Raw genomic sequence first — 576,716 nt, forward strand, 5'->3', positions numbered from 1 at the left:
CCCAGACTCAATATAGTAAATAACAACACCAACTACCCAGGTTCTCAGGCCAAAGAAAACAGGATTCCTCCTTTATTCCACTCGGTACCTTTCTGCCTGTACCCTTTCCGTCAGGAAGCCCTCTTGTCTCTACCTGCAAAACGCATCCCTAATCTCTTGTTTTGTCCCCATTTTCATTTCCATTTCACCCTGGTGCAAGCCAACGTGGTCTTTCTTTGAGATGCCCTTCTTGCTCTCCCAGCTCTTGTTCTTGTCTGTCCCCTGTCCCCCATTCTCAAGGGGTAGCTAAACTTCTAAAAATGTAAATTGGACACACATTACTGGCTTTTTAAAATTACATTAGAAAGTGAGTGCACACTCTCACTGCCTTGTTCATCAAAACTTAACCCACTAGAGGTAATTATTTAGGGCACCCTCTTCCTGACACGTCCCATTTCTACATATGTGCATGTTTATAAACACACACATCATGCACATATACTTTTTTTAAAACTTTTTTAACGTTTTTTCATTTTTTGAGAGAGAGACAGAGCACAAGTGGGGGAGTGGAAGAGAGAGAGAGACACAGAATCCAAAGCAGTCTCCAATCTCTGAGCCATCAGCACAGAGCCCAACACTGAGCTCAAACCCACGAACTGTGAGATCATGACCTGAGCCAAAGTCATACACTTAACCGACTGAGCCACCCCGGCGCCCCCACACATATACTTTTTAAAACTACTACACCCTTCATACATGGACACACTGTGGACATTTTCCCACTGCCTTGACACAGCGAATGAATAAAATGGTTTCATGCATTACTTTTGCTTACATGAAGCACAGTATGTGCAAAGAGCAGTGGGAATTTCAACAGATACATGAACATTTGTGGAAACACAACCTGATTCTGCTGGTGGGATTATTTGTAGAAAACATGAACTGGTAGACAGGTGTTCACTGTATGTGTCATTCCCCACACTGTAGAAATTATCATATTCTCTAGAGATTTCGTAGCCCACAATTCACTACATAATTGAAATCTATGATTTTACCCCTTATTCCGGTACCTATAATGTTCCTCCTGATAAATATTGTGTGGGAGATACAGGCTTTTGCAGTCAGCATTTTCTCATGATAAATTTCCTAGTTATTTTGTATACATACAGCGCCAAAACACAGTCCTGAAAAGCTGCAATAGCACAGGTATATGATGTTATCCACACTAAGTCACTTTGCCCGAATATGGAACAAAATGGTGAGTAAAACATACGGACCTGCAGATTATTTAGCAAAGATTAAATTCTTGTGAATTGAATCCAAGCTACTTTGAGTCAAAAGCCTAGGGGAAAGCACCCTATATGGTATTTTGATTTAGATCCTAAATGTTTTCCTTTATCAGAGAATACAGATTGGAGAAAAAGATGGGGTCCTTTGTGTTTTCTCAAAACATAACCACTTGCATGAGGGGCCACAAATAGTTTTCTAGTCTATAGAAATCCCTACAAATGCAGATAGCATGCTTAAACTAGTGAGTAATAATAAATAAAAATAATAACAATATATTGTGAGCTTACTATGTGTCAGGCACTGGATTAGCGCTTTACATAAATTACATGATTTGATCTGAACAACCCAAGAACAAATTACAATTGTTAAACTCTTTGTTCACAGATTATAAAACACAGTGAGGATTAGAGGTCGAGCCTAACCAGGAATAGCCACATTCTCAACCACTTCCCTATAAAATACCACATAAAATACAAAGTTATGGTTCTAAGCCCTAAAGATAATGCTACCATTTATTTATGAAGGAACGTACCCCATTAGATGTTTATATTTGTTGAATGTCAGAGTGCAGTAGACAGGCTCATGAATTGCCTTCTTTATTCTACTCTGCAGACACAAAAATAGTAGCATTTATTTATAAGAATAACATCACAATAGTCAAAGCTTAGATTGAGTTAAAAATTTGAGACCATGCTGAAGACAACAAAAAGGTTCTTTTAGCTAAGCTTGGAACACGATGATAGACAAGTTGGGAATAATCTGACTGCTTGGAGAAGCTGTAATATTAACAGACAACCGAGTCGGTGGATATCTCCCACTGGGCCCAGATCTCCAGCCCAGAGATGCACAGCACATGAGAATCAACAACAAACTGGTTCATACATGCTGAGCTGCATTCTGAACAATGAACCAGACTAAAACAACAAGCACAATGTTCGTGCACCAAACAGGAAGAAGAGTTATGGTGACATCTTGATCGTAAGAAGGAAAACAAAGAAGCCATTCTCAGAAAAACTAAAAATAGAATTATTATCTGATCCAATAATTCCACTACTTGGTATTTACCCAAAGAAAACAAAAGCACTAATTTGAAAGATACATGTGCCCCTATGTTTATTGCAGCATTATTTACAATAGTGATGGTATAGAAGCAATCCAAGTGACCAATGTAGATGAACGGACAAAGAAGATATGGGACATTGGAATGGAATATTACTCGACCATAAAAAGGAATGAAATCTTGCCATTTGCAACAACATGGGTGGATCTAGAGGGCATATTATGCTAAGTAAAACTAGTCAGAGAAAGACAATTACCATGATTTCACTCATACGTGGAATTTAAGAAACAAAACAAATGAACTAACAAGAAAAAGAGACAAACAAAACCCAAGACTTTTAAATACAGAGAACAAACTGGTGCTTGCCAGAGGGGAGGTGGGTGATGAGCTCTGAGTAATGTATACAACTGTTGAATCATTATCTTGTGCACCTGAAACTAATACAACACTATATGTGAATTATACTTCAATAAGGATGATATATAAACAAATAATCAAGAAGGCATTCTAATACAATTTGAAGGTAATACAAACAATTCCTGGAAGACAACAGATTCTGGATTCAAAATATGAAAAAAAATCATCATTAAGAGGATTACACGTGTGAATATATACACTCCTTCATTAACACATTATCAACAACAACAAAAGAAGACAAAATTGAACTTGACCACAGTGTATGGACCAGAGCTAAGTATGAGCAAAGAGGACTAAAAATGCTGAAGTCTTGCAGGTAATATGTGTATTATGCTAAGATCAATATATAAAATACTGGCACCTGGGTGTCATATCTGTTTGTATTCATTCAACAATTGGCTTGAGTGTGTGTAAGACACAGAAATATATAAGACAGACACATTCCCTGACCTTATAAAGCTTGAAGTCTAGTTAGAGAGACAGATATTAAAGAAATAGGGTGCCTGGGTGGCCCAGTCGGTTGAGTGTCCAACACTTGGTTTCAGCTCAGGTCATGATCTCATGGTTTGTGGGTTCAAGCCCCACATCAGGCTCCGTGGTGACAGTACAAAGTCTGCTTCAGATTCTCTCTCTGCCCCTTGCCTTCTCTCTCTCTATCTCTCTAAAAATAAATAAATAAACAACAACAAAAAAGAAAGAAATCATGACATTTCAGTTACATATTTATAATCAAGAGTGTAAAGGAAAAATTACAGGATGCCAAAGACAAAGACATCACAAGAAAAGAAAACTACAGATCAATATTCCTCATGAGCAGAGACACAAAACTCTTAACAAAATATCAACGAACCAAATCCAGCAACATGTAAAAAGAACTGTACACCATGACCAAGTGGGTTTTATCTCCATAATATAAGGTTGGCTTAAAAATCCAAAAACCAATAGATGTAATACACCATAATAGTAAAATAAATGACAAAAAACAACATAATCACCTCAGTAGATATAGATAAAGCATTTGGCAAACCCAACATTTATTCGTGATAAACCAACAACACGAATAGAAAGGAACTTCCTTAATCTGTTAAAGAGAATCTATGAAGCACCCATATCTAACATCACTCCTATAGCAAAAGAGCTAATGTTTTCTTCCTGATATCAGGGGCCTGCTTTTACCACTTCTATTCCACACTGTATTAGAAATTCAGCCAGTGCGGGAAGGGAAGGGAAGGGAAGGGAAGGGAAGGGAAGGGGAGGGGAGGGGAGGGGAGGGAAGGGAAGGGAAGGGAAGGGAAGGAAGAAAGAAAGAAAGAAAGAAAGAAAGAAAGAAAGAAAGAAAGAAAGAAAGAAAAGAAATTAAAGGCATCTTATTAAAGAAGTAATACTGCCTTTATTCGCAAATGACATAATACTATAAGTGGAAAATCCCAAAATTCTGAGAATTAATAAACTATTTTAACAAGGTTGGAGAATGCAGGATTACAAGATCAATTTATAAAAATCAACTGAAATATATTATATAGAAATATATTTATAGAAACATTTATGTTTAGTAGCAAATCTATATTTATTTCATATATTTATAAATATAAAGAATTAGTATTTCTATTTATTAGCAAAGAAAACTCTGAAAACAAAATAAAATTCAATTCATAACAGTGACAAAAAGAATAAAATATTAGGAATAAAATAAAATATTTAGATTTAGCAAACAATATGCAAATCTTTTGCACTTGAAACTACAAAAGACTGCAGAGAAAAACCGAAGGAGATTTAAATAAAGAAAGAAAAATTTCATGCTCATAGACTGGAAGACTCAATATTAAAAAGATAACAGTTTTGAATAATTGAAATCAAATTGAAATCAATCCTTACCAAAACACCCAGAAACAATTTGGCAGTTATTTGTTTTTTTGTTTTTTGGTTTTTGGGGTTTTTTTTTTAGCAATTGTTAAGCTGATTCTAAGAGTTATGTGAAAAACAAAGGACCAAGAATGGTCAAAACAATTTGGGGGAAAAAAAAGAAAGGAACAAATTTGGAAATTTGGAAGTCATATATTAGCTGGAAAAAAAAAAAAGAACAAATTTGGAAGTCATATACTAGCTGGAAAAAAAAAAAAGAACAAATTTGGAAGTCATATACTAGCTGGAAAAAAAAAGAACAAATTTGGAAGTCATATACTAGCAAATATCAACACTTACTATAAATCCACAATAATCAAGATGGTGTTGATGCAAGGATAATCATACATCAGTGGAATAGACTTGAGAGTCCACAAATAGATCCTTATATTTGTGATCACTTGGTGCTCAACAAAGCTGCCAAGACACTTCCAAAGGGAAAGGATATTCTTGTCGACAACTGGTGCTGCAGCTATTGGATGTCCAAACACACAAGGATGGACTTGAGCCCTCATATCACTCTATGCATAAAAACTAACCCAAACCAGATTATAAACCTAAACTGAACAGACAAAATTAAAGAACTTCTGGGAAGAGGGATTGTAACAGAAAATCTTCAAGACCTTGGGATGGACAAAGAGTTCTTAGGACCCCAAAACATGATCCATAAAAGAAATAACAGATAAACCGGATTGCATCAAAATAAAAAAAAAATTGTACTCCAAAAGACAGAAAAAACAAGGTGAACACACTTTAGGAGAAAACATTTGTACATCATATATCTCATAAATGGCTTGTATCTACAATATATTCATTCATAACGCGTTAAGACAATTCATTAAAAAAAGCAAAATATTTCAGAGGTCATTTCACTAAAGAAGATATGCAAATGGCTAATTTGTACATGGAAAGATGCTCACAGTCATTGGTCATCAGGGAAATGTAAATTAAATCCATACTGGAATATCACTACACACTCACTATTAAAAAAGACAGTATCAGGTGTTGGTGAGGATATGGAGAAACTGGAATCCTCGTATGCGGCTGTTTATAATGTAAAATGGTATGGCCACTTTGGAAAACAATTCATCAGTTTCTTAAAAAGTGATGTAACTGACCCTATACTGTGCAATTTCACTTCTAGCAATATACGAAAACATGCATTTCTGTGGAGATATGTGCATAAATGTTCACAGCAGTGTTATTCACATTAGTACAAAATAGAAAACAAGGGATGTCTGGGTGGTTCAATCAGTTAAGCATCTGACTCTTGATTTCAGCTTACGTTGTGATCTCTGCGCTGGCAGCATGGAGCCCACTTGAGATTCTTTCCCTCCCTCTCTGCCCCTCCCCTGCTCGTGCATTCTTTCTCTCAAAATAAATAAATAAACTTTTAAAAAGAAAATAGAAAACAAGCCAAATATCTATCAACTGATGAATGGATAAACAAAATGTGGGCATCCATGCAAAGGAATACTATTCATCGATGAAAAAGGACAAATAGGCTCCAGCATGGGTGAATGTCAAAAACCTTATCTTCAGTAAATAAATCCAGATGTTAAATAATTTTAAATTTTTTTAAAGTTTATTTATTTTTTGAAAGAGACAGAGACAGCACAAGTAGGGGTGGGGCAGAGAGAGAGGGAGAGAGAGACTGAGACAGATACCTCCCAAGCAGCCTCCACACCATCAGTGCCCAAACCATGAGTCAGATGCTTTACCAACTGAGCCACCCAGGCACCCCTATGTGATTCTATTTATATGAAGTGTCCCCAGAAGTCAAATTTAGACAAAAAGCATTTTTGTGATGCCTAAAGGTCTAGGTAGGATCAGGGACTACCCGCAAGTAGATATGAGTGTTTTTTCTGATATGATGAGAATGTTCTTTCTTTATTTTTCTCTTTCTTTTTCTTTCTTTTCTTGCCTTCTTTTCTTCTTTCTTTCTTTCTTTCTTTCTTTCTTTCTTTCTTTCCTTCCTTCCTTCCTTCCTTCCTTTTAGAGAAGGGGGATAGGAAGAGGGAGAGAGGGAAAGAGAAGCTTAATCAGGCTTCATGCTCAGCTTGGAGTCCAACGTGGGGCTCAATCACATGACCTTGGGATCATGACCTGAGCAGAAATCAAGAGTTGGTTGCCCAACCAACTGAGCTACCCAGGTGTCCCTGAAAATGTTCTGAATGGTGTAGTGATGGTCATACAACTATAAATTTACTAAAAACTATTGGATTCTCTAGCTACTATGTATATACAGTACTATGGTATGCAAATTATACCTCAGTAAAGCTGCTTAAAAAAATAACAAGGCTAAGTGTGCGATGAAAGAATGGAGCAAGGTGACCAAATTGGACTGTGAAGGTCAGAGAAATTTTTTAAAGGAAAAGACATTTAAGTTTTGATCTGAAAGAGGACCAGGATTGTGCTGTGTAACATGACATTGGGGTGAAAGGAGAACAGAAAACAGGGGAAAAGCATGAACTGCATCCCAGGAAGAAAGAACCACATGTACAAAGATCTTGGGTATGAGGAGGAGGCCAGGCAGAACACAAAGGATGTTCGTGCAGACAGAGTATAACACAAGGGGAAGACAGCTATCAAGCTATCAGGGATCTTGGTGCAAATACTTAGGGTTATCTTTGTGGCTCAAAAGCTGCCACTGACAGAAATGTAAACAAATGACATTGGCTGTGTTCCAATAAACTTTATTTACAAAATAAGTAGCAGGCAAGATTTGGCCCTCCGGCTATCATTTGGCAATCCCTTGCTACCAATGGATAATGGATTAGAGAAAAAGGCAAATCTGGAATTAAGGCAACCAGGTTAGAAGGCAAGTGAAATAATAGAAGTGGGATCATGCAATGTTTGTCTTTCTGGCTTATTTCACTTATTATAATACCTTCCACTTTTGTCCATGATGTTGCATGTTCTTTCTTTCTCTCTCTCTTTCTTTCTTTCTTTCTTTCTTTCTTTCTTTCTTTCTTTCTTTCCTTCTTTCTTTTTTTTTTGGCTGAATAATATTCCATTGTATATTCACAGAAACATAGAGTAGAATGGGAGTTACCAGAGGCTGGGGGTGGAGGAAAAGGAGAGACTTCCTTTGCACAATGCTTTGAAACAGTCTTTGGGGAAAGATGCCCGCAGAGGACTGATAGAATGAAGAAAGGAATGCTCATGTGTCCCTCGTGTGCCTGAGGTGCCCTCGGCTCTCTTTGACCCCTTTAGGCTCTAATAAATTTACACAGGTAGCTGGGGCCCAATTATGGGGCTAGGGTCTCATTCTACTGGCAGTGGGAAGGTGTTAAAAAGCTTTCCTTCAAGGGGAAAAAGCAGATGAAAGCCATTTTAGAGGGTGGTAGCAATGGTCAAGACATCAAGATTTAAGGTACTAGACTTGGGTAGGCAGTTAGTCAATAAATACTGAGTGCCTGCATTATACCTAGCACTGTGGTAAGTGGTGGAACGCTAAAGAAGAAGATGCATATAAGAAGTATTTTGAAGGAAAAATCTGAAGCAACTTGCTGATTGCTTAAAGGGAATTTTAGAAGAGGATAATTTTAAATTAAATTGAAGTTGTGAATTTCAGTGACTAGGAGAATTAGTACGCATGAAGGAAACCAGAAAATGTTAAAAACTCAGCTAGTGTAAAGGCCAAGGTGAAAAGACCTACATTCGGATAGGCTCGTGGTGACTTTGGGCTCCTGGGAGGTTGGGTGGGAACCATCAGCACCAAAATGTAAGTTGATTCCATGGGAGTTGGTGGGTTTTCAAAGGGAGCATAAAGAGAAAAGAAAACAAAACTAGATTTCCTCTTTGCAACTAACTCATCTTGCTATGAACCATGGGGCAAGAGCAAGAAGAGGAAGCTGAAAAAGAGCATAATGAGGCAATTTACTGGGTAAAGTAGGATCAGGTAGCTATGGAAAGCTATGACATTTGTTTCTCTTGCAAATGTTTTCTTTTCTTTTCGACAGTCTCCCTTAGCTTGGGCCACTGTCATCTCCCATTGGATTACTGCATAGCCTTTTAACCGACCTCCATGTTCCCAGCCCATCCTGGCTCAATCCAGCCTCCAGAATGGCTTCCCTCTCACTCCCCTGGATAACACCTTTCCTTGACCCAAAGGTACTTCATGAGTGGATTCCTTGTCTGTTTTTCCTCACCTCTTCCCTACCTTCAACACCCAACGACTTGAACCTGCCCCTTGGAGGCTTTCAACTGTACTCAACTTCTTTTACCCAGTTTGTGTGTATCACAGGGGATGAGTTATTAATAATAAAGTTCTGAAGTTTGTGAGCCTTTGCCTTTTTCATTCATTAGAATGGGTTCAAAATTCTCCCTAACATGTCACTTGCTCCCATTTGCATTCCAGTACCGCCATGCTTTCTTGACTAAAATGCAAAGGAGTAGAAGAAGTTCATGAAACTTGCCATGCATGTGAAAGTTACCCATTATGGGATTAAGATAAGAAAAAGAACTATTCTAGATGATATCATGAAATCTCAGTGCTCCACCCACTGCAACTGTCACACTTAATTATAATTATTTATCTCTGGCTCCCACTAGCAGTTGGTCAAGACGATATGCCTATCACTTTTACCTCTGCACCTGGTACCTGAAAATGCCTACTAAAAAGAGATGGGATATATTTTCCTATTTATCAAGTGAAGTCAGAGATTTCGGGGCTTCTCATGAAGATTGCCAGCGATGCCTTCTGGAAGTGGGAAACACATTTCATAAACGTGTGAATGGCTTTGGCTGGGGATGGAGGAAGGAATGTGTGTGTAGGAAAGGAGACAACAGATGTAGGCTAGCATTTCAATAATTCTGGCAATAAAAAGAAGGAGAGATACAGGGCAGTGAATAGAAAACAGGTTCAAATGAACACTCTTCAGCTTCCTCACTTCCCATTCTCACCAGCCTGGCTCTTCTCTAACCATTTCACAAAAAGTTTTCTGGCTAACATCAGTAATAACTTCTATTGCCAAATTCATGGCTCATTTATATTTTTTTTAATGTTTATTTGTTTATTTTTGAGAGAGAGAGAGAGAGAGAGAGGGAGCAGGGGAGGGGCAGAGAGAGAGCAAGAGACACAATCCCAAACAGGCTCCGCACTGTGAGCACAGAGCCCGATGTAGGGCTCGAACTCACAAACCGGGAGATCATGACCTGAACCAAAATTGGATGCTTAATCAACTGAGTATTGCTCATTTAGACGTTTATCTTCCTTGATTGTTCAGCAGTGTTAAACTCAGTAGACCAGTGTTTTTCTTGGAAATACTCCCTTTTCTTCATCCTGTGAGGTAGGGTTTCTTCTTACCTTTTTGGCCACTCCTTCACCTGCAGTCATTCTACATGTTGTAGTTCAGGGATGTGAACGGAGTGGTCTTGTCCTCCTCACTACGTGCTTACCCGGGCAATCTCATTCATTCCAATGACTTTGACTACCAACTACACATCGATGACTCCTTTCTCTTTAAAAAAGTTTATAGTTCACTAGGCATAATCAAATGCATATCCAGACATCTTCACATTGCTATCTCACAAGCCCCTGAACCCATGTTCAAAATTAAATTTTCTTCCCAAATCCCGGTAAAATGACACCATCGTCTACCTACTTGCTCAAGACAGACAACTGAGAATCATAATTCTCTCCTCCCACTTCTTCACCTTGCCTCCACATTTTTAACCAGATCCTGTCAATACAACTTGCAAAATATACCATCATCCACCTGTTTCCGTCTCCTCTGTCACCAGGTGGTTTAATCCACCACCATCTCTCACCTGGGGTTATCGCAAGCAGCACCTAATGGGCTCACAGCTTCCATTGCCTTCTAATCCATCAGTTTGGCCCATGTTTCTATTCTCTCAAAACCCTTCAAAACCTTAGGTTAACAAAAACTCCCTGACATGGCCCAGAAGGGCCCTGCAAGATCTGACCTTTACATATTAATGCTGATTATTTCCAGTCACTCCTGTCCACACATGGTTATGATGTTCAGCCTATCTGTTGCTCTATTTCTGACATGGCTGGAAGGCCTTGTGGATGTGATTTCTTTAGCCTAGAAGAGTTTCCCTGATCCTGCCCATGTCTTTGCCAACTCCTGCTCAGTATGTGTGCCTCAGTAAATGTCCCTTTGTGTAAGGGTGGGGAAATTCCCACCACTTTCCAAGCAGAGTTAAGTAATTAAACCTGTTAAGCTCTCATTTGGTGTCCCATGTTTGCTTTCTTGACACTTAGCATAGTCTCTATATGCACATTTACTTGTTTGGCATCTTTCTTCCCTACTGGACTGAATGCCCTGTGAATGCAGGAACCATATTTCATCTTATAATCATGAGCACTTAGTCCAGGACTGGCATATACAGGCCTGTTAAATGAATGAACAAATAAATGAATACCAGTTGAGTATTTGAGAATAAAAGAGAAAAGGCCTCAGAGCTTAAAGACCTCAACGATGAAGCCAATAGCCAAATTCAATCACTAAGCGATACTAAATTCATGGATTGGGGAGTAATAACCATGGCTCGCATTTACTGAGAACTTCCCATCCTTCGAGAACAGGTTTAAAGCACTTCATGTGCAAAGTCACTTAACACACATAAAGCCTATGAGCTTACAAATGAGAAAACTGGGAAATAAAAATTTTAATCAACTTACCCAGAAGACACAGAGTTGAGAAGAGGAGAAACTGGGACTCAGATTGAGGCAGTCTGGCTCCAGAGCCTTCATGCTTAAGCACTGTTTAATTCAGAACTTCCCAGTTGGTGAGCCATGAATGAGTTGCAGATGTGCTACCAGAAATCAATTGGTTCGGCCTTGGGGAAGCCAGCCGGGTGGCCTCAGGCTGTGAGCAGCCTTGTCTAGGGCTCTTCAGCGGGTAGCAGAGCAGGTCCGAGGGCAGACCTTAGTCCCACAGCAGGAGTGGAGAGCCCTGACCGGCGCCCACTAGACATGCTGACACCCCAACCCTGGGTGTCCGCCTCAGCAGCAGCTGCAGAGGGCGCTACTGTGCATTGCGGACAAGGCGCTCCAGGAGCTGCAGGTGCATTGGGGGCATGGGGAGCAACCCCATATGCTGATGGTTGAGGAGCAGGGTGACAGAGGAGGTGGGGCAGGAAACGCTGTCTTAATAAGCAAATACATCTGTCCAGTTTGGCTGATGTGACCATCCCTTTTAGTCGGCTCAGCTGGCTGCTTGGCAGCCACCCTGACCCTGCTCGTGCCTTCTGCTGCTGTGAGTTCCATCAGTACCTTCAAACGCTCTCCTGATCATGGTTTGACTGCGTTGGAAATCCATTCTCATTTCCACCTTTGTCAATGAGAAGAAAGAAGGGCTTTTAGATAGTTTAATGTAATTTTAACTTTTGTCTGATTTTGGATGGTTGTAAAATAAAATGTTTTATTTTTTATTTTTATTCAGTTTATTTTAATTCCAGGATCGTTAACATCCGGTGTCATATTCGTTTTCAGGTGTGCAATGCGGGGATTTAGCAATTCTATACATTACTCAGTGTTCTTCATACAAGTGCACTCTTAATCCCCATCACCTATTTCACCCATCTCCCCACCCACCTCTTTGACCATCAGTTTGTTCTCTGTAGTTAAGAGTCTGTTTCTTTGTCTCTCTCTCTCTCTCTCTCTTTTTTTCCCTTTGCTCATTTGTTTCGTTTCTTAAATTCCACATATGAGTGAAATCATATAGCATTTGTCTTTCTCTAACTGACTTATTTATAAGCTTAGCATGATACTCTCTAGCTCCATCCATGTTATTGCAAATGGCAAGATTTCATTCTTTTTTAAGGCTGAATAATATTCCATACATATGTATGGAATCCATTCATCCATATATATGTATTTTTCCATTCATCTATTGATGGACACCTGGGCTGCTTCCATAACTTGGCTATTGTAAATAATTTTGCTATAAACAAAGGAGTGCATGTATCCCAATGAATTAGTGTTTTTGTATTCTTAGGATGAATACCCAGTAGTGCAGTTGCTAGATCATAAGATAGTTCTATTTTTAACTTTTTGAAGAACCTCCATACTGTTTTCCACAGTGGCTGCACCAGTTTGCATTCCCACCAACAGTGCAAGGGGCTCCTTTTTCTCCGCATCCTCGCCGACCCACGTTTTTTCTTGTGTTGTTGATTTTAGCCATTCTGACAGGTGTGAGGTCATATCTCAGTTTAGTTTTGATTTGCATTTCCCTGATGATGAGTGATGTTGAGCATCTTTTCATGTTGTTTATTGCCCATCTAGATGTCTTCTTTGGAGAAATGTCTGTTCATGTCTTCTGCCCATTTTTAAGTTGGGTTATTTGTTTTGGGGGTGTTCATTTATGTACGTTCTTTATATATTTTGGTTACTAACCCTTTATTAAATATGTCATTTGCAAATATGTTCCCCCTTTCTGTAGGTTATCTTTTAGTTTTGTGATTGTTTTCTTTGCCATGCAGAAGCTTTTTATGTTGATGTGTGATGTAGTCCCAATGGTTCACTTTTGTTTTTACTTCCCTTGCCTAGGGAGACATATCTAGAAAAATGTTGCTAACACCAATGTCAGAGAAGTTGCTGTCTGTGCTCTCTTTTAGGATTTTTATGGTTTCAGGTTTTACATTTAGATCTTTAATCCATTTTGAGTTTATTTTTGTGTATGGTGTAGGAAGGTGGTCCAGCTTCATTCTTTTGCACGTAGCTATTCAGTCTTCCCAACACCATTTGTTGAAGAAGAATACCCATTGCATATTCTTTCCTGCTTTGAGGAAGATTAATTGGCCATACAATTGTGGGTTTATTTTTTGGTTTTCTATTCTGTTCCATTGATCTATGTGTCTCTTTTTATGCCAGTACCATACTGTTTTGATTAGGACAACTTTGTAATATGACTTCAAGTCTGGAATTGTAACACCTGCGGTTCTGTTTTTCATTTTCAAGATTGTTTTTGGCTATTGGGAGTCCATACAAATTTTAGGATTATTTGTTCTAGTTCTGTGACAAATGCTGTTGGTATTTTGATACAGATTGCACTGAATCTGTAGATTGCTTTGGGTAGTAGGGACAGTTTAACACTGTTCATTCTTCCAATCCATGAGCATGGAATGTCTTTCCATTTCTTTTTGTCCTCTTCAAATTCTTTCATCAGTGTTTTATAATTTTCATAGCATGGGGCCTTCACCTCTTTGGCTAAGTTTATTCCTAGATATTTTACTGGTTTTGGTGCAGTTGTAAATAGTAGTGGACATCCATTCTCATTTCCACCTTTGTCGATGAAAAACAAGAAGAACTTTTAGATATTTTAATATAATTTTAACTTTTGTACATTTTGAAGGGTAGTAAAATAAAACATTTAAAATGTTTTATTACCTGTGTGGACTAAGTTTCTTGTTGATGGTGACTATCTCTTGTTGAAGAGATGAACGTTACAAAATCTTGAAGGGAGCTCCTGATAGACATCTGAAGCATAAAACCTGTTACAAAAAGGTTATGTTGATTGGAAGAAGCTCAAGTTCTTCACCAAAAATGTTGAAAAGATATTACTGAGATCTTTTTTTTTATATAAATGCTTATTCATTTTTGAGACAGTGTGAGTAGGGGAAGGGCAAACAGAGAGGGGGACAGAGGATCCATAGCGGGCTCTGCCCTGACCGCAGTGAGCCCGATGCGGGGCCGGAACTCATGGACCCTGAGATCATGATCTGAGCCAAAACCAAGATGCTCAACTGACTGAGCCACCCAGGCACCCCTACTTAGAACTTTTATATAAAGTTTATTAATAATTTCTTTAGCACTTTAAATTTTATTTTTGTCATAATTATGTAATATAAAGAAAATGTAACTAAGTTTTCATCAAGCATCACAGCAATGCCCCCCAAATTCTATCTAGCTGCTCTAATTGGTTCTCTCTGTGTGTACTATGACGAGAGAGAATAAGCTGAGAGCACCTCTCTGCACACAGTTCAGCTCTATGTGAAGAGTGTTCACTTTTCGAAACATTTTCTTCCATAGGTGTGTCCCCATTCAACCACACTGGCTAATTCCCATGCATACCAGATAATTCCATGCAGTTTCTTTTGAATACCCCATGCTCTCTCTTGCTGTTTTTCTATGTAGTGGTTAAGAGTAGAGGCTCTGGAACCAGAATGCCTGTTTGAATCCCAGCTTTGTCACTTACTACCTGTGGACACTGAGCCGGTTACCTAACCTCTTTGCTTTATCATGTGAAAAGGACATCACAATAATAACTACCTCATAATCGAGGTGATACACGTCAACATCCCAGAATGATGCCTGGCATGTAGTAAGCACCTAAGCAATGTCAGCTGTTGTTGATGTTTCGCTTTCCCTCGTTCTCCTCTCTGTGCCCCTTCTTATCCTCCCTTTGCCTCCTGGGATCACACCAACCTTATGACCTCAGCTCACACGTCATTTCCTCTGGCTAACCTTCTCTGTGCAGCTCACACTAGGCTAGCGGATTCTCTTAGGAGCTCAAGGAGTCCACAGTGCCATAGCACTGATGACAGCGTGTGGAAATTTTCATTTTCTCATCTGTTTCCCACTGCTCCCTCATCAGAGCAAGGTCCTTCAGAGCAGGGACTGTTGCTTAAGCTTATGAATTCCCAGCCCCTATCATGGTGCCTGGTACTCAATAACCCGCCAGCGGACGAATATGTGAATGGAAGAACACCATTCTGTCCCCTGTTTCCATAGCAATGACTCAGGAAGACAGGAAGAAATAGCTACCTTTTCTGACAAGTTGTTGGAAGTCTGATTACAGAGGCAAGTGTTCATAATATTTTCCCCCTTCCCCTCCCCTGTCCCAACTTCCCACTGGCCTTTATGTTGAAAGAAAAAAATGGCATCCCCTTTCTTCACACAAATCCATCCAGTTGCCCTTGTGTGACTGCATCCCTTCAGGGTTGTCCATGGATCCGAAGAAGGTTTGGGGGCACTTTGGTGTCAGCCATGCGCTAAGCTACATGGGAACTTCACAGTGCTTGGACAGCATGCACAGTTGTCATGAGTGAGATTTCTCTGGCTGCTTGGAAGTTAGTTATGTTGGGCCCAGAGCCAAGGCCTGAGAAAGGGCCACGTGAGCTGGACCACACCTTTCAGCACAGTGATGACTCCCGAGCGAAGGTTGCAGAAGGTTCTGGGTTCTGACAAATTGAAGCACATCTACCTTGATGAGTTTGTGAAAGCTTTCTCATTCTCGCCTCAACGAATCACCCACATCCACATATCAGGTTTTTTTCCTGCACTTGGACTCCTGAAGATCTCAGGGTTTTGTTTGTGGTTTGCTGTTGCTGTTGTTTTTATTTTTCTTTTGAGGTCTGAAAATAACAAAGGTCCATATGATAGAGAATGCTGATTTTCCGGCCATCACAACTAGGTCTTGTGTAAGCTCCACACACTTTAGTGCCATGGGTTAACTTGGAAAAGGAAGAAGGAATGGAATAAGAAAGAAAGAAATAAACTTAAAAAAATTTTTTTTGTTAATGTTTTAATTTTTGAGGGGGGGGAGGGGAGGGGCAGAAAAAGTAGGAGACACAGAATTCAAAGCAAGGTCCAGGCTCTGAGCTGTGAGCACAGAGCCTGACGCAGGGCTTGAACTCACAAACCGTGAGATCGTGACTGGAGCCGAGGTCAGACGCTTAACAGACTGAGCCACCCAGGTGCGCCGAAATAAACATTTTTAAAGTAAAAAAATGTATGTGTGTGGTACATGTGTGTGTGTTTGCCTGGGGGTTAGGAAGTAAAAGGGGTATGTGTGTGGGTACATATGTATGTACCTGCATGGGGATTAGGAAGTAAGAGAAGTGTGTGTGTGCATGCACGTGTGTGTTCCGACATGGGGGTCAGGAAGAGAAAAGGCGGCATAGGGAACTCACATGTACTGAGCCCTGCAGTGCTCAGACTCCACGCCGGGCCCTGTGCGTGTTAACTCAGTCCTCACAGCCTTCCTATGAAGTAGGTGGTATCACCCACAAGGTCAAACTAAGACACGGGAAAGTGAGGTAAAAACCTCAAGGTATGAAAAAAAATTGAAACTAGGTCTTTTTTCATTTGAACCCCTCATCCCCCCCCCCTTTCTCCCTCAGACATGTTAGCAAACTTTACAGGCCAGATTTGGCCCTCCTCCGGCTTCTGTATGGCTGGAGCTAAGAATGGTTTTCAAGAACAGTTTTTATATTTTTAAATTGTTGGGGAAAAAAATCTAAAGAAGAACATTTTGTGACACATGAAAGTTATGAACACTAGATGAAATCAAATGTCACCGTCCATAAATAGATCTCCTGGAACACAGTACAACTCATTCTTCTGCGTGTTGTCTCTGGCTACTTTTGTGCTACGACTGCAGGGTTGAGTCCCCTAAAATATTCTCCTAAATGCTAAGAAGGATAAGAGAATTGTAAAATCGACGTCAAATTCATATCTTATTATAACGAAAAGATTCACATTCGGTCACATTGATGATAAAGTAACTTTCCTGGCTCCTCCTGCACCATCAGTATTTACATGTTCCATTTGCAGGAATTGCCGGGGAAGGACTCAGCAGAGGGGAGGATGAGACTGGTTGTGGCTCTGCTTCTAACTGAATTTAAGCAAATCACTTAACCTTCTCTGATTTAAATTTCCCTATCTCCAAATTGTGGGCTGGACAAGATAATCACTGAGGTCCCTTATGGTAATAAAATTACAGGCCTCTGTGACTTAGGACATAATTTTAAAATGTTAAGTGATCACTGAGGTTTATAGCAGTTATGGCTTTGCGTTCATGGTAGATTGGCGGCCATATTTATGATTTATTTCACTTCAAATCCTTAGTCAGTATCTCAACTCCCAATTATGCCACTGTCCCTGTAGGAAAATATGAGCAATTTTATGATGATTTGCTTCTCAAGAAGATTTCCAGGGATTCATTGAGGGAAAAACTGTAGAAACTTTTATCGTTCTATAGTTTATTACCAATTTGAGGTTTGGGGGTCTTTAGAAGAGGACTAAAAACTACACTGGTATGAGTTTTAAATGGCTATTTATTTATTTATTTATTTATTTAAGTTAAAGAATGTACTTTCAGGAATCTACAATAAAAATATCAAATCCCTTTTCCAGAGTGTTTCACCCATTGGCATACAGATCCAAACACTACAAGTACTTCATTGTGTTTCTCAGTTGCACGTATTTCTTTTTTTAATGTTTGTTTGTTTGTTTATTCATTTATTTATTTAGGGCACAAGCAGGGAAGGGGGGGAGAGAGAGAGAATACCAAGCGGGCTCCCTGCTTAGCACTCAGTGGGGAGCCTGACACAGGACTGGATCTCATAACCATGAGATCATGACCTGAGTAAAAATCAAGAGTCCGACGCTTAACTGACTGAGCCACCCAGGTACCCCAGTGGCACATATTTCTACCAGAAGTTTGGCGTTGTTCTGATGGGTGCATCAGATAGGAAGACTCAGAAATAGAATTGTAATTCTTCCTAGGGCAAGCTCATGTTTTATTCCAAGTTGCCACTGGGCTGTCACAACTATGCAACAGTTTGTAAAGAGAAATTCCTCCTACAGGAAACCAGCCCAGAGCTGGAGCTCCAGACCAGAACATGCTATGCCCCTCTTGCCTGGGGAGGCAGCTAATCTGTAGGGAGGGATGGGCAGAAGGGTTCAGAAGTGTTCTGTAGCCCCTGCCCAATAGAATGTCAATGATTTCTCATTGTTTTCTAATACCTTAGGTGTGATGTCAACCCATCCTAAGATTCAATCCTGGATCATGTACAAAAAACTTAAAAGAAACGAGAGACAGAAACCTGGCAGTAGGCTGAAAAGAAATGGAATATTTTGCATTCTTTCTTTTCTGTAATATCATTTGCTTTGTTCCTTCTGAAACCTACAGATGTTTGCAGCTGGATGAGCCTTGTGGCCTCTCAATACATTGGACCATGACAGTAGAGGGTCACAGTTGGAAGTTCTTAATCAACAGGTAGCCTGGAAACTCACACCCAACTAGTAGTCCACATCGGTCCTGGGCAACCTTCCATGCAAGCTAGAACTGCCCCCAGCTCCATACAGCTGGGGACTAGAGGAGGGACATCACATCTTGGTCCAGCGATCACAGAAGACAGTTGACAATGTTCATCCTCTCCCTTCTACCCCTACCTCTACACACCGTGCCGATGCTTCCCTCAGAACAAAACAAGTAACATTAGCAATTACGTCTACCTCAAACCTTGGAAAGCCAGACATTAGGCCTGCGTCTGTATAAGTGGCTTAATGAAAGCAGTCCAAACTCATGGCGTAAATAATTTTAGGCTAAATCAATGAAAGTGTTGACATAGAAGCCACCGGTCCAAAAAAATCAACCTTCCAGCTTCTCAAATGAGTCATCATGTTAACATTTCACATATAATCCGTTTTTGTTTTGTTTATATAATTGTATGCTCCGAGAGACCAAATCCTAAGCACTATGACTGGTGAAGACTAGAGGGGTCCACAAAATGGCACATGCTATGTTTGAAAAATGGGAAGAGGGCAGGTATGTTTGAGGGACAGAAAGTGTCACCTGGAAAATGCTCCTGCTTGTTGTGGTTGGTTGACCAAAGTGGTACGCACACAGCCAAAAGTTCCATCTGAGCTGCCAGAAAGTTCCCCTTTCAGCACAAAATCTCCTTCCTTTCGGTATTTCGTCTCTGCTCTCTGACTTCCCAATGTAAACTGACCGCAATTCCACGCTCCTCTAAACCTGCTTTACAAAGACGCCAATAGAGACATCTATCTGGGTGGCTCAGTCGGTTAAAAGCGTTGACTTCAGCTCTGATCATGATCTCTCCGTTTGTGAGTTTGAGCCCCGTGTCAGGTTCTGTGCTAGTAGCCCGGAGCTTTGATCTCGCTTTGGATTCTGTGTCTCCCTCTGTCTCTCTCTCTCTCTTTCTGTCTCTGTCTCTGTCTCTCTCAAAAATAAATAAACATTAAAAGAAAAAGTTTAAAAAAAGGACACCAATAGTTCCCACTCCATCACTGAGAATCAAAGCCAACTTCTTATTATGATCTATATGGTCATACTGTCTAACCTCTTGAGGATCAAAGTGGGGCCTATAAATGATCAGTGTCATATCACCTGGGGCTTGTTAGAAATGCAGACCCCCAGCCCCCACCGCAGGCTCCTGCCGCAGCCCACACATGGCACCACGATCCCCAAGTAGGTGACATTCATGTTCAAGTTAGAGAGGCACCATGTGAGTTCCTGCCTTCCTCACCCTCTCCTCAGCACCTAGAACTGTGCCTGGCACATATCAGATGCTCAGTGTTTCCTAAGGAAGCCAAATTGTCAAATCCAAGAGCCACTTTTGAATTGTCACCTCGTCTAACTTTTCTTTGCCTTTGAACGGGGACCGCTTCATTCCGCAACAACCCTTCCTTTCTTGGCTTCCTTCCTATGGCCCCAGCTTCCTCTTCTCAGTCCTTCCTGGGTGGATTGTCATCATTAGTCCAACACTTCAGTGCTGTCCCCGCCGAGGGTTGTGTCATACTGTCTTCCTTGGATCTCTATGCTTTTCTTGGTGAACCCATCCTTTTCCATAGCTTTCCCTAATATGTATTTAGGATGATCAAGTCTTTATCTCCAGCTCAAACCTGTCCCCCCCCACCTGGACCCAACTCCATGTTTATATGCCCACTATCCTAAAAATATCTCTACCTCTTATTACCACACAGACTTCAAGCTTGAAATATCAAAATGTCACCTATTCTCCCAGCCCTGCCTCCGACCACACCCTTCACCTCTACCACATGCCCCTCAGTCCTGTACCCAGCCTGAGGTTGGTGCCACCAGCTTATCACCAATATGACAGAGTGGGAGTTACCATGCACTCTCCCTCACCTGCTACAAATCAAAGCAATCAACAAGTCCCAACTGGGATTTTTGAAAAGAATCAGAGTAGAAAGTCATTCCCTTTCCAGGGTCTGAAGCCATAAGTGGTTCATTTTCTTCCCATCTGAAGTACGTGTTCTCCCTGTGGTGGGAGAAACACAGTCCTCGGCAAGACACTCGAGCCATGACCCAGAGAAATCTAGAGATGAGAGATGAAGAGAGAGTCTCAACAGAGTTACTCTGAAGGTCATCTGCATTCTCCCTTCCTGAAGCTTGCTCTTATATTAGCCTTCTAGTGACTCATTCTTTTTGACTTAAACCATTGGGTTTCTGTGACCAGCAAATAAAGAGAGAGCCATGAACTTCAAGTATTTGAGAGGCCACAGCAGGAGCCACCACGTTCGAAGGTCTGTGATTATAGACTGGCTTGCTTGGAGTGCTGTCACATAACACATGGGTGCATATAAACCCATTCCCAGAAGATGTCAGGGACAAACTTTTGCCAGGTAGTCTCAGCAGAAGGGATAGTATTCTGTTGAAAAAAAAAAAAAAAAAAGACTGTAATCATCCATCATCCATTAAGACTTTAACTCCCAAAGGACTAAAACTTTGTTGACAGTTGAAGATAACAGCTGGTTTGGAGGGCTTCATGAAGATATTATTTAGGGAAGAAAACATAACATTGGCAATTCCCTTGGGCGCAACAGTCAGAGATAGGTCTAGGGCAGCTCTAGTTTTTACCATATGTACGGTCTGCTGTCTTCGAATCAATACAACTCCTTGATAAGGTGCAGTGATTCCTTTTTCCCTGTTAGGAGGCCACAGGCAGTGCTCAAAGATGGCCTCGTCCATCAGAAAAGAAAGTGTGCAATTGTTAATAAATGCATAAATAGGAACAGAAAACTCTCACACGTGAGTGATTCCCTCTAGACCATGCCTACATATAGAGATAAATTGGGAGACCATGAGAATGGAAGAGGCTGCAAAATAGTGATTGAACCCAGTGAAGATGCCAGGTAGGCTGATGTCCTGGGCTGACAGCACGGCTGCCTATTCCCCTGTTAAGTGGGTGCTGTAGTCCCTCTACCCCAGGTGGACACATGAGACCCAGGGGCCAGGTTTTATTAGACCGATGCCCCCATGCCTTTGAACCACAACTGTGGAATGACACAAGGTGGAAATCGATGAGGGAGGCACAGAGAGCAAGGGGAGGGGCTCAGCTCCAGAGGATGTGATCTTTGTTACCTCCCGGGCACCTCTCCCCTCTCTGTGACCTGTGTACCACATAAGCCCTCCAACCCCTATTTGAGCAGAATACTATCCAGCATCATTTCATTATGGTCTTTCCTTTGTGGAGTGCTCTGTCTCTCTCTCTCTCTCTCTCCCCATCATATATTTTATTCATTTAACAAAGGTACATGGAGATCGCACCCTGGAACTACTCTAAGTATCTTTAAGATAAGGGGGAAAGAAATAAAGGTGAATATCTATGTATTGTTTTATTTAATTACTTAAATCATTTTATTAAATAGGTCTCAGGATTCCATTTGCCCTATGAGGAGACTGCAGCTCAGAGCAATGGAGCAGCTTGCCAAAAACATATGCCAAGAAGGTTCAGGAACTAAAATTTCCCAGGGTTCTTGGAGCTCAGGCTTTGTCACCAACACTGAGCTGATTTTTAAGGATAAAGGGAGCTTCCATGCTGACTTTCTGAAAAAATGTTTATTTTATTTATTTATTTATTTATTTATTTATTTATTTAGAGTGTGCATGAGTGGGGGCGGGGGAAAGACAGAACGGGAGAGAAAATCCCAAGCAGGCTCCACACTGCGGACCACTCGATGTCATGACCACAAGATCACAACCTGAGCCGAAATCAAGAGTCCCCTGCTTAACCAACGGAGCCACCCAGGTACCCCTTCAATAGTGACTTGACAGCAAGTGGATGGACTTCTTCCTTTCCATTACTTCCATGACAGGGATCTGCTGGAAATAAGAATGGGAAAGGCCAGAGTACCATAAACCAGTAGACCCTTCTGTGGTTCCACCCTGTGCCCCTGGGATCCTGACAACAAGCTGGAGCTGAAGGTTATGATTCTGGGCTGTGAATCATTTCCCTTGGGAAACATAGATATCTAGGCATGGTATAATTGGCAATACAAAAAAAAAAAAAAGTTTCTAAAAACCCTAAAACCTTGTCCTTAATAGAAGCTCTATTGTGAAAGGTGCTTTGTCCAAGCTGAATGCCCTCTCTTTGGGTTCAAGAAATATGCAGGAATTTAATTACTGCCCGAGTCTCTTTTATTTGGGCAGGCTTGAATGGATTCTTCACGGCCTGGCTCCCTCTTTGGGAGACTTTAACCTTGATGGCTATCTACCCAGCACCTTTCCAATCAGCACTGTGATTATTTAACATTTTTTAAAAGAACGGTGTTTTATTCTGGCTTTCTGATGCAGCCTTCTGATAAGACCAGGATCTGGATAATCCAGGCTAACTAACCACTTTTTGCCTTAATTGCCTGGCCCATATAAAGATAATTTACTCAATTCTCCACTTCATTTTGCATGTGTAGATGAAATCTGACTACAATTGTTCAGGCACTGTTAATTCAAGTTCGCAAGCAAATAAGGCCGCACCACATTGGCGTTTTGGGCTCAACCTTGATTTTACTTATAGCCTTCAGACTAACGTGCTCCTTGGTGTGCCTCTCTTTGAAATATGCTCCACATTGGGGTGCCGAGGTGGCTCAGTGGGTTCAGTGTCCAACTTCAGCTCAGGTCGTGATCTTGTGGTTTGTGAGTTCGAGCCCCACTTTGGGCTCTGTGCTGACAACTCAGTGCCTGAAGTCTGCTTCAGATTCTTTGTCTCCCTCTCTCTCTGCCCCTCTCCTGCTCACACTATCTTTCTCTCTCTCAAAAATAAATAATAAACATTTTTAAAAAATAAAATATGCTGTATAGAGAGATACCACATGTAACTTTGTATACTTATGCTCTAAAACATACCTGAAATGGTAGGGCTTAAGAAGTGGGCAGATTGAATTTTTTTTTTTTAATTAAAAAATTTTTTTAATGTTTTATTTATTTTTGAGAGAAAGAGAGAGGGACAACGTGAGCAGGGGAGGGGCAGAGAGAAGGAAACACAGAATCCGAAGCAGGCTCCAAGCTCTGAGCTGTCAGCACAGAGCCCAATGCGGGACTTGAACCCACAAACCGTGAGATCGTGACCTGAGCCGAAGAAAGACGCTTAACCGACTGAGCCATCCAGGCACCCGAGAATGAATATTTTTTATTTGGTATTTTAACTGGTAAATAAGTGGAGCCTACTTCTCTGGATGGTATCTTGGGAACTGAAGCACCATGTAGAATCAGTCCTTCAAATATGATGTGAAACATTAAGGAAAGAAAAAGAAATGCATTGTGTCATTCTTAATTTACCTAGGAGTAAAATTATGAATTAGGCACATACTGACATTTTCATTATAACAACATGTCTTTAAAAACATTTTTTTAATGTTAATTCATTTTTGAGAGACAGAGAGAGAGAGAGGGAAAGAGAGAAAGAGAGAGAGAGAGAGAGAATGAGCAGGGGCAGAGGAAGAGGGAGACACAGAATCCAAAGCAGGCTCCAGGTGCCAAGCTATCAGCACAGAGCCCAACGTGGGACTGGAACTCAGGGACCGCGAGATCATGACCTGAGCCAAGGTCAGATGCTTCACCGACTGAGCCACCCAGGCTTTTAGACAAGGATCTTGAAACCCTTTTTGACATTACCTAAGGCTGTGGGATGAATTTCCCGTAACATGCGGAATAGAAGTCAAGCCAACTCCAGACTTCCGTCCTGGCAAGCTGCGCCTACCTCCGAGCCTGCAGCCAGGCATGCTATTTCTGCCTTCCTCTGCCTTCATCACTGCTCACCATTCTCGGATCTCAGCCACAGACACCTTCTCAGAGACCACTCCCCCCCGCTCCTGCCCATGGCTACCCCCTTTATGGTAGGTACTTACCCTGATACCTGTCGTAAATTGCCCTGTTCTTTTTCTTTATACTGCTCACCACAATGTGTGTGTGTGCTTGTGTTTGCCCTCCCTGCTAGGTGCTAAGCTCCGTGAGGGCAAGGAATGTGATTGTGGGCTCCCCACCATATGCCCAACAGCTTGTGCAGCCGGTCACGTGTCATATGCTCAGTGCACGTTTGCTGAGTGAATAAATAAATACTGAACGGACAATCAATCCCAGGTTTCCCGGGTGTATGCAGTCTACACTAGGAAGGAAACCTCATCTCTGTGCAGAGTGCTGCCTGCACACTGTCATCCAGCAAATCGCACTCGTTGATGGGTTTGTATAACGAAAAACCTAGAGTATCTGAGGGTCAGGAGCTTTGGATCTTTGCTCTTTCCGAATGATAAATGGTAAATGACTTCGAAAGGATCATGAGCAAGGAAGAGTAGCAAGTTATCTGGAATTGGCAGCTTGTTTCTCTGAAGAAATTTTTCTCCCAAGAGCTCTTTGTGAGTAATAGACTTTTGAAATAGTCCTGTGACTTTGTATGTTTCAGTAGAAAAAGTATTCAAACCAAGTCCCCCGTTTCTAGGTGAGGAAGACAGAGACATAAATCCCCACGTATCCTCATGTGTCTTCCTTAACCGAGTATGAAAAAGCCGTGGCTTCCTTAGCCTGGAACTCGGTTGGCAGAAAAAGTAGGAGGAAGAGGAAATTTGGTCTTCCTGGCATCTCCTAAACCAGACAGAAGGCCCACCCCTTTGGATACACCATCTGATTGCCTTCCCACAATAACTCTGGGAGATGGATATCATTATTTCCAATTTACAGATGGGCACACTGAGTGAATTGACTTGGCAAAGTTACAGAGATAGCAATGGTGGAGAACTGATGGGAGTCTGGGTCTGTTCTGTCTTGTAGGCTTCTGATTAATATTAAAGCCCCAAAGCAGTGAGACTGCAGTCATTATCCTGAAAAGCAGAACCAGATGCTATGCATTATGGATAGACAGCTGAGGAGATAGAGATAGAGAAGGCCTACATTTCACCTTGTCTGTCAAAGGTATGCAAATAATCACTGGCTCTCAGCTCTCAGCTATTGGATGACGCAGCACAGCGCTCCTCTGTCCTTCGTTCCCCCTGCTCCGTTCTATGAGGACACATATTCTCTTCAGTGTCCTCTAACATTCTCCCACGGCCACCATAAGCACTGCTCTACAGGTTCTTACGGAACACCACAGCGGCTGAGGTGGGCGAGGTCCCTCTTTCTACGAGTGTCATGGCTCCCAAACACATGACCACTGTCGCTCGTCTTTTAATAAAATATCCTAACTCTTCATCGGGTTCCCAGATATGCGGCCTCTGTTTTCCCAGTTTCTTAGGTAGCAGATACAAGGAAGTTTTGTTCACGGAAATTCCTCAATACACAGTGATGAGTTGCTGGGTACGTGTGTAGAAGGGGCGGGAGTGAGACCCAGAAGACAAGATGAGCTTGTACAAGATGTTCTAAACCACTTTCCAAGGAAGATGGATCCTTGTTTTGACTGCAGGGCCCTTGTTTTGCTGCACATTGGAGGCTCTCGAAACACCCAGGTCAGAGGGGCAGAAGTGAATCGTTCGGCCTGAGGAAAGAGAAATCAGTGGGGCTGGGCACTGAACAGGAGAAGAGCAGAGCAAATTAAAATAATGCAATGAGGCATGGCCAGAGACAGACGAAGGACAGACATTCTAGCGGGAAATATTGGAGCTAGTTGCTGCATTGTGTTGGCTCTCCTTTACATCCTCTCCTTTGCAGACTGTTTAATGAAAAGACTCACGATAAGACCCACAGTTTGTGTGAGTCGATTGTTTCTGGCAAAAACATACAACCTCAGATGTTTTCAGGAGGGAGACACATCATGTCAATGAGTGTAGCTGCAAGTATGGGAGTGATAGAGATCATAGGGGAGGACAGGGCCAAATTTATTCCCGCATTTCAAATAATGTGCATCAGCAGACAACACGTGTCCCACAGGTCACTGCCTGACCTTGAAGGAAACTCAAAGAAGGGATGAACATTACTGCCAGGTGGATGGGAGATGATCCAGAAGGTAGTAGAGCGGACCTGGGTGGAGAGAGACGGAGGAGGTGAACTAGCATGTCACATAAACGAGCTTCTAGGGAAGGAAGGTGAGATCTCCAGAAACAGATGCTGGTCACTAAACCGCTTTGTTTGAGACACAGAAAGAAACTTATTTTGTTTTTAAAAAAGAGGGATGGAGAAAATCCACCCAAGCTACCCAAATCATTGGTAGAGTCTATGAAACTCGCCCCATGCCCCCTGTGGGTGGGTTTCCCCTGGAGTGTGAACTTTCCCTGTGGGGTCCTGAACTTTGCAGAGATCCAAAGGGAGGGGTTTCGGTCTCCCCAACTTGTGGGACTGGCTGAGGTCCAAGCCAATTACAGCTACATCTCCAAGGTGAAGAGGGACACAGCTGACATCTGGGTTACATTTATAATCCCAGTGTTCCAGGAAGATGGAAGAATAAATTACGCGGGTGCTGAGTGAGAGACCCTGGGAAGGACACCTGTGTGAAGCGTACTCCCTCTCTGGCAAGCAGCCAGTCAGCGTGGGGGAGCTCACGCACGTCCACTCTGCTCCCCCTCAGAGAGTCTTTCCTTCCCAGGGGCACCCCTGTGACTTTGCGTGGCTGAGGATTGGCCTGCATCACCACCCCCCCCCCCCCACCACCAATGCTTTCCCTCCGTGCACCCTGGCTGGTGGGTGCAGTGCTCACAGAACCACGATGCCAGGAAATGAGAGAGGGCAGCGGGAGGCCTCTGTGGGCCTAGTGTTGCCCTCAGCAAGTCAATCAGCTCAGTCTAGGAATCGTTTGTCATGGCCCTGGGAGTGAATCCAGAAGAGAGCACTTTAGGAAATTAGGGGGTCAGAAGAGGGAGGGTGAGCTAGAAAGAGCAATGAGCCAGTGACACGGGGGTCTAGAACCTTGGTTCTTGCTCTGTCTCCCTTGTATACCTTGTATGCCTCCCACCTGGCTCCCCACTCTTTGTAATGACATCCAGGGGGCAATCTGCAAGTCAGGGTTTGCTGGCTGGGGAGAGAGGAGGTTGCCTTCTCTAGCTGCTCTCACTCAGGGAGCAGGGCGGTTGGGGGATCAAGAATGGACTTAAGAAACCCTCTTTTTGAGCTGGGGTCTGGTTCGCAAACGTAGGCAATACAGTATTTGAATTCCCATCATTTTTCAAGGTGTTGAGACTCTCTAGGGAAAGATGTCTTAGCTGATACCTACAAACTCCTGGGACTATCAGACAGAGATACTAATGGTCCCAGTCTCGGCGTTAAGCTGTTTTCTCTGCTGTATTTCAGAAAAGTTTGGACACGTTGGGTGGGATCCTTATGCTATCTGCAAGTAGTCTATTTGCATGCCAGACTGAGGAGCCTCCTGGGAAATCACTCACCATAAATGAAGAGTACACAGCAGAGAGACTTGGTCCAGTGGTAATGTCTCACTGGTGGATGCGTCGGTGGGTGCGAACCCGGGTGTGTATGAATATTTGTATTTGCATCATGAGAGCCTTCATTATTTTCAGTTTAGGGACATGAAGGAGGTGTTAATCCTTAAGGGGAAAAAAGATTCTAAGTACCTCTGCGCTATTTTCAAAGAGAAAAAGTGGTAAGATATTCATACATGAGGAACAACATTTTCAGAGCCTTGTGATCAAATAAAACTCCAAAGACCAAGAGAATCTGTCTCCCCACGCAGATGTGGGATGTACGGGACTTCAGAGCACTGAGGACGCCCGAGAGCATGTTAGATGGAAGGCATCACCTCCCTGTAGACAGCCCTGTGGTGGGCAACTGAGGCAAAGGGGGTTGTCCTGCATTTACAGGAGGAGACCAGCACAAAGAGGAAGAAAACGGCAGCCACCATGTTGGGCTTTATACAGGATGTGTGTTAATTGTTTACCTGACATGCAATTCTCTCTCTTGCCTGGCCAAGCGGCATATGTGTCCCCCCTTGAGGAAGGTGATTATTCTCTGGGAATGCAAATAGTAAGACTGATTAGGTAAAATGCAGCTGCCTCTGGTCACTTCCTTGGTTGTCTAAAGAAAGTCTAAATTAAATGTGAATAAAGCCTAGCTGAAAGATGGCAACAATTCAGCAGCCATCGTTTGAGCTCTGGATCCTACCTTGCCTGAAGCCTACCTACCCACATAGGGACTTCTCAGCCGATATCCTCCCTCTCCCTTCCTTTAAAATGAACGGAAGCCAATCTGACTTGGAATTTTGTCACTTGCCGCTAGGAGTTTTTCAGTACACATAAAATATCCTCTTGGAATTTCCCAACAATTACTCGGGGGCCACGGTGAGGGGACGGAAGAGCTGCAGGGGTAAGTAAGGGCAAGAATGGTAGTTACACGCAGCACACAGGACAGGGCAAAGAAAGGCAGAGGAGCATGTGAAGTTTGTTCTCAGGTTCATCCTTTGGCCTCTCAAATGCAGATCCTCATCCCACTCTGGCTACCTTTTTCAAGGTTGTTATGCGTTGCATTGAGTTCCTCCCACAAAAAGACTTGTTGCAGTTCTAACTCCCAGAATGGCAGAACGTGATCTGATTTGGGAGTGGTGTTGTTGCAGATGCACTTAGTTAAGATGAGGTCATACCAGACTAGGGTGGGCTCCTAATCCTGTATGACTGATGTCCTTAGGAAGAAGAGAGACACGGGGAGCATGCCATATGACTAAGGAGGCATGAGTTGGAGTGGAGCAGCTGTGTAAGCCAAGGAAGCCCAGGGATTGACAGACACCATCAGAAGCTAGGAAGAGGCGAGGAAAGAACTTCCTCTAGAGGTTTCAGAGGGAGCTGCTGAGACTTTGATTTTGGACTGCTAGGCTCCAGAACTGTAACACAATAGATTTTTGCTGTTTTAAGCCACCCAGGTATGGTAAGTCCCGGTAAGTCTCAGGTTATGGCATTCCTAGGAAACTAATACAAATATCTTCAAGTCTCCCACTTCAGCCAATTTTTGCCAAAGAAGAAAAAAAAAAAGTCTGTCTTATAGGCTTAATCGTTTTGAAGACTCACTATATTAAAATTTCCTAGGATATTTGCATTTGAAAAGAGAACTGATGAGAGATGGCAATAAATGAATCTACAATGGTGGAATTTTAGACATGGAGCAAGGCCATCTCAGAGCCCAGTACCTCTGTAAGTCCCTGTTTATCCTGACAAGTTCCAATGTTTCCAGCATGACTTTGGGATTTTTAGACGTGTCTTTGAAGCCATTGCAGGAAAGGGGGTGAGTGACAAAGAGAAAGGCGAGGGGGCTGGACTCTGAGACCCCATCACCCCACTTGTGACCAGAGTAACTCTCTTTTTACAGTTTAGGATTCCATACAAGATTTCATTTGGAAAAAGAGTTCTTGTATTAAAATAGATCTAAAGTCACAGCATTATGGCAGTATTTAACTCACACTAAGGCAAATCATGTTTTATTTTTTTTACTCCACCATTTTGCAATATGTGCTCACTTATATGTTTACCACTACAGTGGAGAGCAGTTTCTGCCAAGGATCTACGGTGAGGAAATGGGGAGACACCAGCATTCTTTCTCTTTTGTTTTTAGCTCTTCTGACGGGGTAAGAGGAAAGATTAGCTGCCTTTTCTTTGTTCTTGTCTTTTAAAAACCAAGAATGGAGATCTTCATGATCCAAAATGTGCTCCAAGACTGTTTTAAGTAAAAGTCAAAATATCTAGTTTATTCAAGTTGTTGATTTATTGGCTGTCTTTTTTCTTTTTATTTATTTTTTGCCAGTGGGTGAACAGAAGAGGCTATCGGGATGTATTATTTGCATTCATGTGATTGAGGCAGAAGCAGTGCTCGAATACAAAAAAATAAAATTTCACTGATGCTGGAGGGAGGATAATAATTCTTACACATTTGTGTCCCTTTATACTTTCACATGCATTATCTCATTGGAAACCCACACACATCCTGGGAGGTATGTGGCCTGGTTTTCCTATCATCATCCCACAGATGGACTCAGAGCCTTAGGGAGGCTCAGAGAATCCTTCCTGGCCTGGGCCTGAGGCCAGTTAGCGAGGGGAAGCTGGGACCACCACCTAGGTATCCTGAGACCCTGCTCGGTATGATGAGTCAGTGGTGGTTTATATAGTTATTTTTTTAAAGAGTGGTAAGGCAGAGAGAGAAATCTTAAAATCAATGGCTAAAAAAGGACCTTCAGCCTTAATCTCCAGCTTCTACCATAAAAGCTTAAGTCAGGGTCTGCTTTGTCGTGTTTTTGAGATAAGCAACAAGTCCCAGGAAACAAATAGTGAACACCACCATCGATTCCGTTAAAACATTCTCCAGTTAAGCATTTGAATCTCAAAACGCTCTTCAAATCGTAATAGCTAATCATTCATCCACCCACGTTCTTCCTTCAGTCAAGAAGCTCAGCGAGTCAACACAAGTGCACCCTCAGCTCCAGGCATGGCTGGCGGCTGGTGGGTGGGTAGACTCTCCGCTTACCCCCAGGAAGAGTGGATTTTGGAATGTCACAGGGTTTTCTTTCCTTGCTTTTTTTCGTGTGTTCCCCCCAACCCCCACCGGGAATTCCTTTTTTAAGTTACATGTCCACGTTGGGTACATTTAGAGGGAACAGATGAACGTAGACTGGCCGGTTGAGGAAGGAGGGGAAAGAATTCTCACTAGTATGAGCCGCTGCAAGGAAATCAGGGACAGAGACACTCCGCAGCCCAGGGGAAAGCACCACGTCGGAGTCGAGGCTCCAAAGCCGGGGTCTTTGTTTTTGTGTTCTTTATAAAGTGGCCCATGGGGACAGTAGGCTGTGTAATGGGAGTTCCCACTTCCCAGATTTGGCCCCAAGGGCAGATGAGTCCGGTGGAGAGGAAAACCCTGAACTTGCAAAAGCATCCTCCGGCGAGCTAGGGAGTCTCAGGGTTGGCTTGGGGAAATGCAAAAGGAGGAGGGGGGGGTAAGGCGGGGTGTGATCAGAGAGGCCTTAAAAGAAGAAAGGGGAGCCCAAACTGGGAGCGAGAGAAAGGAGAGCCGAGGCGGGGTGGGAGGCGACGGGAGCGGGCAGGACGCAGCCCCGTGCGCCGGGCGCTGGGGTGGGGGCGGCGGGGGCGTCCGGGCGGGGCCGCGGGCGCAGGCGGGGAGGGCGGCCGTGACATCACGCCCGGGCCCCCTTCCCCTCGCCCGGTGGGTGGGGCCTCGGCGCGCCGAGCGGGCGCGGGGTCAAGGAGGGGGAAGAGGAGGAGCAGGCTAGAATCTGTCTGAGTGAGGACCCGGGAGGGGCGGAGGAGGCGGAGGAGGCGGAGGAGGAGGAGGGCGGGGAGAGGCGCGCGCGTGGCTCGGGGCGCCCGGGCTCCCCCCCAGCCCCCGACCCCGGCCCGCGGCGCGCCGCCTCCTCGCAGCCGCCGCCCGCGTCGCAGCTGGGACCCGCTCCCGCCGCGGGGACCCGGCGGGCGGGGAAGCGCGGGCCCCGGCGCGGCCTGGAAGGAGCGAGAAAGCAAAAGTAAGGCGAGCTGCACTCCCAAGTTTTCCCAACTTCGCCCCCTGCGGCGGCCGGCGTCCCGCTGCTCGGCGCGTCCCCACTGCGCCGGCGAGTGGCAGAAAGAAAAGGGACGGGGCGGGGGCGGGGGCGGAGGAAGAGGGAGCGCGGGGGAGAGGGGAGAGTCCGGCAACTTCTGTTAAAACTTGGGGGAGGAGGAGCGCGGGGAGGAGGAGGAGGAGGAAGCCGAAGAGAGGAGGGAAGGAGGGAGCGCGAGGGAGGGAAGAGAGAGCGGAGGGACAACTTTTCCACCCCGTGAGTAGCGCCGGCGGCGCGGGGGTCGGGGTTGGGGGGCTCCTCCACCCCGCGGGCGGCCCGGCCGGGATGGAACCTTCTTCCAGAAAGTCGATTGGATGCCAGGAGGGGACTGCGGCGGGGGCTTGCTTTCTTTCCCTTTCCCCTCCCTCCCGCGGGTGAACCAAATCAGAACTGTCACTCAGGGCCTGTGAGTCAGAAGGGATCGGATTACACGATCCCTGAAACCGATGCCGGAGCTGCACGAGCGGGAGGGAGCGGGCAGGGGCAGCGCCACCGGCACCGGCGCGCTCGCACACTCGCCCTCGCGCACACTCGCCGCCCCGACTCGCCCTCGCCGCTCGCCAGCCCTCCCCGCGCGCCCCGCGGCCGCCCGCGCCGCACCATGCCCGCGGCGGGCGCACCCGGCGCCCGGCCCGGCCGCTTGCCGTAGCCCGCGCCGCCCGCGGCCGCGCGGAGCCCGGAGCCGCCCGCCCGCGCCCCGGACGCGGGTCTATGGGAAGTTCGGGGACTTGACAGCCGCCGCCGCCGCAGGTACGTCCCGCCCGAAGTTCTTTGTTTCGCGGGCCGGGGCACCCGGCAGCCGGCTCCTGCGGCCGCGCCCGCGCCTCCGGGTCGAGAGGGGGGTCCCCGACGGGGGGAGCGGGAGGAAATGAAAATGGCTGTCAAAAGGCGCCCAGATTTGGAGAGCGACCCGTGCGGCGTCGGAGCGAGGCTTTCGTTCGCTCCCTCCTTCCCGGAGCTCCTTTGCCAAGTGTCTCAGCCCGCGGCCAGCCGGAGACGGACCGGAGAGTTTCCCCATCCCGGAGGGGACGAAGTTGGTGGCGCCCGCGTCCCCGCTCCCCTCCCGGAGCCTCTCCCCGCCCCACGGCGTCCCCCTGGGGCGGCGGGCGCGGGCGGCGAGGTGGGTCCGCCGGGGGAGCGCCGCTGCGGGGGCCGTCCGCAGCCCGCGCCGCCCCCGGGAGGGCGGGGGGGGGGGGTGCGGTGTGCGTGGATGCGGAGGCGCGCGCCGCGGTCGTCGGAGAGGAAAAGTGAAAGTTGTACCATCTGTGTATGATTTGGGATTCTTTTATTTCTTTTCCTTTCCAGGGACAGCGCAAAAAAATAAAAAATAAAAAAAACAGAAAAGAAAGAAAACAAAAGAAATAAAAGCGCTAGAAGCTGCAGGGAGTGAGTGCGGGGGTACGGGCAATCGTGGCCCGTGCAGTGATCTTTTAAGAGGCCGCGTTTTCGCAGAGCGGAGTTGGGTATGAATCGCTCTGCAGGGGACAGTTACTTTCTTGAGTTGCAGAGGGAAAATGGGCGGGAGGAAGTGGAGAGGGAGTAAATATTTACCCCAAACTTGGAGAGTCTGTGAAGCGACTTTTTAAGCAGATTGCCAGATGCCAAAGCTCCACTGCACACCCCGGCCTTTTATCCTTCCCTGAACTTTGTGTTCCTGTCCTTGATTGCACCTCCTTCAGGAGATGCGGTCCCTAGAGGGGCTGGACCCAGGCTTCCCTGGCTGACCCCGCGCAGAAGGAGGATTAAGGAGGCATCTTCCTCGCGACTCCTGCTGCCTCCAACTTCTCATCTCCCTGGTGTGCAGTGCCGAATAGATTCTGGCCGTGGGTACAGTGCTCGTGGCCCTCTGCCAGTTTATATGTACATATATTTATGTAAAACATTTTCTCCCAGCTCTTTGCCAGCTGTTCCACATTTTCCAGCTGCCATTTCAGTTTGAAATGATGGACTGTCCGCGTCTCCAAGTAAAAGAGCCCTTTAGTCAGAGGTATGGAGGGCCGGCCGCTGTGCAAAGACCCGGGCAGTGCCATTAGGTGGACTGGTATTATTAGCTCTAAAAAACACCTTCTGCTAGCCTTGTTTTCTCCCCCTTCTTCTCCGCGATTAGTCTTTCCAGAGCACTTTGCTGGAAATTCCCAAGAACGAGGCATTTCCCTCCAAATGTGATTTTGTACAAAATTTGGATGAGGCCATGCTTTAGATCCCTGAAATGTGTGTCTGGTGGAAATAAATGAACTTTTAAAGAGAGTTCCAGCTTGAGTGTGTTGGGCATGGCTGGTGGGGGGCCTCTGCCATGGCCAACTGAAATGACCTCATTTCAGTCTGTTTCAGGCAGGAACTATTCATCGTTTCCACGTTACACTTTTTTTACCTTGTTTGATGTCTTAGCATATTACAGACTGAGATCTTCAAGAATTGGCCTAAAGTATTAATTTTGAGTATTTATGTAATTGTTCTGTAATTTGAATAGGTGCCTTATTGATTGATTCCTGTAATTATTTCATTTAGGTTTTAAATTAAAAATTAATAATAGTCTGACAGTTTCTTAATTACATGTGTCAAGAGTATTTTCAAGGAAGAAAATGCTGTGTTTTAAAGTAGGGAAATCACCTCAAAATCTCTTCATTTCTCTAAAGCAGAACAGCATTTCAGTTGAGGGGCTTGATGCAGACCGTGGCGATTGGTCTTAACAATGTAAACTGTGTGAAGTATCTAAAGAATTTGTTTATGTTAGGAAATATTGGGTCTTAATAACGTGATACACAAACACTTGGGCCAGTTAGACTATAGTCTGACCTAAAACAAACATGAAATAACATTTAAATTAGTTGTAATAGCATACTTACAGACAGAAGAGAGTTTATTTTATACTAAAAGCTATTTAATTAGAAACTCCCTGCCTAAGGGGAGATCCTTTCAGGGTATATAATTCTTAAAGTCAGCCTTCGGGAAGCTTTGGTTTAAGATGCCTGAATGAGTCCAATGTGAGAGGTGTCTAGTGAAATTTCGCACATGCAGAAGCACTTCACAAGGTATAGATTGTGTTATTATTCATAGGCTAAAAGTAGGTCCAACTTTGAGACCAACTAATTCCCAGTACCTTTGACGTGTGTGTATTCCTTCCTCGAGCCCTGATCCAAACACACTTTTATTGTATACCTAATTTGCAAAGGACTACAGACAGAAATGAGAAAATTCAGTACTGATGAAAAATGGCTCTGTTGAGTTCTTTCATTACTTATTTAATGAAAGAGTCATTAATTTATCAACTTGATGCCCAAGCCTAAAAGTTGGACCTTCCTTTGTTTCTTGGCCAGTTTTCTTAATTACCTGCACGCTGCAAGGGTTTCAGACTAACCCTGTGCTTCGCCTCTCCGAGGTCCTTCTCTGTGTGGAAGGTATCCTGCCTTACTGAGATTCTCCCCTCCCCCCCTTTTTGGAGGCTTGGGTTTGGGAGTGTATGAAAGGAAACAATTTAATGATCATTGTTCCATGCACTTACTTATATGGAGGCAGTAATGTACTAAGGAAAACCAGTCTTGGAGGAAAAGTGAATCACTGAGTCATGAAATCCTCAAGAAAACCTTAGCAATGGAATGTTAATGCTTTTAGACTATAGTAGATTATCTTAAAAGTCAGACTTTTCTTCTCTATGCAATTGTTGTAAATCCCCAGCTAAAGAGTTCTTTGAAGGAGGTTTTAGTTTTGCTGGCATTCATATTCCATAGTCGGTCTGACTTGTTTTGGAAGATTCAAAAAATTTTCTGCCAACTTATATCATGAGAAGCAATTAAAACGTTGAAGTGACTATAGAGGGAATGTGCCTGTGTGTGTGTGTGTGTGTGTGTGTGTGTGTGTGTGTGCGCGCGCGCGCACGCGCGTGTATAAATTTAATTTGTTTAGCAAAATATCCCAACTCTAATAATGACTTCAGGTTGTTCTTTCATTAAAGGCTGGTAGAAGATGCTGCCCTTGACTTCATGTCATTTTTTTTCTAGATGAAAATTGATTTGTTCGAGTTTCAAAGCAAATAAAGGGAGACAGAATAAACAACAGCAGGGCAGGGGTACCGCTGCAAACTTTTCCGAGTACTTTCAGTGTATTTTTCATCTTTACTTTTATGTGATGGGCCTGTGAAATAGAGCTGTAGACTGGCGAAGACTTTAAATGAAATTTCACACTTTGATGATTTTTTTTTAAACTTTGATATATTGACAGCAAAAGGAGCTGCAAAGCTTTTATATAACTTGAGCAGTAACGCCAAGCAGCAGTCAGACGTCTCTATGCATTTGTGTTTAACTGCAGAAGAAAAACATGTCCATGGGCAGTAGAGGTTCTTATCAACCCCCTAATCCCAGATCCCAGCAAACCTTGAGGGCATGCCTCAGATCTTGCTGAAATCACTGTAGACTCCCACAGTTTGCAGATTAAATATGCTATGTGTTCCTGGCTCCAACAACAGTTTTATGAGCTCACTAAGCTTCCTGTTTCAAGATCCTTTTCTTAAGTTTTTAGGAGCTGCTAAAGGCAATGCTGTCTGGAGTAAGTGGTGTTGTTAATTTAGAGACACTTTAGATATTTCATTCTCTCTCTAAAAATTGCCAAAATTAGGATTTGTAAATTGAAGGACCAGTGAGGCAGGGATGAGGGAAGGGAGCCCTCTGAAAGGCGTGGGATGTTAAATGCATTCCTAAGTGCAAACTTCACGTGGTGTCTCAATTGTTTTAAGGCACCCTGCCTTTGCCCGGCCCCTTAAAATTAGACTTTTTTCCACGTGTATGTCGAAATGTACTATATTTTAGCACCACACTTCTTAGCTACTCATGGCCACTTGTAGGTTTTTTTTTTTTTTTTAAATGTGAAAGTGTTTTTTGTTCAGTGTGTGTATATTTCAACCCGACAGAATGTCCCAGAAAAATCTATGGCTCTCTAAAGAGACTGAATGAACAAGCCATTACATAGTTAATAAGGTGGCATTGGAACATTCCAGCCCCCTCCTGAAAGGCAATATTGTGTTGAGCTCCACATCTGCATCTGTAGTATCTGCACTCGTGTCCTCATATACGGTGCTTTTGCATTTTGCAGAAGAGTCATAATTAGAAAAGAAAATACTTACATCATCGTCCAACAACATGTCATATAATTCCCAAGAGAACTCGGCCAATTTTGTGCTTAAAGGTTATTCAATGAATGAAATTGTGAAAGCCCATTTGTCAAAGTACTGCATGGTTTCTGTTAGTTTTCAAGCCCCAAATTCATTGTCCGCCCTGGCCCAGCCATTAGTCATCAGTGTATTAGTGCTGCCTTCAGGCCATGCTGCCCGGCACTTCTTCACACCATTATAGCTTTGAAAGTGTACTCTGTCGACTTGTAGAATTACTGCTCTGATTTCCGCTTGGCTGGGTTTGAGGTAAGTCCCCTCCCTACCTTCTAGCTGACTGTAATCCTTGCTTTCTTTTAAAGCTCCTTTCCAGAGATTTAGGGGAGAACTTTCTTAAGGGCCCTGTTGGCATCATACTGTGGTTTTGTTGTGGCATGCACCGTACATAGAAATTGTACCTGCAGTAAATTGGATTGATTGCTGGCCTGAAACAGCTTTGGGGCTTTTCTTTACTTTTTTTTTTTTTTTTTGATGGGAGGGGGGCAACACTGTGTGTGTGTGTGTGTGTGTGTGTGTGCGCGCGCGCGCGCGTGAAAGAGAAAAGAGTATGTTTGAAACATAAGCATTTGATTGTATATTTGAATAATTTTTATGCCACAAAATTAAGTAATGGGAGACAAATGTAATTTTCTTGAAATCTCTGCCTGTTGGAGTACCTCAGGAAGCAGTGTGGTATCTTATGTGCTTATTTTCATTTGCATGTTTTTAGCTTTAGCCACCCTGACTTTTTTTGAAAATTGCATAAAATACCTAACAATATTCCAGGGTGCTTTACACCATAAAGTATTGTTTTTTATAACAAGGAACCGAAAACTCACAATTTGGATGAAAGATAACTCACAAGTTGCTGTAATGAAGGCATGAGGCAGTGACACTGTATTATTGTTTTCATTTTGTGATATTTTTAAAAAGAAGAGTTCAGTCTCAAGAGAGTTACCTGTGTGTAGAGAAACCTCAGCCAGCCTCCCAAGAATGAAGCCTTAATGAACTCATATGAATGGAAAGCTGAATGGAGTGGCCAGCAGTGTGGACCAGGTCATGGCTCTTCAGAAAAGCACCTGCGGTGTGGACTGTGGGTGTTCAAATGAAATCCCATACCCAAGCATTTCACCGGGAGGGTGTGCAGTTTGGTATAGTTTGAATTGGCAGTTTTGTACATGACTGGGGGCGTGGGGGGCGGGTGTGAACGATAAGCTGAAGAATTCTGTCTGTGAACAAGCCAAGTTTACAGGCTGAGTGGAGCAGGGACCAGTTTTTACTAAGAGTTATTAAAAATCCTTAAATTTTTGAAAATTTGCTTTTTAAATCACAATTAAGATTCCAGAGTCACAAGTTAAAAAATTGTGAGGATAAAGTATGATGAACAACACCTCATAGAAAATACAGTAAGTACCTTTGGGATATCCCCAGCTGATTTTTACACCCAGCAGGTATTCTTGGTCTAGTATTTGTGATGGCTGAAAAGTAAATTACTATTTATAGGACATTCATTCTCTCCCCTTAAGCTTGAATGTAAAGACACACATGATTTTAGGAACCGAAAGTTATGTAAGTTCTATAAGAAGAATTTTTAAATTCAGGGTTTTTTTTTTTTTTTTTTTTTCCTTCTGAAAATGTGTGAAAACTTGTAATTCCTGTAGACCTCAGCGATGGGAGACAAGGAACACCTTTGATCAGACAGGATGTTTTTGTGATAATATGTGGGTTTAAGGGAAATAACAGTTTTCATGAGCTCAGCTGATCCGTAGACTGACAACTGACTTCTAGATCTCATTTTCTGTCTGAGGACTGTCTTCGGCAAACCCACAGAAAAATGGGGGTGCTGGCTTACTCCACATTATTACTCATTTGTGAGTGGCACCTGCTGATGCAGGGCGCTTCCTGCAAAGCCTAAGCGCAGTTGCAAAGCCTAACCGGAGTAAACTGGATGATGCTTTACCATTTTGCAAAACTCCGAAATGGTAACAAGTATTAAATAATGACCTTATACTCCCCTCAAATGTTTCTCATAAAGTGCTACTGGCAGCAGAGAAAGAGTAGCTGCTCATCTTTTGTCTTAAATACAGATGGCAGGCCGGTGCACAAACTGTCGTTTGCGATTTTAACCGTAATAGCAGTGATTACTTCATGTCAAAAAAGCTTTTCAATGGTTGAAGTTAAGTATGTGGATTTCTTCAAAGTTTAGATGTCATTAATTGACTAAAGCCAAATTCACTTAATCCATAGCCAGGCAGTCATTTCCCCTTCCAGTAATTCCATTCCTTTTAGAGTAATTCCATTTTGGGATGTCTGTCATGAATGCTGCTTAGTTGAGATCAGGATCCTCAAATGTAGTAAAGAAAGATCGAAAACAATAGGCAGCAGATTTGGGGAACCCTCTAGGCTACCAGAGGCCACTCGAGGCAACTTGGAACAGATCGTGGCTTTCTTATTTGCAACCAACCCTTTAGGTTTTTCTAATTAAGGAAAAGTAAAATCGTACGTAAAGGTAAAAATAATTGTACATTTAAAAATGCTGTAGTTAACCATTCATGAAGATTTCATTAAGAACTTAGGAAGTAGAGCTTCTTTTCTTGCAGAAAAGGAAAGCAGTGCAGGCAGGGAAGGGTGAGGAGAGAAAGCCTGAGATCTTGGGAACGGTTGGCGGGTCACTGGTTCTGCATATGAAATTGATTTTAAGTTCAGGAAGACAGTTGGAGCGCAAGGAAACATCACCCATATTACAAACCTGGGAGAGGTTTTCTTACTGCATGGTTATATGAAATCCACTGAAACCTTTTACATTTCCTAAATGTTGCTCCTTGAAACTCAGACCCAGAATCGATCTAAAGTTAAAATCAGCATTAGTTTGTGCTTCTTGATTTTTTCCCCCTCTTCCTGAAGGATTCATTTTCATTAGAAACTGAGTTTTAATGCTGTAGGAAGGTATAATTATTTAATAGGAAGTTTTCCTTAAACTATTTAATAGGAAAATTTCCTTAAAAGATGCTTCAGGAGTAGCATCTTGGAGTAGGAGTCAATGTGCTAGTTAGTGAAGTGTGAGAGAAATGTCACTCCTCAGTGATGCAGGGGGGACTCCTCAGATATCTTTACTCAGGCTGGTTCCTCCTGGCTTTTTAAAACATGAGCACATTAAGGAGATCATTCAGCTTATAAATATACAGGCAGGTGTAAGTAAATGTAATTTCTCTGGAGGAAAGCCTTATTCCACGTGAGCAATAGTTCCCTAGGCTGCACAGAATAATTTCTCACTTCAGGCCTAATCATGGTGCTGTTAAAAGCACTGCTGTCTACTGGAATGCCTTCTCTCTGATCCCTCATTGGCAGGAGCTGTTTTAACCTATCAGAAACGCATCAGGTTACCACAGCAAGCTTTTAACTTAGTTTTTTACATCTTTGAATGCATTAAGGAAAAAAAAAAAATGAAAGAGAATTATTGCCCAAGTTCAGGCAACTTAAAAATAAACCAACTGGATTAGGGGAATAAATTAAGTAGTCTGCTGTTCACAAAGGATGCATTATCAGTTTATAACTACTGTTTCATTTCACCTTAGATTAGAAAGTCCTTGTATACAGTTCAAACATCATTTTAAATGTTGGTTTTAGCACTGGTGCTTTCTTTAAGAAATTTTAACTGTTGAAGTTATGAAGAAATCCTGCTTGCATGTGGATCCCAGGTTTCACTGCAGAGAGGTGCAAGGGGAAAGGCTGATTTCTGCACGTTGCCAGAATTGTGATTTTTCATCCTCTCTATTTACTACGTAAAGCCTCATGGTTGAGGTTGAACTTTGGAACTCCACTGAGGGCCTCCCTCCCTGAGAGACAAGATGTGTCTGTGCCTTCACCATTCACAACATCTGAATCTACTTAGGACAGCTGGTGCAGAAACCTCATTTGGGGGCCAGGTTGATGGACGGCGAGTTAGAAGTTTGGGGAGTGAAGCTCACAGCCCCTGGTTTCCTGAAGACCCCAAGAGTTCCCCCGATGTTTTATCACGGCGAGACGTGTAGGGTGTTGCACTGCAGACAGTGCCTGCAAAGTTGCACCTCTCTGGTTTCAGCTGGTGAAACGGCCGTGTGAACCAAAGCAGGGCCGCCGCGGACGACGGTCCGCGGGAAGGGTTGCCCGGCCAGCTGCAGAGTGCTCCAATGCCCGGCAAGATTCCCGGGGAGCAGGGTGGCCGGCGCGATGGGAGTGATCTGGGGCGCTCCTTTCCCTGCCCAGGCCCGGCGGGCTCGGGGCGTTGGGCCCCGCCGCTTGCGACTTGCAGGAAGCCCGCCTCAGGAATGCGACTCGGAGCGGGGGCTGCCCGCGCCCCCGCCACCCCGGCGGCTGCTGGGAGCCAGACCTGGACGCGGGGGGCCGAGGGGCCGCGGGGCCGCGGGCGGGGCCTGCCGGCCGCCGGGGGAAAGGAGGGCGGGCGCGGCGCCGAGCCCTCCGCCGGACCGACCCTAGTCCGGAGCACCGCGCGCCTCCGAGAGCCGCAGGCCCGCCCGGGGAGGGGCGCGGGGGAGCGGGACGGGCGCGAGGACCGGGAGCCCGCCACCGTCGGCGGGACTGCACGAAGGGAGGCCGGCGAGGAAGCGGAGGCCGAGCGCGGGAGCTCTCCCGAAATCACCAGGGCCCGCGGCCTGGACGGTGGTTATAATACTGAATGGTGGGGACTCCTCTGCAGTGATGAAAGTTCCTGGGTGGTGGTCGTGGTGGTGGTGGTGGTTTTCCATTGCAGCTCTAAAGAGCGGGCCACTCGAGGCCATCTGTGTGAAAGTGCAGTTTCAAACGTAGGTCCCCACAAGAATGGTCAGAATTTGGTCCGTTGCAGTCTAGCCAACTTTGGCCGGGAGCCATGCGTTAACTCCACCGACAGCTGGTCAGTGGCTCCGGCAAGCTTTGGATGCTTGCTTCTGGAGGCGGTTGATGCAAGTTCGGACTTACAATTCAGAGAGGAAAGACCCACCTGCAGGCAGGTTTCTAGTAGGCAAGGGATTAGGTTGAGAATAGGGTTCTGGAATTAATCGTGCCCTGGGTTTAGGCCTCCGGGAAAATTACAAAAGGTTCAAGGACAGTTGAATGGGAAAAGCCAGGACTGTTTGCTCTCAGGAAGGAATTTTTATCCCTCCATTTACCTATGCAGCCTCAAGCTTGAGCAGGTCCACACTATCAAGAGTTTTCCTGGGTTGCATTCCCACCTCCCCCCCCCCCCCCCAATCAAACTGCTCCAACATCAGTTACAAATCGATTTTTTTCCCCATAAGCCTAAACAGTCAAGGGGCATGCCAGCAAATCTTGCATGCAGTGCTGCAGTGGTGGAAAGGGCCTGAACAACAGGGTGGAGTGTGGCAAGGAGGGAACACTGTCAGGGTGGGGAAGAGTCACCTTTCATTCACATCTAAAAACCAGTGGCATGTTTTCCTCAGAGAAGAATCTTCGAAGTGAGGCCGAACTGAAAAGTGTTCCTCGCAACTTATGTTTTAAATAACTTACACTTTATTATCTCAGAAATTCCAGGTTGTAAAAATAGTACTATGGGGCCACTGCTTCAGTTGCGTGACTTTTAAGATTCCACCAGGATTGACTGAGTGATTGATTGATTGGCTTATACTAGTCACTTCTGTACCTCATGCTTTTGGTACATCAAATCAGGACTGAGTTCCAAACGGCTTAACGTGTCTCTGAAAAAACTGCCACCACAGCCAGAAGCAGACCCTTCTCTGCTATGAGGTGTGAGAGCCTAGAATGTTAAAACTTTCTCCTTTGCAACTGACAGGGACAAAGTTGTGTTTTTATCAGTAAAATAAGCTGATATAATTTATAGGGATATACAGGAAGCAGATGTCTGCCTTGGCAAGTTGCCATTTTTATAGCCCTGTTCCAAGCATAAACCACACTTTTAAATAATTAGTTACTAACTAATGAGATCCAAAAATAAGTTGTCAAAATAGAAGAAAGGGGTAGATTCTTGAGTGACCAAAGGCCCATTTTTTAGAAATCCATTTCGAACAGGGGGAGGGGATAGGAATTAGTATTCTCTAAGACCATTAATTAGTGCATTTTCCGTCAGTGCCTGGGGCTTTACCTCTTCTCACGTGAGCCTCTCTCTCTGGTGATGAGTATTTGGAGGGTTTATTGCTTTGTTAAAACGAAGTCCTTTGCTTGGGGGAAAAACCAACAACTCCACAAAACCCAAGTTTGTCAAGGAACTTTGGCGACTTGTCACCTCACCAATGTTAATTAGCTCCCTCTACTTAGGGAGAGACTTCCTTCTTAGCCAGGAAGGAATCCCATCTCTTCATGTGTTTCCTTTTTCTTTCTTTCTTTCTTTCTTTCTTTCTTTCTTTCTTTCTTCCATTGGCTTGTTTCCATGTGCATTTTTAACTTAGCAAACCCCATCCAAATGCGACCAATAAAACTGTATGTGGGTTTTGAGGGAAACAATTATAGTAAATGCCTGTTCATCCCAAAATGGTTGCAAACGGACTGTTTTGATTAATTAAATATTCCTGTTAAAGTTTTTAGTTTTTATAGAATTTGTCAGTTTTCAAAGAAACACTGGGTATAAAAGACAACATACGTAGCGAAATCAGTGGTGATTGAGAATCAAGACATTGCAGAATTCTCCAGGCCACTGGGTCATCTCTGGATCACTTATTTACTCCGTAAACATTCTTATGGGTATGGAGGTACCAGGAAGATGACCGTGGTGCTTGTCTTCATAGAGCTTAGTTAGGATCTAGAGGAGAAGACGGCCATGAGGCCGTTCTGCAAAAGATTCTGGAAGATGAGTTCATTATTGATGGCGGGCTGTTGACGTTCAGTACTCTGGGGTGCCATTCACTCCTTATGTCATCGAATCAGCAAAAACTAAAATGGGTACCTGTTGCATGGGGTCCATACAGTGAACACAAAGGTGTGGGATGGTTGTCTGCAAGCTTCAGTGAGCCTGATGATCACCAGTCCTGGCTAAAATAAAGATTCCAGGTGCCACCTGCAAGAGCCCTCAGGGATTGGACCTGGGAATCCAAATGTTTTGCAAGCCCTGTAGCAAGGCTGGTCCAGGTGGCTCTTTTACTACCCTGGGAATCAGCGCTCGGGCTTGGATGAAGTGTTCTCATGGCATATTTTAAAGATAATATTTAAATCAATCTAGGGGGAGCAGTCCAAAACATTAGAATGGCTCTCAGATCGTTAGAGCAAAAAGAGACTGTTGAGAGTCTCTCCTGCAAGGGTTCTCTATCTGGATTCATGGGAGAGCTTGGAGGGCCTGTGATCCCTTGGAAATCAAACGTACCCTTTTTGGTGTGTGTTTCAGAGTGTTTTTCTGGTCTCAAGATCCATAACCTTTCACATACTCTTAAAGAGGACTATACCCACCTTCCCCCAAGGTTAAGCCCCAGGTCCCAAGGTGTGATTGTGTCATGTGACAGATGAGAAAACCCAACCACTGGAAAACTCCAGGGGGCACCATTCAGGTAGCTGCTCCTGAGGGTGTTGCCCAGCAGCAGGGCAGTCCGGAGGCTCCTTTACTGTTGTACTTTGCTACCGAGTGCTCTTTGAGGCATGTTACCGAATTTGCAGGGGATCTCACAGTTGATATGTAAATTTAACTCCAGGCTGCCTTTTTTCTTTCTTATTCTAGAACAGCTGTTCTTAAAAAACTTGTGTGTTTTGCAGTGAATGACAGTAGAAGTTAGCAGAAGAGCTGGTGCTCCAGTGGGAGGCAGCCTCGGGATTGGAAGCTTTTCTAGTTACTTGAATTCCAGATCTAGGGGACTCTCTGGTACAATAAAGAAAGAATTCACATTTCCCTCGCAAATCGGAGTTGAGGATGACTAAAAAGATTTCATCTGGTGTTTTCACTCTTTCAGTGGGCTAAGCAATTGCTTATTTTATTTTGCTGGTCGTTGTTTTGATGGAACACGGTGGTGTCAGCTGAAGGTGGAAAATCAGCAGACTTGACCAAAGAAGGGGCCACCATGAGTGTTCGCAATCTAGATGGCTTGAAGAAAACATGTGGGAGAGGGTACCTTTCATTTTCTCGTGTCTTCTTTGTAGGTGCAGCTCACGACTGCAAAAAAACAAAACAAAAAACAAACAAACAAAAAAAACCAAAACAAGAACAAGAACCTAAGAGAGTGAAAATTGATGAATGATGAGTTAGGACAATTACCACACGAATGAAGCCAGTGAAAGAGGACCCACTGTGCTTGCCTTTAGTGGGGTTTTAGTATTTCTTAAGCAGTCCCAGGCTTTGCTGTCCGCAATCTTTTGACTTTTCCTGTGGGATCCAGAGCATGTTCTGACGCCTTTGTTGATTTTAAAAATGTAGCACAAATGGATTGAAACGTTCTCATGTTTTAAGAAAGCTTAAAGAGTCTGGTTTACCTGATTGAATTAGGATTAATTCAATCCAAGGGCGTATTGCAATTCAGATCATTTTAGAGAGGGGAGCAAACATCACTGGCTTCCTGGCTCAGATTACCCTCTGCTTCCAAACTCTGAGAAGGGCTTGGATTTTGAGAAACGGTCATGCTCTTTAAAACATTTAACTGATACTTACAAACCTTTCCCTTTTTTGGAAGGCTGTCACAGTGCCCCTGCCTACAAATCTGACCACCCGAAGTGGCATTTGTAGATGTGGCTTACCCTTGGGTTTCACACTCTAAACACAGTTGAAAATCGGAATCTTGACATCACTTGATAACAGATGCCCCTGTAGGAATTTGGGGAAAGTCTCACATTATGGGTATTTCCCCTGCCATCTCCTTTGGCGTGTGTAGACAGAATTTGACTGGCTCGTTATTCCCACTTGGAGGTATTTTTGCAAGAAAACTTGTGGGCCACGGTCTTCCAGATTTTGGACCCTGCTAAAGCTCGGCAGGTGAAGCGGGCTTCTCAGTGAGATTTTTTTTCCCCGCCCCCCTCCCCCCACTCTTCCTGGAAGCTGATGGCACTGTTTCCTTTTAGGCGTTCCTGGTAGCAGAGAGCTGAAGTAATGAGAAAGCATCATGGAGGCCCAGTCCCGCAGTTCCACCACCCCTGAGAAGAAGAAAGTGGAGAATTCCATAGTGAAATGCTCCACGCGAACAGATGTCAGCGAGAAAGCCGTGGCCTCCAGCACCACTTCCAATGGTGAGCGGCCACGGGGATCACCGGCAGCCAAGCCTACAGTCATTTTTGTGTTCTCTGCATTCCTGGTGCATTGAGCATTTGCACCTGGACCGGGGTCTATTCCTTGAGAAGCTAAAGAAAGCAAATGGGGGTGGAGGCTGGGGGACGTGGGACGGGCAGGCTTTAGCAGTCTCTATTTTGGCACCGCAGCTACATGTTTTCTTCCAAATTTTCTAATTTGAGATGTAAATGTGATAGGTTATTTATTATAGGAAGTTCCTGTTGTGGCATTTTGGAAATCATCTTGATTAGCCTGGCAGGAGTTCAAAATACTTTGCATTTCACACGGCAAAGTCTCCACTAGTCGGAATAATTAGTTATTAGTTATTACAAAAGACTCAAAAGTTGCCTTGTCAAGATTTAGGGATCTTCCCCCCCCGCCCCCCCCCCCAACTCTGGAGTTCATTCGAAAGAATTTTAAAAGCTGTTAATGGTTGGACCTCGAGGTAACACTGCTATCCGAGATGCAGGTTTTGCTTATAAAAATGGACTTAATTGTGTTCGCAGATAACACAGAGCTGTTGTTTCCGTATGTTGTATTTTTTAATATTTTAAGCAGTGTTGAGAGGCATTTCAGTTCAAGCATGGAGCATTGCAAACAAATTCCAGAGCCCCCTCTGGAAAAAAGCAGGCTGAACAGGTTCATGGTGACCGCTTCCTTTGCCCCCCTTTTCTACTCTCGTAGGTCAGTTGGTACCTTTGCTTTTTGCAGATTTCATAGCCTCCCTGGTCCCCCTCTCTCATTGTTCTCCACTTTTCCATGTGCTCTTAGGAAGAATGAGCCAGACTTTTCTCCCGGTTTTTGGGCACTGCAAATCTGGACACACTGATTTCCGTGAGCCAACGTGCTACCTCCTTCCCTATGGGCTTTTATTTTATTTATTCCAAGAAAGAGTTTACTGGCTTGATTTAAATTTTTTTATATACAATTGGGGAGTCCGAATCTACTTTGGAAGGTAACTTGCAGTTCAGATCCTTTGACTCTGAAGGCAGACATCCAGGAAACAAAGCTGCACCTGCCTTTCCTGACTGGCACTGCCTGAGCTGACACTGAGGAGCCTGGTCCCTGGTCCCTGTGCCCATCCCTGTGCATGGCGAGTGCGTGCCGCTCCTGCGTTCTTCTTCCCGGATGTCACCAGTGTGCACTGCTGGCTTGTCTGGGCCACTGGAGGGGCTGGCACTAAATCTGCTGCGAATGAGTCCAGTTTTGAATTGATCCGTAGGGAGATATATTTATGTCTAAAATAATGAATTTACTGTATGTACATGTGGGAATTTATCCGTATTTCTCCCTTTATTTGTGGTATTTAACTTTTTAAAGTTTATTTATTTTGAGAAAGAGAGCCTGAGTGGGGGAGGGGCAGAGAGCGAGGTGGGGAGAGAATCCCAAGCAGGCTTCATGCTGTCAGCACGGAGCCTGGCTTAGGGCTCTATCTCAGGAGCCGTGAGGTCATGACCTGAGCTGAAATTGAGAGCCTGACACTCAACTGACTGAGCCACCCAGGAGCCCCAGGAACGGGGAGCTTATTTTAATTGAGCTGAATATTTGTGTTATTCTTCCAGTGAGGTTATAGAAGACGTACTTTCTCCTAAAAAACATCATTTTTTTTTTTCTGGAATTCGGAAAAATTAGACAAGTTTATTATTTCAAAAATAGAATTAGTCTATGCCGGGTATATTGTTTGGTAATTTCAACAGAATGGTAATTATGTAGGAATAAGCACTTTCTGGGTATTATGGTTCACAAAACATCCACTTTTGGTTATCTTTAGGCCTGTGTGTGCGTGAGTGCGCGTGAGGGTGCGTCGAAGCTTGTGGGTGTGCGTGAGCATGAGTGTAGAGGAGTGCGCCTGTGGGTGTGTAAGAACGGATGAGAGCGTGTGTGAACTGATAGATGAGCTGTGCTGTGTGGACCCTCTGTGAGCCACTGTCATTTGTGGATTACAGCGGGGTCCCACTAGTGGTCTGTCTGTCCTTGCAAAGGTGCCACTGCCTTTGCCTCTCCCACGCATGCTCGGGAGGGTTTTGGTGGTGCTGTGTCTGTCTTGGGCCACTCGGACCCTAAGTTCCTCTCATGTAACCATTTGGGGTGACTGGGAGCAGAGCTAAGTGGCAGCCAAGAAGCTACTCAAGAACATTAGAGAAGGAGCAGTCAGGATTCATGAAGTTGGTCCTGTCGTCTGCAGTAATCACGGATCCTGAGCCCAAATCCCCTGGCTTCCCGCCCTGATCGGCCTGTGCCCTTGAAGTACACATGGCTTCCTAAATGGGTGTAAAACCTGTCCTGTTGGGGGCAAATGCTCATTAGTTGGGTTTGCAAGGCACATGCCTGCCTGAAGGAGAGCTGTCCTGGTAATCCTGGAGCTCTGACTATTTTTCCAGTGTTCCTGTTTCTTTTAAGGGATTTATTAACTTTTTATTTTGGGAGAATATAAAGACCCAACCAAGTAAAAGAAAAATGGAAGTGGTGTTTTTATGCATGGATTGCAATTCTGGAAGATTCCAGGAAACCCTGCAAACAGATTTAAAGACAGGAACAGACCTTTTTCTTCGTGATTGCTTTATGTAAGCGGTGCTAATAATTGTAAGATCTTTCCCCTAGAGTTCTCTGCAGGTTTTACCTAACGAGCTTGGAGCCTCTTTACAGCCCTAGGATCGTGTGCCAGGGGCTGGAATGACCCAGCCTCTTCTCTGTTCTGCAAACTCTTACCTGGTCTCATGCTTTTCCTCCTCACGTCGCTGTGTTCGTATAGCTAGTCTGGGAGGCTTGGTCTGAGTTTGGTGTGGGTTGTAGAGCGTGTGGGGGTGCTGGCAGGTAGCTGTCATTGCCATGGTCATTTTTCCTTTCGCCTCTTCTGTTTCCTTTTTTCTCTTTTCTCTTTACAAACATCTCACAAAAAGAAAATGAAAATCATTTGGATCCCCTCGAGGTAGTAGTGATTGCTACCGTGTCGAGGGGCTTTCTTTACAAAGGTCTGACATTCAGGGATTTGTCAATGAGCAGTTAAAGGTGAGTTTAGCAACAAGAACCAAAATGCATGTATTCCATGCCTTTTTTTTTCTCCCATCCACAATTGCAAGGGTTAAAATAAAAATAAAACAAGCAAACAAGAAGTTTTGTTACTGGTGCTGTGTTAGGTTGACTTAATTAACTTTTCCAGCCATTATGTGCTACAATTTGTTCCTGATTGTGAGCTTCCCGGCCAAACCACGCACATTCCACTGCATGTCCTTACAGATCTGTTTTCTTAGTTTCCTCAGCTGAGTATCTACTCCTAGAATAACATTGAAACAGACTTTTGTTTAAACACACACATTCACACAGCTAAAATGTAGGGTTCGAAAATGAACAGCCTTCTAAACAGGCATTTGCCTCTTAACACTGAAATTTAAAACGGCACAAGTAAGAAACTGCGTTCTGAATCTTCTATGGGAAAAAGACAGGCCATATTTGATTTTTGTAACATGTAAGAACCGATATCGACACAGAAAGCATTCAGTGTTCTTACCCACCACAATGTGTGTTTCGTGTGCCATAGTTTGATTTTAAGCTTCGGTGTTCTTCGTTAAACATAAATGACAGAAGAAAAGACTTAGTTTTCCGGATTTCTGTTACGTGCAATTGTGACTTAGGATTATTTTTGGCATCTAATATATTTCACATATACAGTGAACACGCAGCTATTAGGTGCCACTGTTTACTTAAAAACCTCCAAGTGTGTTAATATGCTAGCACCACAAGCAAAGTGCCTTAATAATCTGTTGCTGGTAGGGATTCATTACTTTCAAAGCTACCTGTTGTGTTTTGTAAATGGTAAATGCTTTTTAATCCAGATAGTCCAATGTTTTAAACATTATCCTTACTCCAAAGCATTTCCTTCCATGACTTGCCAATACTGACTTTTCATTTTGAAATGTTTTATGTCATTTTTGGCCTATGATTTTTTTAAAGGAGCAATCTGATATTTCTTATTAACCTACTACTCTGCTTTAAAAAAAGAAGGGCACTAATAATGAACGTATGTAGGCCAAGGTCTCAGAGATCTTTTATTGACTCTGATGGTTATTGGGAACATACCTTAAAGTGATAGAAAGCAGAAATTATAATGTTAATGGTGATGCAATATGAAACCAAAGTTGATAGATTAACAATGGAGAGGAAGTTCCCTGTTCTTTTCGTTTCTTTCAAAAGGAAGAGCTTGTTTCCCCTCAGCTTAAAAAAAATCTTCCAGGTTTGTAAGGGGATAGAGTTGTGGTCTACAAGTATGTAAGGAGATACTTTTTTTTTTTTTTTTTTTTTTACTTTAACCTTTGGTCACTTCCTGGCCTTGGGATTTTCTTTCAAACTGTTCAGTAACACCTATCAGTGTTAATCGTGATATCAATTGGTCTCCTGGCTCAGCGTTTTGTTGGGAATTTGGAATTCATTGGCTGTTCTCTACCATGAGTTCTCGTCTCCTTGACTATTTTTTATGGTAAGAGACGACGTGCTTAATTCTGCTTAGAAATGGCGGGCAGTTTGTGCTATATAAACAGCAGGTTGTGAGTTTTAGGTTTTTTGCCCCTTTAGATGTTCAACCCTTTTTTTTCCCCCCCCTTGGCCACATTTTGTTTTCTGGCACATGACAGATGGATGGGAAGGGCTGTCGGAAATAATGGATTTCAAATTATAGGATGTTGGTTAGGAGAACCCACAAGTTTGGGAATGTGAAAGCTTGGATTGAATTCTGGCAACAGGACTAGACTAGATGTGTGGGTTTGGGCAAATGAACGCCTCAAAGTCTCAGTTTCCTCATCTGTTTAGCAAGAAAGTAATTAGACCTACTTCACAGGATCTTTAGGGGATTAAGTGAGGCAATGCCGTACCGTTCTATACGCACCGAACGGAGTAAGAGCTTAGCAAATGTCAGCCGTAGTTATTGGACAGAGTGTGTAGATGAGTAAACGCTATGAATCCAAAACAAAAGGATTGTGTTTTCTTGAGAATACACATAGGTTTTGAAATTAAGGGAAAAATGTTTGGTAAAAGTAATTTTGAATTTGCTGGACTCTGAAAAATAGTTCAAGATGTTTCACAAATCCTGACTGTAACCAAGTTTGCTTATCTTAAGGAAGGATGGATAACGAAACCAAAGTTTTTGTTTTGTAGCATTCTTCTGAATGCATTCTTCTGGGAGCCAGAAAATAGGGAAGAGAATTTTGAGAAAATTTGTTTTGTTTTGTTTTTTTTAACCTTGAAAACTAACATTATGTGGCTTAGAATAAGAAAGAGCATATGCGCATCCCTTTTCTTGATTCTTTTTCTGGGGTAAAGTGTTTCTCATTTATGAGGTGGTTTGGTTGTATTAGAGTTAGATTTTAAATGTTTCTTAAAAGGAGATTTCACCTTTTTGAATCAAGTGACTAATGATGGATAATCTGATTCTCATAAGAGCCCGGGCTCTCTTGAGCTCCAAACTCGTGCCCCTGAACCTGGCAACCTCTGATTCTTATTTTGGCCAAGTGTATCATCTTTCCTGCAGTCACCCAGGCTTGAAACCACACTGTCACCTCTGACCCCTCCGTCTCTCATGCTTCCCACATCCTACCAGTTTTGAAGTCCTAGTAGATTTTCCTCTGTAATTATTCACTCCTGGGTCCCTTCAGGCCACCCTACTGCACTGTGCTATTTAAAACCTACTACCTCATGCCTAGACAGTTAAAGCAACCTTCTATCCACTCACCATGCCTTTTTCCCTCTGCTGTTGTCATTTATGGAACTTGCTCTTGCCAAATTAATCTTTTTACGGTTCTGCTTACGCCACGCCCCTCCTCTAGAACCTTCAGTGATTCCCAGCTACATAGAGGATACAGTTCAAAATCCTTTGATTGACACTTAGGTATCTTCCAGAGTCTGACTGCAGTCTTTCTCGTCTGACATGCTGCTACCGTACTGTCGGCTCTGTAACCCATATTTTAGGTAAATTGAAGGGCTCTTTGCCTTCGTTTGCGTGTTATTCTTCCACAGAAGGAGTGTAAGTTCTTCTCAGATGTGACCGTGTCTTCAGTCTCTTTCTCTCTATGCAGTCTTGTGTCCTTTTGGGGAATTACCTACTAATGCTTGATTGTTTGGTATTTTATTTATTATTGTTACGTTCATTAATAGCCTGTATTTTAGAGAAGTTTTAGATTTACAGCAAAATTGAGCAGAAAATACAGAGAGTTCCTGTACACTCCCTTCCTCCCTAGATTCCCCTATAAACCAATACTGGTACACTATTATTAACTGAAGTGTGTAGTTTTCATTAGGGCCCACACCTTGTGTCATACTTTCTGTGGGTTTGGACACATGTATAATGATGCGTAGACACCGTTACAATATCATACAGAATAGTTTCCCTGCCCTAAAAATCCTGTGCTCCATTTATTCCCCCCTCCCCCCTCCGTAATTCTTAATTTTTACCATTTAGTTAAAACTTTTTGAAAGGGGCACCTGGTTTACCCCCCCTCCCTCCCCGACACCCCACCGCGCTTCAGTGTTTTGTGCTTGAGAGCCTCAGCAGGTACTCAAGCGGCCTGTAAGGTGCCTATGGAGCACAGGTATGAGTGCTGAGGTTTGAATCCCAGCTCTGCCACTTTGTTGCTGTGTGATTTTAGGCTAATTACTTAGCATCTCTGCAGCTGGCACAGTGAGTACCCAAAATGTCAGCTGTTGTTAGTAATAGTATAAGTTGGCAGGATTTCATTCACGGACACATTTCATCTTGCTCTTTCAGCACAGCATCGTTTGGAAATACTCTAGGGGTGGATAAGCTTTAATCTGATTGAGAGAATCAGAGGTTACTGGTTTACAGAAAACCCTGAAAATGTGGTCCTCAGGACCTAGCTTAACAGCAAGTGAGCAGATGACGGGAGCCGGGATCAGCAAGCTACCTCGAATCACTGGTCCTGAAACTGGTACAAGTTTGGATTTAACTAATCAAATGCTTTCAGGGTCTACTTCTCATTCATAAATATTTATTCAGATTATGGGATGAAATCAGTAATTCCTGTGCCAATGGGCTTCCCTGAGGACAAGGCTCCTTTTTCTCACGTATATAGTTATTGGATTTCTCCTCTAAAAGGACAGTTATTGGGCCCTCAGATAAATCAGGAGTGAGTATCAAGCCCATCTTGCCACAGCTTTCCAAAGTTGGGAGTGAAAAGCCACAGTGTGATGTGTTCTGCCGGCGGAAAGTTTCTGGGCTGCTTTGATTACTTGTGATCAAGCGATGTGGTTATTTCACATTGCCAGAAGGAAACTGGTCAGAATCAGAAACAGTAACCTCAGCAGTAACAGCTCGGGGCCAAACAAAATGGCGCTTGTGGGTGGGCGGTCTCCCAATGGGGAGGTAGCTTGGTGGCCTTCCCCCTCGCACCGCTTTGGCCCAGGTGGGTGAAGGGCTGGTGCTTCCAGGCAGCTCGCAAGGTGCGATGCCAGAGGATCGCCATCCCGAGCGCTGGATCCGCAAGGGTCCCAGCCGGAGAAGGAGGCAGGGTGACGGTAAAAGCAAAAATCTCCATGTTATCTTGTTTACATGGAAATCTTTCCAAATATATCTGCTGCAATTCATGTTTATTTTAAAAAACTTACATGCTGCATAATTCACTCTTTTTTGTTGTGCAGTTCTAGGAGTGTTGACAGATCTCTAAAGTCACGTAACCACCACCACAATCAAGACACAGAACGGTTCCAGCACCCCCCAAAATTTTGACACACACTTGTTTTTTTAAACTTGGCTCAGCAATACATACCATCAGAGTCAACAGTAATAACAGAAAGTTCTAGAGCAGCAGTAGCTGCTGGATGTTATATTTATTTTGTATTTTTTAAAAGTCCATGATTTTTTTTAGGCCCTGTTAACATTACTTACTGTTAGGTTTTCCTTTTTTTTTTTTGAATACATCATGTTGAATTGGTAGTAGAAGTAAAATGTTCTTGAAAATTGCCCAGAAGTATATGACCTAGTGTCTCTGCCAGTCTGTTTTCTTTTCTTTCTTACTTTTCTTCTTTTTTTTTTTTTTTTTTTTTTGAGCGTCCAGTCAATGTATTGTTTCCTTTTAGGCCAATTTAAAATGTCATTTTACTTAAAACTACAAGGCACTCATAGTAATGAGGGCTTTTTCTGCTGTTTTGCCTCCATGAATTAATTGCACGAGAACGTTGCAACATTTAATGCAGCTCCAACCTAGAGAAAAAAAAAATATCAAAGCCTTTGTTCAATCTGTTTTCTTTCTTCCTCCTTTTGCTTTTTTTTTTTTTTTTTGGTAACCTCACTCTCTTTCCCCTCTACTTTTATAGATCGGACTTCGTCTTGGGTAGAGGAAATTTTTATATAAAAGTTATCCCCACTCTCACTTAGACTGCTATTTTTTTTTTCCTTTTTCACTCTTCCCCCCCACCTCCCCCCCCTTTCTTTGACTCTTTCCTCTTCTTGAGCTGGCTCTCTCTCACTCTCTCTCTCTCTTTTTCCCTTTTGGTTGTAGAAAGTTGAGTTCCATCCCAATTATTAAATCTTAGGAGACCATTCCCACATGGTTCCGTAAATGGTAGCTTCATCCCGTGTCCCTTTCATCTTTCCCCCTGCTCTCTGGCTTGACAGTTGAAAAGGTCTGGCTGTGCCACACAATGGTTTGATTGGTTTCTCTGGGGGAGACTTTTCCCTGGCTCATCATTCGCCAGGCAGGTGGACCAGAAAGTCTCTTGATTCTTTTGTTGCCTCTCAAAGTCCGAGGTCTTTGACTGAATAAATCCGCCGTCATGGGATAATTTGCTAAAAGGAGCCTGGAAGATGTGAGAGAAAAGCCTCGCGACTTGGGTGCTGCATTAATGAAGTTTGCAATTGAAAAATCACCAGGAATGCAGTGGGTGGAGACGGGCTTCTTTTATTTCCCATAATAAACTTTTAGTTCTATCATTTCAAGCATGCCCGACCCTCGGCTTGCCTGCCGCCCGAGTGTGTTCACGTTTGCACCCCAGTTTAAGGGGACAGCCCTGTCCGGCTGCAAGCCATTTGGGCGCTGTGTCTAGTTAGTCATTAAATTATTACCAGTGGATGGAAAGAATTCCATATGACAGGACTAAGGTTGAGTTAACACAGGACGGAAAGTAATTTACAGATAGGCTGTCCCCAGCCATCTTTGTAGCCCCTGATAAGGTTTCATTTCAGAATGGATAGGCGACATTTCCACTCACAGGCCCATTCCGGGACACCTGTGATAACAGCTTCTGGATCCTAATTGAAATTGGTTTCAAAATGGATTTTCACTTTTCTCTGTCTGTGGAAAATATTGAATGGACTCAGAGCTGCCACAGAGAACCCCGGACCTTGGAAAATGGAGCGGGAAGCCAGGATCATCTTTCATAACAGTGTCGATGATATGACAGTTTTGTTATCTGTCTTATTAATGAAATCATTGATCAACTGATGAGGGAGATAATAAACTACGTTCCACCATGTTCACGAAGCTCAATTAGATTCATATTACAAATAAGAAGCGGGGTGTGTGTGTGTGTGTGTGGAAAACAAACAAGGGAGCTAAAGTAGTAAAGGTCACTTAAAACTTTCATTCCCAAAGGGACCATTTCAGATCAGGACATTCTGAGTGATTGCAGTCCAAGTAATTTTGAAATTATCGAGGCCAACATGGTATTCCAGGACCTTCCTTTTGGCCAATGAGGAGTTAGCCAGCATTTTTAGTAAAGATTCATGAAGTGAAATTCAGAAGTCGGTGGAGGGGAGGGGCGGGCGGGAGTGGGAGAGAGGGAAGTTCTGAATTAAGCGCTTAGGAATGGGCAGAATGGGAGAAACAAAATCCACAGAACCTCTTCCCTCCCCATGGTGAAGGGATTTGGGGCTTGTCCTGGGTACATACAGTGGATAAGGAAGACCAAACTGAAAGAAAAGTAGCTTATTGTCTGTTCCGCTCTTAAAGCACTTTGGGAATCCTAGTAAGATGGGAATTAGGTTTGGATTTAACGAGGTGGCTCTATTGTTTGGTGTGGGGCTGCCCTGGAATGTGCTCTCTGTTCCTCCCCAAGGAGGGGAAGAGATGCTGATGTCTGCTCATGTTTCACGGTGAACTGTATTCCTAGGTGTTTCTCCTTCCTCGGTGCCAGCGAGGATCAATCCAGTCCCATCTGAGCTTGAAAGAGGAGCCGTGATCAAAGGCTCTAATGATGTCACTGATCTCTGGTGATTGATTAGGAACAGGAGTTCTGGGGAATTCTGCCTTATAATTCCTTATATTTCCTTATCATTGCAAATTCGTTAGCGTCTACCATTAGGGCAGCCAGCTCCTGATCTGCAAAATTACAAAAACGAATGACAGAGAAAACGGTGGATTTTTCTTCTGGATCTATTTTTAAGTTTATTGGAACCATGGCTACATTTTATAAGCAGCCTTCCCCTTTAAGTGTACCGCAAAGATGTAGAATTCCTTATATAACTTGGGATACATATTTTGGAATTCCGCACATAAGTTGGGACAGTATTTGGGAGTAAAACCATTTACACTGTTCCCAAAGCAGTTTAATTATATATGGGTAATGGTGTATTAGGTAGGTCACCAGTAAGTATATTTAAATGCCTTATTACCTTGGAAATTTAAGATTTTAGGACTTAAAAAGTCCTTTTAGTTACTTTTATGGAACTAGTTAACGTTTTCGTCTTGCCAGTCAGAAACAAACATTAATGCGTTCCATGCCAAGGAGGTGAGAAACTGGGACAACTGGGGAAGATTCAAGGTGGAAAGAAATAATAATAATAATTAAAAATAAAAAAAAGCAACAAGAGAGAGCGAGAGAGCTCTTTCTGGAAGTGCTCTCAGTTGTACTGTAACTATTGGCTTAGGTCCACCTAGAGTAGGGACTGATTGCAAAAGCATAGGAAAAAATTCTGTTTTGGAAGGCACTGCAGTCCAAGAAAGAAAAGTTGAGTGGAAAATGGAGAATGTACAATATTATTACAGTTACTGTTACCTTGTACGGTTTGCTCTGGGGTGTCAAGGACTATTGCTTCATACTTGCTTATAGCTAATTCCTTTCACAGAAAACTTCATTTTGAGAACCGCCCTGAGTAGGACTGATAAATGTGTTTATAGTCTAAAGAGAAGAGATCATGCAAATGAGCCCTTGGGAGAAGATGGTGAGGCAATTATGAACACTAAGCTTTAAGGGATGTCAAAGACTCCCCTTTCACAGAATATTTTTGTTCTATTGGCAGTGATAAGAAAAATAATCTCAGGCCTTTGCCTGTAACCAAAAGAGAACTTCTAGAAAGAAAAGAACAATGGCATGGTTAAAATAATGGAACTTCCAGAAATGTAAACATTTTCTGGTAAAATATGAACCTAATACTCAGTCGAAGAGTTCTTCCAAGCATTTAAAAATTAGAGAACACACAGTGGCCCATTTCACATTAAGTTTAAATCAGATCTGTCTTGAAAAACTAATGTTTCTAGGCTTGTTTTCAAATCCTGGCAAGTTGCAGAGCAGTAGAAAAGTTCCTTTCCTATAAATGTTGACAGCAGTTCCGGTGAAGGCTAACAATGTTTTATAAATAGAGTTTACTTAGCAGAAACCATATGTATGCCTAGTGAAATAACCTCACATTTATTTATGTTTTGATTTATAGAAAACATGTGCCCCTTGACAAAGCCTTTGGGCTGTTTTCCGCAATTAAAAGGAATCATGTTGGAAAAAAATAGCTACCATCTTAATGGGAAACTTTTTCACATAAATTCAAAGCACCTTCTTTGATCAGTTTCATGAACATTGAGACTATTTTCATCCATCAGTTTAACCCCAAAAAAACTGGGTGGATGGAAGAAAAAAAAAAAAAAAGATGCTTAAAAACATAAACACACAGGCACCCAGCATATATACTGGCTGAATACTAGAGAATCCAAGGATATGAAGGGCTGGGTATGAGAACAGAGGCAGTTGCAACGTTCTAGCAGGAAAATTTCTCTTGTGGCTCTTCCTGCTGGTGACTAGTGTTGGTATAGCACCACACAGTACTCCTCTGGTTTGCTTTGGTTGTTTTCTTAGACTGTCCAGGGGGAACAGGGTCCTATATGTACCTGTTGCTAGGCCTTCATCTGACTATCTGAAAAGTATCTATCCCTTAATTCTCTTTCCAACAGCAATAGATGATAAGGATAGAGAGGGATAAGAAGGTGCTTTGTAAATTCCTTATCTATTCCCTTTTTCTTTTTGAAGAAAAAGATCATATAATTTAAATATAAACTATGTGCCTGTTGCTTATTCCTGGTTCAGAAAGTTCAGGGTTGGGAAGGAGTTGCAAAGAAGAGAATCTCATTCGTGTGTTAAGAAAGAAGTGGTTATATTAGCTGGGGCCAGGCTACAAAAATAGTGCTTAATTACCATGCTAGACTAGATCAATGATTTTTGTGCTGCTGAGGGGAGGGATTGGAGGCAGGGAGAAAGTCAGTGTTTAAATACAGAAATTTAGTAATACGTGGGTATACTAATGAAACAAGTATGGATCTTACATCTAAGTGCTGGTTTAATTTTGTACCTTGTTTTAATTTGAGAAGCTTTTCATTTTGAAGTACATCTGAGAGATTATATGTGCTTAAAAAAAGAGGTAAGTTTTAATGGAAAATCTTTCTCATGAAGGTAATGTCAGTTTTCCACGGCCTAGGAAAGCCTAGCCCCTGCCTCCATGCAGTTGGGAACAAGTTCTATCCAGCAATGTGGCACCATGCGAAATGGTTTTTCAGCATGGGGGCTTAACTGGCAGTCTAGGAACCCTTGAGGTTCGTGGATCTGCTTCAGAAAATGGACCAACACCTTGAAATTATTTTATGCAACACTTTATGGACAGGTGCCTGTGCCCTCTTTGTTCAGGTTCTTAAAGACATTCATGACATTGTGTTCGCCAGAAGCAACTTGTCTGCGGGAAGATTTCGGAGCTTTGACTTTCTTTAGGAAAATATTGATTGAAGGAGTAGGATGGCTCTTTGAAGGAATGATTATCTTAGGAGACAAGAACCCTGTAGTGATTAGGGACCACGAAACTGAATCTTTCTCATGTAAAATGTGAAGGGATAACCACAGTGGTGACACAGCTTACTTGATAGGGGGCTGCACATTAAAAATCCAGAAGATTCTGTGTGCACATCACTTTATCTCACTTTAAATGAGGAGCTTGGGCATGCGATTTTAAAGAGCTTTTCCCCTCAAAACCTCTTGTCTCCATGATATCCACCTTAGGTTCCCCAGGAATTTGGAAGAATGTATGGCGACAGGAAAGATGTCTGGTAAATAAGAGGACCTTGAAAGGAATGAGGTAACAATCTGTGTTTAGACAGGGAAATCCACAATTCTTTCAAATGGATTGTACAGGTCATATGTACATGTCTGTCTTGGGGTAAAAGCTGCTGCTGATTTTGTTTAGGCCACAACGTGCCATCACATTGGTAAGTCAAGACCATCCCAGGTATTTTGAAGGGCAGTCTATAGATAATAGTCTTAAAACTCTAGGGAGATTTCTGCCCAATTTTGACTGAATTGCTGATCATTACAGGTAATTACTACAAAAGCACTGGGTCCTCTGAAATCTGAGATGTGTGTGTCCTTGATCCAGACCTGGTTTCATTAATTCCTGGCCCGACTTCTAGTGTTCATCTTCTTGGTAGGACAGGGTCATAGTCTGTGTGGGGATGGCTGGAGGAGCGTTTTGCCTTTTGGGTGACTACCTCTTCCCAGACCTTGGCCTTCTTGTAAACCTCCTGAACTCTCCTCACGGAGCGCTCCGCATAGTTTTCTGTTTGGCATCTGGTTTGATGTAGTTCTGTTTTAGCATGGCTTCGCTGAGAGCTTTTGCAAATTTCTTTGATGCTCCTCGACGTGCTTTAAACTCTTTGGAGTGGAAAAAAGGACACAAAACCAAGAGCACAATAAACTTTGATTACCAGGCTCCTAAACACCGAACCTCTCAAATAACCCGCATTTGTCATTATTCTCTGAGAGGGGAATTTATAGGCTGAAGCTGGGGAGTGTTACTGGTGCCCTTCACATGCAGCCCAGGGAAGGGTACCGAGCCAAAGGTCAGAGGGCGCGTGCAGAAGGGAGACACTACTGCACCCCATAAGGAAGATGAGATGGCTCGTTATACAGAGACTGGTAAAATAACGCATTTTGGAAAAGCGTTTCAGTGGAAATGGACACTCAAGAGTACGAACAGTAAAGGGCACCTCTCGCTTAAGCAACGTCTGGGCAGCCTGAGCCCTTAGGACTATCTCTCTTATTTTCTGCTCTCCTCTCCAACCTTTTTATCTGTTCGTTTTTATAAAAGGAACATGTGCTCATTGGGAAATTCAGGAATGCACAAAGAAACACAGGGACGTGTCCTGGGTCTCCCCATCCAGGGTTGGCCTTTGTTAACCCTTGGGCTTATTTTCAGTCTTTCTCTGTCGCCGTCTCTGGCAGGGACTACATGTCCAGGCAGCCATACTTGGGGGACATTTTCCATGTCACGTGCTACCCTTCTGCAGCTTAACTGGTGATGTGGGGTAGTCAGCCAGTCCCCTGTCATTGCATGCTGACGTTTTTCTTCTCTTTTTCCCATTGTAAACGAGGATATGATGAAGATCCTAAAAACGTCTGTGTGGCTTGACTGCGTCTTCCCGAATTAGTTCCAAGGGTGGTAACAACTTAGAATTCCAGCAAGCTGTTTCTGGGACTGCGCCTTCTTAGGAGCACTTGGCAGCATGGTATCATAGGTGAAAACTTCCCCTCATTTTTAAAAGTTTTTTTTTTTTTAACATTTATTTATTTTTGAATGAGAGAGAGAGAGAATGAGTGGGGGAGGGGCAGAGAGAGAGGGAGACACAGAATCCGAAGCAGGCTCCACGTTCTGAGCCATCAGCACAGAGCCCAATGCAGGGCTTGAACTCACAAACTTTTTGATCATGACCTGAGCCGAACTCGGACACCTAACCAACGGAGCCCCCCAAGCGCCCCAGAAGTTTTTAATTGAAGTATAGCACACAGATAGGAAAGTGCACAGGGCACGTGGGAGCAGAATGATGAATTTTTCCCAAAGCTAACGCATCATCTAACCAGCATGCAAATCCAGAGGGTATCCTTTTCGGTGGTGTTGAAGTATTTTTTTTTTTTTTTTAATTTGTAGTTCTTTGGGGATAAAGAATTGTGAGTTGTCCTGTCACTGATTTGAAATGATACTTCTATCTGACACTGCCTTACTCTATTTTGTAGCACCCTTTTCTGAACTGTTTTTATTCTATTGACCTGCCTGTTCTTTTTTTTTTTTTAATGTTTATTTATTTTTGAGAGAGATAGACACAGAGCACGAGTAGGGGAGGGGTAGAGAGAGCGGGAGACACAGAATCCAAAGCAGGCTCCAGGCTCTGTGCTGGAGCCTGACACGAGGCTTGACTCACAAATCACGAGATCATGACCTGAGCCAAAGTCGGACGCTCAACCCACTGAGCCACCCAGGTGCCTCTAGACCTGCCTGTTCTTCAGTCAAGTACTACCTTCTTTCAGACATTACAACGTACAATATATTTACCTGATAGTGCCCATCATCTTTTATTATTCTTCCTTTTCAAATGCTTCTTGCCTTCTCTTCAGTTTTTTCTCCTAGATGAGCTTTAGGGACATCTTTTTGAATTGTGCTGTTAATGAATTCACAAATATGCGATAAAAGTATAAAGTCATGATCGATGAAATCAGTTCAGCAGTAGTGGTTACCTCTGGGGAGAGCAGAGAGGGAATACGGTGGGGAGGGTTCAGATATATATGTACCACCTTGTTTCTTTTTTTAAAAGAATATTTATATATTTATTTTTGAGAGAGAGAGCACGAGCAGGGAAGGGGCAGAGAGAGGGAGAGAGAGAATCCCAAGCAGGCTCTGTGCTGTCAGCGCAGAGCCCAATGTGGGCTTGATGTCACACACTGTGAGATCATGGCCTGAGCCAAAATCAAGAGTCCGATGCTTAACCAACTGAGCCACCCAGGCGCCCCTGTACCACCTTATTTCTTTAAAGAGGAAAGGTTTTAAGCAAATATGGCAAAATATTAAAGTTATTAGATCTGGGTGGTGGGTAATCTTTCTTGATGGTGCTTATGTTATTCTCTGAAATACGTTGCGATTAAAAGATACCCTTTTGAAATTTTGCTTGGAATTACATTCAGCTGGTTTGGCCAGGCCTTACTGGAACCCGATGGTCGTGGGCCACAGTCTTGGTTGGTCCTCGGCCGCGTCCTCGCAAGGTGACTCCATCAAAGCATGCACACATGCACACTCTTTTGGCATCCACGTTCTGCATTCATCTTCAAAAGTAGTTTTTAGAAATCTGCCCCTTCTCGGAAGATGCTTAGGAAATAGCAGTTGGTAAGACCTAACAGGTGTTTGCTTTACTCTCACCTTTTCTACTTTACCTTGTTCTGGAAGCAATTTAATTTTAGCTTTGTCTCATCTGTCTTGAATTGAAAGTTGCCGGTACATCGATAAGTGCTTGAGTTAATGCAAATATCCCTTGTATTCTCGCAGGAGAAATACCGTGCTCCGCTTCCCTGCATCAGGCTGCATTTTTATCCAGTCCCAGCAGCTGCCCTCTGTATTCCCTGATAGTGGTATCTGTTCCGTGGTGGCTTTTTCTGCTGAAATCAATCAATGCCAGGGTCAGGGATTAGGAGTGGGTTGAGGCTCTTTGTTATTTGTTTGTTTATTTGTTTGCTGGTGTTGTTGGGAGAACTTTGATAGAAGTGGAAAAGGCCTAAGGGATCTTGGCTTTCTTACTTTTGACCTTAAGTTACCCTGACCGTGGGGTAACCCCAGCTAAATAATGAGTAGGGGTGCTGGATTTAAGATGATGCTGGGCATGGCCACATCGAAGAGAAAAAAAGGTGGGTGAGGCATATGGTCTCGGGGCTGTGTGGGACGTGTTTCTGTGCCACATGTGTAGGAAGCAGAACTCCTAAAAAGAAGACCGTCACACATCTTGAAGAACGCCAAGTAGCAAAACGTACACCCCTTTGAAGATAGGAAGTGTTGCCATCAAAGGTGTAATTCCAGTGGTTTCTGAAGCCTCAGCTTTGTTCACTGGAAAGCATGCCCACAACCTGCTGCCTAGAGCTTTTGGAAATAATTGAGAGACACGACTCTTGCATCTTCTCCAAATTTCAGATCATTCAGTGTTCTGTTGGCCTTTTGTCTGGGGAGATATGCATTCACCAGAGCCATGCCAATAAGTACAGAAAATTTGCCAGCCCACAGAGAAATTCGAACTTCCCTTTTTTCCCGCAGGAGTGTCTCAGGGAAATCATGGATACAATAGAACTTTTCATGTCTAGACCCTGCCCAGGGGATTTCTGTCTAATAAGAACCTTTTCTTTTTTTTCTTACGCGTATTCGAATGGAACAAAGCTCAGGAAGAGGTTGGGGATAGGATGCAGGGAAAGAAAATATAGGAAACCCCGGACCATCCTATTTTCCCAACTCCTTGGTGCCCAAGTCCATGGAGTTGTAAATGTAAGGTTCTTTTTTTTCTGCTATGCTGCCCATGGCCAACAGATACTCCTAAGGCCTTGCTAAGTGCCAAACATTGTATCTGATGCTGAAGATTGATAAAATATGGGGCCAGCTCTCAAGATATTTACACATGAGTAAACGGCCACATTACAGTGTACTTACTAGGTATATGTAAGTGATGCCCACAGAGTATCAAGGCAAGTCTCATAGAAGAGTAATACTTGAATTAGATCTTATATAGGGTTAAGGTGGGGGCAGACAGGACTTGTGGGGGAGTGGCTGGAGAATAAGATAAAGAAAGTCATTCCAGGCAGAGGGAAGCAGCCTTGGAAGTGGGGACGGGACGTTCTTGGTGATTTGGGGAAATGGTACCCGGCAGCATAGGCCATGTAGCGGCTATGCATGGGTTGTGCTTATGGAAATGCCATTGGAAGGGGCACATTGAGGCCACATAGTGGAGGCCTGTGAATGCACAGCTGATGAGTCCGGGCTTTATGCTTAATGTGAGTGGGAAGAGGGGAGTGAGAGCGTGTCATCTGCTTAAGTCGCTGGAGGGGAGAGTGGAGGCGTGGAGGCCCCCAGGCGTCCGGCGGGCGGTGCACCTGCTGCGGAAGTGGAGGGCAGAGGGAGGTCATGTCAGAGGAAGGCAAGAGAAGCAGCAGAGAGAGAAGCGAGTGGGACCAGGGGAGGCCGGGATATGCGCAGGAAATCGGGAGAGGGGAGGAGGGGCCCGGTGGGAGGGAGCTTTCGATTTTAAGCCCTGTGACTTCCAGGGTGTATTGGAAAGGGCTCAGGAGGAAGACAGGAGGGCTCAGGAAAGGGCTCAGGAGGAAGACAGGAGGAAGAAAGGGCTCAGGAGGAAGACAGGCTGAGGATAAAGATTCAGGATGCATCTCAGAAGTATGTGGGTAGTAATGGCAATGGGAAGGAGTGAAAGGGAAGGGGACACAGCAGTGGGCGGGACTCGGGAGGGGCATCTGGCAGGTAAGAGGGGATTGGGCTAGAGGACCAGGACCACAGGGCGGGGCGAGGTCGGGGGGAGATAGGGGTGGCGTCCAGGCTGGTTTAGGTTAGGGGGACGCAGAGGTGAGATGGCAATAAAATGGACTGCAGAGGGAGGCCAGGCGGGTGGGGCAGGGGAGCCGTTCTGTGTGGGTCGCACGTTAAGGAGGTGGAGGACACGTGAGCTGGAGATGTAGGATGGGCGTCCGAGTCGGGTGGTGGGTGGAGGGCAGTGAGGGGCACAGAGAGCAGGGGTGGGGGCTGTGACAGGCTGGCCATGAGGCTTTGCAGGACCCATGGGGCAGTGCTGATGGGCCGGCCTGCGTGGCCGGACCTTGGGATGTGAAGCTTCACCTGTGAGTGAATCTGTTGGTACAAACTAGAGGGAAGGGAGGGAGATGCAGAGATCCCGTGTCTGCCTGTCTCCGTTTCCTCCGTGAACTTGTAAAGGGTGACACAAAGTAGCAGGAGTGGGTTTAGGAATGGCAGATTTTTGTGAGGAGTGGGGAGTGCTGAGTATTCACAGGTAGGACCCCCGGGAGCATCAGGGACCCGGCTCAGGGTGGATGTGACCAGGGTTGGACGGCATCTGTAACCCCATCGGCTGCAGCTGGGGTCTGGAGGAGGCCAGATGCAGGGCTCCTGTGTCTCCTCTCAGCCGCTCAGCGTGGTAACACACACACACACACACACACACACACACACACACACACGTGCAGGGAGGGTTCACACCCTGGGTCACTTATTTGCCCAAGAGGACAGTTCTGAAAGGCCCTCAAAGGGAGGAGAGCCGTGGCCTCGCCTTCATTCATAGGGATGTCCTGAATGAATCCACCATACTGCCTGGTTACTGACGTGCAATGGATAAAATCAGTACTGACTACTGCCCCGACATAAATTGCTTGCTTTTAGTAGAAACGCTGCCGTGCATGGTTTTAGAACCAGGAGGGCTACCTGGCGGAGCAGTGGAGTGCATTGCTTTGTTGTGTGCGTGATCCTATGAATTTCAGGTGAGCTCCGATTTGGGGGATAACACTGACCAAAGATGGGCCAATGACCTTATGCTTGGAATCTTATCGCAGTCTTGTTTACTGTAAGAGTTCAATGTTGTTTTTTTTTGTTTGTTTTTGTTTTTGCTTTTGTTTTTTTTTTTTAACGCTGGTTCCTATGTGTGTGTGTGTGTGTGTCTGCTTGTATCCACTTTGACCTTTTAAATTCTTTTATTTTTGGGGAGCCTGGGTGGCTCAGTTGGTTAAGTGTCCGACTTTGGTTCAGGTCATGATCTCATGGTTCGTGAGTTGGAGCGCCGTGTCGGGCTCTGTGCTGACAGCTTGGAGCCTGGAGCCTGCTTTGGATTCTGTGTCTCCCTCTCTCTCTGCCCCTCCCTGGCTTGCTCTCTCTCTCTCTCTTTCAAAAATAAATATTTAAAGATTTTTTTAAAAACTTAAAAAAATAGAATACATTCTTTATTATAAAAATAATTACTTTAAAATTATTTAAAAAATTTAAAAAATTTTTTCAATGTTTATTTATTTTTGAGAGAGAGACACAGAATGTGAGTGGGGGAGGAGCAGAGAGAGAGGGAGACACAGAATCTGAAATAGGCTCCAGGCTCTGAGCTGTCAGCACAGAGCCCGATGCGGGGCTCGAACTCATGAACTGTGAGATCATGACCTGAGCCGAAGCCAGACCCTCAACTGACTGAGCCACCCAGGCGCCCCCAAAATTTTTTAAATGTTTATTTTTTTTTTGAGAGAGAGAGACAGAACATGAGCAGGGGAGGGGCAGAGAGAGAGAGAGAGAGAGAGAGAGAGAGAGGGAATACCAAGCAGGCTCCACACTGCCAGCACACAGTGCAGTTTAGGGCTCTAACTCACAAGACTGTGAAATCACGACCTGAGCCAAAACAAGTCAGATGCTTAACTGACTGAGCCACCCAGGTGCCCCTTAAATCCTTTTAATATGGAAAGCATATTAAAATCCCTTTTTTGTTGCCTGTTCGTGTATTGCTTAGTGTTTCTTAAAAGGAATGGTTAGGATTTGAATTTATGTCTGTTCAGAAGACATTGGAGAAATACTGAGAGCTGAGCTTTGCACACACACACACACACACACGCACACACACACACACACACACACACACACACTCACACTCTCCTCTTCCTCCCCATCCCTAGCTGGTTTTCCTTAAAGGACTGCAGCTGGGCGGGAGCCCATGGCCATGATATGCTGACTAAGACCAGGGGGAGGGTAGTAGGGGTCCGGCTTCACGCTGACTGTCTTGGCAACTGGAGAAGGAACTGTGAGCTGCTGGGGGCCATCAGGTAGCCAGATGTGTGGATGTGATGAAGGAAGCAGCAGGGGAGGAGGGCAGAAGAGATGCCCAAGGATTGGACTAGGAAAACAAAACAGCGACGTTCCCCTGCCAGCCGGCCACCCCTCCTGGAGAAGGCAAATTCTTTTCCTAGGAGAATCCATCATTCCATGTGTGGGGAGGTCCTGCGCATAGGCTGCTCTGGGGGGAGGAAGCCAGAGCCGTCCAAACAGCAGGTTCTGCTTGCCCAAAGCCCCGTGGAAACCCCAAGAAGTGTCGAGAGACCCCAAGCACCCAGGCATCCTCAACGCTGTGTGACGGCCTGCCCTGTGCAGCCTGCAGGACCAACGAGGCAATTTCATGGTTTCTGGTTCTCTTCTTTCTTTGTTCTGTTAATGATGACGGAGTGACAGCTTTGAGGATTTTGCTGTGGGGACAGATACACATGTGGAGTCCTAGAAATTGCTTCCTGAAAAAGAGCTGGAGAGGTGCAGGAGGGCAAGCATTCAGGCATCTGTGTTTCCTTTGGCCAAATTAGTTCAGTGTTTTCTGGATTCAGAAAGCATGACCATCGTATGAAACCTTGCAAAGAGCCTCTTATGGCCAGCTCGGTTGTGTGGGAAAGGAGGGCAGAGTGAAGGAAAGAACCTGTGGGGTTGATGTGCTCCCACCCTGTGCCTTGTGATCCCAGCGGCCACGGCCCAGTATTCATGTTGGCTCTTTCAAAAGAAATTCACAGCACTTTTGCTGAGATGTCCCTTGTTCGCCACAAATCACAGCCTGCCAGAACCAGATGGAGTCATCTGTGCTAAACACCCATACCACAGGTGAGGAAACTGAGCCTTGGAGGTTGGTTTCCCAGGGTCCCCTAGCTGGTCAGAAGCGGGACTGTCCCCAGGCTCCTGCTCTCCTGGCTCTCGGCCTCCATCTACTCAGAGCCGGGTGGGGGTAGCGAGCCACACAAGTGGCGATACCACACTTCGGTGTCTTGAATCAAAACACCAGAAGCGGCAGCTGCCGCAGAATGTGAGCGGTGGTAATTTTCTGTTGGGTGATGTTTCGTTGCCAACCACGACGAAGTCCCCATGAAATACGTACACATACACAAGTTGTAGAAGTGCCACTGAGCATGTGTCGTCTCCGGTTCTGTGTCAGTACACAGCACGCGGGTGTTTCCTCTCTGAAATCTGTGTCCTTTCTTTGCCATTAGAAAACTGAAACACATGATTCCATCTCAACGCAGCAAACTGAAAAAGGGCTACTTTGAAATACACATGACAGTCTCTGGAAACACTTTAAAAGGCACGACAAGCACTCAGTAGAAGGGTTGTCTTGTGTCATTGCCCATGGCCAGTGGGTCTTGGGATGGGGACCTTCATCGCCTGTCTTACAGCTGTGGAGATGAGAGTTCTACCCCATGGACTCATGTGTCAACTGCCTACAAGTGCTGGCCGCTCACTCTTTATTCATTGATGTTGGAAAATTCTTTTAAGTTTATTTATTTATCTTGAGAGAGAATTTGAGCAGGAGAGGGGCAGAGAAAGAGGGAGAGTCTGGAGCAGGCTCCACACTGTCCGCACAGAGCCCATGCAGGGCTCAAACTCATGAAACCGTGAGATCATGACCTGAGCTGAAGTCACGAGTTGGACACTTAACCCACTGAGCCACCCAGGCGGCCCAGATACTGGGTAATTCTGAAATGCTCACCATCTTGTTGTTTCTCAGATCCTAGAGTGCTTTGTGCGTTTTCGTGTCTCTGTTTTCAGACAGGTTCATCTTGAACCAGTCTAGATATGAATGTCTTTCTTTTTTCCCCCTGGAAAGTCCTGACTGAAGGAGATTCTTCTGTCTCATGTTTTTCCCACAGTGCCCAGGAAGTCATGAGAGAGCGAGAATAAAACTCGGAGCCTGGGCCTCTCTCACAAACTGAATGGCCAGACTAGCCTGTCCACTGTGAGAAGCATCTTTTCAGACCCAAGAAAACCATTCCTGCCAGCCTTATTGTAAATTTACAGAACTCGCTGGTCTGTGAGCATCACTTTTTATGTGTATACCACTGCTCCTTATAGGAGACAAGTTATTTTAAAAACAAACACCTAGGGGCACCTGGGTGGCTCAGTCTGTTAAGCATCTGACTTTGGCTCAGGTCATGATCTTGCAGTTCGTGAGTTCAAGCCCCACGTCGGGCTCTGTGCTGACAGCTTGGAGCCTGGAGCCTGCTTTGGATTCTGTGTCTCCCTCTCTTTCTGCCCCTTGTCCGCTCACACTGTTTCTTTCTCTCTCTCTCTCTCTCAAAAATAAACATTAAAAAAACCCACACCTAATAATTTTTTAAAAAAATGTTTATATTTGAGAGAGACAAAGACAGAGCATGAGCAGGAAGGGGCAGAGAGAGAGAGAGGGAGACACAGAATCCGAAGCAGGCTCTAGGCTCTGAGCTGTCAGCACAGAGCCTGACGTGGGGCTTGAACTCACGAACTGCGAGATCATGACCTGACCTGAGCCAAAATCAGACACTTGATGGACTGAGCCACCCAGGTGCCCCCCCAACCCCAAACCTAATAATTTTGAATTGGCCAGCAATTTTCAGAAACAAAGTTCGCAGGTGAAAAAGTAAGGTCAGTGGAATTCTGACTTAAAAATCTTGGAGGAACGAAGCTTCTAGGGATGCAGTTGATGTAGAGAGAGGTAGAGGGGGTTTTCCAATCCATTCCATTCCCTCTGTTCCAAGTTGGTGGCCCTCCCTGAAGAAGTTGGAGGATGCTGAATAAACTTGGGCCTTGCCGGCAGAGGGTGGGGGGGATACATTTGCACAGAGAGGTACCGCGTGGACTGTGCCTACTCTGTGGCCATGCGTGGTGTCCACTCCCTGACTGGGAAACGCCTGCCCACCCCCAGATTGCCCTCCACACGTCCGCGCCCTTCCCCCAGGTAAGGTGCCGAGTCAGTGATCCACCTTCCCGTAAATTCAAGCCTGCCTGTCCCTTTCCCACCCTGTCCCAGTCAGAAGCACTTCAAACCACGGACGTGACAGGCGTGGTTGATTCTCTGGTCTTCTGGATCCACGTAGAGCCATGCTAATTCTTCTTCCACAGATACTTGCAAATATTTGAAGACGAATAAGCCCCCAGGGCCTCCTTCCCTACTTCTTCTACCTTTTTTCTTTTCTGGGTTGGCTTTGAGTATTCACTGTATGAAAGTGTAGAACACAGCTGAGTGGGACCACTTCGGTTCCTGCGTGAGATTCAGGCCGGATTTGGGCACAGCCGCCTTTCACAGCTGATCCACTCCTCTTGACGGAAAAGTGCTCCCCTAGCTCACCTTTCACTGCCAAGTCCTATTTCTGCCACTCTATGAAAATGACTTGAGTATTGATTCTTTGGGCCTCAATTATAGGCCTCGATATTTATCCTTATAAAATTTCTTCCTCTTCGCCTCAGACTGACATGACTCCTGCCCTCAAAGAGCTCACCACGTTGTTGATTTACGAGGCTCAAGTAAAAAGAGAGGACACACGCGTGTGCGTACCCACGCACACACCCTCAACACGGGTCTGTTATCACCTCTCTTCTGTTTTTGCGCAAGAACCATCACGCATCAGAACTTGCTTTAAAAGTTGTTGTGACCCTGGAAGCAAAACTGACAGAGACAGGAGAGGAAGGAGCTCAGAAGGCCTCGCCCAGCCTGGCTGGCGCTGAGGCCTGCGCAGAGAGATGCGGAACGGAGGGGAGCACTGTGTCCCAGGAAAATCAGAGTTCTCATTGTGTTTAAAAAAAAAAAAAATTTTTTTTAATGTTTGTTTTCTTTTTTCTTTTTTCAAAATTTTTTTTAACGTTTATTTATTTTTGACAGAAAGAGAGCATGAGCAGGGGAGGGGCAGAGAGAGAGGGAGACACAGAATTGAAAGCAGGCTCCAGGCTCTGAGCTGCCAGCACAGAGCCCGATGCGGGGCTCGAACTCACAGACCGCGAGATCATGACCTGAGCCGAAGTCAGATGCTCAACCGACTGAGCCACCCAGGTGCCCCTAATGTTTGTTTTTGAGAGAGAGGGACAGCACGAACAGGGAAGGGGTAGAGAGAGGGAGACACAGAATCCGAAGCAGGCTCCAGGCTCCGAGCTGTCAGCACAGAGCCCGAAGTGGGGCTCGAACCCATGAACCCTGAGATCATGACCTGAGCTGCAGTCTGACGCTCAAATGACTATGCCACCTAGGCGCTCCCTGATTGCGCTTTTAATGTGCTTCCTGCAGAGTTAGGAGAACTCGCTATCTTGTCTGTTGTTTACCTTGCGTACAAGCGCGTGTGTATCAACAATGGAAATTTTTCATCTGCTCCCAAGCAGGCCGGCAGCCTGAAAATCATTTTCAGAAATTTTAGAAATGTTCGTAACCCAACTTTGTGGTGAGTAGGGAAAACCACATCTAACATTTGGATCAAACTGTGCGTTTTCAAAGCACTGCTGTCTCTTGCACGCCTAACTGGCATATTTCTAACTCTGTTCTTCAGATTTGCAGTGCATTGTTTTGCTTTTGGTTATTGACCAACTGCTTTATAGATGCCATTTGTTATCTATCATCATAGTAAATTTAGGGGGAGAAATGCTTTGTCATTGTAGTTGGCAGGGAGATTGTCCCCAGCCTTTTCCATGGTAGAGAAAAGAAACTTTCTGAAAGAAGTTTGAGAATTTTAAGGTATGCATCTTCAGAATCATTGATTGTGTTTTTTAAACATTTTTTTAATGTTTATTTCTGAGAGAGAGAGAGAGAGAGAGAGAGAGAGAGAGAGTGGGGGAGGGGCAGAGAGCGAGGGAGACACAGAATCTGAAGCAGGCTCCAGGCTCCAAGCTGTCAGCACAGAGCCCGACCTGGGGCTCAAACTCAGGAACCACGAGATCATAACCTGAGCGGAAGTCGGATGCTCAACCGACTAAGCCACCCAGGCGCCCCTCATTAATTGTGCTTTATCTGAGTATTTTTAAACTAAGAGTCCAACATTTTCTCTGCAGGAAAGTTAATCCGTGGATGTGTCGCACGCGCATGTGTGCTCCTGTGAGTACATGTGTGGGGGAGGGCATGTCTGAAGGAGGCATCGAAGTTAGACCTTAAGAGGGATTTACTGATTCTTAAAGATTTAGATATTAAACCAATCTCTTGAGGGAACTTCTTTGGTCTTGATATCTTCCAGGGCCATTTGCCTAGAAGGCCTTCAGTCCAGGTCTTGCCAAACCACCCTGTGATGAGGTAGAAGCTGGTTGGAGAACAAACAGAACTTGCCCTGGCCTGTGAGGCCAGTCATACAATCCTCCCACGTCCCTGGAGTTCAGCACCCCTAGGGGGTGGCTCTGCAGCCCGGGTCTGACAGGTGGGGGAGCTGGAAAGACGCCCCTGCAACCTGCTTCCTTCCAGAGACCAGGCATCCGCTCTTGGCTTTCTGCAGTCCCCTCTCTGCCCTCGCCTGGCACCTCCTATCACATTTCCTTTTTTTTTTTTTTTGCCAGAAAATTTGTCTCTCTCTGAAGGTATTTTACTTTTCACGTGTTTGCATGTTACTGTCTCTGCACCAGGATCTAAGCACTAAGAGCCTCTCCTGTGGCCTTTACACTGTACTTGTGCTTGGAACAGGGGCTCGCACAGTGTGGGGGCTCAATAAATACATGTGGAATGGATGGGTGGGTCTAAAAATGACCTCAACCTGCACTTGGCGGGATTTAGGAGAATTTTCACTTCTTTTATAAGATGCTGTTCTATATACTCTCTTCAGCTTCCGGTGGGTTCTATGAACTTGCAGAGCAGATGATTGTGCCATGTATTTTGGGGCAGCTACACCTATATTTACCAAGATCGTTCTAGTCTGCTCCCACTTTCAGTCTGTCTTTACGGTCTTTGACTGGTTTCTTTGGAAACACAGCTGTGGGCTTAGTGAAGATGATGGGGAGCGAAAGCCTTCTGCACACATGGCGTGAGCCTTCAGGGGCTCTGCCAGGTTCTGGGACACCCCGTCAGGAAGCTGGTTCCGTCCAGAGTAGGAGGGCAGTGCTTGCTTCCACGGCTGGGATGGTGAAGCCTGAGATCTCCATCAGGCCTGGGAGTAGTGAGCTGCCCTCTTGCAAATGGTAAACACAAAGGTGGGCAAAAGTGGCCTCCTTCCTTCTTTGGAAAGTCAGTAGAGCTCCCTGCTCCAGGAGTGTGACATTTGTTTCCTGCTTTGAAGTTGTATAATGAAGACTAACTTGGGGAGTGTTTGAACATATGGCTTCAAGGCTGTCTAGTGGCCAAACGTCTCAGCTCTCTAGTGAGTGACTGTGTTTTTTATTTTATTTATTTATTTATTTATTTATTTATTTATTTATTTATTTATTTTTTAGAGGGAGAGAGAGGGAGGGAGGGAGAGGAGCAGAGAGAGAGAGGGAGACACAGAATCCGAAGCGGGCTCCAGGCTCCGAGCTGTCAGCACGGAGCCCGATGGGGGGCTCGAACCCACGAACCGTGAGATCGTGACCTGAGCCAAAGTCAGATGCTTAACCCACTGAGACACCCAGGGGCCCCGTGAGTGACTAGTTTTGGCTTCAGTTATTTCCATCAGAGGATTAAAATAAGAAAAGGTCTTCCAGTGTCAGATCCCCGCACTCTCTAGAAAGGAGCTCCTGTGTTGGCACTTTACCTTAGCTGAGGGATCTTCCTTATGGTGGCTGAGACGTACAGCCTTTTGCCTGGTGTTGGTGCATTAGACAACGCCTCAAAATGGGGTAATTGTTGCCTCATTAGTCATCTGGCTGTGTAGACGTTGCATTAGCTGCTGAGAGGTTGTGAAGACTTTGATCTTTCTAGAGACCCTGGGAGAGGTCAGCTCCACTTCAGGGCATCGTGAGCAACACATACGGTGGAGAACTGTACTGGGTAAAGGTGAGTTCTACAGCTGGACAGACTGGGATGTGAGTTCTGGTCCTGCCCTTTACAGCAGGGAGTCGGGGCACTTGGTACCAAATACCAAATAAGTTTCCTTGTTTGTGAGGCGGGGATAACTGGCTACACTGTCTGAGAGTTACCGCCAGGTGTGATAGCATAACGAGGAGGAAGTACCCACGTAGCTGTCAAGTCCACGTTCCTCTCCTTCCTTTTGGAAACGTGTTCCCTGGCTTCTTTCACGTTTTGTTCCATGAGTCAATATGGTGCCAGCCATTATTAAAATAGGGTTTTTTTTTTCTTTTTCTTCTTTTCTCCTCTTTCCTGTCCCCCCTTCCCACTGCCTTCTATTCCTTCTATTCCCCCTTGATTAGAAAGGTCCAAATTCTCTAGCATCTCAAACGAGACGTGAAACCACCTGGAATATCTCTCCCCAAGTTTACCAACAGAGTTTTAAGAGGAGAATTGGAGTCTTCCTGTCAGAAACGGTATTGTCTTCATCAGGTTCATGAGGTCAGAGCTAAGATGAAACGGAAATGGTAACATAGGGGTGACAGAGGTGGTGACCTCTTTAAAGTTTCCATGAATCAAACCTTTAATTCTTGTTAAAGTGAGTACTGGCCAATGTTTCTTGCAATATACTGTTTTGGTTGTTTTTTGCTGAGTAAACATAGATTTATTTATTTATTTATTTATTTATTCATTTATTATTTGAGAGAGAGAGCACGCTTGCGCAAGGGAGGGGGGTATAGGGAAAGAGAGAGAGAGAGAGAGAGAATCTTTTTTTTTTTTTTTGAACTCTTTTTAATGTTTATTTATTTTTGAGACAGAGAGAGACAGCGTGAGCACGGGAGGGGCAGAGAGAGAGGGAGACAGAATCCAAAGCAGGCTCCAGGCTCTGAGCTGTCAGCACAGAGCCTGATGCGGGGCTCGAACTCATGAACTGCAAGATCATGACCTGAGCTGAAGTCGGATGTTTAACCGATTGAGCCACCCAGGCGCCCCAGAGAGAATTCTTAAGCAGGCTCCACGCTGAAGCCTCAGGCGGGGCTTGATCCAATGACCCTGGGATCATGACCTGAGTCAAAATCAAGAGCTGGACACTTTCAACCAACTGAGCCACCCAGGCACCCCTAAATACAGATTTTTTGCAAGGTCTTTCTTGGGAGGTTCATCTTGCGTAATAAAATGTTAGTCAAGATTGCTTTGTGGGACGATGATCTGTGTATCCTCTCATATATCTGCCGTCTCCTCCATGTTTCCCAAAGCTCCAGTTTAACACTGTTAAGAATTGTTAGCTTACATCAGAAGAGCTGACCTGCAACTATGTTTCTTTGCTACTTCTTCCTAAGAGAGATTTATAGTGTACGGTCCCCCCATCCCCCATCTGAAAGTAGAGCGTTCCTGTGAAACCTTTCTAAGTTGAAATGGTATAAAATGAAGAAGAAGCAATGACTGTTCATTTACATGGAAAATTTGGGGCGCCTGGGTGGCTCAGTCAGTTGAGCGTCTGCCTTCAGCTCATGTCGTGATCTCATGGTTTGTGGGTTCGAGTCCTGCATTGGGCTCGCTGCTGTCAACGCCGAGCCCAGTTGGGATCCTCTGACCCCATCCCTCTCTCCCCCTCCACCTCTCCTGCACTCTCTCAAAAGAAAAGAAATTTAGATGGAAAATTTTTTTTTAGCATTCCCAGACCCAAAAACTACCTGTCAGGCTTTTCTGATACCTTAGGACACATCTTGCTAACAGATACAGAGAATAAATAGCGATAAAACAAACGTTCACAGACAGTGGTGTCTAGGTACTGAGCGCAGCTCCTGGGGAAGGGGCTGGAACAGCCTGGGATGTGCGCTGCCTCTGTAACAGCTCCCTGCAAAACACAGGCTGACTGCTAATTTTGCCATTTGGCCTTTTTTGGAAAAGCAAAAATCGTCCTCAGGTTTATGAAAACAGGTAGTAATGTTAGAGCAAAGTGGCAGGACGTGAACTCTTGAAAAGTGGGGGATACCTGTATCTACATTTAGATATAGGCCCCTTTAAAAAGTGTTTCGCTTTCTTTTTAGGACCATGAAGTTATCTTTAGTCATAGCTAAGTGAATAGGGCCAGAATTGTTTCCTGAAACATCTCGGGGACCTGCCTCACTTATAGATGTGCTACTTAATGTTAGTGAGGATGAGAGGCTGTTTGCTTTTCTAACTATTCATTTTTGCATTTCACTTTGTTTAGCTTACTTGAGACACTCCACCTGGACAAGCTGGCAGCACAATCACGTTTGAAAAATGATCAAAATGGAAGTAAATTTAATTACAGCCATTCTAGCTAGAGCCAAGATACACGGAACATGACATACTGTGTCTTTTCAGTTGGCCCATGTATGCTGCAGGGTGAAGACAGTCAACCAGATTTATTGAATGCCTGTTGCTTCATCCATTAATTTCTAACGTGAATAGTTTTTGAAAACATCGTATGTACCGGACGTTGCTTTTGCCACAGTTGCTGTGATGGAGCGTAAAGCAGGGGTGCTGACATTGTTGGGACTGGAGGTGGGCATCTGGGAAGACTTTCTGGAAGAAGAGATATTCACTCTAAAACCTATAAAATAAAAAAATAATAATAATAAATTGGAAGAAAGCCAAGTAAGAATAGTTGAGAAGGTGGGTACAGAGGGAATTAGGTTCCAGACAAGCAGCAGGTGAAAGGGATCCTTGTGTATTTAAGTAACTAAAATAACCCCAGCGGAGCTAAGGAATGGAGTGAGAGGGGGTGCGTGTTGTTGAGACTAGGTCTTGGTTGTGGAGGTCCAGGATGCCTTGTTTGGATTCTATCCAAAGGGCAGATAACGTGTTCAAGCATGGATGATAGGACTTATTTGGGTTATATCACTACAGCTGTAGTGTTTGTAATAGGGCAGAAGGGGGCTGCACAGAAGTCAGGAAGACCTTGTAGGCTACTGCATGAACTCTCATGCACTCGGGTGGTGGCCTAGACTCCTTGGTGGCAGTGGGAGGAGACAAGTGGAATGCACTAGAGACACGAGTTTGAGTTTGGCAGGGTGTATGGGGGTGAAGGAGGGACAGTGAAAGAGGCAGTCCAGGACTGTAGGGTGGGCTTCTTGGGTAGATGGTGGTGCCTCTCGCTGAGACAGGAGCGGGAGCGCTGTTGGAGACTCTAAGGGCCTCACCTTGACAGGTGGTTCACCGCCATCCAAGTGATTGGAACCTTAGAAAAGAGGCTTGGGTTGGAAGTGTTGATGGTTATTGGGAAGGCGTGAGGTCACGGAAGCAGAGCAGGAAGACACCACTGTAGGCCTGAGCCCCATGGGACAACAGTGCATACCCCCAGACAGAGGAAGAAATGTCGTCTTTCTGAAAGAGCGTGGTTAAATGAGAATGTGTGTAAACCATCAAGTTTGGGCCCATCCTTTCTAATTGTATTTATGTTTTCCTTCTTTCCTCAGTTTGTTCTCCTCATTTTGATACTGTACAGGCAAGAATGTGTCCATAATAAGGTTAATCAGCATTAGAACAAATGCAGTGTGAGAGGGAAGGTTCTTCTGAAAAAAAAAAAAAAAAAAAAAAAAAAAAAAAATTGCTCTGCAGCGTTGACACTGGCTGGAAAGAGGGCAAGGCACAGAGATTTATGGATTTTTAAAAGAAAATGTTTAAGGTTTATTTATTATTGAGGGACAGAGAGAGACAGAGCATGAGCATGGGAGAGGCAGAGAGAGGAGGAGACACAGAATCTGAAGCAGGCCCCAGGCTCCGAGCTGTCAGCACAGAGCCCGACGTGGGTCTCGAACTCACAGACCATGAGATCATGACCTGAGCCAAAGTCAAACGCTCAACCAGCTGAGCCACCCAGGCGCCCCCCATTTATGGATTTTTTAATGTTTATTTATTTATTTTGAGTGAGAGAGAGAGTGTGTGTGTGTGTGTGCGCACGCAGCGAATAGGGGGGAGCAGGGGGAGAAAGAGAGGGAGAGAGAGAATCCCAAGCAGACTCCACACTCAGTGCGGAGCCCAACGCGGGATCATGACCTGAGCCGAAATGAAGAGTCAGATGCTCAACCAACCGAGCCACTCAGGCACCCCCGTTATGCATTTTTAAAATGTAAAAAAATCAATATTATTGTCAAGGGCCAAAAAGCAAAAGTATCCATAGGAAAGATAACTATCAGCTTATTTGCTGCTTTTGTATTTCTGGGAGGGGCAGGAGAGAGGAAGTCCCATTTTCTTAAAACTATCTGAAACAAATATGGGAACATGTTCACATGGCTTAAATCTGGGTTGTAGGTAGCCTGGAAAATTCTACCATATCATTATTAGTACTTTTCTGTACATTAGGAATGTTTCATCATTAAAAGTTTAAAAAAAGAAACAAAAATCAGATGGGATGGTGTGTATGCTGACTGCCTGGGTTGTTCAGCTTTAGGAATCCTTGGAGACCAGACAGGTCATAACAACTAGTAATAAACCAATAATCAATGTGTTTAAAAATAAATAATGAGTTAAAAAGCGTGAGAGTGTCCAGCCAGCCATCCACGCACATCGCTGTGTTCGGAATCCTGGCCTTCGGTGGCTGTGGATGTTCAGATAATTCTCCATTAAAAGTTGCAAAAACAAAATCGAAAACCTCTATTGCTTGTCTGCACAGAAGAGGTCCACAAAGAAGCAGGTTCTTTCTACACGGAGGTCTTTACTTTCTGCTCACCTTTTGCTACAAGTCTAATTCCTGAGTAATTGGAGTTAGGAGTGTTTTGATTTTTTTTTTTTTTTCCCTTGGAGCTGCTGATCAAAGGTGTTTCCATCCAAATGCAGGCGGGATGGCGCTCACAGAGGAGGGGGCTCACGGGCAAGGGGGAAAAGGGGTGAGCAGCGCTTTGGGTCCAGGAGATAGAAGCTTCCTCCAGGGATTTTTAAAAACCCCTTTTGAATGGGCTCATTGTTTATAAGAACAGTTCCTTAATGGAAAAACAAAAAGGCAAGAGGGTCTGTAGCTTGCTTTTCTGCTTTTCTGGGCTGGCCTCATTGTTTATTTGATTTATCAAGTCTCTGAGTAGTTGCTCTGCTCTGTGACCTTCCTTTAGCTATTCCTTTAGAGTATCCATTTACTTTATTTAGAAACATAATATTTAAAAAAGCTGGAGCTGAGTCAGAAAATCATCACCTTTTTGATGTGGCCGTTTCCCCGTCTTTTGAAACCTTAAACTTGCTAAGAGCCCTGGAGCTGACTTGCAGTCTCTGAATCAACAAGGATTTCTGGGTCTGGCAAGGGCTCCCAGACGGTGGGCGGGCCTCCCGGGCCTGGGAAGCCGGGAGGGGGCAGCAGGTCTGCCCCAGGGTCCTCCAGTCTGGTTTGCACACAATTAGAGAACGCAGTGCCGGGTGGATCTGGTGCTAAGTGGTAGAGAAAGGGCTGCAAAGGGCCTCAGCTCAGGTGGTGTTTGGACTGTGGGGGAGCCCGGCGGAGGAGGCCCCCCAATGTGAGGCTGGAAGGCCGGGCTGGTGTGCTCATCTGAGGAGGCGGCAGCATCATTTAGTACAGCTGCTGGATGATTCCTCGGCCTCGCTTTTCCAGGTTAAACGTGCTGTACGTATGCTGTCTTTTAAAGAGGTGTTCTTTTTTCTAAGATAATTTTTTTTAAGTTTATTTATTTATTTTGAGAAAAAGAACGAGAGTGCGCAAGCGGGGCAAGGGCAGAGAGAGGTGGGGAGAGAGAATCCCAAGCAGACTCTGCACGGTCAGTGTGGAGCCAGACGCAGGGCTCTAACTCCCAAACTGTGGGATCACGACCTGGGCCAGAATCAAGAGTCAGATGCTTAACCAACTGAGCTGCCCAGGTGCCCCGCGAAGATATTTTTTTTTTTTTAAAGGTTTATTTACTTTTGAGAAAGACAGTCCACGAGCAGGGGAAGAACAAAGAGAGAGGGAGACACAGAATCTGAAGCAGGCTCCAGGCTCTGAGCTTGTCAGCGCAGAACCTGACGCGGGGCTCGAATCCGTGGACTGTGAGATCATGACCTGAGCTGAAGTCAGACACTTAGCTGATTGAACCACCCATGTGCCCCTAAAATAATTTTTAAATTATTTTTTATACATCTGTTCTTCCCTTTTTCCCTTGCCCTTTTTTTTTTTTTTTTTTTACTTTTTACTTTCAATGACAAAGATTCTAACTCTGAAGTTTGAAGACCAAAAACTAGGTATCAAACATGGTTTTGTCACCTTAACACAAGAACTGTTTTAAACTTTAGCCTATATTCTTTTGAGTCTTCATGCCCCTGTTGCTTTTAGGTTCTATGCGTTCTTTTGCATTTTGCGTATGTTTCTCGAAATAAGGGGCCACCAAAGGCGTACACAGAACTCTATTAAGAAGGTGCTTGTGCTTGTAGGAACAATGAACCGCATGGACCCAAGCCTAGAGAAGACTGTGACTGACATCTGAAAGGACAGTTTACTCCCAGCTATTAACATTTCTTGACTGGATAGTCCCTTTTGTTTCTCGTAGAGGAACTTTAGAATCACGTTATTAAACTCCGTCTCCCCCCCCCCCATCCCCTGCAAGGAAGTCAAGCATCAACAAAAGTAATACTATCTGTGTAGTAGATTGTGATAGGAATTACATTAAATCTATTTATTACTTTGGGACTAATTGGCATTTTTATGAAAAATGGCATGTCTCTATTCAGATAGGGTCTTGTTTGTGACTATCAGAAAGTTTTTGTATTTTTTAGTGTCCTCGTATGGGCTGTATGTATTCCTCAATGTGTTTATTTCTTGGGATTGTTGCTTGAGTTAGGAGTGTGCCCTTAGGTTTAATTGGGAGGTGGGGGTGGAACTCGAGGGGACGTGAGGACTTGGCTTTCAGATGGCCTGCTTCTCCCACCGGCTCTGTCATTTGCCAGCAGTGTGCCTTCTGGTGAGACAGGTAATCCTGCTGAGTCTTGGCTTTCTCACCTATAAATGTGGATAATAATGGTATCTACCTCTTAGGGTTGTTTTGAAAATTAAACGAGCTACTGTGTTAAGAACTTCACACCATTTCTGGCAGTTAATGCATGTTCAGAAATGATCTGTTTCTATTAACTGGTAATTGCTAGTAAATAGAAAAGCTGTTGATTTCTGGATATTTATTTTCTATTTTATGGCTATATTAAATGTCTTATTTGTTTTAATAATTTTTCTGGTACATCTTCTTGGCTTTCTAGGTTACACTGTAACACCGTGTGCCAATCAAAATATTTTTCTTCCCTTTTCAATTGCTGTATACTTGATTTCTGTTTTATATCTTGTTGAACTGCCTTCAGCCTCCTGGATAATAGTGATTAAGAGTGATGATAACTATCTTGGCTGTTATTTATTTATTTTTTATTGTTTTTTTAATCTTTATTTTATTTTATTTTTGGGGAGAGAGAGAGAGAGAGAGACAGAGTGAGAGCAGGGGAGGAACAGAGGGAGAGGGAGACACAGAATCTGAAGCAGTCTCCAGGCTCTGAGCCGTCAGCGCAGAGCCCGACGCGGGGCTCGAACCCACGAACCGTGAGATCATGACCTGAGCCAAAGTCAGGTGCCCAAACAACTGAGCCACCCAGGCACCCCTCTTGGCTGTTACTTTAATATTATTATTATTTTTTATCATGCTAAGGGAATATCTTTCTAGTTTGGGTTTGGTACTTTTGTAACATTGGGTGTTGGATTTTACCAAATACCTTTTTCATAATCTTTTGTTTTTGTGATATATGGTTTTTCTCCCTTGACCACGTGAAGATCTTTTTACATTTCTCGTAATGCTAATTTTAAAATTTCAGTGTATTTAAACTAAAAAAAAAAAAAAAGACCCATTATACCATAACAGTTCACCCACACCCCCTTTCCCCTGCCTCTGGCAACCCAGATCTCTTCTCAGGATCTTGATTCAATGGGCTTCATTTATATATGTGTTTCTTTATATTTAGATTCCACATGTAAGAGAGATCATATGGTACTTGACTTTGACATATTTAACATAGCATAATGCCCTCAATGTCCGTCCACAGTGTCACAAATGGCAAGATTTCATTCTTTTTTATGGCTGAATAATATTCCTTCCCTATTGAGAATGTGACTGCAGTGAACATGTGTGTGCAGGTCTCTTTTCGAGTTAGTGTTTTGTTTTCTCTAGATAAATACCCAGAAATGGAACTGCTGGATCAGATGGTAGTTCTAGTTTTAATATTTTGATGAACTCCCTATGGTTTTCTATAGTGGCTGCACCAACTTCCATTCCACCAACCAGTGCTGTATAAGAGTTCCGTTTTCTCTGTGTCCTGGCCAACGCTTGCTATTTCTTGTCTTTTCGATCCTAGCCATTCTAACAGGTGTGAGGTGACCCCTCAGTGTGGATTTGCTTTGCGTTTCCCTGATGATGAGTGATGTTGAACATCTTCCCACGTGTGTGTTGGCCATCTGTGTGTCTTCTTTGGGAAATGCAAATCAAAGCCACAATGAGATATCAGCTCACACCCGTTAGAATGGCTAGGCTCAAAAAGACAAGCAACAGCAAGCGGTGGTCAGGAGGTAGAGAAAAGGGAACCCTTGTATATAGCACTGTACCTCACATTCTTGGTTCCTTTGTCTTGGATTAATTGACCACATATGTGTGGCTTTAGTTCTGGGCCCTTTATTCTGTTCCATTGATCTCTGTGTTTGTTTTTTATGCCAATACCGGGCCGTTTTAATTACTATAGCTTTGTAACATGGTTCGAAATCAGGGAGTATGATGCCTCCAGCTTTGTTCTTCTTTCTCAAGATTCTTTGGCTATTTGGGATCTTAGATGGTTCCGTACAAATTTTAGGATTGTTTGTTGTCTTTCTGTGAAAAATGCCATTGGAATTTTGCATTGACTCTGTGTATTGCTTTGGGTAGTATCGACATTTTCACAGTATTAATTCTTCTAATCCATGAACATGGAATTCTTTACATTTGTGTCTTCAGTTTCTTTTATTAATGTCTTGTAGTTTTCAGTGTACCTCATAATATTCTTAATCATGTTTTCTGGTGTAGAATCTACTTGATTCTTGATGTGATTTCATTTGCTAATACTGTACTTAGGAGCCTAGTAGTTTTACTGTTTGTCTATAAGTAGTTTTAATTTTTAGTTTTTCTCCTTCGTTCACGTAGTGCTAGATTGTGACATTAGAATTGCATTAGTTTTTTAAATGAATTGAAATTTTTTTTCCCAACGTTTTCCTTTAGAAACTTTTTCGTAACACGAAATCATCTGTCCTTTGGAAGTTTGAATGAATTCACACCTAAGACTACCAGGAACTAGGTCTGAAGCCTTTATTGGAAATCCTCTTGAGTGGCTTTCCAGTTTCTTTGTTGTTATTGGATCCTTCATATTTTCCGGCTCTTAATTCAAGATTTTATGATCTGATTGCAATGAGTGCTTCATTAAAAGAAACCAAGAGCTCTTCCTTATCCAGAGTCCTATCTCCTCCCCAGCTGGTGCTTGTTATTTTCTGTCCTTTTAATCGTCGGTGCACTTGCTAGTGGTCCTTCCGTTTCATCGTGCCCTTGCCCCGCAAACAACCTGCTTTGAAATGTTCTGATAAGTTATAATGGTTTTCAATTTGCCAAGTCATAGTTCTTTTGACGTCGCTGTTATTTTCACTTATTCCTGCTTTCTTTTTTACAACTTCTAAAAACTTGGCATGTGAATTCGTATATTGGATTCTGTAACAGTAAAACTGCTTGCACCACCAGTTTGGTTACCATCTACGATGACTGTTTGTAATCGTGTGTGCAAACGTAAATATATTTTGCATTGTGCCTGTAGTTTTGCAAGCCATGAAATTGCACGTGTGTGTACACACTTAACTCTGGAGCATGAGCGTTCATTATAGGATGTACCTGAGTCTGTCAAGACGTAATACGATATGCTGGCTCTGGGAAAGACTGCAAGAGCGTGTTGATTTAGGCCATTGCTTCTCGGAAGCCGAGAAAGGAAATGGTTCATTCTGGTGCTGCTAATTGGCAGGGAGGAAGACAGACTCCTGTTATCCTTGCTAATTTACCCCAGGACTCTGTAAGATTTTGGTAAGGATATTTTCACTTCTGTGTCATCAGGTCTTAACTTGCTATTTTTTTTTTTTTAACTTATTTCCTTTTCTTTATTCTTCAAAGCCATTGGAGTACAAAGTGGTTGTTCATACTAATACTTTATGTGCTTGAAGATACATGTTACGTTATCCGAACTCCCATATTTTATTTTCTCCACTGATCGTTTTATTTTGTTTTGGGCTGATGGCAGCTTTTCCTGATAACCTTTTACAAATGGAGAACAGAAAAAAAAAAAAACAAAAAACCCAAAAACTTTACTTTTGGAAGAGCATGATTAGTGCTTAGTGCAAGAGCTTGGTGATGTTAACTGTTGACCAGATTGTTCACTTTTGTGGTTTCTTGTCTCTTTCTACCTTGTTCTTACACCTATTGACTTTCTGCACCGCTTCTCCTGTATAAGGATTCTTTTTTTCTTTTAATGTTTATTTATTTTGAGAGAGCAAGAGAGGAAGAGAATGCATGAATGTGCACGCAGGGGAGGGGCAGAGAGAGAGGAAGAGAGAGAATCTCAAGCAGGCTCCATGCTGTCAGCACAGAGCCTGATGTGGGGCTCAATCTCACCAACTGTGAGATCATGACCTGAGCCCAAACCAAGAGTCAGAAGCTTAACTGACTGAGCCACCCAGGTGCCCTGGATGAAGATTTCTATACATTGCATATTCTTTTCTTGGTTGATGATTGTACAGTTTGAGTTTGCTCCTCCAAATATTCCACTGGTTGGTTGGAACAAATTTACTTTATCAGTCTTGTATTGTCATTTACTTAGAGTTAGTTTTTTAGATTTTTATCAATAAATAATATAATAGCACTGTGGTGTTTTGCCTTGCAGCTAATTTATCGTTTCTCTCTCTGATTATTTGCATATATTTCTTAAACTGGAATGGCTGGATCAAAGAATACATATTCAGAAAGGCTAAACCAATTTACCCTTTCACCAGCAATGTGTACATTGATATTTTTAATCTTTTACGAGGCAGTAGATGAAACAATAGAGTCCTTCTCCCCTGCTGGTTTTCTCAGGCTGTCGTAACAAATTATGACCAACGAGGTGGCTTACAGAAATCTATCCTCAGAGTTGTGGAAGCCACAAGTCTGAAGTCGAGGTGTGGCCAGGGTCATAATCCTCTCCGGGGAAGAATCCTGGCCATCCTTGGTCCCTGACTTGTAGCTCTAGCACTCTAATCTCGGCCTCTGTTTCACGTGGTGTTCTGTGTTTGTCTCTGTGGCTACTGGCCTCCTTGTAAGACACCACTCGTTGGATTTAGGGCCTGCTCCGATCTGGCATAACCTCATCGAATGCAACTAATTACACCAGCAACAACCCTCTGCGCAAATCATGTCACATTCAGAGGTTCCGGGTGGACACGATTTTGGGGGGGACACGTTATTCAAACCAATACAGTTGCTTTGATTTTGATTTCTTTTTTTTTTTTTTTTTGATACTAAAAGTAATGTAAATCTCATTGGAAAAGTAAAACTCCTCAGCCACAGCCACAGGAATGACTGATTACGGAACTTATTTTACTCTGTGGTGGCGGCATCTCCAGGGATAAACCTTATTCTTGATTTCTTGATAACCTTGTTTCTTGATTTCTTCTTCCTTATTCATGTAGATATTAAATAGCCATATCCTACATCTCAAACTTTAGCCCTTCAAAAAATAAAATATATGCAGGTTTACTTGCATAGGAGGCGCTTCCCTTATAATTTTATTGCTAACGCTGTTTCTAATGATAATTGTTAACACTACTCAGTCGTTTTTATTCTAGAGAGCACAAAAACCTTTAAAAGCTCTTTTTAGGTATTCTTTTATTTAATCCCCAAATGTAGATCTCATAAAAATGAGATGTCCTAGGATTTGAAAGCTGATATGGTGTGGAACCGGAAGTTAGGTCTGTTTGCACTCACTGAAAATTCAGGTTTATTAAAAATTTTTTTAAATGTTTATTTATTTTTGAGAGACAGAGAGAGAGCACAAGTGGGGGAGGGGCAGAGAGAGAGGGAGACACAGAATCTGAAGCAGGCACCAGGCTTTGAACTGTCAGCACAGAGCCTGATGCAGGGCTTGAACTCATGAACCATGAGATCATGCCCTGAGCCGAAGTTGGGCGCTTTACCGACTGAACCACCCAGGCACCCCTGAAAATTCAAGTTTGTAAAGATGGTGTTGTCTAGGTTTAGAGGCCACCTCAGGTTATTTGTTGCAGATGTTGTGGGCCTTTTCATGGCGAGACATGATGAAGGACTCTGACTCCCGTCCCCTGGCACAGTCACACTGATCGGCCTCGAAGTCAGTGGCTGTCTGTCTACCGCAGTTTCGTCTGGGTGGCCGTGTGGTTTTCCAGCTTTCTGTCTACCGTGTCTTCCTGCTGCACATGACGTTGCCTTGGGAATGGAGAGGACCTTGAAAGTGCCTTTTTTTCCAGTGCAATCAGGAGCTTCACTGTCTTTTCTGTAAATCTTTCCTGTGTACCTGCCTGTGCACTGTGCTGGTCACGAGGGATGCTCACCAAGGTGAGGAGGGCAGATTTCAAGCAATGCAAACTTCCGCCGGGCAGAGGAGAATACCTCCAAATTCTTTCATGATGCCATGCAACCAGTATTCTGGTTGAGAGTTTTTAAAAATGCTGGGGGGGGGGGGGGGTGGGGTGGGGCGGGGGAGACAGGAGAGAATGATCGCTTATTTCATCAGAAGGGAGTTGTCAGGGAAAGCCGGCAAGAGGAGCTCAGATCCGATTGCTTTTTGTTTCAAATGCGAGCTTCTGCAGCGTAAAGCGGTGGTTTGTAAGAATACTGTTCGGCTCTGGAGTGCCCAGACACACTTGGAGCTAGAATTTCATACCTGTGGTTGCTGCCGATATGCTCGGGCTTGTGGGATCATTTGCTTAACACAGGGTGACAGGGAGGCTAAATCCTCAGCCCCTGCTCCTCTCTGGGCACCAGCCAGCTGTTACAGAAGTGGCCGCCATAGTGCAGAGAGGGAGCCAAGTTGACTGCGGGGACAGGTCAAGCCCCTGGGCTCCAGGAGGTCATGTTTGTCTAGATGGTCAGCCCCAGAAAGCAGGTCCTGGATGCTGACACCAGGCTGTTTTCTTTTTTTGTTTTTTAATCACAGTTTTGGTTTTGGTTTTGGTTTGTTTTTAATGTTTATTTATTTTGGAAGGAGAAAGAGAGAGATGGAGCGTGAGCAGAGGAGGGGCAGAGAGAGAGGCAGACACAGAATCTGAACCGGGCTCCAGGCTCTGAGCTGTCAGAACAGAGCCCGATGCGAGGTTCGAACCCACAAACTGTGAGATCGTGACCTGAGTCGAAGTCGGAAGCTTAACCGACTGAGCCACCCAGGCGCCCCTTAAGGGCGCCAGGCCTGTTAGTTCTTGGCACTAACAGCCTCCGTCGCCGGCTAGGGAGGACCACTGGCTGGTGGGGCCGACCACGCACGCACCCGTGTATCAGCACGTCTGTGATGCGATCGTCCAAGGGAAGCTCGGACTCACGGGTGGGTCTGGAATGCACGAGCAAGGCATGTGGATATCTGTACATTCTTAGTGCTGCCGGACAGCAGCTACAGCTCACCGATAGCATGAGACCTGCACAAAAAAGATCTCTGAGCATCCTGCCGTAATGATTAGAAAAAGGTGGCTTTTGGTGTAGGGCTCAAACTACCACTTTAAAGGTTTTTGGGCATCTGAAGGGATGCTGGAGAAAGGACACAAGAGAACATGAGTGTGTGATGGGGAATTGGAAGTGGTCTTTTACTTCGATTTACTTCCCATAAGCCTAGAAAAAAAAAGATAGTGGCCAGATTTCAACAAGAATACCACTTGTAGATCTGAACAGGTGTGGATTCTGAAGACCCCTGGGAAACGTGGTCTCCAGAGGCAGCACCACCTTGGCCAGCTGGGCCTTGAGCCCCAGGCACTGAAGTATATAAAAGTCCAGCCTGAACAGAGGACTCAGTAGCACAGGCAGAAAATGCCAGGCGTGCCGACCTCCCAAGCCCATGGACCTGCGTGCCTGGGTAGAGGGGGGCCCGTGTCCCCCTTAGCAGCGTCGTGTGTGATACAGGTTGTGTTTTGTGTGAGGTGGAGCTTGAAGTGCAGGATGTTTCTTCCAGAGTGCCTTGGAGATGGTGGCTGTGAATGGGGAGGAGCCGAAGTGGCTGCAGGGAGATGTCCAGATGCACTGAGGGCCCAACACCAGCTTTGGCTGGCCCCACAGGCAGTACTGCACCTGGAATGGACTGTAAGCGTTGTCCCGGGGTGGCCAGATCTCCATATTCCCATATAGGTGAGTCATCAGGTGATGGTTGCTCCAGAAAGGAGGGTGACCTTGAAGAAGGCGGTACTCTGTGGCTCAGGTGATCCCTGCATGGGCTGAGCTGAAGGCTGCTGGCCAACAGCAGCTGGGTCAACAGGTGGTTCAGTGAAGGGAGATCTGCGTTGGGCATTTTCTTGGCCACCACAATATATGTGTGTGTGTGTATATATGTTTATGGATGCATATGTATATTTATGTATGCATGTTTGTTCCTTTGTTCATTCATTCATTCATTCATTCATTCCCGGAAGCAATCCATCAGCCAGTGTGCACTGTCCACTTACGAAAACCAAGCAGTGTTGCAGGTCCTGGAGCTAAAGCATTGAACAAAACGGGCCCTGCACTGGGGACCCAGCCAGCCTTCCAGTCGGAAGACCGTCGGTACACAGGACATGAAGGTGGCAGGTGGAATGGATGCTCTGGGGGTCACGGAAGGACTGAGATGGGGAGGGGCTGAGGGCGAGGAAGCCAGGAGGCACGGCCGTGGGAGCAGGGAGGAAGAGCCTTTGGGCCGAGCGCATGGCCAGGCCCCATCGGGAACACAGGCACCGTGTGTTCCAGAACAGAAACAGAATTGTAAGAGAGGGGGAGGCGTGGAAGGAAAGGAGACCGAAGCAAGGAGTTTAGATTTTGTTCTAGGTAGGATGGGACTGACTCAAGGTGTGGAAGCAGAAAGGAGCTCTTCTAGAGAAGGCACTTTGCGGAGACGCTTGGCACGTGCTGTTCCTGTTAGGTTTGGTGGGACTCACTTCGACAACAGCCCTAACGAGTAGGTGCTGTTGGTCCCCCGGTTTGCAGGTGAGGAAACCGAACACAGGGTAGATGACTTTACCACAGGGCTGGAAAGTGGCAGAGCTGGGGACCCACACCTAGGACGTCGTGTTTCTGATCCTGCGCCCCTGACCTCCTGAGTTCTGGGAAGATCGCCTGATTAATATGCGGGGTGAGGGTAGGATTCCTGCCTGAGGCTGTTGAGGTGCAGGTGGTTTCGCTCTGGAGACGGACCGAAGCGGCTGCCAGGCTGCCTTCGTGATGGGCAGGTGCAGAGGAAGGGGGATGTGGGAGGTCAAACAGAGACGAGGGGGGAAACTGAGTCCTGGATTTTGACTTGAGCCACTATGCAAGATAAGTATAGATCTGACTGGTTGCATCCTATATGTTCTTGTCCATTTGGGGATTCTGTTGGGGGAAGTCCAGGCTGTTACAGGTCTGTTGGTGACCTGCAAGGAAAACAAAACTGATTTACCTGTAAGGGACATGGATTCCTGCCAGGAACCTCTTCCCCCACTGCTGTCCCCAGAAATGATTCACTTTCCAAATGCTTGCTTGTCCTAAACCATTGCTATGGGACTGGTTGGGGTAAGAAAAGGCCGTTTTGAGGTGCCTCAGGTCCCTTCTCCACTCACCCCCACAATGAACAGTCTGGCACATGTGAACCTTTTGCGTGTTGCCACCTGTCATGGTGCCGTTTGCCAGAACAGAGTGAAGGGCAGTTACAGAGGTAGGCACCACTTACATGGTACTGTTTAACCCTGGGAGGATGCTAAAACCAGTCTTTTTTTTCATTAAAATTTTTTTTTGTTTATTTTTAAGAGAGAGAGAGAGAGAGAGAGAGAGAGAGAGAGAGAGAGAATAAGTGGTGGGGTAAGGGGGGGGGGGCAGAGAGAGAGAGAGGGAGACAGAATCCGAAGCAGGCTCCAGGCTCTGAGCTGTTAGCACAGAGCCCAAGGTGGGGCTTGAACCATGGGATCATGACCTGAGCCCAAATTGACACATAACCGACTGAGCCACCCAGGCGCCCCTTTTTCCCTTTTTACACCTGCTCTGGCTTCTCTCCTGGTCTCTGGTTGCATGGACTCTGCTTTGCAAGGCCATCAGGGACCCCACGTTGCTGACTCCAGTGGTCAGCGTACAGCACTTATCGTACTTGGCTTCTTGGTGGCGCTGGATGTACCTCGGGGTACTTTCTTTATTTGACACCTCTGCCTGCTTTCTGCTTTCTGGCCACTGCCTATCCGTACCCTTTTCTGGCTTTTTTTTCTCTGGCCTTTCGATTTGGGGTGCCCCGGAGTTAAGTCCTGGGTCATCCTCCCTCTCTCAGTTTACTCCTTTAGCAACAGTAACCAGGCTTATGAATTCAAATACCATTGATTTCTTGACTTGCTCATAACTTCCAGATGTATTCTTTTACCCTAGACCTCTCTCCCCAGAACTCTAGAGGTGTATATTCAACTCTTAGACGTTTCTGTTGCAATAATCTGATAGACCTCTTAGACGTGAGGTTGAACACTGAGCTGATTTCCAGCACTCGCACCCTAACCTGCTCATGCCCACTGTTCTCGTCCCCCGTGGATGGCAAGGCCATCTTCCAGTTGTTCAGGCCCCAAAGGTTGGAACCGTATCCTTTCTCCCTCTCTTTCTCTTTGCACACCGACCCCAAGTCTAGCTTGTTAGGGAATTTGGTCGGCTCTGCTTTCATAAGCCACCTGCTCCCTGCTCACCACCTGCTGCTCCTTTCCGGATGGCAAGTAGCCCTGCGCCCTGCCTCCATCTTTGCTTCCCTGTGGTCTCTTGTCAACGCGAAGCCAGTGTGAGCCTTTACAAGAAGTCAGTGGGATTGTGTTGCTCTTGAGCTCAGAATTCACTAATGGTCACCAGCACTCGGAGCCAAAGGCCTCTGTCCCTCCCCTGCTACCCACACTCTCTCCCTCCCTGTCTCTGCTCCAGCCACACTGGCCTGCGGGCCATTTTGGAGCCTCTTGTCCGGCTGTTCCTTCTTCTTCTGAATCTGTTCTGCTAACTCCCTTACCTCTTTCGGGTGTGTTTTTCGGTGAGCTCCAGGGGGAACTTCCGCCTGCTGGCCTCCACATGGCCTCCATGGCCTGATTCCACTTATACCACTTATCCTTTTATTTCTCTATAGCTCTTGATACCCTCTGACAAATGCTGCCCGCTTGTTCTATAACTGAGCTCCCAGTGATGGGGATCCATGTTTATTTTGGTGGTATAGCCCACATTTTGGAGCTACGTCTGGTGGGGCCCTTCTGCTGTGCTACTGAAGAAATAGCTCTCATTGCCTCTGGAGAGGGGGTGATGAGTTCCTTGGAGATCAAAGGCAAGGTCATTTTGTTTTGTTCTGTCTTAGCTTAGGTGGCGAGAGCAGGCTATCTTTGCGAAGGCACGTATTCCAGTGTGGTCAGCACCGTGGCTTCTGCAGCGCTGGTAGCTGCCAAAGCGACTTTTGCGTGTGACTATGGGATTAAAGCACCTGCTTCTTGGGGGCCGGCAGTTTGGTCTCATTGGCATAACCAACCAATTACCTCCTGTAAGCGAGGGTCCCAGCAGAAGCTACATGTGTGAAACATCAAGTTAACTTTTAAAACTTTGTCAGCGCTTTGGGTGATACACATTTTTGTACTGACTTTTCTGGAACTTTCTGTTCCAGAGGAGAGAAGTTGCGTAGGTGGCTTCTGGTCCACAATGACATTTGCCTGCTGTCTTTGGCCAGCATCCTCTCAGCTGGGCCGCAGCTGGGCCCTCCTTGTCCATGGGCCCAGGGGCAGGGCATCTGCTCCGTGCACTTGGTCTGTCCATGGGCCCCAGGGCAGGGCGTTGGCCCCGTGCACTTGGTCTGTAAGTTGCACAGCACCTGAAATCTGTTTTAGCGCTGATTTGAGAATGCGTTTATCTGGTTCTGTGAACAGCCTTCGAGCTCCCTGAAGGCAGAGCTGTGTCGTATCTGTCTCGGTGCTCCAACATCCAGGCCAGTCCCTCACATGGCAGGGTGTTAGGAATGTTTATGGAATTGTGCGTGACAGTGCGCAAATAGAACCTCATCCGAAGTTACGCGTTAGGCAGATGTGAATGGTTCTGGAGCAGGGTGGTGGTGATGGTTGTACAATACGTATGTACTTAACACCACTGAACTGAATGCTTACGAGTGGTTAGGACAGTAAATTTTATGTTGTGTATTTCACCAAAGTAAAAAAAAAAAAAAACAAAACTGGGGGATAACATAAGGAATTAGGCACCTCACCAGGACATGATGCTCTAGCATGGTCTTGTTTGGGCAGAACAAGGCCAGGAGGCACAGAGAATTTCTACTGAGGGGCTCGGTAGTTGTTTGCGTTGGTTTTCTGTGATTAAATGCCCCTTATTGGGGTGGCTGCATGGCTCAGTTGGTAAAGCATCCGACTTCAGCTCAGGTATTGATCTCGTGGTTCATAAGTTCTAGCCCTGCATCGGGCTCTGTGCTGAAAGCTCGGAGCCTGGAGCCTGCTTCGGATTCTGTGTCTCCCTCTCTCTCTGCCCCTCCCCCACTTTGTGCTCTGTCTCTCTCTCTCTGTCAAAAATAAATCAAAACATTAAAACAATTTTTTAAAAAAACGCCCCTTACTTGTCCCTGCTGATTTGTCTATGATTTTATTTTTTTTTTTATTTTTTTTTTTTTTATAGTTCAAAATGCTTAATCATTTTTTATTTTTTTTTTTATTTTATTTTTTAATATATGAAATTTACTGTCAAATTGGTTTCCATACAACACCCAGTGCTCATCCCAAAAGGTGCCCTCCTCAATACCCATCACCCACCTTGCCCTCCCTCCCACCCTGCCCTCCCTCCCACCCCCCATCAACCCTCAGTTTGTTCTCAGTTTTTAACAGTCTCTAATGCTTTGGCTCTCTCCCACTCTAACCTCTTTTTTTTTTTTTTCCTTCCCCTCCCCCATGGGTTTCTGTTATGTTTCTCAGGATCCACATAAGAGTGAAACCATATGGTATCTGTCTTTCTCTGTATGGCTTATTTCACTTAGCATCACACTCTCCAGTTCCATCCATGTTGCTACAAAAGGCCATATTTCATTTTTTCTCATTGCCACGTAGTATTCCATTGTGTATATAAACCACAATTTCTTTATCCATTCATCAGTTGATGGACATTTAGGCTCTTTCCATAATTTGGCTATTGTTGAGAGTGCCGCTATAAACATTGGGGTACAGGTGCCCCTATGCATCAGTACTCCTGTATCCCTTGGATAAATTCCTAGCAGTGCTATTGCTGGGTCATAGGGTAGGTCTATTTTTAATTTTCTGAGGAACCTCCACACTGCTTTCCAGAGCGGCTGCACCAATTTGCATTCCCACCAACAGTGCAAGAGGGTTCCTGTTTCTCCACATCCTCTCCAGCATCTATAGTCTCCTGATTTCTTCATTTTGGCCACTCTGACTGGCGTGACATGATAGCTGAGTGTGGTTTTGATTTGTATTTCCCTGATAAGGAGCGACGTTGAACATCTTTTCATGTGCCTGTTGGCCATCCGGATGTCTTCTTTAGAGAAGTGTCTATTCATGTTTTCTGCCCATTTCTTCACTGGGTTATTTGTTTTTCGGGTGTGGAGTTTGATGAGCTCTTTATAGATTTTGGATACTAGCCCTTTGTCCGATGTGTCATTTGCAAATATCTTTTCCCATTCCGTTGGTTGCCTTTTAGTTTTGTTGGTTGTTTCCTTTGCTGTGCAGAAGCTTTTTATCTTCATAAGGTCCCAGTAATTCACTTTTGCTTTTAATTCCCTTGCCTTTGGGGATGTGCCGAGTAAGAGATTGCTACGGCTGAGGTCAGAGAGGTCTTTTCCTGCTTTCTCCTCTAAGGTTTTGATGGTTTCCTTGTCTATGATTTTAAACTCGATTTTGAACTTGATTCCCTTTGCAGTTTGGCTTTAGTCCCTGCATCCCCTTGTTAAACTGCTTGCTAATGATCATCCTTGCATCAAGTTTGACATTTTTAATTTCTGCATTTTATTTTATTCCAGAATAGTTAACATTCAGTTTCAGGTGGTACAAGTGCTCCCCTTAATCCCCATCACCTATTTCACCCACCCATCCCCCACCTTCCCTCTGGTGACCATCAGTTTGTTCTCTGTAGTTAAGAGTCTTGGCTTGTGTGTCTGTTTCTCTCTTTTTTTCCCCCTTGCTCACTTGTTTTGTGCCTTAAATTCCATACATGAATGAAATCAGACGGTATTTGCCTTTCTCTGACTGATTTCACTTAGCATTATTCTCTCTAGCTCCAACCATATTGTTGCAAATGGAAGATTTCATTCTTTTTTATGGTGGAGTAATATTCTGTTATATATATATGTATATATGTATGTAGGTATGTAACATATATGTAAAGGAATATTATATATGTATAACATCCATATATAACAGGATATAAATAATAGTATACATACATAATATAGCAGAATATATATATATATATATATATATATATATATATACACACACACACACACACACACACAATATTCTTTATCCATTCATCTGTCAGTGGATACTTGGGCTGCTTCTATAGTTTGGCTGTTGTAAATAATGCTGCTAGGGGTGCATGTATCCCTTTGAATTAGTGTTTATGTATTCTTCAGATTAATACCCAGTAGTGTGAATGCAGGGTCATAGGGTAGCTCTATTTTTAACTTTTTGAGGAGCCTCCACATTGTTTTCCACAGTGGCTGCACCAGTTTGCATTGTCACCAACAGTGCAAGAGGGTTCCTTTTTCTCCACATCCTCACCAACACTTGTTGTCTTTTGTGTTTTTGATTTTAGCCATTCTGACAGGTGTGAGGTGGTATCTCATTGTCGTTTTGATTTGCATTTCCCTGATGATCAGTGATGTTGAGAAGCTTTTCCTGTGTCTCTTGGCCATCTGGATGTCTTCTTTGGAGAAATGTCTGTTCGCTTCTTCTGCCCATTTTTTAATTGGATTATTTGTTTTTTTGGGTGTTGATGTGTATAAGTTCTTTATATATTTTGGATACTAACCCTTCATCAGATGTGTCATTTGCAAATACCTTCTCCCCTTCTGTAGGTTATCTTTTAATTTGTGGATCATTTCCTCTGCTGTGTTGAAGCTTTTTATGTTGATATAGTGCCAATAGTTTATTTTTGCTTTTATTTTCCTTGCCTCTGGAGACATATGTAGAAAAATGTTGCTATGGCCTATGTCAGAGAAGTTCTGTGCTCTTTTCTAGGACTTTTATGGTTTCAGGTTTCACATTTTGGTTTTTAATCTTTTTTGAGTTTATTTTTGTGTATTATGTAAGAAAGTGGTCCAGGTTCAGTCTTCTACATGTTGCTGTGCAGTTTTCCCAACACCATTTGTTGAAGAGACATTCTTTTTTCCCATTGGATATTCTTGCCTGCTTTGTTTATGTTTCTACATTTTAAAGCCGCAGAAAAATGGAACTGGAGATCATGGGTCACAGGCTTGGGTCCTGGCGTCAGAAGGACGCTGCCATTTACTGTATCTGTTCTTTGCCTTTTTGCACTTGGGCCTCCTCACCTGCAGGCCGGTGATGGCAGTGGACGTGGCCTCATTTTGCCCCCTTGTTAACCTTTTCACTTTCAGTGCCCCTGGCTTCCGGAGGACCCATCACGATGACACCTTCCTCTATGTTTGAAGTCCCAGGAGTGGCCTGTATGTTTTTGTTCTTTGAATGTGCCGACCGCCTGTGCCTACCGTCCCCCCGGTTCTCTCTTCTCCCAGTGCTGGAATCTCGAGCTGTTTCCCGTTACTCAGTCTGAGGGTCCCCTGGGGACTTTGCTGACCCCCCTCCACTTCCACTGACCCCCACTAGAGTACAAGCTCTGCCAGGGGCCTGTAAGCTCCCAGAGGGAGTACAGAGATGGTCCCATCGTTCCCTGGCACAATGCCCTGTGTCACACAACAAGGCTCAGTAAGTAGGCAAATTACAGGGGAATAAACACAAGTGCCCCGTTCTTGGCCCCTTGCAGTGTTCACTTATGACCTGGGTCCGCTCCCTTATTTTAGTCTGGTGTGTGCTTTCTGTCCAGTATGTTGGCCATCACCTAGAGATTCAGGGAAGGGTTTTACGGGTGCCCAGGGGAGGGCAGAGCCCCTGCGCTCCTCCTGGGCTCCTGGGCCCTGCCGGCTTTCCCAGCCCCTCCAGGCAGCGGAGCTCAGGAGTTGGACTGCAGACCTGGCGATCGATACGCTGCCTTCAACTCAGGTCCGGAGAAGAGCAGCACAGCTCGTTGAAGATTCGGGAAGCGGTGCCTTGGAGGAAATCCTCGCCAAATTAAGTTTTGGACCTTTTCTTTTACTCCGTAGCCTAGGGCTAAAAGAAGCAGGTTGTCTGAGACCCTTGAAGGGTGAGGAGGCAGGCCGTCCCAGCTGAGTTCAGACCGGGGCTGGGAGGCTGTTATTTGTACAGCTAACTTTGGGCATCTGTTTGCATGAATTCATGTCTTGTTCTGTTTCTTCTGACTGAGGAGGTTTTGGGGCCAAGCTGGGCCAAGCACCTGGAGAGGGAGGGAGGGAGAGAGAGAGAGAGAGAAACAGAGAAACAGAGTAGTGTATGGGCCTGAACAGGATTTGTCAGAACCTAGGGGCAAAGCAGCACACAAAACTGTGGAGGCGGCGTTCTCTGGACCTCTGCTTGGAACCCAGCTCCTTCTGGCATCTTGACGAATCTCTGAGGATATCCTTGGGTCAGCCCCAACATATGTGGGGTACGGGTAATGGGGTCTGAGTGCACATTAAATCCAGTAGAGATGGGGTTTCATGACAGGCTGGCTGGGACATCTGACACTTATTGGTCACCATACCTGATTTGGATGACCTTGCTGGCTCACCCGTGTGGCTGTCCTCCTCCATCATTCTGTGTGTGACGTGGAGCTCAGTGGACAAGTTCAGACACGCCACAAATGACAGCAGTGCTGAGGATTCCCTGGGCCCAGGCTTTGTTTCTGACTCTGCTGTGTGACCTCGGGGAAGTTTCTTACCCTCTCTGAGCTTTGGTTTTCTTCCTGCCAAAATAGGAATCGTTAAGATTGTGGTGAAGATTTAAGGAAATCAGTGCCGTGAAGGGTTGCGCACAGCATGGCACTCACTAGCTTCGGATGTCGCTGTGTTATTATTCATCTTAGCGGGCGAACTTACTCCCACAGGTTTTGCTTTTCCACAGAAGTTTGCGAAACTAAGCTTGTTCCCTGCCCGCAGAACGTTTGTAAGGGAAACTGCCGTCACCTCCGGTTTTCAAAAGGAGGCGACCGAGGCCTAGAGGGGTGAAGTTTGTTTCCTCGGCTCGCACAACTGGACTGAGGTGCAGAAGGCGAGCATTTGGGGCGGGGCGGGGGGGGGGGGGGGAGATTGATCCCGTGGACTTTATTCGCGCTCGCGTCACCGCCAAGTGGCAGCTAAAAACATCGATCCCTGTGGGTTACAGACCCCGGGGGAGGTGGATGAAATGCCACACTCGCGGTGCGTTTTTTGATCAGCTAGCCTCAAGGCCTCTCTTGGTTGGAACTGAAAGGACTCACAATGGGTGCGACTCCGAGGGAACCGGCTGAATTTCTATAAATCAGGCAGCAGAGACATCCCACACTCTGCCGCCAGAGCGTCTGCAGCGTGGGGTGAGAGGTTCTTCTGAGAACTAACATCTATAGCACGCTTCTCATGTGCGTCCGCTTAATCCTCGCTGCAAGCCCGCTGCTCGGCTCGCGCCCGCGCCGCCGACGAGGAACCGAAGCTGAGTGCAGAGAGGGGCGGGGCCTTGAACCCCGGCAGCCAGACTCCACGGCCGTGCTGTCACCCTCTGTGCGGCCCCAGGGAGGGGGCAGCGGACGAACACAGTTCATCAAAAGCGAACAGAAGCTGCAGATGAAAGAGGAGGTCTGTGAACATGTGAAGGCTTTTTTTGTGTGTGTGAACCGAGACGGGCTTCAGTTATGCTCTGTGTGTCGGTGAAGAGGCACCGTGAACTCCCAGGTCGGCCGGCAAAGGGCCGATGTCTGAGGCTTCGCTCCGTTCCGGCAGCTGGTTAGCAACACGGAGCTGTGGATGTTTCCAGGGGAGGAAATGAATACACAGGCGTCGGGGGTGAAGGAGGCCAAGTGCGTGGAGTCGGCCGAGAGGTGGATTCGGTGGAAAGACGGACACAGAGTGTCCTCTGTAGACGCGATGTGGAACCGGTTCCCAGGGAGCCAGTCAGGAAACCAGAATCGGAGGGTCAGTTCCCCGCTTTTCTCACAGATGAGAGTGGCCAAACAAAATCTGCAACTTTGAGGATGGGGGAGTTTACCTGGTTTAGGTGGAAGAAGGCAGAAAAGAAAAACTAGGTGCCCAGTGTTAACAGGTGATGGCCATCTTTAATTGATTCTCAGTGTGATAAAAGTGCCCCCTGAAAGTTGGGAGCAATTGGAACGGTTGTGTATTTTTATTATACTCTGACCATGAATGCCCTTGGCATATTTGCCAAGTTTTACCCTGTAGAACACGTGAAACCATCCTACGTTTAATTTTGTTTTTAGTCCGATACCATCAGGAATCTGCTTTGCGTTGTCCTTTTGGTCCTTTGGAAGAAATCTTAAGTTGGGATATTTTGTAGAGTTATCACAGTTGGCCAAAATATTTCTGTAATCCCTCAACACGTCTCAGAAACCAAAGCCACGTGGCAGTGGCCAGGTGCGTGTCCAATACGTAATGTCCACACGTATAAAGTTGTAAGAACCGAATGGATGAGCTCTGCTTTTGTTCTCAGTGACAGCTTTTACTTTTCTCCCTTGTCTGCCCTGGGTCCCTTCTACTTTGGAGAGAACACAGGCCCTTCTTGAGGCCACTGGCTGTTATTTCAGTTGATAGTGTTCCTGCAGAATTACCCGAGGTTCTTTCTGCTTTGGGGGGACCAGTGACTCAGAAAACCCTATGTGCTTAGGACAGGAGCCTGGTTTGGAATGTTCTAGTCATTCTTCTGGCAGGTCTATTCTGGTAGGCAAGTGAAGAAAGGGAAGGAGAACAGGAAAATACAGAAGAAACGTTGTTGGAGAATATTATTCTGTGTATTGACGTCTAGATCAGAATAAGAGGGGGCAGCTTTACACAAAAGCAAAAATGGACTGCAACCTTGTTACCCCAGGTCTGTGCAGGACGCTCATTCATTCATGTCACCAGACTTATTATAGAGACCACAAAGGTAATATTAACACAGTTTAAAAACTCCTTTTCCAGAAATTAGAGCCAGACTTGGGCCTTAGAAGTGAGTAACTTGGGCTGTGCAGGAACACACGAGGGAGGAGAGCTCTCAGAGTGTGTTAGACTGTTCTTGCCTGTGTGTCTGTCAAGGGCAGCCCAGCTCACCCAGCCTGGTGCTCATGAAGGCTCTATCTCCCCAGATGAGCCAGGCTTCAGGCATTTCAGGAGCCCCGACAGTGCAGCTACCTGTGGCACGATGCAAGAGGAAAACCTAACCGTTGTCACGACAGCTTGACTTGGCAGGAAGATAGCGAGGGACCATCAGTAAGTGGCTGACAGCGGTCCCCCCCTCCAAAGGGCAGGGTCTCACCAGAGGTGCTGCTGGGGTTGGGGAGGATCGCACTCGTTGGCCGGTTGTCTTGACTGGTTGTCTGTCTCGCTCTGACTGCCGTTCCCTACCAATGGGGTTCTGAATAGGGGGCTTCATCTCTCTGAGCCTCGGTTTCCGCCATTGTACAATGTGCGGTCCTCTTCACAGCTTACAGGGCAGCTGCAGAGTCCATGCAGAGCTCTTCAAGTGTCCTGTTAAATGCAAGCTGCTAACAGTAAGTGAGGACTTGTGTTACCTTTACTCCAGGGTAAATCTCACCTCTGTTGCTGAAGGCTCTTCTCCTATCCTGGGCAGTGCGATGGAGCCCAGGTGGGAGGGCAGACCAGGGGAGTTGGGATGTCTGAGCACTGTCCATCCCCGGGGCTGCACGCACCACCCAGGGAGGGAGCCTCAGGACGGGCTCTGACCCAGGACGGCGGTGCCGAGGATGGTTTTGAGGCCACTTCATCTTTTTAGCCCGTTAAGTGTTTCCGCTTCTTCATTTTACCATCTAATTGTGATGATTGATAGAAACACAGTAGTGCAAGCTCTCCAACTCCGGGGATCCTCCGCGGTGACCGTCCAAAGTGTTGTCTATCTTCTGTCCTACAGGCCCATGGTGGGGCAGTGAGGGCACCTAGGGGATCCACCCAAAATGAGCTGTTGGGACCTGAGCAGCATGTGTGAATCCTGCAGGGGTCCCCTGCCTCATTTTGGAGCTGTTCACATGATTTTATCCTTAGGGTCAGTGTGAGGGCACACTGTGCTTAACTTTTGTGGGTAAAAAAAGAGACATTCCTCCCTTGCCCCCAAAACATCATTAAAACATGGGGGAGAATTCCTAGTAGAAATAGATAAAACATGGTCTTAGGTCTTTCCTTTATTTTTCTAGTATCTAACCCCTGTGTGGATAATGAATGTCCGATGTTTTCTGCAGTGGGAAGGGGAATCCTCAAGAGAGTCCAGTGCCAAGCATCAGCATACCTTTGGAAAAAGTACCTTTGGAAATTATAAACTCTCATGTTGTGAGAAGCCCCACATCCCAGGGCCTTTGATGCCCAGCCTCTGTCCTTTCTGTCTCACTGCACTTTCTGTGTCCTGTAGCATTTGATTATGGTTTTCTAATAGCAAAGCAATACTGAATGTAGAAAATATTGAAAAACATAGCAAAATAAACTAAAGTTCACCCTAATTCCACTAATCACATATGGGTGAAAATTAACATTTTAGCACATTCCCTTCTAGCCTTTTTTCTACACATGTATATCTTCACATCGCTTCCCCATCATGGCATAGGAGTTGGAAACTCTCCTGTCTAATTCCTTCCGTATGTGCTTTGACTCATGATCTCCTTTTTCAGTTCTTCTTGTCGGAAAGGATTTTTAAAATCCTAAGATTTTCACGTACAGAAGCCAAAAACATACTGTTTTGTGAAACGCATGACACAGTTACTTATATGGTGGAAAAGGGCACAAAATCACATCCCATCCAGATTTCTGTAAAAAAAAATTTTTTTTTACGTTTATTTGAGACAGAAAGAGACAGAGTACAAGTAGGGGAGGAGCAGAGAGAAAAGGAGACACAGAATCTCAAGCAGGCTCCAGGCCCTGAGCTGTGCACACAGAGCCTGACGCAGGGCCCAAACTCGCAAACCGTGAGATCATGACCTGAGCTGAAGTCAGACATTTAACCGACTGAGCCACCCAGGCCTCCCCCCCCGCCCGCCTTTATTTATTTATTTATTTATTTATTTATTTATTATGTTGTTATTATTATTATTTTTACACATCCCATATTTCTGAGCAACCTTTGAGAATTTTGCAGTCTCAACCAACACTTTTGAATCTAACATTTGTTCCAAGCCAAGGTGAGAGGCTGGACAGAGTGATCTGACAATATAGTGCCTAGAGCTGCAGAGGGTCAGAAGAGCTGGAAAAAACAGTGTGAGTTTGCAGGGGAAGACATTGCCATTGCAGTTTTTCTAGAACTGTGTGATTGCACGCAGAATGATTAATAAATAGCCGTGTGCTGAGTCAGCTGGGTGTTAGCTGCAGGGAGGAGAGACACATGAATCCTCACAGGTTGTATTTTGTCTGGGGAATCAGGGTTAAACTGGGCATGAGCTCAAAGAGTGCGTAATACCTCCTTCCCACCCCCGAGGGGGATTTAGGAAAGGGGAAAAAAAATGCTCAAATACTTGATTGTGGCAATTGCGGTGAGGGTTCTGGCATCACTCTTATTTACCGCTAACTCATATTTCACAAAGACCAAGAGCTCTCTTAAAGAGCCATTGCGCTCTGTGTAGGAAATGGATAATATTTAAGCCTGAGATAGCTCTGCAAAGACCTATTTCTCTCTAAATTAAATATTCCTTGAAGGCTTTTTTTTTTTTTTTTAATTCTAGAAAAATGTGAGAAAATGCAGCAAGTGGAAGAGAATAAAAACCACTCCTCATCGACCGCGCAGAGATAACCACCCCTGTGACCATTCTGGTCTACGCTTCTTTCCTGGCCTCCCACCTCTCCTCTCTGCTTATTCCTCTCCTATTGTTGGGCCGTTTAGGAGTTCCCTGCTGTTACACATAGCATTTCAGCAAGCATCCTTGAAACCAAGACTTTGCATGGAAGCTAAATGACTCCTTTGGATATGTACCCAGCAAAGGGAGTATTGGGCCATCTGGGATAGACATTTAAGACTTGTCACACAGGTCACCAAACTGGTGGACAGGAACGTGAGAGTACTCAATGTACTGCTTTTACCCTGCTGGCAATGTGGTTTTCTCCTTTACTCACTCAGCCTTTACCCACTCTTCCTAATTTGGTAGCAAGGCCAAAAAACAAACAAACAAAAAACCAGTGTCCTGTTTCAGTGCTCACTTCCTTTATTATGTAATGAAGTTGAAAACTGCGTCTTATTTTCTCCTGGTGCATTTAAATTTCTTCTGCAATGAACTGCCTGTTCATCCCTCCCACCCCCACCCCTGCCTATTAGGGAGTTTTTTGTTTTTGTTTTTTTTTTCTGTTGTAGAGTAACACTTTTTTAGATGGTGTGAGTTTGAATGTATTTGTATTTTCTAAGTGTTTATTTACTTATTTTGAGAGAGAGAGAGAGTGAGAGAACAGGGGAAGGGCGGAGAGAGAGGGAGACGGAGAATCCCAAGCAGGCGCCGTGCTGTTAGCCCAGAGCCTGATGTGGGACTCGAAACAATGAACCATGAGATCACGACCTGAGCCAAAATCAAGAGTCAGATACTTAACTGACTAAGCCACCCTAGTGCCCCTGAGTGTATTTGTATTAAGCCACTTAAAATACACAGGTGGAAGTGTCATATTTAAGAAAGAGAATAGCACTTGGGAATGGGAGCACATGAGTGGAGTCTGAAGAAGAGGATGTTTAGAAACGGTTTGGAAGTTTTTCCCACTTTCCACTGAAGGAAGGATGCGTGTAGGGAGGTGCACATGTTGTAGATTTTCACAGACCAGATGTACTTGTGCAGCCGGCACCAAGCCCCAGAAACCGACCATCGTAAGCTCCTCTGAGCCCCCTCACCCCGACTTCTACCAGCGTAGGTGAGTTGTGGCTGTTTTTGTACTTGGTACATTTGTGTCTGGCTTCTTCCCTCTTGCTCTACATTATGTTTGTAAGATGCACCCCTCTTCTGGGTAGCTGTAGATGTCCGTCCACCTTGCTCTGTAGTATTCCTTTGTGCGCCAATGTGCCACGACGTGGCTCCTTTCCACTGCCGACAGGCATTTGGCAGTTTCAGATTCTTGGTTACAAATGGTGCTGTTGTAAATATTCTAGTAGATGTCTTGGTAGCCCTGGTGTTAGATGGCATTTTAACCAGCTTCATGTGTCCACATGCCTCTTCGGCCCCCCTGCACCTCTGTCTCTTGAACAGAAAGTAAAAGAGCAGCGTGAACTTGCGTGGACCGTGTTCTTGTCCTGTCTTTCCATGGAGTTCCTTTTAGTTAGGATGAGAGTAATGAAGTTCTCTTAACAAGGTACCAAGGACTGATCTAAATTGTAGCTAATGGCTGTGGGCTTCAGGCTGGGCTCTCATCTTTACGTGGAGAATTACGTTTTCTGTCCTGTTATTTTCTTCTTTATCAGTTCTTGATTCGCCCCAGTAAACTTGAAGGTTCGAATGGCCTTCAGAGGAAAGAGTTTATTAACACATTGGTCTTACAAGCAACTTGCCTGGGTTTACTGGTTTAATGAAAACCACATCTTTGGGGTAAGGAGTTGGACTTAGGCCATGTGCGTGCGTGAGCCGAGTTTGAGAGATGGACCAAATCTAGATCACATTGCTGTGTGATCTTTTGGTAGAATTAAATAAAAGGCATTAAAAAAATTTATAGCTGCCTTTTACCAGCTTTATGTCTGATTTTTTTTCTCTCTGTCTCTAGATTCTTTGGCTGACATGAGTTTTGAAGTTCTGCCACATTCACTTATCAGCCTGTGGCAAATGCAGTCCTCACCAGAGAGAAGATGAAAGACTGAGAGTTAAAAAAAAAAAAAGAACCCATGTGCTACATAAAAATGCCCTGCCCTTGCAAGGAACTGGCAGTTACCTTCCTCCCCTCTGCCGCCCCCTCTCTCTGTACGTGGAGGGAAAGGCTTGTTTCTTAAATTACTATTCTTTAATCCATCAATTGTGTGTATCTCTTTAAAACTTATCAATACCTTCTGTAAACACATCCAACCCGACAATTCAGTGTCTTGAGGAGAGCCAGGTATTTGTCGGTATATTTCCAGTTGTATGGGTATCTCTGTAAACTACGAATCACTCTACACTTCTCTCATATGTGTGGCTACATTTTCATCTCCCCAGTGACTCCCACGAAGCGAGTATTGGACACATGACAAATCTCCACCTTGAACAGGTGAAACACTGATGTTGGGAGGGAGTCCCTTGGTAGAACAGTATGTGTCCTTTGTCTGTTTGCTTATTTTCACTCTTCATTGCTTTGGTGTCCTTAATGTTTTATCTGCCATCAAAGGACACTAGCCTTAAATTGATGAACAACAATATGATGTTCTTCTAAAAAAAATTTTCTTAATGTTTATATTTGAGAGAGGGGGTGGGGTGGGGAGAGGCAGAGAGAGAGAGAGACAGAGAGAGAGAGAGAGAGACAGAGAGACAGAGAGACAGAATCTGAAGCAGGCTTCAGGTTCTGAGCTGGCAGTGCAGAGCCCGATGCGAGGTTCGAACCCACGAACTGTGAGATCATGACCTGAGCCGAAGTCGGATGCTTAACCAACTGAGCCACCCAGGCGCCCCCCCCCAACATGATGTTCTTAATAATCTGGCAACAGTAAAAGGAGCACAGATAAGCAGAACCAGCCCCTGGAGAAATGGTGCCATAGCTGATTTCCTTCCCTCTCTCCCTTCTTCGTCACCCCTCCCCTGTTTAAAGCTATGCTTCCGTTTCTGGCATCTTGTTTCTTGGGGCCCCATTGCCAGACCCCCCCCCGGACACCCCAGAATCCTTTCCTCCTTGGCCTTCATCCTGATCAGGTCGATGCTGCCACCCCCCCTTGGAAACAACACGGTAGCAGCAGCAGACCTGCCTGGTCAAGATCAGACAGCACCTGCTAGTCCTTCTGCATATCAGTTCCGGATTCACCCCCCCGGGGGATTCTCTAGTGCCTGTGGTGTGCTTGGTGTGTAAGAGAACCCGCATCAGCTAGATGCAGCCCCTGCCCTCAGGGAGCTCACATTCTAGGGGTTCTCCTGGCCGAGATAAACAAATATGCATCTAGTTATGGAGAGTGGGAGAGATGCCCTGGAGGCATTGGGCAGGAGGGGTGCAGCCTCAGAGGCTGGGGAGGGAGGAGGCTGAAGGTGGTTCCTTGTGCACAGAGCCTGTATTCAGGCCAGGCAGTTTGGGATTGATTGGTCTTGTCGACCCCTGGCTTCCTGGAAGGTTTGCAAGCAGAGGAGAAGATTTTTCGGCAGTGGGTCACAGGAACTTGTAACAGTGTTTTGGTCTTCCGTACTGCACGTTTTTCACTCTTGGAATTAAGATCAAATGTATGAGATTTTAGGATTCATGAGATACCTGTTTCCCAGCATAGCGTATTTTTTCTATGGTTTGAAGCTCCTTTGCCAGACCGGGTTCTACGTCTTTGATTGAGTTGTTGAGAATGTTGCGATGATCAGTGACTTTACAGAATTCACTTGTTCACTTTTAAGGAGATTTTTAAGTGTTCTTTTCCGTGGTCAGTATGGCAGAGCAGTAAACAGGTTCAGGACTTGGTATCACCAGCGGCTAGTTTTCAATGAAACCAAGGCCAGCCATGGAGTGAGTGGGGAAGGAGACCCCCAAATGCACCGGCCTTATACAGTTTTTAATGACACGATAAATTGTGCGACACATTTCTTTTCGTGACCTGATCAGTGTCATTAAGCTAATCTGTGGCTTCTCTTTTCTCATTTTTTTTCAGGGTTCATGTGGAAAAATGGGTCTGTCTTTGGGTTTTACGAATCCGTATTTCTGAGGGGGTTATATTAAAAAGTAATTAAATAAAAATCCTCCCAGCCCCCCATGAAAACCCTGATGCTCTGCAAATTATTTTAACTCCTAAAATTTTCAAATAGGAACACAGCAAGACAGTTCATGTTGGATAAGGAAGTAATTTACTAGAACTTTTGGTGGTTTCTGTGGTTTCTGTAGGGGGTTGCTCTAAAGCAAAAGGTATTCAACAGATTCACTATACCTGCCAGGGAGTGCAGTCTGTTGAATAGGTTTTAATTCTTCATCTTTCATTATTGCTTTCTCTTGCACTAATAAAACTCCTAGAATGTGGAGTTTAATTACTTAAAAAAAAAGAAACCTCTTTGTAGACTCTTTAAATGGATGGAAACACGGGAGCATACAACCATAGTAAAACCCCACCTTTTGGGGCCACCTGGGTGGCTCAGTTGGTTAAGCGTCTGACTTTGGCTCAGGTCATGGTCTCACAATTCATGAGTTCGAGCCCTGCGTCAGGCTCTGCACTGACGGTTTGGAGCCTGGAGCCTACTTTGAATTCTGTGTCTCCCTCTCTCTCTCTGCCCCTCCCCTGCTCGCTCTCTGTCTCTGTCTCTCTCTCTCAAAATAAACATTAACACTTTTCAGAACTTTGTAGTGCAGGGGTATGTACAGGATATTTTTAGCGATGATTTTTTTTATAGTTTTTTTATTTATTTTGAGAGAGAGAGAGAGAGAGAGTGGGTGAGGGGCAGAGAGAGACACAGAGAGAGGGATAATGTCGAGTAGGCTCTGAACCGTCAACGCAGAGCCTAGTGCAGGGCTGGAACCCACAAACCATGAGATCATGACCTGAGCCAAAATCAAGAGCCCAGTGCTTAACCAGACTGGCCACCCAGGCCAGCGATGATTTTTGTTAGACCGATTAAAATTGGGTAAATGAATTTACAGTGGCCTGGATATTCACATTTTGGAGGCATTCAAATTTAAATGATAGAGAAAGACAGGTACTTAAAAGTTACTTGAATGGAAGCATCGGTGCAGAGAGGAAGCCATTAAAACAGCCAAATGACACTTCTTGGAACACTGCAGACAACTTCAGGAGTCCAGTGCAAGCCATACAAAGTCCAGACACTGGTGGTCAGGAGATCTTAGGGTTTGTTCAGTGGTTCTGATGTGTATAGAAGAGAGATGGTGTATCAGACGGAGGCGGTGTTGGGTCCAACAGAGATTTAGCTGGAGAAAAGGCAAATCAGAGGGAGGCGACTCTAAGAAAGAGGCGAGCTGGTGGCTGGGATGAGCATCCCTGGTGTCAGCATCAGGGTATGTGGCAGTTAAAAAGTACTCTTTAACATGGCGCAAAGAAGGAATCGAATGAAAGGGAAGGCAGGTGGATAGAGGTCAGCGCCCGTCTCGGTTTTACTCCGAGTAATTTATGAGGCCTTTGGCAAGGAAGACGATTGCCTGAATACTTCAGAAAGAGGTCAGTATTGCCCAGAAACAGTGCTTGGATGGAATTCCGTAATTTGCAAAAACTGTTGCTGTTTGGCAGGAAAAGATGGGTTTGTGGTGCAGATTTGAAGACCAGGTGGAAGTCAAAAAAAAAAAAAGCGTTTCCTTCTTCCTCTGCTGGACCGCTCCTCCCCGGGAATCCAGCACCAGTAATGCATAGGAAGGAAGACAAATAAAATTGAGCTTCCTTTACTGTCGCTGCACTACTTGAGAGCCAAGGGGAGGCAACTTCTTTTGAGACTGAGCCGGGACCAAAGTTGCGGTGGTTGCTGATGTTCTGCTCAGCAAACAGAGAACGCAATGCTTTTATAGGGAGGGCTGTTACATTTGCTAGCTGGACCTTACTGGGACGTTTTTCCCCCTATAAATTATAGAATAGATGGAAGAGACCCAATAGAATTAATAGAATTGTCAGGCACAATAAAACTGCCTGGATGATATGTTTTGGTTGCTGTCTTCTCCAGCTCTTCCTGAAGACTTGAGTCGAAGTGTTCCAGGCAATGAGACGGCAATGGAAGACTTTGCATGCATGGCTTGGCAGTAAAGTTAAAGCTTTTCTGCCAAGAAGTACGAATTTCCCCTTGTGTCAGCAAGATGTGAATTAAAGAAGAAAGAAAAGTGCAAAAACAAACAAACAAAACCATGCAGACGCCCTCAAGGCCAAGGTGGACTATCTTGGAGCATCAGAGCCATTGCTAATACTATGGTTGAAGGCGTCCCTGAGGGGTTAGGTGGGGTTTGGCCAGCCTTCTTGACAATCTGAATTAGAGTAGATTCACCTAAGACTTTCCCAGACGTCCTCTAAGAAGGTCCCCGGGGTCTGGACACCCACCCTCACACCTGAAGAACTTTTTCTTTCCAGTAGCCGTCTCTCAACGCCAAGTTGACTGTCCACCTGTCCATTGTACCAACGCCGTGGCTGTTTTCTCCGGCAATGCCATGTCTAGGAAAACCACAGTCACAGGAGCCACGAGGGCAGCAGCCTTTTGTTTATACACCTCTCGGAAGGTCAGGTTAGGTGCTGGGGCACACGGGAACCTTGACAAGGATGCGTCTGTGTGACTAGAGTGCAGAACCGCCAGCCCGAGCCCGTGTGTGTTCTTTGTGTTCTTTGACTCAGCCAGACCTAAACCCCCTGGACCCAGTTTTTCATGCAAGTTGCAGAAACACTGTCTGGGAACCCTGACAGCATTTGCTGCTGCATCTGGTCAGGAGAGCCCCAAATTTGGTGGGACTAGGAAGTCTCAAACCTTGATTCTTGCGTGAGCCTTCTCTATCCCTGCTGGCAAAAGTGCGCGCACTCTGGGTGGTCCTGTTTTTAGAAACAGGTCATGAGGGAATATATCTGGCTCAATGGAGGGTACTTTTCCTGGTACTTTGAAAAAAAAAAAAAAAGGTGCATCAAATAGCTTGTTGTGTGGGAAATGAGCTCTATCCCCTTTAACTTCCAAGGAGAGTGTGTCACTTTTGACATAAATGTGTACTTGTGTGTTCTGTGATTGTTCTTGAAAAAAGCAAGCAGAGCGAAGACAACTGCAGACATACGCTAAGCTGGATAAGAAGGCCCACCCTTAATCACACGCTCCTCAGACTGTATATTTGAAATTCATTAGTTCTCTTGGCACTTAGCACATCGAGAGGGGAGACAGGAAATGTATTCTGTTTTCAGGTTTACGAGAAAAGCCTGAATCCTCCTTTCACTAACCATATACGTTGTCAGGGCTGGAATCATGGGGGACTGATTTCATCCCCAGCTTTACTGACTTGTGGTTTTGGGCGAAGGTCACGTGTCTAAACCTGATTCCTTCATCTGTAAAATGGGGGTGATCCACCTTAGAGTTCTCTTAAGGTTTGGAAGCATCAATTCAATACTAAGTTCTTTGAAAATGGCATTGCCTTATTTTGTATGTTTCCCAGGTATGCCCCATCATTTCACTGGTGGGTGTTCCTAGCATGTCCTGAGACAGACAGGTAAGTCAGAGGATAGCACATGCTTCCCATTAAGGGCCAGCTAGTAGCGATTTCAGGATTTGTATAGACCATTTGGTCTCTCGTCACTACTCAAGTTCTGCTCTTGTAGTGCAAAAGCAGCCACAGATGATATGAGAATCCACAGACTTGGCTGTGCATTTGTGGACGCTGTCATTTGAAATTCACACACTTTTCATGTGTTATAAAATACTCTTCTTCTTTTGATTTTTCCAGCCATTTAAAACTATAAAATCCACTCTTAGCCCACCGGTGTACAACAGCGGGCCATGAGTGTCAGCGGCCAACCGTCACCCTCAAGGAATTTGTGTACTCTTTTTTAGTAAATATCATCCTTGGAGAAACAAAAAGTGGTTTTCTTAGGAAGGTTCAAGTGTCTTGAGTCATCTTTGAAAACCAAGTAGAGAAGAGAGGAGTCTTGTCAGTGCCAGTTTCAAGTAGGCATGCTTTGTAAATGTTGATTATGAGCCTGACCCAAGGTACATCAAAGACGTAAGTGAAAGAGATGATCAGTTGTAATTACAAGTCATTAACTTGAATCTTGTTCTGAAACAGCAGAAATGCTACAGATGTGTAGCCTGGCTCTTGGTAAAGGTACGCACTGGTTTGCTCCCAGGCGGGCAGGGTGGCGGGGGGGTGGATTTTGGAGCACTTTTCTGCCTCATCTCACGCAGTAGGTTGGTGGAGCGGACTGGCGTATCATTTGATATAAGGGGAAGCCTTATATCAGCCTCCTAGCTTCTGGCCTGGGGCACTTGCAGCCCACCCCCCTGCTTTGTGTTGCTATCAAACAGATAATGAGGGGATTAGTGCTGGTGCCTGGCATTCATAAATGCCATAGTTTATATAGATCCTTTTTGATATACTCTTTAACCCTCAGAAGACCCTGGCAAGTACGAGGGGCAAGTTTTATTATTTGCCTGTTACCTAAGGCAACTGACAGTCTGATATATTTCAAGTTACCCTGGGTCACACACCGATGAAGGGCTGGAGGCAAGTGTGGGACGTTCGTTTTCTAACCCTTTTTATTACACCGTGCTGCCTTATTATACGACATGGCTGTTGATGTCATTAATCCCCAAACATTAAAAAATAAATTGAAAAAGAAATAACATCTTGCCCCGGTTCCAGCCCCTGGCAGTGATTTTTAAGTGGAGAGGTTCGTGTTATGAGAATTTTTGCTTTCAAAATGCTACACGCACCTCCTGTAAAAGGTTGAATTAAATGATTTTATTTTTGGTAAGTGGCCCATGTAAGTTTATTATTTATTTATTTTGCTTCTTTTTGCTTCAGCTCCTTTGGCTAAATGAAGCACTGCTGTATTTTTATTGCATACCCTGTCATTAAAAGAAATTGAAAAGATGCTTGTTAGTTTTAATATTGCATGGATGGAAATATATCTGGCACTTTTAGGAACAGTTACAATTCCTAATAGTGCATTTTAAGAAGTAGTCTGGTTTTGTTCTTGATTAAAAAAGAGAAAACTTTCTTAAATTTGCCATAATTCGATAATCATCTTTTGTTGGGGAGAAGGTCCCTGCTTAGTGTGTCGCTGATTTTATTGACTCATTCAGCGTTCCTCTGCAGCCTGTGGGAGGGGAGTATGCTCTGGGGGCGGCGTGAAGGGCCTTTCATTTGTTGGTAAATAATCCAAGCGAAGCTGCTTCCAAGCACCAATTTTCCCCCTTTCTCCATAAACCATATGCTTCTTTAACTATTGGACATCTGCCCCCTTCCATAAACTATGTACGGCTTTAACTGTTGGAGCTGTTGTTAATTTGAACACAAACCAAGTACTCAGACTTTTTCTTGCATCCAGGTCTGCAACACAATCCTACAGAAGACAGTATTAAGTATGCCTTGGCAGAATTGCTAACTATTCAGAACCCAGAAACACTATGGCAAGATAACGGGTCACTTGATTGCAGTCTGAAGTATCTTTTCCTGATAACTTTCACAGGGAGAGGTAGAATAGTTTTCACAATGACCGTAATCTTCCCACATACATATAGAAAAATGGGAAGCAAATCAGTGTTCTAAGGGCTTTGCAGTAGAGACTTTGAAGTAGAGATTTTGCAGGGGTTACTAGTCATTTACAATAGATGGGAGTCATGCCGATTTGGCCACTTACCTGAAGTATGACTCCAAGCGGGTTGCTTAAACTTGCTAAGCCTCAGGATGTTTACCTGAAGAACTAGGGTGATGAGACTGCATACTTGATGGACCTGTGAACATTCAAAGGGATTAACACAGACGGAGCGCTTGCACACACCCCGGCTTTTAGTAAGTGCTCAGTAAGTGTGAGCACTAGCCATGGTAGTAATGATTGTTTAAAATGCAGTTTCCCCTCTATACCTTTCAGGCGTGGTCTGGTGAAAGCTGAGTTACCAAGTTTGTCAGGGAGGGAGGTTAGGGCATTTGGTGTGGTTTGGGAGGCACTTGTGTATAGATATGGACTAATTTAAATAATCATATAATTTTAGGGGCGCCTGGCTGGCTCAGTCAGTAGAGTGTGTGACTCTTGATCTTAGGGTCGTGAGTTCAAGCCCCACGTTGGGTGTAGAGATTACTTCCATCAATCAATCAATCAATCTTTAAAAAAATAATCCTATAATTGTAAATAAACAAGTTTATTGAAATCTCCGTACAGCTCAGTGTCAGTGTTAAGAGTTATTTACTAGGTGTATGAAAAGCCTGCCAGGCACTTGGATTTTAAGAGGTGGAATAAATATTTCGAAACAAGACTTCAGGAGCTAAATCTGTGGGATAATTTTTCAATCTGGGTGAACTTAATTTGGACTTCTCTAGAGGTTTATTGTAAAGGTCATACTTACGATAGAAGTAAAAGTAAACAAACCAGCTGTTTCTGCATTTCAAAATGGCGGGAAATATAGAAACATAAAGAAAAAAGTTAATCCATAGAGGTATTTTCATGTTGTTTTGGTACATTTCCTTTAAGGGTTTTTTTTTTTTTTCAATTTAGGAATTTTGTGTAGAAATAATTATATATTTCTTTTCCTCCTACGATTCCTTCCTCCAGAAATTTGGAAGCATGGTAGCGGGTGAGTGAATGGGCTCTAGATTCTGTTTTGGCTCTGCCATTGTCTAGCTGTGTTTTCTTGGACATATGTGCCTTAGCTTTTGCACATACACAAATCGCAATCACGCTTACCTCTTAGGACTGGCATAGAGGGCCTCGGAGCAGTTCTTGCCAATCAGTACAGTTCTATTCTGTGTTCGTTAAAATCCTTGCATGCACTGTAGTCAATGACCATACGCCATCAAATAAGATAATGGGCATTTGGTTAATGAGTTTTCCTTATAAATAACACTATGATGAACAGCTTTGAATATAAATCATTGTCTTCTTTGCTAATTTTTTCCTTCAGTATATCCTGGAAGTGGAATCACCTGGCCAATTGTGGAAATATTTTAATAGTGTGAGAAAATGAATATTTCTCAGTGTTTCTCCTCATACTCAATAATATTGCTCTTACAGTTTTACTGGAATGTTCCCAGTTGTTTTCTGGATGTAAGTTTTGTGTCGAAAGGACGAATGTTCCTTTAGGGTAGTACTTTGCCTCCATTGTGGTCAAATCCAGTATGCTACCTATTTTTATACAGACCATGGGCTGAGAATGGTTTGTTACATTTTAAATGGGACATGTGAAAATGATATGAAATTCACATTTCATGATCCATGAATAAAGTTTTATCGGAACACAGCCATGCTCATGGGTTTAGGTCTTATCTATGGCAGCTTTCATCCTGTAGCAGCAGAGTTGGGTAGTTATGAAGTTTGTAGGTCTATACAAACTTGAATTTTGGACCAAAAGTCAAATTTATTTTTTATTTATCACTGAGTAGGGAGGTCCAGTAGCCAAATATTTAAGTGTGGGCTTTAGTGTTCTCACTCCGTGGGCTTTAGGTTCTGCCTGAGGAGCAGTTGTGTGATCTGGGTAAGTAACCAAGCTTCCCTGTGTCACAGTTTTCTCATCTGGCAAATAACGGTGCCTTTCTAATCAAGTTACAGTGATGACAAAGCGACACAGGCAAGCATCGTCCTTCCAACCTCATAGTAAGAAAATGTTAGCTGTTATTAATTGGTCAGTGGTTAGTAGATTTAAGTTGGCAGGCTTTTGAGAAAAGAGACTGGTAGGAAGAATGAGCGAAAACAAAATTACTTGTATTTTAGAAAGGTAGATGAATTTGGTCTTCAGTTTCCTTAATTGTTCTTACTGGGACTTCTTTAAAAAAATGCATTCCCTTAGTGTTGGGACGTTAGGTTCTCCTGAATGTGCCTAGAAATCTGAAACAGAGGCAAAAGAAAGGTCTGACTTGTGTCCTGGTTCTCAGTCTCACGGGATAGTTGGTGTCCACCGTGCCCAGTTGACCAGGGGAGCGGGTACCAAAGCATCCTGTGTTGGCTATGACCAAGAACATGTGCTCTGGAGAGATTAGGTTTTGTGGCCCTTCCTGCTTCACTCCTAAGATGGTATCTGAGCCATTACTTGAAAATGTTATACAAACTTGCCGACTTTTATGGCTGAGTGAAGCAGGCCGGATAGGCAGTCTCCTGCCTTACCTATGGTAAAATTGTAAAGAATCCAAACGCATTTAATTTGCGTTTCTCAAACACACATTTCATAGCTGAGGTCAAAGTGGGTGGTTGCTAGAGGGAGCTTCTGTTGTAGAAACCTGACCCAGCACCACCTGGCCTTGTCCAGAGGCTAAGTCAGCAAAAGTGAGCCTTGCTCCCCTCCCCTAATCTTGTCATAGGGATGGAGCCTCTGGTTCATTTCGGTACAGTAATGATATTCTCTTGATATTTAAATGTGCTCTCCGGGAGGGTCTGATTTCTGCAATGGAGTAAGCATGGTCTTTAAAATTTTATTAAAAATATAATACCGCCATATGCTCAGGCTTTCTCATTATGCAGTCTTCTGAAAACAAAAACCATGCATCATAAACACAGCAGATGAAGCCAGTTAAATTTGTGTTCATTCTTGCAATTTAAAAAATGGTAGAAAGGTTAGGGAATGGGACTTTGATCTTGAGGTGGAGGAGGGGTGCAAACCTGGAAGCCACCATTCCAAAGTGCTGCCAGAATATTCTTGCGTGCCTTTAAAGGAAGAGAAGGCTCTTTTGAGTCCTCCCACTGAATGGGCTGGGGTGGATCTCCAGAGTGATAGGACCTGTCCCATCAGAGGACACGGCGGGCAGCAGTGACCTGCACGTTCCGGCTTTGGGAACAGGCATTTCATTGTTTCTGGTAAACTGTTGGTTGTGAGTCTTCTGGAATCCGCACCGTTCACGTCTGTTTGTGCAAAGTGAGAAGGAGAGGCTCTTCATGCATCTAAAAGATGAAAACCAAGTTATGAAACACATCTCTAATGCCTAAATGTTCGTGAGACTGTTACTCACAGATAGGCATAAATGCGCTATTAAACGGAAAGAAAAAAAAATTTTTGGCCCTCCTGAGAATTTATTGTGCTTCCTTTGATGTCACTAATTAACTCACTCTGTGTAAGCAGCGCCCAGCAACTAATAGCAGGCTAATAGAAGCAGCTTCATGACATTTTAGAATCCTTCATTCGAAGAAGGGTCTTCGCAAGCTCATGGAAAATAAGGAAGATCTCCTCCTCCCTTTTACAGGAATGCCTGCAGGGGCCCTCAGGGTTCTGTTTCATCTGTTTTATTTTCTCTTCCCTGGCGTAGGCGGGACTTGGCTCGTGGCTTCTGTCTGGAACTTTCAAAGTTGGTTAGTACTGTTGGGTTTGGGTTTGGATTTAAACGCCCCACCAGGTTGGGTAGCGTTCCTCAGGTCACAGGAACACCTTGCTGTCCTGGTCTCCAATGCCCAGGAGCAAGGATGAACAGGGTTATAGACCTCGGATTTGTCGGGGGTCAGAGGCACGGAGGAGAGTGAACGGAAGCCCTGTGGGCCACCGGGCATGCCTGGTGAGGCCTCAGACAAGCTGATAGCGTTATCAGCTCGTGATTTTCCAGATGGGCAAGGAGCCCTCATTGTATCGTCTCTGGAGAAGGCAGGAGGCTGCTCGCTGGGCGTGCGGAGCTCTGGGCTTGGAGCGGTACTAACAGCCATTGCAGGTTTGGTGTTTTAGGTGATCTGAATTCCCATTTTGCCTTCCTTGCCTGCTTTCTTCTGTCCCCGGCTCCCCTTCTAAAGTCGCATGGAACTCTGAGCGGAGTAGTGGGGAGGGAGGTGAGAAATCAGCCTTGGGTTGAGCACTGACTTGCTTTTTTGGAGGAGATAGTTCCTGGTGACGGGCTGGTGGGAAGTTGGTTGATCTAGACTAAGTTCTGTTCTTCGGCAGAAGAACTCTAGAAATATTCACACATTAAGATGCCCGTCCTCTGAGGACAGCATTTTCTGCTTTCTCTCCTTTCACCTGGGACATCCTGCTTGATGAAAGCGGGAAGAGAGAGCTATGCCATAATCTTAGGGGGAGGGTTGCCACTGGAATTTCTCCAGAGCTCCAAATCCTGCTGCTGGCCTCGTCTTGCAGGCCCTGCAGTTGGTTTAAAGGGTGCAGACAAAGCGGAGTGCTCTCTCCTGATCCATCTGGGCCACTCCCTCTGTCATCAGTCATTGTCAATGGGAGATGTATGTGTAGCCGCTCAAGGGCCATGTCTGACCCCAAGGGCATTGGAAATGTTCTTAGAGAAGGCATTGTTCGCTCGCTGCCTTTGGAAGCCAAGCTCCAGACATTCTAGGGAGCAGCCCCTGGCTGAGACCTAGCTGCAGTCTAGAAGGAAAGAGGCAAGACTGTGCTTCTAAAACCTACGGGAACTTTATTCCTCCTTCGCAGTCCAATTCTGCGATGCTTCTGAATCTCCTCAGCCTCTTCCCTTTTTCGTTTCTGATCTCTCTTTGGTCAAAGTCTTGGAGGAGAATTCCGAAACAGGGAGGCGAGGACTTGGGTCCCTCGGGTCTTTATTCAGAGAACGTCGAAATGTAAATCACCAAAGAAGTAAAGCTGACAAGACGCAACAGACGCATCATAGGAAAACATGAAATAATGCTCTTTCCAAACACAGCGAGGCGATTTCCTGGGAGGAAAGCAGAAACCTGGGCTCTGCTTCTTGCTCAGAAGGGGAGGGTGGGGCCCCAGGCTGGTGGAAACACTTCACAGGCGGCTGTGGTGCACAAAAGCCATTGGCTGAGCCTCGGTGGGGTGCGAGGGCCGGGCAGAGGGCATGTGTGCGTCTCACGCCTGTGCTGCTGGGATGCCTCATGGTACCCAGGCCCCGAGGTCAGATGACTCACCATTGATTTGTCATTCGGGCCCCCTGGGTGCTTCCCAAGGGTGTGTTACATTCACAAAAACTTACTGGGGGAGTAGAGGAGTTTTGAAAATGTCTATGCACAAAACTGGAATTACTTTCTGTCTTCTTTTGGCGACGGCTGTGGTGGCCGAGGCTGGGAGTGCCTAAAGACTCCAGGTGTCACTCCCCAAACCTGTTCACAAATAGACCCCCTGTCCCATTAACAGGGCTGAGTGGCTTCGTTCAGCAGGGCATGGTTGGGACTCTTCTTGTGTCCCTTGCTTGCCGGTTTCTGATCTGGACAGTGGACCCAGCCCCTCGTCCTGCTGCAGTAGGACTGTTCTGGGGACCCCGTGAGATGGCAGAGATTATAGCACTGTGTGGGGGTAAAGGATTATTTCTTGGCTTAAGGAAGGGGGGCGATGGTTGCTTGTGAGGGGTCCGACATCGACATCGTCATTTGCATCCTGACCTGGCCTCAGACCTCTGTTTTAATCCATTTGAAGATGACTTTATTATTAATCATTCAGTATGGAAATGGTGAGGTTTCACACACTCAGACCTTCTGAAACATGGAAATACTATTCTCCTGTTAGAAGCCCATTCGGCTAGAAATCTGAGCATCCAGTCTTTTTTTTTTTTTTTTTTCTCTCCCCTTAACATTTTGTTGCCTCCTCCCCTCACCCCTTCCCCCCACCCCCCTGCCCCCATCCGCCTTTCCTTTTGGCTCACCGAAACCTGAGTGCCACTTTTCTGGGAAAGCCTGATATTCTGACTTCAGTTTTGTAATTTAATGATGGAGAGTTTCCTTAGTAAACCAAATTTAGAGTCCTAGAATGCTTATCTTATATCCAGACCTTGAACATAAAAGGCATTTTATACCCGCAATTGTTCATTTAATGAGCAATTGCAGAGTGCAGGCCGGTTAAGGGATTGAGCTATATGCACTATTATTGCAAGAAGTATTCCGAAATACCAGAAATAGGACGTAAGCTCTGATCAGGGAGACTGTGAGCACAATTACCTTCTTTTCAAATCCTTCTGTGACACTGCGGGAGGAAAAAGGACTTTGAAACTTGAAAGGAAAGAGCTTGCTTTCAACCTCAAAAGCTAGGAGGAAAGGGCTCTGAAATTTGCTCAGAATTCCCAATTCACCATTAGCCTGTTTCTTCCTTTAGCCTCAAGGCATTCTCCGCTTTTTGAAAAGATGTTAAGAAATTCAGTCACAATAGAGAGCCTAGTTTTGAACATGTTTCACTCGGTCCATTGAGGTCTGGGCTCCAGCCTTTGTGTGGGGTGAATTGAGCTGAGCAGCTAGCTGGTTGGAGACAGGTGAATGAGGAGTCGCTGTGCTGTGCAGTCGCAAATTCTGGCAAAGAAAGAAGCTCCTTTATTTTACAATATGCATTCCGGTACAACCCCGCCAGTGGCAATATGTGGAGTTGAGCCTGTTCTTAAGTCAATACAGAGTACTTGGTTTATAGCAACTCTTGTTAAGTTTGTCTTGTAATTGAAGCTGCTGTTGACCTTGCTTGGGGACCATTTGTAAAACCGTTTATTTAGCATAAACTGAAATAATAAACCCTCCTTCTCTCGGGCTGATTGTGATAGGGTGACATTAGTTTGATTTAATGATTAGCCGCCTGACCCTTCTGCTGGAGAGAGCGGCTTGAATAGAGAGAGTTCACTCGGAAGCACTCAGAAAGAATACTAATGAGCTTGTTAAATTTAGCATGGCTCCAACCACTTTTAATTCCTCTAATGGGAGCGGCACTGCCTGGGAGAGGGTGAGGGAGGCAGGGAGACACCGAGAATGTTCCTAGAGGGTCTGCACACTAGAGAAAGCCCACCAAGAGAAGTTTGCAGAAAGTAGCTAGCCAGAGCCTGGGGTCCGAGTTGTAAGTATTGCCCGTTGTCTTATACTCTGTGTCTTCTCTGTCTTGGGGGAAGAGAGGAGTAATGGTGTTAAAACGGGATTTAAGGGAACAGTTTAAAAATCGATGTTAATTTGAAAAAAAAAAAAGGCAACCACGTGCACCGTGAGCTCTCTTCATCAGCTAATTTTGCCAGGGTTGCAGGAGATGTTTCTGGTTGGTGATGCAGCGCAGGGTTTTATTTTTATACCGGAAGAATCGTCTGAAACTTTTATCCAAGGTCCAGGCCAAAAAGCCGTTGCTTCCTGGGTTGCGAGGAGAAATCGTGCAGGTGTTTGCGAGTAAGTGCACAGGAGCGCGTGTTCGAGTCCAGCTTCTCACCACACGGTTTCGTTAAGGCTTCATTGTCAGTGATCTGAGCGGTGTTTGCAAGGAGGCAACTTTTGAGTTTCCAGCGATCATGGCACTAAGACTCGATGATGTCGGTTGCCTTTGGGTGAGTTTGGAAAAATCTGGGACAGTTTGTAAAATGCGATGCTTGGGCAGCTCTCCATCGGGGGGCAGGAGTTTGTTAACTTGCACTCGAGCGTGGATGTACAGAAGGAAGGAGGTCCAAAGAGGGATTCTGATGACAGTATTTAAAATAGTTTTTTTCTGACACTTTTTAGTGAATTGCATGTTTCCGTGTGACCCCCGAGTTAGCAGCTGTTTGACATAGAGAAGCAGGAACAGCCCCCTGCCTGTGTTTGGCCGTTAAAGTCCATTGGCAGATGCTCCTGGAGCAGTGGGCTGTTGGCTTACATTTTTGCAGCCGACTTCTGCTTGTTGCCATGGTGAACAGTATGTTTCTGTCAATAATTTGGCCTGGCGTAGCCTGTCTGCACTGACTCTCAAACTTTATTGAACAACTCGGCACAACTGAACAAGATTAGACAGTTTCTTCTTTTGGCTTACTGAAGTGGTTGCTAAATTTATAAGAGCAGGCAGGAATATGGCTTGGAAAGTTTCCTTTTCACTGCAGAGAGCGTGCTCTCTAGCCTCAGAGCTGTTTGTATTCTGGAGCGTGTGTACTGTCAGGGTTTGATCTGAGTGCACGTTAGAAGCGAGAAGCAGCTTAGTACACGAGGTAAACTTCAGGAAATAGTTGCCTACTGGAATTTCTTGGCGAGGAGGGAGGGGGTGGGTAAACAGTGTGTTGGCATCGCCTGTCGTAAAAGTGAGTGTGATGAAAGTTTGCACACTCAGAACATTCTTGCCTGCAGTTTACTAAAGCAATGAGTTAAGGTTTCCTGTATAACTATTTGAACTTTGTTTATTCCTTGTTATAACTTGCGTAGTCACACGTTAGTATCACTCTCATTAAGAAAATAATAAAAGTTTAGTACTTGTGAAAAAAATCACTTAGCTGAAAAGACACCCCATTTCCACTCCTCCCCGCCCCGCAATTGCTTCCTTCTCCCAGGAGACTGGGGGTGGGGCATGGGAGGGCTCTGCTCAGACCAGGCCCAATTATTCAACTGTTTGTGAAGTTGGAATTCAGCGGCTCATCATGAAGGCATGGCTTCTAAGAAACTCACTCTATTACAGGGATGCCGTTCTAAGAGAAGAGAAGAGAAGTTAATTTCTTCTAGGAAGATTAAGTCAAGGGAATCCTGTTTTCAACCTGGAACAGATTAGCGGAGGAGCTTGGTTATTCATTAACCAGAGAATGCTAATTATGCGTCAAGACGGCTCTTGGGGGAGGGCTTTCGGGTTTTCCAAATGAAGGTCCATCCTACAGAACTTGCACCTCAGTGCCACGAGTTCACTTCAGGTTGAAATTTGAAATAAAGATTTAATACAGGCGCAAATTAGTGGAAAATATGACGTTGACCATTTGCAGGTTATAGGAATTTTTATAAAACTGACTAAGAGGTTTAATGTTTTTGACACCCTCTTGCAAACCCTGATTCTATAGCCTGTGACTTCACTGCTAATGAAGTATGAGGTTGGAGTGGCACCTACAAGGATTAGTCAGAAGGGAAAATAAAAATGGAGGGTTTTGTGAGTTGGTTTTTTGGTTTTTTTTTTTTGTAGTTTGTTTTTAAATGAACAAAAGCATGGGCTTTGAATTGCTTTTGTAAAGATCGATGTGGGAAAGTGTGGGATTACACTGATTTTTTCCTTCTGTTTAGTAGTTACTTGATAGATTAAACTCATAATCTATTCCATAATCACAAGATTTGGGGGAGAAGATCTGCACAAAACAATGCTAAAGTAATGTTTCACAGTTTCCCTGCAGCAGTCAGCAAATTCACTGTAAAGACCAAAGCATACCTCATTGTCTGTTCTGTTCTGCAAGTCATTTGCTAGGCTGAAACAATAATTGCTTATTTCTTCAAATCCCAGACAGAGGCAGAAGGATTCAAGTTGCTTTGGGTAGTTCAAGCCATTAGTCAACACAGAACAGTAGTCGTGACTATAGTCTATATATTCATGCTTGACCGTGTTTATAGCTGTACTTGCTTCTGAATTTGTACAAACAGCCATGAATCTGCTAAAGCATACTTTTTCTGTTGTTTAGGGGCTCTCGGCCAGATAGAACTGCTTTATGCAATACTTTGAAGAGAAGTTTATATGTTGGGATAAACCGTGTTCAAAATCTGTCCATCTGAAATGCACAACAGCATTATTGCTCACATACATATATGTGTATTTAAGATCAAGAATGGAAAATCGTTTTCAAATTAGATGTGTAAGCCGTGCGCAAACGGCTTTGCTTCTGTCAGCACGGACCTTCCAGAACACAGTCTGCTGATGAACTGCAGAACTTGTTTGGGAGCTTGTAGTTTAGAATGTGTGTATGATTCTAACAGATGAATTGGCCCATTTGTTGTGGGTTCAGATCACTCATTTGGTTTAGTTTCAGGCGTGGGTTCTTTGATCTGCTCTTTTAGAAAAGGTCCTCCAGTCCCATTCCCAGAGAGCCATAATGGGGTCGATGGGAAGGTCCTATGGATCAAAGGGAATGGAAATACTGGAGGCGGGAATATTGAATGTGTGTGGAATTTCAGAAAGCTGTTTCTTAATGTCTGAAGCGGCGTCCGGACCCCCGCAGAACATGTGCCCGTATCCGCACAACTGACGCCTGCCTCACCCACAGAGCCGTCTTGCCCTGGGAATTACAGTCTTGCTCCATTTTCTTCTTGGTTCTCAGCAATGTTCTGTGGGTTGCAGCGAAGTAACTTGCAAAGGGCACTGTAGGTTTCCACGGTTGGCACCTTTATCCCTTTGTAACTAGTGGGTCTTTTGTCCCATTTCAAGCTCCAGTAAACCAGTGGGTTACAGACCTAAAAAGACAAAAAACGGGAAAACTTCTGGATCACTGTGGGCCCTTTGATCCCTAGATCACCCAGAGCCTCAGCGGGTGTCTGAGCAGCCCCGATACCTGAGCGGCCCAGCTTCCTCAGACAGTCAGGGGGAAGTTGGACATCACAGCCTCAGGCTGGCAGAGCTTCCAGCTCCACTTGGGACCTGCAGGGATATTGGCAAGTCCCTGATGAAAAGCCTCCCTGGCAGATTTCGGTTGTAAGCTGGCGATGATAATTTGCCGACCCCCTACATCTCAACTTAATAGGCTCATTTCCTGCCCCCCACCCCCCGTCCTTGGATTTGTATTTTGGACCTTCATTCATAAGCAGTTTTGCCTGGAGACTATCCCATCATGGTGTAGCTTTCAAAGTTGCCAAGAATGAGAAATAGGCTTCTTTGGGGGAGGAGGGAGAGAGAGGGAGACCTAATTGATTACTGTTTTTGAATCACTCCTTCCAGTGGCTCACGGAGCTTTCGTTTTCCTCCTTTCCTTAGAAGATGAAAGTCCTGGGCAGACCTATCACAGAGAGAGAAGAAACGCAGTCACCATGCAGCCACAGAGTGTCCAGGGGCTCGGCAAGATCAGCGAGGAGCCTTCGACATCTAGTGACGAGAGGGCCTCACTGATCAAGAAGGAGATCCATGGGTCCCTGCCGCACCTGGCTGAGCCCTCTGTGCCGTACCGCGGGACTGTGTTTGCCATGGACCCCAGGAATGGTTACATGGAGCCCCACTACCGTAAGTGGTTCCTGTCCTGCGGCCCCCATTCCGGGAGCTGCGGAAGGCCAGGCATGTGCGCGTGCACGCGTGCTTCATGAATTATTGTGCTGGTATTAATTGATATAAATGTTTAATTGACTTTGTTTTCCCCACTTTTCTCCCCCTCTCCTACATCCTGTCCATTCCTCCTTTTAGAGAGAGCCATTTTCTTACATCTCTAAGCAACATCAAGCCTTCAGGAAGGTGTCCATCTGTGGCTAATCCACATGGACCTTTGCTGGGAACGAGAACCAGATTTCTTCCACCCAAGTAGACACTGCAGGAGGAAAATTGGTTGATGGGGGTAGTTATTAAAGTGCGCTGCATTGGCAGGAGTCTTTAACAACAGCTATTCCCATTTTTAATGATTTTTTGCGTAATTGTTGAGGATGAACAGACCTCTTTTAACAGATCGTTGCTAAATTCCTTAATGCGGAAGATTTTTTGCTACCTGTTTTGCTTTCCTCTCCAGCCAGCATACCAGAAATGTGCGAAGCTCCTTTTCCAGCACTAATAAAGTTTAAGTAAATCACTAGCACTCAGAACACAAGTGTATGATGGTTTTCTCCAAAGAATGATGTATAAGGGGTGACTTTATTTGTGGCCTGTTTCTAGTTAAAAACAATATAATTTGGTTGTGGAGTAATGAAGTTCACATTGAGGTGCCAAAGCTTACAGCTCTTGATTACAGATTTATCACCTTGCCAGGATACAGACTTGCCATTTAACCTTCCCGGCTCCAATTCCAGATGATCCATTGAGCTCCAGTGAGGGGCACTGGTTTGTGTTTCCCTTTTTCCACATCATTCAGAAATTTTAGTGTTTTAAGGCAAAAGGTCATTAGCCAGATGACTGATTAGTGAGGACAGCTGATTAGTGCCTTTTTTTTTTTTTTTTTTTTCCCTTTTTGCTCAAGAAAGTGCCCAGGATAAAAGCTAATTTCATCCCTTCGTTAGCTGGCTTGCAGCAGAGGGGAATGTTCCCTCATCAGGGTGCAGATCAAAGAGCCCGGAGCAACCTTATGTCTCAGCAACTGCTCCCCCCCACCCCTTTCCCCACCGACCAGATTACATTGTTAGTAAAGACGGAAGGTACATTATTTTTGTAAGTGCAGAGCGAATTATTTTTTAAGTGGTCAGAAGCATAGAGGAAAGGGTCTTATGGATTCTTGTAAGCTTTTGGACAAGGCTACGACTTCTCCGATCAAAAAGTGCTTATTGGTCAAAAATAACAACTTCTCTGATCAAAAAGTGCTCATTGCTGCAGTTGTTTTTACCAGTCTAGAAGTGAGGAGGAGTGGGGCGTGCCTCTTTTTCTTCCTTCATTAAAGTTTATTTCATTGTCTTTCTACTTTCTTTTAGGAGAGTTTGAAACAGTGTTGGCAGGATTTTTCTCTGGGCACAGTCTTGTTTTCTACATTGTATTTTAACGGGTCTCTGTTGGATCTCTGTTCGTGCAGAAAATGGGAGGGAATCCGTATCCTAAATTTTTACTCCCTGAGTGTATTTACTTTTTAGAAAGACTCCAGCCTAGCTTATTAGCCACAAGTTCCCTGCATTGTTTTCATTCTTATGTGTGAACACAAACTTTTCCCGTCTCTTATTTATGTTTTGTTTTCTATTCCAGATGCCCACTAATTAGTGAGGTATTTAATTGGGCAGGACAGCTGACGAATACTTCTCTTCCGGTTGATGGAAGTAGGCAGATGACCGTTAACTTTCTCTCCGTGCCATTTAACTTGCAGCTTGTTCTTGGTTCGTTGGTTCTAACGGTTTGCCCATTGGATCCTCTCCCTCCATTGAGGGATAGGCTCTCTGCACACCTGGGATCTGTGGCACCGTGTTTGTGACCCGCCTCTTGGGCCACCAGTGGGATATTAACTAGCACAGGGCACTGGAGAGCTCTTAGTGGGGCTTGGGACTATTCTGTTTAGAGGACATAGACCAACAGCTTGATGTCTTCAGCTTTCCACACTGTTTTGTTCAAGTCACTGTTAAAATTGCATGGTGGCTGACAAACTATATACGTTGCCTCTAACCAACTGGCAAATGCCATTTTGACCCACCATCCCAATGTACTCTCTAAACTGGCCCTAAATAAATGATATCATGACATATATAACATGGTTGGGGGAATCCCAGGGATTACCCAGATCAGATTACCATTTAGGGGATTTCGGCTCAAGGTCCAGCTTTGCCATTTTGTGGCTGTGTAACTTGGCCAAGCGTGTTGACCCCTCGAAAAATCATTTGCTAACTATTTACTTGGCGTTATAATGTGACTGCTGCTCCATGGCGTTTTCCTGACAATTAAGGGACACCATGCAAATATAGTATTTGATAAAATCTCTGGCTCATGATGAGTGCTTCACATGATTATGGCACTTCCCCCCCGGGCGTCCACTTCATTAAAGTTTATGTCATTTTCTTGTTCCACTTCCCCCTGTTCCTTTCCATCATCATCATCATCACTGCCACCATCACCGCCACCATCAGCACCTGTATGTGATTAGTTCAACTCTCCAAACCAAGGTGTTTTTGTTAGTGCTGCAGTCGCGTGTGTTTCTCTGCCTCCCTGAGATCCACAGATCTTCCACAGATCAGAGATCAAGTGGGCCATAAACCTTGGGAAAAAGGTTGGTGTCGGCACTGTGCACGGTGGCCTTCTGAACATAACCTCTCTCCCTGAACCTTAGTGAATTCTCTCTAATCTTTTGCTCTTTTGTAAGTGAAGGAAGTACGGAAACATTTAGATGATTTTGAGAAGTTTTCACCTGTTAAATTCTTGGCAGAAAGTGTTTTATGTAGCAAATACAGACTTATCTGGAAAACATGACAGGTGCAGAATTATTCAAATGAAGTCTTCTATTTTTATTTATTTAAACCAAATTTTTTTAACGTTTTATTTATTTTTGAGATGGGGAGAGACAGAGCATGAACAGGGGAGGGTCAGAGAGAGGGAGACACAGAATCTGAAACAGGCTCCAGGCTCTGAGCTGTCAGCACAGAGCCCTATGCGGGGCTCGAACTCACGGACTGTGAGATCATGACCTGAGCCGAAGTCGGCCGCTTAACCGACTGAGCCACCCAGGCACCCCAAACGAAGTCTTTTAAAGATGTCCTCAACTAGGCCTCAAGGAGTTAGATAGGATGTAACTGTAGTTTGTCTCGAACCCTGTTGGGTCATTTAATCTTCTCGCAGTATAATGAGTATTTTTTTAGTACTTTATAATAAAATCCATCCCCCTGATCTGGATTTAATTATCCAGGTAAAGCTAATGAATGACCAATGTGATGCTGAAGTCACATCTTCAAGACTTTTTAGGGTGTGAGCAAAGCATCGTCTTTTTAAAATGAGACCTGGAAATTCAGTCCCATTTCTTTACCTGTCCGTACTGCAGCCCTGCAGTGGCTCAAGGTTCAGAAACCTCTTTTTAAAGGCCGTTCATTCCCTTTTCTTTTGAGTCATGTGCTGGCTTCACCAGGTTGTTGGGGAGAAAAGAATCCTCAATTCCGTGTCGCTGTGCATGGGAACACTCACAGGAATTCCTTCGTTTCTCTGTGGTTGGAAAATGTGGACTTTCCAAGATGGCTAATTTGTGCTTCTATATATACTAACTTTGTATTTCTAACGTGTGGGCAGGCTTCCCGTAAGACCGGAAAAGGGAAAATCGTTTCTTTACCCTCAGAAGGACATCTGTAAAATCTTTATTGCACAAGACTTTATTATCCTTGGGCATGGAATGTTGCATCTTCGCAAACTGCAGTTTGGCTGGATTCAGAGTATTTTAGGTTTTGTGGGTTTGACTTAAAAAAAAAAAAAAAAAAAAAAAAAGGAATACCAGAGAGAGCGGGCACTTCAAACGTTCGCAACATATGTTTGGAATAAAATCCTCACAGGGGGCCCCGGAGGGTATTCTCCCCTGAAGGGTAGTGGCGGAGGGCTTGTATATCAAGGCGAGAAAGTAGACGTTCAAGCTCAGGCGTGGGGTGACGCTGCCAGGCGGGTTGCTGCGAGATCACTAGCGCTTTTTCGTCCCGGAGAGTGTGGGAGGGGCCAGGCTTCAAAGCCCTGACCTGCTTGTACCGGAGTCAGGATTAGGACCCCTGTCCCCTTCCTACACTTTGATTTTGCCCCTGCTCCATCCGTAGCCAGGTTATTTCAAACTACCATCACCCAGGCTTGCACTTAACCACCACGCACTTCATTCTCTTAGGAACTTGTGAAGGCAGGTGACGTCATAGTTCAGGCATCCCTGTACCCCGGCAGATGCTTAACTTTTCCTCTCGTCCCTGGGACAGAAAACATGGGTTGCGTTGTCTTCTGTCTTCCTGCGAAGGCTCGTGTGTTCCGACTGTCCCTGCTGGAGTCTTGGTGGGGAGCTTCTCAGATTCACCAGGCATGCCTTGCAGGGCCCCTGCTGGTTCTGTTACAAGCAGGAGAAGGAGGTCCCCTTTTCTAAAATTTCAGGTCCCTTTTACAGTTTTGTGGTTGTGAAGATGCTTTTCTTCTGCCCCCAACTGCTCCCAAGCAGTAATAGTCCCTCACGGAAAATCTGATTCATTCCTGCATGCAAATGCTTTGATTGAAAACACACCACTGGTATTCCTCCTTATGTTTCCCAGCTCGGGTGACAGAACTATTAGTTGCTAATTAGCAAAACCTGAGGAATTTGCTTAAAGAAAAGAAACTGAATTTTTAATTGCTTGCATTTATTTATTTTCCGCAGAAAGCTGATGGGCCGAGCCCACTTGCATTCTTGTGTGCTAAAAAAAAAAAAAAAAAATGTAATGTTTTTCTACCTGTCTGTCTTTATATTAGGTGACTTTCTACCCCCCTTAGAAATACATCTTCTAAGTGAGTGGAAGAGAAGATGAGTATTTTACATATTTAATAGGCGCACCTGCTCACATTTCTCTTACTGTTGGAGTGTCATCTGGAGACTGTGAGAGACAAAAATGCCTACGGGGCACAAATGAACAGTTTGGGGTCAACCAGACAGCACAGGCAGTGACAGTTGCCCAAGCACATGGTTCCATTCGCATCTAGTTGATGAACCAATCAGGAATGTTTTAGTGTCTTGGTTTTTCTTCTCTTTCCTTTTCTTTTCTTTTCTCTTTTTTTTTTTTTTAGTTGGAAATTACACTGTTTAGTCAGAAGGACTGATGTCACGTGATACTTTGGGGGCTTTGCTAGGTACGTTGCTTCCTCCACTGATAGTCTTGAGCTGTAGGGGGATCTAGAGTGGGGAGGTGCAGACAATCTATGAAACTTTGCAGAACTCGTATTTGTGAGCTTAAGAATAGCTCCATGATTGGGGCACGCCTGGGTAGCTCAGTCAGTCAAGTGACCGACTTCAGCTCAGGTCATGATCTCGCAGTTCGTGGGTTTGAGCCCCACGTTGGGCTCTATGCTGACAGCTCAGAGCCTGGAGCCTGCTTGGGATTCCGTGTCTCCCTCTTTCTCTGTCCCACCCCTGATTGTGCTCTCTCTGTCTCAAAAATAAACAAGCATTAAAAAAAAAAAAAATTGAAAAAAGAATAGCTCTGTGATTATTCTTGGCTTTCTATTAGAAATTCAGTGTAACTTTCCAGGTTTTCTTTCAGTAGTCCAGAGGTAACGTTTAAGGATTGGAAACTGTGAGCCACTTCCATAGATTTTTAAAGAGCTGTTGCAGGGTAGCTCTGCCTTAAGTGGTGGAAGTCTAGGGATGATTTCTAGGGTTCCAGATTGATGCTTGCCAGTGAATCTTGACTACTCTTGTAGCTGATATGACTGTGATTCTACATATCAGTCTTGGGAGGTAGCCCGCAAAACTGGGAACCAGCAGTGAGAAAAGCATGTAGCGTTTAGAAAAATACATTTGGCTTTATTCGTTGAATTTTGGGGTGCATTTATTGGAGGGGACCAGGGAGAAGCTTGAAGGCCATTCAGAAGGACAGACACAAAAGGCTAAGGGAGACCCTGTTCTAGGGAAAATCAGTTGGTCTTCGATCGCACCCTGGCACAGACCCCTCTTCCATGGCGGCCACCAGAGGCCTCCAGGTCAGGCTCCCTGGCCACCGCCTCGGCCACCCCGCTCACACCCTTGTTCCTCTTGGTGTCACTCTGTGCTTTCCTCCTGTCTTCAAGTTCTACTTGTTCTTCAGGGCCTATCTAGAGACCACTTCCTTTGAAAGGCTTTTTTAAGTTCCATTTCACAGAGATATTTCCCTTCCCTGACACCAAGTAGACCTATAATTCTCACCTCAGCACCTCACGGCTGTGTTCTGTGTTGTCCGTGTATGTTGGTCTTTAGAATGATGGGGTGGGTCGTCCAGGGATGGTCCCTCGTTCTTACAGCCATCAGAATTCCTGGGGCAGGGCTGAGAGGACTCCTCGGTGCCTCCGCAGGACAGAGAAGGGTGAGCCTTTCTGTTACTCGGAGTCACAGCCCAGGTGAAGTTTGTCCCAAGCTTGCCACTCTGAAGTGGCCATTCGGCAACTTGAAGAGACTGATGCTTCGGCCTCTATTTTATTTTTAGTTCCTCTGTGTCACCTCTGATCCAAGCATAGTCACCCAGTCCTTTCTGAAAGTGGGCATTTATGCACACTCAGAGAATGTGTAAATTTCAAAACCAGCAAAAATATTTGTCTCCATGTACATACGGCAGATGTAAGCCTGCTAGGACTCTCACAGGAGTTGGATTGTGGTCCTTTGGAAGAAGTTGGCCGTTTGCTTACAGACTTGGATGAGGATCCTCTCTTCAGAACCGTGAGGTCAGCACGGGAGATCCGCCTGTCCCGAGTGTTTGATGCCCGTCCGAAATCGAACAGGTGTAGGAATTTTTCTCTGTCGGTAAGGCGATCGTGGTATTTGTGTCCCCTCTTCCAGATTTTACCGATTTGTTTTCCTTTCAATAATCTCTAGGCAGTTCATGATTTCAGTAACATCTTTCCAACTTGTTAGTGTCCAAATATGCGTGTAATCCATGTTAACAGGAGCCTCTGTCTACGAATCGGTTTGGGATTATAAACTCAGTCGTTTAAATATTCCATGTAATTATTTTCCTTCCCTAATTTGGCACCCACCCAATGCAGGCAGCACTTTTTTTTAGGTGCTTTATAGTTCTTTCCGTCCATCCCTCCCCCCAGCCTTTCTTCGAGTACAGCCTGAGAAACACAGGAACTCTTACCATTTCTCAGCCATCTGTGAACAGCTTTCTGTCCCATTTTCTAATGGAGGCAACATTACCCTTGGTCCCTCCTCCTTTTTCTTGTATAATTAAAGAATGTTACCTTTGATGTCTCTTGGAAGTTGTATCTCCTGTCCTGCTTCAGCTTTCTTGATCTTGTACCTATAAATTTGTGCGGTATCTTCATACTTCTTAGTGAAAGGGCTGGAGTTTTCTCTCTTTGTGCCTTTTACACTTTGATTTAATGTAGGGTAACTGATCTGGCAGTTTATTGCTCCGTCCTTCCTCTGTTCTGCTAGAGTTTGGATTCTTACAGTCCTCTTTGAAAAGCATCCAACTTCCTCAAATTGTTTAGCTTTTACATTTTGGTCTTTACGTCGGGTCTCTCCTAAAATTAATTGTTCTTCTCTTCCTAATGTCTTCCCTTCCTTTTTGGGGGTCCAGGGGAACATTTTTGATTCATTCAGCTGTTGGTATCTTTTGTTCATCTGTTAGTCATTTGTTATTTCAGCGTGTGCTTACTAGTGGCGTCCTAAGGGATGAACAAAGGACTAGTGGCGTTAGAAAGGATGAACAAAGTTGCTGCTCCCATGGACCTTCAGGCTGGTGGGACATGGAGATGAGTAGATAAGCTCATACAAAAAAACCAACACAAAGAATGTGTCAGAAAGGCAGATGCAGGGTCCTCTGGGAGCGGGTAACAACATACGTGACCCAGACTTGAGGAGGGCTTCCTGGAGGAAGGGACATCTGAACTAATCCCTGTGGCAAAAAGGTAGAGAAGATCCTTTGCAAAGGAAATCCTGACCCCTGTGAGGACCTAGGGGGAGGGTGGCTGGAGGGCGGAGCTCAGGGAAGGGAGTGGTAGCAGACGGGCTCCTGGGGGGAACACCTCTGCATGATCCCCGGGGTGATCTCACCCCAGGACATGTTGTGTTTCATGGCTCTTGGGTATTCCAGCAGATCTTTGGATAACTGTGTTTCCCATTGCTAACCCAGAGTTTCTTTGTCTCTGAGAGTTTAATTCAGCTCCTCGCTGGGATTTGCAGGCTCAGGATTCCTGTCTGACAACCACCCTCCCGACTTCTGGCTGCGGCCCTTTCTTTCATTGGCCATCAAGCACGTGCTGCCCCCCTGGGTGATGTGGCCTGTCTTCCTCTGAAGACAACAAAATACTTTTTCTCAGACTCTGAGCTCTTCTGTGTTGGGTAACCCAGATAGCCACAATAGCTTTCTTTCTATTTTTAAGTTTATTTATTTATTTTGAGAGAGAGCGAGTGAGCATGTGTGCAAGCAGGGGACGAACAGAGAAGGGGAGGGGGAGAGAGAATCCCAAGCAGGCTCCAGTCTGTCAGCGCAGAGCCCGATGTGGGGCTCGATCTCATGAACTGTGAGATCATGACCTGAGCTGAAATCGAGAGCCTGTCGCTCGACCGAGTCAGCCACCCAGGGAATGCCACCAACAACCCCCCCCCCCCCCCCCCCCCGCCCCATGGTATCTTTCTTGATCTCCTAAGTACAAATCCCAAACATTGACAATAAAATGCAGCTTAATTTCTAATGAATTAAGAGTATCTTGTATCAAGACTCATTGTAACTTCAAAATATATAATGTTCATGATTAAAAAAAAAAAAAACCCAAAACCTTGAGTTTTATTTTCTTGGAAAACTGAAATCTAACATCAGTCAAACTGGAGAAAGTGCAAGGGACCTATGGTGCGGTTGGGGGCAGGGTCCTGAACTAAAGTGAAATTCAGCTGGAAAATCCAGTAGCTAATGCTGTTGGGGGGAAATGGGAACAAAGATCTCCAGTGGTGGCAAAAGCCAGCAATCCAGCCTGGACGGAGACGATCTCAGGAGAAGGTGGTGGGACCCCTGAGGAGGAGATGCGTGTCCTCCGCGGGGGCTGTGGGGCTAATCAGCAGACATTGTGCAGGTCAGAGGAAGCCTGCTCCAGGAAGCTGGGTGTTTACTCGTTCCCTGGAGGGGGGCCCATATCTGCATCCTGATTGTGCTTATGACTCGTGAGGGGAATAAAAGGAGTTGCCTGTGTCCTAATTTAGAGACGATCAGACAAGTGTGCATGACGGAGGCTAGGAAGCAGCTTGCTTTTTTTTCAGCTTGGTTTCATGGGATAAGCCTGTTTTCAAAGTCAGCAAGAATTCACGTGTCCTCCCCCATCCCTGTTTCTCCCTGTAAGTAAGGTGTGTCATCAGATGTCACTGCTGCCCTGCTCCCCGCCCATCTGGAATATGATGGATCTTCCGCTTGGCTTCTGAGATCTCAGCCTGGCTCCACAAATCTGACCACATGGGTTGACCCTTTTGATCAAACATGCAATTTACTTTTATATTTAATGTATCTCTGGCTGCTGGATGCCTTTTCATGTACTATCTTTTATCGTTAATGATGCTTTGAATGTAGTTTGTGTATCACTTTGCTGTAAATTGACGATATAGAGAGAGAGTCGATGAGCAGCTGGAGGCACCTGAAAGCCCGGTGGACGGGCTTCAAGTCTTACTTGGGTACATGATGCTTGACGTTTATTCTCATTTCAAAAATCCTGTGCATTTTTTGAGAGTCTGCTATGAACCAGACACTGTCTAGGTCCTGAAGGGTTGAGCATTTGCCAAGATCAGTCAGGTTCTTGTTCTTGTGGAGCCCACACCGCAGCCAGAGGACTTGCACTAACCACCTGGGTAGAGACGTCATTGAGCCAGCACAGCTGGTGCTCTGAGCCCAATAATCGGGTGGTGTTGTGGGGAGAGGCTCAGGGCGTAGTAATGTGTCAGCTCAGAGGGGTCTTTGCAGTTGAGACCCAAATGACGAAAAGAAGCCAGCCATGGGAAGATCGAAGGGGAGAACATTCCACTTCAAGAGTGGAATTTGTGGGTTTGCTGTAGCCGTGTCCAGGAGGAAGAGAGAAGGCTGGTGTAATGACTTGGTGTGTGAGTGGGGCAGTTTAGGGGCAGGCAGGGGGACGGGGTTGGGGGAAATTGGGGGCCAATGGGAAGCCACGGGAGGGTGTGATGTAATTGGGTTTTTTCTTGGGGAGTATTGCTCTGGCTGGTGTGTGGGGACTTCATGAGAGAAGTGTAGAGTTAGGAAGTGACCCAGCAGGCTGTTACCGTGGCCTAGGTGGGAGGGAAATGGTCCTCCCGTCTTAGAAATTAGGGCGGGCAGATAGTGAACTCTCCCTCCTTGTGCCACAACTTACGTCAGGGCGTTGAATTCATTTAATTCCCACAAAGATGTCATGATTTTCCCTGTTGACAGAGGAGGGAACTGAGGCCCATTAGGGCTAAGGAAGTTGCCCATTTTTCCATGGTTCAGAAATGGCTGAGCCAAGATTTGAACCCACATCATGTGGTTCCAGAGCTCAAGTTCTTAAACCATGCTTTCAACATGGCAGTCCACAGCCGCGCGAGGGCCCGACCAGGCGGGCAGTGGGTCATGCCCAGCCTTACTGGGGGAGCTGGGGGACTCTACCAGAACCAGGTGGTGGTGCTGCCGGTGGTGACAGGTGAGGGTCTGGCATGCCCTTGGGAAGGTGTGCAGCCATTGATGAGCGTGTCTCAGGCGGGGAGAGTGCAGGTGCTTCCCTCTGGTTGCTGTGCTCCAGGCCCTGCTACGTGGGAGGGAGAAGAAATTGCTTCTGAGGGATACTCTCCTGAAGAGTTAGAAGTTACCTGTGACCTAAGTACGGACAGGCGTCCTGGTCCTTTCTCCGCCCTTCTGTTTTGGGGGAGAAGTGTGTTGGGAAACACTGCAGTCCCCACAGCAGGCCCCTATGTGGAGTATTTGCTGTGCTCAAGGTGCTAGGCTAAGGACTCAGTTTTTGCACAAACCCACTTGGCCCGTGAGTTAACTGAGATTCAGAGGGATCTTGCTCCCGGTGCTAGTTGGAGTCTGGACTCCACGGCTGAGGGTTTGAGAGTGAGGGAGGGAGGCTCCACGACACTGCTCTTAACTTTGCCTTCCCCACCGTGTCCTGTTAACCCCCATACCTGCAGTGGTTTTTGGGAAATAGGCTGTCTGCTTGGACCACAGATTGATTCATCATGTGAACTTGATTCTGAAAAGCAGCCTGTATAAATAACTGGAGCTTTCACATATCAGTAGAATAATGCAGTATCTGGCCCCACCCAGGCCCTGTCTGGGGACAGTGATCCCTTCCCTGTCCCTCTGTGTGACTACACGGGACCCTAGGGGAAGGAGTGGCAGAGAGAGAGCACCCTTTCATTTACATTTAGAATAACATTTATTTGCAGAGAGAGAGCGAGAGAGAGGGAACACAAGCCTGTTGCACAGAGGCATCATGGTGTCCTGCTGACATGGGCAGTTCCTGGTCTCTGGGCTTGGGGGTCTCAGATAAACTGTAAGGATCTTGGGAGAAGCAGTTAGCATGATTAAGGGGCTGGAGGAATGGTTTATGAGGAAAGATGAAAAGGCCTGACTATGAATCTCAGGGCCGGTGCAGGCTACAGAGACACGTGGCAACTCTCAAATCAGGGGACCCATGCCGAGGAGGGCGGAGACAGAACATCCCAGGGAGGCCATGGGATCCCCTGCTCTCAGGCACTGCTTATTTGACAGACTGATGTAAAACCCTGGGCCCTACCTGCGCAAAGCTGTTTTCAGGTACCGGGTCTGCCCTGAGATCTATCTGGATCTGGTAATCAGATGCAAGTTGTAGCAGGACAGTAAGAAAAGTTAGCGTTGAGACCTCAGAGTAGCTGATCTCCTGAGATACTTCTAACTGCGGCAGTGTAAAACATAAGGCCAGCTGTTACCCGGCTTTTAGACAAGGCAGAGGGACGGCTTCTTAAGTTATTGTTCGATTCCTCAATGTTCATTTAATGCCACACGCAGAAGAATTAAAAGGTATGACCCTCGCTCTTGATTTTTCTGTTTTGGGGAGAGACCGTGCGAGACACAACGCAAAGGATAAAGGAACCGATCAGCAAATATCACGTGGCAGGTGAAGGGCACGACCCGGGTCTGTCGGGGGTGATTTCTGATTCCGAGAGGGTTTTACAATAGAGCTCTAACTGCATGGCAAATTTAAATCCAGTATGAAATTTCTCCTAATTAACATTTCCCTTCTTCCTTCCAAATATCAAATTTATGGACTCTAAGAAATTCACATAACACATGCCGATGCTGCATTTTCTTTCCGCTTGATCCGTTCCAGCTGTGAGTAACTTTCATGTCTGCCTTTCATTAATTTATGAGGGGCTCGGAGCTGCAATCTGAAATGCTCCCCTGAATTTTAGACCTTTTGGGGGCGAATTTCACATCAGTGGATAGTGACGCTTGCTCGTATGTCAGCCAAGCATGTGCGTTTATATCTCTCCAGTGCCCTTCCTGGGGCCCTTTGGGGACGTGTGATTGCAGGCTCTGGCCTGTGGCCTAAGGGGCACACAGTTAGGTTTTGTCATTGCTGATGTCACTGTGCCTCCCACCTGGTGGGTCCGACCTCAGTGTCCTTAGTGTAACTGGTCTGTCACACGGCTCCTGTCCTTAAAGTCTAAACAACTCATAGGTAATAGATTTTCTGAGTTTTTATAGGCATGCCCTCTGACCCAGCGCAGGCAAAAGTTTCATTTGGCACTTTTGTGTATCATAGAGGCCACCCATGATTCTCTTTTCCTCTCTTTTTATGTCTTCTGCTGGTTCGCAGGGAACCGAGTTCAGGGCATGAAGCATTCGGGTGCAACTTTTGGTCATTCACACTCCATTTTTCTTAACCATGAATCCTTTTCAAGCTTGCTTGTTTGAACTTGATATTTCATGTTGGTGGCCACATGGTCTCACCGTCCAGGGGCACAGCCACCACACGGAGGGAGGAACTGAGATAGCCCAGCCATGACAGAGGCGACTGGTCAGCGCTTAGGACTGTCTGCCCCACAGAGGAGAAGTTTGGAGACCTGCCTTATCGTTCCTTCTTGTTAATCTGCCCTGATAGGATATTCCTAAAAAGTTCTTACTTTTTGGTAACCATGAAGCCTTGCTGCTTTGATGCCAGTCACCTGCTATTAGTCTTTGGATTTTCTGAAATCCTCTGTCATAATGAGCCACCAGGTGAGCATTACTTTAAGGCATGGATTTTTTATTTCTGCCGATTCAGGTCCCAAGTATTAAGATTTCAGTTAGAAGTTCTATTAAACAGAGCTTGATATCGGAGATGTGGTTGGCATCTCTTCTGAGAACAGTCGAGATCCTGCAGGGGGCTGACTTGGGGTGAATCCTGCCTCACGAATTCCCTCCGACGAAGCGTGTGGAGGGGACTCAGTGGGGTCGGGAACGAGACCCTGATTCAGTCTGGCCGAGAAGCTCTGTTTGGCTGCATGGTGTGATTGAGTTTTGGAGTTAATGAACTTGTACATGTCGGCGGTATTCACGATTGTGTGTTCTATGCCGGCTTGTCCTTACTTAGCTGATAGTATCTGAGACCAAGGTAAAGTATTTATTTCAAAACACACACTCCATCTGAATGCCAGACTAGTTTCGCAAAGGGCCAAGGTAGAAATGAAAACATCCTGAGGAGCTATGTGTTCTTTTCCCTGTAGTCTCATGGCGTAGGTAATGTGCTTTTGTGTTTGGTTTGTATTTTTAAGTAATTTCTTTTTTTTTTAATAATTTTTTAACACTTATTTTTGAGAGAGAAAGTGAGCATGAGTGGGGGAGGAGCAGAGAGAGGAAGACAGGATCCAAAGCAGGCTCTGTGCTCACAGCGCATGATGTGGGGCCTGAACTCATGAACCACTAGATCGTGACCAGAGCCGAAGTCAACAAGAGTTGGCTGCTTAACCGGCTGAGCCACCCGGGGGCCCCCATAATTTCACCGTTTAAAGTAAAAGTTCCTAGGAGCGCCTGGGTGGCTCAGTCGGTTGAGTGGCCAACTTCGGCTCAGGTCATGATCTCACGTCTCCTGAGTTCGAGCCTTGTGTCAGGCTCTGGGCTGACAGCTCAGAGCCTGGAGCCTGCTTCGAATTCTGTGTCTCCCTCTTCTCTCTGCCCCTCCCCTGCTTGCACTCTGTCTCTCTCTCTCAAAAATATAAATAAACATAAAAAATTTTTTTGAAGTAAATGTTTCTAACCACTTTTTTCTTTCTGAAATTAATATTGAAGATGGACTTTTTGTGTTCTGAAATTGTAGGAGAGGCTTTGGCACTAGGGATAGCGGGGAATGGTGATGACGCAGGGCATTAAAGCAGTTGATTGTTGATAAGGGGGTAAGTGAAGATACCTTGTGTTCTTTTAGAGCTCATTTTATTTGAAATAACTTTTAGGATCTTTTATAGCCTTGGCTAAGGGCTTTGCAAAACCTGTTAATGTTGGCTCATCTCTGTCAAATGATGTCACGTTGAGTCGCACCATCAGAGCTAGTATTGAGATAATGCCAAAGTGAGATGACATTTGGAAGCTGTGAGCTTCCACTCCACTTAGGAATTGTGAGGGTTTTGCTAGGATTCCACTCCTGTCCTTGATGATATTCCAAACTGGCAAGCTGAGTCAGGTCTGAGCTGCATTGTCTCCCTGAAACTGATTAGTAAAAACTGAACAGGCAAAATGGATTTGTGAAAGATTTTTCATATATGATGATTATTTGATTACTCCAGTGTTAGTTTATTTTCCCTAGAAAAGATCCAGGTGAAACCTTGAAGTTCTCTTTGTAAAGTAAGCTTTTACTGTGTTTTCATTGAAATTGTATTTACAAGGGGCACATGCTTATTTCAACAAAGGATAAAGTGCGTGAGAGCTTAGGACAGAGAGCTAAAGTCACCCCCATCCTTTCTCCTTCAACCCCAGTGGCAAGGACAGTTCTTGCTATTTCTGTTTTAGTTCTTTTGGTAGACAACCATCGCAGCCCCACGCTGTGCTTACACCTTTATTTCCTGACATACGGACTCTGGATGCTTTTACTCAGCACTATTTATCGACTCCCCAGTAGGAGAGGAAACCTCTAATCTTCCCACATTGTACCCTCATCTCTTTCAATATTGATAATATATTACTAATTATGTTTACTATTATTTCTCTAATGGTCGTTTTTTTAAGTTTTTTTAATTTCAGAGAGAGAGAGAGAGAGAGAGAACGTGTGCATGAGAGTGGGGGAGGGGCAGAGATAGAGGGAGAGAGAGAATCCCAAGCAGGCTCTGCTCTGTCAGTGCAGAGCCCAACGTGGGGGTTGATCTCACAAACCGTGAGGTTTCAAAAACTGTGAGATCCTGACCTTAGATGAAATCTGGAGTTGGATGCTTAGCTGACCGAGCCACCCAGGTGGGTGTTTTTGTAAAGACTATCTTAAACCTCTATTATTTCTTCTGCTTCTTCTTCTTCTTTTTCTTCTTCTTCTTCTTTTCTTCTTCTTCTTCTTCTTCTTCTTCTTCTTCTTCTTCTTCCTCTTCTTTTCTCCTTCTTCTTCTTCTTCTTCTTCTTCTTCTTCTTCTTCTTCTTCTTCCTCTTCTTTTCTCCTTCTTCTTCTTCTTCTTCTTCTTCTTCTTCTTCTTCATCTTTTGATCAAGTTTTCATAGTAGTTTTTGATTTTCTAGTTCAAAGGTGAGGATATTAGGTGACCTTCCCCATCCCATCTTTTGGAGCCTAGCTTTTCCAGTGTTAATATCTCCCTGGAATCTTCCAGCCAGCATCACATCTGCTGTGTTTCTGTCCATAGGTTGACTTTAAAGGCTGGAAATCAGTTAAGCATCTGTAGCCTCACTTCTTTGTAGGGCTGGTGTGACCCAGCAGAGATGGGTTAGCATTAAGAACAAGTCGTCTGTCTGTTCTTACCTTCTCTTCATGGCTTGCATAGTTGCTGTGTTGCATTTTTATAGCTGCTTTAGCTTTTCCTCTCTTATTTGTCTTTATAAACATCCTTCCTTTCCCCCTTGACCTCCTAACCTTATCATTTGCACCTAAGGGAGAGCCCCCATCTTTCCTGGGCGCTTCATTCTCCCAAGAAGTCTGAACTGGGTGTCTCGGGACCTCCCTTCATGGTCATCCACGCTGAAATGACTATTTCCGGGGTCTTATGCCTTTGTCATTCTTTGTTTTATTTTACCATAGTGTAGCAAGTAACTCCCCACCAATGAGGAGGTAACACTTTCTGAGTCTTTGCATTGGTGAAGTTACCTTTATCCTGCCCTTGCTTTTGTGTGATAGTGTCGCTAGAATTCTGACTTAAAAAATCCTCTCCCCTGAGATGTCGCAAGGCATTGCTGCCTTTTATATTAACATGCAAAGTTGTAGATGAGAAGTCTGATGCCCCTTTGATTTATATTCCTTTGTAGATGTTGATCTTTTTGCCCTTAGTGTCTGAAAACCCATCTCCAGATGCAGATATTTTAAATTTAACTTACTTTAATTTCCGTCCGTTCGCTTATCGGTTGGTAGACCACTCCAGTCTGAAGCTGCATTGTTTGTCTCTGGGGATGTTTTATGTTCATTCTGTCTTTAATCATTGTACTGCCCCGTGTTCCCTGTTCATCTTTTCCGGATTCTGCTTACTTGACTGTTATGCCTCCTGGGTTATTTTTCTGTGTCTCGTATCTTTTCCTTTCATATTCTCCCATCTGTTTGCTTCTGGTTCTGTGTTCTGGGAAATTTCCTTGAATTCATTTTCCAGTGCTTTTGGTGACCTTTTAATTTTAGTCATTACGTTTTCAATTTCTGAGAGCTCTTTACTTTTTTAAGCTTATTTATTTTGAGAGAGAGGGAGACAGCACAAGAGGGACAGAATCCCAAGCAGGCTCCGCACTGTCCGCACAGAGCCCACTGTGGGGCTTGAACTCAAAAACCGTGAAATGGTGACCCGAGCCGAACCTTAATAGTCAGACACTTAACCGACTGAGCCACCCAGGAGTTCCTCTGAGAGCTCTTTAAAAAAATACTCGATGGCTCCCTTTTTCGTAGCACGTTGCTCTGGCCTTTTGTATGTAATACTTCTTTATGATCCTCACAAGTTGCCCCTGGGGTTATGGTTTCCTGTTGCTTCTGTCCTCCCCTGGCCCCTCGTCCTCCTCTCATAAGCCTACCGATCCTAGGTGTCTATTCTCCCTGAGAGTGTGATGATGGAGGCTGGCCCGGGATTCCTCTGCTCAGGCTCAGGTGAGGAAGGAGGCTTCCTTTCCTCAGAGCGAACATCCTGCCCATGCATATCGATTGGTAGGATCTCCTTCCAGTGGATTTCCATTGGCAGGAATTGCAGCAGGGCCCTCCACATGCTAGGGTGCGGAGGGCTTGCTTCTGGGGAGCAGTGAGAACCAGTGTGCTTTGGGCACCTCCAGGGGTCCCAATCTGCGGGCTGACTGGAGGAAAGAGCTAGTGTGGCTCCCATGGCGAGTACGTTTCAGTGAGAGTGCTCCAGAACATACGCTCATTTCACTTTCCTGGGAGAGTCCGTTCAACTTTTTGAAGAGGCATAATGACGTCGCTTGGGAAGATTCGGGGTACCTGTGCCCCCTGGTAGCTTGGGGCGGGAGACAGGTCACATGACTGGCACAGGTGTTCCATGTAAAGGTCTATCCAGGCCAACACTTCCTGGTGAGCCAGCTGTTACCCTTGTCTTTGCCCTCTTAATATGCTAGGCTGCTGCTTCTCCACAGGCCGCAGCTGTAATTCTAGTCTCAGCCCAGTGGTGTCTTGCAGAAATTAGCCAGGCTGCCTGGGTTCAAATCCTGGTTCTGCCAATTTCCACAATGTGATCATGGTCGAATTACTTCGCCTTTGCTAAGGAAGCCTTTACCTTCTCACCTCTACAATGGAAGTTACAATAGCACCTACTTCATAGGCTTGTTTTGAGGATTGAGTGATTTAATATAAAGTTTATAGAAGCTCCCAGCACAAAGTAAGTGCCCTGTAAGCTTTATTCTTATTTATAAATATTTTTATTATTACTAAAGCGTCTGCTTCCACCCTTGTATTTCAGAGACCTCTTCAGAGGGAAAGGCAAGAGATGTATTGGCCCGCCTGCCATCTTAAATTGGAAATGATAAATTAATTTTCTTTTTTTTGTATTTTTGGCCTATCTAAAGTCAGTTAAACTTAGGACCCAGGCCTGGCCCTGTCACCCTCTGACAGGGTGACATTGAGCAAGCACTGAACTCTGGTTTTATCATCTTTAAAAGGGGACAGTAGTGGTGACCCAGAGTGGGAGCAGAGTAAAGGAGAGAACACGCTAAAACCCCCAGCAAATCGGCTTCCCTCCCAGGGGCAGTTGTCCCGCATGGGCACAGTGGCTTCTGCCTTGTTCATGTCCCGGACTTCAGCCCTGAGGAAGGTACTCACTCACCAATACGATGTGACTCAGGGACTGTCCTCCCATGTCCTTTCGATGCTCTTGGATCCTTCTTTATTACTTTCCTTACTTTTAGCTTTTAGAATGTATTTTATTCTCTGTGATTTTATTTGAGAAGCTTGAAAATAATGGAATTTAACCCTGAGAACTGGCAAAAGTTCTACTTAGATTAAAAAACTAGGTAAGGCAGTTGTGTTGTATTTTTATGGAATGAACATACTGTGATTCAATAGTATAATTTCCCAAAGGCAACTACCATCCCAGCCAACACGTATTTTAAAAGTCTTACTTTTTTTTTTCCTCACTTGAAGAGCTAGTTACTCATTTCCTCAGAAAAGTTTCCCCTAGTTTATTTTCTTTACCCAAGTAGACCACCCTCCAAAAAAAGGCAATCAATATGATGGTTCCATAGAAACTTGAATTAAATAGTTCAGCTCTGGCTAATGCATAACAATTGAAATGCGTGATATCCAAGCACCTGTCAGAGGCTCAACTCTTGCTGTTGGCTTAGGTCATGATCTCATGGTTTGTGGGATCGAGTCCTGCATTGGGCTGTGTGCTGACAGCATGGAGCCTGCTTGGGATTCTCTCTCTCTTTCTCTCTCTCTCTCTCTCTCTCTCTCCCTCCCTCCCTCCCTCTCTCTTTCTGCCTCTCCCCCACTCATGCTCTCTCTGTCTCTCTCAAAATAAACATTTTTTTAAAAATGCATATCATCAAATTATGTCCTCTTTATTAAAGTTTATTTTGTGAGAGAGACAGTGTGAGCAGGGGAGGGGCAGGGAGAGAGGGAGAGAGAGAATCCAAGGTAGGCTCTGCGCTGCCAACCACAGAGCCCGGTGCGGGGCTTGAACCCACAGAGCTGCGAGATCATGCACGGCCTGAGCCGAAACCAAGAGTCAGACACTTAACCAACTGAGCCACCTAGGCGCCCCTAATTACATCTTAAACTGAGCACCGATTTACCACAGACCTGCTGCATACGAAAGTTTTTCTCCTAACATCTTTGTATATGTTCCTATATATGTGTTTGTTTTTCTTAGTTAAAGTAGTTGGTTAATACGGCGTTTTTTGAATTTATTTTTTAACCTGGCCCACTTTAGTGCCACCACACTATTGAAAAATCATCAACTTGGAGAGATCAGTGATATTGTACAAAACTGAACCTTGTTTTTTAAATTGGAAAACTTAGTTTCTGCTTGCCCGCCTCACATGGAGTAAATGTCAACGTGTTCCTTTTTTGAATTGAGCATCCCTGAAGAACGTGTCCGGGAGAAACGTCTCTGTTCCAGCTTGGACAGAGGAGTGGAAGGCAGTTTGTCTGCTCAGAGCATGAGGGCCGCTGTCCACCTCTCACAGAGCCCCTGGGCCCCCGTTGAAAAGGCTCCTCCTTACTCGTTGGGCCGCCTGCAATCGAACCATGTCAGGAACGGGAAGATAGGCTGTCAATCAGGGGACGAGACCGTGCTGTGCGGTTGGAGGCTGGTGAAAACTTGAAAAGCTGAAAATCCAAGCTGGAAGAGCTGGAATAGGCCTGGGGTCGGTGCGGCCCAGCCGGGTGTGGGGAGCTTTCAGGAGAGGTGGCTGGAGCGAGACTGGCTCTGGGCAGCCCCTCGACACTGGTTTCCTGCGGGGTCCTCACTCCTTTGGGCTGGAGGTGGTCCTAGAAGCCAGAGCCAAGCATGCCGCGGCTTCCCAGCCCTGTTGGCTGACCCTCTTCTGAACAAATGGGTTATGGAGCCCAAGCCCCAAGAAGGCTACGGTGGCAATTTCCAAATAGCTGGTTCCGTTCCCACGACCTATGCACTTTTCCGAAGTTTGAAAATACTATATAGACAGACGCAAGACTACAGTATGCTATGAGGTGGGGAGCTTATGTGACTTTTTTTTCCCCAAATGTTTATCTATTTTTGAAAGAGAGAGCGAGAGAGTGCAAGTGGGAGAGGGGCAGAGAGAGAGGAGGACAGAAGATCTGAAGCAGGCTCTGCACTGACAGCACAAAGCCCGACGTGGGGCTCGAACTTGAGAGCCTCGAGATCATGACCTGAACTGAAGTTGGATGCTTAACCAACGGAACCACCCAGGCGCCTCGCTTCTGCGAAAGGAATGCTGTGTAGCTGATTTCGATTCTCTTTTTTCCCTTTGGCTACTGGGAAAGTCAGACTTGAATTGGTGACTCCGCGATCCTAACCCTGTCGGGATCTGTGGCCTGTATATTTCCTGCTCAACTTTCTCTATGTCTTGACCGCATCTCGACTGTTCTCTGACTGGATTATTATTCCGTTAGCATTTTCTACCTTTTCGCATGAATTCTTTAATGCCGCCTGGAATCTTTAGTGAAATGAAGCCAAATATTAATAAATACTACTCCTAATCAGTCCGTAAGGAGTGTTAGAATTTCACTAGATGTGAGAAAGAGTCACAGAAGTGAGTCTTATTGAAGCAATATGTGGAGAGAGACTTGTGTGACAGTGAAGTAGGTTGTTGAGAAACACGGTATTGAATGAATTTGGAGCTCGGCCGCGTTCCGTCCCCTTAAACGGCAGCCCTTTTCGCGGAACCCTACACACGGCCCTCCTCCCAGGGTGATTTGGAAATGTCAGATACTTCCAGCCTCTGAGAAAGGCCCCACAGGGAACTTGAGCAGGTTTTAAACTTTCCTCACCTGCAGTATTTGTGAGTGTCAGTTTTCCCTTTCCTATCAGTTTTTTGTAAATGTTTTTTAAAAAGCTTTTTTTAATGCTTATCTTCGAGAGAGGGAGCGAGACAGAGCATGAGTGAGGGGAGGAGCAGAGAGAGAGGGAGACACAGAATCCAAAGCGGGATCCAGGCTCCGAGCTGTCAGCACACAGCCCGACGTGGGTCTTGAACCCAAGAACCACAGAGAGAAAGACAGAGCATGCGTGGGGGGAGGGGCAGAGCGAGAGGGAAAGGGAGACACAGAATCCGAAGCGGGCTCCAGGCTCCGAGCTGTCAGCACAGAGCCCCATGTGGGGCTCAAACCCACGAACCGCGAGATCACGACGTGAGCCGAAGCCGGACGTTTAACCGACCGAGCCACCCAGGCGCCCCTCCTATCAGCTTTTTTTGTTTGCTTGTTTGCTCTTAATCCTTTGGAGTGGAATCGGGTCGAGGGACATTTTCCTGTCGCCATCCTATTTCAAGTCCCAAAGTGCAGTGACTTGGTGAGCGTGCTTTAATATTGTAGAATTTGTGTTCCTCCCGTTCAAACACAGGATTATTAATTAAGTTCCGCAGGACCCTTTGCGTGTTCTTAAGTTATCACAGGCGAGCAGCCTCCGCGTCTTGGCGTCCAGCGCCATCGAGCCCCTTTGTAAAGCTCCTCCGCGTCAGTGCGGTCTAGTTATACTCTCAAAAATAAGAGGCTTGTCTCCTGAGGACAGCTCCATATTACGGGCGGAGTATAATCCTTAACATTGTTTTTCTTTGCTTTCAAATGGCTGGGGACAGTGAGTCAGGAGTGAGAACTCCCTTTGTTTCATGTCGTGTGCATGGCAGGGGAAGAATGTAGCAGGGCAGAAAATGAAGAAAGACATAAAAGGATCTCAGCTCAAGGAGGTCAGATCCATCAGAGGCTTAGCGTTGCCTTCAAAGATGCCTGGGACAGGTGGCAGTTCAAGACAATCACAGCGGCCGCATCCGCCGGAGCCGAGATAAGGGATTCCTGCAGCAGCCTGCTATCTGGGGCCCGTTCGCTTTGATGTAACTCTGCTAGCAAGACTTTGGGGAGCAGGCGACTGCCTTCCTCCGCGATAGGCTGCTGTTGTTCAGTCTTTTAAGGTCTCATTACAGTGCTCCTTGAGGATTAATCTTCTTTAAGGTTTACATGGGATGGTTTTGTCCAGAGGCCCAGCCGGGGACTGTGGTGCCACCTGTATGTGGCTTGGCCGCAGACCCTCGCCCACCCCCTCAGCCTTGCCTCTCCAGGCCGCTAGTATTTCCGCATCCTTTGCTTTCCTTCCTGGCGAGGGCCGGGTTTTGGCCGTGCTTCCGAGGCAGAAAGAACCATTAGCTCCAAATAGCCAGCTTCTGTTACTAATCCACTCTGATCTTTGCGGTTTTAATGTATACTTTTTCCCACTCTATTTTCACATCTTGTCTGTCTGATTTTAGGAAGAAATTATGATGCCGCTTGGCTCCAGAATGTGTCAGTGAGTTCCTTTGACAAAACACAGTTTTTAAGACGGGTTCTGTAGGTGCACCAAGGAGGACATCTGTTTGCATAAGTTGCGTACGTTTGGAACACTTCATTTAAAAGAAATGAATTCTTTGAAAGAACAGGACAAACTCTCATTCTATGAGATGCTCTGTTTTAAATAATCCCACTGGTGAAGAAAAGTGCAGATTTTTGTTTGGGACCCGTTTAATGCACCAAACAGCAACTCACTAAAATGATCTTTTGAATTCCAGAGATAAATTTTGTCCCGAAAGTTGGACCTTTGGGTGGAGCAAAGCAATTCACACACCGTCAGGTGGCACTCGCAGGGGGCAAGGGGGACCTCTGGGGCATGTGTTTGACTGGTGACAAGTAGAGGAGTGACTTTTGGCCCCCGTGTTGCCACACTCAGCTTCCTGTCTATGGGGCTGGGCTGGTTCTGGGATTGGTGGTGGCCCTAAGTCAAGGCTTCAGGGTCACTTTGTTGGCTTTGACTACAAGGTAGTTTGCATCCAACTCACTGCCTCTCCCTGGCTCCCTGGTGTCAGTCTGGTTCTTCGGGGGAGGGCACTTGGCTTGAAGCAGGCGCCGTACCTGGCCACGTTCCCAGAGTAAGCGTTGTCCACATGTGAATTTTGTGCAGTTCAGAGTCTTTGAATTCGACGCAGTCTTTAAAATGACAGAAGAAAGCTAGGCTCCAGCAGTCGATTGAGTGAAGGAAAAAGATGTAGTCACATGGACCACCTGACATTGTAGAGAGAAGCACATGCTTGACTTTGCAACTTCTGCAGGGGATTGTGGCTGTGTGTTTACACTGATGGAAATTTACCCAGTTATCAAAAGGAAAATGGAGGCTGGCTTTCTCCCCCCTACGAGTGAATGTGTAATGGAAGACAGGATGGTGGCAAAAGGTGGTTTGGGGAGTCACACGGAGATTGATTGACTTTCGTGGACCTCCAGGGCCTTGCCTTCGAGGGTGGCTCTTGAAACTGCAGCCTCGAAAGTGACCATGTGGTCCTCGTGTGGCCGTGGAGAATCCTGGACCTCACCCCAGAGCTCCAGAGTTAGAACCGCGTCTGGGATTCTGTGCTTTTACTTGTTTATTTTTTAAATGTTAGCTTATTTTGAGAGAGAGAGAGCACACGAGCGAGCATGAGTGAGCCTGAGTGGGTGAGGGGCAGAGAGAGAATCTCAAGCAGGCTCCACACTGTGGAGCCCAACGTGGGGCTTGAACTCCAGAACCGTTCATGATGTGAGCCAAAATCAAGAGTCAGATGCTCAACCGACTGGGCCACCCAGGCGACCCTGGGATCCTGTGCTTCTAACCAGTCTTTATACAACAGTGTGAGAACTATTGCTTTAAGTTGAAGATCAGAATGTCAGTTCAATTCTTTAAATTCCTAATTGGTAATTATTCAGATCGTCTGTCTTAAAAAGGTCCTATAAATTTGGTCGGCTGATTGTTACACATGATATCCCCATTTGAATTACATTTCATCTTTTTGATAGATGCTTAAATATGAATTTGAGTCCTTATGAGGAAATCCACTTACTTTCCTTATGTGGTAAAGAAAGTTGGTTACCAAATTATTTGACACTGTGGAGAATTTTTATTTATTATTTCCTGAGTGCTGTGCCTAAAGTGAATTAGCAAGAGGCAGTAAGGATAATTTGTACAGTTTGTTTTGTGTGCCTGAATTTTTGTTTAGGGGATGGAAATGTAAACCCTTACAGGGCTTTTAATGCATGTATATTTAGATGTGTGTTATCAGCAAAAGCACAGACCTTACTAAATATGAAAATACTGTCATTTTCTGGAATAACCACCAAATTTATGAATTATTTTTCTGTTGTTAATGTTTTGGTGAAGACTTTGAATTTTTTTGAAGTAAAGTCTTATGGGGGCGTCTGGGTGGCTCAGCCAGTTAAGCATCTGATTCTTGATTTCGGCTCAAGTCATGATCTCATGGTTTGCGAGTTCAAGCCTTGCATCAGGCTCCATGCCGACAGTGTAGAGCCTGCTTGGGATTCTCTCTCTCTCTCTCTCTCTCTCTCTCTCTCTCTCTCTGTCTGTCTCTCAGAATAAACAAATAAACTTTAAAGTGAGGTTTTATTACTGAGATTATCAGATTCAGGATATAGAGATGTTGATTGGTCTTGATTATCTCCAGAAATGGGAAAATATAGCCATGACTGGTAAAACAAAACAAAACAAAACAAAACAAAACAAAACAAAACAAAAGTTGGCCTGGTCTGTCCAATAATCCATCAGAGTGGAAACTGTTAATTGAAGAGCTGATCAACACAAATTTCAGACATCCATATATAAAATAAACGCCATAATGGGCTTGCCATTAGACTTTCCTTGATATGAATGCTAATGTTTTGTTAACATCTGTAATAAACACTACGAAACAGTAGAGGCGTGAGATAAAATAAAACGTTTGGAGTAGTTCAGTATTTAATAGCCAAATTTATCCTTCTGTCCATTTTGTTTGTAAGGTCTAAAAGCCACTTGTTTGTTCTAGTAAAAATCGTTCCCCGTTCAATCATTTCTCACCCTGCTGCAGGTTCTAGGGAAACCCGATCATCAAAAAGTGTGACGTCTTTTCTGATTCGTCACTTGGTGCAGAGGGGATTAGAGAGCCTGGATTTGCTCAGCTCTTCCGAGGCTTGTCCTGAGGGACGGAGCAGGTCTTTGAAGCGCAGACATGGGCACAAGATGGGTCCCTGGTTATGGGACACCTCATCAGTGTGAAGCATCTACCTCTCCTAAGGGAGTTAAGTTAGGACCGCATGAAGGTTAGCGTTAACACTGCTGTTTGGTATATTTGAAAGTTGCTAAGACAGTGGATCCTAAAAGTTCTCATCACAAGGAAAAAAATTTTTTTTGGAACTATGTGAAGAGGCAGACATTAACTAAACCTATGCTGGTGATCACTTTGCCGCATTTGTATGTCAGCTTATTATGCTGTGCAGCTTAAACTTATCAGAGCTATAAGTCTGTTATATTTCAGTTAAACTGGAAAAAAAAAGAGCACTCTTGGCACAGAGCAGGTGTTTCTGGCTGCGGTGGTATCATTTTTGGCCAATTTCAGCGTATAGAGACCTTGTCATTCTTCTCAAGTAAAAATCATAGAAAATCTGATTTCACATGACCAGAGGTGATGGTTTTATAATTGGGGAAACTATGTAAAAGCCAGCATCTTCTTGATAAAACATTTTAAGTTAAGAAAAAAAAAAAAGACACTGTCTGATTTTCTTGCCTGGGTAAGTAATCACAGTTTGCATTTCGATATTCCTCCTTGGTTACTCATTGGTCTCCCTGTGATGACCTTAGTGAGGACTTCTCTGTGGTCGGGTATAAAGATGCGGGGGTGGGGGGGTGGCAGTCACGTGGCCGCTTGGAACTTTTTTTATTTTAAGATCTGGGACGTATTAATTGCAAATGTTAAATTGAAGAAAATCCAAGATGCCCTGCAGAGTTTTCAGCCTCTGGGGAGGGAAGAGGTGGTCTCCTGCTTCTGTTTTTGGGTTCTGGTTTTACCCTGGTGACTAGACTTTTAAAAGGGTTGCAGCTAGTATTCAGTGAGTGCCTGTTGCCAACGTACTAGGCCCTGTCCAGGGGCTCACACCCACCTTCTGTGGGTGTGTTGATGGAGGAGGTGGGGAACTGAGTACTGCGCACCCCTTCAGGGAGTAAGCCTGCAGACTGGAAGTCTCACTGCCATCCACATCCTTAGGGGGCTTCAGACAGAAGGAAAGGCAGGAGGGGCCTCGGGAAATCCCAGATGGAGGCAGTATCTTCCACCACATGTACAAGTGCGTGGCGACTGACATTTGTTGGCTAAACTCGCATACACTGGTGTTTCATTTCTGTGTGAGGGAAGAGGATGAGATGCAATCTGGTTGCCACTGTTTGCTGGGGTTTTTCTGTCCGTCCTGCCTTTATTGCTCTGAACTTCCTGCCCGTCTACCTGCCAGACCAGCAGTTCTCCAGGTGTGGTCCCAGGACCAACAGCTTCCAGGGAACTTGTTAGAAATGCAGATTGTGGGGCCCCGCCTCAGACCTGCTCAGTCAGAAGTTCTGGGTCTGAGGCCCAAAGATCTATTTTAACACGTTCTCCGGATGAGGCTGATGCGTCAGTGAAGACCATCGTGTTCGAGTATGTTCTGGGTCCATCATTAGTACAGGGACCCTGAAGCAGGTGACAAGCTGCCGTCAAAGTGGGGAGGGGGAGGGAATGTGCCCCGTCTGGTGTCTTCCGACTTTCCCTCGCTGCCACATTAAAGCCCAAAGTAACTGGTCGGAGGGAGAATCAGAGACCGGAGGCAGTGCGCAGAGTATCTTTTTTTGTTGCTTAAGTCCTTCCCTTCTTAATGTATGATCCTCTGAGCCTGTTGTTTTTATCTCTTTGGAACGTGTACGTCTGGAGCAGTCGGGTTTGCAGGCTACCGTGCCAGAGCAAGAACAGAAATTCCGTAGGCGAAAATCGTTACTGGTTGCTCCCCCACTGTTGGATTCATGGAAACTTATGAATTAAAAAGAAAGTGAAGATTTACAGATAAAATCAGAACAACGGTCGAGAGGCATTTTTGCGCTTCAGCGCCAAGTTAAGTATGGGGCCATAGCCACCGAGAGTACGTGTCCAATTTCAGTTTCTTTTTGACACTTTTTGAAATAACTGTTTTGGCCTCTTAATTTAAAGAAATGAGAAAAGCCAAACACTTTATTCCTCTCTGCAAGGCATCAAGGAGAGGGGGTAATAAACAGTACCTTGCTGATATATTTTAATAAATACTGGTTTACTGCATCCCACAACGGAAAGCAAATACATGCAATTACTTGCAAATTTCTTCAGTGTTTGTACTTATAAATCTCTGCCTAAACCTTCCCAGCTGGGAGTTCGGTTAGTCTTTCTGCTGTGGAACCAGGGCTTTGTTCTCATGTTCAGCCTCAGCACGGTCTGGAATAATTCAGAAACGTATTAGAGAGATTGCTGTTCCCAAAAGGCATAAGGAAATAACCTTCACTCCCGGCCTTAGGGAAATCAGCCCAATCAGGGTTCGGGCAGATTTCTCGATTAAACAAAGAACTAACTGTGCACAAATTGCACCTTGACAATTTGTAAGGAGTCCACCTTAGAAATGTCTTGCAGATGGAAAGCTGATATTTTTTAATCAGGGCAGTGGGGCTGCTAAAGTCAAAATGTCGCCAGCGTTTTCCACCGCTCCACAATTAGCATCCCCCCAAATTAAATTTAAAGTTGAGTTCATGAGCAGTCCTCAGCTTTGGACCCACTGCCCTCAGTTGAGGGACACAGATGGAAACAACTCCCTCTGTCAGTGTGGTGGTTCGGGTGTGTGTGTGTGTGTGTGTGTGTGTGTGTGTGAGTGTGTATGACCCAGTTCATCTGGAACACATCCCAGGAAGCTTTGGACTGTCCATTTTTATTTCAGCAGATTTCATATTGGGAACCAAAAAGGGGCTAGAAAGTTACTCCGCTTAAGGTTGTTGTGACTTTATATGCTCCTAGTCAAATTGTTTAGAAATCAAAATCAGGCCCCCGTGTCGCTGTGGAACATTATTTAGAGTTGGCCTTTTTGGAAAGATTTCCTAGATTTCTGCTGATGGTAAGAGATACTAGTGCCAAACCACACCCTTATGGAATTCGTAGAGAAGCGACCAGATTTTTAGGTGGGAAATGTGAGATATTGGAAGCCATGTTAGTTTTACATCCATCCTATTTCAGTGCTTTGTGCTTTAATGCAGCAAAGAGACCCACGGTTAGGTGGAAACTGATAGGCATTCTGAAACCACTGAGCCCTTGGGAAGAAGCTCCCAAACCCCTGTAGTGAATTCCAGAAGAGAGCGGCCATTATGCTGACCTCATACTGGCCATTCGAGATGGCCCACGTCCTTGGCCTTGTGGAACCACCACGGATGCTATGCTGGTCACTGTGGCTCACCTGGTTCAGAGTTCTGAGTTTTATTTTTGTGAAAAGAAACTACAAGTCAACGGTCCCACAGAAACTCTTAAGGTTCTTCATGTGAATCAGGAACTAGTCTGAGAAAAACACGAGTTTGGACTCTTCCTGACTTAAAAATGGTTTTCCTCAAATATTCTTCCTGGTTTTCTTTTGATTACATAGAAATGCAGGCATTGGACAGATTCATCCACAAGGCCTCTTTTCCTAACAAAAGTATGAAGGCAAGACTCTTCACAGAACTTGGAAGACCAGGGTTCAAAGCTGCTTCTTGACTTGGCAGGCTGGTGTGAGGGCCACACCCTCCCTCCCTCCCTCTCTCTGAGCCCATCCTTTGTTCCAGAGGGAGGTTGACACCCGCCCTGCCGACCACACGACATGGACACTTGACCTAAGAGGGCAGATTGAAGGCCTCCGCTATACCAGGAAAGGGATCACACGTTGGCTTTGGTGTTATTCTGCCTTTCAGAGTTTGGGGACTCTTTCAAAACGCTGGTTTTGCAGTTTCTACGTCCAAACAGTAGTCACTGAGCTTGTTTGGAACCATGTCCCCCCCCCTTCCTTGAGGGGCTCTTAAACTGTCCTGACAGTCTGTCATCCTATGTTAACCGTATCGGGCAAGTGAGTTAAACTGGAGGTAACTTAGCTGCGGAACTCAGAAGGCAGCTGCGACTGGTGCCCGTAATAGCACTTAAACACCTGCCAAAGACTCGGGGGTATTCGATGGCTCATGCTTAGTCATGGCTTTGCGGCTTCCTGGCTCTGTGACCTTGGGCCGTTTGGTCTCCTCAAAACCTCAGGTTCAACACCTGGAAACGGGGGAGAAGATGTTGCCTTCCCAGACCTGTTGTGAGGAGGCAGACGGGCTCATCTGAACTCCCCCCCCCACCCCGCCCCACCAGCCCACGGCGCTCCACAACTCAACATTACAGGCAGTGGTAGCTATTTCAGAGCTCATTTGTTTAAAAAAAAAAAAAAACACTTAAAAACACACATTGATAGGTGAAAATCCCTGTGGATGTATCTCATGGTTATTAAGCTTTAGAGGGAATGAGAATATTTGCAAATCTGAGGCTGGTCTTTTGAGCTCTGTTATTTTATTAAAAAATATCCGTGTTAAAGATCAGCTCATCCTTCCCTGTGTTTTGTGTGTGGAAGGACCTTCTGACGCACTAGCCTATGTAGCTGCACTCGCAGCCTGAGATAGCAGGCGTTGATGTTCCAGGGAGCATTTAACAAACCACGTGCCTCGGAGCCCACTGCGGCCCACCGAATCCACCGTGGTGTGGGGGACAGGAAAGCCCCAACTTGGTTTTCTTTTCAGATGGCATATGAGTGGGGCGCCTGGGTGGCTGAGTCGGTTAAGCGTCCGACTTCAGCTCAGGCCATGATCTCGCAGTTTGTGGGTTCGAGCCCCACCTCGGGCTCTGTGCTGACAGCTCAGAGCCTGGAGCCTGCTTCGGATTTTCCGTCTCCCTCTCTCTCTGCCCCTTCCCCCCCCCCCACCTTAGAAATACAAAATAAGCATTATAAAAAAAAAAATTTTTAATGGCATATGAGTCTACACCAGATCCACAGCCATTACTTTAATCTAAACTCTACTGTAGGGGCACCTGGGTGGCTCAGTCAGTTAAGCATCCGACTTTTGGTTTCGGCTCAGGTCATGATCTCAGGGTTTGTGAAATCATGCCCCGCACCGGGCTCTGTGCTGACAGCGTGGAGCCTGCTTTGGGATTCTCTCTCTCTCCCTTTCTCTCTGCCCCTCCCCTACTTGCTCTCCCTCTCAAATAAATTTTTAAAAAATTAAAAAAAAAGTAAAAATAAACTCTACTGTCAGTTAACACGCGTGGCCTCTGAGATAGTACCCTTTTCCAGAAATTCTCTCATGTAAGCGGGCAGCTCCAGCCTGAACCATCGTTTGTTCTGTTCGTCAGCAAAAGCAGGCTTCAAACAAGTCAGAACTATTTTCCGCCCTGAGCCCTGGTCTTTCATTGAAAGCTTGAGTTTCAGACGTTGCCTCTCCTGCACCCATTTGACGGAGCCCAGTGGTGCCCCGTAGATGAGACAGCTTCCCCATTCCGAGTGCTCAGTTTTTCCGTTTTCTTAAAACTGAGTTGCAGCCATTAGTGTTTAAAAGTGCCTTGTTCTCACAATGTTTCTGACGGGCGTTTTTGTGTGCGTTACCGCACGATGGAAAAACTGCCTGTCAGATTGCCGACGGCATCCCAAGTGAAGGACTCGAGTCATGGAAGGGGGCACCCAGGTGGTGAAGGTGAAGGCATTGCTTGAAGAGGCATCCCTCGAATGGGAAGGCACTTCCATTGGTTACTGGCCTCTCCTTCCTTGGGTTTCTTCTCTTCTTCTCTCTCCTGTCTCGCGTCCTTCTGACCACCATATTGAATGAAAGTTGAGCAATCCACATGCCTTAACATAGTGGGTTTTAAATGCCAGCACCCCCAAAATCAGTATTGGATTAGAGACCTGGGAATCCCAACAAAATAGAGAACTCTGGTTGGAGGGTTGAGCATTCACCCCTGATTGAAAGTGCGCTCTCCACGTTGGAGCCTCCTGAGTTCCACCCTCGAGACGAAAAACACTTTCAGTTCATAGGTGACATCTGTCTGTGGGTGACCTTTATGGCAGTCAGGGGGCCCCTGGATACCTTTATAGACTGGGGAGAATTGCTGGAAGGTTCTGTGACGGAGGGACCTTCAAATGAGGCACTCGTATTGCAATACCGTGGACTGAACTCCCACTAAGTTATGGGATGGTGGAAGGGATGTGGCTTTGGCTGTCTGTGCTTGTGGAATCTGTTGGCATTCTGTGTCACTCTTCCCCATGTCATCAGGTCCCCCCCGCCCCCCAACTCAGCATGACTAGTTAGAAACCTCATGTGGTCTGGAGAGTCCAGTGGCCCGTGTTGGCCTCCCCATCCCCTCAAAAGGACATCTGTCCGGTGTTTTATACATTGTTCCTGTCACAATAAAAGCACATGGGTAAGTTTCGTGAATGACTTCAAAAGGTTTCCTGCATATTTAAAGAGGGGTTAGAAAAATTTCAATTTAATTCATTTTTTTGTAGGGCTCCAACTCAGGCCTGCTCCTCAGTTATTTATTCATCCAGTTTCAAAGGCTCAGAAGTTCTTGGTGTCAGTGAAGTTTCCAGGCTGTTCATCTTGCCCCTCCCTCTGTTTCCTCCACGCATTTTAACCAGCACCCATGTTTGATCACACCACAGGAATCCTCAGAAGCTCCTGTGTTGCTGTTTAACAAAATTTTAGAGGTTTACGGGGCACCTGGGTGGCTCAGTCAGTTAAGCATCCAACTTCAGCTCAGGTCACGATCTGAACGTTTGTGCGTTCGAGCCCCACATCAGGCTGTCTGCGGTCAGAGAGCTGGTTGCAGATACTCTGTCCCTTTCTCCCTGCCCCTTCCCTGCTCATGCGCTCTCTCTCTCTCTCAAAAATAAATAAACATTAAAAAAAAAAGGACACAAAATTTTAGAGGTTTTAATTGAGCACCTCTGTAGGGAACCTGCACCTGAAGTTTGGTCACATAGAAGCTGTGTTCCGCCTCACTTGAATTTTGCTTTCGTGTGATGTGTTTGGGACCCGATACTTGTTGTCTGGGCAGGTTTTGCAGAAGTGTATGTGACTCTAAAGCTTCCACCTTGTGGCCTTAGAAAGATTTCAAAACAGCTCTTCAGCACTGGGAAAGCATGTGCAGAGGTCACCACTGTGCTGGGGCCATGCTGTCCACTGAAGGCTGCCAATTGATGGCACTTCCTTCCTCGGGATTTTCGAGGGAAAACCCAAGGTAGCCTACCACAGTCTCCAGTTCAGTCCTGTCTTTACCATAGTTGTGGGTAGGTGTGACAGATGTTAGTACTTGCTACCCACCCAAAATTATACAATGTGCTATGAAAAAATGTCTGTGCCAACTCCTTCCCACTGTCAGCTGTGACAAGAAATAGCAGGACATAAAACTTTTTTTTTTTAAGTTTTCTTTATTTATTTTGAGAGAAAGAGAGTGAGAGAGAGAGAAAGCAGGGGTGGGGCAAAGAGAGAGAGAGAGAGAGGGAGCGAGAGAGTCCCAAACAGGCTCTGCCCAGTCAGTGCAGAGCCCAGTGCAGGACTCGAACTCGTGAACCGGGAGATCATGACCTGAGCCGAAGAGTCGGGCGCTTACCCTACTGAGCCATCCAGACGCCCCAGGACATAAAACTTCTTATATATACTTTTGACCACCACAAAATGACCTCTCTTGGAGAGGGAATTTTGTTTTTTCACCCACGCAACTTCGTAGCCTACTGGCCCTGCTGTCTGGCCCCCCCAACTTGCCAGGTTGGCCCCCTGGGACACTTCCTGTGGGGAGCCGGCTATAGGCCGTCCGTGTCACATATGCTCCGTGGCACCCTGGAGGCCTGATGGAGTTCATGCAATGTCCTAGTCATCTGGGCTGTCAGGTGCGTGGAGGAGAAGAGAGGTGATATGTATAGCATTTCCTTTGGAGAAATGAAAATGTAGGGTACGGTTTGAGTTTTGCAAAACTGTGGGAAAAGGATTTGGGACCCATTTGAGAAAAGGGCCTTGCATTTTTCTCCTACCCATTTTTTGTTCCTTTTCTCCTTTATTTCTTCATTTTTGAAAATCCTGTGTTGTTTTCTTAAATTATGTCCCTCCCAGCATTCGTCCACCTGCATGTCTACACGGACAGATTTCTGACAGAATTAATACTGTCCGGGCAGGGGCCTCTGGCTGAAACATGGCGGTAGGGTCCTTGGGCCCTTCACGTCACGGTACAGCTGTGTCCACCTAGAGAAGGCAGAGGGACGCCTCCTTCTTCCTCAGGCCTCTTGGCCCTGATGAGCAACTCAGTCCTCCACACATCCTTGCTCTGACGGAAGCACGTCTGGTACTTTCACATCGTGCTGTGCACCCTCCATTCCTCAGGCTCCATGTTTTCCTGGTTATCTCCTCTCGCCCATCTAGGCACGACCTCATTTCCTTCATCTGTCCAACTGGGATGCCGGTAGTATCTTCTTCGTAGGGTTAACATCTTTCTAGCCCTTCGACTTTTCCGGCATTCAACCTAATGTCAGGCACCATCATTCTTCATTACCGTTTGTTGGAAGAATGTTAGATGGTTGGAATTATTAGGTTGTGTAACCACATAAAGCTAACTGGGTCACCAAGGAATGGAAGCCACACTGTCCCTCAACAATTGAGGTCCCTTGGTTGGCTCTCTTGCCTGTGACAGTGGGAGCACTGTGCACAGGGAAGCGTCATCCATTTGGAGAATAAAGGCTTGTTTTCTGAACAGCTTTATGGGATCTGTGACTTCCCAGACCCCGGCAAAATAAATATCTGTCGTGCAGAAGGGGGTAAGGTTTCCACAGTCAGTGTTTGTGGGTGTCGTCAGCTGGAACACGTCTCCTTTACGGGCTCTGCTCTCATCCTTGGTGGCTGCGTATTCCATTGTTCCCCTCAGGCTCGTATGTCTTTGATCTCCAGGACATTATACTGGAGCTGGGTGTGAGGATGGCCACTCTGTGGGCCCCGCCATTACTTTCTCCATATTGGTGCACTGCGTATGGGGCCATCTTGAGCGAGTGCGTCCAGCTCACCCAGTTTGCCCAGAATGCTTGCAGTCACACTGTGGACGGTGCTCAAACTCGAAACCCTTGCTACCTGCTTTCTGTGTGCTTTCCTGGACCACAGAGCGTGAACCGACAGCAGAACCAAATGGCCCAGTAGAAATGGTACGTAACCGCATGGATACTCACAGGCGCTCTGGTACTACTTTTCTTGCACCTGACACTGACTGTTCCAGACCTCTTCTACCTTCCCAAGGCCTCCCTCCCTCCCATTTCTCCCTTGGAAAACGATCACGTGTCATGAAGTTATCACTTCCATTCTGCCCCCCGACACATGGACTATTCACGCTTGTACTGTTACAGTGGCCTTCAGGCTTTCTCACCTCAGTCTGTCCCCCCGTCACAGCCTCATTAATCTTCTCTAAATGCCCCAGGAGTGTGTTACCCTCCTCCTTGATGGCTGTGGCTCCCATTGACAGCATCACCCAGACCCCTTGATCTGACTTTTGACTGCCTGCCCCTGGGCACCCGTGAGAATGCTCTGCCTTAATCGGGCCGTTCGGCTTGCCCTAGATCTGCAGTCATCCACATTGGGACACCCTCTGATCTCGGACCCTCATGTGGACACCCTGCCCTTGTTTGGGCCTCAGTCCAGTGTTATCTGCCTCGGTGCCTTTCCTGCAAAGCGTGTTTTAGAGAATGGCAGATAGGCCACTCAAGTTGTTACCAATCCGTTATTTATTTCTGCCAAGTGTGTGGTAAGTCTTCAGTAATCTTTAAAAAAAATTTTTTTTTTAACATTTATTTATTTTTGAGACAGAGAGAGACAGAGCATGAACAGGGGAGGGGCAGAGAGAGAGGGAGACACAGAATCTGAAACAGGCTCCAGGCTCTGAGCTGTGAGCACAGAGCCCGATGCGAGGCTCGAACTCACAGACCGTGAGTTCATGACCTGAGCCGAAGTTGGACGCTTAACCGACCAAGCCACCCAGGTGCCCCTCTTCAGTAATCTTTATTACTCCCTTTCATTGTTCTGGACTCTGCTTCCCATGCCACGCCAGGCTTGCTTTGCCACCAGCCAGAACTGGATCTGATTTGTCAGGAAGATGCCCCAGGAGTCCTGCTGTCCTCTAATAAATACCCCGCGAGGGGAGCCTGCGTGGCTTAGTCAGGTTAAGCATCTGACATTGGCTCAGGTCATGACCTCATAGTTCATGAGTTCAAGCCCCGTGTCAGGCTCTGTGCTGACAGCTCAGAGCCTGGAGCCTGCCTTGGATTCTGTGTCTCCTTCTCTGTCTGCCCCTTCCCTACTCGCATTCTGTCTCTCTCTCTTAAATATAAGTAAACACTAAAAAAAAAAAAAAAAAAAAAAATTCAGCAGATAAACAGACATCTCTCTGTAGGAACACATCCGCTAAAAGAAACAAAACCTATCTGTGCTATTAGTTATTTCATTGCAAGCCCCCTTCCTTCTCTCCATCACTTAAAGTTGGTAAATGACTTACTTTAAATAAAAATATTTTTTCATTATAGTTTTAACATCTTAAGGTAATTGGCAACACTCGTAGTTATAAAACTGATGATCCGTTTCAGATGTTTTGTAGATACCATAAGGGTAAGCATTTTTGACATGACTTTGTTCTAAATTACCTGGTTTACTTTGGCTTTCTCTTCACACTTTGGGCTTTGCCTTCCCTGGACTTAGCAGTTTTTAATTATGTAATTGTTTTTTTGATGAAATAACATGTTTCCCATTATCCTGCACGAGGACAAAGGCCACGTCTGTGCTGCTGAAGCCAGGTCGTAAGTGCCCAGCCCAGTGCCTGGCACACAGTAGGGATTACCTATTTGTTGAAGTGTGAATGAATGAATGAATGAATGGTGGGGCAACTTTTTAAAAAATTTATTTATTTAAAAAAAATTTTTTTTAACATTTATTTATTTCTGAGAGACAGAAAGAGACAGAGCATGAGTGGGAAGGGGCAGAGAGGGAGAGGGAGACAGAATCTGAAGCAGGCTCCAGGCTCCAAGCTGTCAGCACAGAGCCTGATGCAGGGCTCAAACCCACGAACCGCGGGATCATGACCTGAGCCGAAGTTGGACACTTAACCGACTGAGCCACCCAGGCGGCCCGATTGGTGGGGCACCTTCATTCCGGTATCCCAGGCAGGGTTTACAAAGAAGTTGGTTGTAAGAGGAATTTTTTTTTTTTTTTTTTTTTTTTTTTTTTTTTTGCTGTCAAATTATATTATAAAACAAAATGTATTTTCTCAGATGGAGAAACTTCCGGTAAACTTTGGAAACATTTGAAGAAAGAAGTAAGGCGGAGATCAGGTCCTCTTTTTGTTGCATACGTTTTTTTGCGAGATTCTTGTTTGGCGCTTTGTATTTCCTTGGCAGTCTCTGCAGCCGCCTTTAGACATCAGACATGATCTTGCTGTTCCAATAAAGGTTGTGCATAGGGAAGATGTGCATATGCCTCACATTTAATCCCAGTCTTAGCAAAGGAATACTTGGTTTCTTGTAATAAACTATTTCACATAGGAATAGCCAGCATCCTATAGTAGGTATTCCTAATTCACTGTTTTCATGGTCAGTGTTCTTGCATCTGACGGTGAAGTTAAATCTTTCGTTTTCGGGTGGAAAAGCTGTTCACAATGACTGCTGGCTCTGCAGCTCCTTGCCTCCGGTAGCCCATCTAGTTCCAGGACACGGGACGTGCACCTTCATCAGGGGGCATCTCTTCATCTTACTTGCTGATTCTTCATTGTTCTGAAGCTTCTTGTCCAGGAGTGTTAGCTTCGGTGCCAGGAAACAGGTTTCTTGGGATGAACCTGCTGTGTTCTGTTGGTTCTTGCGTTGTCAGCTCAGAAAGCTCAATGGGGGAACGCCAGCGCCCCCTTGGTTTGTCTGTCGTCCCCTTAGTTTTTAATTTTTGGGCTTCCAGTGCAACACATCGTGCTGTTACTCCTTACGGTCTCCAGCCCCTCTCGTGACTTTCTGGAGTGTATCAGCCAGAACGTGAGCTCTGTCTTATCACAACCCAGCGGGCTCATGGGCTTCTTAAATTTCCGAGGTTCCCAACTTCCAGAAATTCTTTTTCGTAGAACACGGGATTGCCTGTCCCTGGAAACAAGGTTGTTCCTCACCTGGCTCTCAGCTGCTCTGCAGTTCCTGGGACAAACCACAGATATGCCTCTGCACACTGTCAGTTGCTATAGTGTGGGCACAGGGCTGGGGTTCAAGCAAGGCACTTTTATGTAGCTTGCAAAGAAAAGATTTGGGGAGTCATGGTTAGGTGTCTTCAATACCTAAAGAGTCACCACTAGTAAAAAACAGTTGTGCTTAATATAGGTGGTTTCTTTTTGTTTTTTTTTGTTTTTTAATAAATGTTTATTCATTTTGGGGCGCCTGGGTGGCTTGGTCGGTTAAGCGTCCGACTTCGGCTCAGGTCATGATCTCACGGTCCGTGAGTTCGAGCCCCGCGTCGGGCTCTGTGCTGACAGCTCAGAGCCTGGAGCCTGTTTCAGATTCTGTGTCTCCCTCTCTCTCTGCCCCTCCCCTGTTCATGCTCTGTCTCTCTCTGTCTCAAAAATAAATAAACGTTAAAAAAAAATTAAAAAAAATGTTTATTCATTTTTGAAAGAGAGAGCATAAGTGGGGGAGAGGCAGAGAGAGAGGGGGACAGAGGATCTGAAGCAGGTTCTGCGCTGACAGCAGTGAGCCCAATGCAGGGCTCAAACTCACAAACTGTGAGATCATGAACTGAACTGAAATCGGACACTCAACTGGCTGAGCCACCCAGGCCCCCCAATGTAGGTGATTTCTGGATCATACATAGAGTTGTGTGAATGGCTTCTTTAGGCACAGAGGTCTCAGACACTGGGGTGGGTGGTGGGCACAGTGTGAGGGATTCTTGTAAGGCTGGATTGCAGTAGGTAGATAATTAGATAACTCTTAAAGTGACTTCCAGCTCTGCAATCCCATGGTTTTATTTATACAAGGACAGTTACTTTGGGGCAGTTTCTCTTCTTTCTTTTCCTTCTTTCTTTTTATTTTTCTTTTCTTCATTTCACGGAGCAGGGACTGTAGATTTCTTTTTGCAGTTGAAGTCGAAGAAGTCTTATTCTGGACCATATCCTAGCCTCTTGCTTTGAAATGGTTATACTTCTCGGTGAGTTATGTTTGGACACTACGGAGGGAGGCAGCGCCTCTGAGTACAGTTGTACAGGTTGTTCACTGCACAAAGGAATCAACAAAGAAAGCTGAGCTTTTTGTACCTGTGTGTCTACCCAGAGGAAAGGTCCCTCTTTGTAATTTGCAAGAAGATCCACCCTTCTCATCAAGCTGAGTGCCAGAAGAGCTGGGTCTCCCCTCAGGAGGCATAGTTTTCTAATCTTTGTGCAGATAAGGTCCACGCAGCTAGTCATGACTCTGGAGGGAGATATAACACATGTTTCATTCTTGGCTCATCAGGATTAGCAAAGTTAAGCCTAGACACACCTTTAATTTTATTGGTGGGCTGAACTAAGCACAGTGCTAAACATGGCCACCGATAGTGAGAAGTTACCTTAAGTATCCAGATATTTTTGCCAACTCACCAAGCATTCAAGTTCTTCCAAGAAGAACCGGCTGCATGTTTCACTTTCCTTCTGGTTGTTGGGCGTTGTGGTAACACCGCCCTGTGCATTACCCTGAGTCCAGGAGTTCCCTTGACTCTTCCACTGACCACCAACCCTGCTGAGCAACGGCTTTGGTCAAAAAGCAGTCGATGATTTCTGGATGCCAGGCACATAAAACCTCGGGTTCTCAGACTTGGCCCAACCCAACTTGTCAGTGTGCCTGTGATGGGGAGGAACAGCAAAGAATCCAACGTCCCCCAGGCAAGCTTGGTTATTTCATAAAGTAACAACAGCAACAAACAAAATGGAAACCAACCCCCCCTCGGGTCGCTAATCCTGGACAGCGGTTCTTTGAACAAACGTCCAGAGATGTCAGCTGTCCCCAGGGACGGATTCCTTCAGCCTGCCTCCCCCCTCAGTGGTGACTGCTCCTCCCTCCTCTGGAATGCTCAGGAAATGAGCACTCCACACCCACCCATTCACAAAAACCCTGGAAGAGAGCCACCTGGCCTCCACTGTTCTCCTCTGCCAGCTCCCTGTCCCCGTCCCCCAGCCCCTGTGCCTTTCTCAGGCTGCAACAAGTGAGGAGCTCGGGCTTGGCTTCGCCTGCTGCTTTAGCCCTGTGACTGTTGTACCGTGACCTCTTTCTCATGCCAAACACACTCCGTCTCCTGAACTTCATACACGCTGTGCTCATGTGCACGTTCACACATGACTCGCCGCCCTTGCTTTTCAGCCATCCCGATGCTTTTGCATTTCCGTTCCGTCTTCAAGACTCTTCACTGTTTCTTAATTACCACACGTCGGGAGTCCCCCGATTTTGAGCACCGAAGTTTAAAAAACACAATACTGTGGGAGAGACCAGCGCGGGGATGCCAAGGACTTACTTGTCCAAATAAGGACACGAGGGCTGGGGTGGCTTGGGATGCCGGAACACACATAAAACAATAACAAAAACATCATCTGCTGTTGCCATCAGTTCCAAACAAAAAGGCTACTTTCACACCATGAGGTCAGAAAAACACATTATCGAGCAGAAGACATTCTTTTGAAAAGAACGTCGGCTGCGTGAATGCTTGCCACCTTCTAGCCTGTCTTCGCATTCACGTTCTCTCCACCCAGCATGCTTTTAGATTTCCAGCCAGTATTCCGAGGCCGCTGCCGCAAAGGAATCTAAGAGAATGAGCCTCCAGCAGCAGAGTAAGTGCAAAGCGCACCTTTCTGGAGGCAGGAAGCCACCTTGGCCAGGGCCCATCCTTGCTCATGTGGCCATAAAACCCGAAGTGATAGGAGGTCCTTCATCCCCAGTCCCCCTCCCCCAGCGCTCTAACCCTGACACCTGCTGGTCACTGGGGATCCTATTGGCTTTGCTGCTGTGGCTACAGGGCTAGCAGCTCAAGGGACCCTGGGAGACCGTCGACAGCATGCAGCATGGCACCGTTTGCCAGAGCAGGTTAAAGGGTTGGGTGGGGAAGTCCCCACGCTTTAGAGGCATCCCTCCCAGCACTGAGGGTCAGCCTGGCGCTCAGCCTCTGGGCTTTTCTCTCCCAGAGAGGGTGTGCATGTCAAGTATTTACAGTTAGCAGTGTGGAGCCTGCGGGCCAGACCAAGGAGGTGCTTGCTGGGCAGTGAGGTGCACCTGCTCCGTGGCAGAACACATCAGAACCGCCACGGGGTGGGGGCCAGAGACACACAGGCTCCCACCCAGCCCCGCTGGGCTGTTCAACAGTTTGGCCCTTGTGGCGGAAAACCAAACACAGAAAGGATAAGAGAAACCTTTCGGGACTGGAAGAAGGGCTCCAAGTTTAGGGATGTCCTGAGAAATTTGATTTCCTGGTGGGAGGGTCTGGGCCGCTCAGACTGAAGCATCTTGGGTGTCACCTCACACCTTGCGCATTAAAATCGCTCTCCTGGGAGTGAGGCCGGCCGGGAGGCGCTCACATACCCCGTGAGGCAGAGAGCTTCCTGCCGGCTTGAGGAAAATTCATTTCCATTCGGCAGATGTGAATTAAGAGCCGGCTCCATCATCGGGCAGGCCCAGACCTCCCTGGAAGGATTCTAGCCCCGCAGATTCCACTGTTTGCTTGCTGAAGAGGAACTAGGGAATGCTGCGTTTTATTTCAGACACACGTTTGCCTGAAAAGATTTTCTATCATCTCCCATTTACTGTAGTACATAGGATCTCCTCCTTAATCTTTTTCTTTTCCTTCTCCTTCCCCACCGCCCTGCCTTTCCCCCCCACCCAACACCTTTCTTTTGTGTTTCCCACTTCTCTTTCTCTTTGCCAATAATTCTTTTTTCCCATAGAGTTTCGCCTTCCTGTAATTTTTATACAAATTTGAAGCTGAATTTATGCTTCTCAGAACCAAGATGCTTTCTGCAAAATAGAGGGGGGGCTAACGTTCTAATCCAGTTCTGTATGTAGATATAAAATACTAAGCAGAAAAAGGAAATAAGCGTTTAGAGCCTGGTTATTGGTGTGCTGACAGGAAAATTCAGGCTGCCCACCTGAATTCAGGGTACCTACCTGACAGACACACTGCCAGACCCGGAGTTAAGGACACATAGTTTCATGCCTGGCTCTGAAAGACCTGGGGCAAGTTATGTATCCTGTCCAGACCTCTGTTTTCTTACCTGTAAAATGAAGGCAGAATTTCGTGGTCTGTTTCTTTAAGTAAATCCACATCATAGTTGGTAATGTTCCTGGCTGTCTTAGTCCCTTAAGCTGCTGCAACAAGTGACTGTGGGCTGCGTGACTTCTAAACAACGGGTTTTTATTTTTCAAAGTTCTGAAGTGTGGGAAGTCCAAGATCAGAGCGCTGGTAGGTTGGGCGTCTGGGAAGGTTGGCTTCCTGTTTCCTAGATGGTCATCTTCTCTCTGAGTCCTCACACGGTAGAAAGAAAGGCTAGCTAGCTCTCTGGGCGTTAATCCCATTCATGACGGCTCCACCTTCTTGACTTCATGACCTCCCAAAGGCTCTACCTTGGGGCCTCCACTTGGAGTGAGTGTTTCAGCACATGGATTTTGGGTCCATAGTGCTGGCGTTATCTTGTAACTTTATATGGTTCCTTGATCCATCCATCTTTAAGCATTCGGAAGCCAGGAATCTGAACCTCAGAAATGTGTGTTTATTAAATGATGGCTTCATAATGTCGTACCCACTACACGTGTTAATCTCGGGATGGTTTGCTAACTCCATAAATATTTGGAAAGGCCTTTGTGCTAGATTCCATTGGGTTTTTGGATTCAAAAGTTAGTAAGACATCCTTTTCCTGCTGTCTTTTTTCCCATTGTAATAAGAGGAAGTGGGAACTTCTAGAACTGGTGCTTAAGAGTGGGAAGTCAGGGCAGGCTTTGTAAAGCAGCAGGCATCTTGGCTGGGTATTGTAGGATGTTGGGTCCTGAATGTCTCAGGGTAAGTTGTATGTGCTACGTAATTGCCTTTCCTAATGGCCTTTGATCTGGATGTAATATTGACAGACAAAGAAGTTAAGTTCAAGATTTTGGCGAGTGTGATAGAATGTTTTTAATTCTTTTAATGTTTATTTAGTTTTGACAGAGGGACAGACAGAGCGTAAGCAGGGAGGGGCAGAGGAGCGGGAGACACAGAATCTGAAGCAGGCTCCAGTCTCTGAGCTGTCAGCACAGAGCCCGATCCTGGGCTGAAATTCATGAAACCATAAGATCATGACCCAAGCCAAAGTCGGGTACTCAGCTGACTGAGCCACCCAGATGCCCCAAAAGAATCTTAACTAGTAGCCTGTCAGGCAGCATTTTACTGCGTGATGCTTTTGTCTTCCTCCAGTGGAAGTAATAAGCATTCTTGTGCGCATGGCATATGGGGTCCTCACGGGAGTTACAGTGAACAAGAAGGAATACAATAAATGCTAACAGTTTATTTGACCGCTCACCTAGCACACCATCCTAGAGCAAACCCATGGTCATCACGATTATTATCTCTTCTTTTATCAGTTTTGCTGTCTTTTATGGTTAATAGTAACGCCTTTTCAAAAATGGTATGCTTTTATTTCTACTTTTTGCTCTTTTCTGGACCTTTTCATGTGTCATTTTCTCTCCGAAGAGGCAGATTTAGGGGTCCAGCCTGGCTCTTGTGTAACCTTGGGTAAGTTCTCTGACCTCTTTGTGACTCAGTGTCTGCAGCTGCAAAATGAAGGTTCAAATATCCACTTCACTGCAATGATAAAAGGATCCAACGAGATAGTATGGGTAGAGCACTTAGCACAGTGCTTGGCCAGAGCGTAACGGCTGAGAAAAGAGTCACAGAGAGGTTTGCCAATTATCTTGGGTCACACGGAGCGACTGTCGGAACTTGGATCAAAGCCACAATGTTTGGCCCCTAGCCCTGCTTCCTTTTTAATAGGATACATTTGATCTTTGAATTATTTCACTGAATCTACTGGAGATTAGATAAGAAATTCAGCTATTTATGGCACCATGTGGTTGTACGGATATGTCCACAGAGTTTTGATTGTCCTGCTTCAAGAAGTGGGGCTAATCCCTCCTCCTCAAGTAGGGGGATGGACTTAATGACTGTTCTAGCAAATGGAGCAGGCGGGAGTGAGGGGAGGTCATTTCTGACATTAGGTTACTCAAGGATGATGGCTTTCTTCCAGGGTGGCTCTCGTGCACTTTCTTGGCTCGTTCTCTCTGGGGCACACAGCCGCCCTGCCTGTCCTGAGGTCACTTAGGCTGCCTGTGGAAAGACCTGGACAGACGCAGGAACCTGGCCTGCTGGCAGCTCCACAAGTGAGCGAGGAAGCACCTCATCCCCAGTCAGGCCCCGGGGTGACCGTGGCCCAGGTGGACGGCTTGACCACGGCCTCATGAGCGCGCCTGAGCCTGAGCCTCCCAGCTCAGCCACCCCCACGTTCCTTTCCCACCGAAGTCGTGAGACAGTAGGTGTTTGCTGGTTTAGGCTGGTTGAGCGTGAAGAGATCTGGTTTTTGCTGCAGCGTATAATTAATGCAGGGTCTAATCTGCAGGATGGAGCTTTTGAAGCCTTTCGGGTTTGGAATTTGGTGTGTGCTGCGCTATGTCTCAGTTAAGCATCACGGCACCGGTGTGGTCGGTCGTGGAGAAGGCACTCCGTGTACCTGTAACTAGGGAGTTTTTAGGACTAGGCTTTGGGAAGGCCCTGCTTGACTTGGGCAAGCCAGAGCAGGACTGGCCTATACTTGCAGTTCACAGGCCCATGTCCCAACCTTCCCTAACTCACCTCCTCAGCAGAAACATTTAGAATCGTAGACAACCTAATCATAGGCATTGGATGAGAATTTGGGGTTACCTGACCCAGAGCCTGCCTTCAGCCAGATAAAGAGTAGTCTCCTGACTTTCCTGAGGAGTCCCTAAAGTGATTCGCCCAAGCCGCTCTGGCCCCTCAGCGGTTGGGCTGGGTGGTTTTCTTCTCACCTCAGCCAGGGTTGTTTGATTACTGGCACCAAAAACTGATCCCAATTCTTGCACCAACAGGAGTTTCTGGGATGACGTCAGAAGCCAAAAACGGTCCAAAAATCTAGTGAAGCAGGTGGCGTTAGTGGCCAGGAATGGTCAGCTGGGCCCTGAGGAGGGATAATCTCTTATGGGCGATGAACTGTGGCCACTTCTCCTTCCCCCCTCCCTTCACCCAAGTCTCAGGTTCCCAGAAGAGACCTCGGCTGTCAGGGCCCGGAGCCCTCGCTGTCCTGAGGGTGAGGCTCCTAGAAAGCCCACCTACCATAGAGGAGCCCTTCCCCAAAGGAAATCAGAGTTCTTTGGGAAGAAGAAATGGATGCTCCACAGCCAAAACTATGACAGAAGCCTACTGTATGTGCTTTGCTCTCCTCAGATTTTCTGAGAATTTTTATCTTGTTTCTCATCAATATTCATCATTGCTTCTGCCCAGGAAGAGAACAGAATGAGGACTTCTCTTCAAAACCACAGCATTTCCAAAGACTGCCATGACAAAGTACCACACACAGGGTGGCTTAAAACACAGATGTTTACTCTCTTACAGTTCTGGAGGCTCGGAGCCCCAAATCAGGGTCCCCAGTCCCTCGGAAACCTCGCCTTCCTTGTCTCGTCTTCAGCTTCCAGTACCCCAGCTGTTTCTTGGCAATGGCCGCATTACTCCCGTGTCTCCTCCTGCCTTCCCGTGGCCCTCGACCTGTCTGCGCCCTCATCTTTGAAGGACACTAGTCCTGCTGGTTTAGGGCCCTCCCTAGTGACCTGATTACTTTTATAAATAGTTGCATTTCAGTATAAGATCCCATTCACATATTCCACGGGTGAGAGATTTGACATATCTCTTCAGGGGACACAATTAAACCCATGACAACAGGTGACTTATAACCTTCTAATAATTCTGCAGCATAGAGGCTGGACACACGCTGCTGGATAGTTACAGCCACCAAGGGTCTTCTCAGGTGCTCTGGCTGTACTGGACAGCTCCGGAAAGCCTGGCTTTTAGCTTCCTAAGAAAACACTTGCGGCGCGGTGTCCAGTGGGTTTTGATTGACTTGGCGTGTTAACTACCCACTTGCTTTGAGAAAGCTGCCTGCGTTTAGGCTCAGTGGAATAGTGTGTGAGAATGACACAGACTTTAACCCGTAATTGAATGAGGAGTTCTTCATTACAAAGACATGTTGATGCCGGTTACAAAGAAAAAAGTGGATTAGCACGAAGGTGGGGAATCGTGCCCATGCAGAGAAGGTATCCTGGCATGAGCATGCTTTCCACAGAAGCTCCTAGAATATCGGGCTCTGTTTTGAAAGTGGTTTTTCTGTTTTAACTTTTCAAATACTGTATGTTTATTTGTAGAAAAATTTGACGTTATGGAGGGAAAGAAACCTACTAAAAATCATTGTTACAATTAACCTAAAAAACTATTCATTGTGCCCTGTTTTATGTACTGAGTCATTTATTGGTTGGTGGATTACTGGTTGCCATTGAATTCAGAGGAAGTAATCATTCAAGGTTAGTGTTGTGATGAGAGTGAAATCTTGGTTTGCATTTGTACCTCCTACCCCTAATTTTTGGCATTCACCGTACGAAACACGAAGTTACTGTTGACACAGCAACTGGTTTTTCTGAAAATGGCATGTCCCGGGGATTCCCAGTGTGGGCCATTTGGAAGCTGGTGAATGCTGGTCTTCTGGGGCAAAGCTTTCTCAGCCTCTGCCACCGGTGCTCTGGACATCACCATCCTCTCCAGGTGGGGTGGTGGCTTTGGTCCCAGGAGGGAGTGCATTATTTTCATAAGTGTCCCACCATTAGAGTTCAGGAGTATGCACCTTGTGTTCACCCAAGCTTAAGTGTCCCAGCCTCAAAACGTGTAACAAGACTGAGTAGGAATTGGCTATGACAATTGTGGTTCATCCATTTCTGGAGCCAGGCAGGATGGAGAGAGTCCTGCACCATCCTCGTCTTGGTCTCGGTGCTAATTTTGCTTTCTCTTGGGGTAGCTGAGCAGTTGGGCCCATGACGGCATTAGGGACATGTTAATTTTTGAGTCAAAAGCACCGTTACAGACGAGGCATTACGATAGTTCCAAATGGCAGGATGGAAACGGACACAGCACTTTCAGGTCATAGAACACTTTTATATACATTATCTCATTTTGCTTAGGATCCCTGAAATGGCCTGTGGGTGGGTGCGGCAGGTTTTATCCCCGAGAAAATGGATGTTCAGAGACATGGCTGATCCCGGGGGACGTCCTCAGGGCTCTTTGCCACACGTGGCATTGGTATGCCACGAAGCAGAAATGGTTCACCTTCCTGATTCTGTAGGTGAGGAAATTGGGGCTCAGAAGTCTCAAGAGGGAGGGCTCCAGAGGTCTGCACTGGTAAGTTGCTGCAGTGGAGCTAAAACTTAGAGCCATTAGGATGGACGTCTCTGCAGTACATTGCGCAGGGGCACAGAGATGAGGGGACATGCACTTTTCTGTCCAAGCATTTGGATTGGTTAAATGAGTGCTGAAGAAGGCAGATGCAGGCATATTTGTGTGCATTCCAGCCCAGCGTTCGGAAGGGCATCCAGCAGTTTCGTCACTTCTCTGTGGGTGGCACCAGGAGGCAGTGGGAAACAGAGGTGCCTTAGAGCCCGACCTTCTGGGTTCAGAGCCTCACTCTTGCGCTTTCTCGTCCACATGGGCACCGAGACCGTGGGCCTGTGCTTAGCCTCTCTGAGCACGAATCTCCTGATCTGGGAAGAGAAAATAATACCACGTGTTTCCTGTGATTGTTGTGGGAATTGAACAAGGTCAATCAAATTCTCAGAAATGGGCTGGGCACGCAGTAAGTGCTCGACAGATGAACTTGCTTCCCTTGAGTGTCTGGCGTAGAGCGTATCAGACATCTCTGTTCCATCGGGTTCTGCAGGGTATCCTGGGAGAACATGGCAGGAGCAGCACTGGGACCCTTTCTTTACTCAGAGGTTGTCATGGAAAAGGGAGTTAGGCTTACAAAGACGAGTTCTGTGCCATCACATAATTATTCACTTCAGGGTGCAGAAAATGGCATGATGATTTTTAAAAAGTTCTATTTTCTTCGAATTTCAAATCTCCCTGGAGGCAGAAGGCCTGGGAGAGACATTTTGTTAGAATTCAGATTAATAAATGGAGCTTGCCAGATAATCTTGCCAAATAATGTCTGAGAGGGGAGATCCTGGCTGACCATGTCCTCGGCCACTGAAGCCTGGGGTGTTATCCCCAAGCTCCTGGCCGAGGAGAGGAAGGAGGGCTGCTGATGCCCCGGGAGGGGCTGGTCTGTCCCTCCAGCAGTGACCGGCCCCTTTACTGGGAGTCTGGGGCCTGTGGGACTGGGAACATCTGGGGTCTGATGCCTGCTGATGCCTCACATCTCCCCCCCCCCCCCCCCCCCACGCCTCTCCATCTTCCGGGGCGAGTGACTGTCTCTAGTAGGGTGGCTGTGACAGATGCTGTGGGAATTCGGAGTTTGGGATAATGAGCTGTCATATGTCATTTCACTTAAACACAATAATACAAATATTTTGATCAAACATTTTCTCCAGCTGTTGAGCGAAAGCAATAAAAGCAGCAGGGAGTGCCAGTGAATTCTCTGTTTCCGAAACGCTTTACCCTCTAAAAGCTGTTGCCTATTAACTCTTTCTGCCTCTGTGTCTTCCCGCTCCTTTCCCAGCTCCTCTGATCTCCCACAGCGTGTCCGGGACCGTAAATAAAAAGACCGAACTCAGGGCCGTGAAAGGGATGAAATTGTCCACAGCTTTTATTAAACGTCCCTTCTGCCGGGCTCAGAGAAGCCCCCGCTGCTGCCCCTTGGTAAAACCCGCTGGGCCTCTGGCCCCTGCAGCCAGCACCCAGCACCCCCACCTGCCTCTGCCCCACTGCTGGGTGCAGTCCCCTGTCTCTGGGCTCACGTCCGGCTTTTAGACAGCTGTCTCTGGGGGGCACCTGGTGCTTGGCTAGAATCTGGTTTGACGGTGGATTTCTACTGTAGATTTCTGTTTCATTCTGTTTGCTCTCCCTGGCTCTGATCTGGCTCCTCAAATCCCCGCCTCCTTTCTCTGCAGGCTGAGAGCATCTCAGGGGGGAAAGGAGGTACAGTTGTGGGCCAGGGGTCCAGAGGGACCCAGGAGCACAGGCTCCTGGCTGATTTCAGCAATTCCTTTTGCCAGTGGGAAAGAAGCAAGGAGCGTCACTATTCTGAAGGCATCCTTCAAGCCAAAACTCCTGAAAGCAAGGGCCTAGTCCCTACCTTAAAAACAAACAAACTATGATCTCAATTTTATTTTATTTTTAAGTTTATTTTACTTATTTTGAGAGAGTGAGCGTGGGAGGGGAAGAGAAAGAATTCCAAACCCCTGATACGGGGCTCGAACTCACCAACCGTGAGATCATGACCTGAGCTGAAAGATCGCTTAACTGACTGAGCCACCCAGGCACCCCATATGGCCTCAATTTTAAAAGAGGCGCCTCTGACTCAGCCATGCTGCCGGGTCTGACATTTCTCAAGTGAGCCAGGGATGGGAACAGATCAGGTCCTTGACCCAACAGCTCAAAGTCAGCCCCTTCCCTCCCTTTCTGGGGAATGAATGGGGCTAACCTGCTTCCTGTTCTGGCCTGGTGACAGGTGCCATCCCCTCCACTTAGCACTCAGTCAGGTGCCTCCCATCTGTAAACAAAGTGAAAACACCCACAGGCAGCTCTTCCCTGGATGTCCTTTAGCCACTGTCTGGTCTCTTACCCTCTCTTCTCTCTCAGGGGCCACGTTTCTGAGGGTGTGGGAGGGCGTCTCTATCTCTTCTGTTCTCTCAACCTCCTTCACTCCTGCGGTGTGGTGCACAACCCCCCTGCGTCCCAGGCAGCCTGGCCTCTGTGCATTTTGCTTGAATCTGCTTCCTCCCTTGGGCTCTTCCAAACCACTCACTGCTGGTTTTCCTGGGTCTCTGATATTTCCTCCTCACACAGCCCTGCTTTGTCCTCCTCTGTTCGTCTCTAACGATTGGCCTTCCCCCAGGTGTCCTCCTGTCCTTCTGTACCCTCTCCTGGCCAGTTTCACTCCCTCTGATGGTTATCGGCTGCCCTGTGGGTGCACCTCCGGTCTCCAGGCTGGACTTGGCTCCGGAATTCCAGACGTGGACCCACCTCAATCCAGTCATCTAGCTGGAGCCTGGATGCCTTGGTTTCCTCAAACCCCACCCGTCCCAGATGGAACCGTTCTCCACCTGCCTCTCTTTGGGGCCCCTGCCTGCCTTTCCTCTTGGCCGCCCCTCACCCCCAGTGCCATGGAAGAGAGACCTTAGGAATCTGCCATCCGTCCACCCTTGTCCCTCATGCCTGTGCCCTGTCATCCTTCTTATCTATCCATCCTCTGCCCACTCATCCCCACCCCCAATGAGCCTGTCAATCTCTTACTCCTCACCGAATTCATCCTGCTGCAACCCAGTCTCCCTTACCACCTAGCCAGTACTTCCCAAGTGCCCGTCGGTCAGTTCCGTCTCTCCAGGGACACAGGCACGGTCTCATTTTCTTCCACGCGGCTCTGGGGCAGTGGTTCTCAAAGTGGGTCCCCTGACCAGCAGCACCACCTGGGAACTTGTTAGACCTGCAAGCCCGCCCTGCCCCCCGCCCCCCTACTGAATCTGCAGCTCTGAGGGTGGGCCCAGTAACTGGCATTTTAACAAAACAGCCACGTGTTTGGAGCCACACTGAAGTTGGAAGACCCTGCTGTGAAACAACCCCCAAGATCCTTATAGGTCCCCAAGCTCAGCCTGCTGCTCTGTGTCCCCTGTTCTGCAGGTCCCCTCCCCAGGCTCCCACTCACCTTTTTTTTTTTTTTTTTTTTTTTTACTTTTTATTTATTTTTGAGAGAGAGAGAGAGAGAGAAAGAAAGAACACAAGGTGGGGGGGGGGCAGAGAGAGGGAGAGAGAAACCCAAGCAGGTTCCACATTGCCAGTGCAGAGCCCGATGTGGGACTCGAACTCAAGAAGCTACGATATCCTGACTGAACCGAAACCAAGAGTTGATGCTTAACTGACTGAGCTACCCAGGGGCCCCGACCCACTCACCTCTGTAACAAGGCTTTTCTTGAAGGAGAAAAGGCTTCTCTGACCCTTTTCCTTCCTCTCCACCCTGCTACCCACTGCTCACCTAAGTGCCATCTTTTCTCCAGGACTTTGAGCTGGGATCCTTGTGACACATGGGTCCCTGTGCTCCTCTTGGGCGGAAGGCCTGTCAGGCTCTTCCTGTCCACAGGGCCCACACAGCCCCTGGGAAACAGCGGTGCCAGGAATCGATTTTTACTGGTTCGCCTTCTACCAGCCGGTTCTGGAGTCCTGAGGCGGTGTGTGACTGAAGCAGTCCAGAACAATTCCTGGTTCTCATTATCCTATCTAAAATTTGGGGATTCAGAGTAATTGAAGAAGTGAGAAAAAAATTGTGCCTCTGCGACGAAGCAGTTATGTGAAGGGTGTATACGTGAAATGGGAACATCGTGAAAAACTATTGTGACTTGCTCCTAAAACTTCCTTTCAAACCCAGATGCCTCTTGGGCTGTCTGTTCTCGTTTTCCACTTTACTTCTTCATTCCTTTCCGTTTTCCTCAATAGGATGAGATGGAAGTAAAGTTTTGGAGGTGTTTTCCTATAGAAAAGAAGGGCATTATGTTTGGCTCTTGGTCCCGAGTTTATCCGAGAATGTGGCCCTTCCATGATTTTTTCTTTCTTTCTTTTTCTTTTTCTTTCTCTTTTTCTTTTTTCTTTTTTTTTCTTTTTCTTTTTCTTTCTTTTTGTTTTTCTTTCTCTTTCTCTTTTTCTTTTTCTTTCTCTTTCTCTTTTTCTTTTTCTTTCTCTTTCTCTTTTTCTTTTTCTTTCTCTTTCTCTTTTTCTTTTTCTTTTTTTTTTTTAACTCCATTGAGGACCTCTGGCTTTGGATAGGAAAACACACAGGCTTTATTTAGGGGGCACAGAGATTTGTCATAAAGCTCTAATCCATGAGCAATCCCTTACTCTTAAGATTCTGTGTTATTGTGTTTCTTTTTTCTCTTGTAGATTTATTACATTAGCGCTTAATTACTCTTCATGACAGTATTAAATTTCATGAGTGATTTATAGTTTTAATAGAGACTTGTATGATTTATTGCAGTTGGCATTTGAGGTTTACCAACTTCTTAAAAGCCATGAGTACCAGAATTGCTTAATCTGACCCTGTCCAGCACAACCACAACATGGGCGAAACCCCAGATTCAAGTGTAATAAGATGATGCCTGCACCGTCCAGACCGTTTTCGTTTGATGTTACAGTTTCCTGTTATGATATGTGTATATGTGGGGGGCGGTCGTGGGGTGGGGCCGGGGGTATATGTGTGTTCTTGAAGAAGAAAGAGAGTGGAGTCCTTCTGTTTTTTTAATATGCGCCCCAAATGACTTCCTGTGCTCTTGCTCTGGGTGGGTGGGAGGGTGTGATGTGAGGCCCTGAGGTACACTGGCGTGGGGGAAGCTGGTGACAGGCGTGGGGCTCTGTCTCCATCTGCAAAGGGGTTCTGAGGCCAGGCTGAGGCATCTGGCTGGAGCAGTGGGGGCTTGCCTGCTGTCCCACAGGTGGCTTCAGGTTTCAAGGGCCACTGACCCTCTCCGCTGTGGGGTCCCTCACAGCTGCCAGAGAGGCACTGGCTCTAATCTGCTCATGATCCTTCCCGCAGGCCTTACCGTGTGCCCCAGGTGTGTGCTGGGAGGGCCCAGAGCTGGGATCTTCGAACACACTCCTGTCCTGGTCCCTGTCCCGAACTTTCTGTCTGTCGGTGCACCCACTTGTTGCCCGGGAACACGTGTCTTTCCCAGGCACAGCACTGCAGCTGTTGGTAAAATGAATATTGTTTCAATGGGATGTTACTTCATTGTTTTAAACCATGGGTAGCTGCTCACTTTGGTGTTTTCCCAGATGATTTTATTGACTTGAACTTCTAGAAAAAAGGTGTGCCCTCCCGGCTCTGCCTTCTCCCGAGCAGCCCTGTGGATAATCCTCTAGGGCCCTCAGCCTCGGGGCAGATAATCTCTTTGGGGTTATCTGTTAATTACCAGTGAATGTGTGAAGTATTTGTGAAAGGGCTTTTGAAGTGAGTTCCACGCGCTGCTGCCCGGGCTTGAGCGCCAGGCCCCCCGTTTCCTGGGCGGAGGGTTTCCCGGCCCAGCTCGGTCCCCCTCAAGTGCTGGTATTCTCTCGCTAAATTGTTTGCCTTTCTAATGAAGTGAACTGTTTGTTTGACTCTGCCGTGGAAGGTATTTAACCGGGACTAAAGTAAACGTTGGAGACATTCAAATAAGCCATGCATATCTGCTTTGTGAAGGGAAGGAAAACAGTCTGGCCTCGCTCCCCTCCGGGAAGAGTCGTTAAGGAACTGTTGAAATGATAAACGGAGCCCAGCGAGCGGATATTGCGGGGCCGGGCTGGGGCTTTGTGCTTGCCCTGGCGGGCCTGGGAATTCCTCTGCCGAGGCCACAGGGGAGGAGAAAGCCGTTCAAGTCTTGCAGTTAGTAATTGTGATTTATTTATGTGGAGAGGGACTTCTGCTTCATTCAGTCTTGATTAAAACCAGCCAATTAGCCCTCAGGATGGCTGGCGGATGGTGGGGCGACTCTGTTAGCAGTAGGGGAGGCTGGCTAGCCAGAGAGGGTCTCAGTGGGGACCGCCTGCATCCTCCAGGGCCAGACATGTTGTGGACCTGCAGCCTGCTGAGCTGGGTCCCTGAGGTCTGGGAGAAGTATCTGAGGCGCTGGGGCGACTGGACCAGAGGTTGTGTGGCTGAAATAAGGGCCCCCCAGGAGGAAGGCCCGCACCATTCCCGCCTCAGGCCGGGGTGGAAGTGGGCTCCTAGGGATAACTGCGTGGATGGATGAGGAGGCCTTTGAGCTGCTGAAGCGGCAGGATACCTGTGAGGGGAATTATTGCTGTTCTCAAGGTGAGCTAGGTGATTTGTGGGGCCTACTGCCAAAAGAAAAATGGCGGGCCCCTGCTCAAAAATTGTTAAGAATTTCAAAATGGCAGTAGCGGAACATTAAAGCAAGCGTGGGCCCCCTGAGTGGGGGCCTGGCTCACGCTTGTAGCTCAAGGAAGGGCTCTCTGTACCTGAGGCCAAGCTTTTGCCAGTTCCTACCTGAATGCCCTTAACGTCCTGTCTTCTCTCACCCCTGTTCTCTCATTTGTGAAATTCACAGAGCAATCACCTACTTCACCGAGTAGTTGTGTAATACAATTTTGCAACTGTGTGAAAAGTGGGGCACGTGGGTGGCTCAGTGGGTTAGGCGTCTCACTCTTGTTTTCGGTGTAGGTCATGATCTCAGGGTTTGTGAGTTCAAGCCCTGCATCGGGCACTGCGCCGACAGTGGGGAACCTGCTTGGGATTCTCTGTCTCTCTCTCTCTCTCTCTCTCTCTCCCCCTCTGTCTCTGCCCCCCTGCTCCTTCTTTTCCCCTTTCCCCCCCACCACCCCTCAAAATAAATAAACTTAAAAAAGACTTTAAAACTATGTGAAAAGTGTTTAGGGTAATCCTTAGCACACAGTAAGTCCTCAGTGAATGATAGCTATTTGAATGTTCTGTGGTTGTTTTTTTGTTTTTTTTTTTTTCTTTTCTTTTTTCTCCCCTAATGGTTGAGCTGACAACCTTGTGTGGCTAATCTGGAATTCAGGGGACAGAGTTGGGTCTTTGCTACAGAGCTCACTGAGAAAGGCATGGAGAACCCTTCATGTGGCTTGTGACCAGTGAAGGCTTGAGTGTAGGGGGAAACTTGGGCTGAACAATCAGATGAGGTCTGAAGTTGAAAGTATCTGTGTAAAGGTGTTGACTCTCCATGTTTATTTGGATGTTGGTATTGAAGAAGAAGCACTTAGGATCAACACTAATGCCTTAAATGTGAGTACTTTAGGAGTTATGAACTACCTTCCCCTGTGTCACTTGGCCCTTGGATAACATTGTGGAGTAAATAGGGCTGGGTCTTACTGGCTTTTTTATGTGGGTAAAAAAAAATATGATTATAGTCATTATTGTCATTTGTTTCTATGTAAATCTATAAAATAATATGGTTTAAAGTGGGAAGCATTTTTAGCTGTGTGGACAGAGGGAAAGCAGCCATTTATTGTGGGGATGGTGTACCTTGTAGGTACTGCCCTATAAAGGCCGCCACATGCATTCATTATTCAGTGTGCTAAATGTTTGGCCTTCTGATTTTGGACAAGGGGAAACTAAGTGGGAAGCATGGCTTTTCTAAAATCTCCTACGGGATGGGTGATAAATTTTGTGCAACTACACATTAGCTCCAAGATGACCAGTAGGTTACCATCAACTTGGTCTATTTCGTGGAATCCGTTTTTAAACCCATGCTTTGGGGGCGCCTGGGTGGCTCAGTCAGTTAAGCATTTGACTTCAGCCCAGGTCATGATCTCACGGTTCATGGAAAAAAAAAAAAAAAAAAAAATTTTTTTTTTTTTTAAATAAACCCATGATTTGTTTTAAATACATCGAGTTCGCAAATTATCATTCTTGGGGTCTTTATTAATACTTACAAACAGCAAAGGGTGAGAAGCAGCCTTGCTGTCTGGAAATGTGTCTAGACTCCTCTCTGGCAAGTGGAAACTCACTGAGAAAAGTGTAGGATACAGTCATCTTTGGAAGGGTGTGTCCACCATTACCAGGGGTGATGCATGTCTATGTATTGAGGCCATAGTCCCTGGGGTTTTGGGGTACACAGGTATACCAGGTGTTGATATTGACTCCAGAAGTAGATCATGTTCTCTGCCCTCAGAGGGGAAGAAGAAATGGACATCATTGAATTTAGACACCTACTAAGTGTAGTTTGTAAAGGCTGGGTCCCATGCAATTGGTCTAGAAGCCAGGGTTACTTTGGAGAGAGGGAAGAGAGGACCCAGGGGGAGATCACATTGAGAGCCTGGGCCTTTTTAGACAAGGTGACAGCTGCCGCGTCCTGATGGAGGGCCCAGGGAAGAACCGGCCAGTTAGATCACCTCCTGAGGCAGTGCATCTCTCCAGGATCGATGCAGAGGTTCGAGGTAGGATGCAAGCTGGTGGGCCATAGGCAGCCTTGGCAGCAGTTGGAGAAGTGACCAGGCGAGCTTGGGCCTCAGGGAGAGAGATGCAGGCAGCAATCTCAAAGGCCCTGCTCAGTGAAAGTAGTCTTAAGACCATTGGCCTCTCTGGAAAGAGGTGTCCCTGGGGTGCCTGAGTGGCTCCGTGGGTTAAGCATCCGACTCTTGGTTTCGGCCCAGATCATGATCTCACAGTTTCATGAGTTCGAGCCCTGTGTCGGGCTCTGTGCTGACAGTGCGGAGCCTGCTTGGGATTTTCTCTCTCTCCCTCCCTGTCTGCCCCTCCCTGTCTTGTGCCATCTCTGTCTCTCTCAAAATAAACTTAAAAAAAATTTTAAATCAAGGGTCCCAGACAGTGCCCATCTGAATAGACTAGAAGGTTTGTTGACACCCCCATTTATCTACCATTACCTCAGTCGTAAAGCAGAATGATGGCAATTCGAATTCCTGGTGGACGTTTTTGGGCAGTTTCACTTGTCTGGACAGTAGGAAACATGGAGGAGACGAGGGAAGCGAGTGGCTTCTGTTCTCTATAGGCATGATGAGGAGTTGTACCAGAAGTTTGGGGTGCGAGGTGCCTCTTGCCTGCAGTACAGTTTAGACATCCAAGGACATCACTGTGAGAGCAGGTACTTCTAGAGACAACAAATCGGAGATAATCTGAAATTTATTTAGCAGCCCCAAAGGAAGTAGGCTAATAATCAATAAATAGGAAGTCAGATGAAATGGTGGCCAAGGAAGGGCAGCCGACAAGAGAGGAAGTCCCACTGTGAATTTTGGCGAGTGGACCTCGGAGTTGTTCTGAATCCACATGCGGGCAGCTCTGGGGGTTTTTATCTGCACACCCAGAATGGACAGCAACGGTATACACGATGGACCTTTGAGGGCATTCCCTTCTGTTATGCCCTCAGCGTGGGGGCCGTGCACGGTCAGTGGACGAGGCAGGTGAGAGGTAAGGTGAGTGACCCTGCTCGTCAGGGGCTGACAGGGCACACTGCCAGATGGCCACTGTTCCAGGAGGGGTGGAGAGAGAGTTCAGGCATGAGGTTATGATGACCTTAAATAGATTTTGATTTTTTTTCCTTTGAATTTCATCCTTCCTGGGTCCCTACTATCTGTGTGATGAGTTGATAAGCTCAGCTTTATTCATGGACCAGGGAAAGTCTCAGGCATTGAGCGTTTCCACACTTTGGTCACTTCCATCATTAATGATGGGGATGCCATGGCGGTCAATGCCATGTTAATAGAGCACTGTTCTTAAGCAGAAAGATGTTTCCCTCAAGTGATGCCATTTGATATATGGTAACGTGGCCAATGTCTTTGTACGCATGTGCAAAATATGTGCCTAATAGCTCTTCTAGGATTGTGGAGGAAGTAGTAATATAAGAAAAATGAAGAACGTTTCAGTTCTTGCATTCCTAGGAGCCAAAAAATGTGAAGGAGATTTTTTTTTTTTTTTTTTTTTTTACCCTATTGGCGGTGGATTCTCCCCCTTCTCTCTCATTTCCTTGCTCATCCCTGCAAGGGGATCACTTTGTGTGCTTTATTATTTTACAATCATGGCGAAAGAAGCACTTAAAATAAACTCTTTGCCTAAAAGCTTTGTGTGCTCCTGCTTCACGAGGCTTCATAGACAGTGAGGATTCAGAGTTTAAGGAAAGTAGAGCCTTTCAGTGTTCCCGGTGTGCAATAAATGTGCTGGAATTTCAATGGATTCCAAAGGCGTAACAATAATAGCATTAAGAGCTGGCCAGCGCCTTTGATGTTATTGACAAAAAGAGGGAGAGTGTGGGCAAAGGGGCCCCTGTCATTTTCTGTCCTGAGCTTTTAAACTTTTGACCTCCAACCTTTTGTGTCAAAGAGCTTTTTCCATATGGGTGTTAGCCCTCTCAAGTATCCTGAATTCACTGAAGCATCAACATTTTCTTGGCGGGAAAAGGACATTCGGCATCTTGGAAAAGGCCCAACGTGGGGAGGGCATTGATTTCTGAGCATCCGCCATTGTCCGCGCAGCCTGCAGCGGGGTGGGTTTGGATGGGGGCTTTGAGTGCCCACATGAAGTGACTGGCTGTGCGGCAGGCAGCCCTGCAGGGCCAAGATGACGTTGCCCAGGGCATGCAGGCATCCCTCAGGAGGTGGCCCTGTGCATGTTCTGAACGTGGGCAGCACCTGGAATCCTGCACAGGGAGGATTGCAAAGAGATGGCAGGTGCGTCTCTGGGTTCCCCTGCTTTTGTGGGAAGGCCTGCGCGGTGATGGAGCAATCTGCAGCCCCCACGTGGGAGACTGGCCTGGTCCACCGCTGCCATTGCGTGGCCTCAGTTTCCTTCCTTGTCTTCCCTGCCTCCTTTACCTTTCTTATAATAAATATTTATGGGGTTCCGACACCCCACCTGGCCCCATGACCAGATAGCCTGGGATGGAAAGCGGACAATCCTGATCTGACAGTGTGCCTGCCAGGACAGGGACTCATTTCCTTGTCTCCTGGCATGGTAGTGGGACAGAGTAAGCGCTTGTCTTTTTTGGGAGCGGTTATCTCCCACAGCCATGCCTACAGCTCAGTCTTGAGTGGTCCCGTACTTGTGCAAGGGAGACCGCTTGCGTAGGGGCACAAGGGCCGTCTGAGAGCTTAGAGTCTGGTGGGAGAGGCAATGACCGAGCACGAGCAGGTGCAGACAGAACTGCACAGGTGGTTCCACCCCACCTGCATGCCGGAGAAGGGAAGAAGGAGCAAATATTCCGTATGAGGGTCCCTAGGGAAGCTTCACTAAGCAGGTGGCATTTGCATGAGTCTTGAAGACAGAGTAGGAGTTGAGCAAGAGGGCGTTTGTTCTCGAGTGAGGGGACAGCGTCAGAAACAATGGATGGCTGCGCACGGGAGCACTAGCATGGGGGAGTCTCTGGATGCAGCCAGGTTACTGGGGGCCTTGACTGCCCCTGGGAGGTTGTATTGGATCAGGAAGGTTCTCCTGGGTCACTGCAGACTTTGGGGGGAGGGAGGGACATGGCCACTGTAGGTTTTAAGGATATAAGTCTGGAGACGTTAGTTTAGATAAGAAATGATAAAAAGCTTGAACTCTTGACAGTGTCAGTAGAGTCTCAGAGCGCTGGCTTTGGAGCGAAAAAGACACTGGCTATGTCATGCTCTCCTGCGTTTGCCTGGACAAGACCCGTAACCATCTCCCTTGTCTGGAAGAATGGGCATATTCTTCATACCTGCTCTCCAGGGTCTTAGGAAGGCAGAAACGAGGTCGTGAGTCCGACTTAGTACAGCACCTGACACGTATTCAGGTATTCAGTGAATTGTACTTACACTTGCGATTGGTTTCATTATTAGTAATCACCGTTCGTGGGGGAAAACTTTGGAAGACCTTTGGGGATTGGTTGATGGGAACTAGAAATGGGGTGGATAGTGGACTTTAAAGTCGGGGGGAGGGGAGAATCAATAATCTACTCTTCAACAGTTTCTTGTCTGATACTGAGCTGAATATGTGCTGCATTTATTTCTTATTGGCTACAAAGACGCCATCCAGCCCACCCTTGAGGTCACTCCTGGTTTTCCATTGCCATCAAAATATTTCTCAAGTGGACTCGGATGGGTGGCCCTCTTGGATTAGTGGCATCGTCCTGTGCTGTGGGACACGGAAGACACAGGTAAACTCCCTGATGCTCCGAACGTCGGCCCCCCTTCTCCTCCCAGGAGGGACTGGGTTTGTGTGCCAGAGAGCTCCTCGAGTTTCCTACTCTAGAAGCAGGATTGACACTCCAGTTGGGGCTTCATAGTGCCTGGAATTCTGCCACCTCCAGTGTGCTCTGCCAGGGAAATTGAAAGAGCACCAACAGGGTGCCTGGGTGGTTCAGTTGGTTAAGCATCTGACTCTTGATTTCAGCTCAGATCATGATAATCGCGGGTTCGTGAGTTCGAGCTCCGTACCGTCCTCTACACTGACAGTGTGGAGCCTGCTTGGGATTCTCTCTCTCCCTCTCTCTCTCTCTTTGTCTGACCCTCCCCCCTCCTGAGAATAAATAAATAAACCTAAAAAAAAAAAAAGAGCATGAACTTGGATCACAAGGCCTTAGTTTTATGCAGCGTTGGGTAGGTCTTCTAATTTTCTGGGCAGATAATGGAAGTTTTCCTTCTTAATTCTCGGGATTATCATGATAATAGGGAATAAAGCGAAACAAGACTGAGGGGAATAATAATAAAGCTTTGGAAATGATTCTTAGGGTTGCCAAGAGCATCCCATGAGGAAATGTGTATAAGTTTTATAAAATATAAAGCAATGTATTCCTTTGCTATCACATTTCACTACCTGCTTCTGCTAATTTTGCAACAGTCAAAAAGTGGAGTTTTTGAGTAGATTGATTTTGGATAGGATACAACTTCTAGACCTTACCTTTGTTGATTAATTGTTGGCTTGCTAACTAAACCAGGCAACTTTTTGAGTCCATTGTGTCTCCAAGGCCTCTGTAGTTAGATCTGAGATACCAAACATTTTTCCTGCAAACATTTCATCCTCTGCTTTCATTTTATCGGCATTAAATCCTACTGTACATTTTTGGAGCTATGAATTTGGCTTTTGAACTGTGCTGCACAAATAAATGGTCATTGATAGAAGACTTTGTTATTAGTAATCAATTACCACCTTTTAATTTCCAGGCTTACTGATCGTCACTGGAAATACACTGTTAGCGTATTTCAAAGTAAATGGATTTGTCACTTTTAATGTCACTTTTAATGATTCCTTGTATGTTGTCACATGATTTCCCTCAGAGAATTCCATTTAGGCATGATGGCTGTGAACCATCTCTCATTTCTCTGTGCTGCTGTTTCTTCTGTTTATTTTTTCTCTCCTATCCTGGCAGGAAAGCGAGAAACAACAATGTCATGGATGCACATATATGGGATCATAGATAGGCAAGACACATTCCAGAGGGTGGATGGAAGGATTCCATTGGTTGGCCAGTAGGTAGATGTGGTCTGTTTCCGCCATTGGGAATCTAGTGGATAAGATTTGTGGCTGAGAAATGTGTAAAGGCTTGCTGATGAAGGAAGTCAGAAGGAACTAAAAAGGAGAGAAATCAGCCATTTTATTTGTTCATTACCCAGGACACGTTTGAGGTGGTAAAGGCAGAGGGCTATTTGTCATTTTCTCGTGGAAATACATGATTACGTTTGTTTGGAAGCATGGTGTGGATGGATTATGGTATGACCGGAGTGTAGTGCTGGGTAGCATCGAGGTCTAAAATATTAAGTAATATGCCTATGTGCTTGCATGGAAGAAATGACAGAAAGATTGCTATTTGAGTAGTGGGGAATACCCATAGAAACTGATACAAGAGGGTTCAGGAATGTTGGATAGTTGCCAAAAATAAAATTGATTGGGTTTTAGAAATAGTCTAGTTTTTGTTGTTTATTAGCTTTCTATGAAATTTTGTGCATATGTTACTTAGTTTATAAGGAAACAAGTTTGCAAGTGTAAATGATTATTGCTGCTACTTGCTAGATTTATAGTCAATTTCATCCATCATCGTGCTTATCTTAGAATTTATTTAGCATAGGTTTTGCTAAAATCACTGGATAAGTATCCCTTTTCAAAATAATTATTAGCATGGAAACTCCTACTATAAAGATGTTTTTAAGTGACACAAAGTGACATATAAGTACTTCACATATATAGTGTTGTCACTCCAAAACTACATGGATAGGAGAGAAAAATTGGCGGGCGGTTTTTCCGAAAAGTAAGAATCTCAGAAAATTACTTTGTTGTGGTATTCTAGGACAGGGTCCGTCAAACAATTTTTTGTAAAAGGCCACATAGGTAACATGTGTTCTCTGTCATAACTAGTCAACTCTGCCATTGTAGTGTGAAAGCAGAAATAAGCAATTTGTAAGCAAAAGAGCATACGTGTATTCTAATAAAAACTTTATTTGCAAAAGCTGGCCCACACACAGTAGTTAGCAGATCCCTCCCATAGCATATTCTTTCCAAGTTAAGGCTCTTGCCATGGTATAAAGTGACAAAATAATCTTTTTAAAATTTTTTTAAGTGCAAGACATCTCTGTGGATTTCTAGATTGTATTAGAACCAACTTCTTAGAACTTGCACCACGCTCCGGAAGGCCTTATAAACAAGATGATACACACTAATGACACTGGAGATGTTTCTGGTTCCATTTCACATTCATGTAAGACCAGAAAGAAGATTCCTCTTGCTCCATGGGGTGAGTCCACTGGGCGAGTTTTCAGCAGGTTCACAGCTGATCCCTGTGGGATGCCACTCTTAAGATTCCACTCATTGCAGACTAGGAGAACCATAGACTGCCTTGTTGTTCTGCACATTCCTGGTCAGGTGTCCCTGGGGTGTCCCCAGGGGCTAGATCATCTCCTTTCTGGTGCCATGTTGTTCATAAGCATGTTCCTGCCCATGGGCGGGAATACAGGGATTTTTGTGTGAAGGAGCCTGGGTGTTAAAGTCCGTTCACTGGGTGATGCCTCCTTCAGGCCACTGAGCCCAGGCAAAGGTCTTGCAGGCGTCTATGTGATGGTTGGAGATGCCCAAAGCAGAAGAGGGGGAGACAAGGCCCTGGTAACTCTTCACCATCTGACTGGAGGAGGAAGGGTCTCTCTCTCTCTCTCTCTCTCTCTCTCTCTCTCTCTCTCTCTCTTTCTCTCTCTCTCTGTCCTCCTTGAGACCTCTCATTTGGTAGTCACTGGGTGATTATTTTGGTTCTGGTATAGTGGATGTTGGCCACGTGGGGTTTTAATGATATTTTTGCTGATGATAGGCAAATGAGTGAATCTGGGGGGACTGGACATTCCTACGGGCAGGGTTTACCCTAATGACAGGAAAAATAATCTCTAGTTCCGTTCTCGAATAACTTCCGAAGTCAATGTGCAAATGCTTTCAGTATTTAAATAAGCCAGGAGAACTTGGGCACTTTGCTCTTGTGGGCCCTGTGCTATTTCCTGGGTACTTTCGGCCACTCAAGTGCCATCTGGTGAATCATCTCCTTTAGGGCACGAAGTGAGCCTACTTTGATCTCTCTTTTTTAATCTACGATTTTTATATGGAAATTTCAAGCCTTAAAAGGCAGTTTTCCAGAATGGCATCTAAGAGATCTTCCAGCCTGAGGATACTAAAACTATTTTCTGGGGAGAAAGATGCAACTGAAGATAAATCTCCAAGTGTCTTTCTCTGGCTACAGGTTTTATGATCAACCCAGGCTGTTGTGCAGAGACCTAAAAATCAATGCCTCTCATTCCTAATGAGATCCTTAATGCGCAGTATGATGACAGGCAGCACGAAACCGAATACCGACGACGATACCCAGCACAAATATTTTTACTATGCATTTCCATTTAAACGCGTGTCAAGCCAATTACATATTTATGGGGTTTAAAGACTATTGCACTGGAGCCTCGGATAACACACACTCTTCAAGTCTCGGTTTAGTAGAAGAGGAATTTTAGTCTAATAGTCAAGCCTCTTGCAAGCATGCAATAAATCATCTTTGCAACCATAAGCATGTACAGTTGACTGCTTACCGCGGCTCCGCAGACTCACCCCCACCTGGTAGAATTTTAATTCCCTCAGTAAAATTGATTCCACCAGTTCTGCACATTACTCTCCCTGTCTTCCATTTAGCCCGTTAGTTTGCTGACAGTAGAGTACACAGCACTTAGCAGCGGGTTTGTGGAACCATCAGTCAGGAAATTGTATGATAAATAGGAGGCAGCCAGGTTTAGTGGCACTTCCTTCTGCTCCAGCAGTTTTCCCCTGACTTTGGAAAAGTCATCATGTGGTGTTTTGTCAAGGGCCAGAACAGGAGATGGCCACGGTGCGGTGACTTATTGCACATACACTTGAGTTATGATGTGCACAGCTGCGCTGCTCATGTGTAAATAATAACCCGTGAGGGGGATAATTATGGTGGCTGCTGGCGACACGGGCCTGTGCTTGTCGCGTGGGTTTTCTTGGACAGCTTCTTGGGCCCGTGATGGAATACGCTGCCGATCGTCCGCGCAGAGGCGACGAGCCAAGAGGCAAGGAGAGCACCCAGCGTTGGAGGATTCGGGAACTTTTTTATTTTTGAGAAATGTGTTAGGGTCGATGTCACGTGATGCCACAGCACACGTGGTGTGTTACACAGGGTGTTACAGCACAGGATCGAACCCTTTTTTTCCTTCGTCGGTACCGTGCAGCTGTGCTCAAGCATGTGTCGAGCTGGAAGAGGGATGTTCCATCGCAGTTTCCCAGAAAGTAGCTTCCGAGGTGTGGTCTCCACAGATAAGCGACCCACAAAGTGTAATTGTTTGCACAGATGTTCGTTAGTCCAGGAGAAGTTATTTTAGACTAAATCAAAAGGGAAACAAATAGAAACTGTAAAATACTTAAACTGAGGCCAGATGTCTTTGCTCAAGTCCGATGAGATCCATTAATTTTTGTTCTTTATTTACCCTAATTCCAGAACGCACAGTTCGCAGATTTCCTTAGGACATAAACAATCACATACTTTCAGTCAGAATTAAATTTTTAAGCTCACCAAACACCAAACTCAACAGTGAGAAATGACTATAAAATGCCCCAATAATTGTGTCTTCTGTTTTCCTCTCAAAATAGTTTTGCGGCGCTGGGCCGTTTGCTCTTCGGTTCTGAAAGAAGGAGGGAGGGAGAGAATAAGAGTGAATTACAATCTTGTTAGACACACTAACTTCTTGAAAGTGAAAAAGTGGCAGTGCCTTTCAGATGTCCACAATAGCCCTTCCAGGTTTTCTTGGGGAGGAGATTTTTATGCTGCTTGGGTACACCCTTGATTTTATAGGATTAACAGGTTGGTCTTCGCCTGTGTGCACATAATCACTGCACTTCATTATCAATACTCAAACGATAAGGAGTGTTACACTTCCTGGATGTCTGAGGCAGATACCGAATGTGGAATAAATCCACACGTTTCGAGCCCCGCGTATATGAAAAATGTGGATTTGCGCCCTGTCGTAATTCATCGCTGAACCCACATAGAGAAAATCAGATACGGTCGACACCCACTTATCTGGTGGAGAGAATTTAATCACGCAGTCCACGGCCAAGAGCCAACAAGGAGAGAAGTGAAAAGATCCTCCAGCTCTGATGTGTTTGTCACAACGTCCCTCACCACGGCCATGGAAAATGTGTAGGAGAAAGTCTTAGGAGGAGGGTCAGACTCTGTGAATGCTTGACTTAAACACAGTGCTAGGGGGTTTGTTTCTCTGATTGCTAAGAGCTGATGACGGTGTGCCGAGTTTGAAGTCTGCTGGAGGCCAGCACGTTTGCAGGAGCAGCGACCCCTAAGAGGAGAAGAGAAAGAAGAGCCGCCCCCATGTCTGGTGGCCAACTGCTTTATCTGACTGGAATCTGACTCATTTAGGCCTGTTTCAGAATTTAAAACCAGGAAATATTTTACTGAATGTGCGTCAGACCTTCAAGCTAGTGAGAAAGATTGCTGCAGTCGATTGTATGTTGTTTGCAGAAGGATGGATTAATTTTCATGGAAAATGGTTATGTGAGGTCGGACATTTTGGCTCTGCAGGATGACTGACTTACGTGGCACACTGAATGTGACAACAGTGTGGGGTAAACTTTCCCACTTAGCATTCCAGCTACCAAGATTTGCATTACAAAAGAGCAACTCCCACATCCTTTAGATTTAAGTCCTAAGTGGTGCACTTAAAATATAATTGATTTTTCAGGGTGCCTGGGTGGCTCAGTGGATTGAGTGTCCGACTCTTAATTTCGGCTCAGGTCATGAGGTGGTGGGTTCAAGTCCTGAGTTGGGCTCCATGCCAAGCATGGAGCCTGCTTATCATTTTCTTTCTCTCCCTCTGCCCCTCCCCCCCACCCCCAGCTTGCTCGTGCTCTCTTTCTCAATTTAAAAATTGTATATATTATTGATTTTTCATGTGGAATTTATACAGTGTCTTACACTTTGTGGTATCGCAGTGGCAGTGCCCTGACCATACCAGGATGATGCCTCCTCTCCCTATTTGCCACTCCTCCCACCTTCATCTTACAAGGAGCACAGGATGCAGTCAGTAATTGACCTTTCTGTTACAATATTCCTCTTCCAATCCCACAAGTTTTCTAAGAAATGTTCCAAATCTGGTGGAGCCTTAGCTTTGGGCACCTCCTTGGTTCGGTCAACACTGCGTCAATGGTTTTTCACTCTTACTATATTTTTTCCTCATAACCATACTTGTAGATTCTCAAAGGAAGGCAGCCAGGGCAAAGTTCAACACAAGGGAAGTAAGATTTCATAATTTTTTTTGTTTTAATTTTTTTTAACGTTTATTTATTTTTGAGACAGAGACAGAGCATGAACAGGGGAGGAGCAGAGAGAGAGGGAGACACAGAATCTGAAACAGGCTCCAGGCTCTGAGCTGTCAGCACAGAGCCCGACGCGGGGCTCAAACTCACGGACCATGAGATCATGACCTGAGCCGAAGTCGGACGCTTAACCGACCAAGCCACCCAGGCGCCCCTTCATAATTTTTTTTTAAACCTCATTATAGGGCGCCTGGGTGGCTCAGTCCGTTAAGCATCTTGGCTCAGTTCATGATCTCACGGGTTTGTAGGTTCGGGCTCTGTGCTAACACCTCAGAGCCTGGAACCTGCTTTGGATTTTGTGTCTCCCTTTCTCTCCACCCTTCCCCTGCTCACTCTCTGTCTCTCTCAAAAATAAATAAACATAAAAATTAAAAGAGTTTATTATGTTTACATTCTAAGAGATGCTTGTTGAAGAAAATCTAGAAAAAAGAGAAATGCATAGGGAGGAAAATGAAAAAAACACCTAAAGTCACCCCATGCGCACCTAATACTCGGATATGGGGACTTAATGCCAATCCACAGTGTGGGTGCTGGTCTGTGTTTGGCACAGCCCCCCATTCCCCACTTAGAGGTTCTGTGTCACTTCTTCCAGCCACCACTCAGAACCTGTTCACAGCGCCTCCCTTGGGATCCTCTGGCCACCTGCTACCTCAGGTTTAGGCAAAACCTTCAGATGTTTAGAAAATGCTTGAAGCCCTCCCGAGGCACCTCTGGTGTGCACATCAATTCCCAGGGAAGATTTGGGGCAGTAGCAGCAGGATGGCTCTGTGCAGGCTGCCAGGACAGACACGTGTGGGAGATAATATTTGAAGAGAGGCTTTGGCGTATTTGCCGTAACGCAAGGCTCATCACCGTGGAGACGCATCTTCGCTCCGTCACTGCTTCTTGAAACTCAGGGAAAACTCGAGTATCAGCCGTGCTTCTAAGAATAAAATGCGGCAAAATTCTCTTCAGCTTTTGCAGTGAATCACTATTTAGGAAAAAAAAAAAAAAAAAAAAGCCCTTGATGAGATTTGTAGGAGACCGTGTGCTTACGTTACTATAGTGAAGTAGAGGAGCGGCTGGAAGTAAGTGCACACACAGGAGCCCAGGAAACTCTAAACACCAGCCTAAGCAGGAGGGAGGCTGGTCGGGGTCCAAGGTGAATGTCAGGGCTGTGGGGGAAGCATTCCTCTGTTTGCTCCCAGCCTCTCTTTGTCAGTCTGAGAGGGGTCAGCTCACCTCTTCCGGCCAGGCCCTGTAGCATTTCTCTGGCTAGCCTATAGATTGGCTGCCCTTGCCCTTGTGTGGGACTGTGGAGGTCTGGCCCAGGACGGGAAGGAGGAGAGCATGCATTTAAACTTTAAAATAGTGTGTGTATCATACACTTATATGTAAGTGTAGACATAGCGTGTATGTAGACCCATGCATTCAAGCAGGGACTTTAGAAAATACTGCTTCCTTTAAAAAGCATCAGGGATATGGGAGAAGTGAAGCTAGTATGTGTATTACATCGTTGTCCAAATTTCACTTGACGGTACAATTTAAAAGAAAGTAAGAGTCTTGTCGTCCGTTCCTTTTGGTTTTGTGGCTCCCTCCAGCCCTTGTGCTTCTCTGGGCTTTCTCCCAGGGTGGAACACACATTACTCCCTGTTCTTACTTTCCTGTCTGGGTTTACTGCATTCCTAGCCTCCACCTTCTCAGGTGCCGTGCGCTCGGTCATACTTCCGTAGTACCCGTAGCCTCATAATGCACTTTAAAGAGTTCTTCCACAAATTCTTAAAGTGGACTCCACCCAAGTTGTCAAGACAGTATAACGGTGTTGTGTCGTGGGCTGGGATTCTGTTTCAGGGTGTTCCTCTTACCCATGTTGGATTTTCGTTCTTTTTCAGACCCTTCTCATCTCTTTCCTGCATTCCACCCTCCTGTGCCGATTGATGCGAGACATCATGAGGGGCGTTACCATTATGACCCGTCTCCGATTCCTCCATTGCATGTGTAAGTAATAAAACTTTACCCTTTAATGAAGCAGCACGGGATACTAGCTTTTTCTGTCTCACGACTTTTTGTCAACAGCGCAGCTGCTGGGCTTTGAAGGTGTAATAGAAGTGTAAGATTTACTTTTGAAATACGGCAAGCCTATCTGTTCCTGGACGCACTGAAGCAAATCCCCGTTGCTTCCTGAAGAATGCCTATCACACTAGGTGGCTGGCAAGTATTCACTATATATTTTGCTGACGTGTGTTCTGTGGGCTGTAAATACTAAATTAAAAAAGTAGGGCCCTAATGGGAAGTTACTACTCAGAATATGGATCTAGGAGAGATTGGGTTTGAAGTTTTTCCCGCTAAAACCTGGAAGTCCTGTCCCAGGGCTCGCCAATGAATTGTAATGAAAATGCTGTGGTAAATTTTCATAGCGCCCCATGGTGCGTCCACCAACAGTGACTTGACGGATGGGAATGTCTCTCAAACAAAATGGCACGTGCGATCGCTCACGCGATTTACACAAAGATAAGAGGAAAGCATGACTTTGATAACATACATTAGAGAAGAAAGCAGAACATTTTGTGGAAATAAATATTACCTTACTCAGGTTAGGGGTAAAAAGAGTATTCGGCTTGCAAACTGCAATGCTATTTTTTTGGTAGTCATGTCCAGAAACATTGTCAGATACCGTAATTACTGGAGCTGCGGTCTGGGAGGGGCTCTCCCTTACTAATGGCCTTGATATATACATCTAGTTAGATCTGGTAATCACCCTTCATTCTGAGACAGTAAAGTTAGAAAAGCACAAATAATACTTTGAAGAATAATGCTGGTTATTTCGATGGTAGATTGCATCTCCGTGGCTATTAGTTAAACTGTGTAATTATGTATATGCCAAAGAAAAATGAAGTTGTTTTAAAACAAGTCCTCCTCTGTGAACAGAATTAATTGATATTAACAGCCGTAACTACATGCCCAAGTACACATATAATATTTTACCAACAGTTTTTTGGATCCATCCCCCATTATTGAATTGTAATTTCAGAGCAGATTTGCCTGGAGGTAAGTAATAAATCTGTGGTGCAGACTTCCATAAGCATTAACGGAGAAGTGGGTATTTATAGAGAGAGAATACGGAGACTCGTGACTTACTCTTTGACTTTTCACTGGAACACGAGTGAGTATTTACAGGGTTCTGAAGCCTGCTAAAAATATACTGAAATAAAACCATGAGGCCAATTAAAAGCTCCTATAGAAAGGGAAGGAAATTCCAAATTCAGGCTGAAACCCGTCATGTAACTCACCCCGTTGTAGGGAGGTTTTGTGGGGCAGATGGGACCACAAAGGTCTCCGACGAGGCCCTGCCCCGTGGTGCGGAGCCAGCGAGGGCCAGATCAGCCTTGGTGATGCAGATGTCAGATTCCTCCCAGACTCCAGTCTCTGTGATGTGGTGACTTAAATCAGATTTTTGTGGGATTTCAGAATTGTTCACTCTTTCAAAAACCCTGTTATGGAGCAATCCCCCCCCCAACCCCCACCAGAATGAGTTTATATGACTGAATGAACTAATTCCTATGGGTTCATTATAGTTCGCCTTGTTATTAAATTCAAATATGAGTTTACCGATAAAAATCCCAAGCCTTGGTTCTTTGGCAGAATGCAATAGCAAGCCCTCATGTTGCCCACACCTTGTGTTCTAGACCCTGATTGCTGTACCTTCAGTTTTAGCTCACCTGTGATTAAAAACACCACAAGATGAGGCAGGTCAAGTTTGGAAAGTCCTGGGGTTGGGGGTTGCATCTCAGGTATGACTGCTGAGCTGGGATTTTTATAGATTTCAGGACTTCCTGGTGTTCCAGCCAAGCCTTAGGATGCTTTCACAGCAATGGACTAAATTGTTTGCTAGCTGCCTAAACAGATAGTTATCAAAATTCATAATATAGGGCCAGTAGATAATCCTGAGGCCCACAGAGGAGCCCCAGAGAGCTCTGAGAGGAGTGCCATTGCTGTGTGCAGAGCATAGTGAGAAGGTGGGTCTGTGCCCTCCTGGGACTGCTAGTCCTTAGCAGGGATCTGGGTGGGGACAATGAGCTTATGCAGTTGGCTCCAGAAGGCTAGGGGACATCTCAGATCCCATGTGCCTTTGTAACAGAATCTTCCTTATGCATTATGCATTGCCCTCAGTGGCCTTCCCTCGCCGGGTGGCAGACTCCTGCTTAAAACTCCTCATCCTCAAGTTCTAATTCAGGTATCACCCCTACTGGCTATCCCCCGAGGCTGTTCCTCATTTTGCCCGGTACCTTGCGAAAAAGGTACTCAGTAACACTCAGGTGGCCCATCCGGGAGTCGTGATGAGCTCTAATCCCCCACTTTCTTTAGTCACACTCACCTGTGCTGGGAACTCTGGTAACCTACCCTCGAGTGGATTGGTTTCATCCCCTGGAAATGAGGTTTTCTGCCTTACCCGACTCTCCTAGATTGCAGGAAGAGTTCAATGAAGTCATGTTCATGTGAACGCTTTTAAGAGCATAGAGCTCTAAACAAATGTTGGGGGTTAGCATTCCAGGAAGTGGGGGCCTCAGAAACACTCGCTTCGCTCAGTCATGAACCCCTTCTTGCCTTTGCACCTTCTGAGGTGCTATAATTATAGTAGACGCCTGTGATCATTTTAAGAGCGGAGAGTAATCTAGGCAAGTATGGCTTGGTTGCTAGAATCTTAAAACACCTCTGGGGGTGCCAGGGTGGCTCAGTCAGTTGGGGATCCAACTTCAGCTCGGGTCACGATCTCATGGTTCGTGAGTTTGAGCCCCACATCAGGCTCTCTGCTGCCAGCATGGAGCTGCTTCGGTCCTCTGTCTCCCTCTCTCTGCCCCTCTCCCACTTGTGCACGTGCTCTCTCTGTCTCAAAAAGAAATAAACATTAAAAAATTTTAAAAAGAAAAAAAAAAAGCACATCTATGCTTAGGGGTAAAGCAGTATCCTGGAAAAGTAAAATGCTTTCATCTAGAAAGTGAGTTCCAACATGCTTGCTATATAATTTTCTCATAGAAAATGAGGCCAAGTGAGCTTACAAAGTTTTTAGAATAAACGTGTTTAATTATAAGAAGACAGAATTTGAGGATATTCTCATTATTTTGTACACATAATTGTCCTTCTGGTGCCAGCTTTAAAAATTAAATTATAAGTCTCTCGAAAACAGGATTTGTGTTGATGATGGAAATACTGACAGATCTCTGTTTAGAAGGATGGCAGGCACTGTGATAATTATGCTATCATATCCTATCATTAAAGATTCTATTGAAAGAGGTTTATAAATTGCTTCTCTTTTTAGATAAACCACCCTATATTAAGGCATCAACGATATGGTGCAGAATTAAATTAAAATCTCATAAAATGAAATATGTTCTGTATTAGCTGTTTGACACTTAATTTGCCTCTGAATGAGTAGAGGAAATCACAAATTAACCTGCCTTTGTTTTTCCAACCATGGCTTATTAGGTGTTAGAACAACTACAATTACAGCCTAATAATAACCACCAAGCCTTATAAATATGTACTGAAATGCGTCCCTTAGAACCCAGCTTGTTAAATGCTATGCCTTTAGCTTACCCTACTTAACTCTCAGGGCATTGTCCACAGTGTACTGTTAGGCAGTGTAGACCAGAGTCTAGAAACTCACATTGTTTCGAGTGTCCTGGAAATAATCGTAGAATTTTCTAGTATTTCCTTTCTTAACTCAGAATCATGATTTTAAATTCATGGACTTACAAGTGGGACATGGAATGTAGACATCATCTTTCTTTGAGTTGTCGCAGAAAGGTTGTCATATAAAATATATGATTCCTGCTTTGTGTTTACTTAACTGAAGTAGTTTGGAAATTAAGAAACATTGGAGGTGGGGGATTTCCCCTTTTCTTCTGAAAGTTATTCTCCACTGACTTTACCAGGACTTGTGCCCAGTAGATAAATCTAGAAAAGTGTAATGTTCTGGAAAAATACCAGTGAATGCATCTTATTATATTACTGAGATTTTTTGGAGCATTAATGACAGAACCTGAATGTATATCCAGAATCAAGCAGATTTTTCCTTCCTGGTCTTCTGTGTATTCCATGCCTTGCGTGGTTATCAGGGCTGCAGCCTTGCATAACTCCAGGAGGCCTATTGTAATCTGTGGGGGTGGGTGATGCTCTCTTGGCCAAACATTATTGTATTTTCAGATTTCACTTGGAAATTTAGACAATCGCAATATTAACGCTCCTCTCCCCCAGAATACAGTGGTATGTTTAAGTGACTTACCTTGCTTCAATGAAGAAAGTACTCTTTCTCTTGCATTTTGAGTGCATGTTTTTTGTTTTGTTTTGTTTTTTTTTAATTAGAGTTAGAATTCATTTAAGCACGCTCCCTTTTAAAAACTAGAGGCGCCTGAATGGTTCAGTAGGTTGAGCATCCAAGTCTTGATTTTGGTTCAGGTCATGATCCCAGGATCGGGCTCCAGGCTGAGCATGGAGCCTACTTAAGATTTTCTCTCTCTCTCCCTCTGCCTCTCCCTCCCTTCATCCGCCCCTCCCCCCTACTTGCAGGTGCAGGTGCTCTCTCTCTTTCTCTAAAAAAATAAAGATAAAAATAAACTAGACATAGTGTATTAATAGAAACCCAAATTATAAAGTTTTAAATTCCACGTTTATTCTGGATTTTTACTTGGGAGAAATGTCTGTTTTTTACATAAATTTTTTTTTGACCCAGAGTTGTCTCATTTATGGACCAATATGAATTGAATTTCAGACAGTCCATTTGCTTCATAGTGAACTCTGCAATTCATTTTCCTAAGCGGGGTCCTTAGTGACTAACCCATTACAATAATCGAAGCCCCACAGAGCTTGCCAGTTGAGCCTAGAGCTGCCCTTGTCTGGAGCTGTGGGTGTGTGCCACACTGTGCCCAAGCCTGCAGCCACATAGGCTACCCCATATCACCATCCATGTCACTCATTCATTTCAGCAAGCCAGTTTCATCTTCCCTCTTCTTTGGAGAAATGAGCGCTCATGTTCCGTTTTATTCGGCGTCTCTTTATTCTCTCGCTTGAGTCAATGTGGCTCTTCCCGGGGCTGCCCGACTCACTGGAATTATTCCACCTAAGCAAGAAGAGGTGTCCCTCCTACTGAAAGTGGTCCGCAGCCTGGCGCCTGGGGAGAGGACTCCGTGCACAGCCGATCATTAATATTAGCTGTGACATCGAGTGCCCTGGAAATAAGTAAGGCTTTTCCCCATGATTGTGACTGCCTTTTAGGGAGGAGAGCAGGAAGATGAGTAGCAAGGTTGGAGCATGAATAAATACATTTCTTTCCAGGGAGAGAAAGGTCAAAGAAAAGATGCATCATTATGGTAAAAGCTTAGACAGAGGAGGAGTAAGGAGGTGGCTGGTGCTGCTACTCAGTTCCCGTCCCTCTTTTCTTCCCGCCCTCCCTGAAATCAGCACCTGGCTTGTCTTCCTAGGTCCTGTCCCTATCACGAGCGCATGTAAGTTGTTCAAAGCAGCCTTCAGTCTGGCCACTTACTTAAAATTTTGTGATGGGCCCATACACATGATAGTGGTTTTTTTCTTTCTGTTCCCTCCAGTAAAGTACAGAGATTGAGCAGAACCTTGTATTTGTATTTGGGGGCATAACCAGTTTGGACTGTTTGAATAGTACAATTTAAAATTAACAAAGTAGGGGTGCCTGGGTGGCCCAGTCAGTTGAGTGTCTGAATCTTGGTTTCGGCTCAGGTCATGATCTCACAGTTCATGGGATGGAGCCTTGTGTTGGGCTTCAGCTGACAGCCTTGGAGCCTGCTTGGGATTTTTTCCTCTTGCTCTCTCTCTGCCCTTCCCCCACTCAAGTACACTCTCTCTCAAAATAAATAAACTTAAAAAAAAAAGAATTAAAATGAACAAAGTAGGGGTGCCTGGGTGGCTCAGTAAGTTAAGCGTCTGACTCTTGATTTGGCTCAGGTCATGATCTCATGGTCAGTCATGAGATTGAGCCCCCTGTCAGGCTCTGCACTGAGCACAGACCTGCTTGAGATTCCCTTCCCCACCTCTCCCTCTTTCCCCCTCTGACCCTCCCCTGCTTGTGGACACTCTCTCTCTCTAAAAAAATAATAAGTAAGATAAACAAAGGAAAGTCCTTTTTTTCCATTCAGTGCTCTACCGTAAACATTATTAGGACTGGTAAAGTACAATGACAGATTCCATCAAATAGCTATAGCAAATATTGTGTAACACCCACTCGCTCTGCCAAAAAAAAAAAAAAAAAAAAGAAGAAGAAATGAACTTGATTATAATTACATCTCTGGAGTACAAAGACTATCTGTGTGTTTCTTTGCATTTTCTGGGCCAGATCCACACCTTATGCATAAATATTCTTTTCAGGAATGATGATGGGCTATTTGTCTTAGGCCACTGGAGGATCACTGCCAACGTCTTTCTCCTGTTTTTGTTTGTTTACTATTGTTAGAGTGTATCACCTTTATGCCAACAAGGCTAGCACACTTAGAACTCAAAATCAAAAGCTTAATTAATATTAAGATTATATTAGGAGCACCTATAATGATGTGATGCTCCTTAGTGCAATGCATTCCCTGGTACTAAATCATTTACTGGTGGTAAAAGTCCATAGTCACCTAATGTGACTGGGTACTATTTAATATACATTTATTGCTGCTTCCCCGGCCCTTCATATGGAAATAAAGTTAATGAAATTAACAATCTTAAATGGAAAACCTATAAAGGATAGCACACTTCCAAAAAGAGGGGGGGGGGGGAAGAAATGAATAGATAATACAACGTGAGAAAATATATAATGGCCATAGCTGTTATATGACATTTTTGCCTAATTAACTATGGGCGAGGTGCAATTTTAGACACTTGACATAATTATCTCCTATAATTCTTAGAGCAATGCTATGTTGGGGTGGATACTACCAACCTTATTGTAAAGATACAGAGGCCTTGACCCAGAGAGATTACAAGGCTTGGGAGTAAGTAGTGCATCAGATGTTATGACCCCCTTTATACTTGACTATTTTCCTCTGCTTGTGAAAATCAACACTGCAGATTTTGCTGGTCTAGTCTATGCTTCCTCGATGAGCACAAAATAGTTGTAACAGTACCCGATAGGAAGTTTTCAGTGTCACTGGCTGTCAGTGTCTTATGCAGATTTCTAAGGTAGGAAATACGGCAGCGTGAAGAGCCTTAAAAAGCCTTTTGACCCAATAAGCCTATCAATGGCTGGAAAAATCAGATACACATCAATGTTTGCGGCTGTAGAATTTGGGACACCAAACAACTGGCAAGTTTACATATCCAGCCATAGGGGGTGGGCTGGTAAATTGTGATTCGTCAGTTGGTAGCCTATTGGGCAAAGCCTAACAGTTTTACACTTGAGAAGACCGTATTAAAACATGGGTAAATAATGGTCAGCGATTATAACGGTGTGCTGTATAGAACGTAAGCCATGTTGGACTAGGTCACCACATGTGTCTTCCTGGGACCATCTTCCCTCAGATACCCATGGCTTGCTCCCTCATGTCGTACATTTGTCTGCAGTGATGTCTCCTTATCTGAGAGGTCGTCTTTGAAGACCATCAACTGAGCAGTTTGTCAAACTGCCCTGTAAGCCCAGTACAGGCCCATGGCCTGGTTTTGTGAATAAAGTTTTTTGGGAACACAGCGACTGCCACTTGTTTACTGTTGTCTGTGGTGGCTTTAGCAATCAAGGGCCTAGTTGAGTACCTGAGACAGAATATGGCCTGCAAAGCCTAAAAGATACTTTGCCAACCCCAATCAAAAATAACACCCCCTTTTCAGCCCTACCCTTTGTCCCCTTTTTCTGCTTTATCTTTCTTTTTTTAAAGTTTCTTTATTTTGAGAGAGGGAGGGAGAGAGAGAGAGAGAGAGAGAGAGAGGGAAAATGAACAAGTGAGGGAGGGATGGGGTGGTGGTGGTGGGGGAGAGAGAATCCCAAGCAGACTCTAGCAGAGCCTCGATGCTGGGCTCGATCCCATGAACTGTAAGATCATGACCTGAGCTGAAATCAGGAGTCGGATGCTCAAGTAACTGAGCCACCCAGGTGCCCTATATTTTTCTTTCTTTTTAATCAGTGAACACGTGCACAGTATTTTCTTCTTTTAGACTTTCATACTGCTAATCCCAACCCTTTTTCATTGCCTGTCATGTCACTTTAAAAAAGCAAATAGCTCTTATTGTTTGGTTATCATTTCTCATGATTAACGGAAAAAATGGAAAGCCTGCCTAATTTTTAAGAACGACTTTAGACCACCTTCATGCAAAGTTCCTTGTGTAAGTATGAGAAGGTGGGCGAGTTTCAATCCTGAAACTTTAGACATTTGAGTGAGCCCGGCGGCCTAAGTTTAGACCAACCAGTACACGTTTCTTATTCTGCATCAAGAAATGAACACGAAACAAATAAACGTATACTCCAAGGGCATAGCACTTCTTTCTGTTTTGCAGTATTTCTAATGACTGAAATATTGAATTCGGTCATCGGTTGCAGAGAAAGCAGGCCCTAATTATAGCGCACATTCACAGAGTCTGAGCGGCAGCTTCTTGGATAAAATTCCTGTGTTCTTTGTGCTGCGCTCAGCGGTCAGGTCTGGGAGCAGATATTGACTGGAGGTATTCACGGTCACTGAACCGGAAGCCGCCGGCTCTATAGAGCCTGCTGTCAAACCTGTTGCAGGGGGCCTGGGGGCTACTGGACTGTAACAGACTTTTTTCTTTGAGTACAATGCTTCCACTCATGTTAAGCCTGGCTTCAAAGAAAACAGAAATTTACTGCCATGGTTGTATTTATTTTTCAAAATATGCGTTTGAGAAAATGGAACTTGAACGGGGTTTGTCCCAAAGGGAAGAAAGACACTTTCAGGTGAGTTCCCTGTGATGAATACCACCCGGACCAAAGCTGCCCTGCCCGCTGTGGCCCTCTCTCCTTCTCTTAGGTAACAGAACCCGATTTTTCCACCTAAACAAAGACATGCCATTTCCTATAGCGGCACAGCAGGCTGAGTTCATTTCAGACCTTTCCCCAGGAGAACAAAGGCCTATGACACAGGACTGCCTGTCACTCATTTCTTTTTTGTTACTCTCGCATCCCTATCCCTGCCCCCAACCATATTCATATGTCAGAAAATAAAATGGTCGCAGATTTGTTTCCAGAAACCTGCCCTTGCTAACTTTCTGAATCTCAAGTAACACATGAGCAAGATCTTTGCATCTTTGGTGATACCACGGACCTGGGCATACGGAAAGGAAGCATCGGGGAAAAGGTCAGTTTTGAAACACATTCTCTGAGTCCTAAAGTTAGGGGGGTGTTTTGGCAGAACATTCATTAGATAACTGTATTGAAAAGAACATTGAAAAAAAAAATCTTGACCATTTGTAGTTTTGGTGTAATCTTTGTTAAAGACATATCAGAATAGTAATGGGTATCATTACATTGCAGTTGGGTAAAAATCCACACCTTGGTCCCATGGTTTATTGGTCCCATGTTTGCTTCCTGAGCTAACCCAGCTCACATGGTTTTCGAAATTCTGGTATGGAAATACATCAAGTGCAATGCTAGATCTCTACCCTTTGCTGCTGCCTCTCCCCTCCTTTCTGTCTCTGTCTCCCTCCACACACACACACACACACACACACACACACACACAGGAAGAAAAGAATGTACAGGAATAGCTAAGAAGTGGCAGAAACTGCCTTTAGGACATGAGAGTGCATTCCCAGTAAAGAAAAAAAAAAATAAAGGCCTGTAATCTAACACCACAGATATTCTAAAATCCAGTCACTTAATATTCTGGTTTATGCAGCATTTCACATGTTTATAAGTTATAGATATTTAAAACTTAATTATACAGCCTCAGAGAGATTACAGATTCATTAAAAAGTTCTCCATTGGGACTGCTCTAAGGGAATTGGAAGTTTAGCCTCAATCTGAAAATCTAAACTAATACCAAAATGCATTATTGTATAGAATCACAGTTAAAGGGGGTTTTATAGATTCACCTCTGAGAGCCCTGTGGCACTGGGCAGTAGTTATACCTGTGAATAGTTCCTAAGGAGCCCCATCCTCCCCAGGCCCCGTCACCCCCTGGTAGTCAGAGCTCTGCCTGAAGGAGTTACCTTAAGTCCTTGCAGGTTAAGTGATCCCCAGGGCCTTGCACGGCTAATGTGCGTCTCCCGCTGCCTGGGAATGAGTTAGGGTCTAGCCAGGGAACCACCAATACTCTTCTTCTCGGGACATTCAAATAGTACCCAAATATCGCTAAGTTCATCAGAAATGAACAGCATCTCTATTACATGGGGCCAGGGTGGGTGGAGGGGTGGGAGGGAGCAGGAGAGAGAGGCACTAGCAGTTAAATGATCTGCCTCATTTGCAAAACAAATCACCAAACCATGTTGCTTGAATATGATTTACATTTTAAGACAGAGTCCAAAGAAAGCATTCCGGGCTTACTAAAATGCCTCTTGCCTCTATTCAAAGTACTCTCTGGCTCCCCCTTAGAACAAAATTCCCATATTCCTAGCCTACACGTTTGCCACATAAGTGGTGCACACCAGTAAAAGTTTTCAGAAACAAATTCAAAATTGTCAATCAGTTACAAAGACTATCAGAGCTCTGAGAGGGAGTCTGATTTTAAAAGGTTTCTTACATCATATTTGCCTGGGATATTACAGATTAATGTTAGAACTACGGTTGACCTTTGAACAATGTGGGGATTAGGGGCACCAACCCCCCAGTGCAGTTGAAAAGCTGGGTATAACTGTTGACTCCCTGAAAACCCTAATTGCTAACCGGCCTGCTGTCGACCAGAAGCCTTAACAGTAACGGCGACAGTTCTTTAATACATATTTTTTATGTTGTATGTGTTATATACTGTATTCTTACAATAAAGTAAGCTAGTGAAAAGAAAATGTTAAGAAAATCACAAAAGGGAAAACACATTGACTGTAATATGCTGTTTTATTGAAAAAAATCTGTAGGTAAGTGAATCTGCACATTTCAAACCTGTATTTTGTTCAAGGTCAGCTGTATATTGGAATATATTATTTATGTACCTAATATGTTTATTGGATTTTTAAAATTTAAAGTAAGTATTCTTTGTATCTTCATTATTTGACTACATATATTATGTATTCTATGCATCCACACAGAGCTCACTTCTGTCCATTTTCTGTGTGGTAATTTCAGTTTGTCCTTGGGATTAGTACACATGATCTTCCTTCTTAATGGAAGTAGTCAAGAGGGGACAAGAAGGTCAGTCTAAAGTATTTTAATCTTGTTTTAATGACCAAAATCGGGTCACCTCAGTCTTTGGATTTCAGGACACAGCGATACATGTAGTTATGTGTATTCAGAGACGGATGATCTAAGTCAACGTTCCACTGGAAATCAGGAATTGTGGGTGTGGGGGCTGAAAAAAGGGGTCCAACTTCCTGTAAAAGACAGCGCTAAGCCCACGGAGGGCTTCTCTCCAAGTCGGATAGTTACCCTCCCTGTGAATGTCATATGCTATTTGCACGAATGTCATATGCTATTTGCGTGAGAGGATTTTCTACATGGAGTCCTTGAGCATTTCGTGGGTCTGGCCCCATTCTCTAGAATGTGGCTTGCAGGCTGTGTGGGTCTGACCTGGGCAGTTCGTGCACTTGCCAAGGACTTCCTGTGATCTGAAGAACAGTCAGAAGATACATTACGCCCTACGTAATCTGTGTTAACCTTCCCGCCTTGCCCCGTCTTTTGACCCAGGCAGACATAGGACTTTGCAGTTATTTTGGTTATTGTTGTATGCTGTTTCTCTGTTTGTTGGGAGGAGGGAGGTATGTGAACACTGAATTGCGAGGAATGAAAAGTGGAGTCTACCCCTTCCCCCCCAAGTGTATCAGAAAGAAACATCCTTCTTGGTCTGTTTGCTTTGCAAGGGCGTTCTTTGATGAGGCCTTTGTCGCAGGGCCCCACTGAAGGCTCAGTGTACTCAAGCTTTAGAAAAGGCTATTGGCCCTTCTTTGTTTTCTTTGTTGAACTGTTTATTTTGCTTTCTTCCCACGAGGTTCCCTGGCCTTGCTCTGACAACGCTTTTCTGCATGAATTACATTCCTCCGGGCCACAAGTCTCCAGATTCTTCCAGCCCATTTGATTCCAGCCTGTGTGATTAGTCCATCGCTTCGACCTGCCGTGGGTCCCTGCCAAGCAGGGTGCTTACTAAGTGCCTCTAACATGGAGACCTAAAGACACTTGGTAGCCTCATTAGTTAGAGGGTGGCACTCCATTCCAGTTTTGCAACACAGCTGCTGTTGAAGCATCATGAGCTTTAAAGTCGCTGAAGGGTGATCCTAGTCATTTGGTTTCCTTTCCATGTGAATAAGGCTGTTGGAGGAGGGTAGTTCAGGCAGTTCAGGGTATGACACCCATGCCCAGTTCAGTAGCATAAATCATCCTGGGCAGGGAGTGGAGGGAGGGGGTTGGGGGGAGCCCATTAGCTCCATTTAAGTTGAATCTGCATTTTGAAGGAATTTCATATTCGTTTTCATAAAATGCATTTCTGTGTGTTTAGAAATAATGAGCAACGGTCATAAAAATTATTCAGATACCTTAATCCTAGCCGTGATATTTTCTTGTGCATATATGTTATTTTCTGAAGTATGGTTAATGACTGAGACAGAGATGAGCAATTACCAGGCTTATGAATTAATGCTTTTTAAACCTCTGTTAATAAAGATTAAATATTTGGGTAATGAGGTCTACCTTCATTACAGGTATTGGTAAAACACTGTGCTACCACTGAAAAAAAAAAAAACAGATGTCTTAATAACAAAGTTCTGTCAGAGATCTGTTCACCTTCTGGGTGAACATGGGTTCTGGAAGAACCCATCCTTTTACGCCTGAGCGCCTAGACTCTAATAAGCAGGTGGGGTATGTGGTACCTTCCTGGGAACCTGCATTTCTTGATTCAGTGCCTGCAAGTAGTTTTGACTTGGAACTTCCCAAATGAAGACCCAGGAATTTGCTCAAAGTGATTGATCACATAATCTGTGATGAGTATAAATACCTATTTATACATAGAAGCTCTTCCTTCATGACCTGGGGGAGGCCCCAAACAGTACGGCCAGGGCATGGCCCTGATTCCTTGGGGTCCTCTCCTTTTTTTGCTGGGCCTGGTTTGAACTGGGCTCCTGGTGCCTGATCTTTGTGAGCCCTGGAATGGCCATAAACTGTGGGGCACAGACTTTCTGTGGAGGGGCCCTCGCCAGTCTTCTCTTTGGCAAATAAATGCATTCACTCTGCGGGATCACAGTTCTTCACCCAGGGAGGATTTGTCTGGAAGGTGGCAGTTAAACCTCTTTTGGCTAGACGGGCGCTTTCTTGTTGGAATGGGCTCTGAAAACAGATCCCCCAATGAGCTGAAACACAGCTGCCATGACACTTCCTGTACCACATTACAGTTTTGCTCAGTAATCATCTCTGAGCACACCCCAGTATAAAGTTGGTTATCTTAGCCCATGATAATACTCTTTTCTTGGGTTTCAAAGTGTGATTTCAGAAAATTCAACTATAACTCTGCTGGCATATGGCTTGTGATGATCATCTTCTTAAAACCAGTTTCTACGTTATTTTCCAAAATAAATGTGGCCCTCAGTTAAGTTCCATTCTCTGCTCTGTCACAAATTAACCGGATCCTTGAACACTGTCCCTGACCTCACTGAGCCTCCTTGGTTTTATCTATGAAATAGAGTAGTTGGAGTAAATGATCTGTAAGATCCTTAACATCCCACCGTTATGGGCAAGTTTTGATTTGTTCATTGTTCCCCTTTGTGTGGGGCACTTAGAATAGGAATAGAATATGAAAATATTGTGGCGCTCATGTCATTTTTGTCTCCTGCCCCTCTTTCCTTCTGTGAAGGTCTGCGGGGAGAGTCTTGCCCACACCCAGAGCATGTCTCCCTCATTCTTCCTCATGCTCTCCAAGTGATGCTTTGCACATCCCTCTGCTGCCAGCACAGAGAGCCATTTAAATATCAATATTCAAACAGGTTGCCTTTGGAGTAAAAAGGTAACTGGAAAGCCATACCATCTGTTCTATTAAGAGCCTTAATAATGTTGGGGCACCTGGGTGGCTCAGTTGGTTGAGCATCCAACTTTGGCTTAGGTCACAATCTCGCGGTCTGTGAGTTCGAGCCCCGCGTCGGGCTCTGTGCTGACAGCTCAGAGCCTGGAGCCTGCTTCCAATTCTGTGTCTCCCTCTCTCTGCCCCTCCCCTGCTCCTGCTCTGTCAGTCTGTCTCTGTCTCTCAAAAATAAAGAAAACATTAAAAAAAAAAATAAAGAGCCTTAATCATGTTAAAATATAGGTGTATGGAAGCATATATGCCCATATTTGTGTTTGGTTTGGGGTAGTTTTCCTTTGTGTTGAAAATCATAGACTGGGTTTGAATCCAGCTTAGGTATTTAGGTAGTTAGGTATTTGTCCTATGGAAGCCCAATTTCATTATCCAATCCCATTTTCCATCAAGAACTCAGTGAAGGAGCATATAGATAGCACTTAACACCTGCATCTGTCGGGTCACAGGTATTTGACAAATGGCAGAATTACCTAATACGTATCCATCATATTACCGTATTTGAGTCTAGTCTAAGTTGTGCGTCCTTTTTCCACCTGTCCCCGTCTCTGAAATTGGAACGTGACTTACAACCTATAGCGCTTCATGATCACTGTTGGTGACGTGGTAGCGGTGAGGAAGTTTCAGGTATCCATAACAAAATTATTTCTCCTTATATTTCCCTTTTTGTGCAAGTACTGGAGTGATCCATGATAAAATCTATGTGTGAATAAGTCTAAAAGACCTCTTTTGGTAAGTATAAAGCGAGAATTGAAAGTGATAAGTATTGTCATTCTGAGTGGTACCTAACATAATGCTGCATCTTTATTTAGCTCAATAGCATCTTGCCTTTGATGAGATACAGTATATAGCATATGTAACACATATATATTGTGTCTGTAGGTATGTAATCAGCAAAAAAAAAAAAAAAAAAAGTCTTTCATTGTCAAGTTTTTTTACCCCAAGAGCACAGCCAGTTTTTCCCAAGTGTTATAATAATGTGCCTAGTTGCAGGAATGTAAAGTTAAAGTATAGACAATGTTTGGGAAATGCTGTTGCTGCCTAAACCCTCCAGGATGAAGGGGAGGACGGCTTTAGCCTGGAACACTGTAGAGGAGGGAAGCATGTGTTGTGTGCAGGTTGTGTTGGCATATTTGTGCAGATGCATAGCACAGGCTCTCGGAGGGTAAGACTTCATGATTAATGGTGTTTATTCTTGACAGAAGCCTCCTTTATTTATCTGCAATACAGTTTAGCGATTTTATCAGGCACCTGAATGAAAAATATTCAGTCATACCAATATTGCAGTGTAAATTGAGTAGAGTCACTTTTTATTATATCTTTCTGCCTTATCATCTGCACAGTAATTTTCTAGCAGAGGTTTGATATGGAAAGGCTGGATTTAGCTGTACTTGACACAAAGCCTCTTCAATTTCCCCTAAAAGTTCAGGCTGCTCTTAGAAATGTGTGTGTGTCTGTGTGTCTGTGTGTGTGTGTGTCTGTGTGTGTATAATATATAAACCCTCCCTCTTATCCAGGCAATTTCAGGATTTGAAAGAATAAAGATAAAATGCACAAACCTGGATGGGAAAAGTGTTGTTAATATAAAAATATCTAATAGCTGTGAACTCACTGGTAAAAAGCTCCTTTAGTGTTTAAGCCGTGGCTCAGTACTGAGCCTTTGGCGTGGCTACGTGGTCCCACTTTTTTCTAATCAATCACCATCCAAATCCAATCAGCATAAAACCAGACCCTTTCATTTCTCCTGGGAATAATATCAAAGTTGAAGTCCAGAGTGGCCCAGGGGGGACATTAGTCGCTGTGCTGATGGAAAATGCCATTCAAGAGAGAAAGGAAAGGAAATGAGATCCCATTTGTAGGACACTCAAGAAAAGAGTCCCTAAATTTTCAACCAACTTTATTTAAGTAACAGACTTCATCACATGAGGTGTCGGAGCTCATCAATGGCAGACAGGGACAAAAGATTTGAACCATAGAAAAATTACGCGATTTTAGGACCAGAGAGACTTTAAGCCTGGTGGGTCGAATGGAAATCCTCTCTGCCAAAGACTCACATTTTACAAATGAGCCACGTAAAGCCCAAAGAGCCATTTGCAGTAAGCGTGTGGTCCTAGGCACACATTCTCTAAGAGTCATAGGATCAAGCCAGGAATTCCAGCACACCATTTAGACATTTCCATGTGCTTAAATCTGCCCCTGCTGTGGCATCAGAATCCTGGCTTTCGCTGTGAAGAAGGGGATAGTAGTTAGTACACCTGGTGGGTCCTTTTCCAGTGGCCAGGCTCCTTGTCTCTTTTCCACAGGGATGTTCCTCCCTGTGTCCAGGGCAAAGCTTTCTGAAGCCAGGATAGTCACGACCCTACGGAAATTCTCATCCCCTTACATGGAAGCTAATGCTTCCTTTCTGTTGAGTGATATAGACAAATTATTCCCTGGTACATTAGATATACTCTGGTCCCGTATTTAATTTATTTTTGAAAAGTCTGATACCTTCCCAAGGGTGAAAATTCTGGAACGTTGATAGGTATATTGGGGCATAAAGTCTTAGCACATAGTAGAGTCCTAGAGGTCTATAGCCAGTGAAGTCTAAATAGCCTGCCAAATCAAACGGGCCCACTCATTTTACCTTTACTAGGCCGGAGGCACCTAGCGAATCTTGGGGATTTTATTCTGGAGGAGAGCCATTTAGGTAATTAATAATAGTTCCTTGATGAACTTCCCTATTATCCCTTAAAGTAAGGATAACTTAAAGAAGGAGAGAAAGTGTGAGTCAGATATATTTTGCCAAGGATCATAAGAGACAACCCTGAAAACAACCTAGTCAGTAGTTAATAGTAATAATAATTATTATGAGGATTGTCATAGTGATGGAGTATAGAGAAAGTCGACACCGGCTGGTGGAAGACAGACCTGTGCTCGGCATGCCAGATTGCTGCTGAGAAAGGATACTCTGGCTGATTCTTGAAATAACCTCTCAAAATAGAAATTAACACAGAAGACTCATACTCATCTGGGCTCAGAATTCCAGATGCACCCTTGTCTTTGGCATGAATATTCCCCATACCACCTGCATAAGGGTTCAACGTGAAGCAAGGATTTACTGTTGGAACCTAACTTCCTGTTTCTAATTAATTATTTGCACCCAATATCTGAAGCCTCCTGCTAAGTGATCTCTCAGTGAAATAACAGATCCTGGTGTGGGGGCTCTCAAGATTTTTAAAATATCTCTTTACCTTAAATTGTTGAAATTTCCAGGTAAATTCCCACAGACTTGTGTGTTGAGTTGGTTAACTCCAGCAGTAAGTTTATTTATTTTGAGAGAGAGTGAGAGTGAGTGTGAGAGAGCATGAGTTGGGAAGGGGCAGAGAGAAGGAGAAAGAATCCCAAGTAGGCTCTGTACTATCAGCACAGAGCCCCACATGAGGCTCAATCCCATGAACCATGAGATCATGACCTGAGCTTAAATCAAGAGTTGGACACTTAACTGACTAGGCACCAGGTGCCTTTAAATCCAGCAGTTCTTTTTTTTTTTTTTTTTTTTTTTTTGAGACAGAGTGTGAGCAGGGGAGGGGCAGAGAGAGAGGAAGCAGGCTCCAGGCTTGGAGCTAACTGTCAGCACAGAGCCTGATGGGGGCTCGAACTCATGAACTGTGAGATCATGACCTGAGCTAAAGTTTGGACGCTTAACCGACTGAGCCACCCAGGAATCCAGCAGTTCTAATCGAATCTCTTGTATGTACTTTATGGTCCTTTTTCTTTGCACCTGGTGGGTATCACGGTTCAGATCCAAAAGTTCCCCCGCTGAAGGACGTCATGGTTGATAGAACTCTACATGATCAGAAAGCCTAACACCTGGACGAACATATGTCACATTGCCCAGGGTTTTTCTAGATACTCTTAGTTAGCTCACGGGGCTTAGGTCTGTGCCAAGTCACCCCACACTATTGTGTTCCTGTATCTTTCTGTTTTGCTGTGCATTTTCTTTTTGGAAAAGAACACTGCCCTGCCACTTTGAGTGCTGCTTTTGGATAGAATTGGTAATTCATTAAATTCCAAAAAATAAGGTCTGTTAGAATGAATGGAAAGTTGGCAGGAATGTCAGAGAAATCAGACTTCGAAGTTTTTGTCAAAACTCCCCTCCCCCCATTTTTTTCTTTTCTCATGGCAATGAATTTTTGAAATAAAACCAAGAATAACCATGCCCTTGAATTTACTTTGGGAGGAAAGAAATCCTGTTCGCTTTACTAAGGTCAAGTCAAGTCGCTCATTTATCTGCTGTGTGAGGTGAGGCCAGGTGGGGTGCTCCTAAGGCTGTCAAATAGATGACTCATCCTGGCTGCAGAACAGCTCCATCCCTGGGGGGTCCTGGGAAGTCACTGAACAGGGAGCCCATGAAAGCTGGGTGGCTTTGGCCTTAACCAACCCAGAGCTCTAGAAAATATCAGCGGCAAGGAGGGTGTTGGTTGTAGGGACCAGTGTTTGCTGAGAACTTACCATGGGACAGGTGCCAGGCTGAATGCCTTATGCCTTCTTTCTCGTTAATGCTTAAACAGTACAACACTACTTCATTTCCATCCAGGCCTAAAGAGCTTGCAGCAGAGCAGACTTCTAAAGATCTGGTCACTCAGAGGCCACCTGGGTGGCTCAGTTGGTTGAGCGCCGACTTTGGCTCAGGTCATGATCCCACAATTCGTGGATTCAGGCCCCGCGTTGGGCTCTGTGCGGACAGCCCAGAACCTGGAGCCTGCTTTGGCTTCTGGGCCTCCTCTCTCTGCTGCCCCTCTCTCGCTCATGCTCTGTCTCTCTCTGTCTCTCAAATAGACATTAAAGAAAAAAAAAAATTAAAGATCTGGTCACTCAGCACCAAATCTGTCTCAGGGCTTGTAACGTTGACCTGTGTGAGAACTACCCTCCACAGGGAGAAACGGAGGGGAGTGAGTCCGGAGGCCCCGTGGGCCTGGCGGGATTGGCCTCCCCCGTGGCCTGCCCAGGGGGAAAGAGAGAGCATTCACAGGCGAAGGTAACTATTCCAAAGGACAGCCTGTGGTCTTAGAGGAGGAAAGGAGAAAAGGACAGGGTTCATTTGCTGTGTTACCACAAACGGGATGGGAAGCTCTCTAGAAAACAGGGCCCCATTCAGTGTTCCAGAATCTTACCACTGAGAACAGCTCTATGCCCCTCCATGTGCCAGACATCAGGTTAGCAAAAGAATCATAGATGGACGTCTGGACTTCTGCACTAGGGAGTCAGAGTGGTTTCCTTGTCAAAGTGGTATCTCTGTGGACTTTGTGACAAGGCAACATATTAGTTCTTCTAATAATTAGTCCTTATATTTACATTTACAGTACATTATAAATACGTTAATTATTATTAATACATTATAGTTCTATTTTTTAATCTGTTCATAAATAACACATAAGTTATATATTAAGATATGTAATTATATATTCTATTAATAATTCTAAAAACTGCATACTGTTAACTTTTTTTAATGGTTCTGTTTTTCTCACAAACTATACAGTGATTGGGTAGTGACTGAAGGTAAGGAAGATGATTTCTCATATATTTATTACACATCGGAAAAAGAAGCATACCGTCATATGGAGTATTTGGGGTCCATTAGGATAACAAAAGAGGCTGCTAAAAAAATATATATGCCTTCATGGAACTGAAATATTCAAAACCAATGACAGGTTATTTAGAAACTGTTTGATCAGCTGCCACTTGGGTCAAGGATCCTGCTTTCCCCACTGGTTCTCTGTCTTCTGCCCTCGTTTGTGACGTGTTACAGACACGCATTGATCAGGCTTCTTCTATCCAAGAGTTGGGGCAGAAAGAAGACTTACGCCGTGGGAGGTGGTCATTTAGCTCTAGGGGTTTATTTGAACCAATAGTGTTTGTTAAGAACTCTTTTTGATAACAGCACATTGCACATTGTGGTTACCTGAATGGACTTTGTTATTTATTTTACTATTATTATTATTATTTGAGTATAGCCGACACACAATATTACATTAGTTTTGGGTGCGCATGGTCGTGTGTGGACAACTCTGTACACGTTGCTGTGCTCACCACAGGCGTGGCCACCCTCTGGCACCTACAGTGCCATTATAGTACCATTACCTACATTCCTCTGTATTGTACCTTCTGAATGGCCTTTCTTTTAAAAATTCTTTGACTGTTTTCCTGACCTTGAAATCTCAATCTGTTAACACAGAATTATATTTACAGTACAGAAGGGAGGTAAATTTTGTCAAGTTATTCTTTGCAGCCTTCTAAGGAAGGAATCAAGTCAAATTCAGCCACAAACAATTGCATTATCCGTGTGATAGCTATATAGCGTTGGTTCAGTTGACAGAGGAGGTGACTGACAAGGGTTTGGGATATTCACGTGGCCTTTCCCTTTGATTGGCTTATTAGCAGGACCTTTCCTCCCCCAGAATTAACATACAGAAGCCTGTCCTCCATGGTTTACTTCGAATTTACACTCATGTGCAACTACATTGTCTGTTTAACAGCAGTAAATGTTATTATTTATGGTATTTTTTATGCATCAATAATTCGTAAATTTCAAGAGCTATACATATATATCTATTTGACTGTCTGAATTTAATGGAAATGGTTGAAACCACTGTGGCACATATAGATGTGTGTCTCCTTTTTAAAAAAACATAAAACATAAAACATACACATATAGCTCAATGAATTGTAATGAGTTATCACAAAGTAAGAACCTCTGACCACTAGCCAAATCTAGAAATAGAACACCAGCACCCTGGAAGCCCACACACCCAAAGGTAAACATTAGCCTGACTATCCTAACGCTAGCGTTCAGATCTGTCTGTTATTGAACTTTATATAAATGGGCTCATACAGTATATTATACCCTTTTTGTAACCGGGCTTCTTCCATTCAACATTGTGAGGTTTTCCACATTGTGGTTGGTCATTTTTCATAGCCGTTCCCTGTTTCATTGTATGAATTATTTACCCATTGTACTGTTTGTTTTTTTTTTCCTAAAGATTTTATTTGTTTAAGTAATCTGTACAACCAGTGTGGGGCTCAAACTCAAAACCCCAAAAGCGAGAGTCTCACGCTCCACTGACCGAGCCAGCCAGGCGCCCCACCATTCTGGTGTTGATGGATATTTGGATGTTTCCGATTTTAACATGAATAACGCTGCTCTGAATGGTCTAGGACATTGTGGCACACGTGCACACATTACTGTTGTGGATGTATCAAGGAAAGGAATGGCTGGACCATAGGGTGTGCATTTATTCGAGTACATAATACCCAGCTGTTTTCCAAAGATGTCGTGCCAGCTTATATATGCACATTGTTTGAGAGTTCCTGTTGCCCCAGATTCTCATCAACACTTGCCACTGTCCCTCTTTTTAATTTTAGCCAACTCTGTGGATGTGTACTGATGACTCATGATGGCTTTACCCTGCACTGCACTTATTGATGTTGTTGATGTGCAGTCTGGTAAAAGATATTAAAGGAACCTTTTAATATTGAGGGGAAAAGTATAATTTAAAATATGAGTATTTAAAAAGTACATAATACCTGAAAAAAGTGCTGGTACTAAATATGTTAAAATACTGATTTTGGTTAGATCCGGATAGCTTGGACATAGGGAGTAACTTAAAAAAAATTTTTTTTAATGTTTAATTATATTTGAAAGGGAGAGAGAGAGGGAGTGAGTGCTAGTGGAGGAGTCAAGGAGGGGCAGAGAGACACGGAGACAGAGAATCTGAAGCAGGCTCCAGGCTCCGAACCCTTAGCACAGAGCCCAATGCGGGGCTCAAACCCATGAACCAAAAAGTCATGACCTGAGCCGAAGTTGGTTGTCTAACCGACTGAGCCACCCAGGCACCCCAGGGAGTAACTTTTTTAATGCTGATTTGAAATAATCTCAACTTTTTCATTTATGGATACAAACTGCTTTTATACTCAGACGTAAATAGGAAACACAAATAAGAAAATCATTTGGGAAAATCCTTTGAAATAATGTTTTACCATTAAAACAAGTATTTCTGTTTTATTTGTTAAAGAACTTAACCATAGCCCTTGAATTTTATATAAGATAATATTCAGCACCCTAGCACTAATGTGTACAACAAGCAATATACTCACCTTCATCTTCAAAGGCCACTTCTATTCAAATCATATCTTCATTTTGTAGTGCAGTTCACGTTCCATATATTTTGTAACCAACATGCATCCTGGAAGCTTCCTGTTGGTGCTTTCTGACTCAACAGATAACACTCGCTCAGCACTTGCTGGTTAGACATTCACCTGTATATGCTGTTCATCCTATGTGGCTATAAACTCTTTGAAAGCAGGGACCAAATGATCATGTATTTTGTTTCCTGAAATTCCTCCAAGTGGTGAAATCATAATGGATTCTTAGTAAGTGGCTTTTCCATAAAATGTATATAAATGAACATATCATTGAAAATATTCATCTATGTAGTTATGCATGTAGTTTTTAAAAACTGAAATCCAACACGGTAAGTTTGTAAAAGCCTGAAGTCAGTTACACACTCCTGGGAAATACTCTTTAGCTCTAAAGGTGATGGCATTGGGATCTGAAACGGATCCATGCTATCAGCTAGGGCTGTAGCAGCTGTTTTTTTAATGTTTATTTATTTATTTTTGAGAGAGAGAGAGGCAGAGAAGGGGGAGAGAGAACCCCAAGCAGGCTCCACATTGTCAGTGCAGAGCCTGACGCAAGGCTTGAACCCATGAACTGTGAGATCACGACCTGAGCTGAAACCAAGAGTCAGATGCTTAACCAGTTGAGCCACCCAGACACCCCAAGGCTGTGGCAGTTTAACAGAGCAGGTATTTACACAGGGGTGGACAAGTTTAAAGGCCCCCAAAGTGATAGGAAAGCCTCCAGGACTAGCAGAAGTTGGAAGCAGTTGCCAACCCTAATCTGAAGGTGCAGATTGGAGGGAAAAGTGATTCAGTGGGGGCTAGAGCCTCGGATGGGATTACACTTCTGGAGTTGTGGCCTGGGATTGGAACACCACCAGTGAAACTCCAGCCAGTGAGAGCAAGTGAGGGGAATAAATACCTTGACTCTTTCCTCTAGCACCAGCTCTTGCCAGTGCATCTCGTTAGTAGAATCCAGAGGGAAAGTCAGCCCATCAAGGGAGTCTGTACAGACCAGCCTTCCTGGGCATGCAGTGGCTCCAGGGGTAAGGCTGGCAAATAGAGAGTAATCGACACAGCCGTCTGTACACTTCAGGGTCACACGATGCTCCTGGGACAGAGGGAGGTTATCTGGAAGCTCACCCTGAATGGAGGAAAAGGTGAAGTCCAGGATTGTACAAATTTCTGACGGGCGTCTAGCGTATTAGCCATGGACGTTTGTGTTATTTGTTTCCTTCACTGAATGGAAAGCTAATTTTTATTATAAAGTTTGATTTATTAAAATCATGCTTATTGAATAATTAATTAGTTGGTTAAAAATACATTATAAGGGATAACTCCCCTTTGTTCTCTGGTAGGCCACTTCTTGAATATGAAGAGTATCTACTGGTTATACAAGGAACAGAATTAAACAAAAGATAAACTTGTTAGGTAAAAAACCCCAACACTTCATTCTTCTGGTAGTTGGAGCCTTCATGCAAAGGTGCAAGAAGTATGCGTACGTTTCCAGTGTCCCAAGCGATGTGAAAGCCATTGTAATAATCCAGCATATAAACCTGGTTTAATGCTCTCATAATGGGTAATGCAGGTGATTAAATACTGTGATTTTAATCTTGGCATTTCAGTAACCCAATAAGATAGATGAAAAGGCAGTAACAAATTAGATTATATAATGCTATTTCATTCTAACTAAGAAGTCCAGTTATCCTCTGCAATACGTGTTTTTGTTTTTAGTTTATCATAGTATTGCCGTTAAAAAATGCTCTAATAAGAATCCACTATTCTTTTCATCGTAGTCTATTTTCATGACCTTGTGAAGAACCTAATCCGAGGTCAAGTTGTCTCCACAAACACAACTTTATATTGCTTTATTGTCTTTTTGGGAGAACACCAAAATGATCCCCACCTTCTTTCTGATCTGAAACTGTACTTCGTCTACCTGTTGGGCAATGTGGAAACCACACGACAGCCCTTCACTGGGTTTTTGTGGCCTTGGAAGAACTGGAAGCGGAGTATGGGGTGTCATTCCTGGGCATGCCAGGCCTCGTTCACGTGAGCCAACTTGGAGGGGTAACGGGACATCAGCTGCGCCCTGACAACCCTCTGTGGTTTGGGCCTCTGCTTCCCAGACAGCATTTTGTATGATTTAGTTTGGAGGGTCCCAGGCATACTTCTATACTCTTTGGCGACAACATAAATAGCACAGAATCTCTGTTCTTGGAGCAGGTTCTAAGTGTCCGTGTTCTTCCTAGAATGTTTGTTTGTTGTTTGGGTTTTTCTCTCCGTGGTTTTTGCCGCCTTCGGTGAGCAAGCCACGTACAGCCCCAGAACAGGGAGAGAACAGAGAGCTATAAAGGCAGAGAAAGACAACGGTAATCTTCAATTCCATTTCTGTGTATCTACTAAAAATATAAACCAAGAAGGAGATGGCTGTAGTTTCTTTTCCTGGTGGTATTGTAATCCCCAGTGCAGACTTTTAGTAAGCTTGGCAGATATTTACCAGGTCAAGTTTATGATAATTTGTGAAAGAATATATGTCATTTATAGGGAAGATTTTTGTGGGTGCCTCCTCCACACCTCCCACCTTCTCCTCCTTTAAGAATCCATCCGTCTGGTTGTAATCTTGAATGGTGCTTCTATACAAGCATTGAACACATCTACCTGTTACATTTAAAGACCTCAACCTGCCCTCTCAGATTTGCTTTACAGTTTAAAACAAAATAACTGTCAGATGATCTTGCTGCCAAGAATTTGGAACAGCAGGGAAATTGGAAAGGAGTGTCCAAAAGTCTTGCTATTTGGACACTTGTTTGCTGAGTTCAGAGTCACACACACCAGTTTTGTTGGGTGGTTCTTAGGACCACCAAGAACATCAGCGACCACCACCATTTAATGAGTGCCCAGGGCTTTTTTAGCATTTATGGAGCCCCTCCCAGGAGGGAGCTGTTGTTCCATGTTGTGTAAAAGGGAACTTAACCTTCAGTGACAGAGTCAGTAACAGACTGCATTCAAGTCCAGTGTTTTCAAAGCTCTTGCATTTAATTACTGAGTTCAGGGGCACTTGGGTGGTTCAGTCGTTAAGCATCCGACTTCGACTCAGGTCATGATCTCATAGTCTGTGAGTTCGAAGCCCCTGTTGGGCTCTGTGCTGACAGCTCAGAGCTGGGAGCCTGCTTCAGATTCTCTTCACCCTCGTTCTCTGCCCCTCTCCCACTCATGCTCTGTCTCTCTCACTCTCAAAAATAAATAAACACAAAAAAAATTACTGAGTTCATGCTTTAACCACCTTGTGTGGTTTTACGATTTTACTTGGAAATCCAAGGAGGCGCTTCTAGGGCTCTGTCGGGTTGGGGAACGAAGCAGACAGGTATTGCTTTGAAAAGAGGGTTCCAATATTTCAGTGTTTGACAATCGCATAGTATGCTATATTTGCCATCCCTAATATGTATGCATGTTTGTTCATACGTATGTATATTAAAAGTAGAACAAATTAGTATAATATGTATGTGTGTATGTATGCACACATTGAACATTTATTAGATACCAGACTCAGTGCATAAGGTTTTCCTTAGATGAAGTTGCCAAGACCCCCCAGGGGGTAGGAATCCTTCCCATTTTACCCATAAGGACTAAGAGATGGTGGTCATTGCATACGAAGTCACACATGGGTTCCCCTCAGCCCCCGAGCCCTTCCACGGTACCACTGCTCTGGTGGTCTGACTCACCTGTGTCCAGAATTCCTGATGGCCCCCTCACTGGGTAACCCTTATTGAGCATTTTCCTATTTGTATCCTGGGGATGGCTGGCCTGTGAATTCTAGAAGGTTTGTTGCTCTAGGGCAATTAAATAACTTGACAGCTTTCTTATTTGCATTCCTGTCTGAAGGCATGTCCTACCACCTTTATCAGACCTCATATCTCCTCAGCATCATGTCTCTGGAAGGGACATGCGTGAATGTGGCATTTACCACAGTGGGTGAAGGTTCCTGACTTCGCCTCCACGAGGAACCGGCTCTCTTCTCTGCTATTGCTTCTTCCTGGTGTGCAGAGGGAGGGCGGGGCCCTGGCATCTTGTGGGGAGGCCATGACCAGTCCTCGTTCCTGGCTGCTCCTTGCAGTTCTCTTCAGTCTTCTTGTGGGTATGGGTCAAATGCAGGTGCGGGCGGGTGCAGATGTCAGATTTCCATGGACTTGCACGGGGAGGTGGGCCTCACCTGTCTCCTGGCTTCCTTGCTTCCTTGGGATTGGTGACCGTCCCGGCCCCGCCTCTGGAATTTTCACGTTGTTCTGGATGCTGATTATTTATTTATTTATTTATTTATTTATTTATTTCCTGTGTATGATTCTTCAAAATGAAATCTAGGCCTCTAGGAATATTCTCATGACCCTGGTCAATTCTGGAATTCCAGAAAAATTACAGGTTGCAATTTTTGTCTAAAAGGAAAAAGAAATGCCACCGCCCCCACCGAGTTTTAGTCCAAACTGTTGAGACCGAGTATGTTGGGGATCACAGGCTGTTACCTAGTGGATTTCTTGAAATGTCTGCGTTTCCACCTCTCTGCTGTGTTGGTCTTCCATCATAAATCTATAGATAGATTTGTATTTTGTAGGAATTACTTTTGAATCAAACTGGAAAGATTGATTTTCCTTTCCAGTAGAAAGGGAATTAATGAACTGGAGGCTCCCCATGCTCTAAAGTAGCAACATGTCTGGGGGGAACTTCGGATTTAACCAAGGACACAGAGCCAACTTGTTTTGTCATAAAAAGCTAAAATAGGAGAGCCTCCTAGGTTGTGCTGATTTCTATGTAAGTGTAAGTAATTTTACTAGTTTCTGAGTGGGTGCAGAAAGCCTCAAGTTGTTTTGAAAAGAAATTGCTGTTTTCAGGTGGTGAATTCTCCCTCTGCCCACGTGTAAATTTAGAAAACTCTGGATTTTTATTTTCACCAAAAGTAGCATCTGAATAACAAATAAAAAGCCTCCTTATTTTTTTTTTTTAAGTTCAAAGTGAAAAAGAGTAAGAGCAAATGAGAATATCCCCCCCCACCGACCATATTTCACCCTCTTTTATTTTCCGCTGAGAGAAAATGCATTATCTGATCTTCGGTTTCATTTATTTCGTGCCTCGCTGTGCACTTGGTGGAGCTGGCTTCTCCCAAGATTATGTTCTGACAGGGTGATGGGGCCCAGCACCCGGCCGACAGGGCGCCTTTGCTTCGGGAGGCGTCATGAAAAAATGTTTCTCCCCTCCCTTTCATCTTACGCCTAAAGCCACAGTGGTGCAAGAGGAATTTGCCCTTTCCAGTAGATCTGTCTGTATCGCGGCCTCTTGCTGTTAGGGCCATCCCCTCTGTGAATGAGGAAGCAGAGAGCACAGGCATTCAGCCTGTCGTAGCCAGTTCACTGGATTACCCACACAAAACATTTCCTATTGGAGACGAAACCAGGCGGTGAGGGGGGGTGGATGCCCAAACTGGCCATTCTAGAAACTTCTATCCCCCGGGGAAGGACTCCCCAGGAGTGACTCAGGCCATGGTGGCAGCAAGGTGTGTTTTAGAATCTATTTTCATCAGCTTATTATAACCAAGGCATGCGCTTGATCAAAACCCCATTCTTTTCCAACTTCGTAGCCCCAGGTACTCCTTCATTACTTCATTGCTAGACACGGCTGACCAGGGCACCACTGGAAACATGAGTGGCAGAGGAAAGGCTCTCTCAGTGCTGGCTCACACAGACAGGAGGAGTGGTCTCCCAAATAGTGAAGCCCAGATCTGTAAAACTGGTTTTTCTCACAGCTGCATGACCCCTGCAGTAAGCGTTCAAACACGGATATAGAGTGTCTCCTGTGCCATTTCTTGCAGACGTTTGCAATTAGCGTTCTTTATTTGTGGACAACTCTGCTGTGTGCATGACCGGATGAATTTGCAATTCCTTCTCTCGGTCTTTCTTTTTTAGTGCCACGCCATGATGGTGAGAGGTAAGTCCGCAGTGGTAAAACTAATGTTCTGGTCAAATGGAACATAGAATCACAGAACTGTGCTCAACTCAGGTGCCTGGTGTGTAGAATTTTTTGTCCTAAGGGAAGCCAGAGGCCAACTTTTATTTTTCTGTACTCAGAGTGCCACGAAATGTCTCAGGTTAATTTTCTTGGCCCAAACAATTGCGTGGTAGCATTCTGCCTGCATTTGTCACCGTGGTTTTAAGGTAATGGTACTGGAAACGTATATGGCTGATAAATTTTCCCCCAAGACATTTAAAAATCTTTCTTCTTTTCCTTCACAGACAGCCTGTGCCTATGGAGATATTTGTCTCACCCGCACCTCTTGTGTCTGGTTTTCTTTCTGTCCAGGCCTTCTGCCTTATCTAGTAGCCCCACGTATTCAGACCTGCCCTTCATCAGGATCTCCCCTCACCGGAACCCCGCTGCAGCTTCTGAGCCCCCCTTCAGCCCTCCGCACCCCTACATCAATCCCTACATGGACTACATCCGGTCTCTTCATAGCCCGTCCCTCTCCATGATCTCGGCCGCCCGGGGGCTCAGCCCCACAGACGGTAAGTCAGTCGCCGACCAGCCCTTTGCCCCTGTTCCACCCATCGTGCCTCACCTGGAGCGTGGTATAGAGCAGCTCTGATGTTTACTGAATGTTTCCCGTGTGCCAGGTGCTGTGCTAAGTGCTTTAAGAGCATGCTTTCGCTTCAGCCTTGGGACACCTCCATGAGGGTGGGGGTACCGTCTCCATTTTCAGGCGAGGAGAGCAATGGGCAGAGGGGCCATGTAACAGGCAACATGGCCCGGTGGCTACTAAGTGGCACATGGAGCTCACAGCCGGCACTCAGGGACTCCAAAGACCTTGCTCTCATCCACTGTTCTGTTCTGCCCCTCCATGTGCACACAGCACGCACGTGTAACCGGCCATTGTGCTTACCTTCCGATGGAGACTTTTCTGTTCTGCACGTGCAGAACACCTCCAATTGCACTGTGCACGCGGACCACCCGGGGAGGATGATAAAATGTGATTCTGTGCGGGGGGTGGGTCTGGGGGGCTGCCGAGGTTCTGCACACTGCAAAGCTCCCAGGTGGCACGTCAGCACTGTTGGTCTGTGGACCGTGCTCTGAGCAGCAAGGCTTAGAGAACATGACGGTCTAGATCTGTTGCACGTGCCCTCCATCCTTGGCCATGCCCAGTGAGAACTGGAAGAGGGATGTACGGGAAAAGAACCAGACTTTGACTTTAATTTTATTATACTTGATGCTCATTTTAAACTCTCAAGGGTCAAATTCCTGTTGGTTCTATTAGCTTCCCAATTAATTACTTCTCACAAGACTCTTTAATTGGAGCTGTGTATTCCATAACTGTCAAATTATGAAACGTTCCTTTGATTCAGGAAGAGCTTTTCCCATCACGTGCATACATATGCAAACTCACTTGTCCACCATTGCTGGAATCTGAATTAAGGTCCAGAACGGTGAGCCATATTAATTAGAAATAATGCGTTGTGAGTTTTCTACGGCAGCCCGCAGCAGCTGGTGCTTGTGTAGGAGCTCACAGGAACGCCACGCAGGCCATCTCACCGAGTAGTGGTGTGAACCTGCACCGCCCACGTCCTCCCTGCGGACCCTTCCCAGGGCCGGCTGTGCATGGTAGGAAGTGGGGGGGGGGGGGGGGGCGGGGAGAGGGCGGGGCACGGATCGCAGGAGGTTTCTCAGTGAGTATCTCTCCAGTCACAGTCCAGGAGCAGCTGTGGTCCAGCAATGACTGTCGGCTCGTTTCTTTCCTTTGGATTCAGTGCAGTGGGTAGAGTTGTAAGGTACCTAAGGAATAAGTTGTGCCATTTGGACAAGATTCACATTAAAAAAAAATAAATAATGTAAGAGAATCAGACCCAAGTTAAGTTTTCCTGTTTTGGATTTGATTTCACAGTGGGGAAAAAATGGAGAGCCATCTCCATGAGTACTTAGGAGTTCATGGGAATGACAGTGCAGGAGAAGAGAGGGAGAGATGGGTGAGGGCGACCAGCTCACAACAGACTTGGAATTATGCCTGCCTTGCAGAAATTTCATTGGGCCAGTGGAAAGTGGCACCTCTAGTTAAAGCGCCTTCTCATGTGTTTTCCATAATATTTGATGATGAGTATGAATAAAGCATTCTTTAACTTTTTTTTAATGTTTATTTTTGAGAGAGAGACACACACAGAGACAGAGTATGAGCAGGGGAGGGGCAGAGAGAGAGGGAGACCACAGAATCTGAAGCAGACTCCAGGCTCCGAGCCATCAGCACAGAGCCCTACGCGGGGCCTGAACCCACACACACACCTGAGACCTGAGCCGAAGTCGGTCTCTCAACCGACTGAACCACCCAGGTGCTCCTGAATAAAGCTTTCTTTGATTGGTCATTCTTCCTTCCTCTTCCTGCCTCTCAAGAGGCTAACTAATACTCGATCACATAAAGTCAAGTCACAGATATTTCTCACGTGTAGTCTGAGATGTTTGTATATATCTACATATATTTTTATCACGAAGAAAGTATGTGCACGCAGATGGAAAACATACACAGACCTATTGCTAGAATCCCCATGCTTCTACCTAGTAATTGTAAAACAAACTTTTCCTGATGGAATGCTATGTGCTAAGTAAACACTTCTCAAGGGCTGTTGCAATCATTGTTGCCAACAGCCCCTTGCAGCAGCAGTAAGAGGAGGAGTCGGGATTTGCATCCAGCTCTTGGAAAATCTGGAGACCACCCTCGGAACTGCTACAGTGTCTTGCCGCTTTTGCACATAAATTGGCAGTGGAAACACATGATTATCCCACTCTTACTGAGCTGACTCTTGCCAGTAAATTGCCCCAGATTGATAGGTATATTTCCTTTTTGATTTTGTAATGAAAAAAAGGAAAAAAAAAGAGCTCTAAAATTATGGAACACAAAATTGCAGCTTACCAGCCCATCATGTGTTATTAAAGCTGTGCTGTCTTTTCCACTTATAAGCCCTGGGCCCTCCAGGTAGTGAGAGCTGACTCGGTCACCCCTGCCAGAAGCTTCGGGAAGTATTTTGAGTGTGTCCAGAAAGATATCACAGTGGTCTGAGTTGTCTACCACTGTAAGAAATGTGAACCTACGGTGATTTCATATAAGAAACAATTTAACTTGGGGGCGGGGGGAACATGGGGAGGAGAATAGCTATACATTCTAATCATTTGGAATTCTTGGTTATTTCTTTAAACTAGGCTTACAAGGTTTTAGGATGTATTTTATTTTTTCTATTTTTCAGTTTTATTTTCATTTTTTTCTATCCTTTTTAAAAAAATTTTATTTAAATCCAAGTTCATTAACATATAGTGTAATAATGGTTTCAGGAGTAGAATTTAGTGATTCATCACTTACATAGAACACCCAGTGCTCCTCCCAACAAGCGCCCCCCCTTAATGCCCATCACCCATTTAGCCCATCCCCCCACCCAACACCCCACCAGCAGCCCTCAGTTTGTTCTCTGTATTTGAGTCTCTTATGGTTTGCCTCCCTCCCTGTTTCTGTCTTATTTTTCAAATAGAAGCTCTCTAGAGCAGACTTCAGTGAAAACACAGTTTGAGCTCCGGCCGTTTTATTAGAATAAGCCATAAAAGGGAGTACTGACGTGGATGGCTTAGCAGACGGACGTTGCCTCCAGAAGCATTTCTTGTTGACCTTCTTCCAGCTAGTCACCACGCTTTCCTTGTCTCCTCTCCTAGCCCCCCACGCCGGGGTCAGCCCAGCAGAATACTATCACCAGATGGCTCTGCTAGCTGGCCAGCGCAGCCCCTATGCAGACATCATTCCCTCCGCGGCCACTGCCGGCGCTGGGGCCATCCACATGGAATATCTTCACGCCATGGACAGTAAGTGATGGGGCTGTTTTCTGTAGTCCTGTTGGTGGCAGATGCTAACGCGTGAGTTACAGAGGAAGATGCAAAGACGAGGTGATTGTCTAACTTCTGAAACCAGAGAAGGGGAAAGAACATTTGGTGCACTCCTTTCCTTGGTTTGCTAAGAAGCTTCCACAGATCTGGCCATCCCGAGACTCCTTGCAGAGCTCAGGGATACCGATGAGCTGGAATATGCTGGCAATTGTAATTTGGCAGCTGTTCAAAAAGCTCTCCTGCCCTGATGGTCGTGATAACAAAATCAGGGAACGTGTTTGATTCCATGGATGTGCTTCACCCAGTTCACTCCTTGGTTTTCTGGATTTTATGCTTTGGGAGTTGATTTTGTTTTTAAATCTGTACTTGGGTTTGAAATTTTTCCATGGATTTATTTTGCCTCATGTTTTCTTTACATGAAAAATTATATTTCACGAAGACCTTTTGTGTAGGAAAAATAAAAAGCATTTCCAAACCAGAGCTATTTTTAGGACATAACAGTAGAAGATAAGGGCGTCATTTGATGCTTTTTTTTTTTTTTAATTTTTTTAATGTTTATTTTTGAGAGAGAGAAAGAGACAGAGCATGAGTGGGAAGGGGGCGGAGAGAGAGGGAGACAAAGAATCAAAAGCAGGCTCTAGGCTCTGTACTGTCAGCACAGAGCCCGATGTGGGGCTTGAGCTCACGAACCACGAGATCATGACCTGAGCTGAAGTCTGACACCTAACCACTGAGCCACTCAGGTGCCCCAATGCTTTTTATATCCTTTATTTTTGGATCCCTCAAGGCTTCTGATGATTCTTTTGGGTCACTTATCTAGACATGTAGACAAATGAGCCTATAAATACCATGGTTCAGAACATCCAAGAGTTCTTATTTATTCAGATTCCTTAAGTTCCATTTGCCAGGTGCCAGAAAGAGGACATGAAGCATCATCGGAGGTGTCAGTGAAAGCCACGACCCTTATGAATATGACAACTGTATGGCTTTGAGTTGGGCATTTGCTCTGGGTTTTGTGTGTTTTTCCCGGTAGCAGTGCTTTTTCATCTACAGTCTCTCTGGACTCTTATGTGACAAAAGTATACATTGGTCCGCTCACTAGCAGTGGTGAGTAATTCAGCCTTCGGGTTTGGAGTAAAGAGAGGGTGATTGGCTTACACAGAGTAAGATCTACGGCCTTAGTCTCCTGATGGCCATGAAATAACGCAGTGTGTCACATAGGATCCTAACTTGGCGATGGTTTCCATTGGGGAGTTCGTTACCACACACAACGTAGAAGAAACGTGTTACATCTTCTGCAGGGGTTTCGCTGTTTGGCTTTGTAGAGTCAAGAGCTTACATTTCAGATTCATCATAATCACATTTCAATTAGGGATTGTTGAAAAAAACAAGTTCAGCGTTATTATGCAAATTAGTTATTTAAAAATCTGCAAATAAAGAATTAAAATAGGGGAGAATCCTTGGAAGGTCAGCCCATATTACCTTCTATATTTGATGAGAATGTGTTTAGTCAGGCAATGGCGGTTTTTATCTAAATAAAGGATGAAGCTACCCTTTTACTTTGTAAAAACTAATTAAAGGAATTTTAATTTGCCTGAGTATATGGTAAATTGATTGTCATTAAGTAGGAATTTAGATGTCCTATCATTCATCACATAAAAAGAAACCTCCTTTTTCTTTGTCAGGATTTTTTATTAGAGCAGAGAAACAAAACAATTAACAGAAAGCCAGATCAGAAATATCTGTGTTGGAATGCTAAGAATGCTCGGCTTATATTTCAGAAGGAATCCATATAATCAGTGAAGAACTGGGCCACATCTCTTTCTCTTTCAGCTTTTTTTTTTTTTTTTTAAGTTTATTTATTTATTTTGAGAGAGAGAGATAGGGTGGGGCAGAGAGAGGGAGAGAGAATCCCAAGCAGGTTATTCGTGGAGCCCAATGCAGGGCTTGAACTCTTGAGTTCTGAGATCGTGACCTGAGCCAAAAATCAAGAGTTGGACACTTAACTAAGCCACCCAGGTGCCCCTCTTTCAGCTGTTTTTAAAATGTTCACCTTGTGTTTTAGCTGTTCCCCTTGACAGAGGATTCCAAATCACTGTTCCAAAATGCTGACTTTCTCTGTTTGCTTGATTATTAGGGGGTTAGGTAGAGTATATTCAAGGGTTAGAAAGTGCTTAAAATATTATCTTCCTGCTAAGAAAATGGAAATGGCATTTAGCTAAACACAACATAAGAAGAGTACCCAGCATTTCAGTCGTAGGAGACTTTTCCAGTGGAGAAACAAAACGATTGTAAATTAAATGCCTAAGTGGGATGTGTACCTGCAGAGGCAGAGCCTGGCCGGGATCTAGCCGGTCACTGTGATCCACTGTTAACCAGATCTTCAGGACTCTTCAGGTGGCAGAAACCACAAAAAATTGGTTTTAATGAGCACTTGACTTTTTAATGTGCCAGCAATGGGCATATCTGGGTTTCAGCCACTTATAAGGTAGAGTACTCCTACGCTGCATGTTTGAAGAAGCCAGTCTGTTTTATGGCTCTAATTCCTAATTTTTTGGGATTAATGACCTTAAAAGATAGGAGAGCAAGCAATCCCTATAAAGGACATTCTAGAGTTGAGGGCTCCTGAAAACTGTATTATTGGTATTGGTGGAAACTGACGTATATAAGAGCCCATCTTGGAGGGAAAAACAGACGGGCTGGACTAGCCAGGCCATGGACAATGTGAAAGTTTCCATGGCAGGGATGAAGGAAGGCCTCTGGGCTCTCTCTTTGGATGATATAAGGGGGTGTGAGGCCTTTGTCGCTTTATAGCATCAGATAGCCACCTCATCTAGTGATTTAAAAAATTAGAGGTGTTCCAGGGATGATCTCTGTCTAGAATGTCCTGTCACTCTTAACTCTGCCAGTGGCAACTGAGACCCATTGAGAAGGGTTATTGCTGAGGATTATATGGAGGTGGACAGTAAGTCTGGTGTGTCCTCGGAGTCATTTGGAAGTGGAAAGTGTTTCTTCATCGAAAACTGTGATGAAATTGGCCTCTCCTGGTGAGAAAATGTGAAACATTTATGTGTAAGGCAGATGCCATAGTAAAAGTAAGATGCTGATTTAAACACTAAAAGATGTGTACACAGTTGGGAAGGCTATATTTCTACTAGCATGGCCTAAATCAGGCTGGTAATGAAATTAATCTAAATGAAGAACCCAAATTTGAATCTCTGAAAGAAAAATTTGAATAGGTACCATACTCGTCTTTCACACTGGTTCTCCAGGTTTATACATGGATGATGCTGACTTAACCTCTTAAGCTCCGGTTTGCCATTTATTTTTTCTAACTATATATCTCTTTACTCTATAGTATTATCTATAGAATCTTTCATGTTCTTCTATTTCATTTCATTAAATATCTTGAAGCATGTTGGATTGTTACCTTGTGTCAATGTCCATGATGAAGAAAATATTCCCATTGAATTTTCCAGAGACCCAAGTGCCTTGACTTTTTTCTATAAAGAAGGCTTACCTTCTACTTCAGGGTTTCGGCTATTACTAAATTGCTGTGCCTACATATGCAGGTATACCCATACTCTGAAATAGAAACCCTCCATTGTTACTCAGAGCTAATCATGTTTGATGTGCCTCTTATGGAGTGGGATGATGTTCTCCTTCTTTCATTAAACTTTAGTTTGATGACTCTGTAATGTAAATGTGACCTTAGAAAAAGCAGGAGTGTGGGCCTCTGGGACACATTGATACTAGTTCCTGAAATTCAGACCTCTAGTATCTACCAAATTGAAGGCAAATAGGCATTCAGTTTTTAACTCTTTAGATAAAAAGCATTGTATTAAGTTGGCACTCGTTTAAGTAGGAGTTACTGACCTTCGGATTAGAGCTTCATCGGGGGAATCTTAATAAAAACTGAGATTCCTATTAATAAGTGCTTTATTCCCTATTAGTTCTGACTGGAGAAGCAAGGTCCAGAGAATTAAACTAGATTCATCAGCTCTCATTATAATGTTTGCATGGTTTCCCCTCCCCCCTAAAAAATCTGTGTTTTCTAGATTTGGAAAATTGCAAACAAACCGCATCCTGAGATTTGTAATGTTTATTGGGACTCATGCCTTTAGTGTAGGGGACTGAGGCAGGGTTCCTCGGTGTAGGCACTAGTGGGGAGAGATGATTTCTCATCGTGGGGGGCTGCCCTGTGTATCTCAGGCTGTTCAGCAGCATTCTTGGCCTCTACTCACTAGATACGAGTAGCACCCCATGAATTGTGATAACCAAAACGTCTCCAGATGTTGTCACATGTCCCCTGGGGGCATAGTTGCCCCCAATTGAGAGCCATTAATTTAGGATAATGTATTTATCAGTAGTTTTAGTAAAGCTCTAAGTATACATGGATCAGATAACTATAGAAATCATGGGGAAATGAGAGCCTAACTAAGCTGAATTTTTAATCTGAGGATGCTTTAATTCATTTTCTCCTTCGGCTCATTGCCTTAAAATGGTGTGTGTTGGGATGGGGGGGGGTGTTGTGTGACTGTGGGAACCACTGTCTTCGTCGCTTGTGGTGAATTAATGATGGGAATATCTAAGCAGCCGTCAGATTCATAAATCACTAGAAATGAGAGGGATAACACATAAAAGTCTTTCCCTTTTGTTTAGCAATTTATCATTTTGCCTGCACATTAATAAACAGAGCTCCCCTGAGGTAAGCCCTGGAAGATAAATATTTCTCCCTAATTTCCTCAATTGTAGCCAGTAGATCACAAGTGGGTGGAGAGGTCCTTGTCACCGCAAGTTGCCAGCTTCTTCCACCCAGGCGAGTAGCGATAAATAGGTACTGAGTACAACCGCAGGTAATCGGGCTCCGTTTTGTTTATATAACAGGCACCAGATTCCCCAGCCCCAGGCTGTCAGCCAGGCCGAGCCGAAAACGTACACTGTCCATATCACCGCTGTCCGATCACAGCTTTGACCTTCAGACTATGATAAGGACATCTCCCAACTCCTTGGTCACGATTCTCAATAATTCCCGCAGCAGCTCTTCAGCAAGTGGTTCCTATGGTCACTTGTCTGCAAGTGCAATCAGGTATGTATTTCCCCCGAATCCAGTATGTGTTTCTTTGATAAAGGGTCAGCGCTTGGCGGGCCCTGCATTTGCAGGACCCACTGCCTCTGAGGACGAACACAATCATGTGACACTGGGCCTGACCCGGGATGCCGGTCGGGTATCACTACAGTGGATTTTAGAGCCAGTTACTGGGCCAGTAATATTGTTTCACAGACGTTAGTTAGTAGCCTGTACGGAGATACGGACTTACTCACTTATGATGGAATCCACTGTCTAGAGGCAGTGCCTATGGCCAGTCTTTCATCCAAGCCCCTCTTACTAATTCGAGTTCTCTAGAGAGAAAACCAGCTTCATACCTGGTTGTGTGTAACACATGGAGGAACAGGAGCGGAAATCAAAAGGCCAGGCGTGGTTGTAATTCATGGCTGTTCACTACACAGAAAAGGTCTACAAAGGAAAGGTGTCAGCAGGGTTTTTAATCTAATGGAAAATAAATGTGATGACATTGGAAGACCTACCTGTCCGCGGCGATGGGGCAAACGAGGACTTCCCTGTATTCCTGTTAAGTATTTTTAGCTTAATTTGAAAGATCTCTTCTCGTCATCCTCCTTTGGGGTACACCGGGAACATTTCGACACTTCCTTTGGTGCTACATTGTGTCTGTACTTGTACATGAAGGGACAAACACAGGCTTCTGTAAACATGCTTGCTATAAAATACTTCTCACTGCTAATGATCAAACTTGGGCCGATGTCAATAAGTAGGGAATAAAAGTAAGCCGGGTGATGAATTGTAGGTGTCTTTACACTTGGTTTGAACTCTGTGCATTACCAAAGAGTTATTTCAGGCCTAGAATTAGATCACGTTCTGGTTAATTCACTATGCCACCGTGATTATCAGCTTTCGTGATCCTTTCCTCTCAGTTTTTCCCCCATAGTTGAAGAATTCAATGACTAGCAATCTTTTTGAACAGGAGTTTTGCAAACCATGGATGATTCCTTGCTTTGAAAAGTACATATCAAAAAGGCTGTTTCCACTTGCTTTGAGTAAGTGAGGATTTGTTTATAGATGTGTTTCTACAAATGGACAGTAGCTTTAGTTCTTAATTGACGGGTGTTTCGTGCTAGATATACATACTAGGGAAGCCCCAACAGTCTGGAAAAAAAAGGGTTAGCAGTTAGTAACATATCATATTAGCAAATGATGAATACCACTCTTTTTTCAACAATGTTCTCAATTACAGCTTTAATTCTTTGCTTGTTCAATATCAGTAATGCTCCTTGGCACACAAGTTAGTGTTTAAATATTGTAAATCCCCGTGTTGACATGATGTCATTTTCTTCTGCTTTTCTTTGTTCTTTTAATATGCTCATTGAAGTGTGGAAACATGGAGGAAAAAGCAAGTAACTCTGCTTGTATGATAGCAGTCAGTGCTTACAGAGAGGTCCTGGGATGTCTTCAGGATTAGCCACAACAGTCACAGATGTAGGTTTAGAGTTGGGCGCGTCTATAGTCAGAGTTCAGGTTTGCCCCCAGCTCTGCAACTTTCCTTGCCTGTCAGCTCTTTGAAGTTCAGTGTTCACATGTGTAAGCTACAGACAAGACACCGCTATGTAGGAAAAGACACATTTTACGGACGCTGGCATGCATCTGCAGTGCCAGGATGAAGACCTTTAGCCACTGGCAAAGTCTCAGGACAACTGATCCTGGATGGTCCGTCCAGGAGAGGAGCTATCACGGTCTGGCCGTGCGACCCCCATGACCCTCCCAGTCGGGCTCTGAGGAAGTGTGCCCATTTCAGAACCGTAGCCTGGCTGTTTCTGCACTCCTGGCAAATACTCACAGCGTCTTTGACTGCCAGTGGCTGTATGTCAATTTGCTGAAATTATGTAACTGTTATGTGGATTGACTAGAGGTCATATCATCAAAGTATGAGAAATATGGCATGCCAGGATATTCCCAAATGATACTCACCCAGAATCACTTATACGCATTTATTTTTCTTGCTTCTTTTTAATTTTTCCTCCTTCTGGCTCTCTGCCCAGCTAGTTTGACTTTTTCCAGCATCTAAGAGCCTCAGATTAGAATACGGTCCATTGACGGTCACAATGTTGTCTTTCTTTATTCTCACCCTTGCCCCCATCTTCTCTGTCTTCTTGATCTGCTCACCTCTGCCCAGGTAATCTAGTACCAAATTCTGACTTGGCTTGATCATTTTCCCCTGCCTCCAAAGAGCTGCCACACAGACCCTGTCATTCTCATTAGAGCTGGAAGAGGAAGTTCACATTTGGCCCAGCCACCATGCGCTCATGTTCTTCCTCACCTTTGGATCCTTTCCATTCTGTCTTCTCTCTGGCAGCCTGACCTCTCATTCTTCAGTAGACAGCCAGTGTGTGTTAGGGTCAGATGTAGCTTTTAATGCATGGAAGGCAATGCAGGTAACCCAGGACGTGATCGGCGTGCCATATAATACAGTAATTAGAATCATTATCATCAGCATTGTTTGTCTGTCCTGTAGCGGGAGTGATGTTAGTGCTTTGCTTGCCCTGTTCTCAGTTTGAACGTGTGCACTAAAAACTCACTTGGGAAATAATCAGTACATAGTAGGACCAGTGGATGGCAGGGAAAGAGAAGAAGCATGAGCACAGAAAGCTAGAAAGGGTAGCTAACTTTGTCCAGAGGGCAAGACACAGGAGCAAGTGTGGACTTAGGTTGCGTGTAATCTCTGCCGTGCTTGGTGTGAGGCACTCTCATTGTTTTCATGTCACGGTGATTTTGGAAAGCATACTCTTCCCCTTGTTTTACGCATCAACGTGGTGGGCCTTTGCAAGAGAAAGTTGGAGAAGGTCACATGCCAATTCTCCAATTCCCTGCTTTTTTTTTTTTTTTTAATGTTTACTTATTTTTGAGAGACAGAGAGAGACAGAGACAGAGTGTGAGCAGGAGAGGGGCAGAGGGAGAGGAAGACACAGAATCCAAAGCAGGCTCCAGGCTCTGAGCTGTCAGCACAGAGCCCGATGCGGGGCTTGAACTCATGAACCTTGAGATTGACCTAAGCTGAAGTCAGACACCTAACCCACTGAGCTACCCAGGTGCCCCATCCAATTCCCTGTTTTTTAACTGACCCCAAACGCATTTGGCTTTTTCACTCTTTTCGTTACCTAACCTGCTTCTGACACCAGGAGTGCACAGAATAATGTTGTTGGTTAAGTTGTAAAGAGGACGTTCAGTTTTCTAACAAACACCGTAGCGATCTTCTTCACCTAGCGGTCCAGTCCAGGTGCTATTCTCCAAGAGGCTGCTAACAGGCTTGCCACTATTTGAAACGTCATGTTTGCTGGCTCATCCAGAACTTTGCTGTCTGGATTCCCTCTGCTAGAATGCACGTGCCAGAGGGCTGTGTTTTCACGGCTGCACACTGCCCCCCACAATGTCTGTGCCTTGTCACCTTGACACCACTCAGTGGATATTTCTTGAGTGAATAAATGAAGGAGCTCTTTAGTGAGTACTTAGAATTCTCATCACCACCTTTATTAAAGGAACTGCCTACGTGGTAGATGAATAATTCTGACTTTCAGAATATTACACTCTTTATGAATAGTGTATGTCCATAGGTTGATAGCTATAGAGAGATAGAGGGATGGATACAAAATAAAGGGACAAAAAAAGCAAATGTCTCTCTTTGTGTATGGTTCTTACTTAATATTTCAGAGTGCTATAAAAATACCATAGAAAGCATGTATTGGGATGCCTGGGTGGCTCAGTTGGTTAAGCGTCCGACTCTTGACTTTGGCTCAGGTCATGATCTCACAGTTCATGGGATGGAGCCCCTCATTGAACTCTGCACTGACAGGGGAGAGCCTGCTTGGGATTCTCTGTTTCCCTCTGTCTCTGCCCCTCCCTGACTCATGCTTGCTCATTCTCTCTCTCTGTCTCTCTCTCAAAATAAATAAACATTTGGAAAAAGAAAAGCAGCAAGTATTTATTCACAAAAGCCCCTTGGTATGTTTAAACACGATACTTGATTTTAATGTCTCACTTTTCAAACATCTTGTCCCAATGTCCACCATAAGCCTTTTTCTTATATATATCATGACTAAAATGACCATTCAGAAAAACCCCACGCAACCCCAGAAAGGTTGTGAAATACTCGACTGTCTCTAGAAGTTTTACCTTGTCTATCTCCCTGAAGACTCCCATCTAGGCCTAGATGATTCCCATTTATCAAAGACAACCAGCAACCTCCGCTCTATGTGGTTAAGGCGGATGTTATAAATACCCACTTAAGGGCAGTACCGTAGCAGTACCCCTGCTTCTGCTGCTGCCTTCCCCTCGAGACTGAACTGCTGTCGGAAGAGAGGGCTTTCCAGTGACCTCCTCTCCCCGTTGTCTTCTGGTGAACATAAACAGAATGATGAGGAACCCACTCATTTCCAATCACCTGTTCCAGCGTTCCAGCTTTGACTTTAATGGCCAACACAAAGATGGGTGTGTGTCCTTCGTGGTTTGGGGTCTGGCGTGGCCAGGACCGACGTCTCCCCGGAAGCGGGAGTCAGGTGCCCATCACCGCAGCGCCACCAGTGGGAACAGGCTGTCCGCTGCCAGCACCACGGGCTCCGGCCGGGGACGGGACAGCCTGTGTGTCCCTGTCCAGCGGCAGCTGCCGGAGGAAGCGCGCATCTGGCCGGTCCGCTGTCGCTTCCTGAGGCCGGACAGGAGCAAGCTCGGCCTCCGCAGCGGCTCGGCTCCGAGCTTATGTGTGCTGGTCACAAGTTGGGAGGGGCGACATTGAGGGATAGGTGAACACTGTGCCAGTGACCCCAGGACCCTGAAACCCCAGGGTCCTGATTGCATCTTCTGAAAGTGGCGACAAACTCCTGCCCCCAGTGGCAGCGAAAGCAACGAATACTAACGGAGAAAGATCCTTCTTATTTACTGCCATAGGTGGCCATTGGCTTTATATAGCCCTTCAGTTAATCAGTTAGTCATTCACTCCGCAGAGATTTAGCTCCATATTCAGCTCTGTGCTGGTCACTGTGCTGGGCATGGGGGCTACCAAAATGGGTGAGAGGCATGTCCCCTGCCCTCACAGAACTCATGAAGAGGACAAGCCTCCGATCAGGTACGAAAGAACGAGTGGGGCAGATGAGACCCCGGGACGGGAAGAGCTTGGCTATTGAGGACCGTCAGCAGCCCAGGGCGCCAGATGGCAGTGAACAGGGAGGGTGTCCCAAAGCCTGAGGTTGGAGGCAGGCAGGGGCCAGGTTGGCACAGCCCCGGGCCACTGATCCAGGAGCAGCAGGAAGCCTTCAAAGCTCCCAAGGAGGCTGCACTGTGTCAGGGTCCAGGGAGCTGAGGCTCAGAGAGGCTAGTGGGCTAGATCAGAGGCGCTCAGCTACTTACGGGGCAGAGCCTAGTGTATCCCAACCCTGAACTTCTTTCTGTCCCCGAGGCCTTCCTTCACTTAGAAATCTCCAGTGGGAGGCACAGTTAAAAGGCCTGGGAGGAAGTGCTCTTTGTAACAGGGGAACAGTATTAATACCTGAGGATGTTTCTGAAAAACTGATGTTTTTTTCTACCCACGTCTGCATGGCCGAGCAGTTACATGGAGAGTGCGTCACTGCTATTCATGTTCGTGGAGGTCCTGTCTGTTGTTTGTTTAATGGAAAGTGGCTTTTTAGAGCCTTTTAAAACACTTCTGTCATATAAAGCCGAATGGATTTTTGCCCAAGGCAGTATTCACAGAGCACGTATGCGTCAGTGCAAATGTGGGGGTGATATTTACTTGCTTTGTGGGTGTGCGGGTCTTACTTGTGTGCTCCTTACTTCCGAGGATGCTGGGTTTTCCAGTAAACTTGTCCTGGGAGCTTTTACGGATGGAAGTGGAAGCTTTATTTTTCTGTTTTCAAATAAAAGCACGTGCAGGCATGTGTGTCCTGGGGCCTGTACATACACAAGTTCTAATAGGTGTCAGCCTGTTCTCAGCAAAACTGCAAAGAATTGTTCTTGCTTTGAATGGCAGCTGTGGTGCAGAAAATTCCACAGCTGTAACCAGAACGTGGACAACCCCGTTAGCGCAATAGCCACAGAGTGGCCACAAAGTCCGTTTTGATTAGAATGCCTCCTCCCCCACCCCCCGCCCCCCCACTTTTCTTTCTTCTCTCTTCTTGAAGCCAGTGTGTCCAACTGTGAGGTCCTTTTGTTACCGGGCATTGACTGTTGCCTAACTTGACCTCTGATACCAGTTTCATGAGCCAAAGAGCTTGGAGAAATCGGCTCCGGAAAGGCAAATGTCCCCATTGGATTCTTTACACAGAAATTACAGTATGAAGTTTCTTTTTGTTTGTTTGTTTTAAGTTTATTTATTTATTCTGAGAGTGAGTTGGGGAGGGGCAGGGAGAGAGAATCCCAAGCAGGCTCTCTGCACTGCCAACATGGAGCCTGATGCAGGGCTTGAACTCATTAGCCATGAGATCATGACCTGAGCTGAAACCCAAGAGTCTGACGCTTAACCGACTGAGCCACCCAGGCGCCTCAACGGCATGAAGTTTCTTGATCCCAGTGCCACGGCCTAAAGTAATCCATCATAAAAGTATCACGCGCATTTCCGTTAAGGGCGTTTCAGAAATTCACATCTGAGCAAAATGCAACCACCAGAACAATTGAAAAACACGTTTATAAAAGTTAGCACTGATTTTATACTGAAAACAAGACATTTCCCAAGAATCCAGAGGCACCACATGTGCTTTACCCTTCACGCTGGCTGGAGATGGTGAGGGTTCCAGAAATGAACCTGGGATCTGATTGGCCTCCCTGCTGAAGCAAATTTAAGTGAGATGTGTGGAGCGCTGCTCAGTGCCCCACGGTCTCCTCCTCCTTTCCCCGTCTAGGTTGTACGTTAACACACAGGGACCATAGCCAATTCAGTGCAAGTGGACGTCCCTTGGCAGCTCTCAGAAAATCGCCATCTTACGTCTGGATGGAAGTCATTAAATAATAAAACGGAAACTTTTACCTTTAAGTGTGCAGTGGCTGGGTGATCCAGCCTCTAGCTATCTTTCTTAAAATTTATTTATTTATTTGAGAGAGAGAGAGCACTTGTGTGCCCGCACGAGCGGCGGAGGGGCAGAGAGGGAGGGAGGGAGAGAATCCCAGGAAGGCTGTGCACTGCCAGCACAGAGCCCAACACGGGGCTCAAGCCCACAAACTGTGAGATCATGACTTGAGCCAAAACCAGTAGTTGGACGCTGAACTGAGCCACTCAGGCGCCCCTGGCCCCTTGCCATTGTTCTTATGATTCCTCGGTTTATTTTCCTGGTTTTTATTTAGTGACAGACAGAGCTCTTTCAATATTGTAATCCGCTCTGTTTACCCTCCCAACATATAGGACTGCAGCAGGCCAAATTAGGCGGCTGTGTTGTTCCAAGATTTCACTGCCAGGCACCCCACCCACCCTCTTACCCCTACCGTGCGTAGAATTCCTGCACTGTTTCTAAAACACACGGGCTTATCTTACAGCCATTTAAATTGGGTTTCATCCATCTGACTTGAATAGTAATGACTGTGAAATACATTTACGTATAGTAAGGTTGAATAAATGTTTAAGGAATGATTGTCTGCAATACCAACTCTAGCGTCCCCACTGACGTTATCATTCTAGGAGTTAAATATAAATTTGATTCACAGATTGATCACAAGGTTTCTGTACAAATGTTGACTCACATTACTTCCTTGGTGTGAAAAAAACAATGTTGTGAAAGTGAAAACTGATTATGAATTTCGAAGTTCTCTGTATTGATTGTAATAATATGTAACTTTTCCAATTTTAAAAATGATTTTATGCTTTGGGACTATAAATGAGATCTATAGAAGTACTTAGTTGAAACGTAACCGAGTTGAAGAATGACCTAGTGTGTGTGTTTTAGGACATTTCATTTAACATCTTTTCTTCCTACTTAACACTCCAAATTTTAGCCAGACTGGGGATACTTGCTGAGATTCCCAGACAGGAGACTTCCGGAGGAGTGAGGTGAGACTATGTATTTACTGCAAATTAAGAAATGAGGCCCAGTTTGCAAAATTTAACCACGCTTCGCAAAAGAAGATTGACAAAACTTTACCTCTATTTTTGGTAGAGAATAAATACATCAAAACTCTCTCAAAGATTCAGACTTTGGGACTTTTCGTTTTAAACCTTTGGAAAATAGAAGAGCTTTTTCCCACTCAGTTGACAGTTTGTTGATCATTGTTAGCTTAGCTCAGAGCTGAACATAATGGGGGAACTGACCGCGAGTAGTTTTTGTTTTTTGTATTGTTTTTTAAAAATGCTTATTTATTTGTTTTGAGAGAGAGAGAGAGAGAGAGAGCAAGCGAGTGCTCATGCACATGGGGGACAGGCAGAGAGAGAGAAGGGGAGAGAGAATCCCAAGCAGGCTCCCTGCTGTCAGCGCAGAGCCCGACTCGGGGCTAGATCTCATGATCTCACAAACTGAAATCATGACCTGAACTGAAATCAAGGGTCGGACGCCTAACCAACTGAGCCACCCATGCGCCCAGGTGACCGTGCATGCGTAATTTTATTTACATGTGCTCAGAGTTCTATCCCCGAGTCACCAAACATAGAGGAATGCCCCTTTAAGGTATTGTCTAAAACAAAAAATTTAATAACTGTGTATCTGTCCTAATGGATAGAAATTTTATTTGATGGAAGAGAATACCACGTATATTATAGTCAACGACCTAAAATCCCTCCTTTACTCTTTTTCTGCTCTTGAGAAAAGGGAAGGTCAAATTAGTATTGAAATTAATTTATTCTGACTTTATAACCGTTGTCCTAGGAGAGTGTTGCTCAAAGCGTTTTGCCAGGATCACTAGTTTCTAGAAGATCCTCTGCTGTATCTGGGCTGGGACGCTTGGAATACACATCCCGTAGTCACAGCACCACAGGATCCCGGGCCTGTGGAACCCATGTGCCTCAGACTTCTGTGACTTTAGCACTTCTTTTTCTTCTCCTCCATAAGACTTATTTTGGGATCGTTGTCTCGGCAGGCCTGTGACCTTGTTAGCACATTGCTTGGGAAGATGGGGGCCATCTGATGCTTCTCTCCTAGTCTCATTGACTAAATATAGATAATTAGAGGTCACATTGTTATGAATGTTTGTGTGTTTTAAGTTACCCCACCTTTCATGTAGTCATTGGGAAAAGAAGTGAAAGCTCTAAAAATAGTTTTCTTTAATTATATTTAATATAGCTAAATATTGAGTGATGAGGATCCGGAAGTCCGATTGTAAAATTAATCTTTCTTCAAGTGATCCACAGGAAAGAATAGGGTGCACAGAAATGTAAAAGACTTTGAAGTAATAAAGTTCAGGTAGACCAAGTTTTAAATAGACTGTGTCTTCCTTTAGAGGACACAGAAGATTTATAAAAATTCCCAACAATAGCAATACTTTATATCTCTAGGAAATTATGAAATGAATACATGAACTATTTAGCAAGTTATTTTTTTTTTTAGGGTTTCTAAAGGTAGGATTTATTTTTTGTTCTTTTTTTAATTCTGACCTCCGTGTTCAGCAAAGACTATCCTCAGCCACTGACGTCCTATAGAACAATCAGAACCTAGACACTAATTTCGTTTCTACTGTGTTTTACAGACACGTTGTCAAATTGTAGCTTTCAGAGGAAAACACGCTTTCCTTTGAATGGACTGCTCTGACTGTGATCGGCCCCCAAAGATTCCACGTCTTAATCCCAGGAACGCATGAGCACGTTACCTTATACGGTAGAAGGAATTTTGGAGCTGGGGTTAAGGATGTTGGGACGAGGAGATGAGTTTGGATTATTCAGGTGGCTCTGATGTAATGAAAAGCATCCTTCCAAGAGGAAGGCAGGGGTGTGTCAGAGTTCGAGTTGGAGAAGAGGGTCGGAGTGATATGGGGCCATGAGCAGAGGATGCGGGCAGCTTCTAAAGTGCCTGTGGACTCCAGAAGAACACACGCTGGTTTCGTGAGCCACCAAGATAGTGTGTGTGACTTAAGTGATACTAACTAAGCCACTGAGTTGGCGGTAATTTGCTGCAGCGGCAATTGGAAACTGAGGAAGAGATTTGGTGACTCGCTGACTCACCGTTGAGTGCCCGCTGTGTGCTGGGCAGTGTTCCAGGCACCAAAGGGCCAGCTCTTCGGGACCCTTCAGTCTAGAGAGAGGGAGGGTGTGACTTCGGAGTACGCCGGTGTGACTGGGGAACAGAGATGTCCAACAGGAGAGAGTGATTGGACCAGTCATGCCGAGGGGCTCATTGAGACAGACCATGAGTCTCAGAAGGCCTTGCTGTCTGAGCAGGTGACATGTAAAAGCTGAGACCCAGCCATACTGAGCTCAGGAAGGACACTGCAGTGCCGGTGTGGGGGCACTCTCCTGCTGATCCCTGACCCCCCCTCCCGTGGGAATTCCTCAGCGGTTCTCCCCGTGCATCCTTTCCGTTGTTGCCGACATCCCTATGCAGTGCCCAAACATCACCCCTCTTATGCTCCTTCCTCACCAACTCTGTCTCCCCCGCTACACTTCCTGGAGAGTGAGCAGAGCCTTGGCTCCAGATCCTGGCTGATGCTGTGACAGAGCCAAGAACCACGTCTGTCATGGAGTTCTCCAGAGGCTCTGCGATCTGGAGGAGCAGCCAGCTCCCCGCAGCGCCTCGAGGAGCCAGCGGCGGCCCCGGCTCTGCAGGCTGGGACAAGGCCACCGCGGGTGCCCGCCACCGCCTGCCCTTTGCGTGTGGAGGAGAGAGCGCTCCCGTGGCTGGCTCCTTAGGAATAAGCAGTGAGGTTGAACACGCTCATCCGTTGTGCCTGTTCTCGTGGTATCCCTAAGAGTTGACATGGATTTTGGAGGTTTATTCCTGTCACCTGCAAAAAAGCAGGCCCACAAGGGGATGGGATGTTGGTTCCCCAAATGTGTCAAAAGCTGTCCCCGCCCTTCCTTCTGTCCGCTGAGGTCAAACTGATTGTACCTTGAGGACAGGGCCCGCCCTGCAGCAGGAGGCTGGGCCTTGCTTTCCTGCTCTCCCACGTCTTCTTAAAAGGAAAAATAGACCCATCCTGCGCGGCTATGAACATCTGTACATTGCTCATATATACAACTGAGGGTGTTTCCTGTCCTATGAAATGGTTTCTCTAATGGCCTCGATTCCTAATCAGGTCCTGACTTTTTTGAGCCCCCAGATGTCGTGCCTCTGAGAATTAGAAGTGTAACTGACCGTCCGTGCTCCCTCCCACGCCTGCCTGATCGTGTGGGCTCAGGAAACTCTGGCAAGATGTCTGGAGGCTCCTGCAAAGTCTGTGTCTCACTGTAAATACGTGTGTAGTGGGCTCTTGGTTTTTGCTTTTTTAATGAGCAGAATAAGGTAGTTATACTCCGTAATACCCATTCACCAAAAGGAGAAGGGTGGGGGTGTTAAATCATTGTGTTTTTTGATGAATGGCTTGTACACTGAAAAATAAATTGGACAAACGGGCATAGAGCTCAGTGAACATGAAATCAGCTATTAGAAGAAAGCTTGTGGACAAATTCTGAGGCAGATATGCATCTTTTGATTAATGCCCTATCAATCATCCACACGGCTACCTTAGCTGAGTCTTGCCGTAATCATTCATGGTTGCTTTCGGAAACACGCAGAAACTGTAGCACCGCAGAAACGGAATATTATTACTGATTTCTCCCTAACTTACTGTGAACAATGACTGTTTTCACCATGTTTCTGCTTTCCTTTATTAAAGAGCTACAATACAGAATGAAAGGAGAGTTCCTCCAAGCCTGGCGAAATTCTCATAGGGTATTCTTAATGATATTCAGTCTTAAATGGGCAAGCTATTGTAATGCAAGGTTCTCTGTAGGAATAATAGTAATGTAATCCCATTGAAGCCGCCTTTCATGGATTGTAGTCAAATAGGCAAAATGTGGAGTCACATTAATGAACAGAGTATATCTTCGGAATTATTACTTAAAGTTGTTGAAATGGTTTGCATTTTGTTATTGTAATTATTATATTCTCAGTTAATGCGCTTAACAGCAATAGTAATTAACCCACCAGATTGGAAATTTGCATGAATTCTACCTCTGACATTACAAGAAACCCTGATTCTTTCTGGGTATTATGCAGCAGGATGGGGGAAATACATATATATGGTTTTTTTTCACCGATTATTTTTAAGAAAGAAATGTTCATGAATGCAATTAGAGTTCTTCATGCATTTTTTTAAAACCATTGGAAAATTCCTCAAGAACACTTCCTTCTTTTAAGAGGACTTGATTCCTAAACCGTGCTGGCACAAAGAATGGTTTGGCACTGTCTACTTGTTGAGAAATCTTTAGGTAATAGTGTGGCTTCCTCGGAATTTACTGTAGTAGCTTGTGCGACGCTGTGGCATAATGAAGCGGTGACAGGCATTAGCATGTATAATGGGCTTTCATAGACATTTAATGCCATTTAGCTGGGAGAGGGGGCTGTGCTCTCCCATTGGAATATTCCTCCACCGAAGCCCATTGATCACCGATTTCAGCCAGGAGAGGTTAATCCATCAGCTTCTGTAACCAGACGGCACTGATGGAAATTCTTTAGGTGGCATTCTGGATGAACCAAGCTTTCCATCTTTACAAACAAATGAGTGATATGACAAGCATGGTGTTCAAAACACATTTAACCAATTGATTTTCCTTCCTCTTGTAATAAGATCTGGAGACATATGAAAGCACGCAGCGTGAGCCGAGATTAAAGGAATTGCCCCATGCGCAGGAACATACAGCACTGAGAGCCAATAAAAGTACTATAAAGCATGTCGTCACCCATTCTCATTTTTATATGAAGTTTGTTATTGCAATAAATAGCCGTTATTGAGCAGACGCCTTTTGTTTCCGTTTTGCTGAAGCTTCTTTCAGGTGTGTGTGTGTGTGTGTGTGTGTGTGTGTGCACGCACGCGCGTGTCCTGTATGGGTGCACGCACGCGCATGTCCTGCCTCAGTCCCCGTGTTTCTCTTGGAAGCTTCCAAGGTGTTCATCAATAACTGTTTTTAGCTTCTAATTTAAACAGACAGACCTCATGTAATTTGGGATGTAACAGTAGGCATAAAGATGCGCCCATAGCGTGCTTGCGGTAACCTCAGCGTTCTGCGTAGATGATGGTCTTCTCTTTATTTCCCCCGCGCAGCCCTGCCCTGAGCTTCACCTACCCTTCTGCACCTGTGTCTCTCCATATGCATCAGCAAATCTTAAGCCGACAACAGAGTTTAGGCTCGGCCTTTGGACACAGCCCTCCACTCATCCACCCTGCCCCAACTTTTCCAACGCAGAGACCTATTCCTGGGATCCCTACGGTTCTGAACCCCGTCCAGGTCAGCTCTGGCCCTTCCGAGTCCTCACAGGTAAGAGAGACAGCTCGATGAGCTGATCCGTCTTATAATCCTAGAGGAGAGCCACGTCACCTCGTGAGCTCCGAGCATGGTCATGGCTTCCTTACTGTAACCTGTCTTCCGAACCCAGGGCCGCAGGCTTCAGGTTTGACGAATGCGCCCTGTATGTGTTCCTCACCAAACAGTAGCTTCTTCTACCAGAGTCATCTCATCTTTGGTGGAAAAGCGGGCTGCCTGATGAGGCTTCCCTCTGACCTGGTGCTGTCTCTAACCCTGCCCAGTAGACTACATTGCATGAAGGGTTTGCTCTCATTCGGTTACTGTCCCCTGGCGCCTAGAATCATGGGATACTTCACGGGCAGCATAGAACCATGCTGTGCCCTCTGTTCTGTGTCCTCTTATCGCCTCACTAATACTGCCCCGAGAAGAATCTGCATCCTTGAATTAGAGAACTTTGCAGATGGTTTCTTTTGGTTCCCTACCCAACTCACCACTTTGTTCTTCTCAACATGCTGTGGGAGCTCATTAAAGCCCAGGCCCCCCTGCTCTATTCTCTTAGCTTTTAAAAGCCACAGGGAGTTTTTAGTCCTGAGTGTAAACAAGGAGCTGCCTCGTGGATGTATTTTCTCGCTTCAAACACACTTTCTGAGCTCTGCGATCGTGGGATGGGAGCATTATCAGTGTTATTGTTCTAATGCCAAATAAGTCTGCTTGTCTAGAGTTGCATGTTTTAGCGATGGTCCCACTCATTGATGAAAACCTAATTTTTGTCTCTGTCCCTGCAAATGCGACCGGCAGAACAAGCCCACGAGTGAGTCCGCGGTGAGTAGCACCGGTGACCTGATGCACAACAAACGGTCCAAGATCAAACCCGACGAAGACCTGCCCAGCCCAGGGCCACGGGGTCAGCAGGTGAGGCACCGCAGCTCCCCCGGCCAGCTCGTTGCTCCCCTTGGGCTGGCGTCTCTCACAGCATTTCCTCATTCACTGTGGCCTTGGCCTTGACCTTGGCCATACCCATGCATTTGACAAAAGGCCAGTTGTGGAATGACTCCATTTGTTTTTCTCGCTCAGAAGCAAACACAAAGAAAATGCAAGAAGCTGTGTGGGCTATAACCTGAAGTGTGTGGTGTCAGTGGTTGGATTAATTTGTTACTGACCGCCGATAGCTTTGGTCCTTAGCCCTGGTCTGAGGCCTGAAATAATGAACTCCTGGCCCTAAGTCTGAGCTGGGCAGAGTTAGTGATATTCCCTACACCCATCATGTTCTTCTTTGTTCTTATTTAGCCTTCTCCACTTGCCAGGAGAGCTTGGAGAACAGGAGGGCATGGATCAAGGCACAGCTAACCTACCTGAAGGCCGATAAGATTCTGGTCCTTTCTCCAAAGTCCTGAAAGGACAAGTTTAGAAATTCCAATCTGGTCTCTGCTTTTAGGCATTTAGATCCTCTGAGCTTCAGTTGTAAAATATGTTTATTGTGCCTAGAGGCATAATAATACCATCTCCTAGGGTCCCTGTGCCCAACACAAGAAGGAGGTCAGTGAATTTTAATTCCTGGAAATAGGGGCTGGACAGGAGTCTGGACATCCACAGAATCTGGATTCTACATCCAAGGCTGCTTCAGCCCCAAGCTCAGACCACCTCCACCCAAATTTCCTTTTGCATGAGCATTTTGAGGATGGAATAAATGGGTGTAGTAGGTTCTGAGATCCACCTTTCCTCTGGAATTCTGCTGGCCAACAACCTTGGCGGTTACACCGAAGTGCCTGTTTATGGTTTTTGTCACCCTGTCCCAGATTAGATCCCGAGTCTATGCACCTAATACTCTCCCAGCATTCTGGAAATTGTATTTTCACTGCCGTGAAGCTGCCTTGAAGAGGAGAAAAGACCATGCCGCCAACCTTTAGATGCTGTGGTTCTTGGGCAGCGAGCCACATCTTTGGAGATCAGAAGTTGAACCAGGAAGACACGATCCCTATAAAACCCACAAAGTGCCGGTCACAGCCTCCAATGGCAGGGAAAACAGAATCAGAATTACTAGCAAACCACGTCCCTGATTCCAAAGTAGGAGAATAAACAAATTCATACACTGGAAAGAATCTGACCAAAAGAGACCAGTCTTTTGAGTAAAGACAACATGAACTAGTTTAATTGCTTCTCTTAGGGGATTACATTTTAATTTCTTTTTCCTCTTGTATTCAGGGGCAAGGTTTGGCCTCCACTTCTTATCATCATCATAGCTTAGACTGCTGTTTTTTTTTTTAAATGTTTATTTTTGAGAAAGAGAGCATGAGCAGGGAAGGGACAGAGACACACACACACACACACACACACACACACACACACACGCAGAATCCAAAGCAGGCTCCAAGCTCTGAGCTGTCCGCACAGAGCCCGACGCCGGGGCTCAAACCCATGAGCCATGAGATCATTACCTGAGCCAAAGTTGGACACTTAACCAACTGAGCCACCCAGGCGCCCCTGGACTGTTGTTTTTAATCCCAAATTAACAATCTCTGAAGATACATTCCACAAATCAGAAAACATGCACACAGATGACTCCATATGTTTGACTTCTTCGAGTCACAAAATCCAGCTAATAGACCCGGGCTGTATTTTATTTTCACTGAAAAATTGCGTCAGGAGGCAGACCAACCGAAATCACGTGGTTGGGGTTTTTTTTTTTTTTTGGTCTTTTTTTTTTTTTTTTTCCCTTTCTCTTGCCGTCTTTCCATTGTGTCTGAATCCTTTCCCTCTCTCCTCCCTGCCCCCCCAGGAACAGCCAGAAGGGACAACCCTAGTGAAGGAGGAAGGGGACAAAGACGAAAGCAAACAGGAGCCTGAAGTCATCTATGAAACAAACTGCCACTGGGAAGGTTGCACGCGGGAGTTCGACACCCAGGAGCAGCTGGTGCACGTAAGTGGGGGGCCGCGGGGACTGGGCTTTACAGCTCTGCGACCTTGTCGGTGGGGTCAGCGTCCCTGACCCTGCGCCGAGTCAAGTTTCTTAGCTAGCAGCGTTGCAAACTGGAGAGGGCTTTATGACTTTTCTGAGAATAAAGAAAACTCTGAGCCATGGTGCTTGACCTGTTCAGTCAGCTAAAGCTTAGTGTAAAATTCAATAAAGTCTTCAATAGAGAGTGTAATGACTCTGATCCTGTAAGCCAGAAAACACTATTTTGAGTTAGCGTCTTTGATGGTTATTGAGTAATAGTAAGCTGGACATGAATTATTATTAACCTTTTAACCAAGTTTGATTCTCCTCTCTAAGACCCGGCAACAGCAGAAAAAATTTTAGAGGTGGGGGATTCCTTTTTTCCGTTCTGCCTTCTTCTTCCAAACTCTCACCATCTGAGGAGCCTCCCACTATTTTATGAGGCAATTAGTACTCTGTGTGAGATAGGTAGATGCTTGGAGAAGCCATTAGCACCATTTCTTGACTTCCGGCCAAGCCTTGCAGGGCGGAGAGTCTCATGGAAAGAGTGATGTGTATTTTAAAATGTGTCCTGTGGCGTGTGCTTTTGAGACCAGCAACATGGTCACATTGAGATCCACGCTCTGTCTTATTCTTCCAGGTTCAGGAGTCTTTGCTGCCCGCCCCCCCCCCCGCCCCCCGCCCGAGTATTGTTTCCGATAATGCAGTGCCCTCCCCACTCCCACATACCTGAGTGGGCATATTTCCTTTACCAGTGCTTCATCTTATTTGGGACTTTTCTTCCACACCAGAGGAACCTCCCTAGCAGATGGGACCAGGAGCAACTGAGACGGAAGGGCCTTCCGATGATAGAGGATAAAAAGCTGTAGGCTTACACACACTCCTGTGCAGAAGCACAGGGGTCCCATCGAGGCATTAAGGATGGTCTTTTCATCAGCTTCATCAGAGTGTGGCCTTTTCATCAGCTTTTAATGTGACAGAAGATCTGACAGAACAGCTTTCGTGGGGACTCTTTGTCCACCCAGCACACGCGCACACATCACACACACTACCCCCAGTCTCTTTTCTTTTATAGTAACTTTTAATTGTAGATGATCCATACTTCTTGAGAGCCCTTGTCCATTTAAGCACTAAAATTATACATCTCCTGACACAGCCCACGTTTTTCACGGGCCTCGTGAGCTCCCCCAGTGTGTCTTCTGCAACTTGGCTCATCCTCTGTAATATATTCTGCATGCCGCCATCACATTATAGTCTTAGGTTTGCCAGGTTTTGAGATCCGTTATGTACAGGATGTTTTGGGAAGTTAACATGATGACATCAGCAGGGTTCCCCCCCCCAAACGTTTCTTTTGTAATCATGCCCCCTTGTAATTGTGCAGGAAGAATTAGAGATTTCTCAGCGCAGCAAGAACCTAGAAAATCAAATGTTTTTAATTAAGGTGTATTTCCAGATTTTTCCATGAACCTAATTCGACTCTCTCTCTTTAATTTGATGCAAGTGTTATTTCTAAGCCAAGCCTTACTTAATGGCCCTTTTTGCTTGCTGACTTTTAATGGGAACCACAGACATTGTAATACTAAAGGGGGAGAAAAAAAGTTTGGAATTTTTCTTTTCGGGTAGGCAAATTTTCCCGAAGAGGAAGGATGTCAGGAATACCCTTTGTGATACAACGAGTGGACAGGCATCCACAAGGGGGAAATTGTTTGCATGCAAACCGCCATCAGGAACGAGATTCTGTCTGGGCTGCTTGCTTTTGACAACGTCCCCATCTCTTGGTGCCTTCTCTGCAGATAGGTCATTGTAGTTTCCAAGGGGGGCTGTAATTATGGTTCAGCTGTTATCAAATGCGGGGATGGAATGGGAGCTTCCTCTGAGCCTACATTTAAAAGGAATTGTGCTCCTCATGAGGCACCAGGTTGGAGGTCGCATTTTGGGGGAATTTTGGTAATAACTCCACCTTTTCGCTGTCTGTTTCATGTGAAAGCTTTTACAAGACCGTGACTCTTGTAGGTGTTTGTACTTAATCTCAGGGGCGAAAGGTTTTGGGTAGTGATGATGTTTTCATAGAGAGATCTGAGTAGTTTGAAGGAATGTCTGCTTAAACTGTCGCCTTGAATGACCACTGTGTTGTCTGTTGTATCGTAAAAATTATAAACAAATCCATGTACAGTGGAAATTTTTTATTCCAAATCAGGTAGGAGTTACTCATGTCAGGATTAGGGGAAAATCCAATATATTACTTTTGATGTTATTTTAGTCTGAGATAAATTATGCAAATTAAGTGGATTAAAATTATGACTTGCGGTGACATACATAAAAATACCAGTTTATATCACGTATTTTCCACCTTTTTACTTGTTATCTGAAGTGTGGAAAGTCCAAATTCGTGCGTTTAAGTTGATTTCACTTTGCAGGATGCACGAGCACCTTCCCACTCACGGCTGTCTCGTTAGCACCAGCAATGGCCTGCTGTAGCATGGACACTTTATTTTTTTGTTGATTGAAGGAAAAGCTACTTCACGTCCACCTCATTATTTTGGTGGCAGGTGGGAAAAATGCCAGTTGTGAAACCCACTTTCTTAAAGACGGAGGGCAGTATTAACTGTTTCCATTCCCACAGCTTTCCTCGGAGAGAGGACATTTTGGGAATTAGTTGCATTTTCATGCTATGTACAACCAAGAGGCAAGGTGTTAAACCATTCTGATGCTCTGCCTTTTTTATAGCCATGACCCATTCTTTTTCCCCCTCTTACAGTTAATAGAAAGATTCATGATTCTTCATGGCTGTCTATCTAGTGTCTGACAGTCCCGACTGCCTGCTAAAGCAAGTCACTATCTATAATTGATATCCTTCCGTGGAATAGGGTGCTGGCTGCGATTGAAGGGCTTTGCTGAAAGCTCTTAAATCCTGACAAGTTCTCCCCTTGTTCTGGTCCAGTCGCTGAGCTGCACGGTTGGAATTCCAGAGTCATTTGAACTTGGTGCAAAAGGGAGACATGTGTTTCCCATTAGCAAATCACAAAGTTGAAGAGGAGAATTAGGGACCCAGCTGGCTTTGCCCGCCAGGTAGTCTCATTTCCAGGGTAATGCACTCCGTGTTCTCTTGAAAAGATGACCTCGTCCCATTACTGTCCCAGCAGATGGGCTAAATATTGCCTTTCCCTTCTCCTCTCCTTTATTTCAAGCGCCTGTCCTCCTCCATGGGTGTGTTTCTTCTAGGTTTGCTGTGGGGTCTTTATCACCAGGACGTTTAATTAATTTCTCTTCCCAGCCAGATAATTATAATTGGGCTTAGTTACTCTCAAACTAGTATTAAATTTGTCATAAATTTATTTCTGTGCCCAGAAGCTAAGAAGATAGATGTGTACTTTTGTGAACCACGTTTTTGTTATACTTTGTCCCTTCCTTGGTGTCAGTTAAAATAGAACGAACGAGAGTGTAGGAAGGAGGTACGGTACAAAAATTAATTCAAAGCGCCTTTGATTAAGATGGAATTTATTATTGATTTGTCAAGATGCAAGTGCTTTCTCTTCCCTCGACATCTGAAAGCACGTATTCTAATGACTCAAAATAAGTCAAAAAGTCCACATTTTCCCTTCAACTCCAAATTAATTAGACTCTCTTTTTGCTGTTGTGTATTGTATGTTACAAAAGACATGAATCTTTATTTTATTTTTTTTTTTACTTTTTTAAAGCTTATTTTTATTTATTTTGAGAGAACGGGGGTGGGGTGGGAAGAGAACAAGTGGGGGAGGGGCAGAGAGAGAGGGAGACAGAATCCTAAGCAGGCTCCACACTGTCAGTACAGAGCCCAGCGCGGGGCTCGAACTCATGGAACTATGAGATCATAACCTGGGCCGAAATCAAGAGTCAGACTTAACCAACTGAGCCACCCAGGTGTCCCTGAATCTTAATTTTAAATGTATCTCTGACAGTTGTAGAATATTGGTTCTTGAAGTGTTTCTGGTTTTGTTGTATTTTTTTTTTTTAAGTTTGTTTATTTTTGAGAGAGAAAGAGAGACTAAGGGGAGGGGCAGGGAGAGGGAGACAGAGAACCCGAAGCGGGTGCAGAGCCCAATGTGGGGCTCAAACCCATGAACCATGAGATCATGACCCGAGCCAAGGTGAAGTTGTAATTTTTGTTGGAATGTAAAAAATTCCAATTCTGTCTTTTCTCCTGGCTTCTCTCATGGGTGAGCGAGGCTTCCAAACCTTCCTGAGACCCACTTCCCTCTTGCGTTAATTCTGTCCTAGAAGGTAGAACCCATCTTCTGCTCTAGGAGGGTTGAGGCGTCTGAAACGCATACAGCGTGAGCACCCGTCAGTCAGTCCCAGGTTCTCCGAAACCCGCACACTTTGTTTCTGAATGACATTGGACGTCCCCTCAGTGTTTGCGGAGGATGCGCACCTCCTTTGGGTCGCCACCGCTCAGTGGCCGCGTGTGCTTGCAAACATCACTGCTGGGAGCCTGGGAGCCGAATAAAAGTAGTTTAATCACCGTCCCCAATGGCCACCTGTTTGCTCTAGCACTGTCCTTCCTTACATTCTGTTTCAGTGAAGTAACCCCCTTTCTGGCTGAGAAATAACACATACAGTGTTCTTTCCTAAGGTCTGTAAATAGGCACGTTATTTTTTAACAGTTTTTTTTTTCACATTCACAGAGTAGTTTGCTTTATTTATTTTTTTTTTAAATATGAAATTTGTTGTCAAATTGGTTTCCAGACCACACCCAGTGCTCATCCCAACAGGTGCCCTCCTCAATACCTATCACCCACCCTTCCCTCACTCTCACCCCCCATCAACCCTCAGATTGTTCTCAGTTTTCAAGAGTCTCTTATGGTTTGGCTCCCTCCCTCTCTAACTTTTTTTTTTTCCTTCCCCTCCCCCATGGTCTTCTGTTAAGTTTCTCAGGATCCACATAAGAGTGAAAACATATGGTGTCTGTCTTTCTCTGTATGACTTATTTCACTTAGCATCACACTCTCCAGTTCCATCCACGTTGCTACAAAAGGCCAGATTTCATTCTTTCTCATTGCCAAGTAGTATTCCATTGTGTATATAAACCACAATTTCTTTATCCATTCATCAGTTGATGGACATTTAAGGCTCTTTCCATAATTTGGCTATAGTTGAAAGTGCTGCTATAAACATTGGGGTATAGGTGCCCCTATGCATCAGCACTCCTGTATCCCTTGGGTAAATTCCTAGCAGTGCTATTGCTGGGTCATAGGGTAGATCTATTTTTAATTTTTTGAGGAACCTCCACACCGTTTTCCAGAGCGGCTGCACCAGTTTGCATTCCCACCGACAGTGCAAGAGGGTTCCCGTTTCTCCACATCCTCGCCAGCATCTGTAGTCTCCTGATTTGTTCATTTTAGCCACTCTGACTGGCGTGAGGTGATATCTGAGTGTGGTTTTGATTTGTATTTCCCTGATGAGGAGTTATGTTGAGCATCTTTTCATGTGCCTGTTGGCCATCTGGATGTCTTCTTTAGAGAAGTGTCTATTCACGTCTTCTGCCCATTTCTTCACTGGATTATTTGTTTTTCGGGTGTGGAGTTTGGTGAGCTCTTTATAGAGTTTGGATACTAGCCTTTGTTTATTCCCCACCCATCCCTAGCAGAATGAGCCCGCAGAGAGGGCCTCAGGCAATTCCACGAGGAGGGTGTTTTCTCCTGCCAGTGGGGCCCAAGGGCAGAGAACGTGAGTTGTGTCTATATTAATCCCAGCCTCAACTGGGTGGCATTTAAGTCCCTGTGCTCCATTTGTATCTTTTAAGCATGGTGTCAGAAATTCACCTTTTTGTAGAGTGATTAACCACCTACTTGGATTTTAAATGCTTTCCTATGCTGCAAATTTTGATCTCTAAAGTATGCTGTAGTTCCCTTTATCAGAAGAATACAGTTATAATCACCTTTGCTGCCATTTGAAAACAAATTCTGTACATAGGCAGCATGAAAATGAAGGGCTTTCTTTTTAATATCCTAGAGATTTAGATGTAAAGAAGGCACATCTAATCTGTGAAGAATTGGTGCATCCGTAGAAATGCGGGGAACTGAGGATGTGTTGAAGACATTATTTTCATATTAATACCATGATCCTAAATTTGCATTTTAAATATTTTCCATCTAATTTTGATCCCTTTGCTAAAGTTGCATTGTGTATCTTTACCTAAGAGAAAAGTGTAAGATGTGATCGCGGTCTCAGATACGAGGCAGAAATTAGTCTTGTGTGCACATAAAACGTAAAACGAATGAGTGGAGATTTTGATCTCATTTTCCCTACATGGAGTTGCTAGTTAATTTAGTTACTCTAATTATTTGGAAATATTGCGTGTAAAATGCAGACTAAGAACCACAAACTTCAAAGCTATCCTCTGACAATTGCGCCTCAAGGGTCACATTCTTTTTAAAGTTACTGACTGGGCTGCACCTGCAGAAATCATTCCCATAGAGACACTCAGGAGATTAGCCTGAGTGGGGGGCACGAAGGGCTGTGTGGTCCACCAGGGAAGGCCTCCCAGGGCCAGCGACATTCTGAGTGGCAGCCCCATCTCTGCCCTGACCCTGGGGATGACCTCCCTGGAACCACATGACCCTTCAGAACGTTATTTTCTCACTTATCACACCGTGAAACAGCCATGGAAATAAATGCAGTCCCCAGCATCCAAGGCCAAGCAGAGATCACATGCAGTAGGCCTAATGAGAAACAGACAGAGGTGGAAAAGAGTGCCTCCCCTCTCTTTGTTTTATGTATTTGTTTTTTCAGGGTTGAGTGGGGGAGGGGAGGGGAGGGGAGCCATGCTGTTGGGTCTGTGGCTTCTGGGAGTCCGCTCCAAGGCTTATTTTATATTCCTTGTTGCTGAACGTGCACTTGACTGAGGGCAGGAACCATTCTTCCCAGTGTAGTTCTGACAGATGGGACTTGGCCCAGCCATTTAACCTCCTTGGACCTCAGTTTAGTAAAAGCAAGTGAAAGATTTGCATTAGATAGTCCTTAGGATAGGGACGGCAAACAGGCTTCCTCTCAGGTGCCCACTTACTGCCTGGCAACCACCTGGGTGCCCTGGCGAGCACCCCCCTTGCAGTCGGGGAGGTGGGGGGGGAGGTGGGATGTACAGTCTGTTACGGATGGCTGCCCCCAGGTGGGGTTTTGGAGAACACAGTCCCTTGCCATCTTTTTCCCAGGATCTTTTCAACCCTGTAGATTAAGTGCCCTCCAGAATAATTGCATTTAATACTTCTCGGAGGTGGTATATGAATTACTTGAGTAATTGTGGAATTAAAATTTCTCTTTTACTGAGTAAGGGTTCTTACCTCTTGAACAAAGAATAAGAAATCAATATTTTGAAGGGGCACCTGGGTGGCTCCGTTGGGCATCTGACTCTTGATTTTGACTCAGGTCATCATCCCAGGGTCATGGGATCGAGCCCTGTGTCGGGCTCCATGCTGAGCGTGGAGCCTGCTTGGGATTCTCTCTCTGTCCCTCTCCCTCTCCCCCCGCACCCCCCCCCCACCACCCTGGTCCTCCCTCTCTGAGAAAAAAAAAATTAAAAAAAGAAACCAGTGTTTTAAGTAAGATGTCTTTCTTAAATTTGTTCTGCCATGGTGTACCCCAGAAATGTTGAAATACCTGCTGAAATACTTCATGGGAATTCTTAATCCAAGCAACTCTTCCTGCCATTTGGAGAGGATTTTCCTCTGAGCTGGTCCTGAATGATACTTTAGGTAAGATTCCCTGGAATATTCTGAGTAGACCCACTTCATACAAGAAGGATTGACGGTCACTTTGGGCTGGGCTGTGTACCTTGTTGAAATATACTTGCCTGTAGCAGATCTTGCCCAGTACAGTGTGTCCTGTTGTTTATCAGGAGAGAGAGAGGCTGACATTAGCAGATCGGGCATTTGCTCAACCGCTCACCAGAAGAATGTTGGGTGAAGCTGGCGTGCCGCCTCCCTGCCCCAGCCTCATGGTGGGCACACTGTCCACAGGACCTAGAACTCATCCTCCAGGACTGGCCATTCTCATTGCAAGGGGGAGACAAAGAATCATAAAAGCATAGTGATTGCATATGAGGCAGGATGTAATGAAGCCAGAATTGTGTAGTTGCGATTCTGGGGACTTACAGGAGGGAGAGAGGTACATAAGGGATATCAGAAAAGACCTCTGGGAAACAGGTGGAAATAGTTCAGGTCAAAGCAGAGCGTGGGGGTTGACTTGTGAGGCATGATAGTGACGACGGTGATGATGACTTTGTAAGAATACATGGCACCTGATCCGAAAGAATACTTGGGTTTGCCACTGTACTCCTGTGCGATGTACATTTCAAAGCTGACAGACCCAGGTTCAAAGCCTGCTCTCTACCCAAGACACGTCACATTTCCTCCTTGTGAAATAAGGATAATAATAGTATTTACCTCTTAAAACTGTTGAGGGAATTAGCTAAAAATTATACTCCATGAAATATTAGTGATTCTCTTTCTAAAAGTGATAAGCGTAGGGGCGCCTGGCTGACTCAGTCAATGGAGCGTGGGACTCTTGATCTCGGGTTGTAAGTTCGAGCCCCACATTGAGTGTAGAGATTATTTAAAAGTAAAATCTTAAAAAATAATCATAGAAGTGAAAAGTGTAAAGACATTTACCGGCTGCTAAGTTTCATGTATGTTGCCCATAAAAAATATGGTTCAGGTTGGTATTCAGGCTGTGTTGGGGTTGTTATGTCACCCTGAAATTAATAATTGCATAGAGATGCCGAAGGTCCCTGGTTCATCCACTCCTGAGAGAGGAGGACTGGAGAAAGGTCTCCAGGTCTGTTCCTTATACTGTACATCCCTCCTTATTCTTGCCTCTGCAGTGTTGAGATTCAGAGCCTCGTGCTATTGTATGTTCTGTTGTCCTGATGTCCTTCTCAAAGTTCTCTTTGGTGGTCACCCAAAACCAAGGCTTCTCACCCTCGGCACAATAACGCAGAGAATTCTTTGATGTGAGGGCCATCCTTGACCTTGTCATGGGACCGTTAGCAGCATTGCTGACCTCTGCCCACTAGATTCCAGGAGGGAACCTCCCCCATTGTAACAACCCAAAGTCTTTCCAGACATTGCCAAATATCCCTTGGGGGGGGGGGGTGCAAAACTGCCGCCTGTTCTGTCCCAAATCTTTCCTCTTGTGGTGTGGAAAACAAAACAAAACAAAAAAGGATATTTGTGATTTAAGATAAATTGTCTCCTTGAGTGTGCTCTAGAATGTTCAGATTATAAAGAAAAGATGAGTGGGACGCCTGGATGGCTCCGTCGGTTAAGCGGCCGACTTTGCCTCAGGTCATGATCTCGCGGGTCCGTGAGTTCAAGCCCCGCGTTGGGCTCTGTGCTGACAGCTCAGAGCCTGGAGCCTGTTTCAGATCTCTCTCTGACCCTCCCCTGTTCATGCTCTGTCTCTGTCTCAGAAATAAATAAACGTTAAAAAAAAAAAAAAAAAAAAAAGATGAGCTTGTTAGTCTCAAACAAAATGCTATTAAATATACATATATGTGGTGTGCCTGTGTGTGTGCGTGTGTGTGCTTACGTGTGTACATGCGTGGTATGTGTGTACACTTGTGGGTATGTATTTGGGTGTGTGTGTGCGTTTGTGTACATGTGTGTATATGTACAGATTTACAGATCTTAATTTTAAAGCAACATTTTTAAGGTCAGGCACTCAGTATTCAGCAAGGACTCTTACCAGCCAAGTCCTTTGTCTTGGTAAAGAAATTCCATCACTGTTTTTTTTGCAGACCAAGAGAAGTCACTCAGACTTCAGCTTCTGAGATCATGGCAAGTATGGTGATCAGGCTCCTGCTTTGACAGAAAACAGCTCCAGAAACAGAAAGCAATTTTCTAATGCGAGGACTTTTTTGAAAATTTAGGGACATTTAGTCTTTTCTGGGATCAGCTAAATACTGCCATAGATGAATTTTTTTTCATTTCTAGAACAATTAATGTTGGCAAGGTAGCTATAAGTGGCATATCCTTAAAGGATAGGCCAAGACCTTAAATGTAAGCCACCCCAAACCCACCCCATCCAATTACCAGTAAAACTAGCATTAATCAGTGAGTGGGAAGGAGGGCATTTATCTCTGATTCCTACATCTGCCAAGAACTGTTTCTGAATCTGAGTAAGTCATTCTATAATTTCAGCCCTCGGTTTCTCATTTGTAAAGTGGAGATGTTAATACCATCCCACTTTCCTCACAGGGCTTTTTATTTTTATTTTTTTAGTAGGGACAGAATGAGATCATATAACGCAAGCCTTTGAAAACTCTAAAGCATTATTCAAATATGAGGAAGAATAAGTACTAATCAACTTAATTAATTGAAGAATGGAGAGATTAAGGAGATTTTTCATCAAAATTTTAAAAAAGAATATGTAAAGGCTTTTTGTAAAAAAATAAAAAAGCTATGAATATGTCATTGATTCACTCTCACCTGTGTAGGCTGGTGATTTTACCTGTTAACGATGCATCATCACCACCTGGTGGCCACTACACAAATTGCAGGCATAGTGTTAGAAGGAAATAGCCTCCTGCATGTCAGACTTCCAGAGTTGGGGTCATGGTCAGGGCCAGTGAGAGGGAACAAGAGCGGGCACATATATCTTTCATGTCTGCCCCTTTGAGTAAGGGGAACATACAGGGAAGACTATTGGGAGGACTACAGAGGTACAGGCAGAGCAGCAGGAAAACAGGTAAGGTTAAGTCTCAAGAGAAAGGTCTTGTGGATTTGGACATGGTCTTGAAAAGACAGGTGGATTCAAATAGGGAAAGACCATTATGGGGAGGTGTTGGGGCTTCTGTGTGGAAGTGACCACAGGAAGAGGTTAATGGAAGTGGAAAGTACAGGAGAATTTTATCTGTGATAGTGGCTAATATGCTAATATGATAAAAGGCTGGGGTTTTTGACACTTTGTGGGGTTAGAGATACAATTACATCCTGTGCTTTTGGTTTTGAAGAGTGGTGAGTAGTGTGGTGATACAGAACCACAGTGCTCCTGGAGGCAGAGGGCAACCGGAAGTGAGATTAAAGCACAATGAGTTTCCTGGGACCTGCTTGCTGAACTGGGAGTGTGACTTCTGGTCCAGGTGGAGTAAGGAGAATTCAGAGGTTTCTGATGAGAAGAAGGAGTGAACCGGTATGAGCCACAGAAAGGTCAGGGCCGAACGCAGCAGAGCTCCAGAAGCTGTACCAGCAATGTATTAAATGGGGCAGGGCCAGAAGTGAGACTCTGCAGTGGAAGTTATTTTAAACTTTTTTTTTTTTTTTAATTTGGGAATTTGGAGATGTCAGACAGTGACCATTTTTGCAGCTCATGTGGATGTTGTAAATGACCTTCAGAGAGCAGTCAGAAGCTTCCGGGTTGCCAGCTGAGCACCCGGAAGGTAGTTTTGCCCATAGGACCCCTGTGTTTTGTGTGCATGGCCCCCGGTTCATTACCTGAGGGTAGCACGACCCTGCTGTCTCTCTTTGAAGCAAAATGGTTGGGTCTGTTGGAGAATGATCTCTGATGACTTACAGAACATGGCGGCTGTGTTACTCAAGTTTTTAGGGCCCACTTACTGATGGTTTTTTGTGATTATTAACATTTCTCTTTGTCACTGTTTTAATTTGGGGTGTGCCTTTTTTTCTAGTTAGGAATGAATAATCTGAAGTTCTGAAAATGTCTTCCTCGTCAAGAGAACAAAACACCTGTCACCTGTCAGCGTCACCAGAAGGCGCTGGGGAGGACGCTTCTTTATGTACCTGGTTCAGGAAGAGCAGGGCTTCCCAGTGGCTTTTCCAGGAAGCATGGGAAGTTCTCACACCTTCCTCTCCTGTCCCACCTGGGGAGAGAGGGCACATTTCCCAGGGCAAGATAAAGCAGTTCCGACTGCAAATACACACAACCCTCACTGTATTCTCCTTGTGTTTTGCGGAGATAAACTTCACTAGAGTCTCAGTACTGAGCTTTTGGCTTCTGGCAGCAGCTTTAATTGCTAAAATGCAGATTTTTTTTTTTTTTTCTTGATCAAGAGGGGATTATTCTTGTTATCAGTCTAGAGCATCTTATTTCAAGATGAAAAGCCTTTACGGAATTACAGATGCCAACGTTTGTACAAAGCTTTTTGGCGATTGACAACTCAAAGAGAAAGTATGATTTATTAGCCTATAATGGCCAACCCTGAGCGATGGTCGAGGTCCCACTGATTTGTGAAATTGCTTAATGTGAACTGCCTTTTTATGCCACTCAAGCCCCAGGTTACTCAAATAAATGTAGAGTCTACGTTATGTGATATGTTATGGGAGAGAGAAGAAGAAAAGGGGCAAGAGGAGAAAGGTGGCTTCTAAAATCCATCTTGGCGGTGCCTTTTACAGTAGTTTGGCTGATAAGCCAGCGGAGGAAAGATTAATAACGAGGCTTGTCGCTATCAGTACCTGCCTGTCGATTCTCTGTAACAGGGCTGTCTGTTCAGCATGGAAATTATTGATTAAATAAAAATTGCTATTAGATTGTGATGTGATCCATAATCACAAACAATGGTGGACATTCCTCTTTTAGATCCTCAGCCATGCATCACGTTGTTTCTTTTTTTTCCCCCACCGTAATTTATATCGCGCTGACATTCGAGCTCCTTAGGTTTATCCTTTCTGCTCAGAGGCAGGAAACCTCAGGCATGAGCCATACAGGCCGGCCGGAGAGAGGATGAAAGGAGGGTCCTGGTTAGGGGCGCAGCTGGTTCATTCACCTGGCTGCAGCCCAGTTTATGTGTGTTTTTCAACTTAAAAAAAAAAACCTGTGGTGAAATACACATAATATGAAATTGACCATTTGACCAGCTTATTTTCTCCAGCTTTACGTCAGTGTAATTGATGACTGAAACTGTGTATTTTTTAAGTGTACAAAGTGATGATTTGATATATGTATATGTTGCAAAATGATTAACACCAAGTTAATTAGCACATCCATCACCTCACAGTTATCTTTTCTTATGTATGTGGTGAGAACTCTTAAGATCTGTTCTCTTGGCAGATTTCAAGTATGCAATATGGTATTGTTAACCCTGGTCACCATGCTATACATAGATCCTCAGGACTTATTCATCTTATGAATGAAAGCTTACACTCTTTGAATAGCATCTCCTCATTTCTGCAGCCCCAGCCCCTGGCAGCCAGCCTTCTAGTCTCTCTTTCTGTGAGTTTGACTTTTCTTTTTCCTATTTTTGGATTTGACATATAAGTGATACCATTCAGTATTTGCCCCTTTTTTTTTTTTGTCTCACTTAATTCACTTGGTGTGGTACCTTCAAGGTCCATCCATGTTGTCACAAATGACAAGATTTCTTTCTTTTATTATGACTGAATAATATTCCATTATACACACACATATGCATTTATACACACAGACACACACACACACACAGACACACACACACACACACACACACACACACACACACACAATTGGCCCTTAAGCAACACGGTTTGAACTTTGCAGGTCTATTTATATTTGTGCTTTTTTCAATAAGGACCATAAATACATTTTTTCTTCCTTATGATCTTTATTTTTAGAGTTTGTTTATTTGAGAGAGAGAGAAAGGGTGTGTGTGAGTGGGGGAGGGGCAGAGACAGATGGAGAGAGAGAGAAGTCCAGGTAGGCTCTGCACTGTTAGTGCTCAAACTCACGAACCATGAGACCAGGACCTCAGCCGAAACCAAGAGCCAGATGCTTAACCAACTGAGCCATCCAGGCGCCCCTTCCTTATAATTTTCTTAACATTTTATTTCTCTAGTTTACTTTATTGTAGGAATCGGTATGTAATACATGTACTAATTTTGTGTTAATGGACTGTTTATATTACCAGTGAGGATTCTGGTCAATGGTAGACTAATAGTAGTTAAGTTTTGGGGAGTCAAAAGTTATACATGGACTTTCAAGTGTGCTGACCCCTGCTTTGTTGGTCAGATATATCTGCCACATTTTCTTTATCCACTCATCTGTGGACAGACATTTAGACTGTTGCCATGTCTTGACTATTGTGAATAATACTGTAATGAACATGGGAGTGCAGACATGTCTTTGAGATTTTATTCCCTTCGGGTATATACACAGAGGTGGGACTGCTGGGTCAGATGAGAGTTCTAGCTTCAATGGTTTGAGGAACCTCCATACTGTTTTCCACAGTGGCTGCACCAATTTACAGTCCCACCAGCAGTGCACAGGGTTCCCTTTTCTCCATATTCTTGCCAACATGTGTTATCTCTTTCTTTTTTATAAGACATCCTAACAGGTGTGAGATGGTATCACATTGTGGTTTTCACGTGCATTCCCCAATTATTAGTGACGCTGGGCACCCTTTCATGTACCGGTTGACCGTTTGTATGTCTCCTTTGGGAAAATGTCTATTTTTGATCCTTTGCCTGTTTTTAAATTGCACTATTTGTTTTTTTTCAGTTGAGTGATATAAGTTCCTTATATATTTTGGATAGTAACCCCTTACCACATGTGTGGTTTGCAAACATTCTCTCCCATTGTGTAGACTGCCTTTTCATTTTGTTAATTATTTCCTTTACTGTGCAGGAGTGTTTTAGTTTGATGTAGTCCCATTTGTTTACTTTTGCTTTGTTGCCTATGCTTTTGGTGTCAAATCCAAAAGAAATCATTGCCAAGACCAATGTCAAGGAAACTTCTCTGTATGTTTACTTTGAGGGGTTTTATGGTTTCAGGTCTTTTGTCCATTATGAGTTAATATTTTCTATTCCTGTGGAAAATGCCTCTGGAAATTTGATAGGGATTACATTGAATCTGTAGATCACTTTCAGTGCTATGGATGTTTTAGCAAAAACTAATGCTTCCAACCCAAGAACATGGACTCTCTCTCCATTTATTTGTATCTTCTTTAATTTATTTCATCAACATCTTAATGATTTTCAGTATCCATGTCTTTAACCTCCTTGGTTAAATGTATTCCTAGATATTTCATTATTTTTGATGCTGTTGTAAGTGGGATTGCTTTCTTGATTTCGCTTTCAGATAGCTGATTGTTAGTGTATAGAAATACAGTTGATTTGTGTATGCTGATTTTGTATCCTGTAACTTTACTGAATTTGTTTACTAACCTTATTTTGGTCTCATGTCTTTAGAGTTTTCTTGTTTTAATATTTATTTATTTGGAGAGAGAGAGAGAATGAGAATGAATCCTAAGCAAGCTCCACGCTCAGTGTGGAGCCTGACATGGGGCTTGATCCCACAACCACGAGATCATGACCTAAACCAACATCAAGAGGTGGACACTCAACCAACTGAGCCACCAAAGCGCCCCTTAGGGTTTTCTATACTTAAAATCATGTAATCCGCAAATAGAGACAATTTTACTTCTTTCCAGTCTGGGTGCCTTTCATTCCTTTTTCTTGCCTAATTGCTATAGCTCAGACTTCCAGTAGGGAGACGGGACATACTCATGTTGACCATTTTAAAGCATGCAATTAATTGCCACTTGGCACATTCAGAATCTTGTGCAGCCATCGCCACCATGGATTCCTGGACATTTTCATCACTGCAAAAGGAACCTACCCATTAAGCAGTCACTTTTCTTCCTTCCTCTTCCACAGCCCCTGAAAACCACTCATCTGCTTTCTGTGTCTGTGGACTGTTTGCCTGTTCAGAATATTTCATAGAAGTGGAATCATATAATATATGGCCTTTTGTGTCTGGCTCTTTGCACGTAGCACAGCATGTGCAGGATTCATCTGCAATGTAGCAGACAGATGTCAGTGCTTCATTCCTTTGCTTGGCTGAAGGATGTTCCGTTGTATGACTATGCCACATTCTGTGTATCCTTTTATCTGTTGGTGGGCCTTTTGGATTGTTTCTGTCTGCTAGCTGTTGTGTTGTTATGGACACTCATGGGTGAGTTTTTTTGTTTCAACACTTACTTGCACTGCTTTTGGCTCTGTTTCTAGGAGTGGGGTTGCTAGGTCATATGGTAATTGTGTGTTTAACATATTTGAGAAACTACCAGACTTTATAGCAGCTTTGAAGTTGTGTTGTACAGGCTCTGCCTTCCTAGGTGGTCTTACCTCTAACCTCATTAGCCTTTTTGAAATACTCACCATTTTTGCCTCCCTGGGCACCTCACCTCCATGCCCAGGCCTTGCCTAGCTTCCTTGGGCTGTGGATCAGACTTACTTTCTGGGTGCCACACTCTGGGGTGCCTTGTGGCACTGCCATGCATGGGCTCACAGGCATCCCTCAGCAAATAGCTCCGTACATCCACCATTACTTTCCCCCCCATACGGGGTAAGACTGTTTGGGACAAATGCATAGACTGAATATTCAAAGCATTAGGTGAGATGAGCTTAGACAAATAGACCGATAGGCTGACCAAATTTTATTTCTGAGTGCTGATTTAGATGAATGGGGATCTAGTTGATATTCAGCTTAGTGGAATGAACATAATCCTTGCGTGGGGGCTACTTTGTGAGCCCCTTGCTGGATGGTACTGTTGTGACCACTGCTAATTGTAGAATCTTCGAATGACCTAACCTGCTCTTCTTTTTTAACCAAGTGCAGTGAGGTCTGGAAAAGCTAACAAACTTATTCAAGACCACGAAATTTGCCCCATTATACACAAATCACCTTGTTTTAAATGGCTGTTTGGTGCATGTAATGAAGGAAGGCCTTCAGACTTCCTTAGCTATTAAATGTATGCATTTTTGCTTCCCCTGCTCCACCCCCCTCACCCCTTCCCCCAAGACCACATGGTCTCTGTCTCTCTCTTTATCCATTACAGTCTTGCAAGGGGAAGCTGTCTCAGGTTTATTATGCAAGTTGTATACCATTGAAAGTAAATATAACTCTGGGAGCCTGGGTGGCTCAGTCTGTTAAGCACCCAACTTTAGCTCAGGTCACAATCTCACGGTTGGTGGGTTGGAGCCCCACATCAGGCTCTGTGCTGACAGCTCGGAACCTAGAGCCTGCCTCAGATCCTATGTCTCCCTCTCGCTCTGCCCCTCCCCTGCTCATGCTCAGTCTTTCTCTCTCTTTCTCTCCCTCTCTCTCTCTCTCTCTCAAAAATAAATAAACATTAAGAAACAATTTTAAAGCTAGCACAGATATGAAAAATAGAGGTCCCAGCGGAATTCTTTGATAAAGTTAGGTTTTTAAAGCCTACAGACAGGAGCTGGAAAGGAAGTGCATACATGGAGACGACCTCCATCCTCTCCACTGGCCTCTGAAGCACTAGGTTCCCCTGGGACCAGGTGACACACGGCAATGAGAACAGAACAGCTCCCTTCTTACTTGGCTCTTATTTTTTGTGTGTTTGAGTGAACATGCACGGGGGACAAGGAACTGAGGGTGCATTCAGAAGCTGGCCGAGGCCTGTCCTCGAGGCTTCCCTTCCAGAACAGGGGGCAGCAAGACCATCACAAAGAAGAATTCCTCTCCTACTGGAACAGGAAGTAAGACCATGGCTTGCAAAGCAGACCAGAAGCTTGGGTGGCAGAATCTCTCGGGCGGATGGGCTTCTCTGGACCCAGAGGGCTGAGGTTCCTTATACTCGTAACCATGAACCACTATCAAACGGTTTTGAATAATCTTAAATAATGGATAAGGTGCTGGAAAGTTGAAGCTGGTGAGTGTTATTCTGCACTTTCCAAGGAGAGCAAGAAAATGAATTCTGAAAATCACAGGTGGAGACTTGTGAGCCAGTTCCAGAAGAAACTGTATTTTTATTGTTAAAAGTTTGTTGTATTACTACAAGATGAAATTGTAATCGCCGGGACTCTCGGGCTCACTGAGAAAAAGATTACTCTAGACCGGGCTTATGTTTTCTTTGACAGTATTGTGAGACTGGTTGATTAGGAAAATGCAGTAAGTATGTGTTGGGACTTCAGCAAGACATTTAATAAGCAACTTAGGCCAAGACAGAAATTGAGGATTGTGTTAAACAGCAGTTAGGAGATGTAGTCACTGGGTGGATGATAAGGGATGGCTGGACATCAGCCAAGTGAGCTGTTTCTAGAAGCAGGCTGCTGGGCTTGGCCCCCAGCCTCGTTTTACTTAACAATTTGGTGTTTGTTTGTTTCCGGGACGAAGTCACTGAGTGTAATTATCATCAAAGATGTTTACGAGGAGTTTTCAAATCCACTTAATGACTGAATCGGGGTCCTCAAAGATCTTGAAAAATCAAAATACTGAAATCGCTCCAAGGAGATTAAAAATTATGATAATAACAGAAGCCTTTAATTAACTATAAATTCGCTTTTACTAGGCACTGAGATTTGCCGCCAAAACTAGCTAATGGGATTCTCAACTACAGAAACAGAAGAAGTACACTCTATTAGCCTTGTGCTTCAACTCTCTCTGGAAAACACCACTCAGCCCAGTGTTCTGTGTTCTCAGGATACACAGATTTATGGTCGTTGGATCAAGCAGAATAAGATCCAGACATGCCTTGTAAGACTGGAGAGATATCTGGGTTTTCTGGTGGGCAGAGAGAGCTGGGGGCATGCTGACTGTCTTCACATATTTGAGGGTTTCTCGGCTATCTTGTGGAAGGTGGATCTGACTTGATCTCAGTATCAGATTGTAGGCCAAATGCCTGGAAATTCTAGGGAAACAGATTTAAGTTCAACGTGAGGAGAACTGATTTGACAATGAGGGCTGGCCACAGTGTTGCCCCAGGAAAGAGGGACTCCCTGAACTCCCTGAAATTGGACAGCGCTGGGAATGGGGTGTTACAGGTAATTCAGAGCTTCCAGTGGGTTCTGGACTAGGTGAACTTTACTTCCTGTCAAAGCTGAGAGAGATCCTCTTACATGACAGATGTTTCTTGAAACCATTTATGTGCTCTGTGAAGAGGACAGGTTGGCATTTGAGCTTGACTAAGAATAATTAATAAAATCATCTCCCTTTTCTATCAGTTCCTAACAGTGTTTCCTCTCCCAAGCTTTTCCTTACTTAAAAACATTTTTTTATTATAAAACATGTTACTAATTAGTAAAATGAATTTGACTGGCACACCATTTGAAAAGTGAACCCCTGAGTCCGTCCGATGACAAGCTTAGGATAAGAATTTGCGTGTTGTGAGGCCAGGGGTTTCCTTGTAGGCCAGTGCTGTCTCTAACCCAAAAACTTCTTGGAGTTCTGGGAGGGTTTCCTCATGTTATTTTGCTGTGGTTATTATATATGAAAATTTGCCTTAGAGTGTTCTTCAGAAATCAGTCTGGTTTGCTGAGATCACATATCTATAAATGAATCGCTTCTATTTTTTTCTGAGATACTTTCAGATAAAGGTGTTAGTGCTAACCTGATTGACAGGTAAATGATCAAATACTTTCGAATACTGGAAAATGACTTTTTTTCCTCAGAAACGACTTTGGGTCTCTCTTGGGTTCGGGCTGTGGCTATGTGGCATACATCTTTGGCAACTTGAAGCCCGATTTTTCCGTGTTTCATCCCTTTTTTACAGACGGCAGTCCTCTGGGCAGTCCCAGCATTGATTTTGCAACTGTTCCGCACACATTCACAATTACATAATATACTTTCAACCTTTTCCTCTCTCTCCTTCTCCCCATTGTGCTGTGGCAAATGGCTCTCATTGGCTGCTTCTTTTCTCCTTTCTTTCTTCTTTCCTTTTTTTTTTTTTTTTTTTTTAATTTCCTTCCTTAGTTTCCTTATCTTGGTAATTCATTTCACTCCATCACCTTGTGTCCTGAGCTAAGACGTCTGCGGCAATGTTGGTCAGTTCCTAGTAGGTACCCGGCCCTTCATCCCCGCCCCCCCCCATTTCTTTTCGTGAGTCACACATAAGAATGACCCTTCATTGTGAGCGGTTGTCAGGCCACCAGCCTCGGCTGAGCCCGGGACACCTGGTGGAGCCTCACCTGTCACGTGTGAAACCAGCACCACTTCTGTCCCCTGAGAAGTGACCTGACCGCATTACTGCTTCTACCCTGAGTGTGCTTTTGTAATCAGGAATTCCTCAGAAATGCCGAGGAACTGAGAAATGAGTAAACAGAGCCAAATAAAACTAAACTGTCCTTTACCTTAAATACTAAAAAAGTTTTTTTTTTTCCTTTTTCTCAAGTTTTTTATTTATTTACTTGAGAGTGACAAAGACAGCACAAGTGGGGAAGGGCAGAGAGAGAGGGAGAGAGAATCCCGAGCAGGCTCCCTGTTGCCAACACAGAACCCAGTACGGAGCTCGAACTCACAAAACCGTGAGATCATGACCTGAGCTGAAACCAGGAGTCAGATGCTTAACCGACTAAGCCACCCAGATGCCCCTAAAAAGCTATTTTTAAATGCACGTTTGTTTTCCTGGCCATCCCCTTTAGGGATCTGGTACGTGTTAGTAATGTCTCTCTTGAGTCTGGGGCTGTTGTCTGGCCCACTGAAGGGATAGATGTCTCCTTTGGAATAACACGTCTCCAGTTTGGGAATAAACCTGACCCTGGCTGCCCAAATCTGGAGTTTTAGTCACTGCTGGGTCATTTTAGGCCTGCCCCCTAATATCTGCAAAAGTACAGAGGCTCATATGTTGTTTGTCAAAATATTTAGAAGCTGTAAGTCAGGCCAACAAACTGTTGAGCATTTTCTACTTGGTCTTGTCTCCTATACCTTCACAACAGCTGACAAGGCCAGGTTTGATCGAGACTTAGCGGGCTTCTCAGAGTCCTGGGCTAGGTGTGGTGGCCCAGGATGGTTGTCTCTTGCCTGCCTCCTTGTCTTCCCACTCCCAGCCCTGGAGAGGCGTGGAAAGGCGGGTCTGCATGCCCAGGCCCCGTTCCCAGCTCCCCAAGCAGCCAGCCCTCGGCCCAAGGACACACGTACATCAGGTGATGGCATGGTTCATCTTCAGAAGGAGGAACCCAAGAAGAGCCCAGCCTGTCCAGGCCCTGGAAACAGGCGTGGATTCTGTTTGGCCAGGGAGCTCCAGAATGCCGGGATCCAGGGTGTGGTCCAGAAAGGAGGCTGGATGCCACACTTCTCTGACTCCTCACCCTGTGGGGGAGGTATGTGGCTGGAAGAGGCTACACCAAGACCCTCTGAAGCAGAGCATGGTCTGCAGACCAGCTGCCAGTTCACAGACGTCACTGGTCTGCAATGAGATAAGAAGGCTGTGCCGAGTGTAGATCAAAGCACCTCTTTCTTCGTCAAGAAAATCTTGCCTCAGAAGTAAGTTCTGTCAGCTGAATGAACAGTGTGTTTGGGGGTTTACCGTCAGACACGAGCACTTTATCTTCTTGTCAGTGACCAGTGTTTTGACTCCCCTGCCTGGAAACACTGGGCCCAGGCAGGGCCCTTCTCTGCTAGGTCTAACACCAGAACTGCTCAGTGATGTTGGCTTCCACTGGTCCCTCGGTTCTGGGGTTCTTACCATGTTCTATGATATATCCCATATGTTCATCTCCCTGTATGCCTTGCTTTCCCTGGTAAAACTCTGATAAGTGGAATTTTTGCCTCCCTTCTTGAGTCTTCTGGGGGGGACACTGGGTCATTTGCTCCCTGGTGATTAGACTAGCCGTCATCTCAGTGGCCCAAGGTCCCGAGAGCAGTAGTCCCTATTCATACTGAGCCACGCCCTGGACGGGGGACTTGGGCACCTGCACTTCTAACCAGCTCCCACGTAATTGCTGTGCATGCAAAAAGCTGAGGACTGCTTGCCCCGCTGACTTTCCAGAGCAGGGCACGCCATCGGGCTGGACAGCCTCACTCGGGGCTCCTGTCCCTTACTGTCTTAACATATTTGCTGTCTTTTGAGAGGAGACATATGGTCAAACAAGGTGGTTCCTAGTGGTAGGAACAATGCATCTAGTTTGGCTCTAAGAGCTGTTATATCCCTTCGGCTATAGAAGCTACACTGAACCTGGGGCTTCGAGAAGGTAGTTATCTGAGGACCTGAGGTCTCTATCCCCTCCTCCACAGCTGCCTAATCCCCCTCCCTTCCCTCCTTTTCTTCCTCAGCTCCTCTCACCAGCTGGAGTCTGCCAGCTGACTTTGGACGGGAAGCAGGGATTGTAGTAAGATAAATGTCCTTCGCCTTTATCCCTGCCCTCCCTCCCCATCCAGGCCAGTGGCTCATTAGGTTGAGGCAGAACCAAGGTGGACGTTGTCTGGATAATGGACAAAAGGAGGCCTATGGGGGTAAGTGGGCTTTTTCCAGGGCCAGGGGTCCCCTGCTTCCTGCCAGCAGGGCACAGGCTGGTGCTGTCCCCAGTGCGGGGCTCCGGGGGAATTTTGAAGCGCTTCTCCTGGGGTGACTTCTTGGTCATTAGGCACCATGGATCCCTGTGTGTATGTCACAGAAACAATCAGGGCAGTGGAGGCACCTGACGGTTCCCCCTCGAAGGGCTTGTTGGTGCAGTAAATAATCACAGAGGATGATGAGAACTCAGGTCTCCAGCATTTTATTTTGTTTTCAGAGCTCCTGAGCTTCGCTGGAACTCTTCGTTCCCTCACACTTCATGAGTTTTTTCAACCCTGTAATTTGGCTCTTGGGATTAAGTGCTTTGTCTGTACTCATAAAACTCTATAAAGCTGCTGGCCTCTGTAGATGCGTTTAAAGTCAAAGAGTCAGTTAGTTCCAACATGCTGGAAGTTTCTTTCCAAATTTTTTAATTGCAATGCAGTGTAAAATTTAAAAGGGTTTTGGGGGGTAATTAAATGTGTGCAATTAATGTAGTGTGTAATGGCTCTTCCTGTTAATTTTCACAGCCCAAATATTGTTTGTCTTCCATATCCTTTCCAGCCCCATGGGCCTCTTCACTATTACTCATACACTAAGGACATGCCCTTCACAGGACCTTTGCACTTGTGAGTCCCACTGCCTGGATCTATATCTTCTCATAGAATCCACAGACCTTCCTCCAGGCCCCTGCCAAAGTTCTCATATCTGAGAGTCCTCCCTGACCTGCCTGTAGACACATACACTCTTTCCATCCCTCCCCTTAGCCTGCCTTTTAAGTTTTTACAGATCTCACAGTTGAAAACATGACTTTCTTGTTTTTGTTTTAAACACTGTATTGTCTGCCTCCCACCACAAAGCTATGAGCAGCACCATGACCTTAGGAACCTTGTTTGTTCACTGCTGTCCTCCCAGGACCAAGACTGGCCCGGTGTATAGTAAGTGCCCTGTACGACGACTGGTTTTCTCCTTAACACGGTGGCTGCAAAAGTGCGTCTGTGTGTCTTGTGTGTGAATTCAGGGTGAAGAGTACTTTTTAAGCAGGTCGAGACTTTTCTACCCATTCATCCATCTCTCCATCCATCCTTAAAGTAGACTTCTAAGTACTAAAATGATACATAGAAGGGAACCCTTCCAGAGGAGCGTACAACTGACTCAGCCTTAACTGGAGGAAAGTAAGAAGGAATCCCAAAGCGACACAGAAGCATTGAAGTTCAGATAACTAAAAAAATAATAATAATAATCCATAATGCCTTTAAAATAAACAAAACCAAAGGCAACTTTTACTAAAATTGTTACAGATTTTTCTCTCTTCTTACAGTAGGTTTTGCAACAGAGAATATATTCAGTGCACTGGTGTGTGCATTTATATTTTGGATCTTATTTTCATCATATGGATATAGCACAATCACTTAGTCATCCGTGTTTGACATTTGGGAGTTTCCTGACTTTTTTTTTATTGTCAGAAATAACAAACATCTTGGGTGCCTGGGTGGCTCAGTCGATCAAACGTCTGACTTCAACTCGGGTCATGATCTCATGGTTTGTGAGTTTCAGCCCCACATTGGGCTCTCTGCTGTCAGCACAGAGCCTGCTTCGGATCGGATCCTCTGTCTCCCTCTCTCACTCTGCTCCTCCCCCCATGCTCGCTCTCTCTCTCTCTCTCTCTCTCTCTCTGTCTCAAAAATAAATAAACATTAAAAAGAAAAAGGAATAATAAACATCTTTGTGTAAAATTCTTTGTTTCTGTTTTGGATTTTTTTTTTTCAAATATAATCTTGATGATTATAGATGAATTTCAGGATGATTTTGACTAAATGTAAAAGAATATACCACTGGGATTTTGCCTAGAATTTTGTTAAAACCTTAAATTGAAAAGAATCCATATTTTCTCAAAATTCAATTTTCCCGTGTGATTACAGGGTGTTTGTTTTATACCTGAGCTTTCTTTTTCTTTTTTTTTTTTTTTAATTTTCATTTTTAAGTAATCGCTACATTGAGCATGGGGCTCGAACACAAAACCCTAAGATCAAGAGTTGCACTCTCTTCCAGCTGAGCCGGCCAGGCACACTTATGTCTGAGCTTTCTTAATATTTGCCTTCTTATGACCACCTTGCATTTCTTTCCTTGCCCATTCCTGAGCATGAAAGTTTTTCCCCACATTTTTTTCCCCAATTGTCTGTTGCTTTTCAAAGGGAAGGTGCTGGGGTTTTGTGTCTGTTCCTATTTATTTTGTGTATGGTTAACCTCCTGAATGCTCTTGATGGCCTAAACGGTTCTGTATTTTATTATCTAATACTCGCCTATCACCTGCCAGTAATAATAATTGTGTCTTTTTTCTAATAGATAGGTATTGTGTTTCTGTCTCATTGCATCGGATACATTTTTTGAAATCGAGTCAGATAATTCTGATGGTAGCTGTAAGCCTTCTTTTGTATCCGGTTTTAATGAAGCTGTGTTGAATCTGAATATCATCTGTGTAACTCATTTAAGATGGATAATATTGGGACATGTGAATGAAGTGCCCATCTTTCTTTTGGAAATTTCTAAGAATGTTACCTCAAAAGATTGTCATGTTAGTTACTTCATTAACTTTTTGCTACTTAGAGAGATTACCATGTGCTATGGTACATTTCTTTGTCACTCTAGAATGTGCCAGCTAAGTTATTATGATGTATTACTGGGTTTAGTTGTTTTATTTATAATTTCCATATTTTTATGACTGAGATTTGTAGCTTAGTTTCTTTTTGTGCCGCTTTGGTATCAGAGTCATGCCAGATTTTTTTTTGAACGTTCTAAATTATTTCCATCATTTCTCTCTCCAGAGTACCTTACATAGCATGAAAATCTGGTCCTGGAATATTTGAAATAATATTCCCATAAAAATTTTTGAGTCAGGAGTCTTTTGAGAATAAAATCCTTTAATAACTTTAAAAAGTTTTTCTTATGGTTTGGGTCATATCTGGATTTTCAACCTTCTGAGTTGATTTGAGTTACTTTTATTTTTACCAGAAAGTCACCCATTTCTTTGAGATTTTCAGTTTAGTGTCATCACGCTGTGGTTACTTAAACTCTTCTATAAATGCCCTCTGTGTGCTTAGTTGTCTCACTTTTATTTTACTTAATTTTTTATTTTACTTTACTTTTAACTTTTTCATTTTATTTTATATTTTACTTTACTTTACTTTACTTTTATTTTATTTTCTGCCATTTGTCTTTTCCCCCAGCTGCTTGGGCATGTCAGTGATTTCTCTTATTTTCCTTTTTTCCTCAAAAATGCATTTCTGGAATTAGTTCTTAATTCTGTGTTTGCATTTTAATTTGTGTCCTTTTGTCTGTTTTTTAAAAATGTTTTCTCTTTCATGCTTTTCTTGGATTGAGTTTTGCTTTCTTCTATGACTTCTAGAATGAAATGTTCATCTTATTTTTTTTCTTTTTCTTTTTTCTTTTTTTTTAATGTTTATTTACTTTTGGAGAGAGAGAAACAGAGAAGCAGTGGGGGAATGGCAGAGAAAGAGGGAGATAAAGAATCCAAAGCAGGCTCCAGGCTCTGAGCTGTCAGCACAGAGCCCGATGTGGGGCTCAAACCCACGAACAGTGAGATCATAACCTGAGGCAAAGTCGGCTGCTTAACCAACTGAGCCGCCCAGGCGCTCCAGTTTTTTTTTTTTCTTTTTAAATGACAAATGCACTTAGCGATGTCAGCATTCACTTTAATTCAGACTCCATCTCATAATTTTGACAGTCTTTTGATATTTCAGAACGTTCTCTAGTTTTTTATGATTTATTCAGTAGATAGGAAGTCACTTACTCATCAACAAATATTTTTGACCTGTGGCTGTCAGCCAGGCACCGTTGCGGGTTCTGGAGATGCCTCTGTGAACAAGACTCAGAAATCCTAGCCCTCGTGGAGCCTCTTCCTAAGTACATGAACGGGGAGGCTGTTTGCTTAGGTCCCCTGGGGTTCTGTCTGTGAGTGCATTTAAGCTTATGTTATTGCATAATTTTATATGTAAGAGGTGGGTGTGCAGACCCCGCCTTGAATGAAGTTATTTTCACGTGCTGTGCATTTGTTTCCTTCAGTGTTCTCTGGGCAAGTAAAAAGTAAAGAAAGAGTCTGAGGCAGTATTCATTCATTCACCTTTTCTAACAATGCTATTCAAAATCTGTTTGTCTCACTTACTCCTTCGTCTGCTTACTGCATCATGAACTGGCACCCTGGTGCATTAAGTCTCACTGGTTATGTTTCTAAGCTCTCTTCCTCGTAACTTTAACAGGTTTGATTGATGTATTTTGATGTTCTGTTATTTGGCAGAGAAAAGTGTTGCTTTTCTTTAAGGATTATACTTTTATCAAGAGAAAACAATTCTCTTTGCTCCACTTAAATCTTTTTGTCCTGAAGTCTGATCTGTTTAATATCAAGGTTACTATCACTAATATCACATCCATTTAGTTTTTAACAATTCTCTATAATGTTGTTTTCAGTTGACCCCCTCATAAGGTTTGTGGTTACGTCTATAATCATCTGAGAGATTTTACCTACAGTGGGTCGATTGGAGCTATTTATTTTGAATGGGAATTTTTGTGTGCTTTTTCCGTTCTTCTCTTTATTTGTGTGTGTGTGTGTGTGTGTGTGTGTGTGTGTGTGTGTGTGTTGCCATATTTTTCTTATTTTTACCATGGCCAATTAGAAAGTAAATATAATGTCCTAAATATCAGTATGTTCACCAATACACTTATTAAATATATGCATGATTTCTAGCTACCAAAAAATCGATACCAAAAATAAACCAACATGTACATTATTTTGCAGGACAAATAACATCATTTTAAAAAATTATCCCCCCCTTCTCTTCTGCCTTTATCAATTTAATTGGGACTTACAGACTCCGTTATCATTAAACAATTACTAATTTTACCGTGTAAGTCACCTGTGTATTGTTGCATATTTTCCCTGTGATATCCACATTTTCAACAATCTCCCTACTTTGCTCTTTGGTTAATTTGGTCTCAGTGCTTCATCCTCTCATGCAATGGCTTTTCCTGTCTCGGGGTTTTTTTTTTTCCTTTTTTGGATCACTTTGTCAACAGCAAAAACTTTTTTTAAAAAAATCTGCCTTTCTGCATTAGTAGCAATTTACATGAGTCAACTGTTGGGGGGAGAAAATTTTAGTTTCTCTTAACCCATATACTTCAACATTTTCCAAAATACGTTCTGCAGAAACTAGTTCTGTGGGATACTGACAGGTGCCTGGCAAGAAGCTAGAATGAACAAAATACATCATGTCTTGTCCCAAGACTCACCTGATCCTTTACTGTCAGTAGGTCTGTGGCCCTTCGGTAGGAGAATGTGTGGGCACAGCCATGAAGTCTGGGAATCTGTACATAGCCAAACTGCATTATCCTGGGCTTGCTTATTTGGAAGGATATTTCAGGTTTTTCTCTCTCTCGTTTTTTAAAAGAAGTTTATTTTCAAAAGTAATCTCCACACCCAATGTGGGGTCGGACTCAACAACCCCGAGATCAGGAGTCACACCCTCCTCTGATGGAGCGCCCCCTGTCTTCGTTTTCATTTCTTTATGATGCCAAATGTAGCTAGGTCTTTTTCAATAAGTTCAGGTGTGGCTTATGCTAAGAACATTTTGTTTGCTCCAATTTGATTTCTCTCTACTTTCGGTATTCTACTGATTTTCTTCTGGGACATATATGTGTTCATACTACACACCTTGATTTAATTTGGTTCAGTTTGGTTTCTCTGGTTTCCATTGGGCTCCCCACTGCCCCCACTGCCCATCTCGCTCTGCTGGCACGTTTTAACCAGCTCCCTGTTGCCCTCAGCCTTCCACGTACTTTTTTCTCCACTCGATTGCTTTTTTGTGTGAGGCAGCCTAGCTTCTTTTTCTTTTTTTTTAATGTTTATTCATTTTGAGAGAGCATGAGTGGGGGAGGGGCAGAGAGAGAGGGAGACACAGAATCCAAAGCAGGCTCCAGGCTCCGAGCTGTCAGCACAGAGCCCGACGCAGGGCTTGAACTCATGAACCTCGAGATCATGACCTGAGCCGAGGTCAGACGCTTAACTGACTGAGTCATGCAGGCGCCCCAGTAACAACTGCTCTTGATTTCTGCATCTTTCTGGAATTCCTTTATGAGTACATAAGCAAACACAAATATAAATTCTCATTCTCCTCCATGCTTTCTGTGTCTGTATAAACAGAGGCACGCACTTGGCTCAGCACAAGCAGATTCCATGCTTGGCAAGCAGTCACCCCAGCAGGGCGGAGGTGGAATGTTCCTTCCGCCCATCTAGGTGGGAGACCGCTGTTAGTTCTTCTGTCCCGGGTGCATCGTGTCGTGGTGTGGCCCTCACACATGGCTGGGCTCTCGGTTCCAGCGCTGTTCAGCAGTAGGGCTCAGCCCATGATGCACTGCGTGTTGCTGACCACCCCCTGCTTCTCTGTCTCTGTAGCGGGCCCTGGGATAGAAAAGACTGTTCATTTAGACACTTTTGTGGCATTTCAGTGTTGTCACCAGTTTGGCGTCCAAGCGTTGTCATCAGTGGCTCCTCTCACTGAATAACGTGTGGACAAATTTGGGTATTGTCAAACTCTTGCGCTGAGTGCACTAGTGTGACAGGACCTGGGACCACACCTCCCTCATATACAGATGGGAGTGGCCTGGGAGGGTCCTTCACCATGAGAGAGTGAGGACCACAAATGTAGAGTGCTTGGAGATACAGTGTGTGACGAACATGAAAGGAGTGGTTGATGAGGCGGGAAGAACCACGGGGTGACTTGAAAGCAGTTGTGGTTTTTATGGGAGAGGATATTTGCCCAATTTTGTGGTCAGTATGGTCCCGGTCCCCAGAGCCAATGGAATGCAGTAAAATCAATCAAAATCTTTTTCCACCTCTTCAGATAAGTCCACCTCCTGGTTCAGATGTGTCCAGAGGGCAACATGACTTGATTCAAGACTATGCTGCTTGAGTTAGTAACAGGTCAGTCATGGCCTGAGTTTTCAGCTCTGCTGTTGTTCTGGATACGACAGTGGAAACAGGTGTTCCCCATCTCCTCCATGTGTCGCCCATGTTCATCCAGATGGTTCCATTTTTTTCATAATAGTTTTTGCCATCGGAGGTTAGACTTTTATGAAGAGTAATTCCTCCCATGCAGTTGTGTCCCATGGAAAGTGAGGAAAATAGAACACTATCCTCTTTCAACAAGAAACCCAAATCATCTGAATAATGTGATTTACATACTAAGTCAACTTCCAACTTTTTCAAAAAACTCCATACTACGTGTAGCAAATTTTGGATACTCTTGAGCAAGATTTAAATCCATGTGCTCATCAAAAAATAAATACACAGGGGCGCCTGGGTGGTTCAGTCGGTTGGGTGTCCGACTTCAGCTCAGGTCATGATCTCACAGTCCATGAGTTCGAGCCCTGCGTCAAGCTCTGTGCTGACAGCTCAGAGCCTGGATCCTGCTTCAGATTCTGTGTCTCCCCATCTTTCTGTCCCTCCCCCACTCACACACTCTTCTCTCTCTCTCAAAAATAAACATTAAAAAAATTTAATTTTATTAAAAATAAAATAATAAAATAATAATTTATTAAAATAATAAATTAAATAAATAAGTAAATAAACCCATGTGCTCATCATACCCCATAGAGGCTGAAAAACCATAGGGGAGGAAATGCAGAGAAGTAAACAGACATTGAAATAGATTTGGTCGAGGGGCGCCTGGATGGCTCGGCAGGTTAAACGTCTTGCTCTTGATTTCGGCTCAGGTCATGACCTCTCGGTTAATGAGATCGACCCTGCCATCAGGCTCTGTGCTGACAGCATGGAGTCTGCTTGGGATTCATTCTCTCTCTCTCTCTCTCTCTCCCCCCCTCCCCCCTCAAAATAAATAAATAAACATTAAAAAAAAGAAAAGAAATAGATTTGGTTGAAAAAGAATACTTTTAGGCGAAAAGAAAGGAAGAAATTAATTGAAGATGTTAGTTCACATTCACCTCAAGCTTTATTTAACAAAAAAGTGATTTGATGTCTGGTGTCTAAAGCTTGAAAGATAATTTGGTGAGCAATGCAGAGGGGGACACAGCCATCGCCTGAGCATTAAGTTGGCTCTGTCACTGTAATTTGTATGGAGCCAATATTATGTTAACACCATTCCCAACCTCTGCCAATAAAATTAAGTGCCCTATTGAAATGCTGCAATTCATTATTTTACTTTCTTGTTAAAAGTAATGCATTTCGTACTTCATAGGCCGATGAGAGGTGTTAAGAGTTAGAACTGGAATATATTTTGGAGGCATTAAGGAAGGCAAAAATTCTCTAACTGATGGCTGTGGAATAGGCCCATTAATGCTTCATTACCAATTTGTTTGACATAACCCATGTCTTGCCATAGTGAGAAGCAGTAGGTTGCCACAAATCCCGGGCATCCTTTGAATGGTTTTTACAGGCTTTCTGGACACTTCAGATAAGAAGCAGTGAAAGAGCTATTTTTTTTTTTAATATGTGTAAAGAAAATACGGTGTTCTCTGTCACATGCTTGGAATTCGAGCCTGTGGTGTGAATAACCTTAGAAGAGCTGCCATATATTGATTACTTCAGCTGTCTCCGTTTAGTTATAAAATAAATGAAGTCAGCTCTTGGCTCCTCTGACTCCCTAATGGCCACTTCCTTCATTCACCTCCTCTTTCCAAGCATTACCCTAGGACGACCTGGTGAGGCCAGTTGAATTCCGGATCCTTGCCTCTCGCCAAAAAAATCAACAAACAAAAAGACAGTCTCTGTGCATCAGGCATGTAGAAGATGTTCTCAGTCCTAGAGTATAAGCTTCCATGCAAAGTACAGCAAGAAAATATCTGTATGAGAGCTGAATTGAGATAATCTTTTTTAGGGCCTCTAGGTGGGTAAATAGCCTACCACCGCCCCCCCCCCCCACAATGAAATATGAGGAAACTGACATGATTGCATCACATTATGGATTCATATTGTTCAGCTGAGCACCATTTCCTGAGCACCTGCTGTGTGGGGGTCATGGGGAAGGCTTGTGGGCACCAAGACGAAGGAGACGTAGCCCCTCCTCTGGAAGCAGGCTAGGAAGGCCAACAGCCATGCTCATTTAAGATAAATCCACGTAGAATGCAGAGCAGACTATCCTTAGAAGAATTTCAGTGTTCAGGAGAGTTAGGGCACATTTACCATCCAGTTGGGACACCAGCTCTTTCCTTCTTTCCCTCTTTTCTTTGTAAGTTTCTGTCTCATGGTATGTTTCTTCTCTGCTCATCTGATCATATGAATGCCCAGAGCAGCAGTGGCTCTGATAATCTGTGATCTGGAATGATCGTTGGCTCCGCCAGGAATAGTCCATAGCATCCACTTTAATAAAATGTGAACATTGACAACTCCTTAGTCCTAGGCAAGCCCAGTGTAAAAACGTCAGCTGCAAACTTGGCGAAGTCCAGCCACCGCATAGCAGCTTTTAAGGATGTTGTAAAATTCTTTCCATAAATAATGTTAAAGGGGAAAAAATAAAAGCTGAACTTGTCATAAAGTCAGGTTTTCTTACCAGCCTTCCAACCGGCAAGGCAAGGATGCAGTTCTTTTCTGAGAGAAGGCATCTTAGACTTAGATTATATAGTGTATAGAAACATCAGAGAGAAGAAAAACCCAAACCTCTGTTAGAAAAAAATCTTTTTTATATAGCCATAAAAGGGAAATGGTTCCCGCCCACACCACTCTCAGCTGAGATTAAGGGAGTGTCTCTCCCAGCAGCTTTCCAATATGAAGAAATAAAAATCCCAGTGCTTCTGCCCATGGTTTCATGGCCCCGTGGACCTTGCACAGGAAATCAAGGAAGGCTTGTAAAACACTGCATTCACAGAGCTCAACGTTTCGCTTTACCACACTTGCCACATAAGGACGCATCGGCTCAAATCGGAACAAGATGTGATCTTACTGAGAAAGAATCCTTATAATATCACGTTACCTCCCCCTGAAAATTCCCCCAAGCATGTATAAAATCCAGAGGACCTAAAGTGGAACACCGAAGAAAGCCTTTAAGGCTAAAAAGCAAGCTGCGTTTACTTTCCTTGTATCATATTATATAGACATATTACAATTATGTCCGCGATTAAAAGCACTGTCATGCTGCATTATGAACTGTTCTTATGTTTAGGATTAGATAACTCTTCCCCCACACCCCCACGGATTCCTTTTATGTCCTAAGGGCAAATCCTTTCTCTTGGGTCAGGAATGTAATAAGGTAGGTTTTCCTCTCTCTGGGATATTGTGTCTGTCTCACTGTGTTTAAATTGATGCAGAAAGCTCTTCAGAGCAAAATACAGTATTTTCTTTGTATATGAGCCAACAGTTGACTAACCCACAGGGAATTCTCTGTGTTGAGCATTTTAAAGGCACAGGTTGGGTATGTTTGAACTGCTGAAGCTCAGGGAAAACCACTGGGAAAATGGCCATGGCTCTGGGAAGAGCTGCCTTCTTTCTCACGTGGTCTGGGCGGGGCGGGGGGAGGCGGGGAGAAAAAGCACTGTTCTAACCAATAATTTTTTAATGACAAATTAAGTCAGGAAAAGTACCCCGCTTATTTTAATAATACTGGTGCAAGACAGGAATAAAGAGGAATTGCAGTTTGCGTAAATGGAGGTTACATAGAATTTAAAGGCATTTAGCTACCTAAAATGAGTTCCCTAAACAGTTTTCTTTCCATCAGACCTATGAATTGTTAACACATACCTCCTGGGAGTTGAACCACAGACCATGGTCTCCAGAACCAGCAAATTTGCCATTTGAAGTAAAAGGGAATTTCTCCGGTTCGGTATCTCCTTCCAGACCACGAGCTGCCAGAGGTCAAGGCCGTTGCCAACCAAGGATAACTTATTTAACCCCCATAATGTTTGTTATGGTTTTGGTAGTACCCCAGAGTCTAGGATCTTGGAATTCATACAAAGTATAAGCAGTATACAGTTTGTGTGTGTGTGTGTGTGTTCGTATACATGCCCAAAGGGATATATGTTTCCTTCCTTCATTCCTTCCTTCCCTCCTTCTTTCCTTTCTTCAGGGTGCAGGTCACCCTCTCTTGACAGTGCACTTTCTGTAGCATTTAATTTTTAAAAAAAAGTCCCCCCTCTGATGAGCCCTTTGGCTCTTTATTTCTGACAAATGAGTTGACTCTTTCTTGACCTTGAATCTGCCGCTTTTTTCCCTCAGCCTCATCTGTGTGTAGGTAAAAAGTTTAGCTCTGGATTCTGTTTTGATCTCTTCCACAAACTTGTGGGGCACTAGTAAGTAAGTTTCTGAACCTCTCCGAGCATCAGGAAAATCCCCCTGTAGGAGGTAAAGGGTCAGAGAGAATGAACCACGTGGAAAGACATTGGTCAAGCAGGCCCGGTATAGAAGTTGGTGTGAGCAAAGGTGTTCAGCACACAGCCTGCCTGCCCCGTCCCTAGAAACAGAGGAGAGGAGAGGGCAGAGCAAGAATGATCATAATGCTGGCCAGCACCTTCGCGTGGCCTTGTGCAATGGATTTTTATCCATTCGTGGGAAGGGCCTCGATTAGGAGGGCTTGGGACCAGCGCTCAACTTGACTCTTTCTTAAAACATGCTGCTGCTCCTCATTGTTGTAGCTGAGTTACCTGAAAATTGAAATGCACAGAAACCGCTTTGCAGGTAATGTAGATAAGATGGCAAATAGGACACTTTTACTTTAAATATCCAGGTGACAAGATTTGGACCAAACATTGAGTTTCAATTAGCTTCAGTCTCTGGGTTTTTTGTTTGCTTTTTTTTTTTTTTTTTTTTAGTACATTCACTATTTTTCCCCTACAGAGTGTTAAAATTCATAACGTTTTAACCAGTTTCTGCACTATTATAATTACACTATATTAATACTCTGTTAATATGCAGTGTGGAGGCAATTTGAAGGGTCAAATTAAACTTTTTAAAAGTTGCATGATTGCACAATGTATACTGGCCACGTTTTCCTAGGAAAATGTGCTCATAAAAAAAAATAACGTTTTATAGAATCAAACCCCCAAATTAAAAGCATATTTTTAGGAATAAATTAGCACTTCTTGAGAAATCAAATTTTTACTTTGGCGGAGAGGTAAAAGGCAAAACAAACACAACAAAATCCAGGAATGGCTCAAATTCAAAGAAAGTCACCTCCCCCGGGAGTGATTTCACCATGTGAAGAAGGATGGTGCTTTAGCACAAGGGGGGCTAACTTCCCAGTTCTCTTTTGTGAGGGCCACAGATCATTTCACACACACACACACACACACACACACACACACACACACACCTTTAAAGTTGCCAAGTTTAAACCTGTGTTTTCCTTATTTATTTCTCCAATTGAAACTCTGTCTGAGCAGCCTTACTTCCTCATTGCTGTCTTTTCCCATGCTTTAGTCATGGTAGGGGGCGAAATTTCCATTACATTAATGAGATTTTCACAAGCAGATTAAAGATGAAATATGCCCTTCAGTCTTCTGCGATTTAACAGCCCTGCATTAGGAAGAAATCTCTGTATAAACTATCGACAAACACAATAGCCAGGGGGCGAAATTCCAGGGAGACAGAGTAGAGCCTAATCACAAGGGTAACTTGACCTTTTTTTTCCTCTCTCCTTCATCTGAAGCATTTTGAATTATTTCAAGAGAAACTTAGCAAAACTTCAGATGATTTGACTTCCACAGGATTAGGACTTAAATGCCAGAGCCCCTACCCCAAAGTTGTATCAACATCGTGATGGCGGGCAAAAATAAATTTTAGAATTCCTTTTCATTAATATGTATAGGAACCGACTAAGATGACTCTGCATTATGTCATTACTAGCTCAGAACCTCAATCTACAGTCACGGCATAAAAGGGGGTTCTGTTTGGTGGACCCTGAAGGCGTATGGGAGGCTGAGGTTTATTGGATTGTTGAGAAAAGAAGAATCACAGGAAATTGCTTCTGTTTCCTGTGGCTTCTGGTTCTCAAAGCACAAATGGAAGGCGATGGGCTGGGGGTAACGCTGAGATCTGGGCCCACATCAGTTCTCAACCTGGTATTTCCAATAACACATTCCTCCAACAAATATTTATTGAGCATTTACTATATGCTGGGCACCGTTCCAGGCACTTGGAACACATCAGGGAACAGAATCAATAAAAATCTCTGCCTGTGTGGAATTTACATCCTCATGGGGAGGCAGACAATAAATCAGAAATAGTCTGTACGTAAAGTATAGTGTGTGCGAGGTGATGAGGGCCATGGGGAAAATCCAGCAGCCGAGGCCAAGGGAGTGGGGAGTTCAGGGGTGAGGAGGGTGTACTATAAATGGGGTGATCAGTCTCATTAAGGAGGTGACATTGGAAGGAGGACTTGAAGGAGGTCCAATAATCTTGGCTTAGTGACCCCGTCCCAGATGAGAGCCAGGTGTCTCCAGCTACATCGTTCAGTCTCAGGAGTGGACTTTTCCTTTGAGGCACTGGTTCTGCACTGCTTCCGTGCGCTGCAGGGGCCAGGTCTCATGTGTCCCCTGCCCGCACCCCGTCCATTCCGTCTTGCGGGCACTCAGGCCCTGGTGACCATGCTGCAAGATGCGGGGAGCAATCTTTGCTTCTCCAGCCCTGCAGGCCTCCTCGACGAAAGGCTGTTACGAAGAATGGAATTTTACAGACAGCTCAGGGGAATCACGGAGGGTCCAAACCAGCAAAGAGCTTGTAATAATGGACACTTGTGGTCTCTGTCAAAGTTCTTTAGTCCCTTCCAGCATGGGAGTTACACATGGTCCACTTGTCCTTCGGAAGCTCCAAGCTCCCCCATGATGCTCTCTTCCCTGATTCCCTAAAACATACTACAGCTGGGAAGCTGTTGCTGCTAGAAAGCCTAACTTTTGTTATCTTAGCTTATGCCCGGGGGTCCTCCGGATACACCCAGGGCACCCCCTTCCCCACCATTGCATGCAGTCTCCTTTGTCCCTCTTCCACTTCTGTTTCATTCTGTTTCTTAAACACTGGTTTCTCATCATCTCCAGTGACTTCCTTCATCCTCCGCAAAGTCTCCATAGGTCAGGGTCTTTCACGTTGGCCTTTGTGAAGTCCTTAAGATTCTGTGTGTGGGGGTCACCAAAGATAATATGGCGTGGGGAAGGGGGCTGCCCTCCTCCTTCGCTTAGGCCTTTTTCAGATTCTTAAATCTTGAGACTTGTCTTCTTTGCCGGATGTCCTTATGGAGATGTCCTGGAGGTACTTGCATTATGTCTTGCCCCAAACAGAAACATCATCTCTTTCAAATTCTCCCAGAATCTCTCAAGCTAGAAACTTCAGTATCACCTGTTCCTCCTCTCTCTAATTCACCATCCACAAACTATCCCAAATTGTCTCTCAATCTAGCTCTTTCTCGCCATCTTCTTGGTGGCTGTCTGGGGCATAGGTGCCTTAGAGCATCCGGCACCCCTCGTGGTTTTGCACCAGCCTAGGTGGTAGCAGAAGTCCTGTTGCAGTATACTCCCTGCTCCCTCCCTCACCCCTCCTGTATTATGTACATGGACATGCACCCATGCGCGCACACACTCACCCTTCCTGTGTACATGCACACACACGCACACACGCACACCCTTCCTGCACTATGTACATGCACCCACACACACACGTACACACACACCCCTCCTGTACTATATACATGCACATGCACACGCACATACATTCATCCCCCAGTACTATGTACGTGCACACACACGTGCACACACACACACACCCCTCCTATACTATATACATGTACATGCACACGTGCACACACATTTCCCTGTACTATATACATGCACACACACACACACCCCTCCTATATTGTATACATGTACATGCACACGTGCACACACATTTCCTTGTACTATGTACATGCACACACACACACCCCTCCTGTACTATATACATGTACGTGCACACGGACACATACACTCATCCCCCTGTACTATGTACATACACACATGTGTCCCCCTGTACTATGTACATGCACACGTGTGTGTTTACACATTCAGCCCACAGTCAGTGGCATTTGCCAACACATCATGATCTTCCTTGACCCTGGACCTCTGTAGCTCTCTCTCCTCTGGGATACACTTTTCTCTGTGCTGGGTTCCCTCTCTTTATTTTGGATTCAGCTCATTTACCTGCGTGTGAAGCCTGCCCTGACTTCATTCTGTCACCACTGTAGTTAAACCACTTGTTTCCCACTCACCCCACTTCAAATATTATCTCAGACACAGTGCACATGCCTTACTCTTCTTGTCTTGCCCCCAGTATACGAATGAATTCCTTTATCCTAGTGCCTGGACCAATGTTCTTTCTATAAACTCTATGCTTTCTACTGACATGATAAAGGAAATTACAACCTGCATATGGAATAGTTAGCATGTTCCTATATCATACAGGATATTTTATTCTTATATACTCACATGTGCCAGCAATAGGGACTAAGATGTTTCGAAGGGGTCCTGTACACCAGGGTGAATAAGAGTTCATTGAAGAGTGGCGGAAAAGTTCCACACGTTGAAAAGCTTGCTAACGTGGAAATGTCCCTTCCATCCTGTTTTGCTAAGACAAACTGGCAAAGCCAGGGGCCTTGAGCTTACTAGTTTTCTGTCATGTGGGGCCGTGAGGGAAGGAAGAGGGTGGTGCATTCCTTTGGGTGGCTTGCTTTTTATTTACAATGGTGTCCATGATGTGAAAGCTAATTTTTAAACAGCGCTCCTTTCTGCATTCCAACAGCCACTCTTGGACGAAATCCAGTGGACATGTCTTACTCAGTGTTGCCTCTTCAGGGTTTAGCACAGTAACTGTGATATCATAAATAAGCATTGAGTTAATAGTGAATGAATAAATCAGCTCAGCGGGGACTTGTGGGCAGATTTCCAAGTGGATAATTTTGCCTGCTTGCCTGCCTCCTTCCTTTCTTCCAATAGCTCTTGAGATTTGCCTGGGTTTCTGTCATTAGCAGCCCCCACCCCTACTTTGCACACATACACACACACTCACCTAAACACCCATTGACTCTGAAGGAAGACTCCCAGCACTTTTCAGGCAGGAACCTCCCCTAGCAGTGTAGTGGGCAGAAACCCTCAGGGACGAGGTTGGGTCTGGGCTGGCACCAGAATAACTCTCTGCCTCATGTCTTCAAAGGATCGCAGGAAAAAAGAGTCTGGACTTTTCTCCAAATGTTAAAAATAGACTTTCATTTGAAATTCAAACATATTTTATTGTATCTGTCATTATTTTGACAAATATTTTAGACCTCAAAATTAGGGTTTAAAAATTTATCAAAGGGGCATCTGGGTGGCTCAGTGAGCTAAGCATCCGACTCTTGATTTCAGCTCAGGTCATGATCTCACAGTTCGTGGGTTCAAGCCCCACACTGGGCTCTGTGCTGGAACTGTGGAGCCTGCTTGGGATTCTCTCTCCCTCTCTCTCTCTGCCCCTCTCTCTTTGCCCCTCCCCCATGCATGCTGGCTCTCTTGCTCTCTCTCTCAAAATAAGTAAGCCTTAAAAAATGAATAAATAAAATGAATAAGAGTTTGTAAGACAGTATTTTAGTTTCAAGGCCAATTGTTGTAATGTCCAGAATCAGTCTTCAGTAATGTGGATGGAGCATAGACGCTTTTATAAGGGCGGTGAAGAGAGACCACCCATTCAAATCCTGTCTCATCTTTACTCCTCTGTGTTTATTGTATTCTTGAATTTCAAATGTCCTCACAACCACACTATATATTCAGGCTCTTTCCAAAGGGCAGTGCCCGTATGCTCCATGTGGATTGCCAAGATCATAAAAATTAAGAACTAATTAAAGGCTAAAATTTTTTCTGCTTCTAGATAATGGAAACTCTTTCTGTCTTCCATCTCAAACAGGAACAGTTTACATCTACCTTTTTGCATTCAGGGAGACTTTAAAATTGAGTCTTCCTTCATCATGTGTATGGGTGTGTGTGTGTGTGTGTGTGTAAGCATTAAACTCCTTAAAATTAGAAGTGCAAGGAGTCCTGTTATAATTGCCATTATATTATTGTACCAATCCAACCTACCTTTTAAAGTTTATAACAAAAGAATTGCTTTGACCATAGGTTGAAGAACACAACTACTCTACAAAAACTAGCAGGAATTATTATTATACAGAGAAACTACCCATTAACCTTCTTTTCTCTTCATGGCCAAAATCCAGGTCCATAGAGTGGGAGGATTTTAATCCCGGGGACACAGTTAGACTTTTGAAATCTTTAATTTGGTAATATTTGCCATTACTGTGGATGGTAACACTTTCCAGATACACTGGGTTTGTAGGGATGATCCATTCCTATGAGTGACTAAGGATACATTTTGTGGCCATCTTTCCTGGGCCCTGTGGCCTTAGTCTAGAGCCAGTTGAAGAACCAGAAGGTGGGGCTTTCACACTGTGTCTTGGGAGCTAGTGCTGTGATCAGAAACGTTGGCACTCACTGTATTTGGTGGATTGGCTCATTGCAAAAAGATGAAAAATTTAAAAAATGTGTTTTGGAGATTGGTTTTCCAAACTGTTTCATCCCATGATGACACAACTAAGATTATCTTGCCTGTCTGCAGTTAGCAGTCTTATTTTAGACGGGTGTTACTAAATCCTAAATCTTTACTTGCTTAACTCTTTGTATTTGTCTTTTTGGCAACTGGGCCCCCAGTCCATCTCCTTAAGATGCGTTTGTATTTTTATTGTTATTTTGCCTCAAACAAAAGTTGGTATTTGGAAGAATAAGATAAAAAACAAAATGTGCCCAGTAATTTGTACAAAGGATGTAATTTGTAGAAAGAAAGTAATTTGAAAGATGCGATGAAACCACTTTACCTCTCTTTTTGAAATCTTGGTGGGACTTAAATGCTGGCCCTTCCAGAAAAGTTCTCAAAAGGTTTTTTGTTTGTTTAACAAAACACCTTATTAAACTATAAGAGAACCTTCTTAAAAGAGAAGAGTTACATTTATGTTTTGTGAAATTTTTTTTAATGTTTATTTTTTGACAGAGCGCTCAGTGGGGGAAAGGCGCAGGGGTGTGGTGGAGTGGGGGTGGCTAGGGGGTGGGAGGAAGATCCAAAGCAGGCTCTGAGCTGACAGCAGTGAGCCCAATGCAGGGCTCGAACTCACGGACCATGAGATCATGACCTGAGCCGAAGTCAGAGTCAACTGACTGAGCCACCCCTGTAAAATAATTTAGAGTTCAGAGAACAAAACTACAAGAGATGAAGAACTTTTACAATCCTTACAAGGAGTTAGAGGCCCTGAACCCATTTTCAAGAATGAAGATGTTTTCCTTTTAACTAAGTAATATGAATAACGTTAATCTATATTAACGCTTACATTTTACTTTTTAAAAATTCTTCTCAAAAATGAAAATTTCCTGTGGTGTTAGGTCATCTTACTATGAAGCCAGTATACTATCGTTGTGTATACATGATTCTGAACCAGTACCTGCCACACTTCTGGAGTGGGAGGAGATACAAGCCAGGTCACTTATATCGCAAATGAGACATTTACACCTGGTAATTTTATAATTCAAGGTAACAACAAAACCAAAAATATAAAAATTCTGAATTGACTACCCTTGAATTTGCCATGAGATTTTAGTACATGTTAAACTATATAATGCATTAGAAAATACCAGATTTTTCAAATCATGCCCTATTTTGCTTGAACTCACTTGAAATAATACAAGCGTAGGATGTTTTAGTGTTGCTTCAATCTCTGCACAGAGTTCCCTTTTCTCCGTCTTTCTACTCATCTCTACAACTTGAAAGATGAGGAAGGGTTATGCAGAGAAGTTGTCACTTATGTGACATTCTCAGGTTGTTAACTCTGAGTCCAGTATGAAATCCACCAGGAAATATTGTATCATTGAAGTATGTTCTACTTTAACTCTGTCTGTGGATCGTGTGTGTGTGTGTGTGTGTGTGTGTGTGTGTGTGTGTGTGTTAATTCTGTAATAGAAGTTATGATTAAGGTACAGCCTGGTGCTGCCAGAGAAACCATTTGCTAGGCCCAACCCCTACTCTGTCTGGGGATGGATGCAGGAGAAAGTCAGATCCATTTCTCAACCACTTTTCCTCTGTCCACCCACAATCCCCTGTCACCAAAGTCCATCACCAAGTACAGTAGACCCTTGAACGACACAGGGGTTGGGGCACTGACCCTCCATGCAGTGGAAAATCTGTGCATAGCTTTTGTCTCTCCCAAAACTAAACTACGAATAGCCTAATGTTGACTAGAAGCCTTACCAAGAACATAAATAGTTGATTAGCACATATTTTGCACATGTATTATTTACTGTATTCTTATGATAAGGTAAGCTAGAAAAAAAGAAAATGGTATTAAGAAAGTCATAAGGAAGAGAAAATAAATTTATAATAATGTACTGTAAAAAGTCTGCATATAAGTGGACCCATGCAGTTCAAACCCCTGCTGTTCAAAGTGTTCAAATGCACACTTTCATGGTTTTCTTTTTTTTTTCTTTTTTTTTTTTTTTTTTGGAGGGAGGAGAGGGTAATGTCTTTATTGACATACACTTACTATACCTTGTGTGAGGCAAACATGTTAACCACTACACTAGGGAAACCCTACCTCATATACCATGTGATTCACCCATTTAAAGTATACAACTCAGGGGTGCGTGGGTGGCTCAGTTGGTTAAGCATCTGACTTTGGCTCAGGTCATGATATCATGGCTCGTGGGTTCAAGCCCCACTTCGGGCTCTGTGATGACAGCTCGGAGCCTGGAGCCTGCTTCCGATTCTGTGCCTCCCTCTCTCTCTGCCCCTCCCCCACTCACGTTCTGTCTGTCTCTTTCTCTCAAAGATAAATAAACATTAAGAAAAATTTAAAGTATACAACTCAGTGTATTTTGATATAAACACAGAGTTGTGTAACCATCCCCTCAATCAATTTTACAATGTTTTCATTAGAAAGAAAGAAACCCCAAAAGAAACCCCATCTCCCAGTCTCTTTGCAGCCACAGGTAACCACTAGTCTACCTTCCTTCTTTCTTTCTTTCTTTCTTTGTTTTTCTTCTTGAAAAGATTTTATTTTTAAGTAATCCCTGCACCCAATGTGGGGCTTGAACTTACAACCCCAAGATCAAGAGTCGCATGTTTTACCCACTGAGCCAGCCAGGCGCCCCTAGTGTACCTTGTTTCTATAGAGACCTGCCTATTATGAGCATTCGTATAAATGGAATCATACAATCTGAGTCCTTTTGTGACTGCCTTCTTTCACTTAGCGTATTGTTTGGGTTCACCCACGTTGTAACAGGTGTCGGAACATCATTCCTTTCACTTTGAGGGGGAATGTGATGGAGCTCCAGTGCGTGGAGCATACCTCCAGCCAACGGGGTCAGGGTGGCACTGAGGGTGGTATCTTAAGTTAGTTTCCATTGTCTAATTGCAACATTGGGAGGCCCTTTGTCTGACATTTACCTTCTTTTAAAGAACTTTGTCTTCCTCACACATAAAAGAAAATAGTTTTGTTACAGATTTGTGCCTTGGAACAAACAAGATTTGAATACCTGTCAGAAGGACTCCATTCATTTATTCCTTCTTTTTTTGTTTTAATTTTTTTAATGTTTATTTTTTGAGAGACAGAGAGCATGAGCAGCGGCGGGGTGGGGGGGGGGGCAGAGAGAGAGGGAGTCACAGAATCTGAAGCAGCCTCTCCAGGCTCCGAGCTGTCAGCACAGAGCCCGACATGGGGCTCAAACTCACGAACCACAAGATCATGACCTGAGCCGAAGTCGGACGCTCAACCCACTAAGCCACCTGGGCGCCCCTTCATTTATTCCCTCTTAACCAGGAAGCGGACTTTTGCTTTTTATCTCTACCTAATTCTTAATATTCATAAACCAGAAAGAAGAAGAGAATGCTGTTTTTTACCCAACGTGTTGAGTCCTTTTGATATTTCTGTGTGTAATTTTTTAGTTATATCAGAAAACTAGAAGGTGGCTGGAATACTTGTATAAACCAGCATGGATTCAAACAATTGTGTTGTGAGGTCTTCGTGGAGATCCCTCCTACAGCAAGCATCACATACTGTTAGGAAGATTGATGGGTGCCAACAAAACCGTTTGAATTATTTTATTTATCTAAAATTAAAGTGCATATAGAGATAAAGGGCCTATTTCAGCTCTGATAGTCTGAGGCTGCTGCCTTTTTTCTGCTTCTGCCTAGCAATGCCGTTAGAAATCCTAACATAGGGTACTGCTAATGGAATCTGTGTCACGACAGTTGTACAACTTTCCAGCAATGGCCCATGTGTGACAGAATACACAAAACAAGAAGGCGTATGTCTCCTTTCAGATGAAAGGTTTGAAGGATTCTTGCAGTTTCTTGGAGACAAGCAATTTCAGTTTCTCAAATCAGCTTTAATAAAAATTAAGCTTTAATCCGTTATGAATTATTTTTTCCTCTCTCTTTTGCAGAAATATTTCTGGACTACTAAGAGATAGTACAGTTGACTCTTGAACAACATGGGTTTGAACCGTGTGGGTCCACTTATATGTGGATTTTTTTCAAGAAATATAGTGCAACACCATAAATGTATTTTCTCTTATGATTTTCTCAATAACATTGTCTTCTCTCCAGCTTACTTTATTGTAAAAAGACAGTATATAATACACATAACATACAAAATGTGTGTTAATTGACTGATTACACATAATATTAACATAATATCGGTAAGGCTTCTGGTCAAGTTTTTGAGGAGTCAAAACTTCCATGTGGATTTTTTACTGTGCACGGTGTCGGCACCCCTAAATCCTGTGTTGTTCAAGGATCAGCTGTTATAGATCGATAATACAAAGTCAAGATTCAAACTGAAAATGGAGCTTATTTAAAATTGTTTAGCTGCTTATAGCCCATCCTCTACCAGAATAGGGGGCCTCCTTAACCTACGTCCTCAGCAAATCCCTAAAAGTTAATAAATTATTGAATTCTGTTAAATGTATTCACCGGCTCAAGCCTAGGTTATGAGCTCACCTGGTGGCCATGCAAAAAGATTTAGAATTGAACATTTCTAGTTTCTGAGAAGGCAGGGTTTCGGTTCTATTTCCTTCAGTTTTAAAACAAACTCACGAAGGGGCACCTGGGTGGCTCAGTCGGTTAAGTGTCCGACCGGCTCAGGTCATGATCTCGCAGTTTGTGGGTTCGAGCCTCACGCTGGGCTCTGTGCTGACAGCTCTGGAGCCTGCTTCAAATTCTGTGTCTCCCTCTCTGTCTGCCCCTCCCCTGCTTGTGCTCTGTCTGTCTCTCTCTCTTTCTCTTTCTCTCTCTCTCTCTGTCTCTCAAAAATAAACAAACATTTAAAAAATAATGAAATAAAATAAAATAAGATCATGGCATCAAATAGTGGAGTGTTCGTGGGTTAAGATAACAGAGAAATGTAGCAAAGGGATGAATCAGAAAGAGTCCCCAGGCTTCAGTGAACCCAACCACCTGCAAGCCCATAATGCAAGTTCCATTGTCTTGAGCATTCGTATATGAGATACACTACTTTCTGAGTCTTTATTTTCTTTTCCGTCAAAGCAGGGGTGCTGTGTATGTGTGTCTCCATGTGTGTGTTTGTACATACCTACGTACATGGGTTTGTGTGGAGAGAGATCGGACTTGAGCGCCGTTCTACTGAAGACCGCGCGGTCCTCTTGTTACGCGTTCCCCGTGCTGTGAAAAACTTGGCGGCAGCACACTTTGTGGAAGCCTTTTACATCGGTGACAAGGTTCTGTGTTATCTGAGAAACAGTAGAAACTGACAGAAAGACTGGTGTGTAAGGTATATGCACAGGGGAGCCATGTGGACATGGTGGTGAGGGTTGGGTCCCAAGTTTTTACATTTCCTGCTGTCCCTGGTTTTCAGTGGGCGTAACAGTAACATTTTCATTACAACAGTGGGAGTTTACCTTCTTGATGTTAAGGAGCTGTCTGATTTAAAGACTTTAATTTTAAAAAACAGGTTTTTTCATGTTCAGTTTTCAGAGAGAGAGAGAGAGACAGACAGACAGAGTGCTAGTTGGGGGAGGGGCAGAAAGAGAGAGGGAGACACAGAATCCAAAGCGGGCTCCAGAGCTATCAGCACAGACCCCAACGCAGGGCTCAAACCCACGAACCGTGAGATCATGACCTGAGCCGAAGTCAGACGCTTAACCGACTGAGCCACCCAGGCGCCCCTGATTTAAGGACTTTGTCTGCTGACCAGTGTGCTACGCTGGCAGAGTTCAAACGGGGATGAGAGAAGCTTCCACACCCACCTCGCGCCCGGTTACTCAGATGGAAGCTGCTTACCCGTCTAGAAAGCTTGTGCTTTCTGAGTGGGAATCGGCCGGGAATCTGGCAGAAGGAGAGGGAGGCAAATAGAAAGCACCAGAGTGCTTCCAAGGTTCACGAACCGCTTGAATAGCAGCTTTATTTGGAGAGCCGCGAACATTCGGGGTCGATAGACCACACGCGTGCATTTCATCTGAAGGGTTAGCAATTAGACTGCAGAAGAACTGCCTGCTCTTTACTGGGAGTGAAATAACGAAGCCAGAAGAAAGGATTCTGATTAGCTTCGTGAAGTCCATTGTGGCTTCCATTTTGCTGATGGTGACAGAAAAGCTTCCCTTCCCCCATTTTCCTTCGGGGTCTTTCTTCCCACAGCACTGAAGCCTCCGAGGCTGATGCAAGTAGCTGGTTGCCTCCATGGCCAGGCGGACAACAGAGAGACTTCTCCCACCTTCCTCTGCACCCCGAGGCTCCACGGGGAGCAGACAAGACGGGAATGCATGCCTGGCCCTGGCTCACCTTGCTGCAAACACATCTCAGTGGGGAAACAGCAACTTGGCTGGTTTGCTCTGGGCACCTCAGATATATTATTTGTTTCATTAGCCATCAATTTCCGGAGGCAAAGGCTTACAACACCGCTTGGAAAATGGAATCATGGAGAGGCTGTGTGGTGGGACCCGGCTTTTTCGGGGCAGTTGCCTGGTCCTGGCATCCCCATCCTGTTTGTTCAGACAGGGAGAGTTTTGAGCGGCCCGGCTGAGAGAGCTGACATACAGCACCGTAATTTACATCATCTATCTCTTTCTGGAGCTTGGGCCTCTGGCAAATTGCATGTCTTTGTGTTGGATTAGTTTGGAATTTAATCATGCATTATTTTCCCTCCCAATTAAATTATTTATATATTTGATTAACGTTTTCACTGCGAGGAAGCCAAATGTTCAATGAAACCACAAATAAACACATGCCCATTGAATTTCAGGCCAGCTTCACGTGGGATCATTCTGTCTGTGGAATGTTAAGAATTCACTCTGTATATATAGCCTTCTTAGCTACCTGGGATTTTGGTGAGCAAAATCCACCCCATCCTAGGATCACGATGCAGGGGGAGTCTGTCTGGCTTAGGTCCCTCCCTTGTTTAGCCTAGCATCCTGGCTTTTTTCCTTCCCATGGCTTTTTATTTTCCCTGCACTGAAACCTCCCTCCAGCCTGACCAAGAAAGTCATGGCTCTGGGGCACCTGGGTGACTCAGTCGATTAAGCGTCTGACTCCTGATTCTGGCTCAGGTCATGATCTCACAGTTCATGAGTTCGAGCCCCGCATCGGGCTCTGTACTGACAGCACAGGCCCTGCTTGGGATTCTTGCTGTCCCTCTCCCTTCCCCTCCCCTGCTCATACTCTTGCTCTCAAAATAAAGAAAACTTTTAAAAGAATGTCATGGGCTCTGCTAGTCCAAGGAAGAGACTGAAATCACCTAATCAGGGGTGAGCAGACCAATGGCCCACAGGTAAGGTCTGGCCCACTGCATGATTTTGCACCACCCTTGAGCTAAGAATGGTTTTTACAGTTTTAAATGGTTGAAAAAAATATTTTTTAATGTTTTATTTGTTTTTGAGAGCAAGAGCATGGCAGGGGTGGGAGGTGGAACAGAGGATCTGAAGTGGGCTCTGTGCTGACAGCAGTGAGCCCGATATGGGGTTCGAACTCATGAACCATGAGATCACGACCTGAGCCGAAGTCAGGCGCTCAACCAACTGAGCCACCCAGGCGCCCCTTGAAAAAAATTTTAAGAATATTTCTTGACATGTGAACTGCTCAGTGTCAAGGATAAACAGCTGTACCTGTTCACTTACACGTTGTCTGTGGCCGTTCGCCTAAAACAGCGACAGAGTTTGAGTGCCTACAAACTTCTGACCACCAAAGCCTAAAATAGATTACTGTCTGGCTTTTTACAGATAATGTTTGCCGACACCTGATCTCTGGTTCATCACCAAGATTTAACAGACAAGAAAACCAAGGTTCAAGTGGGAGAACTGAGCTGTCCAAAGGTACACAGCTCATCAGAAATTGATCTGGGAGGCATCTTCCGATGCCCACCCCGCACTCTTCCCACTGTAGCATAGGGTCCGCCCTAAGATGAGCCCTCCTGTGGACACTCGCCACAGAGGCCAAAGCAGCTTGGGAAAGAAACGTAAATATTTAGGACCCATGGACATGTAAAATCTATGATTTCTTAGAATTTGAATTTTCACTTGAAATCTAGAGCCAGGAAATGTGTTCAGCTTAAAATGCATTTGAGCTGCCCAAGTAGGCAGAAGGATGCATCCGTATTTCTGTAGAGTAATTGATTACGTCCTGTGCTCAGCACTTGGACCTGGGCCCTGCCGGCTGAGGTGGTAGGATCTCATTTCAAGAAAAATAACTTGTGGTCTCACTCCAAGTTTTCACTCGAGCAGTTTCAGCAAAGTATAAAAGCATATGAGATGGAACTCAGGTCTCCTGTACAGGGACCGAGAAGGAAAATCCCCAAGATGCTAACCTTTGGGAAAGTGAGGTCGCTCCTACTTCCTGGTGCAGATTCTTCTGCGTCCCTCCCCATGTGGGGATGCAATGGCTGATCTCCATGGGATCCCCGGATTAGAGATCGTCCCAGAGGCCAAGATCAATGAGAGTTGTTGAGGTATAAATAGGAAAGGGGATCTTTTAGTCACTGTGCTCTCCAGCTCCTTGTCAGTTCTCTTCTCCAGCTTTGCAGCGGGTCCCTCCACACCTTTGTAGACCGCTGCTGTGACTTCCCAGCCTTCCGGTTTAAACCTCTCCTTCAGAGCCTTCCGTCGCTTGGCATGCACTTGAGGGGACTGCTGGGGTATTGGCTTCTCCTCAGTTGCCTCACCCAGAGGAACAGACCCCTTCCCTCTCCTCCTAGAGTCTCTGACTTCACTGGCCACCCTTGACGCCTCCCCTGTTGCTCATTCCAGCTCCCCGCCCCGAGTAAGGCCCGTTAACCTTGGTACTCTGTCCTTGGGGGCAGGCGTCCAAGTGCTGCTCTCTGGACGTGCGTTCTGTCCAAGGTTGTATCCTGCAGTCGTGCTGCTGGTGATCTGACCCAGCACTCTGCATCCCAAGTGGGCCCAAACTCGCCTACCTCAGCGGCATCCTCCCAGCCCATGGAAACTCTTACCTTCTTACCGCACCACGCAGTGGCGTGCTGGAAGCTTCCTGTGTCTGCTAGACCCATCCACCCATCCTCTCCTGCCACGCATGTTCCTCACACTGTTCTTCAAAGGCACCAGGTTCTGTCCCACAGGTCTCACTTTTCTGCCGTGCTGACCCTTTCTCCCCACCCCGTTCCCGATCTGCACACCTGGCTGGTCTCTGCCCCTCGCTTAGGTCCTGCCACGTCATTGAAGAAACTCACCCTGCTCTTTGGACGCAGATTTGAGACCCCCTGTTAATTATTTTTAGAAAACCCTCTTACTTCCTTTCATAACACTGATCACAACTATAATTATATGGTAATTTAAGCCATTATCTGCTTGGCTCCGGTAGACTGTCATTTCCTTAGGGCAGGAAGTATGTCTGTCTGATTCCCCGGCACAGGGCCTGGTGTGGAGTGGACCCCAGTACACACAGCCCCAGTAAACGCATGAGAGACCAGTAAAACGTTGCAGTCACAGATCGTACAGGAAGCGTTTGTTAATTGATGAGAAAAAGCGTTTCTAGAAAACTTGAGACTCAGCTTAAATGCAGCATCCACTCAGAAAACTCTGATTTTGCAGCTCATGCTCAGGTAGCCCCACACGTCTCCCCTTGGAGACCTGGGAGTCTTGGGTAACAAGCACTCAGTTCTCTCCAGGAAGTGTACATGCAAAATAGAGTGAACTCACCTTGAATTCGCTTACTCCACCCGGCAGGGTAGAGCTCACATCTGCATAGCATTCAAATCCTTTTGAATTCTTGAGAGTGTGTTATCTTCAAGTAACAGAACCCTTTACTTGCAGTCATGTTGTATGGATACCAGGTGAAATGAAGCTGAGTTAGATCAGCAGGAGCATCAAGTTCAAGCTCTTTTGTCCAGCGCAAGTTCAGTGTGCACATGAGTCCGAATCAATTCAGCAAATATTTACCAAGGACCTGCCAGGTGCCAGGGACACTGGTCAGTTGCTGAGAATAAGAAGCTAAAAGATGTGGATCCTGCCCTCCAGGAGGAGGCTCAGCCCTGGTTCTAATTCAGCTTTCCAGCTCAGCCTGCCCCTTTCCTCCTTCCTCCTTCCCCTCCTGTCTCCTTTTTCTTTTCGTGTCCCTCAATCCAAGTAGCTTATTTCCAATGACTTGGGAGAAAGTGAACCAAGAGCAGTGTTTAGGGAATGGATTTGTGTGATCAGCAGCTGTTTCCCCTGGAAAGGAGAGTTTGCAGAGCCCTTGTGTGTTCCGTGGGCTTAAAGGCTGGGCTCTGGCATACCTCGGGACAGTCCTGGCTGATAGGTGTGGGCCGCAAAGATGCGCTTGAAGCATAAATTTGAAGATTGCATGGTGTCCCCTGTCCAGCACCTCTGTTCTCCTCATACCCTCATATACATAACTTTTAAGAAATGCTAGTACTTAGGATAGTTGGCTTTTCAGAGGACACCCACGTCTGTGTGTCCTGGGTTGCTACACCCTTGGGGACCCAAGTGACTCTGTGTGGTTTCCTTGTGGCTTGCAGCACTTCTGAGAGGACCCTGGTTGTCTCCTGCTGTGCTCTGCTCAGTCACCCACTCTCCTCAGTTCTTCCACCTTTCTGACAGCTGCTCAGCTCTCCGACAGAGAGTTCACAGCAACTGCCTTTCTCTGCCCGCACCCATTTTTCAACTCCAGAAAGTGGGACCAACGTCATTTGTTCTAGCGGGCCGCCTCCTGGAGGAACGGAGAAAGGCCGACTGAGGGTGGCATCTTGCCCTCAGGCCCCCGGAGACCACTCATTCAGGAGCCGGAGCCTAAGCAAGAAAGTAATTAAGTGTTCTGTCACAGCACACAGTGCATGGAACCCAAAGGGAGCGTTCTCTCATTGAACAGATTCATTTGTGTGGGGTTTCCGTGGATGTTTCAGAAAGGGCTTGCAAGAGCCTTAAATGAAGGCAAATAGGATGTGGGGTAACCAGAGAATAAAAGCAACAGGTTCCACCCAGGACCCAGCTTTCCTCACTGACCCATAACTGGACACTTAAATCACATCATCATCTTATTTAAATGGACTTAAATGGGATCCTAGTTGAGAACTTTCTCTGCCTCTGGTGCTTCCTTAGGTTTCCTGGGTCTTGGGGTGTGAATCCAGGGAGCCTAACATTATTTGAAAACTTTGAATTGATAAGGAGTTCAGGGAAATTTATCTTCATATTAAAAACCAAGTTAATAGAATTACATAGAGCTGGAAAGAACCTTAGCACTTAGGGAAGCCATCCCTTTATTTTGTCCCTGAGGAAGGCTAAGATCCTGAGACTAAAGCATTTTGTTGCTCCCTGGTTCTCTTCAGTATCTAGTTCGTTTGTCTGTGATTATTACCCAACGAGAAAAAAACCCACAAATTGGAACTAAAGTGTAGTTTGAAAAGGTGCTTTGGTTTTTTGCTGGCCCTTTATGCAGAATCAGGTGTGCACACACACGTGTGCTCGTGTTCCCGTTCTCTGCAGTGTCAGCCACAGTGCTAACCCGGGACCCAGAGTGCGTGCGAGCTGGGGAGCAAGCACCCAGCTGCTCTGTCGACCGTGAGACCCCCACTTTGCAGAGGCCCAGCGAGGGTGTGCGGGCTCACCTCATTTCACAAACCCCCCACCTTCAGAGGCATTTCTGGGACACCCAGCTTCCTCCGAATAGGGAGACTCCTGCTACTTAGAAATGAAGCGTGCACAGTTACTAGGAGCAGATTTATTTAAGAAACATACGAACTGACACAAAATCACTTGTATATAAAATTGTCCTATGTTCCTTAGGGCCTCCGGTTGGGGCACTTTCTGCGCCCCCTTCTGTAGCCTTCAGAAAGGAGTCCTGCATTGCTCTCTCCCTTTCTTTTTTTTCCAACCCCCAGCATATAAATAATGACCATATTCATGGTGAGAAGAAGGAATTCGTGTGCCGATGGTTGGATTGCTCGAGAGAGCAGAAGCCCTTCAAAGCCCAGTACATGCTGGTGGTGCACATGAGGAGACACACGGGGGAGAAGCCTCACAAATGCACTGTGAGTGTGCGGCACAGGCTGCTGGCTTGGGGCCATCTGGCACTAGTGCGTGTCAGGTTGGGGTTCAGGGTCACCCGCGGGCCTCTACATGCTATGCTGATGAACCGAGCTGAGGGGGGTGCGGCTGGGTGGCTGGAGGCACGGGGGTCTGTGTTGAATGCCGGTAGTTCTGAGAAGGGGTTCTGAAATGGGGGGATCGCCAGAAGTGGAGAGCAACAGCCACGTTTTGGGGGACAGTAGAAGTCGTCTGCGCTGTCCAACAAGGTGGCCATGAGCCACATGTGCCTCTTGGGTGCTTTTGAGACTTGTCCAGAGCAACCAAGGAACTGATAATTTTTTAATTTAAAATTTTTTAAAATTTTTTAATGTTTATTTTTGAGAGAGAGAGAGGCGGGGGAGGGGCCGAGAGAGAGGGAGACCCAGAATCCAAAGGCAGGTTCCAGGCTCTGAGCCATCAGCACAGAGCCCAACGCAGGGCTCGAACTCACCGACCGTGAGATCATGACCTGAGCTGAAGTTGGACGTTTAACCAACTGAGCCACCCAGGTGCCCCTTAATTTAATTTAATTTAATTTAATTTAATTTAATTTAATTTAAAGAACGGTAAATATAAAGTCAGCCTCTGCTGGCAGGCAGCTAGCACATCACATAGCACAGTTTTGCGGAGTGGCAAGTGGGCAGCAGTGGCTGGGACGCCCTGGCGGGCACTGGGAATAAGCATATGACCACCACGCCGGCCCCAGCACAAATGCCCATCACGCTGGAGGACTCGGAGGGCAGAAGGAGGTACAAGCCTGGACTTGAAACACTTGAGTTCACTTTTAAAAGTATAACCCAGATGACTTGAGAGTTTTTCTTTGCCTTCCTAGTCTGTCCCCACGGCCTGGTATCCACCCGCAGGGTGGCTGGGACTCAGCCTCTTTCCCTGAGGTGCCTCCAAACACATGGGCACTGCTCAGCCTTGCACTTTACATCTTAAAGGCCCTTTACAAACATGATCAAATTCCGTGCCTTTGTATGGACACAAAGCCATATTAGTGAACTTTGTGCTGAATCTAAAATCAGTGGGAATTTGAGGAGATCAGTGAGCAGATAATGAAACCCATTGTGCACATTGAGTGGTCTATTAAAAAAAAAAAAAAAAAAGACCTCCAGGACTTTTACTAGCCCTGAAAATGCAGTCTCTTGAACTGCACTGAGCCCCATCTGAATCCCAATAAATGCAGAGTTTAGTGGACTTTTGTTCCTCGGTTTTGAAAAGCTGCTGACCCTCCAGACGTCAGTCTTTCATCAACTCTGAGGGACTGTTGGGCATAAGCCGGGATTGTGTGGAGTAATGCAGATTTACCTGTTGTCCCCAGTTTGAAGGTTGCACAAAGGCCTACTCGAGACTAGAAAACTTGAAAACGCACTTGAGATCCCACACTGGAGAGAAACCGTACGTCTGTGAGCACGAAGGTTGCAACAAGGCTTTCTCAAATGCCTCCGATCGCGCCAAGCACCAAAACAGGACGCATTCCAATGAGGTGAGGCTCCTCTATGAGACATTCTTTGGGCCCAGAGCTCATGGTGCAAACAAAGAGCCCTCGTGGGCAATGCACACAGAGGGGAGGCCCATCCCATCTGATTTCCTGTCTGCCATCCCCAGCAAGAGCGTGCACTGGCTGCGGCTGCAGGTGGGGGCCTGGAGCCTCAGAGGTAGGGGCTGAAAAGGGACCCGGTTTGCCGAGGAATGCAGATCAGGAGGGAACTTCAAACCCCTGACTAGTCTCACAGTTGTTCAGAACTGCCACCTACTGGTCAAACAGTCGGAACATTTAACTGTGGCATTGCTACCGCTTGCTCCTCCTGGAATAGCAGGATCCATGCAGAGGACGACCCTGTAAGCACCCAGGATAGATCAGAAGCAGTGTGCTGACAGCTGATAGCTTACTGCTAAGACAGCCACTTTTGTTTGCTTTCTCCAGGTGGTATCTTTAAATGCATTATATCCAAAAAGACTTTCACAGGGCAACCAGCCTTGGCTAAACAGGATTTCCAGACATTCTCAATTCCAGAGGATCTTGGGAGAGCTATTCTCAGCAAACCAGAATGGTTGCTGGTCAGTCATTTAAGACAGCATATTGAATAAAAGCGCCATGGTTAATGGGTGGTTCCTGCTGTGTTGCTGTTATTTGTAGGTACTCATCCCCTCAAAATGTCAGAAGGAGCATAAGAATGAAAATGATTCCAAACTATTTTGCTTATGTTTTTTTTTTTTAATTTTTATTCATTTTTGAGAGAGAGCACCAGCAGGGAAGGGGCAGAGAGAGAGAGGGAGACACAGAAACCGAAGCAGGCTCCGGGTTCTGAGCTGTCAGCACAAAGCCCGATGCAGGGCTTGAACCCACGAACTGTGAGATCATGACCTGAGCCCAACTCGGACCCTTAACCCGCTGAGCCGCCCGGGTGCCCCTGTTTTGCCTGTGTTTTAATGCATGTCTGCCTGTAGGCCTCCAGCTTCTATTTGAAGGTCTAGCTCAAGTTCTGACTTGTCTGTGATGCCTTCTCTTGAATGAATCCAGAGATGAACAAAAAAGCTCTTCACGTTTTGGGTAAAAATGCGATGGCTGGCCAGAATTTGTCAACAGGAGACATCGTTCTGCCCCGCTAAGCACGTCATCAGTGCGGTTGCAGTGTGTGAGAGAGGAGCATTTGACCTTTCAGCTCAGGGACCATTGGCTTTAAGGTCCTTGCCAAATGTCCCTTCAGCTTAAGGGACAGAGCAAAAACATCTCCGAAGAGATTAACGACACTTTTTTTTTTTTTTTTAAGTTTATCTCTTTATTTTGAGAGAGAGGGAGAAAGACTACGAGCAGAGGAACAGCAGAGAGAAAGGGACAGAGAGAATCCCATGCAGGCTCTGCAGTGTCAGCACAGAGTCCAATGCGAACCGCGAGATCATGACCTGAGCAGAAATCAAGAATCAGACGCTTAACCCACTGAGCCACCCAGGCGTCCCCCACACTTTCTTAAAAGCACACTCACACTGAAGCTCATATGTGCAGGTTCACATGTGTGAACTCTTTTTGAAAGGGTCATGGTGGACTAAGGAGATTGCATCCTTTGGAATCTCATTATTAGTCAACTGTTTGAGGATGCTTTGGGGGAGATCCCACATACCCATATTTTCACGTCAAAAATGCTTTTACAGGGGCACCTGGGTGGCTCAGTCGGTTGGGCGTCCGACTTCGGCTCAGGTCGTGATCTCCCGGTTCGTGGGTTCAAGCCCCGCATCGGGCTGTGTGCTGACAGCTCGGAGCCCGGAGCCTGCTTCGGATTCTGTGTCTCCCTCTCTCTCTCTGCCCCTCCCCCGCTCTTGCTCTGTCTCTCTCTGTGTCTCTCAAATATAAACAAAGGAAAATATTTTAAAACATAATAAAAAAGCTTTTACTACCCGCACTTCTTGTAGTGTCACCTACTGTACTTGTTTTGTGAGAACCTCCAGGGAGTCTAGGCGAATCCATAGAGACAGAAAGCAGATTAGTGGTTGCCAGAGGCTGAGGGGAAGGGAATAGGGTAAGGATTTCTTTTGGGGATGATGAAAACATCCTAGAATTTGATTGATAGTAGTGACAGTTGCACAAGATTGCGGATGTACAAAATGCCACTGCACCGTGCAATTTTGAAGTGTTCTTTTAATGGTATGTGAATTATATCTCAGTTTAAAATGTTTTAGGGAATGCGATTAACTTAGAATTAAATTAAAATACTTAACTGCATTCCATACATATATATATATATATATATATATATATATATATATACGCACAATTATGACTAGAAATTTAGAAGACATTCATTCCTATAGTATATAGGCCCAAGGCCCAGGGCCCACCCCTGTTCTTATGGAGAAATTGGGGCAGTGAGTGTGTTAAGATTAGTGGTATGCACATGTACAAACATACTTACTCAGCTTTGTGTCTTTCTTATGGACCTAAAATATGTGCACCGCAGTTTGCTATGCTTAAATGCATTACAGCTAAGCTTGTACACTTCTGTGAGGTAAAAAGTGAGATGCTGTATGAAAGTTTATCCATTAGGAGAGTAATAGATACCTCGGTCAGTCCTCTCTTTCACCAGGGTGGAACAGTTTATCTAAAATAAATTAACAGCCTTGAGCATGCAAGGCTTGGGCCTTACGAATGATGGACATTTTCACATCCACCAAAATTAAGTTTGTCCAGGAAGTCTAGATTTGTGTCATAAGACGGTCCTAGATAATCCTAGATATCTTCTTTCATTCATTTGCTTTCTTATTTGTACTTTCATTCATTCACTAAACAAATAGGGAGAGCTAGTTAGGTGACACAGCGCCTTGCTGTTCCAGGTTCGGCACAGAATACCGTGGGCTAGAAGCCAGTCTGGCCCTCCCCACCCACCCCCAGGCTGCCTCACCCATGTGGGGCTGTAGCAGTGACCTCTGCCAGGGACCCTTCCTCCAGACCACACAGCTTACGTCCTCCCAAAGCCACACTAAACAAGTTTCCTTGGGGTCTGACTCGGTTGTATCTCCTTCTCCAGAAAGTTCCAATGGCTCCCTCTTACCTTTAGGGAAAGTTTAGACTCCCTGGGCTTGTACCTGCTGTCACTGGGCCCAAGCCTGCCCTTCCAGGCTTGACCTCTTACCTTTGTGGCCGTGAATGGCGCTGACAGCCATGCCCCTGTGCACGAAGCGGTCCTGACTCTGGACCTTGGCTTTTCTTTCGCATCCCCTTCCCTCATTTTTATCCCTCAGAATCTTGTTCTTCTTTCAGGACCCAGCTGCAATGCTCCTCTTCCTAATAAAGTTCTGTTCATTGAGTAATTACTGTGTGCAACACATCAGGGTGAGCATTTCGTGTATGTTGTCCTGTTTAACCCTTACCATGACCCAGTGAGCTGGGCATTATACCCAGATGTAAAAACTTAATAACTGATGCCTCCTCCAGTCACCCCAACTGAAAAATGGTTCCCCTGTGTCCACATCATTCTGTAGCATTCAGAGTTTACCCTGGTGATAATTACATGCTGTCATATTTCTCCTGCGTATTTTATATCCCCTGACATCAAATCCTGCGGTATATAACTTTGTGTTCACAGAGTCTTGCATAGAGTAGGGACCATGAAATGTTTATTGAAAAATCTAGTCGGGTAAATTCTACAAAGTCAAGTACACAAAAGTATCCATGGCTTTCACAAAGTACCTTCGGTTGAGGGGGTCAAAAAGAAGACAGCCATGGCAGAAGTTGAGTTATCTCGGACCGTGAGACCGGCAACATTTATCTTCACCTACAGTTCTGTTTCATCTCAGCCATTGATCTCAACTGAATTTGGAGGCGAAGCCATGTAATTGGGTTAATGTGTTTTTTCGTTAACGCATTAAGTTTCCTGAACCCGTGTTCTGATGGTTTTTTTTTAAGGGGATATTGTGTATGCTCACACACAAGGGCACATGGATGGGTCCATATGTACTTGTAGGTGCTGTCGGTCCTAGAAGCGTAGAGTCTCCATCTCTAACTGTGTCCTTCTTTCCCAACTAACCCATAGTATACACATGCATATATTTATGGGAACAGGAGCTTCTCAGATGCATAGTGCTGGCCTGGCTGTGTGCCCTCCCCCGGCCCAACCCCTCCCTGACACCTGCACCACACATCCCAGTGTTCCCGCTGATGGAACAGCCTGTCACAGCAGTGAGGTGAGCAGGCACAGGGCCGATGTCAGAACACTATAAGGTAATGGCCCTGATCGCTGGAGCCATTCTTCTGTCCCTAATGCATAGAATTTGATGTGCTCGTCTCATTATATATATGCTGCAAATCACACAAGACTCTGAATAGAAGTAATTCATAGTTAATGGGAATCAATTCTACCCAAAAGAATCGCAAATTTGGAGGTGAAGTCTCTCGGGATAATTTTCGGAGTCTTCACTTACTACATTAGGACATTTCATCGTTTTATGTAGCACTCAGTCTGTTCTTGGGCTTTTAGTGAAAAAGCATCTTTTAGACACATACATTCTTTAAGACAGGACATCTTTTTTAATATAATGGGTACATTACATTAATCATGCTTTTTATGACTATCACTTACCTAATAGCTTACCTTCTGATATACATAGACATCTACTCATATAAGCACTCATGCATATATTATATTTCAAGCCGGGTAAACAAGATCTCAGTTCTGATGTTGGTCATGAGTCGGTGACAGTGATTCTGTGATTTGAGTGAATAATTTAGCTGTAAGCATCCGTATACTTTTTAATGACAGCATTTGTAGGTTTGTCGCTGGCCCACAAAGGAAATAATTCACAGGCCTCAGTGTTCAAGAGCAAAGCCTAGATCAGGAACCCTCATTTCCAGGACACCATCCAACAGCCCTTCTCAGTTTGTGAGTGAGCTTTCATAGACGGTCTAACAGGGCTTTAGAGCTTTGAAAATCCGAAAAGTTCTGGATATTCAGAGCCCTGATCATCCCAGACCGTGGTAATGCCACCCAAACGGGCATATTTTAGTGATCTCTAACATTGAAGAGGGGTTGGCAATGTTTTAAAATTATGCCTGTGTGTAGAGAGCACATTTCCACAAAGGCTGTAGGGATTTTTTTGGTCTGAAAACCAGGACATCCTTAAGGAATTTCTTCACACAGACCCTCCCCAAGGCATATAGCTTTCTTCTGATTAGGTGACAGGTGTCTTTAAGCCTTCTTCTTAGAAGAAGATGGTGGTCACTACCACCATCTTTTGTTACCATCATCTTCAAATACCTATTGAGTAGCTACCGTGACACAGAATACTTCTTCCTACTCTCAGGATAAATGTTTCCAAGAACATACAGGCAAGTTACACACTCCTCGCTCTCCTAGCACATTCTCTAAAAGAATAGCCTATTAAAGCTAGATTCACTGACTGGTATTCAGATGGCCTTTATTAAACACTTAGTAGGTAGAGGTATTTGAACACGTCACAGCTTTGCGGCAGTGCTTTTGAAGGAATTCAAGATACGGTGTGCACCCACGAGACTGTTGGGCTGGGGCGTTATCCCTTTGATAACCGTCTCTTATTTCGTTCCATGTGGCTTTCGGCAGAAACCGTATGTGTGCAAAATCCCAGGCTGCACTAAGCGCTACACAGACCCCAGTTCCCTCCGGAAGCATGTGAAGACAGTGCATGGCCCAGAGGCTCATGTCACCAAGAAGCAGCGTGGGGACATACATCCTCGGCCTCCCCCACCACGAGATTCCGGCAGCCACTCACAGTCCAGGTCACCTGGCCGGCAGACTCAGGGAGCCCTTGGTGAGCAGAAGGACCTCAGCAACACTACCTCAAAGCGGGAAGAATGCCTCCAAGTGAAAGCAGTCAAGGCAGAGAAACCCATGGTATGTCATTCACTTTCCTTCTGCTTGACCTCAAGCCACCCTAGGTCATTTTCAAAAGCCAGCTAGGGCATTAGGAGGGACCAGACTGCCCGGGTCCTCACTGCCCTGGGCTCTCTGATTGAAGAGGTCAGGAGCTCAGAGACCTGGGTTCCTTACTCAAGGTGAATCAGTGTAGAAGAGCTCAGAAAAGAGCATCAAGGTTTGCTAACGGTTAGCTAAATCAATCTGGAGCCAGACCACTTTGTTGTGGCAGGTAGAGAGGCATGACTGTCTACATTTTCAGCAGGGCCATAATGCAGAAAATCATCCATTCTGTCTTTCTGGAAACATGTTTTTTGTCTTAGGCTTTGCCCGGGTGACCCTGAGATAAATAAGCCGTGGTCCCCGGTCTTTAGGCACTTACAGTCCAGCAGGGTAGACAGACCAGCAATAGGCAAATATTTACAACTCCATGTGCTGGGTCTTTAACACAAGTCTGCATGAGAGCATTCAAGGGGGGAACAAACCACCCGTGCACTTGAGGATGTGACTGGCGAGGCTGAGGGGGTGGCCCTCAAGTTCAGCACTTAGAGAGGGGCAGGGGCAGGGCCGCAGAAACCGTGGGGCCCTGGGAGGATGTGCAGAAGTAAAAACGAGTGAGAATAAGAAAGATTAGATTTTACTGGTGATGGGGAATGACTTGGCACAACTGGTTTATTTTAGAAAAGCCAGCTTGAGTTCCAGGCTAGGGATTGGCTTGATAGACCAGAGACCATTTCTGCTGTGGTACCTGAACCAAGGAGGCAGAGAGCAAGGGAGGAATTTGAAAGATGTCACAGGGAAAACTCATTCTGGTTTGGTGACTGATGGATGGTTTATGCTACAGTCGCGGCTTCTCTCAAACTTCTGTTGGTTATTTTTCTTTATGTATGTGCCATACTGAAACATCTAAGACTTTTTAGAAGATGAGAAAAATGAAAAGAGAAGCTGTCCGAAGAGGTTCAGTACATTTGTATTTGGCAGTGTACCTAATGGAGTCAGCTCTGGGAACGTGTCAGGTTCTGGTCTGGCGCTCTCTGCATAAGGAGGAAATGTACCAGGTAGATTTCCTGGTACCAGGAAAGTTACCAGGTACTCCGTGCGCTTAGATTAACAGATGCCTGGAAATGGTCAGGCAGGCATATGTATACTCAGTTTAAGGAAGTATTTTCTTAAAATGAGGACAGTCCAGCAATCGGGTGGACATCCTGTGAATTCCAGAGTGATATCACCACACAGCAGTACGTATGGGTAAGAAAGAATGCACATTCAGTTCCAGGGTTGACAGAGTGGAGTTGAATGACTGATTGAATTTTAATGACTTACTGAGTTTGTCTTATAAGTTTTAGAAAGCGACATAAAGTCTAGCCAAAAATAATACAAATAAGCTCTCCAGATTTATCATTACTTCCCAGAGGGTAGCTGTATTTTGCTTTTAAAAAGCACCTGAGTCAGAAAAGAAAAAGAAAAGGCACCTTAGTCAAAAGTTGATGTGTGTGTTATGACTCATCACTATAGTTTAAAATTAATCAGTTCACGGGCAGTGTTTTCTATACTCCTTTCTTTTGGGACCACATATCAATTTCCTAAAATAAAGTCCACCTGTACTGTGCAGAACATTCAACAGTTTATCCTCAAGTGTTTAATGAAACAAGGAAAATGAATCTGTAGTCTCCTAGATTATGTCATCGAGAGACAATGATTTATGTTCTTTGGACATCCTATGGACCCAGAGCCTCTCGTACCTTTAATGTACATCCCTAGCCCAAGGAAACTTGTCATCTCCTCTCCAAACGCCCATTATTTAAAAAGAAAATTGGTAGAAATAGGAACTTATAGTTATTTGGCTCAGTGACATCTGAGATGCCCCAAGATGTGAACTATTTTATAAAGTAATTAAATCATAGAAACATGGGCTGGAAGGGATCATAGAGATCGAGACGAAGCTCCATATTTTATAGGTAAGGCTAAAAAAATCAAATTTCCTACTGGGGTTATTGTGTACATACACATGCGAATAGAAGTAGACACCTTCATAGACATTTACTAATGCATATGAGATTTAATTTCTAATGTTCTTTCTTTAAAAACTTGTCTTTGATCATCATGCTATGAATTAAATTCTTTCTTCTTTTTTTCTTATTAATTCCACATCTCTTCTTTGTAATGCTCCTAAATGTCTTGTTCTCACTTCCTAAGGACAGTGGGTAATAAGGTGAGGGAATTTTGGCTTCTCTGCCCTTTTTGTTTTGTGTTCATTTTAACATTTAACTTTTAAGCGTTCCATTTTTCTTTTGTTTTTTTTGTGCTTTGTGATATCTTTGGTAGTGACCATTACTCAGATCTGTTTCAAACATAGAAGCAATGTGTTTTGAACGTTCAGCATGTGGAAATGTGGAGTTAGATGGTGAAACTCATCGTTTTATTTGTCTAGGCTTTCATAATAAATCACACTGGGGCCGACCAAGCAGATGTTCACAAAGACTATTTAATTATCAGATTGACACATGTAAATTCATTCTTGGACCAGACAGGTACCTCCCTCTTTGAGGACGATCTGTATACATTTGTTGTTAGCAAGTTAATCTATATTTAAATGTCTGAGCTCCTCTGAGCAGCTCTCGTTACAAGCTCATTTGCATCTCCTCCTGTGCCCTATGGAAAGGAGTCTGCGGTGCGTGTGTACGTACACATCCACACAGATCCACACGCACGCACTCGGAGTGGACAGTCCAAGAGGAAAAGACCAAGAGAACTCTGGATGCTCCAAGTACCTTGGGAAGGAGCAGGTGGCCCGGCACTCCCAAGATTCTGCGGAAGCAAAACTCAAGCGAGGCTTCACGAACTCATGATCCCATTTGTGTGTCTCACTTTGCTCTGCTTGGTTGCCCAGGACAAACTTCGTGTATCACATGGCACTCACTTAGAAAGTGTTCATTTGCTTGGGTGTATGTGCTGTGGTTGCAGAGCGAGTGTTAACGGGTTCTACTGAGAAGCCCTCTGTCTAAAACCCCTTCCCGACGGTACCGTGCAGCCCACCTGGGGCAGTAGGTGTCTGTCACTGAGTGTGTGTGTGTGTGTGTGTGTGTGTGTGTGTGTGTGGTTCTCTCTCCCTGGAGGATTTGCTCTTCCGGCTGCTGTCAGGCTCCAGTTTGTAGAGTAATGGTGGAGGAAGGCACTGTGGAAGAATGGAACTAGCCCCCAGCTGGGAGTCTAGGCTGGTCACACCATTGACTTTGTGACTTTGTGACCCTGGTCAGTCACTGAACTTCTCTGAACGAATATCACTTTTCTTATCAACACAAAAGGGGTGATACTGTGTATCAACCAGGGCACTGGTGGGATTTTAGATAGAGCAGACTGCTCCTTGAGGGCCATTTTATATGGTGCTCCCCAGACCTGAGGACAGTCAGCTTTCTGCTCCCCAGCTCCAAGAGCTCCAGGGTGGGGGGGGGGGGTGTCCTCTCCCTGACTGAGAACCAGTGGACTAGATCAAGTTTCTGTCTAGTTGCAGAATTGTCTTCCACAGTCCACACGGTTGGGGGCGGGGAGACGTTGCCTGATTCTCCTAGAGAAATGCCAAGGCACTTTCGATCTTTCCCCAGACTCGGATGGCTGTAACTTGCAGCCTTTCAAGCCCCCCACCCCCACCACCCCTCCGGGTACAGCAGAAGCTAAGTGATGGAGGTTGTGCCTCCTACATCTGCCTTTACCCACAGCCTGGTTGGGGTTCTACACAGCAGTCAAGTACACACAGAAAGAGGCAGAGGTCACAGAGAGCTTGGGGAACCATCCCTGAATAGCTCAGAGAGGGTCTCGTGTGCTGCTGGTGCTCAGCTTCCACGTATGCTGTAGCCAAGCAGCATGAACCTCTGGGCCAAAGCCACCTGGGATAATAAGACCAGCTGATGCTGTCAGAGCCAATCAGTAAATGTTTCCCAGGTCTTTTTATATTTCGTGTGCTTTCCGGGCCTCACAATTCCCACAACGGTCCCGAAGATAAAGAAGACGTCCCCCTTTTAAAAGGGATAAGGAAACTGAGGTTCAGAGTGACCAAGTATTTTGCCCAGAGGATAAAGTCAGGTCGTACAAGCGGGATTGCACCTGAGGGAGTGTTTGCAGAGCTGGCCTCTGGGGCGGGATTCCACAAGCGGAGGTGGTGCCAGTCACACCCCGTGCAGCAAGCCCCGCTTCCATCGCCCCCACTGCACATCCGCCTGGCATTCCATCAGTCTCTGTGGTCGAGGGAAGCCGCCTGCCTTCACCAGCACGTAGTTCTTCTCATGCAACCCGCTGAGCTCCCTGCGGGGCTAGGTCTGCATGAGCTCTCATTCCTAGCTCCCTTTCCTTTTTCCTTCGCGGTGACGTTTCTCTGCTTTCCTCTCGACCCCAGCAGACATCTCAGCCAAGCCCTGGTGGTCAGTCTTCATGCAGCAGCCAACAGTCCCCCATCAGCAACTATTCCAACAGTGGGCTCGAGCTTCCTCTGACCGACGGCGGGGGTGTGGGAGACCTCGGGGCCATCGACGAAACCCCAATCATGGACTCGACCATTTCCACTGCCACCACGGCCCTCGCTTTGCAAGCCAGGAGGAATCCGGCAGGGACCAAATGGATGGAACACGTAAAACTAGAAAGGCTCAAACAAGTGAATGGAATACTGCCACGACTGAACCCCATTCTACCCCCCAAAGCCCCTGCAGTCTCTCCTCTCATAGGAAACGGTGAGTTCCGTGTCCTACCTCACGTCAGCTCAGGGCTGTCTGTTCTTTTCTGTACAAATCAGTGTGAGAGGAACCAGGCTTGATGTGTGTTGGTATGTCCCCTGGTCCTCAAATTATACTGTCACCATACGTACGTGTCAGGGTTGCCTTTCTGGGGAGTCCATATTTTAAAAACAGGTAATAAGGGGATGATCCCAAAACAGAAAGTAGCACACAGGATGATAATACTGTGTGCATGACTACCGTTCTGATGGTGAAATTGTAGCTGTTAGACCAGGGTGGGGAGATCCCTGCAACAAAGACATTTGGGGTTAGCATTGCCATCTGGTTTCCAGTCTACAGTTGGGAGTTCCACAACCACCTTTTTTCTTTTTAATGTTTATTTATTTTTAAGAGAGACAGAGACAGTATGAGTGGGAGCTGGGCAGAGAGACGGAGATACAGAAGCCAAAGTAGGTTCCAGCCTCTGAACTGTCAGCACGGAGCCGGATGTGGGGCTGGAACTCACAGACCATGAGATCATGACCTGAGCTGAAGTCAGGCGCTTAACCTACTGAGCCACCCAGGTGGCCCAGTTCAGCAGCCACCTTGATTTGACGTTTCAAGGGAAGCCAGGCAGCCTTTTGCACTGGCAGACCCATGTCAGGTTTCGCTCCTGAGATTGCACCGAATACCGGGGCGTATCCTAAAGGGGGAAACTCCCCACCCACCAGCTCAGGCAGACTCCCCCTTCTCAGGATGTCGGAGGAAGCCCTCTGGTCCATATGACACTCCTGGAATGGCCTTGGCCTTGCCTGTAACCCAGGCACTGTGTGCACATCCCAGGACTCTTCATCTTGCCCTAGACCTCCACGTGTGAAGCCGCTTAACTGATCCAGGGTGATTTTACTGTTTTGTCTAAGCCGGGGGTCGGCCAGCTTTCCCGCTGGCTTGTAATCCCGGGGCCTGTTCCACGTCACCCTGAAACGAATCCGTGTTTCCCACCCTTCCTCCGCAGGCACTCAGCCCAGTACCAGCTGCAGTTTGGGCGGGCCCATGACTCTACTCCCGAACAGAAGCGACCTTTCTGGTGTGGACATCACCATGCTGAACATGCTCAACCGGAGGGACAGCAGCACCAGCACCATCAGCTCCGCCTACCTGAGCAGCCGGCGCTCCTCGGGCATCTCCCCCTGCTTCTCCAGCCGCAGGTCCAGCGAGGCGTCCCAGGCCGAGGGCCGGCCCCAGAACGTGAGCGTGGCCGACTCGTACGACCCCATCTCCACGGACGCCTCGCGCAGGTCCAGCGAGGCCAGCCAGTGCGAGGGCCTGCCCAGCCTGCTCAGCCTCACGCCTGCGCAGCAGTACCGGCTGAAAGCCAAGTACGCGGCGGCCACTGGCGGGCCGCCCCCCACGCCGCTGCCCAACATGGAGAGGATGAGCCTGAAGACCCGGATGGCCCTGCTCGGCGATGGCAGGGAGCCCACGGGGGCCCTGCCCCCCGTCCACCCTCCGCGGAGGTGTAGCGACGGGGGCGCCCACGGGTCGGGCCGTCGCCCTCTACTGCCCCCGGACGTGTTGGGCAACAGCGTGAGGAGGGCCAGCGACCCGGTGAGGACGGTCTCCGAGAGCCTCTCCCTGCCCCGCGTGCAGCGGTTCAGCAGCCTCCACGGCTTCGACCCCCCGGGTTTGCCCCCATCCCTGGACAAGCGGAACTTAGTGCTTCAGAACTACACTCGGCCCGAGGGCGGCCCGCCCCGCCACTTCCTGCCGTCTCCCTGCCCTCCGAGCATCACTGAGAACATCACCCTGGAGTCCCTGACCGTGGACGCCGACGTGAACCTGAACGATGAGGATTTCTTGCCCGATGACGTGGTGCAGTATTTGAATTCCCAGAACCAAGCGGGATACGAGCAGCACTTCCAAAGCGCCGTCTCTGACGACGGCAAAGTGCCCCCCGGGCCCGGCTTGGGGAGCGGGCCCGGGGACTTTGAGCCTCCGGGGCTGCCCGACGGCCACGCCGGCCAGCAGTACCGCCGGCTGGAGCAGCCCTGCACCGAAGCCAGCAAATCCGACCTGCCCATTCAGTGGAACGAAGTCAGCTCCGGCAGCGCCGACCTGTGCTCCTCCAAGCTGAAATGCGGCCCGCGGCCCGCGGCGCCGCAGCCGCGAACCTTCGGCCTCTACGGCAACCCGGGCGCGCACCCACAGGATGCCTTGAGGAGCGGAGCTGGCCCAGCCGGGGCCTACCAGAGCCTCGCAGAGCCCGGCAGCTCCTACGGCGGCCCCGAGCACAGCGGAAACGCCTTCCACGCACAGCCCTACAAGGCCCAGCAGTACGGGAACTGCCTCAACAGGCAGCCGGGGGCGCCCGGCTTGCCGGATGGCGTCTGCGGGGCCGGGATTCCAGCGGCAAAGCTGAAAAGCACCTCAGCGCAGGGAAGCGGGAGCCAGCCAGAGTTTGGCCTGTCGCCGGGGGTGCCCGGCGAGTCCGCGGCCGCCGCGGTGAGTGGCATGGCCACCCAAGACCTGGTGGGACAGGGGTACCTGGCCCATCAGCTCCTCAGCGACAGCGTGCACCACCCAGGGGCCGGCCGCGGCGCTCAGCAGATGCTAGGGCAGGTTAGTGCTACCTCACACCTCAATGTCTATCAAGGGCCGGAGAGTGGCCTGCCGGGGCCTCCCTGCATTGGCAGCCAGCCGGCAGGCTTGGCGGCCGCCAGGGGCTACCAGCCGTGTGCCGGCTACGGGGGCGGCCGGCGCCAGGCTGCGCTGAGGGGCAGCCTCTCTCTGCAGCAGGGACAGCTCAGTGACACAAGTCAGACCTGCAAGGTGAACGGCATCAAGACGGAGATGCAAGGGCAGCCCCATCAGCTGTGTTCTAACGTGCAGGGTTACTCTGGTCAGTTCTATGACCAACCCGTTGGCTTCGGTCAGCACGACATGAAGACTGGTTCCTTCTCCATCTCGGAAGCCAATTGCCTACTACAGGGGGCCAGCGCCGAAAACTCTGAATTACTTTCCCCGGGTGCTAACCAGGTGACCAGCACGGTTGACGGCCTTGACGGCCATGACCTGGAAGGGGTGCAGATTGATTTTGACGCCATCATAGACGACGGGGACCACGCCAGCCTGATGTCAGGAGCCCTGAGCCCCAGCATCATTCAGAACCTTTCCCTTTCCTCCTCCCGCCTCACGACGCCCCGCGCGTCCCTCCCGCTGCCCGCGCTGTCCGTGAGCACCACCAACATGGCCATCGGGGACATGAGCTCCTTGCTGACCTCCCTCGCAGAAGAAAGCAAATTCCTTGCGGTTATGCAATAGGGCGTTAGGGGAGAAGGCTGCCAACCAACGTGAAACTTTAGGAGTTTAAAAGATTAAATGGACTCAGTTTTTTTGTTTTTTGTTTTTTGTTTTTTTGCTGTTTTTTTGTTTTGTTTTGTTTTGTTTTTAGTTCTGTATGTATTTTAGCAATCTCATCTCACCTAACTGGGATGTGTTTCAAGTATATTCCTTTTATGGAAAAGGACTCTGAACAACCCTAAAGTATTCTAGGGAGAAACTGTCTTCCATTTCAGTTTTGAATCAGTATTGTTACACTAGAACCATCCTCTTTTTTTTTTTTTTAAACTATAAGCCCATCCCCCTTTCTAGTAAACCAGTGTAAATGTGTGATGTGCATGTTCTCATTTCTTTTCAAAGAGAGGTCAGACGAAAGGATTTGATATGTTTCTCTGTTACTCAAAGGAAATAGGAGTTGGTGTGCTTTTTGACCGAGGGGTGACGCTTCCAGCTTTCCAAATTTCCCTTTACATGTGCTCTGTGTTTGTTTTTGGTTTTTTGGAGGGTTTTCGTTTTGTTTTGTTTTTGTTTTTGGTAATTCCCACACTGGGCACAAGAATCGGAATAAGGATAGTGAGTTTAAGAATCTCTGGTGGGGGCGCTGTAGCAGAGATAACCGATTTTTTTTTACCTGCTCCCCCTCCTCGCCCCCCCCCCCCCCAGTTCAGGTCAGGGCATGCTTTCGACACTTGCACACAGCGGGAATTTGGGGCTCTGGCAGATGAACTAGTTTGTTCACGGTTGGGATTTAGAATTCTGTCCGTGAGTGCACTCAGGGCAGGTACGTCTACACGCTCAACTCCTCGGTTATCTGTCTTGCTTTTTCTCCCTCCGTCCCCACGACCGTTCGATGCTGTTCCGCGCTCCAGGGAGAGAGGGGAAGGGCCACGAGTTTGCTACTTGCATCTGTCCCGACGAGAAGTTAGGTAGATTGTAGAGTGAAGCTACTGGGTAGAAATAGTTGGGGGAACATTTGTGGGTTTGCTGTATTTGTTAATGATAGTTCCATCTCTTTACCCGTCGTCATAGGTAACTGAGAATTGATTATATATAGTTCCAAGTATATAGGTATTGAAACAACCCAGCAGCCACCTATGTCATTGCCATATATTAATTCCACTGTAGTGAAGGAGTATTTCTATTCTAAGTGCCCTATTTTAAGGGACTGGTAAAACTTAGTTGTGAAAGAAAAAGCTCACATATGATGACCTTTGGAATAAATCCCTTTAACAATTGTTGGTGTTTAAGAGCACTGGGGAGGACGGTTAGTAGCTGTGTGGATGGATGCCTTTTCTTACACCCAGTCTATTAAACGATGCATCCATTTAAGAAGTTAAATGTTCTATGCAGTTAGTCCTGAATGTGGACTTAATCTGTACTTTCGTTTTGGATTAAAACATTTTAAAGACTAAAAGGAGTACAGCTACTTCCCATGTGCAGTCGATACACATAAAAGACATACTATGTGTGCACAGAGTACATGGATTATCCAGCATTTCACATTTACAAATATGTAAACTATTAATAATAAAATATTAACACCTCAGACTACCTGCTCCTTTTTTCCCATTGACCCTGGAGTTGGATTTATCCAGAGTGATTCATGAGTCAATTGGGTGGCTCTTCCCCTTTATTCCTGCCATTTGAATTAGTATTAGACAAAGTCAAGTCAAATAAAATAATAGGTCATAGGAAAACAAAATGTTAGATCCAGCCCATTTTTCTCATGTTTGTGTTCTCTCATTTGGACCAAGAATCTCAGCGTGGAGGTAAACGTGCCCTTTGGGACTTTGTGGCTAACAAAGTTGGGTTTGCTTTCAATTGGATGTTCCCTGAAATCAAGAGGGGTGTTGAGACTTTTCCCGCCCACAGCCAGCACCTGCTTTTAGGTCAAAGGATGCATCTGCTGTGGAACAGAGCCCCAAAGCAAAAGACGGCTACTGATCTGAGCTCAGTGGAGTGGAGTCTACCAAGTTCCAACAGAAAAGAGCCAGGCTTTTTCCTCACACAGGTCAGGATCCGGTCACAAAATCAGTGATCCATTCCCCGAGTCTCCTTTTTCCACAAACCCGAGCCTCTCCAGCTCTTGATCTTACATGCTCTCACGGTTTGGTCTGACCCCCGTCCTCCCTCTGTCTCAAAGCTTGGGTCCTGGGCGTTCTCCCGTCTCCTGAGTGAGGACAGCGGGTCCCTGGCACCACACGGCCCTCCCCAGTAAAATTCCCAGAGGCGACCTCCATTTCTCAGTTACCATCGTTTCCTACGTCACCCTCGTCCTTCGTGGAAGGATGGACGGCAGCTGGGTGAGGACCATTGTCATCTTGTGCCTCTGTTTTCCTTCACCTCTTCTTCTCCTACTTTTACCTTCTACCCTTAGATTTGCAGGAGATACCCTTGCTTCAGCTTCACATTTGGCTTCTTTCCATGGAAATCTCAGAAAGAGGGGGACGAGGGGAGAGGGAGGAAGAAGGCATACTTTTCCGGGAGTGCAGTCATGCTGGACAGTCAGTGGAAGGAGGGTCTGTCGGGGCCACGTACAAGTCTGTGGACTTGGCGTCAGCTGGGACAGGACCCACCCCAGCCTCCAACCTTCTCTCTGCTTTCCTGCCCCACGCGTTGAGGGAGACAGCAGCAACTGCCTAGTTTCACATCCTGCCTTTCAGTGCAGGCTTGTACATGGTCTTCCTGTTGAACATCTGTGTTCACCATAGTTTCACAGGTTAAACCATTCCGTGTTCTTTTCTGGAGAGCTGATGAGACTGCACCCTGCTGCTCATATATTGGCTCATCCTCTTGAGCCGCAGTTGTGATTCTTGCGATGTATGTGCCTTATTTTATGTTAATCTCGTCGATGCGAGGGACCAGTTGGTGTCGCCCGATGGATGGACCGGGGCTCCGGGCCGCGCGCTCCCCGGCCGGCCGCGAGCACACGATTGTAGCCGAGTCTGAGCTGTCTTGTAACCCGGTTTCCCGTGTTGTTTTGAACTGATGGAGGATGTTCTCTTCTGACAAGTTACCGTTGTGTATCCTGCAAACGTGTAAAATAAGATACAAGTTCATTTTTTTCGCCTTTTTTAGATTTTTAAAAAAATAAAATGTGTAATCCTTTTTTAAAAGAAAACACCTGTAAATACATTTAAGGATTGTAGGCGTAGTGTTCGGATGTGGCCGGCCCGGGGCCGTCTCGGATCAGCCTGCAGCCGTGCGGTGAGGCCCCCAAGCCCACCTCATGCCCAGGGCTGCGGTCCCGCCACACGTGGACTCTACTTTTGCTTTCAGAACCACCTACTCCTTTTGTAACAAAAAGAAAGAACCATGTTTCTTACAATGTCAATAAAAAGCGCTTTGTACTGAAATTGTTCCAGGGTCGTTCATTTGATCCGTAGCTGAAGGGAGAGCGGCTTCCCTGGGAAGGATCCAGAGCTTGTGTTTGGACCCAGACCCTACCCACCCCCACTCCCACCCCACCCCCACACACACAGACAAGCTGAGTGCGCATCTGTCCTGAGACTCCCATTCTTCCTCCCCAAATTGGGGTGCTGATGCACCTGCCGGTGGGGACGTCCGTGAGGGTGCCTACCTGGGAGGCACGCCGGTTACAACCATAATCGTTTTGCTTCATTTTATCCCTTCACCAGACTCTGGGGAAGGATGCGAATAAGGTTCGATGTCTAACAACTGAACTGGTTTCTCTTTTATAAGTGATCCTCTCTCTTCAAGCGATATAGGGGATAATGCACGTGGCCCCCGAGCACACGCTTGTAGGTACGTCAGCAAGTCCCCAGGGGACTTCCATCCTGTGGGAGACCCAGGTGTCCCGCCGCATCTCCCAGCAGGGATTCTGCAGTCATAGGGACTCTTTGAGCTTTCCTAATTCACAAGGGAGGACTTCTCTCATGAGCCCCGATGTCTTTGCTTCCATAACTAGAGCCCTCATGTAAGGCGTCCACATGAATACAAGAAAAAATAAAAAAAGAATTTGTTCTCCACTTTCAGTAAAAAATATTGGCTTACAAAGCCGTATGCTGTGGAGGTCAAGGTAAAGTACGACACACAAGGTTTATAGACAGGACGGGAGGAAAATGGGGTTCCCGAGGAATGGGGCACATGCCATAGATTCAGTTCATGTGAGCGGGCAGTCGGGTGCAGTTCAAGGCTTTGTTTAAAGAAAACACCTTCTGCTGGGGTGCCTGGGTGTCTCAGTGGAGCATCCAACTTCGGCTCAGGTCATGACCTCACGGTTCGTGAATTCGAGCCCCGCGTTGGGCTCTGTGCTGACAGCTCGGAGCCTGGAGCCTGTTTCACATTCTGTGTCTCCCTCTTTTTCTGCCCCTTCCCGCTCACACTCTGTCTCTCTCTCTCTCAAAAATAAATAAACATTAAAAAATTAAAAGAAAAACCCACCTCCCACATAGACTCAGAAGCAGAGTTTGAGGTGAAATGGTAGGGGTGCAATCTATTCGGCATTTCATAAAAGTTTAGGTAATTTGGGGAACTCAAAGATGTTCTGTATTACCCAAATGAGAATTTAATAAGAGAATGCTAGAATAGATGAAACAATTAATCCACTGCCAAAATATCTTATTCATCCTTTTCTCCTGTTTTGTTTTTTGTTTTTTGTGTTTTTTTTTTCCTTTTCTGGGCAGCTTTCCACCTTTGGTTTTACTTCATAATGGACTTACTATTCGAAGGATAATCTGGGCCCATCTTTCTGTTAATATTAGCTTAAAAAAAAATCTCACTTTACCAACGTAGACCTAGATCATGCCTCCTCTACCTAGTTATTCAACCTCTTTATACTTTTCAGAAATAGTAATTGAATCTAAACTGTTTTTTGGCTTTTTAAAATTTCCCAGCATCATGTGGCCACAGGCATGATTAGCCCAGCAGAGGCATGGGATCCTGGGTTCTATACATCGTCTCACCTGAACCGAAATCTTACGCTTCCCCTGCGGTTTCCACCCTTCCCTCTCGACACCCACTGGCAGGTTATGAGGGTCCCTGCCTTCAGATGACATACATTCTATCTGGGGATATGACGCTGGCAGTAGTTACACATCCCGCTAATTCACAGCATTGCCTGGATGCCTAAGACTCTATTCAGACTCCTCGACGGGGACCGGAGACAGGGAGGTGAACAAAGCACCGTGAGCCTGTAGGCATCTAGCCCAGTGGGAGGGACAGACAAGCACAGAGTACCCAGTGGAAGATGATCAGAGGGCATTTGGTGGGTCATTCATTGTCCATCTGAAGGGCATGTGACATGGCTTCTCAACCTCTGTATTGTTGCCTTTGTGCATCGGGTAGCCTTTGTGGGGGAACGGTCCCGCATGATGTAGGACGTTCAGTGGATTCCAGGCCACTGCCCACTAGACGCCAGGAGCATCCACTCCTGCTTGTGACAACCAAAAATGTCTCCAGACATTGCCCTATGCTCCGTGCGGAGAAAATGGTTCCAGGTTGAGAGGGAACGAAGGTACAAGGACAGACATGCTGCAGGCAGGTGTCCAGACTCGGGAGCGTCTGGTACACAGGTGACAGATGAAGCAAATGGTGAAGGGTGCCATGGCCAGGTGCAGGTGGGGTAGGTTGAAGAACGAGCCCCAAGAACGCTGACCCCATGGGTCAAGAGGAGGGGTAGGCACATGGGAAGGAGGGTGGCAGGGGAAGAGAGGAAGGTTGGATGGCAGGAGACAGCAGGGGTGGTCTAGAAACAGGAAGGCAAATATCAGGAGGCCAATGTTGCCAAAAACAACACGTAGGTCAAGGAAAACGTGGACTGGAAAATACTGGGGCTGGGAGCTAGGATGTTCTGGGTGACCACGGGAAGCGCTTTTCAGTGGAATGGTTGGGAACAGAAACCAGATGACAACAGCTGAGGGACAAAAAATGTGTTACAAAGGTGAATTTGGTGGCCTCTTTCGAGTAGGATGCCACATTTCATCACATCCAAGATGGCCACCTAGACGAAGACACATGTTGCTCTGTGTTCCCAGGAAGAAAGAGAAAGCACTGTGATTAAGTGACAGGATGCTTCCATCCTCTATACATGTTACAGCATTAGTGGTGTTACTGAGGTGGGAGAAATCAGAGTATGAAATATGCTACTTAGGGAAAGGAAAGACACGGTGGGTCAAGGAGAGGAGGAAAGTTGGATTTTTCTTGTGATTGTTCCCCTCCCTCCCTTCCCCTCCCCTGCCCTTCCCTCCCTCTCTCTCTCCCTCTGTCCCTTCCTTCCTTCCTTCCTGCCTTCCTTCTGTCCGTCTGTCCGTCCATCATACAAGAAGCTTAACGGTGTCCATCCTCCAGTAAAAAAAAGGCAGAAGAGAGAAAGGGGTTGACGTTACAGTAAACAGAACAAGCCTCGAAACCAACTGGCTCATGGGACAGATGCCTGCCCTCCTGGGAGATAAGAGAAGGTGACAAGGACGAGGGCAGGTTTCGACAGATGTGTGGAATGGAATTTGCTGGGGACAAGACTGGAGTGGGAAATTATTTTGATCTTCTCAGGGAAAATGACTTCTAAGACCACCTTCTGGCAGCGTATGACAGGCGGCATGTGGGAGAGTGGGGAGGGGAGGAGGTGTCTTTGGACTCACACGGGGCCCAGAGCTGCTCTGCTCCAGGGAAGCAGGAGAGGGGAGAGAGGGGCTGAGGGGGGCTCTGCACAATCCGCTCCCAGATTCCCCCCCCACACCCGCTCCCCTGGGAGGCTGACCCCATCCCCACCTTGCAAAGGCAGAGCACGCCTCAGGCAATGATGGTGCCTGGGACGCACAGGGAGGGCTTGCCATCCCTGGCTCTTCACCAGGTAAGCAAGGAACTTTCCACGGAATCCCCCAGTTAATAGTGCATAGGGGTGAACTTCTTTTCGTGCGACAGGACCGTTTTAAGAAAGTAAAGCTGATTCCCCACCCGCTGCAGTCCTGCAGGCCCAGCCCACACATCGGCTGAGCCTGCCCAGGCCTTCGCCAGGTGAGAGGGACAGGCAGCCCTGGCAGGCTGGAAGGAGCAGGGGCATCGCTGGGGCACAGGCCACCTTGCCTGAGGGCCCTTCCCCGGGCCAGAGGCCTGCTGCAGACGTGGTCCAGCCTGGCCAAGCTGCGGGAGGAAAGCGTGTGTGGCCTGGCTTTTCTCTTCCTGCACCGCTGATGTCTAGTTAGGATGCTTGCTCAAGCTCCATCCAGAGGATCCCCTAGTCACCCCAGGTAGAGGCAGCTAAAACCCTGTCCTATCTCCGCTTTTGAAAAGGGTCTAGCCTTGGAATGTGTGCCTCTGATGCCAGTGGTACAAAGGGTATGGCAGGGGTCACCTCCCTCCCACCACTGCAGCCCCGAGCCATTGAAATGAAACCTCGGCTAAGCGTTTGCTACTATGTATGACCCGGCGCGCTCCTGGTGTCCCGCTCGTGCACCGACCAAGCCACCGGAGACTGCGTGAGATGGAAGTGTGCCTTCTCTGAGGGCAGCTGAGGGGGATGTGGGGAAAGGACCAAGTGGTGCTCTCCTTTGCTGGGCCCGCCTGCCAGAACACCCCCAGCCCCACCCCCTGCCCTCCTGCACGGGCCTCTAAGGAGAGGGGAACCAGAAAGCTTGCCCTGCCCGGTGAGCAGCCAGCCCTGCACCGTTTGAATTCTGCGGGTCTCCAGATCTGTGTTGTTCCCCTGGGGCTGGGAAGCCTTCCGTGCTCAGAAGTTCAAGGGCCCCACGTGATCCCCGCTCAGAAGTTGGGCTGCGGATCCTCTGAGCTGGCAGACACAGGCCCCCGGCCCTCGGGGCTTGCAAGGGGCCAACAGCACTGCGGAGGTGTAATTCACTTCGTTCCCAGAGGAAAAGGAGGCAGCCAGCTGGCCGAGGATTACTGAACAGCCAGGCCAAGGAGTTCCGTTGCTGAGGTGGAAGCCAGCCAGGGCTCTGGGGGAGAAGGGAGGGAGCCGAGCTGCTCTCCTGACCACCAAGATGAGGGGTCTGCGGCCATGTCCCCGGTGAGCCAACGCAAGAAATACCTGCATTTTCATTGGAGGCTGATTCTAAACCTCCAAATGCTCACCCAAAACATACCTGGACGTATTGCCCAGAGATAATTTTTAATAAGCGGCAAACTTGGTAGGCAAGAAAAATCACATTGGCTGAAGGACAAATGGAAAATCCCAGCGTGTCTTCCTTGAGTCATGGCTCCGGGACTGTCCACGGTCCCCTGACTGAGAGACTGCTTCCCCCTGCTTCTGTCTCAGGCTCTCGGGCCGGCTGTCAGTTACAGATTCATTGCAGGGCCAGTGTCCACCCCGCTAGTCTTAAGAAACTGGCTGCTCCATGAACCCAGAGCCCTGGATGCCTCCCATTTGACCCTCATCCTTCCAAAGATGACGTCATGAAGCATCACGATGAGTATTTCCCCTGAAGTTCACGCAAAGAACAAAAGCCACAGTTCCCACTGAGGCTCCCTCCCCCTTCTCCTTGAGCTTAGATAAATGTGGCACTTGAGGTCACAGGTAACCGTGTGACCTCTATCACTCACCCTCCTCTGCAGAGGAGCACCAAACAACACGCTCTTTCAAGTCTCTCAGAGGCAGTTGGGAGAAGAACGGACCGACATTCCATTGACCTACAAGACAGAAGGTCAGGGAACAACCTTTCTGCGGGTTGCCTTGATCCACAGTGTTCTCTTTTGCTGTGCAGGTTTAGGGGATTTCGTATCACTTCCCACTGTTCTGACTAGGCACGGGGCAGCTCCCAACATGGCGGCCGTCCAGCTCGTTTGAAATGCATTCTGAAGCTATTGTACATCAAGTGGATTTAACATTCAGCCAAAAGGAAGGTTTTTTTGAAAATAAGCTGATTTTAATCCATCCTTGCCAGCCATGTGCACTAGAATTCCAGCTTCCTTCAGACATAGGGTTTCCCCCTTATCAAAGAAGGAGCGTGAGGTGGGGGGAAGGGAAGGCATGTTCTGACACCATCCCCAGCTGGTGTCCTGAGATGTAGTTCTGGCCCTTTCTACCTGGACAGCAGTGCTGGTGCAGATCCCACGAGTTAAGAGCTGTGACTTTCGCGGAACTGCTCCCACTTCAGAAGCCAGCCACAAGTTTGGGGTTCCCCAGGCCACCCCATACTCTGACTGAGTGCCTACAAATTGAGGTGTTTCCATGACCCCTCAGGTCCATACAATTTTCTAGAATGACTTACAAATGCTTATGTTTATAGTTTTATTATGAAAGACACAGTTCAGCACCCAGCCAAATGAATGCATACATAGGGACAAAGTCTGGGAGGGTCCTGACTCAGAGCTTCTCGGCCCCCATGTTGTGCGGTCAGGGTCTGTCACCTTCACCCTGACGTGTGCTCACCAATCAGGAGTCTCACTGAGTCTCAGTGCCCAGAGGTTTTATCAGGGTCTCATTATAAAGGCATAATTGATCAAATCACTGGCCATGTGATCGAACTCCATAGCTGGCACCCCTCTATCCAGAGATCAGGCTGGCTCAAGGTTGCAAACTTCTCTTTTCTTGTTGTTTTAATATTTATTTTTGAGAGAGAGTGAGAAAGAGCATGCGGGAAGGACAGAGAGAGAGAGGGGGACAGAGGATTCAAAGCAGGCTCTGTGCTAACAGCAGACAGCCCAATAGGGAGCTTGAATTTGCGACCCATGAGATCATGACCTGAGCCGAAGTCGGACGCTTAACTGACTGAGACACCCAGGCGCCCCTCAAGGTTGCAAACTTCTAATCACATGGTTAGTTCCGCTGGTGATCAGACCCCATCCAGAAGCTATCTAGAGACCCCCCGTTGGATCACCTCATGAACATAAACTCAGGCGTGCTCCCAGGGGCTCATGAATGACAAAGACACTGCTCTCACTGGGGAAATGCCAAGGGTTTTGAAATCTCCCCAAATTCTTTATTATGCAACAGGGGACTTCTCCCTAGAAACATCCAGAACTGAGAAAGGAGAATGCGTGAGAACATGACGTTCCTGGAGTGAGGTCCCTGCTCACTGGAGAGCAGCGGGTCTGGGCTGATTCAGGACAAAGTGCCAGTATCTTCCCTGGCAGCTGGATGTGCGGCTTACGTAGACACCTCTGAGCCTCAGTGTTCCCATCTGCAAAAGGGGTTCAATTACAGTGTCTACCCCCTGAGTTGTTGTGAGGAGGGCTTGAGATTGTGGATATAAAATGCCTAACACACGCAGCACCCAGCAAGTGCTCCAGGAAAAGTGTTTATTGTTACTGTTACTTCTTTTTTGAAAAAACATTAAAAAAATTTTTTTTGACATTTATTTATTTTTTGAGAGAGAGAGAGAGAGAAAGAGAGAGAGAGAGAGAGAGAGAGAGCATGAGCATGGGAGGGGCACAGAGAGAGGGAGACACAGAACCCCAAGCGGGTTCCAGGCTCTGAGCTGTCAGCACAGAGCCCGAGGCAGGGCTCGAATTCACAAACAGTGAGATCATGACCTGAGCCAAAGTCCGACACTTAAACCACTGAGCCACCCAGGTGCCCCGGTCATTTCTTACCAATTATTTTATCGCGAACTTTGTTCTTTGGATGCTTCAGGCATGTAGATCTCGAGATAAATGATCTTCTCTAGAACTCCAGAACATGACTCAGTTGTTGTTAGTCTGGTGGCTAGAAACATAGTTCTGTGCAAAGACAGCCACTCTCTTTTATTTTATTTTTTATTTATTTTATTTTTAATTTATTTTCATTTTTGTAAATATAATTTATTGTAAAGTTGGCTAACATACAGTGTATACTGTGTGCTCTTGGTTTTGGGAGTAGATTCCCGTGATTTATCACTTACATATAACACCCATTGCTCATCCCAAAAAGTGCCCTCCTCAGTGCCCATCACCCCTTTCCTCCCACCCCCACCTCCCATCAACCCTCTGTTTGTTCTCTGTATTTAAGAGTCTCTTATGGTTGGCCTCTCTCTGTTTGAAACTATTTTTCCCCTTCCCTTCCCCCAAGGTCTTCTGATAAGTTTCTCAAGTTCCACAAATGAGTGAAAACGTGTGGTACCTGTCTTTCTCTGACTGACTTATTTCACTCAGCATAATACCCTCCCGTTCCATCCACGTCGTTGCAAAGGGCATGATTTCATTCCTTCTCATGGCCAAGTAGTATTCCATTGTATATATAAACCACGTCTTCTTTATCCATTCATCAGTTGATGGACATTTGGGCTCTTTCCATACTTTGGCTATTCTTGAAAGTGCTGCTATAAACATTGGGGGTAAAAGTGCCCCTATGCATCAGCACTCCTGTATCCCTTGGGTAAATCCCTAGTAGTACAACTGCTGGGTCGAGGGTAGTTCTGTTTTTAATTTTTTGAGGAACCTCCACACTGGTTTCCAGAGCGGCTGCCCCAGTTTGCGTCCCCACCAATGGCAAAGACAGCCACTCTTAAGACGCTTACCCCCCAGTTTTTTGGTGATGAATTCTTTTCAGATAACTCTTATTTTCTTACCATAAAATGAATACACACTCCTTGTGGAAAATAGAAAAAAGAAAACAGGAGGGGAAAAAAAAGGTCACCTGCCCTTCAACCACCCGGAAATAACCGCTGTTAACATTTTGTGATCTAGTTCTCGGCCTTCCTTTCACAGGTAACATTGGACGGTGAGCATTTTTCCATCTCGGTCAAAGTTCTTTAGCAAACAAACATGTGGCTGTGGGGAGGGGATGGAAAGATCACTGATAGGGGATCGCGGGATGGGACCACTGCCCCCGTGGCCTGGTCTTCCTGCCTCAGAGCAGGAGAGCTTTCCTTCCTGAGCTTGTGTATCTGCAACATTGTAATGATTTTCACACATAGCCTGAGATACAGAAGAGGTGGGCAGAGCTGCTGAGCGCATCCTGGCGACCCGGGAATCAGGTGATAATGGACGTGAGTCATGAATGGAGAACGTGCAGTGAAGGGGGAGTCAAAGCAGCAGAGGCTCTGAGATTGATCAAACTCTCCAGCCTGTGCGGCCACTCAGGCCCCCAGATGCCAGGAGGCAGACGGGGACAGTTCAGATGATACAGGAGCATACACCATGGAGCATGAAGACAGGATGGGCAATCCGGGTCTTTACACGTAGCCCACATCCCAGAGCCGGCAAGGGCTGGAGAATGCTAACCAGGCTTCCTGTGTGCCTGCCGTCCAGCCTCGGCTTCCTGTGGCCAGCCACGTGTGCAAGTGCGAAGGTAGTGGCTGTGCAGGTGTTGGCTGCCCAAAGTATCAGCAAGGGCGGCTGGGTGTCAGGCCACCCAGATGGTGGATTGTCAGGTTCTTGCCTGTCCCAAGAGGAGCTCAGCCGCTAAGGCCGAGGGCACTTCTCTTTACGGCCAAGTTCTCGCCCGTGCTATCTACGTCTCTGTTCTTCCTGTGCAGCCAGGTCAGGGAAGGGGTTGGGGCGGTGGGGCCCTGGATGCTGCCGACAAGGCCACCAGGAGCTTCAATTCTTGGCCACGGCGTGCTGGGGCCTCCAACCTCAGCCAGGGTGATGGGGCAGCCAGGACTTGACAGGAGTCAGGTGACAGAGACCAACCCGAGGCAGCTGCACCGGTGGTAGGGGGGTCATTAGGAGCAAGTGTCCTCTTCAGGAAGACGGGAGCCGACGGCTCGAGTGTGGCTGTGAACGCTCTCTGTCCAACGTCCTTTCCTGCTGCTCTTCTCCATCTTTCCATGCCTCTTTCCCAGCAGACTGGCTCTGCCTGGTGCAGTAGGTGGTGGCCCACAGTGCCCGGGCTCTCAGTTCAGAGTGACTGTCACCCGAAAAGACTGTTTCGGCCACAGCTCCAACACTCCTGGAGAGGGTGTAGGCATGGCTCAGCCAGCTTAGATGTTGTGTTCCTCTTAGTCAGGCTATGGGATCGAAGCGTCAACTGAGGGCTGCTGGAGAATCACCTGAGGGCTGCCAGAGAGACTCCCTGTGCACTTGCTGGTGGGGTGGGTGTCCGGGGGCTGGCACCCTCCCCTCAGGCTGCAGGCAGGAGGCTGAAGGGAAATGGGGTCCTTCTGAAGCAGGGGGGTGCTCTCTTGAAATGAGAGGAAACACCTTGAGCCCCCCCTGCTTCCATCCGGTCCCCACGGGGCAGCAATCACATGGATCTTGCTTTATTTGGGAGTTATTGCCAAGATGGCCCCCCTCTGATCCTTTTTCGTGCATTTTCATCCTTCACTCTCCATCGCCTTCGTGTCTCCCGTCACACGGTTCTGAGTTACAGTGTTTATTCAGAAGCCTCACCAAACCATTGGGGTCCGGCTGCATTTCTTGGTGCTTTCCGAGTGACTGAAGCTGGGCTCACGGGGATCGAGTGATGTAGCGTAGTCACTACAGGCACAGACTCTGCTACAAACCCGACACTATATTTTAGGGCGAGTGATCACAACGACCCTGATATCCGTACCACCATTTTTTAAAATAAAGAAACAGAGAGAGGTAACATTGCCTGCCTGAGACCACTCAGCCAGCACGTGCCCCAAGCGGGGCTCAACTCTCATCTCCACACTTGCTGTTCAGGGAATCAAGATGTGGTCACCGAGCAACATGGCGGCAGCCACCCCCTCTGAGTTCAGGGCAGGGGGTGTGTTCATCCACACGGAGTTGGCACTGTATGGTCCTCCACCCGCCTATGTTGGCTGTTAGGCCTGGGGCAAGTCAACACGGCTGTGCCTCAGTATCTTCATCTGTAAAACAAGACGACACGAGACAGGTGACTGAGTCAGCGAGAAAGGGATGGGCTGATTCTTGTTCACATTTCAGGCCCCAGGGAAGGGGTCCAGGGATATGTGTGAAATGTTGGGCCCCGGCCGGGTCCCTTCCGAAGATGACGAGGTGACCGAGGAAGCCATAGGGGATGGCATGAGATGGGAACGCGGACCCCCGTGAGGGGCAGACAGGAAGGAGACAAGTGTGGCCGGAGGAAAAAATGGGCAGAGGGGGTTGATAGGAGCAAAGACTCAGGCTAAGTGTTAGCCAGCCCTGACATCCCACGAGGCAACTGGACTTGACCATGAGGACCAAACCAGAGGTGGGGGGAATGGTGAGTAGGCTGGAGAGTGTGTTTTGGAGAGCATTTTAGACTGAGAGTGAGGAGGCAAGAGCAAGTCAACGATGCCCAGCGAGCAGGGAACCTCAACTCTTTATGCAGGGAGAACAGGCCTGGCCTTAGGGAGTGTAGGGTCCAAAGGCAGGGTCCCGTTGCACCATGTTGGCAAGCAAGGTATTTCTGACCCTCTAGGTCCCCGTGTCAGATGGGGCAAGGTGTATTTCCAGAACCCTCAGCCCGCGGACACAGCTTCTCTCCCTCCCTAAACACTCCCCTCAGCACACACGTGTGGGCCCTCAAAGGGAACTGCCAGCCTGGATGACGTCCAATAGTGGCTTCTCAGAGGGCAGAACTGAACTGTCCCAGCCCTTCCTCCCATGCTGCACTGCCACCCTGTGGTGGAGGCGGGAATTACATGCAGTCGCTTCCCCGGTTCAGAGCTACGGGAGCGGGTGTCCGCCTCTGCCCTCTGGGCTGCTGGGGAAAGAACCGGGACGGGGACCCGACACACGGGAATGTTTCCCTTTTAAAAGTGTAACGTAAGGACTGGCTAGTAGGTAAAAATGGTACCTTTGGAAGTGGTCTGTCACTTCAAACGTGCTTGGGATTTAAAATTTTTGCATCTGTATGAACTCAGCGAAACATCTCTGTCACGAAGTTCAGTTTTAGCACTCGGTGGAGTCCTGTCGAGAGAGGCAGCAAAAGCCACCGCTTAGAACGGAGACCTGCTGTCCTGGGGAAAACTGCTTGGGGGCTGTGAAGCCTGGAGCCTGGTGAGAAACGGCGGCTGTGGCTTCCCTCCATCTGAACCCTTCCTCCGCGAGATGGGGTGAGAGCAGTTGTCCAGAGAGCCTCGAGTTACAAGGCGACGAGGATGAACTTTGAAACCACACCCATGTGTTTGAACTGTGGGCCCCGGACGGACGGCTCGGCACAGGTTATTTAACCTCCCTCGAGCCTCTGTTTCCTCACCTGTAAAATGGGGGTGGTCACTACCTGATAGAAGGGTTGTAAGGATCAAAGGAGGTGTGTTTGCTGTTTATTCCACTCATCCCAGGCCACTTGGCAAGGTCCTCTTTCCCCTTAGTCCCCTGTTTCAGCTAATTGGGTTGTGGTCCTTATATTCAAGTCCAGGTAATCTATTCCAACATGGGTAGAGGTGAAGTCTGTCCAGCCAGAGGATGCAATTCTGCCCTCCCAAAGGGGAAGGGCAGGCCCCGGTGATGACCATGTGTGCCCCATAGGAAGCCCGGGGACAGGGACGTTAGCAGATTTGAAAAGCAGACCGTGAGAGAGATTAAGGCAGGTGCCCAGGGCTCCCTAACTGGTGTGGCCAGAGCTCAGCCAGGTGCTCAGCCAGCTGGGGTGGGGGTCAGCGGGGGCAGAGCCCACACATCTGCCAGTTCACGGGCAGCCTTCCGGACCAGAGCAGGGCAGGCCAGAGGGTTACAGACTCACAGGGAGGAATGTCTCTTGGATGAGGCTCAGTGTGCAGGGGCAGCGGGATCCCCTGATGAGAGGGAGGCGGGATTTCCAGGTGGCCCAGCAGGAACCAGGAAAAGTTGGTGAAAGTGAGCACAAGGTCATGGGCAGTACGGGGTGAGAGGGAGGCTGCCAGACACAGGGCGGTGGAGCGCGGAGCCAGCGTGGGGGCTGGGGGAGGTGAGGGGGGCATGGGGTGCAAATGTCCAGGGGGTGAGGGAATTTGGAGCTCCAGTGAGGGGCATCTCAGCCCAGAGTTCATCTCCAATGGCCTGCTGCGTTACTTCAAACAGAAATCATGTCCTTGTGTGTGAAAGGAAGGAGAGCGACAAAAGAAACGCAGGAGTGTCCCAGACAGGACTCATGCCTTGGGGAACAGAGGCCAGGCATCCCTTGTCCATTGGTGGCTAATGATGCTTTGATTTGATACCCTTCTAGCAGTAATCCGGCAGCGAAGGCCACCTTCTCCTGCCACGGTGAATGGCTTAGACTGCGGCTGTTGTAGGCCTTTGTGTCACAAAGTTCAGTTTTATCACTCAGTGAAGTCCCGTCGAGAGAGGCGGCAAAGGCCACCGCTTAGAACGGAGACCTGCCCTCTTGGCGGAAACAGCTTGGAGGCTGTGAAGCCTGGAGCCGGGTGAGAAACGGCGGTCACACACTGCCCCCTGGTGGCCGCGGCGGTTATTGCACGGTGGCTGTCGGTCACCGGCCGCCTTCGTCTGGGTTTCTTACCCGTCTCCTTCCCAAGTGTCAATGGCAAGGGCCCGTTTCGGTGTTTACCAACCTAGCTGCACAGTTGTGAGTCAGAACACCCCACCGGAGGGAGGAAAAATCACAGAAAAAGTGTGGAAGTGGGGTCTGCACATCACCTTCCAGGACGGCCCCCCCGAGAGTCGGTATGTGTCATGTTCCAAAGGTGTGCGCCTTACAGACAGGCAGGGAGTCAGATCTGGAGCTGTGACCTAGAGAGTGGGCAAGACACTTAATCTGGCTACCCCTTCTTTATTCGGTCAGCTGGGCTCTGCCTTCGGGTGTGCCCACTGTGCTGGGAAGCCCCAGTTGGCAAAGAGATGGGTTCTGGTCTCCAGGAGCTTGTTATAAGCCGTGGGGCACTCAGACCGCAGGAGAGCATTCTCAGTAATACGCCGTGAGCTTCCGGGAAGGTCCCCCCGCCCTCCCCCCGGGGAACACCGTATCTGAGGTCTGGGGACAGGGTGGACTGTCCAGACTAGCTCACCGTCTAACAGAAAGAGATGATGAACCACAAATGCAGTTTTAACTTTTCTAGTAGCCTCGTGAAAAAAAAGTTTTTTAGAAGTGAAATTCATTTTATAATAGTCTTATGAAACCTCATCTATCCAAAATATTGTCAATCCGGCACGTAATCAACGTCCCCCGTGGTGAACGAGAGCTTTCACATGTTTGGTTCACACCAGGCGTGCATGGCCTGGTGTCTACACCGTATTTGCACACCTCGGTTTGGACCAGCCACATTTCAAATGCTTGATTGCCTTGGGGCTCATGCCTTCAGTGCAACCCTAGAATGCATTGCTGGGCCCTGAAGCCCATTTGGGGACAGGACACGGACCTGGTTCATGGCCCTGTGAGCCCCAGGCTGCTGCTGCCTGTTGGACTCCAGGAGACACGGAATCAGAGATCGTCCACATCGGAGTCTCCCGGGCTACTGTGTGAGCGTAAAAACAGATTCCTGAGGCCCGGCCCGTCCGAATCTCTGGCAGTCAGGAATTTGCAATTTCAGTACGCTCCTCAAGTAATTTGGGGGTCCAGCCTCCCCTCCCCTTTCCAGCACAGGAAGTGAGTTTGCCCCAACATGGAAATTGATGCTGTGGCGCTATGGCTTGGCCCCTTTCCCGAGGAAACGTTATAAGAAAGTCAGTGGAAGGAACCGTATCCACCGTAATAGCCCTCAGCTGCAAGATGTACTCCCCATCTCCTTCCTCTCCCGTCTGTTCTAGTTGCCCCTCATCCTTCGTCAGCACCTCTACAGGTGGCTTACTGGTGTGTGACCTCTGTCCCTGAGGGATCCCTGGTATAGGACACGCTCAGTTCATGGCTGCTACACATGCCGATTTCTTGTCGTATTTGGGCTAGAGAGTGCCACTCGCTGGACCACTTGAGGGCCAAATCTCTTTCTTCCCTGCATCGTGCCACAGCAGCTACACCTCCTCCCAAACGTCAGGGTCAATGACACCTGCTGGTCTGGTGATCCCTTCCTCGATTGCTGGACCGCTGACACAGGGACCCCCGAAGTTACGAAGCTTCAGACACAGCTTAAAGTTTAATGGGACCTTTGCAATATTCGTCATGATTCCCCCCGCCCCACCTTGGGAATCGGCAATTATATTGACCCTGGGATTTCAGGAATGGGAAGAACAGATTTCCCAAGTGGATCTTTGGAGATAATGGTAAACAAGATCATGCTTATTTCAACCTCTTGGTTCTTGGACTCTGTATTCTTCTTATCAGGGTCAGAACACCATATATGATTTGGTGCGTCTACTGAATCCGGAGGATGGTGTCCCATTCTCATGGGGCATCATCTCCAAGATGGCGCTGCAGCTGGTCATTCCGAGGGTCTGTCAGGCTGACAGCTTCTGGCAGTGTGATATGTCACAGGACTGGTGGGGTCCATGGGCCTGTGACTTCCTGACACAGCTGCTTTGTCATACCTCTTCAGTCTACAGCAGAGTTAAGTGGAATCCCACATAGGTGGATCAAATATTCTGGATAATGGTGCTAGCTGAGACCCCACAGGCAAAGAAAACCAAACCTGTACCCAGAATATCTATTTCTTCCTGTCCAAGGTGAATCTCTGTATCCCTTCAAGGGTGGAAATGGCCTAGTATGGTGTAATCAGCTTGCCACTAAGTAGGCATTTGGTTACCCTGAGAAATGGTGCCATATGCTTTCACCATCAGTATCCATTGCTGGTATATTGAAGGTAATGCAGGAACAGTAGCTTGTCAGCATTGGTGAGTGAGAACCTAGCTGTGGGACCCATGCATAACCTCCTTATCTGTTACTCTGAATGCACTGATCATGTGTTTATTGCAGCAGATCGGAGGTGGCCAGTAACAGAGGCTGACTGTTGTCAGCTTCTAGAATCAGTCTGTCTACTTACTTACAGGTGGGCATAGAAATGTGACACAGAATCCTCACACGTTGTGCCCGCTCTACAGGCTTATCCACATGCCTCTTTCACAGACCTTCTTATTCCGGATGTTGCAAGTTCTCCCTTTCCAGGGCCATGACCAACAGCCAAGACTTGCCCTACTGTCCACAAGTCCATATATATTCTTACTTCACGTTACTTTTCTTTTCGTGCAGTGTGAATGGCCCACACGCACCACCCAAGCTCTGCCCCTGAGGGAGGTTTAGCCTCATCACTGACTTCCAGGACCACATCCTAAGTTGGTTGTATCTTAGGACAGTCCATTTTTAGCTGGCACCCTGATGCTTAGCCCAGTCGTTTGTGAACCAAATTTGGCCTGTTTCCTCCTCTGTCAGTTAATCAAGACCCGAGCCAGAGATTCCAGTACAGAAGGGGTAGTCGACATGATGATCTGGGCTACATACGCACGCATTTTATTTGTGCCCTCCATCCCGGTTTGCACTGAGCTCCGACGTACCACATCTGACTTAAAATGATGGTCCAGTGGGTCTGACAGCATCCGGCTCACGACGGGCGGTTCTGGCTGTGTGGTTGGTGGCTTCGTGTCCTACGGTCCAGCCCTCTGTGAAATCTCAGCAGCAGGAGCTCCCAAGATGGCCTTGCCCCAGAACCCCAGGGGTGTGCGCTACACTTTTCCTCTCAGCGCTTGCCAAAAACTCTACACGATGCCGTTCCCACCACAGATCCGGCGAAAACCACGGGGTCTTTGATGGCATATGGCCCACAGGGACAGCTTGCCTGCGTTGTAGCCGGAGTCTTTTACGGGGTCCTCCTCTGCTCTTGGCTCCGCTCGGAAAACAAGGTGAGGCTCTGCAGAACTGTTTCTTGGGTGAGCCGAGGATGCCCTCCGTGCGCGGGTCTCCAGACTGTTCCTCACAGCCAGCAAAGACCGATTAGCTCACAAGCCCGCTGGCATCGAACCCAAATATTTATGTGTCCCATTGTAGTAAACACAACTCAGATAATTTTCACCATTTAGAGCCCGCCTGCCTTGCACAGCCCGCCAAACTACACCCAAAACCTAACAGCACAGTTAAGCCCCGGGGCCGTAAAAACCCTAAAGCCTGCTTTTCTTTGCAGCTGCTGCACTGCTGAGCGACATTAGCTAGACTCACCAATCTCTCCCCCTGCAGTTCCTTTGCCTTCCTCCCTTCTGTCCATGGAACGTGGTAGGTTTTCTGACCTTACAGAGGTTACCTACTCTAGTATGCTCACTTCTCTGGGCATTTTGAGCCCCTTCTCCACCGTTTGACCCAGAAAGGTCTGGCATCTCTGCAGAAAGTGTGTCCAAGCTTCCAAAGTGTGTATATATACAGTGTGTCCAAGGTACATCAGCAGCACAGCAGCACTATCTTAAAGCCTATCTTATCTTGCCCCCACATGAAATCTTCTATCACAGGACAGGGCTTTCATATGCAACAAGTTCTTGCTGTCCGCCTCCTGGCTCCTGCTAGTCGGCGATGATAAGATCCTACAGCTCCTTTAGGGTTGGTCCTGTTATCCGTCGCTGTGTAACAAAGTGTCCTGAATGTGGCAGAGTGAAACAACGTTATTATCACCTCTCCACAGTTCTGGGGGGGGCTGGGCTTAGATGAGCAGTTCTCACTCTGTCTCTCTGTGTGCTTAGAGACACTGGGCTCTAGTGTCTGGGCCCTGGGCTCCACCTGGGCTGGAGCCATCAGGTCCTACGCTATTCCATTTACAGGAAATGACCAGAATCGGAAAATAGAGACAGAGAGTGGACGAGTGGTTGCCTAGAGCTGGGAGGATGGGGGCGGGGGGAGCACTGGGGGTGACAGGTGTCTTTTTGAGGTGATGAAAATGTCCTAAAATTGTTATGATGGCTTCAAACTCTGAATGTACTAAAGCCACTGCATTATATACTTTATTATTTATTATTATTTTTTAACGTTTATTTATTACTGAGAGACAGAGAGAGACAGAGCATGAGCATGGAAGGGGCAGAGAGAAGGGGAGACACAGAATCTGAAGCAGGCTCCCACCTCTGAGCTGTCAGCACAGAGCCCGATGCAGGGCTTGAACTCACGAACCGGGAGATCATGACCTGAGCTGAAGTCGGACACTTAACTGACTGGGCCACCCAGGTGCCCCTGAATTATATACTATTTAAACAGGTGAATTGTATGGTATATGAATTTATATATCTCAATAAAGCTGTTACAAAAGCATTAAAAAGAAAATAGAGTCAATTCCAGGATGGGATATTTACATCAATCTTGGCTACAGGGAAGGAAGGCAGAGAGCAAGGACCAAACCGAAATTGATAAAGAAGTGTCAGGTGAAGTCACTCCAATTTGCCAAGAGGGAGATGTGCAGTATTTTCTTGGTTACACACTGACCCTGTTTTTGTCTGTGCTTAGTCAAAAGTATGCAGTAGGCGTGTTTGGTCTCACTTCGCCATGGTCTCCAAGTGGCTGTCTGGCAGTGGCATTGGCATTGTGTGAGACTGCCGACACCCACAGGGAGGATAATTCGGACCAGCTGCGGATGCCCGCGAGCCTTTACTGACACTGCGGTCGGCCCTGAGTGCCAGACGGTTCTCCGTCGTCAGAGATGATTTTATCCCTTCTCCTATGAATCCACGGGAGATTGTGTGGACGCCGCCGGTGGGCTTGGGAGCCCCTGAAAGTGTGTGCCACTGTTTCAGAGTGCGAGTGTGAATTTCACGGAGAGAAACATCCATGAAATTGATTAGGTTCTTTAAAGTGCTCTGTAATGGGGGCACCGTCAAGAAGCACTGGCCCAAATCCAGAAGGGAATAAATAGGACCAAGGAAACCCTGAAACTCCAGACATTTGAGGGGCACTTAGAGAACAAGGGTGCATTTGGGACTGTGGAGCCAGGGGGAAAGAACGGGGGAAACTGAGCAAGAGAGTCTAGTCCTTGAAGCCCCAGGAAAATGGCTTCAAGATGGAGCCCATGCCTACACTGCTGAGGGCCACAGAGACGTCAGAAAGGGCCCCAACTAGACTGTTTGAGTTCACTAAACAGTTACATCTTGGTGATGAGCCATCAGAGTGGGATACTATCCCGGAGAAATTTTTGTTAAGAAAAATAGGCATTCGTTTTCCCTGAATGGTTTAGTCATTGACCTGCATGAAATACCTTATGGTTTTGGGATGCTCTGGGTGTGTGAGTGAGAAGTCACGGTGTCTCACCCAGAGGCAGGGTCAGGATTCAGAGGTCACCGGCCCCTGTGAGTGACTGAGAAAGCCAGGCAGAGTCTGTGAGCCTCCCCACAGCCGACTATCCCACACCAGCACCCTGACTCACCCCATCCATCTTTCAGTGCAATTTGGAGGGTGGCAATAACTGGAAATTTTTAAAATTCCCGACTGAATGTTTTCTGAGGCATTCGCCAGGGAAACAGGAAGTTGCACACCTCTGAGGGCTGTGTCTCCAGCTTATGAATGTGTTCTCTTTTTTCGGCCAGGAAGAGTTTGCTCACAGCTCTGCTGGGTCTGAGAAAAGCCAGAGATGGGTTTTCCTGAAATACAGTAGTCTCCCCCATCCGTCTACACTGACAGCATGGTTCTCCGCTCTTACCTGAGTCCACTGCACGGCGCAAGAAGGAGGGGGGACGGTTAGTCACCCTTGTGACTATATTTGGAATATTTCCGGACCAATGCAGAGGCTCTGATTATGACTAATGACCAGGATTCCAAGTGGGAGTCTGTTATTTGCTATCCCATTTTGTTCCCTCGAAAAGCAGAATATTAGAAAGATTCTGTACCAACATCGTAACAGTTAATGTTTACGAGTGAATATTTACTAGCTACCACATAAGTACTTTGCACACCTAAGCTCATTTAATCTGCATAACTCCGTTGCATAAGTGCCATTATTTTTTTTTTTTCACGTTTCTTTATTTTTGAGGCGGGGGAGGGGCAGAGAGAGAGGGAGACAGAGACTCCGGAGCAGGCTCGGTGCTGTCATCAAAAAGCCCGACGTGAGATTCAAACCCACAAGCTGTGAGACCCTGACCTGAGCCAAAGTGGGACGCTCAACCGACTGAGCAACGAGGCACCCCAGTGCATGTTATTATGAGAAACTGAAGGGTGGGTAATTTACCTGAGGCTCCAAAAAGCTCGCGTAGCAGTGATGGGTGTGCTTGGTCAGCTCTAACTCAGAGAAAGTCTGATCCTATGTGTGTCACAGGGCTTCCATTTCTTCCCTAATACGTTTGCTGTATAGAAGTTGTAACCTGCCATTTGATGTTTGATTGAAATGCACTTAAGTTTAATTTTTCCGGCCACCGATTACCTCCTACTTAGAAGCTGACGCTTGACGATGCACGGTTGCAACTGTCAGAAATACGAGACAACTCTAATTCTAACTCTAATTCTGGAATGGCACATCCTTTGGAGGAAGAAATGTGAGGTCAGGGAGGGAGGTGGCCAGAGGGGAGGGAGCCCTGATCAGAAATTATTCACGGAGCCCAAGAAGCAAAGATCCTGCGTCCTTGACAGTCTTACCCGCACACTGATGGCCAAAGCCCACCTGAGCAGGCGGGCGCGGGTAGACTAGCAGACCACAGGAAGGGACTCTCAGGCTACAAGAGGGAATGGAGACAAGGGAAGAGCAGAAAGGGATGTTTGGGAAGTAAAATCTTTTCCAGATAATTAAGAAAGTTGAAACTATCCAGCATCTCCTATTGGCTTTCTTTGACTTCAACCTAGGCATTGTGGCGCCCCTGAGTTCACAGCTGAACCAAGAGTTCTGGACTGAAGTGAGCCAAGTGATGGAAAAGAAAAGAGCGTGAACCTGTCCGGGCCACAGTGGCGTCACGGTGGACCCCTGTCATCAACACGATTGGGCTGTGGGCACTTCACACACTCTAATTCATTCCTTTCCACCACAATCCAAAAGGCGGGGCCGCCAAGGCATGTGGAGGTGAGGAGGGTTGAGATTAGTGAGCTGGTTATAGAGGTAAAGAAGGGGCTTAATGAGGAGAAAAATCACCCCTATTGCAGTGGTGATCTCGCCACGTCCAGGAGCACGGCAGCCGCGAGAAGAAAGTGTGTGCCTGTCTAACCTTTGATCTGTGTAAACCCAGCTGCCTTTATTGTTATACAATCTTCTCGGTGTCATCAGTGGAGGAAGTGCTTCCATTTCTTCTAAACTCATCTTCTATCATGACCTGTTTGCGGTGTTTAGGTCATAACAGGTAAACACGGAGCTCATTGCTTGATCCAAGTAACCCTGATGCCGTAACCACAACACCACAGCAGCGAACGCCTATAGAGCACTCGTTACCTGCCAGGCACTACTGTGCACTTTGAGTGGATCGTTATCCGACTGCGTTCTACAGCAACCTTAAGAGGTGGGTAAAATTCATATCGTCATTTTAGAGTTGAAGAAACTGAGGTTCAGAGAGGTTAAGAAACTTGCCCAAGGTCACACGGCTTAGACTATGCGCTGGAGTCAGAATTTGACCCTAAGCAGTCTGGCCCCAGAGTGTGCGCTCTTAGCCAAAAGTATGATTTGAGGATATTCAGGGGTTGTCAAGCCCACCTGGCAGAAAGAAATACGTTCCTGGGCAGCTGCGCGGTACCGCGCCCTGTTTGGTGAAACCAGCGTGCAACGTACGTCAGAGTCCAGCAGTGGGAGTGCCAGTGAAGTTTGAGGTAGGCAACATGGATCGTAATCCTTTCATTTCTACAAAGCCCTGAGACCTTCTAGATGTCATTTTTAATTCTCTTGGTCTCAAATCGCTCAAACAGAGATAAGAACACCTCTCTTGTCTACATCATTAGATTTTGGGTCATACCAGATGAAACCAGTTTAGGAGAAAAGTGAATTGGAAGGGAGTGTGGAGATGGAAGTGTTGTCATGTCTCCACGGAAACCTCTTATCATCGCACAATGCGTGACCAGACTAGAGTAAGACTGGAGTATCACTGTCACTTACAAAGGGCAGCATATTAATTTCTTCTACATCACTGGGAAAGTGAAAACAGGAAACATCCCAGCCCCGCTATGGAAGCCTGGAGTGATGGGCCTGGGTCAGAGGATGCATTTACCCTGACCCATTATGAAAACTTAATTATGTTCTCTTTGGGAAAGACCGTAAAAGGCTAACGTGGCCAGGGGTAGTGACGACACTAAAGGGCACTGGTGAATGTCCATCATCTTCGGGTTTATTCCACTACATTCCTCACACTAACCCTCAGGAAGACTTCCAAAGAACACAGATAACAACTGGACTTGTGAGCCTTACTACAAAGGCAGGAGGGTCCCAGACGGAAACTTTCTTCTTCTGAAAACTAACGTGAGCCCCTCAGAACTCAAGGCCACAAGTTTAAACTTAATTCACATCAGTGTGACTAAATCTTCTACTAATGACTGTTCAAAGGCTGAAAAGGAAGACATTGGTCAAGTTGGGAAGCTCCCAGGAGACACATCAGTCTCAAATCACAGCCACAGCAGACACCATCTTACTGGCTTGATGACTCTTCGGTAGACACATGGAAGACATAAGTCATAGAAAGTAAATCTGAGTGAAAAATAGGAGAAAACATATGTTCAGAACAAGAAATATCCTGAGAAACATTCATTTAAAGATATGTCATTGAAAAGTTCCAAGTGTCGTCGCAAAAATACATATTCTATAGTTGGATAGAATGTTCCATATTAGATCAATTAGGGCTGCTGAGACCTTTGACTCAGTAATGTAATTGCTCAAAGAATCTCTCTTCTTACTAGTGATTTGTAGACTTGCACTATCAATTTCTAATATAACTATACTAAATTTTGTGTTGATCCATTAATATCTCTTTCTAATTTTGTTAATTTAGAATTTCAATATTGTGAGAATTTTTGCATAGACACATACAAATTTATCGGTACTATAACTGCGTGATGATTATTCTACTATTATTATATTGTGCCTCTATTATTCTTATTAAGACATTTTGCCTTACATTTGGTACCAATACTGCTATATCAGCTTTTTTTTGATTTATGTAGCATATATTGGTTGATCCTTTTAATTTGGGCCTTTCTGTTTATTTTAGCTTTAGGCATGTATCTTGTAAGTTGCATTTTGGATCCTGTTTTTTTTTTTTTACCTAACATGCTAATTTTTACCTTTTAATTACATATAATTTGTGTATATCTATTATGGCTATTGATATATTTGGATTAATTTCAACCATATACTTTTATTTGTTCTATGGAACATTTTCATTCTTTGTCCTTTTTTTCTCTCCTTTTTTTGTGTTATGTTAAACTAAAATGGTTTTCTTAATGTTTTTCTCATTCTCTGTTGGATTAGAATATACAAATTATACTTTTATTTTTTTAGTGGTTACTTTACATTTCTAACATATACTTTAATTGTACTTTTTTCCGACCAAATCCATATACTCTCCCCTCCTGGTTACCACTATAAAAAGCTATGCACACTTCATTCTCCTATCCCCAAATCTTGTTTTTATTGTCTAGAGTTTAATTTGCTCTTTACAATTGAGTACTTTTTCAGTTAGAAGATAATCACAATAGGTGAATATGAACAGCAAAATAAAACAATGAAAAAATCATAAGAATAAGTGCAAAAATTTTTAAATTAAAAATATTTAAGAAAATATTTCATTTTATATCCATACTTTTGCTTTTCTTCTTTTAAATGTTTTCTTCAATGTTTACTTGTGAGAGACAGAGAATGAGCGGGGGAGGGGCAGAGAGCGAGGGAGACACAGAAAATGAAGCAGGCTCCAGGCTCTGAGGTGTCAGCACAGAGCCCAACATGGGGCTCAAACCCACAAACTGTGAGATCATGACCTGAGCTGAAGTCAGATGCTTAACCAGCTGAGCCACCCAAGTGCCTCGCTTTTCTTCTTTTAATAGCACATTCCCTGGATGTTCTTTTGGGGAACTCTACAGATAGTAAACTTCCACAGTCTTTACAAGCTTGAAAATGGCATTTTTCTCTCATTCTTCAATATAGTTTAGCTGGGTATAAACTCCAAGCTTGATGGTTGTTTTCCCTTCACTCTTGGAAGACATCATTGAGAAGGCTGCTGATTTCCATTCCTTTCTAGGCTATTTCTTTTGTCAGCCTCAACAGCTTCAAGATTTTCTTTATATCTGATTTTATTTCTCTTATCCCTTCTTTTATGTTTTATTTTATTTTATGATGATATGCATATGAATTTATCTTTATTCTTGGAATGCATTTTCAGTCTAAGGGTTGGTATTTTTTTCCCCTCATTTCTGTAAATTTTTTTGCTAATGCTGCTGCTTTCCTACCATTTGTTCCATTCTTTTTCATGGAACTTCTTTCAGACATACACTGAGTATTTAAATTATCCTCAATGTCTCTAAACTGGGCTTTCTTTCTCTTTTGTTTTTTAAATCTTTGTGTCTTTCTATGATGTGTTCTGTTTTTAACACTGTTAGATGCAGAGGGCAATGCTCTTGTCTTCTTATTACCACGACATCAGTATTTGAAGACTGAGGTGCTTTTTACCTGAAAGTAAAGCAAATATCTCTATTGAACAATGGATGTTATAATCTAAAGATTGAAATGCTTATTTAAGCAACTGTTGCATTATGGGCTCAGTAAGCCTTCAGCATGCCACACGGGAGCCATTCCAATCTGACCCGTGGCCCCAATCTGATCTTCTGCAACTTGGACACACTTTCCCTTTCTTCATGTATGAACACCATGTTCCTTCATGGCTCTAAGTCTTTACATATGCTATTTCCTTCTCCTGGTGTGCACAGACATCTTTTGAGACCCTCATCACAGCCAACAATTCTGCGAGATCTTTTCCAATTTCACCAGAGTTAGCACTTCTTCCTTTGCCCCCACGAATTCCATGAAATCACAATATATTGTAATTTTCTGTTTATAAATCTATTTCCCCAGGGAGACTTTAAGAGCTATTTAATGGGCAAGAAATACTGTCTCTGTATATCCAGCTTCCAGATCATTGCCTGTCAAAAGTTGTCATGAAATGCTTTTTGGATGAGTTCTCAATGACAAAAAGAATTCGTGGTGCTTTAAAACTAATCTCCTTCTTCTTCTAAATTTTAATTCTGGACCACCCTCTACTGACAGTTGGAGCTGTTTTTGATTTGGTATTGTTCTTTTTTTTTTTTTTCCTCCCTCCCAGGAGGCTGCAATCACATCCTGCAAAGAGGATCCAGCAAAGCCAGTTCTGTCCTCTCATTATGTGGACTCTGTCACTCTTGCAAATGACTGGGTTCAGCAAGTTCCCAGCCATATTCAGCAATAGCACTTCTCCTGCTGTATTTTGAAGCCAATACGGGAAAGACAATCTGTCTGGTTTTGATTGGTTAACATTTAACTCGTCAAAAATGTGTTTTGTAACACATAGTCCATGTCCAAGAGGTCTTGCAAGATTTCCAGAGCCTTTCCCACACCCCTTTTCTTCTCACCCTCAAAAAAAGCAACAGTGTTTTGCCAAAAACAAATTATCCCAATTCTCAAAAAGGACTGCTCTTGCATAGGAATCTTCAACCCACAGTTTATTTGGGACCTAATCTTGGCCCACTCGTTTCCGTGGAGCCTGGGTTTATCTAATTTGCCTCCAGCTCAAGTAGCCAAGCTGAACACCAGCACTTCTCTTCACCCCTCAAAGCTTCTGGCCTTGAGTCCATGTAAACAGAAACAAAATTCCGGAACAATGAACTCCCTGTCGATTAACAACCAAAGTAATTTCGTGTAAAGCCTGAGGTGTTCAATCAGTAAAATGCCCTTACAAGTGTTTATAGAAAGGAGACGAAAATGAATCTAGAAGTATGTCAAAGGAAAACAAAAGAGTTGGAACTGTGTATAATCAGTAGAAATAAAAAAAAAAAGTGACACGGATATGTTAGTTACATTTTCACTATTCTAATCAGGAGACCGAATGCTTCTTTTTCTCCAGGAGGTCAAACTGAGGGAAATATAAAGTGTCTTTCCCACCATGGACTTTTGGTCTCATGGACACTGCCAGCGACAGTCTTTTCTGGAATATTCCGAGAACTTCCGGGAATCTGATCTCTGCCTCCTGAAAGTCATCGTACCTGCTATTGTCAGAGAACTGTATCTGGAGTGCAGACCTGGCTGTACCACTCTTTTACTAAAACCTTTTTATAGGTCCCCACTTAAAATATCTCACCTTGACCTTCATTGACCTGCTACATCTCACAGAGCATCCCGTATGCAACCAACCTACTCTCCTGCTAACCCAGGCCAAGGAACATAACTTATACACTAGAGTATTAGTACTCTAGCACTCCAGTCAAACTTAATGACTGAAGAAATAAAGGAAGGAATATATTTTTTTAATTTGGCACACACACAAAAAATAGCCTGCTATGTTGATAGCACCAGAAATGAAAACAATACTCATTGCAATTAAGCCCTCAATAGACAGTTTAAATGGCAGATTGTTGAGAGAATTAATGAGACAACAGAAATCACCTAGAAAGCCTCACAAAGGGATGAAGAAATAAGATGTTAAGAGATAAGCAGAAGAGAAGATTCAACATTTGTGTAGTAATAATTCACAAGAATTATTCAAAAAAAGCAGTAGAGAGTCAGAGGAAAGCCAATGGAAGGGATTGTGGCTGATACTTTCCCAGAATTGAAGGAATACCTAGATCCCGGGATTGGAAACACCAGAGCTTGAAGACTGTAAACCTAGACAAGTTATGGAAAAGAAAAAAAAGAAAAAGAAAAAGAAAGAAAAGAGAAGAGAAGAGAAGAGAAGACAAGAAAAACCAACACATACACACATTGGAATAAAACTGTAGAATTACGAAAGAAAAAATCCAAACAACAATCAGAAAGAGAAGACAGATTGTCTTGAAAGGAGCAAAAATTAGACTAGCATAAGCCACTAAAACAAGTGAATGAGAGTATCTTCAGAGTGTGGAGGGAAAATAGCTGTCGTTTTAGATTCCATATACACTGAAATTATGATTTAATCACCATTAAATAAAGACACTTGTGGACGGAGACCAAGAGAATTTACTGCCCACAGGTCTGTTATTGGAGCGGTGCTTCAGTAAGAAGTGAATTTAATTCAGAGGGAGGAGTGAGATGAAGAGATTAATAGGAACGTTTTTTTTTTTAAAGTTTTATTTATTTTTTGAGAGAGAGAGAGCACGCACACGTGCGCAGTGGGGGAGGGGCAGAGAGAGAGAGAGACAGACAGACAGACAGAATCCCAAGCAGGCTCTGCACCATCAGCACAGAGCCTGATGCAGGGCTCTAACTCACAAACCATGGCCTGAGCCAAGATCAAGAGTCGGATGCTTAACCGACGACTGTGCCACCCAGGTGCTCCCAGGAACAATATTTTAGAAGTAGCATCCACTTTGCATAACTCTCAGACCAGGGCTCCTGATAAAGCCAAAAGTCCCATTAGAAAGAGGCATGTATGGTTTTGGGGGACTTTATTCAAAGTTCTGCCCTCAATTCTCTACTGTCATTTTAACATTTCCTCTGTGGTGACCAGAAGTAAGAGAATAGTTATTTAGCCCTTAGCACACCAACTTACTGATTTGGGGCATGTAGATGCCTCCAATAAGATGTTGGGATTTAACTAAAACAGATATTTTGTGTCAAGGAAGAATTTGGAGGAACTCTGATTATATTCTGGAAATACTTTAGAAACCATTTATGGCAAAAATAAACGCCTTTTTTATTTTCATGTATGTGTTGTAAATTTATAATCCACTCGTACGTTTTGTAAGGATTGTTTTAGGGACCATTTTTGTCATTAACAGGATGTTGAATAGAGCATGACACAGAATAAGCAAGACTATTTCAAGCTTCCACTTGAAACATTATAAATTTGTGCAGGTTACTTAACTTCTATGAACTATAGTTTTTCTTATCTGTAACACAGAGATGATAATCATTTCCTCTTGAGTTATGATGAGTAAGGGGATTTAAGTGTGTGTACTTTTCCCAGCTATATGTCATGTCAGAAATCCCAACCCTTCCTCCCGTGGGAATTCTCCCCTGGACACAAGAGCGTAGGAGTGTTAGCTCCATCTTACCTTGACACTGTGTGAGCGCACAGCCGATCCTCTGTCACCCGCGCCCCCCCCCCCCCAACCCTGGGACCCTGCCGGGCCCATCCACCTTTTCCAGAAACCTGGAATTTCAGGTCATGGGAATTGTGTCCCAGGCCTCTTTCCTTGACTGTCTGTGGAATCGAGATCAGAAGATGTGGTTATTGAATGTACCGGAAGGAAGTCCTCAGCTGGGATGAGTGTTGTCAGACAATTTCTGGTCATGGGCATTATTTATCTTAATCTGCTGAGTTTCCCGCCATCCGGAATGTATCATAGAAGTGTGGCTTTCCTTCTCTTTCTGGTGTTTTCCTTGTAGTGTCTATGACTCATATAAGTAACATACACTTTCCTCTTATGGGAACTAATATTTAGTCACAACCTTCGGCTATACTTTACCTAAACCAATAATGCAAGGATTTTATCCTTCTTAATGGAAGCAGCTTATGCCACTAATTTAGTTTAGGAGGAAGGAGAAAGAAATTCTCTTGAGGCATCGTCTTGCAGTGTAATGCCCTGTGCCATGGGACAACAATTTGAAATCCATTATTTGAGCCTGGTGGGTGATGTGTGTGTGAATGGGACATGAGTGGTCCATATACCTCTTTCCTCTGCTTAATGGTGAGAAAAAAAATTTGCTTATATGATGTGAAGGACATAAAGGAAAAAGAGAGAAAGCATGCAGTGAAGGAATCTAGAACGTGCCTTGAATAGAGCTTGTGTTAGGCACTGTGGAAGGTTCTGTGCGGGTGTTATCCTGTTCTACTCCCATTTTACAGATGATGAATCACCACTCACAGAGATCAAATAATTTTCTTTCTTTCTTTTTTTTTAACGTTATTTATTTTTGAGACAGAGAGAGACAGAGCATGAATGGGGGAGGGGCAGAGAGAGAGGGAGACACAGAATCGGAAGCAGGCTCCAGGCTCCGAGCCATCAGCCCAGAGCCCGACGCGGGGCTCGAACTCATGGACCGTGAGATTGTGACCTGAGCTGAAGTCGGACGCTTAACCGACTGAGCCACCCAGGCGCCTCCAAGTAATTTTCTTAATGCTATAAATCCAGTGCTTCTTCTACTACACCATATTGGGAAATGATAGTTCATTCAGCTTTCAAATGCTGTAGAGGAGCTCTGTGTGACTCACAGTTTAGGGTATTCATAGTACATAATCCCTGCTCATTAGAGACTTATAGACTAGCAGGAGTCAAAGATTTTAATCGTTGATGGATAAAATAGATGGTGTTAACCAGTGCTTCCTAAAGGGGGGGTAACCTTACTTTCTTGGAGGGCACTTGGAAATATGGGTGATTTAGCAGGGGCCGAGTGGGCAGGGGCTAGTGTTGTTAAGTGTCTCCAATTGTGTGGGACAGTTGGGTGAAAGGAAATGTTTTCCCTCTTCAAGTACCAATATCTTGCCTGTTGAGGAAACGTTTGTAGAGACGAAGAGTGCTCTAGGAATTTGGAAAAACAAAAAAACAACTGTAGCTGGGTGGATGAAAAAGTCTTCCTCAAGGAAGAGCTTGGAACTGTGCTTTGAGAGAAAGGTTGGACTTCGAGGGGTGGGCATGTGACAAGGAGACTTTTCAAGGTGGGTGGTAAGTAACTGCATCTTTTCTTTTCACGATGAAACGCAGCAGTGACAATAGACCCCTATGTTATGTGAACTTGGGTCCTGTGATCTCCCATCATATTATGTGTCTCGAACACTCGCCCTTTCTTAGCCCCTAGCTCACATGGAGAATGGCTGTTCTCTGAGGACTAGGAGAAAAACCAAGGCATGAGGATAGGGAGACTCAAGGTGTGAAGAGCCTGGCTTTACCAGAGAGCACAAATTATGTTTGGAAAATTTCATACAGGTTCAGTGTCAGCCAAGCTGAGACGGCCAAGGGAAATCAAACCTTGGGATTACATATTAAAAGTTTTAAATTTTATTTGGGAGCAAGAACACTGTTGTTAAAGACTGCACAAAGAGATTTGAATGGGGAGAAAGGATGTGCAACTGGTTAAATAGCTGTTGTATGTGTGGGAAGTCATACAGGTCTAAACTAGAACAGAGATTGTGGTAGACAGAATAACAGCTCCCCAGAGTGTTCCTGTCCTCCTCCCCAGAACCAGTGAATATGCTACCTTATGAGGCAGAAGGGATTTTTTTTTTTATTCTGATTACATCATTGATTTTGAATTGATATTATTCTGGCTGGTTCGATGTGATCACAAAATTCTTAGAAAGGAAGGAGGGAGGCAGAAGGGTCAGAGTCAGAGATGTAATAATGGAAGCAATGGTGAGAGAGAGGTAGAGAGATTTGAAGATGCTTTGGATACTTTGTTGCTGGGTTTGAAGATGGAAGAAGGGTCCGTAAGCCAAAGAATCCAGGCAGCCTTTAGCTGCTGGAAAAGGCAAGGCAAGGCTACTCCCCTAGAGCCTTCAGAAGGCACATAGCTTCCCTGACACATTGATTTTAAGATTCCTGACCTCCAGAATGGTAAGGGCAAATTTGTGTTGTTTTGGGCCACACTTGGTTTGTGCAATTTGGTATAGCAGCCAATATAGATGTAATGAGAGTGCAACTTCCCTCCAGATGAATCTGGACATATTTTCAAAGAAGGACTGGTTTGGGTAGAAAGGGGATACACTTGTTTGAGAACATGTTGAATTTGAGATGATGAGTGGGCATCCAGAAAGAAACCAGTATTTAGAGGTTCTATTGGGGTTTTGGAGAAAAATTAATGTATCAGTGGACTGGCCCAGTGGTGAGAAATAAAGGTGGAAAAGTGAATGGTATCTCTAAAATAAATATAAATTTCTGGGGAGAGAGAGAGAGAAGGGGAGAATGGGAAGGGAAGGCAGGGAAAGGAAGGGGAACTAATAGAACTTATAAAAGGCTGAAGAGGTTGCTTTAGGAAAAAGAAGGAAAGAAACAAAGAGGCAGGTGGGAAAACAAGATGGTTGAACGCCAAAGGGCACAGAGGAAAAGGTTCATACCAGGCTGGTCACCCACACTGCAGAGAAGGCGAGGAGGGTGGGATCAGAGATAGTGGTCAGCAAATTCTCGATGGCCATCTCATCAGAGGTGTAGGAATGGGAACCACCACACTCAAGGTTAAAGACACAGTCACACAATAAGAACAACAGTGAGAGCAGTGGTAGATATCCACTGAGCGTTTACCTCAGCGCTCTCAGCTGCACTATCATTAGAAAAACTGAAGCCAGCCAACAGGAATGGGGACACCCCGTGTTCTTCTTCCACCCAAACACAAATCCATCTGCCCGTGGACCCATGTCCTGCCTCATGTTATGGCGCAGGATTGACCTTCCTCCAAGGAAGAGCCCACTGTTCCCTGGGGCTGTGTTCCCCTCATCATCTCTGTGACTGTGCCCGTCAAGTTGTTCCCTCTTGTCGCTGGTATTGTCAGGGGCCATTCCTCATATCAAACAGTCTTTATTATTTTCCATCATAGAAAAAAATCTCTGACCCTCAAATCCCTGAAGCTAAACCCCCCCCACTCTGAAATGCTTTGGTTCCATTCTTCCTCAGCATAAACATGATAAAACCACAGGCCTTATTTTTGTCCCCCCCCCCTTTTTTTTAATCAACCTCTCAGTTCAGGCTGCAAGCATTGTCAGCACCTCATAGAGATAGTATCATTTTCTAAATGGGTCATGAAGGGACAAAAGTTGAGAAGCACCCATCCAGGGGAACAACGTGATCCTTCATCTCTCACAGCAGCCACGGTCCTCCAAGAAAGAGATAAAATGCAGTGTTACCTGGGAATCCAGAGCCAACAGACATGTAGTGAGAGCAGTCCTCAGGGACACCCTGAGACCACCATTTCCACCCTTCCCCTGCAGACCCTGCAGACGTGGTCTCGTCTTTCCACACCTGCAGTCATGATGATTGACACTGCACTGATCAATGTGCTGATGGTCAAGCTGTACAAGGATCTATTGTATGAAGCAGAGTGGAGAGTGAAGGATGATTACGGAAATGTCTAGCAGCTTGGGTCTTGGGGAAAGAGTAGGAAGGAGAAGGCAAAGTCCAGTCTAGGCCTGAAGAAGGAAAAAGTGAATCAGAGCTTTAGAATTTGGAGCTGGAAGGCATCTGGGGTGTTATCTAGCCCAATATTTCAAAAAGCGTTTCTCAGAATTCTTGTCTCACAAGATGCTCAATGACAAAAAAGAAAAATTCTCTAATCAATTATGTTTGGGAAATGTAGACAACTACATTCCCCTGGGGGAAATTTAGAGCTCAAAACATTTGGGAAATTCTATGGTAAGACACCTGTTATCCAAGATTTTCCAAACAAAATTTAACCAATAAACACTCATCCAACCGAACTATGTTCTGGAGAGTTCATTCTGGGAATCAATGATCTAGTCTTATCTCTACATATCATAAAGAGTAAACTAGGGCTTGTGAAAACTAAGAGTTATGCAAGGGAAGATACAGACTAAAGACTTAATTCCTCATTTCTGGGTACATCTGCAGTGACCCTTGTCACTTTGTAAATTTACATATACACACATCTATAATTATTATGCATATAATAGAGCAAAAATTATATATCTAATTTTTGTTTACTCACTGAAACATTAAACCCATACACTCGAGAAAAATATTCCACACAAAGATTTTTGAAAATTAACTTTCAGTCAAGAAGCAACCACCATGGCCGCATGCATTCTGGATACTAGAGGGTGTACTTTACAAGACTTTTTTAAAATTTAACCTATAATTTTAGCATTTAGAGTTCTATATTTTCTTACCTGTGACATACATTAACAATAAATAAGCATACACGATGTTCCAGGTACCCGTGAAGGGTTTTGTATGCATTTTCCATTAATCCTACCAATGATTCTGTAGGTTGGTGGACATTATCACCCCAATTGAAGTAAGAAGTAAGAAGCTTGGCCAAAGTTACCGAGCTCACAGGTGAAGGAGCTGGGTTTCTGACCCAGGTCTGGCTGCCTCCAAAGCTTCTAGTCTTAACCACTGTGTTTTCCTAATACTCAGGAAGCTGTGTGGACTTAGGAGATTCCACAATGACATCTCAAACTGTTCCAAATCATCAACTCCCAGTAGGAAAAGCAAGTGACTCAAGGCCTGAAGAATTCATACTAAGGCACTGACATGTTGAGCAAGGCTCCAGCCTGCTATTTATTCTACTGCCTTCTATAAATCATGAAGCCTTAAGAAAGGGGTAGGACTTTGTGCAGTCAACTTTGAAAAAGACCACAGAGGCCAGAGTTGCATCATCAGGTTAGGTCTGTGACTGACTACTTTGTCATCACTTGACCAGTTGAGTCAGAGAGCCAGGCCATGAGAGAAAACATCAAGGACTTACATGCTCACATAAAGGCATGCTATTATTTGCTTCCCTTTTATTAGTGACCTCTTTTGGAATGCTGTGGGAAAACACTCGATTCCTGCAGTTCCATTGACTACTGAGACAAATAAAGATATTTGAACTAATCCTGCTGAGAAACCATAATTCAGAAAGACACGGACCCAGCCATAATTGTCCTTGCGAATTTCACTTTGTTCTCTTTCATATGGCTTTTGAGTGATGTTGCCTCAGAAAATTGGAGAGCCATCTTACTCTCCATGTGAAGTAGTTATTAGGTGTAAAAATAATCCGGGTAGTTTAAAGGTAGACATGTGTGTTTAACCTTTCAAGAAAATCAATATCAGAGTTGTCAAATCTTCCGTTTGCAGAGCGTTCCATCCCTCAAAGACCTTGGTCACATCCGTTCCCTCTTTCTGATCCTCACAAGAGCCTTTGAAAGCTGGTGGGGCCGCTAGTATGAGTCCCTTTCGTATTCATTCACTCATCAACTATGTTTGAGTGGCTATGTTGTGCCAGGCACTGGCAAGACACTAGTGAACAAGGTAGACAGGTTCTTGGCAAGACACTAGTGAACAAGGTAGACAGGTTCTTGGCGCTCATGAAGCGTGTCTAATACCACAGGGGGCAGGCACTGAAAGAATAAATAGATGAACAATAAGTTTTAAAAAAAAATGGAGGAACCCTAGGTGCTATTCAGAGAATTCAAATATGAGGCTGTGAGATACAGAGCTTGAGTAGCTACTTTAGATGGGGTGCTCAAGGAAGGCATCTTGGAGCAGAGATATTTTAGCCTGGGACATAGTGATAATCGGCTAACTCTGTAGAGATAGGGCCAAACAGTCTTCATCGATAAGAAAATTGAGACTCAAGGGAATTCAGTGACCAAAACATGGTCTAGTTAGTCCACGATGGGCTTGGACTTCAAGACTAATGCATTTCTGTCCACTATATACTTTAATCATGGTATGGCAAAATATATAAGTAATGCTCATCACGGCTTTTGGACACTAGGAGAACCAGGTTAAATAATATAAATTGTCACTTTGATAATTTAGTACTTACATATTAAGTATGAAATTACTTCTAAATGACTGAGAAAATAATAGTTTGAGGAGCGCCTGGGTGGCTCAGTCAGTTGAGCGTCTGACTTTGGCTCAGGTCATGATCTCACGGTTCACAAGTTCAAACCCCGCATCGGGCTCTGTGCTGACAGCTCAGAGCCTGGAGCCTGCTTCGGATTCTGTGTCTCCTTCTATCTCTGCCCCTCCCCTGCTCACGCTCTGTCCCTCTCTCTCAAAAATAAATAAATGTTAAAAAAAAAATTTAAAAAGAAAAGAAAAAAAGAGAAAAGAATAGTTTGGATTTTTAAAATATGTGCAGTTAAACTCAGCCCCTCCCTGTATGGATGATTGCTAATTTTCTAGTCAAAAGGACTCTATACCAAGATAATTCTAAGAATTTCCTTCATCTTTTTCTGTTTTCCTCCCTCTCAATTTTGAGTATCTCTTGGTTTGGGGCAGTAAAAGGCACACTGCTTAACAGGCTTGACTATCCTGCCTAATTCTTAGAACTTATCATTTCTTCTTCCCTCTCCACTAGCGGCATGATGGATAATTCAAAATACATTAACAGGATTACAAAGCAAGCCTTTTTGGTAGAATAATGCCATCATTACAGCTTGAAAAAATACCCTGGAGTTCATGACCAAAGATGATTAAGAAATGCTTTTTAAGAGACGGGTTGACAAGAATCCTTCCAGAATAGAGTAAACTATGAAAGGATATAGATATTATTTCGACTAAAGTTCTTAGAACCTCTTTCTGTTTCTTTGTAGGAAAAAGAGCCAATTGAATCAAGCATTTTTAACAAAATCATTTGGTACTGGGGCTTGAAAATTTCATTCCAGCTGGGAAAGACACAAAAATATCATGACTAAAACAAATCCCAATTAAATAATAGTCTTAGTTGGCCCCAAAATTAGGTTTTGGTTTTTTTTTTTTTTTTTGCTATTTATTTATTTATTTATTTGCTATTTATTCATGATACTATACAAGTCCCCATTTTATTTATTTATTTTTTTTTTAATTTTTTTTTTAACGTTTATTTATTTTTGAGACAGAGAGAGAGCATGAACAGGGGAGGGTCAGAGAGAGGGAGACACAGAATCTGAAACAGGCTCCAGGCTCCAAGCTGTCAGCACAGAGCCCGACGCGGGGCTCGAACTCACGGACGGCGAGATCATGACCTGAGCTGAAGTCGGCCACTCAACGGACTGAGCCACCCAGGCGCCCCTACAAGTCCCCATTTTAAAGTGAAGACTTCAGTAGTGTTTAGCGTGTTGACAAGGTTGTATAACCACCACCGCCATCTAATTCTAAAACATTGTTATCACCTCAAAAAGAAACCCCATACCCATTAGCAGCCACACCACATTCCCCCTCACCCATCCCCTGGCAACTAGTAATCTCCTTTCTTTCCCTATGAATATTCCTATTTTGGAAATCTCGTATGAATAGAACCATAGAACCTGTAGCTTTTGTGTCTGGTATCTTTCACTTAGCGTAATGTTCTCAAGACTCATCCTCCTTGTAGCATGGGTTGGTACTTCATCCCTTTTTATGGATGAAGAATATTCTATTAGATGGATCTACCATATTTATTCACCCACTCATTAATTGATGAGCATTTGGGTTGTGTCTCCATTTGGGGCTGGTAAGAATAACGTTGCTATGAGCATCAGTTTCTAAGCGTCTGTGTGCATGGACAGTTTCACTTCTTCCGGGTATGGGAGTGGAGCTCCACCCAGGAGTAGAACTGCTAGGTCATGTGCTGATGCCCCTGTTAGCATTTTGAAAAATTGCCAAACTGTCTTGCAAAGCAGTGGCACCATTTTACATTCCTACCAGGAGTGAATGAACATTCCAGCTTTCCACGTTCTCACCGATACATATTATTATTTTCTTACTTTCTTTAAAAAAAATGATACTGAGTGGTATCTCACTGCAGCTTGGGTTTGCAATTCTCTAGCACCTAAAGATGTTGAACATCTTTTCATGTGCTTATTGGCCATTTGTGTATCTTTTTTGGAGAAATGTCTAAGACTTTTACCCCTTTTTAAATTGGGTTGTTTTTGTTTTTGTTTGCAGTTTTAAGACTTCCTTTGTATATTCTGGATATTAGATCCTTATCAGACATACGTTTCGCAAATATTTTCCCTGATTCTGTGGATGTGTATTTCACTGTTATAGATCATTTACAATTATGGATATAGACATACAATTATGGATCTAGACTGTTGGTGCAGTATATGTGTATAATTTTTGCCTGCATGGCACTCCTTCTTTCCCCTTCTTTGTCTGACAACACTCTCCTTTCCTACCCTATGAGTTTTTAGCCAGTCTTCCTTCCCTCTTCAGTGTCCCATACCCTCATGTCCAGGATGGACATGTGACCCAACTAAAACCCATTACAGAATTTTTCACTCTGCTTGGAGGTTAAAGATCCTTTTCCTCTCTGTTGGCAAACCTGTGAGTATGTAACAAAAGTACTTTCTTCATGTCCCGCACATGGCACGGAGCCCTTTGGCAGTAGGAGAGAATGAAATCCACAAGCAGAGAAGCCATGCAGACAGGGACGGAGTTGGGGGCGTGTCAAGGTCCCTATTCCACTTGTCCCCAGTTATATCCCTGCCCTTCCTTCTTATGTGAGCAAATAAAGTCCTTTTTAGGCTTGATTGAGTTGGAGTTTGATTTCTGTCACTTGAAATGTAATACTTCCTGACTAATGCCGTTAGTATACGGCTTATCAAAGACTTTACCAGCAAGTCTTGCATAGGAGGGGTTTGTAATACTTAGTCTGTGGGAAGAAATGCAAGGAAAATATAACTGGGTCAAATTTGGGAAAATACAGACTAACACATATGGGTAAATAGGATAAAAATGTTTGAGTTTATGGGAAAGAGACTTGTAGGGAAAAGAGTCATTCCAAAGTAGTTGCAATGAATGGCAGATGACAATGAATCATAATGTATGAATCGGTGATATGAAATGACAAGTAAAACCACCTTTGAGGTAGCGAAGAGATGACAGTCAAAGGTGTTGTGAGTCACAGACATTCGTGTTCCACATGCTCTGTGGAGCCCTCCATGGAGACCAGTGGTCGGAATCGGCTGGCTTGTCCCCCACATGACTGTGGCCATGTTTTCTCTATCTCCCTTCTGTGTCATCTTTCTGTACCTTTCTCTGTTCTTCAATCCTTGCTTGGCAGTCTCTCCTTTGGTCCCTTTGCTTTAAAGACCGAAAAGACCATGTAGATATTAGGAGCTCCTATGAGAGAGATTTGGAATTTTAGCGACCAAAAAAAAAAAAAAAAAAAAAAGAGTATCATTTTCAAACCACACAGACAGCAAACAGCAAGTTGTGCTTTGGTACTGCTTTCTGTAGTATGACCTGAGGACCATTTCTGACCTACAGCCTTGTTGCCCCTAGTCCCTTAGTTTTCCTCTTTGAGGTTACAATTCAGGTGTGGGGATGACCTTGCTCAATCACTTTGGGCAATGAGGCAGGTGAATAGTGAAAAGAAAAAAAGAATGGAGAGGAGAAAAAATTAAAAACACCGACAGTTACACTGTGATATTTTAACTTGCCAATGACTTAAGAGATTCTAAGGCTGAATAAGCTATAATAAATCTTGTATAAGTGTTAAGTATTATTCTGGTGTTTTTTGCATAACCTGTGCTTCTGGGATAACCTCCATTTCAATCTGAGAAGAACTGTTCTCTCTTCAATCAAAAGTATTTAATATCAATGTCTTTTGAATTGGAGTACTTCCTGAGAAAAAGCCAAAGGGACCATATCCATGTGGTTTTCATGGTGTGCTAGTTATTTTACTGTTGTGTTTAGAAATTTACCCTAGAAGGGGCGCCTGGGTGGCTCAGTCGGTTGAACGTCTGACTTCGGCTCAGGTCATGATCTCACGGTGCGTGAGTTTGAGCCCCACATCAGGCTCTGTACTGACGGCTCAGAGCCTGGAGCCTGCTTCGGATTCTGTGTCTCCCTCTCTCTGCCCCTTCCCCGCTCACACTCTGTCTCTCTCTCAAAAATAAATAAACATTAAAAAAATTTAAAAAAAAAGAAATTTACCCCAGAAGAAAGTAGCATACAACGTCAAACATGCCATCCTGTGGCTTCTACAGATCATAGATTAGGGCATGGCTTAGGTGGCTGATTTTGGCCCAGGGTTTCTCAAGTTGTATGCTCAAGGTGTCTTCCAGGCTGCCAGTTATCTGAAGACTTGACTGTGGCTGGAGGGTCTGCCACCAAGCTCACTTAGGAGGCTATTGTTAGGAGGCTTCAGTTCCTGATGTGGGATTCTCCGTGGGTTAGCTAGAGCACCCTTCCAAAATGGCAGCTGGTTTCCCCCAGAGTGAGTGATTCAAGAACAAGAAAAGACCTGAAATAAATAGCTTTCACGGTCTATCATCAGAAGTCACTCTCCTTTAAAAAAAAAAATAAATAAAGGAAAAAAAAATAAAATGAAGTCATTCTCCTTCATTTCTACCTCACTGTCTTGTCAGCATGAGCCCATCTTTAAGGAGAGAGGAGAATTAAGCTCCCCAACTCTGGAAGAGAGGAGTGTCAGAAATTTGTGGAAATATTTTAAGACCACCACAGATAGTAAATATTAAAGGTAGATGGCAAACAATGTTAATTTAATAGAGTAAAAGAAAAAAAATGAGCAGGATTTGGTTAGCAGAACAGGCTATTTGATGGAAATGAAGAATTATACCTTTATTTACAGACTACAGGGATGGTATAGGTCACAGAGGCTATTTCCAGGGCTTCTTCCTGAAATCACCGTAAAGAATTATTTCATTGAAGAATTTTTTAAATATATGTACATGTTTAAAATAACCAGTCCTACACTCCAGGGGCAAACATTTTAGCCGTTGTGCTGATACCTTATGTGACTTAACCCCACATCTCCAAGTGATATGTCTTTACTATGATTTTCTGGCTTATCAATTTGAGACATTTTCTATTTATTACTTGCTATGATAGATGAGGGTCCATGTTAGCCTTACTTAATTCCTCTGTCCTTCCTGTGTATTGTGGAGATCTTCCCAATATAATCAGAACTGGTGGTTGATCATTCAGTTGAAAAAAAGCAGGTATTCATAAAAACTGCATGAAATTTTGGGGCGCCTGGGTGGCTTAGTCGGTTAAGCATCCGACTTCAGCTCAGGTCATGATCTCGAGGTCCGTGAGTTCGAGCCCCGCGTCGGGCTCTGGGCTGATGGCTCAGAGCCTGGAGCCTGCCTCCGATTCTGTGTCTCCCTCTCTCTCTGCCCCTCCCCCGTTCATGTTCTGTCTCTCTCTGTCTCAAAAATAAATAAACGTTAAAAAAAAAACTACATGAAATTTTACAAGTGTTTAATTTTAACTGAAAGCAAATGATCTTTTGATGGAGGGTCAAGGATGTGTCCCTCAGTGTTGTGCTTGCCGAAAAGCAAACCCAGGACACAACTTCTGTGATTGATTTCTAGCTTTGGTTTCTTTAAAGTGGTACAAAAATTAAAAGCATTTGCAAGGCAAACTGGGTGCAGAATATTGTAGAGTTTCATCCCTGCGCGCCCCCCATCATTAACAATTGCCTCTCAGATTCTTAAGAATATTTTTAGTGAATTGTCATTATCAAATTTTTCAAATTTCCTTTGTTAGCAACAAAGAGCTCTTTGTTAACACCCTTATTTCATTAGTTTTGGTAATATGAAGCAAAATCAAATAATGACCATAATAAATACAATTAGAATAAACAGGTTTGGAAACAAACCCAGGGACTTTGGGAAAGCATCGAAGTCCCCAGTGGGACCCAAGTGCACAGCACAGGACTGACTTTCTACTCTTGCTTCTTCCGTCCTGGTCGGCATGGACTATGCTGACCTCATACCAGGACTTGCTTGCAGGATTCTGCATAATTACTGATGTAAAACTCTTAACAGTCCTAGTATTACCTCTTAGTATTATCCCTATCAGCTGAAGAATCTGAAATTTGGAAATACCCAGAAGAGATGATGAGGTGTTCTTTCAGTACAGCACTGAGATTTGACATTCTCTTATTAACTGGGCTATTTTACAACCATGCAGGGAAAAGAGGTTAATTTATCGATTTTTTGTGTGTGCCTGATGGAAATGCAGATAATTTATTTCTGAAAGCAGAAATAACTCCAAAGTTTATGGTTTATGGCTACGTTGGGCATTACCAATTTTGTGTTTAATCCAGCAATCTTATTCTAGTATTCTAATCCTTAAACTGTGTGTGTATGTATCTGCAAATTCTCTTTGAACTGATTTGGTATCTTACTGCTTTCCTCCTTAATTAACGAGTTCAATAAAATTTTTGACACATGTTCATTTTATATTTGTACAAGAGTCATGATTTTGTCTTCTTGAAAATTACATGACATCCTCATTTTACAGATGAAGATAATAAGGCAAAGAATCATTAATGTTGTCCAAGGAAACACAATGCTAGAAAAGGATGTACTGAAGGCTTGCATTCAGTGTGTATGGGAATGAGTTAGTATAATTTGCAGATGGAATAGAGGGTGTCAATTAATCTGGCAAGTCAATTATAGTGAGGTCAGTTAAAGGAACATCTATTGTAGTTAAATTACTATTTTTACTTAAATTCATAAACGGCATTTATTATAGTATGACTATGAAGATATTACTTGCTCCAGATAGAATTGATTATATTTTCTGTAATGTACAACTTCTTTGCTTCTCTTGGAATTTCTAATTGTCTTTTCCCTTTCATTTTGCGTTGTCTTCTATTATTGTTGATTTATGAACAAATATTTCTAAGTACCTATTGAGTGCCCAACAGGAAATAGCAATCCCTCAGTAAACAAACGAAGCAAAAGCTCCTAAATTTATGGATCTTACACTCTGGCGGGCAGACAGACAATCGCAGACAACAATCACAGTGAAGTACAGTTTACTCAAAAGTAAAAATGATTCAGAGCTGGAGAATAAAGTGGGATAGGGTATGGGGAGAATGAGGAGGTAAGAAGGTATGGAGGTAAGAATAGAGGGAATGCAATTTTAAATAGGGAGAAGTCCAATGTTGAACACAGTCCTGAAAGAAATGAGAAAGAAAGTCATGTGGATGACTGCATGAGGAATAGTGTTCCAGGCAGAGGGGACAGCCAGCGTGAGGACCTTAAGGGCAAGCCTGGAAACTTCAGAGAACACCAAGGAGGCCAACATGGCTGAAGCAGATTCCGTAAAGGAGATCGTACAAGGAGATAGTGCGGAGAAGTAATTAGGGGCCTTTTGGGAGACTGAACTACTCACCCCATCCTGTACCCAGCCAGCCCTTTGTCATGTGACTTTACTGTCCTTCCAGCTGGAGGTCAAATGTACTGCTCTGCTCCCTAAGTCTGGGGATGGCTGTGTGACCTTGGCCAAGGGGATATAGATGGACCTGAGTGTACCATTCAAGTCTGGGCCTAAGAGACATCGCATGCTCTTGTTTGCCCTCTTCTGCTTCTGCCATCACTTTGGGAAGAGCTTCTCCCAAGTATCTGCCGACCCTTCAGACTTGTCGAGATTGAGCACATTTGTAGTAGACTGATGACCAACTCGCTGTGAGGAGCCACACCCAGCCAGGACTGCCTCTTAAAGGGGAGCCACCCTCAACCTAGCCTTGGTCGTTCAAGCCACAGTGTATCTGCAGACCCATGATCAAGACAGTACGCATTTATTACTATAAAGTGTATTACTATAAACCGTTTTGCTTATCACGCAGCTGTTTACCACCCAGCGTTATTGAATATATCTTGATGGTAGACCCAATACTTTGTTAACGGTTTGGGTCAGGGTATGAGAGACAAAGGGGAGTTATGGATGACACCAAGACTTGGCCTGAGAATCTAGGAGGATGGAGTCACCATTAACCATGATGGGAAAGACTGCCACGAAGTAGCCTTGGTGTCAGGGACATGATGTGATTTGCTTTGGACGTGTTCATATTTAGATCTGTTGAGAATTTGTGCTTCTGTGAATAGTAGAATCAGTAATTCAAACCTAGCTGGTCACTGAAGACATCTTTTACAGCTTGGCAAAATATTAATAAAATATGCTTTAAGGGGGTGCCTGGATGGTTGAGTTGGTTAAGCAACCAATTCATGATTTCAGCTTGGGTCATGATCTCACAGTTCATGAGTTCAAGCTCTGCGTCAGGCTCTGCACTGATTGAGCAGAGCCTGCTTGGGATTCTCTCTCTCCTCTCTCTCTTCTCTCTCTGCCCCTCCCTTGCTCATGCATGCTCTCTCTCTCTCTCTCAAAATAAATAAACATTTAAGAAACATGTACTTGAAGGCACGAATGGGCAAATAAGGTAATGAAGAAACTTTGTGTGATATCCCTGCACAGTAGGACCAAGAGTAAACTGAAGTTCCATAGTCTTTGTGTGAATTACAACCTCAGATCATCTCAACCTCTGAGACTCCAGTCAGGTGATCCTGATAGTAATGAATGTAAATTCCCTGTAGAGGAAGATCATATCATTCTAGACCAGACTTTTTTTTTTTTTTTTAATAATTTGTAAATTCAATTCCTGACATATGAAAAAAAATACCCATAATAAGGAAAAGTAAGACAACAGGCACAAAACTCAGCAGAGACAGCAGACAGCAGAAGAGGACAAAGGACCCCAGACAATGAGATTACTCAAACCCAAAGTTTTACAACTGTGTTTCTGATGAAATCCTGGCTGAACTTTTTAGCAGATAACTGGAAAGTATAAAAGTTACTAAACAGAAAATAAACAACTGGAAAAATACATTAACTGAAATTTAGAACTCAGTGGACATTAACTGAAATTTAGAACTCACTGGATGAATCTCAAAGCATTTTATTTTATTTTTTTTATTTTTTTTTAATTTTTTTTTTATTTTTTAATATATGAAATTTACTGTCAAATTGGTTTCCATACAACACCCAGTGCTCATCCCAAAAGGTGCCCTCCTCAATACCCATCACCCACCCTGCCCTCCCTCCCACCCCCCATCAACCCTCAGTTTGTTCTCAGTTTTTAACAGTCTCTAATGCTTTGGCTCTCTCCCACTCTAACCTCTTTTTTTTTTTTTTTTTTTTCCCTTCCCCTCCCCCATGGGTTTCTGTTATGTTTCTCAGGATCCACATAAGAGTGAAACCATATGGTATCTGTCTTTCTCTGTATGGCTTATTTCACTTAGCATCACACTCTCCGGTTCCATCCATGTTGCTACAAAAGGCCATATTTCATTTTTTCTCATTGCCACGTAGTATTCCATTGTGTATATAAACCACAATTTCTTTATCCATTCATCAGTTGATGGACATTTAGGCTCTTTCCATAATTTGGCTATTGTTGAGAGTGCCGCTATAAACATTGGGGTACAGGTGCCCCTATGCATCAGTACTCCTGTATCCCTTGGATAAATTCCTAGCAGTGCTATTGCTGGGTCATAGGGTAGGTCTATTTTTAATTTTCTGAGGAACCTCCACACTGCTTTCCAGAGCGGCTGCACCAATTTGCATTCCCACCAACAGTGCAAGAGGGTTCCTGTTTCTCCACATCCTCTCCAGCATCTATAGTCTCCTGATTTCTTCATTTTGGCCACTCTGACTGGCGTGAGGTGGTATCTGAGTGTGGTTTTGATTTGTATTTCCCTGATAAGGAGCGACGTTGAACATCTTTTCATGTGCCTGTTGGCCATCCGGATGTCTTCTTTAGAGAAGTGTCTATTCATGTTTTCTGCCCATTTCTTCACTGGGTTATTTGTTTTTCGGGTGTGGAGTTTGATGAGCTCTTTATAGATTTTGGATACTAGCCCTTTGTCCGATGTGTCATTTGCAAATATCTTTTCCCATTCCGTTGGTTGCCTTTTAGTTTTGTTGGTTGTTTCCTTTGCTGTGCAGAAGCTTTTTATCTTCATAAGGTCCCAGTAATTCACTTTTGCTTTTAATTCCCTTGCCTTTGGGGATGTGCCGAGTAAGAGATTGCTACGGCTGAGGTCAGAGAGGTCTTTTCCTGCTTTCTCCTCTAAGGTTTTGATGGTTTCCTGTCTCACATTCAGGTCCTTTATCCATTTTGAGTTTATTTTTGTGAATGGTGTGAGAAAGTGGTCTAGTTTCAACCTTCTGCATGTTGCTGTCCAGTTCTCCCAGCACCATTTGTTAGAGAGACTGTCTTTTTTCCATTGGATGTTCTTTCCTGCTTTGTCAAAGATGAGTTGGCCATACGTTTGTGGGTCTAGTTCTGGGGTTTCTATTCTATTCCATTGGTCTATGTGTCTGTTTTTATGCCAATACCATGCTGTCTTGATGATGACAGCTTTGTAGTAGAGGCTAAAGTCTGGGATTGTGATGCCTCCTGCTTTGGTCTTCTTCTTCAAAATTACTTTGGCTATTCGGGGCCTTTTGTGGTTCCATATGAATTTTAGGATTGCTTGTTCTAGTTTCGAGAAGAATGCTGGTGCAATTTTGATTGGGATTGCATTGAATGTGTAGATAGCTTTGGGTAGTATTGACATTTTGACAATATTTATTCTTCCAATCCATGAGCAGGGAATGTCTTTCCATTTCTTTATATCTTCTTCAATTACCTGCATAAGCTTTCTATAGTTTTCAGCATACAGATCTTTTACATCTTTGGTTAGATTTATTCCTAGGTATTTTATGCTTCTTGGTGCAATTGTGAATGGGATCAGTTTCTTCATTTGTCTTTCTGTTGCTTCATTGTTAGTGTATAAGAATGCAACTGATTTCTGCACATTGATTTTGTATCCTGCAACTTTGCTGAATTCATGTATCAGTTCTAGCAGACTTTTGGTGGAGTCTATCGGATTTTCCATGTATAATATCATGTCATCTGCAAAAAGCGAAAGCTTGACTTCATCTTTGCCAATTTTGATGCCTTTGATTTCCTTTTGTTGTCTGATTGCTGATGCTAGAACTTCCAGCACTATATTAAACAACAGCGGTGACAGTGGGCATCCCTGTCGTGTTCCTGATCTCAGGGAAAAAGCTCTCAGTTTTTCCCCGTTGAGGATGATGTTAGCTGTGGGCTTTTCATAAATGGCCTTTATGATCTTTAAGTATGTTCCTTCTATCCCGACTTTCTCAAGGGTTTTTATTAAGAAAGGGTGCTGGATTTTGTCAAAGGCCTTTTCTGCATCGATTGACAGGATCATATGGTTCTTCTCTTTTTTTTTGTTAATGTGATGTATCACGTTGATCGATTTGCGAATGTTGAACCAGCCCTGCATCCCAGGAATGAATCCCACTTGATCATGGTGAATAATTCTTTTTATATGCTGTTGAATTCGATTTGCTAGTATCTTATTAAGAATTTTTGCATCCATATTCATCAGGGATATTGGCCTGTAGTTCTCTTTTTTTACTGGGTCTCTGTCTGGTTTAGGAATCAAAGTAATACTGGCTTCATAGAATGAGTCTGGAAGTTTTCCTTCCCTTTCTATTTCTTGGAATAGCTTGAGAAGGATAGGTATTATCTCTGCTTTAAATGTCTGGTAGAACTCCCCTGGGAAGCCATCTGGTCCTGGACTCTTATTTGTTGGGAGATTTTTGATAACCGATTCAATTTCTTCGCTGGTTATGGGTCTGTTCAAGCTTTCTATTTCCTCCTGATTGAGTTTTGGAAGAGTGTGGGTGTTTAGAAATTTGTCCATTTCTTCCAGGTTGTCCAATTTGCTGGCATATAATTTTTCATAGTATTCCCTGATAATTGTTTGTATCTCTGAGGGATTGGTTGTAATCATTCCATTTTCATTCATGATTTTATCTATTTGGGTCATCTCCCTTTTCTTTTTGAGAAGCCTGGCTAGAGGTTTGTCAATTTTGTTTATTTTTTCAAAAAACCAACTCTTGGTTTCGTTGATCTGCTCTACAGTTTTTTTAGATTCTATATTGTTTATTTCTGCTCTGATCTTTATTATTTCTCTTCTTCTGCTGGGTTTAGGCTGCCTTTGCTGTTCTGCTTCTATTTCCTTTAGGTGTGCTGTTAGATTTTGTATTTGGGATTTTTCTTGTTTCTTGAGATAGGCCTGGATTGCAATGTATTTTCCTCTCAGGACTGCCTTCGCTGCATCCCAAAGCGTTTGGATTGTTGTATTTTCATTTTCGTTTGTTTCCATATATGTTTTAATTTCTTCTCTAATTGCCTGGTTGACCCACTCATTCGTTAGTAGGGTGTTCTTTAACCTCCATGCTTTTGGAGGTTTTCCAGACTTTTTCCTGTGGTTGATTTCAAGCTTCATAGCATTGTGGTCTGAAAGTATGCATGGTATAATTTCAATTCTTGTAAACTTATGAAGGGCTGTTTTGTGACCCAGTATATGATCTATTTTGGAGAATGTTCCATGTGCACTCGAGAAGAAAGTATATTCTGTTGCTTTGGGATGCAGAGTTCTAAATATATCTGTCAAGTCCATCTGATCCAATGTATCATTCAGGGCCCTTGTTTCTTTATTGACTGTGTGTCTAGATGATCTATCCATTTCTGTAAGTGGGGTGTTAAAGTCCCCTGCAATGACCACATTCTTATCAATAAGGTTGCTTATGTTTATGAGTAATTGTTTTATATATCTGGGGGCTCGGGTATTTGGCGCATAGACATTTATAATAGTTAGCTCTTCCTGGTGGATAGACCCTGTGATTATTATATAATGCCCTTCTTCATCTCTTGTTACAGCCTTTAATTTAAAGTCTAGTTTGTCTGATATAAGTATGGCTACTCCAGCTTTCTTTTGGCTTCCAGGAGCATGATAAATAGTTCTCCATCCCCTCACTCTCAATCTAAAGGTGTCCTCAGATCTAAAATGAGTCTCTTGTAGACAGCAAATAGATGGGTCTTTTTTTTTATCCATTCTGATACCCTATGTCTTTTAGTTGGCGCATTTAATCCATTTACATTCAGTGTTATTATAGAAAGATATGGGTTTAGAGTCATTGTGATGTCTGTATGTTTTATGCTTGTAGTGATGTCTCTGGTACTTTGTCTCACAGGATCCCCCTTAGGATCTCTTGTAGGGCTGGTTTCGTGGTGACAAATTCCTTCAGTTTTTGTTTGTTTGGGAAGACCTTTATCTCTCCTTCTATTCTAAATGACAGACTTGCTGGGTAAAGGATTCTCGGCTGCATATTTTTTCTGTTTAGCACACTGTAGATATCGTGCCAAGCCTTTCTGGCCTGCCAAGTTTCAAAGGAGAGATCAGTCACGAGTCTTATAGGTCTCCCTTTATATGTGAGGGCACGTTTATCCCTTGCTGCTTTCAGAATTTTCTCTTTATCCTTGTATTTTGCCAGTTTCACTATGATATGTCGTGCAGAAGATCGATTCAAGTTACGTCTGAAGGGAGTTCTCTGTGCCTCTTGGATTTCAATGCCTTTTTCCTTCCCCAGTTCAGGGAAGTTCTCAGCTATAATTTGTTCAAGTACCCCTTCAGCACCCTTCCCTCTCTCTTCCTCCTCTGGGATACCAATTATGCGTATATTATTTTTTTTTAGTGTATCACTTAGTTCTCTAATTTTCCCCTCATACTCCTGGATTTTTTTATCTCTCTTTCTTTCAGCTTCCTCTTTCTCCATAACTTTATCTTCTAGTTCACCTATTCTCTCCTCTGCCTCTTCAAGCCGAGCCATCGTGGATTCCATTTTGTTTTGCAATTCGTTTAAAGCGTTTTTCAACTCCTCGTGACTGTTCCTTAGTCCCTCGATCTTTGTGGTAAGAGATTCTCTGCTGTCCTGTATACTGTTTTCAAGCCCAGCGATTAATTTTATGACTATTATTCTAAATTCACTTTCTGTTATATTATTTAAATCCTTTTTGATCAGTTCATTAGCTGTTGTTATTTCCTGGAGATTCTTCTGAGGGGAATTCTTCCGTTTGGTCATTTTGGAGAGTCCCTGGCGTGGTGAGGACCTGCAGTGCACTTCCCCTGTGCTGTGGTGTATAACTGGAGTTAGTGGGCGGGGCCGCAGTCCGACCCGATGTCTGCCCCCAGCCCACTGCTGGGGCCACAGTCAGACTGGTGTGTGCCTTCTCTTCCCCTCTCCTAGGGGCGGGATTCACTGTGGGGTGGCGTGTCCCATCTGGGCTACTTGCACACTGCCAGGCTTGTGTTGCTGGGGATCTGGCGTATTAGCTGGGGTGGGTAGGCAAGGTGCACGGGGGCTGGAGGGGCAGGCTTAGCTCGCTTCTCCTTAGGTGATCCACTTCAGGAGGAGCCCTGTGGCAGCGGGAGGGAGTCAGATCTGCTGCCGGAGGTTTGGCTCCGCAGAAGCACAGAGTTGGGTGTTTGCGCGGAGCGAGCAAGTTCCCTGGCAGGAACTGGTTCCCTTTGGGATTTTGGCTGGGGGATGGGCGGGGGAGATGGCGCTGGCGCCTTTGTTCCCCGCCAAGCTGAGCTCTGCCGTCCGGGGGCTCAGCAGCTCTCCCTCCCTTTGTCCTCCAGCCTTCCCGCTTTCCGAGCAGAGCTGTTAACTTATGACCTCCCAGGCGCTAAGTCGCGCTTGCTGTCGGAACACAGTCCGTCCGGCCCCTCCGCTTTTGCCAGCCAGACTCGGGGGCTCTGCTTGGCCGGCGAGCCGCCCCTCCGCCCCGGCTCCCTCCCGCCAGTCCGTGGAGCGCGCACCGCCTCGCCGCCCTTCCTACCCTCTTCCGTGGGCCTCTGGTCTGCGCTTGACTCCGGAGACTCCCTTCTGCTAATCCTCTGGCGGTTTTCTGGGTTCTTTAGGCAGGTGTAGGTGGAATCTAAGTGATCGGCAGGACGCGCTGTGAGCCCCGCGTCCTCCTACGCCGCCATCTTCCGGAACCCTCAAAGCATTTTAGACACAAAAGAAGAGAACTTGTAAACTGGAAGATAAATAAGACAAAATATTCAGAAAGGAGTACTGAGGGAAAAAATCGGGGAAGGTTTAAGATAAAAATTTGTGGAGAATTGAGTAGGAAAATCTTACATAAGAGAGAGTGGAGTACAGAAAAAGAGGAGAAAACCATGGTGGAGAATATATATTTGGGTAACGGTGAGGAATATTCTTTTCTTTTTTAAAATTTTTAATGTTTATTTGTTTTTGAGAGAGAGAGAGAGAGACAAAGCGTGAGTGGGGGAGGGGTAGAGAGAGAGGCAGACACAGAATCCGAAGCAGGCTCCAGGCTCTGAGCTGTCAGCACAGAGCTCGACGTGGGGCTTGAACTTATGAACTGCGAGATCTTGACCTGAGCCGAAGTTGGACACTTAACTGACTGAGCCACCCAGGTGCCCCAAGGTGAGGAATATTCTTAAACTAATGAAAACTAGTAGCACAATCATATACATTGTGTAGCTCTTTGAGTCAGACCCCTTTCATTCAGCACATTTTTGAGATTCATCCATGCTACCCATGAATTGGCAGTTCATTCCTTTTTAATGCCATATATTATCCCATTGTTTGAATGTACCACAGTCTGTTAATACATTCACCAGTTGGCTGATTATAAAATGGCTGCAATCATGTACAAGTGTTTTCATATTGTCTTAAATTTCCTGTTAGACGATCTATTTATTTCTTTTTCCATCTCTCCCAGGTTTCATGTTCCAAAAACTTCTTTCCACATTTTCTCCAATTTTTCATTTAGGCTCACTTACATTCAGAGAAGTTCAAAGGCCTTTTAAAATGGTTTCTGTGAAAACAAAACAATATTTCTTGGGATCCTCCTTTAAACTTTAATCTCCTACTGTCAAAAGGATATTTCCCTATTCTTTCTGCAATAATTTCTGAAGGCCTGCTCTTCATTTAAAGACTATGATGTTGAACAGGATTTAATAAGACATGAAAAGGATACCATGAACTGCATTTTAGAATCTTAGGATTCAATTGAATAGACACCTCATACACCCAGTAAATAGTTAACTAATAATGCTCTGGAGTAGAGAGACAAAAAAAAGAAAAGCATAGGGCTCCCTGCAGCCCCTAGTTCAGAAGTTCTTAACACTGGCTGCACATTAAGATTACTTGGGGAGCTTTAAAATGATAGTGATGCAGGGGCACCCGGGTGGCTCAGTTGGTTAAGTGACTGACTCTTGATTTTGGCTCAGGTCATGATCTAATGGTTCATGAGTTTGAGCCCCACACTGGGCTCTGTATTGACAGCATGGAGCCTTCTTGGGATTCTCTCTCCCTGCCCCTCCGCAGCTCATGCTTGCTCACTTTCTCTCTCTCTCAAATAAGTAAATAAACTTAAAAAAAAAATAATCCAATGGAGTAAAGACAGTCTCTTCAGCAAGTGGTGCTGGGAAAACTGGACAGCGACATGCAGAAAAATGAACCTGGACCACTTTCTTACACCAGACACAAAAATAAACTCAAAATGGATGAAAGACCTCAGTGTAAGACAGGAAGCTATCAAAATCCTCGAGAAGAAAGCAGGCAAAAACCTCTTTGATCTTGGCCACAGCAACTTCTTACTCACCACATCTCCAGAGGCAAGGGAAACAAAAGCAAAAATGAACTATTAGGACCTCATTAAAATAAAAAGCTTCTGCACAGTGAAGGAAACAATCAGCAAAACTAAAAGGCAACCGACAGAATGAGAGAAGATATTTGCAAATGACATATCAGATAAAATGTTAGTATTCAAAATCTATAAAGAACTTATCAAACTCAACACCCCAAAAACAAATAATCCAGTGAAGAAATGGGCAAAAAGACATGAATAGACACTTCTCCAAGGAGGACATCCAGATGGCCAACTGACACATGAAAAAATGCTCCAACGTCACTCATCACCAGGGAAAGACAAATCAAAACCACAGTGAGATACCACCTTACCCCTGTCAGAATGGCTAACATGAACAACTCAGGCAACAACAGATGTTGGCCAGGATGGGAGAAAGAGGATCTCTTTGGCACTGCTGGTGGGAACGCAAACTGGCGAAGCCATTCTGGAAAACAGTATGGAGGTGCCTCAGAAAATTAAAAATAGAATTGCCCTACGACCCAGCAATTGCACTACTAGTTATTTATCCAAGGGATCAAGGTGTGCTGTTTTGAAGGGGAACATGCACCCCCATGTTTACAGCAGCGCTATTAACAAAAGCCAAAGTATGGAAAGAACCCAAATGTCCACTGATAGATGAATGGATAAAGAAGATGTGGTGTATATATACAATGGAGTATTACTTGGCAATCAGAAAGAATGAGATCTTGCCATTTACAACTACGTGGTTGGAACTCGAGGGTATTATGCGAAGCGAAATTAGTCAGAGATAGACAAAAATCTTATGACTTCACTCATAGGAGGACTTTAAGAGACAAAACAGATGAACATAAGGGAAGGGAAGCAAAAATAATATAAAAACAGGGAGGGGGACAAAACATAAGAGTTTCTTAAAAAGGGAGAATAAACAGAGGGTTACTGGAAGGGTTGTGGGGGGGGATGGGCTAAATGGGTAAGAGGAATTAAGGAATCTACTCCTGAAATCATTGTTGCATTATATGCTAACTAACTTGGATGTAAATTAAAATAAAATAAAATAACTAATAAAATAAAATAAAATAATAGTGATGTAGGCCACCCCCCAACCCCCCTCAGAGAGGCCTATGAAATTGATTTGGGATGAAGATTCCAGAATGGAAAACACCACTCTCCTTGTGCAAAGGTACTTCAGTGGCTCCCAGGACTCAGCATCACCAGCTTCTTTCTTTGGCAAAGTGCAGGTATTAAAATACCAACAAACACTCATCATCAACAGTCATCATTATCTTATTGAAAACACAAGTTACCACTAAAACATAGACAGTAAATTATTAAGGAATAAAGCAATGTCTTTTAAATGAAATAAGTCTAGCTTAAAAGCCTCCTTCAATTGCCACTATATTATTTTATCTCTCACTGCATTGCAAACAACTGCTGACTCTGTCACGAGTCATCACCAATCAGTAAGGAGACATTTGAGCACTTTTGGAACCGGATACACGAATGATTATTTTCTTGGATCACAAGTACCAGAGTTTTGAAGGCAAGGGTTTGCTCCTCCCTTTTCCATCCCTTGAGTTTTGGAAAACGAGGCCATCCTCTCTCACTTCCCTTCCGGTTCTAGCATCAACATCTCGGAAACACCTGGGAGTGATAATCGAGCACACATTGATTTCTCAGAGTGCGATGTCCTTTCATAAAGTTTCAAAGAATAATCATGTCATCCATGCCACTCCTCTTTGAGGAATAGCATTTATCCGTTCCTAATTGACCCATGCTAATGTGAATTTGGTAAAAATCTGTGTGAGTACCAATATCTGTGTGGTCAAGTTCAAACCAAAGCTGGACAGTGAGGAGAAACAGCTTTTGCTCTCCTGCTGTTTCTGAATGTTTCATCCTGTGGCCAATGTGGATGTAATGACTTAATCAGGAGGCAATCAGCGACCATGTGAGATGAAGGACAAAAAACAAAACAAAACAAAACAAAAATCCCTCTATGTGAATGTAAGTGGTATAGCCACTAAGGAAAATAGCATGGGTTCCTCAAAGGATTAAAAACTGAACTACCATATAACCCAGAAACTCCGCTTCTGGGAATATATCTGAAGGAAATAAAATCATTACCTCGAGATATCTAAACCCTCAGGTTCATTGCAGCATTATTCACAATAGCCCAGACATGGAAACGACCCTGTCAACAGATGAATGGATAAATAAAATGTGACATATATATGTGTGTGTGTATATATATATATATATATATATATATAATGATACAAATATGATATATACATATACATACAGAATAAAGTATTATTCACAAAAAAGAAAAAAAAATCCTACTATTTACAACAACATGGATGGACCTTGAGGGTATAATGCTAAGTGAAATAAGTCAGACAGAGAAAGACAAATACCATATGATCTCACCTATACGTGGAATCTAAAAACATCGAACTCATGGAAACAAAGAATGGTGGTTTCCAGGGACTGAGGGGTGGGGTGGGGGGATGGGAGATATTGGTCAAAGAGTCTAAACTTTCAATTATAAGGTGAATAGGTTCTGGAGATCTAACATACAGCCTGGTGACCATAGTTTGTTTGTTTGTTTGTTTGTTTTTAACATTATTTTAAAGTTTATTTATTTTGACAGAAACCACATGCACGAGTCGGGGAGGGGCAGAGAGAGAGAGAGAGCGAGCGAGAGAGATAGAATCCCAAGCAGGCTCCACACTGTCAGCACAGAGCCCGACGCATGGCCCAGTCCCACAAACTGTGAGATCATGAGCTGAGCCAAGCTCAAGAGTCGGACTCTTAACCAACTGAGCCACCCAAATGTCCCGGTGACCATAGTTACTAATACTGTATCATATATGTGAAACTTGCTAGGAGACGAGGTCTTAAAAGTCCTCTTCACAACAAAAATAAATTGTAACTATGTGAAGTGAAAAGTATTGACTGCACTTACTGTGGTGATCTCTTTGCCCTAAATGATATCAAATCATTATTTGTTCACCTCAAACCGGTGCAATGTTACTGTCATTTATAGCTCAAAAAAACCGGAGGGAAAGTCCCGGTAGCCTCTTTGTTCCATGGCAGATGGAGATGATGGGTCATGGACAGAGTATGCCATTAAGTGAAAAAAACAAAACAAAATAGTACTTGAAAGGCAAATTCCTCCTGGAGAATGTAAAAGAGAAACAAATGTGGACTGTTTGATCACCAGCTTCCTGTCAAAGCTGACATCTGCCATTTTGTACATTTCACAGTTTCCTCCCCAGTTCAGTTGCCAGCAAGGGTGTTTTGGTGACTTTGTTTCTAGTTGTTCAGAAGCCCTGGCTTAGCTCTCTTGTTCTGATCTTTGTTGAAACCAGAGGGAAAGATAATAATTTTTCTTGTATAATGGTAATCATCAAGAATGTCTGAAAAATATAGCCTCAGTGGATTTTTGTATTCAGACATGAAAATAACAAAGTAGTTTATTTTCTGCACATGGCAGGCACACTAAATCACCTCCTACTGTTCGTTAAATTTTCTGTGAACACCAAGAAAAAAAAAATATTTTTTTTCCGGTAAGGTTCTTGAAATACAGAGTTGTGATAAAAATTGGGGGCTAACTTGAGAAGGCAGAAAGGAACATTATCATTCTAACGGTGCCTTGAACACGAGGCTTCCTGGACGGATGCCTGTTTGACTCTGATGGGGACCGTGGACTTGGTTGCAAAGACCATTGAAGGTTTATTTGATAAACTATCCTTGGAGACTATAGTAAAGTGCTTTTCTTAGGGAGAAAATACTGTTTTAATCCTTGAGATATAACTATCGCAGGAGTGGCAGCTCAAAATGCGAAATATCAAGCCAAATTCTGGCAAGGCCCCCAGTCCCATCCCTGGTATGTTCCTGTAGAGCGTTGAGGGGATAAAGCATCCAGACAGTCATGTGATAAACACATGGGTCCCGAACCACCATTGAAAGAGCTCACAGCTTCTCACCTAAGACGATTAGGTTTTCTGTTTCTCCCACTGACCGCCTTTTGACTCTGCTTTGAATCCCTCTACATCTTTATATTTGACCACGTGAGTCAGTGTTTAGGTCACAGATCTGATCTCAGACATTTTGGCATTTTAAACTTAACTACAATTGCAGGATGACTATGAAAATGCCTTTCTGGGGATTCCTCCCCCTCGATCTCAGTAACACTTATCAGAAAAAGATTGTCCATATCAGAGGGGTATTCGCAGAGTCCAAGATAGGACTCGTGTTTAAAATAGGTTTGAGCAATTTTATAACAACAGTTGATGAATAAGTACAACAGAGCCATAACCATAACTATGCCCTTGACATGTTTATTATTAGAGTGTAAGGGGACAGAACTCTTTCTTTTCCTGCACATTTATCCCTTAGCAGAGTTAATTAAAAGGTTTGGATTCCATGTTGACTGTTGCAAATGAGTTATCATCAGCAGGGTTGCTGTGACAATCTCAGGGAGAAGCACTCCCACAACACCTACAATTAGTCCTGGATCTAGGGGGTATTGACTTTGAAATAATTTCCAGGTAGTCTGAAAGAGGGGGAAAAAGGGGTGGAACTTTAGGGGAGTGATCTACATTGATGTGAGTATGGTGGGTGAGGATTGGGACTGGCGTCATTGGTGAAAGCGTCTTTGGGGCTTGACCAACGGTGTCATATCTCCTACCATAGATTTGAATTTTTTTTTTTCAAATAGTGCCTGTAAGTATTCTTTCCTTCTTTTCCACACCCCCCCCCCCCCCGGTAATTTTCGGTAGCCAAAGCATTCTGTCCCTTAAGTCCACATCAGAGTGGTCATTAATTTTTTTTTAATGTTTATTTATTTTTGAGAGAGAGAAAGTCAGAGTGCAAGTAGGGGGGGCAGAGAGCGAGGGAGACACATAATCTGAAGCAGGCTCCAGGCTCTGAGTTAGTTATCAGCGCAGAGTCCGATGCGGGGCTCGGACTCACAAACTGCAAAATGATGAACCGAAATCGGATGTTTAACCAACTGAGCCACCCAGGCGCCCCCAGAGTGGTCATTAAATGCTTAAATATCAAGAATTATCAGGGAAGGGGACTCAAATCACAGGACTCCAGGAGCTACTATTGTGTATTCTGTTGTGGCTGTGAAGTCACCTAAGATTTATGGGAGATTTATGGAGTGTTTCTAGGATCTAGAAATCACAGGTTTGGATGTGATATGGATGTGATACCTATCTACTGCAAACAGCAAAGTGCTTCCTTTCAGAAGATTGCTTCTGCGTTCTCAGATGGGTTCTTTCCTTTCTGGGAAGCAAGGAACACATTTGATTCAATGAGAGGGCAGGTGGTTGATTGCTACAAGACACTGGAACCATTTCATTCCAGGAATGACAATATGTTGGGTTAATATCTCAGAAACATTACCCACATCACACATAGATCTGTGCATAGTTGAGAAGGAATAAGAGTCGCTCAAGTCTCTGCCCTTAAGTGCGAAATTTAAAATTACAGTCTTCAAGTAACGGAAGATTTCCTAGTGTAAGAAAAGACACTACTCAAGACATAAATAACTGTATAGTGCATAACAGGGGACGTGACAAGATGACGCAGGGCTTAAGACGAGGGGGAAAGAACTGACACAGCCTTCTCAATCAAAACTCATCTGACTTAGGGGCACCCGGGTGGCTCAGCCGGTGGAGCCTCTGACTCTTGATTTGACTCGGGCTCAGGTCATGATCTTGGGGTCCTGGCATTGTGTCCCGTGTTGATCTCCACACTGAGAGTGGCTCTCTCTCTCTTTCTATCCCTCTCCCTCTCTCTCTCTCTCTCTCTCTCTCAAAAATAAAAAACAAAAACAAAACCTCATGTAACTTAAATGGAGAGTCTCTGATATTCTATTGACTCTATAAGTTCCTTAACCTAAGTCTTTAAGAACAACAGTCATATATATATGTTTTATTTTCATATTTGAAAGAGAAAGAGAGGGAGAGAGAGAGAAGGGGCGACGGGCAGAGATAGAGGGAAACACAGAATCTGAAGCAGGCTCCAGGCTCTGAGCTGTCAGCAACATGGGACTCAAACTCATGAACCGTGAGATCATGACCTGAGCCAAAGTTGGACGCTTAACCAACTGCGCCACAAAGGCGCCCCTACAGCTGCATATTTTGGATTCACAAAAGATAACAGTTACTGTAAATGTTTCTTGTTCCAAACTACACGTTAAAAACCCTTGAAAAAAACATTTAAAAAAAAACATTAAAAAATTTTTTTAGAAGGGGCACCTGGGTGGCTCAGTCAGTTAAGTGTCCGACTTGGCTCAGGCCACGATCTCATGGTTTGTGAGTTTGAGCCCCACGTCAGACTCTGTGTGGACAGTTCAGAGCCTGGAGCCTGCTTCAGATTCTGTGTCTCCCTGTCTCTCTGCCCCTCCCCTGGTCATGCTCTGTCTCTCTCTCTTTCAAAAATAAATAAAAACATTTAAAAAAACCCCAAAAAACCTCGAAAGCACTGTTTCATTGTGTTAGTTCCCGGGACCATGCAGAGCTGACCAATATTAGAGTTGTAGTTCTTGGGCTGACAGTGAACAAAGGAAGATAGCAGTGTCTTCCTTGACCAAGGGATATCATCCTATATATTTCTGTCTGGGGAACTCAGAATATACCTGCTTCAGGAAGGGAGCACCTGAAGGTTGGACCTCTAATTAAAATTCTTTTAGAAAATTTAGAAAATATAGAAAAGGCAAAAGGAAATATTTAAAACATCCTGTGGCTTCATATCTCAGCAAGTACCCTTGCTGATATTATAGTGTAAATTCTTCCACTCTTCATCACTCTCTCCTCCCTCTTCTCTCCTTCCTCCTTTCTTTCCTGCTACTCATTCATTCATCAATCCCTTCTCTTTTATTTACACATATGGGATCATATCATAAACTTTTTTTTTCAGGCTATGAGTTTTTCATTATTTTTTCCAGCTTTATTGAGATAACTGGCATATAACTTCTAAGTTTAAGATGTACAATAATTACTTGAAATATATATGTTTATAAATACATATATGACAAAATGTCTACCACAATAAAGTTATTAACACATCCTTCACCTCACATTTATCAGTTTGTTGTTATGGTGAGAACATTAAAACTCTATTCTCATAGCAACTTCCAAGCATACAATACAATATTGTTAACTATGGTCACCATGGTCACCATAGATCTCTGGAACTTTTTCATCTTACAACTGAAAATTTGGACTCTTTGATGAACATCTCCCATTTCCCCGACCCCATCAGCCCCTGGCAACTGCCATTCTACTCTCTGTTTCTGTGAGTTCCATGTTTTCAGATTCCACATAAGAGTGAGCTCATACAGTGTTCATCTTTCTCAGTCTGACATATTTCACTCAGCATAATGGCCTCAAGTTCCATTCATGTTGTTGCAAATAGTAGGATTTCTTTCTTTTTTTTAATGACTGAATAAATATCCTGTTCTCTCTCTCTCTCTCTCTCTATATATATATATATATATACACACACATATATTTATATATACACATTTACATATATATTTATATAACGTTTATTATATACTATATATAACATTTTTATAAGGTACATATATAAAACATGTATAAAACATTTATATAGCATTTTCTTTATCTGCTTATCCCATGATGGATACTGAGGTTGTTTCCATGTCTGGGTTATTGTGAATAATGCACTGACATTCTTATAATATTGATGTTTCCAATCCATGAACATGGGATACTTCCCATTTGTTTGTCTCTTCAATTTCTTTTATCAATGTCTTATAGTTTTCAGAGTAGAGATTTTTCACCTTCATAGTGAAATTTATTCCTAAACATTTTATTGCTTTTGATGTGATTGTAAATGAGATCTATTTATTTTTCTGAAAATTTGTTGTTAACGTATTAAAATGCTACTAATTTTTGCTTATTAATTTCATATCCTGCAGCTTTACTGAATTCCCTGATTAGATCCAATGGGTTTCTTGTTGTTGTTGTTGTTGTTGTTGTTGTTGTTGTTGTTATTTGAGTCATTAGGATTTTTTATATATAAAATCATGTTATCTATAGATAAAGGCAATTTTACTTCTTCTATTCCAATTCTGGTATCTTTTATTTCTTTTTCTTGCCTGATCACACTAGCTAGGAGCTCTAGTACTATGTTGGAAAGAAGTGGTTAAGAGTGGGCACCCTTGTCTTGTTCCTGATCTTAGAGGGAAAGTTTTAATCTTTCACCACTGAGTATGATATTAGCTGTGGACTTGTGATATATGGCCTTTATTATGTTGAAATATGTTCCTTCTATGTCTAATTTGTTAAAATGTTTTATCATGAATAGATGTCAATTTTTGTCAAATGCTCTTTTTGGCATCTATTGAGAGGATCCTGTAATTCTTTTCTTTCATTCTATTAATGTGATGTATCTCACTGATTGTTTTGCTTATGTGGAAGCATCCTTGTATCCTAGGACTAAATTCCATATGATCATGGTGAATGACCCTTTTAGTGTGCTGCTGAATTTGGTCCTGCCAGTATTTTATGGAGAATTTTTGCCTCTATATTCATCAGGGATATTGGCCTGTAGTTTTCTTTTCTAGTAGTGTTCTTTTTTGGTTTTGGTATCAGAACATAAACAGTTCATAGGATCCCCTGCTGTGGGCTTTTGGAGGATAAATTCATGTCTTGCTGGGTTTTATTCTTTACATTGAATGAAACTTAGAGTACCTAGCAGTCTGGTATTGTGTCCACAAATGAGGACTTCTATTTCCATAGGTTCCAGGATTAGTGCCATTGGCCCCAGGGAAGAGTACCAATGTTAAGCTAAGGTTCTCTTTTGCCCCCAGCAAAGTGTCATCATCAAGGCAGCTGAGCTCCTAGAGGGAGGTCACTTGGCTGGTTTCAAGGACTTGTCAATGAACTGTAGGCAGTAAGGGAATTTAAGTTTTCATTTGCCTTAGTTTCCCACATTGCCATGGCAAGCACTTAAACCCCTTTCCTTTGTTCTTGGGTAGCCAGGAGTGTCCAAAAATATCACATATATTCCACCGGGGGGGGGGGGGGTTGGAATGTGGAGCCTGTATTTTGCCCTCAGCTTCTTCACGCTCCTTCATCAGACTGCATACACCCTCCGCCCCCATTTCAGAGGCCAACCACAAGTGCAGGCTGTCACCTGTTCTTCCAACCGGCTTACTGCACAGATCAGAGGTTCCCACAACTCCCTCCTTGGGTTTGATTAATTGGCTATAGCGGCCCACAGAACTCAGAGAAACATTCTACTAATTAGGTTACCGACTTATTTTAAAAGGATATAACTCTGGGGCGCCTGGGTGGCTCACTCGGTTGAGCGGCCGACTTTGGCTCAGGTCATGATCTCGCAGTTCGTGAGTTCGAGCCCCGCATCGGGCTCTGTGCTGGCAGCTCAGAGTCTGGAGCCTGCTTCTGATTCTGCGTCCCCCTCTCTCTCTGCCCCACCCCTGCTTGTGCTCTGTCTCTCTCTGTCTTTCAAAAATGAATAAACATAAAAAATTTAAAAGGATATAACTCAGGAACAGCCAGATGGAAGAGACCTGTAGAGCAAGGTATGTGTCCTCTCCATATGCACCACTCTCCCCAATCTCCACACGTTCACCAACCCAGAAGCTCTCCAAACCCTGTCTTTTTAAGGTTTTATAGAGGTTTTGTTACATAGACATAATTGATTAAATCATTGGCCTTCGGTGACTGAACTCAACCTCCTGCCCCAGCCCCTCCCTGGAGGTCAGGGGTCTGGACCGAAAGTTTCAACCCCCTAATCATGTGATTGTTTCCGCAGGTAACCAGTTCTAACCTCAGGTAATCTAGGGACTTTCCCAAAGCCACCTCATTAACGTAACAAAGCACATCTTTGGGGTTCTCCTCAGTTAGAAAATTCCAAGGGTTTTTAAAAGCTCTGTGCCTAGGAAGGGATGCAGACTACATATGTATTTCTCATTATAAATTACCCCCCCCCCCCCACCTGCCTCTCTATGTTCATTTCTTTCTCTCATAAGCCTGGTGTGGCAAGAGGCTCTGGGCTGCTCTAATAGGTAATTGCTCTGCTGTGGAAAAGTCTGGGTCGGATGGGACACACGGCCTCCATCTTGGAGGACTGGCTTAGCTATAGTGCAGAGGCAGTTCTAGCTTGGTGAGAGGGCTGAACAAAAGAGACAAAAGAGAACCTCCCACCCCCATGGAGCCCAGTCCCACAGAGGACCCTCTGGATTTTGTTTACCGTGAATCTTCCTTACAACACCTTAAGCTTATGATCAACACTGTATTTGAGCGCCTAGAACGGTGCTTGGTTCATGGTGGGAACGCAAGTAACACAGGAGTGAAAGAGAAGGGCGGTCACCTGTATGCAAATCTCTGTTGGGGACTTGTGGAAGGAAAGGGGAAGGGTCAAAAGGGAGGGTGTGGCTAGGGCAGAAAGAGCTGTGCAGAAGGTTCTGGATCCCATTACCACTCCATTTCAAAATGTCTAACAGACGGCACATTATTTTACGTGCTGTTGAGTAATAAAACATCATTTTAAAATTCTATACTTTAGATTTTCTTGCAGCTAGTCTTAATTCATGACATATCTGTATTTTCAGTCTGACAATTGTCAGCCAGTTTAACTGCTAATCGCTGCCGGGATAAGCCTTAGTAAGAGACAGAAAACAGGAAAGTAAATATTAGCTTTCTTATTCCATCTGTCAACACCCTTTGGTCACCGTGATAAAAACAGATCTACAGAAGCAGAGGAGGAAGGAGCCAATGGCCAAGGCCACAGACACACTAGCCATGAACAGAACCACGTGGATGTTATGAGCTGGAGCTGAAGGCAGGCTGTGTCTCCTTGATCTGAGAGAAACTGTAACAACATCTCACACTTCTCCTTGGCCTTGTATTAATTAACACACTTCATATATGTGTTAGTGCCATTGCTTTCCAGCCTGGATCCCCTTAACTGCCCAGGGTACCCACCTCCCTGCAGACAGTCTATTCTCTGGAGCTGACGGGAGCCCCTGGCCTGCAAGATCACCTCTCTCTCCCTCCTCATTATTGGAATATGTCGGATCCACAGGGATTCTCCTTCTTGTTCAATTTCTTCTTGCTTTAATCTCACTTTTCCATCCACCATTTTCCTGAATTATGATCATTAAACATGGAAAGGGGCAGCGATTATGGTTGTGTGTTAAAAATCCCGTGGGACACTGTTTCCAGGAGGGGCACCCAGACCCCACCCAGAACTCCTGGATCAGCATCTCTGTTGGTTCTCATGTAGTTAGACCCGGCCCAGTCTGGGCATGTTCAGCTGACGTCCACTGTCCTGGGCATCAGAGTGCTTACTTCTGCCCCCTCCAGCTGGGTGACTTGGGTGGAGGGTATTTAACCTCCCTATTGCCTTCATTTCCCAAGCATAAAACAGATGCCACCCACCTAACAATCTGGACGTAAGGATTAAATCAGGTAACCAGGAAAGCGTGATATCTGGAGAGAACGTGTGTCAGGAAAGATTCATCCACTTATGAGAAGAACCAGATTGCAACGGTTTAAATAAGATGCATCCCAATACACAGAAGGTAAACTAATTAGGGCCAGAAGGAAGATCTGTGATGTCATCAGTGACCTTGGCTCTTTCTGACTCTCCGGTCTGGCCTTCCCCAGGTTACCTCATGGTCCAAAATGGCTTCTGGAGCTCCAGCAATCGCACCCATGTTCCAAGCAGGAATATGGAGAAGAAAAAATAAGTCCCTCCTTGTTAAGGAAACTTCCCAGAGTTCCTGCTTCACTCTTTGCCACTTATGTTGCAGAGGACAGATCCATTCACGTAAAGACATCCAGTTGTAAGGAAGCCAAGAAATGTCTTTCAGTCTAAGAAGCAATGGGTGTTCTGTTATTAAGGAAGAAGGAGAGAATGGATAATGAGGGGGTTACACACAGTGCCCAGCACAGAAAAGTTTTGAAGTCAGCCCTGTTGGATTCAAATCCCAGCCTCACCAGCTACTAGCTTTGGACAAGTGACTCAGCCTCTCTGTGCCTCAGTTTTCTTATCTGTAAAGTGGCTACAGTGCTATTACCTACCTTAGCAGGTTATCACAGTGAACTGTGCTTCAGTATCAAGCAGAGCATCTGGCACACTGTGAGTACTCACTTAGTATAAGGGAACGATTATTATTCCCCACCTCCTCCTCAATTCTCCACCATATCCTTTGCTAATATCTGCGATTTCAAAGAAGAAAATGAGATTGGCCCAAGACTAGCTCTCCCCAGCTTGCTTCCTGTGTCACTATCCCCTCACCGTCCCTAAAGTCCTTCCATCTGAGTTACTTTGATGACTTGTGCCATGATGATGGGACATGAGTTCCAGAAGGCCCCTCCTCTTTCTCCCTTAAAGGACCTCGACTTTTCCAGCTAATCAATACCTAAGTCACAAACTGCTTGCCAACTAAGTGCACAGGAGAGGGACAGGTGTGGAGATGTGCGGTGTGGAGCACATGGGGGTTCCAAGAAGAGGGGACACTGAAACATGGGGGGTACCCGACTTTCTTTGTTGGCCGCAGTCTCTTGATTGTGGCAAACCCTGGACGTCACAATTAGGACAAGAAGGCGGCATGGTGGGTTAGCTGGTTCACGGGGATTTCTCTCCTGAAGGCCAGCTGCATGGGCTGATGTGCACCAAACAGGCAGAGGCCGAATTTGAACCAAGAGTGGGCCAAGCTGTGTAGTTCTGGCCCACAGCCCCACACTTGTCCTGGTCAGTGGTGTCTGGGCCATGGCGAGGAGCCCTCACATCTGCGGCAGGTGGACAAGAGAACACAGGGTAGGCTGGCTGGGTCCTGCCTGGGAAGATGTTCTCATTGTCTTTCTCTAACAGTAAACTGAACACAGCAGGAAAAGTTTTTCCTGAGGAGACCCTTGCCTTCGGAGCCCAGAGTTTCAGTTTAAGACGTTGCTCAGCGCATGGCTGGTCGTGAGACATTCGGTGTGGCTTAACACATCTTGCTCAGGTTTTCATCTGTGAAAAGAGAGTAACGATATATTTTGTCACTTGGCCTTGAATTAATTTCTTTTTCTTTTTTTCTTTCTTTCTTTCTTTCCTTTTTCTTTCTTTCCTCTCTTTTTCTTTCTTTCTTTCTTTCTTTCTTTCTTTCTTTCTTTCTTCTCTTTCTTTTTTCTTTTCTTTGTCTTTCTTTCTTTCCTCTTTTCTTTCTTTCTTTCTTTCTTCTCTTTCTTTTCTTTGTCTTTCTTTCTTTCCTCTCTTTTCTTTCTTTCTTTCTTTCTTTCTTCTCTTTCTTTTCTTTGTCTTTCTTTCTTTCCTCTCTTTTCTTTCTTTCTTTCTTTCTTCTTTCCTTTCTTTCTCTCTTTCTTTTTTTTTTTCAGAGAAAAAGGCTGAAAAGCAGTAGAGAAACCTTGGGAGAGAGGATTACTTGCTGTTTTCACAAACTAATACTCTGGGTTTTAGTGGTTTCACTGCTTATATCTACAGGTGACCCACATCACTTGTGTATTAATTCCCGCGTCTGTGACAAGGATCTCAAGCTCAGAAAAACAGAGGAAGCCTCTTGCCTCTTCCAGACTTTCAGTCCTGCCCTCAGTGCCTGGAAGAGGTGAACCAGCCACCAGATCCCCAATGTTAAAAATGGGGATAACTCAATAGGCACATATATTCCATTTTGAGTGGGAAGTGTATGGCAAACCATGTTTGTGTCTGTTTCTGGATGAGGATACCGTAGCACAGAGAAGATACTAAGGTGATCTTTACCTAAAAGAAGTTTAGAATATTGTTGGCACACATTCATTTAGAGCAGGAAGGAAAGGGAGGACTCCAGTGTGGGGTGTTTGACTCACATGAGTTTTCTTAAAATCTGTCGACCTGTCTGGACTGGTTGAAAAAATCCAATGAAGATGCCATAGGATTGTGTATATAAAGCACTTGATAAACTGTAGAGTCCCATGTGGGTATTGTAGTTTACCCTTGGCTGGAGAAGTTCTCACAAAGGAGGCCTGAACGGGAAACACAGGCAGACGGGTGAGGAAGGGCCTCACAGGTAGGAGGGAATGGGTGCTGCTTGGAGGCAGGAATGAGCATGGGTCTGGAGAGATGGGGGAAGGAGGGGCTCTTCTTACATCCCACTTGAGAAGTTGGGTTCCTACCTCCATTTTCCACCCGTGAGGATACTGGGGATCCAAAGGTGAACAGCTCGTGAGAAGATGTGGTTTGTGGCAGGCCAGGTCTACAGCTCTTTCCCCTCCGCCTGTGAGGACCTATCCTGAGGTTTCAAGCTCCCACTCGGAGCCCAAGGTCAGCCTGCCCCAGGCCTAAAATCTGCCTTCTGGAACTCGCGGGCAGAAGGGATGTAAAGAAGAACTTGGAGGAGATGATTCTTAGTGATCTACTCAAGGCCTTGGGGCCTGCAGGCCAAGGCCCAGGGGGGCTGATTTCGAGAAGTAGGAGGCCACAAAGCAGCAAGAGACAATGAAAACAAGTGAAGAAATAAGGCAAAGGGAAGATACGGAGAGAGGGATCCGGAAGAGGGCTTTTGGACAAAACGCACACTGTAATTTCCAGGACATTGGCCACGCATTTGGCTCTGTGCCCCAGGGAAGCAAAACCGGTCCCAGGACCCGTGGCATCCCTGGGTGACAAAGCAGAGGGGTAAGATTCCACTGTTAGGGTAGTAGTGGCCACGCTAGAGCTGGCCAAGGGAGGCTGTTTCTTCTGGAAGCGGGGAGTGCCGGACCCAGTCCTTATCTGCGCCCCAGCTTCCGGGAAGGCGGACGGGGGGCGCCGGCTGAGCTGCCGCCCTGCGGGCGTGTGGCCGGCTGCCCGGCGCGGCGGGGCCCCGGAGGCGGCGGAGTGTGCGGGCCCAGCCGCGGGGCGGGTGGTGGGGGATGGGGGGGAGAACAGCGCCCCCCGGGGGCGGGGGGGAGGGCCTTCCCGGCAGCGCCCGCCCGGGCCTCCCCGCTCCCGGCCCCGCGGGAGCTTTCCCGGCCCTGCTCCGGGCGGCGCGTCCTCGGGGCGGGGGTTAACGCGCGGGTTCGGGGGTGGGGGGAGTCCCCTCATTCCGGACGGCACGTGTCCCCGCGGCCGCGCCGCGGGGGGCGGGGGGCTCGCCCGGGATCCGAGCCGCGGAAGCGGGGCCCACCCGGGAGCTCCGCACCCGCAATCAGACAAAAATGCCCCTGCTCCCTGCCTTTCATTCCATCCTGTGAGCTGTCCGAATGCCACGGAAGGCGGAGGGGACGGAGGAGGAAAGGCTTCCCTGCCGCTCTCCCCTCGCGTATCAACACCCTCCTGCCCCCAAAACGCGCGCACGCGCGCACACAGACACCCCCCTGCTCCCGGTGGCTTAGGCGGAAATAGCGCCCCTCAGCAGCAGCCCGGGCAGAAGGTGCGCAGACAGCGCCCCCGAGAAGGTTCAAGGGCTCCGTCTGCGGGCCCCGGGGCAAGCCTAACTGCGCGTTTCCCAAAGGAGCTTCTCAGCTTCCCTGGGCGGCGGCCAGAAGCACTCAGACATCGCCCAGCCCGGGGCTTTCACAAACAAGCCCAGTCATCCTTCAGGACCACGTTCTGTCCTCGTCCAAGGGCCTCTGTCGGGAGTCCGGCGGAAGCCTGCAGATTCTGGGAGCAAGATGCGGACTGCAGGGGTGAAAGCCCCGTGTGCTCCGTGGTGGGCGGAGGCCGGCAGGGAGCAGAGAGCCAGAAGTGGCTGGGTCAGGCATTCTCGTTCTCTTGTCTTCCGTTGACAGATCTGCGCTGCAGGTGGTGGGTTTCTTGGTCCCGGTCTTCAGCAGGGCAGGATGCGTGCTGCTTCGGGCCTGCCTAGGACCACTCGGGAGTCAAGTCGAGGCAGGGAGATCCTGCGTGTGTGTTTCTGGGTAATAGATAGGTCCCCAGCTGAATGAACCTTCAGCAAAAACAAAAGCTGAAGATTTGGGAGAAGAGTTCATTTGCATTTAGCAGGGGGAGACTTAGGCCCAAGTATGCATAGCAGCCATGCTTATTCTCAGGCCAGCGGGGATTCAGTCTTACCCCAGTGCCATGTGTGTGGGGGGAAGCACTCTACAGCTGTCAGCAACACCTTGGGGCAGGAGGTAAGTAAGAGGATGAGGAGAGAGCAGTAAATGGATGGAGGACATCTGTCCCCTGGTGTCACATAGAAAACACAAACACGATAAACCCAAATTTCATTTGGTATCCTTACTTCCCAAATGGCTCCTCTTTCCCTATGACCCCTGGTCCCTATCCCCAGACCTGGTAATCCAATTACCAGGTCTGGTTAAGTTTACAGCTCTCAGTCTCCCCTGCGCCCACTCTCACCTCCAGCCGATTGATGTCTCCTCCCCCGGTCTTATGCCAAACCACACTTAAGTTATCTTTAACTATGACTCTACAGAAAGGGTTTCCATGTTTCCATTTGCTAGCAGGGTAAAGTCCAAAGCTCTAACAGGCCTTATCAGGTTGTAGAAAGAGAGCTGGTGCATCTCTGCCTCTCAGCCTATGGCACTCAACACCTCTGGCTTCTGGGCCACTCTTCTCACCTCTGAATCTGCACACACAGTGGTTCTGCTTGAATACACTTCCTCTTTCTTATTTGGCTGTTTCAAATTCATTCTCCGGGTCTCCACTTAAATATCTACTTATTCTAGGGGCACCTGGGTGGCTCAGTCGGTTAAGCGTCCGACTTCGGCTCAGGTCATGATCTCCCGTCCGTGAGTTCAAGCCCCGCGTCGGGCTCTGTGCTGACAGCTCACAGCTTGGAGCCTGTTTCAGATTCTGTGTCTCCCTCTCTCTCTGACCCTCCCCCGTTCATACTCTGTCTCTCTCTGTCTCAAAAATAAATAAACATTAAAAAAATTAAAAAAAAATCTACTTATTCTAAGAAGCCCTTCCTGATCTCCCAACTATCAATTTGTTGACTCTCTTTTCTGTTCCTTGTAATCGCATGTTTACTTGACAGTCACTCCCAAGCTCTGGGAAAGCAGGGACCCTGCTTATATAGTTCTGCGGGATTTCTGGAATCTGATACAGGACTAAACAGATAGTAGATGCTTTAGAAGCATGTCCTGAATGAGCGAGGAAGTGGATTCAACACAGTGTCTGTAAATCCTCTGACAGTCAGGTGCCACGAAAAGAGTGAGAGCCCTCTGCTTGAATCGTAGGTCCAATAGTGGCAGGATGTTTCTCCAGAGAAACAGAACCAATAGGAGATATATAGGCACAGGGGGACAGAGTGGGAAAGGGAGAGGGAGAGACTGAGATTTATTTTAAGGAAGTACTCGTACATTATCGTGGAGGCCGCCCCGTCTGATTTCTGCAGGGCCGATGGCAGACTGGAGACCTGAGGACGAGTAGACGAGCAGACGTTGCAGCTCGAGTCTGAAAACAATCTGCGGGCGGAATTCCTTCTTCCTCGGGGACTTCAGTCTTTTTTGTCTCAGGACCTTCACCTAGATACGTGAGGCCCACTCACATAATGGCAGATGATCTGCTTTCCTCAAAACCTGTTGATTTCAGTGCTAACCACATCTGGAAGACCCCTGCCCAGCAACATCTAGAACCATCTGGAGACCAGAGCCCAGCCGAGCTGATCTGGGTGAATGGGCTAGTGTCCTCGCCTCTGTCTACTTCACACTGATGGGCCCCATGCAGCGCCCACCTCTCAAGGTTATGGTGAGGGTTGGAGGGATCCTGGGTGATAAGTAGCTGTGACACTGCTGGGCTGATGGTAGACAAGGTGTCGTCGCCTTCTCACATCCCTCTCCTTCCAATCATGCTTTGCTCCACAGGCAGGGCCACGTGGAAGCTGACATGTGACATTTTGTGCTCCCTCCACACCAGTCTCTGTGAAGGGGAATCCTTCAGTCTTTTCCTCGTTTCCTAGAGGCAGACTGAGTGGGGCGCCTTCCTTTTATCTCCATACCTTGTGGAAAAGGGGCCTGAGGGGCTGAAAATTGCTGGGCTCAGAGTTGCCTATGGAGTCCCGAGAGGAAGAAAGGGCAAATGGAACTTAGCTTGGAACCTACTAGATTTTGTCACCTCTGTCACAGCTGTGTTTCCACGCAGGCTCTGGGGTCGCAGAAGGGCCAGAACACAAGATGTTAGTTCTACTGAGGGTCCCTGAGCAACCAGCTTCTCTTTGCCACACGCATCACCAGTGTGTGTGCACACAAGCCGTTGTGCATTTGGCTTTTGTTTTATGTCCTTGAAATAGAGATAATTTTGTGTGATAAAAAAGTGCTTAGATGCAAGACCCATAGACCTCCTTCTATTTTAAGCAAAATTAGCTTTCTTTCTTTTTGTCTTTTTGATAAAAAAGAAAGAAAAAATATCGCCCATCATGTGTGTGGCCTGAACACAACCCTCAGAACATCTTAAAGGTTATCCATCAAGGTTTGTAAAAAGAACTGTATTATTCTTAATTATTCTTATCTTATTATTATATAATACTTGGGGAATTTATTTTTTAACCTGTAATCTTATGCCAGAAGAGGCCACTTAGGCTTATTTTTATTTGCAGACTGAAAAGAAAAACAAAATATATGGGACCCTGTTTACTATTTAAAATTTTATTCTCTATTACTTTTCCTTTCAACTTGAAAAGGAGTTTTGTGCTCCAGATCAACGTTTGGCCCCAGGTCAGCGATGCTCCCGTCAGGCCAGTGGGGGAGAGAGTTCTGGGCCAGCAGGCAGTCATATATTTCTTCCTTAATCCTGTGTGCGTGGGCGAAGTATCAGGCAAAGGTATAAATAAAATGTTCTGAACTCTACATATGGTATTTTGGGTTTAAAAATCCTTCATAAACTCTTTCCATCCCTATCAGCAGTTTTATCCATTATGGGACATCCAGCGATTCCCCTTTGGGGATTATTCGAGAAGCAGCAAAGTCTTCTTGTGAAAAGAGCATGTTTGCTGTAGACTTTGTGCAAAGATCGAGTGCCTGTGGGAGTCATCCCCATATCGCCTAGCTAAACTTCTCGGTGGGGTTTCCCCGATTGCTGGCTTCCGCATTCTCAGGGGTATGGATTCTTCGGTAGCGTAGCCGTAATGATGGAAAAATGCTTTCTCGTTTCCCTCTAGCGTACCGAGATTGTGTCCAGGGGCTAGCGGATGGGTTTTCTCCTTCCTGTCTATATTCAGCTTGTGTTTTTACTAATCTGGTGATGGGGGGGGGGGGGGGGGAGGTCCAGAGAGGAAAATCAGGCTAAAGATACAACTTCAAACATTTAAAACTGTGTCCCGCTCAGTTTACCCCTGCAAACGGAAGTTAGGTGTGAGACTTAGATTTGGCCAGGTTGGGGGGCAAAGTATAGCTTGAATCGAAAAGAGCCAATAGATGGGTGTGTCCGGATGGCAGGGAATCTAGACACATCTCACTGGGTGGCCTCATTCAGAGGAACAAAGAGAAGGATCCCAGCCTTGCTAAGTAACCTGGGAAACAGACATTGTGGCTGGTGACACACCCCCCTCTGCTGGGCTGTGAACTCTGCCTGGCATATCACGATTGGGGGTTGAGGCATTTTGGGGACAAGGCAAGAGGGGCAAGCATGACACCAGATGGTGCCACACTCTTTTCTCTGGCATCTTCCGTGTTGAATCATCACCGAGTCACTCTGATTCTACCTGTGCATTGCCATTCACATCTGTTCTTTTACTCCCACCGCACTCTCTCTGCCTTGGCTCCTTGACTGTTACTCCAGAGATTCCCTATCCTCAGAGAAAGATTTCGCCTTGTAGCTCCTAAAACACGAATAAGCTTCAGCTTCAGCGCCTCTCCCTTGCCAAGAGCTGGAGGAGCCCGAACAATGTGTTCACGTGGTCGTGTATATCTACATCTGCATTAAAATGTATGAAACGTATGATCTATTTATTGGTTAAAACTGTTTTCTCTTTCGGGGCGCCTGGGTGGCTCAGTCGGTTGATCCAGCTCAGGTCATGATCTCAGGGTTCATGAGTCCGAGCCCCGCATGGTGTTCGCTGTCAGCACCAGTGCCCGGTTCAGATCCTCTGTCCCCTTCTCTCTCCGCCCCTCCCCCACTGGCGCTATCTCAAAAATAAACAAACTTTAAAAAAACTGTTTTCTCTTTCCATTCCAACTTCTCCAACCTCTACTGTTGGCGTGTTAGCTTAGTCATGGGCATTTGGAGGCTCTGGGGAAGTTGAGTTGGAGGTACATTTGGTTCAGGTTTCATAGAGGGTTCTTCTGTGGGTGGCATTTGTTTCCAAATGCAGCTAAGTTATTGCATCCTGGTGCAGGAGTGACTTTCAGGAATATTCCTTTGGCCCCTGCACTGACGCACCCAGCTCTGTGACACAAAGCAGGCCAGCACTCATGTTGTGATAGGAGTGTCTTTTGCGGAGCGGCTGGGTGGCTCAGCCAGCTTGGTTTGGGCTCATGTCATGATCTCATGGTTCGTGAGTTGGAGCCCCACATCGGGCTCCACGCTAACAAGGAGGAGTCTGCTTGGGATTCTGTCTTCCTCTCTCTCTGACCCTCCCCCACTCACTCTCAATCTCTCTCTCAAAATAAATTTAAAATAAAAGAAACTTTAAAAAGGAGTGTCTGTGGTGTCTGAAACCAGCTATTTCTGAGGAGTCAAGGAGAAGCAAAGTTTAAAATGTACAAAGCAGGAGCTGGTCTGTAAAGGATTCTTCTCAACGTCAGATACAGAAAATTGTAAACAGAAGACTTTGTTTTCCACAACAACTAATCACAAGAAAAGTTTTCTCCTTTGGGGAGTATATAGGTCATGCTGTGTATTTTATTGTAAGTACCATACTTTTCCTCTCTCTCTCTTTCTCTCTCTCTCTCTCTAAACATTCTGCAAGAGATTTATTGGAATTTCCATGTTTCCACTTGTGTTTGTGGTGTTTATTATCATTCTAAAATTTATATTTCGTGGTTTGCCTGGGTGGCTCAGTTGCTTAAACTTCTGAGTCTTGATTTTGGTTCAGGTCACGATCTCACAGTTCATGAGATCAAGCCCCACTTGGGATTCTCTCTCTCCCTCTCTTCCTGCCCCTCCCACTCTCTTTCTCTCTCTCAAAATAAATAAACAAATTTTAAAATAAAAAAAATAAAATTTATACTTTGTTTTGGATTATTTTGTCATTCAAAATAAGCTTTTGCTTTCATACTCAATTATTTGAATTCTTTCGTTTAATGAGAGCTCTCCAAATTGAGTAATCTTTAGCCCTGCAAGATCTAGATGGGCTGGTGGCTGTCTTCCAGACCGAAGTCAAGGTGGCATTCTTCTCTTTTTCAAAAGGGTTTAACTTTATTCGTGCTGAAATCAAGAGTCAGACACTTAGCTGACTGAGCCACCCAAGTGCCTGGAACATGCTGCCTCATCCGTGTCTTTGACCACCTGGTTTCCTCTAATCACCACTACTTTCAGTGTTTCTTTGTTGGATAAACTTCTATCGGTCCTTCAAAATGTGGCCCGGTGGGAAATCATGAAGGTGAGTTGGAGACCTGCCAGGTCCAGAGCCCGGGTAGGATGGCCTGAAGGGCTCTCTCAGTGTCCACACTGGCTTTGTGAGCTGGCTTCGGGAAGCTTGGGGACCAAGGCCCAGCGGCCAGCAAGAAGTAAGCCACATGTCCCTGCAGCTGGCTCCCGCCCGGCCTGGCCCGGAGCTGGTGCTGACCCCGGGACATTAAAGGAGCCCACGCAGCCTCCTGCTACCTAAAGGGCTTCAGCAGGAAGGACGGTGGCTTTCCTCCTGTTCCTGGTCTTCTGGTTTTCCCACAGCATTCTCTCTGGTCTGAATATGGGGCATGTCCAGCTCCCCTCCTGCCACCCTCCCCTTCTGCCCACACTTCCTGGCACTCTGGCTGTGCTCCTTCCTTCAAGGCCAGAGCTGTGGAAATACTCTGGAGAGGGTCACTTGTTTCCCTTTTATTCTTCATCTATCGAGTGCTTCCTCACTACTCTACCCATTCTTTTTAAAAAAAAAAAATTTTTTTAACATTTATTTATTTTTGAAACAGAGAGACAGAGCATGAACGGGGGAGGGTCAGGGAGAGAGGGAGACACAGAATCTGAAACAGGCTCCAGGCTCTGAGCTGTCAGCACAGAGCCTGCTGCCGGGCTCGAACTCACAGACCCCGAGATCATGACCTGAGCCGAAGTCGGATGTTCAACCAACTGAGCCACCCAGGCACCCCATACTACACTATCCATTCTTAATTCATCTGCTAAGAAAATGCTATCTATAAATAGCTGTCATCTTATATTTGTGGCTAAATGATGCAACCACATGTGGCAAAACAGAGTAAGAAGTCAGTCATAGATGTTTTTTGATTTCATGCAATGCTGTTATTAGCAGCAACATTGATGATAATAAAGCAAAGCCAGTTATTGTTTACCACATTGACTGAAAATCTCTTTAAGCAGGCACTTCTTCATTATTTAGTGTGTACTTTAATTAGTCACAACGTGGGGCACCTGGGTGGCTCAGTCGGGTGAGCGTCCGACTTGGCTCAGGTCATGATCTCATGGTTCCTGGGTTTGATCCCTGCATCGGACTCTGTGCTGACACCTCAGAGCCTGGAGCCTGCTTCCGATTCTGTGTCTTCCTCTCTCTCTCTGCCCCTCCTGGGCTCACACTCTGTCAATCTCTCTCTTGAAAAATAAATAAACGTTAAAAAACATTTTTTTAAATTAGTCACAGTGTTGTTATACTAAATTAAGCCAGAGTTTTATTAACATTAAAAAACGTTAAAACATTAAAACATTAAAAACATTAAAACATTAAAAAACATTAAAACATTAAACTACATTAAAAACATTAAAAAACATTAAAACATTAAAATACATTAAAAACATTAAAAGAGGGTTTCTCCTCTTTATTTCCTTTCCCATTGCCTATGTGAGTGTATTGCCCAGCCTTCCCTTTAGTTTAAGGATTTACATGAAAGGAAGATCATGCCAAGTTCAATCCACACCTCCCTCCCCTTTTAGAATACATACTATGTATCAAGAAGGGATATAAGGAGACTCTGAGAAACTTCCAGGCCAAAGAAAGCAAATGTTAAATCTATCATTCTTTAAGCATGCTCTTGGACAATTTTGCAAAACTCTCTTGTGATTAGCCTCTTTTTTTTTTTTCTTGTGAGTGGGGGGGTTGAAAACAGTTTCCTTTGCATCCTCAAATATATGCATTTTATTTCTTCTTCCGTATGTCCAAGTGGCCAGTATGAAGCCCCTCAAGCCTCTCTGCCCGGACAGGGGAAAATAATGTTGCAACAACCTCTCCTAAATCCCAAGGACTGTGAATCTGCATAGATAAATCTGCTCTGCAAATTTGCTGTCTCCAATGTGACTTCATTTGGATAAACTGGGGGAGGAGCTCTGAGGACGGAGCCTGGTCTGTACCTGTCTTCAAAGAAAGCCGAAGTTCACTGCTGCTCTGTGAACTCGACCACGGTGAGTGAATCAGGCAGGAGCGCCATTTCTCTGCTTCTCTTTCTCCAGGTTCGGAGCTTTACAAATGGGACCAGGCTGGAAGTGGGACCCCCTGACGTGTACTGGTGCTGAGTCAGGGCTGAGAAGTCCCGGGAACGCGCAGCCTGACCAGATGACTGGGGCTTTGGAGCCACTTGGGGCACTGACATGAGATAGATGACAATATCTCAAATACAGCTTTGCTCAGCTGGACTTAATACCAAATGTCAAATACCAGAGAATCATAATAACCCAGACGGTCATCAGGAGTGAGGCACTTTCAAGGACATTTACTGTTGTTCCAGCCAAATCACGGTCCAATTTTCAGCTCCACAGAATTCTGATCTTGCTGTCATCCCTTGTAAGTAATAAGGGTTACGGGAGGATCAAGGACACAGGCCGGGAGTTGAAGATAAATGACAATCCACCACGCCTTCTAGAGAATACAGAAACGAGACTATTTATTTTATGCAAAAAATAGTTATAATTCTTACACGTGCTCAGCAGATCTATTTTGCCCCAAAAGATAAGTAGCCTTTTTTTTTTCTTTCTGGCAGATAATTAATAGTTTCTTATCTATATTTCCCTTGTCCAAACTCTGCTGCTAGGCAGAGTAGAAGAAAAGCAAGAACATGTTCGATACACTAATTATAAGGTTATGACTTTATAAAGTGCAATCCAAATACAGTGGCCTCAAAGATTCTGAAATCTGTGCCAAAATGAATCACAGAAGGACAGAGTCACTGCAAAATGTTCAGCAAGTGACCATCTCATTTGTTTCTTATTTATCCACCATTCCTGTGGATAGAGTTGATGCTGCTTTTATTTGCTTCTCTTTGTCCACTCTTTCCACTTCCATCGAGTGCTTCTTTCTCTGTGAGATGAGGGAAGTGAGCACATGCCCGTGACATGGATTTTGGGAGGCTAAGGGACGTGTGGTACTTGAAAAAGCCGAACACATACAGGTGCTTGTGGGCATGTGGTTCGAATGGATCCCCATAAACGTGCTTTAGTTACCCAGTCATTGTCCTGTATGCTGAATGGCTGAGAGTCTGAGAAGAGATTACCCAAGCGAAGTAGACAGGTTGGCCTTGACCTGAGAATTTCTTGCTGTTGCACCTGTGAGGGGAAGGAGGGCCTGAACAAAGGCAAAGGACTGTTCTTCTGACTTCCAAATTCTGCGGTAACCTGACTTGCACTTTAAGCCACTTCCTCCTAGAGGTGGAACGGCCTCCTCTTTCTCCCTTCCTCTTGGGCTACTCCCCTTGGTGCTAATGTCTTCAATAAAATTCAGTGATTTTTTTCTTCCTGTAAATCTTGCTTCCGAAACATGCATGTGTGTGCGTGTGTATTTTAACTTGGAGAGAAGCTTGAAACAAGATAAAACATTTGTTCATATTTTACCCCTGACACTTATTTTATCTGAATTCATCTCTGTTCAAAAACGAATAAAATAAATAAAAATAAAAATTATTCTGTCCATTTTTCAAGACAAGTCTCTCTAACCATCCATCTTTTTAAAATTTTTTAATGTTTATTTATTTTCGGGAGAGAGAGACAGAATGTGAGCAGGGGAGCAGCAGAGAGAAAGGGAGAGAGAGAATCCTAAGCATGCTCCACGCTGTTAGCACAGAGCCGTACCCGGAGCTTGATCATGACCTGAGCTGAAATCAAGAGTTGGATGCTCAACCGACTGAGCCAAGCACGTGCCCCTCTCCAACCATACATCTTATAATCACTCACTGCATTTGCACACACATCTGCAGGCCCAGCCCACCTCTAGGTTCTAAGCTGGGGGCCCCTTTCAAAGAACAAGATTGTCCTCGCACCTGATAGGTGAAGGGCACTGTGGCTGGGGAGGTGGGGCTTCTACTCTCCCAACGCTTCTACAAAGTCAGCTGCCTCTGTCCCACTTTCTCCTCTGGGGCCTTTTCGAAAGCAATCCCCTGCTCTATCTCACACTCTCCACGCCTTTCCTCTCTATCTCTCCCCTTCTTGGCTTCCAGCTGTGTTCCAGAATTTCCCCACTATAGGTCCAGGCCCCACCTGCATCTGCCACTCAACACTGTATTTCCAAAGAGCATGCCGCAGCTGATACGACTACAATTTGGTTGGGGCGCATACGACATAGGATTTTTCCAAATGGCTGGCCAAAGGCCCAAATTGCATTTGGCCGATCACTTTTTTCTCTAAATTTTTAATCCCTTGTGTATCGTAAAAGAGATTTAGTTCCTCTGTTTCTGGTTCATTTGCAATTACAGTAACTCCTCAGAACCTGTGTTGTAAGACTTATTTGATGTTCGAGAAGTCTTATTAACTTTTACGTGGCGCTTTAAAAACATTCTTCCTCAAACCTGGAAGTAGCCTTTGGCCAACTATAAACTAACTTCAATATGAGGTTGTGTGGTTTCAGTTCAAGGCCTGGAGTAGATGAAAGGTGTTTTTTCACCGCCATGAAGCGACCGTTCAGAGTGGACTTGGTTATTGCATAACCCCGGGAAGAAATTTACTTAGGACTGGGTGTACCTGGGAAACAACGTTTCCCAGGGTGCGTGCATCTATAGGATGGGGTGAAATGGGGTGGGGAGGGAAACCTGGAGAAGGTGGCCTTAGAGTTTCAACTCGTTATGGTAACCCCCGGACATTATTAACCTTAACATGAATGTGAAGAATCCCAGATCCCATCATTTCGATTCCAGATAAGAAGGCTGATCTCAGGGAAGTTTTTAAACACACATACACATCAGTGAAATAGCCAACAGAATCGGATGGTGGCAGAAGTGAGGAATGTGTACAGAGGGAGGTCTCTGAGGATAGAGTGGAAATGATGTGTAGACAATCGAAGTGGGGGCTGGATTTTCCATCCCAGGCTATCGTAAGAGAAGCGAAGAGAATAGTTTTAACAGCTCTCACTCTGCTCAAGAGGGGAAACTGGACACGAGGTGGAGTGTTACCTGGGCGTTGAGATGTCTAGACTAACTGGAGAAGTGCAGACAAGCAATTAAGTTCAGGAGCCAGGGTTGGGGTAGCAAACGTTCTGAGTGCTCCGGGGAAACCTGTTTCTAATGGTGCTGTTGAAAAGAAAACCACAGGCCCAAAATGGAGTCACTTCTGCTAGGCTATATCACCAAACTTAATACCTAACTTAATTGCAGTTTCAACACTCGCCTCTACAAAATGTAGTCTTAACCAGTCAGTCAGGAATTTTCTGGTCGGCACCAGTGAAGTAATCTGTCCCATGGGCCCTCTCTATCCCTCAAAGGAAGATGAGGTAATTCACCTAATAAGACCCCCCTGCCCATCCCCACCCCCAAGGGAAAGTGACCTTGTCTGAAACAATCTGTTCTTTTTCTAATAACTTCTTGCCCCACCCTTCTTCTTGCCATTTTGTGAAGCTCCTTGGAGCTCCTTTCTATTTGCTCATTGGGGTGCTGCCCGATTCATGAATCGTTTAATAAAGCCATTAGATCTTCGAATTTACTTGGCTGCATTTTGTTCTTCCCCAGGCTGATGTGTTCAGCCATGGCGTCCCAAACAACCAGCACCTGATGCTGTGTCTTTGCAGGATCTGAGTGGAAACTGGGGCTTACCTGCATCTGCCCCGACCGGTCTGACACGCAGCCAGTATGTACCCATACCAGCTGTCCATTCTGAACGGGGGTTACCCATGCCGTGTCAGCCGTTAATTATTTTTTAACTTTCTCTTTTGATTTAAATTTCATAATCCCATCTTACATACAAGCTTATAAAAAACAAATTGGGGTTCCGGAGCACTGACAGGCAGAGGGCTCTTCTGATTAGTTCTAACACGAAACATGTGTCTTCTACCAGAACAATGTTACAGAGAGGACGTGGCGGGAGTCCTACCACGAGAAGTTATGAGAGAAGAAAACCAAATTAGAGAAGAGACATCCAGTTTTATCAGCGTTAGGAGACCAGCTACAGGCCACTCTTGGACTTACACCCACCCTGATTCCACAGTGTTGACGTTGGGATCTCCTGTGGGTTAACCGTGAGCCCTCCCTCTAGGAAATGAAGATGAAGGCAGCTGAGTGGGGACAATATAACGAGGAGAGGAGCTGTTTGGGTGAATGTGGAAGCAGCAGTCAGCCCAGCCCCTGTCCTTGTCACCTGTGTCTTTCTCTTCCTCACCACATGTGTAAATCCCATGCTCCCCTCCATGTCCAGCTCAAGCCCCATCTTTCAGTGAAGCTTCCCTTGGTCCCCTCACTCCATGTGGCACCCCGTTCATCTCTCTGCCCTGGACATTCGTGGTCCATGAAGTTTCGCTGAAGGTTCCTTGCGCCGTTATTCTCCTTTTCATAGGTGTTTGTCTGGTCTCCCCCACTTAACATGGTTATATTCTCCAGGACAAGGATCGTCTCTGTACCACTTTGGTGTCCTCACAACACCTAGCGTGGTCAGCAACTGACCACACAGAAGGCTGTGAGACTTCCTGAGCCTCCTGAAGCCTACAGTGGCCCCATGTGGGTAAATGTTTTAGCCGAATAAGAAATCAAGGACTCTTGGACTCTGGAGGAAGGAGGAGAAAGGGGTTGACAGATTTACAGCAGAAACGAGAACTTGAGAGGCATCCTTCATGGATTGGGTGGCTTTGTGCGGTAGTGGGCACAGGGAAGGGCACTTGTCTATGTGTCCACTGAATTACAAGGACTCCAAGTCTGTGGTAGAGAAAAAGTAAACTGATCTTTTGGCTTTAGGTGCATCTGATCAGGCAACATGAGGCAGTCTGGAACTGCCATCTTCCCTCCTGGGAGCATTCCCCCCCCACCCCACCCCATCTGCTACATTTCACCCACATGAGGGTACGTGGTAGATGTCAGACCATATTCCCCCTGCCCCCTCTCTCTCATGGAGAAAAAAGCACAAGCCCCCCCAGCGAGGGATGATATATCATTAGCATCACCATCATTTCAATCAACCCCTACTTAAAGTATACTTTTTTGTGAAATAAGGTTTGTCCGATCTGAAGTCTAGGATCATTTTAGGTCACCCCCTGAGCCCCAGCGTCTACATATGATGCCATCTCCTTTTAAGTTTATTATTTTCTATAACTTTTATTGTACCTGTAACTCCATACACTTTGTGCATCAGGGATTATCAATGCCCAGCGTACTGGGCCAAGAGGGAGCAGACAGTGAAACAGGGAGAAAAGCAGAGAAGTCAAGTAAGAAAGATTTGCAAGAAAGTGTGAGTAGCCAACTGTCCTGTATGCTGTCCTGTATGCTGCAGAGAGGTCAGATATAATTAGAAAACTTACTGTTGTGTTTGGAGATATGGACATAGTTACTCTGGACAAAGGCAGGATCAGAGATGAATTGGGGGTGGGAAATGAAATTGGAATTCTTTGAAGATGGATGTGGAGGTGAGGAAGGAGACAACCTCTAAGACCACTTAGCTGTGGAAGAGGGAAGGGAAATGGGTTAGACGCTTAGCCTGTTTCCTTGACCTGATCTCCCGCCATGTTGTAAGATTCACTCCCTCTCTTTTCCTCTTGGCCAGATTCTGGTCAATTGCTACAAAATTTTGTGCTTTCTTCATGCTGAGGACTTCTGTTCTCCAGCCAAATCAGACTCTGAGCTTTCCTTTGCACAGCTTCTTCTCAACAGGTCACCATATCTTCTCCTGGTATCACACTCAGGAGAGTGCACTGCTAAACTTAAAAGATCTCCATCCTTAAAAACAGGGAAATCCACCAAATGAAGCTTCAAACTCAGCTTTCCACCCCCCCCCCCCCTTTACAGTATTTCCACCTTCATGTTCTCCATAAAGAAAAAAATATATAGGAAAACTTATTCTTCTATCTAGCAGATGTTCAAGGCTGTGTAGGTGCACGAAGGAGAGAGAATAGAATAGAATAGAATGGAATGGAATGGAATGGAATGGAATAGAATAGAATGCACAGGCTGGAAAGAGAGATGAGATTCAGCCGAGGGACCTCTTTATGAAATTATTCTGGTCTCCAACTGCAGTTTCGGCAGCTGTGTAGAAGTATCTCTGTCCACAAATTCCAATCTAGGTCTGGAAGTTACTGAGGAAGATATAACAGATATTTGTACTTTTTTTTTCTTATACATTTTTTTTATAATAAGTTTTCCATTAATCTTAGTGTTTCCTGGATGCACAAACTTAAGTACAAGGAATCTTTGCCTTCCTCTTTCCCAAGAGTTACATGTTAATTTTCATTTCTTGTTCATTTGCATAGCCAGGACTTCAGAGCAACGTTAAGTAAAATAAGAAAGAATGGGCTTCCTTGTCTTGTTCCTGAATTCTCATGTTTCAGCATGAGATATGATGAATATGATATTGGCTACTGGTTTAGCATCCATACACTTTCTTATGTTATGGAAATCTCCACTTAGTACAGGTTTTGCTTTCTCTTCTCCTTTTCCTTTTCCTTCTTTTAGAGAGAGAGAGGGAGAGCACATGAGCAGGGAAGGGTCGAGGGAGAGCAAGACAGAATCCCAAGCAGGCTCCACACTCAGCATGGATCCTGACATGGGGCTCAATCCCAGGACCCCGGGACTATGACCCTAGCCAAAATCAAGAGTTGGATGCTTAACTGACTGAATCACCCAGGCTTCCCTAGGTTTTTCTAGTTAAGATTGAATGGGTGTTGAATGTTACAGAATGCTTTTTCAGAATCTGCTACAATACTAATACAATTTTCTTCTTGCATCTACTGTGATAAAATTTGGAATTTCTAACCCTAAATCATTCTTGTATTTTTATAGTGAATTCCACTTGTTCACACACTTATTTGTTGGTTGTTTTCTAATTAATTGGGTTTTGATTAAAATGTTGAAAATCATGTAAGACAATTATGTATTGTCTGTGTTTACAAAGGAAAGTTTATGTTTCCTTCTCTCTTCTACATTGTCAAATTTTGATATAAAACTACACTAAAGTGAAGTAGATTGCTTACTTAGTTAGTTTATTTATGTTTATTTATTTTTGAGAGAGAGAGAGTGTGAGTGGAGGAGGAGCAGAGAGAGAGGGAGACACAGAATCTGAAGCAGGCTCCAGGCCCTGAGCTGTCAGCACAGAGCCCGACGCGGGGCTCGAACTCACGGACAGCGAGACCACGATCTGAGCCAAAGTTGATGCTTAACCAACTGAGCCACCCAGGTGCCCTGCTTCGTATATTTTTCTAAGCAATAAATTATATGGCATAATAGTTAGGATAACACTAGCTCGTTGCTACAACAAACACCCCCAGGCTTGAGGCCTTAAATCTGCATGTTCATTTCTCAATGTTTGTTGATCTCCTTGGGACATTCAGTTCTATCACAGGGATTTGTTTATTCTGGTACCAGGACTAAATAGTCTTATTACTATAGCTTCATATTTAAGATCAAGTTCTCCAATATTTTATTTGCTATCCCTGTTCACTTGTCCTTCCATTTTGGTTTAAAAAAAATTTTTTTTAACGTTTATTTATTTTTGAGACAGAGAGAGACAGGGCATGAACGGGGGAGGGTCAGAGAGAGGGAGACACAGAATCTGAAACAGGCTCCAGGCTCTGAGCTGTCAGCACAGAGCCCGACGCGGGGCTCGAACTCAGGGACCCCGAGATCATGACCTGAGCCAAAGTCGGCAGCTTAACCGACTGAGCCACCCAGGCGCCCCTCCATTTTGGTTTTAGAATTCATTTGTCAAATTCCAAGAAAAAATATTCCATTTGTGTTTTATTTAAATGTATTTGATTTTATTAAATGATCTACAGTAAATGTAGATCACATTTGATATACTGTTCAAATTGAATGGATACAATTCGATTTAGAATTTTTACGTGTAATTGACAAATGGGATGGGCGTCTAGTCTTAGTCTCTGTCTCCCCCTTTTTACATCACTGTCAGATTTTACAATCGAATTGAGAACACTCTCACCCTCTTCTATGTGTTATAACCGTTCAAACTGCCTGGAAATGATAGGTTCCTTGAAATCATCTGACATTGTTTGCCAACTTTTAAAATGTATTCCAAAGTTTTTGGTTTATTTAGGTTTTTTCCTTATTTCTGACTCAATTACTTTAGTAATAATAGTCTTAGAAAATTATTTCTCCTGTTGAGATTTTCAAAATAACCTCAAATTCAGCAGGAGTATGTCAGGGGTGGGCAAATGGGGGAATCTACTGGGAAGAGGCACTTCCTGAGATCATGGAATGTTCTATATGTTGCTTGTGGTAATGCTTGTATGATGTCTAAATCTGTCAAAACTCATTGAAATTTGCTCCTAAAATCAGTGCATGTTACTGCCTACAAACTATACATCAATAAAGTTGCTTTCTTTAAAAAAAAACAAACCTGTTTTATATTTAACTATTTTCAATGTCAGTCATATGTGAAACACAGTTGTATTTTCCAGCCTTCATTTGTGGTCACAGTAAGAATGCGACCATGCTACTATCATTTTCTTTCATTTTTTTTCCCTTCCTTCTTTAAGGTTTCTGGGCTGCTTTTTTTTGTTTCTAGCTCTTATATACATTGTTTTCTTTTTTCATTGAAATGTAGTTGACACACAATGTGACATTAGTTTCAGGGGTAAAACATAATGATTCAACATCTCTCTACTGATGCTTGCTCACAAGTGTAGCTACTGTCTGTCACATTATAACACTGTTACAGTACCATTGACTGTATTCCCTATGCTGTGTCTTTTGTATCTGTGACTTAACTCATTCCATAATTGGAAGCCTGTACCTCCCACTCCCCTTTACCTATTGTTTTCTTTTATACTTTTTCATTAGATAATTAGAAGGTATGAACTCAGTTTTCAATTCCTCTGGTATATTCCTTCAAATTAAGAAAAAAAACAAAAAACAAAACACCTGACGGTATCTGCACTCCCATGTTCATTGTAACATCATTTCTAACAATCAAGACATGGAAGCAATCTAAGTGTCTGCTGGTAGATGAACGGATAAAGAAAATGTGTTGTATGTGTGCGATGGGATATTATTCAGCCATAGAAAAGGGAATCTTGTCATTTGTGACAACATGGATGACCTTGAGGGCTTTATGCTGAGTGAAAGAAATCAAAGATAAATACCATATAATCTCACTCATACGTAGAATCTTAGGGGGAGGAAAACGAAGCCCATAGATGTGGAGAACAGATTGGTGGTTGCCAGAGACAGAAAGTAGGGGGTGGGTGAAATGGGTGAAGGGAGTCAAAAGGTACAAAATTCCAGTTAAAAGAGAAATAAGTCATGGGGATGTAATGTGCAGGACTTCAACTATCATCATTAATACCACATTGCATATTTGAAAGTTGTAATCCCAAGAAAACATTCTGTAACTGTGTATAGTGACAGATGTTAACTAGACTTATTGTGGTAATACTCATTTCACTATATAAACAAATATAAAATCAAAGGAAAAGAAAACAAAAACCCCACCTGATTCCTCTGATCATCACTGTCAAGAATTTAGGCAGTGTCACTGATCTCCCTGAGGAAGAAAGGAACTAGTAATTTCTCTGATTTTTCCCATCTTGCCCAGACCAGGACAATAAATATTTGAATAAATGCATAATTAGAAACAGATGGATGTGAATAATGACCCTTCTCAAACACCAACTCTGTAATGTATAGATTCCTAATGTACGATCTTTGCATCATAGTGGGGTTCTCCTCCTTTCAATGGCAACTTCACTGATGCAATGCACACTCTGGCAGTGTAGTACTCTGTGTGTGCTCATGGAATGGTTAAAAATTATTCATGAGAAAAGAACCCTTTCCTGTATTGGTAAAACATCAGAGGTAAAATATATATGATTGCCTTGATCTTCGTTTGTTGCTTGTCATGTAAGTACCAACAGTGAATGGAAACTTTCATCAGATCTGACATTGACTGCATAGGGTGTCAGTTTCACCAAGTGTGCAAATAGGGGAAAATTTAAAAAAAAACAAAGTAACTGGTATATCTAAGGTCAAAGAAGAATCATGCTCAATCACTGGAGACGGAGATTTAGTACACTCGGTATACCATCGTCCCTTCCCTACAAATTATGATTTGCAATGTCATGTGTAATAGGGCAACCAACTATCCTGGTTTACAAGGGACTGAGGGATTCCCCAGGATGAGGGGCTTTCAGTGCTGAAATCAGAAAAGTCTTAGGCAAACCAGGAAAGCCCCACATGAATCGGAATGAGCTAGTCACCTTAAATATAAAAACATAACATACATACCTGAACATACATAACACATTTTATATCCTACACACTAAACAGCTTATCACTCAGCAATGAGAGGTAATGAGAGTCAGCATTAAGTTGGGAGTTTAAGGACCGGGTTATGAATTTACTATAGCATAGTCTCCACAGCAGGTAGAATTTACACCGTATGTGATTTTTTAAAGTGGTGTTAGGAGTGCTTGGATAAATGGTATTAATACTTACAGACGGTGAGGACAAGGGAGCTGTAGTGATTGCCCATCATCACTCAGGTTTATGAGACCGGGTTAGAGTCTACAGATTCTCGTCTACCGTCATTAGAAACACCAAACATTTACCAAGAGTGCCGAGTCACTGGACCCATGGGGTTAGTTTGTTTTGAAAACGGAACTGGTGTTTCTACCAAGAACCAGAAAAACATTGAAAACAACAAAAATCTGTGGTGTGTTTATAAAAAATGATGACTCTCACCCTGATCTAAACCAGACTGGTTTCCTCCTGGCTCCCTCCCTCTTCCCCTTAATTAAGCTAACTGGAAAGGAAAGGCTTTCATCAGACTAAAATGGCAATCTTCCTATCCTAATCTCTAGGACAAAACAGAGAATCTGGTCTGGAATTGAATTTGAAATATTAAAGAAAAATGACTACCAGCTTAACGCTGTCACTATCCCGTGTTTATTTTTCTTTCTTTTATGTCTGATGTCAAGGAGAAAGTAATGTCATCTGCTGGAGGTTAGAGCATGTTTGCATTTTGAGATAATGAGAATTAATGTTGGAGGGCCAAACCAACACTGAACCAGCCCTGTTCTTCCCATGTGTGTAAAACATTTTGTAATGACTTTCACTTAATCTGGGAGCCTGGCAGGCTGCCGCAAACCACCTAGCTCCAAGTGGCTGACTTTCTTTTTCAAAAGGAACCGTTTATAAGCTGGAAGTTAGAAATTAGGGCATCAGGAAAACGGAGCTCTGCAAACTGCTTTATCCATTTGGGTTTTACTTCCACCTGTCTCCTTCTCTTCCAACTTCTAGCACACGCAGCCATGATCTTTTACCTCACAGCTCTTGTAAAGGCAAGCCGTCCAGAGGAAGGGGCGGAGATACATTTTCCTGCAGGAGCTGTAAAGTCGGGGAACTCAGCGCTGAGCCATCATCTGTGGGATTCATTCAGTGAGGAGGCCCAGACACGATGGTCATGTGTCGTGGGGCAGACAGTAATTGACAGGACGTTTGACTTTTCAATAGGCTGTTTTGCCAACGGCCCACACACTCTGTGTGATTCGAGCATAGGAATCTCTTGCTTAAAACCTTTCCGTAGCCTCACAACACCCACAGCGTAACTTCCAACCCCCTAATTCCCTTGGCAGGAGGCCCAAGGCGTTTCTCGCCATTGGTCATCTGTAGCTCTCCGGCTTCACTTCCCTGCTGCCCATCCCACTTGCCACAGGTCACAAATATAAACGCCCTACGGTTCCCCGAATGTACGTGGACATCGTGTAGCTCCATGTACAGCCGCTTCCCACCATTAGGGAAACTCCTGTTTACCTTCATGCACAACCAAACACTTGGCACGCAGTAGGTGTGCAATATATTTGCTGCAGGGATAGATTCCAAAACTCAACTCCAACATCCTTTCTCCGACTTCCCAAGGTAGATGGACTCTATTCTCTGTGCCTCCACAATTCTTTGACTGTGCTTTTGACGTAGTGGTTCCCATCCGGCATGATTTCACCTCCCAGGACCACCTGACCACGTCTGGAGAGAGTTGGGGTTGGCACACCGGAGGTTCGCTCCTGGCACCCGCTGAGTGAAGGTCAGGGATGTTGCTGAACCTTCCACACTATGCAGGGTGGTCCCTCATAACAAAGAAATATCCAATCCGACCATCAGTAGTGCCAAGGTTGAGAAACACTGCTGAGCGGAACTCATGGTTTGGAATAATCATCTGGAGGACATCTGTTTACTCCATTCGACAGTAAGCTCCTTGATATCAGGGACTGCATCTTAATTACCTTTGCAATCCCCCTGTCTAGCACAATGTCTGGCACACAGGGGATGCTCAGAGAAGAAAGATACGACACACTGCCGAAGGGCTACGTAGTGATCATGCTCTAAGGGATCATGAAAAATAAAGCTATAACTTGCTCCAGCATATGAATTCAAACTGAAATCAAAGCTCAAAACAGTTGCCCAATTTCAAAGAAATGGCCTCTCTCCACGTTTTTTTTTCCCTCCAAAGGGATTTCTTTCCAATGGCTCATAACCTTACCGGCAGCGCCATGTTAGAAAGTACCTTCTGCCTTGGGAGAAGTAACTTCTACCTCACTGCACTTTTCCCGGCCCCGAAAAATTCACATTAAGGTTCATCTTCTATTTTCATGCCAATTCTCAGAGGCACAGTGTCTTTGTAATTGGTGTCAGCTACAGCATTTCAGAATGCCCCATAAATAGGGCCCATTTGGGAGCTTTTGGGAAGTGCTATTTTGATATCTCCTCCATGTGTATTCACTTGGCCTCTAGCCATTTGTCAGGGAAACAATTTGAAAAGGCAATTTGGAAGCCCACCCACATGATCTCAGTACCTCTTTCTTCTTGCTGATGGTATTAGACTAAAATTGGTCTCATTTTGACTTTACCCACCCCCTGACTAAATAACTAGATTATGTTTAGAATAAGAACTCGAAGCAACGTGGTCCAACTGTGAAGTCTGTGTTACTCAGAAGCCTTAGCGGGATCCTCCTCTCTACATTGCAAATCCCTCCACACTTCTGTAGTGTGGTTTGCTTGGAAACACTGCAAGTAAATTATGGTCATAGTTGGTGTTCGCCATAATGAAAATGTGAGGGGTACGATTTTTATTTAAGGTTTGTCTTCCCAGGAGAATCCCTCTGCTTTGCCAAATATTCGAATTGGGATTATCTTTGCCAACCAAATAAAAGCATGCACAGTTCTGTTTAGATCCTCACAGAACTAAGTTTACCTCACGTGGGCAAAATCCACCTTTCTTTGAGAGAATTCTACCCAATAGTCTTTTTGAAATGTGAATTTATTACATTGTAGACTATGCATTTAACTTAATAAAACAATTTATAAACCTCAGTGGATATGTTTCACAATAGCCCTTTGCTTTACTTAAAAAAATAACGAACGATTATTACACATTACGATGTGCAAACAATAGACGGAGTTTCAAAGAAGGAGACAACTTGAAATTCACATCACAGCCAAGAAGCTTCGACTGGGACCTGGATGCATATAGGCAAAAGTCTTCTTCATGGAACTGACAATGAACGGTTGACACATTATTTAAGTGGCAAGGAAATGAGGGATTCAGAAAATGAGACACAGATAAGTGTGGATTAAAGTTCTTCAAGAAGGTTCATCAAAAAAGTAAAATAGATATTTTTTTTTTCATATCTTCTCCCAGCCCCTCGTGTTGCTTGATTCCTCTGTTTCGATACCCTCAGAACTGTTTTAGGTTGGATTTGTTTGTTGGGCGTCCTCTCTGTTCTCTGACATCATCATCTTCCGGAGAAGAAGCTATGACTACTCATCGCTGGATCTCCAAAGCAGATCTTCAGTGTTTGCTACAGAGCAGTGGATGTCAGTGGAAGAGAAAGCGAGAACTGCCCTGGTGTTTACTTTCTTAGACACACTGGGCAAAAGTACTCAGTGTGATGGCATAGAAAAGAGAACAAGACACCAAAGAACGTGTTGTACTCCATAGCGTCGAAGAGGGAGCAGAGTGGAAGGCGGGCCCGTGCGTGTGACTCAACACCATCCGATTCTGTTTTGCACTGGACCAAAGTCCAATTGCATTTGCCCCCTTCTGGGACTAGAGAGGATGAGAATTTAACCTGTGTTCCCCCTTAAAATAGTTTATTCTGTTTTATTCTCACACTGGCATTCCTAAAATGGCTAAATTCAAAATAATTTAAAAGCCACATTAAGAATAAAATCACAATCCACAAGTCAATGCCTTCATCTGTTTCTTCATGGCCTAATTCACAACTTCTTTAGAGTCTAAAGTTTACTCCAGGGAAACTCTGCAAATATTCTGTGTTTAATTTCAGTTTGTAAGTTTGAGGTCATTATTCATGCTCATGAATCGCATTGAGTATTTACACATAAATTTTACTTGTCTAATTTACTAATTACCGGGAGGGAGAAATGTGGCGGCATCTTAATCGAGGAAAAACATCTCAAACGCTTTTGCACACGTTTTGCATTTGGCATAACCTGAAACACATTTCCCCACAAAACTTGTTCCCTTAACTCTTAAGCCCCTGAGTATTCCAATGGAAACACAATACTTTTTATCTGGATTCATTTACACTCTTATTTACTCATCAGCATGATGTTTTGTAAGATATTTAATATTCTCCAAGAGCCCTTTCTTCTTCTGCACATTTCAAAGTTTTTCCTGTAGGAAACACTGTGTTCCAAGCCATAAATTGAGTCTGAATCCAGAAAACAGAAGTTGGGGGAAGCCATAAATTCCAAATGAGTTCCAAGTGGTACTGATCTTAACCGCCCATTATTCATATAATGTGGTTACCAAAATGAGAACGGAGTACCCTGAGTGGAGAAGACTTTTGGAGTCTGCTGGCATTAACTTGGAATCCGTGCTCGTGCTTAGGGAAGAGTAACTTGTATCCTCACTCTCACTGTGTTGATTCTAAGACAGCTTTTCTTTCCCAAGTAACAGGTGTCACAACTGACGCATCCTCTCTGGGAGGACTCAGCCTTCCGGAGTGACTTTCTCCTACTGGAAGTGAAGTTGCCAGGACGGTGAGTAAGCTGCCTGTCACAAGTGGCAGAAGGACGTTCCCACCCATGACCCGTGATTGACAACACAGCAGACTTAACCATCCCTGCCGTTGTTGGAGGCTTGTAGTTAACTTTCCTGTCAAGTTTCTTCTTATCGGAAGTATTGGAAACCAATTCTGGTGAGCTATTTTAAAAATACTTTTATTGGCAGGATATCAAGGCCTTTCTTGGAATTCAAGGAAAAGTTGTAAATCTAGCTCCATAAAGACATATGGCCAAAAGAGGCTGGTAGGAGCCAGTGCTCTCTCCAGGGCTATGGATGGATCGGGCAAATCACGGAATACAGAATACGGCTGAGCAGGTGTCCAGATGGTGTCTAGGGGTGTTACCTATTACAAACTAGCAACTCCCCAAATGACCACTCTCCCGACTAACTGATCCATGGTTTGTCATCTTTATCCTTTTCTTCAATAGGGGGAGTGTGGCCTCCATATTTTCATTGGTTGTAAAATTTACTTTACTCTTAGATGATTTGTCTGTAGAATTTAGTATACTAATGTAACTTTCAGATTTCACATTAAATCCTGCTATTATTTTCTATACTTAATGGCTGTTTTCATGGCTTCTCCTGAGATGTTGGGGTCCTTAAGTGATGAAACAATTTCTAAAACTGACTCACCCTGCTCATGAGAAACAAGTGTCCGTACATGATATGGAGTCCAAAAATTCTCTTCCAGTCTGAATGCTTATCATGGGACTTTTTCTTTGTAACAACCGCATCCTAACCACTGAGAAACCTGTTTCAAAACAGACAAGACCGGTTCTCCCTTTTAAATATTTGGTTTTCAATCCAAAACCATATTTGAAGTAATTGTTCGGGCAATATACTTCCCCAAAGGCATGCACATGAAGCTAACACATAATTATTAGATAATTAGATAGTCAAAATTTATATCTTTATAAAAATTAATGGGATCCATTTAAAATTGCTGATAGAAAACTGATAGTCTGTTTTGAATTACTTAAATCCATGCATTGTAAATACGGTAAAATGACTGTTGGGATTTCCAGGTAGCGAATGATGCTGAAGGCTCAGACTCAAGGTTGGTAATAAGCGAACACAGAGGCTCTAAAATGCTACCTGACGGTCTTAAGACAAGACAAGGGAATCCACACATCTGCTCATCAGTGAACAATGGCTTCTCAGCCTCTCTAGGTAAAGCTCGCCCCTTGCAACCTTAGCCCTTGTAAAAATCTTACCCTACATCTAAAAAGCAGGTCTATTCAAGGACTGCAAATAAAAGATAGCCTTATTAAAGGCTTATTCCCCAGTCCTTCTGTTTATTGGCATGCTTGCCAACATGAATCCAAAGTACTCATTTTCAGGAGACATCATGTCCACGTTCCTAAGGTTGAAAAATCCCTGCAGAGAGGAAAGTCACTAATGTGTTCTTTCTCTTTTTCTGATTTTACTGGGTCAAGAGAAAAACCTGTAAACAGGGCTCACTTTCATCATCTGCCAAACACATGGACCCAAGGTTTTCTTACAAAGGGAGGTGATCTTATGGGCAGTCCAGGAGAATAACTTTACCCGCAAGGAGCAAAAAAATACCCTTCTCCTCAGATATACATGGGTTTAAAATTGTAAATATCTGGGAAGACGATAATCAAAAGAAAATGAGCGTCAAGAGTAAAAGTGTATGTTATTGATTGATAGATGACATTGAGATGATACAACTATTCTCATCTATTCTCAATACGGTGCCACACATTCCCACAAATTAGCATGGGTCTGAAAGAAATCAGACTGTGGTCAAATAAGAATTTGAATTTAAAATGCTATGTGTTTCCATGCATTTTTCATGGAAGCTTAAGAAAGATATTATGATTTGAAAGTGCTTACTACCATAAAGCAATAAGGTGAAAGAGTCCTTGATAGAGCAGTACGACACTGGTTTTACAAACAAGAGAGTTGAAAAAGAGAGAATTGAGTTTCCCAAAATGGCGTCATCGTTATACTGCAGATTGCAGAGCAGAATTGGAATTTTATGACTTTCAGTGGTCTTTTCTGCTTTATTGGGGATCAAAGTGTGAATTCCGATCTGAGGATTTATGAAAATAACTTACAATTCTACCATCAGAGGCCATCTGTGTACTCTTCATGTACTGAGATATCATGGAGGTAATGCAGAAAAGTAAGAGAATTTCTGCCCTACAGTATGTATGACCTAAACACAATTTGAATGTCTGGATCCATCACCCATAGCAAGTGTGACTTTAGATAATATTTTACAGAAAATGTTGTAAATGAATTTTTAAATAGGGTTTTATATTTACTTCCATTTGAGTGCCAAAAGTAATTAAATACTTGCATGACTAATCTTAGGAAAAGGAAACCATCTGTACAGTTTCTTCACCTGTATTATGCAGGAAATAACCCATACTTGTCATGACTGATACCACAATTCAATGAACATGAGCAAGACATTTAGATTTGTGCCAGGCACATAGTATCTACTCAGTTAATGCTGGTTTCCTTGAGAAATAATATTCTTTGAGGAATACGGAATTCTTCTAATCTCTATGACTGAATATCTCAATTTATTTTATTTTATTTTATTTATTATTATTATTTTTTACATAAAACAGGGCAAGGACTCATGGACACATAAAGAGCTCAGGGATAAATTCTAGGACAATATCTGAAAATGTGCATTCAATTATTATTACTTTAGCTTGGCCTCGTCAAAATGGCCACACGACTTCAGCTCTCCAGCCCTTTGTGCACCAGCCTTCATGGGGCTGGCTTTCAGTTTCCTTGGATAACAAAGTGTGCGACAGTCCCCTCTCTGTACTTCACTTCTTCCTGCAGAGACTTACTATATTGGGTTGAATGGCATCACGCCAAAATTCACATCCACCCACAACTTGTGAATGTGACTTTATTTGGAAACAGGGTCTTTACAGATGTGATCAAGTTAAAAGGAAGTTATTATGCATTAGGGTGGGCGCTGAATCCCATATGACTATTGTCCTCACAAGAAGAGAAACCAGAAACACAGATGGGAAGGGAAGATGGACACGTGAGGCTGGAGACAGAGGCCAAAGGTGAACATTGAAGTTAGGCTGCTGTAAGCCAAGGAATGAACTCCAAGGTCTGCAGGCAGCCACTGGAAGAGGCAAGGAAGGATCCTCCCCTGGTGTCCCCAGAGAGACCATGGCCCTGCTGACTTCTTAATCTCAGACTTCTAGTCTGCAGAACTGAGCAAGGATGTCCTTCTATTGTTTGGAGCCATCTAGTTTGTGGCCATTTGTTTCGGCAGCCCCAGGAAATAAACACCTGCTCACGCAAAGGCCGTGGGTGTTTGGCGATGATCACGTAAACCTTTGGCGATGATCAAGTAAACCGTCCTCTGCACTGTACCAGTTTGACCACAATTCCCCAGTAACCGTCACTGCGGCCTAACGGTGAAATTTGGAGTTCTGTAATCTGCACCATTCCTGTTATTTCCTTCAGAGAAGCTGTTGAAAAATGAAGTCACCTCTAGCATCCTTTCCAAGGAGTGCAGGCTTATTTTCTCCCATTGAACCTCACTGGGCTCTCTCTGAGATCACATAGGTTTCCAGTCCTAATGAGGCAAAGAAATGCAAAATCCAGAAAGCCTTGGAGAAATACCCATTAGTGAACAATCCCTGACAATTGGGAATTTCAGGCAAGAAAATATTCATGGCTAATTGACCTTGTGGGTATTAAAGCAGGTTTTAGGATTTGGAACTTCCCTATTTGAGCTTCCACTTGACCCCTTCTATCCTGGTTGCCCATAAGACAGGAGAGGAGAAGTGGGTTTCTGTTCACTGGAACATCTTGCTCCCACAGGACTTTTCAGTTAGTCTTGGATTAAGCACATATGTCCAGACTTGTTAAGGGTCTGGCTTCACTTGCATGTGGTTACAAGTGTATTCCATAACAGGAATACAAAGGCAGTTTATGAAAATAGAAATAAATTTCCTCCGAATGTACTGGAAGTAAAGAGCACATACACAAACATATTAACACCGACCCGTATATTTCATTTGACTCCTTCCATTCAAGTTTTCACCTGACTAGTAACCTATTGTAATGTTCATCAAACTAAGCCTTTGTATCTTTCCTCGTCCAACCTGTCCTTTCCACAGACAAGAGATATGCAGCTCTGATCTGGAATTGAAGATACAAAAAATGGAGAAAGCAAGACTTCTCCCTTTGAGAACTCATGTTTTTGTAAGGGAAACCCCCCCCCCTCCACACACACACATTAAGGATAAAAGGTAAATGTAAAAGGACCATGGTTATAAAAAAATTAATTTTTCTTGAGAGGGTCAGGAACAAACGAGGGAATATATGCGCTGGTCTTAGGAAGTGGGCAAGTGTGAGAAAGAGAAAGACAGGGAGAATGAGAGAGAGAGATGCTGAGAGAGAGGGAGGGAGACAGGGAGAGACAGAGAGACACAGGGGGACAGAGAAAGAGAGAGAGAATGAGAGAGAGGCAAACAGAAAGGAGAGAAAGCAGACACACACACACACACACACACACACACACACACAGAATGAGAGAGACAAAGACAGAGGGACAGAGAGGAGGTGGAGGAGGAAAGAGGGAGAGAGAGAAGACAAGACTAGGGCTCTGAAATCCATGACCTGTCCTAGAAGCACTGCATTCAGACCAGATTAATCTGCCTGCAGCATGGCTGGAGTCATCTCCGCACCACTGTCTGCCCTGACTCCCCAGCCATAGCTTCCACAGTGAGGTCCCAGCACCTCCGCTGGATTTTAAGACCTCCCGTGATTGTTCCTCAGTTTCATTCCCGTCACTGCCCTCTGCCATCCCATTCTCTGTTCCCTCTGCATAGTGCCTCCCCAGTCTTTGCTTCCGTGGCTCCAGGAAGCCACCCCTCCTCCCTCCACCCTTCTTCCCATGGCACATGTTTCAAAAACACCTCTTCAGGAGGTCTTCCTTCTTTCTCTCAGTTAGAGGTGTTCTTCAGGTGTCCAGATTCTCAAAGCACCTCAGCTCTTCCTCTCTTGTGACGCGTGTGAGAGATCAGTGTTATATTTTTCCACACATTTGCTGCCTTCACAGCTGTGCCCATCTCTGCGGCCCCTTCCTGGAGTCCCACTGGCATTGGACATGGCCCACCTCGTCAGGCCCAAGGAACATGAGAGGGAGTGACTTCTACTTCTGCGCAGAAGCTTTAAGGGACTCCACGTGGTGTGGCCACGGAGTCAGCATGTCCCAGAAGAGACTGCCCCTCTGCCTGATTCCAGGAATACCAACAGCATGGAGCAGAATTGCCGCTGACCGATGAATGGCTTTTGCACGCAAGAATTGTTGGGAGCCACTGAGGGTTTGCGGTTGTATTATCAACGTGTAGTCCATCAAAAGATGCTTTATGCAAGAGGTTTCATATTCCGCCTTAAACGCTCAATGTTTGTATGTGTTTTTTCTTCCTAATTAACTCTAAGTTCCTGTGAATCCGTGTGTGACCCATCTTGTAATTTATTACTCTTTGCACCGTGCCTGGAATCCAGTCATTGCCTGCTAAACGTTTATTGACTCATTTAAAAAACGAGTGTAAGAAACGGGTGTGCAATGCACTGGCATGAACACGCAGGGGTGGGGCGGGCAGGCTGTGATGATGAGAACGGAAGAACCAACTCATTTTCTAGGTGCAGTTAGACTTGACTCTTTAGCCCAAGTGCTCCCTGCCCTGCTGGGCTACATCAATTCGCCAATTGGAGATTTATTTTTAATCTAGAGATTCAGTTTATAGTCTTGGAGACAAAGAGCAGAGTTTATTTTGAAAGGATAGACTAGGAAAACTGAAGAATTAGATCAACAAAGTGACATTTCGGGGTGAAGATAGTTTAATGTCATAACTTAATATGATAAAGTAACAGGTGTAGTGAGGATTATGTTTAGTCTTCGGGTCTCTCAAAGGACACCTGGGAAGCTACAGGAGGTAAATTGTAGATGTGCTAGAAGGTTCACTCCGTCTCCGTGGAGTGACGGTGGGGACCAATGTTTCTTCCATCTTAATGTGCTTGCTAAAATGCAGACTCTCGTAGGGAGGTTACGGGGGAGGCACTGAGGACACGTTTCTTCTTCTTCTTTTAAGTTTATTTATTTATTTTGAGAGAAAGAGAGAGCGAGAGAGTGTGTGCAAGTAGGGAAGGAGCAGAGAGAGAGAGAGAGCGAAGAGAGAGAAAGAATCCCAAGCAGGCTCTGCACTGTTGGCATGGAGCCCCATGCAGGACCATGACCTGAGCCAACGCTGAACAAACTGAGCCACCCAGGTGCTCTTGAGAACACATTTCTAACAAGCTCTCAGACACTGCAGCTTGTCTTTGGATCACCCTCTGAGTAGCAAAAGTACTGAAGACTCTAGGGTTGAGTTGGCCATGGGACAGTATGATTGGTACCCTTGTAGCAAAGTTGGTTCTGGTGTCTGACGGGAGTGTGGGACACAGCTAACCTTTATAACATTGGGGGAAAGTCTGTGTTCCTGTAATTTCCTAAAATCCAGAAAAGAAGCACTTTGCTGATGATGCACAGTGGACATCATGGCCAAGAGATTAAAAACACCAGGACTGGACACAGAGTCTTACATTCAAATTTCCGCTCTTCGGTCTAATGGCTGGGTGATCTTGAGCGGTTTCTTAATCTCTCAGAGCCTCCATTTCTTAGTTTGTGAAAAGAAAGAATATCAGAAAGTAGGCTAGAGACTGGAAGGGAGTGAGCCCTCTTACAGCTTGGCGGCAGGATCAAGATGTTAAAAGAAGACCCTTCCGGGGTGCCTGGGTGGCTCAGTCGGTTAAGCGTTGGACTTCAGATCAGGTCATAATCTCATGGTTCATGAATTTGAGCCCCACATTGGGCATTGTGCTGACAGTTCAGAGCCTGGTGCCTGCTTCAGATTCTGTGTCTCCCTCTCTCTCTGACCCTCCCCCATGCTCTCTCTCTCTCTCAAAAATAAATAAACATTAAAAATTAAAAAAAAATAGGGCGCCTGGGTGGTGCAGTCGGTTAAACGTCCGACTTCAGCCAGGTCACGATCTCGCGGTCCGTGAGTTCGAGCCCCGCGTCAGGCTCTGGGCTGATGGCTCGGAGCCTGGAGCCTGTTTCCGATTCTGTGTCTCCCTCTCTCTCTGCCCCTCCCCCGTTCATGCTCTATCTCTCTCTGTCCCAAAAATAAAAAAAAAAAAAAACAAAAACGTTGAAAAAAAAATTAAAAAAAATAAAATAAAACAAGACCCTTCCTACCACAGTTCTGACCTGGGTATGAATTTAAGAAATGCCATCCACCAAAGTGAATATCAGGGAGATTGCTACTTGCAACGTTTACAGAAATTGTTTGTAAAGTAGTTACCTGGTTTTTGGACCCCCACAGTGACTTCAAATAAGACAAGAATTGAGAACAGAGAAAAATGGAACGTTTGGAAGGAGATATCTTAGTGAAGAAGTGTTGTGGTACCATGTTGCGGTACCCCCCCACCCTGAGTAGGGATGGGTTGATGCTCCATCATAAGCCCAGTGAGAGGCTTCCACAGACGAATTGAAGAGCATGCAATGTGTCCTTTGCATTTGGAAACACGGGGGACCTGAGTCTGATACCTAGAGCACTCAATCAGCCTATCACAACAAGATGCCGGTTGCTGCAACTTGTCTGTGTTCCCAGTACTTGTTGGGTTGAAGGATGCTTGTTCATTTCTCATGCAGCAGAGTGGGGAGATAGAGGAACACACACACACACACACACACACACACACACACACACAGAGGGAGAGCAAGGCCAGGGATGTGACTGTCTTGGGTGCTATCCATAAGTAAAGAAATCCAACAGCAAGAAGCTGAAGATTGATTCTCCACTTGGAATAGGATGTGACTTTCAGGATCAAAGTAACAGCACAAGTAAACCTCTTGGTGATTGAAACTCCTAAGAACAAAGAAAGTGTCAGTAGGGGAAGGGAAGGGAAGAGAAGGGAAGGGAAGGGAAGGGAAGGGAAGGGAAGGGAAGGGAAGGGATAAGCCTTATTCATCTTCCAGGCCCAAGCGTGCAGTCAGCCCTCATCAGTACCTATCAGCATGACCTTTCATTTCCTCTTTTTGCTTCATCCTCTGCCTGTTCTGATCTGATCAGAAAACATCTAGTAAGTACAGAACAATAAGGAAGGAAGGGTCAGAAGGAAAAAGGAAGAAGTACTTACTATCTTCCTTAAGACTGCGGCCCTCAGGATGAAGGAGGGGAGATCTGATGATATTAGAAAAGTTTGATGTTTTGATTAAGTCTTGGTCTGGACATACTGACTTCAGAATCAATGCTTTTTAAAGTTATTATGTAAGATATATTGCCTGTCTTACTTAAGGGTAGGCAGAAAATTCTTGGGACTACTGAAGTTTTCATAAAGGGACAGTGGAAGGCAATCTCCTGAAGTAATTACAATGACAGAATGGGAGGTAAATAATAAACATAATATTCAGTTGCATTTGATCACATGACAATTGTGTTTGTTCCAGTACCAGTTAAGTCTATGTTGGCACCAGAACCAAAGACTCACTCATGGCCAGGCAAGACTCGCCATGTGGAGAGAGGCATCTGTGGGGGGAGCTGGGAAACTACAAAGCCTACTGAAGAGGCATCTTGAGAGACTAGGGCATCTCTGGATCTTTGGAGGGTGGGCTCGGGAACCAAAAAGCAGATTGTTTGCAACCAAAGAAGGAGGCTAGGGGAGAGCCCGTGGAATGCTCACTGTCACTATAAGTGTTAGCTAAGCTTCCACTGTCTGTCTTCCAGCTCCCCTCTCCCAACTCCAGCATGGGGAGAGCTGATGAAGGAAGTCTTTTCGAAATGTTAAAAGTAAAAGCATTGTCTAAATTGCAAATGGGTGATGCAATTTCGGCAGTCCTTTAATGGCTGGTTCAGATCCACACAGGACATACCAACAAGGGGGTGGTTGAGATACAAAGACACTGTTTCCTGAGTCGCCTGGAAAATCCTATGAACCCTGTCCTCCCTCACTCTTGCTCACGAAAGGAACAATTCAGCCAGCCTTCTGTCCCAGCTTCCTCACTCCTCACTGCCTGCCCTCTTGAGAGAGCTGCTCCATCCTGACACGATCGTATTTCCTGGCTCTGCTCTCCCCAGACAGCCTTTCCTTGTGACTTACATTAGGGAGAAGGAAGGAGTAGGAGTTTTATGTGGTCAAAACCTGAAGGAGGCTCTGTTATATATTTGACCTGATACAAGAGGAAAGAGGAAATAAATCTGATGGAGCTGCTTCAAAGGCACTTCAAATTCTATCACATTCTTCTTGATCAAGGAAAGAGGTTGTAGGATCTTATGCATTAAAATGTGTGACAATTGCAAATCCATTGCACCTGTGTGTCACTAGCCCCAGGGTGTCCTGCCTTCTTTATAAAGCACACTGTGGTAGGAAGAACCCAAGAGTTGGGACTGGACACACGTATGCTTGAATTCAGTTCCGATAGTTGTTAGACTGTGTGCATTATGCACTTAGCCATTTATTACTCCGATATACTTTCCTAAAGGACCTACTGTGTGTGGAGTGCTAGGGAGAGGCTGGGTCCACGCTGCTCCAGGAAATGGTTGTCTGTCCTCAAGCAACTCTGAGCATAGTGGCCTGATCACATTTATATTTTAGAAATATTTATCTGAAGGAAGCATTTGACGGGAGAGAATGAAGCCAAGAAGAATGTGAGCATATTATGGTCACAGTTTGGGTGGGAGGAAACAAGTTTCTAAACTGAAGTGGGAATGAAGGGGAGAAGCATGAAGCCGGGTACCCAGAAAGCAGATCTGGAGACAAGGGTTTGAGTGCAAGTCACTTATTTGGGTGCATATAGATAAAGGATAGTAAGCTGGAGATGTTGCAGAAAGAAGGAATCCAGGATGTAGCAAAACAATGAGATTATTGGACTTGAGGCAGAATTCTACTGGGCAGCCAGAGTGGATTAACAGTGTTGTCCTATCCAAGCGGTGAGGTAGTGGGGCTATTTATCCACTCTCACCTGTCATCGGTTGGGTTTGGGGTAACTCCTAAGGGCCTTAGCTCTCTGATACTTTAGACCTGCCCAATACATAGACAAAGGAGGTTTCTGAGGAGAGAGAGGCCTTCAGGCAAGGAATTGTGAGTGCTTGAAGTCAGAAGCTATTGATGGGCTCAGGAATAATGACTGTTAAAGATAGAGGCAGGGTGCCAACAGCATCTGCAAAAGGAGGCAATAAGAGGCAGAATGAATAAAATATTGGACATCTGGGATAAAGGAGAGAGAATAGTCTAAAATAATTTCCAAATTTCTCATAAAAGTATCCAGAAGAAAGTTTGTTTTAATTAAGTCCTGATTGAGAGTAAGGTGGAGTGGAAGATTGGGAATTAAAAAAAAAAAAAAAAAAAAAAAAAGATGAATTTGGAAAGTTTCTTAAGCCCTATGAGTTTTAGGCTCTATTTTTGAAATATAACATTACCTGCTATGGTCACTATTTGCAGGTGAGATGATACTATGTATAGAAAACCCTAAAGGCTCCACTCAAAAGCCACTAGAACTGAAAAATGAAACCAGTAAGGTCATTGGATACATAATCAATGCACAGTAATCTATTGCATTTCTAAACCCTAATAATGAAGCAGCAGAAAGAGAAATTAAGAAAGCGGTTCCATTTACAATTGCACCAAAAATAATAAATACCTAGGAATAAGTTTAACCAAAAAGATGAAAAACCTATGCTCTGAAAACTATAAAACACTGATGAAAGAAATCGAAAGCAACATAAATAGATAGGAAGATATTCCATGTTCATGATTTGGAAGAGCAAATATTGTTAAAATGTCTATACTGCCCAAGGAAATCTATAGATTTAATGCATTCTCTATCAAAATACCAACAGCATTTTTCACAGAACTAGAAAAAATAATCTTATGTTTTGTATGGAACCACAAAAGACCCTGAATAGCCAAAGCAATCTTGAAACAGGGAAACAAAACTGGAGGTATCACAATTCTAGGCCTCAAGTTGTCCTACAAAGCTGTAGGTTTTTTTTTTTTTTTTTTTTTTTTTTTTAATGTGTATTTATCCTTGGGAGAGAGAAAGACAGAGTGCGAGTGGGAGAGGGGCAGAGAGAGAAGGAGACACAGCATCTGAAGCAGGCTCCACTCTCTGAGCTGTCAGCACAGAGCCTGATGTGGGGCTTGAACTCACAGACTGCGAGATCATGACCTGAGCCGAAGTTGGCCACTCAACCAACTGAGCCACCCAGGTGCCCCTACAAAGCTGTAGTAATTGAAGCAATATGGTACTGGCACAAAAAGAGGCACAGATCAACAGAACAGGATAGAAAACCCCCCCAAAAACCCATGATTATATAGTCAACTAACCTTTGACAAAAGAGGTAAGAATATACAGTGGGAAATACAGTCTCTTCAATAAATGGTATTGGGAAAACTGGACAGCTACATGCAAAAGAAAGAAGTTGGACGACTTCTTCACACATACAACAAAAATAAACTCAAAATGGATTAAGGACCTAAATGTGAGACCAGAAACCATAAAAATCCTAGAAATGAGCACAAGCAGTAATTTTTGTCACATCAGCCATAGCAACATTTTTATAGATAGATCTCCTGAGGTGAGGGAAATAAAAGCAAAAATAAACTATTGGGACCACATCAAAACAAACAAACAAACCAAAACTTTTGCACAACAAAGGAAGCAATCAACAAAACTAGCAACCCTACTTGGGAGAGGATATTTGCAAATGACATATCCAATCAAGGGTTAATATCCATAATGTATAAAGAACTGATGCAAGTCAACACCCAAAAGCAAATAATCCAATTAAAAACGGGCAGAAGACATGTGTAGACAGTTCTCCAAAGATGACATCTAGATGGCCAGCAGACACATGAAAAGATGCTCAACATCACTCATCATCGGGGAAATGCAAATCCAAACTACAATGAGATACCACCTCACACCTCTCAGAATGTAATATTACACTGTATGTTAACTAACGGGAGTTTAAATAAAAACTTAAAAAAACCTCAAAACAGAAGAAACAACAAGAGTCGGCGAGGATGTGGAGAAAAAAGAACACCTGTGCATTGTTGGCTTAGGTGGGTGGGAATGCAAACTAGTGCAGCCCTGTGGAAAACAGAATGGAGGTTCCTCAAAAAGTTAAGAATAGAACTACGTTATGATCCAGTAATCACACTACTTAGTATTTACCCAAAGAATACAAAAACGCTAATTGGAAAGGATACATGAGCCCCATGTTTATTGCAGCATTATTTATGATAACCAAATTATGGAAGCAGACATTGGTAGATGAATGGATAAAGAAGGTGTGGTGTATGTAATACAATGCAATGTTATTCAGCCACAAAAAAGAATGAGATCTTGCCATTTGTAACAACACGAATGGACCTAGAGAGTGTAATGCTAAGGGCAATAATTCAGTCAGAGAAAGACAAATACCATATGACTTGATGCATATGCGGAATTTAAGAAATAAATGAGCACAGGCAAAAAGAGACCAACCAAAAAACAGACTCTTAACTATAGAGAATAAACTGATACTTACCACAGGGGAGGTGGGTGGGGGGATGGGTGAAATAGGTGAAGGGAATTAAGAGTATACTTATCACGACGGGCACTAAGTAGCATGTGGAATTGTTGAATCACTACATTGTACACCTGAAACTAATATAACACTGTATGTTAACTATATTGGAATTCAAGTTAAAAACTTAAGTAAAAAATACCTGTTTTGGTGTTGGTGTAAGGAGAAATTGATCCAATATTTATAAACAGCCTAATTCAGTACCTAGCATGAAATGGATGTTCGATACTAAGTAATATTTAGTCTTTGCTTGCTGTGGGAGAAGACACAATTTTGCATGCTTAACGTGTATTATCTCATGCGTTATCAGATGAGGAACCGGAAGCACGGAGAGTTAAGTAGTTAAATTGTGTTTAAACGGTTATTGTGGCCATCCACTGCATTCTGCGAGAACAATAATAGAATTTTCTAAGATTATGCTAATTTTTCATCCTTCCATACATCTGGCCATCCATCTACCCATCTTTTACTCTTAAGCATTTGCGGAGTGCCAACTAGGCACCGAGCATTCCTTGGCACCTGATATTTTGCCACTGTTGAAGTTCTCCCTCATAGGACAATAGAGGACAAGCTTCATTCCTCTGTGTAATAACCTTTGGAATTTTTAAAGATAGCTGTCAAGTATCTAGTAGAGAAAACGTGGTTCAAAGAAAAAAAATGAGTGAAATTTGACTGCACGTACAGCTGTTTCTTACCGTGCTCAGTAATTTCATCTTTGAAAATCTCATTTGGTCTTCTCCATATGAGGTAGTATTAATCTCATTTCAAAGACTGATAATTCTTAGGTCAAGTTCTCCAGGAAAGAGATCCGAAAGCAGAGATCTAAGTGCAAGTTAATCACTTGGGAGTGCTCCGAGGAACAAAATCTGTAAAAGAATGAAGGGGCAAGATTGGCAGAGGGAGCATTTGAACCACAGTGTGGTTGTGACAGAGGCTTCAGTTAATCCCAGGCTTGATGGAGCTGAGATGGTTTATTAGAAATATTGTGCATCGAAGAGGGTCCAGCCTTTGGACCTCCAGTGTCTATTCATTGCATGTGGGCTACTTTCCGGTAAGGGGAATAATCCAGACAAGGCATTTCTCTGTGGCTGAGGGGAAATTGCACAGGAACGATGGCTGTGAGCCATCGGCAAACAAGACTATTGGCAACTGGCAGTGTCTTGGTGTCGAGGTGGGATCTTGGATCTTGGTGGTGTGTATCGATATCCTGTACACTCATGATCAGAGAAACTAAGAGAGTTGTCCGAAGAGAGAGTAAGTGTTCACTCTTCTTTGGCACTCAAATGTCTGTCTTCTTTCTACCAATGTGTGAGCAAAACTGGAATTTTGAGTTCAATAGGAGTAAAGCAGGATCATATAGCTGCAGAAAAAGAGTAAAAATGGACTTGGAGTGAATTACTAGAATTAGAATGGTCAAGGGGTGCCTGGGTGGCTCAGTAGGTTAAGTGTCCTACTTCGGCTCAGGTCATGATCTCACGGTTCATGGGTTCAAGCCCCGCGTCGGGCTCTGTGCTGACAGCAGGAGCCTGGAGCCTGCTTCTGATTCTGTGTCTCCCTCTCTCTCTGCCCCTCCCCTGCTCATGCTCTGTCTCTCTCTGTCTCTCAAAAAATAAATAAATATAAAAAAAAAAAGAGTGGTCAAAAATAATCTAAGGAACAAGAGCAAGAAAGAATATCATTTATGAGGATTTCTTAAGGAATCTATATTGTTTAGACCAATAAATGAGGACAATGTATAAGTCAATTCAGATACTCCAGTGGCCTCCCTGTGAAGAGGTGTTAGAATCATAGAATCATATACTTTCAGAGTTGGAAAGAAGTTCAGAGACCATCTAATTTGTATCCCGAGTCTTCTTTTCTTGGTCAGTGAGTGTTCAGCTTTATGAAAACTTTCGGTGACAGAAAACTCTTCAGCTCTTGAGGTATTTTCAATGACAGGGAATCCATCCTCCACTGAAATAATCGACTCCTTGTTAGAATAGCTCTAATACGCAGACAGGTTTCCCTTACATTGAGCCAAAGCTGTTTCATTACAAATATCACTCATTGGACTTGTTCTCTTCTATAAAATTAATACTCTTGGTACCCATGCTAAGTGAAAGTCCTTAAAATATTTGAAATTTGTTCTTCTACCCTGCTAAATTAATGACTCTCTCCAGGTCAGCTCCAAGCTTCTTCTCTGACTCTTCTCCAATGCCTTCAGTACTTACATGATTCTGATATTTTGAATGGATAACAGAGAATATGTGTGAAATTAGTCTCTAACAAAAGCCTATGCTAAACAGGAAGTCTCCCAGAGTAGTAGAGAATATAAGCCAAATGTAATACTTCAGAGTTAAGTCTGGCTATATCACCTTGCAAATCATTTAAATTAGATTAAGACAATCTAAGGGTTATTTGATGTCCCAATTCTATTATTTCCATGGCTCTCCCATAAATAAGATATAAAGAGTCTTCCCCCCCCCCTTTTTTAAAGTTGATATTTACATGCTAGCCTGATTTATTTATTTATTTATTTATTTATTTATTTTAAATTTTTTTTAGTTTTATATATATGCTAGCTAGGGACAATTCTCATGTAAAAGACATTCTCATAGCTAGGGACAATTCTCATGTAAAAGAAAATTTTAAGTCCATCTTCTTGTATGAAGGGATTTTTAAAATGGTTTCAATGCATGTGTACCAGGAGCCTCACCAATGGTTTTGTCTATAGGACAGTCAGCCATATTTATTTGTTTATGCGTCAACTCCTATGTGTTTCTTGCTTATTATATATTCAGACTCTTTCTAGTTGCTGTGGTTGAAAAGTAAGTGGGACACTACCTAGAGAGCTGTGCTATGGGTATAATAGAATTCATGTGAAAATGGAGAGGGAGTTGAAGAGACCCTCCCAGAAGGCATGACCTCTGAATTAGGCCATCAAAGTTGAATTGATTTCCTTATAAGAAAGATTAAGGGAAATGAGTAACCAGACAGAATCACAGAACTTCATAGAGGGAAAAATTAGAGAAACCTTTTAGCTAATCTGTATTGTTTAAATGAGGAAACTGAGGCTCAGAGAGATTAATGGATTTCTTCAAGGTCACCCAAATTGTGGTAAAATAGGATGAGAGGCCCAAAACACCCCAGTTATTTCTGTACATTAACAATGAAAAATTCGGAAAAAGAAGTTTAGAAAACAATTCTATTTATAATACCATCAAAAAGAATAAAATACAGGAATAGACCTAGCCTATGAGGTAAAAGCCTTGTGCTTTTATAATATGTGCAACTATAATATGTTGCTGAAAGAAATTAAAGATACAAGTAAATGGAAAAACATCTCATGTTCACAAATTGGAAAAATTAATACTGTTAAGATGTCAAGACAACTCAAAACAATCTATAGATTGATTCCGTGTAATTCCTACCCCAATCCCATTTTACAGAAAGAGAAAAATCCATCCTAACGTTCACAAGGAATCTCAAGGGACTCCAAATACCCAAAAACAATCTGGAAAAAGAACAAAGTTGAAAGTCTCACATTTCCTCACTTCAAAACTTACTACAAAACTACAGTAACCAAAACAGTATGGTACTGGCATAAAGACAGACATGGAGACCAACGGAAGAATAAAATATAAAGCTCCAAAATAAATCCTTGCATATGTGGTTAAATAATGTTTGACGAACGTATGAAGACCAGCCAATGGCAAAAGGGCAGACAGCCTTTTCAATAAGTGGTGCTGGGAAAACCGGGACAGCGACACGGAAGGAAAGGAAGCAGTCTCCTCACCTTACACTATTTACAAACATTTGGGGCGCCTGGGTGGCTCAGTCGGTTAAGCGTCTGACTTCGGCTCAGGTCATGATCTCGCCGTTGGTGAGTTCAAGCCCCGTGTCGGGCTCTGTGCTGACGGCTCAGAGCCTGGAGCCTGTTTCAGATTCTGTGTCTCCCTCTCTCTCTCTGACCCTCCCCTGTTCATGCTCTGTCTCTCTCTGTCTCAAAAATAAATACACGTTAAAAATTTTTTTTTTAAAAACACATTAATTTAAAGTGAACCAAAGACTTAAACATAGGAGCTAAAACTGTAAAATGCTTAGAAGAAAACAAAAGGGGGATATTCATGAAATCTGAATTGGCAATGATTTGTTGGCTATGAGGTGGAAAGCTACAGGCCATGAAAAAAAAACATAGATAAATAAATTGGATTTCATCAAAATTTAAAACTTCATGCACCAAAAGATTATGAATAAAGTGAAAAGGCAATCCACAGAATGGGAGAAAAAGAAAATATTCTCACACCATATATCTGAGAATCATCCAGATGATATCCGGAATAATCAATAAGTCTATAACTGAACGACATAACAGAATAACAACCTAATAGAAAAATGGGTAAAGGGGACTTCCAGCTTCTGGTCTAGCATGTAAGAGTCTGGAAGTCAGTACTTTGTATTAACAAGAAGTAGAAAGCTGTAGAAACCGAAAACCCAGCTCTTCTTGGATCCATCAGAGCAATGCAGTCACAAGACAGACTGCTGTCCCCCAGAACTGGACAGATAGGTGGATACAGAGAATCACATTAACGGGAACCGAAACCCACAAGCAGAAACGTCTGCTGGAAACAGTATCAGGATAGGAAAACCTAGACTGCAATGGGCCAATTGCTGGATGTTAAGTGTAGACAAGTCTGCGAGTTAAAACTCCAGGAGGAGGGTGCTTTTTTGAGTTTTACCTCCTGGAGCTCTACCAGGTTCTCACAGGGACTACCAGAGAAAACACGCCATTTTAAAACATGCCAGAGTGTTCTTTGCTTTGGAAAAAGGGCTGCTTTCAAAAGAATCTATTTTACCAGAGCCTGAACTATTGGGGTTTATCAGAGCCTAGCCAACGTGGGGGAAGAGAAATACCCAACTCCAGCTCACGCTAGCCTGCCGTGTGAGGAGGGGAGAGGAATACTGGATTTCAGCCCCACCAGTCTTCCTAATTGGGGAAGGGGATACCCAACCTCTGCCTCTTCCAGGCATCATGTCCCACCTAAGGCAGGGAAAAATGGAAAGGTACGTGTGAAGGTCACAGCCCAGGGGCACACGCTTGTTAAAAGACTGAGTGACTAGAGTTAGTCACTTCACTAAATCATAGGACTGTAAAATACTTTGCCTTCTTCTTCACTTTACCATCACATTACTAAAGACTTATTTACCTGAGTTCTTTTCACCCAGTACACCATGTCCTGCTTTAACGACGACGACATCAACAACAACAACAACACTACAAGTCATACCAAAGGGCACAACAGTTTGAAGGCACAGAGCAAGCATCAGAGCCCAACTCAGAAATGGCAGCGATGCTGGGCTCATCAGACTATAAATTTAAAGCAATTGTGATTAAGATGCTAGGAGCTCTGGTGGAAAAATTAGACAAGATGCAAGAAAAGATGTGTAATGTAAGCAGAGAGGTGGGATTCTTAAAAAAGAATAAAAAAGAAATGCCAAAGACCAAAAACACTGTGACAGAAATGAGGAATGCCATCGATGGGCTCATTATTAGGTTGGAAACACCTAAAGAAAGAATCTCTGAGCTTAAGGATGTATCATCGGAAACTTCCAAAATTGAAAAGCAAAGGGAAAACAGCCTGGAAAAAATGAAAGAGAATATTCAAGAACATAGGACACCTACAAAGAGCGGAACATGTGCATAATGTGAATACTAGGAGAAGAAGAAAGAGAGAAAGAAATGAAAGCAAAAATCGAACTGATAATGACAGAGAATTTACCACATTAATATTAGGCACTGCTATGGACTGAATTGTGTCCTTCTCCAAGTTCATATATTGAAGCACTAACCTAATGTGATAGAGCCTATGATGAAATAATAGAGGTTAAGAGAGGACATGAGGGTGGGGACACAGACTGATGGGACTGGTGTCCGTATAAGAGAAGAAGAAACACTAGAGATCCTAGTTTTCTTCCTTCCTTCCTTCCTTCCTTCCTTCCTTCCTTCCTTCCTTCCTTCCTTCTTCCTTTCTTCTAAGTGTTTATTTCTTGAAAGAGAGAGAGAGAGCAGGCAGGGGAGGGAGAGAGAGGGAGACAGAAGATCCGAAGTGGGCTCTGTGCTGACAGCAAAGACCCCCCGATACAGGGTTCGAATTCACAAATGGTGAGATCGTGACCTGAGCCAAAGTCAGACACCTAACTAACTGAACCACCCAGGCACCTCCCTATCTTTCTTTCTTCATGCATGCACAGAGAAGAGGCCGGATGAGTATGTAGAGAGCAAACAGCCGTCTACAAGGTGGGACTAAGGTGTCCCCAGAAAGTAACCCTGATGGCATGTTTATCTTGGAATTCTAGCACCAGAACTGTGAGGCAATACATCTCCGTGGTTTGAGCCACCCAGACTACGTGTTTTGTTGCAGTCGCCTAAGCAAACTCATACAAACACCAAACCACAGGTCTAGGAAACTCAGAGAAATTAGGCAGAATAAATGCCAAAAAATTACACCTGGACATGTCACATACAAACTGCAGAAAGTCAAAGATAAAGAAAAAGTCTTGAAAACAGCACAAGGTGGGTAGGTGGGGGACCTTACCAATAGAGAAACAAGGATAAGAATTACATTCAACTGTCTTTCAGAAACTGTGTAAGCAAGAAGAGAAGGGAGTGAAATATTTAAAGTGCTGAGAGAAAAAACCCTACCAACCTAGAATTCTATATTCTGAGAAATTAATCCTTCAATGGTGAAGAAAGAAGACTTCCTCAGACAGACAAATGTCGAGGGGATTTGTGGCCAGTAGACTTTCCTTGCAAGAAATGTTAAGAGAAGTTCTTTAGAAAGAAAGGAAATGGTACAAGTCAGGAACTTGAATCTACATAAAGGAAGAAAGAGCATTAGAAGAGAAACAATAAGTAATTCAACATTTTTCACACTCTTATTTGATGTAACAGGTGATAGTTCAAAATGATAAGAGCAATGATGTATTTGATTATACATATATATTTACATATGAGTATATGTGAGGGAAATGAATGACAATAATAATACAAGGAGAGGGAGAAAAGAATTAGGAATATTTTGTTATTATAAAGTACTTAGGCCACCCATGGATTAGTACAGTGCTATTTGAAATGGACTGGATCAGTTGTAAATATATATTAGAAACTCTATGGCAACACGGACGAAGGGAAGGAAAAATAAGATAAAAACAGAGAGGAAGGCAAACCATAAGAGACTCTTAAATACAGAGAACAAAGTGAGGTTTGATGGGGGGTAGGGGAGAAGGGAAAATGGATGATGGGCATTGAGGAGGGCCCCTGTAGGCATGAGCATTGGGTGTAATGTGTAAGTGATGAATTACTGGGTTCTACTCCTGAAGCCAAGACTACACTGTATGTTAACTAACTTGAATTAAAAATAAATAAATAAGTAAGTAATTAAATTTGTTTTAAAAAATATGTATATATATATATATATATATATATATATATATATATATACACATATACACACACACACACACACACACACACACACACAGCCATGGAAGAAAACCAAAAAAATAATAACGGAAATTATCTGTAGTTTGTCGATTACCCATGGGTTTCCCATTCATCTGCAGATTTGCAAGTTTTCAGCAATGACTGTATGGATTTTGGAATCAAGAAAGGGCATTCATTTTCAAAAAACACCAGGCAAAGCACCCTGCCGGCCCCAGGAGAACATGACTCTGCTTTCTGGAAAGGCCCTGCATCGGTCTGGCCTGCCTGAGCAGCCCTGCCTGGCTCTCCCTATGCTCCTGCTCCTACAGTCAGCTCGATGTGTGGGCAGAAGCAGAATAAAATGCTGATCTTGAGGAAATGCGGTGCGATACCATCGGGGAGAAGCGAAGAAGTCATTTTGAATGAAGACTGGAGGATCTGTCAACAAACTGGAGAGAATCCAGAGAAGAACCAAGGAATGACTGAAGACATGGGGCTGGGGCTGGAGCTGGCCTTTTGACTAGAGATGAAAAGAAAGTGTGTTTAACTTGGCCAGACTCTAAGTAGAGACTTAAAAACAGCATTGGAGCCCAATCAAACCGCCATTAACAACTGCCAGGCAGATCCCTGTCCTAAGTGACCCTGAAAGGTCAAGACAGCCTCTTAAAATTTCCAGTGCTTTTTAGTTCAACCTGAGGTTAGAGACCATATCTTCCGCTCAGCACAGACTGCTCTTGCATTGTGCCAAAAGTTTGTCTTTGACGTGCATTATGGGCGCAAGGACTGTGGTGAGAAGGCAGGTGTCCAAGGGGCGGCTCTGAAGGGCCCTCGTGACAGAAGGGGCTGACAAGGGCCGGGATGGGCCAGGCCCTCTCCCAGGTTTGTGGGGCATAATGCTCTAACTGAATGGCTGTCTATTCCTGGGGCTCACTTTCCCAGCTCCTTTGTATTTATACAGGGGAAACGAAGGGATGCTTAGTGTTGGATGGCAAAAGAGAAACAGTGATACACCGACAAAGTGAGGCCAAGAGAGTTCGTGAGAGAGACCCAGGGAGGCACCCGGTGAGAGAGAAACGAGATGAGATAGCAGCTTGAAGCCCAGAGAATGGAGCAGGAAGCCAAGAAGGAGGAAAGGATGGAGAGGGCCCAGTGATCTGTCCTAGGGTTGCCAAGTAGTTGGAGATCTTGACTCATCGGGACAGCTCAGAATGTTGAACGGAGATCAGAGATCTGTGACAACACAGCACTATTTACTTTAAATATGGAACTGTATTTTGGTAACAGGAAAAGAAGCCAGAGGAAATTTAGAATGGGGCAAGGGAACTCTGCATGTGCTCTGGAGAGACCGTCTCAGCTCCGTGGCCTGTGACTGGGCTGGGGCTGTACTCTCTTGCTCTGATTTTGGGAAATTCGAGCTCTGGCTGCTTTACTCCGAGGCACTTAAACCCTGCCAGGGAGCATATGCTCAGGACGGTTTGTAAATTTGGATGGAGACTCCTCAACCTTGCCTCATATTCGGAGATGATGTAAGACTCCAAGTCTAATGGGCTGATGATCTGGACTTCCCCATCGCTGTACAAGGGCACACATTCACTGTACATCCTTTGAGGACAGGTCGTTAAGTGAAACAAATAAATATTTGTATATATCATTCTGTGGTTGGATTAAAAAAAATCTCAAAAAAATAAAATAAAATACAAAAATCTCTTGAGGAAGGAGGTTACAAATTCCCAAACTTACTCTGATTGCTTTTTCACGTAAGTGGCAATATTTACATTCCGCTGGGAAATAGTGCCATCTCAAAACGAAAGAGATGGGCCTTACGATGTGTCACTGCATAGGAAGATACAGATTGCTTATGTTGACTCTGACCGTGATATCCTTATTCTTTCTATTGGAGATGCCCACATCTGAAGACCAGCTGAATGATTTGCTTGTCTTTGGGGGTCAGTTCTGGATTTGAGCACGATTCATTTGAAATGTGATGCATTTATGCCTACATTTGCAATTATTTTTTTTAAGTTTATTTGTTTATTTTGCAGGAGACAGAGACAGTGCAACTGGGGGAGGGGCAGAGGGAGAGGGAGCGAGAAAATCTCAAGTGTGCTCCCCACTGTCAGCACAGAGCCTGACACAGGGCTGGAACTCATGAGACCCATCATGACTTGAGCCGAAACCAAGAGTCGCATGCTTGACCGACTGAGCCACCGAGCACCCCCTTCCATTTGCAGTTAAATAAATATACCCATATCGGGGGTGTGCCCTTGGTTATAGGGGAGCAATTCCCCAAACATTTGGATACTGCTCCTGTAGACCATGGCATATGACCGGGGTTCTTTGAGCACGGTGCTCAGAAAGAGGAAAGTCACAGAGAAGCCAAGGTTAGACTACACTCAGCTGCACGTCCGAATCACCTCGGGAACATTTAAGAAATACAGAGTCTTGGGACTTACTCCAGGACTCTTAAGTAGGAATTTCATCATGAGACCTAAGAATCGGTACTTTTGAAACCTTTCTCCTGTCTGGACTAGCACTGTGAACAGCATGTCCTTTTTTCTGCCTCCACTTGGCTAAATACGTTCTCAGTACGGTTACCCATAAGAACTTGCTCAGTGAGAGCTAATCGTGTCTTTGTGTGGCAAAGGAAATGACGTCTTCCATACTGAGTTGGATGATTTCTCCTGACATTTGGGTCACCAGTTCTATCTAATAGCTCTGGCATTTACACAGCTGGCCATGCACAAGGCGCAATTTGGAAGGCTGCTTGAACAAAGATGCCACGTTGATCCTGTCGGTGTTTTTCACCAGGTCAGCTCCACAACGGTGAATTCCTATGCAAATCTGTCCCCCCCACCCTTTTTTTTTTTCAGGTGAACATTATTCTAAACATTTATAAAACAGGGCGCTTCGGCAACTCCCCTGAGGCCACCAGCTGGTCGGTGTTCAGGGAAGTTATTTGTTGCATGAAAACACATTTGCTAACTATTCTCTAGTAAACTGATGTTAAGGTATTCTTGGGTGTTCCATGGCAGGATGGGAATATAGAAGAAGGGGAAAAAAGGGATGGGGGAGAGGTGCTGGGGGTGGTGGAAATTCTAAATAATGCTCCTACTTTGGGCTAATGCTCAGACTACAGGCTGGAAGATGGTCATTGACTCATTGTCACCAACTCTGAGTAAGACTTTTGACCTTTCGGTGTCTTAGTGAATGAACCCACATGGAAAGAAGCAGGGGGCAAAAGTAACACGATCAAGCAGGCCAGGCGGTCTCCTAGGTAAATACATGATGATATTGGAATTGGAGAATGCTCGTGACCTTCTGCGGCTTCTTCCGTCTGGGGAGTTATAATTGCTGCAGCAGACAGCCCTGTCATTTTGCTTTGTGGAGGGGAGGAGAAAGCCTTTGATGTGTAACTCTGGGATCACTGTGGGAGCTAAGGAAAGAGGAGTCATTCTGCCACCGCCCACAGCTCCAGTTTTCTCCAGGACAAGTGGCAGAGAGGCTTCCGTGCGGTCAGTCTCTTTACAAAGTCGATTTCATCGTACCCATTTTAAGTGTGCAATTGGAAGAAGTTTGATGAATGTATACACCTGTGTCATGACCGTCACGCTCAAGATCTAGAATTCTCTCTTCACCCCCAAAATTTTCCCCGTGCCCTCCCCCAGCTGCTGGCTCCAGGCAGCCTCTGATGTGCTTTTCATCACTGTATGTTGCATTGGTCTTTTCTAGAGTTTTGTATAGAGGCAACCACGCAGCGTGTGTTCTTTTATGCCTGATTTCCTTGACTCAGTTCAGTGATTATGGGGTTCACCCGTGGGCTTGCAAACATTCGCATTCATCTCTTTTCGTTGCTGAATGGTATTCCATGGCAGGACGGTACAGCATTGTGTTTCTCCAGTCACGTGTGGATGGACATTTGAGTTATTTCCGGTTTGAGGCTGTTTGCGAACACAGCTATTCTAAACTGTGGTGTGCAGGTCTTTGCGAGGGCATGGGTTTTCACTTCTCTTGAGTGGAGAGCTGGGAAAGGAACAGTTGGGCCATGTGATAGCTGTTTGGTGAACTATAGAAGGGTCTGGCAGTTCTCTCCTAAGCAGCTGGGCTATTTCAGCTCCCCGCCGCCCCGCCCCCGCCCCAGGAGGGAATGAGCCTTCCAATTTCTCTGTTTTCTCCAGCACTTGTTATTGCCCGTCATTTCATTATAGCCAAGGTGAGCCAATGTGCACTGGGATCTCAGCAGAGTTTGGCTTCGTATTTCCCTGATGACTACGGACATTGCGCATCTATTCGCATGCTTGCTGCCTGTCCTTTTGAGAGACAGAAGCTTTTTATTAACAAGAGAGATCTGTCTACTATGTGACATCACCGCCCCTCCTGCGGCAGCCGGGAAGACCGAGTTCCGCTTGCTGGTGCTGAGACTGATCCCTTGTTACCGCCTGGAGTCAGTCTGTGATGCTGCCTCTCTGGCCTCCTTGATTTCACTTTCTCTTCCCAGATCACTTGTGGCCTTTTGGCAACCTCCTTTCGCCTTCAAGGCTTCCCTTCGTGTTTTGTCTTGGATTCAGCTGGTAAAAATATTTTTTGGGGGTAAAATCAGTACACTCAGATCTGCTCTGGTCGGCTCATTCCCCAGTGTCCCGATCTTTGAGGTGGCTCTCACAATGATGCTAATAATCAGTGGCGCCTGGGTGGCTCACCCGGTTAAGCATCCAACTTTGACTAAGTTCATGATCTCATCTGTGGTTCATGTGAGTTTGAGGCCCCGCGTTGGGCTCTGTGCTGACAGCTCGGAGTCTGGAGTCTGCTCTGGATTCTGTGTCTCCCTCTTCAGTTGCCTCTCCCCCGCTTGCACTCTGTCTCTCTCTCTCTCTCTCGAATAAATAAGCACTTAAAAATTAAAAAAAAAAAGATGATAATAATAATCAAAGTCTCTTGTGGTAGCTGCCAGAAGCACCACCCACATTCCCTCTTTTTGGATTGAAGCTTTCAGTTCCCCAACTACCAGGCATGTTGCTGGCTGCCGGATGGCCATCAAGTCCGCAGCCTGGAATTGCCCTTGGCTGGAAGGAGCTGCCTTATCCTTGAGGAAATATTTGAAGGGTCATATCGGCTTCAAGCTTCCTGTGGGATCAGCCAAGACTGATGCTGCAAACACACTGGAGCTCACCTTTTTTCTCTGCCCCATCTTGCTCCTACCTGCATGCAAATCTCTATCTCAGACACCTTCTTCTCTGCGTGTTTTTAAAAAGACATTTGTCATTGGGCTTGGGGTAGGATTTACCATCAGGGTAACCGATAAAGATCTCATCTCAAGATTCTGAACTGAATTACATCTGCAAAGACGCTTTTCCAGATAAGGTCATACTCATAGGTTTGGGGCAGGCGCATGTTTCGGTGAGGGGAACCTATTCAGCCAACTACACTGGGAAACTGACCTACGGCAGCTGCCGACAAGGGGCTAGCAGGCATATTTCAATGTGGGATTTGGAAGACGGACCCACCGCCAGCTGGCTAGTACTGGGGACCCCATCACTAGCGATGAGTGGGGTACTATCACCTCTGGCATGCAGCAGGGGGGTGATCAGTGCTGGCAGTGGCCTGGGATGGGAAAGAGATGCATTGGCAGGCAGGTGCCTCCACAGTTCAAGGACAGTGGTAGATGTGAGGACTGTGGAAACACACAGGTATTATATTGTGACCAGGTGGCACAAGCCTGAGAGTGATTAATCACCAATTTAAAGTGAAATGTGAGGGACGCCTGGGTGGCTCAGTTGGTTGGGTGGCCGACACTTGGTTTTGGCTCAGGTCATGATCTCACCATCCTGGGATTGAGCCCCGAGTCGGGCTCTACGCTGAGCAGAGAGCCTGCTTAAGATTCTTTCTCTCTCTCCCTCTGCCCCTCCCCCCTCATGCTCTCATGCACTCTCCTCTCTCACCATAAATAAATAAACTTAAAAAATAATAAAATAAAGTGAAATGTGAAAACGATAGGGCCTCACTGACAGCTTGAAAAGACTCATCTTCTGCAGATGGAGGGCAGGAACACTGAGGATAAGTCCTGGGACACTGCTCAAGGGTCCTTAAAGGGGTAGCCGAGCTCTGGAGAAGGCCGGCTTCTTAGCCTTGGCAAGTTTGCTATGCCCCTGGCACAGCCCTATTTGGGAAGGAGGAGAACTCTGGGATTGGGGTGTGGTCAAAATGTGGAATTACCCGAAACTCCCCTGACACTTTGGGCCTGCAGAAACAGCCACTTAACCCTGTAAGAGTCTAGTGTACCTCCCCTTGCTTGAAGGTACTGAGAGGTTTCTGCCTAAAGCCTCCTACTCTCTTCCTTTAGGACGTGCCCCATATCCCTTCCTGGCTGCAGACAACCACATAACAAGGGGGAGGAAATGAGCTTCCCTCAGAGGAAGCCAGGGACTGTATCTCCACAGAGCTGTGAGACCAGCCTACCTGGACCAGCAGGAAGGAAGAGGGTGTGTATACAGCGGGATGCTGAGGGTATTGGCTCCAAACGTGTGCAACACACATTTGGATAAGGTGAGAGTTTCTCAATGTGGACGCAGCTCCCATGATTCAGGAGCTTTGCGGCAGCAAGGATCCTAAGGACCAAAGCTAGCCCATTGTTATGATGACTTCTGAGGCTTGGAGAAAGCAACAGTCACACCAAGCGAAGCTGAAACCATCATTCTTTGGCCACGTGTGTGGGCAAAATGATCAAAATCTTCAGAGAAATGGACTCGTTAGAGGCAGGCCAGAAAACTCACTCTGTTCCCACTCCGTTCCTCGGGGTAACTCAAAGTTCATTGCCCAAAGCGGTAAGCAACATGCTGGGGAGAGCTGTGCACCACCAGGAAGTGCCAGGGGATGGTGGGATCTTGAAAAGATCCATCCCAGAAGGATGGTGGGATCTTGAAATGATACAGGATGGCTGATGGGGCTCAACTGTTAGGAGCAAAGCGGCTGCTTGAGTGTCCTCCTGCCATGGTGCTGGCTTCCCACGGAACACTCGAGAGAAGAAGAAGGTATGCCAAGGGGAAGCTGCCCTTTCAATGACCTGGCCTAAGACGTCACTTCCACAACCTCCCAAATTTTAGAAGGGAGTCACCATGACTGGCCCACATTCAAGGGGAAGGGAAATTGGGTCCACCTTTTGAAGGGATGGATGTCAAAACATTTGTAAACATCTTTTAAAACAAACTGAGGGGTGTTCCTAAGGGTAACTTGTTTTTCCTATCGTTGTAACTCAAAAATCTGTGGGGTTAGAAGTCGTAGTTCCCGAATGGGAACGTTTTCACCAGGCTGTGTTGGCCCTGCCTCAGTAGACCAGCGGGCAAAGGAAGGAGTCAGCAACCTGGCCCGGGGTAGATAGCCTGGCTATGACGTGAGAAGGGGCTGTTGTAACCAAGTGGGGAGGGGGGTAAGAATAAACACATGACTCACTGGGCCATTTCTTGATAGTCTCCTGCCCAGTTTTGCCAGTCAATGAACAAGGGTAGCAACTGTGGCCTTCGAGTCTGGGAAATACCACCCAGGTAGGTCACCTAGAGTGGGAAGGTGATGGCTGTGAGTCAAGGGAATCTAGAATGGCTATTGAGGAGGGAGATGATGAGCCCCAGTGTAGGTCCTGAGACACAGATATTGAAGGAGGGTTGTCTTCTGTCCCAAGGACAGAGGTGTCTAATTCTTTCCGGAAAAGCAGCCACCTAGGATTCTGCAGGAGGCTTACCCAGTTGGGGGAAACTCATCACATGAAGGAAGCACCCCTGGGTCGCACAGTAGTGAGCTGTGGGGGACGTAGGGGTGCACCCCAGACACATAGCCCCTCCTGGACTTAGGCCTTCATTTCTCCCGCTGCTGGAGGATCGCCTGCCTTGGCTGACAGCCAAGTCTCTCTAGGAACAGCCTTTGGCTGAAAGAACAGCCTCGCCCATAGCTATTACCTTCCTCCCTGGGGGACAACCCGCACAGAATGACTGGTCTGATGTGAAGGTACAAAGCTTGGCCCTTTGCTTCTGTTTGGGACATCTCTTTTTTTCTTTACTTTTTTCATGTTTATTTATTTATTTTTGAGAGACAGAGAGAGGGAGACAGAGAGTCCCAAGCAGGCTCTGTGCTGAAGCAGGGCTTGAACTCACAAACCACGAGTTTGTGACCTGAGCTGAGGTCAAGGGTCAGACGCTTCGCCGACTGAGCCCCCAGGGGAACCCCCAGTTTGGGACACCTCTGAAGGGCCGCTGCAGCTCCAGGGCTCATCAGGGAATCCTCTGTAGCAACTCCCCTTCTTCCTCTGCCCAGACCTTCTGTCCTCTTGCTCTCCCCAGCATCCCCCCAACATGTCCCCTGCCAGCTAATACTGATCTTAGTGTCTGTTTCCTGGAGAACCTCACCAATGACACCACGATCCATGTAGTGGTTACCATGTTGTGCTGTCGCTTTGCATAGATCATCTCTCTAAACATACTCAATTGGTCTGTGACATAGCTACTGTCAGTATCCACATTGTACAGGTAAGGAATTAGAAGCCATCTGTCCAAGTTCAAAGCTGTAAATGGTAGTCAGCTTTCGACTCTGGAGCTGTCTTGAAGTCTTGAAGTCTATCTTTGAAGTTTCCTTATTTCGTGGCTCTGAGACTATGATATTGTTTAGCATAAATATTTTGTCATATTTCGGGATGCATCTCCTCAATGACATTAGAGATGGGACCGATGTATGGATTCGCATTGCTTCAGTAACCAACGTTCCTACACTCAACGGTTACATAAAAAATACATTGGTTTCTTCTTCCCATTACATGTGGGCAGCTCTGAGCCATCTGTCATGGTTTCCCTCCACCTCAAGCCTCCGCACACCTTCTCATTCCAGGACTAAAGCTAAAGGTTCATCCCTTATTTGTGTATGTCCTTCTCATGGCAGAGGGAGAAGGGAAGAGAGCTCATGGAAACTTGTGATGGAAAACGTTGTATCCGCTCACATAAGCACACTAGTCTTCCAGAGAAAGTGACGGTGATGTGAGTTTTTCTTACAGGTAGAGGGGAGTGAGTGATTGTGAACAATAATACAATCTTTTATGGCAGATATCCATGTCAGGGCTATGGCACATCAATAACTCATTTTCACCATCTAATTTAAACTTAGAAATCACTCTGTAATGCATTGTGTCACGCATAATGAAGGAATATTCCAAGTGTACAGAAGAGGTTGAGAAGCCAAGAAGAGGCGCTGTGAGGGCGAGGGGGACACAGCGAAGACAAATGCTTGGGAGTTCTACCAGATCAGCCTTTGAGAGTTTGCAGGACCCCCATCCTCCAGGTTGGGGGACCCCCTCCAGCCAGCCAGTGCTTGGAGATGTCCATGAAGGTAGGATGCCTGGGTTTGCCATCACAGAAAAATGAGAAGAAGCATAGTCAAGATTTTCATTTTGCCAGAGAGGTTTTTGGTTTTATATTTTTGATGTGAAAAGAGTGATTTGGAAATACCTTTTCCCCCCTGTGCTTTGCTTTCTGTCAAATTCGGTACCACTGAGACCCAATGAATGCTACTTGGCAAGCGGCCAAACTAAACACATCCCGGCCAAGTGCCTAATAATGGAAACAAACATGTGGTGGGAAAGCGTCCTATGGATGTTTCGTGGAAATAAGCTCCTGATGAGCCTGCAAAAACAATTATTTCTTCCTTGTTCCTTAAATCTCAATAAATTAGATTAAATCTGCCAGCTTTCTTTTGTTGTGGAGTCATAACTTTTAATTCCAAATGGCTAGTTTTGACTAGTTAACATTTTAAGGAATTTAAAAAAGAATTTTTTTTTTGTATCTTTCACAGGGAAGCTCCTGTGTTGTAAGAAAGTTCCAAAAGATGGAATTTTTTTTCCCAAAAATACATAACTAGCTTCGTATTTGTTAATTGGGTTTATATCTGTTGTATGAACATTATACAAAATTGAACTATTAATTTAAATAGCACATTTAATTTACCGGCACCTTTAAAAAATAACCTGCCCGCTTTGCCACAACAACCACAGAGACCTGGAAGAAAGCTAGTGACATTTGCAAATTCTCTATTCATTGGACTAAAATTGATCCTGTCATCAGCCTACAGAAATTCCATATGTGCACCCATATCCCTTGTACTCGTGTATACACTGTCTCAGACAGCTCTTTCTTATTTGGGGGACTAAAATTAATAATTATTTGCATGAATATCATATGCATTTGGGCTTTGGGAGATCCAGGAGGATTGTCCATGCTGGCCAGTGCCTTTTTATCTCTGTAGACAGAAGTTATCTGTTTTATAATCCTGTATGATCTGGCTAGAAATACACTTATTTTGAAATGATTTAAGTCGAGAAATTACTTTTTCAGAAACCTGTCATGAGGCCAAACTGTTAGCCTTTTGGCTTAAAATAAAAATAAATAAAAATTAAAAATTAAATTAAAAAGTACATTGCCGAATACTTATCTTTTTTTTTAAAGACAATGGTCAGAAGAAATGAATTTCCAAATTTTGCAAGCTTGGTAACTGGCAAGGGGGAATTCTCTCCACTGTACAGACTTCTCTTCTCACTTCTTTGCTCTCACTGAGGTGCCAGCTGCATTCAAAGGAGGGTGAGGCCAGCTCCTTGGGGCTGCACAGAACTTTCATTCAGGCATGTCCTGCATTGTGTTCAGACAGCAGAGTCAGGGCAAGTGATTCATATTCATTAGGATCTCATTGCTCTGACAGCCTACCTGGGAAGCCATCAGACATTTGCTGGTGAAAATATTGCCTAGCTCAATATTTGTATGCAAAGTTCAAAGGAAAAGCAGTTCAAATCTGGGTGGGGGTGAGTATATTCAGAACAAGTTGATAATTCACGAGCCTCTAAGGAAGTCCTTTAAATTAAAAGTGACAAGGAAATATCACCTTGATCTTGTTTTCTAAGATTCCACAGAGTGACTCTTCTTAAATATTCCAAATTGCATGATGCTTGAATAATACTTGTACTCTTTGGGTTGATTCCCGAACTTGAGTTTTCTCCTTGTTTTTCCCCTAATGAGATAAATTGATTCATTTTTTTTCAGTCCCTATTCATCATTTATTCATTCAAGAGGTATTTGTTGATTTTCTACTTCTATCAGGCAATGGGGATTCGGTAATAAATCTTAAGACTTACCAACTGTATCACTAAAGCAATTTTTCGTTGCAACAAGTGCCAGTGAGGAAGTAAAGAGTGATATTTGAAAGGGTAAGAGTTGGAAGTACTTGGAGTAGGGGAGGCTTTTATAGGGTGACAAGGGATGATCATAAAGCATGGGAAGGAGCCAGCCATGCAGGGAGCCTGGGGGAAGGCATGCTGGTAGAGAGAACCAGGTGGGGAGGCTCTGAGATGGTCAAGAACTTGGCATGTTCTGGGAATAGAATGGATCTGGTTTGCCTTGGGTGTTGGTAGTGAGATGAGATTTGTAAGAAGCTTAGATTCTCCTCTAAGTGCAATAAGACATGCATGAGGGGGTTGGGTAGGGAGTGATGAGATCTAATTTTCGGTAAAGCAGAATCATGACATTAAGACATAACCTCATACCTGTCAGAATAGCTAAAATAAACAACACAAGAAGTAACAGGTGTTGGTGAGAATGTGGGGAAAGGGGACCCTCCTGAACTGTTGGTGGGAATGCAAACTGGTGCTCTGGAGGTTCCTCAAAAAGTTAAAATAGAACTATGCTACGACCCAGCAATTCCATTGCTAAGTATTTATCAAAGAATACAAAAATACTACTTCAAAGTGATATATGCTCCCGAGTCTTTATAGTAGCATTATCTACAATAACCAAATTATGGAAGCAGCCCAAATTCCATCAACTGATGAATGGATAAAGAAGATGTGGTGTATATATACAATGGAATATTACTCAGCCATCAAAAAGAATGAAATCTTGCCATTTGCAATGACATGGGTGGAGCTACAGAGAAAGCATTATGATTAATGAAATAAGTCACTGAGATAAATACAAATACCATATCATTTCACTCATGTGGAATTTAAGAAACGAAACAAATGATCATACGAAGAAAAAATCGTGAAACAGACTCTTGCATTTATTTCTATTTTTTAAAATATTTTTTAAATGTTTGTTTTAGTTTTGAGAGAGCATGAATGGGGGAGAGGCAGAGAGAAAGCAGGGGAAAGAGAATCCCAAGGAGGCTCTGCACTGACAGAAGAGAGCCCTCTGTAGGGTTTGAACTCATGAACCATGAGATCATGACCTGAGCCAAGGTTGGACACTTAACTGACTGAGCCACCCAGGTACCACCGGACTCTTAGCTCTACAGAACAACTGATGGTTACCATAGAGGAGGTGATGGGGATTAAGGAGGGCACTTGTGATGAGCATGAGGTGTTGTATGTAAGTGTTGAATCACTAAGTTGTACACCTGAAACTAATATTATACTACGTTAACTGGAGTTTAAACAAAAACTTAAAAAAAAATAAAGCTAGGAAAACACACACACACACACACACACACACACACACACACACAAAAACCCAAAATACAAAACAAAACAGACAACCATTACTGATTGCATCCATACCCCTGAAATCACTGGCCTTCCACTAGTTGCAATTTTCTTCTTTGTATCAGAAAACTCTTAGAGACCTGCAACATAGTGCTCCTGTTTCCAGTTCTCGGAGTCTGTTCTCCTCCAACACTCACAGAAACGTCCTTGATCACATTCTGGCTTCCTTACTCCTGGCTCAAGACGCTCTTTCCATTGACTTGATGGTATGCTTCCTGGAGAAGCCATTACTCTATCATTTTTTCATAATATCATCTCTGTAATTGGCTTTATCAGTGCTCCTTTGCTACCTTCCGTCAGTTCTTGCAATCAAAATGAAGCACATATACTCCTTCCATGTGTATGTAGGTGTGTGAAGATATGAGGGATGGGTAGGACTGGCTGGACGGGGACCCAGCTATGGTGGAGACATATAAAGGGTACTATGGTGCCAAGGATTGAAGCCACCTGTCCATAGCAGATACGTTGAAGGCACACACTTTCCAGACTGGAGGAGAGGTCCAATCCATGAACACCCATTTGAGTTCTTGCAACTCCAGGGCTGCTATTAAGGATACCCTCAATGTAACTACTAAGACTTCTGAATCAAAAACTGTATCTGAGGAACAGTTGATTTATTTGTGTTCCTGGAGTATACTGGGGGAGGGATTTTTAGGCGGTGCTAATAGGTGTGCTCAGAGATGTCACACAGGATGTAGGTGGTCAGTGATGCATGGGTTTCCACCTGGGAAGATGGAAGTCCAAGGAAAAAAACATGGTGGACGTTCTGTGAACTCATTGCATTTGGGGGGGGGGGGGGGTGTGGCGGTGGAGAGCAATCCTGTGGCTCACTATTCCTCTCAGCAGAGCGAATCTGTCTATCGTGCCCATCCACACATCATGAATTTAGTCCGGGTTTGACTAGACTGGGTCTGCCCTGCTTGGCAAACTTCTCCACTCTTCTAAGAGAAGATATAATTGTAGCAGGGAGAAACTCTGTGATTCTCTCTAGACTTGGAAAAACCCAATGAAAAGGGAGTATTTTGGTCAGAGTTGCCTTAGGAAAAATTGTTACAGGGAATTCATGGAAAAACATTGCTTTCCAATTTCAGAACTACTCAAAATATTGGGTAGCTAAATATAAAACACTGTTCACAGTCCTACAGATCGTGGGGCCAGGCTAAAAGTGATGCGTGCTCTCTCTCTCTCTCTTTTCTCTTCTCTTTGTTTTTAATTTCTCTTCTCCAGTCAGCCTTATAAGCTTAACCAAAGATAATTATCAAACAAGAATCTTAATTGCTCTCCTAGCACAAGTTCTTTCTTAATTTGAAAAACATGCTTGGTGTTAATGAAATTTCCCTCTGAAAAATAATAGCTGAAATGAAAAAAGGAATGTTTCATGACCTGAAAGAGCTCGCAAATGCATCTTTCAGGAAATGTTTTATAAAGTTTGTGAAAATCAAAGGAACACTTCAATCACCCGATGTTCTTGGCATGAATTAGAGAGTAAATAACTCCAAGGATTTTGTGTGTTGGGCTGGAGGACCTCGCTTTTTGTGCCCCTAAAGAAGAGCTAATCAACAGAAGGTAACTGAGATTGTAAAATAAAATTTCTCAACTGTGAGAGGTGTGAAGCTTGACTTCTAGGTAGAATTAGTAAAATGTAGTCTTTGGTGATGGAACTTTTCCTTAGTATTTTAACCTTTTCTCCCTAAAGCAATGAACAACAATAAAAATTTCAAGAAAAGGAAAAGTGGGGAGGGATGCCTGTAATTGTCCAATCTTTCTCTTCCTGTCTCTCTTGTGTTACCCAGATATGTAGTTGATTCTCCATATCAAGGCGATTATTATTCTATAAAGTCACTGAAAGCACTGAATTAGCAAATGGGGAGCCATTGCTCCCAGGAGAAATGAGAGGGACGTTCCTGCAGGCCTTTGGTCATCATGTTTTCATCAACAGATCAATACAGAAGCTGGTTTTAAGTGTCTTTCTGCTTAAAGACACCTTATTGGATACATGTTACTGGTTCATTAACCCTGAACTCAAAGCCAAAGCACTGTAATTCACAACTGAATGAAACTTCTTTAGTACATATTTGGAAAGAAAATTCCAGAATGCTGTCACCAAGGTTTTATGAAATATGCTGTCACTTGGCTGCTTGGATTCCAAGAAATCTATAGCTCTTTGTAGGCTGGTCAAGGCCTTAGGTTGATCTTGTCTCATACAGATGCTTTTATTTGGAAATTCTTTAGAGCTCAGAGGTTGATGAGGATCCTGCTTTCTGGAAATTATTTGGACTCAGTTAGGCCTAGAACTTAGATTATTTTCCTTTGAGAAAGATATACAAAAATAGGAATTTCCCCTTCATTCTTCGGCATGAAGAATTGAGAGGTATTGATGTAGGTTGCTAAACTTCCCAGTTTACACCCCCTGGAATGTTCCGATTTAGCCTATACGGGTACTTTAAGAGGCTAGAAATCTGAAGATGGAAAATTCAGGAAACACTCTTCTCTCTTTTTGACTAAGTTCACTTCTGCTTTCTTCCTCCCACCCCAATTATAATTTCCATGAACAGTTTTCCTCCTCTTCACTCAAAAGGGAACTGCATTTGGCCTTCTGGACAGTGACTCAAAATGAAAGAAAATAAAAACGTGTAGCCGACTTTATGTAATCAAGCATAAGGTCTTTTCAGGTGAATTTATCTTACCTGAAATGGATTTCTAAGATAAGCAAGCCTGGAAGACGTAGGATGGTCTGGCTGGTATAGTTTACTGGACGTCTGTGTTCTATTTTCCTCACCAGAACAGCGAGGCTGATGATAACTCTTCTCCCCAATTTATCGGGAAGATTCTACATTCAAGCATGCTATCTTTAAGAGGCTATCAGCCACCACAGGGCCACATGGCTTCTTTACCGAGAACACATTATTGATGCCCTGAGGTGCTGGAAGGACAGCTTGCACTGAATTGATTTGTAACAGGGTACCTCAGACCTCATGAGTTTTTGGCGGCAAATACTTTCTCATCAATCCCTGATTTAGTTTCCCCTGGTTTGCCCAAGGCAGACTCCTTGATCCCCTTTCAATGGTTTGCCTAGTTGTTACAGGAAGCCTGTTTTGTGAAGTAGCTGATAGTCGTCATACATTTTTTTTCAATCTGGGCCCTTTCACTGATCTCTACTGCTTCTGAAGTCACTTAATATTTGCATCGAAACACCCAGAACACCTGTTGTGCTCCATGTAGAGTGGCAGGGGTTCCTTCCTCTCCTTGGTCTCCTGGGCTTTGGAGGAGACTTACCACCTCTCATATATACCTTTCCCCCTGTTCTAGCTGTAAAGTTAACACAGGTAAGATAATTTCCCTCCTCTACTCTCAACAGCTGTCCAAGGAAGAAGGCTTCAGGGAATCTGTCTCCCATGTTCTGAGACCCTAGGTATCAGTGTCATTTGAAATGGCTCACCAGTACCTATGGAGCATTAGAAGCAGGGTTATCATACATGGGTATTCAATGCCTTACAAAAGTCACCCCACCAAAAAAGTTCAGGAATACATCTGTCGTGAATACAGTGTTTACACATAAGAGCATAATGAGGTTCTAGTCAGTCACATTAACAAACTTGAAACCTAGACACTAAGGAAAGAAAGACTTTGTGAAATAAAAGTAGAAAAATGAAAGTTTGATTTCTATACAGATGTTCCTGTGTCATTTGTGGTTCCTATAGGCTTACGTAAGTCAGAGGGTGCAGAGCAGAGACGTTTTGACGAAAGGAAGGAAATGTTGAGCTTGTCTCTCAGGTCGTGCCGAAGCCCCAGTGTGCTGGCCCTGGTCAGGGTGACGGTTCCATCCGGCCGCAGCAGACTGAGTGGCGGCAGTTATCCCATTTATTAGCCAACGTTCGCCTTGCTTCTCAGCCTACTGTGAGAACTGGACTAGATACGCAGAGAAACTAAGTCCAAAGGGTGTGAGTGCTCTCACCGTGGGCTCTCAACGTAATTTTGTAGGAGAGGATGTGTTCAAATGAAGACAAGCGAGAAGTAAAATCAAATGGGAATGTTCAATCTCATGGCTTTTCAGACCAGGGCTCCTCAAACTAACACACACAAATGCACGTCACCCAGGATCCTGGTAAAACGCTGGTGTTAGTGGATCTGGGGTGGCCCTGAGATTCAGGGAGCTGTCAGGTGATGTGGATGCTGCCGTCAGAGGACCACACCTGCAGTAACCTGGAACTATGAGATGTTTCCCTTCTCTTCCCCTTTTTTGCTTTCTTTATATGGCTACGGAGCCAACCATCGGGACCTTGAAGATTAAAGATGAGGACAAGAGAAATGTAGCTAACATTTGCTATTAGTTATTGGCCATTTGGATAAAGACAACGAGTCCTAGTCTGTTTGGGCTGCCATACCACAGAGGGGCGCCTGGGTGGCTCAGTCTATTAAGCATCTGACTTCGGCTCAGGTCATGATCTCACGGCCCATGGGTTCGGGCCCTGTATTGGGCTCTGTGCTGATGGCTCAGACCCTGAAGCCTGCTTCAGATTCTGTGTCTCTTCCCTCTCTCTCTGCCCCTCCCCAACTCACACTCTGTCTGTCTTTCTGTCTCTCTCTCTGTCTCCAAAATAAACATTAAAAATCTTTAAAAAATGATAATAAGATACCACAGAATAGGTAGCTTATAAAGCACAGAACTTTATCGTTCACAGCTCTGGAGGACGGAAAGGCCAAGATCAGGGCACCAGCATGGCTGTCTTCTCATCAAGGCCCCTTTCCTGTTCCTGGCTGGCATCTTATTGCAAAGGCCTCACATGGTGGGAGGGACTAGAGATCTCTCTGGGGCCTCTTGTATTAGGCACTAATCCCATCCCAGAGGGCCCCACCCTTATGACCCAAGCACCTTCCAAAGGCCCATCTCCTAATATGGTCACATTTGGAGTTAAGATTTCAACATATGAATTGGACAGGGAGACATAAAAATGTAGACCATAGGAAAGTAGAAAGAAGGTCCCAGAGCAGTGTTTCTCAAATGTTACAGCACACAGGGATCACCTGGGGATCCTGTTAAAATACAAGACAGTATTTCCTAACTCATTCCTAACTCATTCCTAACTCAGTAGGTAGGAATGGAGCCCCAAATGCTGCATTTCTATGAAGCCCCAGGTGACACTAAAATTGCCACCCACGCTGTGAGTAGTGAGGGTCCTAATGGACAACAGGGTTTACGACTCACCCATCCTTTTTCTTTTTGTCGGTCTTCATTGAATTTTCCTGGAGAAGATCGAGGGAAGGGCACAAGGCAGGAATCTAAATTTAGCCAACTGGGATACTTGGTAAGGGTCTACAGGAGAGAAAGGTGAAGAGAAGGAGGTGGAGGGTGAGTGTCAGTTTCAGGAGGTTGTAAGCTGGGCTCCCTTTGATTTAAGCTCTTTCCCACATGGGTTCCTTTGCTGGTTATTTCAGGAGGTTTGTGTCTGTCCTGTGGCCCTAAAGCCCAGAGGCGTCCAGACGGGTCGTCACTCTGCTGCCCATCACAGGCCACTTAGAAGGCTGAAGACAAGTCATTCCAACCCCGGGAATTCCCTTCATGACCAGGACTGCCTCTCCTTCTTCCCACTTTGAATGAATAGAAGTCAGCAGGACTTTCGTCACCTCTCACTTCTGTTCAGTTCAAGTTTCTGTCTGCACATGTGTGCACATATCATTTGGGGGCGAACGGCAAGGCTGGGTTGGATCAGCCACCACTCCAGAGAGACGCTTCATTTCCTAGACTGGCAGTGGCACCCTAGTGCAGTTTTCCATATGTACCTAAGCCTTGTTCCCATTAAATTCATCTCCAGTGCATTCTTACCCCGCACCGGGTCACCCCCGCCCTGCCATGGCGCAGTTCCTGGTTTCAGCCTGGGCTCTGACTGTTGGACACTGACCGTTGAAGACAAACGACATAGATAGAGCCCAGGGTCACGCTCATGAGTGCGCTGTGAGGGTTCGCCCGTTGTTTACTTTCTCATTACATACCCATATACTTCCAGACGATCTTTCATTTCTGTGCTGAACACAGACACACACACACACACACACACACACGCACACCGGTTTTCTCTGTTTATTTCTTCTGAAATCATATTGCACAAGCGTGAAAGCTGAAAAACATCCCACTTCCTTACCGGCCACTGGAAACTTTCCTGATGACAGTCCGAAGTAACCACAATAGGCAATGAGTTAACATTTCAGTTGGGAGAATTTCCCCACCCTCCTCTCCTGTCAATGAGGCAGAAAGTTCCCAGCTGATTTCTCCATCTGGCCCTACCATTCCTGGAAACCTGCTTCCAAAGAAGTCAACTGGAAGATGCGAGAGGGGTTTGCCTGGGCCTAGGAGGTGGAGGCAGGGGGTCAACGTGGTCCAGTGGCTCTCTCGTGGAACCACAACTGGGAGCCTGCAGCTTATTTTTGAACATTACTGCTAACTTACTATAGGGACGCAAGCCCCTGAGTTCCCAATGAATCAATGAATAAATAAATGAATGAAATATGCAAGGGTTACCGTTCCTCATTAGAAATATTTTGAGCATGCAAATTTCAAGGCTTGGCCTCACACACAAAAATCTCAGCTGACTTTGGACACAAACGTAAACCGCCCTTTCAATAGGAAGGGGTTTCTGTGAACACATTCGTAGGCACACATGACACAGAAAGTAGCCGCAGCGAGATCTAACTTCTTAACCGTTGAAGGGCAGACATCTCTCACTAGTCCCTACTCTCTCTGGGCCTTGATCCAAGAAGGTGGGCTGCGGGTTAGTTTTTCCAGACTGGGTGGGAAAAGGTCTTAGAATCATAATTTTTTTTGTGAGTCAGGTCACCACGCCACATATAATTGTGTGAGGCCGACAACCCCAGTAAGAGGCAGAATGTACCAGACTCTACAGCACCAACACTGAACCCTTACTGATGCGTCAATATAGGCTCATCTGTGGCAATAAACATACCCCCCGGTGGGAGATGTTGATAATGGAGGAGGCTGTGCATATGTGGGGGTGTAGAGCACACGGAAAGTATCTGTACCTTCCTACAATTTTGCTGTAAACCTAACACTGCTCTTAAAAAAAAACAGTTCTAAAAAAAGTACACAGAGATCTTTAAAAATCCATCGTCTAATTTGTGCACAAAACGAAGTCAATCCTCATGCCCATACTTGAATTTTGTTCAGAATTTTGGTGAAAGTTACTTGAGCAACTTTTCTGGGTAGGTACTTTGCTAGAAGAAATAATCCGTAGAGGGGCACGTGGGACGCTCAGTCGGTTAAGCATCAGACTTCGGCTCAGGTCATGATCTCGAGATTCGTTGAGTTCAAGCCCCACATTGGGCTCTGTGCTGACAGCTCAGAGCCCGGAATCTGTTTTGGATTCTGCCCCTCCCCTGCTTGTGCTCTGTCTCTCTCTTTCAAAAAATAAACATTAAAAAAAATTAAGAAAGGAAATAATCAGAAAAATTAACAAACTGTACACCTTTTTAGTAAAATAATATCTTCTTTTATGTTCAAAGTATTATTCTATGCCACAAAAATTAGGTAACATTACTTAAAAGTTCATAGATCTGGTATTAGGTAATTTCCCTGAAATAACAATAAAGCTTTCCTGGAAGACTTTAAAAAGTTGCCTTTATTTCCTTTACTCTTTTAAATGTAGGAGTTCAGTCACAAGGCTTTATTTCAAGGTCCAAAAGCTATGAGTTTCCTATTGTTACAGATGTTCAACCACCAGCTAGACCATTAATTCCAAAATGTCACCCTTGAGCTGGCTGCATCAAAATCACTTAGAACATTTTTAAAACTTTAGATTACAGGGCCTTTCCAAATATCCATTAAATTAAATCTCCAGGGGGAACCAAGAATCTGCGTGTATGGTTCCCAAGGGTTTGGGGGTAGGCATACAAGTTTAGGAATCACTGAATTCAGTGGCTCCTGTTTGTTTGTTTGTTAATTCAGACTAGAATAAGAGGACTGACCAAAATTACACCTAATGATTCTTAAGTTCTAAAATTCCGTGGCTTAAAAATAATTGTAAAATAATTCACAATTGGTAGTACAGTCAGTATGCAACTAACACTGACTTCTGGGAATAAACAATCCTAGAGCCGTAGGAATCTGTGTGTTCTCAAGCACAATCCCACCCTCCCAAGGAGAAATAACCACTATCCTCACTCATGTGCTAACCACTTTCTGGCTTTCCTTTAGTTTTACCACTTCCGTATGAATCCCTAAATAAGAGTTTAGTTTTGAATTGTATACAAATTGATTTATAGTATATGATCTCTTGTATATCTCTCTTCTTTTGTTCGAATTATGCTTAGAAGACCCATTGACATTATTGTGTAGCTGTAGTTCAGCCCTTTTCTCTGCTGTATAATATATTATTGTCTAAATTAACCGATTTTATTTTCCATGAACATTTAGATTTTTTTGCCCTAGTTTTGGATATTATTAGCAATACTGTAATTAGTGTTCTTTTAAAAAAAAAATTAGGTTGATTTATTTTGAGAGAGAGAGAAAGCACAACCTGGGAGGAGCAGAGAGAAGGAGAGACAGAATCCCAATCGGGCTCCACGTCATCAGTGCAGAACCCGATGTGGGGCTCGAACTCACAAACTGTGAGATCAAGAGTCGGATGCTTAACCAACTGCACCACCCAGGCATCCCTGTAATTAGCGTTCTTGTCCTTTATCTGGGTACACATACACAAACATTGCTTTTGAATTCATGCATATACACGTGCATGCACATGTGCACACGTGCCCACATATAGGCAGTCTTTGCATTACACAGAACCATGTTAACTAAAACTTGTACGTATCCTATGACTGGGCTTGGCAGGTTTGTGCTGTTACCCATGTTTCCTCAGTTGCCGTGAAACTAGGCAGAGGGAGGACGCAGTTTCAATATGCAAAAGTTTCAGTTAACACGATACTGTGCGAAGCCAGGGCAGCCTGTAATATACACATATATCTGGGAGTGGAATTGCTGGATGATAGGAATTTGTATCCTCAGCCTCATCGTAGTGCCAAACTGTTTTCCAAAGAAGTTGTATGAATTTACTTTTTGGTCAGTACTGTAGCAGAGCACCCATTTTTCCACATCCTTACACATACTTGGTGTTTCCCAGATTAGCAGTGAAGGTGAGCATCTTGTTCCGTGTTTTTGTTGGCTGTACGCATTTCTCTTAGATGGAATGTCAGCCTAGCTATTTCTCTATTTTTTTCTGTTAGGTTGTTTTTCTTTTTCGTACGTATTTATAGAAGTTCTTTATATAGTCTGTTATGTTTTTTGCAGACGTGTTATAAATATGTTTGTCAAGTTTATGATATTATTTGATGAACGAAGTCTTTCAATTTGAAACGGAGCAATGTTTAAACTTTAACAATATTTTCCTTTGTAGTTACGTTTTTGTGACTACTTAAAAAAAGACTAGCCCACCCTAGAGTCTAAGAGATGTTTCCTTAAATATTTTCCTAAAATGTTAAGGTTTTGCTTTTGGCATTCAGGCATTTAATTCATCTGGAATTGATTGTTCTTTATAGTTGAGGTAGGAACCTAATTTCCTTTTCTTTTCATCTGTGTGTAGATAATTTTTCCATATTTATTTGTGAATAGGCCCTCCTCCCCCTAATGATCTGCCATACCACACCCTGTCGTATATCAAAGGTCTGTTAACATCAATGCATCTGTTTCTAGGTTCTCTATTCTGTTCCACTGGTTAATTCGTTTCTTCCTGGACAAGTACTACATTGCCTAATTACTATCACTTTATAATGAGTCTTTCATAATCATTCACTTTAAAAACATTTTTGTTATCCTTAGTCCTTTGTTCTTTCAGTTACATTTTAACATCCATCTATCAAGTCACATGATATTTTAATCGAAGTTATAAGAAATATACAGATCAGTTTGGGTCAAATAAGTCTCTTTAGAACAATACTAAGTCTTTCTGAGCATGAACATAGTGTTTCTCATCCAGATTTTCTTTAACATCTTTGAGTAAGGGTTATTTTGTCGACAGGCTTACTCATATATTGCTGCATTTATTCTTAGAAACTTTATAGATTTTTCTACTGTAAATGTTACCTAAAATTACATTTTCAAAGTATTTATGCAGAACTGTTGGAAGGGAACCATTCCCTTTAAAATTAGGGAGGAGACAACACTGCTTCCTATCACTGCTGTAGTCAACATTGTATTGGAGATCTTAGCTATCACAATGATACAAGAAAAAATACGAAAGACATTAGGTTTGGAGAGAGGGTCATCATTCACAGGTAATGTCATCGTACACATAGAAAACATAAATGTATCTATGGAAAAAGTACTTAGAAATAATCGATGAATCATCACGTTGACCAGATATCAGACCAATATGGAAAAGTCAATTGTACTTTTTAGTTGTACTTAGATCCCATGTGATAAAAGTGTAATATTTAGCAGATGCAGGGAGAAATATGTCATGGTACAATAGCATTCTGTGAAAAAGCATTCTGTTCTGTGGGTGTGGTTTACCATTTAACCGAGCACCACAGAAGCCAGAATTCTTATGTTAATTGCCTGCTGGGATTCAAACAAGTTAGTATCTGTCTATACTAGTATACAGAAGGGATTCTTTCAAACAGGACTTTGTAAAGACAACCAAAAAATTGATTAAGAACGACTGAATCCACACTATAGAATGAGACTACATGCAAATTACCCATTTAAAATAAGAATAGTCATTATATTAATACAACACACTAGAAGGAACATAAAGTATTATTCTGACTACAAGTTCTAATTCCTGCTGGTGGGATTGGTGAACTATGTAGACATGGTAGGGGTAAGGGTCTCTGTCTAAATTCCCTTCATTTTGTCCTGTCCTCATCCCTAACCTGGGTCCTTTTTTGACCCTTTCTTGGGTGTGTGGGTGCAAAGCTGCACCGAAATGGTCACCCCTTTCCGTCAAGCTAGATAAGAAGGATAAGTTCGGTCATCGTTGTTTGCATTTTGCGGATTTTTAGCACGCATTGTTTGAGTTCAGAGCTTTGTCATGCTGAAGCCCAGCTCCATACACTTGTGGATTTTAAGAACTTGTCTCTTTCATTTCTGGAAAACAGCAGCTGCTCATTACAAGGGAAGCAGTAAGTCTAATCGTGGAGGACTTCATCCTTCTATTCTGACTCATTGTTTTCTCCTCTTCCCCCTTTTCAGTGGGATAAGATCTGCTTTCAGATTCCCAACAGTTCTGATTCCAATTGGAAAAGTCCCCCGAGTTATAGTGGCCATGGGAATTCATGACATCTCTTTATCCCATTCACAAACCTCTCAAGAATGACTGTTATCCCACATTTGACAGTTGAACCTTTCCTTGTCCACTACTAGGGAGCTGCAAAACCTCCATACGACTCTATTTTCCAAAGGTGTTGAATTCTGTTTAAATGGCTCTGATTAATGTGTACCTTATGTTTAAAGACACGACCAAAAAAAAAAAAAAAAAATGCAGTGGCAATGGAAAAGAAAAAGTGCCTGGGAAGAAAACTAGAACTGAGCAAAATCTATGTGAGAAAAGTGTTAAGTCACTGAGAGACACAAAAGAAAAATCAAAAACTTGGAAGGGCATATCCTACCTTCAGCAGGGAGATTCAATATCCTAATGAGGTCAGTTCTCCCTCAAACAGTTTATAAGTTTATTGTGAGCCGAACAGAAATACTACTGGGATATTTTTTAAAACCACATAAATTAATTTCCAAGTTCATGGGTAAAGTAACTATGAAAGAAAAGGCTAGAAAAATCTAAACAGAAAAACGAATTGGAGTATAGAGGTGTATTTATAATATAAACCTACAGTAATGAAACATCATGGCACGGGAGTATAAATAAGCAAACGGACCAGTATAAGTGTGTAAAGTGCATGAAGACCCCAGAAACTGATCCAAAGACATTTGGGGGTCAAGTATATGAGAAAACAGTCGTGACATAATATTGATGACATTGAACATTTAAATATTTATCAGGGAAAAATTGCATTCTTATCCTTCTCATCGCATTAAAATAAACACAAAATATCGATGCAAGATTAAGTGTAAAGAGGGAAACCACAAAAATACTGAAAGAGAATTTTCAGCTAATCTTGGTGAAAGGAAAGGCTTTTGGGCATGGCAAAAAAAAATAAGAAAAGAAAATATTGATAAATTGGTAAATGTAACTAGAAAACAATAAAATGTTTCTGTTACATTTTTTTGTGCTAAGAGGATAATTGTGAGTTTTAATGCTTAACTATTACTCTAGCTGAATAAGTATTTTTATACTTGTTAAAATCAAGATGTAGTTGGGGAAAAAAGATTTTATTATTCTCTCAACTAAGTGTTGGCTACTTGAACTGCAAGATTACCTTTGTGCTTGATATAATTGAATTTTATTTTATTCTTATTTTTGTCTCTTTTCCTTCCTCCCTCTTTCCCTTTCTCTCCCTTTCCCCTGGCTTCTTTCCTTCCTTCCTTCTTTCCTTCTGTCTTCCCTTCTTTTCTTCCTTCCTTCCTACCTTCCATCCTTCCTTCCTTTCACAAAGTACTTAGAAAGAATAGGTTTTTAAATGCTGGTGTAAACCCAAGTCTATGACCCAGGTCCTATCAGATTGTAACTGAAGGGAAAGAATCCTTGGATTTTATTCGAGTGATCCTTCAGTAAAGCTTGCAGCTTCTATAGTTGTTGAGATAAAGACAGAGACAGAGAGAGAAACAGAGAGACACACACAGAGAGAGAGATGCACACATAGAGAGAGACACAGACAAAGAGAGGGAGGGACAGAGAATTCCCAGGCACTTTCTTTTTGCTGTTCACTCATGCAATCATTCTGTCATGTCTTCAACAAATATTTATTGCATAGCTATTTTGAGTAGATGTTGCTGGGCATGGGGAAGATCCATGGAGTTCTGAGAAGTTCCTGCCCTCATGGAACTTCTAGACTCTCAGAAAAAGAGGAGAGGATTCCTCTTTGAGTGAAAGACAACACTTGAGATGACATAAGTTGACTGGGTCTAAGATCAGCTTGGTCATCCCAAAAGATGGCTGGGACCAAGTTATTATGTCATTAGATTTTTTTTTTAATGGCAGCTGAGGGGCACCTGGGTGACTCAGTCGATTAAGCATCCAACCCTTGATTTTGGCTCAGGTCATGATCTCACAGTTTGGTTTGTGAGATCGAGCCCAGCATTGGGCTCTGCACTGACAGTGAGGAGCCTGGTTGGGATTCTCTGTCTCACTCTTTCTCTGCCCCTCCCCTGCTCATTTGCATGTGTGCGCATATGGGCACGGAGTCTCTCTCTCTCTCTTTAAAAAAAAAAAATTGGCAGTTGGAAAGTAAACTGATTCATGGTATTGTTTAAATGCATTCTTATAAAAATTGTCCTAAGTTCTGGACTTGGTAATAATTTTATGAGTTGCTAAAGAAACCCTTATATTCACTGCTTATTGTGATGACAACAAGAATGTATTTGCTTAGTGAGAGTGGCAACTTTCATCTAGCCTATTAGCGAGTTAACTTCTCCACCTCCTTTTTGGGGAAGAAACCGATTAAGCCCATCCATTTTGGGATTCTTGGTTCTTTCAGCATCGCATAGGAGTTGGTTGTTATTTGATGTAAGTTATTAGGGTTAGTGAGGTGAGATGGTTCTAAACCAACGAAGCTAAACATATCTGAGGTTTGTTTTTCTTTTTACCTTCATGGGCTTTCAACTTTCTGATATCCAACCAGCTTTGCAAAGACCACTCAAAAGCGTTTCCTAGTTCCTTGAAATCTATTTGCTTTCTCAGCAGCTTCCCCCTTTTGAAACCCTAAAATATACTCATAAGTGGTCAAACGTGAGTCAAGTACTGTGTAACACTTTCAAAGCAGAATATTAGCCTGGTTATATGTCCTTCTGGTCTCCATACAAATACATCAACCATAGTTCATAAAACTCAACCTGTAATAACAATCACTAATATTTAATAAATTGCCAACTGGTTTGAGAACCTGTTAAAATATTTTGTACCACCCACAAAAGCAGTTGCAATAAACTGCTTGGTTATAAAAATCACGTAGCACATAATTACTGGCATTATCATGTTCATTTATTCTCTGATTCTCTCCTTTTGGAAGCAAAATTCTTGGTTTGAAAAACAAATTTCCAGTGGCATTTCCCATTCTGAGTTGTGATGTGAATTTTAAGTAAAAAATAAACTTGGGGCAGTGATAAAAATGAAACTGGACCTTTTTAAAAATAAGCAATTACAAACTATAATTTAAATGAATCACTGATGATTAATATAATCATAATTTTCATAAGGAATTTATTGCAATGTGTATAGAAAAGCCACTATGGAAACTCATAAAAGTACTGCAGTATGTCAAAGTTTTAGATTAAATTTTTGTAAGAGAAACGACTTGGAAACTATAAACATGTGTCTGGGTTTAGCATGGGGAAATTTGGATTTTAAAAGAAGAGCCGAGATCCTGACTTATTTATACTGGCCAGAACTTTAGTTACTGATGTCCGAAGAAATATTGAGTTCCTGTGCTTTGAATGCTGTTAGAAATGGATATTCCAGCACCTGTTGAGACTCTTGCCATTGTGCCTGTCCATAGAATGGGTGTTTTGATTTTAAAAGCCCTGAGGTGAATCTACTCTGGTCCACAAGCCAGGGTCAACAATTTTGTCAGCCAAGCTGAGTATTAGAAGCATGTAGGGAAAATGGAGAGCCTCTTAATTTTAATGCAGCTTTACCCAAAGTTAGTTGGTTATATATTTAATGGAAATTCTGCTGCATAACAGGAGACTCTGCCTTTTGATGGCCACTAATCTCAGGGACCCAACTGCCAGTGACAAGCAGCTGTCAAGATCCTGATCATACTCTCCTCCCAGAGAGCCCCCGTTCATGATTTCAACATCTGGGAATAGGTAAGTTGTTTTGTTGACACTTCCCTGTGCTGACTGTATTAAAATCTCAGGACCTTTCTGGATAGGATGAGGGTTAGGATTAGGTCAGTGACAATAGAATGCTCACGATGAGGTGAAAAATCTCCATGTAGGCAAGTTCTGAGATTGCCTTGCAACATCGATATAAAACGCAGGAATCAAAGACCAAATGGAGACTTCAGCAACGGGACCCGACACCTACCAGGTGCGGGGGAAGGTGTGAAAAACACCTAGCACCTCTTAAAAGGCCTTCAAATTAATTTCAGCTGTTAAACCCTCTGAGCCCACATTATGCAATTTCTCTTGCTGTGCGGCTGCCACCATTATATATCTTAATTATGTAGCAGAAGTCAAAGCACAAAGGATGGATGATTTACCAAAGACGTGGGAGAAAATCTGATTAGAACCTTCGACTTGGTAGCTTTCTCCTTTCCCGTAAGTTCTCTTGTGGCTTTCCCAGGGTCGCATGAACTGCTTGGGTAAGGAAATCGGTTGCAGTTCCGAACAAAAACACATACCACCATTCCACAGTGTAAACTACCCTGTTGCTGGAAGAAGCCTCCTGTGTCAGGTGAAGATCTGGTTGGCACAAAGGAAGCACAGTCTTGAAGTGCTTTCTGGTAATATCTACATAGCGGGCTTTGCAGTTCATGTACCCCATCCTCCCATCCCTTCCGTTCTTTAGATAGTCAGTCTAATCCAGTGTCAGTAATTTTTCCCTTGCCCAGTGACTGGCTCAGGAATTGTCAGGCCTAAACCAACCAGAGCTAGCAAAATGTAAGGAGAATTAGGATAGCTAATATATAGATAGATAGATATATAGATAGATACAGTTGAGAGAGTAAAGCAAGAAAGAGAGAGAACATATATTACATATCCAGCTACCAACACAAATACAGGTTCTAAGCTGGTGGGAATGGAGAAGGAATAACTAGAACACTCTTCACTTGCCTCCTTATCTCCTCAGCCCTGGCCATCCCCAGACAGGAACATGATGGCATGTCTTCTTAACTGTTACTGGTGAACCAGACTTAGGATCAAGGGGACCTTATTGGTATGGGTAGAGCGGAAGATGCCAATACTCAGATCTCCTTGATGGGAATCACAAGCTACTAAATCAATCCACCCTGAAGCCTTTCAATGGCTGGGCTTCCCCTGACGTGAGTTAATGCATTTTCCTCATTATATAAACCAGTTTGAATTGGGTTTCTGTACTTGTAATAGAAATTCTAATCAATATACCCTGACCTTTATTCATCTGCTTCCTGCCATATGGATTTTGGGCATCTATGTGCTAGCCAGTCACACTTTTGCTCAACCCCAATCTTCCTGCCCTTCTCTGAACCCCAGAAAGATGACCATTATGGACTGCAGCACCTGAGTTCTAGTCATTTCTGGCTTCTGGTTAGGTACAGCCGACGGGGGGGTGGGGGGGGCACCACTAAGATATGGAAAGACAGGAAGACTTGAGGGTATTTCTTCTACATTCTCAACAGCTTAGAAGCTGCCTTTTCTCCTTAGAAGCAACCATGCCCCTCCATGATTATAGCTTCCAGAGGAGACTCTCTTCCTTGACTCTAGTAACTCAGCCCCAGGGTGGTAACAGCTGCCCCAACGCCCCATGTTCATTTCCCTAAGTTTGTCATACCTGCAAGTGACTTTTCATTACAGTCTCCTTATTCAAACCACCCGCAGAGAATTCTGTTGTCTTCTAGGACTTTGAGTCATACAGCGTGCCATCTGCCTCACTCTCTGGCCTTCATTTGTTAGGAGCTATAATATTCTCCAGCCCTGAATTATAAACAAAGCTATCCAGGGAAGATATTAGGGTTTTTTGAGGAACTTAGAGGCTTTGTCCTTCCGGCTTATCAGTTGACTTTGGATGGGTGAGGGATTGGCCAGGTTTTTATGCAAATATTTTAGGCTTTGTGGACTTTGCAGTCTCTGTTGCAACTACAAATTCCACCATTTTTAAACAAATACGTGGGGGTATGGCCCAAAACACTTTATTTGTACAAACAGGCAATGGGCTGGATTCCTTGGTCAGTTTGCCAACCTTTGGGTTAGCTCATTTAGTTTATGACCCCGATGTAAGGGAACAAGGTTTTACTCTCTCAGGATAGTTACAAAGGAGAGAGCATTGTGAAGCATGCTTTTTGATTGCAAGGTGACTACTATATATGGTAAGTCCTTCTGGGGAATAGATTTTATATCAAATATATCCTGGAAGAGACTTTCCTTTTCCTACTTCACAGAGATTTATAGCACAGATGCAGCAATCACCAGGATGGGAGCACTCACATGTGGCTCACCTGTCCAAACTCCCTTCTGGAACCTGAGCTAGATGGTCCGGTCCAGGGGGAAGCACTGGCTTTTAGAAGCCATTTTCTGTCACTTGCTATTTGATGTCATGTAGGGACAGGTGTGGGGCACTTTCCCAGTTACTCCCAAGGCTACAAGAAAGTTTAGATTGGTGAGCTACTGAAATTTCATGTCTTCCAAGCACCTTCTTGGATTTCCAAGGTCAATACTACCTCTCCTGTGGTTCTTCCATGGGACTCTCCCAGTAGATGTCTTGGAGTTGATATTATGTTTTGGGTTGCAGTAAGTTGGCAGTGCACATCTCTGCCCTCAGCTACTAGGTGCTATGGGCCTTGAGGACAGAGATAGACACAATTCATCTTTCTGTGTGCCATGAGACCTAGTGTTTGGCCTTGCACATGGTGGGCACTCACTGCTTAATTAAAATTGAACTGAACTCAATTTCTCAATAATTATATTAAAACTTGAAGGCTTACCTTCCACATTGCCTGGGAGAAGAGCATAAATGGAGGCCCATATAGCAAATATGTGAAGGCGACACGTCAAACTATGTCTACATACTGCTTTGCCTTCCCACCCCTGGCTCTGCAGCCTGCTCATTTAAATTGCCTCTGTGATCTGGGGGCAACACTCTCCCCTAGCGCAGTTGCACAAGTTGCACAGACCTCCTGGAACAGAGGGAGGTAAAAGCTGTTCCTGAGGAAACCTGTTGTGAGCGCTGACTTAGCTTTTCGGGGAGACAGGGTGGGCTATGTCCTTTCCCTTATATTGCACTTGTCTGACTCAGAACTTCGAGGTAGTTCTAAGGGCCATCTAGGATGACACCATTTAAGTATAGGGGAGTAAGAGAACAGACATCTGGGGAATTGGTCTGCTAGACATTTACTTTGGGTGATGGAGGGCAGCCAACTTAAACAAAAGTAGACACACTCTGCTCTCTTGGGGCAGTGGCTGTGATCATAGCCAACCTTCCCCAACCCTACACCCCCTCCCCCCCCACATACCCACACTCTCAAGCACTTTTATTCCTGCTTTTTCTGGTTTGGTGGTTCAGTTCAGCTCACACTGTCCTCTCCCATAATCCTTGTTTGTTCAAGTAGTTACTGAAATTTCCAAAATCTTTTGGCATAGACAAGGAGAAGTCAAAAATCTTCTGTTATAGAGTTTGTGATCCTTGGGGTGTACTGGATAGTGTACCAGGTACACTGGTAAGAGGGTAGAGACCCTCTTAACCGGGTCCAAGGGCAGCAGCAGAACCCAGAATGGGCATCTAGAGGATATATGCATTTCCCCATTGAGTCTTCCCACTGAATAATCATTCCGTTCTCCTACGGTTGGTGTACACCAGGGATCAGATTCACTTGCAGGCCTTGCTCAACCATAGGCTGCCGAAACTCACCTCCAGAGTTTCTTACTCAGCAGATAGGTCTTGGATGAAACCTGAAAATTCACACATCTAACAAGTTCCCAGGTGATGCTGCTTGTCTGAGGCCCACACTTTGAGAACCACTGGTGTATATAATTGTATAGTCAGTGGAGACTCCAAAATAGCCATGGTTCTCATGCTTCCACAGACATGTAATGGGTTACCCTAGCTGGCACCGACCCTAAGATATTGTTAGAAACTTGATCTTTAGTAGCTGGGAAAAGAAGGAAAACATTTAAAGCTGTAAGCAATTTCCAGTCTCTAAGGGTAGTGACATGAATTTACCTCAGAGGCAAATTGTTGCTTTTGGTCTGGGAAAACCACTTGAGTCTGCCATGTATTTACAAAAATGTAAATCAAATATTCACCCACTGTTCTAGAGGGAAATAGAAAGTCAGTATTAACCTGGACACAGATGTTTGAGACTGAGAAGTTAAGTGTTCTATTTGATAACATAAATTTGGGGGGAAGATTGAGCCAAACATCTGTCTGGGAGACATAGTTGTCTGGGTGGGGGGTGCACATTCCAGCATTTCCAGGCCTGTCTGATTCTAAGGGCACTTTGCTTCAGACCTGTGGCCTGTTCTTGCAGCTTTCTGTGTGCAGCCATTGTTTTCCAGAACTCCAGGGCTGAGACCCAAGGACTGAGGGAAGAGAGTATCCATAGAAAAGCAGCTCAACCAGGTACTTGGTATGTCTCATGGATTTGCTGATGTAATTTTTCTGATAGGAGTTTTCTCCAGAGGAAAGGAATATTTCCACTTCCATCTAGGACATTCAGTCTAGGAAAGTGAGGAGGGAGGAGATGGCATTCAGAAAGGGAGGGATCTCCTTTCAGGGCCTAAAGGAACGAGCTGGGCCTGGATCCTAAGGAGGGCTAGTCCCTGGATAGCCCACTGGTGACCGGGAGGTCAAAGCACAGGAGCTGGGAACTGCTTGAGGATCCCTGAAGACAGGACAGGACTGTGGGCTCTGGAACTCCCTACTTCCAAACCAGGGTTACACTTTCCTTCTCTAACACTCGAGTTTTTAGTGAAATATGATTCCAAGTTGGAGTTTCGTCTTTGTTGGGGCATGAGGGTTACTACCTTGGAGCTTAGAGGCCAAGGAGAGGTCAGCGCTCCTTTCCAAGGTCGCTTCTCAAGGAAAGTGGATTTCCCCATAGTGTGGGGGTGTCCCAAGGATTGCTTTGAGGATAGAGCTAAGAAACAGGAGGATCCCTGGCATGAGTAAATTAGTGCCATGGTGGAGTGGGGCAAATTTCTTTATTGGCAGGTTGAAGCTCAAGATGAACCATAATCTTGAAGCCATGATATGATAAAACTGGATGTTTGAGATACAAAGTGAAATACAATTGGTTGGCTTAGTTAATAGTGAGAAATAATTTAGGGACAAGCATTATATGAGAACACCCATCCTAAAGATCAGATACAAATAACATTCCCTTTCTTTATTAGGATACGGTAATTCAAGTTATCATGACAAGTGAATATATACAAATAGCTACATCAGCAAGAAATGGAACTCTTGATCTGTAGATCTTAGATAGGGAATGAAGTTTCATTGTACGAGTTTCAAAAACTCCCTCTGGTTAGACAACATGATTTCCATCAATTCTATTAATCTCTCATGGCACGTGTACAAAAACCCTAAACACAGAAGGAAATAAAACCATGTGAGAGCAACAGAAGGGGTTGAGTAGGTGCAGAAGGTCACTAAAGAGAATCAATTTTCCTGCAATTTACTTGAGAGCTCCAAAAATAACAAACAAATATCCATTGTGGAACCAGATTCCTCCCCCCTTCATCATGGCTCCCAGGGACTAGCAGACTGGACAAGGCCATCCAGAAGGTGGGATACCTTGACTGTAGCCAAAGTAAGCATGCTTATGCAGAAAACCAAAACAATTTGGGAAGAAGAAGCCAGCATGTAACACATGCTGATTCAGAGAAAAAGTGAATTTATATCTAGTACATCAAAGAGTTGGATCGAGGACAGCACAGTGCAGGCACAGGAGCCTTGGAGATGATGACCAATAACTCACACTTGGAACAAGTGGCTTATGCAGAAGGCAGTCATCTAATGCTTAACAAGAGGGAGTCCTTATTTTCTGTTGAAGGAGTTGTGTGTGTCCGTTGGCTCCTTGATCTAAAAAAACCTCAGAAAGAATAAGAGTGTCTTACAGCACTGCTTTGATAAAGGTGGAAGCTGTTATTTTCTTCACTATTTACTCTTCACTCTAGGAACTACAGTAACATTACCTGGGCAGGTTCATATGACTAAGTGTAGACTTCATGCACTGAACAGTTTAAAATCCTTGTTGAGTTGCTTCTTAACCTACACCTTGGTGTCTCTTTTCAAAAAAACATCCCCATTTCTGGAGACGGTGAAACATTTTTAAAAATTCGCTTTGTCTCAATAAAGTGAAAAATCGAGGCACTTTATGTTTTCCACTTAGAATAGGTTATGGACTAACTGACATTAGACAGTGTTTCTCGACTGTTTTTTCCCCTGCTTACATAATATCCTTGGAAAAATGTACTGGTGTGTAATTATCATCTAACCACTTTGTTAGCAGAGATTTCAGAGTCTTTTTAATGTCTTCCTCTCCATCTCCCAGGCCTTTGAATAACAGAGACCGTGAAGAACCCATGAGTGAGGAATTTTGCCCAGGGTGGAGTCACGCACTGATCCCGGGGCTCCAGGCTCCCAACCAGAGCTTACTGCCTTGGCCTGCAAGGCCTTCGGTGATGTTGAAGACGTGTCATTCTTTATGGGGAAACTCCTATTTCTACAACACCAAAAAGTTGTAATAGAAGAAATACAGGAACCCTCCAGAATTGAGGAATTGGAGACTGGAGGACATTCTACTTTGCTGGAGCTTCTCAACCTAGGTTTTTGTCCATACCCAACACATACTACAAATGTTTTCTCCTTAGTTTGTAAGACTCTTGTATTTCAATAGTTCCGATTAGCTGCTCCTTCGCTCACCACGATAGTTGTTCTGCAGGGTCCATTTTGGTGCCAAAGTATCTGGGGGTACTTTTAGAAACACGTTTTGAAGGGAGTTTCCTTACGAGACTGTCTTCCTGGCAAGTATGAGTGGAATTTAAGTTCTAATTCCAATCTACGCAGATAATCCATTAAGGCTATGTGGATGTCATCTTGGATACTTTATCATATATCTGGCAATCTTATCTTTTATATTCTGAGCTAAAATATTATCTATTTAACCTACTGTCTAAAAAGAAGGCAGTAGAAAAGGGTGCCCAGAAAGCCCAAAGCGTGAGGGTCAATGTAACACATTTCTACATGCAGCCAGAGTGTCTGCTTTTCAAGGCACCACACCCATGTCTGGAAGAACATAAAGAATGATCTTTGCTTTTAAGGAGTTTAACTTTGAATGAGGAGAAAGAAACTCACAAAAGGGTAATAAAAGCTATACTGGGTACAAAGTATTACCAAAGAATAGAGGAGGAAGAAATCTTTTTATGGGAGATAACAAAGGCTTTGTGGCTAAGACTGCCTTTGAACTACCAAGTGGTCTGGGATGTCACACAGGGAGGAGAAGGCCAGGGGTCCCACTTCGGGAGGACTAAAGGAAATATGAGCTAATTCAGGAAGCAGCCATTGGTCTGATGAAACTAAAGTAAGTTTTTCATGTTTGTAGCAAACTCCAAAAATGCTTATAAAGCATTAAGCAGAGATAATCAATCACATAGATATAAAGATCTGTGTGGTCTTTTACATCCCCCACTTGATAGCTAATATATGGACAAGCCTGTCACATGGCATATCCAAAGGACGGAGTGGCTGGTTACAGCTGAGAGCACGAGGGCCTAATGGGCCCCAGGGATGTTAGTTGGCGTCTGGGCAACGGGCAGACAGCGGAACACCCTTGATCTCCACACCATGCCTCTGGATCCATGCCTGGTTTTCAGGTCTAGACATTTGCCTTTGCCTCTTCGTCTTGGAAGAGTTTGCTATTTTATAACAAGACACCCATCACTTTGTCCAGATTATTCAGTCCCCAATTGGTATGGCCTCTTCCAGCATGGATCTACTAATTGACTGTAGAGGCCTAATATCATGATGAATGAGATACTGATGTTTATAATTAAGAGGATGTCCCTCCTCATATGTATACAAGACTTACCACTGGGTTCTGGACATTTCCGTTTCCATTTTAATGTTACAATAGGAAAGAAATGAAGCTTTGTCAACTTACAATGTGCAGCATCAGGCATATGCACATCAGAGTCTCATGTCACCTTCTCCAAATGGGGATGTGAGGCATGACCTCAGTCATTTGCTCTTACTGAGACTTGCTTTATAATCTTACTATATTACATTATATTGTCTTTTACTATCACTTTTAAACTAAACCAAGTATTTGCAAGTGTCTTTAACAATTTCTGCAAAGAAGTTGTGAATTGAGGCTATTTGTAAAAATGTAAACTCAACCTAAAGACGTAAAAAAGCGTATGACAATTACCTTTCCTCCAAGTCCTTCCATCACACAATGAACTTAGAAACGTAACAGTAGTTTCTAATGTGATAACAAACTGGCCGAAAAAATAAAGTTACTAAGAAGACTTTTTTTAAAATTTACTTATTTATTTTGAGTGAGAGAGAGTGCACAAGTTGGGGAGGGGCAGAGAGAGACAGAATCCCAGGCAGACTCTGCACTGTCAGCACAGGGCTTGAACCCATGAACCACGAGATCATGACCCAAGGCAAAGTCAGACGCTTAACAAACGGAGCCACCCAGGTGCCCCACCAATAAGACTTTTTAGATAGGAATTTGTAGGACTTGCTAAGGATAATCTGGCTCTAAGAACATATTGTTCTTGGAGACATTAGCCAATGATAGTAGTAAGTAAATGTAATGTATAAATATTCACATATTGAGATATATGATATATAATATAAAATGTTAGGGACACTGTGCAAGACCTTCCCCTGCCTGTGGAGGCACCAAAGAATATTCAGAGCATTATCATGAGCGCTGCTCATTGGGAGATGCCCTCCGTTTCTGCCCCATAACAAAAGATGACCCTTGTGCCTCTTTCCTGGGTCAACACTGCTCAGTGCTAGTACTTTGGAATTCGTTTTCTAGGCGTGATGCTGAGCATGTCCATCTGGTTTCACATTCCATCTTTAGCTATCTTTGTAGCACCCGGTTGGTTCTGCATTAATCCTGGGAGACTCTGGGGTTGCAAATTTCATTTCTGTAGATCTTTATATTATATTTCGATTTCGTTGTGCTCTAAGCGAGGGAGGTCTCTATCACCTCATATGCCACCTGCAAGAGGTACCTTAATTTATGCTGAACAAAATGCACTTCCAGTCAAGATACTGAACAAGCTGAAATGGAGAAATGGGTTCCTTTCCAGACGTGACCTTCCTATGTGCTGTAGAATTCCATTCCTATTACAAGAACCTGTGACGTGAACATGAAAACCAGCCCTGTATAAGTTTATTATGAGACGGCATAGGGTGACACCTATAAAGTAAATAAGGGACTACCTGTGCCTTCTCATTTCCTAGATGGAGGTGTTGGAGCAGTAGTAGTTACAATTAAACGTCTTCTCCAAGGTCGAGCCAGCCCTAACTCCCAAATTAGACTCTTTTAAAGTCCTTTTATCCCTCCAGAATCCATGAGAGAAGTAAAAATGCTTCGCCCTGTAGACACAAATATATATTTTATATGCTACAAATAGTTATGATTTTCTAATTCATTTTGAATCTCTTTTCCTTTTTAGACAGGGCCCGGGTACCTGTTCTAATTCTCTGCCAGCTCCTAGGACTTCACAAATCTTCTGATGACTTTAATATTACTTGAAATTGACTAGCTTTGTAATGTGCCCTCCCACCCTGAGTCTCAGTGGCAGTGACCATAAAATAATAGAGTATAAGATAGGAATTAGATCAAGTTCCCGGATTCGGAGTGTAAGTCATATTGTAAGATAACGCTATCGCATGAAATGGTACCAGCTGAAGCCGGCTAGAGATCTGTTCTGAGCCTCAGCTTTTCTCCTTTGATTTGGAGTGATGGATAAAAGAAAAGACACACAAGAGGGGTGTGAAACACACCATTTCAAAGCTGTGAACCTGAGGATTTCAATCCATGATGAAAAACAATGATTGTCATGAATCAAGTTCTTGGGAAAGCCATGCAAAATGGGTTTTGTTTCCTGCCTGGGTGTCAAGCACCTGATCTCAATGGGTCAGTATAGTTTACCAAAGTCCCTGATTTACAGGGAACAAATATATGCCCTTAGAGAATGTGGCTCACCGCCCCTCTGCAACTCATGTCACTCTACAAAGAGCTGTTGATTACCCTTCGGTGCCTTACCGGTCTGTTTTGGAACATTGCCTTTTGCTCTGCATTTGCCGTTCAAGGTACCTGGAGCTCCGCTTGGGGAGGTCTGCTAGTGGGGTCTCTCTCCACATCCTCCTAAGGATTTTCTTCTAAACTGTAGCTCTTCTCCAGGATGAAGCAAGTCCTAACTGAAGCCCAGAAACCCAGAAATCAATGTAGATCAGTCTGGGAAGCCTGAGCCTCTCGGTTTAGGAGTACGAGTAAGTCCCAGGCAGCTTTACCTGTTAGCGCTCCCTCATAGGCCAGTGGGGGCAGGGAAGTGTGCAATGGGAGGAGGTCTATGTACGTGGAAGAGTAGGAGGAAGAAAGCTGAACACAAGACACTAGACATTTTGGCAAGATTGTGGAATTGGCTTCTTTTCACCTCTAATGGAATTAGGATCGGCTGCCACATTCCTGCCATCAGTAAGATCAGTATGAAAGACGCTGCAATGGTATAGACTCAAAAGAATGATCAAATGCGTGTCATCTCAAATAGAGGTGCTGGCCAATCAAAGTGGGTGCCAAGGGGCAGTTCTTAAAGTTATGTGGCTAGTGGCCTCCACCTACCCTAAATTGCCATACAACATTCTTAAAAATTCATTTTTCTTTTTTTCATAAGAGAATAAGGGGAGGCGTGTTGCATGCGTGTGTGTGTGTGTGTATGTGCGCGCACGCGCACGCGTCCGTGTGCACGCATGTGTGCAAGTGCATCCTTGCTCTTCCCTGCGTGTGTTTGCCATAAAACTTGAAAGAAAGTACAAGCTTTCACTGAAATGAAAGCTTTTTATAGCAGAGTTATAAATCACTTCAAGGAGCGATTTTCAGTTAAGAGCTGACAGCTCCCTTGTGAAGTGACCATGCCAGGCCTGCCATTCAAAGAAGATTGGAGACCAGTCTTGTTTGTCATCTGAAATGGAAGTGCTATGTTCTTGAGGATGCCACGTGAGAAGGCAAGATGGAGTGTTCCTGTAATTTGCACTATCTTTGGATGAAACTAGAAGGAGGTGTTAGTATGATGTAATACATAATATTGAGCAGGAAGTGATTAAGCAGTTGTATACTGAGCTACTGTTTGGGGCAGAGCGGAAACAGAAATGCTGTTTATCGTTACACGAATGATGTCTGGCCACCATGTTCCTGTTCAATGAAGGATCCATTTGCGGTTATGACTCCAAGCAGTAAGTTACTGCACCAGTGTGGCGTCCTTTATAACCTTTTCTCATCCTGCAGTGAGAACTCCAAGCCCAGAGAGAGAAATTAGACACAGATCTCTTGTGCTGGAGGTAGAAATCCACAGCGCAGCAGAAGTAAAGCTAAAATTGACAAAGTATAATGGAGGTCAGCAAAGAAATGCATAGAAGTCCATTGAGGGACTCCTCTTTAACCAAAAGATGAAGTCATCTGGTCTCTGAAACAAAAAAGTGAACCTCCCAGCACACCAGGCCCAATAGAATAATGGAGGACACGCTGTGTCTACACCAAATAAGAACTCACCTTTCATCCTGCTTTTTAGCCCCAGTTCCTCAGTGTAAAGGAACTAGGGACTGACCTCAGAAACCACCGTATCACCATGAGAGTTCACTGGACATACCCATAGAATCTTGACTGCTATGGAAGTTAGAATCCTAAGAAAATAGTGAGTTAAAAACAAAACAACTTAAAATAATTTTTTAAATAAAAAAAATCCATTGACAAAAATACGTGGTCTTTTTCTTGCCATATCGACTCATCCATGGGCTACTGGATATTAGGAAGAACTTGAAGAATAAAGAAGTCACAAGCAATGAGAGCTAGAGGAAGAAACAGTTGTAGCAAAAAGGAATTGGGTGTTGTTCTCCATCCAGTATTAGAATTTCTTGCTGAGGAAGCCTCTTTAGGGATGGTGTAGACTAGCTAGCCTTTCGATGTGACGTCACCGTCACTTACTACTGTCGCTGGGTCTTCTCTGAGGTGAGGCATGTGGCCAACGTAGCTAAGAATCTTCTTCGCAATTGAAAAGGCCAATGTAGCTAAGAATCTTCTTCGTAATTGAAAAGGCCAATGTAGCTAAGAATCTTCTTCGTAATTGGAAAGGAAAATATATATATTCAAAGAGCAAAATCTCAGAAACGATCTCATTCCTATTTATGACATGTATTCATTTAGTCCCTACTTGATTCCTTTATGGATATGGATTTAAATATGTAATTGATATATGTGGAATTTGCACATAGCTTTTGTGTATAAATCTTGAGTAGATTGAGAAAGGGCTCTAATTCTCATTACCGAGTCTAGGGTCTATTCTGTAAGTTGTGTCTTGTATATACAAATACCTGAATCAGTAGACTTTCACTGGTGTCTCCCAGCCAAGAGACTCTGGCACAGAGCCAGCAAAACTGAAATAAGCAGCATCCTTTGCAACCCTCCTCTTAGTGAGGCTGGTTTCTGCCTGGGTCTGCAAGTGTGTTCAACGGCCCCACCAGATGGGACACCCAGTGTGTCAGCACCCCTTCCACCTGACACACCCTGCCTAGGAGACAGAGTCATGCAGCAGACGAGGACAAAACGAGGAAGACGGTGTCCTCTCTGAACCCAAAATGTAACAATCGGAAGACTTACACATCTGTGAAATTAAAAGCATGGGGTCCGTGGGTGGCTTAGTCGGTTGAATGTCCGACTCCAGCTCAGGTCATAATCTCACGGTCCGTGAGATCAAGCCCAGCGTTGGGCTCTGTGCTGATGGCTCAGAGGCTGGAGCCTTCTGTGTCTCCCCCACTTGTGCTCTCTCTCTCTCAAAAATAAATAAACATTAAAAAAATTAAAAAAAAAAAAAAGAAAAATCAAGGCTCTTGTGAAAATCTCTCTCCTGTCCTGAAAATGCCCAAGTGGTCCCCACAGTCCAGTGGACTTTTGTCTCCTTCTCACATTCCCCTTTCTCTGTGACAAGCAATCTGGAATCTCCAATCAATCAAGGAAGGCATTATTTAGACCCAGGCTTTGGGTTCTTTTCCCATGTCTTCTGTTAGCATTTAGCCACATAGAACCTGAAAAGCTGTTGATAGTGGAGAGTGAGAAAAGACCACCCTGTCCCCTTACTGTTATGTGTATGTTCGCACACCCCATGTTTCTGCTTTGGCAACTGGAGTCCTTTCTCTTTTCCTTAAGGCTGCGTTTATTGTCCATTGTCTCCACCGTGTTCTTTCCACAGGTGCTTTCTGCAGTGTTTCCGTACAAACACCTTGGAGCCCATCTTCCCCTAAGCAAAACTCCTCCCTAGAAACTGGCCAAAATGTGGGTTGCAACTACCTGGGGGCACCGCTCATATGTTCAACACATGGAAAGGCTGCAAAAAGCATTTCCTCGGTGCATTTCCTTTACGTTAATGCTCTTCAAAATCTAATAACATTTCATTTAGGGGAAAGAGTAAGTTGTTCTCTCTCAATGAGGCAGATCATTACTTTTCCATTTCCTAACATGGGTATGTTTGCTGTCCTTCATAACTCAGAGGCCGCACATACACCAATCAGCGAGCTGCGATGGGAGTTATTTTTCTAATAAACAGCACATGATATCGTGCTGATCCGGGCCCGGTACGTCATCCAGAACCCCAGTGACCAATAACGTGTATTTGGAAAATTCCTGGCTGGTTTGGAAATATGCTTTATAATATTTCTTTCCCTCTGTGAAGCTAAATTATTTATTTCAGTCAAACTTCTAGGCATTTCATGTTTAGATTCTTTATGAAGGAGAGCTTCATAAGAGTGTGGTTAAGAGCTTTAGGCTTTGGAGTCAGAAAGATCTGGAGTAGAGTCCAGGCTCTGCTGGGACCAGCTGAGCTGCTTTCTGCAAAGGTACCTCCTCAGAGCCTCGGTTTCCCCCTCTGAAAGCAAGGACGGTAGTCAGACCCTCTGACTCGAGTTTGCACTTGAGAATATCAGCTTGCATGGTGCGGATGACGTCAGCTCTATAGCTGGGCACCTACCTGGAAATCTTTGGAAGGTAACTTACTATGTTCAGTTGCCTTAAGCTTAGGGCATGGTGGAAGACTGCATCCACAGAGTATCCAAAAGTAATCACTTTGCAAATATCATTCTAACCTCCTGGGATAATATTCTGTCTCTGCTCTTGGACTTCTATAGCAACATGTGCCCCATGGCTGCCCCCTGACACCTCTGGCTGCTCAGTGACATATCTTTCTCTCTTAGCTGTTTTTTTTTTTTTTTTTTAAGTTTATTTGATTTTATTTGATTTTTTTTTTCATTTATTTTGAGAGAGAGATAGAAAGCAAGCAGGGGAGGGGCAGAGAGAGGGAGAAAGAGAATCCCAAGCAGGCTCCACACCATCAGTGCAGAGCCCAATGCGGGGCTCAAACTCATGGACTGTGAGATCATGAGCAGAAGTCAAGAGTCCGACGCTTAACTGACTGAGCCACCCAGGTGCCCCCTAGCTGTTAAATGTCATCCTTGACACTGTCTTCCCTTTTCCTGGAAGCCAAGCCATCAGAACAGCCATCCCCCTGTTCACTTTCCAGAGGACATTGATCTCTTAAAGATACAGTTTCAATTACATTATCCTCAGCCAAACCTCTGCTCCAAACCCTGCCTTCGCCTTGTTGTGAGACCAAGGTTGTTAGCACAACCCTCCAGGCCCTGTGGGGTCTGCCTCTGCCTATCTGTCTGGCTTTGACTCAGATCCCTCTCCCTCTGCCTTCAAGCAGGCTGGCTTCCCGCGCTCCCAGCAACCAGGGAGCCTCGGCCAAGCAATGGTTTCTTTTCTCTTCCTGCATCTACGTTCATATTTATAACTAGAGGAGAAGAATTCAAAACTTCCTTTTTCTTCCTCGGGGCATGGAGGGGTTTAGTGAGTTCGAATTTTCCGCAGACTTCTGGAGTGTCTCGCATGAAATGTCAAAAACAAGCCCAACATATTATTATGATTTGAATTAGGCCCAAACGTGTTGGTATTTCTAGTAGGACTGAAATTATTAAACCAGCAGCCATTCCCTTAGCATGTGTGAACTTCAATTTCGAGGCCAGAGTCTAGCTGGAAAAGTGCTGACATTCTGAAATGTGATACAGCAGAAAAAGGTAGTGGAATGTTTTATAACCTCAAAAAATATTGAGTTTAGGATTCAGTCCCATGTGTCATAGAAGCTTAGGCAGGTGGCAATGAAGTATCCAAAGGTGGAAAAATAGCTCATCAGGAGGCCAGGAGCTCCAAACCCCCCTTAGAAATGAGGATTCCAGGGTCTAGAGCAGAAGGCTGCATGATGTAATTTCTAGGTGACCCTCCTTGCCCCCCGCCAACAGAGCCCTCCTCCTCTGTCCCCTGCTGTCATTCTGACACCTCCATTTCCTTTTCACTCACTGCTGGTAAGAGGCCAGAGGTTAACACACAAGAGACCAAGTGGTCAGGAGGGCCTAGGCTGGAGATAAGCTGGGGACACCTGCCGGAGGGCACCCAGCCACCCACAAAGTGTCTCTACTTGATAGCCACCCAGGATGGCAATTCCCAGTTCTTCCGATGCTTACGGGTAATTTCTGGAATCTACAGTCACCACTGCAGTTGTCAGTAGGCAGGGTTGGTGGTGACGTGGCTGGAGGTTGTTGGTATGCATTACGTGGTGGGGCTGGGGGGTTGAGCGCTCATGAATTCCTTCTCTGCCTGCAGCTAAATTCCACCGGCAAGAGTGAAAAAGCTGTTGGAATTGTTACTGTTTTCAGTTTGGGTCAATTTATTTCAACCATTAAAGACATCAGGCTTCAAGGGGACCATTTCTACGAATACTGGTATCCATTGGCCATTTATTATGGTGGAAATTTTAGGACTACTTTTGAAGGATGTCTTCCAGATCTTTTGGATTAGGTTAGGCCCCTCTGCCGTACCCTTCATAGCACTTGCTGTTTCCCTGTTTGCAAAATGTATTCCATCTTTTTTTAATGTTTATTTTTGAGAGACAGAGCGTGAGTGGGGGAGGGGCAGAGAGAGAGAGGGAGTCACAGAATCCAAAGCAGGCTCCAAGCTCCAGGCTCCCAGCTGTCAGCACAGAGCCCGATGCGGGACTTTAACCCTTGAGATCATGACCTGAGCCCAAGTCGAAGCTTAACAGACTGAGCCACCCAGGCGCCCAAACGTATCCCATTTGTAATAGTTGGTTTAGCCTCCTTATTCCCTTGCCAAACCAGATGTGACTTGTGTGCACATGAGTCCCACCCATCTTATTTGTGGTTACTTCCCTATATGCTGAACCTATGGAAATATATATATAAACATATATGTAAATATAAATTTAATATATTTTAAACATTATCTATATTTAAAGAAGAAAAGTAACAATGAGTAAAATTAAGCCGAAACCAGAATATGCCCTACCAAGAGAGATTGTCCTACAATATTAGCAAGGGATCTAAAACAATGAAATTCATTGCTGTACTTTAACTAGGGCACCTTAGAACCTCCTTATACTGATGTAATAATAATAGTTAATAATAAAAACGCAGCTAGCATGCAGAAAACGCTCACAGAGTACTGGGCGATGTTCTAACACCACCTACATTCAGTCATATCCTCGTAATAGCCTCAGGAGGTAGGCGCAGTTATCCCCAGTTTACAGATGAGGAAACTGAGGCTCAAAGTAGCTGCAACTGGTTAAGAGCAGAGCTGGGCCCACGCCATGGTGGCAGAGAGCTGAAAGTCAAAGCTAAGATAAAGGAAGCAGTGAGTGAGGGTATTGTGAGGGTATTGTGAGGTCCAGGGCCCCAAGAGAGACCAAAAGCCAGTTGGATAGGATTCCAGCCCAGCCCTGAAGGAATTACCAGGAGTTAAGCAGCATGTAAAAAGCTAAATAAAAACACAAGGTAATAAGGTTTCTGTAGAGACAGGGATGACTAATGGTTAGATGGACTATGCTCAGCCTAAATGCCATGGTGAGGAGGAAGGAGGGAGGGGCAGGCGAGGCCTGGGAGGTTTCCATGGAGACGAACTCCCCCCCCCCCAAACTTGGCCCAGAAGCAAGGGTGCAATGTAAATGGCTGGAGGGGATACGGCAGTCACAGAGATAACATGAGCCAATATACCAAATGAGAAGTTTTTCAATATGGCTTCAAAATAACCAACGAAAGTGCCCCCCTGAAGCCCAGATTTTTCTCTATGTCTGAGAAGAACGTGGGCTATTTGGTCAAATCGGTAGCTCTTTTTGCCCCACGTTTGTTTCTCCAGGTATAAAAGGAAACTAGCAATTGCCGTGTTCCTCCTATTGGAGATGTCCGAAGGGTTGAAATGCTCCGTAAAACTTTGGGGGGGCTCTTTAAAGCAGGTATGCAGACCCAAACTGTAATCATCACTATCGCTCTTGTTGTTGGTTTTTACTATCGTTACTGTAAGGCTGTCCTTTGGGAAGGACTGTTAGTGCAGTCACAGCCTGTTCAAACAATTCACTGTCTGCCTTGTGACCCACGTGACCCCAAAAGGCGTGCAGAACCTTGGCTTCGGCAGATCCTTCCTCCAGCAATTTCTGCCACTCCAGAAGGTTTCCTGCAGCTGGAGCCTGCTTTCCATCTCCCGCTGACCAGGACTGGCCCTTCGGTAGCTTTTATTTTCTCCCCAGCATATACACCGGTTTAAAAAAATGAATTGATACTTAGAGGTGCATGGGTGGCTCAGTCGGTTGTGCATCCGACTCTTGGTTTCAGCTCAGGTCTTGATATCACAGTTTGTGAGCTGGAGCCCTCCAGTGGGCTGGGCTCTGTGCTGACAGCACAGAACCTTCTTGGGATTCTCGGTCTCCCTCACTCTCTGCCCCTCCCCCACTCACACTGTCTCTGTCTCTCTCTCTCAAAAAAAAAAAAACAAAACAAAACTGAATTGCTATTTAACTATCAGAAAATTTGAGAGGAGTGTCTAGAATTCTTGCTTTCCTTCCACAGAACTAACAACAATGGGCCCACATTTTAGTACCTGAAAGAATCAACAGGTCTGCTGAATGTATGCCTGGACCAGCTCCACGTGGCCTTCGTCACAATGGGCATCTGGATCTCTTGTCTACATCTGTCTCTTTTCCATCCAAAGCATGGACAGGTCTAGGGAGAGTTAGTTGCCTGCGGGCTCCGTGAGACGAGGAAGGCGTCAGGCTGGGTTAAACCAAATAGTAGTGGCTGTACTCATTGCCAGGCCTCGGGAGCTGAGCCAAAGAGAGAAAGAAGGGGTCTGAATTCAGAGCCCAGAGCCCAAGCCCGGAGCCAAGAAGCAGGTACGAGGCAACTTTGATTGGAGAAGGGGCGCAGACGGCAACAGTTCTCTGGCAGGTTCCACAAGCCCCATGTGTATGCCGGGACCTGCCCTTTAACGATACTGTGTATGTTGCTTAGATAGTTCATACTCACACATCAGAAACACTGGGAAGTTGCGTACAGATGTGACCTCGCAAACACGGGTCCCCACACCCATACCCATGCCCACAGCCAGCTAATGCATTGTCAGAAAGCTCCCGGGTGCTTCCAATAGATACTATGCGTCCAGGGGTTAAAAATGAGCTCTCTAGGTGACCTGATCTCCATTCAGTGATCTCAATCTGACCCCAGAAATTGATCATCCTCTAAACAACCCAGTTCCTTTTGCATTAAAACCCCTTATTTTGTGGCCCCTCCCTTCCTCTTTCAGTTCCGTAGGATGGTGTCTGGCTGGGTAAAGCTGGCTTACTGTGTGTCTCATGGCCGGTGATTTCTCTTTGGCTCCTCAGGATGACGTCATTTGTCTTCCTGGTCACTTGCCGCTCAAGTTGGTCCTGGGTGGAACACAATTTGGCCTCAACTCGGTCAGGGTCTGACAACCTCTGTGACCTTGCCCTGCCCTGCCTCATGTGAGTTCCACCAACACCTCAGGGTTAGCGCCACATCCCGTGTGGTCCTCTTCTGGGCCAGACAATCAGCACACGGGTGTCTGTGCTGTCCTGTCACATGGGGCTCTGCACCTGCTCTGGTCACAGGCACCCTCACAGCAGTCCCACTGGCTTTGAAGCACGTCTTGTGCTCAGTTTTCCCCACGACCTGCATAGCTTCCCCCTGGCTCCCAGCTCCTGCTTCTCCCGTGTTTTGCTCCATTTCTTCTCCCAGAAATCCTGTGGCTGTCGGAGGCAAATTTACCCATATTCCCTTCCATGGCTGCCTTGGACTCCCCCCTCCTTCCCTGACTCCAGCTTCACTAAGGTTTAGCCAATGGGAATCTCACACTAGATTAGGTAAGGAGACCTAACTCAGGAAGAATTCATCTTGTTGTCTGTATTACAAATTAATTTTCACTAATTTTTCTTTCTTTCAAATATTCTTGGCTGTTCTTATCTACCTATTCTTTCAGATGAAGGGTCTGGGAGATTTACAATCATAGGGAACAGTTTTTTATATTAGATCTGGGATACTTGGTGGGTGAAGAGGTCTATTAGAGTGTCCCAATTCTGTAACACATATTCCCCTGTGGCAATATCGGGGACACTTGTAAGAATTCCTCAAAGGTTGTAGCAACTATAATAGGATTTAATATTTAGATTAGAAGAAAGCAATGTGAGGAGTACCTGGGTGGCTCAGTTGGTTAACTTGGTTTCCAACTCTTGGTTTCAGCTCAGGTTATGATCTCCTAGTTTTGTGGGTTCGAGCCCCGCATATGGCTCTGTGCTGGCAGACCACTTGAGATTCTCTCTCTCTCTCTCTCTCTCTCCCTTTCTCTCTGCCCCTCCCCACTTGTGCTGTCTCTGTTTTTCTCAAAATAAACAAATAAACTTTAAAAAAAAAAAAAGAGGGGCGCCTGCTTGGCTCAGTCGGTTAAGTGGCCAACCTCGGCTCAGGTCATGACCTCGCAGTTTGTGAGTTCGAGCCCCGCGTCGGGCTCTGTGCTGACAGCTCAGAGCCTGGAGCCTGCTTCAGATTCTGTGTCTTCCTCTCTCTCTCTGCTTCTCTCCCACTCACACTCTGTCTCTCTCTCCTTCAAAAATAAATACACATTAATAAAAAATTAAAAAGACAAAGAAAAAGACACGATATTCATTGGAGCCGGTCACAGATGTTCCGACTCTCCTTCTCGGTGGAAGGAATCTCCTTTATCTGCTGGAAGTTAGTTGTGGCCATAGGATATACTTTGGCCAGTGAGATGTGAGGGCCAATTCTGGCCAGCCCATTAAGAACCAGTTCGAGCTTCACCATGGCCTTCGTGTCTTCTGCCAGTGTGCGGGGCAAGGCTCCAGGTGGTGGCTATTCCATCAGCTGAAGTCCCAGATTGAGAACATCAGGTTGCAGAACCCCACACAATTGTTCGTGGATCTCTGACATGAATGAGAACCGAATCTGTGCTGTTTTAAGCGTCCGTAATTTGGGGGTAGCTATAAGTTATCCCATCACAATCGAGCCATCCCTAGCAAAATGAGGAAGGAGCGTTCGTGCATGTGCAACCAGGACTCAGACCATGCCTCCACCCCAACTTAAACACGAGTTTCTGTTGCTCTGTCTCCTCTTTTCATCATTTCGTTTTTGTTGAATGATGAATTCATCCTTTTAGAAAACAGATTGTAAGCCTAAAACCACTCTTATCTATTGAAGAAACGGTCTCAAGCAAGGATGGGGGGAGCGGGGAATGAACAACTTCGAGAAACAAGAAAAGAGCACGAGATTGGTGGGCAGTGCACTCAGCCCGCTGTCTGCCATCACGCTTGCTGACAGATGTGGAGCTCGGGGGCTCTCTGCGCATGGGCACACTTTCCATTGAGCGGAGCCTCTTGACATCCTGCCCCACCCCCCTGCTTCTCATCCTGCCCCCTCCCTTCTCAGCTCCCTACCGGAGGGGTGCAGAGGAAACCTGAGGGGCGCTAATCGCTCCGTTTTGGGGGAATATGGCGTTTAGAGCTAGTTGGTCCAGAGCAACGAGCCTTCTGTCACTTCTCATTTGGTCCTCGCGTGGCTTTTTTAACCAAGACGCACATAAGCATTTTTAAGCTACCGCTCCCCCAGCACTCAGCCTGTGATTTCTCTAACCAAAGTACCAAAGCAAAGCTACTCATCTTTCTAGTTAAAAAGTCCCTAACTGAAATGTTATAGCATCCAAATGTCTTTAATTATCCCAGATTACTAACCCCTTCCTCCAGGGTCCCACCCATCTGCCTCTGTCCCTAGAAAGAGGATGGAGGCTCCCTTGGCCCCCTTTTCTTGTCTCTTTGTTACTGTATTTACTCCAAACTTACTTAAAAGAGGACTCAAGGAGGACAAGAAAGATGTGCTTATATTTCAAGGTGAGAAATAAAATACATGAGGTTAACCAAAATAGCCCAGAGCCAGAATGAAATAGTGATACCTTGAAATCTTTTCCTCCTGCTCAGTGTAGGCTAAAATCTGATTTTTCTTGAAAGATCTTTAAAGTGTCACGGTGTCCACAAGGTTAAACCAAATTAGTTCAGGAAACCAACAGTGATTTCTTAGAGTGGGACTCAACGGCTTCCTCCCCCAACCCTGCCAAGACTCCTCATACAAAGGAGACCCTATGAAGTAATCACAAAATCCTCTCTGAAAACACGTGACAGATTTCACAGAGTTGTCACTTATAATTTCCCCTGGATGACGACATCGCGTTGGATTGCACTTGGCAAAACAATCCGTGGCCAGGGGTGGGGGGGGGGGTGGGGGGGGTGGGGAGGGGAGGTGGGGTGGAACTGAGTAGTGGAATTAGGCTACCCTGTACTCTGCTCACTAATCAGACGGCGGATTCAAGGATGAGCGTCCAACTATGTCTAAGGAGAAGACCAGCTCGCTACGGATTGCTGATTATCTGGTCAAGCGTTGGAAAGGCGTAGGGCGGCGTGAATGAGACAGTATCTCCTTAACGGAACACAGAGCGCAGATAGGTACGTGGCTAGTTAAGCACAGAGCGATATATTCTTCAAGTGCAGCCAGCCAGTCTGCTTCATGCAAATAGAGCGGGATAACATCAAAGGACAATTCACAAGGAAGTCTACATGGTCAGAAAATAAGTAAAGGTGCTCTGAGCGCTGGTGGCCACAGAAATTAGCACCACATTGTCGGTAGGCATATTATTAACAGAGGTATATGCGGTATATGCGCTTTGATCCAGCAGTTCTAATTCCAGACCGCCTCCCGAGGAATTATTTCAGAATGTGTGCAAACATTCGGGTGTAATGATATGGGTCCTATCACTGTGTATGGTAATGAGAAAAGAATGAAAACACGTCTCAGTGTCCAATTCTAACATTGTGGTACCTGCACATCACAGAATATTATTCTGCTACTTAAAATGATGCCTCTGGTGAATATTTATGGGCACGGTCAGTGTATATTACACATGGATAAATTTTATATAAAGTGGCTAACTAAAGAGTATGAGGTGTGGTCTCTTTTTTTTTTTATGAAAAATAGCTCCAATGTGCTATATGCATGTGTAATAGCTATTTTCAGTAGGAAACAATCTTTTTTCTCTCCACATACTTCTTTCCACTTTAAACCCTTTGGGTTCCCATTTCCTTTCCCCTTAAAAATAGATGATTCCATGCGGCTCCAGTCACTTTGAGTTATTACAAGTAGCCTCCGGTTTAAATTTTCAATCCCGAGCCAGGGTCTGAGGTGGGCACCCATGTCCTAGGTGTCAGCAGGAGGGATGTGGAAGGGAAAAGAAAAGCCCGTTCTGCTCCTCTCGGGGAAATGACTTTGTCCTTCATGATCTGGCCGTGGGCAGTCCTCTTCTTGTCTCCGCGGCTTTGGCTAACACCAGCTGGCAGCATCACCCTCTGCCAGGTGGCCATCCAAATGCAGACTCTTCCAGAGCTTCCAAAGGAGCCTCAGGAAGCCAGCTTTACACTTCCCTGCCGTGGTGGATCATGTGTCTACTCTTTGACAGTTCCTGCCACACACAATCATCACGTGCCTTTTCCTCCCAGGATTCGCTTGCCGTCGTGGGCAGTGGGGCAAGGTGGACTGGACCCAGGTACCTCATGTGGCTTCCACTTGACCACACAGGAGACACGTGTCTCCAGGATGTGCCAAATGTGTCTCTGGGACATGCCAAATTACTCCACTGACTCCTCTTGCCACCTTGTCCTCTTTCTTATCATCATTTCCTTTGCTAACCAGGCGGTCATTTAAGCAGATCCATTCCCTAAGTAGACATCCAGCTGGAGAGGGTTTGCCGGCCACACCTTGTTGCAAGTACCCTCCCTCTGCTTTGGTGATTCCCCTGGCTCTGTCCGCACTTGGCTTTGAAGTGGGAAGAGTGTGGACATCTTCATTAGAGGAAAAGATGAAAAAAATTTTTTTGTCCTAAATCTAAATACTCTACAAGGCCAATGGCCTGAACGATTTTCCCTTGCTTTTCTTAGACTCTACAGGAAGGACTGGCTGGCCATGGAGGGACAGATTTTGTCACCACTTACTAAGCCCCCGGATAACACATCTAGCCCCACGGCTGGCTCTTTATCTCACGTGGGGACCTTAGCGTCCCTTGATTTCAGCTTTGGGGCTTTAGGTAAATTTCAGGAATGGTGGAAAAAGTCCCAATCAACATATTTTATAACTAAACACACACGCATACACACTCCCAGAAGGAGTTCGGAAAGGTCCTAAATCAATGTGAACAACATTTACATAGTAAAATTATGGTTTTTGCTTATACATTCTCATTTTTCTATCCAAAACCTACTTGTCATTTATAATAAACACTATTTATATGTAAAAAATCAAATGCTCATCCAATAGGTAAATAGATAAATAAGTTGTGGTATATCCATATGTTGCAATAGCACAAAGTAATAAAAATGGAACAAACTGCTTGTACCAGACACAGCATGGATGAATAAAAAATTATTAGGCTGACCAAACGAAATCTGGCACAAAAGAGAATATATGTAGGATTTTATTTATTTGAGATTCTAGAACATATAAAGCTATGTCAAGTGACAGAAATAAAATCAGTGACTACCTAGATTAAAAAGTGGGGGAGTGCCTGGGTGGGTCAGTCGGTTAAGTGGCTGAGTTCAGCTCAGTTCATGATCTCACGGTTTGTGAGTTCGAGCCTTGCATCGGGCTCTGTGCTGACAGCTCAGAGCCTGGAGCCTGCTTTGGATTCTGTGTGTCCCTCTCTCTCTGCCCCTCCCCCACTCACACTCTGTCTATCAAAAATAAATAAAGTTTTTTTTTTTTTTTTTAATGGGGATGACTAATGCTAGTGGGCATAAGAAAACTGTCTGCATTCATGGAAATGTCTTGTGTCTTTATTGTGGTCACGGTTAAATGGGGGTAGACATCTGTTTACACTCATTGAATTGTATGTTTAGAATGGGTACATTTTATTTCAAGTAAATTATATTCAAATAAAGTTGATGTTTAGACAAAGGTTTTTGTTTGTTTTAATCAGTGAGCTATGAGAGCTAAAATAATAAAACTCTTAAGAAAAAACACAGGAGTAAATCTTCATGAACTTGGATCTGGCAATATTTTCTTAGCTCTGACACCAAAAGTACAAGCAACAAAAGAAAAATAGGTAGATGGAATCTTACAAAAATTAAAAATTTTGTTCATCAAAATACACTACCCAGACAGTGGAAAGACAGCCCACAGAATCCCTAAGAAAATATCTGCAAATCATATATCTGACAAGGATCTATTATCCAGAATATATAAACAGCATTTATGACTCAACAATGGAAAGGCAACTCAACTAAAAAATGGTCAAAGTGCTGGGCTAGGCATTTAGACATGAGCAGGAGGGGGACAAAAGAGGAGAACAGATGGGAAAATGCCAGGGACCACCCAGTCTCCACCCTGAGACCTCCTGTCTCCCTAGACCAACCCCTTTTGCAGTTTAGCACAGTCTGAAAAGCTAAAGATACAGTCTGCAGGGACTTTTCCAACTTTGGAGCACTTGAGGAAAACCTTGTCAACGAGTAATCGCAAGACTATTATAAAATCATTGTACTTTGTGGTTTTTGGCTCCCTTCCCCATGGGTTTTGCTTAGGTGCTCATGGGAAGATGGCAGACATAAACACACACAAAAGGTTGGAGGGAGGAAACCAGGGAAGATCCAGGGGGTGGTGTGATAATGACAAGATGGGAAGAAGGAGACCAAAGAGACCCCCATAAAAAAACACAATACAGGACCCAGCGGGCTGCTACATAGCCTCAGGTCAGCCCACTCCTGCATCTCTGGAGAGTACCTTCACTTGGCTAAATAAAATCTTTGCTGCATTAACTCTATTGAATTCTTTCCTTTGGGAAAACAAGAATCGAGGAATTTTACCATCTACCACCAGGTAACAAAAGGACTTGAATAGACATCTCTCCAGAGAAGATATCCAAATGACCAATAAGCACATGAAGAGATGCTCAATATCATTAGTCGTTAGGGAAATGCAAATTGAAACCCCAATGAGATGCTACTTCCTACCCATTAAGATGGCTATAACTTAAAGAAAAGAAAGAAAAAAAGAAAGAAAACAACAAGTGTCAGCGAGGATGCCGAAAATTAGAATCCTTTCACATTGCCGGTCATAAAGTAAAATCGTGAAGCCACTGTAGAAACCAGTTTGGTAATTCCCAAAAAGACAATCATCGAATTGCTATATGGTTTAATAATTCTAGTCCTGGTATATACATAAAAGAATTGAGAGCAGGTATTCAGACAAAAACTTGTACACAAATGGCGATAGCCAAAAGGTAGGAGCAATCCAAATGTCCACGAACAGATGAATGGATAAATAAAATACGGCATATCTGTACAACGGAATATTATTCAGCCACAAAAAGGAATAAAGTACTGATACATGCTACAACAAGAATGAACCTTGAAGACATTATGCTCAGTGAAGGAAACTAGTCCCCAAAACCTCACATTATATGATTCCATTTATATGAACTATCCAGAATAGACAAATCCATACAGACAGAATACAGACTGGGGATTGCCAGGGGCCAGATTGGGGCAGTGGGGAAGAAGAATGGGGAGTGACTGCTTCATGGGTGTGAGGCTTCCGTTTGGGATGATGAAAATATTCTGGTAACATGACGATGGTTGCACAACTTTGTGAATGCCACTGAATTATGCACTCTAATATAATGAAAATGATGAATTTATGTGATGTGTATTTTACCACAATAAAAAAAGAACCAGTGAGCCAAATATTATGGTGAGACAATTACACATATTTTCCACTCCTCCCGTTATCAGATGAAGAAATTTCCTGAGTTGCAGTCCTGGTCTCTCAGTCTTGGTTCAGTCGTTTCCTCCTTCTCCCTTTGGGGTTGACCTGCTCTGAGGAGGATGTTCCTGAGAGTAGGCTCCCATGGTGGAGACTTGCTCTTGCTTGGTATGGCCCATGATTGGCTAAGCTGGTCTCATTCAGGGAAGGACCTCATTCAGGTCTTAGCAAGACCGCTTGCCCATATCTAACTCATGTCATCCAGACTAACTTATAAATAAGAAAGCTGCCATTTTGATCTCATATGCTTCTTCATCTATTTCTCTGGGTATAAAATTTTAAGTTTAAGTTGGGTGGGAAGATGGACACCTCCTTCTAAATTCTTTCCCCACAAAAATTCCCTGACAGATCCATAGTTCTAAGCCATTATGCATGGCCATGATTAACCTCTAAACTTCTGAAAGTACTTGCAAACACTCACTGCAACCATCAAAAAAAAAAAAAAAAAAAAAAAATCAAACCATGAGCAATGGGACTCACTGATGTGGCCTCCAAGCTCAACTTGTAAATCGTGTTTTATATAATCAAATCCGTTGGGTTACTCCATATGATTTATTAATTACAAGCTAGCTAAACTGAGAGAGACACTTAGAAAAAAACATTTCAGCCTCTTGATCACTGCCTGTGTTTCTTCATTTCTCTCTCCCCTTTCTCTTCTACTGCATGGTCACCCTTATTTGGAGAGTATGACTTATAGGAAGTAGTATAGGACTGCGAAAGCAAAACATTACTTAGAACTGAAAGGAAGTTTTCAACAAATCAGTAAGTATGGTATCACCATACTTTTAAATTTTAAAAACTTATTGGAATCCCCCAAAGTATTTCAAAGCAAAACCAAAACCAAAACAACCAAAACCAAACCCCACAACAACCCCAAACAGATCGGATGCTTTAAAAATTCTTCATTGCATGCCAATGGGGTACAGAACATTGAGAAAGAAGTCACGTAACACATGTAAGGAGCTGAGAGGTTGAAAAAATGGAAAGATAATAGGGTTTTAAAGAAGGAAAGTCTGACTGGCAAGAAAATAAATGTCTTTAAACATTTAAAAGGCTTTTACCGAAGAAATAATGTGCCATGGTCTTCGTCTCTTTGGTCATCACAATGAAATTTTCTTCTAGAAAAGGAACGGCTTCCTTACATTGTAAATTGCTCAGTATAAGAATGAGTTGTCTGGCGCCTGGGTGGCTCAGTCGGTTAAGCGTCTGACTTTTGATTTCGGCTTAGGTCTGCCCCTCCCTTGTGCGCGCGCGCTCTCTCTCTCTCTCCCTCTCTCAAAATAAATAAATAAACCTTAGAAAAACTGAGTTCTCTACAGAGGCTGGAGAGTTTGAACACAGATGGTTGTTGCTAGGAGGAACATCCTCACTCTGATGGCTCGGTGCAGACTTGTGGAAGACACACGTGAAGGGATGGCTTCTATGCCTTTCTGTCCTTGGTTCTGTTCAGAGCGTGACCAGCTGCTACAGGAGAGCAGAGCAAGTTGGAAGAAGGGGCAGGGGGAGAGAGGGGAGAAGGCAGCCTAAGTGCCCCCAGCAGTTTTTATTCTGTTTTCTTGAAATAACAACCCTGGTTGCTATGACTATGTTCCTAACTCCTGGGAATTTTTAGGAATCCTCTCAGTAATCCACATGATCTCCAGTTTTATATTCTATATTGAACTGTGCCCTCTTTCTTAGATAGAGCATCTTGAAGGGCCCAAGAGCTATGGCTCCAAGGAAGAAGGAATGTGACCCCATGTTACTGTCATAAATGCCGTGTGGGTGACAAGTGTCAGCAACAAATGGGCCGTATGCATTTCACCAATCAGGTTTGCAGGTTTCCCATTAAGTATTACAAGCTGAATCCTTACACCTGACTAAAATAAAAGTGGAAAAACTTAGGTTCATATGGTTGGGAAAGACATACTTTGTTCCTGTACAAATTAGTGTGTGTTTTTTTAAGGAACCGTAATGTCTACTAACATTAGTAATGATTATCACTTTCTCTTCTAGGTATCTATCCTGGAGAAGAATCTAAATGTTTACAGAACAGCGTTCACTAAAGCATTATCTGTCACTAGGACTAACTGATAAAAACCATAACACAATGGAATGGTTAACTTATCTATGGTATATTCACACCATGAAATATTACACAGTAATTACAAAGAAGGAGGTATGTCTATATATTTAGACATAGAAGGTATCGTGGATATCTTGCTAAGTGAAAAATAAAGTTTCGTAGAAATGCATAAAGCATGATTCCATTTGTGTGAATAAAGACACGTAAAACCAAACTATACATAGAAATACAGATATAAGAATGTTCCAGTCACTGTGCTAATGGCTTTATATAAGCCATCTCATTTAACATTCACAATCGCTCCAGAAGATGTGTGCTATTATTATCCACATTACAGATGAGGAAACTGAGGCACGGAAGTTAAGTAGCATGTCCAAGAGTCACTAAGTAAGTATTTGAATACACACAGAGAAAGTCCAAGAAGGGTATACATAAAAGTGGTAACAAGATTATTTCCTGGAAGGGGAATGAGATTGGATAGGATTCAATGATGGCTTTATTTTGTAACAAAAATAATTCCTATCTTAGTCAGTTCTGGCTGCTATAACAAAATACCATAAACTGGGTGGCTTAAACAGCAAACATTTATTTCTCACAGTTCTGGAGCCTGGAAAGTGCAAGATAAAGGTGCCACAGATTCAGTGTCTGGTGAGACTTCTCTTCCTGGCTTGTAGACAGCAGCCACCTTCTTGCTGTGCGCTCACATGCCTTTCCTCCATTTGTGAGTGTGGAGAGACGGTTCTAGTCTCTTCCTCTTCTTATAAGGGCACTAATCCCACCATGGGAGCTCTACCTTCCGGACCTCAGCTAAACCTAGTCAGGCTCCCAGAGCCCCCGCCTCCAAATATCATCACAATGGGGACTGGGACTTCAACATACAAATTTTGGAAGGACACAAACATTCATCCATAGCAATAGATAGACAGACAGACAGATAGATATGGGTAGCTTTAAGAAAAAGTAGTAGAGAGTACAAAACAAAGTGACTCTTCCTTCTTTATGTCTTAAGGGAATGAGCAATTTTTCAATGACCTGAAATCTGCCCTTTGACGCATGTTTGTAGAATGCTATCCTGACTCTCTGCTAGAATCTCTTGGTCTTATATTTGGAACTCTTGATCTCTCAGGAAACACCAGCCTCAGTGAAGGTGAGAAGTTAAGGATTAGCTAAGTATCACAGGGTAATGCAAACCTCATTGGTGCTTCCCGAGGCTCAGACCCTAAGAAGGAGGGAGTTCCAAGATCAGGGAATAATCTCATTGATCTGGTGTTTCCAGGCCCCACCTTGTAGAGTCCCTGAGACTCTATGCAAGTCTCTGTTATTGCCCTGGAAAGGTCCTAAGGGATTCTCAGAGATTGTCCCCATGGCTGTTTGTGGTTCCTCATGGGGACAAAGCCATGTTACTTTCCATTCCATGATTGCACTCAACACTCCCCTAGTTGATACCATTGTTTCCAAGCCACCAAGTCTTCTCAATGAAAGAATTCTCACTTCCACCTGTGTTGACATTTGAAATTTGTTTGCTATGTGCACGCAGTCTCTTCAAAAGGGAATTGTAGCACTTTCTATTATAATAGCCTTAGCGCAGAGTTAATTGTGTCCGGTTCTCTCCAGGACAGCCAGAGAACATTTTAATGAAACTGATTCAAGTCTCTCCTTTCTGCTCATGTCTAATGGGATCCGAAGACAATATCCAGGAACCTTAAGATTCTCCTACCTTGAGATGTGTTCTCTGTCGACTTGGGCACCCTACTCTAAAGAGCATGGAGGAGAGGTTGTATGGAAAAGTACTGAGAGAGGAATGTTCCAGAAAGGGTGCAAAACAGAATCCACACTGAGAAAAAGCAAAAGGAATCCCAAACAGTAAAAATAAAAATAATAAACATCTAGACACTTCATAGTGAAACTGAAAGACATCAAAGATGGATGATGATGATCTACCTGGTCGTCTCTTTTTATTCAGCAATCTACATTTTAGAGTCCAAGAACCTGACTTTAATTTCTTTTCACTCATTCTCCAAGAAGGCCTATTAGGGCCGTGCGCAGACACCACTCCCAATACAGTGCTCTGGGCTCCTCGGTTCCTGAGTTGGGCATGCAGGTGAGAATTCCTGCCCTTCTTTGTCTGCAGGCACTTAGAAAACACTTTCCTAATGATCAAGTTGGAAAACCGAGAAAGAGTTTGGAATGCGTGTGCTCCTTCGGTTAAAAAAATTGGAACGTCTATTATACCTTTAGTCTTGACTAGGATAAAATATGGAAAGACATCGTTATATAAATATTCACTTAAGACAAAAGCAGCATTTTCCCCTTTTCCCCTGTTGCATGCTCACACTTTTGGTATATTTTGATGTGAATGTGCACACCTATAGAACACTTCAAAGTTAAAGTTCTGGTGGGGAATTCTTTCCTCCAACTGTGACTAAGTGCGGTGGGGTAGGCTGTGGGTAGTTTCTGACCATAACACAGACATCTACATGCATTCTAGTTTGTTTATTCTTTCCTAGGGTAAATAGCTCTAAAAGAAGATAGATAGTGCCTTTCTTAAAACTCTATATGACACCTATTAGGTGGGCAATAAAACAACAAGTGTTGGTAAAGATGTGGAGAAATTGGAACTCTTATACATTCTTGGTTTCTTTAATTTTTGTTCTTTCTTGAGAAAGAGACATCCTGGATACACAATTCTGGTTAGATCTCCCCGCTCAACCCTCAGCACTTTTGGAGATATTATTCCGCTGGCTTTGGCTTTCATGATTGCTGATGAGAAGGTTGCTGCCAGTTTAATTGTTGTTCCTTTGATTGATAAACTACTTTTCCTTTTTGGCTGCCGCTGCTGTTATTATTATGATTATGATGATGATGATCATCCATCTTTCATGTCTTTCAGTTTCACTATGAAGTGTCTAGATGTTTATTATTTTTATTTTTACAATTATTTGGGATTTCTTTTGCTTTTTCTCCATACGGATTGTTTTTCACCCTTTCTGGAACATTCATTTCTCAGTACCTTTACCATACAACCTCTCTTCCATTCTCTTTATTTTTTGCTTCTGGGCTCAAATATAGTATCCGTTTGACTTTCTCATTGTGTCTTCCAAACCCCTTCATGTTTTCCATCTTGTTGTCTCTGTGGGCTGCATTTTGAATAGCTTCTTCGATCTACTTTCCAGCCTAACAATTCTCTTCACATTCTTCAACTCTTTTCTGCAATTTGGGGCACCTGGATGGCTCAGTCGATTAAGCATCCGACTTTGGCTCAGGTCATGATCTCACGGTTGGTGAGTTTGAGCCCTGCATCAGACTCTATGCTGACAGCTTGGAGTGTGAACCCTGCTTTGGATTCTGTGTCTCCCTCTCTCTCTGCCCTTCCCCCGCTCATGCTCTTTCTCTCTCAAAAATAAATAAATATTTTAAAAAATTAAAAAAATCCTTTCTGTGATTAATGTATTCCCTCTTGATTATGATTCTGTTATTTAAATTCTATGAGCATTTACATTTCTTGGGGTTGTGTGCAGTTTCAGTCAATTTTCATGCCTGAATTTTTCTTTTCTCTTGTGTATTTGGTCGACCTAAATATATGGACAATGTGGAGGCCTAAACTGAGAATTCTTTTTCTTCCAGAGGGGATTTGTGCTTAATTCAGCTGAGGACACTACTGCTCCTGACAACTCCACCTCCTGCAGGACCCAGGCTCCATCACAGTGCTTCAGAGCCAAGGCCAATTTCCAGCACAGGGTGTTTTGTTTTCCCCTTAGAGGTATTTTTTACAATCTGTCAGCCCTGCAATGCCAATTTTTAAAAAGTAAAGAATTTGTAGCAACAGAGCCACTTATGGATCCTGTCCTCTGTATTGCCGGTGACAGAAACCCCTGCTTTATTTCAGTTTAATTTATTTCAGTTTACTTTACATTAGGCCAAATTTATTTAGTAAAGGAAAGGGCTAGGCACTCAATACTAGGAAAGATGAGATCCTTTAACTTATCTCCATAAACCCAAATCATTTTAAAAACATGAATCAAAAAAGATTTGTATTCAGAGACTGTCATTAAACTAATTTCTCTATGAACACTTCTTTGATATAGTCACAGAACTGAGAACTGAAATCATTCCTAAAGCAGGAGCTAAATGCATGCTTTAGGATATATCTCCATTGTGTTAATATCTCATCTTATTTACATGTGTTAAAGGATACATTTGAAGAGGGGGTAAATCCCTACTCCAACTAAGATATAAAATAAGCCCCATGAAGGATTTTATTTCATTCATTAATTAGTAAGGAGGCCAGTAAGATGTTGCAAACTCTCTCAGCACTAACTAGAGAACCTGAAAAATCTATGAGCCTATTTTCTGTTGTTTTGTCTTCTGTCACTATGACTCAGTATCATTCTTGAACACAGATGGTCCTGCCCAGTCTGATGCAATTCCTTGCCACACATGAGATGCGACTGTTGGTTTTGTAGTAATTGCTCCATGTGCATAAGAGTGAGGAAGGGCATAAGAGTGAGGAAGGGAGGAGAGGACCTGGCTGTTGGAATTGCTGTTCCTCAAACACAGTGCTGATGCAGGCCAGCATCTGCATGGCCTACGAAGTTTCTTCCAGGGAAAATCACTCCACTCCCTGCAAATCGGACCCTAAAAGAAAATATTTGTCAAAGAAGAATGGGGGTTCTCACTTCCTAGTAGAGAGGGGTGTGAAGACTGTTCCCAGGCAGATCTGGAAGTAGGTCAGTGTTCTGGAGAAGTGGCTATGTGAATCCAAAGTGTGGCAGTTGGATGCCCAAGACAGTTCCCTCTTAAATACATCTTTGATAACTAGAAGGTCTATTGGCTGCATCATTTTATCCACAATTCCATCTGGAGATTCGTAACTCATCAACATCATTCTTCATTGTCCACACTTCTCAATTGAATTTGGCTTTCCCCATGAGAATAAAGCACTGAGATAAATTTGACGTGCACATCTCAGTTAAGTACTTTCATTGAGAACAAGGATTTCAATATGTGTTCTTCCACAACAGTCAATAGCAGGGAATTCCTGGTTCCATTTAAAAGCTTCATTAATGTTCCTCTCATTGTTTTAAAACTATTTTTAAGGGAGTAAATCTTAGAATGATAATTTCCCATTCACATGATTATTTATATTCCCCTTATTTATATTTTTTCTAATGTCATTACTGAACTTGTTTTCCTTTTCTGATGTCTTTTATCCCATCCTACTTCCTTATTGCTCTCATTCTCATTGCCAGTGTTTCATTTTCTCACCAATGTCCTCCCATGAAAGGAGAGCTTTATAGTTGACTCCAAATAACTTCTCTGTCCATAGTCTCCTGGAGACCTTCTTTGTGGTCTCTACAGTTGACCTTTATTTCAGCAGTTCTGTAAACTCTCAAAAGAATTCTTGGGAGTATCTCTTTGTAAGGTCATTATCTCTAAATTCATGTCTATCTCCTCTACTGTGTAAGGGGTGAGTTTTACGGGCATATTTATAAGCTCCTAATAATTTTTGCAATAAGAAACCACAGCTTCTCATTATCCTTGGAGCCGCATATTTCCTCCTATAAAAACAAAGATAAATTATGGGATGTTAGATGAATGCTTTGCTTTTCTGATTTTGCTATAATTATCATTTGATTGTTTATTGAAAAATGTTTATTGAGTGCTGACTGTTTACCAGGCACTGCTGTAGATACTTGGAAAAAAAATGGGGATGAGACTCACCCTCTGTCTGTTGGGAGCTGCTGGTCTAGTGGGTGCTATAAATACATAAACAAATGTAATATAGTGAGAATTACTAATAGAGTTAAAAGGAAGCCCTCTGACAGCAAATTTGCCTTCTGTTGGGAGACTGGGGATGGGGGGGGGCAGCTACAAGAGAGAGGAAGGAGTCTTACATTTATCCCACAGGATATATGAGCTGGGTTTTGAGAGAAGGACAAGAGGTTCTCTGGGCAGAGCATAGAGGTGGGAGAACAATACAGGGAAGAAAAAAAAAAAACAGCAAGTGGAAAGGTAAGGAGACATGGAAAACCATGACATTCTGAGAAAAAGTCGGAGTTGGCTGTAGGAGAGACTGTGCTTTGGAGTACAAAGAGGGATGAGGGTGAAAACATCTATGAGGCCCAGAGAGCAAAGCCCCTTATACATGATGCTACTGTATTTCCATTTATTCTGCAGGTGATGATAAGGTACTGAAGACTTTAAAGTCTCAGTTGGCTTGAGGTCTGGAAGCAGTTTGAAGATCTATTGAAGGCAAGAGCTTCCTGGCATAGAGAAAAAGCATGTAAGTAATTTAGTCGAGAGATTAGAGGCCTGTGGGGGGTAGAGATGGGAGTGCAAACCCATTTGACTGGGCACTGACAGACTGTGCATAACTGAAGAAGACGAAGTGCGCTGTGTGAAGGCTGATGAGGCAGGCTGAGGGAGGGGCAGAGAAGAGTGAAGCATCACTGAGAAAATTTTGACCCGGGGCATCTGTGTAAACTTCAGTGCCATTAACCAAGATGTGAACTCAGGAGAAGGGAAAGGATGGGTTGAGGCATCGTAGGGACTTTGTTTAGTTTTGAACATAACGGAATATGAGTTTCTAGGTGGTTATCAGTGTAGAGATTGAGACTCAAGGGACAAGACAGTGCAAGAAAGGAAATGGGAAGAGAGAATTGCTTTTATTCTAGAAGCTAGGAGCTGTGCTAAATGCTCCAGACAACTACAGGGCACCCAACAGAAGGGGATCTCAGCAATTTAGTAAAAATATTGCCATCAGACTTCTGGAAGTTCCCTTTACTGGGGATTCTTCTCGATTTGCAAAATTCACTCTGGTTACATAGAAGTGATGTAGGAATTACTCCATGATTCTTGGAGAAAAAAAATAGTAAAGTGATTATAAATATGAATGAATATAAGATGCCATAACCTGAGATGTGAAGTGACCTTGTTTTATCATGTAAATTGGGTATCTTCAGTGCTGAACTGTGGCCCTGAAAGGTTAGAGGCAGGTTTTCCATTAATACAAATTTACAATGAACCACCTGTATTTTCCACAGGGTATTTTTTGCAATTGACAAATCCACACTTAGGCAAATGCGCTAATTGACAGTTACAGGTCATGGAGCACACAGTTTGTGGGTGAATGGGGGTACAGGGGCTCCTGAAAGAACCTGGAAAAACAAGTGAGAGTCAATCCTGTCTTTCAATAGAATCTGGTAGGAACACACACAAATGTAAAATCCAGAGGGACCTGGTGAGTTCGGTGAAAGAGACAGAGATTCGGGCAGTGTCTATGGGAGCCTTCTGGGAAATAGCCAATGCAGTAATGGTTGGAGGAAGGCAGGGGTAAGGTGGAGATCAGGGAAGAGCATAAAGGAGGGGATGTCTGCCCTGAGTCTTTGATGGTGAGCAGGAGTTGTCCGGATAAAAGGGCACGCAGAAGACACTGCAGGGAGAGAAAATGGCAGTGGTGGGGGAAAGGTATTGGGACAAGACCGTATAGGGAGAGTCAAGAGCTTCTCACTTCAGTGTCTTGGAGTTTACAGTGTTAGAAGGAGGGGGCAGGAAAGAGCTGAGCAAGAGAAGTAGGGCATCCGGAGTGGTGGGCAGATTAAGGACCTTGGGATATCTCTGACAATGGTGACAGAAAGCCATCGTGCGAATGTAACCATCGCAGCAGAGGACCGACTGGAGAGCCATCTGAAGAAGGCAGACTTAGCTCTCACCCTGGGTCAGATGAGAAATGCTGAAGGCCGAAATCAGGTCAGGGGTGGGAGGGCTGGGGAAGGAGGCGGAGTCAAAATACATATCCACGCGATAGTTCTGACAGTCCGCCGAGACCTGGGTGCTATTGACCAAGGTGGCGAATTAAATATAAGGGAATAGAAGAGGTAGAGAAATAGGATGAATATGGCTTTAGACATGGTAATTTGAGGTCTCCGTAGGCATCAAGAGGCTAGAGGCGGAGATTGAGGGGATGATGATAGGGGAGATGGTGGTGGCAAGCCTTTGCTGGGTGTCGCCTCCATGCCAGGCACCGTACTGTTTCCCATTTGTTAGGTTATTTCTTGTTCTACTCTATTCTTCAGAGCCCCTCTTACTGTTGCATATCCAATGTCCACTTGCTCATTTGTCCAGTGTCTGTCTCACACTACAGTAGAAGTGCCACAGGGATTTTTGTATGTTTTGCATATCGTTATATATCCAGTGCATAGCACATTCGCTACTCAAAACATTTTGGTAAAATGAATGAGAGACTCTTCGTGATAACTGTAAAGCTTGGGGGTGATTTTTTTTTTCTATTTTATGTGTGTGAAAACAGGGCTTAGGGATTATGTATATTGTCCAGGTCATATGTCCAGGATTCAAACCCAAGTCTCCATAATTCCAGAATTTAGGCACTTAACCACAATCCATACTGCTATTAGCATAAATGACTACTGAAACCACAGGAAGCTACCCATCCTATTCCCCAGGAAGAATGCGTAGAGCGAAAAAAAGAAGAAAGAAAGAGAAGGGCAAGGAGGAAATCCTAGTTGACCCCAACCATCGTAGAAAGAAAAAGAATCTCCAGGGAAGACTGAGGGTAATACCAGAGCAAGAGAAGGAAAACAGGAAAGGAACAGTGTTCTAGAAACTGAAGGAGAGCTTCTCAAATAAGGCAGTGGTCACCACTGCCAAACTCACCTAATGGTTAGGCAGGGAGCATTCTGGAAAGTGCCTATAAATTGGATATCTCCGTGGCTGGACTTGAGAAGTGAGAGACAATTTTTCTTTATAGTGGTGAACACCACGAGAAACATCTTGTCAGTGGGATGATGGTGGCAGAAGGGCAGGTGGTGGAGAGCCCGGGGACAGACAGTAGTTGTCATTAGTTAGTTGCCTGTGAGGGGAAAGAGGAAAATGGGACAATGACTAGTAAGAAAGAGGGGAGGAAAGACTTCTTTGGCAAGGTAGGAGAGAATCCAGCTCTTTGGCTTGAACTTGACACAATAAAAATGTGGGGGGGGGATTGGGGGTACAGTGTATAAGTGGGGGTGTGTGGGTGGAGGGCGGTATGCATGTGTGGGGTGTATGTGGCGCATGTGTATGTGGAGGGGCGTGGATGTGTGTGGGGTGTGTGAGCGCGTGCCGAATGAATGAGTCGATAAAATCCAATAATGCCCACTAAACTGCTCTGTAAATTGTAGAATGTACGACAAATGTAAAGAGTTATTAATTTCTGCGCAGGTATGGTCTTGGGAAGATTGTGCCTTCAAAAAGTTCACCGTGTGCTGAACTCGCAAAGGCACCTGCTAAGGCCTTCCCATAACCCCCACCTTTCACAGGGACTGGCGTCCTGCCCTATGGCCTCGCTCCTAAGGAGTTTATAGGGAGAAAGTTGCCTGTCCTCCAAAGCCGGCGTGGGGGGAGGGGGGTCATGGCACATCACTCATCTGCAAGTTTTTGTGCAAGTTGCGTGTGCCAGGAGGAGACCCGAGAGGAACCAACAGAGCAAGCCTTCTCCCCTTGGTGAGACTCGCTCCTCCTGGAGCACCAGCTGGCTTTCCCTCTCAGGCAAAAGAGAGAAAGCAGAGACTGTCTTCCACTCCATGCCAGGGATAGGCCTGCCTGTGGACAGGACTGGCCACATGATGTGTGGGGCCCCTTGCAAAAGGAAGTGGGGCAAGGTCCCTGTTCGGCCCTGATTATGAAGCCATCACTGAGAGCAGAGCACTGACCAAGGGCGGGTCCTTCCAAGTTCAGGGCCACGTATTAGAGCCCAGGGCTGAGCTCACTAAGAGCCCTGCTGCTGACCAGGCTACCTGAGGTTTAAGTGGAAGTTTCGATTCTCATGTGACATCTTTGCAAACCTATTTTTAGTTGTCTTCTATTAAATACCAGATGATCTCCTGAGACAGGCGACATGGCTTCTCCTCGGTACAGATCCTCTCTCTCCTTTGATGGTTCCTCTTCCCACCTTTCTTGCAACACTATCTGGCAGTATTGTGAATTTATTGATTTTTCAATCCTGGGACCCAAGGCAGGAAACGTCCCCGGCTTACATATTTGGTGAGTCCCTGAAAATGTGAGCCTACGGCTATTATTTATATGTGATATTATATCCTCCCGTGGGTGCTCATTAAATTTGCAAGGGCTTTCCCACAGGTGGCGGTGGAACATCCCAAATACTTTGAAAGAATATGGGTCAACAACTGCTTATCCACAGTTCTGCAATTCTGGGGGTTGAGGTGAAGGGGGCAACTCTGAAAACTTGTTATTTTTGGTAAATTGTCTGAACTGATGTGAGAATATTTAATAGTGATTATCCCACTTATAATGTGCATATTTATGTGTTTCATTATAGAAAGTTTAATGGGTTTGAATGCTTCCTTGAGCCCCCGATGGGGATGCTATACAATATATAGTATGAGCTCACATTACCTTTCTGATATACAATAAATTCTGAAGTCTGGCCTGCATGGGTTGTGGTTCAAGAACTGTGATCTGATATTAATATCCACTTTGGGAAGCAATCTGCACTAGTGAAAGTATAATCTATTATCATCTGATTCATACACAGACTCTCTGGGAATGTAATTAAATGGGTATAGAAGCCATCCCTTTCTTTAATATTCAAATAAAGGCCAAAAAAACATGGTTATATACTTCCCAGATATTTTCATTTCTTTGAGAGTATTTGCTGACTGTGGAATTTTAATATTTAAGTCTTAAATCTTTAGCAACGAATTTCTCATGAATTTATAAGCATTTTAGGCACTTAGGAATCTTACATATAAGTAAAGAGTAAGTCTTATATCGAGAGGTTTTAAAAAATATGACATTACTATAATCAGTAAATATTTCTAACCTCATTGGAAACAAACAAAGAAAATACAACCCTCAAACATATTTAATCCACAGGGACCTATGATGATGTCTAATTTTTAAAATTTTTTAAAATGTGTTTTTTAATTTCATTTTTGAGAGAGAGTGAGCATGAGTAGGGGAGGGGCAGAGAGAGAAGGAGAAGAGAGAGTGCATGCATAGGAGGGGAAGAGAGAGGGAGAGAGAATCCAAAGCAGGCTTCATGCTGTCAGCAGAGAGCCTGATGCAGGGCTCGAACCGAAGAACCGTGAGATCATGACTTGAGCCAGAATCAAGAGCCAGACGCTTAACCATCTGAGCCACCCAGGCACTCCACAATGTCCTGTTTTTTTTATGGAAAGCTATGTGTAATGTGCCTGATGGGCATTTACAGTTTTGCAGTTAGTGAATGAATACTAACTGTAGTTATAAATAGGGCAAAAATATAAACACTAAGTGAGGCTGAGTTGAACTGTCACTCCTATTTCCCAGATAAACAAACTGAGGCACAAGAATAAAGGAAAGGTGAAGTTTACTGTTGGTCTAGAGAGTAACTCTTTAATTCCTGTGCGTCCCCTCTCCTTCCTCCTCTTCTGCAGGTCAATGCCATCAGTTAATTCTTTTTTCACTTAACATTCCTCTTGTCTTCGGCCGTGCTGAGAATTTTTCCATTTTCAGGTACAACATACACAATGTCTTTGGATTCAGTGATTCTGTTCTTGGAGACAGAACTGAAGGCTGAAAACTCTATGGGGCGTAGGATGGGTTTGACCGGCCAGTCTATGAAACCCGTACCGTGGCAGAGTCACCGAGGCTTCATAGCATGAACTGGGAGCAAAATCTAGCGGCCAGAATTTCGGAACACCACTAAAAGTGAGTAAGATTTGAACACATTGTTGCAACTGTGTTCGAGTAAATGTCAGTTTCTAGGCAGTGGTTGTTCACAAAGCACCAGGGGGGGCGGGGGGGGGGGGGGACTGGCACCGGGCAGGTTGGAGGATGATGCAAATTTCCACCGAGCTTCACGGAGGACTCCGCAGTATAATTCGGGGTTCCTTAGAATTTTGGTGAGGTGAGTTAGAGTTGAAGACTGTCCTCCAGGAGCCATATGCAGGAGATGTTTATAGTATACCTATTACAGAAATGAAGTCAGCGGTTGAGCCAGAATTAAAACTTGGGGCATCTGAGGATCCCGTATCTGCTCTCACCCATTAGCCAGAAAGGGGATGAATTGAGTCACCGGTGTGAACTCTGGGGGAGGGGGCCCTAAAATAATTTCTCCTGACTGTGCCACATCTTATCTTGCCACATTGTGGGTGACAGAGCCTGTCCTCATTATCTTATGCCCAACCACGAGCCCTTGTGTAGGAGAAGTGAGAAAAGTGGAGTCTGTGCTGTGATTTTGATTGTCATGTGGGAAGGCGATGTAAGCGGCTCCCTCCTCATGGACCGGGGATCTGAGTGAGCCGGCCTTTCGGGATGGATCCTGGGCACAGCGCTCTTTTCTCGGCCTGACAGCTGAGAGTGTACCTCCTACTTCCTTGGCCACAGGCACACATTTTTAATAAGACATCAGTTGAGCAGCAGAATATTGGATATGACTTTTAATTACATTCTGCTTCCCGTAAGCTCTATCTCCTCACTGCTAAAGAAAATATCACTGCCTTGCGGGGGGGGGGGGGGGGGGTCCCAGAGCTTTCTGTGATGGGTGATTTTCAAATTTTCCCTAAAAATCCTGACGAAGACCTGACCCACGGCACCAGCTGGCGGTGCAAAATCGGGTCTCCTTTCTCCCCAGATCCGTATCATTGTTGACTCCAAGCGTGTGTCACTCCTCCAGAGGCTGTCTGGAGGGACCTAACACGTGTTTTCTGACTGCAAGGGGATCAATGAACAACCCTTCGTAGAGGAGGAAATGGGGTCGTTGGGTAATTTCCTCTGAGGGAAACCGTTTCTGGGCTTAACGCTTCCCGGTGTCGCTACCAAGGGGAAGCCAGGCATCCCTATCACTTTACATCCAAGCACAGACGGCTTCCCCAGGACACTGGTCCAGGAGGGGGGGTCCCAGAACCTGTTCCGTTAGAAGAGCTCTCTTCAGCAGCACGGGCCCCAATGGGGGGGCTTACATCCAGTTTCCCCGGAAGCCCCTTTTCTCGTCTATTGGCCTCATTCTGGGCAACTGCAGCCCATCAGACATCCTCTAACTTAGAACGCCAAGTCTTCCATTCTTTTCCTTCTGGATGGCTATTTGGCCCTTAATAGGAATCTACTGATGCAAACAGATGGAAAGGAGAGGGGCCATGCTGAGCTTTATCCACCTATGAAGGCTATACCTCACCACTTGCAAACAACAAAACCACTATGTGCTTGTCTTTTATGACAGATTTTTAAATTTTATTTATTTTTAATGTGTATTCATTTTTTGAGAAAGAGAGAAACAGAACACGAACGGGGGAGGGGCAGAGAAAGAGGGAGACACAGAATCCGAAGCAGGCTCTAGGCTCTGAGCTGTCAGCACAGAGCCTGGCACGGGGGTCGAACCCACGAACCACGAGGTCACAACCTGAGCTGAAGTCGGACACTCAACCGACTGAGCCACCTGGGTGCATCCCTTCCCCCTCCTTTTTTTTTTTTAAAGGGTTGACAGCTTCTTTTTTTTTTTTTAAGTTGATTTATTTATTTTGAGAGAAAGTGCACAAACGGGGGAGGGGCAGAGAGAAGGAGAGACAGAATCCCAAACAGGCTCTGCACCATCAGCACGGAGACCAATGTGGGGCTCGAACTTACAAACTGTGAGATCATGACCTGAGCCGAGATCCAGTGTCAGATGTTTAATCGACTGAGCCACCCCAGGCCCCCACCTATGACATATTTTAAAGGGCTACCTAACTCCTTTCTCTCTGTTAAAAAATCAAACAAACAAGAGGGTCTATTGTGCTGCTAAAACTAGAAATCGCTAGTGCTGTTTCATGCCAGCTTTCTAGAAAAACTAACTGAATAAAACACATTAAGCAGATTCACCCCACCAAACAGTACCGCTGTGGCTTGTGTAGTCACCTCTATAGAAGCGCTGTTGCTGAGGAAGAAGGTAGAGGATTTCTGATAAGAAGGGATGTTCTGGGTGAGAATAACCACCAGCATAGGTCTTCTGACTACGCTAGGGACCAAAAAGAAGCCCGTGGAATCTAACAGAGCTGGGAAGTCTGAGTGTTGGATGAGGAAAACTCCATCTTAGTCCTACAGAGCCCAAAGGATGCCCAAGGCTGGACAATGAGGAGATGGACGTGCAGGTGGCTTGCCAGGACCCAAGTCAACTGGAGCTGAGAACATTCCACACACCCTTTCTGTTGACAAACGTAACACGGACAGTTCGCACCCCTTTCCAGTTGACCAGTTCAGGCAGTGTGGAATCACATCTAACATAAGGCTGGATTCTAAGATAAGCACATAAGTTAGCACTATATGTGTGTGTGTGTGTGTGTGTGTGTGTGTGTGTGTGTGTGTGTATGTGTATAATGAAATTATCTCACAGTTCTTATCTTATACAATCTTTCATATATATATGTAATATATATATAATATGATATATATAATATGAAATATATATATAATATGAAATTGTCATGAAAAGTCCCACAATGTCCCCATAGGTCCATAATGTATTGATTTGTGAGACCCCAGAAAAACATGAGAGGCACATCTATCTCCCCTGTTCTTGGGTAGATGCTCTTGGAAGAGTGCTAGGTGCAATCAGTCACAATATTGTAACATTCTCTCTTGGCTTCAGCTGCACATGACTCACATCACATGAATTCACTGCGCACATGATGTGACTACAGTCTAAGTGGGCAGGGCGGACATCTACATGTGAGGTCTTGAAAAAGTAGTATTACACAGGGGAAAGAAATACTGGCCAGGAAGCGCAAAGAAAAAGCATCCCTCTAAAAGTATACTTTGGTGTGGAAGCAGGAGGGTTTTTTTCTGGTGTTCTCGAAAAACTGCTAGTCTAAGATGAAGCCACTGGAGCTAAAGAAGAGGTTGACCTGATTCTTGAAACACTTTCTCAAGTGTCTCTAAATCTGGCTTCCAGGGAGGGCGCCACACCAGTTCTCCTACTGGTGTGGTCACTCCTTCTCAGTCTTTTTTGCTTCTTCTTCCTCCTCCTCCTCCTCCTCACTCCAAAATGCTGGGACCCCACAGGACTTAATCTTTGGATTTCTTCTCTCTGAAATATACTCTCACTTGGTGACCTCTTCCATTCCCATGCTTTGTATACCATATATACCCTGATGGCTCTGCATTTGTATCTTATGGCCAGGAGCTTTTCTGGGAACTCCAGATCTGCATGTCCAATTGCCCACGTAACATTTCCATCTGATGTAATGGGTGTCTCCAGCAAACGTACATGCACAGTCTGGGGCCACATCATCTCTGGACACCACCATGCTCCAGACCATGGGCATATCTTGCCTAAACCATTGCCATCTTCCCCTAACTGATCTTCCTTTTTCTATTCTTGCCACCCACAGACCGTTCTTCTCAACATGGTCGGAGATGGTTTTTAAAGATATAAATCAGATCACGTATCTCCTTTGTCCAAAGGTTTCCAGTAGTTTCCCGCTGTGGTGAGAATAAAACCTCAAGTCCCTTTATGGCTTTCAGAACCCCTCCTTCCCCCCCGCCACCATCTGGCCACCACTCAACTCCTCAAATGCAACTCATGTTTTTTGGGACCTCTTTGACTAATTTCGAGTCACCTTGGCCTTTCATAGTTCCTAGAACATTCTTCACCTCACTAGAACATTTTTCTCTACTTTATTTATTTATTATTTATTTGCTAGTCCCTTCAGCCTCGAGCTGCCTACTGCAGTTTTAGCACAGCTGGCTTGAAAAGCTCTATAGAGTGTAACTAAAAAAGGTAATCAGGCCCATCTTCATGCTTCAGATTCTTAGCATCATGGATCAAACATGTGTTGGCAAAAAGAGACCAGTTCTTTAAGTCAACCTCAAGGTTGAATCTTCCATCTAGATGCATTTATTTTTATTTTTATTTTCATTTTTTTAATGTTTACTTATTTTTGAGAGAGAGACAGAGCGCAAGAAGGGGAGGGGCAGATAGAGAGGGAGACACAGAATACAAAGCAGGCTCCAGGCTCTGAGCTGTCAGCACAGAGCCCAACGTGGGGCTCGAACCCACAAACTGTGAGATCATGACCTGAGCTAAAGTTGAACACTCAACCAACTGAGCCACCCAGGTGCCCCTAGATGCATTTTAATAATGAAAGTATTATAGAATCCATCTAAGATGTTGTTAAGGGATATGGATAGAAAATTCACCGTAACATGGTTGGAGGTGAAGTTTGGCATGTGTGTTGGGGGAGGGGGGGGGGTGGTTAAGAAAAATAGAATAAAAATCATTGGAATAAAAAACAATTTATATTTATAGTGCTTTAAGTTGACACTTCTCAACAAGCCAGTTCCTGTGGTTTAGGGAACACCACTGATGCACACACATATCAGAGCCAACCATGTTGCAAAACTTCCGTGTTGGCTCTCTCTACATATCCCAAATGGCTATTTTAAGTTTTCTAAGTCATGTATCTGGGCATGTTACAAGAATACCATATCCCAATTAAGTAGTATTATGTGTAAGGCAATAAAATATCTGTCAAAATGCAAGCAGTCAGAAAATGGAACTCTTACATGCCTTTATGAAAGCAAAACAAGATAAAATACACTTAAAGATGTACTTCGACTGATGAAGTTGGAAATTTAAAATTACAGCAATAATTCAAGAATGGGAAAGTTATACATAAAAGAACTCCAGGTAAACATTCAGACCAATGAAGCTTAACAGTGATGTGAAATATTGTAAATGTGGATTAGAAACATAAATGCCAAGGCAAAGCAGTTTTCAAACATACAGTGGCATATTATGAAATTCATCATGTAATAAGAAAATGGATGTGTCACCCAAGGTCAATTACCAGCAGTTAAGGAGTAGAACAGAGTAGATAAAGTAAAATGCATTGAATTCCTTATTATTAATATTGTCAGACTCAGAACGGCTGGCAATTAGAGTGTGTGGCTTTAAATATGTAGCTTACTACTCTAAAGGATGACTTCAGTGGAATTTTAAAAAAAGTACAAATTGGAAATAGCTATAGTGTAGAAAATAAAGATCTTAATGTGATATAATTGTCAAGAGCCTTTGCGATCTGAAAAAAAAAATCCTTTCATTTTGAAAAAAAAAAAAAAGAAAATGGCTTACCATTTTAGGAAAAATATGTAGGAAAATGTAAGGGTGTTGTCTGTTAAAGGGGATTAATTTTTTTTTAATCTTACACACAAAAACCGTATATAATATCCATAAGGATAAATTAGTATGTATTTGTTCACTTTTTACTTCAACATAAAGGTATGTCCTTTTTTTATATATTCAGAAGACATTCAGAAAACATGAAATATATATTGGGATTCAAAATTTCGATAATTTTCAAACAATAGATATGGCACAAAGTATCAAATGGAAATTACAGGAAGTCATAACCAAAGAAGTGCATTTTATTGCATTAAAAAATCTTTATTTATTTTTGGAGAGAGAGGGAGCAGGGGAGGGACAAAGAAGAGGAGAGAATCCCAAGCAGGATCTGCACTGTCAGCACAGAGCCCAACATTGGGCTCGAACCCACGAACTATGAGATCATGACCTGAGCCGAAACCAAGAGTCAGACACTGAACCACCCAGGGACCCTTAATTTTATAGCATCTTTAAACCCCAATCTCATTTGTGTGTATGTGTATGCGTTTGTGCTTTTGGTTAACATTTGGTACACAAAGCTTAAAATATCTACATGTCAGTGTTTTTCCATCTTCCTTAGACTCTTACATTTTAGTTGGATATTTAGCCAACCAGACTAGACTATTTTTCCCACCTCCCCCTGTAGCAAGGTTGAGACCCGGACTGCATTAGGCGGTGGGCACACCTTCCAGTAAGTATCCTTCAGGGGAAAAGTGTGTGTTTTTGTGTCGTTTCCTTCCTCCTTCTGGCTGGGCAGGGCCCTGGAATGCAAGCAGGGGTCTTGAGCCCTGGTACATCAGCTACTTTGAATGGCTGAGCAGTGAGGTGGATGATCCTGAGAACCTGATCCTACAGAGGACTTTGATTACCTATGAGAGAGTATTTCCTGATTGGTGATTAGAAAAATGAAACTGAGTGGCTTTTACGGAGTGAGGGGGTGACGGAAACAGAAGCATAGAATACAGACTACTCCTTCAAGATGCCTCACAGTGAAGCCAAGGAGACATGGGCAGCAGTCTGTGAGAGAGAGGCAAGGTTGGGAGTAGGTCATGCCTTGTCTGGGTGGGAATACAACAATGGAGAATCTGGAATATTTATAGTCTGAGTCCAAGAGAGAGGTACCTGGGAAGAGGGAGAAAACCTAAACAACTATTGGAAGAAAAAAAGAGTGACTGGGAGGGAATAGAATCTAAAGCCAAGAGAGAAGAGGCTGGTCTCCTGTGGCCAAAGGGAAGAACGGGCACAGATAAAGACAAATTGGGAAGTGCAGGAATGGAGACTGTGTAGCTCCAGCTGTTTTCTGAAAATTAAGAAACAAAACAAATCTTAAGAAGGAGAGTAGACAGGGTATGAAAAATCCTCAAGGGATTAGAAAAACAAGCAAACTGCAGATATGAATTGAGCATTTCCTGGGCTCCTGGGTGGCTCGGTCGGTTAAACGTCTGACTCTCGATTTCCGCTCCAGTCATGATCTCATGGTTCGTGAGTTCAAGCCCCGAATTGGGTTCCATGCTGACAGTGCAGCACCTGCTTGGGATTCTCTGTCCCTCTCTCTCTGCCCCTCCCCTAATTGTGCTCTCTCTCTCTCTCTCTCTCAAAGATAAATAAACTTTAAAAAAAGAAAAACAGAATTGAGCCTTTCCAAGGTCCTACCTGAGACTGGCCAAAAGGACGTATCATTAGCCAATGAGCAAAGCAGTGTGATATTCTTCAGCAGTGCTTCGCAACTTAGAAATTAGTCGGTTAGAATGAATCATTAGGCTGTTATAGAATAGACTACTTCAAGGCTTATGCAGCAGACGATCAAAGGGTTGGTGGAAATGAGTGTGTCGATGACAGTGTGGTTGAAATAATAAGCCATGAGGTCCAGACAAGTTAGGAAATGAATTGGAATAAGGAGGGTGGAGAGACTGGTTAAATGGAGACAAGGAAGTGAGTTCAGGTGCAGTCCTGCTGACAGGGAGGAGAGGTGGTGGAAGGAGGGAGCTGGGAAGTTCACGGGGCGGGGCGGTGGGGGGAAGGCAGGAGGTCAGAGGGGCACCAGAGCCCAAGGGTGAAGGCAGAGAAGAGCAAAGTTCACATCACGCATGGTTTTGGAAGGAACAGGTTTAAAGAAGGAAATTGGTCGGGGGGGCCAACTGGTTTCAGAGGCCGTGGCTGTAAACGGAACACCAGTAGCAGGGAGACATGCAGTATCTGGAAATAAGAGCTGGCCAACCAGCTAGGAAGAGGCTTCACGTTGGTATCTTTCAGGATTTTTCTGTAAACGTAAAATCTGGAAGATATGCACCGTTAGCTCCATTTAATGGGTAAGTTTTAGAAAAAGTTTGGAGCACTGTCAGCTAATTGTGAATGACAGATGTTGAGCGCTTACAATTATTCTTCTTTTCCCGACACTAACGAGGACATCTTAGTAGTTAGGACCGAACCGCACAAGCCCTCCGTGCTATTGATTTTTTACTTTTTTCTTGTTCCAGTAGAGGGCACTCAAAGCTCAAATAAATGCATGCAATCGTTTTATGGCAATTGTTTTTATGTAATTAAAGCTCATATTTAAATGAAAACGAGAAATACTGATTTAGTGAGACTTAATTACTAGTCATGCGTGTAAATTTCACTAACACGAAATGAGATCTTGTAAGTGATCACATGAGAACATGTCTCCCCAGACACTGTCAGCACACACTGAAAGTAGGAGGAAAAAATCTCTTGCCTGTGAGACAAGATGGGACTTTCTAAAGGCATGCCCACAACGGACCCCTGACCCCCAAGTTTCATTTTCATTCCCATCTGACTTCTTCGAGAGGGCTCTTAAATAATGTGGAAATAATCCTGCAGGCTACTGGACAAATAGCCTTCAGTGAAAGTTATCTGAGAACGCGCTAATAGAACAAAGGTGACTAAGACAAGAGAAAACCCTTTGTTGGCAGATCTGGGCCACAAATGAGTGAGGTGGCTCAGAGGGAGGCGGTAGCCACTGTGTCCAGCCCATGAGGGGTTCTTAGGGAAGCTTCCAGAAGACCTTGCATTTCAGAGAGAGCTGTGAAAATCCAAGTACTTACTATTAGGACTTGAGGGAAGACAATCTCCCCAGCACAAGATTAGCCTTGCGTGGCTTTGACTGCCAATTTGGCAGAATTACCGTGGACGATGGGAACAGTGGTAACGTGGCTGTCAGTATATTTCGTCAAAGATTCTCCTGGAGGAGTTAGACCTCGGGGTCAAGTGATTCTGCAGGGATGGTCTTTGCCACAAAGGGGGCTGCCATGATCCAAGCACAGCAGCTTTTCCAAACACAGAGGACATTTTGGTTTGGCTTTACGTCTTCTGTCGGAATTAAGGGTTACTTGCAGGCAGTGAATGGGAATCACTTCCAGCCTCCTGTAATAATGATGATCTTTCAATAAGAATTAGCTTCTTAGGTAGTATGCAGGCTGCTAAAGGGAAGAGAGGACTCTCCCACAAAAAAAAAAAAGTCTTCTTGGCAGAGATCGTGGAGCTGGCATTACAAAGAGTATGTTATGGCTTTATGACTTATTTATAACAGATTTTTTCTGTAAAGCACTGTTACAAGACTCTGAAACTTTACAATTTAAACAACTCCCCTTACCTGCCCCCACCCTCACCAGACGCAGCCTTCCTAGTACTCATAAACTCGGTCCTGTCTCTTCTGGATACCTTAGTGCTGGGATTCTTCAGTCCTACACATGCATTAACTCTCTTACGCTCAGGATGCAAATGCCAGTGGGGCAAAGGTCCGAGAACCTATGCAAAATGGAATTTTTTTAAAAGCACTTTCTCTTCTTCTTAATAACATGACAGTACAAGATAAAGGATTTATCCTTTAAGACCCTGAGGGTGTGCAAACATCAATAATGAAAATCAAACAACTTTAAGCTTGTGGAGTTAAATATAGAATATATATTTATGGCTTTGTTGTAATTGTTGGGCACGTCTCGCCTTGCCATATATTGTTGACAGACCAGGCGGCAGCTGTCTCATTGTTTATTGTTTTTCTCAGCTTTCTGACATTGGCTTGATTTATAGTTGTAGGCGATAAATTACAAGGTTGAATCTAGTTGCTAACCCTCTGGCTAAAGATTTCCCATTACCTGGTTAGGCAAGCTAAATATTTTATTTAAAATAACCTCAAAATCATACTAAACGAAAATCCTTCCAATGAAAGTGAATGCCGATGGTCTTGAAATTAACGAGCCCCACCCCATGTGACCGCTTGGTCGAGCGAAAAACGTATAGCAGTCCCGTCAGCAAGTCTGGCTTCTATAATTTAAGCAAGCCACATCTTCTCTGTGAGTCTGCAGAGTTACTCCTTCTCCAACCCAGCCAAACAATCTTGATGCCTCTAGGGATGATGTTTGTAGCACTTAGGATGCATTCTGCTGTAAGAAACAAAAGGCCTAGCTAAAAATGACTTAATAAGTAAAGGCATGTATGATCTGGTTTTTTTTTCCTTTTTTAAAAAATTTATTTTAATTCAAGTTAGTTAACATAGAGTGCAGTACTGGTTTCAGGAGTAGAACCCAGTGATTCATCGCTCACATATAACACTTAGTGCTCCTCCCAGTAAGTGCCCTCCGTAATGCCCATCACCCATTTAGCCCATCCCCCCCACCCCCACCCCTCCAGTCACCCTCAGTGTGTTCTCTGTATTTAAGAGTCTCTTATGGTTAAGGCACGTATGATCTTACCTAATAGGAAGTCTGGGCACAGGGTAATTTCCAGGGACCTTCACTTGGTAGCTCAGTGATGTCAGCTGGCCTGCAATAAACTTGTCTTTAAAGTCACAAGATGACTGCCATCAGTATCACATCCTCACACAGTGACATTCACAGATAGGAAAATGGGTATTTTTCTCATTTCCATTTTCTTAAGGTCAAGGAACACTTTTCCAGAAGTTCCAGACTTCACGCACTGACCAGAATTGTACAATATGTCCATCCCTTGGTGAATCACCAGTCCAGGAAACAGAACAACCATAGTTAGCCTGGATCAATCATCATCCGTGCCCTGCAGCAGGACAGCGCCAGCATGCCCAGGAATACAAGGGGAGCATGAACAAGTCAGTGTTCAGAGAGGTGAAGGTGATGGCCAGGGAGGTTTGCGTAGATGATGTGCACCGTCTGTTGCTCCCTCTCAGGCTCTGCGTACATGGAAACATGCACACAAGACTCACTCACTTGTAGGTTTCAGAGTGGCACAGTAAGTACCCCAAACCCAAACGACAAATCTTTCTATCCAAGTAACACAATTCCATTCAGTAGAGACTGCCTTCTTTACTCTGCAGCCTGAAAATGACCCTGTTTGGAACGTATTCCCAGTTTGCTCCAAGCACTTGAGAGCACAGATTAGATTCTATAAGCAATATCTCCTAAACCTACCGAATTTAATTGAATCCTGATCCCTGTAACTAATCACTGAAAAGGCATGACACTCCATGATATGGATTATGGGGGGAAACCGTTCCATCATTACTGCTTAAGCTTTACTAAATGGTGATAGTGTGGGAGGAGAGAAGAATGCTATGTTGCTTCTAGACCTCATTGTGGTCAAATTGTAAACTTCAGATAATCAGTTTTTACTGTCCTCGTGGCTTCATAATTTCCTTCCAAAAAATCCAGAAGTCTCCCTCTACCAGGTTATTTCCCCCTCTTTCCATTTCAGGGAGCCTCTTCAATTCAAGATGGTTTTGCCTATGACCAACATGACGCTGTCTTCCCTTCTCTCGTGTGAATGGTAACACAGATAAGATAGTTCATGATTAGGAGACATGTCACGTGGCTCTCACTCTGTATCTTTTAATCTCAGGCTTGATTTTTTTCTGTCTGAAATCCTCTCGTTACTGGTGATGGAAAGAAAATGGAGCTTCTCTGTTGGCATGGGGCTGGAGTTCCTTCCCAGCTAAGTCAACCCGAACTGGAGCGCAATGTAGAGTTTGAGGAGATCATCATTCTAGAAGAGCAGCTGTGTTCACAAATTATAAGAGAGCTGAGGTTCCAAATACCAGAAGGTGAGTCAGGATGTTCTCAACAGGCAGAGAAGCAGGAGAGCGACAGGTGTCAGCTGGGAAATGGATCTGAACATTCAGAGTCAGGGCAGTGTGAGCAAGAGAAAGCACAGGAGGATCAAGGGAACAGAGAGAGAGAAGGGAAGCAAGCAATTGATGTATATGCCTGGCTCAACCAGGAGTCTGGATAAAAACAGTCTTCCAAATCATTTGCACCATAAAACTATTGCAGTTTTGAGACTGTTAATGAAGAAAATAGAATGCATTTCTAGGGATGCCTGGGTGGCCTCAGTTGGTTAACCATCTGACTCTTGGTTTTGGCTCAGGTCATGATCTCACGGTTTCATGGGTTCAAGCTCCATGTCAGGCTCTGTGCTGACAGTATGGAGCCTGCTTGGGATTCTCTCTCTCTCTCTCTCTCTCTCTCTCTCTCCCTCTCTCTCTTTCTCTCTCTGCTCTTCCCTTACTTGTGCTGTCTCTGTCTCACTCAAGATAAATAAATAAAGTTAAGAAATGCATTTCTATTTTTTTTTTTATTTTTATTTTTGGAACTCTTAGAGTAGTTGCTTTGGAATCCAAAGCTATTTATTGTAGTAATGTGAGGTTCTGTCAGCAACCTTTTTTCTGGTATTTTAACCTCCTCTTACTCGAGATTCTTTCTAGAGTTTGTTGTGTCTGCCTTCAAATTTTTGCTACAGATTAAGGTATACTCTTTTACTGGGCATCACAAAGGAGCAGCCTGGAGTCACTACACATATAGGTTTGAGTTCAGATGACAACTTAGTCTACACATTCACATCCTATAGAGCAGTTACACTCTATTTTCTTCTATGTGCTGATACTGAAAAGAGTCAGAACATTTGCAACAGAGATGTATAGAATATCATAAAATATATGATTATTATATTACATTTTAATTACATCATATTTTATAAATATATACTTATAAATATATAAAAATACAAAATATATATCAGTTAGAGAAGGTCTGTGGCTTTAGCTAATAGAAAACTTGACTAATATAAACTTGGGGCATCTGGGTGGCTCAGTTGGTTGAGCGTCCAATTCTTGACTTCTGCTCAGGTCATTATCTCATGGTCACGGGATCGAGCCCCGCATTGGGCTTTGTGCTGAGTGTGGAGCCTGCCTGGAGAGAGCCTGCCTCTGTCTCTCTCTCTCTCTCTCTCTCTCTCTCTCTCTCTTTCCCTCTGCCCCTCTCCCTGGCTCATGCATATGCGTTTTCTCTCTCTCTCTCTCAAAATAAAATCTTTAAAAAACAAAACAAACAAAACAAAACAAAAATATAAGCTAGTCTTATTCAGTTTAATACTACTGGAGACAGTCCAAGAACTGCCTTTTTCTCTTTTTGCTCTGCCATTCTCACCATCATGGCTTATTGCCTCGATGTCAAAAAATGGCTGCTCCAGCTTAACCATCCCATCTGTATTCAAGGCCAGAGGTAAAGGAAATTACTGGTACAACCTATCCCTTTATCAGGAAAGGATCAGCTTCTTTGGCCAGAATTGAGTCACATGGATATTGCTAGCTGCAAAGAGAGCTAGAAAAGTGTGTATTTAATTCTTTTAGCTTTGGGGCGCCTGGGTGGCTCAGTCAGTTAAGCATCCGACTTCAGCTCAGGTCATGATCTCGTGGTTTGTGGCTTCGAGCCCTGCGTCAGGCTCTGTGCTGATGGCTGAGAGCCCGGAGCCTGCTTCAGATTCTGTGTCTCCCTTGCTCTCTGCCCCTCCCCCACTCATGCTTTGTCTCTCTCTGTCTCTGAGCTTTCACGAGCTCTCTCTGCTTTGATGAGCACGCTCTCTCTCTAAATGGATAAATAAACTTAAAAAAAATAAAACCTAATTTATTTGCTTCTTTGCCTTCTTATTATTCTTTACTTATGCCTACATTTCCTTAATAGAATTTCAGACATCTTCTAAAGGCATGTAAATTATTATGAAGTAACCAAAGTTAAAATTGGAGCAAAGGAATAAGGAAGATTAGCTGAACCTATTACGGTAATCATTTCACAATGTATGTAAGTTAAACCATCATGCTGTATGCCTTAAACATACACAGTGATTATTTTTGTCAATTATTTCTCAATAAAACTGGGGGAAAATTTTTAAAAAAGAATAAGGATGGGAGCCAATTGGAATCAGGAATTTGACTAAAAATGCACCCCTTGTTGAGGTAAATATATAGTATGGGTAGGACCAAAATTTGCCTTTGTCTCTTCTTATCTCTTGCTTTATGTTCCCTCTAAGAGGGACCCTTCCAGGTCTCCTTCAGTTGTGATTGGAATGAGCTCTCGTGGGTCCGGGAGCAAAATCAGCTGGAAAAGCAGGTATCCATGGATGGGTGACCTTCTCTTTCCTGAGTTACTGCAGCCACTTCTTGGGACCAAGGTCTTCATGGCTGCTCAGCCATTTGAAGTGTTTTTTCGGTGCTCCTCCTGTTGAGGAGAGTTTATTATTATTATTCAGTTGATAAACACTTTTGATTACTTTCTCTCTTGGGTTAAAGGAGAAAGGAGAGAGACATATTAACTGAGGACTTACAAGGTATCAAGGACTGGCTCTGTGTCTCCCCGTGGCTCCCACAATCTTCTTGCTGGCTTGGAGGAAGTCACGTATTGTAGGCAGAGAGGCTGAGGTTCAATGAGGTTGAGTTATGTTTAAACCCAGTCAATGGCAGAGGTAGGTTTAGAGCTTGGATCTGACTCTGAAGCCCACGCCTATCCATTATGCTGCTTTAAAGGAACTGCATTTATCCATAAAACCAAGGTCCACCATCAGAGTTGGACATCTGAGGCTCAACCATTCTCCCCTATTCTCTCTGCTCCTCAACCAGCTTCTCTGAAGGCTGTTCTAGAAAGATTCCCGGGCTTAGAATTAGAAGGCTTGTTTACCACTTCCTGCTCTTTTACCTAATAGCTGTGTGGGTTGGGTAATTCACTGAAGCCTCCCGAAGCCAGGTTTACTCATTCACAAAGAGAGGATGATGACAGTGCCCCCAGCACTTCATGACTGGGGTGGCAGGAGGGAAGGGAATGGTGTAAAACTCAAACTAGATCCTCTTTGTGGTACACACCTTGAAAGAAACATAATCTTTAATCCCATTCCATGCATTGTTTTATTGATTTACTTATTACAGGACTCTCAAGATGTTGTTATAGAGAAAATACTACTTCTCTGTTGCTTTTCAGGCCCCAGTTCATTTGTTTAGGAGAATCTGACCTTCCTGTCTAGGAAAACTCTGACTCCACAAACACTCAGTAGCCTATTCATGGCACTCACCCAGTTGTAATCAAACAATCATCTGTTTAATGTCTGCCTTCTTCCTGCATGAAAGGGGTGGTTGCCTGCTTTATTTTGGACCTCTGTTCCCAGCACCCACTACTCTGGTTGGTTAGAGGATAGAGAACAACATCAACAATGTTGCCATGTTGAGAAACTACTCAGACAACTCCTGAAATCTAAGGGAGTGCATTTCTCCTAGCCTGTGTTACCTGCCACAGGGTACTTACTTTGGAAAGGGAGAGCTTTTTGGGTTATGTCAGAGGTAAACAGTTTTTGACTCACACATCTCATATGACTGAGCCTACACATAGCCATTAGAGCAAGAATCAAGGCTGGAGAAGTAAGCTCAGGAACCGCTGGATAAAGTAGATCATTACTGATTGGCATTTTAGTGTCTCCCTAAAACACAAATTGCCTATCCACTGCATTTACTCACAGACAAGGACATGCACACTTGCGCCCCTCGAGGAGCGTTTCCCATTGTGCTGGGAACCTCTGAAGAGCATTCTTTGGGAAGAAGGTCAACTTTGGAAAGCCAGCTAATTCTCTTGCAGACCCTGCAGGGATGGAAGCCACTATGCAACCACAGAGCCGGGCAGTCTCTGGATCCAGTCCTCTGTTTCCCCAGTCCTCTGACTCAGCACTGTTTCCAAAATTTAGAGAAAAAAGGATCTAATAAGTGGAAAAAAATATTTCCCAGTAATGAATAGACGCAAAGCAAAACCAGCTTATACCCAGAATCCAGGAACATATTTTTGGATCTGGCTACCTGGAAATAAGACATTTGAAGTAGGGACCTCTTGGCCTGACTGCCCAACCAGCAGCACAGTTGAGGGAGTGTAGGGCACAGGACAGGCACCAGGCTGATGCTCAAAAAGAAAATGGAAACATTCAAAGGAAGCAGTAGGAACATTTTTTTTTTTTTTTTTTTTTTACTGTGCAGCCAATCAAGCAATGGAAACATTTGGGACTCCCTAAATAGAAACATTCAGGAGAAAAGTGAGATGGAACACACATTCTCATTGTCATTATGAAGCAGTGTTTATTGAGTGTGGACAGGGCACGAGGTAGCTTTCCAAACGCAGAGGCACCCCCAGTTCCTGTGGAAAAGTGTGCGGAAGACTGCATGTTGGCAGCTCCCGGCTGTGGCAGAACCCGTGACTCATGACGACCCTGCTGGCTGGCCGAATCTGTGGCTCTGTGGCAAGCTTACAAACTCTTGAGGTGCTTCCTGCTCAGAAAACTGTGCCTTGGGCTGGTTATGAAACAGGAACATTAATTACTATTGTGATCGTTAATGGGGAGTTCTAATAATTAATGCATTTAAGGTTCTATGTGGTATTTGACTTGTTACCATGTTTTAAAACATTACGAATCAGATGAATCTTGTCTCTTGGGTATTTGATGAATTGTGATTGGTAATAGCAGCTAACTCATGATGTCGCTCTGAACAGAAACAGGCTGGTTAACAGAAAATGGCGTGAACACGGGGATACAGGATGGAAAGTTACATAGGAGATAGAGAGAAAGGTAAAGTCTAGAGAGGCCTTTGTTCTTGTCCAGATCTTATCGCATATTAAAATAATCTTACTCAGGGCTCCTGAGTGGCTCAGTCGGTTGGGTGCCCGACTTCGGCTCAGGTCACGGTCTCATGGCTGGTGAGTTCGAGTCCCACGTCAGGCTCTACTCTGACAGCTTGGAGCCTGGAGCCTGGAGCCTGCTTTGGATTCTGTCTCCCTCTCTCTCTCCTCCCCCTCTTGTGCTCTATCTCTCTGTCTCTATCTCTGTCTCCATCTCTCTCTCTCAAAAAGAAATAAACATTAATAAAATAAAATAAAATAAAATAATCTTACTGTAATACTAAAGGGGGAAAATTGGTTGATCAAAATGCAGCATAAAACCTGGCATAAAGATCTGCCTTTCTTTAGAATCATTTACTGATGGAAAATAGGAACACAGTTGACTTGACTCATTGTTTCACGGAGAAACCATAATCTCGATCCACCTTTTGGTGACCTTCAATACCAATAACCAAACCAAGAATCTGGGGGATAGTTTCATTAACTCTCATATCACTGGGGTCTGAGAGGACAAACTATGCACTGACCCATGAAATAAAGCAGCACTTATCAGCAGGCAGAAGAAAGGACATTATTTTATTCCTCCCCAAGTTCTGGCTCCTGGCTAGTTAACTGAGCATCCATTTTCACTGCATAAGTAGAGCTTTCCAATGAGGCTAACATATGGTCCTTTTCCCACCTTTCCCCTCTTTTTCTATCTTTTTTAACCTTTTTTTCACCAATTGTGGAACTGTCACTTCCAGAAAACAAGGGCAGACGCTGACACTGGAATTATCATCTCCTTGCTAAATCTCTGGAAATATCATTCCCTTGGTAAAGCACTCCTGAAGAGTTAGAAATGGAAGTACCTCTATAAAAGTGCCTTGGGAATTATAGTTTTTCATATATACCATTGGTTCAGGGTATCACAAAATCAGTCATCTTCAGAACACTTGTCAGATCCTAGGAGTTACTAATGTTCTTCCTTCCAGAGTATTTTAGCACATCACATAAGTCAGAGAACAGAACCAAAGAATCCACATATCCTGTCTAATTGCAAACATCATATAGGAATGGTTCTCTTTGCAACTGAAGATGAAGAGGGGGAAAAAAAGACCAACATAAGAACTAAGTTGAAAACAGAAAGTACCCATAATATTTGACATTCAGCAGAAAATTATTTGTTCTCCAATTATTTACCAATACAATTATTTAGAAATTTGGTATCCTAAAGCAGTCTAAGTAAAAGTTACTGAAAAAGATGTAATAACAAATAATAGAATAATTTTGGCTTTAGAAAGAAATAAAGAATGAAGAAAGGGCTAAGTGAGACGAAAAAGGATTGTAAAGAAACCACATTTGCCAGAGCAGAGTGAAAATCTTTACTAGAGGTTATAAAGAACAAATTCCATACTGAATGAAATTCAACATTGCTGAGAGTGGCACACTTCGGTGACTCTTCCAGAAAGAAGAAACATACCAAGAGATGAACATAGAGAGGAAAGATATGGGATTCCTGAAATGCAAAGCCAAGCTAGGAATGATAGATGTGTCTGGAGAGGATATCAAACTAATTGCAAGAAAACTTTCTTGAACTGAAAGAAACATCTGAATGTACAGATTGAAAATGGCTAAATCGGTTTCAGAGAATGTTAATAAAAAGAATCACATATGATTCCATCATGATGAGTTTTTGAATTATGAAGATTAATAAGAATTATGAAGAGCTTATAAACATCCTTGAAGAAAATAAGAGGGTAGTAGCAAGGTAACTTTGAAAGCAACAAAAAAATCAAGCTGACTTAAGACTTTTCCAGAAGCAAACACCTGATGGCCACAGAGAGGAAACAATAGAGCGTTAAGATTAAGACATTATTGCCAGAGAATTGGATTCAGTCAAGTTTTCATTCATATGTGACAACCCAGAAAGGTATTCTGTGATATACAGAAGTTAATAAAACGTGTTATCACACATATTTTTGAAGAATGGCTTATAGACAGATACCACAGTACAGTTATGAGGTACAGTACAATTATGAATGAAGGCTGGTGGTGGGTATTTGCAAAACTTATTGTTTCCAGGGTGATTGATAAAACTCTACAAGATATTGACTTATATGCCAAGAAAACCCTGGGAAACTACAGGTGATGAAATGTTTGGTCTCTATATTTAGAGAAACTAGGATTTAGCTAGATTAAGTGGTATGTCTCAGAAGCTCAGTAATACAAATGGAATCAGGACTCACATCCTCTGAATCTTGATGCAGAGGGCACTGGTTGTCATTTAGTGTTACTTCTTTCTATTTTGATTTAACTTTAGGAAGTTTCTATAATAAAACAAAAGGGAAAAGAAAGTCGGCTTGAAGGGTTGATCATGTTTAAAATAAATTCCTCTTTTCTTTTCCAGGATTAGGTTAGTGCCTATGTTTCATCAGAATTTTCTCTAGATTCCAATCATAATCTTGTCAACACAACAAGAAAGGCCTTCAACAATGATGGGCTCTGACCTTTAAGATCCTTGGTAAGTATCAGGCCCTGCTCTAGGCCCCAGGGCCAATTCTCCTAGGTATAGAGGACTAAACCAAACAAAATCATGTGCTCATGCCTCCTCCCATCAAGAGTTAGGTTTGGGGACAGACGGACCTACCCAGACTACAGCAAATGATGCCTTTTCTCATATGGTAATTAACATACCAGCTTTGGGAATTAACACATCTCACCTTCACTACAAGGGGACAATGTAGGATCGCCAGGGGTGAGGAAAACCAAAGATGCAAAAGAGGAACAGAAAAACTACTGGTGGAGAAAACAAACTATTAAGGGCACAGAACAGAAAGTGTCTTTCCTAAGGCCACCTTTCAAAAGTGTCAAAAGTTCTAAGTGTCCTCAGATCTATTTTAGAAGAAATTAACCCAAAGACATAAAAGAAACCGAAACAATGCAAAAGCTTTTACAAACTAAAAACATAGGGTAAAACAGAAGCGAGGGAAGGGCTAGAAGGTAAAGTTGAAAGTGGTTCTCAAAATTCAGGGCAAAGATAGGGACAAACATGAAAGAGAAAAGAAAGAAGGAAACAATGGGAGTGTTAACCCCAAAGTTCCAACAGTAGGGGGCTGTGGTGGCACAGTTTGCTTCTGTTGTGTTGGTAGAAGTTGTTATTGTTTATGTATTAGTAAAAATAATAGCTAACATTTGTTGAGGGTTTTCATTGTACTGGCATCTCGGCTAACCCGGGACGTCTTGTTTTATTATCCTACCAGCTTTTGAATAGAACCATGGGGTTATAGCACAGAAATATTTAGAAGGTAAATGATTACGATGTGGTTATTGAATGTATTTAGTCGCGGGGAAGAGAACGCTGGTTAAGGGGTAACTCTTGGCTGGTTGAATAGCAACAACTGAGATCAGCGATGCAAAAGCAGGAGCTGGTTTGGAAAATTAGAATATGCGTTCAGTTTCAACTTGTTGAGCTGAAGTTGCCTGAAGACCGTCAGAAGGAAGAAGATCAGTAGAAGTTTGGCTTAATGAGCCTGACACTCAGAGAAAAGGCTAGGTCAGAGAGAGCTATAGGAATCACCCACTTATCAGTTGAAGCCAGAGTGGATAAATCACCCAAAGAGTCTGGGTGTAGACAGAGAAGAGCTGGAGACCAAGGACAAAGCAGCCTGAGGGACAGACTAGGGAGGAGTGCTCAGTGAGTGGGCAGCCTGGGCCCAGGGTGGCAAATGGCCGTGGGACAAGAGAGGCCTGGGCAGGAAGTGGCCAAGGGTGGACACAAGTGTACTGGACTTTTCGACGCAGAGGATTATTGGCAGGTGGTATTTGTCAGAACAATTTTAATGTCATTCTGAGCACAAGCCAGATAACAACTGAAGAACGAATGAGAAATGAATTAATCAAGTTCTTTGTCGCTTCACATGTGGATTGAATGAATAGGCCTATATCAGTAGATATTACACGATTGACAGGTACTGTCTGCGAGTATTTAGCAAATTGCCTGGGATATAACATATGCTCAACAAATTCAGTAGAGACAGATAGAGATATTGATGGTTAAAAAAAAATTTTATTATTTTTCTTTATTTTTGAGAGGCAGAGAGAGACAGCGTGTGTGGGGCAGGGGGGCAGAGAGAGAGGGAGACACAGAATCAGAAGCAGGCTCCAGGCTCTGAGCTGTCAGCACAGAGCCCGATGCGGGGCCCAAACTCATGAACCATGAGATCATGACCTGAGCCGAAGTCGGATGCTCAACGGACTGAGCCACCCAGGTGCCCCAGATATTGATGTTTTAAACCAGTGTATTATAGTGATTGGGTGTATAAATTTTGGATCTGGATGGACTTGAATTTGTAGTTTAGCTCTGCCACTGTGTAGCTGTGTAAACTTGGACAAGCCACTTTGTTTCTTTAAAAAAAAATTGTTTTAACATTTATTACTTATTTTGGAGAAAGAGAGAAACAGAGCGTGAGCAGGGGAGGGCTAGAAAGAAAGGGAGACACAGAATCCGAAGCAGACTCCAGGCTCTGAGCTATCAGCACAGAGCCTGATGCGGGGCTCAAACCCCTGAGCCACAAGGTCATGACCTGAGCTAAAATTGGATGCTCGACTGACTGAGCCACCCAGGTGCCCCTAAGTCACTTTGTTTCTACATCTTCTCTTTCTTGTACAATGATTTATGGGTATCATCCATTGTTTTTTGTTTTTTTTTTTTTTCTATTGTGAATGGTAGATTAGTTTGTGGATATTTGTTTTGTCATCAGGATGAGCTCTCATGTTCATATGTGAATTGATACAATCAGGGTTCATCTGGTCATGCAATGTTGAATACAGTTTAGTTTAATATTGGTTTGAATTTGTTCTAGCAGGCTCTTTTCCCCATGGCAGGAAGCCAGGTCTTTTGTATACCTTTGCCTTGGGTATTTCTGCAGGCAGACCCCTGCTAAATTTGGAAGACGCAATGGGGGGGGTTTCAGAATAGGATGTGAAGACAGGACATGGCCCAGGGCAGAGAAGAGAGGTGGATGAAGGTGGGCACCCACCGCGAGGAGCAGTGGACCCTTGCAGGAGGCTGGGCGGTGTCCCGAGAGACTGGCAAGGTCTCAGTCCTTGCAGGACCTTGTGGCCGACACAATGGTGTCCTAGCACTGGGCAGTTGGGGACCTATGAATAGAGGGGCTTTCCTTTGGCTAAGATGCAGGAAATGGAATGAGGGGGAAGCAAAGAGTGGTAACAGAGATATGACTCACCATTGATTTGTGGTAATTTGAGAGCTAAAGGAACAGCCTGTGTCTTTTTTTTTCTTTATTATTTTTTTTAATGTTTATTTATTTTTGAGACAGAGAGAGACAGAGTGCAAGTGGGGGAGGGGCAGAGAGAGAGGGAGACACAGAATCTGAAACAAGCTCCAGGCTCTGAGCTGTCAGCACAGAGCCTGACGCGGGGCTTGAACCCACGAACCGTGAGATCATGACCTGAGCCGAAGTTGGATGCTCAACCAACTGAGCCACCCAGGCGCCCCAATCAGCCTGTGTCTTGCACATGAATCTGTGCACTGAAAAATCCCACCTGCAGCACACTCATACTATCTACCAAGAAATAAATGTAACTTGTTCCTGCTTTCCGGAGATTTGCCCACTATTTTTATTTCTTGCCTTATGACACTGGCCAGAACTTGCAAAATGATTAAGAGGCCACAACTTAAGAATGAAGAACAATTTAGCCACGAGCTGCCAAGACCAGGACATCTGAGGGGGGGCACAAGCGAGACAGATGATGATCCTTTTATTCATTCCAGCCTACAGACAGGAAAACTAGGTGAAGTCTCCCCCCACCCCCCACCCGCCCACCTCTTCCCTCCATCTCCCAGGTGCAGGGACAATTGGGAGACTCCAAATAGAGTGAGGTTCATTCACTGGCATATAGCGAATTGAAGGCTCATGATAGAAATTCAGTGCAATTATAAGAAACCAAAGGAAGTTACCTATCTTGACCACCAAGATACATAGCTTAAGGGGTGCATGGGTGGCTCAGTCGGTTGAACGTCCGACTTCGGCTCAGGTCATGATCTCACAGCTTGTGAGTTCGAGCCCCGCGTCGGGCTCTGGGCTGATAGCTCAGAGCCGGGAGCATGCTTCGGATTCTGTGTCTCCCTCTCTCTCTGCCCCTAACCCACTCGCATTCCATCTCTGTCTTTCTCAAAAATAAATAAACGATCAGAAATGATTTTAAAAAAAAGGTACATAAAGATTCACTCTCACTCTTACTTCAATGCTTCCAGAAATTTCTACTTTGTGTGATATCCTCATGAAAGCAGGTATGGCAAAACATGTTGAAAGCTACGATACTAACCAGGGACTCCTCAATTAAAATTACTTTCATCTTTAGTTCTCTTCAATAGCTGCCAATACAGGTCATCATTACACATAAAAGTTTTCTTATGTCATGATAAATGAGTATACAGATACCATATATGTTGTATTTCAAGTATGAAAATTTAAGGTCAATTAAGTTTTGTCAGTCTTTCTCACCATCCCAAACAAGACCTTCAGAGAGCTGTCCTTCACAGTTATCCCATCCAATGGGCTCTGTGCTCGCTCCCACCCCTCCTCCTCTGGATGTGCTCGCTCGCACCCCTCCTCTTTTGGATGTGCTCGCTCCCACCCCTCCTCCTCCCATGGTGCCCACTCACTTTGCTCCACTGTGAATAAGCTACCACTCTGCTTTCACCCTAAATGCTTACCACCCCCCCCCACCTCATCTCTGACATTGGGTCCTCCACGGATGTTCTTGCTCCAATCAAGCATGCCTCCTTTCCTGCAGCTCCTAGATCCTTGAGAGCGTGGGGTTGGACAGGAGCCACTCAAGATTCTTATTGCTATCCACTGCTGCTCTAAGTAAGAAGGCAGTTGAGTGTAGAAGTAACGTGCACAGACCTCAGTGGGGTTAAAATCCTTGCTCCACCAGAGCACATCCATGGACAGGTTATTTGGTCTTTCAAAGCCTCTGTGGTTTCATTTGTCGATGGCAATAATAAGAAAACCTACTTCAGACGGTTGCTCAAAGGACTGAAGGAGAGGACACATATATCAAGCTCTCTGAACCATCCCAGCAGAGGTGAGTGCTTGATAAATATAACCAACAATGGCATCATCTGCATCACGTTCCCACCTTCGCGTAAAATCAGCTTTGATGCTTTGGGCCTCTGTTGCACATGTTCTGGGCTTTACCCCACCTGTGCCTTTTTATTGCATCCGACCCTCTCTCACAGACCTTCAAATTCCTTAACGCCAACGACGTTCACACTCACTCCGCGTAAGAAATCCAGCCCCATGGCCACACCTTGCACTTTCTCACCGTTTACAACTGTTTGCCTTTTGAAATCTTAAACTCCACCTTTCCATTCTCTGAGAAACACTTCCGGTCAACTCCCTCCGACTCACTCCAGACATACCCTTTCACATCATCAATGCCTCTGATGCCTGGATGATTATATTTTCCCCCGATTACGAGTTGCTTTCGGGCCGCACTTCTTTCTTCACCAAGTTCAGACCCCTGAGTCCACCTACCATTTCTTTAATCATTTTTCCTTTTAGTCCCTTTCTTTGTTGTCCTTCTGTGGCTTCTGTTCTGTCAGAACCTGACTGTAGACCCACCTACTCGCACTGTCCAATATGGTAGCCAGTCAGGTACATGTGGACTGTGTCACACAGTCTTTAGATTTTGCCCATAAATAAATGGGCAAAGACACCAACAGCTACTCAGAAGAAAGCTGTTCAAATGGACGATGATCTATATTTTATCTTAACTGATAAGTAAAAAATAGAAGTTAACACAAACCATATATCATCTTTGGCTTGGGAGAAATATTGTGATAACATCAGGCTAGAACACAGTAAAAGAATCATGCCCTTACACTATTAGTTGTGATAGAAACAGGTAAAAACTTTCAGGAGGACAATTTGGTAATATACATATAAAGATCTGAAATATGCCCATGATCTTAGATCCAATAATCCAATTCATAGGAATTTATCTTTAAAAAATAAGCAGAGATGCATTAGAGTAAAATAGTACTATAAATGTGAAATTTTGAAAACAAATTCAATCTACAATAATAGTAGACTAGTTCAAAAATAAAGGCACATCTATGTGATATATTACTTCCCAGTCATTAATATTTTCTCTTTTTTAAATGAGAGAACAGGTTTATTTGTTTTTGAGAGAGAGAGAGAGACAGGCAGAGCACGGAGAGACAGAATTCCAAGCAGGTCCAGGCCCTGAGCTGTCAGCACTGAGCCTGATGGGGGGCTGGAACTCATGAGCTGTGAGATCCTGACCTGAGCCAAAGTCAGATGCTTAATCCACTGAGCCCCCTGGGCGACCCCGGGTCATTAATATTTTCAAGGACCACTTAGGCCATTGAAAAGAATCACCATGAAATCTCATCACAAATGAAAATTATACAAAATTGTGTTTACGGTATGACTGCAATTTAGTTTTACATATGTATGTAAAGCATGGTGTATATATATATATGGTATATATATATGTGTATATATATATGTATACATATATATGTATATATATATATATATATATATACACACACACATATACATACACACATGTATATGCATGGTAGGTAGATGGTATATATGTGTATGTAAATGATACATATATATCAAAATTTTAATAGTTATTTCTGGGAGAGATGATTAAGTGTGATTTACACTTTTGTATTTATCCATATTTTCTGTATTTCATACAAAGAATGTGCGTTACTTTTCAAATCAAGACGGATGCTTTTTAAAAAGTAGTAAGTTTGTATCGGGAGTGGAGGGATCAGAGAGAAGGCGCCCCTTACTGCGCCCTTCATAGACTTTCCTTCTGCACAGATGCACCAGAAGAGGGCGCCTCCGCCTCTTCCCGCAGGCAGGATCTCTCAATTACCTATCAGAGATGGGCGGGGGGATGCTCCCCAAGTCAGTAGAAACTAACCTGAAATGCCTCACTTCCCTGGTGGCCACATTCCTCTTCCGGGCCTCCCGGAAATTTGTGTAGCAGAGGGATATGTAGTTTTGAATGGCCTGTGAGAGCTTCCTCTGGTCACCCTCTTAAACACGCAGCCCGAATGACTTCCGCTCGGTCACCCCTGTATCCTGGTTTCACCTACGCAGCTGCTAGGAGCTCCTCAGCAGAAGGCCGAGGCGATGCATGCAATGGCTTTGCCTTACTGGCCACAAACAGGTTGGTGGAGGTCGCCCAGTTCACACCTACCACCTAACAGGCTGACCCAGTCACCAAGGGTCCCTGAACCCTACCTTGCTCCTTAAAAAGCACATGCTATTCTTCGTGGTATCAGTTAGGGGGCAGCAGATATCCTGGCATCCTCTGCTCTCTCAAGGAAGCTTCCAATTTGGAGATCCTGAAGTTGCTATGAATCGGGCTACTATTTCACTTACCGGCTAACGTGGCCTGGCAGTTCCTTCCTGCACTAGCAGATCACGTCGGGAGCCTAACCCTTTCACCCGGTGGAGTGCTTCTAACTCACTACTTTGAGCAAAGGTGAATCTGAGTAATAAATTAGCCTGGATGATTACTGGACTCTGCCTCAGCAGAGCCAGTTTCTTTACTAAGTATTACAAAGCCCCAGACTTCTCTTTTGGGCTATCATTCTGTCTCTCCCATACGCCCAAGACAGCTCTATTTTGACTCCTTAAAATACCCTCAGGAGGAGGCTGCAGGTAAAGGATGAGTGGAAGACATCGACACAATTGCTTCTGCAAGGTCCCGGGTTTAAGAGAAGGAGGTATAGCCCCACCCACAGTAAAAACATGCTTTCTCTGATGCATATGCATTATGGAGACGCTTCTGTTGCTTTCTCTTTACTTATATATGCATATCTACACCCACATATACACACACATGTAAACATGTTAACAATGATTATTTGGGGAGGGATGCTGATAGGGGTTTTACATTTCTTACATTTCATACAAAGAATGTGTGCTTGAGAGCCGGGGCGGGGGGCGGGGGGGGGGGGATGGGATGGGGGGAATGACCAGACTGATAACTTTGTTCAAAATGGCTTGATGCTGAGCTCTTCAGCATCCCTGAACCAAAGTCTTCTTTTGGTTTTAGTCACGTGCCTTTGTTCCTCATCAGAAGCGCCTCCTCTGGCAAATGCAGGAGGTGGAGACAGAAGCATGGCGAGGGGGGGACTGACCAGTGATGTCCCAGCCAGCGACAGAGCCACCATGTGCAGTTGCGTGGGTCTGGCCAGGACCAGTCTGCCCTGATGGCTTCTCATAGTTCGGTTGCCCGTGTTTCTGTGCTCCACAGAGCAGGACACCGACAGTTCAGTCCAGTCAGCAGAACTTTCTAGAGAAGAGAAGTCACACCTACTATGTACCAAGCACGCTCTCTGTCATCTCATGATTCCTCACAGCAATCCCCAGAAGGGGGTGCCATTGTTACCAGCGCTCATTTGTCAGGGACCGAGCTACTACTGGGCCATTTGCCCAGTGTCCCCTAGCTTGAAAGTGGTGGAAGCCGAATCTGAACCCAGGCAGTCTAGCTGCAGGACCCACTCACTGAACCGTTACCTTTCCGCACATCTTCAGATGGAGTTTCTTCTATTTCAGATCCCTAGAGGTACAGAGCCCTGCCTTTGGTTACCAGGAGGCCATGGGTAGCTACACCCACCCAGATCATTCGGTCCTCTTCATGGCGGGTGGCCCCGTCCGGTCAGATGCCACCAGAGCCAGCATCACCCGAGAGTCATTTGGGATGCTGTGGTTCTAGAGACTGCCTCCATCTTGAGCCAAGGAAGGAGCTGTTCCGGGGAGGACATTGGAACCTTGGTGAGAGTTGGCCTTTCTGTGCCTCCATCTGAAAGCTAAGCTCTTCTATGGGAGTTTGGATTGAAGGTTAGGGATGATGGCTCAGAGGGGGAAAGTGTGAAATGGTAATCGCTTTCATATGTCACTTGAGAAATGTTATAATAAAGCTGAGTAAATTGGAGCATGAGTTAGCCCGGTCTTTTGCCTAATGATGTCACCCACTTTCTGCTTCCTCCAGCCTATGATTAATAAAAGGGGGATTATTACAGTAACTCATTCCTAGTGGGCAGCAGTGACGTCAGCAACAGCTGAGCAAACTGACTACATTTAGTCGTGCGTGTGTATGTGGGCATTTTTTTTTTTTTTTTCCCTGTGACTAACATGAAGCTAAGAGCATCTAATGAAACAAAAGCTCCTTGAAATTTGGGGAACTTACTGGGTGAACTCTTTGCTACAGGGAGCACCATTTTAATTTTTCTCAGTTCATAGTTGAACGATGTTGCAGTTGACCAAATGACATGATTGGCTTTCTGCCTCTGCTCGTTAAGTGATCCGAAATTGACCCCTGGTCTATGAGAGAGAGGGTTTTTGAAGCTGTTTTCCTTCTAATATAACGGCTCTTAACTTCATTCAACATTCTATCTCATCTTTAAAATTTTTTTTAATATTTATTTTTAAGAGAGAGAGAGAGAGAGCGCAAGCACGAGTGGGGGAGGGGCAGGCCCTGAGCTGTCAGCATGGAGCCCGACATGGGGCTCGAACTCATGAAAACCATGAGACCGTGACGAAAGCCACAAGATCATGACCTGAGCCAAAGTCAGACGCTCAACCGACTGAGCCACCCAGGCGCCCCTCTATCTCATCTTTAAAAAGGAACTCAGTGACTATTAAGAAAAGAGACTGTGGCCATCGGTTATCTTTTGAAAGTTTAAGGTGAGTTGTAGAATCCAGAGGTTCCAAACTCTCAGTACATTGTGCTTAATGATAGTTTGCTTTTCCAAGCTGATAAAGGCTTACAGAGGTCCTGCTTGCCAGTTCACCTTTGCAAACTTGACCTTCCTAAAATGAGAGTGAGGCACTTGGAAATATTTACTAACCGAGCTGAACCACTGCCAACGCTCCCGGTCAGTGTGCACAAAAGTACACAGTGACCGGAACAAGGGCACTCCCCGTCGTGCGGGCCTGGACGTGCCTCGGAGGTGCTCCGACAGAAGGGCAGGACCTTTGGACTCTTTCTATCAGCACACGAGGGACACAGCAATTCAATGATTAAAAAAAAAAACAAAAAAAAAAACCACCACACACAAAAAACTGCTCCCGGCCTTTTCTGTGTCTTCCCTTCCGAAGCCACAATTTGGGAGCAGGTCGTGGGGGCATCTTTGTAGAAAGGTGAAGTTGGATTAGAATCAAGATTTCTGCTCTTATTGGCCCCGTGGAATTTATTCGCTAAACGTGTATGTCCTCAAGTCAACAACATGGAAGTTACTGCCCGAGGGGATCCGGGTGAGAAGAACGGCGACAGCAATCTGGTCTATGTTCTCTTGTGAGTATTTTTCATGATCTTCTTGGGCAATAAAGATCTACCACTGTAGCAGATGTTTCCTGATTGGATTAGAACTGAGTTATGATAAACAACTTGGAAATATGTGTTGGTCAGGAAGGACTTTGACAGCATATTTATTCAGTTTGTATTAGTGTTAGTGCTTTTTTTTTTTTCCATATATGGTTTTTGGTAGAGGTTGCAACTGATGGCTTCTCTCTATATATTGAGTTTTTCATAAGTACTACATGGTTACTTCTTGGGAAGAAATCCAGGCACTTCTGAATCATTTGGAAGTGGATTGAGTGAGGCCTCTGGTTCCAAAATAACCATCTACCTGAGGAGACTGTGACTCACATGTTGGAGGTGATGAAATGGCATTGGGGTGCCTAACATATTCCGTTCAAGGGTGTCTCTTCATCTTAAAACAATCTCTGACTGATCTTCTCCTTTCTGGATGATCCCAGTGGCTCAGGGACTAAGTGATGATCCAGGCAAACTGGCCTCATCATGTGGAGGACGGCATTTCACTTCTAAGCTAGTTTGATCCAGGCAGATTCCCTCTGGAGGGTCTCACCGACATTTGTTGATTATTATTATTATCATTATTATTATTGTTGTTGTCATTATTTTCTGAGATGTGGGATCCTGCACAGGGTTCCCCCCAGTCCTTACAGGAAAGCGGCACCTGAAGGGGGAAGCCCTTCCTTGAATAGTCACACCCCTCCCTTTTTTTTTTTTTTTTTAATTTTTTTTAATGTTTATTTTTGAGACAGAGAGAGACAGAGCATGAATGGGAGAGGGGCAGAGAGAGAAGGAGACACAGAATCGGAAGCAGGCTCCAGGCTCTGAGCCATCAGCCCAGAGCCTGACGCGGGGCTCGAACTCACAAACCGTGAGATCGTGACCTGAGCTGAAGTCAGACGCTCAACTGACTGAGCCACCCAGGCGCCCCAACACACCCCTCCCTTTTAAGAAGGAAGTTTGGAGAATGTAACCTTGCTTGAAACATGCAGTAGGATTTAGGAGAGCATTCTGTTGTATCTCTTTGGATATTGACTGTGTGTCATTCCCCTAAGGTATTAAACAAATAAAATCAAGCTCCATTATATTTGTTTGCTCAGGGAGGAAGGCTTGCTAATCTCACTTTTGTGAATTTTCCTTCAGGGAATTCTCTAGTGCGTGGATTTATCTGATACTCAATTGCTAACGCAAGCAACTCATGCTTCATTCACTTACTCTTTTCCATGAGGCTCTTTGCCTCCTAACAACTTGGGTGTGGGCCAACTCATCTCATCTTGTTGCTGGTCACCCAAGTTCTGCTTTTGGTTCGAACACAAAGCCAACAGGAAGTGTATGGAGGCCATGCTGGAGTGTTAGCTAGGGTGACAACAATGTTGCCCGAGAGGCACTCTTTCTGTGTTGGTATCTCTGTGGGGCATGGGCTTCCATTAATCAGGAAGCACAAGACACATGAGGAGGCAGAATCACTTGAATTATTAATGTTTTGCATCGTTGCCAAGGCCCCTGGGAGCATGGACAGGAAGGGAATTAGGGGAAACTTTAACTCTAGATCAGGGTTCCTCAGTTGCAGAACCATTACCGTTTGGGGCCAGATAATTTCTCCGTCACAGGGGCTGATCTGTGCACTGCAGGATGTTGGGCAGCATCCCCGGCCTCTACCCACTAGATGCCAGTAACACTTTCCTTCCCAGTTATGTCAGACAAGAATGTGTTCACACGTTGCCAAATGTCTCCTGCGGGGGGGAATATCATCCCAGTTGAGAAGCCTGCTGTAGACTGGTGGATAACAATTTACTGGGTTCCCCCCCCTTCTTTTATTTCCCTACTCATTTTAGTTGTAGCATCTGGGTTCCCTGGGTTTAGATAAGGCATTTCCAAACACTCTGGAAACAGAGCTGTCATACGCAGCACAAGGCTTTGTGGGATATTCCAGTGGTTCTCAGAGAAATGTGAGGCTTAGGAACTGGGTTTTGGATTAACTATTTCTGACCCTGTTGTTTTCTAATGAGTTTTGGGAGGAATTTTAATGTTTCCCTCTCCCTCTGTGTTTAGCTGCATTCATTGCTTGATTGAACTTAAAAGCAAACAGCTTCCCAGTTCAGTTGTGAATGTGGAAGGCTGATCCTTCTTTGTCGAAAATCTCTGTAACCTAACATATGGCCCGGGCGATGGGCAAGCTACGGCTGTCCAGGAAACCAGCAGGGCTTGCCAATCCTGTACTCAATCTAAAGCATTTCATGAGACTTCTGAAATCTCACTGCAGCAAATATCGCTCTGGATCCTGCCCACATTTTCTGGATTCCGAGCTGCCTCTCCAGGGAGGTACCTCTCCCCACCAGCAAGGTTTTCCTGCCCTGAGCCCAGAATAACCCCGGCAGCTGCTCAGAACACCTCGAATCCTTTTGATTTCTCTCCACAGTCACGTTTTATGTTCCGTTTCCCAGACGGGATGAACCAGAAATCATGCTTTTGGGGGAAACAGATTTTTCATAGGAAGGAACTAAAACACCCTGAGTCGTCAGCAGCATAGTCCATGCTCTGAACCCCCCCAGCCTCGTGTCATTTCAGCTGAATCAGACGACAACTTCCCGGTCACCTGCTTGGGGTGTTCATGTCTCCCGGCGTGTATTTTTCACGGAATTACAGCAAGGTGTGAGCGAGCAGCCGCGAAAATAACAGAGCCATGAAAAACGGCCCCCTTTCCTAGGCCTGTCTCCTTGTTCCAGGAGAAGTGAGCAAAGAGACCAATTAATAGCACGGATGAAAGCCGAAGGCCATACGGTTTGCTCGAGAAGAAAAATGAACATCCTTGCTTCTTGGTCTGTGCCAGCTCCACACGGGCACAGCTGCTGATACGGGTAACCACCGAGATAGGTTAGCCGCTGCCCTAAGGTGTGTGTCGCCACAGGCCACAGGGAGGCACGGGGGACGCTGGTCTCTCCTCCCTGCACACCATGGAGCTCTTATCCTTAAATGAACTTTGTTTTTTGACCAGCTCACTAATTGTGATTGAAAACACCAGCTCCCCAGCAAGGCCCAAGCACTGGAGTTAGCAGCAGCAAAGACAGGCCCTAATTGCTCCATTTACATAAAAGTAGAAACATACAACGTCTAAATATAAATCTCTGGCACATCGCGCCTTTTGCAATTACAGTAAAAGAAGGTACCACGGTTTCCCTCCCGGCTCCTTCTCGCAGCAAGCTGCTCCACCAGGTTCCCCAGGGGCTGCTCCTCGAGGCGAGAACAGAGCCGTGCTAACGCTCCAGCGAGTAGTGGGGAGCTCGGTGAAGTCGCCAGTAAATCAGGCCGCCTGCACTAGGTGAAAAACGCGGTGGCAGCGGGCCACTGTGCTAGCGCAGAAGCGGGTAGGACCCGACTGCACACTCGGAAAGGGGACGGCTTGTGGGGCGTGAGCGCTCCTGGCGCGCCTCGATCGGCGCTGGAGCCGGCCCCGCGGGTCCCCGTCCCCGTCCCCGACACTGGCCGGGCTTTCGACCCTGGCACTGAGGGCTGGGTTCAGAGATTCCCAGCTGCACTCGCTGAATAGTGATTTTATTTTATTTTATTTTTTTCTCCCCCTCTCTGAATTCTTTAGCTGCCAAAAGGGGGGAAAAATCAAGAGCTGCTCTTAAGAGAAGTTGCCCTTGCTGGTGCCCGGGGTAAAAATAGAGGCGGCCGCTCGGAGCGGCTTGGCCCAGACCCTGGCCCCGAGAGCCGGGCTCGAGCAGCGGCCGCGTTCCGGCGTGATCCCTGGGAGCTGCCAGCAGGTGCTGCTCAAGGTACAGTAGCAGGCCGAGCAGCGGGCCCGCAGGGCCGGGGGTGGGGACGCTGCTGGGGGAGGGGGCAGGAAGTGAAAGAGAAACCAAACCCAGGCAGGAAAAGTAGATGCCTGTCAGGAGTTGGGCTGACCGGCTTACCCCTGGGCCCTGGAGTTCGGAAGGGAAGAGATCATTCCCAGTCCGCGATACTCGACAGAAGTTATTTTAACCTGCCTGCTTCCTCCACCACCCCCACTTTAATTTCCACCGGTGAGGAGGCATTTCCTCGGTGTGGCTCAGCTCTGAGGCTGGGGATTCAGGTGGAGAATGACATCATTGCTGGTGGGCTGACCTGGTAGGTGGGCACTTCAGAGGCATCCGGTGGCCACCTGGATCTGAGTCACGCACGTAGAGGGTCGCCCCTCTAGTCAGGGCCCTGCGAATTTCTGTGACACAACTGTTGACAAAGAGCCACCAGGCACCTCAAAAATAACACCACCTCCTATGTTCTGAACACGCACTTGACCCTGTCAGTTGAGTACTGTGGCTCTCCGCTTTACAGACGAGGACACCCGAAGCCTTAGGGGGTTGTATGGCTATAGGAGGCAGTGGAGCCAGGGTCTGATCTGCGTTTGTTTTGCGTACCCAGAGCTCATACACATGATGGGATTTCCAGGACACCAGGGTTCACGCCTGGGAGTGGTTTCAGAGGCCCTGCAGGCCAGTGCTCTCCAACAGTGCTTATCAAAAAGGATGGTGAAGATCCTTCCTTAGGCAGGGGTCGAGTCCATCCAATTCCAAATTGATGGGCAGTTTGGGAGTTAACCAACACCGATCCTGTTTATATCTTTCCTTCCCAGGTTCCCTCTGTGCCTCTACAGCCCAATGATTTAGTTTCCTATTTTATTTCTGCCTATACAGTTCTCAGAATACCCCCCCCCCCCCCATCCCCAGCGTACAGCTCATCATCCCCACCGTCTCTGTGTTTAGCCAAGGCACACCCTCCTACATAGCAAACTTCTGGTGTCCTAAAGGAACCTGCTTCGACTACACATCAGGAGGCCAGAGCCTCTATATTTTGCTTGTGGGTACAGTGAAAAGTTTATTTTATGCATGTTAAATCCTGCATACAAAACAACATATCTGGTCATATGGCTTGCATTAGCTCCCAATTTTGCACATTTTATTCCACTTGTCATGAGTACCCCGGCTTATGCTTCAGTTGTACTCCTTCAAACAGCCCTTCCCCACTATTCTCGTCTGAAGATTCCTTCCAACTGTGTTATTTCTCGGCCTTGCTAGCAACCTTCCCGCCCAACAAAAACCCTAACCGACATAACCCCCGTTTCAAAGAATGTTCATTCCTTTTCACTAATCTCACGTTGTGTTTGTAACAATTTAAAAATCGTAGGGTTTGAAGTCCTGATAAAGAAGAATGGGGTGTGAGTCTTCCTTCTTTTTTTTTTTTTTTTTTTTTTTTGCTAGTTGGGAAGGATATTTGTAAAGTTCACTAGCAGAGAATGGCTGTTTTCAAAGTTCTTGGTGACAAATGATTTATGAAGCAGGCATTCAATGTCAAGATGTAAAATAATAGTGGAAGTCGGGGGGGGGTGGACATCATCATATAGGTATACATATTTTCCCTTTTTTTTTCCTCAATGAAGTATCTTACTTTCATAAGTAAAATCAGAATCATTCTAAAGAGCACTGCAGATTTTCTTCCCTGTAAGAAACAATCAAAGACTTTGTAAATAGAGGCAACTTCATGAAGTAACAGATGTTTTATGTGAAGACATAAAACCCGAGCCTGAATATAATGAGAAGTGTGTGCTCGAGTAGTAAAAGTTGGAAGTTGGACACTCAGTGAGATATAGCTGTTCAGTTCCAGTGTTTTTCTAAAAGGTAGTCTAGTCAGTCAGAGGTTTGACTGGCTCAGTGATCACCAAGTTGTGTCCCAGCAGCCAAGAAAGGCTTTCCATCAGATAATGAATTATGAAATATGTCTCACAGTGGAAAAACCAGTCATCTGCTGATGTCATGCTGATTCTAACCAATCCCAAACAAAGCCCCAGCCCTCCTCTGTTTGAGTGGTACCAATGTGTGAGTGTGCAAATGAGTAGCACAGTATAAAACTTGAGAGTGCCAATACCATGAAGAGGAACTCCTCACACAGCTCTTTCCACACGATACAGGAGTCTGCCGGTGAAAGACAGAGGACCGGAAAGGTAATGCTTTTTTAACTCTTACTTAGGAGCTGTTGACACATTCATAGTCAGGAAGGTTACAAGGAGTTGACTTACTGCACTTCCAATGCACGTTGTAATTTGGTACCTTTTTATATTATTCAGGCAGGTTAATAATACAGCTTTTAATAGTAGAGCATGCAGAGAGATTGTGTGTTTATACAGCCCATTCAGCACTTATATACAAGTACATATGCCACAGGGAAAGCTGTTTTTAAGAGTTACATTCACAAACAGTAAATTCAGGGAACACACACATACTCGACATGCAGAGGGAATCCAAATATTGATAACTTGCCCTTATCTAAATGCTACTAGTAGGACTCCTGAGTTGTTTGGAGTCATTAAACTTTTAGGTTTATTTCAGACTCTCTTGTAAAACTTAATTGGACTACAAAATTCTTTGGGTGCTGTATATATGACGCCAACGAGGTAGAGTATGTTAAGTTTTGTATTTCAAAGATGTTTTATTAACAGATCCTAAGGCAAATAAATGCCCCCCTCCCCATTCTCTTTCACCATTCCCTGCTTAAAAAAAAAAAAAAAAAAAAAAAAAAAAAAAAAAAAAATTAGGCTCTTTAGGAAATGTTGACAAAAATCTTAAGAAGAGCAGAGTAATCGATGTTCCTGGAGGAGAAATCCCAAAGGTGATAGATGGCGTGGAACAGAGAAAGTCTTGCAAGTAATTGTTTTGGAAAAGGGGGACAGTGTGTCCGATTCAGAAAAGCATTGTTATCTATGCAAACTGTAATTTTAACTTAATGTCACAATTTATTCACCCTCCTCCCCTGGCCCTCAGATCCTAGGCTTGTAGTAATGGTATTTCTTAACTTTTTCCACCCAAAGCACATTGCTTAACTATGATGCTCTGAACACACTAGGTGTCAGATATAAGCTGACTGTATCTACAGAAACTGAGGGCTTATGTGTGGGAAAGAAACCGAGAGAGAAGGAAAGCTTTAACAGATGGACCTCTTAAAGATACTTCTGCATGATAAAAGCAATAAGACAGAAAATGAAAAAAAAAGGGGGGGGAGAATAAAAAAAACTCAGAGAGGCATTGTTTAAAAATTCACATTTTTCTTTTTCTGTGAACGCTGAAATCCATGATGATTTCATCTGTGCCTTTCCTTTGAGGGAAAAAGAAGCCGTCAAGGGGCCAGTCCATGAGCAGGCTGGTCCAGGACAGGGTAGGGGGATGGCTGAAAAACTCCCACATGGCGGAGAAAATCATTTGCCAGTATATTTCAGAGATTCTTTTCCCAGAGGACCAGTTATCCGAGTCATAGGAGCCCACTGTTTGTAGGGAATAATGTGGGAAAAGGCCAAATGAACTCTGCACTTTTATCTGTAAAGTCGGGGCTGGAGGTAGGCTGTAATTTGTGAGTGCGGGCGCGCAGGGCAGAAGGGGGCGGCGGCCGAGGAGAGGGAGAGGAGTTTCAGGTGACCGAGCAGGTTGACTTGCCTGTGGATCCTTCAGTGCGCGCCTGCACTTTGCGGTTGGGAAAAGTAGAGGGTGTTAGGTGACCCCAGACAGAAGTTCTCCCCGCCCCCCTCAGATCCCCTACCCGAGCCGAGGACCCTGAACATTTAAATATGAATGAATGGGAGACCGGCCACCTCTGGGACTCCCTCCAGCCAGGACGATCCACTGGCCCCCGGTGACCAGCCTGCCCCTCTTCCCGACCTCCAGGTACCTGTCCACCCACCTCCCGGGATCCTCGGCGGCCCCGCCTTATGGGCCGGGCGGTGGGTCCCCTGGAGCAGAGGCCAGGTGGGCTGGAGGGCCCTGGGGGCACAGTGTTTCAACCCAGTCACCCCTGGAGATTGGGACAGTGCCTTCCAGCGGGTTTTCTTTCCCGTCCAAAAGAGGAACTGGGTGAAGCAAGGGGACTGGGCAGAGAAAGAAAAAATAAAAGGGGGAAGTAGAACAAAATTGGAAGGATTTCTTTCAGAAGGGAAGTAGAACTCCCGAGAATGGTGATATCTGAAGAGAGGTGTGTGTGAGGGAGCAGTGAATAGAGCAGCCTGTCAGAAACCGGGCTGTCCCTCCCCTTCCTAATCACAGCCTCTACTCACAGAGCAACTCCCTCCCTCGCCCATTCACGCACTCACTTAGGACCAATCGTTCTCTCTCTCCCTCTCTCTCTCCCTCTCTCTCTCCCTCTCCCTCTCTCTCCCCCTCTTTTCCCTCTCCCTCTCTCTCCCTCCCTCTCTCTCCCTCCCTCTCTCTCCCTCTCCCCCCTTCTCTCCTCTCTCTCCCTCTCTCCCTGTCTCTCTCCCTCCCATCCTCTCTCTGTCTCTGTCTGTCTCCCCCCCCCCCACCCTGTCTCTCCCTCCCTCCCTCTCTCCCTCCCTCCCTCCCTCCCTCCTTCTCTCTTACTCGGAGACAGTCAGAACTCTCCTCCCTGAGAGCCACAAACCTACCGCACTGACTGCATTCAGAGAGGGAACCTGCAAACAAAACTTCACAGAAAACTTTTTGTTCTTGTTCCAGAGAATTTGCTGAAGAGGAGGAGGGGGAAAAAAAGAAAGAAAAAAAGAAAAGAAAAGAAAAGAAAGAAAGAACGAAAGAAAGAAAGGGGGAAAAAAAACCAAACCCAAACCTGTGCGTGAGTGGGGGTAGGAAAAGCAGGGCCTTTTAAAAAGGCAATCACAACAACTTTTGCTGCCAGGATGCCCTTGCTTTGGCTGCGAGGATTTCTGTTGGCGAGTTGCTGGATTATAGTGAGGAGTTCCCCCACCCCGGGATCCGAGGGGCCCAGCGCAGCCCCCGACTGCCCGTCCTGCGCGCTGGCCACCCTGCCAAAGGATGTACCCAACTCTCAGCCGGAGATGGTGGAGGCCGTCAAGAAACACATTTTAAACATGCTGCACTTGAAGAAGAGACCCGAAGTCACCCAGCCGGTGCCCAAGGCGGCGCTTCTGAACGCGATCAGGAAGCTCCATGTGGGCAAAGTGGGGGAGAACGGGTACGTGGAGATAGAGGATGACATCGGCAGGAGGGCGGAAATGAATGAACTCATGGAGCAGACCTCGGAGATCATCACGTTCGCGGAGTCAGGTCGGTGCCGGCCTGGGGGGTGGGGGGGGCGGGGGGGGGCTGCGTCTCTCCGCGGCGGTCCGGGGGCCGAACTTGCGCCTCCGGCCGCGCGCTCTGCCCCGGGGAGGAGGTGAGGTGCCGGGCGCCGGTGGCGCCGGGGCCGGAGGGGAGGCGGGGGGTGGCGGGCGGGTGGCGGGGGGTGGGGGGGGGGGGAGGACTTCTCCGCGGACGCGGAATTCGAGGCTGAGCCCTGGCTGGAGAGGCGGCGAGCTCACACTTGCTGAACTCGCCGGTGAGGCCGGAGCGAGCTCCGAGGGCCAGCGTGGGGCCGGGAGCCGGGCTGCGGGAGGCTCGCTCGCCCTGCCTGTGAAACCAGATCCGGGCAGCCGGATGAAAGCCCGGGCGTTTTCGGGTGCTGGGGGTGGGGGGAGCCCGGGAGGCTTCCGGACCCCATCCAAAGTTTTTAATGGGGGTGGAGGTGGGGGCGCGGAGCGCGGGTCGGGGTGGCCTGGCATGGATGGAGTCATTGTCTTAAGACAAACCTTCCCTTTAAAAGTCCAGTCAGGGGCCACACCAGGGAAGCAGGGCATATTCATTGGTGACAGTCAGTTTTGCCTTTAGAAAAAACTGCCTTGGAAGAGCACGGGCATCACATTCTAGGCAGCGAGGAGGGACTTTGGGGGGACAGTTGACATTGAACCCGCGGCCACTTTTGGAACACTGACTTTTGCTCTCTGAGCAACAACAGCACCACCACCAACAAAAAAGAGTTTTGTTCCCTGCAAAGTTACTAAAAGAGCTCTCTGGCAAGGAACGCAACCTTGACAGAGTGCTCTCAGATACTACACTGAGCTCTCACTCAATCCTTAAGAGGAAGAACTTTGATAGATTCTAATCCTTGGCTCTGGACCACGCTAACCTGTTGCTGGATAGAAAATACCTGTCAGAAGGGCGGCCACAGACCTGGAGCCAGGTTATTGGGTTATTTTTACAGTTATGTGACACAGACCCTTTGCCTGCCTACACGCCCCTGCACGCCCAGGCACACAGATGTGTTCATACCGTGTTACTTTCATGGTAATGCCAGGCTAAAGAATTGTTTCCCTTGCCAAATCCATTTGAAAGGAATGCCATTGTTTTGTTTGGTAGAGCATATGGCCAGTAAAGTATGTGCAGGGACTCCCAGCATTACTGTTTAAAAGTTTGCCGCAGCCGTATAAACAATTAAGGCAACACTCAGAATTTCCAATCCTGAAAACCTGTTGACTCAGATGTTCTGTTTTCAAGAAAACCCTGCCAGACCTGGGCATCCTTTTGGGGGAGCAGATAGATAGCCTGCTGGCTTCCTGGCTCCCCTCGTAGGAGAAGCCCTGACGTCCTGCAAGTTTCCCCGCAGGACAGTCTCTCTCTCTCTCTCTCTCTGTCTCTCTCACCAGAAGCTTCTTTTCAAAGAAGGTCTTTCTTTCTCAAAGCTCTTTCTCAATGCAGCCCCCGAAAGGCATGATAATGATGACTTTATCTGTTGAAGCTTATTGAGGAAAAAAAAAAGTCAGGTTGGAGTTTTCAAGTTGCACACTCAGTTTTTCCTCAACCTTTCCTGATGGCAAGGTAGGAAAGAAAGTGCTTACTGACATGGAGTCCAGTGTTGGGGGGTGGGGGGGAGATGGATTCCAGTGGTCTAGAGGTCTGCTCCCAGTGCTGACACAAAGGGACCCTGTCTAGGTTTTTATATACCAATTACCACACATGATGGCTTTAATTGCAAGCCTTACTCAATTGGCTTTACCCGCATCGGATGACTAAGTATACCTATGACTTTGACCACTTTTAATATACACCTGATGCTGGCAACAGCATCTGACTTAGCTGACTTGTCTAGCAAACCACTCTTTTGGCACTGAGAGATTTTGCAGTGAAAGAATTTGACCTTTAGCATTCTTTCTTACTTATGGCCTTCATCTCAGCGCCGGTCTTTTTCTTATTTATATGAAATCTCGGCTTTTTTTTTTTTTTTTAAACTTTTCTGTTACGTGTTTAGTTTAAAAGAAATTGAGTTACTTTTTAAAAAGGTGATTCATTTGACTCACACGTTGACTCCAGTTTAAGGTTTGTAATGGAAAACTCCTCCTGGTTGAGTTTACAACTTGACTTTGGGTCAGCTGCTGGAGTCCCAGAAAAGGTTTATTACACTTAACTTATTTTTCTCATCTGAGAAGTTTCACACATCAACTTTAAGTTGGTTTACTATGACTTCATGGAATTAATGATTGCTATGTGGACCGTCTGCTCTCCAAGCAGAGTACCATATGAGTATGTTGTTGCTGATTTTGCTAACCAGGAAAGAGCTTCATCATCTGAATATACAAAAATGTCTTGTTGCTTTTGGAATAGTTCAACCTTAATCATATTCAAACTATGTCAAACTGTAAGAATTTGGAGAATAGCAAAGGGTATTCATTTTGCTTTTCTTTATAAACTATTGGGTAGCAGCGAATCCCAGTCAGTTAGTGTCACCAATGCCCGTGACACTGACGCATACCCACAGATGTATCTTTCAACCTTAAGATTCCTCGACTGGGGGAATTCCTGCTTAACTTTTGCCCTCGGCCCCCTTCTTGATGGTTAAATGAGGCTGCGATGCGGCCCAGCAGCTGAGCAACTACAAAAAGCTCAAGCGTCTAGAACTCTTGGAACTGAGTTTGTCCCACTGAGCTCAGGTGGAAAGTCCCATCTTTGTAAAGCTGATACGAGTTGTTATTAACTAAGTGGTGAGGAATTGCTCTCAGGCTCTCTGACATTCATCCCAACAAATAAAAATTATTTTTTTAATGCATGTCATCCAAGATTGCTCATCATTACTACATTCTCTAGATGGCTGGCACAGAATCCTCTGTGTTTACCTTAAGTCCTTAAAGGAAAAAAAGAAGGGATGGGTAGAGTCAAGTCCACTCTGTCTATAATTGTCAATGAAGCTGGGATCAGTGGCCTTCTTGACTCCTATATCTTATTTTATCTTCTTGTGATCCGTGACAATATCTGGTCAATGTACAATAGCAACCTATCATTGAGTCTCCATATGCTGCCAGATTTACATACTGGTGGCGGTAATCAACTTAGACATTGATAGCACTTGTTGGAGAACAGAGAGGGAAAGAAAGACAAGTGGAGCGCCAAGAAATGGAAAATGCTCACTAAGCCCAGGTGTTGTTGAAAGTAACCCTTAAATCTCCCTTCTTGGAGGATTCCAGTTACAGAAGATTTGAATTAGAAATAGACACTTCCCAAACAGGGGCCTAAGAAGGCTTGCTTGGATGACTGTTTTCCCCCAGCCCAAGAAAGTCATCTCAAGGTGGACTTGACTCCCACCATTCCATGCCAGTCTAATGAACTTTCCTGTGAATTACCCGTCACTGAAGGGTGCCTTTAGTTAGGGGTTACACGCTTTCTTCTCCCAATAATGGGCAATGATTGGCCACAAGAGGGCGCATTCCAAAGACTTTTGCTCCTTCCCATTTAATCTAGGGAAACGCAATTTCATCTCCTGGAAGTCCCATTCTGCAGCACCCAAATCTTGGTGCTTGTCAGTTGCCCCCTGCTTCCTCTCGTCCTCCAGAAAAAGTTAGGATTTTATGGGATGGGAGAAACATGACTCCCTGTGATACAGTAAATGAGACAGAAGAAAAGAAATGAGAATTCTAGTGATGCATGTGAACATTCCCGAGCTCTATGGAAGGCAGAGGAATGATACATTTCAGAAGCAGAGCGTGGAGAAATGTGACCATGAATCATCAGCAATACTGATCTGCTCACACATCTCTCCCTAAGACGGCTGGCTGCCTGGGCTTTTACAAAAATGCCTTCCGGCTCCCCTCATTTCATTGCCTGGTTTCCCTGTCTTATCAACGCTTTTCACCAGGGACAAATGACAAGTGACTTCCAACAGGGAGGAAAGGGCTGTTTGGTGACTGCCTTGTGAAAAATTGGGTACGGCTTTGGGGGATGCGTTTGTTTCCGAAGTTAGAGTGTGCAGCGAGATGGTGGCAGAAAGACCAGAAGCAAGATGCCTAGTGGTTTTGGGCCTGTGACGTAGGTGGATCTGAGTGGGGGCGGCGAGCTGTCAGAGGGCAGAAAGTCGGCTTTCGTATTTGGAGAACTGGGAGTAATACCTTCCCAGGCACTTTTTGTGAGAACATATTATTTGTCTTGGCCCCTCTTCTGCTAAACTATACTCGAGCATGAGCTGTAGATCAGAATTCCTCATACTCGACTGGTCCCTAGATCCAAAACCCAAAGTGTAAAAGTTCGCAGGAACTTTGGAAGAGGTCTCTGAAATTTCTGTGGGTTGAATCTTAAGAATTTTTTTTCTACTTCTTCTAGGATCCTAAGCCCCTTTCTCTCTCTATTTCATCCCTATTTGAATGGGAGACACAGGAATGTGGCCGAGCATTTGCAATTCAATAACACATCCTAAGATAAAAATATTAAGGCTAAAAAAAAAATCCAATCCAGATAATTTATGACCAAAAAGACCTCTGAGGCAGGTTAAAGGAGGCATAACCTTGAAGACCCCACTTTCTGCCATCTGCAGAGACCCCTGAAAACAGCTCAAATGCAAAGTTAGTGCTTTAGAGAACACATATGCTGTAACCGGTAGTTCTGTATACTGGTATCAGGGACTATACCATATCTAGGCACAGTGAAACCTGGATGAAGAATGGGAAATTAAAGTAACAGCAGCATTTTACAAGGAGCCCCCCTCCCCCTGCCCCGCCTCCCGTGGCGAGTTTAAATCTATAAACAAGATTTTCCACATTCACATTAGAGACATAATTATTACCCATAGGTACAAGGGCAGCATACTTTGGGCAGGACCCTGGTGAGGCGAACAAAGCAGAATACAAACGAAACGCGAAGTGTGCGTGTGTGTGTGTGTGTGTGTGTGTGTGTGTGTATTGCGTGTATTGCTTATTTCATGAGAAATGTTCATCCGCCCACAGATCTGAGGTGTGGGGCTTGAGGGGGAGCAGAATTTTGAGTCCCGGTGTGGGGGAAGAGAACAACAAGGGGCTTGGCTGCTTAACCCTTGGCAGGCCTGCTTTCATGATTGAGTTATTAAAAATATCTGAAAAATCCTGAAAGCAAAGGAAAAGGTGCTTTCAGGTGTTCTGACTTCTAGCTTCCGGTCTTTCCTCAGTCCAGTCCCTCCTTCCCCGGCAACATTTCAAAGGTCTTCCCTGTAAAGTGCAATTTTTCAGCCTCCTACTCATTTTTATGCACCTTTCTCTCTCCCTTTGGTATGTGTCCCCCGAGCTCATAGAGGTTTAAGTGATGAAATATTATCACCCACATGGGTTTGCGTGGGACTTTCTTAGTGAATTACTCAGGCAGAGCAGGCTGTGATACAAGCCTTGCTCACGAGCCTCGGGAGGGAAAAAATAGCACAGAGGATGAAAAGAATATTATCAGAGAGTAGGTAATGAAAGGTTAGCAAAGCCACCAGCTATATCTAGTTAGATAGGTAATAATGCAGGAACCCAGAGCGCACCTGTATAAGCTAATGCTGTACCTGCTCCCAAAGCATTGTGGGAAGGCTTCCATTTCAGGATTTGATGCAGGAGATATTTAAGTCAAACCTGAAACTGATTAGTAATTGATCCTAAACACCTCAGCCTCAGGCAACCTCCTTCCATTTTTTTCAAACTGTTATGCATAGAGATTTGAAGATTGGAGCATCCTAAAAGCATCACTGCGGTATAACAATCTCCCTTAGGTAGAATACAGATAAAAGGGAATATAATCAAGTGACTAGTTATATTTTCCATACCTAAGGAATTTGAGGGTTGTAATATCTTTCTGAAACCTGCAGCCCTGATAAATATTAATCATCTCAGCTTCTAGCTGTCTCATTCTCTCCACCCCCTTCTGCAATGAAAGCTAAATGTAAAAGAAAAAAAATATTGCACTGCTTAATAAGTCAAATACAATAGAACTTTTAAAATGTACCTGCATATAAGGTAGACATTAGGAAGACTTGCATCTCTCTCTTCCCCCTGTTCTCCTGAGCATTATGGCAACAGCATTTTCATGAAATTGGATCTGTTTTATTTTTTTTCCCTGATAAAATATCATGCAATATACAAATAGCAGTTCCAGAAATGGACACCAGGAGAAGGAGGCGACAGGCATGTCAATTAGTAGGGGGAAAATCCAAATGTCAGAAATATGGGGGAGAGATACAGCACGCAGGCAATGGAAGCAAATACAGGGAACAGAATCTTTCAGCTCAGATAATTAAACCAATGCATAAATCAGTGCTGTGCCTCTCCACAGTACGCAGGCGATGCCATGCAGTTAATTATCAGCCAGGACCAGGTTGAAAGTCATTTTATGATGCCTCTCTGATCCTAATATAACAGCACCTGACAGATTGAGCCCCCTCTAATGAGTACTCTCTTTGTATGATCCTCTCTCAGGAACACTAAATCATTTGCTTCCAAGTACAGCTGCCTGTGAAGAAGGGGAGGGGCTATATCCTGCGTTAGAAACCTGCTCCTGTGAACTAAGGGGCTCTCCTCTAGGCTGTTCCTGGAAGCCAGCGACCTTAGCCTCCCTGGCCCTAGGAAGGCAGTTTGCACAGGCTGTCTCGGCTTCAATCCAGTGGGCCAGTGAGCCCACCCTGGCCCCCACCCCCACCCCCAGCATATCCGTGGACTTCTCTGGACTCTATTCATGGGAAGTCCAATGTGTGCTGGTCCGCACTGCCATCTGGACCCTCTCTATAACCGAGCACTGGCTGCCTTCACCCCAGCCCCTCCTGTCAAGCCCAGGTGAAAGCCCAGCAGAGCCTGTGGGAACGAGTTACCTGAAACCCAGAGAGCTTTTCCCATTCTGAGGACGAGTCAGATTCTCCAGTTTCACACTCTTTCCTAGAAAAACAAAACACAACCTTGTGCCCTCTGGCTTCTCTAATTTAGCAGCTACTATCTCTCGGTCTTTAGGGTGGCACCCTGCACAGTTTAAGGTTTCAGACGCTGGCCTACGTCGAGGCAGAAGGGAGAACAGCAGGTAGCTTGTGACTGTTCTCTGTGGGGCAGGGTGGAGGTGCCCACGCCGGAGGGAGCCTGCACCCTCCTTCAGGCCGGCTCTTAGAGGCTTGGGTGGCTTCCGGAAGCTGCTTGTCTTTTTAAATTTAAATCATTAAGCTCTCCTTCCTAGAGTCTTCTCTTTTCCTTTCTTAAACAAAACAAAACAAAACAAAACAAAACAAAAAACAGCAACAGAGAAACCCACCTTTGTAGCAAAGGGGCTACTGCATTCACGTTTTGAAAAGAAATCATGCCCCCTAAAAAAAGACAGTCCCCCCCTTCTTCTAACTGCTCTCCGCTCTAGTGATCTAATCATAAACCTAGCTTTATTATTCATTTCAACTCCTGCCAGGGACCCAGGGCTGGAGGCAAAGGGACCCCCCACCCCCTGCACCACCACCACCACCAATGTGGCCAGGGTCCTACAACTTTATACCAAGATGCCGGAGAATCTTTTGTATACATATGTAGCCTTTCCTGGCCCTGGCCTCAGTGAATTTACCACTATCAGAATCGCAGTGTGCAGAGTGTGTTAAATTAAGAACAGAATCTACAGTGCGCAATGCACAGAAAAGCCTGCCTTCTGCTGCAGAGAACTTGAACGAGTGCCGAAAATTTATAGTACCGTAAACATCTCAGGGCTGAGAGTGATAAGTATGGCTGGATTTCCGTTAGCTATAGAAATCCAGGCAGGGAGACCCTCCTAGGGAGTTGCGAGTTCTAAGATGAACTTCTCCTGACATTGTTCTCAGATTTGTGTGCGAGATGCGTGTGCATGAGACTGTTGTAAGCAGGCACACGCAGGAGGCGGCCATGAAAAGAGGGCACGTTTCATATACCACCAAGGGGTAAAAGTGGAACTGAGGGAAGGTGTTTCATCAACCTGAGAATTCCAGTCTGGACACCTGCTCCTTGCAGTAAATGTTGTTACATGTACAGACATACAGGTGCTTATGGAAGGAGAAGGGAGTAGTGTGAACTAGGCAAGAACTGAATGGTCTCTGAATCCAACTGCCTCGCCATTGTGGGGGTTGCCCCTCTGTTAGTAGCAGTCGCTGTAATTGGGGCTCATTAAGCTGCATTCAGAAGGGAACGAGGCAAAAATGGGGCACACGGCAGTAGGGGGTGGATCTCCTAATCTAATATAACTCAAGACTGAAGATGCCTCCATTTGTTAATAGGGAGTCAGGCAATTGCCTACTTCCTGGTAAATGCTGGACCATGACCGTGAACAAGATGGATAGGATCTCAGACCTGGGGCATCCTAAATTAGACTGGCAGGAGGGTCGGGGAAGTGGTGTGGTCTCATCTGCAAACCAAAACCTCATCAAGGGCAGCCACTGAGGGTGACGTGTTGGGAGCTGGAGGATTCTAGACGAGGGGCACCCTGCCTGGAGGTGAGAGAGCGCATGGGATGCTTCTGACCTCAAACACTGTGTGGCTGTGCCACAGAGGACGGGGCGCTGGGAGAGAGCCGGAGTTGAGGCAGAGCCCAGAGTCCCGGGTGGCTCCTGTTTTATACCTGCTGAATGGTGAAATGATGGGAGAGGGGCCTGGCTTTATGCTGAAAGGCCAGATGCAAGCAAAGACTGTCGTGGTGACCCAGCAAAGAAATGATGGACAAGTGAAGCAGGTTGTGGTGAGGGAGGAGGAGTCTAGCTCTGTGGGCACTTCCGTCGGGGGGGGGGGTGGTGTTTGCGTGTTTATGTGGGAACAGCACAGCTTCCACGACTTGCTAGAGCTCACGGGGTGCCTTCATCTGTGTGATCCCATTTGATCCTTCCAAACCTGAGGCATGAGGGGTCAAATGTCTTTATGACATTCCCATTTTATAGAAGAAGAAACTGAGATTAAGCGGCTAGGGAACAGACACAGACCTCCCGGGCTTCTGGACACTGACTGAGATCTGGGCTCTCTTCTTTCTAGGGCAAGAGTTGACAAACTTTCTCTGGAAAGGGCCAGAGAGCAAAGATTTGAAGCTTTGTGGGCCAGTCTGTCTTGTGACTGGCAGGGACCTAGTGCGAAAGCAGCCACAGACAGCCTATGAAGAAATGAGTGTAGCCAGGGCCCCGTTAAACCTTATCACAGGCGCTGAAGCGTCCATTTCATATAATTTTCCCATGTCACCAAAATCCTATTTTTCTTCAACCATTTAAAAATGTCAAAAGTGTTCTTACAGTCAGGGGGCCACAATCCTCTGACCCCTGTTGGAGATGGCCTGTGGCAGAGGCCCCACGCCTGCCTGAAATTAGTGACTGGTGACCAACATCGCAACTAACGAGTGTCCCTGCTCTCTCTTGTGCTGTGTTTCGTCTGCAGGCACAGCCAGGAAAACACTGCACTTTGAGATTTCCAAAGAAGGCAGTGACCTGTCGGTGGTGGAACGCGCAGAAGTCTGGCTCTTCCTCAAAGTCCCCAAGGCCAACAGGACCAGGACCAAAGTCACCATCCAGCTCTTGCAGAAACAACCCCAGGGTGGCGTGGACGCAGGGGAGGAGGCAGAGGAAATGGGCTTGATGGAGGAGAGAAACGAGGTGTTGATATCGGAAAAGGTGGTGGATGCCCGGAAGAGCACGTGGCACATCTTCCCCGTCTCCAGCAGCATCCAGCGGTTGCTGGACCAGGGCAAGACCTCCCTGGACGTTCGGATTGCCTGTGAGCAGTGCCACGAGACGGGCGCCAGCCTGGTGCTCCTGGGCAAGAAGAAGAAGAAGGAGGAGGAGGGCGAAGGGAAGAAGAAGGACGGAGGAGACGGAGGGGCAGGGGCAGACGAGGACAAGGAGCAGTCCCACAGACCTTTCCTCATGCTGCAGGCCCGCCAGTCTGAAGACCACCCTCATCGGCGGCGGAGGCGGGGCTTGGAGTGTGACGGCAAGGTCAACATCTGCTGTAAGAAACAGTTCTTTGTTAGTTTCAAGGACATTGGCTGGAATGACTGGATCATCGCTCCCTCCGGCTATCACGCCAACTACTGCGAGGGTGAGTGCCCGAGCCACATAGCAGGCACATCTGGGTCCTCGCTCTCCTTTCACTCGACCGTCATCAACCACTACCGCATGCGGGGCCACAGCCCCTTCGCCAACCTCAAGTCGTGCTGTGTGCCCACCAAGCTGAGACCCATGTCCATGCTGTACTATGATGATGGGCAGAACATCATCAAAAAGGACATTCAGAACATGATAGTGGAGGAGTGTGGGTGCTCATAGAGCGCCCAGCCCAGGGGGGACGGGAGCCAGAGTTGTCCAGAGAAGACAGTGGCAACAGGAAGAAGTGTTTAAGGTTTCGGAGTTAAACGAGGAGAAAAAATATATATAGAGAAATTTAAAAAAAATAAACTAAAAACAAAACCTGAAACAGATGAAGGAAGATGTGGAAAAATTCCTTAGCCAGGGCTCAGAGATGAAGCAGTGAACAAGATGGGAGTTGGGAGGGAAAGGGAGAAAGGCGTGCCCTTCGTTTCTTCCGGTATCTATCAAAGTGATGACATCCGTTGCTTACACGGGAGTATCATCCCCTCCTTTTCAGTCCCCCTTCAGTGTGAGCCTCGAAGTCAACTTGTCTGGTCTGCAGGAATGTGGGCTAGCACAACCCAAATAGCATCTAGAAAGCCATGAGTTTGAAAGAGCCAGTTACAGGCACTTTCCCATCCAGTTACCCAGGTTGTAAGGTATGTCTGTGTGACCCTCTCTCTGTGTATATCAGCCCGTGCACACACGCACACAGACACACACACCACAGACACACACACACACACAGACACACACACACACACACAGACGCGTTTCCACACAGCCCATGCACACACACACGTACCGGTAGGAGAACTATAGTGTGCAGGTGGTACACTTCCTTTTCTGCACCAGTTTTGCAACAAAGCAAAACAGAACAAAAACCAACCTAAAAAAAAAAAAATTGAGAACAAGAATGGGAAGAGAGAAAAATCAAGGAACAAAGAATACCAAGTCACATTTCGTTAAGGTGCTTATGATCTTAGAACTATGCAACCTAATAGGTTTGAAACTGTTTACCTGAGAGAGAACAAAAAGAGAGACTTTTTTGTATTGGAAGTAACCTGATTAATTTTTATTTTCTTCAAGGAGAGATACTTGAAAGGAATATGTTTGTCCATCTGTTGGATCCAAACATTTCTATATTTTGTAAATGTTGTTTTTTTTTTATCGTTTACTATTTGCACTACAATGGTGTTTGACCTGTCTAATCCCTTATTTAACAAGTATTTTCTGTGGGTGGGGGTGGGGGGGGTTAAGAGCTGCACTTAATGTGAGCTATAAAAGAACTGCTACAGCACACAAAATAGCTATTTTTATTATTATAATTATAATTATTATTATTATTTTGTACCTTAAAAAATAGACACATACACCAAAGACATTTGTGTGAGCCTTTAAAAACAGTCTGTCTGTGGTTGGTATCATTCACCATCAGTGAGTCAGGGGTTGGGATTCAAGGTGGAGTAGGGTGGATCGTGTTCAGGCTTCAGAGACCTGAGAAGTTTGGGTTTTGACTCCTTTGACATCCATTAAGCAGGACATTTCATACTGGACGTACAGTAGTTGTACACTGTTGGATGTCAAGTTCAATCGGATTCACAGAACACTACATGCTTGTATGTGTATATATACATTGCTTGTGCATATGCGTACCTGTGTGTATATATACATGTATTGCATCATGCCCGTATACACATTTTAAGGACTTCAGGCTGTCATTTTTTAAATGTTCTTAAAGCAATGAATGTTTGTGTGCAAAACACAGTATTTTTAAGAAGGATAGGCTATAGTTTTGCTTTTACTCTGAATTAGGTGGGCACGTTTCAAAAAGTTGGGTGGGAAGAAGCCTGGAAATGCCAGTGAATATTCAGCAAGACCCTCTTTCCATGTGCAGGGACTGAGTTCCCTCTTCTCTCTTGTCCCCCACCTCCACCCCACCAGGGAAAACAGGAAACTCATGTTCTTCAAGGTTCTAGGCTGATCTGAAGTTGTTTTTTTTTTGTTTGTTTTTTTGGTAACTTATATTTATTATCTATTGGAATCAATCTTAAATCAGAAAGCTTTTTCAGAAAGAAAAAATTAATCTTTAGGCCTTTGGTTACTTTTTATTTTTTTTTTGTGATTAAGGCCTGCTTGTGAGAAATTTTACTTGCTGGGCTAGATAATGTTGTTGTCACTAGTAAAAAGATAAATAACTTGTGGGGGGGAAGGTCTTAAGAGTTTGAGAGTAAGAAAGAGAACTGCGGGGGTGACAGCAGTGGTAAAAATCCCTAATATTTTATTTAATTTACAGCCAAAACTCTTGATACATAAGTTTGTATGTATTGACTCAGATGCAAAAAAAGAAAAAAAAAACACTTTGTTTTATAAATATCAAAGTACATGCTTAAAGCTAAATTTCTACTAATTTATTCCACAGTATTTAGCTTGCCTAGGATAGCTCATAAGTTATTCATTTATATGCTTTTAAAAATACAGAGCCTTATTTTTACTGACTTGTTTGAAGTTTGCAAAAATTGAAAAAAATACTAATAATTTGGAAAAAAATTGCATTCGTCAGCATTTTGTAAAATACTGAAATTTTCAGCCCTATGTCCATTCATAGATTAAAAAAAATAATTGTAGGAAAATAAAATAGTGAGAAACCAAACATTACAAAAGGTGGTTTAGCTCTTCTTGAGATAAATACTAAATCGGTATACTATGTAACACTAGGCTGTATGTAGGCAAATTATTTTAATGTTATTACTGGGCAAATATACTTACTACATCTTGAGGTCCATCCTTTCTTAGGCAGAAATATAACACGTACTACATGGGAGTGGACTCTAAGTGCAAGAGAGAGAGCATGCAAAATTGGTCCTTGCTTCCTCACTCTTAACCACTGACGAGGAAATCGAAATCGTGCAGGTGGGGGAGGTGCGCATGGTGAGGAAAGCTTCAAGGAGAGGGGGATGGCAGTGTTCAACTTTACAAATTGCCATGAAAAACTTAGAGGGTGTTTTGAACTGCGTCTTAACTGTTATTGGAACTAATAGCGGAACCCATGAAAATAAGCGTGGGGAACCAAGTCCTAGTTCCCTGTGTGCTAGCAGAGATGGCCAGGGCAATGGGAAAAACAAGATGTTCGAAAGACAGTTGCTACCTGTTTGTGGCTCCCATTCATCTCAAGTGCGTGCCCCATCTTTGTAAGCCCTTTAAAAGAGTGCTTGACCTATTGGGGGTAAGATGGAGTTTGACTAGTGGCCACAGTAATTAGAGCAGAGCAAAGTGAAATCCATACGACAATATTTTCATGGGATGATTTAATTGAAACTAAATGATCGAGTTATCAAATACCTATAAACTTTAACTTTATTTCATTAAATTTATATGGCCTTGAAATAGAATGATAAGTTATTGCTATCTTCAATAACCTTGGAAGATATGCGGGCTTGTGAATAACCCCACTTTTCATGTAGCAGCATGAGGCCAAAAGAAAAAACTTTAAAATTCTACCATATTGGGCTCTTCAGAGTATGTTTTCCTTAAAACAGGGTGGCTCTGGCTGATCTTAGCATCTCTCTACTCTTCTCTAGGGCTGATCTCTAGGCTCTTAAAAATCTACACATACCAGTCTTAAAAGCTCTGAAAAGCATTTGTCCCCAAGTATCTTTTAAGAATGATATATATTTTGTAGTTTGGACTCTTCTTTCTCCCTGTTTTCCTTTTTTCCTCCCTCCCTTCCTTCCTTCCTTCCTTCCTTCCTTCCTTCCTTTCTTTTCTTCCTTTCTCTCTTTCTTCTTCCTTTCTTTCTTTCTTTCTTTCTTTCTTCTTTCACTTTTTTTAAATTTTTTTCAAAAAAAGCATGGCAAATTCCAGCACACTGACTTGGGGTTTTTCTTGCCCCAGAAGACCAATCAATTTCATAGATATTTAAGATTGATTCCACACTCTGTTTTCCAGGAGAATGCCTGCATTCTCCTCTAAGGAAGAGCAAGTGAATTTTTTTTTCGCCCCCGTGGGATTGGACCTCAAGAAGTAAGTCTAAAAAATAGAGAGTGTGAATGCCCCAGTTGTATTAAGCTTAGATTCAAATTATTATGTTCACTTGAAAAAATGATTTCCCGGGGGCCTTTTGGCAACTTCCCTTTTCAATGTAGAGAAAAACTTAGTCACCCTGAAAACCTACACAATAAACGAAACTTGTAGATGTGGGCAGGAGATTTGGGGGTGGACATTGTGTGTGTTTAAATTAAACCCTTTATCACTGAAAGCTGTTGTATGGGTCAGAGAGGATGAATGCTCACTCAGAAGCTGTTCACATCTTCAAGAGCAGAAGCAAACCACATGTCTCAGCTCTATTATTTATTTTTTATGCATAAAGTGCATCATTTCTTCTGTATTAATTTCCAGTGGGTTTTACCCTCTATTTAAATGCTTTGAAAAACAGTGCATTGACAATGGGTTGATATTTTTCTTTAAAAGAAAAATATAATTATGAAAGCCAAGATAATCTGAAGCCTGTTTTGTTTTAAAACTTTTTATGTTCTGTGGTTGATGTTGTTTGTTTGTTTGTTTGTTTTTATTTTTTATTTTTATTTTATTTTATTATTTTTTTTTGTTTTGGCATACTACATGCAGTTCTTTAACCGATGTCTGTTTGGCTAATGTAATTAAAGTTGTTAATTTATATGAGTGCATTTCAACTATGTCAATGGTTTCTTAATATTTATTGTGTAGAAGTACTGGTAATTTTTTTATTTACAATCTGTTTAAAGAGATAACAGTTTGATATGTTTTCATGTGTTTATAGCGGAAGTTATTTATTTCTATGGCATTCCAGCGGATATTTTGGTGTTTGCAAGGCATGCAGTCAATATTTTGTACAGTTAGTGGACAGTATTCAGCAGCGCCTGATAGCTTCTTTGGCCTTATGTTAAATAAAAAACCTGTTTGGGATTTATTTTTTATTTTTATTTTTATTCTATGTCTTATTGGTTTTCCAAGATCAACTTGGCACACACACTGCTACACCCTTCGCTGGGTGATAATTTCATTTCTCCTGTAATTCTTGGGAAAAGTATGAGACACAGACTGAACGGAAGAGAGAGGGCACCAAAGCTGGAACAGGAGAACTCAGGGAGGAAAAGAAAAACTATTGCTGTGGCAGGGCTTTGTAATAAGCTGCAGATGCTTGGACCAGCAGGAGTTATATTTTATTCATTTTGTTAATTTCCCATTTCTCAAGCTGTAGTGGCAAGTAACATGAAATAAAGCAACATTCCCTTCTTCCCTCCGTCCCTTCCTCCCTCCTCCTTCTCTCCTTCCCTATGTCCTCTCTTTTCCCTCCCTTCTTTCTTATTCCTTTCCTTCTGGCTAGAAAATCCGAATTGCATGAGAGCAGAAAACAGCATACCTTAGGAAAGAAAAGAACCTAGACCAACAGGACCAATATGGACTCAAAGAAGGACAGTCAACAATGAATTGATTGTTCAATCTTTTCTTCTATAGGTTTCCCTGTAGTATCTGTGCCAATCTAAGAGGTTATATGGAGAAACTAACTCCTGTAAACACCCTGGGTATTGCCGGGTGAACCAAGCAAGTCCTGTGTGCCCATTGGGTAGATGTTACTTTCCCTGCTTTTACATCCGAGGCATAAAGTAACATTAATTGGAACTAGGATTCCAATCCAGGTCTATCTTCAAGTCTAAAGTTATTACTTTGCTGCCCCGGACCCTGATATTTATATTAGTTTCTTTATGGACTGAGAAAAAAAAGAGGGAGGTGGCCATGGGGGTTGGGACTGAGTGTTGAAGACACTTCTAACTTTTAACCACACTTTATATTCACCAGACAGTTTACTTATCTCCAAGTGAAATGCCAGGTTCATGTAAAATTGTATTAAACCCTTTTTATTTGTTTTAGGTAGAAAAGTTACATTTTTTGAAAATTAAAAATGAGAGTTGTTCCAGTTTTGCTTTATATTTATGAATATGTCTTATTTTTTCTATTCTCATATTGTGCTACATGAAACCTTTTACCCAAAGTATCTTTCTTTATGGGCCCAGTGGTATTCTTGCGTGCACGTGTGTGGGTACACACAGGAGCACGTGCGTTAGCCTTCATTTCCTGCCAGGTTTAATAATGAATGCATGTTAGTAACTAAGTAAAAACTCCACTAAATTACAAATGAGTAACATTATTATAAAATTTATACAGATATTACCATCATTAAGGCAAAAATAACAGAAACCAAAGTCAAGTGTAGAAAAATATATCAATATGTATATATATATATATGTTACACACTAACGTATATGATGAAGATGCATATATATGGGGCACAGTGTCATCATTCAAGGGGAACTGCCAAATCCATTTAATTTAGAAGTTCGATGCTTTCTCAGAAAACAGTTTAATTGTCTGAGGAGGTATCCAAGTGTAAGGGCACAGAGCATTGCATTAATTTCCTCTTGCATCAAATAATGGCGTCGGCTCCTTTGAAAGAATTCTGGTGTTTCTGCGTTGAATCCAATTTTAAGTCTTCTCTTTGGTCCATGAAAAGGCAGGATTCATTAGAAATTCTCCATTACACTCTTTCAGGCTTTCTTGAATTGTCATGTAATTAACAGCGAGAAGAAAAAAGGGAGGCAAATTGTTTATCCACAAGCAAAAAAAAAAAAAAAAAAAAAAAAAAAAAACCAAAAAACCCACAGAGCTGTTTCAAGACTTTTTAGACATCAGCAATTGTCCCCCTTGCCTCTGTGCACTTTGGGAAGAGCTTGAAACCTCAGAGTCCAGCAAGATGTCACATCACTAGAGGGACACCAGAGAAGTCCTCTTCTCACAGAACCCTTGGCAGTTAAAATCCCACAGTGGGTTTGAGAAATACCAGGCCAACTGACTGACTAAAAATGATGAGGAGTCTTACTTTTTAAAACTGATTTCTGCTCAGCAAGGAGTCCGAAGGAGCTCGGAGGGAAAGTCCGGTCAGGGTCAGAAAAGAGTTAAGGTGCAGCTGTCATTCCTCCTGTCACGGTGCTGGCAGTGCCTCCATCATTGTCCGTGTGGGGACGCACTGTTCTAAGACAAACACTATCATGTGGCAGCAAAGGTCCCACCGAATATATACGTCTTTCATTAATGAAGTTGTCCCAACACCGTTGAGCCCCACAGCCCAAAAGCTTAAAAAGCTGGGTACTCACATGGGATAAAGGCTGTCATTATGGGGAAACTTGTCCATTGTGAAAGCAAGAAAGCAAGAGAGAAAAGGAAAAAAAAAAAAGAAGAAAAAAGGACAAACACTGCTAATCTATGCCAGAAACAGCAGGCCTGAGGCAGGGGGTTGACAAAGCCTTGTGCTTCAAAGTGCTTATTGTGCTAGAACTTCCAAGGGCTGTGAAGACAAGCATCAAACTCTTCTAAATGGAACCAGGGAGCCTTCCTGCCATTGATCTCAACAACAAATGTTTGTGTTTCATGGTCAATTTATGTATCCCTCAAAGACTCGAAGTAAAATTGTCATTAAATAGGATATTTTTAAAGATAAAACTAATTTTCCATCTGAGTAATCATATCCTCAACACGGGTCCATTTGCCAACTAGATGACATGGTTTGAAATGGTCTTGCGATGATATATTTAGTAGCTATTAATGTTCCCAGCATTATGGGGCTCACAATTCTGAAATCAACTAACCCTTGTGAGTTTTCGTAGTCTTGATAAGATCGTGGACTGGCCCATATTGCTGTGAGGTTACTAGTAACGGCCTCAGATTGAAAACTTGGAGCAAGCAAAGATAGCCCCCTTCGTTTTGGGCTCAGGAGAATAGAATTTGAGTTACATGGAAAACTCTAGATAATTGGGTTGCGTCAACCATTTATTTAGCCGCTTTGCGAAAAGAGTCTGGACGGAGGACTCAAAAGAATTTTCCCTGAACTTAACGCTGCCTAGTAAGTAGTATGCCCCCATGACTCCTTGAAAGAGGAGTGGACGGCGAATGCTTGTTGGCCCCGTCAGTGTCCCAGTGACCCAAGTGTCAATAGGTATGGAGGAGCAAAACAAACCAGCCAGTACCAGGCTCACTGCTGTGACCAGGCTTCATAGGGTGATGGTGAACAGCTTTTATCTTTAGGCGTTCAATGTTTCACAAGACAGTAAGTGCAATCTTAACCCATTTTATATCGAACAACTCCCCAATTATGATCCTAACTAGATCCATCCGTCATCTGGGAAACTGATTTTCCAAGTAGTCAGTCCAGAATTGGGAGTACATGGATTAGGCATTAGAAGTAAATTCTAGGGAAAAGTAATCACTGTAAAACAAAACAAAGCAAAACAAACATCTTTCAGATGTCAAAACTGGAGAGAAAGTAAGAAAGGAGGTGAAACCCGTGGGTGGCAAGGGTGAGGTCAGGTACTTCTCTCCAGATTCAGCGGGACTTACCAGGAGCAAACTGATAAATGCATGTGCTGGCCTTGAGGAATCATATTGCTTGAGGGTTTTAGATTTTTGTTTTGTTTTGCTTTGCTTTTCCCGAAGGAGGTGCCTAGGGGAAAGCAGGGTGGGGAAGGCTGTACCCTCCACCTGTCAGTCTTCAAAGACTTGAGTCTAGACCAGTGGAGAGAGGCGGCTGCAGGCAGAAATGGAAGGAGCCTTAATTAACATCAAGGACCCTGTGGTTCCCAAATAACAAATTGTGATACTATGCAGGATAGAGGACCATTTTCCCTGATCATGTGTTGAAGGTAGCACCATGACTGCTGCGAAGAAAATGGGCCAACAGTTTGGGGAGCCATGAGACACAGGACCTTCACCAGATTTCAGCGTTTTTGAGGTGGCCTCTGAAAACAGTGTCTGTGTGATGGATTACCATTGGAGGTGTGGCACAACCGAGAGAGGTTTTGTAGGAACGGAAGTTCCTTATAGGAACCGACTGGACAGTTTATTGGCCCGCATGAAACACCCGTGGTTTCCCAGGTACAACTGGATAAAATGCAGAGAGGGGCTCTGCGTCTACTAAGTTCCATCTTTTTTTTTTTTTTTATTATTTTTTTTTATTTTTGGGACAGAGAGAGACAGAGCATGAACGGGGGAGGGACAGAGAGAGAGGGAGACACAGAATCGGAAGCAGGCTCCAGGCTCCGAGCCATCAGCCCAGAGCCTGACGCGGGGCTCGAACTCACGGACCGCGAGATCGTGACCTGGCTGAAGTCGGACGCTTAACCGACTGCGCCACCCAGGCGCCCCCTAAGTTCCATCTTTGATCTTAAAGAGGTGGATGTGGTTTTAAACTGTATGAATAGGGCTTAGTATCATTACCCTGCCTTCTTGTTTTCACATTAGATCTAATACGAAGGGGATTTTAGTAATTATATGACTTCATTTCTCAAAAAAGCCAGTTTGGTTTCACATGAATGGATAATGTACAGCACTAATCCTACTTGAACTTGTCTATGCATGGAGAAACGGAAGATGAGTCGGTCATGGAGTGAATGCTAAGGGTATTTGGTCCAGGATGTCCTTGAATTTGGTGATATGACCTTGAACCAGATGCTTTGAGTCTGGATTTATTCTTCTTTAGGGTGAAGTCAATGGTACCTAGGCAGCGTGTGTCCCTGGGGTACTTGGAGAATGAGTTCATGTCAAAGTGCTTTAGTGACTGGAAAATCAAAATAACAATGAGGATACCCTTCCCATCTTCCTTAATCCATAAACACAATCTCCCAGGCCATTAATTTGTTTCTAACATTTTTTTTAATTCTATAATTTATTTTGTACTTACCATTCTATCCAAACCACTCAGTACACCACTGTGAAATGAGCTTACGATAAAGAAACACAGTCTGAATAGAGTTTTTAAAGAATAATAGTGACCATGCTATACAACCTTGGCCAAAGGTACTTTTTTAAACTTTGAAAGTTATTCCTTCAAAAAATTTTCAAGTGCAGTTAATCCCCAAATATCTACACATTTACCACGTTACTCCAATGTAAAGTCATTGGAAATGCTTTTATAGGCTATTTTATTATTATTATTATTATTATTGTTATTATAGGCTATTTTATAGGAAATGGCTATTATAGACTATCATTTTCCAGAGACCCACAGCAGAAAATTCTTCTATTTGAAAAGTCAGAAGGGGGGCACCCGGGTGGCTTAGTCAGTTAAGCGTCGGACTTCGGCTCAGGTCATGGTCTCCTGGTCCATGAGTTCGAGCCCTGTGTTGGGCTCTGTGCTGACAGCTCAGAGCCTGGAGACTGCTTTGGATTCTGTGTCTCCCTCTCTCTGTTCCTCCCCCACTCACATTCTGTCTCTCTTTCTCTCTCTCTCAAAAATAAGTAAACATCCAAAAAAATTTTCTTTTGAAAAGTCAGAAGGGCCTTTTTGGCCCATTGAGAAGGTACATGCTATTAAAACAAGCAAAGCTGAGTTAACTGTTCCGAGGAAAGTGCTGGAAGATGTTTCTAATCATTATAGTTAGGCATGCCCTGTATTTGGCTTCTGAGTTTTAATCTTCTTTTTTTGAAGTTTATGAATTAAATAATTAAATTACAGTAAACTGGGGCGCCTGGGTGGCTCAGTCTGTCTGTTAAGCATCTGACTCTCAATTTTGGCTCAGCTCCTGCTCTCAGTTTGTGTGTCGGAGAGGCCTGCACAGACTCTGCGTTGAGAGCGTGGGCTCTGCTTGCGATTCTTCCTCTTTCTTTGCCCTTCCCCTGCTCAAACTCTCTCTGTCTCTCTCTAAATAAATTTAAAAAAAATAAATCACATTAAAGTTATAACATAGTGAAGAGAATAGCTTCTAGGATAGGTAACACAAACTTCAGGTCAGCTACTTCGTGGCATCGTGACACTGGAAAATTATTTAAATTCAGTAACTATATTTCCTTTACTTCTTTACATTTAACATAAAAATAATATCTACCTGATAAGACTTTTTGGAAAATTTCCAAAGTAAAAAGACATCTAAATGGCAGAGGTCAGGGTCTGATATGATGAGTTTACCATTGACCCCTTGCTAGAAATATCCAGTTATATTTTTATGGCTCCACTCTCCAAGAATTATCAGAAACACTTCCTGCAGTTGGACCCTGTCCTGGGCATTTTAGGACGCTAGTTCTGGCCTTAGTGCCACGGGATGTTTTGAGAGTAGATATTATTACTTGCTCTCTGTGATATCAATCGGGGAGGGTTCTTATTTTTGATCCAAACAGCTTTCGTAAATAATCCTGTTAATGCCATCCTTTTCAGCCTCATCCATCCATCTCTTGAGGTAACACTTCCGTTATTAGTTTAATGTATAAGTGAAAGAAACACCTAATTTCTTTGAATTGATAGGAACTGAAGTGTCCTATATAAAGCATTTTGTTTTCTAACTGAAGAAGATCCTTTTAAACACTGAAAAAAAAAATTAGCGGATGTTTGACTCTAAAAAGTAGACATGTGACCAAACAGGTTTAAATAATAAAGACATTTGTTGCCCATTTAATGTGGAACCAAGGTTCCAGGTGTAGTGTAATCATGGCACCCGCTCTATTTCTTTACAATTCTCTGATCGCTCCCCTCGTCCGTATTTTGGCTTCATCATCAGACTCATGATCTCTACCAAACCCTTAGCAAAAACTGGATATTCATCTTCATGTGGATCTAGCATAGACTGCTACCCATGGTTTTCTCTTAAAAACAGCAAGGACCTTTCACAGAGAGAGTCAATCTTTCCTAGTGACTTTCTGGCTCAAGTTGGCAGAGGCCAGTCTCCAGGACAGGAGACTATGATCGACTAAGAAAAATCAGAGCCAATTTCCTGAGAAGGGCCGGTTCCCTAAATAGCACTGTTGCCAGATGCCTGGGATTAGGTAGGGTGAAAGGTGGAGAGTCAAATATTACAAGTATCAGACTTGTATTTCAATATTCTTGAAGGAAATCTTTATACAGTGCTCCCACTTTCCATATTCTTAAATAGACAACCCTGATCATACTTTAGCCCAAAGGAGGAGTTGGGGGATGGTGATACAGAGATGATTATTCAGTGATAATCTCAGTAGCTACCATTCAGGTGGCAGAGCTGTTTGCTCCTAAACTAAGTAATTACCGGCTATTCTTGAACTTTATGGCTGCTCTCCTGAGTACTTTGTCTCCTCACTTGTGGTGCCACTAACAACTTAAGTTCTTACGATAGATAGCAATCCTCTTCCCAACTTTACTTTGCTATGGGAGGAAATAATATAGAATATCTCTTAATGGATGCCGTTGAACCGACTCTGGGATTGATGGATGATTCCTATTTCTTGCATAAAATACGTTGCCTGATACTTTCAGAATATAGTACATATAGCTAGTACAATACCTGTACAATCTTGCTCTCACTGGTTGAGTTGTAAGGTTACTAAGGCTCAGTTGTGTTTGTTCCCAAATCTGTACATTCCAGTTGTATTTGTGATTGTGTTACATAAGAACTTGAAATATGAGTAAAGCAAAAATAAAAACAAACAACAAACAAACAACAACAACAACAAAATAAACCTAACTACTAATCAAATGTATTGTTTCTACAGAGCTAAGGGAAGCTCACTACAAACATTGGTGGCTAAATTAGCCATGGGAGAAATGATTGCAAAAGACTGAAGAAAAAGTGCAAAAATATAGAGAGATTCTCTATTCATAAAATTCTGTAAGGGTCTTTAAATTCTTGTTCTACTTAAAATTTTTTTTAACGGTTATTTATTATTGAGCGACAGAGAGAGACAGACCATGAACAGGGGAGGGTCAGAGAGAGGGGGACACAGAATCTGAAGCAGGCTCCAGGCTCCAGGCTTCGAGCCCAACGTGGGGCTCAAACTCATGAACCACAAGATCGTGACCTGAGTCGAAGTCGGACACTTAACCGACTGACCCAGGCGCCCCTCTTGTTCTACTTTAAAGATTCCAAAAAGGGGAATGGTAGCAGATACATTATTAATGTGATTCATACAGGAAAATGATGGCATCCTCCAATCAGCAGATCCACTCTCAAAGAAAGGGCCATGACCCTGTAGGTTAAGCTTGGTAAATGAACGTGGCAGAGATAGGATTCCAGAACAGATCTGCCTAAAACCATTGCCTGTTCACCATCCACTAGCATGACAGAGGTCCATGGGAAATTGGAGTCAATTTTCCTCCTTTTTTGTTATATATCTGTATAGATTACAGGATCTCTGTAATTCTCCTCCAGTGACCCCTGTAAGGAAGGAAACTCCAGCCGAGTCAGGGATGTGTAACCACATAGGACAAAGTACTTGAGGCAGGCTGTATGGAGTTGCATACTTACAGGAAGGAGTAGAGAAGGAAAGAAGTAAATATGAACTCCCAGTGAAGGGAAGCAAGGAGACACCATGTTAGAAAGACAGAAGGGGTGGGTCATGGGGCAGGAGGATGGTTGCAAGGGGAGAGAAGCCAGGTGTGCACAGGCATGGAGGCTAGTTCTGATTAGCAGTATGGACAGAGATCTCGATGAACATCACTAGAAGAAAGACCAACCAAGGACTTCGTGTGGATTTGAACCCAGGTTGGGGGAGTCTGCCAGTGAGGCCAGTTGGGGCTACGAATGTTGTTAAAATTGAGCCACAAACACATGGTGGGGTTGGTACGTAGTTGGAAGAGTTCCTCTTAACTGGAGGGTGGAAACGAGGTGAGTCTAGCAAGATGGCAGGGACCCCAACAGTGAGAGATTGGAGGAAAGGCTGAGAGTAGTGGAGGGGAGGGACAGCAGAGCTACCTGGAGGAGCTGTTAATGGATTATATTTGGTCTTGTGAGCTGGGTGTCAGGAAACTGCTTGTTCCATTTCAGTTTGCAGGAACATATCCCTTAAAATGTGGTACAAATTGGTTGTGCATTTAAACTATTGGATGAACTGGATGGTATGAGATGCTCAAGACTTGGTGCAGAGACATCTGGCATCAGCGATGCAGAATCTAAGAGAGGACCATTTTTCCTCGCTTGTACTTAGTCACCAGCCATGGTTCACTCTGGTGTCCTGAGGGCTGCAGAAATGACAGGCTATAAATGCTATATGGACTCCTGGGTGTGAGCCTCCTGATGGCAGGAGCTCTGGTTTAGAGCTAAGAGAAAGTCTGACACAAAAAGCCCAATAAGTACTTAAATGAATGAATGAATGAATGAACAAATGGCACATGTTATGAATCGGTGCAATATGAAGTTGCATGTGTGGGTCTGCATATGAGAGAGGGCTTGGCCCAGAATAGACGTTGGAGTGATTAAATCAATGGTTTGAACACATTTCCGGAGAGAGACTGAAAGATGAGGGAATGTAGAGCAGTATAAATATTCAAGAGTGAGCAGGAAAAGAGAGCCCATGGAAGCGGAAGGATGTGTCTGCAGAAGCGGTAAGAATGCTAGGAAAGAACACAGAGAAATCCTGTATAGAAGGAGGGAGTGCTCCAAAGAAACAAATGCAATGAAAATAAAAAGACCAAGGAAGACATTGACTGAAAAGTGTCTGTTGGATTTAACAACAAGGAGGTCTTCTGTAGGTTTTGGGAGAGCCATTTCATTGGAACGGAGGAGTCAGAAATCAGATATTCTGATTTAAGAAGTCAATGAAAAATGAAAAGCTTCTACATCAACTTCTGGACAGTCGACATCTTTACTATGGTGGGTCTTCCAATCCATGAACACTATATGTCTTCCTATTTATTTAGGTCACTTTTGATTATTTTCAGCATACAAATCCTGTTCAGGTTTTGTTAGATTCATACCTAAGTGTTTCATTTTCTGAGTGATTATAAATGATTTTCTATTTTTAACTGCATTTTTCACATATTCATTGACACAGCAGTGGGGTGGCCTTGTTACTGCTGGGCAATGATGACGTCCTCATTCTCCTCTAGGCTTCCTAGAGTGGGAGGCGGAGGGGTGCCTCCTCACTGCCAGGGGGGGCTGGCTGACCAGACTCCCCATGTGGTGTTTTCGGATACCTGGATGGAGCTCACTGTTAGTGGGTGAGGATGAAGGGCATGGTCAAGGGTATTGAGGCACATTGGGTGGCTCAGTTGGTTAAGCATCCAGCTCTTGATTTTGGCTCAGGTCATAATCTTGCGGCTCATGAGTTTGAGCCCTGCATCAGACTCTCTGCTGTCAGTGTGGACCCCCCTTCAGATTCCGTGTCTCTCTGCCCCTTTCTCTCTCTCTGCCCCTCCCCCACTAGCTCTCTCTTTCACTCTCTTTCTCTCTCTCAAAAATAAATAAACATTTTTAAAAAGGGGGGTATGGAGGCACCTTATTACAGCCTCATACAGGTGAAAGCCTAGACTCCCCACTTGGCCTTAGTTAGCGTGGGTTGAGGCCAGGCTACAGTTTTTTCTGTGTTGCTCTGCTGGAAGGAGTAGAACTAAAATTAGTTTTCTGAGTTGCCAGGCTGCCCTTGCCCTGGTCTTTTGATTAGGAAGCACAGGCTTTGTTGGGCTCTTCTATCTGTGTCTGTTGCCGTTTCCAGGTTGTTGACTTCTTGAGCGCCAAGTCTGAGATAGAGAAGAAAGAGGAAAGCCCTGGGAACTTCCCACCATATTGTTCCTCTCATCCTGAGGTCCGCATAGATCTATCTGCCTTCTTTCTACCTCTAAGAACTTTCTTAGGTTTGTTTTACATATGACGTCCAGGCTTTTTGCTCTACTTAGTGGGAGGAATAGAAAGAGGTATGTCTACTCCATCTTCCCAGAAATCAATTGTGCTCCCCAAATGGTGTTTTATTTATTTATTTATTTGTTTGTTTATTTATTATTTTTTTATAACCTTAAATTTTTTTTTAATGCTTATTTATTTTTGAGAGAGAGAGAGAGAGAGAGAGAGAGAGAGTGAGAGAGAGAGAGAGAGAAAGAGCATGAGCAGGGGAGGGGCAGAGAGAGAAGGAGACACAGAATCCAAATCAGGTTCCAGTCTCTGAGCTGTCATCACAGAGCCTGACATGGGGCTTGAACTCATGAACCAAGAGATCATGACCTGAGCTGAAGTTGGATACTTAACTGGCTGAGCCATCCAGGTGCCCCTCCAAAAGGTGTTTTAAATTCCTGTTGCTATTTCCAGATCTAGATTGCTCAACTAGACCATCCATTGAGCTCTAGGCAGACGACTTTACCCTTCTGAATGTTTGCCTGGATATCCCACAAGAAGCCTAGATTCAACATGAATATATGAGCTCCCTCCCCTGTTCCTCAACAGCCCTCCTTCTTTCACTCTATCCTGGTTATCATCACCACATGGCCGTCCAAACCAGAAGCCAATCCTCATGCCTTTCTTCACGTGCTGATCTTAGCCATCCAGATGCTTACCCCATGCCTACCTTTCTCGCCCATTACCTCTGTGGATATTGCTTTATTCAAGCTCTAATAACACTTAAAACTTACATTGTCTCCAAGTGAATAATTCGTATCAGCTTCTCTTCCTTGTTTTAGTTAATATGTCTCATTTTCCTATTCCCTATCATCAAAATTTCTACTCTACTTTCCACTCACCTTTGCCTTGTGTCCAACAGTTTCAAATGTGATCAATTCTATGGTGCTGACATCTTTCCCATCAGCACCTTCCTATCTATTTCCATGGTCATAATCCAGTGCCTAAATATTAGTGGAACTCTATGTATGTCCAGGTCCTCATCCACCCTCATTTATATTTTGGCAGTTACCTCCTGTTCAGTCTCTCCTCTTCCAAACTGTGGCAATCTTTCCTGTGCAATATCTGGATAATTTTCCTGAATCACTGATTCTTAACTCGATTTCCCGGCTTCAAAATATCCAATGACCCTCTGTGGCCGGCAGAATGCGTGCCCAGCGGTTTTAGTTTGGTATTCGAGATCCTCCACACTCTCCTCTTTTATTCTGAGTTTCCTCCCTGAGTTTTGTTTATTTCTCTCCCCCGGCCCCGGCAGGTCCCTGTAGCAACCCCAGGCAGGTTATGAATGATCAGCTCAGCCTGAGACGCTGCTTTAATTCAACAGCAGCACAGATCATGTTGCTTAGTTTATTACTTCTGGCCTTCCCTGCATGAGATGTGAGGTGAAGAAGGGGGGAAAATATAACAAAGCAAAGATGAGTGATGTGAGAAGAGGTAGATAAAAAAAATCAACTCTGTGTCGAAGGGATCCTCACGTAAACAAGAGTGCTGGGTAGTTAGTCTCCACAGGCAGAGGGGGGAAGTACCCGCTCACAGCGGGCCATGCATGTGACTTCAAAGATAGGAGCACATCAGCTGGCAATAAATATTTATAAAATGAGACGTAGGTATTTAGACCATTAGCCTGCCACAAACTCCTTCCACACAATGAAATATGAAGCCTAAATCATGCTAAAGACAGGCAGAACAAATAATACGGGGCCTAAATTTAGGCTTGGGTAAATGTTCAGGTTTATTTTAAAATATGGATCTGTACACACAAGCATTATAGGCAAAGCCAGATTTTTAAATGGCCGCAACTCTTTTTCATTCATTTCCCTTCGTTTCTACCATCTTTCATGAAAGGAAGAACTTTTCTCTCAACTCGTAGCATCTTTTCTTTTGTCTTACCACACATCAGCATATCCAGTGTGCCCAGAGACATTCTTGCCTTGTCAAGTCTTGTGATTTGTTTGTTAGAATGGAGGAAAGAGGCCCTTGAAGCTAATTTCATCCAAACCAATTTTCTTCAGAGTCTATGAAGTGATTCCCAGCTAAGTGTCCAGCGCAGAGACTTCTTTTTCCACTGATCTTCCTATAAATTCATTTCTCACAATTATGAACTAATAAGCCTCAGGACTGAACACAGGCTCTGGTGTTAACAGAAGGGGTTGGGTGGGGCTCAGAACTTATTCCAAATTCTGGTCTTTCTGAACTCCTTGCTAATAAAAACAAACAAACAAACAAACAAACAAAAAAACAACTAGATGTTCCATTTTCTTTCCTTTGAGATAGTGGGAAGCAACAAGCTAATGAGACAAGCCATTTGAGCTAAGCAACTAAAGAGCAGCTAAGAGATTTAACATGTTGTCTCTTCCAAATGAAAAAAAAATTCTTCTCAGACCCTGTGGGGGGTTGGGGAGTGTCTCTGCCTTCCAAACATGGCAGCAGTGGAGGGTGGTTGCCCAGTCCGGGGCACTGCCCAAGCCCTATCATTGACTGAGGCTTTCTAGCACAGATGTATGCACTAAATTGCTGTAACCTCGAGAGTTATGGGATATGGTGTAGATAAGCAAGCATACCCTCTAGAACGATGTGATATAAGATTGAGTCTCCTCTAGGGGCGCCTGGGTACCTGAGTCGGTTAGGCATCCAATTTCAGCTCAGGTCATGATCTCGCAGTCTGTGAGTTCGAGCCCCGCGTCGGACTCTGTGCTGACAGCTGAGAGTCTGGAGCCTGTTTCGGATTCTGTGTCTCCTTCTCTCTCTGCCCCTCCCCCACGCATGCGCTCTCTCTCTCTCTCTCTCTCTCTCTCTGTCAAAAATAAATAAACATTAAAAAAAAAAGATTGAGTCTCCCCTAGATGATCTTGAACCAGTTATTTAAAATTTGAGGCCTTTGATGGTCTCACCTAGAGAATGGAAGCAATACTGTCTTCTTTGTTTTTATGAGCATTAATTGATGCAGCTCTGTGCACATTTATGACATCAATGACCTTGTCATTGCAGGTAGGAACAGCCTAAGCAATGGGGGGCTTGCTGACAACTCTAGGTCATTGAAGAGAAGGGCAAGTTCAAAACACTGATTTTTCTGTTCTTTTTTTTTTAATTTTTTTTCAACGTTTTTTATTTATTTTTGGGACAGAGAGAGACAGAGCATGAACGGGGGAGGGGCAGAGAGAGAGGGAGACACAGAATCGGAAACAGGCTCCAGGCTCCGAGCCATCAGCCCAGAGCCTGACGCGGGGCTCGAACTCACGGACCGCGAGATCGTGACCTGGCTGAAGTCGGACGCTTAACCAACTGCGCCACCCAGGCGCCCCACTGATTTTTTTGTTCTATCATGTCTTACCAGGATATCATTCGGGAAGTATATTATCAGGTTTTCAAAAACACTTTCTCATCTCCTACCCCATTTGTATCCTTAACTACCCAGTGAGGCCAGGTGATGGAATTGTGATCATTCCCTTTTGATTGAAGCAAAATACTACATGTCCAGAAAAGTGTGGCCCAAAGCCACAGGGCAATTTTGTTTAGAGCCAAGTCAAGAACCTTCTTTATGTTGTATGTGTAGTGGTTAAGTGCACTGGAATTGCAAATTTTACTGTCAAAGCCCTTTTTGATTGAACAAGAGGAATTAAGAAATTCCCAGGCAAGAAACCTTTGATTAATGGTACCCATTAAACCCTTTGTAGCCTAATGCAATTCACACATCTACAATGGGTCACTGTAAAATCTTTGAAAACGTATACTTTAAGTATGAATATGATTAAAATCTGTCAACCACGGTCCACAAGCAGATGATCTCCCTTGTGATGTATCATCAGAAGGTCAGTAGTAGCCTAATGCTAAGTCACAGTGCCTGGGTCATCGATGTCACTTCATGCCACCACATAGGCATTTTATCATCTCCCATCATCACGAGAAGGCGACTACGGTCATCACAAGAAGGCGACTACGGTACGTAAGATCTTTTGAGAGAGAGAATGACCGCATTCCCATAACTTTGATTACAATATATGGTCATGATTATTCTGTTTTATTGTTAGCTATTATGCTTTATCTCTTACTGTGCCTAATTTAGAAATTAAGCTTTATCGTAAGTATGCATGTCTACAAAAAACATAGTATGTATAGGGTTCGGTACTATCCGTGGTGTCAGGTGTCTGCTACTAGGATCTTAGAAGGTATCCTCCATGGATAAGGCAGGGACTACCAGATGTAATTAGGCATCCCAGCCTTCTAGATCCCAAGATTTTCAAAGATGTAGAGAAACAACCAAGTCAGCTTCCAGTGGGTAAAAATGTTAAGTTTACCTTTGGGGTGTACGTGTGTGTGTGTGTAATACGAGGGTATATCTATATTTTTTTAATGTTCATTTTATTATTTTTGAGAGAGAGAGGGAGAGACAGATAGAGTGTGAGCAGGGGAGGGGCAGAGAGCATGAAGGAGACACAGAATCTGAAACAGGCTCCAGGCTCTGAGCTGTCAGCACAGAGCCCATCGCAGGGCTTGAATTTGGGAACGGCAAGATCATGACCTGAGCCTAGTGGAATGCTTAACCAACTGAGCCACCCAGATGCCCCTAATAGGGTATAATTTTAAGTAAAGGTAATGTGAGAATCCACTCTTTGTTTAAGGGATTGACTGAAGCCTTAAAGAAGGCTGAAGGTCTGCAGTTAAGCATTCTACTTGGTAATATAAACTGAGGGCAAGTTTTATGTGAGTGACATCTCTGCAGACTATATTACTTTTATGGGACAATCATGATTTTTCTCTATGTGGGTTTAGACTCCTCTGTGCCTCTATGGTTATGGCATATACATTTGGAGTCATGTATTCGCTCATTTGACAAAAATTCAGTAAATGCTTACTATGGATTAGCCACTATTCTAGAAACAAGAGATATAGCAGTAAAGAAAGTATAAGTATCTTTGCTTTCAAGGAAGTTACCTCTACTCTGGGGAGTCATATATTAATATACAGTATAGGCTAGTTAGTATATCATTATAGAATATGAGTATATAATTACTGGCAGGATTGAATACATCCAAGACTTGGAAATGGGAAAAGAGATCATTTGGTGTCCTTTCAGTGGAATGTCTTGTTTGAAAGATCTTCATGTGACTATCTGAATCTACAAAGTATGCACCATGATTATCTTGGATTGACTAGATTATTTTACAATTCTGTAAGGAAAGAGTGTACCTTGTAGAAATGTATCAATTCTTATCAGAATGCAAACATTTCCTACCCATAGGGATACAAATGTTTCCTGTGCCTGACAATGCAAATGAAGTTTGTCAGGGACAGAATACAAATTTCTCAAGAATTCTCAGTAAACTGTTTTAACATCTTACTGGTGAACTAAATAAAATCTTTGATTTGTTTTTGTTTTTATTTTATATTTGTATGAGTCACGATTTTACCTTTTAGAAAATAATATATTAGCATTATCTTCATATACATTTATATAAATTATTGTGTAGTATATAATGTGGTATAGTATAAGGTGATATGTGTTGTAAAGAAAGTAATTAAGGGAAAGGAGATAGAGGGAGGAGGATTCCAGGCATAGGCAACCACCGGTACAAAGACTCAGTGATGCAAACCCCTCTAAGTGCCCAAGGAACCATTAGAAGGCTCAAGAGTCTGGAGAAGATGCGGTTGGAGAGACGAGAGGGGAGGCAGGTATCATCTGGCCTTGAAAGACTGGAAAAGACTTTAAGCTTTTCTCTGAGTGTTGTGAAAAGCACAAACCAGTCTCTAGCCATTCTGGGGGCCAGGGTAAGAGGACCAATGGAAGCCCATGCCCTGACCCCACCTCTTGGCCTTCCCTCAAGCTTAGGGTTGTGTATACGTCCTACACCTTTTAACTTAGAGAGGATAGCAGAGAATAGGCACTCACTGAGGGAGAAGTGGTCTGGGGCCATTTGGTCAGAGAATTCCTCTTCGGGGCACTCATTTGGTGATGGGGACATTGGGGGCGGGAAGACAGGGGTCAACTCCTTTGTGGCTCTAAGACTGGTACTAAAGAAGGCTTGGAAGGTTCTGAGCAGGGTTGTGAAATACTAGGACCTAAATGGTAAAAGAATCTCATTAAACTACTGAGTGGAGAATATAGTAAGCCCCCGGCAATCTGTGGGGGATATGTTCCAAGGCCCCAGGGGGATGCCTGAAATTGTGGATTGTATCAAATCCTACATATATTATGCTTTTTCCTATACATGCATACCTATGGTAAAGTTCAATTTATAAATCAGGCACAGTAAAATATTAACAACAATAGCAATAAAATAAAACAATGACCGAAATAAAAGTTATATGAATGTGGTCTCTGTCTCAAAGTATCTTCTATCTATTTGCGTTCACCCCCTGATGAGATGTCAGGGGAGCACCGTCTGCTTCCAGACCGTGGTTGACCACAGGTAGTGGAAACCATGGATAGTAAGGGACTATTGTCTACTGCTGGGGTGGGTAAAGCAGAATATAAAAAGGTGGAGGCTCCTTCATGAACCCAGGCAAAAGGTAATGGGTGCTTGGAGCACAGGATAACAGTGGAGGGTTGTGAGAGGAGCTCAGATTCTGGATATGTATTGGAAACAGCTTAACAAGATAATAGATGCACTGGAAGTGGCTCTGAGACAAAAGGAGAATTCAGAGATGACTCTAGAAGTCTGCCTGATACCGTGGAAATAGGGAGGAGTTGTTACAGAATGAGAGGAACTTAAAGTAAACTGTTTTTCTTTCAGCTTGTTTTTTTCTTTTGCTCAAGAGAGGCTAGGCTTGGATAGAGAGTACTTCGGGGACTTGATTGGGGTATTCCCCATTTTGGGGAAGCCTTGATTTTCAGACTGGAGTTAAGGAGAGACTCTCATGTTGGTGAGGTACTTAGCCCATTCAAGAGAATGGAAATCTGAGAATGAGGCTGTGGTTTCACACTTTTTGGTCCGGGAGCCCCTGGTGGTCATGGGTGCAACTTGTTTGCTGAATTTTTCTTTTTTCAGGTTTTCCCCAGAGTCCAGTAAAGCCTCTGAGAAGCTGGAACCTAGTTTTCTCTATCACTGAGGGGAGTTGAGTCAAGGGCCTGTGCTCAAACTTGAAACAAAGCAATGCAGAAAAAATTAACAATATTTTGAAGGAATCCAGGCTCAAGGCATCAAGACGTGACCTACCATGACCTTCTCATAAGAAAACCAGACCACCTATTTGAAGCAAGATGTCTCCTCAGATGGAAACGACAACAAGATGGAACCACAGCTCATTCTCAGAGAGGGTGGGCCCAGACACAGCCTGGAAATCCCATGGTCAGTTCAAACGGAAGCTGATTTTCTCGTATCTTGAGTGGTGAGTTCTGGCAGACAGACTAGACACCTGATCTATTTTACAGCTAATGAGAAATAATGGTATGTAACCCAAAATAGAACAGCTTGAACTAAAAAAAAAAAAATCAATATTTCTAAAAATTAATAGGAATAATAAAAGCACCAGCATACGTGGTGAGCTTGGAGTTTCGTGCCGACATCGGCAGACCACCCAAGAGTGCAGTCTGTGAGCAGATGCGCTTGAGACCAAGCTACAGAGAGTATATGTGTCCATCTCTGGAAACCTTATCTGAGGACACGATCATGACACACTGGGGGTCCCTTGACTCTTCCAAAGATCAAGACACACTCGGGGCCACCTACTCTTTGTGCTTTCTTGGAGGTGCATTGTCTATTCAGACTTGTATCTGGGAGTTTTATAATATTGTCCTCTTTGCAGTGTTTTTTGCTGTAGCCCAAAATCCATAGAAAAATATTCCCACCTGATAATTGAATGTTAAACTCCCTTCCAAGTCAATGGTCTTTCTTTAATCTTCCTGTTCAGGCCTCACTCTATCATTTCCTCTTATTCTGAAATGGAACAGCCTATCCTACCATCAATTCCTTACCATTCAACAAAATTTTCCACTTTCCTGCCTTATACTTATACCCAGGCTTTGCTTTTCCTCTCCTATGCCAACAGGTAACATTTGTTGACACTCAACAATCCTAGATTTTGATCTACTATATCAGAGGGTTAGCAAGTCATGGTGCACCATATGGCACCATGGGCTGCCATAACAATTTACCACTAACTTAGAGGCTTAAAAGAGCAGAAATGTATTCTTTCCTAGCTCTGGAGGCCAGATGGCCAAAATCAAGGTGTCAACAGGGCCATACTTCCTCTGAAGACTCAGGAGTAGAATGCTTCTTGTCTCCAACAGGCTCTGGTGGCTTCAGGCATTCCTTGGTTTGCAATGTTCCTTGGCACATTACTTCAATCTTGGGCTCTGTCTTCACAGGGCCTCCTGCCCTGTGTCTGTGTCTATGTTTCTAATCTTCCTCTACCATTCTCTTATAGGACACTTGTCATTGGAGTTAAGGCCAACCCTGATAATTCAGGATGGAGTCATTTCAAGGTCTTCAACTTAATTAGATTTACAAAATCCCTTTTCCAAATAAAGTCATATTAAATAAGTTGAAGAGATTAGGACTTGAACATACCTCTTTGGAGGCCACAATTCAACTCAATATACAGTTGGTCACTGGGGGGAGAGTTCTCTACTCAGAGGTCTTTGTTCCCACAGTGGCTGTTGGTTATCAAAAGCGATGTTACCAGTGTGAATTTTAGGAAGAAACAGACTTCACTGGGTTGCAGGATGAGCAGTTGTGGTGTGGGTCTACTCTTGGTTAAACATTTAAATCATCCGAGGCCAAACACAAATATTCCTTCTTTGTTATAAAATTATAAACCAGGGCCATATGATGTGCTCACCTTTTAGACTCACCTTTTTTATATTTCCTATTTTTAAGAACAGAAAACACTTGAAATTTCAAGGGTGGTCAGATTTAACAGGTGTCCAAAAGAATGATGAAATGTCTTTGAAGGTAAATATTGTCTGATGAGATGTCTTCAATACTTTAAAGAAAGATTATAACTGGGCACATGATGACTGCAGCATGTGAGGGCACGGGGACCATAAACTACAATTGATTCAGACAGAAAACCTCCAAGGAACAGAAAGCCACAGCTTGAATTGAGGAACAGTAAATGAGTCTATTAGTTAAGGTAACGATACGATAAGTAAATATAGCAATATGAGCCTGACATTTTGAACAAGTTTTATTAATTATGCGAATTAGTACAGCAAGCCCTCAAATGCACATCTATAACTTTCATTGGCCAGATGAGTTACGGCCCCAATAGCTGACTTTGACTCAAAGCATGTTCATATGTGTGTCTGCGTGCTAACATATGCCCATCATTCAGTGGAGTGCAATGCACTCCTTCTTCTGTAAGAAATAACTTGTGAGTGGCCACAATTTGAAGCATATGTTGTTGCCATAATAAGATAGGGTACCAAGGAAGAATTTACTAATCTGATTAGCAAAGATCTAGGGGTTTCTAAGCAATTCTGTTATATGTAGACATTCTGGTACAAGGACATGAAAATTGATGAATGTTTTTGATTTAGACGTATAATACTAGAATTATAGTGCAGAACCAAATTAGAAATCTATTAAGAATTAGAAATGGCAAAGTGTGTAGGATTTTGAGACATCTCAATGACACTTAGACATAGTGGATTAGGAATGTTCTACAAGGGACTGTAAAGCTATTTAGTTCAAGAAACAAGGACATTTGGAGTATTCTTGTCCCATCCACATGAATTAATTCTGACCAATATTATGGGCATGTTCTGTAAGCCATACTGACTTAGGTCAGAGTTACAATGAAAAGTGTTTTCATTTAAACCAAGTTTAGTAACTGAATCCTTGTGACAGTGCCTGGAATTTATCATCGAAGGTACAAAAGAAAGATACCTACTGGTTTATTTAGAATTCAGATGATAAGTAGGATTGGCCAAAGCTTCCAAAGAGGTTGCAAAGGTGTGAAATTGGTGATGGTGGCGGGATTCCTGTAGGAACCAGACACATAAAAATGATCCATAGACCGTCTCTTGAGGAAGCAAGTTTGTCTTAGGCAAGGGTAGAACTCCAGGGGTTGGGATTCACTGGTGCTTGTCCTTTTCTCTGCAAAGTTCAATAACTAAACAGTTACTCCCTTTCAAGGTAAACAAAGAAACTGACACAGGGCTGGCTGCCTGGATTAATAAACTCTTGTAACTGAGTGTTATGGGAGAAGAGAGGGTCGAGTTGATTGGTGAATTAAGCCATCTAAACTTTCTTTCAACTGACTTGAAGGGTTGCCAAGGAGGCCCATCATGGATATTATCTCAAGAATTGGGTTAAAGGACCACCACAAGATATGACCATTTGGAAAGTGGTTTTATGTTCCAGGAAGCCACATAATTTTATGGTAACCATTTATATGTCCAGTGGAAACTGGGTTTTGAGAGGCAATGGAGTCCAGACCTAGTTGAAACATTTTGAAAAATTACTCGTCTATTATGAAGATTGGGGAAATGCTGCCTTAGACCCAGGAACTGATTTCATATCCTTTTTTTTTCTTTCTTTCTTTCTTTTTTTTTTTTTTTTTTTCTTTTGGACATTTTGCAGTCGTGCTGTCTTCCTTTTTCTTTTCCTTCTCTCTCCTTTTTTTTTTTTTTTTTTTTTTTGGTTTTTACACTTCCATTTTACAGGTTTTCTGTGTCATTCTCCCCTAAATTACATAATCATAATGACTCTACTATTAAGGTTAGCTCAGCCTCACCCTTGGGAGAAATAGTTTCGTGTTTTTGTTGTATATCCACCCACAATTTACGTCACCAGAGAGCTTGCCCCGTAACCCATTATCACCTCTTCAACCTCACTTTTTTTTTTCCACTTTAAAACCAATTTTCTGGTGCCTTGACTATGAAGTCTTCCTAGCCCGTTTATGTAAAAATTTTTCATTTCTATCTTACTGAAATTGAAACCCATTGTTTCCCTGCTCATGCCATTGGGTTTGCCTTCCTCTTGGCCACCCGAACCCCTTTTCTGAGGAGTGGGCCTCTCTCTCTTAAGCAGGGTAATTCTCATGCACTTCTCCGTCTTGAAATGGCAAGGGCACCTGCCTGGCCCCCCAGATCAGCTCAATGAATGCTGACACTTGATGGAGTGGGCATCACAGCACCAAGACTGTCTGCACATCTGCCCATCCCAACTTGTCCATAACCTCATGGTGGGGAAGATATTTATTGTGGAAAGCAAACTTTAATTGAGGGGATCATTCTCTGTTTGTTTATGACTATTCTTTCTCTAGTGGTTGTTATAGAATCTAATGCCAAAACTCTACTGGTTATCACTCATTACCTAATCTTTTTAAAAACAAAAGTCTCAAAAAATAAAATAAGGTGAGGAGTGGCAAAGAAACCTAGCCCCAAGTAAATGTAGGACATTGACAGGTGGCGTGTATGATCAGTGTTTCCCTTCATCTGTCTCTGTTGCTTTCAGTCACTATTCGCAACAGCAAATTAAATTCAAAATGGCAAATCATAGAAGTGTGCCTACCACACCTCCATAGAACAAGAGTAGGGAGTCCAAGAACATTTCATCAGTGTATTCTGTTATGTTCCCCTAAGCTCTTATTTCCCCGCATGATTGAATGCTGGTGGGTTGACTCAGGTTCCTACCAGGCTTTCTCTGGAAACTGAGCCCTGTGTTATTGCTATGCTGTCTTTCATTATTGTGGCAGTCTCTGCGGATGAAGAAAATACACTGTTGCTACATGTAGAGAACCTCAGTCTCATTTTCCTTCTGGGCAGCTGTGTCTTCCTCGTTTTACACGGACATAGCCGCAGTTGAAAGCTGTCGTCGTGGTTCTTCGCTCTCATGACATAAACTGAGTTTGGTTATGCTGCTGAGTATGTACCAGGGGTGGGGAGAGCAGTCATCCTGAGGATGGATGTTAGCCTGGAAAGTAGATATATTTCCTCAGGCCTCCCTCAGGCAAGACTGTCTCTGCCCATTTGACTCTCTTCCTGATTTGCATTGCCTTGTAGGAAAAGAAGGGAACGCTGATGCTCCCCTGTGGTTGGACACACATGCTCCGAGTGAACAGGGGCCCCCACATCTACTGCTAACTCTGCAAGGACTAAAATAGATCCAAGGAAAATTCTTCTCCAAACTTCTTAGATTTGTGGCTAGCACCCTCCTGAAAGAATAATGGAGAAATTGTTCATTAAGTGCCTGGTATGCGCCTAGGAACTGGCTCTGATTCCATGGAATGGGGGTGGGGTAGGGAAAAAGCCACAGTCCTTTCTGCCAAGGAACAGACATGGCTGACCTTTCCAGTGGTCAGATGTACCAGCTGCCAGCATCTCCGCCCAGCTGACAGCCCTAGTTTCAGAAGTGGCACCATGAGTTTAATTCCTTTGGAAGTCTTTTTAATCTGCAAGCCCTCCGTATTACCACCGCCCCACAATAAAATGTGCACAGGGAGACACTCTTGGAATTGGTCGGTTCAGTGAGGGCAAAGACCAATAGAAATGGAATTTAGATTTCCTAAATTATGGCTAGGTGAGTGTTCCTGTTTATTTATTTATTTTTACTTTTTTTTTTTCTCTAGTGAAGGTTCTGAGTTTTATCAAGTTAAGTATGGATTTTAACACACAATCTTTTTTTTTTAAATTTTTCATTTTTCTTAATTTTATTTTAGAGAGAGAGGGAGCATGAGCTGGGGAGAAGAGTTGGGGGGGAGAGAGAGAGAGAGAGAGAGAGAGAGAGAGAGAGAGAGAATCCCAAGCAGGCTCCACACTCAGCATGGAGCCTGATGCAGGGCTCCATTCCACAGCCCTGGGATCATGACCTGAGCTGAGATCAAGAGTCTCAGCATGCTCAACCAACTGAACCACCCAGGAGCCCCTAAAATATAATCTTTTATAAGACAGGATGTTAAGGTATTTCTTTTATTTGTACAGTGGCCATAATAAGAATGTTCCTGAGATTCTATACATAAGTGACTTTTGGAACTCCAGAAATGTAAACTTTTATGAGAAGCATTTAAATGCCTTCTAATAATTATCTATATATGAAGCTCACCAAAATGCATTCAAACATATGGAGATTCTTCTTATTTGAAAAACAATTTTGGCAATTTTGTTTTATATGGTGAATTTAATTTCAAAACAGAAATTAAAATGTGTGAGTTCCTATTGATATGGTCCCAAGTATTGTCAAAGTCTATAAACATGTTGGAAATCTATCTCAGATACAGCAGGAACAGAAGCAAACAAACACAAATGCAAAATGGTTGAAGTAAAATGGAGGCTTCCTTCTGCCGAATCAGTGGTAGAGTAGCTTAACAAAACAAAAAAAAACCCAAAACCCAAAAACTTACCTTCTGCAGAAATACAGGAATATAGTGTATACCTCATTCTTCAGTGTGGTTTCCGTTGGGTGTTTGAAGCCTGTAATGTATCTTCTGGGTGTTCCAATAGGCTTTTGACATTATTGGTATTTGAAACGTGAAGTTCAATGCTAGACATTGTGCAAGAGACCCTAGAAATGAGAGATGAAGAAGCACCAGTAAGCCGTCTACCCTTCCCATTTTCTTTTCCAGTGAGTGCCTTATGCGTTTATCCAGGAAGGACCACTTGGGATGACCTACTTATACACTGGGGTGTGTTATGAACGAAGGCCAACTGCCCTGTTGCTTAAGCTGGAAGATACACAAACCCAGAGGACGCTGGGATGATACTGGACACACAAAACCTTCCATACCCCATGGAAGTGTGCCTGCCAGCATGAGAGGACATTGGTGATTCCTCTCTGACTATCAGACGCGGTCTTTCTTGAATGTGTCTACCCTTCAGAGAATATGTAGCTACAACTGGAACCCTGAATTCACTCAGGAAACGTGGCGGGGATATGTGAGACATATTCCTGATTCTGAGCCAGCATTATAGGCACAGTAATACCAGCAATGTAAAAGTTGGAAATGTGGTTTCAATAAGAACGCGTTCAAGGAAATGTGTGCCTTGGAGATAACTTAGATCTAAGTGGAGACTTGCACGGGCCTCTACAAAGCCCCGAGGTGGGTGTCTGAGATCTGCATAACGTAAAAGCAATGAATTTAGAAACAAGCTCATCTTCCTTTCTAGACCATCTCCTCTTTACTCAGTATTGTATGCTGTCAGATATAATGGTTTCTCTGGGAAATCTTGTTTGTACTGAGGGTTTGCCTGGGACAAATTATAACACAGATAATAAAAAGTTGAGTCATGATATTTTTAAATACGAAGAAGCTTTCGAGTATACGTAAATCGCAAGCTTATTTTGCACACGCACACATGCTTCACTTACAAAATACAAATCAATAAATAATCTCATCTGCTGAAAAAAATAATAAAAATCAGCCTAAATCTTCTAGGGGGAAAGTAGAAACGTGTGCATTCAAAAGGATATGTCCCATAGAGGCCATTTTTAGCTCGCAGAGCTCTAATAGCTATAAAAACACAAAAACAAAACAAAAACAGGAAAACAAGACCCTCCGGATGTTTGGGGGGTACATATGCTGCAAAGCAGAGTAAGTAATAACAATTGCAACGCAGGTGAGGTACAGGCAGCTTCTTTATCGGCGCCATTTTCGGTGAGTTTAAGTTTGGCCCATAGGATGGGAGGTCAGTGCCTTTGTGTGCGTGTGGTGGGGGAAGAGAGTCTGCTTGGAGCTAGAGGTTTGGCTCCAGAGCAATTAGATGTGTTGAACCTCGGAAAAGTTCAGACAGCAAGATTAGTTCCTCTACAAGTATTCAAAGGTTTATGGACACAAAGCTCATCTGAACCCTCTAAACCTATGGCGTCAGCCAAGTTGGCTAGAACCACTGACAGGATTGGGCTCTTTCCCAAGCCTTCTATCACTTCCACTCTGATCCCTGCCAGAAATCAAACAAGAAAAAGCCTTTCTTGTCATGTTTTGACACCCCCAGCTTTAGTCCCCGCTATAAACTCTGCATCCAAATATTTCAGCATATCAACTGAAGGTTGATAATATACATGGGCAAAGTTTCAAAGGGTGGCTAAGAGCCTGAAAAAGGGTCATTCAGCGTGACATAAATAACGTACTCCTAGGATAAATTAAAAAGTGACTGATTACAGGTCCAGCCATGGAAGCAGTGACTTTTCCTATTGCCGGACGGTCTCCAGTAGCAAAGAGCTGGTGTGTGTTCAGTTCAGTACGCATGCTCTAAGGCTACAGAAAATGTCATCTGGAATTGAAAACATTGCACAATAAAAGAAAAAGAAGGGAAAAGAAAAGCAGCAACCATCAACTTGGTGGAGGACAGATATGGATCTAGTGGGGCAGAGTCGTAGGAAAAGCTAAAATTTCATTAATTCGACTTTCAAAAGGTTTATCACATGTGATTTCCAACGTGTGCTAATCCTTTATTATTTTATTTTCCTTACTGTTTTCTTTATTAACGGTTAACATCAGTTTGTCTAATGTGGTAGTTTAACCCATAGTTTGGGGCTCTATTTCTGTGCTTTACTGGAGGCGAATATTGTCATCATTTGGATTTCACTTCAATGTTACTTTAATTTTGTGAAAATTAATGGATCTCAGCCTTGCTCAGGGTATCAGGCACCAAGACTAATTACTCTTAACTACCATGAGGTGCGTGACATAGCGTTTTGTGCAAAGATTCTTTTTCAAGTGTTCTTTTACACTCCAGGTTATAACTGATACACTCACACAATTGATTTATTGAAGGACAACCAAAAAAGTAAAACAACAAAAAAAAATAACTGGAATAAACTAAGCTAGGATAGAAACTATCTGAGTCCATACTGGATGGCACGAGTGACCAGGGTAATCTAATCATTTTGTTTTAGTTGTACTGGCACTTACACCAATCATCACATACCATGTGAATCTTCCCATGGATGACCGTCAAAAAGTTTGAGAGCCATTGATTTTGACATTTGTACAAACTTCGGGATACCCAGCTACTTCTGGATTAACTTTTTCTTTATGTCCATTCTGACCACGGCAGCCAGAGTGGGGCCTCTGCGAACCGAAGTCACATCATGCTACTCATTTGCTCAGAAGTCTCCAGAGCCTCTCCAGCGAAGCTGGAGGTGCCTCTCTGACGCCTTGGCGGTCCACTTCCCCCTCAGCTTCTCTGTCATAGCCACACTCATCTCCTTTTTGTCCCTCAAACACATCAGGTCCCAGGCTGTGCCCGGTTGTTCTCTGTCTGGAATTGTCTCCTCCCAGCTATGCCTCATTTCCTCACATCCCTCACCTCCGCTCCAGTTACCTCCTTCTCAGTGAGGCCTCCCTTCCCATCCCATTTAAAATTGCAAACGCCGGCTGCATCCCGCCCTACGTAGTCCACTTACTCTGCTCCCTTTTTCTAGTGGCGCTCGTCACCATCCTATGCCATGTATTTATTTGGGACATTTAGTTTCTGACTCTCTTGACTAAGATGTGAGCCTCTGGAAGACGGAAATCTGTTTGTTCTGTCTGTGCACATATACCTTTGACACTGAACACCATGCATGCTACATAACTTTGCAGGAGGGGAGCCTGGGTGACTCAGTTGGTTATTGTGTCCTACTTCGGCTCAGGTCATGATCTCAAGGTTTGTGAGTTCGAGCCCTGCATCTGGCACTCTGCTGTCAGCATGGAGCCCACTTCTGATCCTCTGTCTCTCTCTCTCCCTGCCCCTCCGGCTCTCTCTCTCTCTCTCTCTCTCTCTCTCTCTCTCTCAAAAATAAATACACATTTTATAAAAAATACATGTATAACTATTTGTGGGATTGACTACATGTACAAAGGACTGCATTCAAATCCATGAGCTGGAGCACACTTCTTTGTCTCCCGGGCAGGTGTTTGAGACCTTCCAGCTTTGCATGATTTCCCATTAACTCAGCTCTTGCTTCCATTCTGCTGTGGAACCAGATTCACTGAGCGCTTGCCCCATGGCTTAGGCCAAACCCAGGAGATAACTAGACGAAAGGCACATATCGTAGCCAATAAACTCATACTTTCTGAGCACCATCAACGTCCTGATGCGACGGAGTCCTCACTGACTTGCCTCGTCTCCTTACTCATTTCTGCTGCTATTCACAGCCCTCCACCTGTTCACCCAGAGCCTGTCAGATGCACCTAAAGGAGCTGGAGTTCTCTGGACATATTTTGGTTTCATACTTTAAGCCCATTATTCCCCCTGCTGGGTGCTTTCCTGCCCTTTACCCATTTCGAGAACTCTTATTCGTTCATCTGGAGTGACAAATTTCATCTCTCTAGTGAAACATTTTCTGCCACTTCCTGCCATCGGGGTGCTCTTGGTGCTTAGAAGACAGCTTGGTGGAGCAGAGAGAAGACAAAGCAAGACAAACCAAATCTTGCCATTTATTAGCCTCGTGCGGCTAAGTTATTTTACCTCAGTTTCTTACCTATTAAGTGGGGGGAATCGTGGCTCTCATGGGGTCATGTTAAACTTACTGAGATGGCATTATCAAGCCTGGTGCCAGGGCACGGCAGTGATGGCCGTGTGTGGATGTCATTTTCCTGTCCCATCCTGGACCACTATGCTCCCCTCTCACCACTCATTTGCTTTGTGCAATTACTTATTTGTCCACCTGTCTCCTATAATTGCCTGATGTTCCAGAAGGCCAAAATGATGTTCTAAGCATTTTCAGATTTCCAGCATCTAACACAGTTCTAGGAGCATAACTGTACTCAGTCAGTGTTTGTAGGAAGATGATGGTGGTGATATTCATAATTATAAATGGCTAGCATTTATTAGGTGCTATTGGGCCGGCCGGTGACGTGGGTTATCTCTTATATTCTTCACAACACTGCTGCGCAGCAATGTTCTTTCTACCCCCATCTTACAGATGAAGTAACTAATTCTCAGAGAGTTTAAATAATTTGCCCAAAGGCACAGAGCTCTGATGAGACAGAGCTGGATTTTGAAGCCAGTCAGTGTACTGAATAAGCTTCAAGCTATAGACCACACCTCTCACTGGAATTTTCTTATTTCAAGGGTAAACCCCTGGTCAGTCCTGATGCTATTTCCATGGTTCCCCACTCTACATACAAAACAATCTGCCGGACAGGCCCAAACATCTGGCCAATGGGAACTGGACAAAGCTCCATCTGGAAGCCATCATCACCTCTCATGGGTCAGCTGCAAGGGATTCAATTTCAAATGACCCAATACATTTCCTCTGCTTCCCCCTCACAGACAAATTTGTTGGCTGCGCTGTTCTGATAGCTTAGGGGTAAAGGGTCCATTCAAATGGCAACTTAATCTCAAATCTGTGAGTCCCCAAATCAATGAAGCGTATGTTTCCATTTTCCGACCAAATCGACGTCAGAGGCGTTCCGGTGGCTTCCAAGGATTCCAGGTATATGAGAGAGCTCAGACTGGTCCTGATTCTGTAAATGTTCCATTTTTCCCCTACTCATCTAAATCATGCTAAGGTGCAACGCCTCATTCCAAGCCAATTTTCTACTTTCCGGGTTGATAATTTGAGGGCACATGTTCTCTCTGCTTTCTACAAACAGACCTCACGGTCAGAAAGTCAGATTGCCATGAATCGCTTGCAGGCCACCTCAGCCACACCCTCACACTTCGCTGAAGGGTGAAGAAATTAGGGTGTTGAGGCAATGGAGCCACAACGAGGTCTTTGATTCCTGTCCCTCCGCCACAACATGTATCTATAATCCAGCCAGCAAATCTCAACTGAGTTCTTAATAAAACACGTTCCGATTCTTTCCACTCAAGATTCAGAGATTTAAAAAATTATCAAAGTACACAAATTCCTTATTCTGTTCTTAATAGTAACATTTAGCTTGAATAAAAACACCCCTCCCCCCCCCCGCCAGGAAACAAAACACCAGTATCGAAGATGAATTTTCTCAGCAGTCGGGGAAGGATCTCCAAGAGTTTCCAAAAACTTGCTGATATAATCAGCACGGAGAAATGCTTTAAGAACCAAACACTCTGCTCTGCCTATGTAACAATATGCTGTTACATTTTTAAATTCACGCTCATTTTTCACATGATATATTTTCCTAATAAAAGCATGTATTTCCTAAAGTCGTATTAATAAAGGAATGTTGCGGCTACAGGGTTTTCCTAGTAAAATTCTTATGTGATTTTGAAAAGTTAAAATTGTCATATACTGTGTGTATAAATGGTATGGACTCCATTGTAACTTATATTTGTCACCTAACAATATGGTATTTCCATGTCAATATGCATCTAGAGCACTAGTCACAGAAGCTGCAGATATTTCATTAGAGGGGTGAGTTAGCCTTTAGTTTATTAATCTATTATTAGAATTGAGCTTATTTTGAATTTTCCCCAATAAAAATAACATTGCAAAAAACATTGCAAAAAACATCTTTGTGTGTATACATAATTTTTGGTTTGTCTCCCCTAAATCCAGTTGTAGAAGAGGATTTGCCAGATCAAAAGAGATATGCGCTAAAAAAAATGTATATACTTAATCAAATTACCCCCCAGGAATATTGTACCAACTTATACAAGCTGCATCAAATAAACTTCAATTTTTCAAATGAGAGAAATAATTTCATGGATAAATTATATTCAGACAAAATCACATTAATACATTTTAGTATCTAGTTGCCTTGGCTCACCACTTTAGGACTGACTGGCTTGGGGTCGTCTGTGTCCTTATGTCCTAGAAATAGACACGTGGCATGGTGGGGTCGGTGTTTGTAAATGCATGCATGGGCTGGGGCTAAGCTTTCTATCTTCATTGAGTTGCTGTCTTCAGTTCCGTGATATTTTCCTTATGCGTCCTAAAACTCTAGGACAATACAGTTGATGATTCCTAGAAAATGTTCCTTAAAGTTACTGAGAAAGTTTAATTAGAAAATGTCTTCATTGGGAAATTTCAGGCAAAAAAAAAAAAGGGATTCAGGGAGCGCCTCGGCAGCTCAGTTGGTTGAGCATCTGACTCTTGATTTCTGCTCAGGTCATGATCTCACAGTTGTGGGATCCAGCTCTGCACTGAGTATGGGGCCTGCTTCGCATTCTGTCTCTTTTTCCTTCTGCCCCTCCCACACTCTCTCTCTCTCTCTTTCTCTAAAATTTAAAAAAAAAAAAAAAAGGGATTCGGGTATGTGAAAAAATAAAATGTCCTGGCATATCAACTCCTTAGACTTAAAGAAAATAGAAACTCCTATTTCATTCATTCGTTCATTCATTCATTCATTCATTCACTCAAGGTATGTATTGAGTGCCAGTGGTGAACTAAACAGATATTGTCCCTGCCATTATGGAGCTCCCATCCAAACAACGACGGAACCACAAACTTAACAGTGGCAATGGAGTCCTCTGTGCTATGTAAGGGGATAAGGAGAGAACTAGTAAATGCGGGCAGGGACATTTTCTCTGAGTGTCTTTTGACATATGAGGAATTAACCAGATCAAAAAAATGGGAGCTGGGAGTGCGGGCAGCCCCTCCAAATTTTAAACACAGAGTTACTCTATGACACAGCAATGCCACTCCTGGGTCTATTACCCGAGAGAAATGAAAGCATCCGCTCACACAAAATCTTATACCCAAATGCTCATAGTGGTATTATTCATAACAGCCAAAAAGTGGAAACGACTCAAGTGTCCATCAACTGATGAATGGATGAATACAATACGCGATGTCCATACAATGGATATCATTTGGCAAGAAAAGGTACTGGAGTTCTGAAACATGTTGCAGTGGGATGGGCCTTGACAACACGGAGCTCAGTGGAAGGAGCCAGACACGAAGGCCACATAGTGTACAAGGCCTTTATGTCCAGTGTCCAAAGTAGACAAATCCATAAAAGTGAATTTGTTGCCTGGGCTTGGGGTGAGGAGGTGGGAGGAAAATGGAGGGTGCTGCCTGATGGATATAGAGTTTCTTTTGGGGGGTGATGAAAATGTCCCCAAACTGATGGTGGGGATCGTTTGCACAACTTAGTAAATATATGAAAGACTTTCTAATTTAATATTTTGAATGGGTGAATTTTATGGCATACAAATCTCAATAACGCTGTTATAGTAAAAAGGGAAAAAGAGAAAAGGGAGTGACTCTGGGAGACTCATTACTCAAAAGTGAGTCCATTAGTTGAAGCCTGTGGAAAAAGCAGCAGAAGTTGGTTTCCTCTGCCTTTGTCTCCCTGGAAACTCACTTCCCTGTGGAAAAATGAGAATAAAGTTAATCAAATTTTACATCAGTCACGTCACTTTATTACACGTCATTTTTAGCTGTGAAAAAATACAGATCAGCCTAACATGAAATCAATGATGAGTGAGCCTGGTTTCTTAACACACTTCTCCCTCATTTTCTGCTTATGTTATACCCAAGCCACAGGGTAGATTAAGGTGGAGAGACATAATTTTAAAATGTATGAAAGTGTGTACAGTGTGCTGTAATCTACATTAAACCTTCAGAAGATGGTTTGCTGCAGCTTTAGGTTGTCAGTGAAACTTCCTGAATTTTCCTTTGGTTTTTGTTCAGCTGGTGACTGCCATGTAAGTCGCGACCAAGCAATAGTGACTGCTTCTATGTTTTAATTAAATACTGAGTTGGGTTTCTTCTAAAGTAGAGAAGGTGCCTCAAAACACTGTTCAGTTTC

General features: G+C 44.4%; 2 protein-coding genes and 2 long non-coding RNA genes across 11 annotated transcripts; 3 read left to right on the plus strand and 1 right to left on the minus strand.

Annotated features, from left to right (window-relative positions):
- The first annotated feature begins 31,760 nt into the window (after positions 1-31,760).
- Positions 31,761-315,206, plus strand: GLI3 (GLI family zinc finger 3). Of its 4 annotated transcripts, none has more exons than XM_060632184.3 (15): positions 31,761-32,056; positions 46,257-46,421; positions 122,990-123,232; positions 190,919-191,024; positions 219,692-219,894; positions 223,070-223,216; positions 228,125-228,326; positions 241,512-241,725; positions 242,512-242,625; positions 244,490-244,630; positions 296,237-296,386; positions 297,748-297,912; positions 303,497-303,787; positions 308,199-308,529; positions 309,527-315,206. In XM_060632184.3, exons 2-15 carry the CDS (start codon positions 46,298-46,300, stop codon positions 311,830-311,832), a joined length of 4,737 nt encoding a protein of 1,578 aa, XP_060488167.3. In that variant the 5' UTR covers positions 31,761-32,056; positions 46,257-46,297; the 3' UTR covers positions 311,833-315,206. The 4 variants fall into 4 exon arrangements, with proteins under 4 accessions (XP_060488167.3, XP_060488168.3, XP_060488169.3 ...); XM_060632185.3 differs by having other exon boundaries at positions 31,762-32,056; positions 308,202-308,529; XM_060632186.3 differs by lacking the exons at positions 31,761-32,056; positions 46,257-46,421 and adding an exon at positions 97,890-98,333.
- A 174,454-nt stretch (positions 315,207-489,660) lies between these two features.
- On the plus strand, positions 489,661-519,072 carry LOC132679041 (uncharacterized). Its single transcript, XR_009609943.3, has 4 exons — positions 489,661-489,996; positions 491,470-491,664; positions 510,383-510,496; positions 518,619-519,072. It is a non-coding gene; the product is annotated as an uncharacterized LOC132679041 (long non-coding RNA).
- On the minus strand, positions 497,117-538,817 carry LOC144615655 (uncharacterized). Of its 2 annotated transcripts, none has more exons than XR_013554043.2 (3): positions 535,428-538,817; positions 501,802-502,253; positions 497,117-501,489 (listed from the first exon to the last, which is right to left on the minus strand). It is a non-coding gene; the product is annotated as an uncharacterized LOC144615655 (long non-coding RNA). The 2 variants fall into 2 exon arrangements; XR_013554044.2 differs by having other exon boundaries at positions 497,117-501,492.
- INHBA (inhibin subunit beta A) lies at positions 520,086-544,464 on the plus strand. Of its 4 annotated transcripts, XM_060632190.3 has the most exons (5): positions 520,086-520,359; positions 523,976-524,159; positions 527,941-528,074; positions 528,879-529,445; positions 538,829-544,464. In XM_060632190.3, exons 4-5 carry the CDS (start codon positions 529,058-529,060, stop codon positions 539,713-539,715), a joined length of 1,275 nt encoding a protein of 424 aa, XP_060488173.1. In that variant the 5' UTR covers positions 520,086-520,359; positions 523,976-524,159; positions 527,941-528,074; positions 528,879-529,057; the 3' UTR covers positions 539,716-544,464. The 4 variants fall into 4 exon arrangements, with proteins under 4 accessions (XP_060488173.1, XP_060488172.1, XP_060488174.1 ...); XM_060632189.3 differs by lacking the exon at positions 527,941-528,074; XM_060632191.3 differs by lacking the exons at positions 523,976-524,159; positions 527,941-528,074.
- The last annotated feature ends 32,252 nt before the right edge of the window (positions 544,465-576,716 follow it).

This window comes from Panthera onca, chromosome A2 (genome assembly GCF_046562875.1).
Source record: "Panthera onca isolate mPanOnc1 chromosome A2, mPanOnc1 haplotype 2, whole genome shotgun sequence".
Classification (NCBI taxonomy): domain Eukaryota; kingdom Metazoa; phylum Chordata; class Mammalia; order Carnivora; family Felidae; genus Panthera; species Panthera onca.

Excerpts from the sequence above, each read along its gene's own strand:
- GLI3 (XM_060632184.3), top strand. The coding sequence starts at position 46,298 with ATGGAGGCCCAGTCCCGCAGTTCCACCACCCCTGAGAAGAAGAAAGTG. Across the intron at positions 228,327-241,511 it reads TTGTCTGCAAGTGCAATCAG|CCCTGCCCTGAGCTTCACCT; the intron begins GTATGTATTTCC and ends TCCCCCGCGCAG. Across the intron at positions 241,726-242,511 it reads GCCCTTCCGAGTCCTCACAG|AACAAGCCCACGAGTGAGTC; the intron begins GTAAGAGAGACA and ends TGCGACCGGCAG.
- INHBA (XM_060632190.3), top strand. The coding sequence starts at position 529,058 with ATGCCCTTGCTTTGGCTGCGAGGATTTCTGTTGGCGAGTTGCTGGATT. Across the intron at positions 529,446-538,828 it reads CATCACGTTCGCGGAGTCAG|GCACAGCCAGGAAAACACTG; the intron begins GTCGGTGCCGGC and ends TTTCGTCTGCAG.